The sequence below is a fragment of the Neolamprologus multifasciatus genome, chromosome 5 (genome assembly GCF_963576455.1).
Source record: "Neolamprologus multifasciatus chromosome 5, fNeoMul1.2, whole genome shotgun sequence".
NCBI lineage: Eukaryota > Metazoa > Chordata > Actinopteri > Cichliformes > Cichlidae > Neolamprologus > Neolamprologus multifasciatus.
This window is the reverse complement of record NC_140443.1, coordinates 12563540-13140255: the sequence shown is the minus strand read 5'-3', so window position 1 is coordinate 13140255 and position 576716 is coordinate 12563540. Positions and strand designations below refer to the sequence as shown.

General features: G+C 38.6%; 4 protein-coding genes and 4 long non-coding RNA genes across 23 annotated transcripts; 3 read left to right on the top strand and 5 right to left on the bottom strand.

Annotated features, from left to right (window-relative positions):
* Nucleotides 1–10499: 10499 nt before the first annotated feature.
* On the bottom strand, nt 10500–14158 carry LOC146518153 (uncharacterized). Its single transcript, XR_014874174.1, has 2 exons — nt 13852–14158; nt 10500–13726 (listed from the first exon to the last, which is right to left on the bottom strand). It is a non-coding gene; the product is annotated as an uncharacterized LOC146518153 (long non-coding RNA).
* A 405-nt stretch (nt 14159–14563) lies between these two features.
* On the top strand, nt 14564–18558 carry lsm3 (LSM3 homolog, U6 small nuclear RNA and mRNA degradation associated). The gene is made up of 4 exons (XM_085160192.1): nt 14564–14692; nt 17028–17138; nt 17312–17407; nt 17811–18558. Exons 1-4 carry the CDS (start codon nt 14672–14674, stop codon nt 17889–17891), a joined length of 309 nt encoding a protein of 102 aa, XP_085016318.1. The 5' UTR covers nt 14564–14671; the 3' UTR covers nt 17892–18558.
* LOC146518151 (uncharacterized) lies at nt 18358–31761 on the bottom strand. Its single transcript, XR_014874175.1, has 2 exons — nt 31038–31761; nt 18358–26572 (listed from the first exon to the last, which is right to left on the bottom strand). It is a non-coding gene; the product is annotated as an uncharacterized LOC146518151 (long non-coding RNA).
* A 95688-nt stretch (nt 31762–127449) lies between these two features.
* On the top strand, nt 127450–155882 carry LOC146518150 (sodium- and chloride-dependent taurine transporter-like). The gene is made up of 15 exons (XM_085161254.1): nt 127450–127687; nt 137830–138059; nt 138148–138282; nt 141726–141814; nt 142076–142221; nt 142401–142533; nt 143974–144108; nt 144494–144597; nt 144710–144834; nt 147424–147536; nt 148638–148775; nt 150643–150745; nt 151399–151499; nt 151799–151969; nt 152199–155882. The coding sequence occupies exons 2-15, from the start codon at nt 137831–137833 to the stop codon at nt 152355–152357; spliced, it is 1881 nt and encodes a 626-aa protein (XP_085017380.1). The 5' UTR covers nt 127450–127687; nt 137830; the 3' UTR covers nt 152358–155882.
* Nucleotides 155883–156712: 830 nt separating this feature from the next.
* Nucleotides 156713–421411, bottom strand: grip2b (glutamate receptor interacting protein 2b). 13 transcript variants are annotated; one of them, XM_085161251.1, is made up of 26 exons: nt 277719–322253; nt 253840–277566; nt 212649–212726; nt 210036–210171; nt 209711–209856; nt 208351–208437; nt 207357–207432; nt 203761–203906; nt 203147–203294; nt 201783–201952; nt 196789–196944; nt 195893–196045; nt 195614–195800; nt 189855–190000; nt 186660–186740; nt 183770–183833; nt 180889–181034; nt 179883–180027; nt 176218–176357; nt 175423–175617; nt 175118–175274; nt 172940–173054; nt 170667–170880; nt 170296–170504; nt 168747–168893; nt 156713–168505 (listed from the first exon to the last, which is right to left on the bottom strand). In XM_085161251.1, exons 2-26 carry the CDS (start codon nt 253883–253885, stop codon nt 168347–168349), a joined length of 3447 nt encoding a protein of 1148 aa, XP_085017377.1. In that variant the 5' UTR covers nt 253886–277566; nt 277719–322253; the 3' UTR covers nt 156713–168346. The 13 variants fall into 13 exon arrangements, with proteins under 13 accessions (XP_085017377.1, XP_085017372.1, XP_085017375.1 ...); XM_085161246.1 differs by lacking the exon at nt 253840–277566 and having other exon boundaries at nt 295075–312839; nt 312890–322253; XM_085161249.1 differs by lacking the exons at nt 253840–277566; nt 277719–322253 and adding an exon at nt 420894–421411 and having other exon boundaries at nt 210036–210168.
* LOC146518149 (uncharacterized) lies at nt 333404–351419 on the bottom strand. Its single transcript, XR_014874303.1, has 2 exons — nt 336943–351419; nt 333404–336597 (listed from the first exon to the last, which is right to left on the bottom strand). It is a non-coding gene; the product is annotated as an uncharacterized LOC146518149 (long non-coding RNA).
* Nucleotides 421412–429067: 7656 nt separating the features above from the next.
* On the top strand, nt 429068–443920 carry LOC146518147 (gamma-glutamyl hydrolase). The gene is made up of 10 exons (XM_085161255.1): nt 429068–429312; nt 429413–429597; nt 430808–430922; nt 435574–435624; nt 436492–436576; nt 436755–436893; nt 437061–437167; nt 439119–439209; nt 439692–439829; nt 441704–443920. The coding sequence occupies exons 2-10, from the start codon at nt 429483–429485 to the stop codon at nt 441823–441825; spliced, it is 963 nt and encodes a 320-aa protein (XP_085017381.1). The 5' UTR covers nt 429068–429312; nt 429413–429482; the 3' UTR covers nt 441826–443920.
* A 73650-nt stretch (nt 443921–517570) lies between these two features.
* On the bottom strand, nt 517571–539020 carry LOC146518146 (uncharacterized). Of its 4 annotated transcripts, none has more exons than XR_014874138.1 (4): nt 538878–539020; nt 537201–537553; nt 535776–535916; nt 517571–518323 (listed from the first exon to the last, which is right to left on the bottom strand). It is a non-coding gene; the product is annotated as an uncharacterized LOC146518146 (long non-coding RNA). The 4 variants fall into 4 exon arrangements; XR_014874137.1 differs by lacking the exon at nt 517571–518323 and having other exon boundaries at nt 533423–535916; nt 537201–537290; nt 537485–537553; XR_014874139.1 differs by lacking the exon at nt 517571–518323 and having other exon boundaries at nt 533423–535945; nt 537224–537290; nt 537485–537553.
* Nucleotides 539021–576716: the final 37696 nt, after the last annotated feature.

The following is a 576716-nucleotide window of genomic DNA, read 5'->3' as shown; positions in this document are numbered from 1 at the left end:
GACTACTTTGTGATTGACATCATGCTACCAAAACATCATGCAAGTGCCCTGAGATTCTCAGACACTTTGCCTTTACACCAACTGCCAAAATGTTGATGTCAAAGCTTTGAAGCAGGACTTCAAGGGCATTGGCTACCTTGTATTTTTCCCAAGCAAGACCGTACACCTTCCCTACACCCCACTGGCTGTGCATGCCCTGCACCTTGAGAAAGCTAAGAGCTTCCGTTTGACTTCTCTCTCTTGTGCTTGCTATTACACTCTTTCAGCAGAGCACAATAGACTTCATGATTTGATGGTTTTTGGTGGCTTAAATAGGGAAACACTGACATGATGTCCATTTATAAATGTTAATTGCACAACTGATGAGTCATTTGGTATCACTACAAGCACAGGGCCACCTCTTTAAGTAGTGTGGTTCTCTTAACTGGAACTGGGCAAAGAACACAGGGATCACACCAGACAACAAACTGGACTTGGAGCTCAAACAAGCTTAGAAACGTTATGGGTCCTGTTTAGTCCTTTAGTTTGGACTAAACAGTATCAACTGATCCATGCTGGGTGGTCAGAGGAGGCGGAAGGAGTCAGAGGCGGAAGTGACAGTCAAGGTAAGCGACTAATGTTGTAACTGACGTCAGACGCCGGAGATTTTGGCGGAAAATTAAAGCAAATGGTAGTTTAGATTTGAACAAATTTCTTTAAGCTTCAGTATTACCAAATACACTTATCAATTGTCTCATAACTAACAATATTTGTCTAAATTATCTCCAACACCCTGGAGAACAACGGGGAGAGTTTAGACGCTCTCCAAGATTATATTGATCAGTGCTTTCAGGATCTCGTGATGAAGAAGGCCCAGAGTACAGCTTCCCCGGCCAAATCTGAGACGCCGTCGTCAAAAAGACAACGCCCGGCAGATTCCCCCGGCACAACATCGCCAGCTGGCAAAGATATTGCCGACATACTGGAGTCAATCGACAAGCGATTGTCCAGTTTCGACGCAAGGCTGTCCCTGGTGGAGATTCTTCACCGGGAATTTAAATGCTTGCGAGAATCCCTGGAGTTCAGCCAGCAGCAAGTGGAAACGCTCGCTGCTGAAAATGCCACGCTAAGGGAGTCGGTGAAATCTCTCACAGAAAATGTTACTCAGCTAAATAGAGAAAATAAAAAAATAAAAGAAACGGTTATTGATCTACAAGCTCGTAGCATGCGTGATAATCTAGTATTTTCTGGTATTCCAGAAGCCGCTGGAGAGGACGCGGAGACCACGGTAAAAAGCTTCATCAAAACCCACCTGAAGCTGCCGGAGGACATGGTGAAGAACATCGTCTTCGATAGGGTGCATCGCCTCGGCCCCATTCGGGCTACGGCCGGGAGACCACGTCCTATCGTGGCCAAATTCGGCCACTTCAAACAAAAACAACATGTGAAAAGCCGCGGCAGGGAATTAAAAGGAACGGACTTCAGCGTGAACGATCAGTTCCCCAAAGAGATCCTGGAACGACGCAGGGTCCTCTTCCCACTTCGACGCGGCTTCATCCAGAAAGGCTCCCGCGCTGTCATCGCTGTGGACCGGCTGTACGTGGACGGACAGCTCCACCGCGACCCCAACATCACTCCGTGGCTGTATTAACTTCAGACCAGATAAGAATCCGCTACACCCTTTCCCTATCCACTCACACTAACTTGGATTAACATTTGTTTAACTTACCGGTATCAAATCACATCTTAAGTGTGATTTCATAGCAATATTAACACCGTCACTCTCCGTCAGTGATTTAATTGGAATGTTTACGTTTTCTTTTCTCTCTTCTCGTTTTTTTTTTTTTCCTCTCTTTTCCCCCTCTTGTTTTTATGCTGCTCACCCTCGTCCTTGGTTTCTTTCTTTATTTCTTTCACTGCTTCGATCACCTGCTTCCACACTCTTCCACAAACAACATCATTTATTTCGACACTTACTCACTGCACGATCACGCACAGTCATGCGCTCAACGGCAGCACATTTACATCAGTCAGACAGCGCACACAGACCTACAGGATACACACACTTAAGCCAAGCATACTCATATTAGTAAATATGCAAACACATAGTCAGACTCGGGGAGCATCTCGCCACACATTTTTTCTCTCTCTCCCTCTCCTTATTTATGAACAAGTGATATATTCTCTCCACCTGTCTAAGCGACACACACAGAGTACACCCCTAGTTATGCACAGACATCTATGGGTGCACTAAGATTCGTTACATGGAATGTAAATGGAGCTGGCTCCAGAGAAAAGAGGTTAAAAATATTTAACCAACTCAAAAAACTACAGGCAGATGTTGTCCTTTTACAAGAGACCCACAGACCTCTTAGAGGTTCGAATGAACTTAAAACACCTGAGTTTCCTAATGTGTTCTCAGCCTGTTATAATTCTAGACAAAGGGGAGTAGCAATTTTAATTCATAAAAAAATTAATTTCACAGTACTCGATACAGTTATAGATCCAGAGGGCAGATTCTTAATCATTAAACTATCTATACTTGATAAAAATCTATGTATTGTAAGTGTATATGGTCCAAATGTTGATGATCCCTCATTCTTTCACGGTTTTTTCAGTGCACTCTCTGAACACTTAGATGGCACACTTGTGCTTGGAGGCGACCTCAACCTTGGACTGAATGAAGAAATGGATAGGCTCAATACAGCAGGAACTCAGCGTAATTGGCAGTCCACAAATATAATCAAACAGTATATGAGCGACTTTGGTCTTTGCGATGCATGGCGCTCCCTTCACCCCACCAGTAAGGAATATACTTTTTTCTCACATGTTTATCACTCCTACTCTCGTCTGGATTATTTTTTGGTCAGCAGCTCACTGCTGAGCGACATTTCAGACATTGAGATTCATCCTATAGCTGTCAGCGATCATGCTCCTGTATCTCTAACACTAATGCACAAGAATAATACTATGCCAAGTAAAAACTGGAGATTTAATACATCACTGCTTAATGATGAAGACTTTATTAAATATTTTAAAAAAGAGTGGACTTCATATTTAGACTTTAATGACACTCCCGGAACATCAGCTTCTGTTTTATGGGAAGCAGGGAAAGCTGTGATGAGAGGTAAAATAATTTCTTTCTCATCACATAAAAAGAAAAAAGAAAACAAAAATATTCAGGAATTAGAAAAAAACATCAAATCACTAGAAGAAGCCTACGCGTCCCACCAAGATCAGGAAACATTGAACAAAATACGCAAAACAAAACTAGAATTAAATGAGATAATTGATAGAAAAACAAAATTCTTAGTACAAAGACTACGCTTACAAAATTATGAACATAGTAATAAATCCGGTAAATTTCTAGCAAACCAGTTAAAAATAAATAAAGAAAAAACAACTATATGTGCTGTTCAAGATTCATCTGGGAACACAATATCTGAACCGAAACAAATAAACAACATTTTCAGGGATTTCTATAAAACGTTGTATTCACCACAAATAAACCCATCTAAAAAGGAAATTGATCAATTTTTAGACAACATAACTCTCCCAAAATTATTAGAATCTCAAGCAATGGCACTGGATTCACCACTGACATCAGGTGAACTCCAGGAAGCCCTGATAAATATGTCCAATAATAAGGCTCCAGGTCCAGACGGCTTTCCTGCAGAATTCTACAAAGAATTCTGGACGATTCTAGCACCAGTTTTTTACAGAACGTTGTTAGAAATCAAAGAAAAGGGCAGACTTCCATCAAATATGAATTCTGCAAACATTAATCTCCTGCTAAAACCAGGCAAAGACCCTGTATATCCCTCAAGCTATCGTCCAATATCCCTTATTAATGTAGACCTCAAAATAATCTGCAAAGCTCTCTCGAAGAGACTAGAGAAAATAACCCCCCTCTTAATTCATCCTGACCAAACTGGTTTCATAAAAGGTAGGCACTCATCAACAAATACACGTAGATTACTTAATTTGATAGACTACTCATACAGTAAAAACCTTGAAACTACAATATTTTCCTTAGATGCAGAAAAAGCGTTTGACAGAGTTAACTGGAAATTTCTATTTGCAACTTTACACAAATTTGGTTTTGGATCTTCTTTCATCAACTGGTTAAAAATATTATATAATTCCCCAACAGCTTGTGTCAGAACAAATGACCAGACATCCTCCAGCTTATGTCTCCTGAGGGGCACCAGGCAGGGATGCCCACTCTCCCCTTCACTGTTTGCAATTTTTATCGAACCACTAGCAGCAGCAATTAGACAGAATTCAGCAATTAAGGGCATAAAATGCAAGAACGTAGAACATAAAATCAGCCTTTATGCTGATGATGTGTTACTCTTTCTCCAAAATTCACAAACCAATATCACTGGGGTGATTGAATTGATAAACTCTTTTGCAAGAATATCAGATTACTCAATTAACTGGTCAAAATCTACAGTCCTTCCTATTAATTGCTGCTTCCATAATTCCTCTTCTACTCCACTGCAATCGGGAAATATAAAATATTTAGGTATTAATATTTCTCCCAAGCTTGCAGATCTAACTAAATTAAACCATACCCCACTTTTAAAGAAAGTAGAAGGTGATCTGGCTAGATGGAAATGTCTACCCATATCACTCATGGGAAGGGTTGCTGCTATAAAAATGATGGTATTACCAAAAATAAATTATTTATTCTCAATGATCCCAACTAAACCGCCGCAAGATTGGTTCAGATCTCTAGATTCATATATGTCCAAATTCCTTTGGAAAAATAAGCCCCCACGTATAAGCTTAAAAACACTACAAAAGACCAAGGATAAAGGAGGATTAGAACTACCTAACTTTCAGCACTACTTCTTAGCCAACAGGCTTCAGTTTATCTCAGGATGGCTAAAACATACCCTCTTAGATGAACCTTGGCTAGATGTAGAACAAGCACTTTGCAATAATCTAGAGATTTCAGATCTACCATTTATCAGCTCAAACATCCAACGACATGAATGCTTCAAAAGCATCAACATCAGCTCTTCTCTGACAGCATGGTGGGAGTTTCTGAAGTTGACAGAGTCTTCATTAATCCCATGCAAACGTACACCTATCTGGAACAACCCTGACATATTACAAAACAATAATATGATAAACTTTTCAGATTGGAATGGTAAAGGAATCAAATATGTAGAACATATACTAGAAGGAACAGAATTTATTTCATTTGACAGACTAGTTACACAATATGGGATCAACAAGAAAAGATTTTTAGAATATCAACAAATTAAATCCATAATAAAAAAGAAATTTAAACTGGGTCAAGTTGAACTACAAACACCACCAAGTGTGGTTCAATTTTTTACTCTTAAAACCCCCAAATTACTATCCAAAATATACAGAATGCTTTCTAAAACAGATGAATCAATATCACTTCCTATTGCAAAATGGGAAGCGGATTTATCAGTTAACTTAGACCAAAACTTCTGGTCTCAGATTTGCTTAAAAACCTTTCATCTAATCAGAAATCCCAGTCTTCAATTAATTCAATACAAAATACTACATAGAGTGCACTATACAGGTCATCGGATGTTCAAGATGGGCTTTGCATCTACCAACAACTGCTCACACTGCCAAACCAATTCACCGGACAATTATATCCACGCTCTTTGGTTCTGTCCACCAGTTCAGAAGTTTTGGCGCGAGATATGTGAAGACTTATCAAAGTGTCTGAAATGTAACATTCCAACTTCCCCCTTAGTGTGTTTGTTGGGCAGCTTAGATAATGTCACTTCAGAAAAGAATATAGCCCATATGGTTTTCACTGCTCTATGCATAGCCAAGAAAACAGTCCTCATGAACTGGAAAAATAAAAACAATCTTAATTCTAACCAATATAGAAATTATCTATTAGATTACATTAGTCTTGATACAGCCTCTGCCACCACATCAGATCAATCGCTCTGGGCTCCTCTGATCAGCTCCATCACCTAGTGGGGGTGGGGGGTCATATTTTGGTCTCGCCTTCACTGTTGTGATTGGTGTGGGGGTAGGGTCAGGCTTGGGGCGTCGGGGGGTTCCCCAGGAGCATCTTCCTTGGGGGGCTCAACCCGGGGTAGCGGTCATGGCCAATTAGGGGCTCTGTTGGCTCTTAGGTGACGGCTTCCTCGTGGCTACGTGCAGCGGGGCTAGGGGAGGGTCTGTGCTGACGGACGGGGGTTACTGACCTGGTAGCCTGGCTGCCCCTGGGTGGGTCCGGGACGGGCGTGAGGTTCTGGGGGCGCTCCGGCTCTGGCCTGGGGCCCTGGCCGGGCCTCGGGGGCCTGGGTCCTGGTTGGTGTGTTGCCGGGGTTGTGGGCCGGTGGGTATGTGGGGGCCCGCCACTGGCGCAGGGTGCCGCCGGTGCGCCGAGCCAGCTGGGGGGCTCTTCAACTGGTGGGGGGGGGGGGTTGTCACATCTTGCAGGGGCTTTCCTCTCTCAGGAACTCTCTCTGCAAGAGGGGGAGATACAGGAGAGGTGGAGGAAGATCTCAGCCTGGGCGTCTATTGTCTTATGTAGTCTGGAAGATGAGTGGATGATGGGGTGGGTGCAGTTTTCTCTGTTGTGGGGTTGAGTGGACTGCCCCGGGCTCTGTGGGGCCGGGCGGCGCCGCTGCGCTGGGCCCCGGTTCGGATGGGCCTGGGCCCCCCTTCCCTGGTGGGTCGCGGAGTATGGGGGTGCCTACTGGGGTCAGCGGGGGAGCTGGCCCCAGGGAGGGGTCACTTGCTCCTCCCTTCCTTCCCTCCCCATCTCCAGCTGCCTCCCTCTTCCCGCTCCACCACAACCACCCACACATGCAGGGCCTTGGAGTGGGGGTGTGTCACCAGGGTGCAGAGGAGGTAACCCCCCCCCCCCCTCTGTCCCCTTCTGGCTGCCTCTGCCTCAATTTTATCCCGCAACTTAGACATTCACATTACTCACATTCTCATTACACATAAATATAGGATCTTGGGGGTGGGCACGCTACACGGAATCCCAATTACCATCAGGGTGTACACCTCACCCCCGGCGTCGTTGCCCACCTCTCAATTTTAAATACACGTAGACATTGAGGGCTAGCAGGAGGGACTATGCGCTTACCTGCTGCTCTCTGGCAGGTAGCTCCATGCCCTCCTGGGTTTTAAATGCACCTTAGAACACACATACATCAACACTACAATGAGCGGGTGGAGGGAGGTTAGGAGTCTTCTCTCACCCTCGTTCTCTGCTTTCTGCTGGAGCAGGGGGGCTAGGAGGAGGAGTTGGCCGTCCGACTGGGGTCCGGAGTGTGGGGCCTCCCTGCTGCTGCGGAGTCGGGGCGGTCTGCTTCTCCCCACTGCAGGGAAAAGGGTAACACAACCTGGGTCTGGGTGCAGTTCCCCCCTCCAGGGGCAAGGGTACCTAGACCCGGTTCGTAGAGTACGCTTGGGGAGTGTGATTGTGTGTACAGCGTCTCTTTATGTCTGTCTCCACGTTGGTTGAGTGTGGAGTAAGTGCATATGAGAGCATGAGGGTGGGAATGGATGTTTGTATCTGTGTGTGCCTGTATGTCTGTGTCTGTATGTCAGGTTGGGTATCAGATGCCACCTCTCTGAGGACAGCTCAGGCCCTCCAAGGTTTGGAGGCCTATCTCCCCCCACCACTTCCCCTGCCGGGGGCGGACTCCCTCAGACGTCGGTGCGTTGGTGGTTCTTTGTGTCCGGGGGTGGGCGTCCGGGTACACACCGGCTCACTCCTTGGCGGCTGCTTATCGGGGCCTGGAGCCTGGGGCTCGCTTGGGCCACTTCGGAGGTGGGGTGCCCCCGGCCTCTCGGCCTGGGGCTCGGTCACTCAGGCACAGCTGGCTGCCGGCGGAGCTCACGGGCACGTCACTGCAGCCCCCCCTGGCTTCTGCTCCGTGGCTGCTGGGTGACCCCTCATCTGGGACTCTCCTCAGCTCTTTCTGGGACAGTGGCGCGGCTGCCCCTCTGTTGGTCTTCCTTGGTCTCTTGTGTTCTGGGGGCCTCTGGATGTCTGGGGTTTTGATCTCCTCTATACCTGCTTCATGCCCTGGAGGACGGGGCAGTGGCCCCCCACACCCTCTAGCAGATCATTACATGAGGGAACCTTTTAAGAAAACAAGCGCGTCCATGCTCACAGGTGTACACACGGGTGATCACACACACAAACTACACCCTTTTTGGCTCCTACCTCAATGCACACTGTGCTGTCGATCTTACGTGCTGCACAATAATGTTTAATATTTAGTATTTACTGTCATATTCCCATATATCATTGTGATGTGGTTTATTGTATTACTCTCGTTTTCTTCTGCTTGTTTTCTTTTTTCTTTCTCAACAGGTGATCCAGGTGATCGATATATGTATTTTTTTTTTTTTTTTTTCTTCTGCTTATTCTGTTGGTTTTTGTTTTTTGCCCTTCTCCCCCGTCCCTCTTCTCAACTGTTTTTCTTCCCCTCTTTCTTTCTCCCTTTTCTTTCCCCCAGTCAAGTCTGTCCCGTATTCAGCAAGTGAAAATAAAATAAAGAATAAAAGGTGAATCAAATGGACCATTACGGCAAAGCTGGGATGGTCAATTTGGTAAAGAAAATCCGTTGGGCATCTTTCTTCGCCTTTAGACAATAATTCTGATGGCAAAAGAACCAAACGGGACAGGCAAAAGAAAAAAAAAAAAAAAAAAAAAAAAAAAAAAAAAAAAAAGAAACGTTATGGGTGATTGTGAGCATATCTTTAGTCTTAAATTGGAGTTCTTTCAGACACAAGCACACTTTTCTAACCGCTAAACACCGTTGTTGTGGCATTATCTGAGCTAAATTCTACTACACTCCAAATACACAAAAACAAAGTGTACTGTGATGCTTTAGATTTAGCGAGCCTGAGCAAAATGAAGTGGTGGTGATGGTCACACACACAGAACATACAGAATCACATGTACTCAGCTCTTTGCCAATGAAAAAGCAAACAATGGCATGTTTTCCTATTTCATCTTTCTTTTTTGGAAGGCTTGACATCAGTGCAATGTGTGCCTTTCATTGACATATTAACATTTTTCCACCTTAGAGTTGCAAGAATGAGAAGTTGTTTAGTGCAGCTGCAAAGTTACTGGATGTCCTTTAATAAAGGACACAGAATGTGTAATAATTTCCCATCAGTCATTTTTGTCAGATAAGGTCTAATGTAAAAAAAAAAAATTCCTTTGACCTCCTGTCATATTCATATGTTTGATTCATTAACCCGCAATGTTAAAAAAAAAAAAAAATCAAATGTTAAATCTGATGCAAATTTGACTGCGTGATACAAATTCAGGCAGCACTTTAATCAGAATTACTTTTACAGCCAAATAACTTGGAGAAAGGCCTTACTCCATCCTTTAGTAATCATAATAATGTTCATGGCTGACATTTGTCTTAATTGGGTCAGTGTCAGAATATCACAGTCAATATGAATATAGCCACACACAGAGATACGGGTCTGAGCAAGCAGTAGAGCCGGTGTCATATTTCTTTAGCTGCACGTCCTCATCCAGATGGAGAAGGTGTTGTTCATGTAAATGCGTCAATGTGAGTAATCTTCATGAAACAATGAAGTGAGCAGTGGTGGTGACAAGGTGTGAATCTGCTGTGAGTGTTTAAGGCTTTTTATCTGTGTGTGTGTGTGTGTGTGTGTGTGTGTGTGCATGTGCATGTGCATGTGCGCATGACTGCAGGATGATGAAACTGGACAGCTGGATTCGGTTCATACCAGCTCCCTGCCTTTGTCTCCTTTTCTATTCAAACAATCAGTGCAAAACATGTTACACGATCAGAAAACAAACACTCTGCAGCAACAATGCTCCCATGTGCAAAATTAGACAGATATTTAGATGTGTGTTTTCATAGTTCTTGTGGAGTTTGTTATAAAGAAAAATAACGAAAATTATTTGGCGCCCTTTCAAAAACAAGAAGACATGAAACATAGGTCAAATTTGTCACTACAGACAAGCTTTGGTGAATATGTTTATTGTAACGCTTGTATGGCCATTTGAGCATCATAAAATTACTGAAAACAAATACAAACATTACAAAAGCCAAACAAAACAGACAGGAGGAAAAAAAACACTACAAATAAGATGAAACTAACCTGAATTGAAATCAGAACTTACAAATGTAATAATGAAAAATACAAAGATATTATAGCCAACAATGCATAATAACTAACTGGTATGGACACCTGACTAGCCTGCCCAGAGCTTGGAGTTTTATCAAGAATAAACCAGGATAATTAAACTATAGTGCTGCTTTCCCCTGGCTCATGTACTCTAAGTGTTTAAACACTTAAATGAGCTGCATTTCACTCTTTATCATTACTTTTAAAATTTTCACTGGCCCATTAGTACACATTTATAACATATAAATGACTTAAGGCTGATTTTACTTCCTTAAGCCAATTTAAAAAACACAAAATCCCTTTGTTATGCACGTATGCAATATAAAAAAAAAGGTCAATGTCATATATGACACTGTTTCCTGATTTTATTCTCTCTCCAACTTTATTTTCACACATATTATATTGGAAGCTCAGACTGAATAGAAAGAGGCACTCTGAAGTATTTTTGTGATCCAACACTGGCCTGCTGTGGCTACGAATGACACTGCATTCACTTTATCTTGAAAAGAAAATAGGCCTTATTCATACAGCCAACCATTTATCCATTCATCTATTTTCTTAACCGCTTATCCAATTCAGGTTTTTTTCTTTCTTTTGGGGGTGGAGGTGGGGTGGGCGCTGGAGTTACATTTGGTAACAGACAATAAAAGGAAATACAGAGGTCCACAGATGTAGTGACATAGAGAGGGTCGGTAAGAGGAGGATGCTAAGAACAGGGTAAGATGGAGATGGATGATCCAAATCAGATTTGAGAGGCGTTTTATAAATGAAAGGATTCGTTTTTCACTGATTTCAGTTATAATTAAGCGCCACCATAAAATAAATTACAGGTGTTTTATAAACAATTATTTAAACTATGAGCTTTTAGCCTTTTGTTGTATTTGTGTTTATGCTGTGTGATCTATGCAGACCTTTTTATGACAGCTGCAGGTTGTTGCTTTCGATTTTTGTATTATATCATCCTTTGTATCAATCTACAATACATATGATATCACTGACCTCATTTCAGGCCAGTAGTGAAACTCTCACTGTCCACATGGGAACTGATTAGCAGCTATGTGTTTTTATTTATTTAATTAACAAATATATACAACCCCCACCCCCACAATGCCACTGTTACACAACAGGAAAAGCATGACTATGAAATAATCAGCCTACAATACAAATCTTCTGGCTTAAATGTAAAATATGATTTTTTTGATAGTTAATAGAAAGTCAGTAAGATCCAGTAACTGCAGGCGATGACAGAGAGGACTCCCATGAAACTTCTTAACTTTGAGGTTTGTGGTTGAAGCAACTACCAATTAGAGCACTTACTACTGTAGATTCAGCACCGTTTAATGGACTTAAGTGTAGACAGGGCTTAACTGATCCGTATAGAATGAGGCTCAATCATATGTTTAGTCATTTGATGAAGCGGTCACTGATGGGAACATGAAAAGCTGGTGGCTAGGTGACACTGGTTGTTTACATGGAAATACAGCTCAGTTCAACTGGCGTGAAGGTGACTAATTTCGTTTAGCCTTAAAATCACGCACCTTTGAGTAAGCTACACTTGTGCAATAACAAAATTAAGGCTGGGTAAAAATAGCTTTGCGAAACTGGACCCTGGTTCTGTGTCTGCTGGAACACTCTTGAGACGCAGACTCTTTGGACTACATATAGTAAAGTAGGTCTACAGCAGATGACCTTGTAACACTGTTAATCTTCACAGTACAAACACTTATGACAATATGTTCAAGTGGAAAAAATGATAACTTTAATTCAGTGCGCATCACATTCAGACAACAACTCCGTATTTTCTTTGCTTAAAGCCGAACACTAAACATTGTTCAAAGCGTATAAAACATTTGATCTGTGCTTATTATTATTTGAAATGTAATACAAAAATAATTTTCTTTCTATTTAAAAACAAAAAATCTGTACAAAGTTGAAACATATGATAAATCATTACACAATTTAGGACACTTGCATAATCTTTTGAATTTTTATGCTAATTTCAGCTGTGCTCCAGTGAAATCAGTAAAAACTTCAATGCAGTAAAAGCATCTGCAGCTTATTGTACTGTTTCACCTGAGAAAATGTTTTAAAATCACCCTTTTTGACTGTCGTGTTTATTATAGCTGTTAACAGGACTGATTTGCAGTGACAGTTTCCCACAGCTTATCTGTTGACCTTCAACGACTGATGACATCAGCTTCTGTCTTCCTATCGTTTAGCGCCATCTTTTGGCAGGTAACACACACAGAGGACCTTGACAAGCAGAAAGTGAGCAAAACAAAACAATTGTGAGTTTAGGCACCAGTTTCAGTTTCTAGGCCACCAGCTGCCAACTATTTAATGGCAATTACACACCCTTATCTGGTTTTGACATGACAGATCAAAAAAACAAGCATGTGAAGAAAAAAAACCCTCACCCACACAAGCGCAGACATATTGCCTGCTTTCTCACAAAACTTTAACAAATTTACAAATATGAAACTGTGTGCAGTCAGTGGTCCTAGCACTGGGCCACACAGGTTGTTTGGCTTATCTGTAGCAGGGACTTCTTCCACCACACAGCCGCGCTGAAGCTGAGGGTGGAATGGGTAACGGCACTGCTTTGATCTGCCTCCTCAGCCTGCACACAAACCCAGTATGGAACACTGGACTGAACTGGGAGAGGAGGTGCACACGCAGTCAATCACACACACACATTTACAGAAAGGAAAAAAAAGAGGAAAGCTAGAGAAGAAAAATAAGACAAAAGAAAGCGTGAATAAAGTTAACTGTGTGTAAAACAAAAAGATTTTCTGTATAAGAAAAATGCTTTTAATTGTAGTCACATGTCACAAGTTTGTGACATTAAGTCACAAACTTAATGTGGAACAAAGACACTGGAATTTGTAAAGGATATGTTGCAAATATAAATACATTTGATTTTACTGTATTTTACTGGGGTTACAGTCAAGGATATACATAGAACACTTCTTTTTGAGCCACACAGAGGGAATATAACAATATCTATATACAGCTTTCCTTGTTGGGTATAGCATAGGCAGCATTGATCTCAGCCTTACTTTCTTCATTTGTATTAGAAAAGTGTCTGTTCTGCACTCCTGACCTTTGCAAACTAGAGCAAAATTTGGGAGATTATCTCAACATGTGGGACAGAGAACAACAATGACGACGATGACAACAACAGTAATAATAATGGTCTCACTGCGCAGATAAAAAGTGGGACAGCTGCCCATTCTACACGTGGCACCTGCCCAGTGTGACAATAGCGGAATAAAGTTATAAAAATGAATAAGGTCCGGAAATGAATGCCTTCTTGCTTGAATTAATGCAGTAAATGCAGTAATGCAGCTTTAGTTCTCTGAATTAAACTGCGATACTTGCGGTTTTAAAGTCAGTTAATAAATTGGATAAATTCAGATTTATAGGGCATAGCTTCCTTAAAACAACAACAACAACAACAACGATATTGTGGGTTTAACCTGTACTGTTTGCCTTATAGCTGTAATATTAAAGTATTGGATGCTTGTTTTAATATGAACTCACAATAACCTGTTAATGCGAAGGTCTGACACTGTAAACTTTTGTTGCGTTGCATTTACTAAAACAGAAAAACAAGACAGAATACGCCGCATCAGTAAGGCTGAAATTTCGTGAAGAAATGAGCCATCAGAAACGGAAAAAATGATGTAAATATATATATATAGTTTATGTTTAAAAACCTACCTCTGATCTGCCGTTGCACTGTACGGAGATGCGGGGGGTGGAAAAGTCTGGAAAAGCAGACGGGCAATATAAAGGACAGAGGAACTGCTAGCGTCCTCATTCGGGTTGCCAGGTTCGCACTTCACTCTCCTGCACGTATGAGTGCTTATTCGTATTTATTTGGATAAATCAAACTTACAGTTATAATTACAAGGACAATGACAATAAAAAATATTTAATTTTTGAATGTGTACCATGGATTTTAAAATAAGTTAGACAATAAATATTGCTTCTTCTCCTTCTTTTATTTACGCACATTAAAGGTTGCTACAGCTTCGCCTCTTGATCCAATGTTTTCCTTGGTCAACCCCAGGTATGCAAACTCATCTACCTTTACTATCTCTGCTCCTTGCAGCTCCTTGCAGCTTCACTGTCTCCCTGTCATTTACATATTTACATATTCTAACTTTCCTTCCACTTCTCTCAAGAGCATACTTCCACCTCTCCAGGCTCTCTTTCTGATCCCTACTCTCACTACAGATCACAGAGTTATCTGCAAAGATCGTAGTTAATAGTCTTTCCTGCCTGACCTCCACTGTAAAACTGTCCATCACCACTGAAAACAAGCAGATCCATGATGTAATCTCACCCCCACCTTGCCTATAGCTGTAACAACATAAATAATTAAAATGCAATTAAGTAATGTAACCCTATCCTTCTTCCATCGTTATGTTTACAGTCTCATCCAGGAGGCGTGCTTTGTGTTATGTAAAAACGCGGTTTTTTTGCAGACCTGGCAACCTCCGCACCGGTTCGGTCATTCGACGCAGACTCAAACATCATGGCGGACGAAGTTGAGCAGGTTGGTATAACTGCCTTCAATTCTGCTGTTGTTCTTTTAACAGCGTGTATGTAATTATCCCATGGGTAAAGAAGAGACAGTTTTACCCGTGTACTTGACGTAACGAGCTTATAGTGTTACTTTGTTTGTAACTGATGTGGTAAAAGCGCGGAAGGGCCTGTCAAAAGCTAGCTGATTTAGCATGTCTAGCGTGTAAATGGGGGATTTGCAACACTGTTCTTTAGGCAGAGCAGAGCATGTTAGCGCAGGATTACCGCTAATGTATGTCCACGTTTAATTTTCTTTATCTGTTTTTAGTCTAAAGTTGGGTTAGTTAGGTCTGTAGCGTCTGGGTTGCAGTTCACAACTATTTGGGCTAAACATGAAACAACTCACTGAAAACTCAGTTAACTCATGGAACACGACGTTTCTTCACTTTGCCTCAAATATTTAGGCTGTTCACTCCAAAACTGCTCGAAACGTCCGCATTTAATTCTGGCCTATGTCATTTAGAAATGATAATCACTCGATTATTCTTGTCACAGAAAATGCTAACTTGAGAAGAGACCTATACATCGGGGTATTTGTTGTGTTTTTAATCTGTATTAATAAGGAGGCATAAGGAGTTTGCAAAGAAAGTGAGTGGGCAGAACAAGCAATAGGTCATTGCATCTCAGCTGTGCCTGCTGCTCGACCATATTAGAAAATATTCCACTTTTCGTTTTACATTATTATGAAATGCGACAGTTTCCGAATGTTATATAGGTTTTTTGGGGGGTTTGTTTTTTTATTAGTGTGTGCTCCAATATAGGACTGCTTACATTTTTTCATATTTATTTAGCCAGTGCTCAGGCATTTTTTTGATGTCTGATGACCTGGGCCAAATTACAGATATGGTAGGGAAGACTAGTGAAAGTTTCCAGCTTTTATTTTTATACATTGTTTTATTTTTGGATATTCATGTACTAGTATTGCCTCCGATTTTGAAGTACGGAAGACAAAAAATTGGATGGACAGAACATTTTTTAAAAAAAAAGTAACTTAAATGTAGTTAAAGTTTTAAATACATGTAGCTAAAATTACACAGCAATCATTAAATGTCCAAACTTTAGACATCTTTAACATCTTTAAGTAAATCAGGGATGATCTAACAGAAAATGTTCTAAGGCAGTTGAATGTTAATATCCTGTTGATATGTCAAGCATACATGTTAGGGTTGGGCGGTATGGCCTAAAACTCATATCTCGATATTCTTTAGCTGGATGGCAATATACAATATATACCTTGATATTTTTTTAATGTTGGTTTTGTGCATAACAAAACGCTCACAATTGTGCAGTCAAAATTTAAATTAAAAGACGCTGAGCATAATAACAAAGACCGACAGATTTCACAGCTGCTCTGTTCCCAAGTTCTACTGCGTGACTGACAGCCTTGAGTTTGAAATCTGCTTCGTAACCGTGTCTCTTACAGGTGCCATTTGTGGTCCTTATACGCACACAATACGGTAATATTACGTTGAAGCACAGTATGCATCACTCCGCGAGGCTCCAGACTACTGTAGCCGTAATGTTCCAACAATCCATCAAGCGGTGCGGCTTCGTAGCTTACCAAAGTCGTACTAAAGCATTTTTGACAGATTGCTGAGCGCCGTGTAGCACATAAAAGCGGTTTGCGGTCAGTAAGCACAACCAGAATTCATACATAAGGCGCACTGTCGATTTTTTTTATAGGTTATAGTCCGAAAAATACTGTATACGAGTTTTGTAAGGTAGTTTGTTTCGGGGCAGGAGGCTGGGAGACTTCGCGGTCTGGGATACAGCACACAATTTCACACACTCTTCATTTTGCACTTTATGGTGCTGTTGTAAATGGTGAAAATACTAGTAGTGCTAGCTGCACGGCCTCAACACGCCCCACGCACGGGGCAATCCGCGGTAACTCGTTAATGGAGATTTGCCACGTTAATACAGTTATGGTGTTAACGTCATTTTAACGAGAGTAACGCTGCAGCACTAAAATAGTAATATCCAAATGTTTTCTTTTTACCTACCAGCTCCTCTTTGATAGCTGTCAGTGTCCATCTTGTCGTTACCTGCAGGTGAAGCGATGGGGGAGGGGGAGTTGTGTTCAGTGAAGCAGACAGGCGAGGCAGAGTAACACAGCGTAGAGACAAAAGTGGACGAAAGAGAGGCAAACTTGTGGTTCCACAAGTATAATTATAACGTAACATAGACTATGTCGATATAAACGATATTGTCACATCTCTTATCTTGTATAAAAATATATCGATATATTTAAAAACCCGATATCGCCCAGTCCTAATACATGTATCATTTTTTTCTGTGTGCTGCAGCAACCAACTACAAACACAGTTGAGGAGCCACTTGATCTGATCAGGCTCAGTCTAGATGAGCGAATCTACGTCAAGATGAGGAATGACCGCGAGCTCAGAGGCCGACTTCATGTGAGTCTTGTGCTGGGTTTTGTTGTTGTTGTTGCTGTTTTTTTTGTTGTTTGAGTGCTGCAGGTGTGACCCTGGCTGCTCGGAAGACTTTTTAAAAACAAGCACTTCAATTTCTTTTGGAGTGTTTTTGTCCTCTTTTACTTTGCACTCTTATTTGTTCTTGTTTGTCCCAGGCTTACGATCAGCACTTGAACATGATCCTTGGTGATGTGGAGGAGACGGTGACGACAGTGGAGATTGATGAGGAGACTTATGAAGAACTCTACAAGGTGCCACATCATTTTCTTTCCAGTCCCGATGCCCTTTTGGTTTAAGGTGCTGGTGGTCTATTGTGGCATTGGTCTGAGTTTAACCTGTTTCACCTTTTAAAACCGTTAATGTGTCATTCAGATAACAGACAGTACTTAATGGATAATATTTCACTAACTATTTGTTATATCATGGCCTCAAAAATGCAGTCTGTACGCTGCTCTGTTTTAACAAGGGTTAACATTACTGAGAAAATCACAGGGATCATCTTAACAACAAAAATGTAATTAAAGCAAATGCATATTTTAATTTTTAAATAAAATATATTTAGTCTTTGTTGTTAAACACATTTATTGGAAGCTATGTGTATACAATAGTTTAAGGAGTGAAATATTTTAAGTGTGAATCTTTGTTTCATTTCAGTCTACCAAGAGAAACATCCCCATGCTGTTTGTGAGAGGTGACGGCGTTGTCCTTGTAGCTCCACCTCTCAGGGTGGGCTAATTTCGATTACATCCTGGTGTGAAGCATGGTTTGCTCCAGTACAATTTCAGCCCACAGAAGAGATAAAATCTGTTTTTTTGTCAACATCATCCACTCACATGAGACAAATTATTAATTTTTGTTTTGTTGTCAGATGTAAAACATGAGACACAAGAGAGAACTTTTGTAAGCCAGTGTTTAATAGGTGTTATTTTGGCAAGTTGCCATTTTTCAAGCCACATTTTCATTTAACAGGATATTTAGGCTATTTCAGAACATTAGATCAGGTAAAAAGTCCATTTTAAGTTCTAAAGCTAAGAATACTCATTATGTTTAAACATAATCGCATCATTTTAGTTATCTGTGACTGTATGTGCTCTTTGTCTAAAAAGGCTCACCAAATGTAATGCTGAGCGATATGTATGATTCTTAAGTTTTAAATTTTGTCAACTGTAACTTTGGTTTGTTCCGAGCAAAAGTCTGTCAGTTTACTGCAAACAGAAGATCTGTGAATATGCTTTTTTTTTTTTTGGTTTCTGTCATAACATTTTAGTTGAATATTTTATATTTTTGTAGTACTGTGGAGGATGTGGGAGTAAATCACACACAGATGTGTCAATGTGTGCAAAGATTTTTCAGTTTGGTCTTGTAAAGTTAAATAAAAAAATAAAAGTAATTGGAAAATTTATTGATTGTAGTGTAAATAAGCTGAAATTTGTTGGCAGCTGTGACTCAGGAGGTAGAGTGGGTTATAACTGGTTGGTGGTTTGAATCAGCCAGCACATCAAACTATTCTTGGGCAAGATACTAAACCCCAAATTGGCCCAGGTTCATTGGTTAGAGTGGGTGGTAAAAAGTGACTGAAGGTGTGTAACTAAGTGCTAAGGGAACGTGTGTGAATGAGTGAATATGGCTTGTAATTTGAAATGCTTTTAAGTACACAGAGTAGAAAAGCTGTTTGCAAGTAAAACTCAATTTAGCAGACTGTATACAATGTTTATACTACAATATGTTGTTGATACAATCCAGTTTGTTACTGTAGTTGTTATTTGTGTCATTATGCATTTATATATAACATTTTAAATTGCAAATGCACCACTGCATAAGCAGCATTCTAATGTAACATCGGAGCAGAACTATTACATGCTGTCAGGATTGTTGTATTGTTGCATTGTAACCACTAGATGTCAGTGTACATCTAAAAAAAGAACCTTCAGTTTAACAGGCTAGCAAGGATGAAGGTGATCTCTGCATGAAAACTAAATGGGCTGTTGGTTTTTTACCACAGACTGACATTTTAGTTGTTTTAAAAAAGTGTAACTGAAGTCCTTAAATGTGATCACACTCACAACTAGATTACTGTAGTACTTAGGATTACATTAACAACAATGTTAGCAAGTTTAGAACGTTTCACTTGTGATACAATGGAAATAATTTGTCTAATCATTTTTTCCACAAATATCTGGATGCAGAATAAGTCCAGGGCTGTGTTCTCAAAAGCAGGAGCTTATTGAGACTGAGGGAAAATCTGGATTTTATGTTCCATTAAAAGAGCTAACATGAAACAGTTACCAGGGTAACAGACTGAGAACCTAACATCCACAAAAACTGTTTCTCCCCTCCTGCTGCACCTGATCCAGCTGACTGACTGAATTTCCCCGTTCATGCAGTCGACGTCAAAGAACATACTATAGTGCAAAGAACATAATGTCTTTAGATTCATAAAGATATTTAGATTCAGTCAAGTCAAGTCTAGCAGCTTTATTGTCATTTCAACCATGTGCAGTGCTACAGTACACAGTGAAGTCTGTCATCTATCAGAGATGACAACCACTGGAATCATTTTCACTTCAGTTCAAAAAGTCCGAATGTACTCTTAACAACATTTTATGGTGTAACTCTGCTGATCCACATGTTGAAATCTAAAATTGTCAAGTTTGAATCTTCAAATCACCACAGTTACGCCCATCTGGATCAGCTGGTGAGCACAATGAGGGTCATGTTGTTTGACTTTTCATTCAGTACCAACAGGCCAACCCTCCTGGGTGATAAGCTGACAGCGATGCAGGTTGATGCCGCTCTCGTGTCTTGGATTGTTGATTACCTGACAGGAAGACCACAATACGTGCGTCTTTAACATTATGTGTCTGACAAGGTGATCAGAAACACAGGAGCACCACAAGGGACTGTCCTGTCCCCTTTCCTCTTCACCCTCTATACCACAGACTTCAGCCACTTCACAGAGACCTGCCATCTTCAGAAGTTTTCTGATGACTCTGCGGTGGTTGGATGCATCAGTGAGGGTAATGAGACAGAGTACCAGGCTGTGGTTGACTCCTTTGTCACATGGTGTGAGCAGAATCATCTGCAGCTCAATGTGACCAAGACCAAGGAAATGACTTTCGGAGGACTAGGAAACCGCTGACCCTTGTATCAATCCAGGGGGTTGATGTGGACATTGGGGTATTTATAGTCCTCCACAAAGTACACACTGACAATAAACTGGACTGGGTGAAAACCACTAGAGTCGGGAAGGGCCAGAGTCGTGTCTATTTTCTGAGGTGGCTGACATCTTTTAACATCTGTTGGTAAATGTTCAGGATTTTTTATGATTCTGTGGCCAGCGCCATCCTCTGTGCTGTTGCATGCTGGGGCAGCAGGCTGAGGGTCACAGATGCCAGAAAACTCAATAAACTGATCTGCGAGGCCAGTAATGTCGTGAGGATGGAGCTGGACTCTCTTAAGGTGGAGTAGACCTCCCACATACTCCCATCATGTGCTGGCCAGTCACAGGAGCACGTTCAGTGAGAGACTGAGGTTACCCAAATGATTTTCTGAAAGATGACACAGAAAATTATCTCTCTGTACAACTCCCCCATCTAATGCACAGTACAGCAGTTGCACACCATTAATATTTGCACATTGTCTACAGAGAAATAAAGGTTTAAAAAAAGGGGGCACTTCAATTTCAACCATATATATTTAATTTGGGTTTTAGACTGGGATATTTATAATTGATCTATTTGTAAATATTAACTTTTTTGTTATATTTTGCAACTTTGCAATATTTTCATATTTTATATTATTTAATTTAGTCAGTTACTGTGCTTACTGTCTTGGAGAAACTGTGACCACATAATTTCCTTAGCGATTAATAAAGTATTCTTATTCTGACTCTTTATTTACTTGTTGCCATGATGAATCCTTGAGCTAAAAACCCATTCTTGTTCATCTCTGGGGCGGTCAATCAAATCAGAATCTGTTGAACCTGCTTTGTGAAAGAGGGCCCAGGTAGGCAGCAATCTGTATGGAAAGTATGCAAACAGATAAAACTGTTAGTATCATATAACTTGTTTAAAAAGAAAGTCATATCTTGTTTTTGAAAACAGCAGAAAAATAGGAAGGATGTTATTGGTGAGTCTCTCCACGAGGCCCTGTTGGTTAGTCAGCAGGGTCACCACCTTGGTTCAGGTTAATTGTTGCCTACTGAGAATTACAGAATTATTGTTGGATGCATTTCCATTATTTTTATATAGGCACTGATGGCCCACAGAGGATAAATCCATCTCGTGATGATTTATTTATTGCCACCATCAGCTTAAAAAATCCCATTGTCCATCCCCCTTAGCTGGAGTCCTCTGCTTAGTGCACTTTATACGGCGTAAACAAGCTAGCGCAATAAGGTGGTAAACATTATAGTTGCTAAACATCAGCATGTGTGTTTGTGGGGGAAAGTTGGAATGCTGATTTTTCCATTTGACTTTAAAAGAGCAGCCTCAAGTGCTGCGTTTGTATTTAATTCCCTTTCCCAACCAATGTTTTCCAAAGCTAAGACTGAACTTTCATCATTACTCTTACAATAATCAGCTTTTATCATTCTGTACCGTTCAAGGAATGTGTGGTTTGTTCAGATGGCCTCAGTACAGGACATACTAATGAAAGTACACACGGAAGAACAGTGCAGAATTCTTTATGACTGAGCACACTTCCTGTCTCTTGCAACATTTTATGTTGCAAGAAGCAGGCATATCCAAAACAATCCAATCCAATATCCCTGCACACGTTTACTGGGTTGCAGCAGTACTAATACCATATATAGTGAGAACCAGTTGTTGGGAGGTTTTAACACTACCGACAAGTAAAAACAACTAAAGTTATATTTTAGCTCCCTTTCTCCCTAAACCTATAGATATAGTGAATAGTTTACCACTTGATATTACTGAACTGTGGACTCAGACTTTCACGAACTTTAAAACTCAATAGAGGTGGTCAGGCAGATGGATGGATGGATGGAAAAATATTGTATAACAGCTTTAACTAATTGAAGCTGACATTGTTGATATAAGTTACCCATATAACGTAAATCCTCTGCTGAAAATAACATACATTATGTAGTTACGGCCCAAAATGTGTTGTGTGGGTCACAGCAACCCTGACCACTAAAATCTAATCATGTTGAACCCAAATGAATGTTTTTGCCAGATCTGAAGGAAAAACAAGACAAACAAACCATAATGCCTCTGCCCATGGCTATCACTGACATGGAAACATAAAAATATTTCCAACCATTACTGAATCCACAGGATGCTGAATTGAAATGAAATCTTCTCTTCATCCACGTATCAGTACCACAGCTGGGAAATATTCATGGTCACTTCAGCCAGACTGCCAAAAACCTAAATAAAAAACTCCAAAGTGGATTAAGTGGGAATAAGTAGCTGTCTTGCTGGCCTGGCTGCATCACAAACACTGCCCTTTATAAAAACTAGCTCCAAATAAATAATTCAACAATTTAATTTCCAGTGGATACAGGCAGGGATTTCAGCATCTTGGAACTATGAAACAATAAGTGCAATACCAAAAATAGCCTTTTTTAAAATGCTTCCCCAAGAGCTTCCCATTCTCCCACATTTCTATAATGATAATAATTTATTAATTATAAATTAAATACAACAGTGAAAGTTTTTATACTAAAGGAAAGTCCAGAACTTTCATATTTCCTCAGAAGTTATGAGATAGAAAATGTTGAAAACAGTATTTGTCCATGCATTTTCTTGACTACTTTGAGGTCAGGATCAATTGCTGAACAGCACTTCAGGACCTGAGAGGCACTATGTCCAAGCAATGATAACAGATTTAGACAATTTTGAACAATTTAGAGATGTCTGACCTGCTGTTCAGGTCAAACTGTCGACCTGGAGCACCTTACGGTACATGTTAGTTAGTCCTCATCGTCTGTTGAGAGGCACTGGCAGCCTGTCTGGGGCTTTCCTGGACTGTTTTGTGCCTCTCGTCCTTCACCTTGGTCATCACAGTTTAATGCCACTTTGTTTGTGAGTGATCTTTGTTATGTGATACTGGTCCATTCTGGCTTTTTGATGTTATTGTATTGATGTTTTTCTAGAGTTCTTTATTTGAGAATATTTTTTCTAGCAAAAAGATGTGGCATCATGTTCACTGATTATAAAAACTCTGATCTTGTTTATGTCTCCCTGCCAGCATTCCAATCCGTAAAGGAGAAAGGTTTTGACACTACTCTTATGGAGTCTGGCATTTGTTTTCAGACAGTATTGCTCGGACTTTCAGATGGACTGGCGTGTTGCAACTGTTCCCTGTCCCCTTTCCTTCCCAAGACTTGCAGTGATGTCTTTTTGACAAGGCTGTCAAGGGGATCACCGTACACTGTCATGGGTGCCTCTGGCTTGGCATTTATGCACAACACTTTGGCTTTAGAGATGCATAAGTTTAGACCTGTATGCATATCACTAACAGGTCTAATGCTTGAACAGCCACTTTCTTCCATAATAAAATATTTCAGCAACTATCAGACAAATTAGCATTCATTTTTGCACAAATATTATTATGTTCTGAAAGACAAATATTACATTCATAGCATTTTTAAGATCATAGTGTGTTGCACTCCCCTCCCCTCCAAATAATCTACTGTTTCAGCTTCATGTGAGCTGAGGTGCACTTTGCCCAATAGGTAACTTACCAGCACTGCTTTAATCAGGTTTAAAGTGTCACTCCCTGTGTGACACACTCCACCATGCCTCACACATTTAGAATTGAAATAGAGCATATTGAAAAGGTTTCAGCTCAAACCAGAAACAATAGTGGTGACTATAAAACCATTTTCTATGCTCCACTGTAAACTGAAAGGTGGTTATTGCTTGCTCTGCACATTATTACAGTACATGCCTGTGAACTATCCTTTTATCACCTTTTAGATGTCCTAACTGGGATCTAATGAGCAAAGCCAAGTCTATAAATACGTCTATAAACAAATACAGAAACTTGCTAAACTGTTCAGGACATATTAAATGTGTGATAATTTGTCTCGGCCTGCAATATGATGTAATTGTACAGTTATCACATGTAATAAAGGCACAACTAACAGACTATTTTGGCTTTGAATGTGCCAAAGATTGCTGGATTCAAAGTTCAGAGTGTTAATTATGGAGTCACACCCTGGTGCAATCTTCTGATCTAATTCCAGGGAAAAAATGTGTTCCTTTCATTACAATCAATATAAAGTATAAAACATATCTTGTATTACAAAATTCATTGTGAACAGCTGGGGTCAAGACTATGAGAAGACTAAAACAAAGGCTCAAAACAGTGTGTTGATAATACACTTAAGGAATGGCATGTTTTTCACTTATCTTTTCCCGGTTCCAGGTTGGAACCATCATGATTGCCAATGCTTCACAAAAGAGCTTGCTTTCAGTTCTTATTTTTGATCAAGATGTGTTTCAGTTTCCACATGAAACATCTGTCTGAAGGAAATAAAGGTCCCACTGCGATTTAAACTCAGGTCAGTGTGCTAACCATTATACCAAGGACCCACACACATAGGAATCTGTTTTGATCTAATTTCCCCCCAGAAGGCTAGTTTTCTTCCAAATTATAGCTGTAAACATAATTCAGGACCCGTGACAGGTATCAACCCAACTCTGACCCTAAATGGGATAAGCAGAACAAAATGGATGGATCATTCAGGTGCATTTATAATCTTAACATTTACCATTAAAAAAAATGTCTATCTTAATAGTCATACCCCACTGGGGTTTGACTACTGGAATCAAAGTCCAGAGTGCTAAACATTACACCATGGAACCACACCCTGCAGGTAAGAATCTCATGTGTGTGTTCTTCTCGGCGTGTTCTTCTACATAACAATAAAGTGATACAAAGTGTCGAATATCTCTAGATTTACAAGATCATATAATATCTACCTTCTAATCTACTTCTCAAAGACAAGTTATTGAATTGCTAGAATCAAAGGTGATAGGAACAATGCGGCAGAGTCAAAACATATTGTAGCTATTGTATGAATAAAGGCATAAACATTAGATGGATGGGGGGAAGTTGGGCAGTTACAGCCTCATTTAGCACTCTGTTTGTGTGTGACATAGTGAGTGCTATCTCATTATGTGTTAATAGACCTCTCTGCATTGAATCATATCTGTTATTAATCTCTGTCTCTCTTCCACAGCATGTCTTTTATCCTGTCTTCCTTCTCTCACCCCAACCGGTCGCAGCAGATGGCCGCCCCTCCCTGAGCCTGGTTCTGCCAGAGGTTTCTTCCTGTTAAAAGGGAGTTTTTCCTTCCCACTGTCGCCAAAGTGCTTGCTCATAGGGGGGTCATATGATTGTTGGGTTTTTCTCTGTATCTATGAAGCGCCTTGAGGTGACTTTTGTTGTGATTTGGCGCAATATAAATAAAATTGGATTGAATTGAATTGAATTGAATTTGTATGTGCAGATACATTTCAAAACATGGAAGCAAAACTTATTTTATAGAGTTCCTAAAATAGGCAAATAGTGACTTAGCACTTTGAGTGTGCTTGCAGAGCCTTTTGAATATCTTTTTCGCTCATTGCCTCTGTGGCCTGTTAGTAGCAATAGTTAAATTAAAATTCTTCCTAATTTACACTAATAAAATACAACGCTGCTGCATTCCTCATCTGCATGTCCTTTGGAGCTCGGGGGATATATTGACTAGACTAAACCATAAATGTAATTTCATTTATTTAATGCAATTTTTCACAAGTTTGTGATATTCAGCACATCCCAGTGGCTGACTAACGGGACTGTCCTCAAAAGCTATGTTGTCGAAGTCTTTGATGTGGCTATCAAATAAATACTAAATGACTTCACACTTCAGAAGCTTTTGCACTTGTGTCAGGGATGCTTTCTGAGCTCTAATCACTGGAGCTCTCATGTGATGAAGCCACATAGCTCCGCATTCACACTCAGGCTGAGAATGCCTCTGATGTGGCTCAAGTTATTTAGGTCTGGCCCTGTCACTTTTCCACCAACACTCAGCAACAACAGTGCCTCGCAGTCTCATCATTGATGGATTAAAGAGGCAAACTTGTAACTGACCAGTTGGTCTGGATTTCTTAGGTGCTCATAGATTTTTTAAAATAAAAAAACAACAAAGTTTCTGTTCAACAGAGAGGTACTTTTATAGAAGTTTTCTACTCTAACTGAGCACCGAGAGTGTTTCATACTACAAGCATCATTCACACACACATTCTTACTACACAGCACACACACTCACACTCCGATGGATACAATGAAGGCAACTCACAGTTCAGTATCTTGCCCAAGGATACTCATGGACTGGAATGGCCAGGGACTGAACCATCATCCTTCTGATTGGTTGGGTTGCACTTGTCTCTTGATGCAGTTACCTGTATATTGGGGAAGCATTACTCTTTGCAGTACATGGCAGTTTGAAATCATATGGCGCATATGTACAGTATGTACCACTTTAACCTCACTTTACATATATTAACGCATTTACATCACTCAGCTACAATTTATACTCAGACTAGATTGTTTTGGTTTTGACATAATATATAAAATTGCTTGAAAGGAATCTTGTAAATAGGTCAGGGTTAGGATGGCCTTCTAGGCTCTCTCTATGACACGGTATATCTTTTCCAACGTATTTCTCAGAAAACATTGTAAACATCTAAGGATTTTTATTGCATACATCTCCAAGGTCACACTAAAATTTGAACTCAGCTCTCTGGGTTTCAAGGCCAAAGTGATAATCATTACAGCAGAGAATCACAAAAATAGTTTGATCTAATACAGGGAAAGTCTGTACTGAAGCCTTTCCAACTCCACTCTGTTTAGCTCATGTTTGGTGTTCATCGACTCCTGCTCAGTTTTTATAGTTATACAGTGGGTACAGTGGATTTATTACAATATGCACTGTGCGCTAAAGCATACACAAAAAAAAGAGTGTGACGAGCACTATAGAGGTGTAAAGCCGGGTGTTAATTCACTTGGCAGCTGATACTGACGCGCTGGTGTGATCTTGATATATTACTTTTACCTAGTGTGTGTGCACTACATGTCAGTACAAAACCAAAGACGTGGTCATGTACTGGCATGTAGCAGCTTTGTAGGAAAAATGGCCATTACGTGGCTAAGCATTGTAGCCAAGCATAACAGACAGAAGGACATGTAGCACACGTAAGCAAGGCTCCATACATGTGCTTATTTAGAAAGGCATGTGTCCCACACGCACAAAAATAGACCATGTCAAGGCTTATGAGGGCCTGGATCAATGTCTCTTTGAAAGCAAACCCCCCCCCAAAAAACAGCTCTTTTTTTCTCACTGAAGTGCTAGAAATATTACTGACCTCCTACTTTATGTCTCTTTTTTCTGTATTTAACACTAAGCATCTGTCCTCAAATGTAGGTTCATATCCACCTGCTTAGAAAAACAGTGAGTAAATGGGCAGATATCAGATGTTTATAGCATAATCTCCATACTGCTACCCCAGATTTCTTTATATTTTATATTAAATATTAAAAATATAAATGGGAAATAGCTCAAGACTGCTTTAAAAAGTACAAGAAAGCCTGTCTCCTTGGAAACAAAATAAAAACAGTTTTGCACAGTCATGTATACTATCTAATCCATCTACAGTTTCTTTCTCCATTCAGATCACTCATGTTGTAACCATGTTACCGTGTTGGTGCTATTATGTACAAAAAACCATCTGCTGACGTACATCTCCTGAGGTATGAGGAGGTTGGCGGTGTCACATGCTTGACAGACTGTAATAGAAAAGCGGGTTTGTGATACTGGCTGGTGAGAAGATGACTGTATAGATGCATGTTCTCCTGTTCCAAGTTAGTAGAGATTTGGACTTGCAAAATGAGTATTGTTAACTGGAGCATATTTTCATCTGAACACACTGTTCCATGTGTCCTTCTGTTACTGTGGAGCAGAGAGGGAAAGCGTGTGGTCTTCACCAGACTGCATATCTGCCTCGGTCCCCTTGGTCATGTTGAACAGTTAGTTATGTTTTGTATTAGGTAGTTTTTGTCTGTGTGTGCGCGCATGTGTGTGTTATAAGTTACATAACATCATGTCAGTGCTGCTTGGCAGAACACACGTGTGATCTCATTACTAAATCCCCGTGGTTCTCTTGTCTGATTGATGTACATGCACAACATTTGTGTTTGTATATGAATTGATAGCTGTTTAAAATATACTTCAGCTTTTAGAGTAATTTACTGTCATTTCATAGAGGTATCTGTAAATAAAAATAAATGATAATAAAATCTCCATTCACATAGAATAGCTGAATCGTGAAAAAAAAGGGGCTAAATTCCAGTTTGACTAAACTCTGCCACGTGTTTCAGGGAGACACACCATATTCAGACTACCTGCACTTTTCATCCACCATTGTAAATAACTCCAATAAGGTAGAAAACCACAAAGACTGTGAATAAGCACAGAAATCCTCTCATAACAGTAGCAAGTATAGCCCTTTGCTTTTACTGATGCTCACAAAAAAGAGCAAATAGTTTACTTTAAGATAACAAACCAAGTGTGTGAGCGGAATAAGGTTTTTGTTTACATAAGCTTGTAGGCCATTTAAACATAAGTTCCTGAAACTGATCCACAACAATAAAAGATGATTTGTGGTTTGAGTGGCACAAAAACGCTAATAAATTAGTGTAAATAACCTGGTTTCTGTTTCTACAAAACAGGACAGTATTGGATTAAGACACATTATGAATCCTCGTTTTTTGTTAGAATCTGCTATTTCCAAAATCGAAAAAACGTTTTGAATGCTATCAGTTATTTAAATGATCTAAACTATTAGTTTACATCTTGCTAGTTTCCTGATATTCCCAATTTCAAAGGTCACTGATCAAAAACGTTGTAAAAATAGACTCAATAATTTGTGACAGCCACAAGAATCCTACATGATGCCCTCACTGTTAGAGAATGTTAAGCAGCATCTTAGGTTCACTGACACGATTCACCTTCAGATTCATTAACTTTATTCATTAATATTTTGTTCATGTGTGAATGAAGACTCAACCTTACAAAACTAAGGGCTCACCAATGTCTGCTTTCAAGGTCCTATAAACAGTCCAGCTGTAAATCAGGCAGCAGCAGCACAGTGAACTGCAGGGACCAGAGAGCTGCTTACTGAATGTCGAATGTCACCAAGAGCTTTTCACTGACTTTATTGAAATATCATCATTCATTTGAAACCCATGATATCTATCTAATGTTTAATACGCTCCGATAACAGCTAATAACCCTCTAAGAACTGCACAGATTATTAGAGTGGGATTTGGGCATTTGAAACAAAATAGTCTGCTAGTGGGTGTATGCAAAATAACTTTCCTGACTTACTAGTTAAAAGCAGTTTAACATAAAGATGCTTGAAACTAAATGAGTTATCTACGTTTCAAAGTTTCAAAGCAGCTTTTTTGAAAACTCTTTTGATAGATTTGAATCCTGCTACAATTACAACACACACTGTATGGACAAAAGCATTTGTGTTGCATTTTGTGGTAATTTTTTTTGTTGAATTCACGATTTACTAACATCAGCACAAAAAGTGTGTGCTAGGAGCTTCATCAGATGGGTTTTCCATAACAGCTCCTGTAGGCCAGTACTAAATCAGAATCTTTTAAATCAATCTTTTATTGCCATTATGCCAAAAGCACAACAAAATTACATTATTATATCATAATACTTAGACTCCAGCCCCCCCTGTGACCCTGAAAAGGAAAAGCGGTAGACAATGGATGGATATTATAATACTGGCCCAGCATTTTATTATCAGCATGTCTAAAATGTTCCTATAGTTCACATTATGTTGGCCTCTGTAACCTTTAACTTTAAATTGATGTGTTTGTGAAGAACCAGGGGAAAAACAAATGCTTTCTGTGGGTGTTTCCTTGAATACTTTAAATGCTGCTGTGCTACCAGTGTTTATGTGGTAATAGCCTGCTGGGAACCATAACTCTTCTCTTATTCACCATAGAGCTGATGATGACTGCTTATTTCTTACAGCATAAACAGATGTTAGATGTACAGAAAGGAACATCTACATTACCAGCTTATCTGTTTGCAATTCGACTGAGATGCTAACTAAAAATTACAATTATTAAGCAAAGACACACTAATATGCCGTGTTTCCATCTGCCACAAATGACCCATTGTATGAGCTGAAAAATAACAGCCCTGAGGGATCTGTTACACAAGAGATCAGGACAAAATGCCAGAAAATACCAAGATGCCATGACCGTTTTATGATGACAAGGCAGTTCTGCCTGCTGAGCCCGAGAGCAGAGACCCAGGCACTACTGTGCATGTGTGCGTGTGTGCATGCATGTGTTTATGAATGTGAATTAGAGGTGCCACTTTGTCTTAAAATTGAGATCAAAATATCATAAAAGGAACTGATGTCTGTCCCTAGTAATTTGGTCATTATGCAACCCAAAATATCTATTACAATATTCCTTGCATGCACTTGTGTTTTTCACGTTTTTTCTATCCCATTTCTGGTCACACGCTAGAAATACTGGAATCAACCACAGGCCAGACACCATGTTGCCATAATGAGTTGGTTATTGCAAAACCAGACTGTTAGCAAACCTTTTCATGTAACAAACATGTGAAAGTAGTGTGTGGTTTGTGGTTTTATCACAATCTTACCATGACAGAGGAATGAAGAACATTATAAACAACATTATATAATCATATAAAAAATAAAATCTTTGTGTAAATTCTGCTCCCACAACACGTAACCTGAGTTCTTTCTCATTTCACAACAGTATATAAAAAATAATTCAGGAGGTTTTTGTGGTGACTGCAGACATTCATACCTGGGAGCTGCCAGCACGACCACAGTCTTCTGCAGCAGCTTTACTGAAGTATTTAGGAGGTACATCTCTTTACTTCTCTGGCTTCCAAACAAACAACCCACTGGTCAGACTCTTCTTAGACTTCTGCTGCTGTTTCTTCTCTCTGTTTTTGTGCTGTAATGAAGGCTTCAGAGGGTAATGAGGGTAAATTCCTCTGAAATTGACTACTGGCACATACAGCAGGAGGCACAGGACACAGCAGCCTCCTTTTTGTATTGTTTTTCCTCTGACTTTCACCAGTCAAACAGAGCTTCAAGCCATGTATTTTTGTTAAACTTTCCACTATTTCTTCTTGAATGTATTTAGTATTCTTATTATAATTTCAGAATATAATGTATAAGTTGTGACTTTTACAGAAACATGATTAATCATATTTCTTAAGTTTCTGTCAGTTGCACTGGAAAGCTATATACACTGCTCCAAAATATTAAAGGAACACTGAAAACACATCAGATCTTAATGGAAAAAAATATGCTGGACAGCTATGTTGGCATAGAGTGGGTAATGTGTTATGAACAAAAGGACACCATATCATTTAAGGAAATTAAAATTATTAACCTACAGAAGGCTGGATTCAAAGATACCCCAAACATAAAAGTAAAAGAAATGAGGCAAAATTTCCTTCCAGCAACCAAAAATGGTAATCAATTGTTGTTATGGTCCCCATGTGCCTGTACGCATGCCTCGGGGTGTGCTCCTAATGAGAAAATGGATGGTGTCCTGGGGAATGTCCTCCCAGATCGCCACCAGTGCAACACTGAGCTCCGCGGCAGTCTAAAGTGCAACCTGGCGACATTGAATGGACCTAAACATAATGTACCAGAGGTGCTCTTTTGGATTTAGGTCAGGAGAGCATCGAGGCCAGACAGTGGAATCAATTCCTTCATTCTCCAAGAACTGCCTCCATACTCCAGTCACATGAGGCCAGGCATTGTTGTGCATTAGGAGACACAGCAAACCTTCTGGCAATGGCACATACTGATTTGCTTTCTTCAAGGAGTTGGAAGTTGGACAATCTGTGTAACCTGTCTAGGTATCACCTAATGCTATCAATAGCGACACTGACTCTAGCAAAATGCTGAAATAGTAAAAGAAAAGAAAAAACACTCAGAAACTATAAAGAGGAAAAAAATAGCAGTGGCCTCCACCTGTAAAACCATTCCTGTTTTGAGGGTTGTCCCATTGTTGCTTCTCTAGTACGTATGTTGTTAATTTCATTAACACCAAAGCAGTTGGAGCTGATTCACAATCTGCTTTGCTACTTAACTGACCAGATTAATATCCCAGACGTTTAATTGATGTGATGCCATACTTAAATTAAAAAATATTTCTTTTAATTTTTTTGAGCAGTGTATATATCTACAGAACTCTTTATACATTCCTTTATATCTCTCCAGTAACGGTGAATGCATAAGATGATACTTCATGGACCATCATAATATGAGTCACATTGTTTGCAGGATTTTATTGGGACCGAGGATATGAGTCAGTACCTCTTTTTTACATGTGCCTTTAATAACGTGACTTCATATAGCCATGTGAGTGCATTTATTTTGATGTGATCACATAGACATCCTTTTATTCAGCTGAAGGGCAGCACTGACTCATGGGAGGGAAAATGTTCTAAAAATGTTTCAGAAGTGGTCAGACCTGTTTGTGCGTTACTGCGCACCCAGTGGTGAAATGATCATACACTTGTATTCTTAGAGATTAAGAGATTACGATTTCAATTTAATGGCTTCTCTATATAATTGTTTTACCTGTTTGGTTTTTATCAGTATTTTACTCTTATAATTTTGAATCTAATTATCCAGCAGCCTCAAGGGAAGAAAATAAACTTGATGCTGGCTGCAAAGATGGTACAGTCCCCAATGTTAGAATTTTATAGGAAAACAATGTTTATTCTTAAAGTCACTGTGGATACACCTTGCTAACCATTCTGGCATTCTTGTCCAAATATAGTAACTTCTGGTTCCAAAAGATGAAGATGGCTACAGGCAAAATCTTCAAGTCCATAAAATAAAATGTGACTTCATGGTGCCTGCTGTCACTGCAGTCTGTGGGTCTCATTGCACTTTTAAATCATTAGTTACTAAAGCTACTTTGACCAGCATCAGTCGAGATCATCATTTAAAATGGAAAATGACCTACATGCTTGTACACAGACAATTTGTCCATATAAGGTAAGGTCTAAATGATAAACATCCATCCATCCATCCATCTTCATCCGCTTTATCCGGGGCCGGGTCGCGGGGGCAGCAGCCTAAGCAAAGAGGCCCAGACCTCCCTCTCCCCAGCCACCTCCTCCAGCTCATCCGGGGGAACACCAAGGCGTTCCCAGGCCAGCCGAGAGATATAATCTCTCCAGCGTGTCCTGGGTCTGCCCCGGGGCCTCCTCCCGGTGGGACATGCCTGGAACACCTCACCCAGGAGGCGCCCAGGGGGCATCCTTACCAGATGTCCAAACCACCTCAGCTGGCTCCTTTCGATGTGGAGCAGCAGCGGCTCTACTCTGAGCCCCTCCCGGATGGCCGAACTTCTCACCCTATCTCTAAGGGAGATGCCAGCCACCCTTCGGAGGAAGCTCATTTCCGCCGCTTGTATCCGCGATCTCGTCCTTTCGGTCACTACCCACAGCTCGTGGCCATAGGTGAGGGTAGGGACGTAGATCGACCGGTAAATTGAGAGCTTCGCTTTTACACTCAGCTCCCTCTTCACCACGACGGACTGGTGCAGCGTCTGCATTACTGCAGCTGCAGCCCCAATCCGTCTGTCGATCTCCGGCTCCCTTCTCCCATCACTCGCGAACAAGACCCCGAGATACTTGAACTCCTCCACTTGGGGCAGGACCTCATCCCCGACCCGGAGTGGGCACTCCACCCTTTTCCGGCTGAGAACCATGGCCTCAGATTTGGAGGTGCTGATCCTCATTCCCGCTGCGTCACACTCGGCTGCGAACCGCTCCAGTGCGAGCTGGAGGCCCTCACCCGATGAAGCCAACAGAACCACATCATCCGCAAAGATCAGAGATGAGATCCTGAGGCCACCAAAGCGAAAGCCCTCCGCCACTTGGCTGCGCCTAGAAATCCTGTCCATAAAAATTATGAACAGAACCGGTGACAAAGGGCAGCCCTGGCGGAGCCCATCACCCACCGGGAACGAGTCCGACTTATTGCCGGCAATGCGAACCAAGCTCTTGCAACGGTTGTATAGGGATCGAATGGCCCGTAGCAATGGGCCAGACACCCCATACTCCCGCAACACCTCCCACAGGACACCCCGAGGGACACGGTCGAATGCCTTCTCCAAGTCCACAAAACACATGTAGACTGGTTGGGCAAACTCCCATGCACCCTCAAGTATCCTCGAGAGGATGAAGAGCTGGTCCAGTGTTCCGCGACCAGGACGAAAACCGCATTGTTCCTCCTGCATCAGAGGTTCGACTAGCGGACGAACTCTCCTTTCCAGCACCCTGGCATAGACTTTCCCGGGGAGGCTGAGGAGTGTGATCCCCCTGTAGTTGGAACACACCCTCCGGTCCCCCTTCTTAAAGATGGGGACCACCACCCCGGTCTGCCAATCCACGGGTACTGCCCCTGATCTCCACGCAACATTGCAGAGGCGTGTCAACCAGGACAGCCCTACAACGTCCAGAGCCTTCAGGAACTCGGGGCGGACCTCATCAACACCAGGGGCTCTGCCACCTGAGGTTTAACTGCCTCAGTGACCTCGCCCCCAGAAATTGGCGGGTCATTCCCCTCATCCCCAGACTCTGCTTCCGCCTTGGAAGACGCGTCAGTGGGATTAAGGAGGTCCTTGAAGTATTCCTTCCACCGCCTGACAATTTTCTCAGTCGACGTCAGCAGCGCTCCGCCAGCACTATACACAGTGCAGGTAGAGCACCGCTTTCCCCTCCTGAGACGCCTGACGGTTTGCCAGAACCTCTTCGAGGCAGTCCGAAAGTCTTTTTCCATGGCCTCTCCGAACTCCTCCCACACCCGAGTTTTTGCTTCAGCCACTGCCCGAGCCGCATTCCGCTTGGCCTGTCGATACCTGTCGGCTGCCTCCGGAGTCCCACAGGCTAACCAAGCCCGATAGGACTCCTTCTTCAGCCTGGTGGCTCCCTTCACCTCTGGTGTCCACCATTTGGTTCGGGGATTACCACCACAGCAGGCACCAACCACCTTGCGGCCGCAGCTCAATGCAGCAGCTTCGGCAATGGAGGCGCTGAACATGGTCCATTCGGACTCGATGTCCCCCGCCTCCCTCGGAATGCTGTTGAAGCTCTGCCGGAGGTGTGCGTTGAAGATCTCGCGGACTGGGGCCTCTGCTAGTCGTTCCCAGCACACCCTCACTACGCGTTTAGGTGCACCAGGTCTGTCCAGCGTCCTCCCCCGCCACCTGATCCAACTCACCACCAGGTGGTGATCAGTTGACAGCTCAGCCCCTCTCTTTACCCGAGTGTCCAGAACATATGGTCGCAGGTCTGGTGATACGATTACAAAATCGATCATCGACCTACGGCCTAGAGCGTCCTGGTGCCACGTGCACTTATGGACACTCTTATGTTTGAACAAGGTGTTCGTTATGGCCAAACTGTGATTAGCACAGAAGTCCAATAACAAAGCACCGCTCGGGTTCAAATCAGGGAGGCCGTTCCTCCCAATCACGCCCCTCCAGGTCTCGCTGTCGTTACCCACGTGAGCATTGAAGTCTCCCAGCAGAACAACAGAGTCTCCAGGTGGAGCACCTTCCAGCACCCCCCCCAGGGACTCTAAGAAGGCTGGGTACTCCGAACTGCCACTCGGCGCATAAGCGCAGATGACAGTCAGGACCCGTTCCCCGACCCTAAGGCGCAGGGAACAAACCCTCTCGTCCACCGGGAAAAACCCCAACGTACCGGCAGCAAGCCGAGGGGATATTAGAATACCCACCCCAGCCCGCCGCCTCTCACCAGGGGCAACTCCAGACTGAGACAGAGTCCAGCCCCTCTCCAGGAGACTGGTTCCAGAGCCCAAGCCGTGCGTAGAGGTGAGCCCGACTATATCTAGCCGGTACCTCTCAACCTCACGCACTAACTCAGGCTCCTTCCCCACCAGAGAGGTGACATTCCATGTCCCTATTGCCAGTCTTGGCAGCCGGGGGTCAGTCTGCCAGGGCCTCCGCTCCTGGCCGCCACCCGGCACACAATGCACCCGACCCCTATGGCGCCTCCTGCGGGTGGTGGGCCTGCGGGAGGATGGGCCCATGTCTCCTCTTCGGGCTGTGCCCGGCTGGGCCCCATGGACTAAGGCCCGGCCACCAGACGCTCGCCCTCGGGCACCCTCCCCGGGCCTGGCTCCAGGGCGGGGCCCCGGTAACCCTATCCCGGGCAGGGTAAACTGTTCCCTCGGTGTTTTTTCATAGGGGTCTTCTGAATCGCTCTTTGTCTGGTCCCTCACCCAGGACCAATTTGCCATGGGAGACCCTACCAGGGGGCAAAAGCCCCCAGACAACATAGCCCCTGGGATCCCTGGGACACACAAACCCCTCCACCACGATAAGGTTGCGATTCACGGAGGAGTAAATGATAAACAAATCTGCATAAACAAACAACAAACAAAAAAACATAAGAAAATAAGATGCAAATGTAAAATTTGTTTATGCAGATTTAAATGATAAACAAATCTGCATAAACAAATTTTACATTTGCATCTTATTTTCCTAGCAAAATCGATTGTGTCTTCAGCACTTACTAATAAGTTCCCAGAATTGTTTACATCTATGTCTTACAGACAATTTTGATTGGTGCCTTACAAAACAGCATAGAACCAAAGTACATGTGAACACACTGGTGGTAAAAAATAAAAATAAAAATCTTACTTTGGCCATAACCAGCCATCGACTCCTTGGATACCAGTTTAAATGCCACAAATCTGCAAATTAGTTTTTTTTAAAGTAAGCCATGATTTTTAAGTTAAAATGATAAATTGTAATAATAGTAAGATTTTCCAACACCAGCTCAGCTTCAAGAGAGCTCACTGTAGCAAAAGATTCAACCTGTGTCCAATCAGTAACCCATGGGGTTAGCAAGAATTGTGAATCTGAGCTTTTGGTTATTCATTAGTGGGCAGAGCTATTAATCTTTATCAACCCTATTTCTTTGCATTTTTCTCTTTGATCCTGTCAAGGGACCAAACAAGTGTGCTTTAAGACCTCAAGGAAACTGTGTATTTTTAAATTATTAATTAAAGAATCATGTTTAAAGTTTTAAACATTTTTACAACGGTACTATGTCATTGCATGAAGTATAGCAACTTTACAGTTATGATAAATAATAAGCACATAACATTAATAAGGTTAACAATAAGGTTGCAACACTTGAAAGTAAACTTTTATACTTGATTTTGTGATAGCTGTAACTACACATTGTAGCGTGCAGTTTAATGGAAAACAAGCTGTTATATTTTAATTAGGACATCTGTGAGCACCTTATCAACCTTGTTAACCTTATTAACAGCAGAGTATAGTCAAATACTGGTTACCTGGCAGAAAAGCTGGAGATTTGCAGGATGTTGCCAGCAACTCTTTAACACCTCACTGTCGCTACTACTTATTCCCAGTGTTGGGAAGGTTACTTTTAAAATGTATTCCATTACAGAATACAGAATACATGCCCCAAAATGTATTCTGTAACGTATTCCGTTACGTTACTCAATGAGAGTAACGTATTCTGAATATTTTGGATTACTTAATATATTATCATGCTGTTTACAACTACATGAATGTACTATTGCTGTGATTTATTACTGTTACTGAAGGTCCGCGGCTCCGAACCGTAGTAAAGGGACCTCTGGCTAATACGGTGGGTTCTGTGTCGGGCTCGTAGCCAAAAACTAGCTTTACTTTGTTGTCTGGGTCAACTTTGCTAGTGAGAGACAGAGAGAGGCGTTGAAAGGCTGCTCCAACGGAACTTATTGTTTTGGAGGAAAACACGAACACGGTGTACTGTCGAGTCTTAATAGCTTACTTACAACTGGGCTCGTCAGGCACTCTTCGTGGCTGCAGTGGTTATTATTATATTTACATGCTTCCAGCTCCCGTTTCTGCTCGATGACAGCTCGTACTTTTCCTTTTTCTCCCTCCCTCGCTCGCTCACAGACACATAACGTGTATGGCAGTCCATTCTCCCTGCAGCACGGACTACACTGCCTATGATGCTACATTCTTTAGAGCTATGCCTGTAGCATTCTGCCTATTAGCTTAGCACAACAACAACAAGGCGCTCTCTCACCCAGGAAACACGCAGAGAGAGAGCGTCACCCTGTAACCATGGCAACCGTAACGCTGCCGCTTGGAACTACAGAACGTAGCTGTCAAACAAAACCTGAACAGTCCTGACCCGCCACAATATGAAACAGGAAAGTACCGCCGTGTAATCCATTTATTTCACCAAAGGAACTGTATTCTAAATACCACCTTTTTAAACGGTAACTGTAACGGAATACAGTTACTCATATTTTGTATTTTAAATACGTAACGGCGGTACATGTATTCCGTTACTCCCCAACACTGCTTATTCCACAACTTGCAGTACTTTAAACTGATCTGCTTATAATTTATTTCCTTGTACTACTTCAAAATAAGCACTGAAGTGATTTTAAAGTAACACAGCAGCAGATTGAACAGCTTGGGTAAGAACTGATTTATCACAGCATGTTTTTTTAGGCATAATCGGCATGGCTGCTTTGATTGGCCTGAATGCTCACACATGAAGCTACAGCTGACTGCTGTTGGGTAAAGTCCTAAAGTCCTTATAAGAAAAATGTGTTCTTCAGATCGGGGATGAAATTCTAGTATTTATCTTCAATCTGATACTTAGTACTAACTAGCTGGTGTGCGTGTTTACTAACTGCAGTTATGAATGCAGCTTGGTAATTAAACTTGCTATGATTTAGCTGATAGTATAGAACTCACCCAAGCACATCCAAATATTGTTATATCATTTGGCTCCCAAACAAATGTGTCTATGTTCATCTAATTGGCTACATTTTTTAATTGTTTATACACTTTACACTGTCTATACAACATATTCAAAAAAACAAAAAAGAAAAAAAAGACTGGAATTGATTTGTCTCTCCTGAAAAATTAGCTAAATATACCACAAAATACTTTAGTGTTACTGTGACAGCTGCCTTAGGGCATTGCAGATGGAGTTTATAGAGGTGCAGTGTGAACAGATGCATTCTGTCACTGGATTATAATCATGATAAAGCTGCTTTAGCTCCTGTCTCTGGTCATATTGCACACCTGAGTCTAGTGTTGGTGTGTGATACTTTAGCTACTTGTATCCATGGATATGAAGTATGATAAGGTTGCAGAGCCAGGTGGAGACCTCAGAGAAATTAAAAAGGCAGAAGGTCACATGGCAGAAAGGGCGAGTCCACGTGGCAGCACATGAATGCAAAACTGGAGATACTGCTGGCCTGGAGGTGTTTGGTTACATCACTAATTTCTGAGCAACCTCTCTCATCATGTAGTATCATCAGAGAATTAGATGAGAGCAGCTGAACACATCCTATAAACAGATACAAGCACTTACCAATTGAATTTTGCCTCTTAAGTAGGATGCTTTCTATAGATCTTTGCGGTGATTTTTATCTTCAAGACACTTTATTGTCATTATACAAGCATAACAAGCATTCGTTGCATGCAAATTTTTTATTTTATACACTTTATATGTATAGAATAATGAAACACTGATCAAGCGTAGGTAGTAAGCCTTTCTTTTGTGTGAGTGGAAGCATGCCTCTTATAGTGCTAACCCCAACCCCATTATTTATTAATTATTTCTAAACAAAACCAATTTTAATCAGGTACTGTTAACATTTTCAGCACTGAGTCAAGTTTTCATTTCATGTGGCTTTATTGTGGTGAACTTTTTTAAGAATTAAGTGCTTCTCATTTAGTGTTGCGGCTTCAAATTATGTCATGTAAAGTAAATATTAACCAAGATTGCAAATATTATTTTTTTAATACTTATTCTATGGATCAAGTGGACATAAACTCTTGTCCACCAGTATGGTCATGGTAATGTTTTCAAAGTGCTATCTTACATAGTGGAAACATGATCTGTGGACTGCATTGTATTTAGTAAATCTCTTTATAGTTGTTAATTTCAGTGGATCCAACTTTGGACCCAGCATTTTTGTGGTGCTAACAGCCAAGTAGGTGCACCAGCACCTATTTATTTTGGGTGGAAATGTGTGGAACTGGTTGTAGGTTCCAGTGGAAAGGAGGTATGTGCGAGATATGTGTATTATGTTACAGAGTGCTGTGTCAGGAGTAATGTCTGCAATTAAAACCTTTAATGGTATCCTCAATAAACTTTGAATTTTTTACCTTTAGAGGCAGTTCACTGAAATCTGTTTAGAGCAAACAAAAACAGGATTCCGACCCAGAAACACTAATCCTGTGTGGGTGGAGGTTTTAAAAATGTTTGTGCATTTAGAAAAAAAAAGCAATAGCAGAAGAGAAAAAGAAGAGAAAACATTTACTTTAACAGTCGGGCAATGAACTGATTAGCTACACAGCCCCATTTGCAGAAGCACACAGTGTACTAAGGATTCATTGGTTTTCCTGTCTGACCACATTTCCCCTATCTGTTTATTACTGTCTGGTAAAAAATTTATTATTTGCAAAATATATGAAATTATAGACTTATAACTGCACTTACAGCCATCAGCAGACTTCAAAAACATGTGCTGCTCTAAAGTTGTAGACAAGGTTTTTGCATGACAATGGCATGAGCCAGAGGCTGGAGCAGCATGTGGTTTAGTAAATATGTCAAAGCTTGTTAATATTTGCAGGTCTTGGCTTGTTATGACCACTGCAACAATACTGTACATGTCTGATGGTGTTAGTTTCAAACTGCTTGCTTCCTATTCAAGCCTTTGTCAAAGTCTGCAACAGCACAGTGCTCTGGGTTAATGGCATGTATGCTGCAATTATCAGAGACAAGTTGACAGGAGTTATTTCCGCATGAAAAATATGAAAAAAACAACAACATGTTTTTCATTGGCACTAATGCCTTGTAATTGCTACTTGCTGACATCAACCTCATGAGGATAGACATCTTAATACTGGGATCGTCTAGAAATACTAGAATACCATTGGTTGCTTCTATACGTAACAGTTTGCATTTTCCATACAAGCCCACTGACAATTGTTCTATGTGTTGTTCTATAAATTCTATGTGCTGGAACTATTTCTGGTCATTAGGTTACCTCCTCAAGGTTTAAAATGGGCTGAATTATTTTGCCTTTGTAGAAATCAAGTAAATGATGTGACCACCATAGAGATGAAACACTACACATATAATGGCGGATTTACACCATTGAGCCTTGCTCTCAAAAACTGACATAAATGTAACATTGTCTGTGAAGTTGGATTTAAGAAATAAATGCTGAAAGTTAAAATTTTCAAACATGTTTAGCGCCATCGTCTGTCGTTACGGAACATGACATCATGTGGTTGTTTGGTTGGTTGCTTCTAATAGACTTATATTCGTTTATGTTAGCTAACTAAGAGAATCAATAACTCAGAGAAAGAGAATGACACTAAAACTAAAAATCAGTCTAAGTGGATCACAGGGCTGCATCGACACCGATGCGCCACTCTGGACACGAAAGGAGGAAAACAACAACAACTGACCAGCACCAGTCTGTCCATACCCTAACAGTTGTGACAACAGTGTATGTGAAAAATAAATAATAAATCCATTTAAAACTAATTTAAATTCATTTACATGCAGCTGGTTTCTGTTTTTCATCATCACAAAAGAAAAAGTCACTCAAGTAATTCTTTCTTGCTTTTCCTCTTGCTAGAATAAATACCAAACATAGAACTAGTTACGTCTGGTAAGATGAAAGTGGTATATTGTACATTTTTCTAGGAAAACTGATGGACTAATTTAACTAGTAAAATACATGTGGTCTAGCCCTTAATAAAAAAGGGTGGAAGTAGAGCCTGAAAATATGGTATGGGTGAACACCGGCATTGGATAATCATGGCTTATCACCGTCTGTTTCTTCAGCACCTGTGGGAGTTTAAATGGACAGCAGTACTACAGCCTCGGGAAATATAACAGCAGTGTGATATTTTTATCTAGTCTCATACGCTTGCATTTAGAGGCAAATCAGTTTTAATTTCATTTTCTTAGAGCAACCCTGCTGAAAACATATACATGTTTAAGCAAAGCTATAGTAAATGGCAAATAGGCTGGAGTCTTGCCAGAGGATAGTTCAGCATGAAGATTAGAGGACCCAGGGACTGAAGCACTCACTTTATAAACCCGAAATGATAGTTAAAACTGAACAGTGCCTGTGGTTAGGCCTGAATGCTATTTTCAAAAAGAAAAGAAAAACACATCTGCAGAGTAAATAGGGCATGCACTACAGCTTAGGCAAGTAGTGGTAGAATATTTTGTTCATTTTAGAGGACTGGCTTGCCTCTAGTCTGCACCCATTTTTCCCAGTTCCCAGAAGAGAGACCACACATTGTAGGCACATTGTGTACCAAACCAGAAACCCACCAAAGTGAAATATGTCAATGTTTTCCTTTTCATCCAAAACTAAAAATAAAAAAAAATTGAAAGAAATTTAGATTCAGATGCTACATAGCTGTCAGTTAAAAGCTGTTTACATAATTTGCTGGTTCTGATATCGTGTGGCTTCTTAATATTTGCAGCCTGGTAATACATGTATAATCCTGCCAATAAATTTGTGTAAATCTATAGTTTTTAGTTTGAATTTGTTTTTCTTTTTTTACCAGTTGTGGTGCACGAGTGGTCACCATGACAACTAATTTTATGGATGATGTTCTTTTTTACTAAATTGACCGTAATTAACTTGATTTTGGTCATTTAACACAAAACACAGCATTTACAGTAAAAGTTGGTAAGCCAAAAATGAGCAGTGAGCTTAAAAACAGTTAAAGAATGTTGATTAAAGTGGGAAGCTTTGGCAGATGAATTCATATATTCATTGAGGTTCATATTTTGTATGATTAAGGAGCTAGTAATATATTTTCTTTTCATCACTTTGAAAAAAAAGGAGTGGTTTTATGGAACTGAATCTTAAACAAATATTTCTTGGGAACTCAACCACTTGTTTTTTATGGGCGAGTGTGTTTTTTCTTGTTAAATTGACGTGGTCGCACAATTTTCTGAATTTTTCAGCAGCTGCTTGATGGAGCTGTTTTGACTGTGCAGCTTTATGGCAACTGGCTGCCCAGAGTGTCATTGTGCCGCCACAAGGTCTATGTGAAACAGGGATTAAAGTATGCACTGCAGTTAGCCATGTGGTCTGCCACATGGAAGGAGTGAAGAAAATCCAAAAATGTAGCTGTAAGCTAAGCTTTAAATTGGCTCTCTTTTCTTCCTTACATTAATGATTCTTCTCCTTGACTTTAATCCTTACCTTGGGTGCCTTAATTTCGTCTAACTGCTGATGCAATTGTTGATATCATGTTTCATTCATATATCATTTATTAGATTTAGGTTGGCACAAAAGTAGACATCCTTAATAAATCACTGAAGAAATTAAGGAAAAATGTGTGAAAAGAGATGAGGACTATAAGATGGAAAGGTAGACAAATGAAAGAAGGTACATGAGAAGAAATAGATAAGAAAAACAAATGTGGAAGAAAATTACAAAGGGGTGACGAAAAAGAGGTAAAAATACAAGGTGTATTAACTCTCCTGGAAGAGGCAATAACTGGTTGTAACTTTGTGTTTTTGTGTTTTTGCTTTCCTGTCAACATGCCTTGTGACCAATGTTCGCTTTGCTACTGCAGTTTACAGTTGTGCTGTATATGTCTGTACCCCCCCCCCCCCCCCAAACCTTGTTGTAAATCAATAAAATGTTGATCACGAAAAAAGAAGGTGTATTAACAGTTGGGATTGGAATTGATAAGAATTTAAGGATGCCTATTCTGTTATTGATATCATGTATCGATTAAATTCTTCATTGGGTCCCCATTGCCTCGCTCAACAATAAAACAACATCACATTCATGCAGATTAGGTGCATGTTGTGGGTCAAATGTTTGTGCATGTTGGAGGTATTTCCCCTCTTGGTTGTGTCGGGGTCGTTATTCAAAAAAGTAATTATTACACATATTGCACAGAACAATAAAAGTAATGAAGTACATTACCTAATTACTCCAAGGAGAGAGTAATTCATTATGCTACTTGTTACATTACATTCATGTTATTCTGTAAAATAGCTGAAACACACTAACTACCATTTAACAATATAAACAGGCCACACACCAACACAAATCCTGATAACGTGATCCTATGCATTCATTTCCCTTTAAGCAAAACAATCTGACCATCCTGGGCAAATAGTAAACAAAATTTTCAACCATCCTGACTGAGGTATCATGTGAGCGCTGTCTCCTGACATTAGCATAGCCATAGTCATTTGCATTACACTTTTAATATGAAACAAATAACAAAGAGCAGCTTTGCAAGAAATTTGTAAAATAAAAAAACAAAAGTTGCGCACATGGAAAAAAACAAAAGTTGCACACATAGAACCAGGCAGTACACAAACCAATAAACAAGTCTGTGTTTCTACAACAACATCAAACTGTAAGCTGATTTAAACACAACTTCTGTATTTAGTTTTTAAGTCTCATACGTTGGTCAATCCAGCTGCCACAAAGTCTGTTCCACAAAACACCTTAATTATAATTATGATGATTATAAATCTACCTTTGTATATTTGGGTACTGTGCAATAAGAGCATATATTTTCAAATGAGTAATGATGGTATGTTTCTGTCATTGTGACTGATTCTGCTACATATTGGTGGATATGCTGGCTGATCTTCATGGTGGCACACCGGGGGCATAGATTGGATGTGTTTCTAGAGCCAGAACTTTTTTGACATCTCTAATCTTTCAGGAAAGCACTTGTTGTTACTGTGCTCAGCAGCTCACCCACTGCAAATTCTAGTTTTTAAACTTTGTCTTAACTCATACAACACATTCCAAGTGTCTGGATGTGTTGCAAGTGGATTTTGTTACCTTTGGAAGGAGACAGATTAGCCCACAGACTGCTAACTGTAGTCTCCAGAGGAATCAAATGATACATGATGTAGCTGATATGCTCTACTCCTTAGTAGTTTCCTAGAATTGTCCTTCCTGGTAAGCCCCCAGAAAAGTTACCAAGAAGGCTCCCATTCTGACTTTCTCAGTGTTGTAGGTAAAAGAGCACTGTTTACCTTTTAAATGAATACTAAATCATGTGTATAGTCAAAGTAGAGATGATTTATCTCTGCAGGGAAAGCTATTTTCTCTCAGGGAACAATAACAGAAATGATATGATTGTAAGGTGCGTACTAGATATATCTAAAAGCAAAAAAAACAAAACAAAACAAAAAAAACCCCACATCACCTGGCAATAAAAACATTAAAAAAAACATGATCAGTTTCATGAAATCATTGCTTGTTTTTTTCTTATCACCTCTATCTTAATGATAATTGGAGGATTAAGAAATAAGAAGCACTAAGCAGTCACAGCTGTTATTTTGTTGACCCCTAATATTCTCCTAGTGCAGAGGCCACCAGCAGACAGGCTGGAAGTTATTGGTAGTGTAATGAGTTTATGCTGGGGAGAATGAAGGTATACGAATTTAATCTTGTTTCAGTGTTGTGTTCCACATATTAACTCAACACCCACTTGACAAATAACTTCTGCAGTTCACAAATAAAACTGATTAGACTCAGGTTTCTCCATCGACATTGTCTGTGACCAACAATGTAAAATATGCACTTGATATCACAAGCTCATGTACACAACACTGAGACGCAAATAAGAAACACCAAAATCATTTACAGGAATGTCAGGAAGGTTAATGAAACAAGGAACTTTCTGTTATGTAACTGAGCTCTTGTGTAGCCGCAGGCATTTGTTTACTTGAAATTCTGGCAGGAGCAATATGTTGATGCAGAACTTTTGATACATACATACAACAAGCAGAGTCTGATGGTTGAGGTCATAAGCATAAACTCAATCCAATCAAACCTTTAACCATATGCACTTGAAGTATTTGAATATAAAAATGTAAATAAATTCACATGTATAATATTTATGAATGTCGTCACATTATCATGTATGGATAAAACATAAAACAACATTTTATTGAAAACAAAGCATAAAACAAAAAAACAATCTTTTGGTAGGTTAAGACTTCAGTACAGTATTTGTATTTGGCTTGTGTACAGGTCGTAGAGTCAGATTTAGCATTAGCTGTTGAGGATTGTACCTTATTATACCTTTATATGCAGAAACAATGTCACATCGGTGTCAATAATTACTGTTATGGTAAACTGAGTGGTACTTGTATAGCAAGTTTCTACTCCAAGAATCCAGAACACAAGCCTCAATCATCTAATCACAGACATTCGTACAAGTGCTTTTTCTAAGTGCTTTTAATCTAACATTCACACAGACACACACTCTGATGGATGTTTTGGTTTCAGTATTGTGCACAAGGATACTTTGACTTGGTGATTGGAGGTGCCACGGCGCAAACCACTGACCTTCCAATTGGTGGACACCTTGTGCTACCTTCTGCCACCTGTGACAGCTCTCCACCTAATTTGCAACCAGAAAATCAGAACACACGTGAGCCTGCTAAGTAATATGCTAATGCTAGGAACTTTGTCAGGAAACAACATCCTCAGTCTGTGGATGCATTGCACAGATAGGGTGACTGTGGCTAGTGTTATGTAATATACAAATGAGTTACAAGAACTTTACTTAACCAAAACTGGAGCGCAGACTTCCTGTTTGTTTAATTAACTACATAATAATAGATATAATTTGTTAGATAAAAGTGCTACAAATGGTACAAATGCAAGAAAAATGGTCCAAATGTTCAGTGTTTTGATTAGAAGAGGTAAATGGCAGCATATAGCTGTCAGCTTTAGCTACCTGTCAGTCAAAGTTGATAATAGGTGTTATATATAAAATGAAATATCCCCTGTACAGTTCTTTTTGTTGTTGTTTTGTTAGTTTGTTTTGCTGTAATCAGATTTTTTTTTGCCTTAAATTGTCGTATTTCAACATGGGGAGTCTATATGGATTGACTTGGATCACTTAAGGAAGAAGTAACAGGTGTTTTGGCATTTCATTGTACTCGGCACTGAAAAGCTTAGAAATATGGTATCTAACCAGATTCTTACTCTGGATGGCATTACCTTGGCCTCCAGTAACACTGTGAGGAACCTTGGAGTCATTTTTGACCAGGATATGTCCTTCAACGCACATATTAAACAAATATGTAAGACTGCGTTCTTCCATTTGCGCAACATCTCTGAAATTAGAAATATCCTGTCTCAGAGTGACACTGAAAAACTAGTTCATGCATTTATTACTTCCAGGCTGGACTACTGCAATTCATTATTATCAGGATGTCCAAAAAACTCACTGAAAAGCCTTCAGCTAATCCAAAATGCTGCAGCAAGAGTACTGACAGGGACTAGAAAGAGAGAGCATATTTCTCCTGTTTTGGCTTCCCTTCATTGGCTTCCTGTTAAATCCAGAATTGAATTCAAAATCCTGCTCCTCACATACAAGGTCTTAAATAATCAGGCCCCATCTTATCTTAATGACCTTGTAGTACCATATCACCCTATTAGAGCACTTCGCTCCCGCTCTGCAGGCCTACTTGTTGTTCCTAGAGTATTTAAAAGTAGAATGGGAGGGAGAGCCTTCAGTTGTCAGGCCCCTCTTCTGTGGAACCAGCTTCCAGTTTGGATTTGGGAGACAGACACTATCTCTACTTTTAAGATTAGGCTTAAAACTTTCCTTTTTGCTAAAGCATATAGTTAGGGCTGGACCAGGTGACCCTGAATCCTCCCTTAGTTATGCTGCAATAGATGTAGGCTGCCGGGGGATTCCCATGATGCATTGAGTTTTTCCTTTCCAGTCACCTTTCTCACTCACTATGTATTAATAGACCTCTCTGTATTGAATCATATCTGTTAATAACCTCTGTCTCTCTTCCACAGCATGTCTTTTATCCTGTCTTCCTTCTCTCACCCCAACCGGTCGCAGCAGATGGCCGCCCCTCCCTGAGCCTGGTTCTGCCGGAGGTTTCTTCCTGTTAAAAGGGAGTTTTTCCTTCCCACTGTCGCCAAAGTGCTTGCTCATAGGGGATCATATGATTGTTGGGTTTTTCTCTGTATCTATGAAGTGCCTTGAGGCGACTTTTGTTGTGATTTGGCGCTATATAAATAAAATTGAATTGAATTGAATTGAATTTCCATGTTAACCTCATTTTCCAGGCTGCTGCTTCGTAGAAACATACAGACAAATCTTGATCCACTCAGTAAAGGTATGAAAACCTGTGCAAGTTATTGTAAGGAGTTTATGATTGGGGCAGTCTAACTATAGACAAAACAGCTTACATGTGAAAAAGAAATTTTAACGTGTGTGTGGATTGTGGTTTGGGACAGTCATTTTTCCACCCTGCTGATATAAAACCAAATGAAAATTCAGTAAACAGGAGTGTGTGTGTGTGTGGAGGGGGGGGGGGGGGGGGGGGGGGGAGCAGTTCAGAAATGCTTTTTCATCTTCAGACGGCAATAAAGCTCCACTGTGGGAAAGAAACCTGAAATGTGAGTGGTTAGGTTTGGAAGCTACGGATGTTTTTGTGGAACTAATAAGACCACGAACACCAAGACAAACAAATCATTGACAACAGGATGGTTTGGGATGACTAATTGCAGTGTTACTCGAATATAACGTTAACGTTACTTTTCAGGCGAAGATTTTTTTTATTACATAAGGAAGTAAAAGTAAAAATAAGTCTTTCAAGTACTGCCAGCCTTAGTGTTGGTTGTCAGTATGGGAAACCGAGCGTATGACTAAAATTGTCAAACTGAACAGCAAGTGGTCTGGAATGTTAATTGGGTTAGTGTTTGGCCTCTACTTCTTCTTATGATGTGTATAATCAGCTATCTGTTGCAAATGGCAGCTTGATTTGATTTAAATTGATATGAGAGTGTAAAGTGTCTTGTTGGTCTGTTATAATGAAGCTGGTTAAGGACTGTTTTTGGTCTTTAATCTATCGTCACAGTCCTGACTGTATGCAAGTCGGAATGCTTGTGGTGGATTTGGCTTGCTTCTTGGACGATTCATTATTTTCTGTCTTCTGGTTACAGTGTAATGGCACTGACAAAGTGTTTAGGTCAAGAGCTGTAATTGGCTTTATGCACGAGACTATCCATTATACAACTCTCTAACCACAGTATTTACTGCTTTCTAGGCAGTAAAACTGAAATCCTCACTGAGACAGAGGAAAAAAAAAAAGATGTATACACACAAACAGGTCAGCTCAGTTATGCTGGTGGATGGCTTTGTGGATAAGCCTCTCGAAATGAAAAAGCTAAACGTGCCCTCAAAACTTTGATTCATTTCAGACTAAAATTAAATGACAGCTGCAAATTAATAATTATGTTGTTGTTCAGAATACAGCATTTATTTAACTTGCTTCAAACTACTGTATATTAGAGTAATTTATGTAATGAGCAATTTATGTCTAATCTCTTGGGTTAGGATTAGAAATTTTTAATCATAAATATTTTAAATACTGAACCAAGTGAAAAGTGTTTGACTCACAGCTAGCAACATGAAATTTCAATTTAACTTCAGGGAGATTTGAAGTTGATATGCTTAAACGACACTCATTTGTAGGTACCGTTCTGCACTGTGACGGAATTACATGTACCAACACACTTTTAAGCTCTAGCTAGCAGCTATACCATGTTTCTATTCCCATTCTCCTATTTTCCTTTCTTTTGTAATCCACATCTCCCTGATATGTGATGATCCTTTCCCCCTCAACAGGTTAGTAGGTCAGAACACTCATCACATCAGAGTGCACCCATTCTGTGCAGTTGTGTATGCACACACAAACACACACACAGATGTCTGGTCTGATTACAGGTGACCTATATTGCTCTCTGTGATTCAGGGTGATGCTGTGATTTTCAGCAGTCTCACAGAAAACAACTTCCTCTTGTCTTTTTCAAGCACAAAATGATGAATTGCCCAAACTCTTACATATATATATTTGAACCAGAAAAGACTGAACATTTGTCTAAGTGTTTTGTCAAGCTTTGTTGAATCTAACAGGTTTTATAAAACTGAACCTAGATAACTACGCAAACATAATTGTGTCACAAGATAATCTGATAATTAAGACCTATTTAAAACATTGTTTATTATTTTTAATGCACTGATATAAATCTCTTTCTAGCTTAGCAAAACAACACCTTTCTTACATTTTCTTTTCCAATTGCTCAGCCAAGTAAAATGTGGCTTTCCTGCAGAGCTCTTTGTGGACCTAACCTCCTCATCCTGACTTCAGTAATACTTAAACAAACAAGTTATTGCCATCTAATATCTTGTTCGCAGCAGGGAGTGGGCAGAGGAGAGGGAGATTTTGCATGAGGGATTATGTATCCGGGGAGAAGCAAAGCAATTCTTTCTTCCTGTTTAGGCTGTTGTCATATCATATCAGCTCTTTAAGAAATAAAAACATTGACTCACTCTGGTTTTAAAAATGGCATTTTTTTTTGTAAAAAAAGCTTTCTCAGTTATCTCTAGAAAATTCCTGCAGTAAAGTAAGCAAACAAAACCTCTTATTGACACATACAGCGATGCTAAATTTCAACACTAGACACCAGCAGGTCCAGAGCAACATATCGTTCCAGAGAGAGTAGTGGTTACACTGAGTTGAGCCTGTCTCTTTAAGAAAGAGGGGTTTTAAGGTAGGGTAACCAGTACTTGGTTTTCAGGTACAGTAAAGGCTACTTGAGAAGCAGGCATGCTTCTCATTGAACACTTGCTTTGGTTTCTACTGTGGAAGAATCTTGCAAAAGTTATGTAATGAACCTGGAAGACAAACACTGCTTGTTTGCACTGCAAACACTAAGCAATATACCCTTCAGGCTTCAGTCTGTCTTGTAACACTTGTTACTGGGTTAGTCACCCGAAATAATGAAGCACCATACAGTGAATATGAATATTTGAAAGATGCCAAAGTTCTTTGTAGGGCTGCAAAGTCTGGTGTATAATTAATTGTTTGTGCATTTGGTAAAAACTGTTGTTTTAATTGGTGTTTAATAGTCTGAGCATGTGGTTATAGCCACAGTGGAATACAGACCACTGCTGTTAATCAGTTTCTAGTAGAGTGCAGAATAAAAGGCTAATTTGTTATGTTTACTGCCACTGTGCAGAAATTTGTTTACACATAAACATTTCTTTGTTATTGAGTTGATGTAGGCATCATGCATTATGCAAAGCTGAATATATACATTGCATAGTAAGTTCTCAAAGCTATCCCTAGTGAGGTGTATGTCTTATACAGATTACAATAATGCTGCATTTGCATGGCTATGAAACACAATATGGTTTGTGTGTGTGTGTCTGTTTATTTCTTATATTTGGCTGATAATGGAAGTACATCTATTTTGACACTGCTCACTCAAACTGAACAGTTGATTGAATGTTTTACAGCCAGCACTCATATCATAGAGGCCCTGTTTACCCAGCGCATTCTTCCACCCACCTCAGCTGTCAGCAGACCAGCCGCACGGTATAACTTTACACTCAGCTGACTGATGGCAAAATGAAACTGCCCATTTACTCTCTCCTCTCTTCTCTTATTCATGTAGTTACACTGTTGAGGTGGATCACTTTCCTCAGCACACTCCTTCTCTTGTCCTTCTTGTACGGTGGCCCTGAGAGGCCAAACGGACTGCAACTTCAGAAAACACTTGCAAAAAGAAAAATGCTGCAAAAAGAAAAATGCTGCAAAAAGAAAAACACTTGCAAAAAGAAAAGCGCTGCAAAAAGAAAAACACTTGCAAAAAGAAAAGCGCTGCAAAAAGAAAAACACTTGCAAAAAGAAAAACACTTGCAAAAACAAAAAGCGCTGCAAAAAGAAAAACACTTGCAAAAAGAAAAGCGCTGCAAAAAGAAAAACACTTGCAAAAAGAAAAGCGCTGCAAAAAGAAAAACACTTGCAAAAAGAAAAACACTTGCAAAAACAAAAAGCGCTGCAAAAAGAAAAACACTTGCAAAAACAAAAAGCGCTGCAAAAAGAAAAACACTTGCAAAAACAAAAAGCGCTGCAAAAAGAAAAACACTTGCAAAAAGAAAAACACTTGCAAAAACAAAAAGCGCTGCAAAAATTCAATTCAATTCAATTCAATTCAATTTTATTTATATAGCGCCAAATCACAACAAATGTCGCCTCAAGGCGCTTCATAGATACAGAGAAAAGCCCAACAATCATATGACCCCCTATGAGCAAGCACTTTGGCGACAGTGGGAAGGAAAAACTCCCTTTTAACAGGAAGAAACCTCCGGCAGAACCAGGCTCAGGGAGGGGCGGCCATCTGCTGCGACCGGTTGGGGTGAGAGAAGGAAGACAGGATAAAGACATGCTGTGGAAGAGAGACAGAGATTAATAACAGATACGATTCAATACAGAGAGGTCTGTTAATACATAGTGAGTGAGAAAGGTGACTGGAAAGGAAAAACTCAATGCATCATGGGAATCCCCCGGCAGCCTACATCTATTGCAGCATAACTAAGGGAGGATTCAGGGTCACCTGGTCCAGCCCTAACTATATGCTTTAGCAAAAAGGAAGGTTTTAAGCCTAATCTTAAAAGTAGAGATAGTGTCTGTCTCCTGAATCCAAACTGGAAGCTGGTTCCACAGAAGAGGGGCCTGAAAACTGAAGGCTCTCCCTCCCATTCTACTTTTAAATACTCTAGGAACAACAAGTAGACCTGCAGAGCGAGAGCGAAGTGCTCTAATAGGGTGATATGGTACTACAAGGTCATTAAGATAAGATGGGGCCTGATTATTTAAGACCTTGTATGTGAGGAGCAGGATTTTGAATTCAATTCTGGATTTAACAGGAAGCCAATGAAGGGAAGCCAAAACAGGAGAAATATGCTCTCTCTTTCTAGTCCCTGTCAGTACTCTTGCTGCAGCATTTTGGATTAACTGAAGGCTTTTCAGTGAGTTTTTTGGACATCCTGATAATAATGAATTGCAGTAGTCTAGCCTGGAAGTAATAAATGCATGAACTAGTTTTTCAGCGTCACTCTGAGACAGGATATTTCTAATTTTAGAGATGTTGCACAAATGGAAGAACGCAGTCTTACATATTTGTTTAATATGTGCGTTGAAGGACATATCCTGGTCAAAAATGACTCCAAGGTTCCTCACAGTGTTACTGGAGGCCAAGGTAATGCCATCCAGAGTAAGAATCTGGTTAGATACCATATTTCTAAGCTTTTCAGCGCCGAGTACAATGACCTCAGTTTTATCTGAGTTAAGAAGCAGAAAGTTAGTGGCCATCCAAGTCTTTATGTCTTTAAGACATTCCTGCAGTTTAACTAATTGGTGTGTGTTATCTGGCTTCATGGACAGATAGAGCTGGGTGTCATCTGCATAGCAGTGAAAATGTATGCTATGTCTTCTAATGATGCTGCCTAGGGGAAGCATGTATAATGTAAACAGAATTGGTCCTAGCACTGAACCCTGTGGAACTCCATAATTAACCTCAGTGTGTGAAGAGGACTCTCCATTTACATGCACAAATTGGAGTCTATTAGATAGATATGATACAAACCACTGCAGTGCAATACCTGTAATACCTACAGCATGTTCTAATCGCTCTAATAGAATATTATGGTCAACAGTATCGAATGCTGCACTAAGGTCAAGAAGGACAAGCACAGAGATGAGTCCACTGTCAGAGGCCATAAGAAGATCATTTGTAACCTTCAATAAAGCTGTTTCTGTGCTGTGATGAACTCTGAAACCTGACTGAAACTCTTCAAATAAACCATTCCTCTGCAGATGATCTGTTAGCTGTTTGACAACTACTCTTTCAAGGATTTTTGATATGAAAGGAAGGTTGGAGATTGGCCTATAATTAGCTAAGACTGCTGGGTCTAGAGATGGCTTTTTGAGTAAAGGTTTAACTGCAGCCACCTTGAAGGCCTGTGGTACATAGCCGATTATTAGAGATAGGTTGATCATATATAAGATCGAAGAATTAATCAATGGCAGGACTTCTTTGAGCAGTTTTGTAGGAATGGGGTCTAAAAGACACGTTGATGGTTTGGAGGAAGTAATTATTGAAGTTAACTCAGAAAGATCGATTGGAAAAAAAGAGTCTAACTTAACATCAATGGAACTAAGAGTAGCTGTAGATAATATTAGATCTGTGGGATGATTATTGGTAATTTTTTCTCTAATGATAAAAATTTTATTTGTGAAGAAGTTCATGAAGTCATCACTAGTTAACGTTAAAGGGATGGTTGGCTCAACAGAGCTCTGACTTTTTGTCACCCTGGCTACAGTGCTGAAGAGAAACCTGGGGTTGTTCTTATTTTCTTCAATCAGTGATGAGTAGTAAGCTGTTCTGGCTTTGCGGAGGGCTTTCTTATAAAGCAACAAACTATTTCTCCAGGCTAAATGATGATCCTCTAAATTTGTGACACGCCATTTCCTCTCCAGATTACGAGTCATCTGCTTTAGGGTACGTGTTTGAGAATTATACCACGGGGTCAGGTACTTCTGATTAGAGACCTTAGTTTTCACAGGAGCTACAGTATCCAGAGTCGTACGTAGTGAGGAGGTGAAGTTATTAACAAGATAATCGACCTCTGTTGGGGTAGCGTTCAGATAGCTGCTCTGCTCTGTGTTGGTACAGGGCATTGACGATGATAACAGTGGCTGGATTATATTCTTAAACTTAGTTACAGCGCTTTCAGAAAGACATCTACTTTGATAAAGTCCACTCTCCACTGCTGCGTAATCAATTATTGTAAATGTAAATGTTATCAAGAAATGATCAGACAGGAGAGGGTTTTCAGGAAACACTGTTAAATGTTCAGTTTCTATGCCATATGTTAAAACAAGATCTAGAGTGTGATTAAAGTGGTGGGTGGGTTCTTTTACATTTTGAGAGAAACCAATTGAGTCTAACAACAGATTAAATGCCATGTTGAGGCTGTCATTTTTAGCATCAACATGGATGTTAAAATCACCCACAATAATTATTTTATCTGAGCTCAGAACTAAATTAGATATAAAGTCTGAGAAATCAGACAGAAACTCTGTGTAAGGCCCAGGTGGACGATAGATGATAACAAGTAAGACTGGTTTCTGAGTTTCACAGCTGGGGTGGACGAGGCTAAGCATCAGGCTTTCAAATGAATTAAAAGTCTGTCTTGGTCTTTCATTAATTAATAGACTGGTGTGAAAAATTGCTGCCACACCGCCCCCTCGACCTGTGCTTCGAGATTTCTGGTAGTTAGAATGACTCGGGGGTGTTGATTCATTTAAACTAACATAATCATCCTGCTGCAACCAGGTTTCTGTAAGGCAGAGTAAATCAATTTGTTGATCAATTATTAAGTCATGTACTAACAGAGACTTGGAGGAGAGAGACCTAATATTTAATAATCCACATTTCACTGTTTTACTCTTTGGTTCAGATGTGGATACTGTATTGTTCTTTCTTTGTAAATGTTTAAGTTGTTTGTTGCTGGTTTTTAGTTTGTTTTTTGTCTTTTTGGAAGCAGACACAGTCTCTATGGAGATGGGTTTTTGGGGGGGTAGCAGGAGGAGAGAAGCTGCAGAGAGGCGTGTAAGACTGCAACTCTGCTTCCTGGTCCCAACTCTGGATAGTCATATTTTGAGGGGTTTAATAAATTTGTCCATATTTCTAGAAATGAGAGCTGCTCCATCCAAAGTGGGATGGATGCCGTCTCTCCTAACAAGACCAGGTTTCCTCCAGAAGGTTTGCCAATTATCTATGAAGCCCACATCATTTCTGGGACACCACTCAGACAGCCAGCAATTTAAGGAGAACATGCGGCTAAACATGTCACTCCTGGTCTGATTGGGGAGGGGACCAGAGAAAACTACAGAGTCCGACATTGTTTTGGCAAAGTTGCACACCGATTCAATATTGATTTTAGTGACCTCCGATTGGCGTAACCGGGTGTCATTACTGCCGACGTGAATTATGATTTTATTGAATTTACGTTTACCCTTAGCCAGCAGTTTTAAATTTCCTTCAATGTCGCCTGCTCTGGCCCCCGGAAGACAATTGACTATGGTTGCCGGTGTCTCTAGCTTCACATGTCTGAGAACAGAATCACCAATTACCAGAGTTTGACCCCCGGCGGGTGTGTCACCGAGTGGGGAAAAACGGTTAGACACATGAACGGGTTGGTGGTGTACCTGGGGCTTCTGTTTAGGACTACGCTTCCTCCTCACCGTTACCCAGCCTTTCCCCAGCTGCTTGGGGTCTGCCGGGGAACAGCTAGCGGGGCCTACGCTATCTTCGGCTGCACCAGCTACAGGGGCCTGGCTAGCTAAGGGTGAGAGCAGGGTGCAAAGCCGAGTCTCCAATTCAGTAATCCTGGCCTCCAGAGCTGCAAATATGCTACATTTGTTACAGATATCATTACTGCTAAAGGAGGCCGAGGAGTAACTAAACATCTGACACAATGAGCAAGAAAGTGCAGAAGGGACAGGTGAAGTAGCCATGGTGCTAACGGGTCGGCTACGAGCTAAGCTAGCGAAACAGTACAGAGACAGTGAGTGAATACTATAAATTAGGTAGTGAGTACACAGAAAGTGTGCTTCGGATGAAGCACGTGAAGATTATACTGTGAAAAAAGAATGTATTTAAAAGTTGTTAATTAAACTGCTAAGCAAATAAGCTACTCAGAAACACCACTGTGTTTGAGCAGGAACAGGAAGCGATACTATACCACAGAGCGAGCGAGCGAACACCAAGTGACAGCGCCACCGACAGGAGACAGCAATTACATTCAAAATAAATGCAATGAAACAAAAACAGAAACAAAGAACTGCAAATCATGTCAGAAGGCAAGTTGGCCATTTAAAGTTGTGCAAAAAGAAAAACACTTGCAAAAAGAAAAGCGCTGCAAAAAGAAAAGCGCTGCAAAAGCACACACAACACAACGGAAATAGGAAAAAACACAACGGAAATGTTTCTGGGGAGACAATAATCGGACGGACCAGTTGACCAAAACATGCTAACAAGTGCACTGGAACTGGGAGACACTTCAACGAAGTGGAAGCAGAGCGGCCAAAGAGTAAACTTCCAAAAGTAAGTTCTGAATATTATGTCACTTATTTATGTGCAAATGTTTAATAATGAGGAACATTAAAACATTACTGTTGGCCACATGCCGGCAAAGTTATGTGACATTAGCGATGTTTGTACTTTCAGCGTTTACTTTGTTTTAAAGTCTTTACTTTATACGCCGTTAGATAGTCGACCTTAATCTTACAGAGAATGTGATGATTTTGTGGATAATTAAAGTCAGTCATATATCCACAAACACAACAGGCTGAAAGTCAGTGATGCTGCTCTGTTTGCAGTCCTGAATATCACGGCACAAGCAGGATTCACTGCACTGTTAATGTTAACTATGTTATATTGCTGCCTCTGTTCGGTGGTGTTGAGCCAAACGGACTTTAACGTGTGTTTGAACGAGCTGACGGTTCACTCATTGTAGCGACTTCCACAGTCGCTAGAGCCCGGGGATGGAGCCCGCCTATTTGCCTGACGCGCTGTCAACTTTAGCAATAATGCGAGAGGTGGAATTGTTTGCTTGTTTATTAAAGTGTTTACAGAGTAATGTCATCTCGAGATTTGGACTCTTACAACGTCACAGGCTCTAATGTAACAAGACGAAACATGTTGTGCAGCGGTCAACAAAAACTACGGCTACCCAGCCCCTCCTCTCTGTCAAAATCAAAACCAGTGAATGACAGACTGACAACGCCCTCTTAATGTCACCGCTAGCACCCACGTGACTCCCATTACACATCACCATAGCAACCAAACAAATGAAAACCCAGTGCTCATCAAAAAATTCAATACATTTAATTATGGTTCCTACACTCATTAAGCTGAAAGAAAGATGCTTTAATCACAGCAGTCACACATGTGTCCACTGTACCAGCTGGGAACTCTTCTTGTTCAGCACTCGTAACACTAAATCCTCCTGTTTGTAGCAGTGTATACACCTGAGACTGTCACCTGTCTGTCTGTCCTGCACTCTGTCTCTGTTTCTTTCTCTCTGATTGTGGAATAAAAGTATGAACATGTATTTATAAGTTACACTTGTGTTTGAATCCTGCAGCTTATCACACATTTGATTTCCATGTGTGACGACTGCAAGGGTCCAGAGTGAGGACAGACTGAGGGACCCACTGCTGCACATCATCTGTGAGGCTTTGCACCCCCAATGATCCACCAGGAGAAACTCAGCAGTGTGTGAGGAAGAGGAGGAGGAAGAGCCAGCAGCAGCTGACAGATGGAGAGAATAGACAGACTGTTCCCTGTTTGTGAAGGACTGCTAGGAAAGTTTAACATAACTAACTGTCTGTCCTGAATCAGTCTAATCAGTCTACGGAGGCTAGACCGTCCCATTTCACAAGCCTGACACTTCCGGCCTTAGCGGTCTTTGAGTACGCGGCCCTTGAGGACCGTTGAGGCTGCGTACTTTAAGGCTGCAGACCCTGAATTGGGATACAGCAATTCAGGGACTGTTTCCCAATTCAGGGTCTGAAATGGGACGGTCTAGCCTCCGTCGCGCTGCCCAGGTTGCCTAGCAACCATGATAGCGGGAAACGTGTGGTTGACAGAAATGAAGGAGAACATATTTTGTTCGTTTGTTTGTTTCTACACGAGCTTTGTGTGATTTAATAAATATCTGAGGCTGAGACCACAGGACTGTAAAACATGATTGTTGGGCTTCATATCTGTACTGAACAGTCATATAAGATTAGCTAGTAAATAACAATTAGCTAATGTTGTTCATGAGACTAAAGTCAGTGTAAATATGAGATGGCCAATATTATAGTTATTATATTAATCATTATCAGTTATTACAGCAGTGAGTTTGAACTCTCAAATCAAATCACTTCTATTGTCACATCACATGTGCAGGTACACTGGTACAGCACATGTGAGTGAACTCTGTGTCAAACACTGAGCTTCAGTAAAGATTCAAGTTGCATTTATTTATATTTCCTATCACCTTAAATCTTCCCTTAAAGACACTCAAGTATCTGTGACAGTGTATATATAGATGTATTATATATAAGAGACGAATATTGTTCTTTTAATATGTTGGCATTATTACTAAATTTGGCTCAATGCTTACATATATGTGTGGAAGAAGCAAATGTACGAGCTGTGATAACTGTTTCTGATAGAATGAAGAGTAGACTGATATATGAAATATTCCTTTATTGGGTGAGAAAATCAGACCATGTCATAACTGCTTTAAGTCATACAGAATAGATATCAGAGCCTTAAAAAGGCTGACTTCTGCTAAATGGGTCAAACTGGGCAGAACGTCTACAAACACATAACATCCTTATAGAATATGATGTAACACTATAGATCAACTTACCTCAGAATATATAAAGCATATAAACAAACACAGCGATATGATGCAACAAACACAGCAGTGCTACTGATCCAAAATACTCAAAGCTTCATAGAACTGAAACAAACAATTATTTTTAGCTCCATTCAGCTGCTGATACATACTTTAGGTTTCTGAATATTAAACTTGTTGCTGCCTTTCATAGTGTGTAACTTGAAGGCCCTGAGTACTTTCTCCCACACTGAAAACACTGGATGATAACATTATTTGAACATTACCTAATAAGACTGATTCAGGACAGACAGTTAGTTATGTTAAACTTTCCTAGCAGTCCTTCACAAACAGGGAACAGTCTGTCTATTCTCTCCATCTGTCAGCTGCTGCTGGCTCTTCCTCCTCCTCTTCCTCACACACTGCTGAGTTTCTCCTGGTGGATCATTGGGGGTGCAAAGCCTCACAGATGATGTGCAGCAGTGGGTCCCTCAGTCTGTCCTCACTCTGGACCCTTGCAGTCGTCACACATGGAAATCAAATGTGTGATAAGCTGCAGGATTCAAACACAAGTGTAACTTATAAATACATGTTCATACTTTTATTCCACAATCAGAGAGAAAGAAACAGAGACAGAGTGCAGGACAGACAGACAGGTGACAGTCTCAGGTGTATACACTGCTACAAACAGGAGGATTTAGTGTTATTACGAGTGCTGAACAAGAAGAGTTCCCAGCTGGTACAGTGGACACATGTGTGACTGCTGTGATTAAAGCATCTTTCTTTCAGCTTAATGAGTGTAGGAACCATAATTAAATGTATTGAATTTTTTGATGAGCACTGGGTTTTCATTTGTTTGGTTGCTATGGTGATGTGTAATGGGAGTCACGTGGGTGCTAGCGGTGACATTAAGAGGGCGTTGTCAGTCTGTCATTCACTGGTTTTGATTTTTTGATTGTAGTTTTTGTTGACCGCTGCACAACATGTTTCGTCTTGTTACATTAGAGCCTGTGACGTTGTAAGAGTCCAAATCTCGAGATGACATTACTCTGTAAACACTTTAATAAACAAGCAAACAATTCCACCTCTCGCATTATTGCTAAAGTTGACAGCGCGTCAGGCAAATAGGCGGGCTCCATCCCCGGGCTCTAGCGACTGTGGAAGTCACTACAATGAGTGAACCGTCAGCTCGTTCAAACACACGTTAAAGTCCGTTTGGCTCAACACCACCGAACAGAGGCAGCAATATAACATAGTTAACATTAACAGTGCAGTGAATCCTGCTTGTGCCGTGATATTCAGGACTGCAAACAGAGCAGCATCACTGACTTTCAGCCTGTTGTGTTTGTGGATATATGACTGACTTTAATTATCCACAAAATCATCACATTCTCTGTAAGATTAAGGTCGACTATCTAACGGCGTATAAAGTAAAGACTTTAAAACAAAGTAAACGCTGAAAGTACAAACATCGCTAATGTCACATAACTTTGCCGGCATGTGGCCAACAGTAATGTTTTAATGTTCCTCATTATTAAACATTTGCACATAAATAAGTGACATAATATTCAGAACTTACTTTTGGAAGTTTACTCTTTGGCCGCTCTGCTTCCACTTCGTTGAAGTGTCTCCCAGTTCCAGTGCACTTGTTAGCATGTTTTGGTCAACTGGTCCGTCCGATTATTGTCTCCCCAGAAACATTTCCGTTGTGTTTTTTCCTATTTCCGTTGTGTTGTGTGTGCTTTTGCAGCGCTTTTCTTTTTGCAGCGCTTTTCTTTTTGCAAGTGTTTTTCTTTTTGCAGCGCTTTTTGTTTTTGCAAGTGTTTTTCTTTTTGCAGCGCTTTTTGTTTTTGCAAGTGTTTTTCTTTTTGCAAGTGTTTTTCTTTTTGCAGTGCTTTTTGTTTTTGCAAGTGTTTTTCTTTTTGCAAGTGTTTTTCTTTTTGCAGTGCTTTTTGTTTTTGCAAGTGTTTTTCTTTTTGCAGCGCTTTTTGTTTTTGCAAGTGTTTTTCTTTTTGCAGCGCTTTTTGTTTTTGCAAGTGTTTTTCTTTTTGCAAGTGTTTTTCTTTTTGCAGCGCTTTTTGTTTTTGCAAGTGTTTTTCTTTTTGCAAGTGTTTTTCTTTTTGCAGCGCTTTTCTTTTTGCAAGTGTTTTTCTTTTTGCAGCGCTTTTCTTTTTGCAAGTGTTTTTCTTTTTGCAGCGCTTTTTGTTTTTGCAAGTGTTTTTCTTTTTGCAAGTGTTTTTCTTTTTGCAGTGCTTTTTGTTTTTCCAAGTGTTTTTCTTTTTGCAGCGCTTTTTGTTTTTGCAAGTGTTTTTCTTTTTGCAGCGCTTTTTGTTTTTGCAAGTGTTTTTCTTTTTGCAAGTGTTTTTCTTTTTGCAGCGCTTTTCTTTTTGCAAGTGTTTTTCTTTTTGCAGCGCTTTTCTTTTTGCAAGTGTTTTTCTTTTTGCAAGTGTTTTTCTTTTTGCAGTGCTTTTTGTTTTTGCAAGTGTTTTTCTTTTTGCAGCGCTTTTTGTTTTTGCAAGTGTTTTTCTTTTTGCAGCGCTTTTTGTTTTTGCAAGTGTTTTTCTTTTTGCAAGTGTTTTTCTTTTTGCAGCGCTTTTTGTTTTTGCAAGTGTTTTTCTTTTTGCAAGTGTTTTTCTTTTTGCAGCGCTTTTCTTTTTGCAAGTGTTTTTCTTTTTGCAGCGCTTTTCTTTTTGCAAGTGTTTTTCTTTTTGCAGCGCTTTTTGTTTTTGCAAGTGTTTTTCTTTTTGCAAGTGTTTTTCTTTTTGCAGTGCTTTTTGTTTTTCCAAGTGTTTTTCTTTTTGCAGCGCTTTTTGTTTTTGCAAGTGTTTTTCTTTTTGCAGCGCTTTTTGTTTTTGCAAGTGTTTTTCTTTTTGCAAGTGTTTTTCTTTTTGCAGCGCTTTTCTTTTTGCAAGTGTTTTTCTTTTTGCAGCGCTTTTCTTTTTGCAAGTGTTTTTCTTTTTGCAGGTGTTTTTCTTTTTGCAGCATTTTTCTTTTTGCAGCATTTTTCTTTTTGCAAGTGTTTTCTGAAGTTGCAGTCCGTTTGGCCTCTCAGGGCCACCGTATTCTTGGCCTGTCAACTTCTGTTAAGGATAGCAAGTAACTGAAACTCTGAAAACGTGATGGCGTGGTTACAGGCCTCCAGCTCCCATTTCTAAAAAATGCTGAATAATGATTTTAAAAAGAGAACTTTTTGTTTTGACTTTGTTTCAAACTGACTGGGGTTGGCATTCACTTAGCTTTAGCATCACTTTGGGTTCTTGGCTAGCTTAGCTTTAGCATGCTATTTGTGCAGATGCTTGCAAACAGCTAAAGTTGTGTTAACAGCATAATGCAGTTGTTTCTGTCCTGGATGTTGTTTCCACTTTACCATCCCACTATTGAGCTTTTGCGCAGTAAAAATAAAAGTAATGTCTTTATCAACATTACAAACTGCACCACTATTTTGCCCCAACTTTCTAGTAGTTAAATTACTGCATTACTAAAAAATGTAATGGGATAACAATAAGTGTTACTTATATAAGTAAGTAGTACTTATTAAGTAACCTCTACAAGCTCTCTTCCACCAGCTCTCTACTCTTACTGCAGATCACAATGTCATCCGCAAACATCAAAGTCCATAGAGACTACTGACGGACCTCATTTGTCAACCTCTCCATCACCACTGCAAACAAGAAGGGGCTCAGAGCAGATCCCTGCTGTAATCACAGCCCTACCTTGAACCCTTATGTCATTCCTACCACAAACCTCATCACTGCCTTGCCTACATGTCCTGCTGCACCCTCACATGCTTCTCCCCCAGTCCTGGCTTCTTCATGCAGTACCACTTTCTCCAAGACATCTTCATTTCTAGGGGAGAAAGCCTGTATGTCATGCTGACTTAATGCCTTTTGCAGCTATTGTGTTATAGTTGAAGAGAGAGCTTTTTTATTTATTGTTTATATTAATTAGTTTTTTGGATTGACGCCGTTGTTTTTCTTTTGTTTTTGTATTTTTATGGACAAGTGTAACAACACCCTGTGTCTTTTGTTTAAACACGTTCCTCATCAAAAGTAATTTCTCTCTTACAGTGTCAAATTGCTGAACTGCTCATTCTGGCTCTTTTGTATTTCCTCTGCCTGATATATGATGTTAAGAATTTCAGCAAAACTGTTTATACCTCATATGGATATGGATGTTTGGCTATTTACACAGCTTTGTATACTTGATTCTTCTAATATCAAGGCTGAGATATATAAGCCTTGTAGCATTTTTCCACACAGTCCGTCTCACATGTATTATTACCCTGTTGCTGTTCATCATCTTTTTTCACTGCTTTAGGGGATCATAAAATGTTTAAACTGAAACCAGTTGTTGAATCAGTGTCTTTGAGGCACATTTGTACTGTTCCCTCCATAAAATCATAAATATTGTAATAACAACTAGATCAAGTGTGAAATGCTGTAAAATGTAAAAAAGCAAAGCTAATGAGGGGTAAGCATTTTTTTTACATTCATTACACCTTCTATCCAGTTGCACTCACAGTTACACTATGTTGTATTTGCAACTAACAGTAAATCTACAGCCATACATTTTTGTTGACTGGAGAGCCTCTTTTCAGCCACAACATCAACAGCATATACCTAATATTGTTTTGGAAACACTTTGGTAAGTGGGTCCTTTGGGTTGTATGGTTGGGCCTCTTTGTTTCAGTCTTGTTATGGCACATCCTAAGGATGCTGATTAGTTTGGGATCTAGGGAGTTTTGAGGCCGGTCACTGCCTTGGGCTCATTGTTATATTGCAGTGTGGGGAAAATTTCCTTGTCTTTAGGAAGTGTAGTTACCTTGGGAGTAGACTGGACAGAGGTGCTTGTTCTGGAGTTTGGTGTGTGATACATCAGAAACATACACAGGTATGATGGGACCCAAGGCTTTATAACTGAAGACTTTATCATATTGAGACAATAAATGTTACTTAATTCACTTGTCTGTTGGTTTTTAATGTTGTGGCTTATTAGTGTAACTGCAACATCAAAGTGTTCAGGGCTCTAAAATATCACTAATTGTACTTCTTTTTAGACAGCAGCTGCAACAGCTACTGCATATCCTGACCCATAAGATTAAACCCAGCCGAGATGAAAAGATGTAAAGACACACTACAGTACTTTTTTGCCATCTGTTTTGCTAATACATTATACTTATGCATTTATTTATGGATTCCTGGTGTTAAGGCCAGTGCGCATGTTCATAAAGGTGTGTAGGCGTGATCAGTGGATTTTTGACATAAATTAGAGCACTTGTATGAGACATATTCCTGTGCTCTTTAGTTACAATGCAGGATTTTACTTTTTACTTATTGGTGCTGTCTTTGAGCTCGAGTCTTAAATTTATATCTTGGGTTAGTTGGCTGCATTCTGTGACTTTGCTGATTCAGGAAGACAGAACACAGTGACCTGGCACTTGGTTTGTGCACTTGTGTGTTTCTCTGTATTAGATACATTGTAGGATAGAAACCATGCGGTTGGTGTAACTCTTTGGCTCTTAATTTTGCTCCATGAAGGCTTATAGTTGTGACACTTTTGTTGTGTCTGCAAATAAGTGTTTTGTTTGCTAAAGTTGTAATCTATTCTGTTCATTATATCTGCAATTAAAAACATGAAACATAGATGTTTGCCAGAACAAATTAGACTAAATTAGACAGAATGTGTTTGGATGAACCAGAGTAAGTCAGTTCCTACTATCTTCAGTGCATCTATCAGACTGAAAAACACAAGGACGGGAGCTAGAAGAAAATAATGATGAGGAAAACAAATCCACAGAGGATTTACTAGAACAACTGGAAGTAAGCAACAGATGCTTTACTTATTTCAAGTTAAAGGGACAGGGATGAGATCATGTTATAAAAAATGAGTTTGTCAAAGTCTGAAGAGGATTCTGCATTTATTAAGAGGCTGCCTTGTATTACAAAAAAAATTGTTTTTAAAATCTCAATCTAGCTTGGTAATGTCACAGTGCTGTGTGTGGAATGTAGATATGAGGGACTTAGATGCAGACCACTGCAGGCAAAACTGTAGACAAAAAGTGAGCCATGAGTAAAAAACACAAAAGCCATCTGGACTGGTATACTGGGACACATCGCTGGGCTGATGTGTCGATATATTTTTATTTTATTATCATAATTATTTTCTTTTTGACAATATAATTATGCTGGCCGTGGGCCATGTTGAAGGGCTGTTGTGCATGGCTCTGAAAAAGCTGGGGCAGAAAAGCTAAGAGAGAAAATGAAAAAGAAACTAGAAATTAATGCAGCAAAATGTGTCAAATTAACCAACATGCCGGAGCAGCTGCAGCTTCTGCTGATCCATGAACAATAGTACCTGCAAAACCTAGTAAAATTAGTGAAATTATTCCTATTATATAATGCTATTATGTGACTTATTATTGCTATTTCTGTGTTTTCCATATAGTACTGCACTGTTTTGACCAATCATTGTGGGCCATTTGGACCACAAATGCCAGGGCTGACTGTTTTGTCTTGGTCCAGACCTGATGCAATGCAACACCTTAACAAAGTACACAGGGCGTACTGACTATATATGCAGCAGAAGGGTACAAGACATCGGTACAGAGAATCAGGAAAATACAATTTAAAGTAAGAGCTAAGAAAAAAATGGTAAAGAAAGGAAGCACCGAACAAGAAGGATGTACAACCAGAAACAGCTTAGAAAAGCTTAGAAAGAAAGTGACTTGACTTCTTTCTTTCTTTCATGAAGACCGTTCACCTCTCATCCAAAAGCCTATTTATTTAAAAATTTGCCATGGAAAAAAATAAAGAGTGCTAAAGAAAACAGGTCAGAAAGTTCAACATGATATTATGCTTTGTATGTTTAAATAAGAAATGCAGATTTGTCCTTAATGCCAGTGCACTTTTTTATCTCCACACATTCTTTCCCACTCTCTTCAGGATGCATTCTCACCCCCCAGCTGTGGTCAGTACCGATCAGTTACACTGATGTTTGTGTCTGTGCGCATTCTGTGTTGTGAAGCTTGACTCACATATCTTTAATACATTTAAAGACATGACATTGTGACTGTCAGCTTGACCTAAAACTCGTATATGATTGTAATTCCCATGTCCCATGTCCCCAGGAGATGACTGAACAAAGAGATTTCTGTATGTTATCTCAGAACCTGAACTGTCTCCAAGACCAATAGACTACATTAAGACCCGCAGCACCATTCTCTGGATTTAGACCACTGTGCTACTTCAAATGTTTTGAATAAAATAAAGGAGAATATAACTGAACTTCAACACTAGAGTAACAAATTTCACCTGAGGATTTACTTTAGGTGATGCACAGTATGGGTATTTCTGAGACAAAAACAAAGCAATTTTCACCTCAGCAGGGGTGACTCATGAGGACAGAAATTCATCTGCAGCTGTTCCAAGCTGAAGTGTAATGTATTGTCCTCTACTCATGGCAGAACATGCCACCTCAAACAGTGCATCACAGTCACATTATAACAAGTCAAAGAAGAAAGAGTCATATATGCGTGTGTGTGTGTGTGTGTGTGTGTGTGTGTGTGTGTGTGTGTGTGTGTGTGTGTGTGTGTGTGTGTGTGTGTGTGTGTGTGTGCGATCCTCAAACTCAGGTTCTCATGGCCGTTTGAGAGTTTTGTGCAGTCTTTTGGGTGATCCTAGGAGGGCACTGGTCTGAACAGAGACCTCTGATATGGTTCTCTTCTGCACTTTGTCATCCACTATATCTGGTTGGTTGGCCAACAGCTGCTTGTCTGTCTGGAACTGGATGTTCCACAGGTGCTTCCTTGTTGGTCTCAGCCACCTTTGGTGGTATCTTTTCTGTCACTTCTAAACTATATGCGGCACAGATGTTTCTGTACTCTAAGTGCATTATTCCCATATGCTTCAATAAGACAGTCATAGTCCATGTTCCACAGAAACACCAGCTCATCAGCTTTAATGACTATCAGCCCATAGCCCTTATTCATCAAAACTTCCATCACATCCTCCCTGCCTATCACCATGGACCATCTACTATTTGCATACCGCCCCAACAAATCCACAGATGACACCATTGTTCACTTGCTCCTCTCCATTTTTGCCCACTTGGACACAATGAAAGGGGCTTATTCTAGACTGCTATTTATAGATTACAGTTCAGTATTTAACATGATATTTCCCTTCAGGCTGGCAAATAACTGAGTGACCTTAGCTTGGAGATCCCATGTAGTTGGATCCTAAGTTTCCAGACTTGGTGATCATACTGGCTGACCACCAAGTGGCTTCTCACCTTCAGCACTGTACTCCCCCAAGATTTTGAGTTGAGCCTTCTTCTCTACTCCCTCTCCCTATGACTGTGTGGCTGTGTCATCACCATCTGAAAGGGAAGCTGCACCTGATGGACCACAGTAAAGCGCTATACAAATACAGACCATTTACCATTTGACCTTCAGCAGGATAGTCCATTCACCTGAGAGAAGTGCCAACCCCAGCCGTCACATTGAGCAGGTCATAATCATCCAGGCGGATCATAAGGGATTCCAGTCACTCTAACAGAAGACTGTTCTCTATGCTCCCATCAGGGAGACACTACCATGTGCTCTGATTGATTGATTGATTGATTAGCATTCAAATATCTCAGTGAATACAGAATAAAGGATACCACAAAGCAAGAAAGCACGAGAAAAGGCTAATCAAAAGGTATTGGCTGAAGCATATGCTTATTACGCCAACCCTTTTAACAAAAGATTCTTTAGCATGCAGCTCATATACATAGTATATAGAGTAAAAGAAAACAAAGCAAACAAACAAACAAACAAACAAAAAACTTTCCACCTCAGATGAGTAACTACATTAAATTAAATTTCAGTATTATTCAGTATTATTATTCAGTATTAAAGAGTTTCAGTATTATTATTTTTGATCTTTTCATTCTTGATTTATATATTTTTCTAATACTCTATTTTTAAACACATTTTTAAACAAGGAAAATGAACTACACTTTTTTAAATCACTGTCATAACTATTCCACAGGTTAACTCCTCTAACAGAAATACATCTCTGCTTTATGTTTGTACTTATCTTGTTTTTTCTAAAGAAATCTGTTCCCCTTAAGTCATATTGACTCTCTCTGACTTTAAACAGCCTCTGACTGCGGCAAAGCAAGTTATTTTGTGCTTTATACATTATCTGTGCCATTTTATATTCAACTAAATCATAAAATTTCAGGGTATTCAGATTAATAAACAAAATGTTAGTTGGTTCTATATACTTTGATTGATTTATAATTCTTATAGCTCTTTTTTGTAACTTGAAACTAGGAAGGGTGCTGGAACAGTGCTGGCTATGAAGACAGTAAGAAGGAAGTAATGAGGAGGGGCTTATACTCCTAGACCATCAGAGTAAGTCCACCTGACCCACTATCTACCACTAGTCAACTACTCTATTACTAAGTCCTTGACTATAGTTGTGATACTAGTTAGTTAAGTTAGTGAATATTTGAATAAATAACTAAATAAATGAAATTCATCTCCATTTGTCTTCTTCAGTGTCTTCTTTATTTGTGTACAGGTGGACTTTTACATATGCATTTAAATGCACTTTATATTTATACAATGATATATGTGGCAAATAAATCTGAATTTGAAAAATAAATGTTGAAAAAGAATAACATGGTCTCTATTTACATCCTTTATATAAAATCTATGGTTTCATCCCAAGAAAGCTGTGTTCAATGCATTTTAACAAACACTTCACGAGGTACCTCGAGAACAATGAAAGCTGTCATCTGAGTAGAATTTTCACTAGATCCCACAAAAGTAGTCGAGTCAGGAACACCTTTTTTAGCTTGAGGTGGTCTCTGCACAGTTTTTACAACACACACTGTGTTCTTTCAAACATGATGTTGGACAACAGAATGAATGTATAAGTATTACCTTCCCTCATACTTCAAGAAAGAGCTCAACCTTAGGGAATAACCCACACTTAGTATCATGGGAAAAAGCAAAATGTGAGGGCTCTGATACCCTCAACTGAAACTTGAGGATGGTATTCCTTCACCTCCATTGCATGCATGTTAGTCTTTTATTGCAGTATAAAAGGCAACAGGTAAGATACAAACTAATTTCCCATGCAATCCACTAGAGAAGCAATTAATGTTGCCATATTGCCTGAAAAAGTAAATGAAAGTATTTTTGGTTGTTTTGTTTTGTCTTCTCTTGCAAGTTTTACTCTAACCTATAGGTGAAATAAACAAAAAAGCTTTGAATCCAGTAAGGCAACTGAGAGATAGCTCTAAATCAGCTCTAAATTCATCTTGCACTGTACCAAGAACCTAAGGGAATTGGGTTGAACAACACACTGCAGCACGGTGGCACGGTGGTTAGCACTGTTGCCGCACAGCAAGAAGGTCCTGAGTTCAATTCCAACATCAGGCCGGGGTCTTTCTGTGTGGAGTTTGCATGTTCTCCCCATGTTTGCGTGGGTTCCCTCCGGGTACTCCGGCTTCCTCCCACCGTCCAAAGACATGCAGCTTGTGGGGATAGGTTAATTGGATAATCCAAATTGTCACTAGGTGTGAATGTGCGAATTAATGTGAGCGTGAATGGTTGTTTGTCCCTATGTGTTAGCCCTGCGACAGACTGGCGACCTGTCAAGGGTGCACCCTGCCTCTCGCCCTATGACAGCTGGGATAGGCTCCAGCGCCCCCCGCGACCCTGAAAAAGGATAAGCGGAAGCGAATGGATGGATGGATGGACTCTGTAAAGGTTCTGATGAAAGGTTGCTCTGCTGTGAGATTAATGGCTTTCATGGTCAGCCCATATTATTCTGCCTCAGCAAGAGCTAGGCTATTTAAAAAATGTTTTGTTTTTTTTTTTTTTTACTGAAACCCCCCGTCCAAAAAAACCAAACAAACTGGAAAGTGTTAGTTCAATTCTGAGAGGTGTAACATCTTCAAGCAACTTAAAGAAGTCCAGACGCTTTTCTTTGCAAGCTCCTTTGACTACGATGACCTGGATGACTGAGAACCTTCACAGACATCTTTTAGCAATACTTTTTCACAATTATTTTCCCAAATAACTTGGTAGATAAGCTATTCTCTTGAGATTCAGTGTTACTCGAAAAAACAATCAAACAATGCAAAATGGAATGACTTTATGCCCTTTCTACATGTAGATGCATGACCTTGTATGAACTGAGGATGAGAGATGTGTGAAGGTTTTGGCCTTACTACTGTAGAATGTTCTTGACTCTTGTGAAAGCACAATGGGACACAGTACTGTGCCAGCTTGGCAACCTGCTAATTTGATCAGACTTCGGTAGGTGTTAAATTATATGACAGTCATGTGTGGGGGTGAGATTGTGTGAAATAAACTTTCAGAGTGAGCTAGAGGTGAAAAAAAGAGAAAAAAACGGATGAAATACTGACAAGTGCTAGTTGTTTCTAAGTGATCCAAATGGCTGTGATGATGTTATCTCATATTCTGTTCAAGGACGGTCATAGAAACACACGGCAGTAACGAGTAATATGATCTTCCAGAATGCTAGTAAGATAGTTCACTCATTTGGTATTTAGTTCTGAGAAGCAACTATGTCATGTGTCTGTTGTATAGAAATAGCCTAATGAATGAAAGAAAAACTAGAATAAAAAGGAATTTACATGCTGCAACAAACATGAATCAATTTTATTGGAATTCCATGTGAAAGACCAATACAAAGTGGTGTACACGTGAGAAGTGGAACGAAAATCATACATGATTCCAAACATTTTTTACAAATAGATAACTGCAAAGTGGGATGACAGAAGTTGGAGTCACTTGATTTCAATTTTAACTGGCATAATTCGCTTCTGGCATAATTGTCAGTCAGCATGGAAGCTGAGGTTGCAGAGGTTTAAAATGTTATGTTTTAGTTAATCTATTATATCTAATAATCTTTTTTCCCCCTCAAGGAGATAGTGACTATTAACAAAAACAAAACATTTGAGCACTTTAAAGCTTCAGAAAACATACATATATATTAGGGGTGCAACAATACTCGTATCGATATTGAACCGTTCGATACAGTGCTTTCGGTTCGGTACGCATATGTATCGAACAATACAAAATTTTTAATTTATTTTATCAACTTTTCTTCTGATGATGCTGTCTGTGTTGAGCGCTCAGTGGATCTGCGCTCGATAGTGCAGCCTAGGCGGAGTAGTCGAACACAGATTCATTGAGCGCAGGGCAAGCTAGCGAGACAGAAAGTTAAGCTCTTGTTGCAACATGGCAAATTGAACCTCCCCCACCCTCATTCAGATCTAGCGTTTGGAACTATTTTGGCTTTCATGTGACGTATGACCCTGAAGGTAAGCGCGTCATGGACAAAAGTAAAACAGTATGTTGGATGTGCCACGCAATGCTCAATTACATTGGTGGGAACTACTGCGTTAGCGCAGTTTGCTCATTAACGTGTTGACGCCGTCCAGCCCCACCCACGGGGCGATCCGCGGTAGCTCGTTAACAGAGATTTGCTGTGTTGTGGCGTTAACGTCATTTCAGATTAAGGCTGACAGCACTAGTGGGAACACAACGAATATGACTGCACATTCACTCCGACATCATCCTAGTGCAAAGACAAGTGGAAGCAGACAAAAACAACAAGCACGCATGCTACAAACTTTACCCGAGTCATTTAGACAACCGTTAGCACACGATTCTCCTTATGGGGACCTGATATGTTTAATATGCTGCTGAGAGTATACCCCAGAAGAACCATATAGTATAGCTTTTATTTTGGAAAGAGCCATTTTTCTGTAATAAACTCTCTTTTCCAAAGATGAGTGATTTCTCGATCAGATAGATTTATTTTTTTATTACTTTGTTGTTTCAGCAACATTAAATTTAAAAACTGTACTTTTGAGTTAAAATATATATAGTAAAGGGGAAAAAAGCAATTAAATTTACAAAACAGATTTAAATAAATAAAGGAATTAAATAATAATGACGACATGTTGAGTGACAGGGAGTGAAAAGAGGTGACTGGAGGTGAAGTGCTCATTGCGTCACAGTGTATCACATGATGTCCTGCAGTAGTCTGAGCTGGTAACACTAGATCTAAGAGATGGTTCAGGGTCACCTTATCCAGTCCTAACTATTAGCCTTATCGAAAAGGAAAGTTTTGAGTCTAATCTTAAAAGTAGAGCAGGTGCCTGTTTCCTGAATCCAAACTGGGTGCTGGTTGCACAGGAGAGGGGCCTAAAAGCTGAAGGTTCTGCCTCCCATTCTACTTTTAGAAACTCTAGAAACCACAGGTCTTCGAGTGAAGTGCTCTTTCAGGATAATATGGTACTATGAGGTCTTAAAAATATGATGGGGTCTGATTATTCAAGACTTTGTATATGAGGAGAAAGATTATAGATTTGATTCTGGATTAAACAATCAACTGGAGGCTTTTCAATGAACTATTAAAGCAGCCTGATAATAATAAATTACAATAGTTCAACCTAAAAGTAATAAATACATTGCGCAGATAAAAGAAAGCACCTGTGTCAGTTTATGTATTCTATTTAGATGTCATTTGGTACAATAATAATCTGAATGAAATAGAATGAAATAGAAATGATGTTACAGCACTTTCAGAAAGACATCTAGTGTGCTGGAATTATTTTTCCAGTGTTTCCAGTGTGTCATCCAATACTGGAAAATCAAATGCTAAGAAATGGTCAGGAAAAAACAAATGTTCAGGAAAGTCTTCAGTCTTCAGTTTCTATGCCACCTATCAGGACAAGATCCCCCAATTAGGCTGTAACTCTTCTACTTCCTCCTGAAGTGTGCAAACAGTATAGTGAAGGATTCATCTGTTAAGAGGAAGAACTAAAATTAAAAAGTTTATAAAAAATCCAAGTCACATAACAGTTTGGTTCTAGAGAAAAGGTCAAAAGTGAAGAACTACACTCAGGTATGATAAAGTATCATAACAAGCCTATAAATTCATTGTAATGGTTGGGCTGGGTCCTATCTCAGCTGTCACAGGGCAAGAGGCAGGGTACACCCTGGTCACCATTCGAATATTAAACATTATATTATATTAAACATAAACTTTATATTCCAGACAACGCCCTATGATGTACCACAGTCAGGGCATTTCCACTGGCACCATCTTTACTGAAATGTGCTGCTTGTCTTCTCTTCATTCCTGTATTGACATCACCCTGGGAACATATACAAACCTTAGCAGAAATGATGGAATCCCCACACTTGGAGGATGTTCATTTAGCTGTTTTATTTCGAAGCAAAAAAATAAGAAATCATAGACATTACACTAAACAGTTTTTACTTCTATGCCTTTCTTTTCTAAGCATCTGTTTTGTTTGAACTTGCTTCAAACAGCTGAAAAAAACAACACCTTTTGCCAAACTTCAATTTCCTTTGTGAAGGATCGAACAGATTTCTATAATCCTTTCAATTGTATAATCCTTTGTTTTAACTGACGGCTGTCTTGTTCCTTTTAGTCAGCCAGGTGCAAGATCTCATTATGGCCTGGAAACAGTCTTTTAAAGTCAGACTATTTTGTGGGTAAAGTTAATGTATTTTAAACTGCTAAAAAACATATATGTATATCATTTAAATGACAAGCTATGCATTTCCAAGATCAAAACTTGATTCCACTGTTTATAATCAATATTATTGCTGGGTGTTACTGAAGATCTGAAGCTTGTCTGGGGTGGGCACAAAGCCTGCTAATCCCCCTGCCTGTTGCAAATCATCTGTGGAATGCTACGGTGACAGACGGCACCATATGCTAGTCAGAAGGTTACCTAAACCACAGTCTATAGTAAGTAGCAAATTTCAGTACTAAGCACCATGTGTTATATTTGCACTTTAAAACTGGTAATTTTATTTATAGTTAAATATATACATTATATTATATTATAATAATATATGTTGTTTCTTTTCATCAGTGGCTTCAGGCGACTGTTGTTGTGACGTGGCACTATATAAATAAAATTGAAGTAACTTGAATTAACATACAAACAAAAGGAAATATCTGACTTTGAAGTACTCAAAGGTTTTGAGATATACAATAACAATACAATTCATTCATTGTGCACTGATTCTGAGCTGCTGGTTATTAGTTTCAAAGCAAGAAAAGTGGGAAGATATAAAAACAACAGAAAATATGCATTACTTGTTTTGAAATGTGGTACTATCCTTCAGCAGCGCAGTGGAGAAAACCTCAGCAGCAAAACATCAGCGGTCTCAGACAAGAGTTGATCCAATTCTCCTGGCTGAACAAAAGTTCTGTAAAGGAGGAATTAGCTACATATATATTAACTACCTACATTACTGTTTACGCAAAAGACTTGGTCTGCACTGAAAGCCAGTCCTGAAATTTTTGGGGGTAGTAATCAGTGGTTCCCAACCACAGACTGGAAACAGTGAGACAGAGACCAGGAAACAATATCACCACAAGCTCAATTCTGAGGTTTTCTTTCTTTCCAGCTACTGTAATTTGTAACCTACAGATTATATCAATAGGGTCATGAAGGACAGTTTCATTACTTCACACACAAAAAACTCAGCTTTAAATATTAGCGATATGAACAAGGGTATATTGTATTGATTTTTTTTCTTTCATACTATTCTGTTAGATCAAAACACGAAGCAATGGCTCCTTTTGGGGGTTGTTCTCTGCAGGGTAAACACACTATGAAAGCTCAACAATGCAAACCTTTCAAACATGTTCCTGTTTCAGATTTATTCTTATATAAAAGAGAATACCAAGAGCGATGGCACAAATCAACCCTGGAATGCCGAGCTAAAATCATTTACAGTATTTTTATGACTTCTTTGTAGTTTCTGGGAAATTCCACAGACATACAAACAGCTATAAAACATCAATAAAAATTTTAAAAAAAATCTGTGTTAATTTCATTCTCTTTTCTATCTTAGATTTAAGTTTAACATCAGCGTTAGAGTATATTGCTGTACATTAAGTCTTTCGAGGCCCTTGCACAGGTAACACTATTATCTATCTAAACTCACAAATTTGAAACGGCTTTGAAACCTATTCTTACCCAAACAAGGATCAGATGTTGCTTCTCAGCCATTGATTTTCCCACACAAAATACACAAAGCTGTACTAAGTAAGCCAATTCATTTCTTTATTCATACTCAAAGAGCGAGACAGTTACGTAGGCTTAAGAATTAATAAAACAATTGACCTACTTTTATTCCTGTAACCTGGGAAGATATAAATGGATGATACCCAGCAAATAATCTGAGCAGCAAATAATTTTAAAACCTTTGCTTGTTTGTACAACTTTGACATCTCTGGAGAATTAGAAACTGTTTACCAGTCATGGATCACCAATTTCTATCTCTATCTGTGGAGGCTAGCATTGGCCCCAGTGACCTTATAGAGGTCACTGGGGCCAATGCTAGCCTCCACAGATGGGACATAATGACTGGAATGTGTTACCCATGCAGTAATGACAGCTTAAATGCACTGGACACACACACACATACACACACACGCACACACACACACACACACACACACACACACACACACACACACACACACACACACGCACACACGCGCACACACACACACACACACACACATTCTAAGATGTCAGTAACACCAGATGGACATGAGATCCTTAAATGTTCTGGTAGTTTTCCACATCAGTCAAAAACACCATGACTACTATAATTTCATGAATGTTTGTGAATAATTGAGTTATTAAGCCTTAAACAGAAGTATTTGCTTGATTGACTGATTGATAGCTGTTCACCCTATTGGACTTGAAAACTAAGCTGCTTCTCTCTCTCACTCTCTCTCTCTCTCTCTCTCTCTCACACTCACTCACACACACACACACACACACACACACACACACACACACACACACATTTGACCCTTATTTTATTTGGCTCTAACATCTGATAAGTTAGCAGTTTCAAAATATTATATAAGCACTTTTCGCATGGCATGGCATTACATTTCTGCTGGCTGCTTCTGCTGCTATGTTAATAATCCAAAAAAATGTGGTCTAAAGGGCAAAACAAGAAGTGTGCACTGTTTTACTGTGTGATTTTCTGGGAACAGCACATGTTTGAGGGAATTTAAGTGGAAGTGTGTAATAAATCTCCTGTGGATTGATATGATGAGGTCTATGACTTGGATTACAATGTATAGCACAGATAAGATAGTGTCCTTGTTCTAGCATCATTTCCTGATGTTAACTACTGCAGAAATCAGACTTCAGGGTTAGTGTTGATATGATAATGGAACTTATAAGTCTTTGTGTGTGTGTGTGTGTGTGTGTGTGTGTGTGTGTAGGTGTGTGTGTGTGTGTGTGTGTGTGTAATGGAACTTATAAGTCTTTGTGTGTGTGTGTGTGTGTGTGTGTGTGTGTGTGTGTGTGTGTGCATGCGCGCGCTTGTGTGCGTACCATGTTTATATATCTTTGTGGGGACCAACAACGCTGTGGGGAACACTGCTATACTTGTGGGGACCAACTGTCATTTATGGGACAAATGGGACGATGCCTGTCCCCAGTTAGAAGGCATTTTTGAGACTCAAAATATGGTTTTAGTGTCAGGGTTACAATTAGGTTATGGTTAGGTTTGGGCTAAGGTTTAGGGTAAGCGGCTAGGGAAAGCATTATATGAATTAGATATCCTCACTAAGATATGAAAACCAGTGTGTGTGTAGGTGTGTGGGTGTGTATACTACTGCCTATAAACTTTTACAAAAAACCCATCTTGTGGGTTTTATCACATTATTTCTCCAAAGTAGAAAATGAAGCTAAAAGCTTGTCACTTGAAGCTGTCTCCAAAAGTACACCAGTCCCCATAACCTTCAACTTCACTCCCAGATCCTTCCTATCATTAAAACCATGTGCAGAATTATCTAATTATGCTGATGATAACCTACTTTATCAGCCTGGTATTCTCCTACCGGTAATTTTTATTTATATAGTTATATTCTATAGTTATATGGAAGATGGCGCCAGTGTGTTCGGCAGGCCGTCTCCACTGCTCTCTGCTGCTTCTTACCTTTCTGCTAATATGCTATTCAGGTGCATTGCTAACCTATGACCGGCTTACTCTTCTAAGTCTCCGGCCACCCTATAGTTACGGGTCATACTTCCATGGATCGGACCTGTGGTCGAATTTAGGAGATACCACTCTGCCACGGACGGATCACCTCTCAGGAACGTACCGCCGATCTCCGCTTCCTTCGCACAGGAGATGCTACAGGAAAAGGGGTAAACGGAGTGGTGTCCGTGTCCGCATTAAGGCTTACCTAAAGGCACGGTATGTGGCTGGTATCGACGTCGATGTGGATGCTCTCCGCTTTCCCCCGACTTTCTGGGAGCACTTTACCTTTAGATTGTTTAGCCATTGATGGATTCGCCATACTGAGTTGCAGGCCCGCCCTGCTGCCCCAGTGGTTTACTCGCCGGCTCGATGTTGGATTAATCCTCCTAAAGGCGGCGTCTGCTATGGCAACCTATGCCGCCCGAGACCTGCTTCCAACTGCGACTCAGTGTCTTCGACTCGGATGGCGCTAGTAAATGTTAGGTTGCTGACGAATAAGACTTTTATTGTGAGCGAATGTTTTTACTGCTACAGGACTGGATTTACTATTCATGACGGAAACTTGGATTCGTCCCGGTGAGTCTTTCCCTTTCTCAGAGCTCCTTCCTCCGAATTGTACCTTTTTTAGCTCACCGAGACCTTCGGGCAGGGGTGGAGGACTGGCAGTGGTCTTTAGGAATAAATTCCGAGTACGGCACCTGCCTTCCCCTATGTTCCCTAGCTTTGAAGCTCAGCTGCTGGAACTTGCTGGTCCCCCCTTGACTCTCTGTGTTGTGATTTACCGTCCCCCGAAATATAATAAGACTTTCATTAATGACTTTGGTGACTTTTTAGCATCTCTTTACCTAAATTATGATGGTGTTCTTATCACTGGCGATTTTAACATTCACATTTGTTGTAAAGATGATGTGTTTGCCAAGGATTTTCTAGCCTAAGTTGACTCTTTTAATCTTATCCAGTGGGTTAATGCACCGACCCACCTTAAAGGACATACCCTTGATTTGATTTTTTCTTATGGACTGGACATCTGTATCAGGGACATCAGCAACATTGGAATCTCCGATCATTTCCCAGTCATCTTTGATGTTGAGTTATGCAAATTGGACCAGAACTTTGAGGGTCCTCAACGTCTTATGCGCATAATCAATCCTGGGACTGGGGCTGAATTTTCAGCTGCTTTCTCTAAATCTGTTCTCCCTGACTTTGATCGTTCTACACCCTCTTCAGTTGATGATTTAGCTAACTCCTTTCTCTCTACCGGCTCCTCTTTACTGGACATTGTGGCCCCTATGAAAAACGTCCTAGAAGCTGCTCTCAGCCGTGGCTAAATGACACTTTATGTGCTTTACAACGCGTTTGCCGCCAAGCTGAGAGACGGTGGGAAAAAGTTGGCTAAAGCAGCTTTTCTGTCGGGTGTCATTGCAGATAATAGTCACAACCCACGTATTTTATTTAAGACTTCTAACTCATTGATCAATCCTTGTCCTGAAACGCCTAGATTGGCTTCTTTAGCCCTTTGTGAAAAATTTTAACTCATTTTACAGGCAGAATCTTATCTCTAAGAGTCTCACACCCCCCTGTGATGAGTCAGGCCCCAGCATTATGATGCTCTACTAACCTCAATCAGTTTGATCCAGTTTCGCTCCCTACTCTTAAGGGTATAATTGATCACCTAAAAACGCTGCTCATGACATCCTTCCATGTCCCATTATTAAAGATGGATTTAACATTATCGGGCCCTGTATTTTATCATTAATTAACCTGTCACTGTTATCGGGTTGTGTTCCGGCTGCTTTTAAACATGCTGTAGTGCAACCTATACTCAAAAAGAGCTCCCTTGATCAGTATGACCTCGCTAACTTTAGACCCATTTCCAACTCCCGTTTCTGTCTAAAATCCTAGAGAAGATTGTTTATTCCCAACTTCAAACATATTTGGATGCAAATAATATCGGGGAAAATTTTCAGTCGGGGTTTAAGCCACGCCATAACATGGAAACTGCATTACTGAGAGTCTTTAATGATCTTCTCTCAATTGCTGACTCAGGGCGCCCTGTGGTGTTAATTTTGCTTGATTTGTCCTCTGCTTTTGATTTGGTGGACCATAATGTCCTTTTATTGAGGCTTGAGCATCTGGTGGGCATCATGGGCAGTGCCCTTAGCTGGTTTAAATCCTATCTCTCAGAAAGGTCCTTTTCTGTCACCATGGGTACCTACACCTCCTCCATTGCCCCTGTTACCTCTGGTGTCCCCCAGGGGTCTGTGCTGGGTCCCATGCTGTTCTCTTTATACTTGTTACCCTTGGGCCGAATCTTTGATAAATACAATATTTCTTTTCACTTTTATGCGGATGACATTCAAATCTATTTTGAACTAGCTGAGGATGTTGCATCGTTGTTGCAACACTTCTCCGATTGTATGAATCAGACCTTCCCAAAGTGAAACCCTTTGGTTTCACCTGCACAAGTGCCAAGGTAGGTCTCCCCTGCAGAATTGGTTTTCCCTTCGTCCGGAGCACGCTCTGGGCTGCTCAAATCACGGTCAAACAGTATCCCACATTCTTGATTTTTAGTTCACAAACACTTGTAATGACTAACTACTCCTGACATTTTGGAGATCTTAGCTCTGTATACAATAAAGTTACAGTGGGATACAAATAATATCAGGCTGATCTTCCCACGATTTGTTCCGCCGGTTCAAACCACAGACAAACAGTATCCCACAGTTGTTTATGTTTTTAAACCCATTTTGTACAGAGAGGCATTTTTTGAAAAATGTGTTGATAGCAATGTTGAATATTATTACACAGGAAAAAAACAAACAACTACACCTAAAATAATTACACCGTGACGCCTCTGCCTTTCTAAATGGAGGGACTGTAATTGCGTGTAAAACCTGAAGATAGTCAGATTAACAGTATTTTGTCTCTATCTGCCAAAAAAGGAGTTTTTTTTAAAAAATCTCAGTTTTCGGTGATTCGAAACGGCGTTTACATGTGGACGAAACAGCTGCGTTTTCAAAAATACCCATGTAGGTGTGGACGTAGCATAAAAGAGTTAGTCGTTTATTGTCTTACTACCTGTAATTTATTGCAGATTACCTGTATTTGCTTAATTGTTTACTAAATGTTTGTGGTGTGAAATAAACCGCAATGGAGCAAAATGGGTGTGTGTGGTTGGAGGCTGTGTTTGTGCGTGTACGCGCGCGGGGGGGCAAACATTTTTCTTGTAAAACAAAGGGGGGCCTATGGGCCTAAAAGTTTGGGAACCACTGGTATGAATGAAGTTAAAATCTGTCTACTGAGCAATTCCCTCATTCTAAATGATAAGAAGACTGAAATTGTAATCTTTGATACTCCCTTCTCTCAGGCTGAACTAATTGGTATTTTTGGGCCCTTTGCTGACTCCCTTTCTGAAACTGTGAGAAACCTGGGTGTTGTCTTGGACAGTTCCTTCAAGTTGGACAAACATGTGTCCTCTGTAGTTAAATTGAGCTTCAATCAATTACGTCTCATCTCTAAGGCCAAGCCCTACATACCACGTAAGGACCTGGAGAAACTTACCCATGCCTTTGTTACATCAAGTTTAGATTACTGTAATTCCCTTTATACTGGTCTCCATTCTGCCCTTGTTCCCAAACTGCAGCTCGTTCAAAATGCGGCTGCGCGTCTATTAACTGGAACTGGCAGGTTTGAGTCTATTACTCCAGTTCTTTCCGACCTGCACTGGCTCCCTATTAAATTTCGTATTGATTTTAAAATCTTATTGCTCACTTTTAAAATCATAAATAACAACGCGCCCAGCTATCTTACGGATCTCCTCAGCTTTTATAGCCCTGGGAGAGCGCTTAGAACAGCAGGCCAAATGCTCCTGGTGCAACCTAGATCTCGGCTCAAGACCAGAGGCGACCGCGCATTCGCCGCTGTCGCACCCTACCTCTGGAATAACCTCCCTCTAGCTATTCAGGCGTCTGATTCAATTCAATCTTTTAAATCTCGATTAAAAACTTATTTGTTTAGCCTTGCTTTCCCCGCCTCCTAGAGCCCGCATTTTTAGTGTACTGTAAGTTATCTTTTTCGCTTTATTAATGTTTATAATGTTTTAACTTTTATCCTTTCGGGTTGTGCCTACTATGCCTGGTGTATTATTGGTTAGTTATGTCACCCGCCTGCTAGTATATTTTATTTGTATTTTGTGTTTTGTATTTGTATTTATTATTGCTCTTAACTCATTCTGTGAAGCACTTTGGCATACCTGTGGTTTTTTAAATGTGCTATATAAATAAAATTGTATTGTATTCTGTCACAACAAAAACCTTGGCTTGGGCTTAATGTACCTTTTTTTCACAAGCACACACTTTACTTTATATACTAGAAATGGGAGATTGAAGGATTTCATTTCATTTTTTTACATCCACTCCTACTTATATTAGTTATTTACTTGGTGCACACACATATTGTCTACATAGGATTCCTGCAAAGGCGCATGTGCCTTTTAAGTTATCTCCAAACACTAATGGCATGGTGGTCTAAAACACTCAGCTTAATACTGTATCTTAGACATCTTAATCTTCAGTAACAGACCAGAAGCTCTCATGTTGTTTGGTTTTGAATTATCAATATTCATTATATTCTGAATTCTCAGGGATACCCACAGACAGATGAACAAATAGCTTTAGATGGCTTACATATTTGTAAGTCCATCTGAAGCAGAGCCCTAGAGAATCAACCACTTTTCTTAGAGAGACACAATAATTTATGTGAACACACATGACAAGTATCAACTAATCAGAGAGAGAGTAGATTCGAATAAACCAGCCAGATCATAGTTTGCAATTGTCAGTAGCTTACACCAGCATTAGTGAACCAGCAGTCAAAGTTACTATGGCGATAGTGTTTCAAGTAATGGACAGTGAAATCTGTATCACCACTCACCACCACCCACAAGAAAAAGGTTATAAAGTTAGAACTCCAAGACATGTCAACAATGTTTAAAGACTAACAGGATCACAAGTTCCTCTACAGATCTGTATGTGTTTTATGTTCCAAGTTTTAAAAATGTGTTCAGAGATAGAAAAAAATAGGCAATTTCTGCTTTTCTTTAAAAGTACTTATTTGCTGGTAAATAACCACATGTCTGTACGGGGAGTGAGACTGCACTCCTCTCACTCAACTACAAATCAAAAACTTTAAGTTTGTTGGCGTTCACAGAGTGCCCATAGAGTATAAACTGTGAACTCATTAGCAGGTTATATAAGAATTTTTCTGCTTCTCCCACTCTGTTTATAGTTGGTTACGGCTGCCACAATTAGTCGACTAGTCACGATTACGTCGACTGTCAAAATCGTCGACGACTGATTTAACAATTGACGCGTCGTTTGAAGCTTTGTAAGATCCCAAAAGACGCAGGAATAAGTAGTAGGATTTAAGAGTGTAATAACAGACTGAAACAGAAGATGGCAGCACTGCATTTACAAGGATGCCAGCTGCCGTTAAACCCCGAAGAAGAAGAAGAAGCTCTGTCCCAGAATTCATAGCGCAGCCCAGCTCAGTTTCTAACAATGGCGGCAGCTAGTTAGTTTTAATATTACTCTTATTATTCTTTCCGGGTCACAAAATAAACGTTTAACATATTTTCAGGCGAGAATGTAGCTTTGTAAACCTCAAATATCTGCTCAGTTTATCAAGACACCACATATTTTCAAAAGCGCGCCAACGTTTTCGGAGACGTCTGTTACCCACCAGCTTGATAGCTACCCGGGGGCAAGGCTCACTAGAGCCCGCGAGAACACTGGACTCCCGGCAAATGGTTTTTAAACCCACCGCTGTCTTTTGCTACTCAGATTAAACATACACAAGTCACGTGTCTCATGTAAATGCGTCTGGTTTTGCTTCCTTTGTCTCGTTAGGCCTGATTTGCCACAGCTGTGTTTCCCTCCTGTTGCCCATTCCCTGATTGCTCCCTCTATGTATTTAAGCCCTGTGTTTCAGTTTGTTGGTGCCGTGATCTACCCTCATCTTGCTGTGTGTTCTGGCCGGTTTCCAGTTCAGGTTGTTGTTGTTGTTGTTGTTTTCTTCAGTTTATTATTTGTGTATACAGTTTGGCTAGTTCTCTGTTTGCCTCCTAGCAATAAATCTGAGTCTTTCGCTACTCAGGTTAAACATACACAAGTCACTTAGACTACTTAAAAATGTTATTGTTTGGCTTTTTTTTAGTATTTTATTTGTTCCTGAGTAAATCGGTTTGGCTGAGATTAAAGTTATAGTTTTTACACAGCTGAATAAACGTCAAGCAGACAACTGATTATCAGAAGTGTGAGATGCTCGAGAGTATACTCCAATGTCCTGTTATATTTTAGATAGCAAGGAGCAGACGGCTGTGTTTATTAAACTCCACCGAAACAATCTGCAAATTTCATTAAAATTTAATAAACTATCATCTTGTCTTTATTTTTAGTTAGCACATACCTTAAACACTTAAAGCTGTAAGCTAATGATCGTTATATAAGAGCAGATGCATGCTGGTTCAATAAGTTGTACGTTTTACGTCTAATGGATGCATGATCTGATTAGTCGACTAATCGCAAAAATAATCGGTGACTAGTCGACTATCAAAATAATCGTTTGTGGCAGCCCTATAGTTGGTCCACTCTAGACCTCATATTCATTTAAATATAAAGAAATTTGTTTTCTGACAAATTATTAAATAATTCTAAAACCTGTCAGCTGATTTGTTACAAGAGCAATGTCTTTACAACAAGTGTTGTTGGAAGAGAGATCAACTGAGAAAAATAATAACAAAACACATTTAACCAAGTATAACACGTACTGGGAATGTTTGCTCACTGCTATGTATAGAGTTTGATTGTAAAGGGACCAGGCTGTGTTTGAAGTGCAAAGCAATCTGTCAAAATACTTTTCTTCTTTGCCTTTCTTTCAGTGACAGGTTCCTTGCTGTAACAGTTATGCAAATTCATTGCTGTGCAAATGATGAATATATTCATACACAGCTAACCTTCATCATTAATAAAATAAAAAAATACATTTACAAAGCACTGACTTAGCTCTGAAATAATGTACATAGTACAATCCACTCCAGACTGGGATCAACATGTTTTTGTTTTGTTTTTTTCAATAAGATTAGACATATTGGAACATGATCTATGAAAGCTGCAGGTCTATTGTGTACATTTTCTGAACAGAAAGTAGCTACAGTTGCCTTTATAAGAAATTTGTGCGTTGACTTTTTTCCCCCCTAACCGCTAGAAAATGGCTATGAAATCATATAAATTCCAGGGTTTTCTTCCTAAATTTTTATCCTATGAGCTGATCTTTCTGCATGTATCATACAATATGACTACAAATCGAATAGTTTGAAGAAATTAAAATTTAACCGTGGGACATGAGCACTACCTGCTAGTTTGAAAAGTTAAACATTGGTGAGGGACATAAAAGAAAGTCTGAATTCTTGGACAACATAGTCTGTTTTGGTGAAATAATTTTGCTTTGCTCAAAAGGGATCTCCACAGTAAATGCTAAAGATGTTGGGTTACAATTTTAGATATGAAAGCCTGTAGATACACCAAGACACTGGGTAACAAGAAGTAGGAATCTTCCCACATGATTTCATTTTTTACTCATAATTAACACAGCAGGTCCTCAGGAAGAAATAAGCATGCAGGGGCTTTACCTGACTTCAATCAAGTAGAACACCTCAGGGCATATTAAAATGAAACGTGTGGGAACACGGCCCACTCAACAAAGAGCAGTTGAAAATAACTGTTCCGGATAGCAGGTTGTTACATTTTAACTACTTGTACTAACATTCTATTCATAAACTTTTAACTTTTTGCTCTTTTATCTTTTTCAGCCATCATCACAGAGCTCTACTCTCTGTAATACTAAAACTTACTCCAAGTAAAAAATAATCCAAGTAACTAAAGAGAAAAATGGGATTTTTCACAACTTAAAGGCTTTTGCAGGTGATTCATTGTGGTTTAGCTTGTATGAACTGTTTTAAGTAAGACTCTTACTGTTCCGCAAATCTTATCATGACTTGAGCAATGCCGCAAAGTGGGAAACCATAACATCCATTTTTTTGTCTTTGCTGTTTTCTTTCTCTTCTCCTTTGCCATTTTTTTTTAAAAAAACACTGAGCTGGTACCAAGACTGCTTTATTTCAATATATTCATGTACAAAAAATTCAACGAGGAACAAGGAAACAAAATCACATTCTAATAAGAGATCTAACTTTCTATCAACCGTGAAAAAGAAATCATTGTAATTCTCATACACACAAAAAACATGTTGTTACAAAGTACTGATGATGCGTCAGAGCAGAGAAAAACTTGGTCTTAGTCATGAGGTTCCTTGTCTGCTGTGGCCTAAGGTTCAGTGAGTAGAAACGTTCCTTTAACACACTGTTTAGTAGGAAATTGTTAGGATGCCTGGGTCGTTGACCCAGAGGTTTGAGCTCTCAGGTGGCAGAGCAGGTCAGCCACTAATCAGAAGGTCGGTGGTTCGATCCCAGGCTGCCTCCTGGCTGCATGCCAAATATCCTTGGGCAAGATACTAACCCCATGTTTGCCTACTGGTGGTGGTCAGAGGGCCCGGTGGCGCCTGTGTCCGGCAGCCTCGCCTCTGTCAGTGCGCCCCAGGGCAGCTGTGGCTACAATGTAGCTTGCCAGTGTGTGAATGTGAGTGTGAATGGGTGAATGACTAGTGTAAAGCGCTTTGGGGTCCTTAAGGACTAGAAAAGCGCTATACAAATGCAGGCCATTTACCATTTACCATTTGAGTTTACTATATTATTTATCATTTCTAGTCTTTGGTTTCTTTGTCTGTGTTCTATCTTATGGTTTACGTCTCGGTTCCCTCTGTTGCAATGCCTGCGTGTGAGTCTGTGTCTTTAGTTCAGTCTGTGTTGTTTCCTGTTTTACTTTGAAAGTCCGTGTCTCATGTAAATGCGTCTGGTTTTGCTTCCTATGTCTCGTTAGGCCTGATTTGCCCCAGCTGTGTTTCCCTCCTGTTGCCCATTCCCTGATTGCTCCCTCTATGTATTTAAGCCCTGTGTTTCAGTTTGTTGGTGTCGTGATCTACCCTCATCTTGCTGTGTGTTCTGGCCGGTTTCCAGTTCAGGTTGTTGTTGTTGTTGTTGTTGTTGTTGTTGTTGTTGTTGTTGTTGTTGTTGTTGTTGTGGTGGTGGTGGTGGTGGTGGTGGTGGTGGTGGTGGTCTTCATCAGTTTATTATTTGTATTTCCAGTTTTGCTAGTTCTCTGTTTACCTCCTAGCAATAAATCTGAGTCTTTCGCTACTCAGGTTAAACATACACAAGTCACTTAGACAACTTAAAAATGTTATTGTTTGGCTTTTTTTTTAGTATTTTATTTGTTCCTAAGTAAATTGGTTTGGCTGAGATTAAAGTTACAGTTTTTACACAGTTGAATAAACGTCAAGCAGACAACTGGTTATCAGAAGTGTTTGAGTTTACTTTCTGCCTCTGAGTGTCTGCACATTGGGTCCTCCTTACCACCACTCCTGCCTGCACACAGCCTTCACATGACAGAAATAAGCTGCAGAGCTTACCCCTGCCCTCCATGTATGCCAATTCAAGTTCAACTGAAGCATGACAGGTTTATATATTATTTATTTTGCATGTGTTTGAACTTGTGCTTTTGTCTTGAGGTTTGCTAAGAGCACATTTAGACAGTTCATGATGTACTACTCCTCTTTCCCTAGTTCACTATCACTGTTTATTTCATCCACATCCTTTAAATAACACTCCCACACATTTGATCAGCAGATCAGTTTTATTTCCTTATTTAACTTCTCGGTTTTTTTGAGGGTTTTTTTTTTCCCTCCAACTCCTTGTTTTTGTTCCCCAACACTGTTTGCGTTTGCCAAGCTGTCCCCTGGGTAAAACTGTCAAAAAGAAGCTTAGAAAGTAGCTTTAACTGAGTTCCTGTATTGTTGTTTTGTTGTTGCCTACGCTGCTGTTGACGTTCTTCAACGGTTGAGGTCACGTTGTTTTTGTCACTAGGTGCATTGTTTTGGTTTTGTTTTGAGCAACTGTGGGACACACAGAACTGCCATTGTGTTGTCGTTTACAGCTGAATATTTCATAAAATAACCACAAAAAAGAATATCAAGTAATGATAATCAATGAAGAAAGTTGCATACATAAACAAAAATAAGTCTCTTATACTAATAAGGTATGAGAGATTCATTTGGGGGTTTGCATTTTAAAATATCTTATACCAGTATGACCGTACCATATTCTTTTGCGTACCCAGACCCAGACCATACCAAAAAACTGGTGCCAGGATCGGTTGTCACTGTAACTATGGACACAGTTATCTAAGTGTAATGCATACACACATGCACAGAGAGAGAGGCTTCCATCCTATGGCAAACACTGATCAGTTCACTTCATGGTTTTAATTGTGCAAATTGTGTTTATTTTATGTTAATTGAAATGTTACTATAAATATATACTAGGGGTGCAACGATACACAAAATTCACGGTTCGGTTCGATACTTTGGTGTCACGGTTCGATATTTTTTTGATACAAAAAAATGTTCATGCCTTTTTAATTTGTCATTTATTAAAATTATAAATATATATTTTAACTCAAAAGTACAGTTTTTAAATTTAATGTTGCTGAAACAAAATAATAATAAAAATCTATCTGATCGAGAAATCACTCATCCTTGGAAAAGAGAGTTTATTACAGAGAAATGGCTCTTTCCAAAATATACGCTTCTTCTGGGGTATATTCTCAGCAGCATATTAAACATATCAGGTCCCCATAAGGAGAATCATGTGCTAACGGATGTCTAAATGACTCGGGTAAAGTTTGTAGCATGCGTGCTTGTTGTTTTTGTCTGCTTCCACTTGTCTTTGCACTAGGATGATGTCGGCGTAAATGTGCAGTCATATTCGTTGTGTTCCCACTAGTGCTGTCAGCGTTAATCTCGTTAAAATGACATTAACGCCATAACGCAGCAAATCTCTGTTAACGAGTTAGCGCGGATCGCCCCGTGCGTGGGGCTGGACGGTGTCAACACGTTAACAAGCTAACTGCGCTACCGCACTAGTTCCCACCAATTGAGCATTGCGTGGCACGTCCGACATACTGTTTTACTTTTGTCCATGACGCGCTTACCATCAGGGTCATGCTTCACATGAAAATCAAGATAGTTCCAAACACCAGATCTGAATAAGGGTGGGGGAGGTTCAGTTTCAGGTAGCGCTGAGGCAGTTGCCATGTTGCAACGAGCTTAGCTTCTGTCTTGCTAGCTTGCGCTGCGCTCAGTGGATCTGCACTCGACAGTGCATCCTAGGCAGAGTAGTCGAACGCAGACCCACTGAGCGCTCAACACAGACAGCATTGTCAGAAGAATAGTTGATAAAATAAATTTAAAAAAATTGTATTGTTCGATACATATGCGTACCGAACCGAAAGCACTGTATCGAACGGTTCAATATCAATACGAGTATCGTTGCAACCCTAATATATACATATAGTCCTTGAATACATGAAGAAAGAAACAGACATTTGTTGTGGAAACACATCACTCACATTGTCTTCACACCTTGGCTGTTGATTGTTTACCTAAATCTGTGGAACTGGTCTGTTTTTGTAATCCTCACAATGAACTGCACCTTGCTTGTTACTTTATTGGTTACTTCCTCTTTCCTGGTTGTGAAGTGGGATGTATGAGGAATAATGAAAAACCATGTCAAAATAGCAGAATTATTTCCACATAACACATATACAACTTAAAATAGACTTTAAACCACAGTGTGGTGTCTGCGGCAGATACCACCTAGCGTGTAATTGTACAGGGTGGGCCATTTATATGGATACACCATAATAAAATGGGAATGGTTGGAGATATTAAAGTCCTGTTTGTGGCACATTAGCATATGTGAGGGGGCAAACTCCTCAAGATGGGTGGTGACCATGGTGGCCATTTAGAAGTCGGCCATGTTGGATACAACTTTTGTTTTTTCAATAGGAAGAGGGCCATGTGACACATCAAACTTATTGGTAATGTCACAAGAAAAACAATGGTGTGCTTGGTTTCAACGTAACTTTATTCTTTCATGAGTTATTTACAAGTTTCTCTTTGTTCACAGCCATTGACATGTCGAAGGGGTTAACACGTGAGGAGCGGATCGAAATTGCGTTGATATCTGGTGAACGCAGTAACCGGGTCATTGCAGCAGATTTCAATGCAAGACACCTTACGAGACCACCCATCTCCCATGCTACAGTTAGCAAACTGCTTGCTAAGTTTTGTGAAACTGGTTCAGTGTTGGATTTGCCAAAATGTGGACGCAAGAAAACTGTCACTAATGAAGAAACATCAGTGGCTGTCCTAGCTTCATTCAGCAAGAGCCCACAGCGTAGCACTCGCCGCATGTCACTGGAGAGTGGCATTAGTCGAACATTTCTTCGGCGGATATTAGCTACTCACAAATGGTACCCTTACAAACTCCAGCTACTGCAACATCTCAACGAGGATGACCCAGATCGGTGCACAGAATTTGCAGAATGGGCGAAACAAAAATTGGAACAGGACCCTCAGTTCACGCAGAAGATTTTGCTCAGTAATGAGGCAAACTTTTATGTGAATGGTGAAGTTAACAAACAAAACCACCGCTATTGGTCTGACACTAACCCACATTAGATGGATCCCTCCAAGACTTGGAACAACAAAAGTGATGCTTTGGTGTGGTATACGAGGTACAACGATAGTGGGTCCATTCTTTATCAATGGAAACCTCAAGGCCACTGGATATTTGAAATTGCTACATAATGATGTGTTTCCCTCTTTATGCACTGAAGCTGGCACGTTCCCTGAGTTTTTCCAGCAAGATGGTGCACCACCACATAATGGGTGCCAGGTCCGAGCATTCCTAGATGAACAGTTTCCTGGAAAGTGGATTGGTCGTCGTGGGTCCGTTGAATGGCCCCCAAGGTCTCCCGATCTGAACCCCTTAGACTTTTATCTTTGTAGTCATCTGAAGGCAATTGTCTATGGTGTGAAGATACGAGATGTGCAGCACCTGAAACTACAAATACTGGATGCCTGTGCTGGCATTTCTCCTGCGGTGTTGCTATCAGTGTGTGAAGAGTGGGAGAAGAGGGTTGCATTGACAATCCAACACAATGAGCAGCACATTGAACACATTTTCTAAGTGGTCAGAAACTTGTAAATAACTCATGAAAGAATAAAGTTATGTTGAAACCAAGCACACCATTGTTTTTCTTGTAACATTACCAATAAGTTTGATGTGTCACATGGCCCTCTTCCTATTGAAAAAACAAAAGTTGTATCCAAGATGGCCGACTTCTAAATGGCCACCATGGTCACCACCCATCTTGAGGAGTTTGCCCCCTCACATATACTAATGTGCCACAAACAGGACTTTAATATCTCCAACCATTCCCCAGGGAATGGTTGTCAGTCTGCCCCAGGGCAGCTGTGGCTACAACTGTAGCTTGCCTCCACCAGTGTGTGACTGGGTGTGTAAAGCGCTTTGGGGTCCCTGGGGGGGACCAGTAAAAGCGCTATACAAATACAGGCCATTTACCATTCCCATTTTATTACTGTGTATCCATATAAATGGCCCACCCTATATATAAGCAGCAGCGACGCTTCTTATCTGTGCTATAAAAACATAGATTTTTTTCTTTATTGAATGCTTTACAGTATCAGCTGTGGCCAGTTTTGATTTCTTACAGGATAAATAGATTTCAATAGTGACCCAGTAACAGTTGACCTGTAACTGGGTCACTTGTAAAAATATTCATAAACACTCAGTGCCTACGTATTTATGAGTAAGTTATGGTTTGCTTGTTTGAGGCCCATAGTGCGCACCATAGTCAGGGATTCTTTGCTCAGACAGAGGAATAATAGAGTACAAAAATTGATGACTGACAAAATAAAGCATGTATGATTATTTCCATGTAACACTGAGACACAATATATGTAAAACGGGCAATGTTCTGCACATAACAAAAACAAGCTTGTACAAAACAGCCAACATGCTTTTTTTCAACACTGGATGCATAATCAGAAAACAACTTTCTCATATTTGGGAGAAGTGAAGATGGGTCCAAGATTTTCAATTACAATTCCATTAATACATTGGGAACAAAATTGTTGGGGGCATAGATAAGAACGTCAACGTGTTTCTTTTTTTTTTCATTAATTTTTTGTATTTAAAGTCAGATAATTGGCTTCCATTCACTTACTGCTTTTAGTAAGTGTGACCTGTTTGTTAATTTGTTATAATAACATGTATATATTATCTTGGTTAGTGCACTTTGTGTATGAGTGTATTTACTGTATATAGCAACCAAGAAAAAAGTGTATTTACCTTTTTTATATGTATTATTATATTTAACAGTTTAAAAGTAAAGACTTCTTGAAATTCATATTCAATTCAATATTCATCTATAATTCTGAAAATATTTTTTGAACCAATTGTTTTGTCCACTGCATTTTTTTTAAGTAATTATAGAGGAAATGGTAAACATGGCAAAACGTAATACCCCATATAGATTGTTTCAGCAAAGAAACAGTTGTCATGTCTGTCTGCATCTGTTTCTACAGTTGAGTCCCTGTAGTATTTACTGTGAGGTGCTCTGTAGTCAGCTTTTTGGGGAAGGAATTTTTGTTGTGTGGGACTGTAGCTATAGTTTTTGTTTGTTTGTTTTACAGTAAAATAAACAAACAACCCTACCGAAATCTGCCATATCTATAATGATTAGGTTACCGTTTACTGACTGTAAAATTGCAACTCAGCAAGCCCTCAAACCTAACATGTTTGAGTGGTTGGGCAAAAGGGATAAAGACTAAAATGCACCGACCTCACAGCAGAAATACTACAAAGGGCTGAATCAGTAAGTGAAGGAGAGTTCTGATGAACTGCCTAAGGGGAAGGCTGCAGTACAATACAACAATAGAACTCGGGCAAATGGCCCAGGGGCTGGAGAATGGTGAAACAAGAGACCCTAGTTGAGTAGCCTAAGGACAGCAGAGGAAGAAGACTCCTATTGGGAAGAGGTTTGTGGAACAGGTGGATTGAGCTGTTTTGTGGGCATCCAGAATGCAGGACAGATGGGTGGTGACACTGTTGGTCTGCAGTGGAAAAGGGAAAACCTAAGCCCCATGCACAGGGCTGAACAATGTGCCGATTTCAGCTTAGTGACTACACCATGCTGCATCATCTTTGAGGAGTAAACAGTAAGTCATCTGGCTTGGGTATCTTGAATCTCAGTTGAACAGGCTTTCTAAACCTTCACAGAATGATGCTAATGCATATGCTCTACAAAACTGTGAAAGTGTGCCAAACATTCAGATCTTTCGAGGGGGGAGCTTGGTAAGATTATTTTGTTTGCGTCACTCATAAATTTTTATTTGAATGGCTGAGGCACCATGTTGTAATTGGGTCTGTAGCTTTAAATAGTATATGCATGTTGGGACCACTTTAGGAAGGCAAGCAGAAGGCTAACAGCAAGACCAAGATGCCTGAGAACAGACGACAGTGAGTGGTGGTATGAAGAATGGTAGGTCAAAGGCCAGCTGGTCAAAATAAATAGGGTTGAGACAGGCAATATGGGAGCCCTGTGAAATAGCAAGGCACTTGTTCCACACGCTAAAAAAAAGCTGACAAGCATTTTTCACACACATTTCCAGTAGAAAAAAAATCAATCATGTAACTATCAAAATATAACTGGCTACATTTTTTTAACAAGACATCTGAAGACATCTTAACATCTCAAGGACTCAAGTTGCTCCATAAAGTCGTTTAATGTGTTACAGCCCATCTGCTGTGAAAGTTAATCTTTCCTGCATTCCAATTATTTCTGAATCTGTGCTGCAAACCCAAGCATTTAAGCCTCATTCAGAAAGGATTAATATTCCAGTGGGAGGTGGACAATTAGATTTATGAGGAAAATCATGTGACCATTTGTTGCACAGAGCTCAAACTACATGATTAGTTCAGGCATTTGTTCTCTTTTTTATTTGTATTTAATCTTTATTGAAACTTAACACTATGGTTTAGGAATAATGTGAACTTATTCCCATACTAAATATGTATCAGTAATTATGTGAACATGAACATAACTTAAAACTTGCTGATGGAGGGTTTATAGTTGTCATTGATTTTGGTTGCTGTCAGTTTTAGGTAGTCAGACCTAACAAAAATAAGCAAACAAGTAAAAATTAGGGTTAAAACAATGGATGGTCTTATCACCAGCACATTGGGTGTCTGAGCTGTCAAACAAGTCAATGGATGACAGGGTAGTCACTTACTGTCGTACCAGCATGTAATTTGAACATACCAAATGCCACCATATAATATGATGCTTTGAGGTCAAGGTCAATTAATCTACTTCTGTGAAACCAGTCTGGTCAGAAACTAATGATTTACTCTAAACTTCTTTGAGTGGATTTCAGGAATAATTCTGCACATTCTTTCGACAATCCCAAAGCTTTTCTTTAGATATTGGTGCCTTGTTCTGTTTTTTCATAGTTTCATCTAAAGTAATGGGAACAAACTGTATGCTTTTTGCAAACAGGTTGCTAGTAACAAAGGGTCTAAAGATACAAGTTAAAACCGACTCTTTCTTAATTAGTTTCATACAACACTAGTTTATCACTTAAGTTAGAAACCTTTTTAATGCTTGCATAATTCATAGACCAAGGTTAGGTAGCTTAACAAAAACAAAAACAAAAAAAAAAACATTCCTCTGTAATGACAATGCATGAAGCTAATGTCCAAAGAAATTTTTTTTATAAAACCCTTCAGATCTGGAGAAATATTGCTCAAAACCACTTTAAAAGATTACAGAAATGTTTAGCTCTTTGGAAGCAAAATATAAAAAAAATGAGGGTTGACTCAAATCTTTTCCACGGTACTGTACTTTGGTTGATATATTTTTTAAAGATCAGTAGGCCTGGCATTAAATACACTGCACATGGGCATAGTTAAGCACATTATACTGTACATTGTTTGAGTGAAAATTGAACACTATGTGTTGTCAGTTGTAATATTAATCTTTCTAGTGCAAGTGACTGTTAATGTCTTCAAACCTTTGACGGACAGAAACAGTGTTAGCAGCTCCATCGTTGCTCAGAGAAAGGAGAGGATATATTATAGCAGTGAAATTGCACCCGAGGCACAATGGCATTCTCAACTTCATTTGTCTCTAGCATCACGCGGAGAGCATGACAGGCATCCAGCAGATGGTGGCACATTGTGGTGAAGCATGTAGAGCAACCCATGATTCTAGTAACTCTCTGCGCTTCCAAATAAGAGGGTCCTTATTTGATATATGATTCATACGAGAGGTTAAAGCTTACTTTATCATGTTTTCAACTGTGACATTAAATACAAGTTTTAAAAGATGAATCCAGCTTGTTTAATAACCCCTCCAAGATATCCATATTTTCTAATATTTTTAATGATAAACACCTACATACTTAAATATCCTTCAGTACAGTAGTTTATATTGCATGTTATGTCTTGTAACAATATTTCCTTTTCCTTTCAGCTCATTTGATTTTGTTATTCTTCAACGGCTTAACACCCAGTCTAGTAATAATAGTAGTTTTACAGCAAAAAGAAAAAAAACACATGTAGAAGACCAATATTGTTTCCCTTATCTTTAGCAGGTAGTTATTTTAACCCCAACTGTAATCTAAATATACCCAAACCATAATACGTACTTTAAGTACCCAATATCATGCCTGACCTTCAGATGACTGATTTTCAGTACCTGTAAACAATTTTGTTTTTTGTCTGTGATAGGTTTGTAGCTTGAACCTATTTGCTGGAACGTTCAAGATAATTTAATTACACAGCAAAGCAAGACACGAGAAGGCAAAGTTCTTTATGTTTCTCGTGCACGGGAGAGAACTGGACAAACGCCGTTCCTTCGCTCAACCCCAGTTGCTCTCGTCTGCTCCCCCGTAACACTGCTCTTTTATTGAGGTTACATGAATATACATAGGTTCATTAAAATATGACGTCTACATACAAACAAAGAGTACCTTGCCTGTGCGTTGTGTATGTGTGTGTGTGTGTGGGTGTGTGACATTGTGAAGACTCCCCAAAGCTAGAGCCAGGAGTCTAGCAGTCCATCTAAACAAAAGGCTCTTAGCCTAAAACTGACATAGCTACGTTTATCCTACCATAAAACAATAAGACAAGGTATGACCTATCCCATGCTCCCAGGATGTAGGTGTGAATGCCAGAACACTCTGGAATGCACACAAAGCCTTTGCAGACCATTAAGGATCACACATCCTATCACTACACAATCGATTATACACCTCTAAGCATATATGGTTAAGTATTTCTAAGCATAAATGTCAATAAACAATACAAATCTAACAGTCTGTCTTTTTCTTAACTCCTGTTTTCCATCTTTCTTGGATAACAGAACTGCACATCATAGTCCATCATGACTGCTTGTCACCAGCAATAGTATGGCTACACCCTTTCCTTGAACTTTTTGTCTCCATTGCGGCAGTTTCCTTAATATTCATCCCCTTCTTTCATCACTTTTATCCAACCACACCCGACTCAATCGAGATAATGACCTAAAGTATTTCCCTATTTTTTTTTCTTTTTACCTTTCCTTCCTGAACCCCTGCCCCTATCTCCTCCCTGTGGCTCCATAATAAGTGTTTTTCGGTTACCATCTTTCCCGCCCTGACTTCGGGTTTCAAATTGATCTCTTCTTTTTTTCTGTCCTTTTCCCATCCTCATTTAACTCTGTCTTTGAATTCTTATGGAACATCGAGAAACAAAAGAATGTTGTAATGTGCTTTTGTTAAAATTACTAATAAAGGAGTGGCCATTCTACAATAATAAACACCACTCTATTTATACAGTTGAAGAAATTTATTTTTTCACTCCCTTCTATCCTCATGCATAACTGATGTTCTGCATGGTTTTCCTTTACACTGTATTAACCGACACTACCAGTTTACACTGTAAATCTTATTCAGTGCAAGCACAGAAAGATTGCATTGTTCAGAAAGTAGACCTATCTTTTAACTAGATACTGAGTGTTACATATAAGCACATATTATTGTAACCTTTCCTTGTTGGTGTAGAAGGGCAACTTGTTATATTCATTTATTTATTTTTGGCACCAAGGCAGATCTCAAAAGAGTAGATAAACATTGTGGTAAAACTATGCTCATTGTCTGATTATGTAGTGCATGAGGGAAGTGTCCTATTGACAAAACTGTTCACAAAAGTGAAAATACCAAAGGTAAAGTAGTGAGTAAAAAGTTGCTATTGCTAAGTGGCTCTGCAGCATCTGCACTCTTCTATTAGTTTTATACATATACAAACAGCCTACAAGAGCTAGTAGATTTAGAAAAAGAAACTTAAATATCTTGTATTGGAACTATAATCACAAGATACAGTTGTGAAAAAAAGTTTTTCACATGACTATGAAGCTGACCTTTGAGCTCCAGGTGGATGCTATCTGTAGAAAAGCTGACAAGCACTTTTTTTTTTTTTTTATCGGAAGCTTTGGGTTTTTTATGAGACTTTTATGAGAATGTTTTATTACTTTTTATTGAATCTGTTCTCACATTACATTTTGTCAGCTTGGTTGTCCAGATGAACTCGTACATTCACAGTATACAGCAGAATTGCTGGTTCTACCCTTAATGACCTTCCTCACCTTTATGTTAGCACTTTGAAGAGGCCCACTACAGTAGCTCTGAAAGGTCAAATGCACTTCAACTTAAAAAAAAAAAAACCCACCAGCAAATAGAAAAATAATGCAAAAGCATGCAAAACACAACAGAAGAACGCAATAGAAACATTGCAATAACTTAAAAAAAAATCAACAAAACATAACCGGTTGTGGCAGACGGCCTACCCTCCCTAATCTTGCTGGAGTTTTCTTACTGTTAAAAGGGAGTTTTTTCTTCCCACTGTTGCCATATGATTGTTTTTCTCTGTATGTATTATTGTAGGGTCTACGTTACAATATAAAACGCCTGGAGGTGACTGTTGTTGTGATTTGGTGCAGTATAAATAAATAAATTGAAATAACTTGAAATTGAAATTGAATAATGGAAGACTTTGTGGGGGAAATTCCTGATAAAACACTTTTGGAAGTGACTAACTAACTAACAGTAAACGGCTAATATGTTCATAGATACATGTGCCCATAGTATAACATACATAATTCAATTAAAACACACACTACCTTGCATGTTTTTATCCCACAAAACACCGAAAAATCTGCAACTCACAATTTTTCACGTTTTGATTTCTGTAGCTGTTCCACTGTCTATTTTAATGTCTCCCCCAAAATAGTTCAGTTGTGTTTTGTGAAAAAAACAATTTGTATTTTTTTCTATTTACATTATTACATGTCTATTATTCATCTTATGTTGCGTTTTGTGTGTTTTTGCAGTATCTTGGGGTATAAATCACATTCTATTTAAGGAACTGGGAGTGAGAGTAAAGCATAGATGACGGTTAGACATACTGGGTTTACTGCTAACTCACATCAACCTTAGCAGGGGAAGTTCTATTCATTCAGGATGCCTTCTCATTGCAAACTCAAACTAAAGAGATTCTTGCAAGCATGTTGATAGTCCATGTTGACAGTCCAGGTTTCATTTTGATTTCATATTAAACAAACACTGTATTCACTTCAACTGAATATATTCAGACTTTACTTAATAAATTTAATAGGCACTTTACCTTTACAAAACATACACTTTTTGCTTATTATTTTGCCATATACTGTATTACATGCACACTCCAAGCAAACTAGATTTGGGCAAGTATTGTATTTTTGAGATACTCATTCACAGTGTATTGCAGGATGCAGTATTTTTCTGGGACTTGAAATAAAAGGAAACGTTTTGTTAAGTTTGTTTTTAGTAAACCAAAAATGTCTGCTGTTCTTCGGATATAAGAACAGTTTTAAATACTCTATACACAATGCTTTTCCTTTCTATTTCCATGTGCGATCAAGCTGTATTTCATTATGTTATTCACATGGTTAAGACACTTTAAGTCAGAGATGTCAAGCGAACTTTACATGGTGGGCTACATATAGTTCATTTTGATCTCAAGTGGATTGGACTAGTTAAACTCCCCATTAAACTCATAGTAAAAGTTGTAAACTTATAAAAAATACAGTGAAGGAGGACATAAAGTTAATGCTTTATGCCCCCCTTCACTTTTCCCAATTCCCAATTTTCCACATTCATTAAAGTGCATGTTTCCTTGTTATTTTTTACCTAAACCCTACAGTAGATACATAAAAAATGACAAGCCCACCTTTATTGCTGAATTAATCTGTGTATGAAACCCTTGAGGCAAACAACACGTAGTTCAGGGTGGGTTTAGCACAATCCTGAATACACAAAATTAAGAAATAAACTAAAAGTAAAGATATTTTAAAAAAATAAAAAATAAAAAACAACTGCAATATAATGAACTTTGGGTCCTTGGGGGTGATGTACCATGTTCAAGAATCAAAATATTACTGTTCAGATTACAAGCTTGTTTGACTAATAGGATATATTATCCTTAAAACATCAATTCTATTTCAATAACAGATATCCTTTCTTGTTTTCAAATGGTTGATTACACATTATGGAAAAATCACTTTTGCAACAATGGTTGCAGACAGAAAGCTAAGTGTTCTAATGACTGCAGGATAATCACCAAACATTATCATTGTACTTTGCATCTCCATCTGTGTGTCAGCATTCTCCAGGCTGTCAGCTGAGAAATCTTGTCTGCCAGGAGTAGGATGCAGAATCTCAGTGGGCTCTGAAGACACCTTGTTTCCATGCCAACCATCTGTTAACTCCTATCCTTCACCATGCCCACACACTTTGGAAAATCTCATCTGATTTGAATGAGATGTCCCTCTTGAATGACTCCCAATGGGACTGCCATGACACATATGTGCAACATTGTCATAGTAATGCAGATCACAGTGCTTTTTGTGGTTAGTGAAAATAACACTTGACATACTGAAGTAACACTGCAGGATAAATAAACATTACATGTTGTCTTATATTAAAAGAAAATAACTGTGTATGGCAACAGTAAGCATAGTCTTTGGCCAAAATATTCTTACAGTGGGATAAAAATAGTATACCCACATAGCTCAATTGTGGTTTGGTTTATGTGGCCCAGGCTCATAGAAAACAGGTCTGGCCCGGATCTGGCATCAAGCTGGCACTTCTGACTGACTGGTGTCATGGCAGGATGTATGTCAACCATATGTGGGCCAGGTCTGGCAATGATGCCACTGTTTATGCAATGGCATGCCATATCTGGCCCGATTGTGGTTTGGTGTATGTGGCCCAGGCCCATAGAAAACAGGTCTTCCCTGGATCCGGCATCAAGCTGGCACTTCTGACTGACTGGTGTCATGGCAGAGTGTATGTCAACCAGATGCGGGCAAGGTCTAGCAATGAGGCACTATTTATGTTCCTATTTTCCTATTTTAGTTAGAAGACCCAAATGCCATGTTGCAATACTATACTGCTATGGTAGCCAATGTTTCAAATGCAGGTTTGACAGGTTTGTGAGTAGAGATGGACTGATCCGATATTACGTATTGGTATCAGTCCGATACTGACCTAAATTACTGGATCGGATATCGGAGAGAAATAAAAAATGTAATTGATCCATTAAATATCAAGAAAGCACCTCACAAAACTTGTGACATGGCATAACCCAGCTCATAACCATAGCACATCGGAGCAGTATGCATCACGTGATAGAGCGGCTGTGGCGTGCCAGACCTGTCGGCGGTCTGGTTGATTATTTGGAGCCTCGTTACAAAACCAGCATTTCATCTCCGAGAAAGTTATCCCAGAGAGAAGTAAAGCAAGTGTGTAAGTTCATCTCTGAATGTTTGTAAAGCATTCCCACGTTAAGCTTAACACCCAATATATGGAGCGACTGCCTCTTCTCTCTTCCTCCCTCTCCTGTTGCTACTTCAGTCATGAAACTGATCAATGATCAGTTGATCTGCTTTTCTGTCGCCACTCTCGTCTCTCTTGTTTGTTTTTGGCCCACTTTGCAACAGAAAGAGGAAACCAGCGGCTGAACAAGAGCAGCACGTTTAAGCTTGATAAGTTTTAGCTAGAATTTATTTAATATTACTTTCTACACCAGGATCCTTTTCTACGTAGCTGACGGCTGGTAAGGCTGAAAGGGTCGAGCTGGTGCTCACCTAACCGGCAGGTGACCCCCCCCAAACTACCCCCAAATCAGAGCCACAGACTGCGACAGGGAGGGGAAGGTCGCGGAGATATGCCAGCTGCAGCCCTAGGTGCCCCGAAGGCGTCCCCGTTGACCGACTGACCGTTGCTACTGGTGCGATGAGCCTGTCCTCGTCCAGAACTACGCAGCCTCAGGGAAACGAGGGGGGGAGTGGTGTAGCACGGGGACCACTGCTCCAGCTTCCTGGCCCCCTCCAAGGACGATGGCCCAGTTGGGCACATCAAGGGACTCTACCTGAGCTGCTATGTCGAGGGCCAGCCCTGCCGGGCCCTGGTGGACACAGGGTCTACCATTTCCCTAATATGACCTGGGGTGCTCCCTGGGACGTCCAGGCCACTTGTGATTGGTTGGTCACCCACCGACACCCAGCTGATGATGGTGACAGGGGAGAGGACTGACATGCGAGGGAAGAAACCGTTGCGAATCTGTGTGAAGGATCTGGAGCTGGTGCATGACTTCTGGCTTGCTGACATCCAAGACCAGTGCATCATCGGCCTTGATCTGCTGACCAGCTGGTTGGCCTGCGTTGACACCGCGAAGCTGGCTATCACTCTTGGTACAGAGACACTGGCCCTCCAGTGCGGTCAAAAGCAGGGAACGGAGGGGACCAGAGACAGACAAGCCAGGCTTCAGGCAGCTGCCACTCAACAGACTTCAGACGCCGGTGACTCTGGACCATCTCTACTCGCCTCAGCCCCAGCCTCTAGGCCTGACAAACCTCCCTCTACCGACACAACCCAAGCTGTTGATGACCTGTGGCAGCGGTAGTAGCGTAGGTCTCACTGTTGACCAGTGCCAGAGGTTGAGGTGCCTTCTGAACGAGAATGTGGATATCTTTGCCGCTAGTGACAAAGACTCCAGGCAGACACGGCTGGTTCAGCACACCATCAACACCGGCTCTGCTCAACCCATCCGTCTGTGCCCACACCGGCTGCCCCTCTCGAAACGATAGGAGGAGCGGGCCCAGGCTACTGCTCAGGCCACAGCCAGCGGAAGAGGATAGCTCCTGTTGACCACGCAGCAGCTGAAGCGGGAGCAGGAGGCTGACGCGACGTTGGTTCAGGTGGGGGCCTGGTTGGAGGAGGCACAGCGCCCAGGCTGGACGGGGGTGTCAGGACAGGGGCTCGAAGTCAAGGCTTACCACTCCCAGTATAACAATCTGGAGACCCACGACGGCTTCCTATACCAGAGATGGCGGGCCCCCGGTCAGGGCAAGGATCTCCTGCAGCTGTTGGTGCCTCGGGTGCTGCGGTCGCAGGTGTTTGAGCATGTCCACGGCTCGGTGGGGGCCGGCCACTATGTGAATGTCAAAACTCTCCGCCGTCTCAGGGGACAGTTCTATTGGCCTGGTTGTCGACGGGATGTGGAACTTCATGTGCACTGCTGTGACACCTGCACAGCACGGAAGGGCCCCACTCAACGCTCCACTGACCCCTGCAGCAGTACCTGGTGGGGGCCCCGATGGAGAGAGTGGGAGTGGACGTTCTAGGGCCTTTCCCTGTCACTGAGTCAGGGAACTGGCACGTGTTGATGGCCATGGACTGCTACAGGACTGCTACAGGAGGCTACAGTTTGTACCATTCCTGATTTTTGTTAAGCTCATCAAAATGTTGCATCTGAAATTACCTGCCACTTACTGCTACTCCTTTTATGCTTGCTCATCTTCAGTAGTGCTAGCTAGATGCCGAAATACCACAACCACAACTTACGGACACCTGCAGTCATCCCGGTGTTGTGGTACACCCCCCCCCCCCCCCCACACACACACACACACACCCCACCCCCAACCCTGAAAAAAAAACCCTGTCATCTCTGTTATGCAACATCTGGTGATTAATATATCAATAGGATTGGCTCTCATGTGTTACTGTTTAGACTCAAATTGGTTGATGTTTGGAGGCTGCAGTGACAAAATAATAACTTGACCCACATGTGTTATAGCAAAAGTAACAAGCCTATTTTAAAAATGTAAGGAGTAGAAAGTATAGATACTTGTTTAAAAATGTAGGGAGTAAAATTAAAAAGTTGTCAGGAAAAACTACCCAAATGAAGTACAGATACCAGAATATTGTACTTAAGTACAGTAATGAAGTATTTGTACTTTGTTACTTCCCATCTCTCATTACAACTAAAGGCACCTATGCTTTCTGGATAGAGGTATCTGCTAAATAGCACTGAGAATGATATAAACTATCCGGTAAGACAGGGAGGACAGCTTCCAGGAACACTGACAGGGAAAACATTAGACATTACCAGTTAACTGTACATCAATACCAGGCTGGATGTGAAGCCTCTCTCTGGTTCAATACTGCACAAACAGGATGATGCGTGCTGTGCTCTCAGTTTTATTCTGCTCATAAAGTGCTCAAGTGTGTATGTGTGTGCACCCCCCCTGTTCTCATGATGTTAATGCTGTTTACTTTGTGTCTGTACATTAATATCATCATATATTCTCACTCTCTTCTCAGATTTATCTCTACCTCTCTGCTCTGTCTTAGTTTATTAAGTAAACAAACAAAATTATGTCACACTGTTTTATGTATTTGGCCTCTTTGGATGTGTATCATTCATTAATTTTACAGGCATAACTTATATTAACATTTGGTAATCGGAAGGCATTGCATGTAGAAGCAAGTTTTACAAGCTGTCTGCTTTGCTTTTTTTGTTGCACACATTTTACATCTTCATTAGTCCTCATCAATATTCATGAACCCTGTTTCTAATAGCAGCAGATACCTATCTTCAACTGATAAAAGCTCTGATGAACAAGACAGCAGAAAAAATCAGCAGAAAAAATGTAACTAGATTGGTTGCTAAAAGCTAAATGGACTTTATTTTTCTTCCCGAATTCTCTGTTATACTTGTGTTCTGGGCTATGTGAAGAAAACTAATTATCATTAGAGGCTCTGAAACTGAGCCTGACCCTTGGTCATGTATTTAACACTTTGATTGTTTACTGTGCTGCAAAGGTATACTGGGAATGAATGTCACGTTGTTTTACATCAGTTTAGTGAAATTAAAAAGATACTGTGAGCATCTGTGTTTGACCAACACACTCTGAAAGCAAAATTTTCTTTTGCAAGTATGCTTTTTTAATATTGTTATTAGATTTTAGGGAGGTTTTCTATTCATCTTCCACATCTGGGTCAAACATAATCACATTTAGGAAGTCAGCTTGATCCACTCCTTCTTCCTGCAAACGCTCTCAGGATCCAATGCTCACACACTCAGTATTATTATCTGAAGTTTTTTCATCTGGTAAGTCTTTTGTTTGTAAAGAGAGCTTCAATGTGTTTTTAACACTGAAAATCTCATGAGGCCAGCCAATGTCCCCAGTTACAAAGGCTCAAAAACTTTTGTATTAAAATAAAGCAACTTAAAAATTGTAATTTTTTGACCCAACCTTATGTACTTCTGGGACATTGCGGTGCTCATTTTACTACATGAGAATGATTCATGTAGTAAAATGCAGCTGATCCTCAAGCTGACATCTATAAGTGACCAAAGATGCCCTCCAAAGGAAAGTCATCATTATTCAAAAGTTATGTCTTGAACCTGATCATCAACAGAGCCAGAAAAAGATGCCCACCAATCTATCCAGAGAGGGCTCTATTTTTTATCATAATCCTAAAAAAATAATAATAATAAAAAAAAATAAATAAATAATAATAATAATAAACTCAACGAAATAAACTTTATCATGGAACAGGTTTTAAGATGCTGGTCCTGTAATCTCAAGTGGCCGCAGATGTCTTCATCTTTGTATTGGTGTTGCCATGAGGTTCTCCAGAAAATATGTTTTCAAGAACATATAAAAGATCTCGTGAAAATAAAGTTGGTTCAAGGGATAGAAAATCCAGAATCAGATAAGTTAATTACATTACTTTAATTAATTACAGACACTTTGAAGGATGTCAAGAAATCATCCAGGGTAAATGAAAAAGAGAAGTAGACAAAGTTGGAAAAATAAGATTAGTAAGATGGTAACAGGAACTATGGTAAATCGGTTAATATATGAGACTGAAACAGTAAACATGTTAAGAAAGGTTGAACTTTTTTAACTGACAGGTGTTAGTGCAGTAGTCTAATCAAAGTCTTATTTTAGGTGAGAGGGGGCAAGCCTGAGCAGCAACAGAATGACAGCAGTAAGGCAAAGTGACCCAAAACCAGCTGGAGCCAAGATCAGAGATAAACACATTCCTAAGGGCATGCATCCCTGGTCCCTAAGAGAGAAAGAGAGGTAAAGAAGGAAGAGCAACTGAGAGTATGTTGAGGTAAAAGTAAACAATGTAGAAGATGTTTATATCCATAAAAACGGTTAAGTGTTGTGGAGAGGAGAGGAAAATTTAGAGGGGAAAAAAGGAGATTATGAACAAAGACAAAAATGTACACATTAAATCCACAGGGAGACCAATTTCAAAGCTTGAGAGAGAGCTGAACTGAGAGAGGTAAAGGTTTGAATAAGAGGGAGTTTTTCAAGAGACTGCCCAGTGTAAACTGTTCTTGGATTAGAGAGAGAATGTGTTTATCCCTGAAATCAAGTGAAAAAGAGATTTGTCATTTATTTAAAAGGAGAAAAAAATAAGTGACTTAGAACATTTAATGTGTGGAGCCCAGCCAACTGGATAATGCTTCTTTAAGGAGATGCTGATTGGCCTGTTGGCTAAACCCGCTACCAACCAAACAACAATAATGAAGTTATTTGTTAAACAATAAGTAGAGATCTGTAGAAACATTTTCTTTTAGTTGTGGATATGTTGCAAAAAAATGCATATTATTGTGAAAAACTCTTATTTTACAGTAATATAACCAGTGCCACTCAAGTCTGACTGTAATAAGTAGCCTATAAAGTTCATGTCAGAAGGAAATTTGCCTAGCATAGCAAGTACTGCCGGTCTTGAAAAAAACAGTTACAAAACACAACTCCATAAAACTTCATAAAATATATATATATAAAACTATAAAATAAAACTACACAAAAGTAATGAAAGCAAGGAAAGCAGTTTCAAAAACTATAAAATTCTACAAAGCCAGTAAAACCCAAACATTTTTTAACCCTGAACTTATATAACAAGATAAAACATGTTAAAAAAAAAAAAAAAAAAAGAACTGACCAAGTTATTGTAAGGTTTGTTTATTTGTTGGGTGGAGGTTTACTCCTTTAGGTCCTACAGTCCCAATCAAAGGTTTAAATGGCAAACAATCCTATTTTGCATGGTTGGATCTTAACAAGGTTCCAAGAAGAGCTTCAGCATACAACAAGAAGAAATGGGAGTGAGACAAAACATTGTTTTGAGCATCCAATTTATTAAAAACAAAGCTTAAACTGAAACAGGCTATTTTACAGCTGATCAAAATTTTAGGACCACACCTCCAAAAAAAACCTGTAAACCCCCCAAAACAGAAATCAAAGTTCCAAACGTGTAATCAGTAATGAGTAGCTCCACCGTTATTGTTGATCACTTCAAAAATTCGTTGTGACATGCTTGATGCAAGTGTTTCCATAAGGTGAGTGGGAACATTTCTCCAACTAGTGAAGACGGCCGCACGAAGGGCATCTACTGTCTGGAACAGTTGTCCATTTTGCCATCCATGCCCAAAGGTTCTCAATTGGATTTAGATCAGAGGAACATGCAGGATGGTCCAAAAGAGTGATGGTATTCTCCTGGAAGAAGTCCCTTGTCCTGTGAGTATTGTGTACTGTAGCGTTGTCCTGTTGAAAAACCCAGTCATTACCACACAGACGAGGGCCCTCAGTCATGAGGGATGCTCTCTGCAACATCTGGACATAGCCAGCGGGTGTTTGATGCCCCTGCACCTCCTGAAGCTCCATTGTTCCACTGAAGGAAAAAGCACCCCAGAACATTATGGCGCACCCTCCACTGTGGCGTGTAGAAAACATCTCAGGTGGGATCTGCTTGTCATGCCAGTAATGTTGGAAACCATCGGGAACATCAGGGTAAATTTTTTTCTCAGCAGAGAATAAAACTTTCTTTAACCTTTTAATGTCCCATGTTTGGTACTCTCTTGCAAAGTCCAAATGGTCAGTTCTGTGGCGTTCAAGGAGACGAGGCCTTTGAAGACATTTTTTGTTTTTGAAGCCCTTCAGTCTCAGATGTGGTTTGATGGTCATGGGGCTGCAGCAGGCACCAGTAAGGGCCAGTGTCTTAAATGGTTCTGATTTTTGCACTTGAACTAAAGTTATGTTTTTTATTGCCTGTTAGGCTCATTTATTTAACCAGTTTTAGTCTAGCCTCATGTGAGAATGTATTCGGAAGAATTGGTTAATGAAAAGTTAAGTTAAAGAAGTTAAAGAAAAGTTAAAAAGTGAGATAATTATAGAAATTTAGAAATTAGACAAGAGTAATTAGACAAGGGAGGCTCGGTGTACAGCAAAGAGAGAGGAGGCAAAGGCAAAAGCCAAGGCTTATAGTACGTTTTTCATGTATAACAGGATTTCTAAAGAATGGAGAAAGATAATGGGTTTTAAGAGTGAAGGTGATGTGCAGAGTTGTATTAACTACTGAGGAACAAAACTGATAATCAATACCATGAAAATATGGGAAAGCGTTTTTGTAGCTAAGTTTAGGAGAAAGGTGATATAGTTCATGTTGAAAAAGAGTACTGCATATGTTTGCTTTGAGAGTGTTGATGAAGAAGAATAGAAAACAAAGTTTATGATAGAATTCAAAGAGAGGGACAGCCTCCGATAAGCAAACCTGCAGCCGCTCATCCAGTAACTTCACCTCCTCAGCTTTCCTATTCAGGCCTGGAACCGTTTTGGGTGCTGTGCCCTGAATTTCTCTCTTTATTTGCCTGGAGATGAGTGTCAAGAGTGAGTTTTGACAAAAGGATATCATCACAAGTGAAAGAGAAGACAAAAAACAGTAGGTAGAGCATGAGGTAGAGATTTTAACTGAGAGTGAGTAGAATGGACAAGATTAGAAATGAGCAGTGTTGGGGAGTAACGGAATACATGTACCGCCGTTACGTATTTAAAATACAAAATATGAGTAACTGTATTCCGTTACAGTTACCGTTTAAAAAGGTGGTATTTAGAATACAGTTACTTTGTTGAAATAAATGGATTACACGGCGGTACTTCCCTGTTTTATATTGTGGCGGGTCAGGCCTGTTTGGGTTTTTGTTTGACAGCTATGTTCTGTTGTTCCAGGCGGCAGCGTTACGGTTGCCATGGTGACGCGCGCTCTCTGCAACTGTGTGTTTCCTGGGTGAGAGAGTGCTTTTGTTGTTGTTGTTGTTGTTGCTGTGCTAAGCTAATAGGCCTAAAGAATGTAGCCTTATGGCGTGTAGTCCGTGCTGCAGGGAGAATGGACTGCCATACCCGTTATGTGTCTGTGAGCGTGAGGAGGGAGAAAAATGTGAGTGGAAAAGTACGAGCTGTCACCGAGCAGAAACAATAATAACCACTGCAGCCAAGAAGAGTGCCTGACGAGCCCAGTTGTAAGTAAGCTATTAAGACTCGACTGTATACCGTGTTCTTGTTTTCCTCCAAAAACAATAAGTTCCGTTGGAGCAGCCTTTCAACGCCTCTCTCTGTCTCTCGCTAGCAAAGTTGACCCAGACAACAAAGTAAAGCTAGTTTTCGGCTAACGAGCCCGACACAGAACCCACGGTATTAGCCAGAGGTCCCTTTACTACGGTTCGGAGCCGCGGACCTTCAGTAACAGTAATAAATCACAGCAATAGTACATTCATGTAGTTGTAAACAGCATGATAATATATTAAGTAATCCAAATTATTCAGAATACGTTACTCTCATTGAGTAACGTAACGGAATACGTTACAGAATACATTTTGGGGCATGTATTCTGTATTCTGTAATGGAATACATTTTAAAAGCAACCTTCCCAACACTGGAAATGAGTATCAATGGATAGCTCAAGTTCAGTGGTTTGAGAACAAAGTTAGAGAGGCAAAGTAGAGATGGTTTGGTCATGCACAGAGGGATAGTGGATATATCTAATATGGAATTCAATATGGATTTCCCAGGAAGATGGAAAATAAGAACAATTCATGCATGTAGTCAAGAAAAACATACATAGGGTTGGTAAGACAAAGGAGGATGCTAGGGATTGGGTGAGATGGTGACCCCTAAAGGGAGCAGTTTAAAGCAGTCTAGCCTATCACATGGGACCAATTTGCGTTCCCACATATAGGAGCAAAAATGTCATCAAAGTATTGAATACTGTGTCTAAACCAGGGGTCTCAAACTTAAATGAGCTGTGGTTCACTGCGGGCAATGTCATCTCATTGGAGGCCCACTTTAGTGTTCAAGTAGTACAAAAAAACCCCAACCAAACAAACAAGAAAACACTGACAAATGTTTCCAAAATGTACTGTACTTTTAAAAAAAAAACATTACAAATATTGTATAACAAGACAAAACTGCAAATGTGAATGCAATTTTTTCTCTCACACTCTTAACGCTTCCATTGAACAACCAAATAAACTAATTGGCACTCTCTTTCTGGTTTTATGGGCATTAACAGGAAAAATTGAAATTGGTCCCAAATTTCAAAAATCATCCTTCCTTGTATCACTGTCAGAGTATTGACTGCACATACAAAAAAAAAATTGCATTAGTTAAACATTTATCATTTCCCAAGTTTCTTCATCTAAATAACTTTTCTTCCCCAGAGATCTCATTTTTGTAGGCATGTTTCTTTCTCGAAGGATCTGTGCCACTATGTGTTTATATAATTTAATCATACTGCATGAAAACAACATGACACACACCTGCCCTCAGTGCAAATCAAGAAAATGGGGAATGTTTTGCATGCATGGCTAATAGACTCTGGCTAACACAACTCTCTCCAAGAATGCTCTGCAAAACACAGCCTCTGCCATGGTAACAGATCGACTTTCGGTCTCATGCAGTGCAGCAGTTACTATTTCCATGGCAACATTATCAAAAGTTGCATGGCAACAATCATAAGCATGTCAGCTAGATCTGAACAGTAATGCCTTCTCTGTCCTTTTGTGATTTTCATTTTGTGCTGAGAAAATCATAATATAGCATCTCAGTTCCTGCGTCTTGCCTACTGAATTGACAAAAGTCTCTTTATTTGAGGGCAATGAAAGACTTTTACAGTATATGCCAAATTGAGTTGTTTGCATATATAATAACAAGTGAAAGAAGAATGACAATGATTCGAAGAAGCCATGCTTTGTCATTACATTGCAGATACGATTTTAATTATATCTTATACTCTTTGTATAGAACATAAATATTATTTGGCCACACAAGATGTCCAAGGGCACATCAGCAGCAAACTTAGCTCTTCTGTAGAAGTGAAGACATATCATTTAGCACAGTGTAGCAGCGATATCACAGCAGCACATCCTGCTCCTGCGTTGTTTGATCAGTCTTAACACTATCTCTCTTTACCAGCTGCACTTCTTTCCACACATTCAGTTTAGTTTCCTACAGTGCCATCACTGAGTTGAAAAAGTTAGCTAAATGTAGCCTTAGCATGATAACATGATATTCTTTTTTCTAATTTTCAATTTGATGGTACCAGCATATCTAAAACAAAAGTTGGGATGGGGGCAAAAAAAGGCTGATGAAGTAAATGGCAATAACCAGAAAAAAACAATTATTTGCGATGCATGGTGCTCCCTTCACCCCAACAGTAAGGAATATACTTTCTTCTCACATGTTCATCACTCCTACTCTCGTCTGGATTATTTTTTGGTCAGCAGCTCACTGCTGAGTGACATTTCAGACACTGAGATTCACCCTATAGCTGTCAGCGATCATGCTCCTGTATCTTTAACACTAATACACAAGAATAATACTACGCCAAGTAAAAACTGGAGATTTAACACATCACTACTTAAAGATGAAGACTTTATTAAATATTTTAAAAAGGAATGGACTTCATATTTAGACTTTAATGACACTCCCGGAATATCTGCTTCTGTTCTATGGGAAGCAGGAAAAGCTGTGATGAGAGGTAAAATAATTTCTTTCTCATCACACAAAAAGAAAGAAGAAAACAAAAATATTCAGGAATTAGAAAAAACCATCAAATCCTTAGAAGAAGCCTACGCGTTCCACCAAGATCAAGAAATAATGAACAAAATATGCAAAACAAAACTAGAATTAAATGAAATTATTAATAGAAAAACACAATTCCTTGTACAAAGACTTCACTTGCAGAATTTTGAACACAGTAACAAACCAGGTCGATTTCTAGCAAACCAGTTAAAAATAAATAAAGAAAAAACAACTATATGTGCTACTAAAGATTTATCAGGGAACACAATATATGACCCAGGAAGAATAAACAAGATTTTTAGGGATTTCTATGAAACTTTATATTCACCACAAATAAACCCGTCTAAAAATGAAATTGATTTGTTTCTTGACAACGTAACTCTTCCAAAATTACTAGACAGTCAAGCAATGGCACTGGATTCACCACTGACGCCAGGTGAACTCCAGGAAGCCCTGATAAGTATGCCCATTAATAAAGCTCCAGGTCCAGACGGCTTTCCTGCAGAATTCTACAAAGAATTCTGGACAATTTTGGCACCAGTATTCCATGGAATGTTGCAGGAAATCAAGAAAAATGGCAGACTACCACCAAATATGAATTCTGCTAACATTAGTCTCCTGCTAAAACCAGGAAAAGACCCTTTATTTCCCTCAAGTTATCATCCAATATCCCTTATAAATGTAGACCTTAAAATAATCTGCAAAGCTCTCTCAAAGAGATTAGAGAAAATAACCCCCCTCTTAATTCATCCTGACCAAACTGGTTTCATAAAAGGTCGGCACTCCTCAACAAACACTCGTAGATTACTTAATTTAATAGACTACTCATACAATAAAAACATTGAAACCATAATATTATCTCTAGATGCAGAAAAAGCATTTGACAGAGTTAACTGGAAATTTTTATTTGCAACTTTACACAAATTTGGTTTTGGAAACTCTTTCATAAATTGGATAAGAATATTATACAATTCCCCAACAGCTCGTATCAGAACAAATGACCAGACATCCTCCAGCTTTTGTCTCCTGAGGGGCACCAGACAGGGATGCCCACTCTCCCCTTCACTTTTTGCAATTTTTATCGAACCTCTAGCAGCAGCACTTAGACAGGCTACAACAATTAAGGGCATAAAATGTAATAACGTAGAACATAAAATCAGTCTCTATGCGGATGATGTGTTGCTTTTTCTGCAAAACTCACAAATCAACCTCTCTGAGGTAATTACTCTAATAAACTGGTTTTCAAGAGTTTCAGATTATTCAATTAACTGGCCAAAATCTACAGTTCTTCCCATTAACTGCTCCTTCCATAATTCATCTTCTGCCCCACTACAATCTGGAAATATTAAATATTTAGGTATTAATGTTTTTCCTAAGCTTTCAGACTTAATTAAATTAAACCACATCCCACTTCTAAAGAAAGTAGAAGGCGATCTGACTAGATGGAAATCTCTACCCATATCACTCATGGGAAGGGTCGCCACTATAAAAATGATGATCTTGCCAAAAATAAATTACTTATTTTTAATGATCCCTAACAAACCATCACAAGATTGGTTCAGATCTCTGGATTCACATATTTCTAAATTCCTTTGGAAAGATAAACCCCCGCGCATCAGCTTAAAAACGCTACAAAGAACCAAGGATAGAGGAGGATTAGATCTGCCTAATTTTCACCAATACTTCTTAGCCAACAGGCTTCAGTTCATCTCAGAATGGTTAAAATGTACCCTCTTAGATGAGCCCTGGCTAGATGTTGAACAGGCACTATGCAATGATCTAGAGATTTCAGACCTACCATTTATTAGCTCAAACATCAAAAGACATGAATGCTTTAAAAGCATCAACATCAGCTTTTCTCTGACAGCATGGTGGGAGTTTCTAAAAATAACGGAGTCTTCATTAATCCCATGCAAACGTACACCTATCTGGAATAACCCTGACATATTACAAAACAAAAATATGATTAATTTCCCAGAATGGAGTTGTAAAGGAATTAAATACTTAGAACATATATTAGAGGGAACAGAATTTATTCCATTTGACAGACTAGTTACACAATATGGGATCAACAAGAAAAGATTTTTAGAATATCAACAAATTAAATCCATAGTAAAAAAGAAATTTAACCTCAGTCAAGTTGAATTACAAACACCACCAAGTGTGGTTCAATTTCTTACTCTTAAATCCCCCAAACTATTATCTAAAATATACAGAACACTTTCTAAAATAGATGAATCAATATCCCTTCCTATTGCAAAATGGGAAGCAGATTTATCAGTCAGCTTAGACCAAAACGTCTGGTCTCAGATTTGCTTAAAAACCTTTAAATTGATTAAAAATCCCAATCTGCAATTAATACAATACAAAATACTGCATAGAGTGCACTATACAGGTCATCGAATGTTTAAGATGGGCTTTACATCCGCCAACAACTGCTCACACTGTCAAGGCAATACACCAGACAGTTACATCCACGCTCTTTGGTTCTGTCCACCAGTGCAGAAGTTTTGGCACGAGATATGTGAGGACTTATCAAAGTGTCTGAAATGTAAAATTCCAACCTCCCCTTTAGTATGCTTGTTGGGAAATTTGGATGATGTCACTACAGAAATTAATACAGTCCACATGGTTTTTATTGCCCTATGCATCGCCAAGAAAACGGTCCTCATGAACTGGAAAAATAAAAATAATCTTAATTCTAGCCAATATAGAAACTATCTAATAGATCACATTAGTCTCGATATAGCCTCTGCCACCACATTAGATCAATCCCTCTGGGCTCCTTTGATCGGCTCCATCACCTAGCGGGGGTAGGGGGTCGTGGTTTGGTCCCGCCTTGGCTATTGTGGTTGATGTGGAGGTTGGGATGGGCTTAGGGCACCTGGAGGACTCCTAGAGACGTTATCCCTGGAGGGCTTAACCCGGGGGTTGTGTTCATAACCTGGTTAGTGGCTCTGGTCGCTCTCAGAGGTTGTTCTCCTCGTGGCCGTGTGCAGCGGGGCTGGAGGATGGTCTGTGCTGGCGGATGTAGGTTACTGGCCTGGTGGCCTGGCTGCCCCTGAGTGGATCCGGGGCGGGCGTGGGGGTTTGGGGTTCGGGGGTGCTTCGCCTCCGTGCTGGGGCTCTGGCTGGGCCTTGGGGGCTTCGGTCCTCGTCGGTGTGTCGCCGAGGTTGTGGGCGGGTGGGTGCACGGGGGCTCAGCCCTGGCGCAGGGGGCCTCTTGTGCATCGGCCTAACCGGGGGGCTCTTGAACTGGCAGGGAGGTTGTTCCATCTTTGCAGGAGTCCACTCTGCAGGTGGGGGAGAGACATAGGAGAGGTGGAGAATAAACTTAACCTGGGTGTCTGTGTCTTGTGTAGTCTGGGAGATGATTGAATGTTGGGGCGGGTACAGTTTCCTCTGCGGTGGGGTGGGGTGGGCTGCCCCGGGTCCTGTGGGGCTTGGCGGTGCTGCTGCCGTAGGCCCCGGTCTGGATGGGCCTGGGCTCCCTTGCCTTGGTGGATACCAGAGGACGGGGGTGCATATTGGGGTCAGCGGGGGAGCTGGCCCTAGGGAGGGACACCCTCCCCTCCCTTCTTTTCCTCCCCATCCCCGGCTGCCTCCCTCTTCCCGCTCCACCACACCCACCCACACAGGTAGGGCTTTGGGGTGCGGGTGTGTCACCAGGGTGCAGGGGAGACATTCCCCCCCCCTCTGTCCTCTTCTGGCCACCTGTGCCTCAATTTTATCTCACAACTTAGACATCCACATTACTTACACTCTCATAACACACACACACATATATATATATATAGGGCCTTGAGGGTGGGCACGTTAACGGCGTCCAGTAGACGGTCTGTGTATTCAAACCTACCTCTGGCGCCGGTGCCCACCTCTCAATTTTAAATCCATGTAAACATTGAGGGTTCTCGGGAGGGGCCGTGCTAACACCTGCTGCTCTCTGGCAGCAGCACCATGCTCTCCCTTGTTTTAAATACACTTTAGAGCAACACGCAGCAACACTACACTTGAGCGGGAGGAGGGAGGTATGGGGTCTTAACACACCCCCGTTCTCTGCTAGCCATCTGGGCGGGGGGGCTGGGAAGAGATGCTGGCTGTCCGATTGGCCTCCCTGCTGCTGCGGAGCCTGGGGCGGTCTGCTTGCCTCCACCCCGGAGGGAAGGGTAACATCTCTTGGGTCTGGGTGCCGTTTCGATCTCTGGGGGTGAGGATACCTGGACCCGGGGTATAGAGTATGTTTGGGGAGTGTGATTGTGTGTACATGTCCATTTACGTTTATTCCTACGTTGGGTGAGTGCTGAGTGTTTGTATATGTGCGCATGAGGGTGGGAATGCATGTCTGTGTCTGTGTGTGCCTGTTTGTCTGTGTCTATATGTCAGGTCGGGTCTTAGACTCCACCTCTCTGGGAACTCCAAGGCCCTCCAAAGTGTGGAGGCCTATCTCCCCTCACCACACTCCCTGCCGGTGACTGATGCCCTCAGGGGTCGGTGCATTGTTGGTTCTTGGTGTCCAGGGCTGGGCGCTCAGGTCATGTGCCAGCTCACTCCCGGTGGCTACTTGGCGGGGCCTGGCGCCTGCTGCTCGGTCAGGCCTCTTCCGGGGCGCGGGGGGCCCTCGGGCCTCCGGCCTCTGTGCCTGCGGCTCGGTTCACTCTGGCACAGCTGGCTGCCGGCGGAGCCGGCGGGCACGCCGGTGCAGCCCCCTCTAGCTTCTGCCCGGTGGCTACTGGGTGACCCCTCATCTGGGGATCCTCAGCCCTTCCCATGAAGGTGGCACGGATGCCCCTCCGGTGGTCCTCCTTGGGCTCTTGCACTCTGGGGCCTCTGGATGTCTGGGGCCTGGATCTCCTCCATGCCTGCTTCATGCCCTGGGGGACAGGGCTATGGCTCTCTACATCCTCTAGCAGACCATTACATGGGGAAACCATTTGAATACAAGCGCGCCGATCCACACAGGTGTGCACATGGGTGTTCACTGTTCGTAGACTTAAATCACACCTTTCTTGGCTGCTACTTCAAAGCACATTGTGCGCTGTCTGTCCTGCGTGCTGCACAACAACATTCAATATTTAGTATTTACTGCTGTTTACACTTAGCTAGATTAATGCGATGGTGTTGTGTATAGTATGTTGCATTGTTTTGTTTTTTTGCTTGTTTTCTATTCTTTTTCTCTCAACAGGTGATCCCGGAGATATTTTTTCTTCCCCCCTTTCTCACTGTCCCTCTCCCCTTCTGTTTTTCTTTTCCTTCCTCTTTCTTTCTCCCTTTCCTATCCCTCACTCATGTCTGTCCCGTCTGTAACAACTGAAAATAAAATAAATAATAAAAACAAAGGTCGATCAAATGGACCAATACGGCAATGCCATGATGATCCATTTGGCAAAATAAATCCATTGGGTATCCTTGTTGGTCTTCAGACAACAATTCTGACGGCTAAAGAACCAAATGGGACAGGCGGAAAAAAAAACAAAAAAAAAAAAAACAAAAAAAAAAAACCCAATTATTAGCAGATCATCTGTAAAAGATCAGTAACATGATATAAAAAAGATCATCTTAGAGATGCAGAGTTGAGACAGGTTGAGGTTAACCGATCAGTAAAAAAAAAAAAAAAACATCTCTGCAAATTATGGAATATTTTCAAAATACGGTCCTCTGTAATTTTATTGAGATAAAGGCACTTAAAAAGAACTGAAGTTTTCTGTATTTCTGTTTTACTACATTGTGTGGTTTTTCCTCCATGTATCAAACTGCAAGGCATTTTTCATGAATCAGCAGATTCATGCATGAATGAAAACACTGGCATAAATCCATAATTAAAGTAATCATTGCATGCAGTTTTACATAAACACTGTGGAATTAAACAAATATCAACCAGTTACACTATCAAAATGCTGCCTACACATTAAGTACGGTTTGATAAAATGCAAGGTATCTCATTTACTTGAAATGTTTTTCAGGTTCTGCTGACTTCACAAAATCTTTAACAAGTTGAAAAGAACTAAATGCATATATTTAGATCTGGATTTATACATTTTATTAAAGAAATGTAAGAATTCAAGGCCAAGAGCTGCTTGCAATGTTCAAGATCACAATGAAAAATCAAATTTTCTTTAAAGAAATAGCAAAATTATACAAAGCATAAAAAATATGTTAAGTTAAAATGTGAAATAAATCAATAACTAATAAAAATGCTGTGTTCCTTTAAAACAATCCTGACGCCAGCGGTGGTTGCCTAGCTGTTCATGGCTCACTGACTGAATGCATGACTGTGAACAGAGAAGTAGGCTGATTATTTGATGAGGTCTGCTAAAATGTAGGGACAGGGAAAGGGGGACTTGAGAAATATTTGTTCTTCACAGAAACTAACTGCCTGCCTTATACATAATGCTAGTGTTTACTGGGAAGTGGTGCATTTATTTTGGTTTAATCCCTCTCGCTGGCCAACGGGATAGTCAGATGACAGGCACTAATCTCTGGACTCCCGGCCTGACTGACTGCCTACTTACTAATAAGGGATTAAAACCTAGCATGCCTCCATCACATAGCAGGCTTTCAACCCAACAAGTGGGGTGAATAGAGATACTAACGCTGATGAAGTGGAGGAGTCAGATGATGAACTGTGTCACCTGCCTTCCTTACTTTTATATTCTCAGACCTATGTCTTTGTACATTTCGTGTTCCCTTTGAAATACAGCACCTACTTAAACCATGAACTCACATAATGTTTTAAACCAGTGATTTCAGATCTGCTACTCTCTCTAGTAAACCTTAGTTTTCCAACATAGATGATTCTCCTTATTCTTGATACTCGTCATTGGGACCAATGAGACTGGTTGATGAACAATCCATCAGCTAATCATAATTTTTAAAACAGCAAAAGTTATGGCCATGTTATGTCAATAGACATCATAAAAGGTGAAAGTATTTATAATGATATCATATTTTGGTGTCTTAAGTCCTGTGCTGAAGGCTCGACAATAGGGTTTTCAGCATCACCATCTTGGTTTCAAAAACCTGAATGTGCTGAAAATTCATTTTTTAATTTTTTATTCAGTGAAACCTAAAATGAATGACTGAGCCCATAAAGTCATCGGGAAAGTAGAGGTATAGGTCAAGACAGAAAGACATTTTCTCGTAGACTTCTACAGGACTGAAACTACAGCTATTTCTATCTGGTAGCCTTCAGATAGAATCCAAACACTTCTGCACTGGTATAATTTTTCTCACTCACAAGCTATGGTAAATGGTAAATGGCCTGTATTTGTATAGCGCTTTACTTAGTCCCTAAGGACCCCAAAGCACTTTAAACTACATTCAGTCATTCACCCATTCACACACACATTCACACTATGGTTATGTTTTATAGTAGAAATGGTTGAGCTACATGTAGGGTTCCCTGGATTCAGTACATTTTATTAAAATAAATAAACATAAAAGCCAGACCAAAATTGAAGGTAAAACCCGGTACCATGGTAAAAGAATATTTTTCACAATACAACCACCACTGTGGTTCAGATGCTAGCACAATCACTTTTTAGATAGAGCTGCTGCTACATTAGCATGCTAGCATAATTACTATAAGCATGAAATCTAAGTTTAAGCACAAATCTCAGATAGCATGTAGCACTAAGTAGCATTACATTCTCTTAAGTATTGCAGTGCTTAAATTACACTGCTCACAAAATTAAAGGAATGGTTTTTAGCGACTAATGTTTTTAATAACATTAAATAAATTAAGCTTCTGGGATAATGATCCTGTCTGTTAAGTACTAGAGACTATTGTTAATCAGTTTCAGCTGATTTGGTGTTAATTTAACTAACAACAAGTGCACTAGAGGGGTTACAATTAGATGACCCCTAAAGCAGGAATGGTTTTACAGGCGGAGGCCAATGACATTTTTTTCTGACTATTTTTCTTTTATTTGTAATTTAAATTTAGTGTCATTGTCATTAATGATAGCATGAAGCAATGCCTGCACAGTTAATTCAACTTCTTGAGGATGGCATATCAATAAATGCCATTGCCAGAAGGTTTGCTTTGTCTCCTAGCAAAGTCTCAATAGCATGGGGGAGGTATTCTGGACTGATATGTGCTGCTTTGTGCAATGAAGAACAGGATGAGCATCCTGGAGCCATATGGGCTTAAGATTTTATTTTAACAGGAAACACATGACAGTACAGTATTAAAATTGTTTTGAAATGCAGTTTCAGTGAAAGTTAAAGCACACAGTCTGTCTTTTTTCCCCCTCGCTTTCTTTGTGACTTGCTTATAAAATCTGCCTCTTCTGGTCCTCTGTGAACAAATAGCATGCATTTTATTCTTATTCTTTCTAACATTCTGCTGATCTCTTTGAGCTTAGTTTCTTATTAGATTATTGTCAAAACATTGATTGTATGATTTCATGTGGGAATTAAAAGTGACGAGATATTCAGTTTGAAAAGAATAAAACGCCTGATACCATGACTCTATTTTATAAGCAAGAAACAGAAATATAAATAAATAGATATAAATGTATATAGAGAGAGATTAAATGATATCAAGAGTAATAAACGACTGAGGGAAAAAGTCTGATTACATTTACTACTGAACACAGCTTTGCCTTTATTTTCTCTTTGCCCTTTTCAGGAAGTCTACCATCTAGATCTTTGTCACCTTTCCTGTCACATGACCTCGAGCTGCACTAACAGTGGCTGTGCAAACACGGTAACACCCTTTATGGTGTTAGAGTCTGCAATGTGCCCTGGGATTTTTTTTCTTTCTTAGCAGACTGTTCTGGCATCTGAAAGAAACCAAAGAGAATAAATTAAAATCATTATTTCTAACTCCTTACACATATGTACGCACACATATATATGACACACAATGTCTTTGTTAACACAGAAACGTTATTTGTATTTAGGTTACAAAAAAGAAGAAGCCTATACTGCACATTGGACAGTCCCGCACAATGAAATATTATTATATTATTATCAATAATAATAATCTGCTAGACCCACTCCTTCAGTTTGGGTTTACAGCTCCTGAGCTTCCTATTACTATTGAAACCACTCTGGATTTCAACTTCCACATCTTCCACTACTTCCAATTGTTTCTTCGGCCCCTGGTACTACTTTGTTTTCTCATGCTCCTTCCGTCTGACACTCTTGTCTGCTGGGATTGTAGCACCAATTACAGTGGTCTTGGCAGTGTTCTGCCTGTTGTCAGCTAGCACTATGTCTAGTTGTTTAGCCAGTCTGGTCATACACTCCTGGTGTACTGTATCAGCCAGTAGCTGGTGCTTTGATATCTGGCAGCTCAGAAGGCCATTGGAAGTCTTATGAGCCCACTCAGCTCCTGATGCCTGAGAGGAGCTTCAGTATTTCAGAGAGTGTAACTGGCCTGCAGTTCAAAAATACTATATCTTTGCTTCTTTCATGACCACGTTTGTTCTGACCTGTGTTATCCAGTCCTGGTGAGTACCTACTGTTACCTGCAATCATTTATTTGTGGTGCCTGGCATTCATGAAGTCATAAGTGTATTCTTCCAGGAGGTGCCGATTGTGTTACTCTTTCTGCCTGAGACTTGCTGTTGGATGTCCGCTTTGTGATGTTGACTGGTTCTGGGACATTGTTTTGGTCTGCTCTCAGGTCCGAACCAGCTCAACTCTGGGAGAGTCTGTACTTCTTTACTTTTTTTAGCCTTACCAATATAAACATCACATGGTACATCTCTTACAGTTGCAACATTTATCAGGTGGCTTTTAATTTTATCCTTGTGAAAATTCAAAACAAAAAATGGAAAAATCTGCATCACACCATAACACTCAATCTGGTGAAGACTATTTTATTATCCATACCAGATTACTTCATTTGAAGTCATTTGACAGTGTAAGCTAATTGTTTGGTGCATCTGAACAATTTTCAAAAGTCATAGCGAGTCATTTGTCTGATTCATTTGCCACTGTGTGTGTTTGTATAATCTTTCCATTGAAGAAGTTTTCCTTAATGTGTAAACGGCAGCATGGGTGTGTTTGTATTTGCATGCGTGTATGTCTCTCTGTGTTTTTAAGCTAACCCAAACAAATCTGTCCTTGGTGATTGCAGAAAAGACAGAGTAACACGAACAAAGCATTATAACTGATATAATTCATGTCTCCCTGGTATTCTCTGTGCTTTGGGTGCATGTTGGTGTCATTGTCTTTTGACTGATGGGAATGTCATATTGGTTCTTCAAAATGATATCTTATATCATAAAATATCATTTTCTTATGATATTCTTTTTTTTACAAAAATGTTTTCAACCTTAGTTTTAAATTCATTTCGCTATACACCCTTTTAGTCTCCTTGAAAACCCAAACATCCTGCAAGTAGTTTTCAGTTCCACTTGATTGGTTTTCGTCAAAGGCAGGGCTGGTAATTTGTTTACCTGACACAAATGAACTCACTTGTACACCTCAGATGTCCAGTTTACTGCATTCTCAAGCCAAAGGTCTCAAAACACAGAAGAGCAATGTATTCACAGAGTTGTCAAAGCGCCACTGTGACATGACCGATTAAAGCTGACTGAGGATGAGCTGCTGATATGCTGGATGTTGGCATGCATGGCCAAGATGCTGCAGCCTTCGTTGTCAACATCAGAGCACCATCTCTGATCTGACTGTTCTTGATAGAAATCAAGAATAGTCAGATGTGACAAATCTATTGTGACAATAGATGTGACAAAGGTATCGTGATGAGGTGGATGAGGAGCATATCCACATGCAATCTTCCTTTTCCAACATTTAACCCTGATAGCCCCAGGATTTAGTGTTCTGTCGAAGATGCCTGGGGAAGGCTGGGTTGACATGTTCAGAGGCAGCCACAGCCAGTGACCACTGCTGCAAGCTACACTCATTCAGGATTTGCCTAAACAATAGATCTGGACACCCATGCTGTCACTGCACAGATATGTGACTTTTTGCATTGTGTCCAGAGGAGGCCATATTTTGTATTAAATGTCTTGTATATACATATCGTGTTTGTCCGTATAATCTATTTGAAACCCAAACATTGAGTTTCTTTCTTTCTTTCTTTCTTTCTTTCTTTTTTTCAAACTAGTAAATGAATGTATTTAAGTGAAAACCAATGAACGTGCTATTTTGCATGCTATTTCAATGAGGCACAAATGGAAAAAAAACTCTATCCTACAACATAATGACTTTAAATGTCCCATGTTTGCCAGCAGTATAATTATATAGTGTTCACACTTTCATAGGAAATGACTCCTCAAAAAGTGTACACTTGTTTTGAACAACTGCTCTGTCAGAGAGTCAAGAAAAGAGGAAGACCAAATTGACAGCACAGTCAAACAAACTGTAGAGGCCTTTGAATTCAATGCCTCTTTCCTCTGCTGCACCGTCTTCTGACTCTAGGGTACTTTGAATACAACTTGCGCCTGCATAAAATCTCGTTTTAGGTTCCATTTCATGAGTGTTTCAATGGAAGCTGATGTGTGAAGAATTGGCACACAAATCACTCAACGAGTGGATACCTAGTAGTATTGCAAAACTCACCTTTTTCATAACATGAAAAAATATGCAAACACCTGCTCTTACCATCTGGTGCATGTGCATGCGTGATTCAAAAATTCCTCATGAGTGAATCCAAAAATGTTATTCTGTGTGGCAATGGAAACCCAAGTACACAGAGGATCTTACAGGAAATACGGGAAAAGTAAAGGATTGGTTATAGGAAAGTAAAACAATCCTTAAACCATATGTGTTACAAATTTTTAAATATCCCCATGTATGGTTTTTTAATAATAATAATAATAATGGATTGCATTTATATAGCGCTTTCCGGGGCCCTCAAAGCGCTGTATAATTCCACTATTCATTCACTCTCACATTCACACACTGGTGGAGGCAAGCTACAGTTTTAGCCACAGCTGCCCTGGGGCAGACTGACAGAAGCGAGGCTGCCATATCGCCCCATCGGCCCCTCTGGCCGTCACCAGTAGGCGGCAGGTGAAGTGTCTTGCCCAAGGACACAACGACCGAGACTGTCCGAGCCGGGGCTCGAACCGGCAACCTTCCGGTTACAAGACGAACTGCCAACTCTTTCTTATCACTTTACATGTTGATAAGAAAGAGGGTTGGTTGCTTTGTTCTGATGAATAAGGAAAAAACAAACAGCAATGAAATACAGTCTGGAGGTGAAAATGGGTGTTTACATCATCTCTCAGTTTGTAAATATATTCACTGTGAAAAGAAATTCACAAAAGTAATTTCAAGCTGTGTTTGACTAAAGGCAAACACATTTTTTCTTCATAGTTCATAGACATGCCTTGATAAATCTGTGATGTGTTCAGCCTTCTGAAATGTATTAAAATGTGATAAACACCCTTTCATTATATGCTGAGCATGAAAACTATACTATCCACAGTTCACCATGTCAACTGTAGAAGAGCACGTTTTTCCAAGTATGTGACTGTAATTTGATTCCCAGTTACAGACTTTCTAGTCGGTGTCCTTGTATTCATTGAAATATGGTGTCGTCTTAAACAATGTTTCTCAAAGTAGAGACAAAGTAGTTTTACACATTTTAAAGGAACAAGGCCACCTTGAAATGGAAGCATTTGAATTTGTCACTGTTTTGCCCATTTCCTGAAGTTGTGGCATGGTGCAGTTGATGACTGCCATGCAGATGTAGCTTCAACAATAATTCATGACATGACAGAATTCCATTGAACAACTTCAATTCCATTGAACAAAGACAACCAGAACTGTCTTTGTTCAACATTGAACAAAGACAGTTCTGAACCTGTGCAGACCTCGCACCCTTATTCTTTAAACTATCTAGGATTGTTTTTAGTCATCTCCAATTAGGACTTTGCATAACTGCACGGTATGAACTGATTGGTCATCATAGCAAAATTATCAACAGACATACCAATATGAGTATGTAGTCATTCATTTCAAGTGAGAAAGCAATTGTCATTTCAACTCAAACTACACACTGTACAAAGTAAATGTATCAGACTAAAAGTGATGTCTTTTTCTGGGAGTCAACAATGACCAGCAAAGAAGATTATTTCAACGGAAATGTAGTATGACATGTAGTATGACAGTATGGAAAATAACCACATTAGTTGCCTTATTAATTTAATTTGAAAATGCTAAAAAAAAAAAAAAAAGAAGAAGAAGAAAAAGACACCAACAGCATGAACATGTACATTTTAAATGAAAGTAGAAACTGTCCATTGAGGCCAAAGCTATTCCTGTTAATATGAGAGTGTCTGTGGACTGAATAATTTTTGAAGCAAGCCTCAAGTGGCCACTAGAGGAATTGCAGTTTTTGCCACTACACTGTTGGTTTGCCCACAGTGTAGCATGCCCCTTGGACATACCTAATGTGATTATCATTTTCATTTCTGTGGATGTGAAATGCAAAAGAGTATGATAAGAAAACCAAGTGAAGTACTGTAATTGAAACAGTTAAGCATGCAAATGAAGAGAGATAAGAGGAGTATTTAACAGGTAAGATAACAGTACAGGTCTGGATTTTTTTTTTAACAGCATTTTAAGATTACAAGCAAAGTAAAGTAAATATACAGTGCCTTTACTGAATATGCAATGCGAGAACATTATAACATTGGAAAGCTCTCACTGACTGTATGCCTAAAATATGTTTTCCATCTTTAAACAAGAGCGTTTCTTCTTATTTTTCATCAGGCAGATTTTTCAGGTAACAGTGATATGGCTGAAGATAGTCCATTTATCAGTTTCTACCCAGATCACTTAAAAGTTATAAAGAACCGACCAAAAAGTACTTTGTCATAGCTGGTACTCTAAGAGAAAAATAATTATCCGAGGTAATTCTCAGAATGTGTAAGGTCAATGAGTTCATCACGGTGCTCTGGAAGTGAACCGTTGCTACTCACTCAGTAGCAAGTCATCGAGGTTGTCCAATCACAGAGCTTGGAGCAAGAAAGTAGGGAAAGTCTGTTATTTGCCACGCTGTTTCCAAAAAACAACACCTTGTTACATGAAAAACTCTTGCCCATGCCAATAGTTAGTTTCAAAACTCTTATTTTTTCTTAATATTATGAGTTGTTCAACATCCTTATCTTCACCCAGCTGCTTTAGCCTGCCAGTGACCTTATGCCAGGTTCTTAGTTAACTTTTGTGACACATGGACGCTGCCCATTTGCTCTGAATAGATAAAGCAGCAATTTATTGACAGTTTGCAGGAGCACAGTGTGTGTTATACATAACTCAGTGTTTACATTCAGTGTTACTCCCCAATATGCAGTGTCTATGTCCTTGAACTATATAAAATGTTGAATATATTTTTTGTCTTAATGAAACAACAATGCATTTTAAATGTATTACATGTGTCTTCTCCCGCTGTTGTACTGCTGGCACAGTGACACATATTTGCAAAATAAACAGAAAATGGGATCTACTGAAAAGGCTTTCCTCCTTTCACTTTGTGAAATTGTCATCCAGGTCAAGGCTGAATGGAAAGTCCTGCAGAATGGTACACAGCTACTTCTGTGTAACCACACCCATTTTTTATTCATTCTGTGCACCATGGTGACACTGCTTAGTGGGACAGATCTCATCATCTGTGTATCCATATTTGGTTATGAGCAGTATATATGATAATATTGGATTCCAAGAGTCCACTGTCGCATTAGAGATTACTAATGGTGCCCCTAGCACAGCTCTCTTTGAAGGCCTGAAAAGAGTTGCTTTCTAAGGTGGCACTTGGAAGTTTGCATTAGAAGCATTGAATACGTATGTTTCTGTTGTTTGTGCTTTAAAACTAATAATAATGATAATAATAATAATAACAATAACAATAATAATAATGCTTTTGAAATTCAATGTTCAAATCCAAATTTAACAGATGTTTGAATGGAGTTTTGTCACATTGTGTCTGTAATTTTCCATTAAAGTTTCTGAGAAATTGCACTGCCCTTCTTACAAAAACAACAGGTTGCAAGTTTCAACTTGTCTAGTATTAATAATCTCACCTTGAACCCCACCCCAAACAAACAAAAAAACCCAAAACTATTTTTGCAAGTTCCAGTTATGAATGACTCTCATCTAAACTCTTGCTTTTTGCAACATATTTGCCATCATATCCAACTGTTCTCATGATGGCTATGTAATGTATAGTTGCACTGGCCAAAATCAAATCATTTTTTAAAAAAAATGACCATAAACCAGTTTCCCAGATCAGAGATTACATAGTGAGACTACAGTCTGGATTTAAGTCAGTCCTTCAATAAGGTTAGAGAAAAGAATCTGTCTTCACTGTCAGTTGAGAGTCTACAACAAAAATATCTCCAATATTTAAGTCCAATGTTTTTTGGCCCCTCTGTCCACTTCAACATCTTCTCTACACAATCCTTTTGGCCAGTAACACCAAAAGGTGTTGAAAAAAAACAAAAAACCACGTGTTATTTATCTATTTGTTAATGGCAGGTTAGCCTCAAAACATCAGTTACCAATAACAACCCTTCAATCACCCTAACCCATTTACCAATATGGATAAAGTATGTGGAGCCATAACCTTATAAATGGACTGGTTCTTATATAGAGCTTTTCTACTTGGATCACTCAAAGTGCTTTTTAGAGTTTTTAGTTATTTATTTTTTATAGTGTACATCAAGAGTCTAACGGAAACAGACAGAATATAGAAAGACAATTATCAGTTCCTTATCAAAGCATAGGATTACAAAATAACAGAAACATCTTTTTATTCACAACAAAAACTCTGTCAGGCAAGTTAGTTTAGATTTAGAGTTGAGCTTGACTTGTTTGTGATAACGTTTTGTTAGTTTTTTTTATATTGTGAAAATAAAAAAAATAAAATGAAATAAATAAATAAATAATATAAATGTGGCTACACATTAAAAAGAGCTGCTGAATCTGTGTTACCACAAAAGGTGTTATCTCGTAGAGATCGTTTATTTCCACACGTGCACTTCTTCGCCTGTCCTCGGCCGCGTGTGGGGAAGTGGAGCTAATTCAAGAACGCGCTCGAAAATCTGAACGCGTGCTCGTGAGAGGCGGATAAGACATAGACTAAATGGGGAGCTTGGCACTTTAATATCTATTAATGCTGCATGTGATGCTTGTAAACACCAACTTTTTTTTTTTTTGGATGGCCCAACATAACCTTTAAAGGCATGCTGGTTGAAGTAACAATAACTCTAACAACAAACAAACAAAGGAAACAAAGTATAGCCTAATTTAGCAACAATTCCTAGATAGGACATGGAAAAATAGCTTAATTTAAACTACTATCATAAATATAATCATAACTACTAGCTAGTGGATGGCTATATTCATATCCTGATGCTTTGCAAACGCGCAGTTAGCCTTCAAAAAAAATCCGAGTGTGCTGCTGCACCCTGAAGGCACCATAGACCTCTCCTGTTGCTCAGAGAGGAGGCAAGCCGGTGATTTTCCACTGCTGCTGCTTCTCTGGTCCCCCAGTTTTAAGAGACAAAGGTCAGGAAGAGAAGCTTATAAATAGGCTTAAATATAGGCTCCCGACGCGTTCAGTCCTCAGTCGCTCTAACGGACTCAAGAGGTCACGGACAAGACGAAACGGACAAGGGACGGCGCTCAAAGGACATTAAAAGGACAAAATAACAGAGGAAAGCACATCAACATTGCAGGTAAAGACAAAATGCGCCCTCGTTGCACACCTACAAAATATTTCACGGAGAGATGATGGTGTATCTTACATGCATTCTCTTATAGATTTTTTCTAAAATATCAAATTACGATTTTTGATGTTTTGACTTATTTCGATTTAGTGTCTGAATGGAAACATTTCTTTTTAAACCCTGAGGAACAGAAAAAAGTTCTTGTCCATTTCTAAGTTAAATCCATCGCATGTGTTTCATTATTATTGCTGGTTTTACTGATGGCAGTGTATACACGAGATGTCCGGCTGAAGATCTGTGAGGAAGCTGTGGGGTAGATTTGGGTGAAGGCTGTTCTCCCCTCGTCGGTGAGCGAGCGTTTAGGAAGGATCACTGGTGGACTTGTGTTACCCAGATGGCTACGGTGTCATTTTTTATTATTGGAATATGTACAATTATCTGTTTTCATCAGTAGCTTTGTCATCTATGAGATGTAGCGGATTCACACATGCCTACGTCAGATGCTTAGAGGATCTTATTAATTTCTACCATTTGCTTGCTGTATTTATTTATTTTAAATCGTCTTTGTTTATGATGGCGAGCAGCGGATTTAGTTCTGTTATCTGATTATTTGCTTTTACAGCCTACGCGAGTCTTACAGTCTTTGTCTCTCTTTTTTATATACACATATGTCGCTTTATTCTTAGGTCCATGGATATCCACATTATTTAAACCAAATCAGAAGTTGTATTTTTGGTCATTTAGGTTTATTATATATAGACTTTGTTTCGAATAATTGCGTTGCTGAACTAAAAAAGAAAGGGGAAGTGAGACGAGAAGGCGGAGATGCTCGTTTGTCGCTCTGAAAGCATCACACGCTGCTTCCCCTTAAAACGTCTCTCTCTCTCTCTCTCTCTCTCTCTCTCTCTCTCGTCCTCTCTTGTCCTTTTTCTTTCTTTTCTCCTTCGCTTAATTTTGTCTCCGTAACTGCACTATTTGTGACAATGAACGGGAGACATTTTACCGTCTCCAGTAACAAGTGCATGTGCAGCGATCATTAGCTTCCTATTGGTATTTAATTGTTAGAGTATTGAGAAATTACGGTTTTCGTCTGTATACGTGAATCTTACGCGCTTCGTTCGGTCTCACATTTATTCACAAGGGGTCGCTACAGTGGATTGCTCAATACCGGGGACCTTGTGTTAGGTGAATGGGTAAATCACTACAGTGCTCTTAGATGTCTTACAGAGGTTGGAAAAGAATAAAAAGATGATTACTGGTAGCCTCAGTGTGCCTTGGAGGGGGTTGGTTCTGATAACAAGTAGTTATTTCCTTTTTGGGTTGGTTTCAGAGTTGGAAATTTACCCAGGATTTTTAACTCAGGAAGATGATAAAACCTGGAATGGAATATCTTTCACAAAGAGACCTTTACAAAGCGTTTAGGAAACCATACCGAATGGAGAGAAAAAAATCTTATCTATGAAGTTATTTATACTATTTGAGTTTGAAATTGGATATTCAGCCTTGACAGAATTGATTAACAGTTGATAAACAGTGTGACATCTCCTACACTTGTGTGTTTTCTTTTTTAATCATTTATAAGTGTCAGTTGCCAGTTCTTGTTAACTTTTAACTATATTTGGGGAGCAGTCTCCTGTGTTTAAGAGCCCGATGACACTGAGTTGAAATATACTGGTATATAGGGCTAGTGTTAGGATTTGACAGAGACATTTCTGTGTGTATTTTCTCTGCTAGTGGCCTTGAGTTTAATCTAATCTTGACTGATGTAGGCAGAAATCTCAATTAACTGACGTCTGCTGGCAAGTGACTAATTTCAAGGGGCTGTAAAAATTTATGAAAATCAAGAAGTGTTCAGTGGTTCAGTCTATCAGAATCATATACCCTCATTCTCATGTCTTTTTATGAAAGCTGGCAAACCTTTCAGTCAGTTACATGTTTGACGCTGTCATCCATATCATGTGGGATGCGGGACAGTGGAGCTTTGAACAATGTCAGGAGTGATGTTAATACAGTAGGGTTGGAGTGATAAAGAACGAGAGTGCACATAATGAGCTTAAAATGCCTGCAAAAGACCCCTACGCATGTGACAGTTTATGGGTCTTAACAGACTTAAAAGGCACGTGAGTTTGAGTGCTGAGTTTGATGTGTGAAACTCTCGAATAGCACTGGAAGCTCAGGATAATGTCAGAGCTAGCTGGTTAGCAGGGACTGATCTTTTCAAATTAAGAGAGGTGATGTTTCTGTAGTGAAGTGATTTTGAATTGTGTTGTCCTCTTGGATGGAAAAAAAATAAGGATATGACTAAAAAAAAAAAAACATTTCTGTGTGTGGGGAAACACTGTAGCCTGTCCAGAGATGCACTTCTTAGATTTTACACCACACTTGTCTTTGTCTTTTATATTTGTGTTTTAACATCTAATCTGCAAAGTATATTTCAATTTTAATATGTTTGTTGTATTGTAAATAATAGTCATTTATGTAAGTGAAAATGTAGTGGGAATTTGTTGTTCCCTTGTCTGACAAATTATTGCTGAAAGCTGATGTGTCAACTGTAGGCTGTTGCTGTTAAATGATTTATTAAGTCAGTAATCTGAGGGTACTGGAACGTGCATCTGTGTGTGCATTCACGTGTGTGTGTGTGTGTGCATGCATGTGCATATTACTAAAATCTTAGTCATAGTGACAACAGCACTTTTTACAGATTAAATCTGAGAAAGGTGGTGCAAACCTATACTGACGTGGAGGATGAAAATATAAACTGTTGCATTGCATGTGCTGATATCAAACATTTATGATCAGGTGGCCTTGACATCAGACATGCCGCTCTAAATATTAACCAACTTGAACCGGTAAGCAACATAAATTCATACCATTATGTTAGTCCACTATGAGCTCATTGCTGTTGGAGCTGCCCCATTAATCTTGTATGACTGTATAAATGTGTCGAGGTCTCAGTTTGAACATTTATTTAAAAAGCATTGACAGCTTTGAAAGATCTTATTTATCTTGGCTATTGAAGGTGAAAACGACAACGATAGTGATTAACACCTTATATATTTGTATATCAGGCTGATGAAAACTGCATATGTGCATGCGTTATTATGGTGATTGACTTTAATACATTTCATGCAAGATAACTGACAGAAGATAAAAGATCAGCATCACCTTGTGGCCAACAAACCAGTTTACCAGGAAATGTAGAAATCTTGGATTCTTTTAAGATTTCCAAAGAAAGGATTAATCAAAACAAGAAATGAAAAGCAAACAAACAAGACACTGAGAAAAAAAATTTGCATAATATATTCCAGAGAACTTGAAATCAGTACTTCTGTAGACTTGATGAATATGGTGGAAGTTGCAAAAGAACCCTCAAGACAAGGGAGATATGCTAGGGTTTATTCGCTTCTTGTGGTGGCAGGGACCGTATCAATAATTACACTCCTGTGAATACTATAATGAGTAAAATAGAGCTTCAAGTGCTATCCTTCAGCCTCCTGGTAGACAAACCTATGGTATCAATTTGAAACTCCTTCGCCGCCTTGTTTTCAAGTTATTGTATTTACAAACTTGGGTGTCCACAGCGCCAGTCTGTTGAGGTGACGACAATACCCCATTGGCCTTTTACAGCTGAGGGGTAAAAATGAAAACAATGAAGTTACAATGTATCTGCTGGACATGCAATTTTGAATCTGTGAAAGAGTTTTCCGTGGCAACTTCCAAGAAATTTTAAACATCTCTGTTAGTTTCCCACATATTTGATATGAAATGGTTCATGACGAAAGTTTTGGTTAAAACCTTGCATTATTCTTTCATAATAAACCTCAGCTTATCAGGAATCTCTTAAAGGTTAAAGCACTTCTTAAAAACCAAAATATGACCAAAGTTTTGGGCAAAACTTGGAAATTACAGAGATACTAAAACAAGCCATAATCTTTAAAGTCCTTGGATGTTTAATTATTAGATCCATATTTGCAGTATGTGAATAATTGAAGCTCAGCTCCACTGACCTGTTATAGTTTGTAGAACTAGAGTGGAAAAAAATGTTAGCAGAACCGACAGTGAGTGTTAACTGTAGCTTGATAAGCCTTTTGGTAACTTTTGATAACTTTCTGTTACCTCACATGCTCATACTTCTTGTGATTCTTGGTGTTCAAAGAAAAGCCTTTAGTCTCTTTTTTGGTCCATCAGCCCAACATCTATTTTTGTATTTGTCTGCATGTGACTCTCACATGCCGTTACCTTCTGTAGCATGTTTAATTTTTAGTAACAAATGTGTACACGGACCTCACTGTTTCTTTTTGTCTTCATGCCATTGTGTTTTCAGCTTTCCCCATCCAAGTTAATCTTTAACAGCTTTCAGTCACTCTTTCCTTTTTCCCTATGTTCCACCTATTTCTCACTCTTTTTTACTCATATTCACTCTCTGTGTTTCGGTTTCTTTTCCTGTCTTTCTTTTACAAGTTTTGTATGATCATTTCTATTTGTCTGAAATGAAAATGAGAAAAGAGCATCGAGAAGTGTCTGTACTTATGCAAAATGAGGTAGCATTAATGGGGGAAAATTGTAAATAAACAAGAGTGTCTAAAGGAGTGCCTTATAGAAAAGAACCATAGTAAAATTAAGAGGGAAGGTAGCTATTGGAGGGAAACAACAGAAAATTTGCAAACAAGGACAAGCTGATTTAAAAAGTGACCCAAGAGGAAAAGGGTCAGTGATTACAAGAAAAGGGGGTGGGGGCAGCAGAAGCAAGCTGTGGAAATAAGGTGTGGGGGTGGGGGTAAAGGGTCGAGACTTCTGAAAGGCCCTGTGGGGGTTTGAAACATGAAGGATGTATAATGAAGAAAATATAGAAAAACTAAAATCAAAGGAGGTCAACCAAGATGATGAGAAAATGGGAATTGGAAATGGTGGAAAGGCAGAGAACAGCTGGTTTTGTGTAGCATCTCACTGTGTTTGGAAGACTGCTGTTGATTATTTTGTTAGTGAAACGTCTAATCTTATCTCTAGTCTTTGGTAAAATATTTGAATCTGTCATCCTTAAGCCCTAAATCCAATAATTCTATTCATTGCTCATAAGCTAATAGGCTGAATAGCCTAAATAGCTCATTTGAAATTATTGAAATATCTAATATTGACATGTTTGTTAAAAGCACAATGTGATGAGCGTAAAAGAAGACTTTAACAGGAGACAAAATATGGGCGAGGAAAAAAGAAAACAAATATGCAGGGGATGAGTAAAAGAAATGTGAGGCAAAAAAAGAGGAGAGTGGATTTAACGGGCAGCTGCAGCCAGCCCAGTGGAAATGTACATGGTCTCAAAATAGGAGCGTGTGTTATGTAAGTACTTTGGGAGTGTAGTAAGTATGTGAAGTCACTGAATGCATATCCAGAGCCTGGGTCCAGTGAGGTCCACCCTCACAAACACCAGCACCACACAATGGTTCTCTGTTGTGCACAAAACTTTTGGCTTGAACTTTAAATCATCCCACAATTCATAGTGGTTTCCAAGGCCAGTCTAACTCTGTGGGAGTCATGTTATAGGAAATCGTGGAATAGCAACATTCCCGTGAACAGATTGGATTCAGTCTCTTTGAAATGATGCCTTTTTCTTGGGATGAACCACCTGAGCAGCTAAATCTACAGCTACACATGGTCACCACTCAATTACTTCTATTTTCCACCACTTATCTGGGTCCAAGTCTGTAGTGAAAGCAGACTACACAAGATAGCTTTACCCCTCTGCCACATCATCTATCTCTTCCTGTGAAGTCCTGAAGCACTCCCAGTGCAGACTGAGTACACATCACTTCAGAGTGTTCTCGGTCAGCCCCAGGATTTAAACACAGTTAATGTGCCTAGAAGATCTAATCTTAGAAGGGCCCAGGAAACATTCTCATCAGATGCTGTTTTCCAGTGATGTTCAAGGCGATTCATTGCAGTATGCTGAATCACTAGAATCAGTTAGTTCAAAAGAATTGTTCAACAAATCGTTTAGCTTTGACCGATTTGTACTCACTGGAATTCGGCGCAGTAACATTTCTAGTTAAAGGAGCTAGTGCTAGCGATCATAACGGACAAGCTAAATGCTATTCATAAATCTTGAGATTTTAATGATTTCCTAGCTGAAAATTGGGGAGTAGTACTAATATAACTGTCAAGTCTTTATTTTTAAAAATTATTTTAAGCTACTCTGCAATTCCCTCCAAAACATGAGAGGTGATTCTGGCTGTTTCAGCAACTGACTGTCACTGCGTCACTTTAAGTGATGGGCCACTTTACATTCACTGTAAAGTACTTAAAGTTACAAATCATTCAAACGTAGGCCATTCCCCTGCAGTAAAACGATGAATTACTTTTGATTCTCTACACGCTTTCCTAATACAAAGAAGTTCATTCACTGGCCCTGCTGGGAACTTGAAGGTATGTGTTTGTCTTCGTATGGCTTTGTAAGTTTAACAACATGATGAATTGGATCAGAAAACAATGGCCTTCCTGTCAGTGTATTCCTGTGAACAAACGACTTAAAACACTTGGCGAGCAAGTTATTCCTGCATGTTCACCAGCACCTGACTGGGGACAAAAAAAGGTCATTTCAGGAGATAATTCTGTTCACTTCACAAGTTGAACTCCTTGCACAAAGCTCAATAGATTGTTGTACATAGCATATATATAGTACAATGTCTTAGGAAGTCCATTATACATTATACTACTATGTACCTGCCAATTTTTGAGAACTTTAGCTTACATTAACTGCACCTATGCCATTTTTCCTTGCTTTTTAGCATGTTGTTGATAATAGAAGTGCCCGATATGTCAAAATGTTTTATTACTGGATGATTCCCAACTACTACACTAGTAATTTCCCAAAGAACTGGTAGTACACAGTCAGTGTTGGGAAGGTTACTTTTACAATGTATTCCATTACAGAATACAGAATACATGCCCCAAAATGTATTCTGTAACGTATTCTGTTACGTTACTCAATGAGAGTAACGTATTCTGAATACTTTGGATTACTTAATATATTATCATGCTGTTTACAACTACATGAATGTACTATTGCTGTGATTTATTACTGTTACTGAAGGCCCGCAGCTCCGAACCGTAGTAAAGGGACCTCTGGCTAATATGGTGGGTTCTGTGTTGGGCTCTTCAGCTACGAGCTACGAGCTAACTAGCTAACTCTGCTAGCGAGAGACGGAGAGAGGCGTTGAAAGGCTGCTCCAACAGAACTTATTGTTTTTGGAGGAAAACACGAACACGGTGTACAGTCGAGTTTTAATAGCTTACTTACAACTGGGCTCGTCAGGCACTCTTCTTGGCTGCAGTGGTTATTATTATATTTACATGCTTTCAGCTCCCGTTTTTGCTCGATGACAGCTCGTACTTTTCCTTTTTCTCCCTCCCTCGCTCACAGACACATAACGGGTATGGCAGTCCATTCTCCCTGCAGCACGGACTACACTGCCTATGAGGCTACATTCTTTAGAGCTATACCGGTAGCGTTCTGCCTGTTAGCTTAGCACAACAACAACAGGCGCTCTCTCACCCAGGAAACACGCAGAGAGAGAGCGTCACCCTGTAACCATGGCAACCGCAACGCTGCCGCCTGGAACAACAGAACGTAGCTGTCAAACAAAACCCAAACAGTCCTGACCCGCCACAATATGAAACAGGGAAGTACCGCCGTGTAATCCATTTATTTCAACAAAGTAACTGTATTCTAAATACCACCTTTTTAAACGGTAACTGTAACGGAATATAGTTACTCATATTTTGTATTTTAAATACGTAACGGCGGTACATGTATTCCGTTACTCCCCAACACTGTACACAGTACATCCCAGCTAAACATTTTAATCTTGTTGTGCTTTTCTTTTTATGTATTTGATTTAACTTCACCCCAGCTATTTTAGGCAAATGGCTTCACTCACTGAGTCAGTTTATTCAGCTTATTGCATTAATTTCTGTGATGTTGCAACACAACAGAGCACATTGCAGTATCACGTGAATTCCTCTTTTGTCTACTAGCTGGTTTCCTTTTTCAATTTAATATCTTAATCCAAATATATACAGGTATAATGTCACATATCTAGCAGAAAGTCACTCACACAATATATGCACAAAAAGCCAGTTCTCTCCTCCTAGCATTACTCATTAACTTACTATAGGAAGTTATTCATGAAGATAAATATATGTGTCACTAACTGTGAAATCATTAACTTGTTTGAAATGAGAGATGGTATTGTACAGGGCTGTTTGTACTTAGTCAACCAAATATTGACAGAAAAAGCTAGTGTTTAGGCATGAACAGCTTTTTCCTCAATTGGTTGAAGATATCTGCTGATGCCATACACCAATACACTAGTCTTAAATTAACAAGAGGCTAGGAATGATCCTTTATGTGCCTGATTTAATCATTGATTTACTAACTTATTTCCATTAGTTAGTTTGTGTTCATTATAAGATTTGTAGGCTACTGCTTAATGCTGCTATTAAAAAACACAGTTTCTCCTTTTGTTTCAGTGTGAGTGTGCCTCCCTTTAGTTCTAGTCACACACACAAATAATCTTAGGTTTCTCTTCAGACTTCATAGCTTTTGCGGCTTAGCGATCTATAAGCCACTCAGATAACAGATAACTCTCTTGCTGGGGTAAATATTTACCCACCTTAGTGTACATCAGTACGTTACAAGCATTCACCCATCAATGTAGTTGGTCACAGGATAATCAAAAACAGTGTTTCTTACCTGCTGGCTGCTGCCGGCAACATCCCATGACATCAACACCTTATTCTACAATAAAAGCCTTTAAAGAAATGTTAAAGGACATGACAACAGTTCATGTCCAGTCACTTGACCACAGTTTGTGTCCAATTTAAAAACAAATTCAAACAAAAAAGCTGTAGGTGCAACTAAAGTGAAATACGTCCATGCTGTTTCTGATTCAAACATAAGAATCATGCATTCTGACTAACATTCCTGGATCTGGTAGAGGCAAGGGGGAAAAACCCCAACAACTTTAATTTAAATATCCAGGTAAATATAAACTGGAACCAAAGCCTGTATCTGCAGATAGCCACGGAAAAGTAGTCTTTCCCGCAGTTTTACCTTCTGTAAATATCATCCTGAAAGACACAATAAGATTGAAAGATAAAGACAAAGAACTAGAGGGTGCAGCAACCTAGCACGTGGAAAGAGAGGGATGTGGCATTTTCCACAGTGACAGACATCTGCTGACTACTAAGTATGTCAGTCTCTTCCACGACTGTCTTTGTGTCTCTCATTGTCATTGCTGAATGGAAATTTACAGCTACAGTTGTCATCGTAACCCTTATAATGTTCAGCCAATCACAGCGCCATATTAAATAGTTTCAATGAGGAAGTGCCGAAGAAGGAAGACTAGTTTTACTGTTTCATCTTAAACGTGTTACCATATATTCAAATCTTTTTATCTTGACTCTGATCAGTTTTCGATTTCATTTGAACAAAATGCATTCAAATTGAACTGTTTATTTTTACCAGCTTTCTTTCTCATGTGCTATTTAGTAATGAGGATTAGGCAACAAAACCTCTCAGTGAGCATTCCAAAAAAAAAGATACAGTTCTTTTTGGGGTGGTTTTTTTTTTTATTTTATTTTATTTTTTTTTGTCAGTTATCAGTTCCATGTATCCAACAGAGAATTTTTTATGCACTTATTTACATGACCACAGGAGGTCTCCTAAATATTCTTGGTCATTTTCTTCTTAGAACTGACAAAAATGGAGGATGCCTAACCTGATGGTTTATGAGTGGGTGCATAACCTGCTGGCAATGCCTGTGGGAGTGATTACAACTGATAATAGCCATTCAGTGGGATGGTTTGTGAAGCAGATGATAATTTTACAACTTCCTGAATCTTAAGCAACTGTTAAGCAGTTTCCCTGCCTCAGCTAATGTGTTTAGTCTCACAGTTCTTTGTCTCCAGTTCAGTCCCTTGCCACAACTGAAAAAATCAGTCTCAATCGTTCAGTAAAAATGCAGTGCATTCATGAAAGAAGGCACCAAAAATAATATTTATATTTTAATTATTATACATTAATAATATTTTTGTTTTTGTTTTTCATGAATGCAGCTCTAACTTGATCTCTTCTTTGTCTTCTGTTTCAATAGAATGGCTCAAAAAGAGAAACTTCAGTGTCTGAAAGACTTCCATAAGGACACACTGAAACCATCTCCCGGTAAGAGTCCTGGCACCCGGCCTGAAGATGAAGCAGAGGGCAAGCACCCCCAGCGAGAGAAGTGGGCCAGCAAGCTGGACTTTGTTCTGTCTGTTGCTGGTGGTTTTGTTGGTTTAGGGAATGTCTGGCGTTTCCCATACCTCTGCTATAAAAATGGTGGAGGTAAGGCTTTCAAATGCTGCAACAATTTATGTCAACTCATGGGGGTCATATTTTTAGGTTAATGGTTTCCCTTGTGTTCCCCATCTAGGTGCATTTCTCATCCCCTACTTCATTTTCCTGTTTGGTGGAGGTCTGCCAGTCTTCTTCCTGGAGGTCGCCCTGGGTCAGTTCACCTCCGAGGGTGGCATTACCTGCTGGGAGAAGCTCTGTCCCATCTTTACTGGTATGTAGTCCCTAATTAGATCCTCCCTGCTCAAATAATGAGCTTTTTCTTAGGAATCATATTATAGGTGCCCGCGAAATCTGTTCTAAAATAAAGAAACTGGAGATTATGGTGGTGGTTAGATGGAGTGTTCACCCTAATTAACTCTGTCTCGAGTGTAACTTGTCTCATGAGGACTTTCCTCATGGAAATCCATTACTTACTGCTATTGAATCAGTAATTTCAGACACATCACCATAACTATTTCATTGAAATCTTGTGTATTATAATGATCATAAAATTCCAGTTATTGACTTAAAAAAACTTTCTTTCCATACACCTGCACTTGTACCTGTACCTGTGACTTCAGCTTCACTCACTTCCCCTTCTTTTGATAGCCCACCAATTTGACTGAATGCAGAGTACAGGCTTTCCATATCCAATCCGAGACTGAATTTTTCCAGACCTCTGTTTTTTCCACTGAGAAATGGCTGTGTAACATAAGGCTGAGTCACACCAGGTTTTCATCCAATCAGGCTGCTGAGACTTTACCCTGCAGCCGTTACCAGGCAGCCAAGCCTGCACTGGTACACCAACATACTGAGGACTCTATTGTGCTTTAACCTTCTCTGGCTCACACCTGCCAAGAGGCATTTCTTCAGTGTACTCTGACAGGTCCTCTGTAGTTATTTTTTTTCCACTTTACTGAGCTCAAGTCTTTTCTTTTTTCTTTTTCTTCTTTTTTTTAAATTCTAATGTCTTCTTTCTCCTCCTGTTATTAAATGTCTTGTATATTATTTTTCCCTCCTGTTCTTCTGTCCTGGGCATCTCCACTTCCCCGTCTTCATTTCATTCACTGTTCTTCTCACCTCCCCCTCTCCTCCTGTTCACTACCAGCCAAATAAGGTTAATGTATTCCTCCCTGTCTGTTCAATTCTGAATAGTCTTTTTTTTTTAATATTTATACTGCTCCATCTTCAGCAATTGCACATTAACAGTCATTATTTCTGAAATGCATTCATGGATTTAGTTCAGAGCTATAAACACATTCATTTCTTTCTTATGATCTTAATTATTTACTTGTCCTGCTATTCTTGCTTTCACATAAATACACAATCTTTCTTCTTTTCAGACACATTATCCTCTTGCAGTCTTGTACATAGATATCAAAGACAGACACACACACACAATCTCTCAAGACAGTGTACAGAGTGTCCTGAATCACACGTTGTTATGGCAACAGCGCAGCAACACATCAGAGAGATGATGAGAGAGAGAGAGGGAAAAAAGCAGAGCACAGATCTGAGGACCAGACAGATGGATTGACAAAAAAACAGGAAAAGGTGGAGAGGGATTTAACAGAGGAGAGAGGTTTGAATGGAGAAGAGCAGAGAGAGTGAGGGAATTAGAGGAAAAAAGGGGGGGAAACAAAGCATGGTAAAAGCAAAAGACAAAATAGAGGATATGAGTGAAACAGAAGCGAAAGGTCTATACTACAAGACTTAGAAAAAATAAAAAAGAACATTATAAACTAGGGGAGAAAATCCAAGCAAAAAATTATCAAATATAATATGGACTTACTGGTATTTGTTGTTGCAATATATTATGTTGTGGGTTTAAAGTGAAATGTGATGTGATTAGCTTGGATTCAGAAATTTGAAATGTTGATGGCATTTTTTGGCTTTAAGGCCAAAGAGAGGCCAATAAAAACTGAGCAGATAGTATTAGATGGTGTTAGACAGTATTAGATAGTATTAGTAAGGAATAGAAAAACAGCAAGAACTATAGACCGCATCTCGCAGTCTTACACAAATAAATTACTGCTTCTGTGTAAACTGAAAGTTATGAGGGCTTGAAGAATAAAACTGTCATTGAGTTGTTGTGGCTAAACAGAACATGAACACAATGTCAGTGAGGGTAAACAAAATTACAACTTGGCCTTATTTGATTTGAAACAAAGCTTGGTAAAACACATGGGCGGCAACGTTGTGATATGTTATTCCTAAAATGAGGTCTTCTAAGGTCAGCAGATGAGCGCAAGATGTGACGTCATGGAGGAGGGCACAGCTCTTTGTTTGATTTGCAGCGTACCATGTGATCCAAGTGGTTGTGTGTATCTTGTGAGCATGTGCATGTCTGTGTTTTTTAGACATATAGAGGTTATGATGCTGCCAATTAGCGCAGTGATTAAAAGAACATAATACAATGTTAAAATATTCCATGCATTCATTAGCACACTAACACGCACAGACACAGATTGCAAATTAGAATTTAGTCAGGCAGTTCACAACACCAGCACACACACGCACGCACACTCTCACTCACACACACACACACACACACACACACACACACACACACACAGGCACACACAGAAGGCCAGTTACGTTGAAGGACATTAATTTGTATGAGTGGCCTCAGTCGGCTGTGTGTACAAAAGCAGTACAAAGCTTTTTCTGATATACTTACGAGGACCGTCAGTGACCTCTAAACTAAAACCTAATCCATGTCCAAATCTTGGTCCAAATCCCAGTTTCAACATCTGTTCTCATCTGAAGCAAGGGTTGGGGGTTTCTTCCCTTTATATCCTTGTGTAGTGCATAAGAGCACACAGGAGTGCACACACAACTCATGTGTTTACCACCAGCTTATTCAAGTCATTCAAGGCCAGTATTGATGCAATGAATCTTAGCTGATATTAAACATGTTAGATGCACTATAATTAAAACTGAAGGTTAAAAAAAGAAATAAATGATTGCTTTAGACCTTGTATTGGGTAAATGTTGTCCTGTACTTTGTGATATCATTTTATAAGGACTAGCTATTTTGTTAAAAAATGGATTGGATACTGCTGGCATTTCTGCAGATGTACAAATCTTGCAGTTTGCACTGTAAATTCTGTTAAGCGCATGTAACACAAAGTGCACAAAACCATTAAAAACAGGAAGTATCACTGAGACTCAAACTTGTCAGGATGCAATGACTGGCTTGTAGAAATCTTTTTATCTAGTGAAATCCAAGTTCGCAATTTTTAGTTCTATCCTTTTTTTTTTTTTTTTACTAGTTTTAAAAGCGTGTATCATATATACAGCCACTGCCGTCTTGTACTTTACACAAATTTCCCATAGAGTTTTGCTTAGGATTCAAATGTTTGTTTTTTTTCCTCTCCTTCTTTTGAACATCTCTGCCACTGGTCTCGTCGTCTTTTGTGGCCAATCAAACGTTAGCATTAAACCTCTTCCTCTTATACAAGAAAACTGTGTGTTGAAAATTGTGGGGCTTTGGAAACAGTCACTAAAATATCATGTCTTATATAAGTTGACACGCCAGAAAATGCCAATATTGAAATTGTTGTATATTATTTCAGAGAAAAGTAATAGTATAACTAATAATTATTAATAGTGATTTAATAGTTTGATGACCTGCTTCTTGTTTAATCCCCTGAACCTCTCTATTCTCTCCAGGCATTGGTTATGCTTCCATTGTGATTGTGTCCCTGCTGAATATCTACTACATTGTCATCCTGGCCTGGGGCCTCTACTACCTGTTCCAGGTAGGTTTGAGGGGGGAAAAGACAGCTGTTGAATATTCCATTTCATTTTCCACTCGTTTCAGGCATGTATTATTTACAATGGAGATAGTTGAGGATTTACATCAGGGTAGTGCAATCTTTGATTCTTGTTCATTTAACTACCAGCTAACTGCCATGTAAGTTTTGTCTAAACTTACGTTTTGAATGAATATAGTAATTATTATTAATAATAGTAATAATGCAGTTGTCATCATTTATCATATTTTTTTTTTTATATCCCAGTGTTTTCAGCCTGAGCTGCCCTGGGCCAAGTGCAATCAGCCCTGGAACACTGATCATTGCATTGAGGACACCTACCGCAAGAACAAAACCCTCTGGGTGGCTGCCAACGCCTCCAACTTCACCTCCCCCGTCACCGAGTTCTGGGAGTAAGTTACATAAAACCACACACACCTGCACACTTGCATAACCACAAACAATTGTTCATTCTTTGTCATGTAAAAGTTCAGTCAAGGTGAGGTAGAAAGTCAGCAATGAAACCTGCAGCTTGCAGACACACACCTACAGAGGATTATTTATTTATTTACCCATTTATTTATTGTTACAGGCATAATGTACTCGGTATCTCCAGTGGTATAGACGAGATCGGCCCGATTAAATGGGACCTGGCCCTGTGTTTACTGCTTGTGTGGGTCATCTGCTTCTTCTGCATCTGGAAGGGCGTAAAATCCACTGGAAAGGTAAACATCCTGTAGTGTCTCGTTGTTCATTGCTTCGTCACTTCTTTATTCCTCTTAGAATACAGGGACCTGGTTTTTACAGGACATTAATTTCAGCTAACATCCAAGACATGGTCATGCTTATCTGAATTTTATTTCTCCTCTTTGTGGTCTGACCAGAAGAACAATTTGCTATGTTTACATTTCCTTGTGTAAATAGAAAAATAAGATCATAGGTTTTCAAACTAAACAAAGGCAAATATGGGTGACATAATTCATATGTTTTAAATGTTACAATATTACTATTTAATACACTACTGTGTGCAGAATTTAGTCAATGGTGACTAAAAGAGGACAAAGTTGTGACACAATTTCTTGTTGCGTGACAAATCACTACAGATTTTTGTCTGATAAATTGATATTGGGCCCTTCCATGCATCAAGAAATTACCTAAGAATTTGTAGATTGCAATTGTTTTATTACTAAATATAATGAGTGAAGAGCCACTAGTGTTATAACATGGTTGTTGTGCTACAACAATGTCTCTGGCCTGTTGAGACACAAGTTCTCCTGTTCTTTACAGATTTGCTGCAAATGTCTCAGTACCTGTAGAGTGTGAGGGGGGCTTCATATGTTACACTTCATTTCCTAGTATGCTACACAGATGCCTGGTCAAAGGAAGGTCTAAGAAGTTTGGACAACAAGTCAATGGCATGAGCATTTTGGCATTTTGCCCAAACCCTTCTTGAACTCTTGTTGCTGAGATGCTTTGACCCTGGTGTCTAGACATCTTAATTTGGCCCTTGTCACAGCTGCTGAAATTTTATGCTTGCCAGTTTTCCCAATTCCAACATCAATTTAAAAAAATGACAGTTCACTTCCAGCCTAATATATCCTTGACAAGTGAAAACTGTCTGTTTTATAAATTGGTATTTTCTCTACATTTTTCTATAGTATTGCAGGATAAATGTAATCTTGGGTATTTCAATATAGGGAATATTTCAGACCACAATGAATTGCTGCTGCAGCAACAGCTTGCTCCAAGACCAAAGGCAATCAATCCCAGACCGCTCTTTTTATAGCCCTAACACACTTTATTGATTGCGCTGACCTGATTGATACTTTCTAGCTGATCCAAGTTGTAATTCTTGTATTATTGTCACTCCTGCAAGGCCAAGTGTGGTCACCGTTTTCCACATAAGAGATACTGATACACCGCTATTGATTTAAGGGACCGCCTGTGGTCTGTTGTTGTCCAAAATATTCCCAAGTTCACACATTGATCGAATCCATTATCTGTAATAAAGCCAGAGTATCAGCTAGCTGGCAACATAAAACTACTGTGGATAAAGATTTGATAAGCTAATATATTGGCTGTAAAATAATTCAAACGGGATCATTTAGAGTTTGTCTCCAAAATGTGTGACCTTGCTTTTCTGTACCTGTGGTCTCCCCTTATAGGTGGTCTATATCACAGCCACGTTCCCTTTCGTCATGCTCATTGTGCTTTTGATCCGTGGTGTGACGCTGCCAGGTGCTACTGCAGGCATCAAATTCTACCTGTATCCTGACCTCACTCGCCTGAAGGACCCAGAGGTAGGTGTTAACCTGAGGTGCATGAGCAAGAAAACACTGTTATAGCTTTCCTTCACTAGTTTGACCACATACCTGTCTGGCTGCTCATACAGAAAAGAACCAAATTTAAATTCAAAATTGTTGAATTCATAAAAATGGAACATGTGGTTTAAAAGGAAATAAGACAGCAATAATATAATTGCTGTTGTCCTTTTTTAGTTGAATGGCAACAAAACACATGCCTGCACACTGATTTGTAAAATGTGGCAAAAGAAAAGCCAAAAAAGGTTTTTCATAAACAACCAGAAACACAGTTTTATCCCACTTGCTTCACTGTACAAAATCCCCTTAAATTCCCTCCCATCAGCAGGCCTCAGCCTTTTTGTCCCCACTTCCTTCTTGGTAGGTGTGGATTGATGCTGGCACCCAGATTTTCTTCTCCTATGCCATCTGTTTGGGTGCCATGACGTCCTTGGGGAGCTACAACAAGTACAAATACAACTGCTACAGGTGAGCCATTAGTTTTCAGTGAGGGGGTTAGCGATAGGGGAGAGAGGGGGGGGCTAAAGGGATCCTTGTGTGTTCATTAACAAATCCTCCTCATGACATATGTGTGACATAGGGACTGTTTGCTGCTGGGAGCCCTCAACAGTGGTACCAGTTTTGTGTCTGGCTTCGCAATATTTTCCGTCCTGGGCTTCATGGCACAAGAGCAAGGGGTGGACATTGCTGATGTGGCAGAGTCAGGTACGAGGGTTCTGTAAAGGCGGCAGTGATGGTGGGCGCTGCTTCCTGGTTAACAAATAAAACAATAGCAATTATGAAGAAAAACAGCAACGAAACCTGAGTGAGAATTCGACTACACGTCCAGTTTCGAAATGAGTTGAAATTTGGAATTGAATGGATTCGCTGATTGATCTTAAATGACGGCATCAGAATATAAAAGCTTCCGAAATCAAACACTCCTTGACAAAAAGCAAAAATATTGACTTGATTTGTTAGCGCTCATTCGAACGAAACAAGTTGGGGCTGAGAGATGCATTTGAAACTCGATTGTGCTTTTTTTAGGCACGCGTTGAAAACTGTAGCGGAGTGCACTTAGAATTAGCTGTGTCATATTGTACATGGATCTTGTGCCAACGTGATGTAGTTCTGAATTGCTCCTTTTGTGTACACGAGAGATTCCTGCCACCATTATTGTGGTTCCTTTTTTTGTGTGACATCGGCATATGGAGTTCTTGATTCTTTCTATTATTTATTTGTTGTTTTTAATCATGGTAGCTAGAGCCAGCACCTTTATCTGTTTGGGTTTCTTTTCCTCTCCAATCATGTTGTCCATGTAAGACATGATTTTGTTTTGAATGCATGACTGTCAGTATACTTTAGGTAAAAGAAAAAGAGTAGTTGTTTTCACTGCATCGTGAGATTGAGATATTTTGGAAAATGGCTTTGAGGGAATCGTAAGTGCCGACATCTTTTCAGTGTAGGAAGTGTAGTTTTCAGACAGAATCAAGGGATTTAGGTTAAAAGCAGATATGCAAAGGTATAAGTCACCCTCAAATGTGTTGGCACATGAAGCTTTGTCAGATGAGTCACAAACTTGAAATCTATACTAATATTTGTTTTTTCTGGTATATCATCATCAAATGCTCTGATCTTCATCTCTGCCCCATGATCGACCAAGAAAAAAAACAAAATGTAGCTTTCAGTCTGCTAATGTCAAAAAAAGAGAAACTGTCCTTGCTGCCAGCCCAGTTTATATACACTTAGAGTGGCAACTTATTGGTGGGGTGTGCAGAACTGTCAGAGATCAGTGTTGTTTGGTGAGTGGGCTGATGCTCCACAGGGAACTACAATAGAAGTGTTGGTCAGAGGAATTGAGTCGAGCACCCTGCATATCATGGTTATCAGCTTGGTTTTCATGCCTTAGAAAGTCTGTCCATGTTTGTGGGTCTATGAACACGGAAGGCTACGTAGACAGCAGAATATAATAAGTATTGGAACATCTGCATGCTCATCAAGCCAACTCAGGCAAGCAGGTTATGAAAAGCCCCAAATCATCAGAAGTAAGTCTGCCTTAACTGCAAATGCTTGAATGTTTTGTGCACGACAGAATGTGCTGACTGAATACTCAAAGAATACTGTGGTTTTCACAGTAGAATGTAAGCACACATGATATGGCATTCATATGCAGCTTTGGAAGTATTTGTAGTAATGACTGATCAAACAATTTCATTGAGTTAATATAGCATATGTTTGTTTCAGGTATAGGAAAGGTTTTTGGGTTTTTTTTTTTTGTTTTCTTTCTTTCTTTCTTTCTTTTTTTTTTTTTTTTTTTTTTTTTTTTTTTTTTTTTTTTGAGTCAACGTGGTGTTTGGTTGGATGCCTCATCATAATTTGCTACAAAAAATGGAACATATTGACACATCTTGTTATCAGCTGCAATGCTGTTTCGCTGTTATGGCTGCTTCCCTGTTCTTTGACTTCTGTTGTATAGTTCCCGATTTAGCAAGTCAAATAAGACCTCATTTTAAAAAAAAAAAAAAAAAAAAAAAAAAAAGAAACTACAGGAAAAAAAGAACATGTTTGCTCTTTATCTAACCACTCATTTTGCATCTGCTGCTGTTTTGCATTGGTCCTTTTGCATTCCTTATAGAAAGGGTCATCCTAATTTCAGTCAGGAATGCAAAATGGCTTGGGTGAATTTGTTGAACCGTCATTAGCAGTTGAGGTTATATTTTGCATAGAATTGCTGCAGTGTTGTGGTGTTGTATGGTCTCTTTGGTAATTTTATTCCACATAACCCATGTACCAGTTTTATTCCATTACATAATGTACATGCATCCATTTACTGAATGCTTTACAAGTTATCTCATGATTTACTTACTTCCACAGAGCTGCAGCTACATTATACTAAAGTGTGCATTTAATGTCATACTCTACCTGTATTTATTTTTCTGTTTGCCTTTTAGTGTAAGAATTCAGTGTAATATGTCATTGTTAATGATATGAAACTGTGCTGTGTTGAGTGTATACAGTTTGTAGTGTGCCATAATGTGTTGCTCATAAGAGGTAAGTATGTGTATTACATATACTTTGGTGTTAGTGCATACTAGCTATATACTATATAGTCATAAAACCAAAGTAAATAATTGTTCCCAACATTTAGCCAGTTTTTTATGATGTGTTCATATCCTGTTCTGCGTCTCCATTGTTTGGGGCTTCTTTTTCTCCCCCATAGGGATGCAGATCAGACGAGTTTATCATATGGTTCTAATGTTGCCTTACCCCCTTCCCCTTCTTTCTGCTCTTACCCCCTTCCCCTCTCCTCCGCAGGTCCAGGCCTGGCTTTCATTGCCTACCCTAAAGCTGTAACCATGATGCCTTTTCCTACACTCTGGGCAATCCTCTTCTTCATTATGCTGCTGCTGCTTGGCCTCGACAGTCAGGTTAGAGGAAAAACAAACTTTCACACATGGGTGACTGTTGGAGCTTCAGGAGGTTTGCCATAAAAGGAAATGCTGATGACACTTACAGGCGTCAGCTATTTTTAAGGTTCCCATAAGCAAAACATTTAACTGCTCATTGGCCAACCACAGAACCAAGTGTGTGAAGAAGCCTGTGCACAAATACAGTAGTGTTTGAAAAATACTTTTGCTGGATATTTCGTGCTTTAAAATGTCTGTTTCTGTGCATAAATATAGACACAAAAAGTCATCAGATAGTATTCATTAATAGGCGAAATAGAGAATCATTAGAGGCCATAAGAGAACGACAACTGGAAAAAGATTTATATAAGATTATGTTTCAAATTCAGGAGAAACTGTTAAAGAAACACAACATTATATTATTCTTTCAAGGTCATTTTTCTTTGAATCTTTGCACCACTCTGCAATAATCTTTATTATCAACAGACCCAGAACTTCTTTAACACCAATAAAACATATGCAATCATGTGTATATATCCTTGCTATTGACCCCCTGTTGAGGTAGGCTACGATGCACATTTTAGTTGATGATTTTTTTTCTTTTTTTAATATTAAAAGTTTTTATTTTTCCTTTCCATATTCATCGTCATCATTATTTTCCTTGTTTTTGTTTTTATCAAAGCCACAGGGAGCCACTGCATGTAAGCCAGAGCTGCATTCAGCTATGGAGTGACCCAAAATGTATTTCTTACCCGTGCCCTGTAAGTGGGTGCATGATAGCACAGTGACACGCACCACAACTGAGGTGGTTTGTGTGGTTGAATATTCGTCTTTAGACTCATAAGGGGATAACAATAGAACTACTTCTGCTTTTTACCTGAGTTCTAAGCTTAGACACTTTACACGTTGTGCCACAATTTCAAAAGAACCAACAATAACAACTCAGCTTCACCCACTCGTTAAAATGGCCACTGACTAGTCTGTGTTTGAAATTTTACACAGCCACGTCACATAGTGCTGCCAAACCTCAGCAACAAAAGTTGCACTGAAATATTTTGGATACTTATTAGTGCATTTATCTTTTTTTGATCAATGCCACTGTATCTCTCTGTTCCCCTGCAGTTTGTGGAGGTGGAAGGGCAGATCACATCACTGGTGGATCTGTATCCGTCCTTCCTAAGGAAGGGTTACCGCAGAGAGGTCTTCATCGCTATTATCTGCTGCATCAGCTACGTGCTTGGACTCACCATGGTTACCAAGGTAACAACACAATGGAAAGTGAACACAAAAGAAAGCACCAGCAATCATGGCCAGAGCACTTTTAGAGCACTTAGAATCAGTGTAATCATTGGAAAATTAGAAAACAGTCAAACTCTGTGCTGTGAATCACAAAAACAGTACTTGAACAGAAATGAATCACTCTGCAGTATTTCTCCACATGTTCACTACACCCACTGATGTGTGTGTGTGTGTGTGTGTGTGTGTGTGTGTGTGTGTGTGTGTGTGTGTGTGTGTGTGTGTGTGTGTGTGTGTGTGTGTGTGTGTGTGTGTGTGTGTGCACATACACGCACACTGTGGTTGCTGACCTCATTTCAGGCTCCATCTCCCAACTCAATACTCCAGGAAAAACAGTGTTCAGACAGCTATTAGTGTCGATCCCAAAAGAGATGACAGGGGGCTATTTATACTGTCAAGTCATGAGAACTTCCCTTCCCTCGTTTGATATTAATAGATACAGTAGACTTGATATAGCTTTTCTAAATCTCGTGCTTCCTCCTTCTTCTGTCTTGTTCCCGTCTGTTTCTTTTGTCTGTTGTTTTTCATCTCATTTAATTTCATCTTCCCGTTGCATTTACCTTGTTTGTAGCACCTATCTACAGTTTCCCTCAATGTTCTCTCATCCTCATCCTTCTTAAGCTTCATCTTAGCTGATTCTGTCTTTTTCACCTTTCTTTACTTGTACATAAGGCTCCCGGCAGTTCCTCATTATTGCAGTAATATCTGTAGGAGCACACCTTTCTCCTTCATTTGAAAAATGCAGCAGTCCTGATACAGCAGGTACCTGGTATTACCTGGTATTGTGTATATACTGTTACAATATGCCACATCCAGTATGCCATGGGCCATACTCATGAGAAATGTTTGACATGAAAAAATCAGGTAAAATGTTTAATTATGTTATGATATGAGATGGCAATCACTCATTTTCAAACCTGACTAGAAATTCTGAGTTACTTAATACAATCAGCCTGACAACTCCATTTTTTTTGTTTAAATTTGGTTTTTCATGACATATTTTTGTTTTCTTGAACACGACCCTTGATAACCCAGTTCCACTTCTTTGTTTAACAAAACAGAAATCTATAATGACCAATTTTCCTTACACTAAAGGTGGGGAAAAGCCCAATATTTTCTTGCTTTATTACTGCAAAGTAAGAAACACTTAAATGAGAATCTACAGTTCAGTAATTATACAAAGTGGGTTTTTTGTTTTGTTTTGTTCTTCGTCAATCCTCGTACTTTGCTTTTTCTCCTACGATCAACATTTAAACATTATCTCTGTACTTACAACCTCCCATCACTGTTTTCTGCCCCAACCCGTGCTCCCTCCCCTCCTCTCCCCTCTTTCACGCCCCCTCTTGTTCCCATGACAATATCTTTTTATGGCAGCACTAGCCTGATTTCAGTTTAGGATTCCCATGACTAACTTCTCACAATGGATAAACGTGTGCACACTCAAAGTACATGTGGACATTTTGGCTGCTCACTTTTACTCTGTATTTACCTTAGCATCCTATAATAGTCAAATTATTACATGTACGATTAACAGTTTTTCATAGTTGAGTGTTCTTGTCACACTTGTCATTCTTACACCAACTCATTGCAAAGGAAAACCACTATTGTACTTATTGTAGTATAACCCCATACACTTAAAGCCACAGTAATGCTGGTATACAGGTCTTTCTGTTGTAAAGCATGGGAACAAGATGAAAACTGAAAATACCTGAAATGCACCTGGACAGAGGAGAATTAAAAAAAAAAAACCAACAACAACTACAAAAAAAACAAACTTATTTTAAAACTAAGTCTGTGTTTTGTTTTGTGTTTCTGTTGTTGTTTTTTGCAGGGTGGCATGTATGTTTTCCAGCTGTTTGACTACTATGCAGCAAGCGGTGTGTGCCTTCTGTGGGTGGCATTCTTTGAATGTATAGCTGTTGCCTGGGTTTATGGTGAGTACAACATAAATAATAAAATACTTTTGGATTACAATTAATGCTTTTCTAATGAACACCAGTTCACATGACCTTGTGTTGTGTATTCAGACAACAACAAGTTTACTGATAAAGTACCTTGTAATGTCTACCTATTTAATATCCCAGCTATTTGTGTGTACACTCTTTTGTTATAGAAGGTGACAGATAGACAGACAGCTTTAGAACAGAAAAGTCCGCATAGACACCTCAAATCTATCTTGTCAGAAAAAATATACTTATTTCTGATCATGAATCTGCAAACAATTAATAAAGGATAAGGTTGTCTAAAAGTAAAATTATTTCCTGTCTGTAATCTGTGACATGTTAGTTACTTTGGCAGGTGTCTTTCATGCTGTTGGAATCCATAATTTGGTTCAATTTACACTGATAGGATTTGAGCCTTCAGATTACTAATTTGTGGATGAGGCCTAATGTCATAGCATCTAAATTTTATTTTATTTAAGTATTTATTTATTTATCATAATTTCTTCTTTTTTTCAATTTAAAATAATGCTCTAAATTGGCTGAAGTGCTACAGCAATATGACAGTAACAGATTTCAGTAAGAAATCAGCTACAGTACTTCACAACGGTTAGGAGGCAAGCCAACTGAGTATTTTATCTCCACAGGCGTTGATAATTTCTATGATGCGATTGAGGACATGATTGGCTACAGACCAAATCCTTGGATGAAATGGAGCTGGACTGTGGTCACTCCTTTACTGTGCATGGTAAGGACTGTTGTTTCATCAATCAGATGATCAATTAAATTTGTTCTCATTTCTGAGAAATAATTTCAACTTTTTTCCTCTGAATTAACAATCGACAACTTTTTATTCACTGAAAATTGTACTAGTGTCATCATGAGCTTTTCTTACATATAGTTTAGAGACATTTCACCACATTATACATTATGCTTTGGGTATAACACAGTACTTTATTTATTATTTATTTATTACCAAATACCCAGATACAAAGTAATTAAAAATACATTTAAAAAACTTACACTTCTGCTCCTCTTCCAATCCAGGGTTGCTTTATCTTCTCTTTGGTCAAATACAAGCCATTGACGTACAACAAGATGTACCAGTATCCTGACTGGGCCATTGGAGTAGGGTGGACTTTGGCCTTGGCTTCTATGATCTGCATCCCCATGGTGGTTGTCATCAAGATCATTCGATCTGATGGGCCGCTCATTGAGGTGGGTGCCTGGCTTTTAACTGTTTAGCTCTTCTCTTTCTTCTCTATTATTCATCACTTCACTTTTAGTGGAATTAATGGAATCTTTTAGATTGTAATTCAGTTACAATCTGTCTGACATATCCTGACATCTTTTCATAAGAGTTTGCTCATCAGTCGTTCTTTCTACTTTCCCTATAACTTGCCCATTTCTTACCTTCAGTTTTCTAATCCCTCCTTTCTTCCCACAGAGGATTAAGGCAGTGGCAGCCCCGGTTCGTGGTGGAGCCAGCTCCCGTCCTGCAGACCACCGTGGGCCTAAGGAGCTCTCCTGTCCCCTGGACCCCAATGGGAACAAGGGCCTACTGATGAAGGCCCCCACTCACACCATCGTAGAAACCATGATGTAAAGGAATGAGGCGGAGGCTCTCCATGAGAACGCTCTCCTCCCCTCTCCTGTCCTCTAAAATGCTTTTAAAGCTAGCTAGCTTTCTGTCTATCTGTCTGTCTTTGTCTGGTGGACTGATAAGGGTTTTAAAGAAAAAGTTCAAATCTTTTAGGAAAGTTTTGAAAGTAGTTTGCTGTTGGTGGTCTTCATAAGAGGGTAACAGTCACATTTCAAATCTATTTCTGAATGACTTAAAAACTGTTTTGTTTTTTGTTTTTCTGTACAAATGGTTTTCATGTGACTACACGTCCCACTGTGTTCTTGCTTTAAAGGCAAGGTAGCAAATTAGAAACAGCCTGCGGCCATGTTTCACTGGCTACTTTTGCACATAACCAGCCATTATTCTAGAAGAAAGTGGTTGAGTCTTGGAATCAAATCATCTTTTGTAGCCACTATATACAGAGAATTCCTACAATAGGCACTGATCACCAAAAAATGATTTTTTTATTTTTATTTTTTGAGCTGCTTTGATGGATATTTTATTATTATAATAATAATAATTATTATTTGCCAGTTATACTATGATCATTGTATAGTTCTCTGAGGGTATGTGCCACAGGATTACGCTTTGGCATATTCTGTTCCATTATGTTTGGCAGAGGCCTTGTTGATATCAGAGTTATTAGCTTTTTTTGCCGAAATATCAAAAACGCAACTCTGCAGACACCAGCGTTAAATTGCTTATCACTGCCAGCTCTTTTCCCCTTGTAATCATAGATTTTAAAATATCAGCAACAATGAGCTTATCACATATTTGGGTTAGTGTTACAAAATATGAATAAAAACAAATAAAATCAATTTCAGCATAAACCAAAACCAAATCAAAATATAATCAGTGACATTTTTTTAAAGTTAATATCTAATCATAATGATGAAAACAGAATCCTCTGAATTCACCTTGTGCCCAAATATTCCCATCTTTCACAGTCAATGGGCCAAAGAGAAAACTAGCACTGAAACTGAATTGGGGAACTTTTTTTTTCCTGCACAAAGAGATATCTGAAAGGATTTGAAGTGTGGAGGTTCAACCCTTGACTGTGTTGTTTGTGATGTACTGTACAGTAGTGGCTAATCAGTCTATCAGTATCTATCTCTTTATCTATCTTTCTCTGTTCTAGACCAGTTTACAGTACATTAGTGACTGCACTAGGCACTCTTGGCTTAAAAGTTTGGATTGAATTTGTTTTATTTACTACAAAGGAAGACACATTATTATTAGTTCTTTTTTTCCTCTGTCAGTGTTTAGATTATTTTTTTTAATTAATGTTATTGATATTTACTATTGAATTGCTGTAGTTTTACATAGAAGGAGGAACACTTTCATCTGGTGAAAATACTAAGCTATTATTACAAACCATACATCTATATTGGCAGCCATTGTAGTAAAGTCTTTACATTTCTTCAGCTTTGGTCCTAGCAACAGTTGTCTTAGGCGTCATAGAAATAAACAATGCAACTCTTTCCCCAAATATTATCTCTTACAGAGGGGTGTGGGCCAACTTTTATACATACAAAAAGAATTGGAAACCCGCAATGGCTCCAGTCATAAGTTTGTAATTCTTGGGTTTTTAACTTTTCCTCTTCTGGAAATACCAGGACACAGTATTTATTTCAGAGAAATCCAGCTAGGCAGGACACTACAACCAGTGGTTAAACAAAATGTCAATAACTCAAATGACTCACATTAACCAATGGTTGGGAGAGACTCCCAGTAGACAAACCAGCGTCTGACTGTCAGCTCATTTCAGACACTGAAATTTGGCAGATGGCTGAGGTTGGTCTTTTCTGGGGTCTACATGTTGCTTGCTCTCACTTCAACTGAGACCTGAAAAGCTTCACTTTTAACAGCAACTGTTCAAACCTGTCTTTTCCCCATAAATGAATACAGATAATATAAATATAGTTTTGAATTAATCATGTCACACGTGTTGCAGTAGAATGCCCTTGGCACTTTTTTGTTCAATTTTCATGCACACCAGTGAAACTAGTGATACCCAGACCCCATTAACCCTGTGATGGATTAACTCTCTGTCTTGAACTCTGTTTTATTTTAGCAATCATGCATGAAAAACTACATTCATCTTGTTAACATAGGGGCCATAGTTTTGATTATGTGAATAGCTGGCAACCAAGAGCAGACTACGTGAGAGGTATAACATTTACAACGGTTATATTCATTTTATTATATCTGTGTAACAAAGGGTTTCTCATGTGTATGCGTCACCAGCGACCATCCACTCAGGATCTTCTTTGTGATGCTTTTGTCTACTGTACAGCTGCATTAACCCAGCATCCAAAAAAGACACTTAACTCTGGGTGACAGAGCTACATTGGTAGCAATTGAAACTAATGTTTTTATCCAGCTTGGTAAGCCATTAGATCCTTCTTTGCTACAGAGAGATGAACATCATACCATAACTGCCTATTTTAACCGCAGTCAAATAAGAAAAACAGTTACTTGACATAAGGCTATATTGCACTTTTTCATTTTAATCCTTTTGATTTCATATCAAACAATGAGGCCAAAAATATGTATTGCCTTCTTTTTATTCTAGGCTCTCAGGGGCCTCTCCAGTAAAATTGGTACATTTTTAAAACACTCTAGTCTCACTTTGGTTCTGAAATAAGCAAACAAAATGAAATTAGATCAAGATGCACACATTACACAGTTATACAGTACACATGCATTGCAGGATTTTCATCAACAGCTTCACATGAGAGGTGATAGTGAGACCAGGGCCTCATTTTCATTTCATTTCCTGGCTCTCGTTTCATTTAAGCTTTGATAACTGTGTCCATTTATTTAATTCCTTCAAATAGAATAAAGTAGTTGATATCATTAAAAGGGATTTGTGAAACCAAATCCATCAGGCATCTATTTTCATACAACTTTTCATATATAAGTCTTCTTTGTATAGCTCAGCTCCCATTTCCCCACTCCCATTTTAATACAGATACAATGCTTTGTTCTATCATTACACTTTTGTATAGATCTGGTTCTCAGTTTCTCTGAAAAATCTTTGCACTAAGGTTTTAAAAATGCAATTAATGATCTAAAGAAAGATCTGCAATTGCAGTTGAATTTGCTCAGATGTGTTAAGTATTAAATGAAATCCAAACTTGCCAACAAAAAGGTGTATATATATAAAAAATGCCTTAAGCATTGAAAATAAAGCTGAATATTTCTTAGTGCTAAAATTGCTTCAGGGAAATGTGGACTAATAATAACTAATGCAGTCATTTATTGAATTATGCTTCCCCTCAGTGTATATTTACAGTATGTACCTGCTCTCCTGCCTTCATACACTCCCTATCAGTTAGCCTATGTAAAACATCTGTTAACGTAAGCTAACTAATTCTCAAAGATCATGACTTTTCAATAGAACTAAAGCATTAGCGATGCACAAGTTTTTACCGACGGATGTTGAAATGTGAAAGTCACCTGCAGGTGAACGTAAAAGTTTCTGAAGATTTTTTTTTTTTTTTTTTTTCCATTTAAAAAGTCATTTATTTTTATTTTATACTGATCTTTGTCAAATTCTGCAGTTTCTCATTCTGTTTTATTTTAGATTGTATGTTTGTCACATTTGCCTTTTTTGTATTCCAGATAGATTTGCATATTTGAAACCTGTCACCGGAGTGACATGTACAACTATTAATCAAAAAGCAAACATAAAAAAAACTTATGACTTGTTGTGCAATACTGCAAAAATATTTTTTAGTACCAAGAGGTAGTACTAACCTTTTAAGTAAGACGTGATTTCCTGAAGAGTAAATATTTGAATCTCCAGTTAAACTAAAACCCAACAAAGAATCCTTTTGTAGTTTGGAAAGTTAACCAAACTAAACCACTATCCACAGTCTTGTCATTTGAAATGCACTGATTAAATATGTGTCACATCAAACTGAATTTTGTTTTAGCAAAATATCGTATTTTTGTGACTGATAAAGGTATGAATGCGTGAGGGGTATGAAACACAGTAGCACTGCCACTAAGCCCATTTTCTACCTACTTATATCAAAATCTCGTGTTTGTGTGTTTATGTACATGTATGTGTGTGTGTATTTGAACCTTGGAAATTATTTGTTTTATATACAATTTTTTTTCTTGGAGAAGCTGGCCCTTTGCACCAAAAGCAGTAAATCCAATGAACATGAGTCCACCATATCAAATAACAATTCTACGTTCTGCTTATTTAGACATGCATAACTATCTCTCTACAAAATATTCCAACCAGAATGCTTATCAAATGAAGCTGAAAAACCTTATTGGATCCGCACAAGAATAGCCTGATTTCAAATGTCATATTGTCTACATTTGTTTATTTTTGGTTGTTTTTTTTTCTTTTAATGAAAACAACATATCTGCAAGATTTGGATTAGAATATAGATGCAGCATTAAACAAAACAGGGCTGGATTTTGGGCTATGTAACAGTGACACATTTGTTAATGAATAAATACAGCCTTTTAGTTGGGGTCCAGGTCTAGCTAGGTCTTCTGGGAAAGTAAGTTGTATTTTATTTATCCTTCTCCCCACATTCTGTCAACTGTTTGATCATGGTCTCTTTCCTTCATTACACCATATACCAGCCCTTCCTTTTTGAGAATGTACATGGGATTTTTTTTTTTTTTAATTCGTAATGAAGAAGAAAAAAACATTTTTAAAAGAATTTGAAAGTTTGGGTTTTTGTTTGTTTTTTCTATGGCCAATCTGTAAGCTACAAAAGTGTAAAATGTTTTTTTTTTCTTAATAAAAAAAAAAAATGTCTTCAGAAAATGAAGTCTGAGTTCCATGTGTCTAGAGTGGTATTTTTATGCACACACATCCACAGTGTGTTCCATTTAAGTTCAATTACCCAACCAGTGGGACTTATGTACCTAAATCCTCCTGACGACACAAACTCTGATCCCTCAAAGCCTGTAATACAAGCTTTAAGGTATTCAAACCAATGAGGGGGCAGCATACCGGCACATTCAGTGCTTCCTATGAGCCTTAAATGTGTGAAAGTAATCATTTGGGTTGCATGACAATGCTCTGGGCGAGCCTAACCCTGCAGAAGTCTGGTTAGAAGACTCGGGTCATCTTAGAGATGTTAAATAAACCTTTTTTAACAAATTGCATAAACTTCCCTCCTTTTGTATATCTATGACTCGGACATTATAGAGAGAAAACAATGGAAAGCTCTTTATAAGGTCAGAAAAATATTTCTAACACAAAATGACCTTTAACAGATCCAGATTCAGGCATCTGAATCCATAAGCCCCAACCATTTGGATTGAGTTGAAGTCCAAGGTGGAAATTAAGAAGATTGAAAAGGCAGGTTAGTGAGACCAGTAGCCACAGATTGAAACCTCCAACTCTATAGATACAATCCACAGAAAGGTACAGGAAGATAGAGTAGACAGAGGAAACTACAGTAGATGGAATTTACAATGTTAGTGACATGTAATCTGTAACCTGTTAAATCCAGAATTGAATTCAAAATCCTGCTCCTCACATACAAGGTCTTAAATAATCAGGCCCCATCTTATCTTAATGACCTTGTAGTACCATATCACCCTATTAGAGCACTTCGCTCTCGCTCTGCAGGCCTACTTGTTGTTCCTAGAGTATTTAAAAGTAGAATGGGAGGGAGAGCCTTCAGTTTTCAGGCCCCTCTTCTGTGGAACCAGCTTCCAGTTTGGATTCGGGAGACAGACACTATCTCTACTTTTAAGATTAGGCTTAAAACTTTCCTTTTTGCTAAAGCATATAGTTAGGGCTGGACCAGGTGACCCTGAATCCTCCCTTAGTTATGCTGCAATAGACCTAGGCTGCCGGGGATTCCCATGATGCATTGAGTTTTTCCTTTCCAGTCACCTTTCTCACTCACTATGTATTAATAGACTTCTCTGCATTGAATCATATCTGTTAATAACCTCTGTCTCTCTTCCACAGCATGTCTTTATCCTGTCTTCCTTCTCTCACCCCAACCGGTCGCAGCAGATGGCCGCCCCTCCCTGAGCCTGATTCTGCCGGAGGTTTCTTCCTGTTAAAAGGGAGTTTTTCCTTCCCACTGTCGCCAAAGTGCTTGCTCATAGGGGGTCATATGATTGTTGGGTTTTTCTCTGTATCTATGAAGCGCCTTGAGGCGACTTTTGTTGTGATTTGGCGCTATATAAATAAAATTGAATTGAATTGAATTGTAATCTTGTCATATAAATCCATGGAGATTAAAAGTACTGTGGAAACTCACTAGTAGAGTTAACTAAACCGACCTCATAAGTGAAGGCCTCTATAAGCATGGATCAGCAACTGTTGTTAGCTGATGTGGTGAAATTCAAAACATGTTTCTTCCAAAACAGAAACAAATATGTTGGCAGCTTCAGTTAGTTGGACTGGATCAAAAGAAGACCCAGTTTCTCTCTTGGTTTCCACCCAATCTGATAAAACACAGTCAGTCATAAGTAGGATGGACAAGCAGACTTAAACATTGAGTGCAGAAGTTTAAGGTCACACAATCTGCCACAGACTGTGTGACCTTCAGAGTCCACCATGCAGAAACTCTCATGGCACAATCTCTTGCAAACGTGGCGGCTCCGTTGTGTGCTTGTTTTTTGGGTTTGTTATTTTTTTAATCTACAAATGCAAATGTACTTGTTATGTTATGTTATTCACTTGTTATAAATACACGTGTTTGTATGATTGTTGTATTTGCTTGCGTGCATGTTTTTAAGAAAATAAATTCTAAGCTTAAAAATGTATCACTCTCCTTCTGTGTATCCATTTTTGAATGAATGTGTGTCTAATAAGGTGAAGGTGAGGTGCTTCTCTAATGCAAGATTAATGTTTGGCTTATTGTTACCATGGAGTGTGAAAGTCTGGTGGCCATCAGATATTCCATTTTCATTCATTTAGCCTTCAATGCATTTCAAACTCCTCAAGATGGGTGGTGAGTCACCACCCATCTTGATGAGTTTGGCCCCTCACATATACTAATGTGCCACAAACAGGACTTTAATATCACCAACCATTCCCATTTTATTACAGTGTATCCATATAAATGGCCCACCCTGTATTTACAGTAGTGGTTTGTGGGAAATACTCCTAGCGTTTGCAGACCTGGCAGACTGTGTCAGCAACTTTATTTTCATCCATAACAAACATATTTAAGCTTTTGTTGGCTTCACAGAGGCAACCTGCTGAAAATGCTTAATCCAGTTTATACTTACCTAAAAAGAAAAAAAAAATCTAAGCTCTTAACTACTAAAACCAAGGAAAAGAAAAACGAAAAACATCAGGGACAAAAACAAAGCCCTCCTAAACTGAAGCTTGTTTCTAAACAATGGCACTAAGCAGCTCTGAGAATCTGCTGGAATCAACCTCAGTTTATGGAATATTTTGACCCAAACATCCGTTTCACAGTAAGAGGGTAAAGGCTCAGACATCCCGGTGATTAATAGAAGCTGGGTACTGAACACATTTTTCCCAGACTGTAATTTTCCGTCAATCACTATGGTTAAATGGGCCTTTTTTTATTTAATCAACTAACTATTCCCATGAAAATATTTACATAAAAGCTTTATAAAATACTGGTTTGTGTATCCCATTTAAGCTTCAGCAATCAGAAAACACAGAAAGCTCTTTCAGGCACTGTTTGAATCAGGAACAGTCATGGATCCTTCCTCATTTTACATTTAGTGATAATTTTGACCAGGAATGTATCATGGAGATATATCCATGGCGATTATGGTTATTGCTCTCATATGACTCAACAAAAACATAGAAGATGTTGGTGGCATGAAACTGCTGTACAGCGACATGAATGTTAATGCTTTTGTTTTGTTGCTGAGCTTTAAATAATTGGCACTTCAGACAAAGAAACACAGAGCTGTTATTTCCATTCCCTGTCTGGCCTTTTCCAAGAATAGACTTTTCTGTTGAGAATCTTTTTTTTTCTCTTTTTTTTCAGTTTTATCTTCAAGGCAGTTTTTTGGCATTGACACAAAGCAAAAACAAATGTGTTTTTTTGATTAGTGTTTCATGTTACTTTTGCCTTTTGTTCTGCTAACAAAAATAGAAGGGAACAGGAAATGGAAGGGCTCTGAGGGATGAGAAAAAAAATCAAATGAGGACAGTTTTGATCCCAGGATGTTGTGGTCACTTGAAAGGGACAAGGGCACATCTTATGTACTTTTCCATAGCCTATCTTTGTATAATCAGGATTTGTGACCTGCATGCTGGAGGAAAACTACTCCAATATTGTTTTTTCACTGTAATACAAAACTTACAGATATGGAACTTCAGTCATCACACGTCATTTGCTTACTCCTTATATGTTTTATGTCCTCAGCTTTAAGCTATTTTCCTCCACTGCTTTTGAATGTTTAAGCACATGTGGATATAACAAAGTGTGCACTGGGCACTAAAGTTCTACCCATATGTTATTGCTTACTATGTAAGTAAGCAATGCAGGCACACACATTATTGCTTACTATGTAAGCAATAATGTGTGTGCCTGACTGTGTGTATGCTAACACTTTTTGTGCATGTTGTGTGTTAGATCTGTTACATAACAGTAGACTCATGGGAATAATTCCGTCAGCAAAAGCAAAATGTACAGTAGAAAACACTCTTGCATGTGCAAAAATACCCATGTTGTTTGTTAGAGTAAAAATGTACAGAGTTTTCAAAATAGAAATACAGACATAAACTGGTTCTAATACATGTCTTTTTTCTAAAAACAGAAACAAGCCTTTCAAAAGATCCATATGCATGTCTCAAGGAACCAAAACAGGATCGAGGCGCTGGAGACTGTACTAAAAGCTGAAAAGGTATATTGAAATCAAAAAGTTTTACAGGTTGAAACTGTGAGATTCTAGAGTGGGGTCAGTGACAGGGCCAGGCAGGTGATTTCTTCAAACACTAAGCTCCACAGCTGTCTCATCACCAATGTCTCTTTTAGAAACTAAGGGCAAAAAGCATCTAAGAGAGTGACGTAAGTACAGGACAAAACAGATTCAAAAACAGTTAAAAACACAGAGGAAGCAGGAAGGGTCTCCCACAGGACTGGAACAAAAAATTTCTAGCTGGGAAACATCAAATAAGTTTTGAATCATCGGGTTTCTGGGCCGTCTTAGATGTACAATCATAGGATTAATGATAGGTGCCATGAAGATCATGGAATTATGGGTGTATTCCACCCAAGACAGTTTTGAGCTCCAGGTTGTTTAATTAGATGAAACAGTATATTGTGGGTTGCCTCCAACTCCTAATTGGTCCTTTCTGTTTTTGTTTAAGTCTGGAGATAGAAGAGAAGCAGAAGCTGGAGGTGAATTGAGGTGAATGGTGTACCCTGGTCAGACAACGTCCAGTGGAATGCCATGGAGACTGAGCACAAGGCTGAAGGCAGCTTGGGCACGGCTATAAAATGAAAAGCCCTGGGAAAACAACTGATTAAAGTTGGGATGGTTGTGTTACCTGTTGATGGTTACAGATAGGTGATAAAAATCCAATACAATTTGGGACCATGGATGTCCAGCTAAGGATCTATGTAAATGAGCTGATAGAGAACGGAAAGTCTGTGTTTTAAGCACAGAGTAGGGACAGACACATGTTGTTACACATCCCTGACTAGGCCTGTCCACTAAAAAAATGTCCAGAGGAAAGTAATTGTGTGGTTACACCTGGGATAACAAGTGAACTTAGTAGTGTGAGCCCAATGAATTACCTGTAATCGAACTGATGAAGGCATATAAATCATATAGGGTGGTCTACCTCCAGGATCAAGTCCATTCTGTTGGGCAGTATAACCATTAATTCAATCTCTTAGATAAAGGATCTAATAACACAAGATTATGTGCTCAGAAAAACATTAAAACATAGAGTATCGTGAAAGGCTGTCCAGTTTCACATTGGGGGACGTTTACTTATTTCACAAAATGTGAAATAAGTAAATAAGTACAGCCTTATTACATTGTGGATTAAATTAATTTTTCACCTCAAGATTGTACACACAATACCCCCATAAAGATGTAAAGTGAAACACTTATGCTTGAAATGCTTGCAAATTTATTTCAAATTTCTGTCTCCCAGTAGGACGACTGCGTCCCCAGGCTGAGCACCCCCAGTGTAGGTGGTAGAAATGTGATTACTCTGCTCCATTTTATGCTTCTCTAGGAAGCATTACCTCCACTGCAAGTTTGCTTTGGGGTGAAGAACCAGAATTAAACCTGATCTCTTTAGTTGTAAAATGAGGTCCTGTTCAAATTCCCTGGATAGAAATTTTTTGCATATAAAGGTTTGATTTAAGGAGCTTATCCTGGCCAAAGATAATCTCTTATGTGCATGAATGTCCATTGTTTTCCATTGGTCACAAAGATTTACCAAAATAAAGACAATCCACACATCCAACATAAAATTAGACATTTTATTTTTTTTTCTTTGCAATCTTTTCTTTTCTCAAAAAGAGAAGTATAGCAGTACACTCTTTGTTTCTTAGAAAATGAAACAAACAAACAAACAAACAAATCAAAATGACAACAACAAAGTTATACATTTTATTTTTCATTTTGTATTTTCTTCCTATGTTTTGGAAGAGCATACTGTCATAGAAAAATACTATATTACATAGAATATAACTTTACACAGTTTGGAAAAAAAATACACAATATCAATGCGTACATTATTAATAGCCCAGTCCAGAACCGTAGCAACTTTGACATCCAAACACATATTAGGCAAAATAACAAATCAAAATATCTTTAAAAAATAAAGCATGAAACATAATAAAAAAATAAACCCATTAATAAAAAAAATAATAGGAACAAAGACTGGAGACACTGACATTTCCTACTTTTGAAATGTGCAGCATGACATCATTTTCTCAGTTTCAAGTCATAATTAAGCTGACTGCAACGAAGAAGTCAGTGTTTGTGTTTATCATTGAGCTAAATAGGTTGACTGGCTAGATATCGGAGAAGAAATTTAAGTTAGCTCATCAACAACTGTCATTAAACAGGCCAGTAAGCTAACAAGATATCTTATTGACTCATTGTATAGTTCTCAGCAACAAGCCTACTTATAGCTGGTTAGTTTAAGTAGGTTTGTTGCTGCTCACTTATTGTGGCAAGTTGTAAATAAAATGGCTATAAATAGCTAATACACTGGTTTGGGTAGTTTTGCTGTCACAATTGTATTTGTTATTTATGTATAACTAATGGTCAGATTGGTAGGTGCTATAGTTTGCTAGTTGTAACAACTTGCTAGTGTTCAGCTAACATTATTTATCTGTTACTGGTAATTTTCTGATTTGTTGAGTTGACAAGAGGTGACAAGCTAATGTAGTTTCCTTGCAGCCATTGAATGTTTTGCTACCCACAGTTTGCTGCAGCTGAGGCTGTCCAATTTAGACACTGCATGTTAAAAAACAAAACAAAATGCACACCAAAAATAAAAATAAAGAGCCAAAAGATTGTCCTGGCTACAGACACGGCTAATAGAAAGGTGTAATGTAACACAAATATTTGACTGTAGTCTCCCAACCAAAACCATGAGTACATGACTGGCTTGCGTTGCACATTGACAACTCGTGCGGTAGAAAAAGCAACATGTGCTCTCTCCCCTACAGGAACTTTTTATAGAAGCATAAAGTAATTACCCAGTAACATTTACCTAGTTTGGCTTTCCTTACTGCTCAATAGCTATGAACTAGCATCCTCTGGTCAGAATCGCCCTTTATTTAAGCTGTACGACAAGATTAACCATGTTTACATGGTATATTTGTGAGTGACTGAGCAGGCGTGGGCATGTGAAAGGGCTTTACTTTAGCTGATGATGTAATATATGGTGGATTATGTAATAACTTATCTAATGTACTGAAATCATTTAATGGGTTCAGGGGAGTAATGCCAACAAGCTAGTCTAATAAAATGTGGTACATTACCATTAAATCTTCACATGAACATTTTTATTTTCCCCAAAATCGAAAAAGCACAGGGAATTAAATAACATTTTTTGTATTATAAACTTATCTGCGCGTAACAGTTGTTATAGTTCTGGATTGGGCTTTAAACTGACATTTGACCCAAAAATGCATAGGGAGTATACATGGTCACATACATACATAAAAGAAAAAAAACAACAACAAACAAACAAACAAAAAAACAATTCAGAAGGCTTTTCTCAGCATTTTCATTTTTTTTGTTGCTTTACAAAAGTTTGTTCCATTGTACATGAAAATACTTACAGTGCATGGTATTCAACAGTGTGCTTTATATTCAGCAGTAAGTGCTTGGAGAGAAGTAAATGTCCCTTTTTTGTATGTGTGTGTGTTTACACTATTTTAAGCCTTTTCCAGTTTTTGGAAATAAAAATATAAAGGCCCACAATCCTTTAAAACCTCACTACTGTACAATGAAATGTACACAAATTAATTTACACACACACACACAGACACATACACACAAACACACAAACACACACACACCTCTGAAACAGTGTATGCCCAGAAGTAGTGGACATTTTTTGCACATACATGTATTAGACAGAGAAACGTTGACAAATAGAAGTCTTCTGTAGTCATATTCACATATGTTTTGTTATTCACACCCATACAGACATGGAAATTCTTATAGGGTGCCACTGAATTCTGTTACATAACAACATAAGAAAATGGTAGGAACAGGGGTTGTGACTCTCAAAGTTTAGGGTTTTTTTTGTCAGTCTTGTCGAGAACAAATGCTGTTCTATTACTCACTCATAATAATATCCTTATACTGACAATGTATCCATCATATACTCCATATATTTTTGTTCACCATAATTCATGCTAATATGCGTACACACACAAGTGTGCAAAGGATGTTTAGATTTATTTTTTCCTCAAAAAGGACAAAACCTTTATCTTGCAACTTGTGCATTTATAAAATACTGCAATAAGTATTTAAATGTTAACTAACAGCAACCCATACATAGATGAGCAGTTTCTTTGAAATTGTATGGCTTCATCATGTCTATCAATAGGATTAAAGAAGACAAAGAAGTGAACTGTGGTAAGTTCTTAGAAATATTTGGATGATGCCAGTTAGCTTAAAGTGTAAAAGATTGGTGCTGTTTTTAGTTTTATTCTGTTTACTGCAATTTCTTTAAGTTAACTGCTACTTTGTAGAATTTAAGCACCTACTTTTGCACAGCACTTTCATAAACTGCCAAGATCAGTAGGAGGGAACAAGAGCCAGCCCAATTTCAGTTAATCCAAAGATAATTAGAGCAAATACATTTTTGGCAGGAATAAGAAAAAATCATGAGAAATCAGGGGTCTGAAGGAAATGGAATTAATGTCTGGGGTTGCAAAACTTGAAACTTGAAGACTTGTAAGTTCTAAAGTTTCTGTGTGAAGGATATTTCAGTGCTTCAGCTACTTTGAGCATTCTGACTATTGTTAGTTGGATGCACAGTGCCCTTGATTATAAAATCAACCACCCTGAAATTTAGTTTTAGGGAAAGTCAAACCCAAAACAGGTTAGTATGATGGCTGATGAGTGACAGCTTATGTTGACACAAAGAAGAATAAATCAAATAAATAAATAAATTGCAGCTGTACAAGATGATGCTACAGCTAGGACTAGCTGTGTTAAATATTCATGGGGCACCACTCCAAACTTAAAAAAAAAAATGCTACTTGTTGTGCTTCTGACCTGATGTACTGCCTTTGGCCTTGGACACTGTAGCCTCATTCATTAATGAGGCATCATTGGTGTAAAAATACAGATTGTGTGTCTAACCACATTGCAAGTGTAAGGTTCTAGTTGGCTGTCTCTTGAATTAGAAATTAACATTCCCTTAGCAATAGAAGTAGAAATATACTTAGGGCTTTAAAACTATCGCACAACTAAGATTAGGTTTAGTTCAAGAAGGGATCTGTAAGATGTGACAAGGTTGCTAATAAAAATTAGCAGTGGCGGCTTTAGGAAGAAGTGAATAGTTTACTATTTTCCCAATAGTCAGCGTTATATGAACTGATTAGAATCTTGCACTAATGAGCTGTCAGTCAAGGAAACCACAACACTTAATGTTGTGGTGAAGGTTAATAGTGGGAAAACCAGCTCTCAATCCTTGACATAACATTTGACACAAACTCTGTTCAAACTAATGTTTGTTCTCAGTTCAATCTTGGATCCATGGTGAAATTGCAAATGAGCACACACAAGTAGTCAGGAATGCTCACAGTGCTTCAAAGGGTGCTGACCATTAAAGGATAGTGGCTCAGTTTAACTCAGGCCGAACTCTGGAAATTTCCAATTGCACCTTGGAATAGAACCTGCTGATACACTCACATACAAATTACACATCATAAACAGACATCCATGAAAGACACAACAAAATGGCTTGATAATAAATGCATAACACACACACCACGGTTTCATTTCCTTTGTTATCAGAGCCTTTTGTGTAAGAAATGTGTGTGTCGGAAATTTGTCCATAGTCTGGCTTCACCAGCAACCTAGTGTAGTAGGTCTGATAGCAGATGATGCTATTGACTTTGTTCATAATCTTTGTGCAAAAGGGTGAGTGTTACCAATAAATCCAAACAGCAGTAGTGCTCTATAGCTATTACTTGAATGAACTGTGTGTCCTAGTTTAAAAGGCTGTTAAATTAAAAGCCACAACAAAGAGAATGTTACTTCTTTATGACTTGTTGCTTGTTGTTCCCACTACCTTAACCTTACCTTAACAGCATAAATGATCCATGACAATGAGACTCTTCAATAATGTTACATTAAATCACTCTGAACCTCAAATCTAATAATTTAGCGATTTGAAATGAATGTGAAATGCTACTGTTGCTTGACATTGTAGTCTTGCAATGAAATATGATGAGGTGAACCCAGTGATCTCAGACAACTATTGATATAGTGGATAATGTCATGACATTTGGCACATTTCAAATGCAGGTAGATGTTCTTCGTTTGGCAGTACAGTTTGTTCTGGGGCACAGCCACATGTCATCTGCTCATTTATGGTGTAGCAAAAGCTGTGATTGGTCAATTCCACTTAAGACACCATTTTCATTGGGAGCAGAAATTACACCCTTCCCTCCTTTCACTTTAATTTTATGATAGCATGAAACAAAATAACAGTTTGGCAGTTGTGATGGCATCACTGATGACGTCTTCATAAATCAACGTTGTGATGTCACCAAAGTGACATTATAATGTGCAGTAAGATCCAATAGAGAAGTCTGCCTTGAAAAAAAGAGCTATACTTGATCACTCCAGAATTTTGTTTTTTTCTTGGTAATGTCAAGTGAGCAGCAGTGTTTGAGCAGAATCTTAGCAGCATTATGAAATTCTACAATGGCTACATTTATTATAGACACACTCCCATTATTAACTGTTTGTTCCGTTTTCTGTTAGTACTTAGTAACCTTCCGTGAAACAAATGGAAACTCGAAACTGAGAATTTTTCTCTGGTAAAATCACTTACAATATTGTATAAGGCAGATCTCTCAGGTGCAAGTACTGTAGGTTCATGGGAGCATATGGCCTTGCAATAAAAACTGAAATAATCTTACCCGTATTGCAGGTTAAAATGAGTAAAAATGGCTATTTAAAGTGCCGAGTAAGTCATTGTTGAAATCGAAACAACACTGTGAGTCCAGCCAGTTATCAGGAGAGTTTTTGGTGTGTTTTTATGTATTGTGGTGATGCTTTCATACAGACCGTACTGTATAAAAGCAGTTCAACCCAGTGTAAATGGGATGGGGAGACTGTGTGAGCATGCAAGTGTTAGGATGTGTGTTCCAGTAGGAGTCTCTGTATTTAAACAGATATACTGCAAGCCGGTGGAGTATGTGTGTGAGTGAGTGTGTGTCTGCGTTTTTGGGCCAGTTCCACTATGTATAAGTTTATGCTTCATCACCAGTTACAATATGTCTTCTGTATGTTTTGTGCACGTGTATGTATTTGTGTTACAGATCAAGTGCGTGGTCTAAAGTGTTGTTATTATCCTCTGGGTCATCATTGGCAAGTGGGTTGCGGCTGATGACCAGTTCAAGTCTGTCTCCTGCTTCTGTGATGAGAGGTACGGCCAGACAACAGTCAAAGTCTCTCGTCCTTACATGGTTCACCTGAATACAGTCAAAAAGATTAAGCCAATGGTTACTTTGGTAATTTGTATAACTGTAGACATTTTTAAATTAGCAAACAAAAAAGAGGGGGACGTGAAGATAACTACATGTAAGCATAACAAAATATGATGCAAAGAATGCTGAGGACAGAGTGAGCTTTTTTTTTCTTCACAACAAAAAACTATATTAGAATTAGGGATGCAATGATGGGCAGTACACTAATTATTATCATCATCATCACCTGCAGGATCCTGTCATAGGGTCTAAGCCCGGCCCTGTCAGCAGGGCCATCAGGTCTGATCATGTTGACATAAACACCTTTTTCCAAGAAACCATCTGACACGCTAAAGCCAAAGTCATCACTCTCTGGGTCCTTTATCACTGTTACCTAGTGACAGAACACAAGGATGTGAGGTTGAGTAATAAAATGTAATTTGCTAGTATCTTGTGCTCCTAATCAAGACAACAGAACAAAAAGACTATTCACATGTCAACCCTTCTGATGAAACTGTCTCAAAATATCTGTTGTGTCACTGCAGGAACAATAAGTTTCTCTGTAGATGGGAATAACACTTGTAACCATGATAACTGCACACAAACATAAAGAAAGCTGCACAACACATGAAATTCAGACAAAGAAATGTCACTGATAAATTAACATATTCAAATTTATTTAATCAAAGTACAAAAATTTGTCTAAATTAAAAGTTTTGTATGCAGATTAAAACCAAACCAACATCAGATGCTAAAATAAACAGATTTTTAGCCTGATATCCAGATCCAATTCTAACTGGTTTAAGATCCCAAGCAGAATAAACATGCTCATTAAACAGGACGGCCAGAATAAATGCACACAAACTGACATTTCAGCTTACTTTAGGGTGGAATAAACTATTTTGTAAACTAATCCAAATAAATATTTTACCATGTAAAAATTTTAACCTGATTGCTTTCTGGGTGTGTATTCTCAGCTGAAAGTTTATTTGGAATGCAAGGTCCTAAAGAATAAATGGAAAAACAATAATGACAATTGTGCTGATAATAGACGTCTTTCTTCAGTGAACTGCCATGTGCCACAAAGCAGGAACCAAAAGCCGAATAAATGGACAAAGCCATATAATATAATGGACAACTGTAAAATAAGGTCTTTATTATTGGTAATGCAATCCAGATTGTTTGCTGTACCTTTTGGTACCAAAAAAACCCAAAAAGGCAGCAGCATTTTGACATTCACCTGAAATGTTGTATGATCGATTAACGAGGCACGACTTAAGGCTGTAACAGGTGTTCACTGTGATGTATTTTCTCTCTATGGATAAAACATGTATATCTCATTCTGGCTCTGAGCTGTACATGTTTCACTTGGCCCTCGTCTCCTCAAATTGTGACAGTAAATTCATGGAAGGCTGAACTACATGTAGTCACTTGCATAACAGTTGCCCAGGGAGGCTGGGTATTTATACTGTATTACATAATACTCTGCACTGTAAAAAAGAACATTTCAAACCTCATAAGAGTAAACTAGAACTCACTATGCATGCTAGCTAGAAGGGGGATATTGTTAAAGTTATTAGTAATGACAGTGTTTGACATGTCAAGCCAAAATGTGTTCTTTAAAGTTTGGAACAGATACCAATGCTTACAAACTTTAACAGCAATGTCAGCTTGAATGGTTACATTGATATTTTTGGTTGAATTCTAATTATCTACTGCAAGTTTACCTAATATTCTCAATATTTCACCCTAACCCACATCAAAAACATATTTTGTCCAGTTCTCTCTGAACTCACTTTGTGAAGCTCTAGTGGTGTTGGTGACAGAATACCCTGCATCTCTTCTTTGATCCGACGGGACTCCCATGTCCTCTCTGATACTCTCAGTGAGGCCTTTGACTTGGGCTCGTGGTGCAGGAGAGGGGATTGGATATCTTGGTGAATGTGGACCACTTGTTGTAGGTGCAATTCTTGGTTGAAATGGGCCTCCTCGTGCAGATGGGGGTCTGAGTGGCAAACATATTGCAAGTAAGTGTTTTCCACCAACTGTTTAACAAGTAATCCTTCTATGCATGGTATAAAATGATATGTAAAATGATACTTTACTATATTTTTCTGTTTAAAATTTGGAAACAACCACCCTTGGTTCTGTCATATCAGTGACTAACCTTGGTGAAGTTGAGCCTCTTCATGAAGGTGGGCTTCCTCGTGAAGATGGGCACCCTGATGGAGGTGTGTTCCCTGGTGGTGCAAGTTGCCTTGATGCAGGAGAGAATTCCGCCGCAATGGGCTCATCCTGCTGTGGGTCAGTATGGGCTCAGATGGAGGCTTGTTGACACCATCTACACCAAGACTGATGGCTGTGCCTGTCATGATGGATGCCTGCAACAAATTGAAGCAAGTTGAGTTACCGCCTTGTAACCAACCATTTGGAGACATTGAGTGCTTGCCAATGTGATTGTTTGACAAACATTCATACGTTCAGCACAATTTGTTACTGGTTTAAATATTATTGGTCAGACTGGGCAGCATCACCTCATCCCCCGTCATAATGAACACTGGTGCTCCACAGGGGTGTGTACTGAGGCCTCTCCTGTACTCACTCTACACCTACGACTGCACGGCCACTAGCAACTCCAACATCATTTTGAAGTATCCGGACGACACTACAGTGGTGGGTCTTATCACCAAAGGTGATGAGACGGCTTACAGGGAGGAGGTCAGCGCCCTGACCCACTGGTGCCGAGACAACCATCTCACCCTCAACGTTGCAAAGACAAAGGAGTTGATAGTGGACTTCAGGAGGTGCAGAGAAGCACACACCCCCATCACCATCAACGGAGCTGCTGTGGAGTGAGTGAGCAGCTTCCGTTTCCTAGGTGTACATCTGGTGGAGGATCTCACATGGTTAGTACAAATAAAAGCTCTCCGGAGCGTGGTGCAGTGTGCCATAAGGATAATTGGAGCTGAGCTTCCCTCCCTCCAGGACATCTGCAGGAAGCAGTGCCTGAGGAAAGTCGGGAAGATCATCAAAGAATCCAGCCACCCAAGCCATAAACTGGTCAGACTACTTCCATCAGGCAGGAGATACTGCAGTATCCGGTCCCGAACCAGCAGATTGAGAGACAGCTTTTCCATCAGGCCATCAGACTGCTGAACACTTCATAGACACCTCACCTTCACTTACCGGAACTTCAACATTATGCACTCCATATTGTGCATAAATGCCACTTGTTTTGCACAATATCCAACTGCTGACCTCTGTATATTTGATCTTATTTTATTTTATACATTAAATACCATTGCCATTTTATACATGGCAGCACGGTGGCACGGTGGTTAGCACTGTTGCCGCACAGCAAGGTGGTCCTGATTTCAATTCCACCATCAGGCCGGGGTCTTTCTGTGTAGAGTTTGCATGTTCTCCCCGTGTTTGCGTGGGTTACCGCCGGGTACTCCAGCTTCCTCCCACTGTCCAAAGACATGCAATTTTGTGGGGATAGGTTAATTGATTAATCCAAATTGCAACATAGGTGCGTGTGAATGTGAGCGCGAATGGTTGTCTGTCTCTGTGTACCCCACCTCTCGCCCTATGACATCTGGGATAGGCTCCAGCGCCCCCTGCGACCCTTTAAAAGGATAAGCGAAAGCGAATTGATGGATGGATAATTTTATACATATGTATACACACACACAGACACACACAGATATGTATATATGCATATTTAGTATCATATTCAGTAATGTGCATACATTCTTATATTTGTACATATATTTATTCTTATAATTCTCAGATTCCAGTTCTTATATTGTGCCTGTTCTTATGTTATTGTATTTCGCACACCTCTGTTGCTTGTGAAGCTTGCACACAAGAATTTGCAAGTTCAAGGACTCGCATGTGCTGTACCAGTGTACCTGTATAAGTCATGTGATAATAAAAGTGATTTGATTTGATTTGCTATTACGTCAATGAGTGTACATAAAGGTGGATTTATAATGCTATGTTGAGGGGTTATACGTAGCAGAACTAAAATGCCTGCAATCATATCCACTAAAGCCTTGCTTTAGTCTTTACATGCTGCTCTTCAGTATAAAAGACAAATTAGCTATGAAGTGTATATACAGATACTGTATGAGCAGATATCCATGTTCTACAGCATCAGGCAAATAAAAGAATGCAAACATACTAAACATGCTGTACATTAAAATAAACCGCAGATTAAACATGATGTTTACAACCATTAAAATATGAGGGTTCATAAAAACCTACGACAAAACTGTTGTTAAAACCCTTTGACTCAAGTGCAAATCCACTTCGGTGAGCACTGTATGCTGATTAAGTCCAGTATTCATCTTTGATGCCAATTTTACACTTCACACTTTGCCACTTTACACTTAGTATTTTTCACAAGTCAAACAGTTGTGAAAAATACTAACTAACCTCTATTTCTCTTAGTAGTTCTGACTGGCCACAGGTCTCCAGGTCCTCCAGAGCTTGACACCAGAAACTATCTTCTGGATCCAATAGAATGCCATCCGGTTGCTGGCCAATAAATCTGCCACACAAAGACAGACACACAAATAAAACAAGTTTCCACACCCATTTCGCTGGATTTTCTCTGTTGCTGAGTACTACAAAAGGGGAAAACCATGCAAAGCAAGACAAACATACTTAAGAAAGCTTAAATATGTTTGTCTTGCTTTGCATGGTGGAACTTCATGGAACCTTCATGGAACTTCATGGAACTTCCTTTTGATCACACTTTGTGTATTGTGCAAAATTTATTTTTCTCTTAAATATTTTATTATTATAATTATAATTATTATAATTATAATATTTATTTATCTAAAGTGCAGAGAATAGTTGGCTACATGACATGCAGTGTGCCTGATTTAGCACTGGAACTTTCACTTACAAAAAGGCATTAAGGACACAGAATCTGTACACACACTGTCTGTATCTGTCATGGTTAAACCGAACAAAAGTAATCCTTTAACCCAGAATGTCCCCAAATAACACGATTAATTCACTTTCAATGTTTTACTGATTTTTGTTTTTTTCCTCGAAAATCCCTTTCTCTCGCTGTACACCCTCAGAATGTTATGTAACTTTAACATGCTGACTAGCCTTAGCCTTCTGACTCATCACAGCTTTACACAGAGATACACAAAGACACAGGTACAACATATTCACAGTAGCCAGTGACTGTGACTTCATGACTCAATCTCTGCAATGAGGTGTACCCTTCGCCATGAGCTCTTGGTGATGATACTGGCACAGTGAAACAGTGTTAAAGATAAAATCCTTTCTTGCAGAAAATAAGCTCATGCATTTTGAAGATCTATAGTGGTGAAATATATCATACCATTCCACACCATACCATAGCACTTTATTCATAAAACAGCTTTAGAAACATCAGCAGGGCTGACCAAATTGCTGTTCAATAACACCAAACATAAAAGACAAACACGGGCCAAAGGGTAAAAGATACAGAAAACAAAACACCTTTAGAGTATATAAAAAGTAGATAGAAATCACAGTCAATTTCACACTGTGTCAAAGGCCAGGGACTAAAGGTGAAGGAGCCTGTCTGAGCTGTGATGCCTATTCATTCCACAATATAATAATTAATATAGAACTGACATCACAAAAGCAATCACTCCAAGGAGCTTTATATTGTCAGGTAAAAACCCGACAATGAAACAAAGAAAACCCGAGTAATCTGATTATCCCTATGAGCAAGCACTTGGCATCACTGGGGGGAAAAAACCTCTGGCAGAACCAGGCTCAGGGAAGCACAGCCATCTGTCATGATCGGTTGGGTATGAGGAGAGGAAGACCGGACAAAGGATAGTGTTGATGAACCATAGAAACTATTATCTATGTCACCATTGAGCAGTCCAAGGTAAACAACCCTTAATTTAAACCTTTGATAATGTAATATACACTTTGTACCTAAACAGATAACTAACCTATTAAATAAGCCCCTAAGTTCTGAAATTGTGGCTCTTTGTACAGATGAATAAAAAAAACCCAACATTTACAATGTATTTCATTTACTTAGAATTAATTTCACTCTAAACTAAAGCAGGGTTAATTGTAAACGAAACATTTTAACATTAACAAATATAAATGAAATGTAAAACTTTACAGCTATCTGTAACTAATGATTAACAGACGATAAACTGACATCACCAACACTAGCACACCATTGTTTGCTTTGAAGTGTAAAAGTAACAAAAAAGCGCATTAAGCAGCATTATTTAAAAAAATAATAATTATATATATATATATATATATATATATATATATATATATATATATATATATACACATATATATATACATACAAAATATATCATATTTTTTGAGAAAACCTTGAGGTCAAGGTCACCCCATCATTTCTTTTTACTGCTGAGGGATAAAAAACACACACTCACAAATAAACTGTACAATCAAGTGGGTGCAGACAGCCTACAATGGCCCTTAGTCAATAAGTCAACATTTATATGGATTTTTATAAATAAAAAAGGTGATATCAAAAGAAAAGTGTATGATACACAAATAAAAGACAGTCACAACGAACAGCTTTGTAGCTAAAACTAAATTCAGACCCACCCTGGTGGTTTGTCCCAGTCATCCTCACTGAAGCCTCCGTCACTAAACGGGTAGTTCTTCCGACGTCCAGGAGGAGGCGTGGTACTTCGTTGCTGCTTGGCACTACGCCACTCATGCGGGTGTAGAGCGATACCAGCTGCTTGATGGGTGTATGTACCTACAAGAGGATAGATCAAATGACCAAATACAAGAAAGAGTGCTTTTAATATATTCCTTCTTTGGTAAGTGGTTTTCATTAACATATTTCCTACAGGGTTAAGACATCCTGACATTTCACTTTCTACACATGTTCAAATGTAGCTTACCCTGGCTCCCATAGCCTGCATCCAGCCCTGAGCCATCCCATGACTCCATAGCAGAGTCAACGCTGGGTATTGTTGTGGAGTAGAGCTCTGATAGCTTGTTGGTTTGTTGGCTGTCTGTCAAATCGTCCTCCTCAGGGTCACTGATCTCGTTTTCTGTTGTGTCCTCTACATCTGCTGTCTTCCTGTCTTCTATGTCTTGAAGAAAATAAAAAAAGAGGCCAATTTAATTTGAAGGTTAACTCTAATTGTTAACTTGGTAAAATACGTACGTGAAACTTTTACTATATGTATATTTTTCAACATTAAATGCTTATAAGAGACTTATAAGAGACTAAGAAACTTGAACTGGTTAACCTACTGACCTCTTTTCTACATTTACCTATAAACAGGTTTTAAATCAGATCTATTAGGATATGAGTTGCAAACAGCTAACCTGTTACATACCACTTATACAGTACAAATATTGTATGCATGTTTTAAACAACAGGGTTTCCATATCTCCGCCCCGCAAAAGCTGTATTGCTGTATTACTATCCTATTTTTTTACCTTCTGGACAGGAACTGAAACCATCTGATTCTATGCAAGGTTTTTGTTCTATTCACCTGGTGTGCAGATAACGGAAGAACCTTTGTAATGCAAGTAACACCTTATTTGTAACTGTGATTTAGCACAGTAACGTGTTACATTACGGCAGTACTGAAAAATGTAATGTGGCAACGGTAACACGTTAGCCAACACTGCACACAAAAGACAGATTTAAAATGCATGTTACTGTTACTAGTTTTTATACTTACTGTCAAGCTGTTTTTTTATTTTGAGAGTGACCGTCTCTCCAGCCATCTGCAGCAAGTGGATGGCTTCGCTCAGCGGCTTCCCTTTCAGGCTGACACTGTTGATAGCCAAGATCCGATCACCTACATGTATAGCCCCTGTCCTACATAGGTAACGAGATACACAAAGGTACAGAAGTAGAAATTTGTATTATTCCCACACAGGAAAAGTAAAAAATGTTAAACCTCACACATATCAGTATACAAGAAGATTGTTAATAAGCCTAAAAAAGGACTCTAGAGGGGTCTGAATAGCATTAAACCATTAAATAATTACAGAGCCCTCAAACAAGTTATTTGTGAAAAGATATTTTGACCTCTAGTGCACCATGTTAGTATTTTTAAATAATACCGCAAAATACACATAATATCAAAACTTCTCATTTCCTACAAAATCAAAGATCAATGTACAAAAAAGCAGCTGCAGTGTTTACAAATATTATTGCTACTGGTTTATTTTTAATTACAATTTTTCCAACTAATACAGATTTTTGCCAATTCTGATTTGTACAAACAAAAATCAATCTTATCAGGACACACACCCATTTTTGCTTTTCCAGTTATCTCTATAATTTTCCTCATAACTGCTTTGCTAATATAGAAGCAAGACACTTGTCCTGTGTTAGCTTCTTTAACATGTCCATATTCAACTGGGTGAAGATGATTTAAGTGTTTGACTAGATTTGTTGTTACAATTTTTTGTGTGTGCGTGTTTTTCCCCCTGTGGTTTTCTTTGGAGAACCTTTGTGTCTTCACTCACAGCGAAGAGATTCCAAGCTAACGACATGTTAGCATATGGCTATAAGTGTGGCCGTGACTATTTGCCTGTGGTGTTGTGGAAAGTGTGTGAAATTGATTAGTTTTAAATTGGACATGTACGAAGCTGACTGGTGAATCTCAGTATGAGACAATTATATTCTAACAGAGGGCAGGAGACTGGATAGTGACACTGGGGCTGCACCACAGTGGTATTGCTCATGGCTACATTCATATTTTAAGAAGGCTTTCTGACCTGTATTTTATTATTTTATACTTAGATAAGAACAAGCAATCAAAGCTAGAGAAAAAGAAAAACAAATTTGTATTTACCTTGGCTCCATGGTTTTCAAACTACTGTAGGGCACATGATTGGATAGAAACAAAACAGTGATACAGAGTTTCTAAAGATAAGATCTTAATCTTTTGTGTTCATACAAAACTAAGATAAGATAAAGTAAGGGAAAACTAAGATAAACCGCCATATGACTGGACTAAGGTCAGAACAAGGTGAAAAGAATATTATTAAAACTTTCACTTTCTTGTAAAGCCCTATAAGAAAGGAAAAACTGTATTTTATATTCCAAACTAATTTGAGGAAGATATTATTTATTTTGAGGTCTCACACACAGGCTTATGAAAGCATATGCTAAACATATGTGTTAAACACTTTTTGAGAAAGCCTAGCATAGCATATAAGGTTTTTTAAGGATGTAGGGATGGTGTTCTTGTGCTCATACTAAGCACTCCTTCAAAGTTGATTTTGGTTGTGTCTTACCAAATAACCTTCTCCCAAGTCTTCTCTGAATCATTTAGATTCAGATTTAGGTTCACTGGTAAATGTAAGATGGTGAAATATGTGCTATAAATATAAATATGCAAAAATTAATTACATTTTTTTAAAGCACTGTAGATGACTTGTAGAAAGAGGACTGCCAAAAAGTTAAACTTAGTGCTACTTTCAGAAAATCATGTGCCACTAAAAAACAATAATATCTGGAAGAAGGCATTTTCTTTCTTGGTGAACAGTATGTACACACGGATAAGGTAGACCTAAGTTATAATGGTCCTAGTTTGTGCCTGGTTCTTACGCCCTTTGGTGGTTAAACAAAATTAAATCACTTGACCGAAAAGAAGAAAAGAAAAGGAGAAAAAGTGGGTCGGTGTAAGATGTAGCACCGTGGTTATCGTTTGTATTCCTGCACTTTCATCTGTGTCAAGTTGCACCAAGTTTATTTGTAGAGTGCTTTTAGCCAACAGGTCTGAGTGCTTTATCGACAACAGTTTAGAATGGGAAATAGAGCAATTACATCACAGACTCAGAGAAATAGGGTCACAGTGTGTGTGTGTATTTGGATGTGGGAAAGTAGTATGTTGCCTCTGTGAGCGTAGTTTGATGGAATAACACGTGAGCCTGTTATAAAAGCTGAAGGTGCTGTGTGGTGGAGTGGATGTAAGCTGAATTTACCAATGGATGTTTATGACTCAGGGAAAACATTATGTCATCTTTCTCTCAGTCTTGCTTTGGACACTAGCTACCATCTCGTGTTTCAGAATATCACATCTGTCATTACTCTGTGTCAAATGGCACTTGCTGGACACTCAACTTCTGGTGTAGAATATGGAAAATGGATGGATGGAAGGAAGGAATATGGGCTTGGTTGTAGACGAGACAAAAATATCAACACATGAAAATTGGAGATGCACTGACTGTTTGGTTTTTATCTAACTGGCTCGGACCAATGACTGGTGGATTGGCAACTGATATATTCAATTCTGTGTTGATGTGACACAGTTGATATTAACCATTGCAGAAATGTAAATACATGTCACACTGACATATACTTCAACAACAGTAATTGTTCTGCTTGTTAGCAATATGCTGTGCAAACATGCAGTGAGCTTTAATTGTATGTGGCCGCCTTATACTAACACAGTATCCTGTTATCTGCCAGTGGACATGTGTGCATAGGGTGCATCGCATCCCTGTGTCTCCTGTGAGAGTTTGTCATGTCCTCTGTGTATGTTTCCTCGGTCATGTCTGTATCTCTGTAATGTCTCATCTCCATTCACTGTCCCCATGTTCCTCTCCTTGTGTTTCATCCCTCTCGCTCCCTCGTCCTCTGTGTGTCTTAGTCGTGTCAGGGTCGTTCGTCCTCCTGTTTGTTTATCCCCGTCTCTGTGTCGGCTTCCTGTTTATTTTGACAGTCTCTTGTCCCGTGTTCAGTGTGTTTAGTTTTGCTTCCCTTGTGTTGTTATGTTTATTCATCCCAGCTGTGTTCCCATGTGTTTCCTTCTCCCTAATCATCCCCGTGTGTACACTTTGTGTCAGTTTTCCTTTGTCCCTTGTCGGATTGTCTGTTTAATCTTATGTATTCCAGATCCCAGGATTTCCACGTTTCTTATTTCCATGTTTCTCTTGTCTTTTTCTAGTTCAGTTAGAGTTTATGGTTTCCTTTGCCTTTGTTTTTGTACCCTTGCCAGTCAATAAATTGGCTCGCTTTTGGTTAATTCCCATTTCACGCCTCGTTCTGTCTGCATTTGGGTCATCACCTCAAACTCCTAAAGTCTGCAGCCATGGAGCATGAGTCACCTCTCTTTTGGAGTTGCTTTTTTTGTGAAAATAACTACATTTGGTTAATGTAAAATAACGCAATCTTCCATGCTTGGCTGGTACTGTTGTTTTTTTTAGTTACAGAGCAACACAGACATGTAAAACATGATAGACATAGTGAGATATTCAATTCATTTTCAATTCATCAGCTTTGGATTTATACAAAAATGCTCTATCCAGAAATCTAGGAATTTCATTTAGAGCTACAAAGTGGCAACCTAGAATTCCCAGAAGAGATTTTGTGTGTCTGAGTATGTACCTTTCTGCAAGGCCTCTCTTAGTTAGGCCTGATATAGTGATGGGATCAAACGGCTCCTCAGTGCCAGAGATGGTGATACCCAGAGGGCCTCCGTACCGCTTCAGTTCCACTGTGTATATGATGCTGCCTGATGTCTCCTGCTCATCTGATACACACAAACACACATACACGCAGTCACACACAGAGACACACACACATTAATCTAGTGTTTCAAGTCTGAGGAGTACATTATACCGTCTGATGGATGCTTCTTATCTGATGCACACGCACACAAAACACTTCAGGTCACTAAGTAATACTGGATCACATTACCTGCTCACTGGAAATGCGCACACACACAAACACACTTGATTCCAGAAGTAGGTCAAAACGCTTCTTGAGACTACACTGGTGGGCAAGACACAGTTTCCATGGTAACCAAGGAAAAGACTGCCTTGTCATCATATAGCATGCACACATGTTATTTCCTCCTTGTGTGTGTTTGTGCCTGATGACTACAGTCTCATTATTTACCCTCATTACTCAGTCCCTAACTTAGTTTGTGCGTGTGTGTGTTTACGTCACATTATATAACTTGAATGTGTTTATGTGTATACACAAATACAAGGTGTAAGCTGTAAGACTGTTAAAATGTGAATATGCGACCATGCACAAAAGTTCTTAGATGGATTAGGACTCTAGGCTGCTGCTTGATGTTTCCAGTTCCCATAATAGGTCACTGCCCATTTTTCTATATAAAATTATACTATATTGTAAAAACATGTTGGATTTATGTTGTAATTTGTAATACATTCTATATTGTTTCACATGAAGACCATTTTAGTTGTGTAGGTGTCCCAGAGTTTTGGACAATAGTGCCACCTTGTGGTCAAACTTCATTAGTACAGCTTTCTTTTTTTTCTGACGGTAACTGAAATAATAAACTAAAGAAAACTTAAAACATTAGCTTAACTCAGGTCAGAGCTCTGTCCCTCAAATATAGAAACAACTATATTCACAAAAGTACCTGAGTTGTCTTCATCTTTACGTATTTTTAATTTGACGAGTTCCTCACACTGCTGGAGGATCTGCTCCGCATCATCTTTGGAACAGTTTTCAAGTCTGATGTTGTCAATAGCCAGCAGCTTATCTCCAGGCTCCAGTGTTCCTGTTCTGGTGGTGAGAGAGTGAAAGAATAGAGAGTGACAAAGAAAAAAGAGAGAAAAAGTCAAAGCATTTGAGACTCTCTTAGATATTAATCAAACGCTGAAGTAAAAAAACTTATGTTACTATGTTGAATAATTTCTATAATTTCAAATTTAAAAGGGCTCAATGGAATTCTAAAAAAAGTGTAACCACCCAGAAAAACAAAAACCTGTGTTGGGCTGGCTAGTTTTAGTGGTCCTTGCTATGTAAGTCTCCAAACCTCTATATAATTTATATTGTTAGAAAGTGGTAGTGCTCACTCTTATTACTTACTTTTGAGCACTACTCAGTTGCTCATTAACACAAAAATCTGAGCCCATCCACAAGGCAACAACACAGTGCATTTAAGTATATAAATATAGTCAAAATGATCCCTTTAGTATTAAATGTCCATTTAGTATTACAGTTTTTCTCCATTGGTTTGGCTCATCTTGAAACAGAAATTACATTCTCAAAATAACATGGACAAACCTCCAAACCTCTTGGCAAATGTTCACAACAGAATGGCATTTCTCATTCATTTTATCAAATGGCAAATGCCTTAGTACATGTCTCAATTGTCTCAGTGCATCTTTGCAAATGATTAAGTACAAGTAGCCTACAGTTACACAGTTAGCCCACATTTAGCACATTTTCCAAATGAATAGATCTTGTAGATCTAAACTGATTAGTTGATTCTCAGTCTAATGATCATTCTCTCCAAAACATGTCAGCATGATTTCATTGTATAAGTACTCGCATGCACAACCGTCTGTTCAATTGTCAAAATTGGTCAAGAACATAATACCATGAATACCATATATGAATTTCTTTGAATATTTGATAAACTGATGACAGTCATTGACAGTCAGGTGAAACTAGGTGTCACACACAGGTGTGTTCCATGATTGTGTGCTGCCAAACACAGATATATAGAGCTTGACCAGAGCCAGTCCGATCTCTGAACATGGATAGACAAGGCCAAGCAAACGGACAAGGGGAAGTTCTTCCTCAAGGAAGAGGAGGAAGAAGAAGAAGAAGAGGAGGACTGAGAATGCGTGGTGGAGGAATAGGGGGAAGAGGAGGCCGAGGAGCACGAAGACACTGTGCTGTCCCGAATGAAATTCGGGCCACAATTATAGACCATGTCATAAACCATGGCCTCACAATGTCAGAGGCAGGTCGTCGAGTGCAGCCTAATGTGCCTTGCTCTACAGTCTCCTCCATTATCCAAACCTTTTGCAGGGAAAACAGGTATGTACTCTATGTAATCTATAATGGAATTATATGTTATATAGGACAGGGCACTATGCGTGAGGCAAAAAATGTATAACTTACTGTAGAGATTTTGTGTGCACCTGCCTACAGTGGTAGGTCTATACTAGCAGGTGGAGAGGACTAGTAGAATGTTTTGATACTAAATATGACAAGAAATATATTGAACAAATTACTGTAAACTATGGAATTACCTAATTCATACAGTTTAGAGAAGTATTCCAGTCACTGTGCAGCGGGAGAATGAGTACAGCAACCACTGAATAAGTCCTTGTTTTTTGATTTTGTGTTCATACAATTTACTACTGTAATGTACATTTTCTTTTTACATATGTATGAAACTTTCTTTGCGTGTGAATAAAAAATGGTTATAATTTCCTTGGTAGTGTGAGTGCAATCTGTGATGTCAAACCTTGGAGGCTACTCTTTTCTGTTGTATATTGTTGGTCCTCTGCCATAGTGACAAAACATCTAAACATTTTGTATGGCAGTACTCACACAATGCCAAAGGGACGATGCATTTTGGGGGCACTGACTATTCAGATTACAAAGAAATGTAGTTTTGACACATGAGTGAACTGTTTTAGGGGAGATATGAGCTTTTGCAGGTGGACCATGTTGTTGTGATCAACCATCCAGGTTTATTTTGACAAAAGCACCAAGAATGATGAGAATGTCCGATCTGTGTCGAGAAATGAGCCAAAGCTATTGAGAAGGATCTTTGCCATTTTGGAGACACTGACTGTTTAAATGAGAAAGAGATTTAGATTGAAGCCTGAGTGAACAGTTTTGGAAGAGATATGAGCATTTGCAGGTGAGCTATAGTGTTGTGCTAAACTAAGAGTGTTTTGCCAAATGATCTTAGAGTTTTGAGAATGTAATTTCTGTTTCAAGAAATGAGCCAAACCAATGGAGAAAAACTGTAAATGTTCAACACAGCCTGAGCATAAGATCTATTTCTTTATGACTGCAGTGTACCCGTCTTCTGATGTTAGAAAGGTGTTTGATACTATCGTGTTAATATGGACCAAAAAAATTTCTACCAGTGTCCAGCACGTTGCTGAATATAGGACATAAAGGATTAAGGCAAGGGGGTCTATGTTAAAGCTCATATCACTGTAACTGTGTATTACTGTGAACAAGAGAAACACACATGACTAGTAAAGTCTGGTGTCCTTTAGTTCTTAGTGTGCAATTTACTCTAAGATTAAAAACAAAACAAAATTGCCCAGAAGGTGATACATTGTAACAAGTGTCATAAAACACAAAGAAAAAGTGAACTATAAATTCAAAAACAGAAAACAAACAAAAAAAAAAACCCCAGAACAAAATGAAATTGAATTTTTTTTTAAGGTGGCAGAACCCCCCCACCCCCCCACAAAAAAAATAAAAATAAATAAACATGCAGTCCTTACAAAGGAATATAACACTAGTCCCTAAAAAAATACCTGTGAGCCATGCTCCCCTTCTTGATGTCAGAAATGATAAGAGGCTCTCCTGGCTTCTTACTGGCTGTTAAGGTAGATGAAACCATAATAAGATTTAGCAGGAACAGCAGCAAAAACATCAAAATATAACATGTCAGTCAACAAATAAAAATAACAACAACAACAACAACAACAATACTACTACTACTACTACTACTAATAATAATAATCAGTTCAATATAAATAGTAACATTAAGATTGTATATTCGTCCATCCATCCTCTAATATCACCTCTTTAATCCTATCAGGACAAATTGCCTGCACGCAGATTTGTCACAATAGCCAACATTTTGGGTTCCCTGCTCTCTGAGCGTGAGCCCAGAAGCTCCATGTCTTTGCTAGCTGTGAATATTTTCTGTTCAGCAGGTGGCACCATTGCACCATTCTCTTGTCTCAAATGCGGCCAAGGAACAACCTGCTTTATACCATTTTATATACACCATACATCAGAATTGTGACAATATAACTTAATTTGAGGTTATTATCATTAGTTATTTAGATGGTTACAACTATAACACATCACTACAATGTCAATGAAGAACAAGGGAGTACCTAAATAATAAAATCCCACATTTCAGGGCTGAAAATAACCAGAGGTAAGAGAATTGGTTTGATTTGGACATTTGATTTACATGATAGCTCAAACATCCTGTCTCTTTAGCCAGGAAAGTTGAAATAAGGACAAAGATGTTTTTAAGCGCTTAGACCCTGTAGGACTGGTTTGCAGAAATAACTTAAGAGCTGCACTGTTTCTGCGGTGCTTATGTCTTCAGCTATTTTTCTTACATGATATATATACAGCACTTTTAAATGCAAATGTGTGGCAGGGATATGAAATGTCGCTTGGTATCAGCAAACATCAGAGGCAGGCATAGTAGGCATGTGCAGATACACACAAGGTGCACACAAGGTTTTTAGCATTGATGCCCAATGTAAGAAGGGATAGAGAGAAAATAAGAGAGACTAAAAGAAAGTGAGTACATTCACAGCTGCATCTCCTTCAGTATCCCCCCCCCCCCCCCCCCCCCCAATCATGTTGAGTGGACAAAGGGGGCGTGTGGAACTGGCAATGCCAAAAAGATACACAAAAGCAGGTTTTCTCTGAGGATTTAATGACAGCATTTTTACAGGCAGTCAAGACAGTCTTTAGGAGCCAGATATCACACCTCGATTTAGTATTTACTCCAAAACACAGACAATGATTTACATCACCATAAAAAAATATATAACATATTATGTTAAGGGCCAAAATCCTAGACATAAAAAGTGTATATTTTCTTTAAAGAAATTCAACATAGTGGACAAGAAAAAAAAATAGGCATTGCCTGCTTGTTTTCTTCCACACAACCTCCAGCAAAATTGCTGGGGCCCAGACATCTTCAATTATCTTCTCTTTAAATATTTAAAAATGTGTCAGGTTCAGTATTTCGCCTGTCACTGAGATAATGCTTCTTAAAATAATACAGCGTGGAACACTACAATATACCCACATTCCAGGCTAGGTATAATTAAACACTGAATTTAGGTCATTCCCAGTGAAGAGTGAAGACTGTGCTATAAAGCTTTACAGATACAGTTAGCGTGTGATGAATTACTTTCTCAATAACCACTTTTGACTGGCAGAATAATTCCAAGTCTGCAGGGTAAATGCGCAAGTGTGTGCTTTTATTTTTGATTACAAATGTTTAATGCAACATTATACTGTATACACTACATGAATTTTGGAAAGGCTCTATGGATTCTGCAACATAAATTTACTCCTATTTATTTAACACACAGTGAGGTTGACCATTGATGTTAGCGGGTAGCTCATAGCCAGTATTTTTGTTCATCTCATAGTATATTTAATGATACTGAGAAATGTGTTTCACAAAAACTAGAAAAATTAACCCTGACCTTGTGCGCTCGAAATCAATCTAACATCAACCTATTAACTGCTGCCACAAAGTTTAGCTTCAATTTCTTTTCTTTATTGCAGCGGCACCAGGCTAATCAGTAATTCAGACGTCCTTTTACAGTTCCCTGCAGGGGGATTCCCTGATGCTCCAGCTCAGATGAGATATATATTTTCTCCAGTGAGTTCTGGGTCTACACTTGGATCTCCTCCAAGCCTGGAGAATCTCTAAAGGAAGGCGCCCAGGAGGCATCCTTATTAAATCCCCGAACTAGCTCAGAGGACATCTTTTGATGAAAAGGAGAACTAGTTCTACTGCGAGCCCGCCTTAAAATTTTGGAACCTGTCCCCTAATGCAGGGCTATGTCTTAGGGTGTGAACATAGACAAACAACAGGTGAGCAGTCATTCATGTTATTCTGCTTTGAAGTCCATCTGATAATTGCATGCATAGTTATTGCATAGCAGTGTGGTGTCTGAACCCAACAGATCTATGGAGAAAACTGATTTTGATCACTTAGGATCTCTTTCTTTTGGTCGCTACTTAAAACTCATGATCATAGATGAAGTAGGAAGATACAGGAGATGGAATCCAAAGTATACCTTTTCCTCTCAACTGTCTCTTCTCCACAATGGACCATTGAAGTGAAGTTCAAAGGTTAGTCAAAAACATCACTGTAGAGATTTTGTGTAGATTTTCCTCAGTTGAAACTAAGTGACTTAGCTCTAACTGAAAAAATGCTGGACACACAGCGTAATGCTAGTGGCACCAGAAAGACAAACAATATCTATAGCATTTAATAAACATTGTTGGAATTTATAGCTTAGCTTCTCTGCAGACTTTGTTATCATAAAAAATGCATGTGGGTGGTCGAAAGAATTTTAAACATTCTGCCAGCAGCTGTTCAAAACAAAAAGTGGATCACATGAAAAATGTTTCAAGTGTGTGTGTTCCTACCACTGATGGTGAGCCCCAGTTCCACTCCTCTTTTCTTCGGCAGTTTGACGTGGAAAGTACCACTGCTTGGCACCACTGATTCTGCAACAGAAACACAGACACACACTTAAGCATAACCAGAGAAACAAGTAATGTAAAAAGAAACAGATAATACTCTCCTACATGGCAAACGGGGACTGTAAATCCTCATTGTTTGCTTACAGGAGTAAATACTAATTCTACCAGTAAAACACCTTTAAAACTGTAAGCACAGGAGCCACGTAAGGCTTTCTGACTCCCTACTTGGATCTGTTTCTTACTTTAGAGTTTGTTTCGCTCACCAAGAAAAGGTAACGTCAACGTGTCTTTTAGACCCCATTCCTACAAAACTGCTCAAAGAAGTCCTGCCATTGATTAATTCTTCGATCTTATATATGATCAACCTATCTCTAATAATCGGCTATGTACCACAGGCCTTCAAGGTGGCTGCAGTTAAACCTTTACTCAAAAAGCCATCTCTAGACCCAGCAGTCTTAGCTAATTATAGGCCAATCTCCAACCTTCCTTTCATATCAAAAATCCTTGAAAGAGTAGTTGTCAAACAGCTAACAGATCATCTGCAGAGGAATGGTTTATTTGAAGAGTTTCAGTCAGGTTTCAGAGTTCATCACAGCACAGAAACAGCTTTATTGAAGGTTACAAATGATCTTCTTATGGCCTCTGACAGTGGACTCATCTCTGTGCTTGTCCTTCTTGACCTTAGTGCAGCATTCGATACTGTTGACAATAATATTCTATTAGAGCGATTAGAACATGCTGTAGGTATTACAGGTATTGCACTGCAGTGGTTTGTATCATATCTATCTAATAGACTCCAATTTGTGCATGTAAATGGAGAGTCCTCTTCACACACTGAGGTTAATTATGGAGTTCCACAGGGTTCGGTGCTAGGACCAATTCTGTTTACATTATACATGCTTCCCCTAGGCAGCATCATTAGAAGACATAGCATACATTTTCACTGCTATGCAGATGACACCCAGCTCTATCTGTCCATGAAGCCAGATAACACACACCAATTAGTTAAATTGCAGGAATGTCTTAAAGACATAAAGACTTGGATGGCCACTAACTTTCTGCTTCTTAACTCAGATAAAACTGAGGTCATTGTACTCGGCGCTGAAAAGCTTAGAAATATGGTATCTAACCAGATTCTTACTCTGGATGGCATTACCTTGGCCTCCAGTAACACTGTGAGGAACCTTGGAGTCATTTTTGACCAGGATATGTCCTTCAACGCACATATTAAACAAATATGTAAGACTGCGTTCTTCCATTTGCGCAACATCTCTAAAATTAGAAATATCCTGTCTCAGAGTGACGCTGAAAAACTAGTTCATGCATTTATTACTTCCAGGCTAGACTACTGCAATTCATTATTATCAGGATGTCCAAAAAACTCACTGAAAAGCCTTCAGTTAATCCAAAATGCTGCAGCAAGAGTACTGACAGGGACTAGAAAGAGAGAGCATATTTCTCCTGTTTTGGCTTCCCTTCATTGGCTTCCTGTTAAATCCAGAATTGAATTCAAAATCCTGCTCCTCACATACAAGGTCTTAAATAATCAGGCCCCATCTTATCTTAATGACCTTGTAGTACCATATCACCCTATTAGAGCACTTCGCTCTCGCTCTGCAGGCCTACTTGTTGTTCCTAGAGTATTTAAAAGTAGAATGGGAGGGAGAGCCTTCAGTTTTCAGGCCCCTCTTCTGTGGAACCAGCTTCCAGTTTGGATTCAGGAGACAGACACTATCTCTACTTTTAAGATTAGGCTTAAAACCTTCCTTTTTGCTAAAGCATATAGTTAGGGCTGGACCAGGTGACCCTGAATCCTCCCTTAGTTATGCTGCAATAGATGTAGGCTGCCGGGGGATTCCCATGATGCATTGAGTTTTTCCTTTCCAGTCACCTTTCTCACTCACTATGTATTAACAGACCTCTCTGTATTGAATCGTATCTGTTATTAATCTCTGTCTCTCTTCCACAGCATGTCTTTATCCTGTCTTCCTTCTCTCACCCCAACCGGTCGCAGCAGATGGCCGCCCCTCCCTGAGCCTGGTTCTGCCGGAGGTTTCTTCCTGTTAAAAGGGAGTTTTTCCTTCCCACTGTCGCCAAAGTGCTTGCTCATAGGGGGTCATATGATTGTTGGGCTTTTCTCTGTATCTATGAAGCGCCTTGAGGCGACATTTGTTGTGATTTGGCGCTATATAAATAAAATTGAATTGAATTGAATTAATTCATTTCCTGAACAGCTTGTGCAGGAAAGCAGACAACAAACAGATCTACTCAAAGTAGTTAAAAAGGAAAACACACTAACAGTCAAGCAAACAAAAACCAATACAAATATAACACTGGGTGAATATGTACCACCCAAATTTAGCGACCTCAATCAAACACTTAAATTGTTTGAAAATTCCCACTGACTACCTAAACTGCACAGTACTTCATTTTTTCACAAGGACTTTTTACACTTACAGGTGTAAAAGTAGATGCCTGGATGTATAATTCCATTATACTACACATGTATTTTTTACCAAGTCTCTTTTGAATCATTATTATGAATAACAACAACAACAAAAAAAGACTTTTTGAATAATTATATCAAAGTTAAAAAAGAAAGCAGGTCATTCAGCCTTCACTTACTAGAATGATGAAATTATAGTACTGAACAGATTCCCTTCAAAAGAAGCACTACACTGTATTTATTTAATGTAATTTGATTCTTAAAAAAAAATCTTGGATTGATGTAATCCTAATCCGAGTTTAACATTTTCCAAAATGGAATCTGTTGAGACTTTTCTTCTACAGAGAAATCAGAAATAAAGACCCTGAATGAACTCTTCATACTTTCCACAGGGGTTGACAGCATGTCAATGGTGCCATGCTCTGCAGTGAAGAGCTGTATTTATTCTGTCTAATCCTGCCTGTGCTGACACAAAAGCTCACAGCACAGGAATCTCACCAGTATATCCAGTCTGTGAAAATGAGATTATATGTGTTTAATGAGAGTATATGTAAATGGGAGCTATTAAAGAACACAAAGGTGTCTTTCTATTCTGTGAAAACGTTTTTCAGGCTTCACAAATTAGCAAGGAATATGTATGGTGCATGTATGACATGGTATAAGGTCTAAAACGTTTTGCTAAGTTTACAAACCTGCTACATCAAACTCTATTTCCAGTGTGACCTTATTGGTCAATGCAGCATCTCGGAGGAGCTGATTGGCTTCCTCGAGTGTTCCGTCTTCTGTGGGGATTCCATTGATCGACAGAAGACGGTCTCCTACCTGCAGCAGGCCACACCTACGAGAAAATCAAGACGCTTTAGTGACTGGAAAAGCAATGCTTCCATGCTTGACAGGTTGAAGAGAAAAAAAGTGGAAAAAGCAAAACAAAAACTCTCCAGCCCTCATTTTATTTTACCAGTGCAGCAAAGTGTGTAATAGTTTCCCCCCTATCTACAACTTCCAGTAAGGTTTTTGTTTTAAAATGATTAATTTTTTTCAGTTTTCTGTGATGCTCTCAGGATGTAAAAAAAAAAAACTCTTACAAAACTGCAGAAAGACTAAAAAGCAACACATAAACAACACATTTCCTCTTTGATTTGTCATTCACATGCACATGCATTGTGCTGAGAAAGTTTTGGTAGTATTAACTAATAACCAGTGTGAATCTGAATGAGGTTTTCTTGCTTTTAAAACAAAACTCATAAATTCTGGTCTCACACTGAATGGATTTAAAGTACTCTGGACTGTTGGATTAAATATGAAGAAGTAGTCCACAGAGTACTCTGACAGAAACTTTGCAAAGACACAAACAATGGTAACAACAAACCTATCTCACCTACAAGAGTACTAAATGTATTTAGTGATTTTCATGGGATAAAGCTCAAAATTAGGGTTGGGGTTGATATAATGATTAATATAAACATAAATGTAAAAGTAAAGATTTAAAATTTTTGGTCCTGTTCCTATATATATATATACCACAAGAAAAGGATACATACGACTCTACATATAATTCATTTCCCTGTGTTTCATATCCATGCATCATCAACAATGAGATTAAAAGTATTAAAAGTATACACTTTCATAAGGCAAGACACCTTTTTGTGATAAACTGTAATCACTATTAGGACTGACATCTTGCTGGGTTTTAAAAGGAAGAGAAGTTTTTTCAATGGAAAGGAAACCTACTGTCATTTTGGAGTGGCTTCAACTAAACTAAAGTTTTCCAGTTATTTGTTTACAAGGACGATCTATTGGAGCGCGAGACCACGGTTTCAAGAACTTTCCAAACATCAGCTCACTCAGGCAGTACACCACACTCAGCATTATGTTCACACAAGCTGTCAGATCCTGCTGCCTGAAATAAAGCCTGTTTGTCTCGCTATTGTCTGTGCCTATTTAATATGATTACCTCCAGGGTCAAACTGGTCCCAAGGGGAGAATATAAATTCAGGCATTTATGTTTGCTAACTGTCAGTAGCTGCCCTATCTGGAATTTTTTCCCCTCCTTCAATTCGTTTTACAGACAGATGACAGGAAAGTAAGCTTATGACTCCCCACTGTGTTAAATTTCACATTATTTTTAGATACTGTGGCTTTTATGCTGCTGTTTAGCTATTATTTCCAGAATACACCAACACTGGCTGCTCATTAAATAAATGACTGTTGGAATTAAATCAAAGCACATTACCTGTGACTATTAAATTCAGGAATCATGTGCCTTTTCTGTTGATATATTATTCTGTGATATTATTAATATGTCACTGTTTATTCATACTTAAAGCAATTCCAGCTTTCTTGCTTTTCGAGGATCTGGAAGGAAAAACTTGATGAGAAGATCCCCGTCTGTGAGTCAGACTATAATACTCCAGCCTAACAGAATAAGGTAGCTCATGCAGTGAGCTTCAGAAGAAATTAAGAACAAATGCAATGTGTGGCTAAGAAAAGCAAAGGAAGGTAAATATTTGAGTAGCTTAAACGTGTGACTTTGAAACACAAAACTGGCTAAACAATAGAAATTGAGTGTTTTTGGGTAACTTTTGTTAACATATTACAAAAGCTGCTAGTATATTTTATGGCTTAAGGGTGAAATGTCAACTCTTAGAATTGGCCCACAGCCATGTTCCTTTTTGCAATGAAATTATTACAACAGTTATCCACTTCTGCACCAAGGTGACATCTGATAAAAGAAAATGAAGATGAAATGTTTTTGTCTCCGTTTAATTCGGCCTCACTGTAATGTAGTTGGTGCCCTATGGATTTCCAGGACATTTAGGTTTTTCTTTTATGTGACACACATGCACAAATGAGGCACTGTATCTTCCATTAAGCCACGAGTGGGTGACTTGTACTAATATACAGCCAGACATCTTCATTATGATTTACCGAGGATAAAATGGTCTGCCATAGCTCTCATTCCTGTCGTTCTTTCTCCTCCATTTCCCATTAATTGTTCAAGATCCCCAAGTCCTTTCTTTGCTTTCGTTGTCTCATTTTTTCATTCTGTTTAGTGCAGCCCTATGACTGCCTCGCTGTCGTATTAATTTACACTAATAATTTAATTTTCATCTTCTAACCTTAACTGAAGCCAAATGATAAAAGTTACTTTAACAACAACTAGCCATATTTATAATCCCAGACAAACCTAGATCATCAGGACTGTAAATGTACAGAACTAAACAAGTTAAAGTGGGATTAGGATACAAATAGTTGTTTTGTCAGACTCACGCTGCTTTTTTTTTTTTTTTTTTTTTTTTTTTTCTCACTCACGCTGCTTCTAAATTTGGCAACAATATCAAGTTCCAATTATTACAGTGAACATCCACCTTCAAACTGATGTTTGATAACTGACCCATTTTTCTGTGGCTGTTTGTGTAACATTTACTTTACTGTGTTTTTTTTCTGTTTTTAGTGCTCTCTGTTTGCTCATCACTATGCAATCTTCCATTGTTATAGTTGACTGTGCACTTGAAATTTGAAAGTGCGACTAAAATTTGAGTATTTTTATTATATATTAAAACATATAAAATACACTCCACCTTACATACATCTGTATGTATGGAGTTCTCATGGTGGTTTGTGTACACAGGCAAATAACGTGGCTCACGTGGCTGTCTTAATATTATATGCCATTATCATTTTTGGGGAAAAGGGCCAAATAAGGCAAGAAATTACTGGAGCATAACTAGGTTTGTGCTTTTTGAATCTTTTATTAATAGTCAGATTTTTTTTTTTTGGCCCCTTCCTTTTTCAAAAATAAACATTAAATGTAGAAACCTTTAGTGGTACAACATACACATTTTAAATTATGACAAATGGTCTACCATTTACAAAACAAATCTTCCAGCATTCGCAGCACCAAAGGAAAATAATTACAGGTTAAAACCTTAAAAAGAGCTCCACAGACCACTGCTGCACAAATCGTATAGTTTTAAAGGCTATAAGTTGTGGATAATTGTAATTCGGGGTGGTGTAAAGGGGGTTATTTGGATTCACACTGCCAAGCGGAAAGAAAGGTACTTATCGATTCCTCCAGAGTGGGCAAAGGGAAGCTAGCTAATTAGTGTTGTTAGTGTGGGCGCTAATGGAGTAGGGAGTGTGGCCTCAGGGTGCCGAAACACACCCAGCACTTACAGAAGCTGTTAATATGACGGAAACATCAACATCAATCAATGGACACGGACATAAGCACAGCATCATGATCCAGACACGACTGAGAATTCATACAGAGACTTAAATGAAGTTGTGAACAAATTACTGAGAAGCAGCAGACACAAGCATGCAGAAGACTGTGGGCATGCACACACTTGCATGTCAATGTTCACAAAAAAACCCTACTTACACTCATGCACAGAAATTCTTCCAAACATTTAAACACCCACACATAATACAGAGCCAAGAAGAGCTGTTAATACACCAAAACATCAGTCTAACACGCCCACCCACACTAACACTGACATCCAAACACACAGGGAAGCTAAGTAAAGCTCTGTTAATGCAACATTAAAGTCGGCATTTGTCCTCAAACAAACAGAAGGCCATTTGTACAGTTGTTGTACAACTACACAAATACAAGTGAACATCCTGTTACAAAGTTTTTAAATTACACATCTATATTTTACTACACTGTAACTGTGAGGAAAGGTCATATTTTACCCATGTCTATTAATACATGCACCAATGTGCGTCAAATTAATAAGAAAAGTGGTTTTAAGGAATCGTAAAACTTTATATGCCATGTCCGGGTGTATTTTATAGGAAACAGTGACAGAGTTCAAAGGGTACTTTGACATTGCCACCATGTTGCTACCATATTTGCTCCACAGAGACGAGCACTAGTTAGTCTTTGAAATATCATGTGGAAATCTCAAAGCAGTATAGGAGTGATAATATATGGTGCATATAAGTCACATAGTTACTGAACACACATCTAAATGATACTATATTTGCACATTTTGCATCTTGCACATGTCTTCGCCCTGTCTCGTCTACAATATCTGGACAATAACGTGAACCTGGTATTCAATACCTATGGCACAATCCACTTTGTATCGTACATTTAGAATTGTATAGTTAGCATTATAGTATTGTATAGCATTGTATAGTTAGTAATTAGTACCTTTTTAACCCTTAATTTTACCTTAATTTTGCCGAAATTTAGCATGTTATTTATTTGTAAATCCTAGTTTTATATCTCTTGGAGATATATCTTTTATATACTTATAAATGCACCATGGGGGGCTTGGGGTGAAACAGCATTTCGGTACCTGTATACTGTGTATACTGTGTATTGACAATAAAGCTCTTGAATCTTGAATCTAAAATAGTCATAAGGAAAGAGGGTGTGTTGAAGGGTGGTGCCTTGAAATAGACATGAGATCTGAAATAGGGTGGCGTGGTGATACAGTGCTTAGCACTGTCACCTCACAGCAAGAAGGTTCCCAGCAAGGCTCTTTCTGCGTAGATTTTTCATGCTCTCCCTGGGGCTGTGTGGGTTTCTTCTGGCTACTCTGGTTTCTTTCCACAGTCTAAAGACATGCAGTTTGGTTAACTTGTAATTCTAAAATGCCCACGGGTGTGAGGTACAGTGCTTGATGTTGATGGAATAAAAAGAATGTCTGTATGTATGGTTAAAGTGTAATTGGAAGCACTGAGGAATCACTAAGACTAGGAAAGCACAACATAAATTTAAGTATTTGCATAGTCCAACTACTGCTGTATTTTCAGATCTCAGATATAACTGTGCTTATGGCAGATTTGTATTTAATGCAGGGTCACTTTTACTCAAATTCACAAGATGAGACAATGTGAGATGTTATAGGGTTTTTTTTTATTTCCACACAGGATTGTTGCTTAAAGGAAAGCAGTTATTTGAAGAGTCCTCTTTCCATCATGTTTGTATATGCCAACTGTGTGTCATGCCTCTTATAGACAATGAGGTTGAAAACACTTGTACAAAGGATACACCTGTGCACCTTCTATATATCCCTTCTGACAAACCACTTCTGTCCTCTCTCTTCCAGATGCATTTTGGAATTGAAACAGTGTAGCATACTAAAATAGATTTTTGGGTCAATGATAAGACAAAGAATGGAAGTGATTTAGAGGCACAAATTAGCGACACAAGAAAAGCCTGTGACTATATGTCCACAAAAGACTGACTAAAGACACAGACACAGGTGGAAACATGGCCAGCTGGGAACCAGAAATAAAACAATGACGGTGGGGCAGTGAATCACAAAGCAGGGAAACAAAAACAAGACTTTTGACATTGTAGTGCCAAAAAAAAAAAAAGTCAGACTAAATTTGATATTGTAGTGAAAAAGCTACAGATGACAGTTATTGTAGTTTAGATTTAATTTATGCTACAAACGTGCATCCTTATGACTGGGTCAACATGCACACTCACCTCTCTGCAGAGCTGTCAGGCTCTATGAATCGAATAAGTGGTGGTGCTGACAGCGTTTCGGTGGCAAATATTCCTCCCTGTAGTTGTACACCAAAGCCGTTCAGTGGGTCACCTGTTAAGACAACCTCACTGGTCTCTACATGAACCACCTGACCACCTGGACCCACCGAACTGGAGGCCAGGGACACTAAAAACACACAGACACATAGATTACAGTTAGTTTCATCCCTTCTGGGAAATGAGATCCATCATGCAGAGGCACAGGGAGATGGAACCTACAGGAGCTCTTATGCTCTTTCTTTCTCTGCCGCCGTTTAAGCAGTGAATTACGGGGACTCATGGGAACAGTGGGCCTGGGTAACGTGCTCGAGCTCTGGCTGCTGGGCCCAGAAGTGGTCGTAGAGGCAGGAGAGAAACTGGCTGATACAAGAGCTGCAAAAAAAGAGTGAGGGAAAAGAAGTCTATTTTCAATATTGCAATACATGAGCAATAAATTAGACTTTTAAGAATTAAATTAAAAAACCAAAGAAGTACATGCTAATAAATCTCTTTCTTCTTCTGGGAAATGGAAAAGGAAAACAAAGAGTCAAAGAGCAAATGATAAATACCGCAAACATGGATATGTCAGGTAAAATTTTATTTCTTGTTTGGTGCTTTATTTTCACAGCATGGCGGCTGAGTAGTTAGCAGTGTTGTCTCACAGCTGTAAGGTATTGGGTTTAAATACAGGCCTAGGCTGGGCCCCTTGGTGAGAAATGTATATGCTCTCCTTGTGCTTACTTGGGCCTCTTTCGAAAGCTCCAGTTTTCTTGTCGTATTTCCACATGACCAAAGACACTGCACTGCACAATGCCACTTATATTTAAAATATATGCTTATGATGCTTATTTTTAAATCACAAGATGAGAATTCATAGAGACATGCTTTAAATAGTCTTAAAATATGTAGAGCTTTTAAAAATATATCTTTTTAAACAACACTACATATACATTCCACTGGGCAGCATACATTTGATGTCTCATTTACCCTTTCAGAGACATTGCCTGCCATCATCAATAAGCCAAATACCATTCGGCAATGAAGTCTAAATTAACGCATACAGCTTAATTTAGACTTCTACTAAAAATTTATGGTCTTACTTATGTAGTACCAAGTTGTGTTGTTTGTGTTCTTACACTTGCAGTAGTCAAGGTTGTTGATTGTGTTGTTGTTAGAGGCTGTCCACGATTTATTGAGGGTCGAACTTGTGTTGCAGAGAGTGGAGTTTGGAGGGGGACAGTAATTAACACAAGGGTCCCAGGAGTGGGGATGGTCCGACTTCTGAACCTTGACTGCAAAACACATGCAATGAAACATGAGCATTGAATTTTAATACTTCTAAAATCAATGGCTAGGTGTAGGCTAAACCAACCTTACACCAACTCTTACATAATTTTAATAATAAAATAATAATAAAATTCAAATGTCTGAACCTAAACGAAAAGTTTCTAGATTTTGTGTAGCATTGCTCTTCCTATGCTATCAGCGCACTAAATGGCTTCTATCAGGCTAAATCATTGTCACAGATATAGGTAGGAGGTACCCTACGATGTCTGCTATTTGCCAAGAAGGTGAGTTATCATCCATTCTGATCACTGATAAGGAGAAATTAATGCAGATGTTACAGAATTGCAATTTATAAAATTGTGAGTTAGAGATTCGGACATAATAACTCATCTATAACCTATATAACAGGTATATCTCTCTTTATGGCTGTCTTCCTGTTATGTGTACAGCTTGTCTTGCCCCGTGTCTCATCCAAATATAATCACACAGAGCACACATTCCATGAACTCTTGATTGCCATGGGCTGTCACAGACAGTATCTGTATATTTTTCATATTAAAACCATTCTAACTGCTTGCTGTTTAGCTAGTTAGCTGTGCATTATCTACTTTTCCTCAGTGGATTGAATCTTTTAGGCTAATACTGATTGACGTGTCGTTAGACCTCAGTGTTTTCTTCACAGAGATCTTGTAATTCTCACCTCACCTGGCCGCTCACCCCGGACCAATTTGCTTTGACCCTACCAGGGGCAAATCGACCCTACATCATAGCCACCCAGGTAACCACTGCACAGAGTAGTTCAAATGTCACCAGCACATCTACCACTTAAACCCTATATGTTTGTCTGTGAAAATCCCAGGTGATCTGTAGTTTCTGAAATACTAGGAGCAGGCACCGTCTGGCATAGTTGTCATATTCAAAATCACTTAAATCACCTTTCTGTCACATTCTGAAGCCTGCTTTGAACTTCAGCAGGTTGTCTTGGCCAATGCTGGTCAAGTTACTTGAAAAAAGTAATCAGTAACTAATTACCAATTACTTCCCCCCAAAAGTAATCCCATTACTTTACTGATTACTTATTTTCAAAAGTAATTAATTACTTAGTTACTTAGTTACCTTTTAAAAACATGATTTACACCCTGAATAGGTGATAAAGCGATAGATCTTTCAGCCCAATTCTACTTTTTCTACAATCCATCATACAAAATGTAATCAAATGGAAAAGTCTCTTTTTAAAACTTGTTTTATTAGTTTTAATCTTTTAACTTTAGGCATCAAGCAAAAATTAAATTATATGCAACATTCTCTGACTTAAAGAAATTAGTTTAACATTCAAACCTATTTTCTGCACATTCCAGCACATAAAATATTTATTAATTTTTTTGTGTTTACACTCACTCTTTCACATAGATGCAAGTAAAACACAGCAGAAAATAAATAAAGTCAAAGACTAGCAGTCCTGTTGCTCTATTTTCACCTGTAAAGCAGGAGTAGGGTAGGCGGAGGTTTACCCTGGTGCAGGTGTGCCGCAGCGGTCAGTTGAAGAATCTGCGAGTTTCTCTGTGAGTTTCCCATTACGTTGTTGCGCACTCGGTGCTTGGTTGGAAGTTTAGGGGGTTTTTTTCGCTGTAAAAAGAAGTTTTCTTCCCACGCACAATGGACACTAATGTTTTTGTCACTTTTTATGGAATCAAACTTAAAATAAGGTCCGTACTTATTTTAAGTAACACGTTACAAGTAACGCGTTACTGCCCATCTCTGGTCTTGGCTTCGTCTATATCCCTCAAAGCATTCAGTGGCTGCCGTATGTTTGGTTGATTAGATATTTGTGTTAATAAGCACTTCAACAGATGTACCCAGCAAAGTGGGCTGTGAATATTTAAGGCAGTGATCACATTACTTTTCAGCTTGATTCATTCATTTATCAGTTAAACTCTACAAATTTCATCTGAACTGTGATTAAAAGAGATATAAAACTTTTTGGGTTACTAACACTCACATACCAACCAATCAGGTGAACATATTTCCAAAAATACCTATTATATGAGAACATATAATTCAATACCTCACTGTATTGTATTTAATCCAAACTAATTTCACTGTCACTTAATTAGGTCCATGAAAAAGTGTCTCTAAGTTACATTCAGCTGCTCCCTTTGTCACAAGTGGTGAGCACAACAGGTGGCTCCACATGTTTGATTTGGCAGAATCCAAATGCCCTTTCAGACGCAGCCGCAAAGACAAGTTGTGTCGGGAATTGAATCAGTGACTATTTGCTTGTTACACATTACATTATGGAGAAAGAAAAAAGTTGTTGACTCTGTTATCTGCTAAAAATGCGCATTTCTTCAGTTTTGGGGGAAAACCTCTTTTGAGGAAACTCCCACTGAGAATTTAATGATACAATCGAGGCTGACAACCTGACAATCTACACAGCTTTATGTGTAATTCCCCTTTATGCTCGTGTATCTAAACTCTGAAGTTTATCCGAAACTACTCTGTGCTGCCACAGCCATCCAGCTGAGCTTTTGTTTCCTCGACGTGTGAGACCTTTTATCTAAACTACTCTGATGGCAGGACGTGTGAGGAGCGGAAGTGTTGGGCAACATCGGGGTGAGATCCGTGAAATGAGGAAACATTTTTTCATCTAATCCTCCTTGGGTAAAAATGAAGTCATTATGTCCAGTGAAACACACCAGAGAGACGGTCCTTCTGACAAGGAACGGCAGCAGTAACACACACTGTAAATGCCCACAGACAGCAGACACATAAAAAAGCCACTTTGAATTAACACTTATACTCATTTACACATGATATATTATGAGAAGATACACAAAACATGAGAACATTCTAAGAAACATTTGTGTCTAGATTTACCAAACGTAATCTATGTGGCAAGAAAACTGACTGAAACTTTACTCACACACACAACTGCAAAACCTTTAATCAGAGTGTCTATTAATAAGGCAGCAGCAAGCTGGCTTTAAGGTCTGCTGCAAGGCCATCAGTATCCTAATGAGCTGTGTTCATTTCCTAACACACACAAATGCACACATGTACACACAAAGGCGGTCACAAAACTGTGATTAGAAGAAGGAAAGAATAAATTTAGCTTCTTGCAGACAAATGAGATGAGATGGTGACCTTTTGAGTGAACAAGTGTGTCTGTGTGTGCTGTGTTCACACGTGTAACTCCAAGAACGTTATTAAAAATAACATTCTTGTCACTTTAAAATAATACCAGAACACAACAGAACTATAAAAGAGAAAAAGAGCAAAGAGGAACACTAGAAAATAATTTCAAAATGGAAGGAGATGAAAATTTCTGAGATGAGGTACGCGTAGAGAATAAGAGAAGTCAAAGGCAGAGATTAATAGCAGAGAAGAGAGGAGAGGAAAAGGACAAGGGATAGGAGGAGGTTGCAAGCTGTAAGCAAAGCAGTTTTTGACAGCTGGAAGAGAGGTGTAATGACTTTAATTAAATCCCATCTTGCCTTTACACTCCCTGTCACTCTATTTCTCATTCATGTGCCATTTCTCTTTTCAGCATTCACTTTTTCGGCTGTTTTCATGCTGAGAGCGATCTTCCACCACACAAAAATTTCTATTGAAAATAGACTAATGGAAAGGTTTTAGTTTAGTTCAAGTCTAGAATATCTAGTTTTTCTTCTCGGTCTTAAAGCCGTTGCTTTAATCGCGTCTCTGTCATCCTCTCCTGGGAATCTCGAATCGACCGAAACACATTAAAGATTTTCTTCTAACAAAAAAGATTTTTTTTGAAAAGGTTTTGGGGAAAAACAAAATAAAACTATACAGCGTCTACAAGTAGAGGATCGTGTTGACTGTGATGTGTTTCTATTTATTCACAATATTCATTGTATGAGTGTGATGTGTACACTTGTCATACTTAAGCAGCCTCAGTTGCAAGCAATAACACATGAACATATGAAAAAAAACTAGTTACTGGAATCAGGATTTCCCCTCTAAATCCATTGGCACTAATTCTGTCACAGATGAGAAGCCATCACTTGGCTATGGGTGAGCTAATTAGGAACAAAGTTGCCATTGTGGCCAAATTATTCCTCAAGTAGAGTTATATTAAAAAAAGAGGCTGAAAGACACCGGAATGAATGGGATTTTTTTTTTTGCCACTCGAATTTGTTAAATATGCATGAGGTGACTTAATTGTGGTGAAGACTAAACAAACTCTCCTTGGTGGTTTTTACTCTGCTTTTTTTTGGAATCCGACTTAATAGTTGCCAAATCAGAGCTGACCAGGAATTAAATACACAGTTGGTCATTGTTCTTCAATAATTAGCATTTGTCATGCTAAATATTACAAATACTCCCGTCTAACTATGTTTCCAGCTATTAAATGTCAGTACAACATGCTCTGGCAAAAAAAAATTCAGTTTAATTTCATAAACATGTATGCAACAAAAAAACAACAACAAAGCAAGTGAATTTAAAAATAAATAAATAAACTGTTAATAAGTGATTCTGAAACTCTGGCTCCAAAGGTATACTACACATGAAGAGTGATGAACAAAGCTGTGCATTGGTAGAAAGACAATTGAACAATTTTAGGAGTCATACCTATTCAAATAAGAGCAATGCAGCAGGCTGAAAAGATGGCAGCATCAGCCATCATAGTAGAGGCTTGAGCCCGCAAACAGAGTTGATTCATCATGATTTAACAAGGTTGTTCCATAATTACCCGTGGCTTTTTTTAATTTTACCCAAATAACAGATAAAATATTGACAGATAAAACTGTAAAATTTTGATTACTAAAATAACCAAAGAGTTTACTGTGAATCTGATGGTCCTAGCTGTTACACTCACCTGTGTCATGCTGTTTTCCAGTTAGCCTCGTTTGATGCGAGGGAAGAATTTCTAATTTAACCAGTTCTGTTGTGCTTGCTATTAATTGTGTTGCCTCCAGAACTGTACAGTGCTCTGTTGATGTCCCATCAATAGACAGCAGGTGATCCCCAGCATGCAGTGCTCCACATCTATTACAAAAGAGACAAAGAGAGAATAAGCACAAAATGTTATCGCCACAATACACTGGATAAATAAACAGAACACAAATAGCTTCCATTCTGTTTCAGAAAAGCTTTTTTTTTTGTTCTTTTGCCAACAGTATATAAGTTAAACACATTAATCTGCTTAGCTCACAACGGCATGCTGCCGTGCTGGTCAGAATGATATCGCTGCTCTTCACACAGGGGTTAGATTTTACAAACTGACTTTGCAATCATGTGGGAATGAATAGTGCCAGAGCACAGACCTCTGCAGTCAACTGGTCCTGTTGACTGAGGTTATTTTAGTACTCATTTCAGCACTGACACAGAGTTCAAGTGCTTCATGTATATTTTAGAGGTAGACTGGAGCTGAAAGCAATATCCCGTCTTCTGATGTCTGTGGAAGTTATAAGGTTGGACACAGTCTATGTGTGTTTATCTGTGTCTTTCTTACACAGAGAGGATATGCTGTAAACATAAATGCAACCACTGCAAATCTGTAATCCAACAGCAGAATCAAATTAGATCTTGAAGGAGAAACTATAAAGTCCACCATTTTTCAACAAAAGAGAAATATACAGCTGACAGATGTTTGCAAAAGTGTAAACTATATATTCTTGTGCACTAGCCCTGTTCTCAAGAAAATAATTTTTATAGCATTTCAATACATAATATTCTTTTAATGGTAACTTTGCATCAAACAAACCAACCAGACAGACAAAGTAAGGAAACAGTTCTGCAGAGTGAAAACTGTCCATGAAGTACTTACTGTGGATTTAAACTGTACTGAGCTACAATGTTGTCTTAATATCTGAAACCATCTCAGAGCTTCTTTCATCCTCTGTTGTAGTTTGACAGCTAACAGAACAAAATGCACTCAGAACTTAAAGGGTAAATCTAGGCAAAACTACAACTGGCATGTATTGAAACACATACATGCCAGTTGTGTTTCTAAGAATATTAACTCTGTTTAGTGAAAAATTACAGTTAGCCAGCCTGTTTAAATGTGACACCAAGGGTTCTCTTACATATGATAAGTTAGACTGAGGCTGGTTGCACTAATTTCACTGTCTAGGGCATCACAGCTCCCACACCAAAGGAAACTTCCTGTGGGTCTGTAAGACATCAGTGGGTTTCAAAAAATGAGAATGCCTGGAGAATGAGTAGCATGTAGATACATACCTGTCCACCACGCTGCCAGGTTTAACCCGGTCGATGACAATGACCTGTTTGTTTTGATGATTGGCTGATGTCAGCGTGATGCCCAGTGTTGCTCCTGGAGATTTGGCTATTTCCACTAACAGTGGACCAGATGCATTTGCCAGTGAGTCTGAACGGGAAAGAATGAAGTTATTTTAATAATTTGACCTTTTACTGCTTGCTGCTTCTTACAGTCTTAAAATGATCTTAGAGTAATCTAGCAAAGTACAAATACCTTAAATATCTGTTTCACCAAGAACAGCACAGTGAAAAAGTTTAAGAGCATATATGTCCTTGAAAATATAACCAGACATGATTAGCAGGGGATTCCTTGCAGTGCTTTTTGGGCAAGTTAAACTGAGCTGTTTTACCCAGAAAAATAAGGCAGACCTTAGCGTGAGGTGGGAGAAAATGCCAACACATCAACAACAATCACAACAACAAAAGAATCCACCCCCAAAACAACATTTTTGTAAATTTCACTGGCATTTGAGAAAAAGAAATTTTGCCGCAAGCTTTAATTTGTGTCTCTCTCTGTTATTTTGGCTTTTTTTTTTTTTTTTTGCATATGTCTTTGTGTCTACATGCGGACTCACCGATGATAGTTACATCGTACTCAATTTGGAACAAGGCTTCCTGGCCACATTGGGCCAACACGCTGAGAGCATCACTGTGGTTTGCGTTGTGTAGTGGCACACCATCCACACTGAGGAGACGATCGCCAGGGCGCAGGGTACCTTCTCTGCATGCAGACACGCACACACATCCAAAAAAATGACATTGGATTTTGTGATACAGTGATTACAGAAGACAGGGATTGGAAATTACAATTTGCATGTAGTTCCAGCTTTCTTTCTTCCATAAAATTCTAGCGTGTTTAATTTCAACACATCAACAGTTTATTGTCCTTCTTCACTATTCCTTTTACCATCACTATTTCAATCTGATGGAAAATATTGCAAAAGCAAGCATATAATGTCTGTTAAAAATGACAAAATATCAAATGCCAAACCTTCCCTTTTTTCCCTAACATATTCAGTGTTCTTCATTCCTTCCACTCAGCCCTGTTTGTTCTTTAACATCTTAGTTCTTCATCTTGCTCATTTCCTTTCTGCCCAGCTAGATCCAAGCCTCTTTTTTCTCCTAACTTTCACTTCCACAATATTGTCTTGTGATCTCAGCATCCTCTTTTCTCTCCTCTTATCTGTCTGAGACTTGCAGTAAAAATCCACCTTCATTTCAAATCAAGGACACACATGGAAACAGCATGAAATGTCTTCAGCATTTAAAATGTTGATCTGTTTTCAGTGCCTGGCTAAAAAAACAACAACAACGAAAACAAGCAAACAAAAAACACTTATACAGAGAGATCCTCTGTGTTTTTAGAGGCACTCAGGAGGACCATTTAGGCAATTTTTTACTTCCACAAAAATGGATGTGTAACATTTTGAATTTTAAATGCAGCGGCCACATTAGAGCACTGATAGATGCTTTATGCTGATGTCAGAGTGCGAGTAACACTGAGCTGTAATCATACCAGCCAGATGTCTTCAAACAGGATGCTGATTGCCCTGAAGCTTTTCAACATGATGCGAGCTAAGCTATAACCCAAAGGCTCTATTGTGGCAGGAATTACTCCATGTGACAGGAGTATTTCTTGACAGATTTACACATTTTTCATCGGTTTTGAATATCGGTGCAGAATAACATACATGGTACACACAGGGTGTCGGATAAGCACATGAGAAGGTACAATACCAACAGGTGATTCTAGGAAAATTTCAGGGAATTTAAAATTTAAAGGTTCTACCATATGTTGATTGAAACAAATAAGCTTTTAGAACTTGACTGATATTTAACCTGTTTTTAAACCTGCAGGGTATCTTTCTATCTGTATCTGACCATGAAGTGAAAGCAGTTTCTTTGTGGTCCTGTAAAAAACACTATGGATCTCTAACACTTTCAGAGAAGGCACTTTAATTCCCACTGGGTAATTCTAAAAATGTAGACACTCCTGGGACTGTATGGTGCTGTGGATTAAGTTTTTTTTTTTTCCAATTGGCATATAAATGGGATATAAAACAGCATGAATATCTCATTCGTTTCCCCAGGACTGACCCACATTTTGAAGACGATTTTCTTTAGAATGGTATTAGATGAGCTTCAGGGTGAAATAATTCAATAGTAAGAATTTAATCTTTAATCTTTGTCCTGGTCTGCCAGTTCTGTCTGTGAACTAGTGAAGGTTCAGTCAGTCTGTAAGGCCATGTAATGTGTGATTATTTGATGAAGGTTTACACTTCTGTATATACAAATGACCAATTTGGCAACGTCATTATATATCTGGTGGGTCGGCAGTCGCTTTGACAAATCTAAGATGGATTTACAGCAACAATCAAGCCCTTATGAATCAAACGAAACTGTAAAATGTCTTAATCAGTAGAAAGACGAGGCATTAAGTACTCAAGCTTAGTACTTTGGCACTTTTGCATCTGCTTTAAATATTGCTGCAGAGCAATCTCAAAACAGGACCTGTCAGAATAAAAATAGCAACTTACAGTTCGAATTTCTAGGAGGAAATGATTGCAGCTGCTAAGTGATCAGAGAAGAAGGTTATATTCCAATGTTTTGTTGAAAAGGGACAGCTGAGTCAATCATGTTCTTCAAAATTGGAAAGTTTGGGTGCAGAAGCTTGCCTAATGCTAGTGTTGATGTGTGACAATCAGATGTAAGATATTGCTTTATTACAAACCTCTAAAACAGGCTCAGTGGTCCTCATTGTGTAATAAATGGCTTTCCTATTTTGTGTTTTAATGATGGTGGGTGACAGCAGATCATTCTTAAAGCTCAGTGATTCACTTGTAATCACATAATTTTCACATTCAATCAATTCGTTGAACTGAAGTCCTTTGAAGCACACCGACTGAAAAACTAAACTGCTTTTCTTTTGGCTTTTTTAATTAATTTTGTGCTTTTAACTTTAAAAACGGTTTGAAAGAAAACTTCACAAACAAACCTCCACCAGAATAAATAAGGTCTGACTTTCTATAAATGGTGGACTTTCTTTGGCCATCACAGTTATGGATATCTGTATATGTATATCTATATCCATTTTAAACATGGGAATTATTTTTATTTCTAAAACCATATTATTTACACCATTTCTAGATGGTTTAATTATTACTGTGTGAGATCAGTTAAACAGTAGCAAAGCTGACATGTATATGAAAATGTTGTATTATGACTTAAACATCAAGCCTGAGACAGACACATGATGACAACATTAAAAGGATACGATGATTCATGCCATTGCAGCTATGAGTAACACATAACTGTCGACATACCAGTGACGGTCACTGGAAATGACACCATTATCCTTGGGGTCTATTTGCATGAAGGCACAGACAAATCTCCCAGACTCCCGACGGGAATGGGTTGAGCTGTGCTGTTGTTAGTTTACACTTAATGGAGGCCACTTCTTGTCTGGCTTTTATTTCTCCCAGACATTATTTTTAATGGGAAGACATTGCCCTTTTCACCTTCCAAAAAGACTAAATAATCTCTATTTCTGGGTCTCACTGCATGTGTTTTTTATGTTTGTTTAGATATGTCAGTGTAACTGTGCTGGAGTATTTGCATTCACACATATTGATGCATATGTGTGAATGCAAAGGCATTAAAGGGCATAAGCGAAAATCCAACATGGCAGGTCTTAATGAGTTCTTCCACCATTATGCACCGCCAGTTTAAATGCAACTTGGTAGTGATTCTTTGTAATTCTGTTTGAGGGATAAGATACCGTTCTCAGAAAGGATATTCTGTTATTTGGTGTGCTTTGTAGGTATTGGAGAACACAGTCTAACTAGACAGCCCAAAGTCTCCCATAGATGTTCAACTGACTTTAAAGCAAGTGCCTGCAGAGATCATAGAATGCATTTCATATATTTTTATACTTATCAAGCCATTCAGTGACCCTGCAGGATGAATGGGGGCTATACCATCCTTGAAGAGACCACTGCTATCAGGATAGAAAGGTATCATCACTTAGACCAAGTGATTGGCTTGCAGTGACACTGCAAACCCAAACCATGCCAGGAAAATGCCCTACCATTTTCCATTTGTTGTCAGTTTGTTCGTCCATTCATCACCTACATGTGTGCCAGTTATTCTTGTTTAATCGTGCATTCAGTACCTGTCTGCAGGGCCTCCTGGCCTGACATAGGTGACCACTAAAGGGCGTGATTTGTGCCAGTCCTCATGGGTACCGCCTGTAAGAGGAGCAGGGCAAAGCTCTTTACACTAAATTCTGGAGACACATTACAAAGAAATACCACATCAGCTTAATATCTACTTATTTATTTATCTACATTGCAGTAAATAAAAATGTGATACAGCATTGCAGCCAGGAAGTTAGTTTTATCTTTATCCTAAAATGCTTTTAATGTATCATTTGTTGAGAATATCTAATATTAAAATGTAAACTTCAGATCTTTAAATACAAATTTAGATGAACCGACAAAAACAAAGCAAGGGGAGTGATGTTGTCTTTCTTTTTTTCCCTTTTAGCACAAAAGTGATATTCCTTTAACCTCCTAAGACCCGAACTCTTTCATGGCATGCATTTTTAATTTCTCTTTGCTATTTGGGCTGATTGGGACCTGATGAATGTAAGAACAAAGCCTGATTTTTTTTATTTATTTATTTTTTTTACCTCATTTTTGTTTCTGAGGAAAAATGAGATCCACATATGAGGACATTCACTTTAAATTTCAATGTAACAGTGGCAGTATAATGTCCTCATAAGTGGATATCAGGCCCTTGTGACCAAGATTTAGTATTTTGGTCTAGACAACTCAAAATGTGATGTCCACATATGTGGATGCCAGGTTCTAGGAGGTTAACATTAACAAAGTAGAGAAATACTGCCAAACTACAACCATCACAAGGTGGCAGTTCAAAAATATTCCTCTCAGTAGAATGAGTAGTATAATTAACTAATTTATTCATATATTTACTAAGCATAGACAAAATTCCTTTCTAATAAATATGGGAACAGCTACTGTACAATATATTGCCAACAGTTCAATGTAGTGTAGATGACACCATTTCACTAATATGTGACTTCTAACTAAGTGCACAACCATAAAAAACATACAGTAATGGGCTTTTTTTTAAGTGACAGATACCTCTCATGACGAAACCAAAACTGTTCCCTTCTTTGTGCAAACAGATGTCAATTGTCTTTGATATAACCCCTGAGGTGCTGTCTGGTGCTTTGAGTCAAGAAACACAGAGAGAGAGAAAGAAAGAGAGAACTGAGGGATTAATCCGGCACGATTAAAATGTATCAGCATAACCTGAAGTTTACATCATGACATTAGAGCACTGATATTTAATGTAGAACAATTAAACAATAATAATTACTTGAATGCTCTTCAATTACAACACTACAAAACAAAAACACTCCTGTATTAAACTATGCATGGTATTTGAGTGTCAATTCAGGATTCCCTTAAATTTCTATACTTAAAAACTATATTTGTATTATCGTAAAATTAAATATCCTAAAATGAAAATAATGTTTTGAAGAGAGATGTTGAAGGTTCAAACATCCATCAGTGTTGTTTTCTGATGCAAATCTATTCATGCCATTCCCATAGAGCATTTTTTCCTTTTAAATATTAAAACCCCCTCATTTGTATCATCTATATAGCTTCATGTAGACTTTGTTTTTAATTGGGTTATGTCACATTGTGTGCTGCACTGTGAGTATAGTTGAGCAGGCCTCTTGGGAGTCTGTAGGGCCCATTGGTAGTGCAACGTTTGGCACTGCTTTCTGGTAAGAAGATCCTTGGTTTGTATTGTGCTGTTTGGAGAGATGTTGAGGAGGAAAAGTATCCTTTTTACTTTTCTAACCAATTTAACTAATAGCTTGTCTTTTTGTAGGAATCTTTTCAGTGACATGAACAGATGTCTTTTCAACAAATCTTTTCATTTAGTTATTTTACAGGGTGGACATGTTCAAATGAGATTATTTTTCCTGTGTGTGTTTCCTCAGCATGTGCTGCAGATAAAATAAAATAGACAAGTGTAATAGATCTAGCAGTATAAATATTGTTCAGATGACACAGGACAAAGTTTTATTACATTAAATAATCTAAAGCTATAAAATGACTATCCGTAAATCCCTATGATTGAGAAGTACAGTAAAGAAAGGAGACTGTGCCAAGAGTTTAATCATTTAAATGAATGAAGGAGCTGTCTCTTAGCAAGTAAACAAATGTATCAATATCTAGCGCCAATGTTCAGTATCAATGAAGAAGTAGTACATACTATACATAGTGAGACCTTGGGGTGACATGCGAGTTTTGTCTGTATCTAGCTGTCATTTACATTTACTTTTCTATTCAGAATTACAGTATTCATTCTAGTATCTGGCAATTTCTAATGTGATATTGGATAGGACCTTACTGACATCACTGACTCATATCTTAACGACTTTAAAAATCACGTAGAAACAACCAGCCTAGCTGTACAAATACATACCTGTGGGGGGCAGTTCATACTCCACCTCCAGCAGAACCCTCTCTCCTACATTTTTCAATAAGCTGATTATCTCTTCGTGCCGCAGTTTGGTCAGATTGATCCCATTCACGGATTTGATGTAGTCCCCAACATTTAACTGGTCACTCCTGCATAAAGAAGGGACAAAAACATGTAAAGGCTTGCACAAATGAGAAAGGCTTTAACCACATGTTTCTTTTTTCTTTTATAAAATGACTCATTTATGGTACAGAATATTGCTGAATATCAAGACAGTCTGAATCTATGTATTCATCCTCATCTTCGAGGTTGACTGTGTTTCACTCACCTGGCTGCCAGTCCTCCAGGTCGTAAGTTTGATACACGTGGTTTTCCATCCTTATCAGTTCCTCCTGAGATGGTCAGGCCCAGTGTGCTGCCTTCTTTCTTCACCAGCTCCACCATAGTCACCCCCCGCAGAGCTTCTAACCAAACACACACACACACACACACACATAAAAACGATACACACACAATACAGGCAGAGGGAAGGACATACCAATACACACACAGGGATGTGTACACAGACATATGTAGCCACACTCAAACATACAAAATACAGGAGAGGAATAAGTGGTTAGTGTCTGTTCATTCATTCATCCAATTCCTTGATTTAAGCTTTAATAGTTTCTAAAAGATAAAAAAAAAACTAAGACAATTGTTCCTGTTTGTCCTTGAGTGAGACAGCGATCTTGTGTTGGCTTAAAAGAGCTGAAATGACTAAAACATAATGTGAATTTAAGACAAGATAAGAATCAGATCATGATAATTAGGAGTGCCCTTTGTCTCTTGTTGTCACTCCACTTGAAGACTTCCTGGCAGGGATGAAAAGGTCTTTAAAGGTTAAAGTACACCAGTAGAAAGCAGAAGTTTAGATCAATTTTCTCTTCCAGCTGAAAAATTAACAAAAGTAATCAACACTGCACCTAATATACTTTGCTGCTAAAAAGTTATATTTTACAGAATCTGCTCTGTACTAAAACTCTAACTGTCCTTATTAAACAAACAATCAAACAATAATAATATAGTAAGTATAATTATTTGAAAACAACTGTCCATAAAATATACTACATTTTCTTGACCAATAATGTACTTTCATTAACTTTGAAATAGCTGTTATGTACAATTAAAACTCTAATGAATCCTCTGAAAGAAACTTTGTGATAACAAGGATCAAGGATTGGTGGACCACTGGGACTCTTTCAACATGAGGACAAAAGAACTGTGTAATGCAGAAGAACTACTTAATGCAATATTCCCTAAACACCTAAATAGACTACTCCATGAACCAAAGAAACACAACATTCATGAGAATTCCATCAAAATTCTAACACTTATTAAAAAACTCTTTTTAGAGTGAGTTGAAGTTGTGTCATTTTTTTCAGTATTCTAAAACATATAAGGCCGATTGAGTTTGGTTAAGTCATGATGGGAGTAATTATTACTGGTCAAAAAAAAAAATGGCACGAGTAAGAAAAATGTAAGACTTTCTAGGTTCATGAAAAGGCTAAGGAATTTGGTACAAAACAGCCAAGGGAATCTTGGGAGATGAATAAGCCTTTACCGAAGTAATAAGTAAACTAAAACCCCAGAGCTGTCATGACATGGTGTTGCCTTCCCATTTGTCTATTTGTATCATTACCATTTACATACACCATGAGTGCACAGAAGCATTCCCATACACACAAACACATCAACACACAAGCAGATGAGATAAAGCTTTTGTGTGATAGATGCCCAGATTAGGTACATCCCTCAGGCAACACTCAGGATCAGTGAAGTGCTTCACACCACAGTTATCTCTGATAGGCATTACGCAGCATATATGAGGACATGCACATTATTAGCAGAAAGGCACTCATTCATTCATTAGTCCTTGTGCTATTCACATTTGCATAAAAGCAACGCTTTTCCAAATGTAGTCTGGATGATGTGAACATTTTCTGAAGAGAATCCATCACTATTTTTTTTCTGCAAAGCTGCAGAACTGAGGATGTTGGAATTCATAAAGTTTTGATCTTGTAGAATGATTTTTATACTGCACAAAAGAAAACTTGTAGAATGATTGATGTACTACAGAGAAATGGGAGGAGTATTACTGTACATGTAATAATGATGAGATAAATGGAAACACTTAAAATACAATAATAATAACAATTATTTTAAAATTTAAAAAAATAAATAAATAAATCTTCATTTTTAAAGCAAGCAAAGTGACCTAAGTTCTAGGAATGTAGCTGACTTATGTACAAATTGATAAAGTTGTGACCTAAAAAGATGATCAGAAAGAGGTCACAGATACATAACACAGAATAATACTAATAATAGACCTATTTAAAACTTCACGGGGAAACAAGCAGAAAACAATCATTGTTTAAAGATTCCTTAAGCCTAGAAGAAGTTAATGAAAAGATGATGAAAATATAACTGAAGGCTCTCAACCTTTGACGAGCCATAAATTACAGTTTTCATTCATGTTGTCAATTATAGTGTATTGTTGGGTAATCATCAATAATGAGGAGGTTATAAAACAGCTAAAAAAGCTAAGGGGAAAAAATTCTGTATTAGTCATCAGCTCGACTAAATGTGTAGTTTTGGACCACTTTGGTTAGTCATGACTCAGATATAAATGTGTGCTTTCTAGAAAAGCAGGCAAAAAAAAGCTTTCTTAGGTAAGATGTTTACTTTAGAAGACCAAGTTTAATTGTGACCATTGGTAATTTCCAAGAAATACATTTTTTATAAAGCATTGGCTACTGGCTACACCCGTTTAAACAGAATTTTTAGGATTTACCTTAAAAAACACAGACAGAGAACGAGAGAGAAAGTGACAGACAGAAAATTACACATGCATAGAAATTTATAGGTATGTATCTAGTGGTAGTTGGTGTTGGCCACTTACCAGGTATGCTGTGTCTTCTTGAGGCCATGGTATGCTCTGGTCCAGAGATATCCTTAGTTTTCCCATATGGTCCATCATCTAAAGAGAAAAGAGACACAGAATTGAACTTTAGTATTTTTAAATTTATTTTGGAACAGTTAAAGCTTCAATATTTTGACTGTGACAAGGCAAAAATGATTAGTTTATATGAACCCGAGGATGGTCTAAGGAGCTTGGAAAGAAAAGCGTCTGGACTTCTATGAGTTGCTTGAAGACGTTTCACCTCTCATCCGAGAAGCTTCTTCAGTTCTAAGGTCAAATGGTGGAAAGTCCCAGATTTAAACCCATAATCACATGAGCCAAGGTGTGAAAGCGGGTGTGGGTCACAATCAGCCAGGGTGTCGGGTGAGCTCATTGTGAAACCTGGCCCCACCCTATCATGTGATTTCCTGAGGTCAGATGGCCCAGGATATGAGTGGGCGTTAAGGCATCTGGGAATGGATCTTAAAACTGGATTATAGATGGCAGACAGTTGGTGTTGTAAACCACCGCCTCTGTTCAAAGATGGTCGCTCACAGTGGACGTAAATGTCTTCTTTCACTCCTCTTTCAAAGCATCTGTCCTCTCTGTCCAAAATGTTAACATTGGCATCCTCGAAAAAGTGACCTTTGTCCTTTAGATGCAGATGGACAGCTGAGTCTTGTCCCATGGAGGTGGTTCTTCTATGTTGTGCCATGTGCCACAGCAAAGTGGCTGTTTGGTCTCTCCGATGTAGAGGTCTGGGCATTCCTCGCTGCACTGTACAGCATACATCACATTGTTAAGTTTGTGTTTAGGAGTTTTGTCTTTCGGGTGAACCAGTTTTTGTCTGAGTGTGTTGCTGGGTGTGAAGTACACTGGGATGTCGTGCTTGAAGAGAACCCTCCTGAGTTTTAGACTACGATGACCTGGATGACTGAGAACCTTCGCAGACAAACCCAAGGATGAATTATCAGGTTTGCTTGGGGTGTACTGTACGTATGGCTATCTGACTCAACAGAAAGTCCTCAACACAAATAATGACACAACAAACGAATAACTACATAAAAGACCAAAAAAATTCCATTTATTAACGGTGCGTATATACTGTAAGCATACACCTAAAGAGCTATTTAGAAAAGCAATCGTGCTAACACTGTCGGCACCTTTTTAGCTCACTTTCAACACAGGAATCACATTTCATATCTTAACTGACTGTGGTGTCCTCCCAAACTTCTCACATGTGACACTGAATATATGAAATTTGTAGCAACATAATAACACCCCTGCACAGTAGTTTATGATAACCACAAGATGATCACAAAGCTCTTTTTTTTTTTTTTTGGACTTTGTTATTCAGATATATCATTTCATTCACACTCTCATTCACACCTGTACACAGCTTCCATAAATTGTATTGCTTGTCAGTGATGGTATTGATGAGTAATGGTTTCTGCTCCCAATTTCAGTTGACACTGGTTTGAGCATATCTGATGAGGATTCTGAGAGGTACAACAAAAATTTCTGATAGCTAATCCATGACTGAGAATGTAAAGACAAGCCTGCAGAACTGCATCTGTTACTTCTATCAATCTTTTTTTCCTTAAGGATCAAAGGGGTTTCATGCCCCAACTGAACAGATGCAAACACAGTTGGCCTTCCTGCCTTTAGAGCTGCAAATATTCTCTAAATGCTTCTTCGAGGGAATTTTCTCCATTGTAAGAGTTTTTTTTTACGAAATGCTGTGTAAAATGTTGAAAAAAAACCCCCACCCCATATTTGTAATCTCCGTACCACAACTGCAATTGCATCAGTTTTGCACACTACTGTGTGAAGATTACATGTAAGGGAGATTTTCCAGTTACCTACACACTGTCACTTTAACTAACTTTAAGTAGGTTGACACATTGGCAAATACCCAGAAGAGCTGTTGAAGGAAGTCTCCTGCCAGGTTGGACAATGAAACAGAGGCCAACACTATATGTCACATTTGAGGGAACAGATGTCACGCTTTATAGTCTGCGGCAGAGACTTTCTGGCAAATATCTAGAAGACATTTAATATTTTATTTTTTCTTCTGCTCAGATCACCACAGCTTTCTAAAGCTGTGCTTTTTTGTACCTAAATTAAAAGCACAGGAGGGAATCTTGTAGGAGTGGGTTTTTATAATCGATTTATTGATTAAAATCAATTCTGGCTTGGATAACGTAAAATCAATTCATTAAAATCCTTTTTTAATATAAATTTATTTTCCCCGAAATGCTAGAATCTCTGGTGAAATTTCACAAAATTTCAACAACCACCAAACAGCTAAAACAGTAAATGAGAGCAGGAACACGGATTCTGCACAAAGACTTAAACACACAGCGCAACCCACGGATCAGAATCAGTGAGATGTCGCCTTTCTCAAAAGGCTGAAAGCCGACAGCTCGCTGATTCTGATCTGTCGGCGGGTCCGCGCTTTGTGTTCACACCCTTTATGCGCTGATTCTAAAGCTGTTAGTTTGATGTCTCTCCAAACAATATTGACCGAACCGGCAGCAAAAGAAGATCCAAACTACGCTTCACATAAACACCGTCATATATTCACTCTTACTTTGACTGTTTTGCTTCGACCACGATGCACAGCTCTCTCTCTCTCTCTCTCTCTCTCTCTCTCTCTGTACTTCAAGAACAGTTTCCCGTCTAAAAATCTGTTTTCTGCATTATTCGCTTGCTTGTTCCGCACAAGTCTACCGTTGTTTACAGCGCTGTCGGTTGCTGTTTTTTTTCCTTTTACATACTTCCGTATAGACAACCTAATTTCTGCCGTTCAATACTGAACAAATTTAAACTTTTTAAAATTATGCAAAATGCAAAACGCTTAGCCATGTCTCTAATAAAACCGCTGTAACATCAGAGGTAATGTTCATGTGTTGATTAATGGTTTTCTTTCGTTTTTGATGTACTGCAGAATATTTTTATAAAATCCCAGGCCAGGAAAATCACCTTCATGTTTTTCTGTGTTTTATCCTCAGCTACTTTCACACAAAGGCATCTGCTGTGATGCTCACACCTTTGATAAAGTCTTGCGTATGTCAGCTTCCTTTTTATAGATACAAAAATATGTAAATGTGCTGATCTGAATTATAATATTTCTGATTGTCAAAATTTCCCAGATTCAAATCGAATTGAATCGAATTAAATCGAATCGTGGATCTAATCGATTCGGGACCTTGTGAATCGGAATTAAATTGCTTCTAGAAATCAGTGACATGGTCCCTAGAATCTTGTATACAAACTTAAATTAAATGTCACAATACCTGCCTGTCTACATACTTGCAGTAACCACTTTCCTTTTTAATTGGGAGGTTCTGCCAATAAAGAAAGTGCTTTTTGAATACAATATCAATGATGTGATCATGAATATGAACCAGTTGCACAGCTGCAGTTTCCAGTTTTAATTCCTGTCTAGCTAACAAAGATAATAGTAATTCTGCCTGTAGGTGGTGTCAATGTGCTCTATCTACAAGTGAGCCACCCGCTGACAGCATGACTGCAACTTTTCTTTTTTTATACATATCTGCAAAATTAATTTGGCTCTACATGAATTGTTCAGGACTGTCTTTCTGCTTTTTATGAAGAAGAACAAAGAGGGGCCAGAAATTATTGCGGATATAACTAAATATCACTAAATATATGTATTTGATGCATCATAATGTCCTTTTGGCACTAGTATGACACAACAATGCAAATAAATCAAAGCTGCTCTTTTTTTTTTTTTTTTTTTTTTTTTTTTACCATAGAACAAATATAGAGCTTTTGTGTAAGGAATCCTTTTTTTTTTTTTTTTTTACTATAAATCTGCTTTTCCTTTTCAATCTATTATTGAGTACAATTATATTAATGCACATACTTTAAGGACTCATCTATGATATATTAAGGATATTAAGTGTTTTGCTAACCCACACTCTTTAACTTAGTTTGACAGCAGCTGCGACAGCAGAGCTGAGGTTGTTGTTGTTGTTGTGACTCTGAAGGGAAAGGATGTGTCCTACTTTACAACCTCTGCTCCATCAGAGGGATGGGATAAGTTTAACAATTCATAAACCACTTCCCAGTTATTTTCATACTCTGTTCCAGAAGTTGCATTAAAATGAGGCACAATTATGGTACAGCTTAGACATAAATGTTTTAGCCAATCTTCCAAAATAAATGCATATTTGTAATGCTGTTCCAGAGCAACATTTTAAATCAGCTTACTACCATTAGCAGTAAACACTTGTAACAGTACCAAAGAAACTGCAAACGTTAGTTGGCCAGAATTAACGATTGTGTGACATATTACTTTAACAGCCAAAATTAACAAGGTATTTGCTTCCTATATTTTACTAATATGTCAAGAAATCTCTGTATGTTGTCAATCTTCACACTGGGCAGGCCTAATGCTAAGGATCAGAGTAAGTGCTCTAAGTTTTATTTTAATCACCAGAGGCAAAAGTAATATCATGTTCAGACAGTTCAGAAGGTATTCTATATTCAATTCCACCAGGATCAACACATTTTTTCTTCTTTTTTTATTGTTGTCACTACATGTTCCTGAATTTATTGACATTCTATGATCTCTAGTTGCCACATTGCTGCTAGTGTCTTCCTGTGTGTTAGCGAGTTTCCTGTGACATCTACCTTCCCTGATACTGACATGACTAAAAATAGTCCTGTAGGAGTAGGAGCAGAAACACATTTGAGGTAGAAGGATATAAGTACACATAAACCCTTTTTAATCACTACAAGTGTACGCCTGTGAGTGCAGAAACTCCATTCATATTTAATAGAATTAAAATCTATACATTGGTCTGGTGGTTTGCACAGTTGACTAATGGCTCATTCAGTTTACACCATGAAAGAGCAGAAAGGTTAGGTCAGCATATGAGTTGGTGTGGGGTTTTTTTTATGTGATTGTCTGTTTTTGAGCTTGCGTAGTTATCATTTTTCTGTGTCTAAATATCATAATTAGTTACAATGTTTATGTTGTTTATTCAACATATGCATAACTCCTTCACTGTCAAGGCTTTGGCATTTAAACAAATTGGTGAATTAAATTTTATTGTGTGCTGGGCGGTGGCCAGGAGCGGAGGCTCTGGCGGACTGATCCCCGGCTGCCAACTGGGACATGGAATGTCACCTCTCTGGTGGGGAAGGAGCCTGAGTTAGTGCGTGAGGTTGAGAGGTACCAGCTAGATATAGATATAGGAGAGGGGCTGGACTCTGTCTCAGTCTGGAGTTGCCCCTAGTGAGAGGCGGCGGGCTGGGGTGGGTATGCTTATATCCCCTCGGCTTGCTGCCGGTACGTTGGGGTTCTTCCCGGTGGATGAGAGGGTTTGTTCCCTGCGCCTTAGGGTCGGGGAACGGGTCCTGACTGTCATCTGCGCTTATGCACCGAGTGGCAGTTCAGAGTACCCAGCCTTCTTAAAGTCCGTGGGTGGGGTGCTGGAAGGTGGTCCACCTGGAGATTTTGTTGTCCTGCTGGGAGACAACAGCGAGACCTGGAGGGGCGTGATTGGGAGGAACGGCCTCCCTGATCTGAACCCGAGTGGTGTTTTGTTATTGGACTTCTGTGCAAATCACAGTTTGGCCATAACGAACACCTTGTTCGAACAGAAGAGTGTCCATAAGTGCACGTGGCACCGGGACGCTCTAGACCAGCGGTCCCTAACCTTTTTTGCGCCACGGACCGGTTTATGTCCAACAATATTTTCATGGACCGCCCTTTAAGGTGTCGCGGATAAATACAACGACTCACCAAACGACTCACGGACCGGTACCGGTCCGAGGCCCGGGGGTTGGGGACCGCTGTTCTAGGCGATTGATTTTGTAATCGTATCACCAGACCTGCGACCATATGTTCTGGACACTCAGGTAAAGAGAGGGGCTGAGCTGTCAACTGATCACCACCTGGTGGTGAGTTGGATCAGGTGGCGGGGGAGGACGCTGGACAGACCCAGTGCACCTAAACGTGTAGTGAGGGTGTGCTGGGAACGTCTAGCAGAGGCCCCAGTCCGCGAGATCTTCAACGCACACCTCCAGCAGAGCTTCAACAGCATTCCAAGGGAGACTGGGGACATTGAGTCCGAATGGACCATGTTCAGCATCTCCATTGCTGAAGCTGCTGCATTGAGCTTCGGCCGCAAGGTGGTTGGTGCCTGCCGTGGTGGTAATCCCCGAACCAAATGGTGGACACCAGAGGTGAAGGGAGACACCAGCCTGAAGAAGGAGTCCTATCGGGCTTGGTTAGCCTGTGGGACTCCGGAGGCAGCTGACAGGTATCGACAGGCCAAGCGGAACGCAGCTCGGGCAGTGGCTGAAGCAAAAACTCGGGTGAGGGAGGAGTTCGGAGAGGCCATGAAAAAAGACTTTCGGACTGCCTCGAAGAGATTCTGGCAAACCGTCAGGCGTCTCAGGAGGGGAAAGCGGTGCTCTACCTGCACTCTGTATAGTGCTGGCCTCTCCCTTAGAGATGGGTGAGAAGTTCGGCCATCCGGGAAAGGCTCAGAGTAGAGCCGCTGCTCCTCCACATTGAAAGGAGCCAGCTGAGGTGGTTCGGGCATCTGACAAGGATGCCTCCTAGGTGCCTCCCGGGTGAGGTGTTCCGGGCATGTTCCACCAGGAAGAGGCCCCGGGGCAGACCCAGGACACGCTGGAGAGATTATATCTCTCGGCTGGCCTGGGAACGCCTTGGTGTTCCCCCAGATAAGATGGAGGAGGTGGCTGGGGAGAGGGAGGTCTGGGTTTCTCTCCTTAGGCTGCTGCCCCCGTGACCCGGCCCTGGATAAAGCAGATGAAGATGGATGGATGGATTGATGGAAATTTTATTGTAAAAAACTTCATTGTATCTTTAACCTTAATTAATGTGTCACATGCATTTATGTAAAACACAATTACAAAAGTTAATATTGCCACAGAACATAAAATATTTTAAAAATCCATGGTAGCATATTTAAAGCGAAGCTTTTATATATAGCTTGTAGCTTTACTTTTATCGACCATTTGATGTCTTTACAAGAAACAGTTCAGCAATATATAAAGTGATATCCTCTAACAATGACACAATTTCCTGACTTCTAACAATTTCAAATATGCAGTGCTGTCCCACTGGAAATGCTTAGAAATCAGTTCTCTTCCCAGCAGTAACTTTTAAAAGGAGGCCATTGTTGTTGTGTCTCAGAGTCTAGAGATCTTCACAGAGGTGTAATAAGTTTAATAATTCATAAGTTGTGGATTCAATTTAGCTTTAAACTGCTTTCTTATATGTTATATGGCTGGCTGTTCCTGCTGTGGGGCTGTCACAAGTATAATGGACCCTAAAGGCTGCTCATCAACACACACACACACACACACACGCTTACATGCATGCTTACACGCACGCTTACATGCAAAATACGTGCATGAAAATAAAACTCAAGCATGCTAGAAAATACAAATGTACACTTGCAAAGACATCAAGAATGCTTTCAGCAACTTGGCCATCTCTGCCGCACTGACTGGATGTAAGACAAACTGATTTAGTCACAACTTACCCCCTCGAGCACTATGAATCTGCAGCTCTCATCCTCCAAACCCACATATCTCCAGTGCCAGAGTTTCTGTGACTGAGGTATCAGATCACTACAAACTTGTTTGTCATAACAGGCCTTTGGAAGCATAGCACATCATCTGCTAGCAATACTAGTCTTTTTCAATGGATATACATATCATCTTCACACTGACACTTTTTCTTTTTAGAAATCCTTTTTTTCACTGCCTCTCTTCTCGGTTCCCCAACACTTTCTGATAAATGAGTGCCTCCCAGTGAATAATTTGAATGTGATTAGGCTAATGACTGCCGGCACTGTCAGCTCACCAAACAGGTTGAGTTACAGAAGAGGCGTCAGGCCAGATTTCCTCCTGCAGCAGAAGTGCTGGCATAATGCTTACAGCATGAGCATCTTTTCAAGCAGAGACAGTAATGACTTTAGCATGTGCTGGGCAGGTTTTACAGAACAATGGATGGATGTCATTGGACAAATACAAAGTAATTTTTGTACAACAGGTTTTAAGTTCAGATTCATTGCTCTGTAGCAACAATGGCACAACTGTTAAATGTATTTTTGACATAAAAATGAAAAGGGCTGAATTATTTTAAATGTTTATTATTTTCCGAACAAAACTAAACAGCTGAACAGAAATTGCAATATACTTATGTTGTGTCAGTTACAGTATATGTAGTATGCCAACATTTCTTGTCAACTAAATGTTCACTCAGGATATACTGCAAAAGCAATATGCTACTGTATGTGTGCATGTGTGTGCCCCACAACAGATGTTACATGTTTAGTGTTGCTTTCATTTTTATTAACATATTTTTTTTTATTAAAAGAAGTGAAAAACCCATAGTGATGCATTTTTAATGCATGTAGTCACTCACTGTTGGCTGTGTGAGCTGATGAAAAAGTGAGTGACCAAAATAGTTACAATACAGCCTACAGCTCTGTGCTATTCAGAATGAAAACTGAACAAGACACTGATTTTTGTGCCACCCTAAATTAAATTCAAGCCTCGGCCTCGCCACCACCACAAAATTGTGGCATCTCCATTGCAAATAAATGAATAAATGAATAAATTAAAAGAAACAGAAAAAAAGAATTAAAAATAGGATGCTGTTTAAATGTTAGCCTATAAGTTGTATGTCTGCTACTCAAAATTCCACTAATGTGAAGAAATAACAGACTAAAAAAACATCTATGCACCAAAACGCACAATTATTTGTGTATCAAAGTATCATATTACTTTAATACACAAATAATTGTACTTTTTGGTGCACAAACACACACACCCACAGACACACAGTAGCACATTGCATGTATGCATGCATGTATGATATATTTTAAGTGTTTTATGGGGTTGTAGGTCAAAAAATTCTGGGTACACTCTGGGACAGACAAACATTCACACTTACATTCACACCTTTGGGCAATTTAGAATGACCAAACATAAATATACTCAGATCAGGAACATGGTAATAGCATGTAGTTTTGACTGGTACTGAGTCATGCTGAAAAAAGGGAATCGGCATCTTTATCAAACTTGGGATGGAGGCATGAAGTGCTCTAAAATTACACAACCACAGCAAGCACTTCAAATCATCATGTCTGTGGAAATTTCACACTAGACTTCAAACAACTTTGATTTTATACTTCTTCACTCTTCCTCCAGACTCTAAGATCTTGATTTCAATATGAAATGTAAAATTTACTTTGATCTGTACAGAGGACTTTGGACCAGTAGGCAACAGTCCAGTTCTTATTCTCCAGTCTCTGGTTCAGTGTGGCTTTCAGAGACTATAGTTTAACATATAGTTTGAACCAATATGGAAATATAGTTACTGCTGAAATGACCCAGATGCAGATAAAAGTGTTGCCCAGTTTTAAACTAGATGTATGAAAGTCTTTGATCTGCGAAATGTGGATATTTGCATTTCAAATGGTGAGTTTTGAATTAGCAGAAAACACTTGAGAATATGGTGTCAAGATAGCAATGCAAAAAATGAATTGGAAAGTAGCAAAGGTTTTGAGCAAAACAATATTGGGGTATTTTTCATGTGTCAATACACCAAGCTGATGTTTAGCTTGCACAACTAATCATCTTCCTCTCAACCACAGATCAAATCAATGCTGAGCTTCTAATCTGAATTTGATAAGTTGATGTCTTGATGCATTCTCAATCATCCAGGAAAATAAATCTCCAAAAGTTGATTCTGTTCATCTGGACGTAGCGTATTCTGGGAGAAACGTTTCGTCACTCATCCAAGTGACTTCTTCAGTCTCAGCTGACTGCAGGATTCCCCAATCTTATAAACAGTACATTTGCATAATGACTGAAACCAGCCCACTGAAGGAACAATGGGCTGTGAGGTCAGTTCCTTAATCATAATTATGCAAATTCTCATGACCATTGATCAACAACCACTGACCAAAACCCACTGATCAAAGACCACTGATCAATGGCCATGAGTACCATTCACAGAGAGTTGGGGAATGGCTGCAATCACAGCATTGCAAGATGGCGAAAGATGTACCCTTAGGCCCCCTCCTCGATTCAGAGATTCACAGCCCATTGTTCCTTCAGTGGGCTGGTTTCAGTCATTATGCAAATGTACTGTTTATAAGATTGGGGAATCCTGCAGTCAGCTGAGACTGAAGAAGTCACTTGGATGAGTGACGAAACGTTTCTCCCAGAATACGCTACGTCCAGATGAACAGAATCAACTTTTGGAGATTGATAAGTTGATATTTACTGACAAGCATAGCACTAATGCATATCATGATCATACTCTGACCTACAGTTTTAAAGCACATAATTAGGAAAACACCTTCCAACACACAATCTTAGTTTAACCATTTCTTTCTTTAGCAATCACACAAAAACACTCAGTGGTATATAACAGTACTTACTAGACACAACACCCCAACAACTTAATCATAGATATACATACAAACATACATTTGTACTCTCTCAAGTACACACAGAGTGGTTTCTCCAAATGTGACAACAAAGTGGATGCATGGGTGAATCTAGGTGTCATCTCGTTGTGCTTATTATTATACACATGCATATACACAGCAGAGCCTCTTATTGGTAAGTTGATGCCACTCATTTAAAGCCAATTCTGTAGAGATCCATCACTGAATATAGAGAGACAAAGGGGTTTGTAACTGCAATAAACTAAGTGAACTTTGTATGTTTTCACCCCTGGCTTTCATTTGTAGTCATGAAAAAGTGAATAATTTCCATAACAAGAGCAAATTTGCATAGGCAAAAATTTGTGACTAGTTGCAGTCTGACCGTAGAGATTTAAGAATTCATCAAAATCTGTAAACTGAAATTAATGAAAATCTGTCACTGATGATATGTTTGGAAGAACACATCAATGTCAAGAATGTCACAGCACTGTACACAATAGTAAATATTAACATAATAAGGTTTTATTTATGATGTTTTTCCTGGACTAATATGCATAATACACTTGAATGAGCTGTGATTGCAGTGAGCAGCTGCCAGGTACGTTTGTATGAAAGTGGAAGAAGGCTTCATGTGAAAAGAATGCACCACTACTCAGTCAGGCTTCTCAGGGTGCATAAAAGAGAACACAAGATCCAATTGAAAAGAAGCGAACAGAGTAACTCAGCCTATTCATTTTGTTGAATAAGAAATTAAAGCAAGTACACTATTATAATCATTCGCTATTCACTATACTACCAAGTAGGCATCACAAAACAAATGAACAAGCGTGCTGCTGAAGTGTTCAGAAAAAGAGATACACCTGTTTGTTCAATGCAGGAAAATGAGAAGAAAAAGACAGAAGACAGACTCACAAGTATGCATATTTTCAAACAAACTTACATAAACTACACTTTATGTTAATTTTGATTTGCAAGAAAAGCAAAATGCAACGGAAATCCAGGAAGTAGTCATTCACATTGTCTATATGTCTGCCATAATTATTTGTAGATTCCTTAGTGTGGCCGACAGGTAATGGGAGACTAACTCAAGAAAGCCTTTATCCACGTATAAAGGTCCTTCCCTGACGTTGACTGAAGAGTGTCTTGCTGTGAGGTTGCAATGAGTCACCATACATCTATAGAATAATCTTAATATGATGATGTGTATGTGTGTAGTACCTGTATAACCAGAAACATACAGCTTAACCTTTAAAATGACCCAACTAAGATCCCTTTTAACCTTTCTTCAAACTTCTCAAATTCCAACAAGTCTGGAAGAAAGCTATGCAGCCTTTCAATTGTGTTGTGTTACTCTAGACCATTAGTGGTAATGTTACTAAATATTTTTGCTTGTTTAGGTCACACTACCTTGAAATTGTTACTGCCCTTTAATGATCATAACAACAACAAATGGCAATGTATCTGAAGAAATAACATACATTTTTCCTCTGTTACATCAAGTTTTGGTGTCACACAAACACCATAAAAATCAACGACCCGGTCACTGGTATATCTTTGTTTCACATGCACTGTAGAGCTATTTTGATTTTTTTCTAGTGGACCCTGATTGACTCATTATAAAGAACTGATATCTTCAATAGGAATGAATGGAGATGACAGGTAAGAACAACACAGAAAAAGACTAAAACATCATTTGTTCTGGTCTTTTCATGAAAATTGTTCACAATCTGCTGCTTAGGTCTGATGACATTATCCATTTCCAGGTCCCAACTCTTCTCGGTTACCAAATTAAACAAACACTGTGGTATCACTGAGAGTTAAAAATGGTCCAAATTCTGTCATCTCCAATGAATGGTCAGTGTGGCTGTTCTTCCAGGTGTTACAATGCAGCCCAAGGCCCAACAATGTTGGTTGCTAGCTTCTATTTAAATACCATGTTCTCACTGAAGGGTTTCTAAAAAAAAAAATTGCCAGTGTTTGTAGGGTTAGGCTAGCTGTGCTACCTGGTGGCTAGCTACAGAAGTATGGTTAGGGTAATATAAACGTATTAGCACAGTGAAGATGGGGAATTAGGGTTAACCTCTTAAGTTAATGGGCCCAATGGGCAGAGACAAATGCAATCAAATGGAAGGTAAAAGGTGTTGAAAAAAACCCCTCCAAACATCAGTTAAGAGAACATCTGAGATCCATCCACAATCTCAGCCAATGTGAGGGTGATTCTTTTTTAAAATGTTCAAATATTTGGAGAGCATATTTCTCCTGTATCGGCTTCCCTTCATTGTATCCCTGTTAAATCCAGAATTGAATTCAAAACCCTGCTCCTGACATACAAGGATAATAATCAGGCCCCATCTTATCTTAATGAACTTGTTGTAACATATCACCCTATTAGAGCACTTCACTCTCGCACTGCAGTAGTGATGGGATTTCCGGCTCTTTTTAGAGATCCGGCTCTTTCGGTTCGGCTCACTAAAAAGAACCGGCTCTTTCGGCTCCGAACCGGCTCTTCAGGTTGTTTTGTTGCTTTAATTAATTTATTATTAACAATAATATAAAATTAAGCACAAAAGGAATTACTAACGCTAAAAAAGTGGCTTTATTTATATATGTTTATTTATAAATATATGCGGTGGCCCCTAGAGACAAAACACGTACAAACTCCAAAACACATTTCTAGCATGAACTGAACTTCCAAAGCAGAGCTACTAGATCACTTAAATTACACAATTGAAAGCATGTGTGTATTGTTTGTGGATTTATACACAGGCACTCATATATATTCAAATAATTAAAAAAAAAAAAAAAGTTCATTTACCTGTTACTACCACACACCAAATCCGGTCGTTGGTACTTGCTGGCTTGTGTAGCCACTAGGTAACAAAAGCTCAACACTGCGCCCAGCATCCTGGAGCACTTCTGTTGTCTTTTGTACGCGTTTTGAGTTTTTACGTGCTTCGGAGTTTTTACGTGTTTGTACGTGATTTGAAGTTTGTATGTGCTTTGTCTCTAGGGGCCACCGTAAATATACTTTTATTTATTCACTCCACATAAAATGTAATAAATAAATTATATAATACAAAAATCAACTATTCACATTTCAAATTTTAACTATCATCATCTGCAACCGAAAATAGTTGTGGATGATTACTATACCTTTCTAATGTGACGTTGTTGTCCCTGGCTCTCTTTCTCTCTCTCTCCCTCCAGCTCTGTTCCTGTGCTGTGAGTGTAACTACAGCCCCTCCCCCCTCTGCCCAGCATAAAGCACAAGGCTCGCGTGCGAAAAACCACGTGACGGCTCGCGATAAGGAGCCGGCTCGCGTCGTTCACGTCAAAGATTCGGCTCTAAGAGCCATTTCGTTCGCGAACGACCCATCACTACACTGCAGGCTTACTTGCTGTTCGTAGGGTATTTAAAAGTAGAATGGGAAGGAGAGCCTTCAGTTTTCAGACCTCTCTGCATTGAAACATATATGTTATTAATCTCTGTCTCTCTTCCACAGCACGTCTTTTATCCTGTCTTCCTTCTCTCACCCCAACCGGTAGCAGCAGATGGCCGCCCCTCCCTGAGCCTGGTTCTGCTGGAGGTTTCTTCCTGTTAAAATGGAGTTTTTCCTTCCCACTGTCGCCAAAAGGCTTGCTCATAGATAGGGATGGACACCGTACCGAGACCGAAAAGCAGCGCACATTTCAGTGCTTTATTTCGGTGCTTTTTTTTCCCTGAGATGTCACACACTTTGGATTCTAGCCAATCATTTTACCTTTCCAAGGATAGTAGGCGGGCCCAGGTATGTACGTTCTTTTAGAGTGTAATTTACGTTGAGTACGCTAACCACGTTATTAAATTAATGCACATAAGGTGAACTAGCAAACACCGTCGTAGTTACATGCAGCTGTCTTCTTGTTTGATAGAATGATACCATATATGCCCTATAGGTGCAAAAAAGGCTAACATTGTTATCTTTTTACTAAAAAAACAGCTGAACATGAGAGACAAAGTTTGTGTTTTCCATTGTTCAAGCACCGGTTCCAACCAAAGGAGGTATGTTGTATCAATAGAAAAGGCTAACTTGGTTATCATTTTGCAGAAAAAAAGAGACTTCTAAAATTAAAAAATAAAAATAAAAACATAAGAGGTTTTTGGACAAAGTTTGTGTTCTCCATTCTTTAAGAACCGGTTCGAGCACCGGTTCGAGCACCGGCACCATTTCAAAAGTACCAGTTTGGCACCAGTATCGGATAAAACCTAAATGATACCCATCCCTACTCATAGGGGGTCATATGATTGTTGGGTTTTTCTCTGTATCTATTATTGTACGATCTACTGTACAATATAAAGCGCCTTGAGGCGACTGCTGTTGTGATTTGGCGCTATATAAATAAAATTGAATTGAACACCATTGGCTGAAGTTAAAGCGTAACATTTTAAGAACTACGCTTAAAGATTTATGTGTTTATATTAAATAAACAAAGATAAAGAGCAGGTAATTAGAGAATGGAGAGATGGAAGATACAGAGCATTACAATAAATTCTCAATTAATGCAGTTGCAAATCACTTTAAATGTGAATAACAAAACTTCCATTACATTTATTCCATTTAAAACTCCTTTTAGAGAATTTATAGAATAGAACTCTTTTTCTAGCATACTACACTATTAATGTACATTTCCATTTACAATATATATGTTAAAGTAGCTGATTGTATGTACTGGTATGGTAGCTAGGGATGGGTATCGTTTAGGTTTTATCAGATACCAGTACCAAACCGGTACTTTTGAAATGGTGCCAGTGCTTAAACGGTGCTCAAACCGGTGCTTAAAGAATGGAGAACACACAATTTGTCCAAAAACCTCTCATGTTTAGCTGTTTTTTTGTAAAAAGATAACAATGTTAGCCTTTTTCTGCAGCTATAGGGCATATATGGTATCACTCTCAGCTGGAAGCAGTGCTTAATCAATGGAAGAAAAAAAAACACAAACTTTGTCCAAAAACCTCTCATGTTTAGCTGTTTCCCACTTTTTCTTTGGTCATTTTAGCCTTTTTGGCAAGGGTGAAGGGAGTATCTGCTACACTGGCAGGGCTAGGGGCCAGGACTCTACTCTTCGGGTTTTTGGGGGATGTGGCTAACTCCGCGTCTGATAACAGGCACCACACCCGCAGTAGATGTGAGGTCTCGCAGCAAGCTATCAAATGCGGTGCATTTCTCGGCTTTTAACAAAATGCTATACGTCGCCAGGTGTTTCATCTGATTCGAGGTGTCACCTCCTTTGCACAGTATCACAGTATCAGCTTAAAGCACTTGTTGCAAGCTGCTGAGTTTGCATATTTTGCTGTGAAGTACAGCCAGACTTTTGACCGCTTCGCCTTGGGCATTTTTAATCTGTAGCTCTGCTCTAAAAGAATCTACGTAACTGGGCCCGCCTACTACGCTTGCAAAGGTAAAATGATTGGCTAGAATCCAAAGTGTATGACATCTCAGGAAAAAAAAAGCACCGAAACAAAGCACCGAAATGTGCACTGCTTTTCGGTGTGGTTGCTACCGTTTATGTCAGAACCGGTGCATCCCATCCCTACCTAATGGTAGCCAGTTTAGAACCTCTATAAAGTGTGTGTGTGTGTGTGTGTGTGTGTGTGTGTGTGTGTGTGTGTGTGTGTGTAGGGTGTGCGTGTGTGTCTTTGTGACATGCATAGACACACAAGCTCTGAGTTTTTGAATGCTAACGCATCTGATTGCTGCCATTATGATGCTGAATGAAATTGAAGATGTGTAATTGGCTATTGTTCATGACAAAGCTAGTACAAAGAGGGATAAAAAAAAAAAGATACAGAAAAAAACAAAAACAAAAACTACAAAATACCGCACATATGAACAGTAACCCTCCCACCCACCCAACCACCCACACACTCAGTAAATATTAAACAGACGGGGGAAAAATGGCAAGAAAAGCGTGTTGTACATGTGCACACACAGTGACCTGTACACATACAAGTTCTGTCACCTCTTGCACAATTTTTTACACCCACTCTCCAAACTCTCTCTCTCTCTCTCTCTCTCTCTCTCACACACACACACACACACACACACACACACACACACACACACACACACACAGAGTAGATGTCTCACCCACACACTGAGTGTCTATGGAAGGAACAAGCAGTAATTAGGGTGGTTAATAGCTTGTCTGTTGTAGTAATTGCTGCCTGTATGGATCTGGTTGGAGGGTAGAATAGGGGTGCAGCAGAGGGGTCTCATCAACACTTTAGTTCTAATGGTCTCATGTCTCTCTCTCTCTCCCTCGCTCTGTGTCACCTCTTTATCTCTTTCTTGCCAAGCTAAACTCTTGCTAAAGTTTATCTGTGACAAACTTTCTAAAGCAGATGACACAGAATATTCATCAGTACAGCATCCATCTGAAATAGACAGTTAACCAAAAGATGTTCTTTTTTGGGTATTTATATTTATTATAATGACCGAAACTGCTATAACATAATTTGTTACTATAATATTGTTTTACTCTCCCAGAGTAAATGCTTCACTGCTCACAGCCTCTCTTTTTTGCCTCATCAGAAACAAAACATATTTTAAGGATATCAAGAACAGTGCTATAAGGGAAAAAAATGTTGTTGTTTTTAAGATCTGCAATTGCAAGAAAAAAGTACATTTCTTCAAGATATGAAGAAAATCAATTCAAGAAGTACAGCTGATATAAGCTATGTAAAGGAGAAATGGCTGGCTTTCACTTCTCACCTGAAGGCTATATTTTTTTCTGCCACACAAAAATACTGAATATTGTGCTGAAATGTTTAGTTTATATCATGATCTCACTGTTAAGCACAGGCACTGTGATACAGAAGTTTTTCTCTGTGGGTTTTAGTAACATGATTAATATACAGGTGTTTTACACATTAAATCCAGAACAACATTGTCTGCCTGCCAGACAAATCTGATACACATGTTGCAAATTTTAAGATTTTAACATTAGTACCTCCAGCAATGTGGAGAATATTGGATATTGCAAAGAAATATTAAGTTATTGAGTAAGGAGGATTTTGTACACCGTCATGAAAATGGTAAAAAGCAATTCCATGACTGAACTAAAGATTATTGTTATTATTGTTGTTAAATTACAAGCAGGCATCTCCTTACTTCTTGTTGTGTTGAGCTGACAGGGTGATGGTCTTTATCAACAGGAAAACTGTAAAACTTGTGAAAATATAGTTAGAGGTTTAAAATCTATATGGATCCTTTGATATTTTCCAGTGCCATCTGGTGGGCTGGACTGGAGTCTTTGCCAGGCCAATTCTGCCTTATATTTGACACTCCTGCTATAAAAGCTTTATCACCACACACTCTGAAAAACACTGCTGCAAAAATGCACTCCACATCATTCCTGGTCATCTGATTATTGCCATAAAAATACATTGTTGCACGAGATTTGCATTTCAACTATAAGACACATTAAATGTCACCAAATCCACCATAATAGGAGGCAAACATCCCTAAAAACATGACAAACAAAGTACTGTCGGATTTCAACAAAGATAGAAAAATCTCACAGATGAAGAAAATCAGGCAAAAGGAGAAATCAGCTTGACAGTTGTAGGGCAGGAAAAAGATGTCAAAAACACCTTTGAAGTTACAGTTTTGTTTCTTGTGCCAACGCATCTCTGTAGCAGATTCAAACTGATGTTCAGTTAACTAAGTTGAGCTGGTTTTATCAGAGGACCGGCAAAGGAAGAGAAAGAGAAGAGTGATGAAAATGAGAAATAACTGGGTGTTGTGATGAGAAAGACAGCCCCGTCATTAATTAGTCACATGGTTTGATCCCCCGCGCACGCTGCCGTGATGCACCTGGAGTAAGCTGCTTGAGGTAAGAGCATTATCTAACTGTCTAAAAATGTAAATGACAGGAAAGAGAACATAATGTGTTAAAGACACAGTAAGAAATGTCAGCATTATACTGGCACGACTAACAAAAGATTTTGGTCTGTATTTACATTACACTGCCGTTCCTCCACATCCCAAAAATGCTCAGTTTGACCGTGGAGACCATTACGAGACACACTGTGCCCATAAAGATGGTCAATAGTAGTCAGGTAAGCTTAAACAATCCTCAAATGGTAAAGGACCCATTGTTTACCAAGAAAATATCCCCCTCATTATCTGAATGTTTTAGCAGAAAGCTGGAAACTAGTGATGGGTCGTTCGCGAACGAAATGGCTCTTAGAGCCGAATCTTTGACGTGAACGACGCGAGCCGGCTCCTTATCGCGAGCCGTCACGTGGTTTTTCGCACGCGAGCCTTGTGCTTTATGCTGGGCAGAGGGGGGAGGGGCTGTAGTTACACTCACAGCACAGGAACAGAGCTGGAGGGAGAGAGAGAGAAAGAGAGCCAGGGACAACAACGTCACATTAGAAAGGTATAGTAATCATCCACAACTATTTTCGGTTGCAGATGATGATAGTTAAAATTTGAAATGTGAATAGTTGATTTTTGTATTATATAATTTATTTATTACATTTTATGTGGAGTGAATAAATAAAAGTATATTTACGGTGGCCCCTAGAGACAAAGCACATACAAACTTCAAATCACGTACAAACACGTAAAAACTCCGAAGCACGTAAAAACTCAAAACGCGTACAAAAGACAACAGAAGTGCTCCAGGATGCTGGGCGCAGTGTTGAGCTTTTGTTACCTAGTGGCTACACAAGCCAGCAAGTACCAACGACCGGATTTGGTGTGTGGTAGTAACAGGTAAATGAACTTTTTTTTTTTTTTTAATTATTTGAATATATATGAGTGCCTGTGTATAAATCCACAAACAATACACACATGCTTTCAATTGTGTAATTTAAGTGATCTAGTAGCTCTGCTTTGGAAGTTCAGTTCATGCTAGAAATGTGTTTTGGAGTTTGTACGTGTTTTGTCTCTAGGGGCCACCGCATATATTTATAAATAAACATATATAAATAAAGCCACTTTTTTAGCGTTAGTAATTCCTTTTGTGCTTAATTTTATATTATTGTTAATAATAAATTAATTAAAGCAACAAAACAACCTGAAGAGCCGGTTCGGAGCCGAAAGAGCCGGTTCTTTTTAGTGAGCCGAACCGAAAGAGCCGGATCTCTAAAAAGAGCCGGAAATCCCATCACTACTGGAAACTGTGTTTCCAGTCTTCTCTTGTCTAATATGAGTGAGACTGCTGGAACGGTTGCCTTAGATTCCTGTTCTTGGATGACAGGAGTGGCAGTTGGTGTGGTCTTGTGCTGCTGTAATGCATCTACTTCAAGGTTCCCATCTTGTACATACAGAGATGCTTTTCTGCATGCTTCGGTTCTTCCCCATTTTGATTCTTGGTTTGAACTTAAGCAAGTCATCCTGACCATGTCGACATGTCTAAATGTGTTAATTCCATGTCATTGGCAGACTTGATATTTGCATTATCTAATGCAAATGTCTAATCATGCTCTTTATAGTTGCACAGGTGTACTTAATAATAGAGCCCAGTGACTGCAGATTGCCACTGATCACTCATGTCTGCATTCTGTTTAGCTGCATTATCATCATGCTTGTAATCAGAGAACAGATGTCCTGCCAGAGGAGTATAGTTACAACTTGCTGAGCAAAATTCAGTTTGTAGGAAACAACAGAGAAATATGAATGCAACATGCAAAGCTGATGATAATTTCTGACATACTCACTGCCTCACAACTGTCACTATTAACAGAGGTGGGAAGTAACAAAGTACACATATATTTTCATTGTACTTAGATAGAATTTTCAGGTAACTATTTTTTTTTAAACTTTTATATCGCACATTTTCATAAATGGGTTGTTAAGTTTTTGAGGAGACTTATTATTTCATGTCACTGAATACCTTCTGGATATCAACTCGATTTGAATGTAAATGGAAGGAACAATAAAACTTAGAAGACAACCTTGGTGATCCTTATTGCAGACTAAAGGCAAAAACATATAATTATGGACCAGAATGAATAAAATTTCTGGTGCTACAAAACAGGAGCAAGCACAAAGGGAATAATCCATTTTCCAAGTTGAACTGTCTAAAACATAAGTATGATCCTTTACATGTTCAGTCTGAAGGTGCAGGTATGAATTAAAATTTGACTCCATGCCTATCCTCTCCTCCCCTATATAAAACATAATTAGGAAAAATGGGACTGTCCATCTCAGCCACTGAATTAAGGCTGGTGGGGCCTTTGTATATTTATGGATTAATTCAAAGTGCATGAAAATGCATCAATTTGTTGGAAGACGTACTTGCATAATAATCACCATATATCAGCTCAGAAAATAAAGAGGATCAAATCAAGCTGTCGGCAGAAAGCCAACGTGGTGATAAAGCTCTCATCATACATTTATTGTATATTTCTGCTTTATATCCTTATCCCTTCAGCAATGGTGAGATTAAATCAGCCCCACAAAACAGTGCAAACAGCATAAAGAAGTGAAAAACTGTCTATTTGGTCATATTCTAAGAGACATATGAGAACTACAGTATCAAACTACTTAAAAAAATAAAGTAAAATGTTTGTTTTTGTCACAGTCTTTTAAAATATGCAGTGTTAGGGAATTTAACTTTTCTGTTTTAATCTTCTGTAATAATGAATCTAAATTACAGCAATAACTCAAAGCATGCAGTGAAATACGGAACCTCTGTCTGTATCTACATAAAACTAAAAGAAATAAAAGCAGCTTTGTGAGTATCACTGCATTGTTATCATCTTGGTTAGTCTCTGAGGCCATTTCACAGAATATATCTCCCACTATGTTCATTCGTGCATGAAATAGGATGGTGCTCACCTTATTAATACTCCTGATGCATCTCGTTAACTTTACTACACTAATGTACTGTATGTTGTAGAAGAATAGAATCAGAAATGTGTTATGCTGATATCATGGTTGATAGTTTTGTTTCTTGGCTATGACACCATGTGGAATACTTCAAATTGAATCAATAGCACATAATCTTATAAAACAATATGATACTTTTTCCAAAAGCATTTATACCACTTTGTGATGTAGCACTAGTAATGTGCAAAAGTGTTCTATTGCTGATTAAGTGGTGATCAATTGGTGACTGTGGGTATGAATATGGGCATAAATAGTTGTCTGATCTGTTCGTCCTGCAGTAGACTCATGACCTGTTCAGGATGCATACTGCCTCTTGCTCATGACAACTGTGATAGGACCTATGACCATGAATTGGAGAAATAGTTTAAAAAAATATGTATCGATGCATTTGCTTCATTGTTGTTGTTGTTGTTTTTATTTCGTGGGCATGAACCTGACCTCATACAATAGATGTTGATGCGTCTTCACTTATCCAAACGTTTTCCACCTTAAAGGACAAAAAAGTGCACATACAGTATATAAACAGGATGGACTGGCAGACAGGAGTTTGAGTCACATATCTCATTGGGATCTTTTATTTATTCATTTTAATGAAACTACTTAAGTTTAAGCAATAAAACCTACTTAGTTTGGTTTAGGCAATGCAAAATACTTGGCTTGGTTAAGTCAGTTTAGTTGAAATATGTTAGTTTAAAAATCGATAATATATCAGTTTCAAAGTCATGCTAACTCCAAAAAAACTGCATATTTTGGGTCTATGTACACTGATTGTTTTTAGGGATACCTTAACAAATGGGCTCAGTTGCACCTGTTCAAATTGTTTTGTTTTGTTTTTTAGTTTGAAGCTTATTTTTCACTATAATGCATCCCATTGGATTAATTCAATATAGCAGAAAGTTATGGACTACATTATGGACCCTACCAGTCAAGCTAGTTAACCAATGGTAGTGTTCACAGATACCTTCCTGGCTCCAACCTCTTCTCCAAATGTGGTCAAATCAGATTCAATAAGTGCTATGCATAAGACTTTAAAATGATACTTCACAAAACAGCAGGTGATGTCACCGTAGCTACAGCCATCTTATTATACAGTCTATGGTTAACACATATTAACCATGATGAAGAACCAAATCTTATCTTTGCTCTGCATCATACAGTATATATGAACATGATCGTTTAAGGTATACCTGAATTCACAAAGTAGTCCTGATAATAACAATCATGGTTTTTCACCAAAGGAGTCCAATTTTGCACAATCTTCCATTCACGGTGAGAATACCACAACACCTAATACAAAAGCATAAATCTGAGACAAGAAAACGGTGACCAAAGAAAATAAGAAAAGAAAAAAAAGAAACACTCCTATCAAATGTGACAAGCATTGTTGTTTGAATTGAAAATAAATAAATAGAAAAGAAAACACACAAAAAAACTATATCAATAGAAAACATGAACAAAGCTGAACACAGAAAAGAGCGCCACCTACAGAAAACTGTTTTTATTATACGAATTCCCAAACAACAGGATGCATCATGGAATTATTAAATGGGAGGCAATTCCTGGGAAATATAGTTCGATCAGCACAACAATGCCACCGATAAATAAATAACGAAGAATACAAATTGCAAAACTGTTGAACGCTCAATCAAATAATTTTCCCTCTTCCACACTCACCGACACTGTTTGCCCCAACGTCCCTTCTCAAGCCACAAAACATGACGGCAGACATTGAGTTTTCCTTATTAGTGTACCATCCAAAGAAAAGGCAGAAAGAGACAAACAGAAGCGATAAGAGGACAGAGAAAAGAAGAGACAGAGGGAGAGATGTGGACTGCCGCGCGCTCAGGGAACACAGAGGCGATGATAAGAGATGACTGGCGCTTACGTTACGACCACTCAAGCCCCAAGAGGGAGGGGGTGGGGGAGAGAGAGGTACACAATGCGAAGGGTGGAAGAGAGAGAGAGAGAGAGTAGGATGAGCTTAGGGAAAAAAGTGAGCGAGTATTAAGGCACAAAAAAAGGAGAGGGAGATTTTGAGAGTCTGTGTGGGAGAGTAACAAAGAGATAAAATAAGGTGAGAAGGAAAGAGAGTGAAAAACAATTCATTCTATTATGGAAATGCCAGGAGAGAGTATGAGTTCAGTGACTCTGACTATTCATCCATTTAGAGTTCTTTCTCTGAGTTAGCTTGGTTCCTATAATTGCCTAATTTTATAGACCATGTCATATTTTTGACACAGTTTAGGGCAGTAATACATTGTTTAGTAACACATTTAAGATTAGTTATGGTTATTCTGAGGCACTCAATAAGACCTTTGTGAACCTGTAAAAAAGCTCTAAGTGATCAGGCAATAATTTAGGAGTGGAGTACTGGTGGAAGGATACAAGCTATTTGTTCTTTGATCATTTGTTACTGGTCCATTGCAGCTTGTCTCAGTCATCCTTCAGGTCTTTGACAGGTTACATTCCGCCAGAGAAGAATCAGATACCTGGAGAGCCATTTAATATCCATGATGCCGGCACGAGTTTATATTTTTAATTATTTTTGAAACACAACTACTAGAAAATGTAATTTTACTAATGAAGTGTTTCAGTGTTTGAAATTATATTGCCTCCCAAAAGGAAGGGAAGCTTCCCCAGCCTTTAAATAGCACGCCTATCAACTTACATATCTAAATGTTAATGCCTGGGGTGCTTCTCAGCAAATAAAGTTAGCTGGGTAATTCTTCCAACAGAAGAATTAAGAATTGAGTATATTGGGGTCTTGCTCACAAGTGATGGGAAAAGGGAGCGGGAGATCGAGAGATGCAATGATGCGCACGCTGTACCGGTCCCTCACCTATGGTCACAAGCTGTGGGAAGTGACCCAAAGAACGAGACTGCGGATATGAGCGGCGGAAATTAGCTTCCCCCGAAGGGTGACTGGCCTCTCCATTAGAGATAGGGTGAGAAGTTCAGGCATGTGGGAGGAGTAGAGTTACTGCTCCTCCACATCGAAAGGAGCCAGTTGAGGTGGTTCAGGCATTTGATAAAGATGCCTCCTGGGTGACCTGATCTGGGCATATCCCACCAATAGGAGGCCCCGGGGCAGACCCAGAACATGCTGGAGAGATTGTATCTCTTGGCTGGCCTGGGAACTCCTCGGTGTTCCCCCGGATAAGCTGGAGTAGGTGGCTGGGGAGAGGGAGGTCTGGGTTTCTCTGCTTAGGCTGCTGTCCCCACGACTGGGCCGCGTATCAAGATGGATGGATTCTTCTAAAAGCCTATCGTGCATTCTTAACTTACTTTTTTTCTGAGTGAGTTTTACCACACATAATCTTCCCGCAGAAGAAAGAAAATAATGTCAACTAATGTCAACTGATTTTAAAGGCATTAATAAAGCAAAATCCAATTATTTTGTTATTTTATCTACAATGTCATGTTAAGGAGAGACAGTTGTATCGTGAATATTTGTTTTTGTGGACATAGATATAAAAACATATGTGGATGTAACAAAGCCAGGTAAAGAGAAAGAACATACAATAGTTTAAACAAGTAGGGATATGCTTCTAATGAAAAGTGCTGAGCATAACACAGCAAACAAAGTAACATGCTACTAGTCGCATTACATTTTTCTGTAACTCACAATTGTAGTGCTGTACTTTGTAATCTCATTACAGTTATCTATCAGACAACCAATGCTGTTAATTGTGTTACAAAGGTTCTTCAATTATCCACTGAGACGAAAAACAATCAATTAAGGGTGTGTTTTTTTCCCCTGAACTACAATCAGATGACTTCAGTTCCTCTGGTGGTAGAATAAAAGTAACAAAGTAATCTACAATGTTTAGGATTGGAGACATTAATAATACTGTCATTTTTATTGCATGAAAGGAGAGCTGGCAGATGGTAGCACAGCATGAGGCCAAAAAGAACAATCCTCCACCCTACGACTCAACCTCTGCCAAACAGCCGAAGCTTGATTTTCAACAGGTACCAGAAGCAGTGATATGCAGTGAGACATGTAGCACTGAACCCTTCATTTCTAACTATGCTTGTTTCCACAGCAGAATCACTGTGGCCACAACATGCTAATATTTGAAGAACTTAAGAGACATCTTGTGTTTTTCCTCACCAAGAAAGAGCATTGACTCAGTGTGTGGGACTACGCCCTAAGCTTTATATTTTTAACTGGTAAATATGTGGTATTGCATATATCACCTCAAACAGGGATGACAACAAGCAGTGTGTAGTGTTAATATTCAAGAAAGTGTGGACTAAAAGTCAGAGTTACATACAGGGAGGTAAATATTTTTGAGAGCAGTGAGTTTGTGTGGAGGTATAAAAGAAGTGAGCAGTGATTAGAGTGAAACAGCAAGAAAGGACTCCTTCCAGACATCCCACTTCTCCTTCTACTCTTTTACACTCATATTTTTGTGATACTTCCAAAAAGTCAAAACCCTCAACAAGATTAACTTGATATATAACTCAAGTTATACACTATCGAAAATCTAACTGAGAAAAACATGTCCAAAATTTGTTGTTTAGGATTACGTGTTAGTTACTGCATTCATGTTAGGTTCAGTTTGTAGAAAGACAGGCACAAAACAATTAGAAAAAAATGTGCAGATATGTTAAATTTAAACATTTCCTCAGGGTTTTTCTAAGCTTCTGAGTTAATGAAAAGCAAAACTTTATGAAATAGAAATACAAGTGCTTAGGCAAAGAAAAAGAAAAAGAAAATATAAATAATAAATGAAATATAAAGGGTCCCATATCAATTTATTGTTACCTCGTATGTATGTTTCCCCCCCTGCATACTTACACTTTATTTTTTCTCTGTTATAGTCCCTTTTCTCAGATCATTAATCTCTCTCCTTTTTTTTTCTTCCAGTCTTCTCATTTTCCTTCTCTTACTTTCTCCAGCTCTCCAGCTATCTGCCTGAGGGTTATTTTGTTTTCCTGCTGTCTACAGTCATCAAAGCAATGCAGAGAAACACACACACATACAGTAAATACAAGCATATTTGGCATGGTTTTACATACATGCATTCACAAATGCTCTGAATGCACAAAAAACATGGACAAATCTATTCGGTGGCTGGGTGAGGGGGGTAGACATTAATAACTGTAGTTATTGCTCTCTCTCTCTCTCTCCCTCATGGCTAGTTAGTTGTGAACGTTGCACGCCCTGAACAGCGTGACCTAGATTCATCCAAAACAGCTCAACCACACATCTTTACATCAGCAGAGGTTCTGAGTCACATTGCTCAGTCTAGTCTAGCTACAAATCACTCAGCACTCGATGCCAGCAAGACACACAACTGTGCACATTTTGTTCCTAGAACAGTTAACCTGGTGGATTATATAACATGCTAACTTCACCATATATACTTTGAGCTTGCTGCTTTGACATCTCCAGCAATGTTGGAACAATACAGAGCTGTTCCAGTTTGGTTCCATGATCATAAACTGAAATTGCATGACTTCTCCTGGTTCTAAGTTTTAGCAACGAATTTCCAAATCTGTCACACTAAGAAGCGCACAGGATCCTACAATGTGTAGAGCTTTCAGCATCTCAAGGCAGCTTTCATCTTGCGACTGTGGAGCTTCTTAACTTTTAACTACCTTAGAAAACATCACCATCTATATATGGCAGATTAGGCTTTCCCTGAGTTTTTGCACTCTGTCGTCTCCAGAGACGAAGTACTGCATAGAGCCCCAGTCAAACCTTGCCAACCCTGCTTTTGAAGCGCCTTGAGGCGACTTTTGTTGTGATTTGGCGCTATATAAATAAAATTGAATTAAAATTGAATTGAATTGAATTTTGGTTACCACTGACACTGCAGTTCTTCTAAACTGCATTGCTCCTCCTCAATATAAAAAAATAAAATAAACAAAAAACACTGGGCTCGAATGCCTGCCTTGTTCTGCTCGTCATCCACTCCAGTGTTGCCCACCAGTGGTTTCAGCCCTTTTACTCATTCTTAAGTAATTGCATACACTTTCAAGTAACAATCTGATCTTTAGCTCTACATTTATAGAAACTTCATTTGTACTTCTGAAGCTTCATCCATGTACACTACATTTCTGGAAACATGGCTTGAGATTAACCCTCTAATCTTAACTGTAAGATTTTGAAGTCAATTACTCTGTAATACTGTGCTTGTCACAACACCCAAGACTGAATGTTAAGACTTGTTTTCCAATCTGTTTCATTTTGATGAGCCATTACGTCATGTGTTTTTTATGTAAAAATGTTTGTGCCGAAAGTCAGAAGTAGAAACTTTGGTGTATTCTGTAACAGATAAGCAAGCCCCATCTTTTTTTCTGTTTGTTTGAAGAAACTCATAAAACCATACCATGAAGTATGGTTGCACACAAGCTGTCAGACAAGGTTGAAGTCACAGGGATAACATGATTGTGTTCTTTTTTCAGAGTAGCTGTTTAGTTGAGCAAGTGCTGTGAGGCTCTAAAAGTTTTGAAATTGGTATGAGTCACTGTTTTCAAGATTACTTTTGGCACTTTTACAATTATTAGAGAACTCAGAGACTGGATTGACATAAAATAAAAGTCCTGGAGTATAACTGAACTCAGAGCCTCGTACAAACACACACACCTAAATGAACACACCCTGCTCTGCTGACAGGGCACCATAAAAGTGTATCAGCTGTCACAAAAAAGAAAAGGCATTGAGAGTTTTGTTGTGACAGAAAACCACAATAGAAACATTAACTTGTGTAGTTACTTGTGCCAAATTTACGCTAAATTTACATGTTTGTTTACCCCAGAATGAAGTCAATCTACATGAGAAAAGCAAACAGGTAAGTAAACTTCTGTCAACCAACAAGCAGTCATATTAATGTAATTTCATATATATATATAATCATAAATGAGTCACGCAGGAGTTTTGATGCAAACAACATAATACACCAGGAGTGCATGATGTTTGCTTGTAGCTGTCTTGTAGTCAGTCAGCTTTTATTGGCCTAACCGGTTTAAGCCTTCTTTAACTGCCATGCTATCATTGTTGAGAGCAAAAATCACATTGCATTTTTTAAAGTGTGAAGTTTGATAAAGATTTACCTTTTTAAACTCCTTCAAAAATATCTCCATTTGTAAACAGGTTATAGCAAATTCTTAGCCAAGACAGCTACTGGTCCTTCAGGAACGCCAATGACTATCAGATAGATCCCAGACTAATGTAACTAAATCACACTAAACTAAGTTGCCTCGTACTGTGCTTAAACACAACTGTGTGTACTCCCCTGCTGGCCTGAACCCATGCTGCCTTCAATGAACGTATCATTTTCTCTTTCATGGACATGTGCTTTTTTAAAAGCACTCGTAATCAATATGAATTTCATGATTGTTTGTATTTTACCGCCTAATTGGAGAAGTGATGACACACAGTCCTTTCACGTATTTGTTAATTACTTAACAAAGCCATTTTTACGGATGTACCTGCCACTGAGGAAGCATTGAAAATCTGTGTTGGGACACACACAGCGATCACACTACGTGATCTGTGTCCGAGTCCAGCTGTATTGCAGCATGCAGCAATCATACTAGTTGAACAAATTGCACTCTTGGGGCAAACACGCTTGGGCATCATAGCCTGAGGGTGTGACATTAAGCTTAACACTTAAAAACCAAGAGATAAACACCACAAATCATGTTTTCCTGCCTATATATAACACAAGCAGGCTAAGTTACTAAATAGCTACACCCCGGAGGAAGGTTTCCAAAAGGTCTGACCTAAATCTAAGCAAATATGGACAAATAAAACACATTAAAAAAATAAATACATTAAAAAAATGTGCATCAATTTGTGATGTATAGCACAATCTGTTAGTTAGTTTCCCATGCATGAATGAATCCCACCAGGGCATCCCTGTAAGGGCTTTCCTCAAAATTTCCTCCAAAAATTAAAAAAACATGAAGGGAAGATGAACATACACACTATAGTAAAGAGAGAGAGAGGTGGAGATGGAAGGAGGCAAAATTGTCAAGAATATGACTCATGTAATCTTGCTCCTCCAGACACACACAATCCAGATACTCTTGAGAGCACATTTTATGTTGCACATGGTCAGAGTTTTTCCTCAGCTTGCGTTGCACTCTCTCTCCTCTCCTGGTCTGCTTTTCCCTCCTTCTCTCTCTCACTCTCAATCTGTGGGTTTCAAGTGCAAATGAATCCACACAGGATTATGCATAAGTACTTTGAAGTGGCAAATGATGGCCTCCTGTGGCTCAGTGCAGGAAACACGCAAACTGACAGACACACGTAACATGCAATCTCACACCCATGTGTGTGCCTGTATAGGCATGTACTTTTGTACATGGAATGGTCACTTCATATCCACTCATTCACACATACAGTAATAGTATTTGGTTACGAAAACACATTTATATCTGTATCTAAAGGGAGACAGAGCATGGAAACATAAACATATATGCAATGGTCAGCTATCTCACCTGCATTCTTGGACAGGAGTACCACATGCTAGTTAATAATTTGAGTTTACGGAAATGGTAGATTCAAATAACTAAGGTTAACTACTTTTGCCAGCACGCCTGTTTGCTTGTTTAATAGAGATGGTCAAGTGTGAAAAGTTCTTGGTTGAAAGCCTGTTTATTCTATTAAGGTATTTGTTGTCCTACTATAAAGCAGCTTGTTGCTTGTTGCTATGAAGAACAAATATATGCTGCCACAAAAAGTAGGGCAGGTATTTTATTTGACCAAAAGTTAGACTACATGTTAAAGTAGTTAAATCTTAATTTCGATATCTAAGGTTTTTCACCTTGGTTCTTGGTAAAGGAATAGTTTTTAGTGGAGTAGTGCAAGCTCAAAGAATAACCTTCAGGATGCATTGTAAGTTTTGTTATTTTCTCTTTTTAATGTAGTTTCAAGATAATGTTGTTTTTGTGTTTGCTATGAGCATCAAATGTATCTGTCTGCTTAACATTTGCTCTCATTTGAAGCCCTGTACCTCCATTTCACTCTCTTTAATTCCAGTTTTCTTTCTCTCTGAGTCTATATCTCCCCCTGCTGTGCATCTCAATTCTATCACTCTAATAGCTCCCTACACTGCAGGACACAAATGAGGACAGATGGAGACTAAAAATCTGTCTAAGAGCAACACTAGAGATGGAAAATGAGGAAAATAGGAACACAGAAGATTAATACAGGAGTAGAGAAAGCTCTCTTTCAATCCAACTTTGTCCAGCTATTGGTAGGATTTCTTGATTAGCCACTTCTTCTATCAGACATATCGCCCAGGGACCTATACATACATACATTCCAAGATCCATGTGTGTTGCATTGAATTGTAGGCTTTCTTGTAGTCAGTCCAGGTGGTGTACAGGTTGGTCAGTCTGGTCTTACAGTCTCAAGCAACTGTTCTATCTACCAGTAGTTGATGTCCAGTGTTTCTGTCCATTCCTTTCTGTGTCCCCACTTATGCATTGAACAATGCACCTGTTCATCTTAGCTGCAATGATTCCTGACAGGCAGGTTATTGGTCAGTAGTTTGACGGGACCAGTCTCTTCTGGGGATCCTTGGTGATCTGGACTGTCCGACCTTCAGTTAGCCATTTTGGGTGTGTCTCATCCATTAGCAACTGGTTCACCAGCTGGAAACCTGCAGTCAGCTGAGACCGAGGAAGTCACTTAGATGAGTGACAAAACGTTTCTCCCACTGAAAACGCTACGTCCAGATAAACAGAATCAACCTTTTGGGATTTACTTACCTGGATGAGTGAGCATGCATCAAGAAATTTATCGAGAAATTAGTTTGATTAGATTTTAAAAATTCTCTACACAAATTATTTGCTTCCATGTATAACGCACGTCTCACCTGGATTTGCGACTAAAAACAGACCTGCAAAACAAACGTATTTCAAAGCGGCCTATGAATAAAAATTTCGGGAAAAAAAATAAGCCCATGTAGCTACCAGTTTTAAACAAAAATATTGATAACACAATGGCAACAGTGATGATGATGCTAGCACAGTTAAACAGATGGGAAGAAAAGCTACCTTTTTAGCTCCTCCATCCACTGCTGTTTCTTTTACACAGCAAAAAATCAGCAGTAAGCCTCCAGAGGTTGTATTAAAATATGCAGATAACGTGTTAACCTAGGCTGGTTTACCAAGTTTCAATTATACTGCTTACTGAAGGCTGACAGCAGCCGTCCAATTTTGCATGGAAGCAATACCTGCAGCAAACAGGGTTGAGTCTAAGGGGGGGGGGGGGGGGGGGGGGGGCATCGGGTGTATTAGACCATATTAACTTCAAGGCTTTCATAATATTTTTCAGATTAAAAGTGAGATGATATAAACTGTTTTATGAATTAAGGTACATTCATATTTAAAAATATAAAAATGTAAGCTTTTTTCACAAGCCAGTAAAAATGTACATGGGCCATTAAACTGACTTAGAAAAAGAGACCTCCAAAGCAAATTATAGGGACAGAGTTTGTCACTTAACAACTCATTGTTGTTAAGTGTTTTATAGTTCAAACTTAAAATTGTAATTCTAAAGTTTTTTTTAATGTAGATTTTGAATGCCTTATTTATTAAAAACCTGTCAAATTTCAAGTTTGTTGTATTTTTCTGTTAATAATCCCCAATTACACACTCATAGTATACAGAAAGGCAAAACAAGTACCAGATGTTGAAAGAAGTAGTAGTCCTGAAAAAAGGGGCAAAAGTACATCCTCGCAGCATACTTTTTGAGACTTCTTCAGCTAAAACAACAAAATGATTCCAGGGGTTAAAGGGTTAAACTTAAAAACACTGCAGTTTTAAATTAAGAAACCAATGAGCAGTTCATTTTGAAAGACTTGTGTTTTTTTTCCTCTGGTGAATATTTATCAATGTAATCGATAGATTGCTCAACTACTAAAATAATCAATAGCTGCAGCTCTAATATATTTCTAAATATATATATATATATATATATATATATATATATATATATATATATATATATATATATATATATATATATATATGCTATCCCCTAATTGGACTATTTGAATGAAGAATGGGAAACCCTTAAAACTGCATCTGCATTCACCACACATATGCATTGTTGTCCTCCAGCAGTGAGAGAGAGGTGGGAAAACAAGTCGTATCATAGTCTGAACTATAAACGAGCTGAAGGGGACAATAGTGATTCAGTACAGTGAGTTCACTTTAGCAGTCCATTAATAAAAATATTTTTCTTCAGGTATTGAATAGCGCACTAAGTGATAATCACTTTAAATTAGGCAACTGGATTTTCAACAAATTTCATTACACTCACAGGCTCAAATTTATCAAAAGAATCAGCTATTACAGCTTGTGACATAAGTGACAGTAAATCAAGAAAATAGTGAAAATTGAGATAGAGAATAAAAATGAGACAGAGAGACAGAAGAGAGGAGGTGAGTGCAAATCAGCAGATTTCTGGCATTGCAGCCTAGGAGAGGCGAGTCTGAAATGCAAATTAACCCCAAATCTGTTTTCTGCTCTTCCTCTATGGAATCACAGCTTTCTGGCGTGCCAGCTTCCCTACCTGTCAGTCCTCTCATAATTCACTCTTCATTCCCCCCTCTGCTCATGCTTTTTTATTCTGCCCCTTTTCCTCTCTCTCCTTTTGCAGTGCTCATGTTTCCAATTTAGGTTAAACCCAGAAGTAGAAATGTTTTTTCTAGGTGGATATTTTATGCAGAGAGCAATAATAACTTGAAGAAAGTTGTGTTTTAAATTAATCAGAAGTTTCTTTAAGTCTATTTTTCCACTAATGCTAGCTGGCATATTTATTATCTCAGTATTATATTTGTATAGTATTCATATATTACTATTCTAAACTGCTCAAAATAACTCGAGGAACACTTACATCTCACATGCAATCTTAATGAATGAAACATTCATGATGAAAATCTTAACTCCATTACACAATTTGTTCAGTTTAAAATCTCGTGCATGTAGCAAAGGTCAGTGGAAACCAAGATCATTAGCAGTCAACCACATTCTTTTCTACTGCCCAGATACTCAACTCCCAAGATCTTTCAGCATTTGTGTTTTATGCCTTCCAATCATTGTGGAAAAATGACAGGAATGCATCATTTGAAAACATATATAGTAACTATGGAAAAAAATAGAAATGTTGCTTGTTGACTTGCATTGAAGAAATAGTCACATTAGTCATATAATAGTCATATAGTCCTGTATTACTTAAAGGACTCTACAAGGGCGAGCCCAAATAGCAGATGAAAGCTTTTTTTTTTTTGTTTAAACAACCAAAACATGTTCCCATTTAACTTCTATGAAAATCACTGTCTTATTGCAAAAAAAATGACAGATGAAAAAAAAAAAACATAATATGTAATCTAATATATATAAAGGCAACACTAATTACATAAAAATGTATATATTGATATGAGCTTACTCTACAAATCTACCTATGAAGCTTTTTTTTCATCCTCCAAGGTCTCCAAAGTAAACTTGGTGTTAACCGTTGATGTTAGCATGAGCGACATCTCTAAATATGTTCAAAACATCAACTGTCTTACTCATGAGCAGTAATAAAAATGCCCCTGTCATTCATTCTCTCTTTTTCTACATTCTTTTGAAATATTTCTGCCCATGGTGTCTTTCAACCATGCCTTGAAATAATGAGGCCATAGTATCAAAAGTGTGAAACCTCTGTCTTTGTTTCTCTTTGTCTCCCTCTTGCTGTCTCTTCCTTGTTTTTGCTTTGTTTGTAGCTGTACATTTTTTTTAGTATTCTGTGGTGTTATTGTTGTCACTGGCAGCCAACTCAGGGAGCTGAGAAAGGCCAAACAACGGTTTTGAAAAGGTTTCTGAAAGTGCTTCTTGAAAACGTCAGCCCAGGCCCTTATCTGCCTTATACCACCAAACAACACTGGCACTTGTCAGTGCTTCATTCTTTACCCTAACATGCAACACAACCTGCCACTGGTACCTTTCATTTCTGTCTTGTTTTGTTTTCCTTCCCTCTTTCTTGCTCTTTTATCTTGCTCACGTTCTCCAGACGTGAGCAAGTGGAAGTGGGGAAGCCATAGGATCCCTTAGTCAACTCTACTAATCATCAATAAAACATATTTTGGTGCAGGGAAAAAGAGTGAGAGTTCAGTAACCGTTGGACGTGTATTGTGTGCGTGGCTAAAATGAAAACAAGCTAATCTAACAGTCCTAATTGTAACCAGTGTGAAATTAAGATGACCACAGTCAGTGTCTTTCGCACATATTCTAACTTATGCTGGGGTTTAAAAGATTGACTTCAGTAATCAGACCATGTTTCTTTGGGTTTCAATTAATAAACCTTTTAATATTTTGCTCACAAAACTACCATTTAGTTAATTTCGCCTGATTACTTTCTTTCTGTAAATATTATCCACCACCTTTAATGGAATACAAAAGAGAAAAATAAAGAGATCACAGGTTTTGACCTGCAGTGGTCAATGTGAGCAGTTTAGTTTTTAATATAAAATCTTAAGGAGTTTAGAAAAAAACAGATAGATATCCATCTTCACGGCACTGATCAGGCATGTGCCTGAGATTGCATTAAATCACATTCAGTGTAAATATTTGACATGAAATTTTTATCCAAATAAATAAAAATCAAATCATATGACAAAAAAAAAATGCATGGATGTGGATGGATGTCACTGACTATTTATCTTAGATTCAATCTTCCAGTTACACCTGGATGGGATCTCCAGCTCCCACGACCAGCATGGTGCCACTGTGAGTGCGCTGAACAGCAGGTGAGTGCTCAGTGGAGGCATGTGTCATTTCAGCTGCTTTTCAACAGACTTTCAACAATTTCTGAGTATGACATTACTGAGCATATTCAATTTTTAGAATAACAAGACAATTTGAACAATTTCTCTGTCTGTCCTAATGACATGTGATGTGGTATGATGTAACCCTAAACCTGTATGACACTGTCGTCAAGTCTGCATATTTAAAAGATTTTCAGCTCGTTTTGGAAAAATGAGTAAAAATGTAATATGAAAATCAGAGGTTTATCTGCTGCTTGGATAGTATACATTTGACAATGCTCCTAAATTTTATTTATTAACAAAAGGCCTATTAAAAGTTTCAGTTGTTTGTCAGTTTTACTTAATGCCTTTTAGTTTATAAGCATTTGCTGCAGGAGATAAGTTTGAGTGTCAGAGAAAGCCTAATTGTGACATGAATGTGCTCATTTTGCAGTCTCACAAATACATCTTTTATATATTTTTTCTGTGCTTGCTATAGTGGAATATCATTTTGCACTAAACATCACTCATTGCTCCCTTTCACTCTCTACTTATCACCTTGTTCTGCATCTCTCCATGGTCTCTGTACCATTCTCTTAATCTTTTCTCATTGCACAACGCCCTTCTTCCTCGACATCATAACCTTTTTTTCCACCATCTCCCACATCTATGTCTGTCCCTTTCTAACTTTTGCTCTTTGGATGCTTTACTTACATGATGAATTATCACTTGTCACTATCCCGTCTCATTTCCATTTCATTCCCTTCTGTGTCCTCCCACGTTCTTCTACCAATCATTCCTTAATCTCACTCTCTTTCTCACCTTATACCCTTTTTCCTCTGTCCTAGACTCAACAGAAAATTGATTGCTTGTTCTAAATACCCACATAAAATCTACCAACCACAGGTTGTGGCCACACAACTCGTCTTGTAGGAAGCCATACTGTCTGGATTATATTTGTGGCAACATTTGTCTACTGTAAGAAGTGACTCATTTCAGTGGAGGCAGCGGAGGTTGGGGTTTACATCCTGAGCCCTATGTGTGACTAATGACCTATTTAGTTCGAAGGACTCGTTTCTTGTTGTCTTTTATTGTGTCTTCATTGTACCTTTCTGGGGTGTTTTATGTCTCATTTCTCTTTTATTGTTACACAGTCTCTTTTTGTGGCGTCTTCGACTGTTTCCATTTCTGCACTTGCCTTTTTCTCACCGTCTCCATTTTTTGCTGCACGTTTTCTCATCTTTCCTCTTCGCTCCTTCTCTATTCCACTTACTTCCAGCTTCTTTCCTTCCATTTCCATCTTTTCTGCTATCTCACCAAATTCGTCTTTTTCCCGACTCATCTCTGCCTCTGTTGCTTCACCTCCCATTTCTCCTTCTCTCTTCTTCTCCTCATACTCTCGCTCTCTCATGCTTTTCTCTCCCTGCTGGAGGTATAAATAGGACTCCTAATAAAGTGCTAATTAATCTCCGGTGACAAAATCAAAGAAAGCACATCTGCATTGCTGAGAGGCGCAACGGAGGGAAAGAGGGGGAAAGGAAAGGGGATAGACAGGAAGGAGGGGCGAGGCAGGAGAAAGGAGAGAAAACATGCTAATGAGAAATTAGATGTGGAAAGAATTAGAATACAAGGTGAGAGATCGAGAAACAGATTTAGGCTTTCAAGGTTTGGAACATCTTTTGGGAAGTTATAATTTAATCATGTAAATATAATATACAGCCTTGAGAATTTGAACATTTGTATTCTTTGAAAAAGGAAAAATCAGCATCTGTGTTTCTATGTGTTTCTCAAATCAGGTTGGTATACTCAACTTTATCCATAATCATTTTTGTTGGCTGTTTAAGTGGTAATCAAACTAAATCCCAAACTTTACCCTAATTTTTTTTGACTGCGGTAAGTCTATATGGTAAATGTCAACACGTCCAAGTCAGCAGGATGAAATATATAGAAGCATAACTGCTGACAAAATAAATGATGATAGCATTAGCAGTCAGAGACAGAATGAGGTAATATGTTAGAGCACAGGGGGTGCAATTATTTTAAAAGAGATGCAAATGGTGAGAAGATACTTCCCAGACCAGTCACTGAACAATATGATGGAAGTGACAGAGAACATTCAGAGCCGTCACAAGGATTTTTAAAAGGATGCAAAAAGTGCAGCATAATTTGGAGACACATGACTCATCTATCAACGTTCATCAACTTTCATTTAGATTCAGCAAGCTAGCAACTCAGCACGGTCATCAATCAGACAATTCTTGTAACTGTAATTAAAGTTCACCTCCTAACCATGTCTAATCATCATATTTATATTGTCATTTCATTGCCTTAATGCATTCTTGGACTTGGCACAACACTGTTGTATTACTCATATTATATCAGAGCAATGAAAAAAATGATTATCACTGAGGGATGAAAACTTCATATCGTATACACCTCATGTACAAACGAAAAAAACCCTTCAATGCCTTTAACTTAAAAAAATACATCATTGCAGCTATATAGCTGCAATGATGTATTTTTTTTAACATGACCAGGCTTTTGCACAGGCCTGATAAATGTGGAGGCTTAAGTCAGGCTGGGCAAATATAAGAAAAAAGACTATATAAAACCTCATTTAAATTTCCAGATCATAAATCAAAAAGACTGAAACAGATGATCCACTGTGATGACACTAAAGGCAGAAAACAACAAATGGGCCTAATATACTCATTTTATTTCTGTTCTTTCTACATATTATAAAAGAAAAAGTATAATTCCTGTAATTGTTTTGACTAAGGATATGAAAAATGATTATTCTTTATTTGCAAAACACACTGCTTGAGAATAGTAGGGAATTATTGGAGAATATGGCACTTTTATAGATTCAAAAAATGAAGTGGACATATTCTTGAACATTTTTTCTTTCATTATTTAAAATTTTAAGATTTCTTTAAACACTGTTTCCCATTTCTCTCATATATAAAGAGCAGAAGGTCTTTATAAGTGTGATATATTTCCCTTTGGAAACTTGCAGATATCCTGTGCAAACTTGAGAAAGTGTCAGGCACGCTAGAAGTTCCCAGCCAACAGCAACTTATCAGCAAAAATAACCATGACCTATCTGAAGAAATGATAATCAATTTTCAAAGCTACAGTTGTCCTTAGTTAGTTAGTCCCCTGAAGATCATTGTGTAATGGGTGTGATGTGACCTTCAGCAGGCAAAACCTGAAGGTACTGATATCTTTGATATCTTTTTTATTCTGTCTATTTGGTCTCTTATCTTATTGGACGATGTTGTGTATATACGTTATGTTCACATATGTGTGCTTTGTGTGTGAATGTGTACAGTTTTGTATATGTAGTGTGCATATTTGCATGTACATTGTATCCTATATACTCTTACATGTCTTACAATTCTTTTTTAAAAATGTTTTCTTTCTATTTTAATTCTTTTATTATATTATCCCTCTGTTCAGCACTTTGGCCGACACTTGATGTCTTTTAAATGTGCTATAGTAAATAAAGATGACTTGACTTGACTCTACTGGAATTACGAGTCAGCAGTGAGACATTCTGGAGGAAAGAAAAAAAAAAAGAAATAACAGACAACCTGTAGCCCCTGCAGCACTACAACGCTGAGCTACATTGTGGACAAACACCAGATTTTGCATCAAACAACTAGAGGGTCTTGGTTTTTTGAGAGTGGAAACAAAGGACCAAGTTTTAACTTGAAGCAATATAGAAAGTGCAAGAGAAATAGGTTCCTTGTTTTGGCCGAGAGAGATGCATCTTGCTAACCCACAGAACAACAAGAGAAGACGATAATGTGATTTTTTTTAAATCTTGCCAGACAGGACAGCTCTGAATGCTCTGTTGTGCAAACACATCTATAATAATAATGATCTGATTTTAATTCTAGATCTCTGAGCCTACAAACAGGAAAAAATGTAAAACATTAATAGTTTTATATGTTTAAACTGTTGTATTACACTTATTGATGTTTTATTTAAGAACATATGTAAGTTAAAGTGTCCTGTAAACAGCAGATGCTTGAGTCCTTAGAGCAAACGTTACAAAGCATACTTTTTCAACAAGATATTTTTAATGTTTTCTTTTATGGTTCAGTTAAAAAAATAAGTAAATAAATAAAAACAAACAAGCAAATTATAGCCAATTAGGAACAAAAACATGCAGTGGGACTTTGCTCATATTCTTGCTGCACTATTGTGAAAAAAATAATATTATGTCAGTTTTTAAACAATGAAAAAGCCTTTGGCAGTGCTGCTAATGAAACGCTGTTTCATTAGAATGTAGCTGAATCAAGTCTTTAATGGGGGAGACTCTAAAACAGGAGGAGTTGTTTACCAACTAATGAGGCAACTGAACAATTTACATTTTATGATACCCTATATATAAATACTGATTATTGGCCCATTATGTTACTCTAGAAATTCCAGTTAAAGTAATATCCAATTTAAACTTTCAACAGTTGTCCAGTTTAAATCTTGCATGGGGCACAATATCTTATGTAAGGTTTAGCAGACAGAATTTAATTTTACATGCCTGCCTAGCTTTGAACAATGGCATGCGTCACTGTTCTTTATTACAGATTTTTTCCAAACTGTTGGAGAGCATCTATCTAATTTAGTCATAGTGTATCTAACTTCAAAATATTAATATATGCAATCCTAATCTGTTAAATCTGGAGTATCTCATTTATTGTACTCTTTAAACTGTAGATATTGTGAGTGTGGAAGGCAGTTTAGACTGCTGACTGAGGAAACCGCTGCAGTAAAATATCAGATTTTTTTGCTACAAGTGTCACAGGCTAAACTCTGTTTTAGTTTAGATCAAAAAATAGGGAATATGATGATTTATATTTAAAACTGCGGTGCATTAAAGCAACTTCATATTTCACTTCCGCTGGGTATTCAGATTGTTATTATTGTCATAATAACCCCAGGGTGAGGTGCAGTGCGCCCTGTCAGACCAATAGGCGGCGTTTTGTCCCCATTTGCTTCCCTTTCCACTGCGTCTTCAGACTTCACTTCAAAGCATTAGATTTCCAAATTCATAAATAAATCAGCAGTAGAGGGAGAAAAAAGAAGGGGGGAAAAACTGCATATCCCTCTCCTACCAACACAGACAGAAACGACTGGAGGAGTGTCACATGCACACGACTGAACCAACGATAGAAATCCCTGAAAGACGTAATAATATTGCTGCATCGGTGCAAAAACTGAAAAAAGCAGCACGAGAAAACATCCCAGGAGGCCACTTTAAAACGAACTTTCAGTGCCATGCTGCATGAGGTGACCAATGAAGATCAAAGAAATATTATCCAAGCTTCAAACCCATCAAGTTAAAGTGCCTTGAAACTCAACACCGACTTACAGAATCTTAGAAATACTGCATTACATCGATGAGAGCAAAATAAATAAATAAAAAAGGCTATAATAACTGTATTATCATATCATCATATCTCAAAACTGATAACTATAGCTATCATAATGCTCCATCTGGTAGCGAGAAGTGACACGATGAATAAATAACTAACTTTAAATTAATTTTGTTTATATCTTTCTATGATCGATACAAATACAAAAAATACACAGTGAACCATTTACTATCACGAAGATCGAGATACCAAACTGTAAATTTATCGGTATGCTCAACGATTAAAGTCGGGTGACTTATTTGCTCATGTTTGTGGGAGGTGGAGGGTTGTTTTTAGATGTGATGACTTAATCTAACCAGTAACCCACAAGGCTAAAAGATCGCTCTCTGGGATTTAAAAATATTAATAATGACTGAATTCTATATGTTTCCTGTCTACGATAGCCGATAAAGGAACCACTAACGCCCATATAAAGTGAGAAATATGTGCCCAGTGGGGGAATATTGTGCTACTTGCATCAAGCAGCCTACAAGTCAGAGCAATCAAAATGTGATCGATGGCAACGGACGTGCGACGACAAAGTAGCCCCGGGCGGTCTGGGATCTTCAAGTTTGCAGAATGCGCAGAAGAGTGAACAAAAAGTCAAGCAATGAAGATTAATGAAATAAATATACATTTCATTATTTTTTTTTTACCTTTTTGCAGCAGCCTTCTCTTCAATATAGCCTGAAGAAAAAGCATTTTTCCCCACACCGGTTCCAGACTGGATGGGTAATTCTCTCCTCATGGAAGAGCGAAGGAGGAAGAGGAAGAGGGAGGCAGAACTTCAGTCTGCATGCACTCCCTCCTGCTCGCTCTCTTTTTCTTATCCTCCCCCTCTATCTCAAAGGGACCCCCCTCCCCGTTGACACCAGCTGAACTGTAGGCAGTGCGCGTGTTTTTAAATACTCCGCAGAAGAGAGGGGGGAAATTAAGAAGCCCTATCAATAATCGACTTTAATCAGGAGTGTTCTCACTCTGGTGCTTCTACCCTGGTTCTGTTCTGATAGAGCTCATCCGTGTTTTCCCATGTTCTCCTCCTCGTTTTCTTTATGCACTAATTTAATTACAGCATTCTCTCTATCTTCTTCTCTCCCTCTTTCAGTTTCTTTCCTGATTATGCAAAAAAATCGTAGCTCAAAGCCTTCGGGACTTTTGATGTCCTAGTTTTTTTTCTTCTTCTTCTTCTTCTTATTTTTTTTTTCCACCCAAAGTGTGTGTCTAGTGGACTTGCATGTATAGCGAGTTTCTCTGTGTGTGTGTGTGTGTGTGTGTGTGTGCAAGAGAGAGGTGCCATGAAAAGTGTGGCCAAAAGATGAAAGCTTCTGCCACTGGAACCCACCACATCATGACTTATTTCTCGGCTCCCCTGTCGTCGGTGATCACAAGTTGGCCAGTGTCGCCTGAAGTGAAATGAAACCGAGGAACACTCTGTCCCTCCATACACAAATCTTCCCTATGTGTCCTTCTATATCACCCTGTTCAGCTTTTCACTTAGAGCAGAACAACATCCTGCGTGGAAACAGTACAGCAGGACCGCAGACAAGTTTTGTGTACACTTGCTGTCGAAATCACACCTGAAAGTGCAAATTTGAGCATTGTGAACAGGTTGTTTAGATGGGGATGAATATATTTTTGAAATCGAGTTACAAATCTGTATTAGAACAATATTCAGTGAATGAAAAAATAAATGCTTGAGTGTAAACTTGTAGCTTCATTGTGAAGATATTTTATCCACCTTTATATCCCGTGTATAGAAGCTGCAACACCTCGTTTACATAATCTTGAGGGTGTTTGCAGGTTTAGAGACCTGCAAACATTTGAACACTTCCTCACTATCCTGAATGTGAGAGTCAGCAATTTAACTTACCCTCTGTGTCCATATTATTAAAACATATTGTGTATTGTCCCAAATACTTATATTTCACACATCAGTGGAGTTTTCAAGATAACTTGCAATAAGGAGATTATGGTTTGGGTGGTATTCATCTAATGTGCACTGTATCCCCTTATATATAAACAGAATAAAATAACATACAAGTATATTTTATGGGTTTAGACTCACACCTGCAGAGCAAACAACAGAACCTGCAACAACTCGCACAGCTGCGTTCAATCTCTGAGCCAGTCTTTCTGTGAGGCACAAGTTGATCTAGCTTTGACACACAAAGTGACAGTTAAAACATGGGCTGACAAACAGTTTGTGCATCTAGTTTACACCAATCTGCTGTTTCTGCGAGCAAACCACAGAGAAGTGTATTAATATGCGAAATGAGACACTGTGCCACCAAAAAATGTTAGCAGCTTGGAAAAGTCTGGGATTTGAGAACAAAGAAACAAAGTCAGCTGAATAGATTAGACATACGCTTAAAACTTGGTACTGTTTGTCTACAGTCAGAATGTGACATCAGCTTTTTTTTCACTTTGGTGTCACAAAGGGCTGAAACCTTTATATTCCAAGACATACTGGGCAGGGATAGCTCAGTAGGCCCATTATCAGAAGGTCGGGGGTTCGATTCCCCTGAACAGCTACCCTGAGGTACCCCTGAGCAAGGTACCGTCCCTACACACTGCTCCCCGGGCGCCCAATGGCTGCCCACTGCTTCACTGAGTGAATGGGTTAAATGCAGAGAGCAATTTCCCCACGGGGATCAATAAAGTACACACTTTATTGATCCCCTTTCTTATTACATTTAGCAGAATGTAATAAGACAATAAGTCCTCACACACACTACACTGTGTCTCTTTTTAATTTTTTTTTACTCAAGACTTAAAAAGACTTAAAAAGTCTTGTGACTTAAAAAGTCTTGAGTCCACAAGAGCTTACAACCTGGACAATCAGTAAGTACTATAGCTCTGTTGTAATTTCTGTGTACAATTCTGTCATTGAGCTTACAATAAAGCACATTTGTTAAATGCAGTAAAGCAGAACTCTAGAAAAAAGGAAAATCCTCCAAGCAGGTAAATAACAAAAATCTACTGTTCCACCACAATGCTGTCAAACAGAACATTGATTAAACAAGAAAATATTAAGCAAGTCAAATGAAAGCGCATAAATAAAACTATAGTCGACAGGCTTCTGACTCTCATAGATGGAGGCACAGTCACACTTGTCCAAAAACTGTCACAAAGAAAAGTTTTACAAGTTTCCGTCTTAGGAAGGAATCCTTTCATCTTTTCATATGTCAAGAGGATTCGTCAGATTGTTTTGATGAGACATACAGAATTGCATGAGTGACCGTCTATAAAAAATACGATGCGTTAAAGGAATATAGATCCTTGGCTGCAAAATGGTAAAAAGCTTCAGATCCTCTGCAAAATGTTAAACAGTATTTCTACAACAATGAGGTGAGAGAAGCACAGATGTTGTTATACTGCCACTGCCACTGGTTCTGGTTCCAAATACTAGAACAACTAATGCAGCCTACTGTTATATCATACAGCTGTGAGAAGTGAAAATGTAAATTTGTGGAAGATTCTTTCTTCGTGCCACAGAAATAATGAAGAGCAGATACAGAAAATGATATAATATCAAAATGGTACAGACAGAAGTGAGAGCGTGGAGGCTGGTAAGCAACACGGTTCTTAGAAGAGACCCCGGTCAGTATTTGATTGAAATAACATTTAAACTGCTACCAAACACATGAATAAGGGCATCTTAACAATACAGTAAGTTTTACCAAAACCATTATATGCTTCACATAGTTGCAGTGATGTTGCATTAGGTTACATTAGACTGCCGGCGTAACAACAGACATTAATGTGGCTGTGTCCATCCCCTGCAGTCTGAGCATATTTTTGGCAGATTGACTAAATGGGAGAATTTTAAAAATCATCACTTATTCATCCTGTATGATGCAATAATTTCATTTAGTCTTCAGTGTATAGATAGTTCTTGTTTTTTTTTTTTCCATTTCAGTTCTTTTTTTTTAACTCGCAGTGACACTGTACCCAGGAAAGGAGTCAGAAAAGGTTTTGCTGTCTGAGGGGGAAAGTCTTTTCATCTTTTCCTTGGTTAACAGTGAATCATCTGACATGAGAGGTCCTTCGAGAGACAAAGAAAAGATGTAAAAGTCTCCTGGTGCTTGCACTTGCTGTACTTTTTTTTTTATATATATATATCTCATCCACAAGCATAGTGCATGACCTAAAACTTCATACTAAAAACTGTCAGTTTTTACAGAAACCCAGCATATTTTAGCAATGGTTTAACCCAAAATTTGACCAGAAGAACTGTGATCTTAACTCACTTTATAAGGCATGTACTACCAAGTGAGTATCTTTAATGGCTTAAAGAGGTATGGTGAACATACAGCCAGTTTTCAGTGTCAAAAGGTGGCTCTCTTTTTACCTGGTTAGCTCACAATAGGAATTTATGCTTAACACATAATGTTGTCTGGATCAAGTTACATTAAGTCTTTTGGATTAATTTTAATATAATTTATCTTCTGAAGGAATATGTTTTATACATGCAGCCTGCAGAGACACACTGCATCTGACTAATACCAACCAAGAATGCTATACAGTGAAGTTATATTCACAGAATAGTAATGATAATAATGGATTGCATTTATATAGCGCTTTTCAAGGCACCCAAAGCGCTTTACAATTCCACTATTCATTCACTTTCACATTCACACACTGGTGGAGGCAAGCTACAATTATAGCCACAGCTGCCCTGGGGCAGACTGACAGAAGCAAGGCAGCCATATCGCGCTATCGGACCCTCTGACCACCACCAGTAGGCGATAGGTGAAGTGTCTTGCCCAAGGACACAACAACCGAGACTGTCCAAGCCGGGGCTCGAACCGGCAACCTTCCAGTTACAAGACCAACTGCCAACTCTTGAGCCACGATCACCCCGTATGCAATCAGTTGGTTATGTAGGAAACAGATTTTTACTTTTATCTGGACATAAGCTAAACTGATCTTTAGGCTTTGGTCGTGTTTTAATGTATCAGTTTTAACGTTCGAGTGTACTAATATACAGCTGTCTCCAGTACTGAGGGACTAAATAAATGAACTAAATATATTTACTTGTGAAGTAAAATGTTCTCCTAGCATTGCTGTTTTGCCTTATTTACAGCAAAATACAATTTGCCAAACATTTTTATAGCCTATTTTTTCACCATTTCTTTAATAGTGCTACTGCGTACTTCACTTTCTGACTAACACAGACAGCAATAAAGTTCACTCACACACACCTATTATTTATATCTGGGGGTTTTCAGTTTTGTTAAGCTGTTTTAACTTGTGTTCCCCATAAAGGTTGTGCAGACCACATGAACTTATGCTAAAACCTGGGCACTTCTCTTACTTGTCATATTAAGGAAATACTGATGAGCAGAGAAACACATGCACATACAAAACACAACAATACAAAATACACATATCGCTATTAATTTAAAAAAAAACTGTCATATTTTATTTTTTCACTCCCCTCCTGGGCTCTCTTTTTGCATTCAGACATCACTGTTCAGTCAGATAACTCACATTTGAAATGATTGATTACAACAGAATATATTTAGAATCTGTCATCTAGTTTCTGAGCTCATCCTTCCACACATATATGTTACATATAGAAGTTGGGGAATAATGGGTAAAGATTCCTCCCTGGAGCCTAGAGATGGAGTGGTGGAAATGGTGGAGGAATGGAAACAACAGGAAGCGATGCAACAGCAGTGACACTGACATGCCAGAGGGAGCGATGGGAAACTTTACAGCATAAATAGACCATCAAATTGTTAGGGCGCGTTTGATACAAGGAGAAATGCATATTACACATGTAGGATGGAGTGGGTTACATGAAGGTAGCTAGTTCACAGGACTGACTGTATTTGTGAAGTGAAGTAGTATAGCACAAAATCAAAATCAATAACGCTGGCCAAGTATGTGCATGTCAATCTGCTCATTCATCCTTGTCAAAACATTTAGTCTACAGCACCCAAAATGCAACTCAAAGCTTGAAAAATTTAATATTTTGCTGTGTATTATTTTTAGCATTCAAACATATTTTAGTAGAATAAACTCAAGGTGACAAAACTTTATCAGCTCCCCTTAGACGTATGGAAAAGGAAGACAGGAAGCATGAGGTAGCATGAGGTAGCATGGGTTAGCGTGTTTCTGTAACAACTATATCAAAATGTGTAATTAGATACAAACCCATACAGATCAAACGTCCTGTTTTACATTTTAGACTATACCTTAGTTTCAGTAACATGGCTCATTTACACTTTTGGATTCATTTCCCACATCTTTGGATGGTTGAAACACAAACACATGCACACACCTTCTGTCTTTCCTAATTTAGCCTTTAGCCTTTAGACTGGAGCAGACTAAGAGGCCAGCTAAACTGTCAAGTTGCAGCATCAACCATGCCCAGAATATTATCATTTCCAATATAATCTATCATCATGGCAATCATCAAAACACATCATACATTTTGAATAAGAAAAAACATAGCAGATATGATTATAAATAAATAATGCTACAATATGATAGCATTATTATTATTTTATTTATTTTTTACCGTCGAGTCATTCCCATTGAAACAGTCACTGATTAAAGCCAGTTTTTAAACTTTTAGCAATCTTGCAAAGTTTCCATTTGTGTCATGGCAACATTTTCTGCCACACAAGGATATTTTTTTTAGGCTATCATACCATTGACCCAATTTTCTGATACAAGGCTCTAACTCAGTTTGATATGGCTAAAACATTAGATCTTAGATTCAAGATGATATATAAAACAAGTGCTCCTTATGTTTATTTTATCCAGTCAAACACTTTTGTCTTTCCTCAAGGTCTTTCACACCAAGACAAAGTGAATAAGCATTAGGTAAATGCAGACATTTGCATAGAAACACAGGCTGCTGTGAGAGTTGGTCTAAAATTGTTTCCTATAGTTCACTTTTTACATTACATGCATTTAATGTTACAGAAAATATGCATTAAAAATCGATGCAAAGGGACAAAAGATGTGAGATGTGTGGCTTTTTAGCTGTTGTATGTTCTACAGCTTGCATCAGCCAGTCTATAAAGTCTTCCGTTTCTGCTTTTTGGGGTCACTCAGGCTTTGATATAATATATAATTCTTGCTGAGGATGAAAGTTATGCATGTCTTTCTTATGTGAGCAGGAACTGAATCAGATAAAGTTATAGCTGTAAACCAATGGCATATAAGTTATTAACCTTTAGTCTGCATGAACCACTGCTCTTAGATTTACAAATTCTGCAATTTGACCATAGTGACACTTGGATTTATCCTCTTCACCTAATGGATTCTTAACCTTTACAGAATTGCATAAAGGCTTCGGTCTTCATAGAGTCAGTGAACTTAGTGTTGGCTGCCTTTACCTTTGATGGTGAACAAGTGCTGAACTCTTACTGTTGACTGAACTGTTACTGGTTTTGTACCCATTGAATCACACAGGACCATGAGTCATAACATGATTCAGAATACGTGAGCAGCTGATGTGGAGGCAGTATTTTCTTTTCTTTTACACTTGCAAAGGTGCAAAGTTAACCTATTAGAACATACTCTGGACTTTTCAGGGTCTGTAGTATTTCTGCACAATGTAATCCAGTGTTTCTTCATATGGTTTTATATCACCTCTCATGCCCTGTCATTTTTTTCCCCATCAACCTTAGAGGTTTTCATAGCATGATGAATTCGAACTGAATCTAGCCACAGAACAGCTTCTTTTCCTCCAGCTTGAGCTAGATTGATTAACTCTGTCCCACCTGGTATGTCGGGTTGATTAAATCGAATGGCTGCTTCTATTGGAGATAGCAGTTGACAGGAGCAAAGTGTTTAACACACACACACACACACACACACAAAGAGTTAAGGTAAATAGAACTAACTTATACTGACAGGTCCCAGCTACTGACAACTTCCTGTACAGCCACTCAGTCTGGCAGGAGTTTAATTTTATTCAACAATTAAGAACCCCTGGTGTAATCTAACAGGACAAGTGGGACTAAAGTCATAATCTAATTGGGCAGCTTCTCCTGATAGGCTGGAATGGCATTTCTGAAACATGCTCAAGGGATGTTTTTTTATTCTGTAGGTCAAATAATAATAATAACTTTAGCTTATTACACACTGCTCAGAAAAAAAAGGCATACTTTTTATTCAAAGTATAGCTTCAAATCAGTTACATTTCTGGGATATTGATCTGGTCAGTTAAGTAGCAGAGGGGTTAGTTGATCAGTTTCAGCTGCTTTAGTGTTCATTTTTTTTCCCTAGTTTTGCATTTGGCTAGAGTCAGTGTCACTACTGGTAGCCTGAAGTGATACCTAGACCCTTCAGAGATTGCACAGGTAGTCCAGAACCTCCAGGATGAAAGATCAAAACAGGCAAGGATGTTTGCCGTGTCTCCCAGCACAATCTCAAGAGTTGAGTTTTCAAAGTGATCCTTTAATTGTTTTGAGCAGTGTATAATATTATACTTCAGTATATTTCTAACTAATTAGACTGTTCATTCTTGTATACTTTTGGTAAAGATATCATTTGTTTTGGAGTCAACTTAAAAGAAAGGCAGTTGTGAAATAGAAAAGTGAGATCAGAGGTCAAGTGTGACATGGTATTTAGATGCGAACTATAATGTGATGTTTAGAATCCTCATATATCAGTGTTGTTTCCTAAATGTTGGCAATAAAAACAAAGGATGTAGAATTTTAAGCATTTTAAAGATAAAATACATTTATGAAAGTTTAACCTAATTTTAACTTTAAAGATGAGGTTAGAGGTGCAAAGTACATGATATTTAAAATCCCCATATATATTTCCATATACGCCTATATGTTGTGAATAGAAAGAGTGGCAATGAAAAACAGTTTTAAATAGTTCTGTATAGCTTTATTATCCCTTTTTGCCAATTTTCAACCGATAAATCATTAAATTGACCTTAAAGGTCTTGGTGGATGTAAAGCAAATTTTATAGGATTTATAGGCTCAAGAGTTGGGAGTTCACCTCGGAAGGTTGCTGGTTCGAGCCCTGGCTTGGACAGTCTCGGGCGTTGTGTCCTTGGGCAAGACACTTCACCCGTTGCCTACTGGTGGTGGTCAGAGGGCCCGGTGGCGCCAGTGTCCGGCAGCCTCGCCTCTGTCAGTGCGCACCAGGGTGGCTGTGGCTACAATGTAGCTTGCCATCACCAGTGTGTGAATGTGTGTGTGAACGGGTGGATGACTGAATGTGTAAAACGCTTTGGGGTTAGGGACTAGTAAAGCACTAAACAAATACAGGCCATTTACCATTTTTAGTTGTGTGAAAATGTTCCTTCTTTTCCCTTTTGCAATCATGAGCATTTAAACATCTTTTGTAAACAACTTTGATTTTGCATGCATATGGTAGGCAGTATTGGCTGATTGTATGGTTTTCACATACGTTGGCAATTGCATTTTATTTATCAATTTTCCTCATTTTCTTGATGACGATGGTGGATGAACTCTCTGTGGAAGCAAACAGTCCTCCACAATTGCAATGTAACTGCAAATAACAAGTGGTTTAAGCAAGAGGTTTACCACCAGTGTGGATGATTCTATAAATTATTTTCTTTAAAAACCAACAATTTTAAGATTTTTCTTTCTGCATTATGTAGAAGGTGAACGTTTATGAAATATTATTTTTGCTATAGACAAGGCAATCTATGTCCTTACTGGCACTCAGTTTGAAACTGGATGTCAAGTGGGAAATTATCCAATATGAAAGTAATTTCGATATTTAGCTAGCTCCAACTTTAAGCAATACTTTGACTCTGGAGTATTATCACTATTATTCTACACATATTAACCTGACCAGAAGTGAAGCATTGTGTTTTGGCTGTGTATGACAGGGAAGCTCAGCATCAATGTTTTGTGAATTAAATTAGTTTCATTTAGAAAAATGTAACATACCTCTGAAATAATATCTTTATGCCAATTCTGGATGTAGGTCAGATGTCCGCCTTTACCCCTTCACTCACACCTTTATACATATTCTAACCAATTTCTATTCCAGCTAAATAGTTGTATATTAGCAAGTCCCAGTGACTGCACATCATACTGAAAATCTCAAAGACACTGATGGACGGATTGGGTGATACAAAGTTTGTCTTCGCTTCAACCTCAGCAGTCAAAGGCTCTAAAGACCACATGCTGCCTTTAAACAGCTACTGTACCATCTAAAAGATGTTAGAGCTGCAGCAAAGACTTTAGAAGACTGTGATTAACTCACAGAGTACATAAAAGATTAAAGACGTTAAATTATTCTTTCCATGACTATTTCTTTATGTTCTTTGTGTTTCTCTTTCTCCATTTTTCTCTGACCATTATCTTTTTCCTTTTTTGATTGGCTTTGAGCTGGACATAATCCTTCACGCTATTCAAAATGGGCAAAATTACATAAATTTTGCTGGGAAATCTGTATTTTAGACAAATTAGAATTGTTATTGTCTGTTAACTAGAAAGGATTCCAGTGACATGTGTCTAAAAAGTCAAAGTTTTTTTTTTTTTTTAAGTTACATGTTGAGAGATTTCTGCTATCTACCCATGTGAATAATGGATTAAAGATTTGCTGACTTAAAGGTGTGCTGCTGAAGAGATGAGTACTCTGAATCCAGTTATTCTGCAGCATATCAAATCTCCTATCAGGCCATGGCAGGGACGCATGAATAATTTGAATAATTTTTCTTCGCCTGTTCTGATTCTAATCTACTTTTTCTTCTGCCCATTTCTTGCCTCTGTTTCAAGATACAAATACATACGAATGTGTCAAATTTAATCATAAAATGTTAAAAAAATACAAAATAATAAAGATGGTAAATGAAATAATAATTCAAAAACAATAATAAAAGTAATAATAAGCTGTACTTATTCCAGATTATTTTGTTATGTTAAATGAAGTCAGTAAGTAGTAATGAAGTATCATCAGGAATTATAGCACAGTGTACGAAAGATTTCTGTTTATATACACAGAGAATAAAAGAGTTGTATCATTTCCCTGGATTCTTGATTATGTCTTGATTTTGGTGTGTCTATAAAAAGCTACTTTATTTCTCCTGCTATGCATATCTATACATTTTCTGCTATTCATATGTTTAATGAAAAATTAATACTCGCAGGCATGCAGGAAAAGTTCTGCCACAGTTAATAATGATACCATAGATGAAGACGCACACACCAATTTGCCTACGCATAAACATAAAAAATTCATAGTGAGTTCTGCTAGACCTAATTAGCATCATGGACACGCACTCAATAGATAGTCACACACAAGCATTCTGGATGTGGTACATGGAGCTCTTAATTTGAGATTTTATTTAAATAAAAAGCAAACAAAAAGTGTTATAAAATATAATAACCTGCAAAATGATTTTGTTTCACTGTTCATTTATATATATATTTTTTAGAAAAATTCTGTCTGACATGCTGCATTACATGAACCTTCAGGTTTTTCTTTTGCTTTTATCTGCTGTCCACAGCATCAAAGAATCTATTCTCCTGTTGTTGTTGAGAAACACCAGTTTAATGCCTCTGTGCTGTCCTTCAGTCCAGCATTGCTCAGCTTTCCTAGTGGCCTGTGGGCTCCCCGGGTAGTTGTAGCTATCCTCAATATCTGCAATGTTGCCTTTAGGTAGTGCAATTCCCTCAGTTTCGACTATCTTCTTCCTCTTTGTTACCATCCAAAAACACTTCTCCAGTTCAAATGACATTCCAGTGTTATTACTGTAGATCCTTGTGGTGTGGATCAGTGAATCGATGTCTTGTTCACTCTTTTTTTTTGGATGACATCAAGCATACAGCTTGATGTCATCCATGTAGAGGAGGTGGCTGGCAATTGCTCTATTCCGTTGCTGACACCCAGAAATCCCACAGTGGCTGGAAAAAGCTGGACTGAAAGACAGCACAGAGGCACTAATCATGGCAGCACAGGAACAAGCTCCAAGCACAATATCAAATATCAAAGATGCCCCAGTCCAACACATAACAGCAAGGTGCAAGAAGCTAGCAGGCAGGGCATACATGAAATGCCATAAGTGGCCAGCATTGTATACAGTAACCTCTGTGCCAAGAATCGCCTGGAAGTCCCAAGGTCAAAATGGGACACGTTCCTGAGGGTGGTTAAGAATGACCGAGCTAATATCTTGAGGGACTTCCAGATACAGACAGACAAACTGATGAATGCTAACCAGCTGGATATAGTAGTGGTGGACAAGCAAAGGAAGATGAACGTAGCAATAGGTGTAACTATACCAACTGATAGCGACATCAGGAAGAAAGAACATGAGAAGCTTGAGAAATACCAAGGGCTGAGAGAAGAACTTGAGAAGATGTGAAGAGGATGCAGGCAACAGTGATCCCAGTGGTAATCGGAGCATTCTGGATAAGATTTTTTAGATCTTTGCTCAGAAGAGTACAATCCTAGGAACAGCAAAGGTACTATGCAGAGCCCTCAAGCTACCAGGCCTCTGGTAGAGAACCCGAGCTTAAAGGATAAATACCGCCTGCATGGGCGAGAAGGGATTTTTTTAATATATCCATCCATCCATTCTCTTCTGCTTATCCTTGTCAGGATCGTGCGGGGAGCGGGAGCCTATCCCAGCTGTCTTAGGGTGAGAGGCTGAGTATACCCTGGACAGATTGATGTCACAGCACTAACACATAGAGAAGACTGCCATTCGCGCTCATATTCACACCTTTTTTCATATGTTTTTTTTTTTTACTTTCACCAAACAAAGAAGTAAAAATTGTGTTTTGTAATCAAAAAAACATGCTCTTAATAAGTGGATAAGTTCACTCAAATATATGATCAGTTACTACCTTTAAACAAGTTGCACTTTTGCAAATTCCTAACTGGGATAAAAGAGATATAGAAAGATGTGGGGAAAAGAGTAGTCTGAACACCACTCTAAATAATTAGAAAAATAGATATAAAAATAAAAAATTCTTAATTAAACTGGTCTACATATTTGTATCCACATGCAATGATAGCCTTTAGAGAAAATTTCCTTAAAACGTACAGTCACAAGAAGTCTAAGTGGATATCTAAAACCTGATATACTGGTCTATGAAACAACAAAAAAAAAGAAGACAACGACAATAAACATACGTGAATGAAGCATAAATTGAATTAGAATTCATTGAAAACAATGGATCTGGCATGTCTGTAAAAAATGTAACAAAAGACACATCTTGGCAAGGTTAATTATTTCTTTGTCTCACAGTATTGCTGTAATTAGTTTTTAAAAACCTAGATGACCTTCTTCTTATTGACACTGTAAACGCCATTAAACTACATTAAACTAATGTGGAGTTGCAAATTAAAATATTCTGTGTTGCACATTATGCAACACAGAATGCATCAGCTCGAGAAATCATGTGAACTGAAACAAACAGGGGTTTTCCACAGTGTTAACAACTTCATCCATAATAAGCCATGAAGGGAAGCCATGCATGGTTGACTGTAGATGGTAGACACATCTATTTATTAAGCTAATATGGGGTGAGAGCATTCACTCGCATGAGCCTGTAAAAGAGTAAAGCCGACACTGTTTTTATCCTCAACATCACAGTTGCCTTTGTCTCCTCTAAGCAATATTTTGAGATAGCAACAGTTCTCTGGAACTATTCTAAAATGTCATTTTTTGACCTTCACATGATGAAGTGGAGCTCGGTATGAAAAGACCAAAGGGGGAAGTAAGGAAATATTAATGCATTATTCTTACAGCTGCAACGAAAAGACGTTAAAATGGATGGATTGGTCAATGAAACAGTTTAAACAGACTCTTGTTCATACTTTAATGAAGTACCAAATTTATCATCTTCCTTCCCATTTTGAAATTATATCTAATAGCAAAAGGTTAAACATTAAGTAGCAAAGCTATTGAAATGACAGTAAATTCTTATTGTAATGTTCTGAACAACACTGTATAATTTAATTAAAATGTGCCATCTGAGAGTAAAAAATGTTCTCACTCACCCTGTCAAAGTAAAAATGTGTTTTTTAAAGTGGAAGCTATTCATATGAAATTTCTTTTTCACTAAAGTGTGAAAAGTGCCCTTACTCAAATTGAATGATTAAATAGCCGAGGAAGGTTTGGTAGTGATTTAAGGACATCCTTTGTCAAAATGACATTTTTAGAAGAACAGGTTGTAAGATGGCTTATTTGCCTAGGTTATATCTACATGGATATACATCGTATAGTTTTTTCACTACTTTAAGAGTTGACCATCCACTTTTACATTCTTGCAGAAAATGCTTCTTATGTGACTGGTCATATTTAATGCACCAAAACAAAAATCTTATTCAAGAAAGAAAAAAATATCCATGAAAAATTACAATAACTGATGGATTCTGCATTTTTCTTACTAAAGCTCTCTGTCTAAACCACCTATTTATCTGTCTGTCTGTACATAATACACACAATGTGTGTGTGTGATGCCTAAAATGGACAAATATGGATAAAGTATGCAAGTTGTGTGCTGCTCACGGTGAAATTCTTCAATTCTTTATAGCCACTTTAGCAATAATGCAACATGCGTGGCTGGATAAGGTCATGTTCACAGTCAACTGTCTGGGTTCAGAAGAGAATGTCTACTTAGTAAAGATGTAAAGCTGCTTTGGGAAGCAAATTAGAACTCCTGAAATATCAAACAAGTTTTTCATAGCTTCTTAGTGCTGAATAAGTAAAGTGTCCACACAGAGAAGTTGGATCTGCTGGAGTATGTTTGAAGTTTTGAAGTCACAGCGTGGCCCCCATGATCTTCCTCTCCCAATACAAAGAAGCAGGCTTACTGTTGGCTCAGCTCCATTCATGAGCCACAGAATTTGCAAATGAACGCTTGTGACTCATAGCCGCTTCCCTCTAAAATACACCATGCATCTTTAAGTAAGGAGGGTATGAAACATTTTGTGAAATTCGCTGAATTTATGGCTGCTCTGTTGTTTCTTCTGGCTGTTTTCCAAAATCGTTTCAAAGCAGCAGGTCCATAATTTCCAAATTATCATAATTATACCAGTTGGAATTACTGTAATTATAGAATTATTGTAATTATTATTAGATTGAACATTTCCCCCCTTTACATAATGATTGTGTTGGTACTTGATTCAAAGACTGACAGCAACTTAATTGCTGCTGCTTGTCTCTGTCCTCTCATGTCCATGTCTTTTATTCTGACTTTCGTCATCCACTTTCATATGCAAGAATATCCATAACTCCTTAATTATCTTTCTTTCCCAACCCCTTTTCTCATACTTAATGATCACCCCTTCACTCCTTCTCTATCTTTAGGTTTTAGAGCTTATTATCTTCTCCGTGGTGTTTCTTTCATTGTTATGTTTTTGTAATTACTTTGTGTCAAAACTATCTATCTATCCATCCACGTGTCCTCCCCCTCACTCTCTCGTTGCTCATCCATCTCTCACCTTCCTTTTCCCCTAATGAGCAAAATGTCGTCTGTTTCTGCTCCAGATATGTCAGAAATCTCTCCTGACAGAATCAAACATTCATCACAAACACATATATACACACACAGCAGACTGTGCTTCCCCTCAACTCTGAAGCTTCTGAGAATAGTTTGATCTTCTGATCGGGACTAACATAGGATTTTTTTTCTGCTTTCCTTGTCTTCTCCCTTTTGTCTGTATACACAGGTAATGGTATGTTTAAAATAACATATTTTGACCTTATGTTCTCTGAGGCAGTGCAACCGTTTCCACTGCAATTCAAACAAATGAGATTTTTGATCCATTTCATGCAAAACAATATGTGACAATGCTAGGAAAAAAACTTGCTTATATCATCTAACGTATGAAAGAAACAAAAAGCTAGGGAGTACAAAGTCAATCAATGCAGACATATATATATATAAAATGCAAGATATGGGACACAGTTTGTAGTTTGCCAACTGTCAACGCTTTCCCAACACTAGATGAATGAATTCTACATGCCAAGGCAATATTATTACACCATACATTCATTTAGTTTGTTTTGACTGTAATGGTGGACTTTGCATGGACTTACTTTTTTTTATTTCATCTTACTGAAAAGAAAGCACTGGATGTAAACCTTGTGTTCTTTCCTTCACATCAATAGAGAGGGAAGGTCAGAGTAATCTAAAGGCTTGCATGAAGCTAGTTTCTAGATGTGCTTTGAAGAAGGAGAACATGCTGAATCTTTGCTCAATTCCTGCTCCAAAATCAACAACATTAACCAGCATTGGAAAATACATACTGTCTAAGTTGATCAGTCACTCTTCCTGTGGTCCTCAGCTGATATCTCCATATGCTCTGTAGCCTTAATTTGTAATTACATTTTTGAGCCACCCAAAGTCAGAATGGGATGAGTTATTTGCTCAGCAGTAAGTGTTGTGAGCCATACAAAAGGATTACAAAGCAATTCACAGTAGCAACATGTGAGACTCCAGTGTTTAGTTTGTCTTTCTTTGTGGTCTTTTTAGCAGTTTGGTTCTAAAGACTTCTTTATTAAGGATTTAATGTCTGAAGAATAAATTAATCACATATATAGCAGTGTATGATTTAGGTCGAGGGCATTCAAAATTTTGATGATTACTTAAGGGAAAAGACAGAAAAGGAAAAAAAAACCACACAGTAAAGACTTTGTGGCAGTCTGTTCCCAGAATTATGATGTTGTTTTTGTTTTGTTTTTTATAATTAAAATTATTGCAGTTTTCTTTCCTTTGGTTTTTTTTTTTTTTGGTCAGTTGTTGCTTTCAGTGTTTAGTCCAGAAAGTTTAGTCTGGTATACTCATTTGAGCAAAAGTTGAAATGAAAGAAAGATGTCTTATTCCTGATCTGCACCATTGTATTACAGTATAAATTGTGAACAAATGAAATCTACAACAATTCCTTCTTTTCCTGTCACGCTCATTAGCTTTACATAATAAAATGATAAAAGTATAGCAAAGCATTAAGTGACTTTGTCATGACATGCTCATGTATTAGATAATGTATTGATATACTTGATGATGCATGTAGCAGCTGACACATTAACTGCCTTTTTGTTTCTCACTAATGGCAATTCCACAGATGGCTGCACAATGATGCGATGAACCTTGAATTAATATTTAATGGCTTAGAAACTTCAAACTACCATGTGACAGTTTCACTTGGAAAAGGTTTTTTTTTCTTCATTGAGCTTGAAATTGTTTCACCGATCATAGAATTGCAAGGTCAAAATGATCACTTAAAAATACATTAGGAACGAGTAAACATGACGCATATAGTCAAATCTGACCGATCACAAAACTGCAATAAATGAAATGGAATTAATCTGAAATGGAAAAATGCACAAGATAAAACGGGTATTTTCCACTCAGACATGAAGGAGAAGTAGAGCTAGTCCACCTCAGCATGGCCACTGACTAGCATCCCCAGTGGAATTAAAGACTTTGCTAAAAGGCACCTTCTGAAAAGTTACACAAAGGTGTTGTAACAGAATGTGTTCTCAGCTTCTTTGGTGTGAAGCTGCCACCAATCAGCAGAGGGCAGTGATGGCAAAGAAAGTGGAAGAAGAAGGAGACAAAAAAAAGTGTCTGCAGGGGATATTAGATGGATGAAACAGAAAGGAAAAGGAGAAAATTACATTTAAAGAAAGGAGAAGAAATCTAGAACAGAAGATGGGGGTGGAAAGGAGTTGAGGTGGAAGAAAATGTTATACAGTAGGGAGGAAATAAGAGGGGTGGATAGAAGAACAGTTAATGAGAACAGTAGGTGAGAAGATGCAAAGAAGGAGTTAGAATATATTACACAGGAAGAATATAAAGAGAAGTGGGGTGATAAAACGAGGAGCATAAGGAAAGTGAAAGGCGTTAGAAGAGGAGAGAATGGAGAGACGAGACATGTTAAAATCTACATACTGTCTGTTTACAATGGCAGTGTTAACATGCTGATGTTAAGAAGGCAATGCTTATCACATTAACTGCATAGATTTAAGTAATCTAGATGGCGGTTGCTTTCACCAAGGTTAGTAACTGTGTTTATTAAAACAAAAAAACACACAACTCTACAAAGCACAACTGAAAGTAATGCTGGTTTTAAATTTGATCATAAATGTCACAACATTGGTCAAAATATTGTTCTCATAGTTGCTAGGTGACAATGCAGTGCAATACTAAATTATAATTCACTCAAAAAATGAACTAAATATGCCAAAGCTTGCCTTGAACAAAGGCACAGACACACAGACAGAACAATAATTTAAGTGTGACTCTGAAAAGAAAAAAAACGTATGATGAAAAGCATTTAAATGGCAAATGGCCTGTATTTGTATAGCGCTTTTCTAGTCCCTAAGGACCCCAAAGCGCTTTAATTTAATCACAGTTAATTAGCTGTGGAGATTTCCATTCAGTTGCATCTCATCTCATGGTCTTTACACAACAAACTTTGTCTTGGGGAGTAATGAGTAAATGTTTCTTCCCAGAGCCTGCAAATGGACATGGAGATGGTGGGTGGATTGAGATAGTGATACAGGGTAGAAGTAGCGCTGACATCCAAGAGGGAAAGACGGGACATTTTGTGGAATAAACAGATCACAGACCACCACACAGGCCATCAGTAGGGTATGCTAGATATGTGATATGAGAAGTAATGTTCAGTAGGGACACACATCATTTACTGCCATTGCTATGATGGGATGGCATGGTGGAAAGAAAGGTGAAAGGTTTTGCAGTATTTAATAGATTACCAGACTGAGGAGGGTGGGGGCAATTATACATGCATATGAAACAGTCAGGCTTGAGTTGACTGAACTACTTTGTAGGCACTTCCTCCACATATTGCTCAACTATTATAGTAGAGCTGATGGAAAATGTCATTCTGCAACATTACGTATGATTTACAGTTCAAAATAACCATCATTTATCCTGCACTGTGATTCGGTGCAGCCACAGTTCATTCACTGTCAGAAACAAACTGCTTTAGTTGCTCTCCCTTTGAAGACATGCTCTGTTTAAGACAACCTAATTGGCTCCCCACTGCAAACATAAGGTGTGAACAGTAGGTGGTAGGGGATGATGTGTTTTCACACAGATAACGCTGTGTGCTCGAGAAGACCGTGTCAAATAGTTCACCTCTAAATAAATGGCATAGCATCTGAAAACTGAGCTTTAAATTCATAGGGGTTAATTGTAAGCATGCATGAGCATCCAGTATATTAACAGAAAAAAAGGAAAACAATATTAGGTCAGTTTTAACTTGGACATATTATGATTCTCTGCTTCTCCATTCAACATGTCAAAGTGACCACTGACCACTCAAGATGCTGGACATAAAATTAACCCCTGTTGTCAAATGAAAATGTAGCTGCCAGTAGGACTGTGAATGTCTGTGTGAACATCTGAATCACAGGGAAATCATCAAGGACTCTGTCCACTGTGAAAACGCTTTACCTCTAGTATAACTGAAACGAATTCAGGCTGACAGCTGCTATTCTTTACTCAGCAGTCAAGCCTGCAAGTGGTATAAGATCCACCAAATTGCTTAAAATATAAAAAAAAAGACGACAAAAAAAAAAATAAATAGTGACCCTCCAAAGCTATTTTTACCCTTAGAAAAGCAAACAGATTAACTGTGTAATTATGTAAAAAAAAAAAACACCAGGGAGAAATTGCTCATTGCTCTCCTCAGTTCACAGTGATATCACACCCCCCGCCCACCCCCACCTCGAGTGAGTAAATAAAACATTTACAATAAAAATTATAAATGGTGATTATGCAAACATACACAGACACAATATGAAGATAGCTTCTTTCACTCGTTTCACTGTCTGTCTAATGCTCCAATCAAGTCACATAATGACCAAGTAAAATTAACTATCTCTGACTCTCAACAGTCAAATAAAAGCTATACATAGAAATAATATCTCATCATAATGTGAAATATACAAATATGATGTTTAAAATGTCTGTATGAATGGCACAGAGTAAAATGTTGTTTTTATATTACAAACAATGCAAGTTAAAAATAGAAACTGTTAATTTGTTGATCAAAGCTGAGTGTACACCATATACCTCCTACAAAATAAAATTAAGCTTGGATATGTTGCACAACAACAATTAGCTAATCTGAGAACACAAATTAATTAACATGTTGTCTTGAGGTGTACATGCAGATTGTTGTTGTTTTTTTTTACAGTCAGCGTATCTTTAGGTTGACTTTCCTTGAGGTTAAAGGCAGAAGTTATCACCCCCCCCCCCCCCACACACACACACACACACACTTTTGTCAGATATGTAAGTTATAAATCCCTATTGAACACATACATAATCCATATGAGAACTACCAAAACACATGTTATAGCGAACATGCTTCATTTGTGACTGTGACAGGAAAGAGAAATGCTAGTGAGTAAAGACTGATTTTACTTCAATTCAGTTTTATTCATATGGTGCCAAATTACAACAACAGTTTATTTAAGATACCCTAAATAAAGACCCTATAATAATTCCAGAGAAAACAGAGAAAACACCACCAAGCAGATGACCCCCTATGAGCAAGCATTTCAGTGAAAGTGTTTTTTTCTATTTTGATTTTTCCAATATATCTCAAATTCACCTTTTCTTCCTGTCCTTTGTGCTGCTGTGACAAGGGGATTTCCCCTGTGTGGGATTAAATAAAGTCTATGTCTATGTCTATCTGCCACAACCAGGTGAGAAAAAAACTTTGTGTGAAGAAGAAACACTCGGTGAATCACGGGAAGCTCAGAGCAGCGACAGCCTAATGCAGCATAAATAGGGGAGGTTTCAGGCTCACCTAACTATATGCTTTTATTTTAACAAACAGTATTTAGGATATTTAAAAATTGTTTTTGTAAATATTTTAGATGAATAAGGATACATTTATCTTTAACAGATCTAAAAGATACAGACAGATTGGGGGGTATCACAGAATAAAGTTTTGTTTCCACGGCACCTTGAAGTCACAGGCGCCCAGACGAGAGCTGACACTGTTCCCATGCATTTATTGTTTATTGCGCATTATTCCTTCAGAAAAGCAAAGCTCTGACAGTGGTTTGGGGCTCCATCCAAAGTGTGAGCAGCTGTAACTGCTTTGTCTGGCTATGTGGATATGCCTATTTCTGGCTCTACAGTAACAGTTGTTGCTATTTCTATGGTGCTTTGGCTGCAGTGGTTGTGTGCGGGTACTCTTTACTCCTCCTATTAGCATTAGATGAGAGAGCAGTATAAAGCCAGACACTTAACCAGATGTTTTCTGGCAGATATGACAGATGTGTTATCATTCCCTCTTCATCATAATGCTCAGTCAGCATAACCCACAGGACAGACATCCTACTCAAACTGCATGTAGTCAGTGTTAGAGCCTTTAACAGTGACTGTGACACTCTCTCATGGCTACAGTCACAATTGAAAGGACAGAGCAGCCAAATTTCACCTGACAGGACATACTAGGTATGCTGGATTCTTCCAACTGATGAACATTTGACACTTGCATCTGAGACACAGAAAGCATAGCCACTGTTGCAGACACCTCTCTAAATATATCTGCTATGAATGGACCCTGTTAGCTGTGCCATTCAGGCATATTTGCCCTAATGTCTGTCACACTGGATATGGCCTGATCATCAATGCATGTGCATTTATCACATATTATAACGACATTCTAAATCAGTGTGTGTGTGTGTGTGTGTGTGTGTGTGTGTGTGTGTGGTGTGTGTGTGTTTGTGTGTGTGTGAGACAGAGAGAGAGCCAGATGTCATAATACTATGAATAATATACGATAGGACTTTCACACTGCAGTGACATTATGAATAATATATCTTGTGAATTGCTCAGGGTGTGTGTGTGTTTTTGTGTATGTGTATGTGCAAACACCCACACACACACATGCGCTCATGTATGTGAGTGTGTGTGTGTATGTATGTATATGTGTGTGGGTGTGTGCGCCAGCTGCTGATGTTAGGATCTTGCTGAGCAGAAGTAGCAACAGTGAGAAGTCTCAAGAGCAGACTTAATACATTATGTTCTCACTGTTTAATAAGGATGAGCTTTGCTGACATTGTGTGGGCTACCACCTCCATATTAAAACAAAAAGCACAGTCAGATCTTAAAGACAATCGTACCCTCAGTCTTCCATTTCATGCTGAAATCTCATCTACTCACCAAAACTAAAACCAGTCTAAAATTGTCCTAATAATCATCGTTCCTGTCTACCTGCTTTAATCTGCTTTTGTTTTCATTTTAAAAAATCAAAATGTGAACAAGAATATGAATGAGAATAAGGATGTGAATGTGAATAAGATAGATGCTAATTCAGAGGATGGGGCTCGTATCGTTGTGGTAGCGCTCACCTTTTCACTTGTCTGTGATTGTCAAAATACATTAAACATGCAAAAATACACATATAAGAAATGAAATACAAAAACACCAGAACTACAACAAAACCAGTCAGAGAGCACAACTCCTCCTGAAGGACAAGCACTAAAACTAAAATTTCACAAAAAATGTCATGTTTTATTTTTATTACAACATGCTGATGTCAGCTTTTTATGCCATCATTATGATATCTTAGGTAGTAGTAACATTTTAAAAAGTGTGTTGTACAGCTCTCTGGATGCCATTGCATATGCTATTTACTTGATTTTGTTTCTTGGAATTCTTTTTTTTCCAAGGTCAACGTTTACCTTGGACGCAAACAGTAAAGGTCAAGGTCATGTCCACCAAGGTCTAGTACATTGTTATAAAGTTTCAAATTGTGTGTAATATAATTTTTTTTACTGACTACACATTTAGTGTGACTTTAATCTTGATTCAATTCTCACCAAAATTAAATCAGCTTGAGCTGATATTGCTATTTATCATCACAAACAATTTGAAAATAATGTATATAAAAACGGGACTGCAAACAAATAGATCGATAAAAAAAAAACAAATGCAACCGATTTCATACTCTGACCCTTCAAAACCAAATAACATCATCATCATTATCCAATTCTCCTTGGTGACACCATGTCCTTCCAGACATTCCTGTTAAGCTTGGCAAATAGGAGGCCGTTGTTCTGCAGTCCAACATCATCTACGATCAGATTCTTGAGGATCAGAAAAGGTCGACCATACCTCCTTTTAGCACCAAAATGCTCAGCCAGCACAACCCACAGGACAGATTGACACCATTCAGTGTTATATCATTAAAACACCTTCAGGAACAAACTGTCTTACTTGTTGAAGTTAGATCAAGATGTGTGAGAAATCACACATGTGATAATTAGCCTAAAAATTGAAAAATAATCATTAAGAAACAAACGTCAAATGAGGACAACACTTACAAAGACAGAAACTTCAGGTGAATTGTGGAGAAAAATCGAAATATGGCCCCTCTACTTTTCTGCTGACATTAGTACCACAATGTATGCACGATGGTGTCAGCAGTTCTGAAGTTTAGCATGTTTCCCAAGTGTCAGGTAATAATTGTGAGTGAGAAAGAAAAAGACAGATGTGAGAAAAGCTCAGGGCCACTTTCCTTTTTGTCAGAGTGAAGAAGCTGCGCTGTGAGGCTCTGTCAGGAGGCTTTTTCTGTTTCGTGACTACGGCAGTGCAAATACTGCAACCTTCACTCGAGTTCATTTAAAGCTGATAAGACTTTCCCCTGGTCAAAAATAATCTAATTCTATACCGAATTTACATGTCATTATTTCTCTCAAAAAATTGATGGTCTGGAAACATTTTCCCCACAACTAATCTATTGAAGAGGCTTTTATAAATGTCTTTACAGACTTAAAAAGTTCCTAACTTTAACAGAAGAAATCCAATGCCAAAAAACAGAATACACTGTAAAACACATTCTGGCTAGTGGCTGAAGACTTAGTTCTGTCCTGCAATCCAAGGGGCAAAGCCACCACGGTCAGAATTATTAGCCTGGTTAGAAATAGGAAAAAGTGGTCACTCAGAAGATTAGGAAACCAGTATATATCAATCTTGCATCTTCCTGAGAAAGGCTTTTTGCCCACCTTGATAGGTCTTGCAATGATAGGGAGTAGGTTTACACACCAGATCCTGGAAATTCAACTCTCAAGCTCTTCCTCTCCAGGTATTGAGCAATTTCTTCTTGTCGGTTACCTCCTAATTACAGATGAGGCTTTTCCTCCTTGAACTCCTGCAGTTTTTATAGTTGTTATTTATTTGTTTACCTTATGTCTTTATTTTGTTGTACTAATGTAAGGTGAATGTAAGGTGTAAGACTAAATAAAATGTATTATTATTATTATTATTATTATTATACACAGGTCCAGTGGACCAGCTGTTTCCAATCCAGTCTTTTATCACATCAAATCCACACAAATCCTAATTAACATGAATCCTCCTTCTGGTGTTATTTAAGTATGTTAAAAAACAAAACCATCCAAGCCAAGTTAAAACTATTTTTCCTTTGAAATGTCCTCTTGTCTCACCGGAGTTTCCAATTTCAACCAGCTTCCCCTACTAGCTGTGTCCTACAAAATAAACCCCCTTCCTTCCCACTTTCTCTCCCCTTTATAAAGAAGGGCTCAAATCACCACCAATCAACTACTCCCTGCACTTAACCTGCGAAATCTCCACTCCCACATGGGTGTGGCCTATATCTCACAGAAAACACAAAAGGATGCAATAATTGAAATGAAAACACAAATAATGCCAGCCCAATGTTCAGTGGGAGATTGTCTCAATTATTCCACCATGCCACATTATACAACAAGGTCTTCATGTGAGACTAAATTATTAGATTGTAAGCGTAAAGCGGGGTTCTAATGGAGAGAATTGATTAACAAAAGCCAAATTAGGTTAACAAAGTTATGGGCCTAAATATCAAGTCCAGTAAACTGATGGTGAAACTGAAGAATTAATAAGAATAATACTGACTAAGAGATTTTACCAAAAGGAAACCCAGGGAGTCATCGAAGTTCCCGTTGTACTGAAAATGAATATCTGCAGTCAATTTCAATCCATCCAAGTCGTGATGAGAAATTTCACTTCACCCAAAAACCTTAAATTCCAACCTAATGGTAATGGAAGAAGTCTGGAGGAGTTGCCAAAAGTTACAGAAAACAAGAGTCTAGATAGAAGTCATATGAAATATGAAGAGTCATAAGTGTCTGCAGACAGTGACACATAAATCCTTGGATTGAGATTTGACAATATCCCTCAGTTTTTAAAACTTCATTCCTGACTTTCTCATTTTTACAGCATCAGTTTAAAATATATGCTGCTTTTGATATTGACATGATAGCATCATGGAGTTGCAGCAGATTTGTCAGCTGTGTATCCATGTTGTAAATCTCCCATCCCAAAGGTGCTGTATTGGATTGAGATTTGATGACTTTGGACCTCATTTGAGAACAGTGAACTGTCATGTTTAGGAAACTACTTTAAGATGATCTGATTAGAAGTTGGGTACACTGGGCTCATAAATGAATCGACTTGGTTGTAACACATGGTTATTTGAGTTACTGTTATCTTCCAATCAGCTCGAAGAAGTCTGACTGTTCTCCTTTGATCTCTGACATCTACAAGGCATTTTTGCCCCGGGAGCTGTCACTCACTGAATATTTTATCTTCTGGGAATAATCTCTGTAAACCCTAGGGATAGCTGTGCTGGAAGCTCCCAGCAGATCAGCAGTTTCTGAAAAATTCAGACCAGCTTGTCTGGCACTGTGGTTTGAGTTGCTGCCATGTGGTAAATGGTAAATGGACTAGTTCTAATATAGCACTTTTCTACTCTACCTTAGTGTGACCTCTGTGTAGTGTCTTCTCTGGTCTGCATTCACAACAAAAAGGCAATGGTTAGAATGCTCTCTTTTAATGTCGTGGGCAATCAGCACAAGATCTAAATGGGAAAGCAACAACAGAGTTAGCTAACTATGCTCCCATTTTGTTTCCTCTCTTCCCAATAAAGAAATCTCACCTAAACATGCACTCAATTCAACATAAAGACTGGAGAAATGACCCGCAGCAAATGGTGTATAAACAACAAAAATAATCGGGTCAGACTCTATTACTCTATTACTTATTCCTCCCCACGACATTCGTGCATAGGAATCCTCCATTATTCTGAGGATTACCCAGAATCCCTTGCTCTTTGTGAATGTTGCAGGGTGACTTTTACAACAGTAGGTGGCGCCAATGTCCCATTTAGCGGGATTTAACTTTGACTCTATTCAACTATGTTACATTAGCACTCAAAGCACTTTATACAACATGTCTCATTCCCAGTCATTCATGGAAGCACTTTTTAAATGTATCTAATAGGGGTGCCACAATACTCGTATTGATATTGAACCGTTCGATACAGTGCTTTCGGTTCGGTACGCATATGTATCGAACAATACTAAATTCTTAATTTATTTGATCAACTTTTCTTCTGACAATGCTGTCTGTGCTGAGCGCTCAGTGCATCTGCGTTCAACTTATCCGCCTAGGCTGCACTGTCGAGCGCAGATCCACTGAGCACAGCATAAGCTAGCGAGACAGAAGTTAAGCTCGTTGCAACATGGCAAATTGAACCTTCCCCACCCTCATTCAGATGTGGCGTTTGGAACTATTTTGGTTTTCATGTGACGTATGACCCTGAAGGTAAGCGCGTCATGGACAAAAGTAAAACAGTATGTCAGATGTGCCATGCAATGCTCAATTACATTGGTGGGAACTAGTGTGTTAGCGCAGTTTGCTCGTTAATGTGTTGACGCTGTCCAGCCCCACACACGGGGCGATCCGCGGTAGCTCGTTAACGGAGATTTGCCGTGTTGTGGCGTTAACGTCATTTCAACGAGATTAACGCTGACAGCACTAGTGGGAACACAACGAATATGACTGCACATTTATCGACATCATCCTAGTGCAAAGTGGAAGCAGACAAAAACAGCAAGCACGCATGCTACAAACTTTACCCGAGTCATTTAGACAGCCGTTAGCACATGATTCTCCTTATGGGGACCTGATATGTTTAATATGCTGCTGAGAATATAGCCTAGAAGAAGTGTATATTTTGGAAAGAGCCATTTCTCTGTAATAAACTCTCTTTTTCCAAAGATGAGTGATTTCTCGATCAGATAGATTTATTTTTTTTATTACTTTGTTGTTTCAGCAACATTACATTTAAAAACTGTACTTTTGAGTTAAAATATATATTTATAATTTTAATAAAAGACAAATTAATCGAAAAAAAATATCGAACCGAACCGTGAATTTTGAGATGATGAGAGATGAGATAGCCTTTATTGAGGCAGGTATTTTGCCCACAACCGAGATGACAGACCATACAATACACAAACATCACATTGGGGAGACAGGTCAGGCTAGGTAGCGAGGAAAAAAAAACATCGAAATGTGTAACACAGAAGGATAATACAGGAATGCACAGATATCAACACACCATAACACAATAAACACAGACAGCAACATGGGAAAGAGTTCCAGTGTGTACATCTGATCTGGGACCGCTGCAATCTTTCGACTGCGCCTCCAGCTGACCCGATGTCCACATCAGAGGGGAGGTAAGCGTTGGAGGTGGCGTTGGATCCGGGGTAGGGAGGGTGATGCGTCAGTGAGTGCTTATCAGTATATGTATGTGTGTGCATGTCCATAGTTCAGCTGAGACAGTGTCCTTCGCTCTGCCAGGCTAAATAAACAGTCTTCCAGCCAACCCAGGTGGCCTTGCATGGAATGGGAAGGAACAGACTAAACACAGTCGTTATCAGGGTGTTTTGTTCAGCTCCGGCCTTGCAGCTGGCACCAAAGGGGCATCCGCATAAGTGATGGTATTTTTTACTTTAGTGCGAACAGCTCATATGAATTTCAAAGCAGTTTTACAGTCCAACACTGGTCTCTCAATCTCCCGTTAGAGAGCCGCGAGCTTCGCCATACTTCGCGTTCTGTGATGTTGTCATTTCTTGTGCTCAAGGAGACAATTTCTGAGAACTCACGGCAGTGTGCCTCCCCGAGATGTCATCCAATTTGCGCCCAGAGATGTTATTCCGGGCTAGCCCTTCTGAGATGTATCCAGTCTGCAGTCAGAGATCTTATTCTGAGTATTCACAGCAGCCGTAGCCTCTCCAAGATCTTATCCGTGCTGACTCAATGAACCCATTTTGAGAAACTCACGCCTCTCCCATCGCTCCAATCCCAGCGGGCAGCCTTGTGGGGGTTTGAACAGCCGGTTCCGCTTTCTTAATTCTTCGATAAGTCCGGGCAAAGCCAGCTCTGATCAGCCAGAACCCTGTTACCATGGTTCCGAATAGGTAGATATCTTCAGCACTCAGGCTCACCCAAGCCCAAACTTCTCGTTGAGAAAGGGGTGTCAATTGCATTTAGGGACCAATTGATCCAATCCATGATTCCATTCCATTTGCGTATCGTTGCACCCCTAGTATCTAACATTCCCACTCCGATGAACACCTCAGGGTTCAGCATCTTCCTAAGGGCATTTTGACATGCAGACTGGAGCAGCCAGAGATCATACATCCAGAGCCACAGCTACCTAATTGGCTGAGTAGACATTTGAGGTAACAGGGAGCCACTTGATTAGGTACAGGTTTGCCTAATCAAGTGATTTGGTACTGGTGTACGTAATCAAGTGGCAATATGTACAGAAGGACATTTCTGAAATGTAATTTTTTTGGAGTAATTACAAGAACCAAAGTAGGATTAAAAAGTAACTTTTTAAGTAACGAGATGACTTGGAGCAATTGGTAATAATGCAATTTAAATTTGAAGGTTTTGCTAGTGTTGATTCTAAAGATCTGACCACATTGACCTTATTTCAGATGCACTCTATTCAGTTTCTTATTGAATACAGTGCATCTGAATTTCTGCAGTAGTGGGAAGAGATAGAAAATATATAGACATGAAATCGTGATGATATTGAAAGTGAGCACATATATTATAAATGACCCAGATGTCAGCTGCAGCTTAAGTGATCTTACAGACAGTTGTGCATTGGAATTTTTCTTTAATATTTTAGAGTTTCGTTTCAAAATTATTTATCTGCTATTTGAAAATTAGGCCACTAGTAAAACATACTACAGATTAAAGTCATTTGATATATTTCAGATGATGAACTGCTTAGCTGTATTATATTTTGCAGTAAAAGACCCCCCCCCCCCTCCATTCAGTAGTAGATTTACTACTTCTTGTTCTTCTACTACTACTACTAATAATAATAATAATAATCATTCAATCTATGTTATTTACATAGTTTAAAATCACACCAGTTAGCTTAAGGCACTTTATACTGTACAATAATACAGAGAAAACCCCACCAATCAGACGACCTCCTAGGTGCCAGCACATGGCAACAGTGGAAAGGAAAAACTCCCTTTTAACACCAAGAAACCTGGCTCAGGGAGAGCTTAGGTTGAGGGAAGGGAGATAGGACAAAACAAAAGTCAAACTAATGATGATAATGAGCATTTTGACTATTTGTGGAACATACCATTTGTTATTGTATGCAATTCACATATATTTTTACAGACTAAAATAGTGGAGTTTGTATATACAGTAATATGGCTTGCCTGTCATGGGCCTGGGTCTGAGGACCCAGGACTCATGCATTATTCTTGGGCTTAATGAATATTATAAGTTCTATTTGACTATCTGGATTGTTTGTTGTTGTTTGTTGGTATGATCTGCTCCTGGTACCTCGTTTCCCTGTGTACACATTTGTGTGTGTGTGTGCTGTGGTGTGTGAGTTTTGCTACCACACCAGGCCTGGAGAGTCTTCCCTTCTTTGAACCAGTCACACCTGGGAGTAATCACTCACCTGTTACCGATCAGTCTGACTCTCTCAAACCCTACTTAAGAGAGTAGCGGATTTCAGTGTGGGATCATTAAACTAGGAACACGGAGGACTGTGGAAATGTGTGGAGGAAGCAGAACACTGACGTACATAGGACTGAGGAGGACACAACACTTACCACGAATCATGGAGGCTAATCACAGCATGGGAATTGGAAACGAGCGCACAGAGGACTTACACATTGTGGATTGTTGGCACTGTTTTATGGTTTTTTCATTATAAATGCTTCTTCATTCTGAAAGTCCTGCGTATGAGTCCTACTTCAACCAACCCTGACATTGCCGCGTTGTGTCAGTTCATTGAATATTATGTAAAGTACCTGAAAGGTCCCTGTTAATCTATTAGTGTTACTGTTCTCTAATATACAAACATAATACAATAGTTTATTACAAGTGAACAATTCCCTGCACACAGTGAGTGCTGAATATAAGGTCATCCGGGGGCCCTCGGCAAGATTTTACCGGGAGGCCCTTTAACCAAAGCCCCTCACTCACCTATAAGTTATAAATAATATGACACCGAAAAAACAAATAAACAAAAAACCTGTACACTTAACTGAGTCACGTCACAAAACTCACATTAAATCGGAAAATAATCAAAATAAATAATGTAATGCTAGTGGAAGTTATTTTATTCAAGTGTTGCTCTCTTGCTATCTCTCTTTGTCACACAGTTGAGGCTAGACATGTGACTGCATCATCTATTTCTATAGTCACTGGGCTAGACATTTAGCAACATTTAGTCATTAAGTTACATTATTATCTGTTCCACTCAGCACTATCATGGTTTATTTCTGCTCATCTGCTCATGTTTCTCCTAAACCTGTGCAAACTGCACAATGCCACAGCTATATTTTAAAAAGATCAAAGTTTTGATCAAAGATAAAAAAAAAAGATTTATTTTTTTTTGCATACACAGTAGGGTCTTTACAGGTTCATCAAAGATAGAAAATTATTCTCAGTAGAAAGACTTTTAACCCTTTTTATATGCACTAATATGATACTTGTGGAATCAGAAGTAAAAAACTGAATGCTCCAGAGGCTTCATGTTGTGACATCTGAATAGGCTTGAGGATGGAACCAAAATGAGCCATGACAAATTAAATGAGCCGAGTAAGAGAAAGCAATACAGCGTCCTTTAGGCAAACCCAGAGACACGAAATTAATCAAAATTCAAATTAACACAGAGAAAGTATAATATACAGAAAATAAATTGCATATAAATTTAGAATTTTTAAAAGTCAGACAAGAAAATTCAGAGTACTAAACCCATTGGAGTTGTCATCATCAGTCTCAGTGCACTACAGCAACTATATACTATTACAATATGGTTTAGTCAGAGCTGGAGTGAAGAGCGAGTGATCCAACTTCAATCCCACTAAACTAACTTTGATTTCTTCCCCATTAAAGCTAAATTAAAAAAGAGACCTGAAACTTCTTTTCTCTAATCAAATAATTGTTAATCTACAGAGACTTGTTAAACTGAAAGAGAGCAATAAGATGAATAGCTGAACACACTGAATATGTACCCAGCGGCAAATAACGAGCTTACTGATCTCTCCCCAAACCTTTATTTCACTATATACTGATTTTGCATCATAAACAGGTAAGTCTGAGCCAGAAGTCTCAAAAGAAATGCATGCTATGAAATTCTACAGAGCTTTTCCAAAGACACAGAGATGAGTTGCAGCTTACTGATAAAATTCTCTCAAATCAGAGCAAGCAAGCAGACAGAAAATATAATGTTGAAGCAGCTTTATTAGAGTCGCAACGGTAATCCTGCAGAGCAACTACACAAGATACCCTCTGGGCTCTGCTTCACAGAGCATGACTCTGTGGTTCCTGTGCACCTCAGTGGGTGGAACAAAGGGCTAACACTGAAAGGGTTAGGGGTTGAGCTGTCTTTAGAGGTAGCTGAGATAAACAAAGGCTGAGGACAAATGCACCCACACTAATGTTAAATAAAACCGATTTCTTTCTATTAACAATAAATAAGACATATTCTGTAGATGTGTCACGCATGTTCTAAATGTGTTCTTTGTGGGAGTGACAAGAGTAGTTCACTCCCCTTAAGCAACAATATGTCTCTTTTATTTATCGTCTATTTTTTTTTTACCTCAATTATAAAAATGTTTGAAAGGATCTGTCATACCCACCCTGCTCTAAGCAAATATTCATTAGAACTACCAAATCTTCTTCAATTGACATTGTATTAAATATCCACTTCATTCAGAATTGTTCCTTCTACTCTTTTTCTTTCTTTGGCCCATCTTTCTTTGCTACTTCAAATCCTGCTCATGGCTACCAATCACCAACACTTTAGACGATATCTAATGCCAGTACTACTTTGAAACACCAGCAGCATAAGTAATTGATCATCTACTACTGATATACATAGTTTCAGTCTGTAGAAATCTTGCATTAAATGCTATAACATCTATTCTTAAAAACTGGTCCATGGGTGACAGTAGTGTGAGAGACAGCAGCACAGAAAATAAAGCAATAGCAGAGTATTTTTCTTTAAGGTTACAGCTCCTTCAGCACTAACTGATTATCTCAGTGATAATCAGTATATAATGAGTGAGGCACACTCTGAAAGAGGAGAAAAGGGGGTTTTGTGCTCCCAAAGGCTTTCACTAAAGAACTCATTAAGGGGTTTGGCATCAGGATACTCTTCAATAGAGGTTGTTTCCTTTACAGGTGAGCACAAAAATGTGCGATCTTTCCTCTCCTCTGTGTTTTAAATATGAAGAATACCATTTGTTTTTAATTAGTTCAGAAGTCAAGGTTGGAAACTTACACTGAGTGCAAGCACTCTCATGCAAATTACCACCACAGTGTGCATTTTCAGTGCATCACACCCATTTTCTTGTTCACTCTCACCTCATTTAACCTCTTGCTAATGTGCTCCAAAGGGAGCAGACGGCAGTGATGCATCAGGATGTCACTTGTACAGTCTGTTCAAGTGAGAGACTGGGGCTTGTGTATCTAATGCCTTTTCTCCATTAAGTAGCTCTTTTGGAGCCTCACGGCTTGCCGAGGGGTGCTAACGAATGGCAGAATTTAAGAAGTGCATTATGTGCACCTTAGATTGGAATGCACTTGGAACACAGAACTGAGGCAACAATGAAGATACCAACGTCAGTATGAGTCAGATACATCTTGGAAGAAAAAAACAGATATATTCAAGAAAAAAAAGGAATATTCATGAGTCTTTTCTGCCCCTTCAACAATACACAGATGTCACGGCAGCTTTTTTCTGCTAAACCAGAAAGCACTGCATTGTGAAGCACTTCTGTTAGAAGTGGGGCATATTAGGCATGCAAACACACTCTCTTTTTCAGGCTCACATGTTCTCCAGGCACAAAGTAAGTGCCAAAGGATGCTGTGAAAGAAACTCAAACATGTTTTTCCAGTAAGTTTCAGGACATTGTGAAGCCCTTTATCTGTCAACTGACTCTGTTTGCTTGAAATGTTATTTATGTTAAGTTAGGGGCTTTTCCAGATAAAGTAGATGAGATCATTGTTTGGTATAAAATTAAATATTTTAATTATTAGTTTAGTTTAGGGGACAATTGGGTATACAGAAGTCTTCTTTGGATATTTTACCTTCATTAAATATAAATAGCGAATAAAATATACATTAAAAATGAGCTATGCACAGTTCTGTATTAGAAATGCAGTCAGTTCTATTTTGACTGTTTAGCCAGCAAAAGCTAAGCAAATGTACAGCAAATGTTTCTCACAGAAATGATGTGAAAGCATAACAAATAACCTTGCAGAGCAATAGATACAGTATAAATATAAGTGTAAATTTACAAACCGGCGTCATTGTCAATTATTTCCTATATTTTTTAATAGGACATGTTATAGTCATTTCGTAGGCATCAACATCTTATTGTAGTTATTAATATATACTGAATTATTTGCTTTTTTTCTGTTTTTTACATGACATCCTGGCTAAGGTGAATGCAACTGCACTGAATATGGTGGTCTAGTGTATCAAATGTTTTAGTGACTTCCCTTTGGCTAAATTGATGAAACACCTGAAAATATAGGTCAAGTTCTTTAATAGGACAAACTAGTTTATATTTATCTTTTTTATATATGTAGATAAGTCAAATTAGTTGTGAGATTCAAAAATAAAAACAAAAGTTAAAATACAAAAAAACATTACTTTGACAAGTTAAAGTTTGTTGGTTTTTTCAGTTTTGAAAAGTAACCTACTTTTTGTAGCATTTTCAGACTCCAGACTGAATCCAGCTGGACTTATTCCAGCACAGCTGTTCCTGGGGTTCATTAATCAGCAGAATGACTGAAATCTGTCCAATCAGGCCAGTTTGCACAGTTGAACTGGAAAAGCTCCTCTCAGCAGGTCTTCCTCCATCAAACTACACGAGTCGCTCTTGATGACTAAACAGGCTTCAGTGATGCCAGTTGTTCCAGTTCATTAAACTGACCTAAAGTGAAATGTTCATTCAAAAATAAACCGGTATTTAAAACTCCCTCAGCATGTGAAAGCCTATTGGAGGTGTTTTTTGCTTTTAATCAAACAAGTTAGAAAAATACCGTGTTTCTTAGGAAAGTACATCTAAAAGCAAAGTTTAATGTAGCCTTTAGTACAGCCTATAGAATGAAACTGCCAGAGCTTTTTAGATATACCTTAGTACAAAAATAAAGAGATAAGGCAATCATAAAAATAAAACAAGAACAGCACCAGAAACACTCGTAGATCATCACAGATAGGTTGGCAATTAAAAGACCTGGACACAATGTGCCACATGATATCCAGCTGTGTATTTTTATTGATTGGTTTTCTCTAACTGCCCCCCCCACAGATGTGGTGAAAGTTAGATTGCACAGCAATTCTCATTCAGTGTTAACACTCTATAAATTTCCATGTGAAAACTTTGAAATTTAAATATAGGTTATATTGTATTATAAAACATTTAAGAGCTAACTATCTGTAAATGGCTTTAATTGAACATTTTTATCCTTTATTTGCTGCACTTTCAATCCTAGTCGAACTACAGTGCTTTGGACTAGTGTGAGCTTTATGCGTGTCATATATGCATATATACATTTATGCATGACTTTGATGGTGAGAGTAAGCCAGGCACATGGAAAAATCTGTGGATGCCCCTTTTAGGAAAAGAAGCACTCCTACTTGGTTCTTTACCAGGTTCTTAAGCCTTTGATGGTTCCTCTGCCATCACCTCTTATACCTGTTGTTAAACCCTCTGATACAGCTAGGAATAGACGGTGGTGGATTACATGTATGGCGATTTGACAAAATCATCTGAAACCTTTGATGCTCCCTCTGCTACATTTCACAGCTCTCACACAAAAGGACACTACGATGTGTGAGCTGGCAGGGGATACACTGTCATGCCTGAGGACATTTTGTCAGCCGTTGTTTTGGTCAGTTGAATTTAGAGGCCAATCTGTTGCCACTTCTGTTTATACACACAGTGTCAACTATAACAAATGGTGTTGCGTAACAAACGCAGTGAGTTAGCACCCAAGAGTATGGGTTATTTTAGTCCAACTACAGCAGCTGTTTTCTTTCAGATTGGCTCTGATTTTTGCTGTGGGATGAAGGTCAGAAAATAATGCATCACTGTGTATTTAAACAACTAGTGTTGTGTACCTAGTTGTCTACTACTTCTTTGTTAAGAAATACATCTATTTGTTGATGACTCTAAGAACTAAATATAATTTGGTTTACAATTATCTTGAATTCTGCTGAAGACCATCGGGGTGAAGCTGATGTGCAGTTCATTCTAGCTGCATAAACGATGCTCCATGTCATATTCTCTGTTCTAACTTTCCTTGATGGGTAAATAAAAAATCACTTGCCTAGAAGGATCCATAAGGGATCACATTATCTTTACAGTAAGGTATAAACATACCCACAGCCAGGCTTTACTAGAATGAAAGAACAATTCTGATATCTTGTCTTATGATGTGCTTGTTGTTTTGTTGAATCTCACAAACTTCGTCATAGCCGAAGTATTTAAAAACAAAGAAACTGACTACAAATTGCAAGTTACCTAGCAACTATGAAGCAGGGCTGTTGGGTTGTGAATGCATATCCCTCATTCACCAGAAAGCACGGAGGAGTTCACACTTGATAAACAGAGGACCCTTGTGACCTTTCTATTTCTTTCTATACTCTCAATTAAGCTAGAAAGGCAAGAATAAGAATATAAATAATAATTTTGTTTCACATTTTTAGATATGAAAATAAATGTCAGATACTATTAATACATGCTATTATGAATAAATCTCTGTGAAAACACATCCTGAAATTAGTAAGGTTACAGTTTCAGACCACTAGAGAATGTATTAACAAAATGTACATGTAAAATAACAAGTTCAGCACCATGGAGAGCATCTGGAGGCCGGAGAGCAGCACAAGGCACCATAGGCAGAAGACTAAGTCAAGTGTGACAGAAAATCTATTTTCCAGTTCAGGTGCACCAGCCTATTGCATTAAGGACCTGGAGACAAAACTGACCACTCAGTAATCAGCAGTAAAACTTTTTTTTTTTTTTTATCCAGCCATGCTTACAGAGGAAGCCTCTGTTTAGAGAGGGAATTACAGTTAAACAGCAGATGAGTCTGGGACTAACCTTTTCTTTTTAATTCAGCAGGATTTAAGCACAATCATATTCTGAACTTTCAAATGTTGATACATTCATTTCAACTAAAATTTCTAGAAAACCCTAAAATTATCCTCGACTTGATTAGACATCTCATAATTAACTGTGAAAACATCCAGTAGCATTGCAGTGCAGAATCTTACTCTTCGAATGCATGCCATTTATGCTGTACAGTCATCTATTGGTATACTCTTTCTGTTTGGTACTCAGAAAATTCAGATCTGTATTTACATCAATTTTAATGTCACTGCTCTGCCAAGTTAAGATGGAAGGTGTTGGTCTTTCTGTGAGATTATTCAAAATCTACCAAGGGGATTTTCATGAAACCTGGTGGACAGGTTGCTTGGATCCAAACCTTTGAATCCCTCCACTCCACCGAGTTGACTGAGTCATCTAGCACTAACGATTAGCCATGCTTCATCGTTTCTTACCAGGCTTGCTTTTTTCTTCCAGCACCCTCAAGGCATGACTAAAGAACTACAGAAGCACGGATATATTGAAATGTTTTTACTTCACTGGACTGCACTCTGCCAGCAAATCCTGTACGTTGGCATGGCTACACATCAGCGTGGACATAAAATGAAGTTAGATTCAGGCAAGCACTTTACTCCCAAGTGAAGATGGATGATGGAAGATGGAAGATGGAAAATGGAACAATTTGAACATTTTATCTGAAATCGGGCAAGTGGAGAAGTGGAGTATGTGCAATATATTATTATATTATAGCTGTATGTTTGACTGTCATCTACACTGGCATTTCTGGCGTGTTTCAAAGAACCTAGTGTGGCCAGTAGCTTAAAAACAATCAAACAAACAGGTTTGATAAGAACATATAATATGCTGGATATCAAATACTAAAGATTTCTTCTAATGTCTTCAGCTTATGGCTCATTGTGCAAATAGAATGAATGACTCCTGGTCTCTGAGAAGAGTGTGAATATTCACAGTTACAGGTTTAAGCTTATTGCTCATTATGCAAATAGAATGAATGACTCCTGATCTCTGAGAAGAGTGTGAATATTCACAGTTACAGGTTTAATCTGTATAATAACCACATTTTGTGAGGGAATCCACCATCTGATTAGGCTGAACTCCAACAATACAACAGATGGTGATACTGATCTTGCAGTTTCGATTGTGATCACCGGTGGGAAACCTCCACCTTCACAGAGTGACGAATCACTTAAGAATCCAATAAATTGTTTCATCCAAACAGAAACAGCTGAGCAATACGTTTATGACAACGGTGCTAAAGACATCTAATACCCACTCAAGCCACTACCAGCCAACATCAAATCCAAAATTTATATTTAATGATGTCTTTTGAAGTTTAAATATATGTCTTACAGTTTACAGTTTAATATATGTCTCCTGGTGGACGTGATGATTGTTCTCCCTCTCTCTAAGGTTTGCTGATTCAGAGGAATCTTTTAAAATTCACCTACAGACAAATCTATTTACCTGAGCATTTCAGTAGCATCTTTTATACCACTGTGTACAGTGTACTTTTGTCTTTGATTCTTGTACTGCTTCTAAACACGTTCTTTGTGACCTTTATCTGCCTTTTTACAATTTTGTAGCATCTCAGAGAATATTTTCTCTAAAGCACTGTGTGACTCCTGTCTGTGAAAAGCACTTTATAAATAGTTATTGCTTGGCTGCTCTTTCTGTACAGTATATTTAAGGTGTGGTGTTCCAAATAAAACTAGCAGCTAACACAAGCAGCTCTCTGCAAATAATATAAAATCAAAGATTCCTGTGAATGTGAACTGATCATAGATGACACAGAAGTGGGAAGAAGTAATAAGCTGATTAGGATTCTCATTTAGATACAGTAGGGAGCTTGATTTCTCTGAACTGTCCAAACCACTTATCTAACACAACCAGGGACTCCTCTGCTCTATTGATTTTTGCACCTACTACTAAGTGATGAATCTTTTATATGGGAGTTTTTCCACACAAGTCATATCAGCCTGGAGCTGGAAGATGTTGCTCTGACAATAAAGCTTTTTTCCATACAACAATATTGTGTTTTGGCCTCTTTAGACACTCTCAGCCCCATCCACACCCCACCTCGAATTGCAAGTACTAAACTTTAAATTGTGCCCCCAGTCTGCTTTACCCAGAAAAAAAGAGTTTGCTGAGTACACTATTCTTCAGTGACCTCCTTTAGATTCACACATACTTGGCCCTGAGAGGAAAGCAACGCTTTTTAAAGCACACCAGTCAATATGCTGCTATGCTAAACTCTCTTGCACATTTTACAATAACATTTTCAGAAGAAAATGGAACATTAGTGCAACCTTATACAAGTGCTTAAAATAATAGATTACATGGGAACAATTAGGCTGAACGTTAACAGTGAAACGGCAATAACTGAAAAGAATGTACCGGCACAAAGTTGAAATTCTCAAAGAATGAAGAAGGAAAAAACAAAAAACAATAATAGCAAGTATTGCAGCCGAGAATTCGATTCTTATAAAGAGAGGAACGAGTCTTTGTGAAAAGCTAAGTTAGCTTTTGGCTCTGCTCAGCATTAATTTTAGTCTTTTCCACCCTTATTTGCAAATATACTTAATTTTGAAAAAATGCTCATCTTTTCCTAATTTCAAAGAAAACACTGGTAAAATGCAAGTTAATATTTGGAGCAGTCATTTCAGTAACCGTAATTTGTCCGTTAGCTTTTGTAATTGGATTTGAGGAAAAATGCTAAGTAGTAGCGGTTCCGTGAAATGCTGAACAGTCAATAGTGAGATGACTAATGAGCTGTATTAGGGTGCATCCTCTGTTGCACACTTTTCTCTCCATTTAGAATAAACATCACTCATCAAAACACACAAAAGCACTCAGACAGAGAGTGTTTCATGATACATGCCTCACACACACATATGTCTACACACACACACACACACACACACACACACACACACACACACACACAAATAATATATATATATATACACTATATGCACATTGTTTACACAGACTAAAGATCTCACTTTATGTGCTCGATCCACACAAATATACCTCATACTGGGAGCAGTGGCCTCATTTATAATGAAAGTCAGCAAGCACAGACAGAGAGAAAGAGAGAGAACGAGGGAAAGGGATAGAGAGACTTTAGTGGTCCCAGTAGCTCACAGAAATTTGGAGATCAATCTTCACCACACAAAACAAACTGGCCCCAAGCTTCAACAGCAACTAAACCATGTGTGTCTTTCTCTCTCACACACAGGAGCTCATGGGCATAAAACAGGACAACATTCATTTCTAATATATGGCATACATGAAACATCCAACAGCACACTCACACAGGTATTCCTGCTGTAGTAATTACATGTTGTAAGACAACTATATTTGGTGCATTACAAACCCATCAATCAAAATTAACTCAGATATAGAAACAAATTAGTTACAAAACCTACAGCTCAGCAATATCAACTTTTCCCCTCCGGTAAACAGTAAACACAAGTTATATAAGTCACTATTTATAGTACAGTGAAATGGCAAAGATATCAGTAAGACAACATTAAGAAACGGTGAGAGGTGTGAGAGAGATCTGAGCAACAAGACCTGGAGTCAGCCAGAAAAAGCTGGAGGAGGGTCAGTGTCATGTCACCTTGAGAAGAATCTTTTAGCACTACAAAGTGTAGTATTACATGTTCTGACTCTCAGCAGCAGTGGAAGAATATTTGGTTTGACTTGGTTTAGTCAGCTGTAGTGCTCAAATAATAACATGTGGTGTAGTGGTGTACAGATAGCTAATTTAAATGTTGACTGGCTGCACTGAGACTGGAAGGCTGCTGGTTCGAAACCTAAAAATGGGAAACTCTATGCAGGAAGTGTTTACGCAAATGCAAATAGAAATTTTGAGCGCAGATTACTTGATGTAGCTGTCTTTCATGCTTCTGTGCACATTTTCATTTGGAGTAGTAAATTATACAATTTGATGTGCCTTTTTAGTTTAATGGTTTAGTCCTGCATAATGCACAAAAAACAGTCTCATAGAAGGAGAGATACAGTGTATGAGATTCAGATACCAACAAATTTTCATCTTCAGACACCAGGCAGATAGAAATTATAGTAAAAGGCATATCCAGGATGTGCCAGTGGTAGAGGAAAAATCAACATATGCACACACACAATCTAATGACCGCACACCCCCACATCCATCCCGCAAACAGACAAACCTACATACTCGCTCATTCAGTTCCCACATTATTGGGGAAATTGTGATAAATAATAAAAACTCTAAACTGAGGGAGTTGGTTGAATTTAAACAAGACTCATGATCTTCATATAGTTCAGTCATAAAAGTTTATGACCTGGCATTCATCCAGCAGTCTCACTCTCTTTTCTCTCTCTTTCTCTCCCACTCACATGCTGTAACCATTATGTCTCTCATTTTCCATCGTACACTGTAGAACATGCCTATGTATGCGAGATGTGTTTGGTAACAGTTGATACTACACCAATAACGCTCTAAAGGCAAGAAGCACAAGCACAGCATATGAATTTATCGCAAACAGAAATACACCAATATGCTGAAATGTTAACAACAGCTAGTTTCGATAATGATCTGCTATCTTTTACATAATTAGTTTGAGCAAATCTAAATAATAAAAGTGAACTTGTATTCACTTTTAAACTGAAATCAAACACCAAACAAGCTAATCCTGGTCAATTTAAGCAGACTTCTCGAACAAAGAAACATTATTCCCAGCATGAGATGCTCCCAAATACCTAATGTACTATTTCTGTGCTAAAGACAGCTACATGGAGCTCACACCCCTGTCAATTAGTCCAAACACAGAAAAGCAACCTGTTGAAAAGCTGGTTAGCACAACTTGGTGTAAGGAAGAAAACTGGTTGAATTATTCGTAGCACCAGCAAAGAAAATTAGCACAGTTAGAACTTAAGTCAGTTTAAATAAAAAGCTTATTCAGAATTTCAGTGCTTTCCTGCAAACAGCATTTAAAGCAAAGTCCAGAAGCAAAAAAATGGAGGCTAAAAAGTGAAGTTGCAAAAAGAGAAGAAGAAGAAGAAGAAAAAGAAAAAGAAGGAAAGGAGGACAGATAGAAAAATAACACAAATCAGCAGGAGGGAAGCGTCATACTTTCCTTTTAAGAAACACACAGATACATGTCCTGACATGCAAATTTACTAGACTCACACATGCATCCACCTGCAAGGACTCAAACACAAACAACAGTTAAACACACAGAAGAAAAATGAGAGTCCAGTCCCACATCACCACATATCAACTGCACATACTTGCAAATGAATCCATTAAAGATGACACAGATCAAAGATGTGATCAAACAAGCATCAAAACCACTTACACACAGAGAGCAGCGTACAGCTGGCACACACAGTGGTAACATGTTTGGCAGAAGTCTACTCTTTACCACACACACACACAGACACACACACACACCGTACCCTTTGTTCGGCGTCTGATGACCCCTAAGCGGCACTTAAGCGATACAGAGAACATCCTCTCTCTCTCTTTTTTGTTTTCCTTCTTCCTGCCTTCTTCCTCTATTCCCTCCTCCTCTTCCTCTTCCTCCTCAGTCAGACATAGTGTGAGCCGAGCAAAGGATGGAAAGAGAGAGAGAGAGTAACTGAGTGGAGAGAGAGCAGTATCGGAGCTCCGGCCGGTCACATGGCAAAGAGAGGATAGAGAGAGGGAGTAGCGAGTCCCCCAGTCGTTTACCTCTGTCTCTCACTCTCCTATTCTGTCTCTCTCTCTCTCTTTCTGTGGGGGAAGTAGTGTGAAATTAAGCTGCCTCCTTGCCTTTCTCCTCCCTCTCTCAATCACCCTCATATTTAAACTCGGTGCAGCCCATGTTACTTCTTTCCTTCTCTCCTTCCTCTCTTTTCCTTTCCATGCTATCTGATCTCTGTCTTTTGTGTTTTGAGTCTTTTCTTCTGGCTTTCTATTTGAAATTATTAAAAATGTTGAATACTGCAACATTCCTGTAACTGAAGAAGGAGCAGAGAAACCGCAACAATGCTGTTATATATTTGTGAAAATGCACTTTACTCTAATTTAACATGACAAGGTATTACAGTACCACCATCTATTGATCTAGCTAGTTGGATAGATGAATAGATCCCTAATCTATCCCTTTTGGTTGAATCCAAAAGGGCATCCAGCATAAAGAAATCTGGCAAATCAAACATGTGGAGCTACCTGCTGACCCCTTGTGAATAAGAGAGCAGCTGAAAGTAGTTTTATATTTCAGTTTTAGATTGTTCAGGTTGATTTAACTGAAATTAAATCAGTAAAATCAACATTTCTCTTTAAATCACTGACATTTTACTCAGTCTCGTTCTTTCTGTTAACGCAAATAATGTTCTCAATTGCATTTTCTTTGTTTAACATTTATTGCTGTAAATCATCATGTGTGGGGCTCTTCTGGCTCCTCTGTCTCTTCCTCTCTCATTACCTTCTGCACTACATAAACAATTCTCTATCTTTTTCTGTCATGGCAAGAAGGGGGGGGGGCAGAAATCATGGCGAGATCAAAGCTGCAAATGCCTGGGATCAGCAGAGGAAGAAAAGAATAGAGAGAAAAAGACAGGATGGAGGAGGATGAGAAGGTGGATGAGGTATTAGAAGAGAAGCGAAGCCAAAGGATGATGGCAAGAGGCTGAAACTGAGGGCACAGTTGAGGCATAAGGAGGAAAAGGGAGGTCAAGGAAGTGAACACGGGAGAAGTGGCAAGGCAGGAAGTAGAGAAAACAAAGAAAAATGTGAACAGATGAACAGATGATGAAAGAGGAATGGAGAGAAAAGCAGATGGCATAAAGAGAGAAGGAAAGTGAGCAGAGAGTAAAGCAGTTTAGTTGCAGTGTCATGCAAGAGGAGACAGTGATTACAGCCCACAGAAAAGAGGAGGATGAAAAGGGGAGACATGAGAGGTGGCTTACAGAGAGGTGATACAGAAGATGTGACAGGTAATGTCTAACAAATGAGTGAAGAGGATGAGTGGGCAAGGGGGAAGAAAGAAGTGGAAGGAGAGGGGTGTTTGTTAACCTATACTTTCATTACAGTCTGCAAATAAGGACTGGCTGGCTGCTCAGGCATTTTCTCATTTCTGATGAAGTTTTGAAGGGAGGAAGCAGAGTTTGGGTTTATAGTCTAAAAGCTGCAATCTGAAGGATTCAGCTCACTCTCGCAGTGATATATTGAGAGGATCTACAATCACATAGCAACAGTCTATTTTAGGTACACTATGTTGATTTTCTGGTCTGGATATTTTATATATAGATAGCTACAAAACAAGAAGTTTCTATTTCAGTGTCCCTTCTTACTTTGCCTTTGTAGTTGAAGCCTTTTTAATTAGAGTTAATGCTTTCAGACTGTAGACTTTTTGTTTTTATTTCAAATACTCGATAGGATCAATAGAACTGTTTTTTTTTTTATTTGTTCCATAGATTTTATTTTGTAATCATCTATAAATCCTGACTAACCAGAGCCAGGATTGTTGATTTAGCGGGAAGAAAAAAAGTGTTCATGATATTTTCTTCTATTTTTTAAGGATGAATAACTGTATTTCTCTGACCCCTATCTTGTTTATTTAATGTTGTTATTATAGGCAACAGTAAATAATTACAATATAATGGCACCAAAACTGAAGACTGCAATCTTTATGAAAGTAGGAATAATATTAAACTGTATTAACACTATGAATAGACACCGATATATTCTACAAGTAAACTGTGCCATCTCAAAAGCTGGGTACAAGATGTTCCTGTTCAGAGGCATCATCTTTTTGAATAAATGGAATACTGCATGTACTGCAGGATATGCAGGGTGGTTAGTGTAAAAAGGCTCTGACCTCTGTTCTCATGGTGAACTATATCTGGGACTATATAATGCATTGAAAAACACTTGGATCAAGGTTAGGGAAAGAATATTGCATTTGGTTTCATATTAATAAACAGCATAAACAGTGTATCATATCACTGTGGACTAAATGTGTAGCCTTTAATTACCTTAATTAAATGCTGTGACTGTTTGAGTATAGCAATAACAAGTTTAATTAGGTTCATACTGTATTGCTTGTATGCTTTTAGAAAATATTTAGTGTCACAGTATCAGCAGCATGTCACCAAATATTGGTAACATTTCATTAATATGTTGAAAACCCCAATGTTTCCTTCAAAATGCTTTTACAAATGAGTGCTATATGACCACAATTCCTTAGAGACAACCTTGTAAAAAATGATTGTGTCATTGCTCATTGCTATGGTGATCAGCTTCCTAGAAAGGCATAAAAACAGTAATGGATGTAGGCGATGGAATTATATTGCTATATTCATAAACTGCATCATAAGTCTGGTGACAGAAAAACAAGACAAAACATGTCAAATAACAGACTAAACATCAAACATGAATGATAAGACATTTTATCAATTTACATAGCAAACACACATAGAACAGAAAACATCAAAAATGGGACCTGCAGGACATCCCTCCTATACCCTGACATAAAGTTGAGTGCGTTACCTTTTAACAAGAAGCAAGCGGAGAGCTCCACCATAGCAGTTCACTGTCTCAACAGTATTGACTTTTAAAAGAATAGTATTGTATTTGGATATAGTCATTTTGATTTCTTTGTTCTTTTTAGAAATAATTTAGGTACTTTGTAGTTAAAACACGCGCAATGTGCAGACTTTTTATTTGCCCCACTGAAATCAATTTCAATATTAATGACATCATTTTGAAAAAAGGAAACAGTTTTAAATAGCTCTATATAGCATAAAAGATTTTGTTAATTTCCATAATAAATCATAAAGTTGTTAACATGACCCCAAACTACACCTCTACAAAGTTTTATCAGAATTCATTAACAAACTTTTCGAGGTATCGGGATGATACGCATGCATGTAAATGCTACAAAGAAAAACATAACCTCTTCGGTGGAAGTAATCAATCATAGGTAGAGAAAACCATTATTCACGATTGTCCATCCTTTTCACATTTCAGTGACATTATCCTTTCTTCATTTTTTCACACATTTGTATATGCAGTGTATATGCCTTTACACAAACACATAAACAGATAGAAAAATCATTAAAATAAAGAGCATACTATTTTTGATTGTCTCTACTTATTATTTGTCAGAGACACAAACAAAAAGTATCTACCAGTTGTATGCACATCTTTGGAAAATTGCAGGCAAAGAAGACACCCACACATCTGCCTACATAATGTGAACACACTGAATATTATATTGGCTAAACACACAAAAAAGAAAAGAAAAAGATTTGACGAGTAGGAGATACAAGGAAACAGAACAGACAAACTTCATTCAGTTTATTTATTTTTAATAAATAATAAATGAATAAGTAAATAATTTATTCCCTATTTATAGTTGCAGTAGGTTATACTTTTTCAGGTAACTAAAAGTGATAGTTGCGTGTCGTAGAAAGATCATGCAATAAACAAATAAATTACAAAATATCCTCCTGATGGCCTCTCGCACTCGGAAATGGACGGTACGTGCAGTTCTCCACTTTTTTGATCTGGCAATCACCAACTCGTGGCTTCAGTATAGGAGTGACTTGCAGTTTTGGGGGAAAAAAAACACTGAAGCTCCTTGACTTCAAGCTGCTCCTCGGTGAAGAGTTGATTACTCAGGCTCAAGGAGGAAGCGCAAATGACAGTGTAGATGACTATACTCCCCCACTTCAAAAGTGGAAACCTCAGCCAAATGAAGCTCTGAGACACTATGGTGCCATCCATAGAGATGGTGGATGAAACACATGCATCAAGATGTCGCAGATCCAACTGCAAGAGCAAAACATACGTGATGTGCACAAAGTGCAAGGTATTCCTCTGTGTTTCCAAGAAGGGGAATTGCTTTTTGAAGTATCACTCCAAATAAACACAACAGAATTAATCAAAAGTGATGCTGGTCTGTGGATGTTAACTTGTTCTTAGGTTTACCTCTTTTTTGGGGTGAAGCAACTGTTTGCCATCAAAGTTCCGTTTTACATGTTTGGCCTTCCAATGTCCTCTGCAGTGATATCTAAAAAATAAAAACTTTTTTTTCTAAAAAAATTTGTTCAGTCTTCTGATTACCCTACAAACATTGGGGGATTTAATTTTTATTTTTTTTTTGATTGGACAACATTTTTTTTCCTGGTAGTCAGGAGGATAAATAATGAATAAAAATCTGTGGTCTCTACAATGAGTCTACAATGTTATGGCATCTAAAATCCAGTCAGTGCTTTTAATCCCCAAATAACCAGATTTGACCAGATTTTTTGGGACTATTCCAGATAGTCCAAACATACCCATTGATATTTTAATGTCTTTCATGCCTTGTATGTTCCAATATTTATTTTTCTTGATATTTTCTGTAAACCGCTCGATGCTGTTTGCTGATCATGTAGGAGAATACAAATCACATTTAGGTTTGTTTCTGGAGTACTTTGTGAAATACTGCTGAAACAGGCATAAGCACAGACCCCATTTTACATTATACCATTTCCGTTACCACAGATAAGATTTTGACCCCAATCTGCAAAAACAGAAGTCACGAGTAATTTCTTGAAGAAGCTGCAAATTTTCAACTTATTTTCACAATTGTAAGTTGCATTTAGCAAAAAGGACATTAGCATTAATTTAGAGTTTTTTTCATGTTATAAATTATTAGATTACATAATGTCATTACAGAAGACAATATATTTTAGAACTTTCTTAACAGCACAAGAGTACAATTCCAAATACATCTAAATCTCTTAAATATTGTAGAATAAGAGCTTTATGACAATGTTGAACTCTGGATAAAGTGTGGCATTGCTTATGCTAAAATAAAGGCAATTATAAAACAGAGCGCTCACTGTTGTTGAAGTGGTCACTGCCAGCATTTTAAAACTGACCTCACAGCTGGTTACAACAAAATAAGAAACATTTTAATAAAATATTTGTAAAAGTTTACAATCTTGTTCACATCTGCCTGCAGCATCTCTCTCATCCATGATTCACACTGCTGGTCTTCAATCCTTAGCTCTGAAATTCAGGCCTGAAACCCATCTTATTCTGCTGCTCCAGGTTTCATTGTTTAATTGCTCAGATTACTTCTCCATATTCTGGATTCACTCATTGTAATCAGCTCTGCCACAGCTTAATCCGTTAGCAGCTACATAAAAAATAGTAGCAGGCTAATGTGGTTATTGCATAACTGCTAATAGTTACGTGGCTAACGTACACCGTGTGCACCTGCCAGGTTAACATTAATGTAAACACTTTAATACTTCAGTGTTGTTGAAACAGGAGCTTTACTGACCTCTTTAAATTCCTCCTAAAGTATTGTTCAGCCTTATGAACATTAATTACTTTCAGTGAGAAGCTAGGTGCCTGCCTGCCTGCAGCAGAGCTGTGTGAAGTTATGCGTTGGCACTCCAACATGGCACTGTGTGTATTGATACTGAGTATCATAATTCAATATAAATCTTAGTACATATTAACATTTAACTATCATTTTTAATATATAAAGAATATCATCATAAATTGCTTGTCTGTCAGATTCTAACAGATAGGTATGTCAGTTACAAACTGTAAAAAAAAAAGGACATAATTACCGTGCACGTATCGGTGGTTTTCAAAGTCCCATTTTGAAGCCTCAAAATAAGTGTTCCCGCCATTGACATCTTTGTTGAAAAAACCTGGATGACGAGGAAAGGTGGGTCTGACCATGAAAATAACAAGGGTTTACCAAACAGACTCAATGTTTTGTTCAGTATAACTAAAAACAAGTGACTCAGGAAATCAGCAGGAAGAATCAAGGGAGATCAAGTCAGAATGCTGTTTTCACATAGGCTTCTATAGGACCAGATGTTATCTTGCAACCTACAGCAATCTGGTGTCTTCCACATAAAATGCTAATTCTTTGCCATTTGTTTTTAGATATTGCCTTTATTTTCTTTACCCTAAAGCTGTTTTATATTGTCTGTGATATTAGTATACAGTAAACCACCTTATGTCTAACTAATAACGTCAAGCAGTTAGCCAAATAACCAATTCAACAATCTCCATATCTAAGTTCCCCACAATATTTCAAAGAATTGGTTTAAATTTGCACAAAAGTGTTAGTGCAACATAGATAACTGGTAACAGCAATGGATGTGTTTACATAAGAAAAACATACTGCATAAAGGCATAAAAACAAAATCCAACATTTCTTGGTTCTTATTAAAGTCTCTTCTGTTTGTGTGTGTTCAGCAGAGTTATTAATCACAGCACTGCTGCATAGCTAGTGCACTTTATCACCTCTCAGCAGACTTGGAGTGCAGATGTGCAAACAGCAAGATACTGTAACAACACACTTGTTCAATTAATTGGACCATACTGAAAAAAAAAAATGTTTCACACATCAGCTAAATATGGCTTTACCTTTTCTTATCAAAAATGCAAAGGTAAAGTAAATGCAATTTTATCTTTAAATAGTGACTCAGTGAGATCAAACCTCTAATCTTTGAGAACTCAAGAACAGTTTGACTTGGGGTACACAATCCAATGAAAAAAGCAGGAACTAACAGTCTGAAGCTAGTTTAATAAATCATTACAACAGCACAGTCCTCAGAGTAAACCAAAGAGCCAATGTAGCTTCTCAGTGCAGCCCATAAATGGTTTCAGTGCAAAAAGTATTGATATGTGCAAGGATGCCAGTTTAAATTCAAGCTAACACAACGATTAAGGATAATTACAGTACACTTCAAGTACTAAGTGGCATCGGCGTAACTTTGTGCATGGGGGGGGGGGGGGGGGGTCAAGATCTCTGTCAAAATAAATAAATAAATCTGAGTGAAATCCCAGATGATTAAACATGCAACTATTTTGCTGGTAATACCTGAAACGACTAAAGAAAATCAACTGCTTATTTATGCAAGATAATTCATAATGTTATTTTGGGGGGGGGGGGGGGGGGATATATTGGTTGGGTCTGATTATTGGGGGGGTCATAACCCCCCTGGAAATTATGCCCCTTCTAAGTGACAAATGACCTGTGGTTCAATGGTCGAAATAATGCATTTGTATTACAATTTGTATATTCCTCTTCTGTACTCTTTTTTCTGTTTATAGCAACAAAAAGCAAGGTAGTTAACAAACTTTCTCATGCTTCTATAATTGAGTTTGGGGTTATTCTGTTAATTCTCTCAAAGAAGCATAGAGCAGGGAAAACGTTCTTGATCTAATCTAGTGTGGCCTCAAGTCCACAGCATGTTTTATGCAACAGAATGAAAAAAATGTATTGATTTTTGCAGGTTTAAAAATGTCCTCCTACAAGCAACCAAATGGATAATTCTGATAGTTAAACTGTGTAAGCAGCATTCTGGCAGCTAAACACTGAGGGTTCCTGTTCTATACTTAACGTAAAAATCAAAAACGTTTGCAGCTTGTGAATTTTCAAAATCAAATACCCGGTGGATGGAAATTTTGGCTGAAAGTGTAAATAAAACAGCATGCTTTTGAAGTCCAAATGCCAGCAGGACAGTAAGAAATATGTTTTTAAAAAATGTGTTAATAGGTGTTTTTTCCACTTCCTAACATCTGTTAATGACCACAGAAAAAAATATTGAAAAGTGTGAAACTTCAGTAATGGTAATAAAACACTATGAAAATGAGTGTGTAACAATATGTTGTCACACATTTTACATTTTTAAAGTATGTTGTGTTGTTATGGGTTATTGTGTGTATGTATGTTTGTTACAAAACTGTTCAGAGAGGGTGCTCTTTTTTTCCTTTCTCTCAGTCATCGGGTACCACTGCACGTTCCATTTCATACCCAGCAAACACACACACAAACCATTGTGTGAGGTCTGCATAAAGCATCGGGGGATGAATGCTGCAGCAGGATTAACTCTGCTCTGCTCTCATTAGCTTAATCTTCTACATGAAACACTCACACATACATGGATATAGGGATGCAGCATCTTCATAGTGTAAGCAGCATCCTGGATGTATTTTTGTGTGTCTATCTCCAGAGGCACACAAAAAGACACGCATATTTCCATGTGTTTGAGCCACACAATAGAAAGATGGGAAGATGGGATCATTATTCATATACAAACTCAAGTATATTGAGTGATAGTTTTCTTTACCATATTTTTAGGTTATCCAGTGTTGCTGCTCAGAATTGGCTTTGCTGTGCAGTACAGGCCACCTTGACTTTTTCAGCTAATGTGCATTTATTTCTGCTATATCATAACTCTTATATGTGGTCGTTTACATCATCTCTATTTGTTGCAGCTTTTCTTCCTCAGCTGCTTCCTTTTTAGTTTTGGCAGAAATGCAAATCAGTGCTAATCTCAGAGCACGAATTCACAGAAACCCATGCTAATCTCAGAGAGGCCTGTGTTGTCTGTTCCTAGGCACAAACATAATGCATGCAGAAAAGATGTATGTTTCCACACACCTTGTCTACACATTTTACCTATGACTTTATTTTGTATGTGTATGTGTGCAGTCACCATTGTAAGTGCGTAGCTGTCATTATCTTTGTTTTGGGTTTGGGTATCTGTGTCTTGTATCATGCACATTTTTGTACTTTATTTCGGCTGTCAGATTTTTGGGGGGTGTTCATCTGTGGTTATGTACATGCAAGTATGCTCTATAATTGTGAATTTATGTGTAATTGTGTGTGTGTGTGTGTGTGTGTGTGTGTGTGTGTGTGTGTGTGTGTGTGTGTGTGTAGGTGTGTGTGTGTGTGTGTGTGTGTGTTGAAACTAGGTCACATCTTCAAATCTTAACACTAGCTCCACATTAGTGTTGCATATTTGGAATCTTAAAGCAGTTGAACAGCCAATAGGGAACAGTGATGAAATAAGCCCAACATGAACCTTCACTCAAACATCACAGCCGCACTGAAATTCTGAAATTGAATTTGGAGCATACAGAGAATAAAGTTCACTGACTCATGTGAACAGAAAAAAATGTGAAGGAAAAGGCTTGCACCCACTATTTTTGTCCCTCAATAGTATAAACATTGAGTTAACATTAAATGCACATTCTTGCTTTTCCAGATGATGCTTTTCCAGAGGTGCAAGCATCTGCCATTACTCATTTAAAGTAAAAAGCATGACTTAAAAATTGTTGCTAGTCATAGTTTAATCCTGCTGAGAAGTTTAATGTTGATGCTGTGTCATGCTCGCTTACTGACATATCCCTGTCTTCGCATTAAGGATTTCTCCCTAAGCCAAAGCTGGAGGCTCGTATATTAAGTGCAAAACAGTAATGGAGACACAAGAATGAGCTTTAACCCTAAATGTACCAAAACTCAGAATTACAAAAACAAATGTGTAGCACTGGCAAAAAGGCATAGTTGTGTTTATTCATTTAACTTGATTAATGAAATGATAACTATCCATTTCAACCATCTGGTGATTCCATACAATAGATTATGCACAGGGTTAAAAATGAATTGCATTTGAGTATTAATAGTGCATCTCGCCCTATGGTAGTTGGGATATACTCCATCCCGCCCTGTGTGGACAGTGTGAATGGATGGATAGTTTGGCAGGTGTCTGGGTTGGTAATATGGCAATAAGGGAATTCCAAAGCTTTCAAGGTTTTTAAGCTCTGTCCTTAGCTGAAAGAGTGAACTAGATAGGAAATAAAAAATGATATCTGTTTCTGTCTTTCACACCCTCCAATAGTGTGTATCAAAAACAATATAGTAGCACATCCCACCTACTTGTTAGCCTAATTGGCTGTGATTACATAAGGAGGTACTCTGCACATAAATATGTTAAACTTTACTGGTGACTGTGAGCAAACACATTGATGATGGAGCGGATCACAACATTTCAACCAAAATGATAAAAAATGAGATTGTATGGAATGAAAATAGCTCAACTTTGCATATGCAAAATAGTGACGCAAACTACATCATGGACTTCATACCTTGAATTGGATAAGCAGAGGAAATGGATGGATGAACTTGATATAGGAAAAGCATACTCCTTGTGAATGTCTGGGCTCTTCAGAGCACAAACGTTATGAGAATCTGGAAGGGGAAAATTTATCTGCCTACTGTATGAGAAACTCTCTGTGGCAGAGGTGAGTTACTATTAAATGTTGTTTTCCATATTTTGGTGGTTTGAGGCAATTCTTGCCTTACACTTTTCAAAACATGTTTTTTTCCTAAGCTGCTGGGACATCAGGTGTTTCAACTTTAGTCTAAAGGTCCAACACAAAAAATTCTAGAGCATTTTATTTTTGGTTGTTTGGGGGGTTTTTTTAACTATGATTTTCTACTGAACGTTCTGGCTGGAAATAGTGGTTTGTATCTCCCCAACTTTCACACATTGTCTAGTTACTCTTCTGGTTACAAATGTGTCACAAATGTGTGGCTTTGGTTACATTTATGATGAACAGACACATTTGGACAGCACTGTTAAATGGAATTTGAAAGTTCTAATCAACCTTCCAACATGCAAATAAAAGATGTAAATGTGCTAAGAATCTCTCAAAACTGCTCATATCATACAGGCAGAAAAAAACAAAACAAAGACAAATACAGAAGGAAAAACCTTGCACAAACTCATATTTGTGCTATACTAGTACACAAAAAATTAGACAAAGTGACAAAGAGATAGATATACTTGCAAGCAGATATTAGCTATAAAAGATGTAATTAAATATGCAAAATTATATAAAAACAACAGCAAGGTAGATAGATGGATAGATTGATAGATAGTATTGAGAAAATTTCCTCAAGTCATTTAAATCAAATGTCTTCCTTCATCTTCTTCTAGACAGAAAATTGATTTCTTTCTCTTTGTCCTCCATTATCTTCCTCTCCTTCAATCAATTGTTTCCTCCTGTTGCTTCTGTGCATCTCATCTGTCATCTAAATGCCAGACATTTCTTCACCTCCTTCTTTCTCCCCCTTGTCCCTCCTCCTCATTGTCTCGTTATGAATGTTCTCCTTTTTCTTTCTAAGACTTTCTTTTCTCAGTCTCTCCTTTTCCCTTTTGTCTCTTTTCCCTTATAGTTTCCCAGTTTTTCCTTTGAGTAATTTACCTGACATCATTTTCCTGTCATTTTATCTAAACTAGCCAAATGACATATGCCATGTTGAAATGCTTCTGTGCTTCTTCATCCCTTTTTTCCAAAAGTTTCTCCCCTCTAAATATTTTTACCCATTTTTCTTCCTTTCCCGCCTACACCTAAGTGTTTTCTCCTCTATTCTCCAAACATGTCTTAGCTGTTTAAGGATCTGATGCAACAGAAAGCAACAGCACCCACTGCTGCTTCAATCCTACAATGCAACAACAAACCATACTCCCTCGACATCCAATGTCATGCAAAGAGGAAGGCAGCTGCTGTGCTGTTCCCTCAGTGGTACGTGCATAACGATTGCATAATATCTGATTTAACTATCCTGATGAGTCTGAACATGTTTTTCTCCAAGCATAAATCTGCATAAAACGAGTTCACCTGGGAAGCTGCAGTCATTTTTTTCTAATGTCCAGCTAAATATGAAAAATTGGCTAAATAATGCTAACATATTTGACTCTAATAGTATCAAATGCTTTAAACTGACATTTAAAATTTTTAACTTAAAATTATGTTTTTTTGTTTTTTTGTTTGAGTTAGTGAAAGATGGCATATTATCAATATTCTGATGCTAGTTTAATTTGAAATGATTGTTTAACATATGCTTAAGGTTTACAGGTTAAATGATCAAAGTTTGTATTCTAAAACACACAGTGTTTCAGGTATGAAAAAGCACAACTTCATCTGTACAGAGAAAAACACAAAAGAATGCAAAACTATTAGCACTTGGAGAAGAATGCAAAGTACCACATCACAGCCTATCTTAAACTAGTGGGGATAGGTTAATTGATTAATCCAAATTGCCCATAGGTGTGAATGTGAGCGCAAATGGTTGTCTGTCTCTGTGTGTTAGCCCTGCGACAGACTGGCGACCTGTCAAGGGTCTACCCTGCCTCTCGCCCTATGACAGCTGGGATAGACTCCAGCACCCCCCGCGCCCTGAAAAGGAGAAGTGAATGGATGGATGAATATACACAAAGTACTGTAGCCCAAAAAAATATTTGCCCAAAAAGATCCCTCCAACTACTTGTCCATTATTTTTCCAGCTGGCTCCTGTTGACACTAGAAGAGAGGAGGGTCGATATAGACTTCCAAAAGGGAAGAATGTGGTATAGAATTAAGCCTTTTCTTAAAACATCAACTGATCTCATCTAATGAAATGATAAATACAAAAAAAAAATGTTTCTGCAACTGTTTCTGTGGCAGCAGGGTTGCTGTAAGCTTCGCAATATTGAAATGAAACCAAGTGAAATCAACAGCTGTCTGGAATCATCAAGTGGGAAATCAAACACAAATCATCACCGTTTTGTGTCATCACTTTAAGCTCTTGAGCTGTATAACATAAATTTCTGTATCTGTAAAATAGATGTGAGTTCATGTACAGTATGCGGTATTGTTATGAACATGGGAACTGAACTCCTTACTAGATAAAAGCACACTTGTCATACAAAAAGTTGTATTTTATATGAGATAGACAGGAATGTTTGATTTGTCATATTGCCGTACTGTGCTGTTTATTAAAGTGGCACAGTATTACACAGTTAAAGTTTGACCATTTTTTTATAGCTGAAAATCAAATGAAAATCAACCTTAACTCAACCTCTACACCAATGAACAACATTTACTGTAACAATGTGTCTTTTCTACTGAAAGGAATGAAATCAAATCAGATCAAGGATGTGAAAGAGAGACTCCCAGTGGACGCCCAGTCTGTAACAGCAGGCTTCCACATAAAAGGAACCGCCACAGGGTAATTCCCCTGTTTGATGGTACACTTGGTGAGCTAGCCAACCAACAGTGGGAAAATAAATACATGTGACAATCTGTGCTATTTCTACCACCTTTTTTGCATTCAGATCATTAGTAATTTTCTTTTTTGCATTTCTGCCCCTTCAACTGATTTTCAAATGTAGAAATTATTCATTATTGTTCTGACCACTTTCTTCTCATCTATTTCACACTTACTGCTCTTTTTTCTTATATTTTTGTCATTTATAAACAAAATATCTAGTTTACATCTTATGGACAAACAGTAGCGAAATCAATTCAATCTTATGTCACTGTTCTTTGATTTTCTCTTAGTATATTGCATGAGTTGGAAATTAATTCTGAAAAATCCCAAAAAAGTAGTCAGTTGATGCTCAGAGATAAAACCCCAACCCTAACCCAAAGGGTCAGGTGGTAATTAAACTTCAATAATATTTTTTAAATCATTTAAAATTAACAAACCAATAAATCAGCATATGGTTCATCTAAAAATAAGCAAATTTGATTTAGACACGTTAGAGCACATTTCTTGTTAACACCCCTTGTTACGGATATTAAACCCTCTTGTGAAGGTTTTTGTTCGGTTTTCAAAGAACTGCTGACCATGAAAATTCCTACAGATATTTGCATTTTGGAGCACCTCTGGCCTATTCCTTTAATCACTTTACATTTTTCCATCATTCAGCACACTGACTTGTGTGCTGTCACACATCGACTCTTCCCTTAGACTTATATTAATCATTGTTAGGGAATGATCAGCATTATTCAAATAGTAAGTCTCTACTTATTTTACTACAAAGGAACAGCTAGATAGTGAAACCTAAATCCACTTATCCTATGAGGTTGTGCATGTTCTCCACATAGAAAGGCCCCAGCCTGATGGGGACCTTCTTGCTGTGAGGCAACAGTGCTAAATGCCACTGTGCTGCCCCTTCATAGACATCCTTCTAAAATAAAAAAAAAATGTTATTTCAAAAAAAGTCAGGACCTGATTTATTATGATTTTATCAGTGAATATCAAATGCTTGCTGTTCAGAATTGATTGAGGGCTAATGTGGTTGAGGGCACATGGTGCAGTTTATTTATGGAAATGATAAGAAATGAATGGAAACTGGGACAAAAACAAGATCAGATTCTATAATTACATGATAGGAAGAACCACCATAACCTCTTTAAACTGCTGGGGTTTATTTAAACAAGACTCACAGTGTCTAAAGAATGAGTTAAAACACTCTATGGTCGCTTTACCCAAATCTTTAGTGTAATATTTAGTGCGGTTCTTGAAATGTCTAATTCTGACTTCTGATTATAAATTCCTTGAGCAGTGCTTGCTCATATTCCTCACCTTGATCACCGAGTGACAGAGTTTACTTGCATCTTCCAGTCACATAATATGCAGCACTCTTTAGAGCACTTTTCTCAATCCTTGCAAAAAATGTCACAACATAATATATTACTCATGAGCAGTGTCCCTAACTTTCAGCCCTATGTATGAGACATTAAACATTGATTACAGTGCTGACAAAACAGATACTTACATTTAGTAGTTTACTGAGACATTAATAATATTATTGTTATCATTATTATTATTATTGTTGTTGTTGTTGTTGTTGGTTTTTTTAGCACTACCATACATAAATGGATATCAAGACCACCCACCTATACTACCTCATAAACAAGATTATGAATTAGAATAAAAGAGATGACATATTAAAATAATTTATTTATTTTTATTTTTTCAATAAAAGGTAAGACTTTTCTAAACTGCATGGTTTCAGTTTTTTTGTCATTCCACTACTTTTTAGGGATTCCTGCATTGATTTTTTAGCTCATAAAAAATCAAAATGTTCCAGCCTGACACTAAGTTTTAAAAATTATATACCCACTTGGAAAAGCACCTTGTGCATTATCTTCTTTCAGTTCTTATATAGGTTGCATGTAAAGATCATGAATTTGTGAATCTAACAGGCAATGATAAGTTTGCTAACTTATTTATGAAGACTGACACTGAGAGCAAGGCTTAACTTTCACAAAAGCTGCAAAAAACCTCAAAATGTTGCAACTTTTACAACAAAAAAATAAATAGATGCTAAAATAAAAATAAAAATAAAATAAAATAATAAATTATGGATTCCAATCCATTCGAGGAAGTTAAAAGTAAATCAGACAGCACAAGTTTCTTGTCAATGACAGTATGTGCAGATGTGAAAGCTCTAACAGAACACATGATGTTCCTCATGCTCCAAATAGCATCAAGCAGAAAGACAGTTAGAAGGAGAGGGGGACTTTTTTTTCTCCTCGCAGCAATGGCAGAAAACTCTTGAATGCTGTTCTTCCCCCGCGGTAGATCAAAGTTGGAACAGAAAAGAGACAGTTCCCTTTTCTTCTGCTATGCTGCTGATCTCTCTCTGACTCTGTACATTTGGATGGCTTCCTGTGCTTGTGTTGTGTGTTGTGCATTAAAACACTGCAAGTCAATGTCAGTTACATAGTTGTAAGTGAATCTAGCTGTCATGTTTTTAATAGTCAGCTAAATTTAAAGGTGGACAGGGTGGCATGTACTGTAGGCCTTGGCTCTAAAACTTGTGGGCATGTGTGTGTAACTGTAGCTTATATGTACTTCTGGAAGAGGAAGATAGAGATTGAACTGGAGGGTTTAGGAGGATATAATAAGATACTGCTGATGCAGAATTTCATTCTACCTTGCCCCTTTGTCCTCTAAACAACTTGCTCTCCTTCAGGTTTAAAGTGAAATATTTATACTTCTGTAGTGCACATTACATAGCAGCACTGTGTCTAAATGCTGTCTGTGCACTGCTTGGCATATCAAGAACCTTAATCTAATGACAACCTAAAACGTCATTTTGAAATAGCATTACAACCTTATTTTTGACATGTAAGCAAATACATAAATAGATATTTAGAATGGTATTTATGCTTTATGTTCATGTCAAAATCCTCCAGGTCCTTAAATGATTTGTCTTGTCCAATCTTTTCAGTTGTCATGAAGCTCAAACCTAGGCTGGAGAATTCACGACTAACAGCTTGTGAGCAAGCCCAGATACAGTGAGGATAGGAATTTAACATGAAAAGATCTACAAAAAGTTTAAGATCACTTACTGAAAGGATGCTATAGAAATACACTAGAAGTAGCTAAACAGCACCAGGATGACTGACAAACAGGCAAGGTACTAATTCCAATATCAAATAGCACTTTAAACTAATAGCAGAGGAACTGTGTTAAATGCTGGTTTCATTTCAGGGTTTTTTTTTTTCATGTACAATGTTGTTCCTTTCACATTTTAAATCATCCAACATTTTTCCTGTAAATGACTTTTTACATAGATTGTCATTACCAGAGGGTGCAGGTCCTCTTGTGGTCTGGCTAGAAATAATGTACATTCTGAAATTATAAAATAATGGAATATAGGATTTTAGTGTTTAATTTTATGATATGCCTAACATTTTCAGTGGATAACTGGTCTACATGGGAATCAGGCCACTTTAGCCCCAAGGTCTGTTTCTTTAGTACCCTACAATGGAAATCAATACAGACTGTATCTTTGGTTGAAATCTTCCCTTTATTTAATATTATTATTCTTAATTCCTGCACAGAGATTACATTAAACTGGCCTCTCCAGTCTGACGCTTCAAACAGAAAGCAAACAGGCATTTATTTTCTTCAAATCAAATGGGAACTTTTTTTTTTTTTTATTGTTTTTTGTTTTTTAAGAAATGGGAGTACAGATCTTCAATCTACCTAATAAAATTTCAGTAGTAAAATGTTATGAATGCCCAAAATGTGGTATTAAAACAGTTACGTTTAATCACAGGCATTAGACCCAGTCCTGAATGTTTCCAGATGGTTATTCCATCTGGGGGCAGGTCATTGGTTAGTGATGCTTGGAACGTTTTTCCCAATTCTGTCATGGGTGTCTACCAGCCAATCAACCTCCCGACCCAGAGAATTCAGAGTGGAAGCAAATTACCAATTTTGTTTTCAGAGTGTGCTGAGTCAAGTGGCTGCGTTATATATATGTATAAAAAAAGCACCTCTTTTGTCCCCTATTTCTCTTTTCTTGTGAGCTGCCCTGTTCGGATCAGCCTTCTCAAGTAACTATCCTGGCAAGTGGCCTTTTCTGTAGTCAGCTAGACGTTATGGAGAGGGTTTAAAAGAAGCAGAAACAACATTCACTGGTATTATATAGAGTCATTTTGGAATTCCAATGCTACTTTAATTTCTTGAAGATGAGAATTATATGCATTACTAGGTAATAGTAGATAATGCAGTAACACTGAATATTGGGATTTTTGACAAACCTAAATAACTATACGTCTACTCCCAGAACGTCCACAAAAACTGGGCCAACATATTTCATTCATTTGGAATATAATAGACGCGAATCAGACTTTAAATAGGAAAAATACTTACATTGTGACTAGTTAACTCTAACAAATCAAAAATAACCAATTTCAGGCCTTTTTCCAGAAAGGGATGCTTTTAGGAACACCACATATAACTGAAGCTAACTGATAGTGGCCTAATTACATTATTTTAATCTATGTATTCATACACAAACATAGATTAAAAATAGTACATTAATTATGTTATCATTATTACATTATCACATAATGTTCACTTTTTCTTTTGGCTGCTCCATTTAGAGGTCAGCACACTGAATCACCTGCATCCATCTTGCCCCATCATAGTCACACCGCTCCTCGGTATAACCTTCTTCACTACACCCACTCAAAACATCTTTAACTTTGTCTCCAAACCATGCAAACTATACTAATTTCTAATCTTGTCCTTCCAGTCACTCCCAGTGAAAAACTCAGCATCTTCCACTGTGCCACTTCCAGTTCTGCCTCCTTTTTTAACCAGCACCACTATTTCCAAGCCATGCATAAACAGGTCTTACTTTTATCTTGAAATCACAATGTTCATACTTTTCATAAAACACATGGTTTCATAATCAGTTTTAAAATTAAAGCAAAACAAAGCAGCAGAAATAAGCAGAAAAAATTACACATGGATATCCAGTCAGTGATATAAGGTTAGAAAGATCTGGGGGAAGAGAGAGGAAGGAATTAAATATCCACCCAAACATGGCTGTAGTATCAGTGACTGAAACAGAAAGGGAGATTTAGGGCAAAGTATATGAAACAGGAAACAAGTGATGAGAGAAAACCAAAGGAATGAGAAAAAGGAGTGCTGAGGGTAGAGAGATGGGAGAGAAAAAAGAAAATAGAGATTTAACACCTAAGTTTAGCTGCTAAATATATCTTGTGAGTTCAGCCAAAGACATGGCAGTCACAATATCTGATATCATGGGTGGAATAACGCAGGGATTCTTTTATTTAAAATATTGCTTCCAGTAGTATATATTTATTGCTGGCAGTGAATAAATAAAAGAAAAAGGAAAGAAACTAAGAAAGAGATGACGCGCACACATTATCAATATAAACCCACCAAAAAACCCCAAACAAACAAACATTCTAAGACCGTCAGCAATTATAGTATAAATTGCTCCAAAGTACACGTCCAATAGGCCGCCACATTATTCCTAAACTCACACATTCCTAAACTGTGCATACTCCATTCCTTAAACAACATCCAACAGGACACCCAACTCTCAGCTTATTCTTCCTGGTTAGCCAGCTGGGCAATTTAGATTGAGCAAAAAGAAAACTAACCAAGACTGCAAGTGTCTTCCTTCTATAAACTGGTCCAAAAACAAAGATATCAAAATAAAAAAAACCTCTCCAAACTTACCACACAGAAACTGAAGTTCTAAAACAGTCTTCTGTCTGGAACATTACAACCTGAATCTGGATAAGTTCTAGAAAACAGAAAATGGACCAAAAAGCCAACCAAAACAGTGCTTGCTAATAGGGACTTGTTTAATTGTTGGGCTTTTCTCTGTATTCCTTACAATATAAAATGTATTTAGGTGACTGCTGTTGTGATTTGGTGCTATCTCTGTAACCAGAGATAGATAAATAAAACTGAATTGAATTAATGTTATTATTCACTCCTCTCTTTCTAGTGCTCAGTGTTTTCATGTTTGCATCGCTCAGCCTTGTCTTTTTGTTAGTGCCTTTGTTCGTCTTTGTTCCCCTGTCTCTGTCAACTTGTTAACTGCTCTTTGGTAATTGTCTGTTATTTCTTATTTTACCTTTGCTAGTCTACTCATCTGTATTGCTCTGGTTCCTTCGCATGATTTGTGATTCTGTGCACTGCCCTCATTATAGTCTTGTCTTTTCCTTTGTCTAGGTGTCTGTTTTGCTTGTTATTGCTACCAATGTGTTCCATTTTTTTGTGTTAATTTTGGATTCTTTTGTTTGTTTGATTGTTTGTTTTCAGGCAATAAAAACTTTTTTTTTTCAATTCAATTTGGGTAGAGTATTTAATAGAATTGTATTAACATGTTTTAAAATACTAGAAACCAACATTTGCACATAAGACAATTTAAATCATTTAGTATATCACATAAAAACTGACAGCATTATGTCTATAATTTTACATTTTAAAGTTTAAATAAGATGACATGTCCCAATAAGTCCAGCAGCTATTAGTCACATCAGATAAAAGGTTGATGTTAAATTGTTTATTTTTCAGGGATAACCATTTTGGATGCACCTTTATAATCACTGTCACATCACTTGGTAAGCACTCTCACGTTAAACTGTGCTGTTTTCTCTCTGGTAAGATGATATGATAACACTGCTATCAGTCTTGCTGCAGCCAAAGAGATAAGTAAGATGGTATGATGAGCCTTGTTGATCCCTTAGGCAAAAGTGGGTCACTTCAGCTGCAAATATAGCCCCTCAAAATAAATGCAATGGCATGTTTAAGAAAGCTGCACCCTGGATTCTTTTTAATGATAATTTGCATTGATTTTTAGAGATTTTTTTTTTCACTTCTACACTGTAAATCCAACTTAAAAAACTTACTGATTATAGCATTAACAATGTAGACAAGCCATTTTACGTCTCTGGTGGCGAGTGCCAATTCTTGGTGAGTCTTCTGATGTAGACAGCAATATCAGAATAGCAGATAATCGATATCCAGTTGAAGACTTATTGTTCTGGCTGTTAGGATGTTTATAAATGAAGGTAACAGTAAAAAAGTTAACAAAAACCTTGACTGATGTCAGACAATAAGTGGCTGAATTTGTCAATAATTAATTAAATAGGGAAATATGGGGGGAAAAGTAACTTTCTGGCACAACTTCACCTACTTGCACGGTGCATGGAGAAGAGCATATGTCTGAAAAAAAAAACATTTTCCCAGGGCTATATGGAGTCCTGTGAGAGCGGGAGAGGGTGTAGGATCACCTTTAGCAACAATAACCTGAAGCAATAAGTTGCTGTACAACTTTATTAGTCTCTGTTGTGGAGAAATTTTACCTCAGTTTACCGAGGATTGAGGACATCCATTTATGTATCTCTTAAGGTCTGCTACAGCCTTTCAATTGGGTTGAGATCTGGTCCAGATATTGCACTGAATTGCTTTTTAGCCAATCAGTTGTAGATTTGCTGTGTACTTTAGATCCTGTTGCCTTGCTGAACATGTTACCAGTTTCAGCCAAGCTTTAGATGCCAGACATATGGGCTCAGATTTGAATCTTTGTTATACAGAGGAGTCCATGCTCAGTGTAAATGACTGTAAAACAAGTTCAATTCCTCACCCCCACACCACAGTGCTCGACAATTAGCATGAAATATTGATGCTGATGTGCTGCGATTGGTTTTTTTAAACGTGGCACTGTGCACTATTGCCAGAGATCTCCACATCTATCCAAAGGACATTGTTCTAGATGTCTTATGGTTTGTTCAGAAGCCACTTTACAAACATAAGCCATTATATGCTGTATTTTTGGTGAGAGGAGACTTTCTCTTGGCCCCCCGTCCAAATAAGCCATGCATGTTTTAGTCCTATTAGTCTAATTTTATTGTCATAAACCCTTATCATGCTAACTGAAGCCTTTGGAGTCTGACTTTGGGTTTTTTGCAATTTCTCTGAGCATTGCAGGGTCTGACCTAGTGGTAAATATGCCTCGACCTCCATTTCTTTGAAGTGTGTCATTGTTCACCTGAATTCTGAGGAAGCAATACAAAGAAGCAAACAGCGCAAACTTCTGCTTTTATAGACATTGTTGAATTGGCTAATGATCAGTTAATCCAGTGTATTTGACTAGCAGCACTTTTCTGCTACTTACCCTCAGTAAGGGTAAGGGAAAGAGTAAGAGTGCAGCTTTTACAGGACTACATAAAGTCCTGTGAAAACTTTCTTTTCACATGTCTGTTATTTAATTAACAAATACCAAAGCTAGCATAATAATTACAACAGAAATTACAATAGTAGCACCATAACAAAATCAATACATTTCAAAAATATATTTTAGTCCAGCTATTTTAGTTTGTTTATATCAAACAGGTCCTTAAACTGACTGTGAAAGAAATGAGTTCTAAAAGAAATAAAATATGAACAAAGTCATATCAGTCATTTATTTTTTGATAAAACAACATAGAAACATTATAATTCCTTACTGTTGGTTTAAAAAGAGATTTCTGTACTATGTAAAAAAATAATTAGGATGTTTAAATATAAACTCCTACAAAAGCCAAATCACATTTTACACATACTTAAAACAGCTCTAGCTTTTTTTTTTAAGTTCTACTTTATAATAAAATGTCATTAGCTGTTGACACCATGTCCTGACTGAGGCATTTCTGAAAAATACAAAATAAAGATACAGCTCTGCTATCACTTCAGACATAAATGAAGACAGAAAACTAAAAAGCAGCGATGTTTGTAAGATTACTAAAGTTGGGCTAGCTGGCATATAATGGTGTGCTACGTGTTGGCTAGCTACAGAGCTATGGTTAGGATAATATGAAAACATGAGCACAGTGAAGCTGGAGGATGAACGCTAACCTTTTTCCCCTCGATAAAAGTTAACATGAGGGTTCCTGATAATTAGAGACAAATGCAATCGCATGACAAAGATGCTGTAAATGGACCAAACTTTAGTCAGCAGAACAACTGAGATTATCTATCCACATCCACGATCATTTATATACTGCTGCATGTTATGCATTGCAATCTCTGATTTTTAGCTTCATGTACCCATTTCAAATGTTTGTTAGCCTCAGAGTGATTCTTTTCTGACCCGATCAAATATCACAAGACAGTAATCACTGACTGTTTTTAGGGGCTTGTTCAGATTAAACAGAGCAAGATACAAAGCATTAAAACATGTTAAAAAGACAACAGCCTTAATAAACGCAGAGTAGTTTGGACCCGAAAGCAGGATTCATATGTCATCATTAAAAGTAGATTGGAAATGTATTTCTGTTTGACTAAGGTGGTGCAATGTTATCAGTATGATTTCATATAGGAGAAGGTTTTTATGTCAGGTATCATCAACTGCACTGTTAGATAAATCCTGTGTTTGCTGTGATCTGTTATTTCTCTACAGGCACATTAGATTATAACCCCTCTCTTTAAAGGTTAACATAGCCCATTCTTCATGCTATTTAACCTGTTCTTCTTTTGAGATCAGTTTTAACCTCCTAGGACCTGGTATCCACATATATGGACATCACATTTTGGGTTATTTAGAGCAAAATAATAAATTTTGGTCTACAAGGGCCTGATATCCACTTATGAGGACATTATACTGCTACCGTTCTATCGAAATTTTAAACAAATATCCTCATATGTGGCCCTCATTTTTCTTAGAAACAAAAATCAGGTAAAAAAAACATCTGGTAATTCTTTGTTTTTACATTCATCGGGTCCCAATATGCCCAAATATCAAAAAGAAATTAAAAATGCATGCCATGGAAGAGTTCGGGTCAGACTGATTTCCCTCTCCATCTGCATTCCTTTTGATGTGCATTCAGTCTTACTTTTTCCCTAGTTAACAGACCTTTCAGTCACATGAGTAATTGTAAATGACCTAGGGATCCAATATCTGATCACAACTTTATCCCCACATTCACCTGCCAGATTCATTATTTTGTAACAGAAATATGATGGTAAGAATGAAAAGGAGCCTTCTAAAGTGACAGTTGTTTGCTGCCAACTTGACTCTTAATGCAGGACAGCATTAATTTATCTAGTAAAATAGCCTAAAAGTGACTTTTTTTTTCTTTGTCAAAAACCTTCACAGTTTAAGTTAAACTGGAATGGATAAAATGCTTTTGTAGTATATATTTTACATTACAAATCCAGCACTTCACAATATAATTAAAATTCACACAGTCACACAAAATTATAGAGAGATTTATTCTACGCACTTAAAGCTTCCCAGTGATGGATGCCTCGAAGGCAATTTTGGCTTCAGAAATCCCAAGGACACTTTGACATGTAACAGCTCTACCTTCTACACATACAAAAAAGTACACCCCACGCTAGAAATCACCAACAGCTTTCTTAACACTGGTTACACTGATGTGCACTTCCAAACTGTTTTCAAATCCTAATGTACAGTATAAATATAATGAGTTGATTTATTCATGTATTGGACTGAATTCAGTTGATTTCACAATTTTCTGGCCATTGTGAGGCTTGTGTTTTCACCAAGCCTAACAAATTTTACCAAAGTACTTTGCTTTCTTTTTTATCCCCAAACAACTTGATCATAGTAGTACTCTAGAGGTAATAACATGCTTTACAAAGAAACAATAAAGCAAGATATGGTTTGTATACTACTTAGTCCAACCAGCTCTGAGATGGCTTTTTGAAAAAAAGAAAAGTATTTGTTGTGTAGAAGGATATAACACTCCACTGTAGTCTGAATTTGGGATTTTGTTAATGCAGGGACATTTTATGCTCCTTCAGTCTCTTTTTAGCAAATTGAAATGGTCACAGAGTCACGCTAAAATGTGTTCTGGTAGTGTGCGAACATGCCTGCGCTCCGAAATGTGCAGGAGGATTATTTTATCTATATATCCAGCAAACCTGATGGTTTGATAGATGATCGGTTTGAGTTCGAGTGGGATATGTCTGCAAGCTAATGGCAATTTCCCACCGCAGTAACACATCTAGTTTGCAGTATATTTGTCCACAGCTGCAGGAGTTCAGCGAGAGTTTCACTGTGGAACTGATAATTTCACTGCATCAAGCACAATTATAATATGCAGATTAGAGATGAAAATGTCCTCGCATGAAAATAATACAGAGGCTCAGCAGCTTGGGAGTATATTTAGGTTCCAGAACACACACATGCACGAACCAATTGTGAAAGAGTTTTAGAATAAAAGTAGGTGGGAGGATGGATTACAGTTTCACACTATCTCAATTTAACACATCTGATTCTTTTAAATATCCCAGTAAGATCTAGTTTTAGCAAACTGTTCTGGTTCTGAAACAAAGACTTTGATTATGCTTTATTTACTTTTTTTAAAAACAAAATCCCACAAAATACGTACTAATAGTTGAAGATTCTTAAGGTTAACTTTCATGATCATATCTACAGTATCCAAACCCCCATGTTATGCCTAACTATATATTTATCTATGTGCTTAACCCTAACTAACATAAGTTGGACTATTTTTAATTAAAAACTCTTTCTAAATACTTGACTTCAAATGTATTTGAAGACTGTATAACAACCTGTATTTTGTTAAAGATCCCTTTTTAAATATCAACAACAGCAAGTTTACCTCAAATTTAAAAGGTTGATAGGAACAGCTTTGTATCACATTTGTGTCTTTTGCTGCTTTACTCTATAAAGCTGTGTAAATCAGTATAATAACTACTCATTCTGTTACAGTTGAACACACGTCAGGCATATTTACACGTATTTCTCTAATATACCTTCATGATGCTGATTCTTCTTGGATTAATAGTGTGTATATAATTTATTAATGCAACGTGCACTACTCTCTTATTTATCAGTCTTATTTTTGCTTAGTTTTTTTTTTCTTTGTTGTTTTTGTATTACTGTTGTATACATACATTTTCTCCCATTATAATGCCTGTGGCACTTTAACTTTGTTAATTGTCTATCTTTGAGTCACGATATAGACCAGCTTATCGAGCTTATTTGAACAGATTGTGTGTAAAGCTTTAATGGACCTTTTAACCAATCTTTTTGTTCGCATTTTATCAGGTTTTTTTTTTTTAGTAGTTGGCAACCAGCCAGTGTGGTTTACAAGCAGTAATAAACAGCTGGACAATTTTTTGGTTTGCTGGCTGAGGACGGGTACAACAGGGATTGAAGAACACTCAGTGGGATTGAAAGCACACAAGGGAATTTAAATGCAAAAAAGGGCACATACCAATTTCTCGTTGGAGGACGGAAATTTCTGTTATACATCATTATTATTGGTGAAGCAATCCCTTGATCAAACCCACTTGTTTGCAATTCATACTAGGCATACTAAACATTTCATTGTTCTCCTGTTGCTGTAAGATGTGATGAAAGTATTCAGCAAATGGAGTATGCTGTCTGAAAGAAGAAGAAAACATAATCTACTGCGCTAGAACAGAGGGGGATGTTTGCCTTGATATTCCCGAGTTCTCTCTTGTTTTGAAAGTGACCTTTCTCAGCCTGCAGTGTAATGTTTGGTTCTCTGATGGTCGTTTGATGGCGTTTGAAGTCAGGCTGCTGTAGTATCTGCTGAGTGATTAGACAGATTGTTTTGAGAAGGGATATGTGAGGCTCAAGAAGAAAATATGCACACTCATATTTTCCTCTCTCACACATCTTAAACCGCTTAGGCTTTTTCTCTATATTGACTTTTGCCTACCGCACTCATTTTCCCTCTTGTTAATGTTTGTTTATAATAAAAGCAAGAAAAAAAAACACTTCCCAAAATTGCTTTAAAAAGAGAACCCTCTGTGAAACTCTCTACAAAGTCTTTGAAGAACATGAGGTAGACAACAAGCTGTAGCATCACCACTAGCCAGCTCAAAGCTAATTAAACAGTAGCAGTAACTCATTAACTGAATGGAGTAGCAGACAACACTGGAAAACAGAGTCACAAAAACAAGACGCAGAGTCCAACATCTCTGGAGAAGAAAAATAACTCAAACATTTCAGCACTTCCTTTCAGTTATAGAGGAACTACTGATCCAACACTATATTAGAAGAAAGGGTTTCCAACCGCGGATACAAAAACAAGTTTACTGTTCAAATGCAATGCACAGGTCAAACTTGTGAAAGGAAAATTGTTTGCCTTTAAAACATATCCTTTTACTGCTGAAATGGTTTTTGCTTACCATGACTAAATGTAGTATTACAACTAAGTCCAACAAACCTCTGCATCACTAAAATACACCGTTACAGTAATTATTCAGACGAGTGCAGAAACCAATTAAGGTAATCTGACCATTTTTTTCCTTCTAGTACAGACGCTGCTTTTCATTTTTTACTCAGAAATGAAAACATCTCTCCTTTACCAAACACCTCAGACCAACACACAGATACACACACTGGTGTCTGCAAATCACTATGTTTCACATCAGTGTTGCAATCTGCCAGCCACAGCAGCTGCATCGAGGAAACACTTGATATTATATATATTCTGACATGCCAGCCAGAGAGCTCACAAATATGCTCTGCCGTTATCTAATAAGAGAGGCAGCCAACCCATACCTTGTAAACAAAGCCACTAGTACAGAGAGAAACAATGCAGACATTTCTGTGAAACACACTAGCATTATATCACTCACATCACTCTTCAACAACATCAAAGTTTGCGCGTATGTGCACACACACACACACATATACACACACAACTTTGAGATGCAGCTTCTCACCGCTAATGCAGAGGCTGAAACGACAGAGTTCATCACACAGGGTATCTGGGCTCTCCAGCTCTCCTGGTCCTCCTGCCCTTCCTCCCCCTCCTTCCCTCCTCTTCTTCCTTGGTGACATCCTCTTCACCATCTTCATCACTCGCTCTACTTTGTCCATCCTGGATAGCCGAGTTTCACCTGTCAGGTCCGGATGCAATCTTCCCTTGTCTCTGTTTTTGCTTCTTTTTTTTTTAACTTCTTTGTAACTATTTATCCAGATATCCAAGTTTCAGCACTCTGTGTACTAGTTTCTTCTTTCTTCCCTCCCTTGCCTCTCTACAACACTGTTACTCCTTTGCTTTTCTGAAATTACCTCCTCTTCTTCCGCCCTCTTCTACCAACCTCAATTTTTTTCGTCCCTTTCCAGCGTAGCACCTAATTGCCCAGGTTTAGTTTTAGAAACACCTCAGCCATCCTGTTTTCCTTGTCTTTCTTGCCCTTCTCTTCCTTTTTCCTGTTCTTTCTTCCCCCTTGTTCAGCTCACGGAAAATCTGCACGAAACGGCGAGAGAAGTGAGACACTGAGGGAAAAGAGAGTAGAGGGAGAAAGGGAGAGGCTGTACCCCCACCCTGCTTTCTTATACACTCACTCTCCATCTATATCCACCCCAGCCCACCTCCCTACCGCACCACCCCCACATCCAACCTCCAAAACTCTTAGCTGGTGCTTTGCTTTGCCTATCTTTTCCCAAAAGGGGGAAAAAAGCAACATGAAAAAGACCCAGCATGTTGCTAGTTTTTTGTCTTTCTGCAGTTTTATGTCTCTCTCTCTCCCTCGCGTGCTCTCTCTTTCTCTCTTTCTCTCGCACCCACTTTTTCATTCTGTCAGTAAGCACATACACAATCACACACACAAACACAGGAATTATTGGTAACTTCTTCAATCAAATGATGTCTCTGCCGCATGATTTTCTTCCTTCTCCTCTCTTATACATTTACCCCATCCTTCCTTTTTTGGTTTATCCCTGTATGGTGTTATCTGCACCTCCATCTTTGATTCTGTCTTTCATATCCTCCTATCCATCCATACCTCCCACTCCACCAGCCTCCTTGACAACACTTTTTCCTCTCATTTCCCTCTCTACATCTAATCTGACCCTCTTAGTGTCTCTAACTATTCTTGTCTTTCTCTCTGTCATCACCCAGCCACTTCTTTTTTCCCCCTTCTGTCCCTCTGTCCCTCTGCCTCTTCTCATCTACTCTTTAATCTCTGTTTCGTGTCCTTCCATAATAAGCTCATTATCTCCTCTGGAGAAGAGGTCAAACGCACATACAGTATGCACACTCTGGTACAATTGTTTTATTAGGCAGGAAAACATTGTGGACGCTTCTGCTTAGCTGCTGAATACACAAAATTACCCATGGCCACACACAAAAAAGTATATAGCCTATACTATACACATTCAGCCTTGGAGTCACTCACTCTCACACACACAGACATATTGGGTCAGAGAGTGAACTCCACGTAGCTTTAATGAAAACTCACTCCAGGGGTTTTAGACATGCTTTTTGATCACAAGCCCAAGACCATCTGTACATGCGGTTTGATCCTGCAGTAAAGTTTGCACTCTTTGAAAAATGTGACACCTGATGAAATTGATTGTTTCCAGGAAATTAAAAAGTCACTCAGTGAAGATTATTCAGGGTTCTGAATGTCACAAACCAGCTGCTTCTGCAAGAGCACCACTTCAGAGTACACTTTCATCAGTGGAGTTTTACAGTTAATTGAAGAAAATCAATCAGGAGGTTATTGATAGAGTAACTTTAATGGTAGTTTATAAGAAGCCATATTTTTTTTCTGTTATCCTATGTCAACTGTAGTCATCTGTTGACCTGCTAGATTAATGCCATAACTTCCTGGGGAATCCCAATCTCATATTTGGAACTAGGGGATTTAATTGTAGACAAGACCTGCGAGAGATAGTGTAAACTCTGTTTATTCTTTTTGGATTTATTGAAACCCTCTTAAAGGAATATTTGATTTTACAGCCCGAGGATTGTACTGTGAAAAGTACCACAAACTCTCTATAATAGGATGTTTCTGTGGTGTAAACAGAGTGACAGCGTGTGAACAAACTCATTAGGTAAGGATCATTTGGAAGAATTGAAGATGATTTATTGAGATAGAGAATTCAGTTAAGATATTTAATGATTATACTCCGATGACCAATCATAGCAGAACAGAATCCCAGCAGTGATATGAATTAGCATGAAGATGAAGATGGAGGCTTGGATGGGGATGAGGCCTCAATCTTGCTACAGTCACGTACCTATGTAAGCAGGTTGGTTTTGGACAGGTCCACCCGATGGAGGCAAAAATTGCTGCAATCCTAAACTATCCAATTCCAACCACCAGGCGGGAACTGAAGCGGTTCCTACGTATGACCGGATATTAAGGGTGTTTCTGTAAAACTTCTCCTGTAACCAGGCTATGTATGTACCAAAGGTACCCTTTGAATGGTCGGTAGAGTGCCAGCATGCGATTGACTAAGCAAAATCAGAAAAGAGATTCTGAAAGGCAGAATGACAGAAGCACTCAGATTTAAAGCATGCAAAACCAAGGCTAATTGGATCAAATGAGGCAGGCAAGAAAATGACTGGAGTAGAGCAATGATCTCAACATTGAGTTTGACAGCATGAGGAAATGGAAGAGATGTAGACTTGCAGCTGAATACCCAGGAAAGCAGCTGAGTGATTACAACTCTTGCTTATTGATCTTAGACATGAGCCTCATAATTAAGGGTAGATACCTAAAATGCTAAGCACCATTGACCTATTGTCATATACAGTGTTACAACTGTGTCAGAGAGGATGATATATGATGAGCTTTGAGACAAGACTTGGATGTGACTAAGCCTTTAACCCTTGTCTAAGTGCTGAGTTTATTATTTCAAGTCTCAGAATAGATCATTTACTGCTGTCCATACGGCAACTAGTTCTCATCACCAGTGATGATCTAGTCAACATTTTGCCCATATCACAGTAACGTTATAGAAACAGGTGGTAAAGATACAATCCCCAGTGTGATCTATGAAAATACATACACATTTTGATAAACAATGTTGCATTATTTTGATTAAATTTATATTCAGATTATCTCATTACGTGACATGTAATTTGAATAGGATAGATGGAAACAAATCACTGAATGTTGAGAATAAATTTACTGTATGGTTAGTCTTAGCTATGGTTCATTTTATTGACTTCAGCTGGTATCAGTCAGCTCTTCCTTGAAGTCCAGTCTCTTATCAAAAAAACAGCTTTAATATGTTTTAAGTTCTTAAAATAAACTGAAGGAGAGCTGAAGTCCAGCAGAGTCTGAAAAAGGAGGTCATTTGCAGACTGGCAGCCATTCTGTGCAGTGAAAGGACTGACTTCAGAGCTCACATTAACAACTTTTAAAGTATTATAGACTCTACAGGAGACAGGAATAGCCTCAATTCAGTATTTGGCTTTCTCACCAGGTTCCAGGACCTAAAAGTTGATTCATTTTGACTACTGCAGTACATTAGGAGAAAATTAAGGTGGAAATGAAGCACTTTGGATGTCAGTGGGGGATTCCACGTGTTATTCATTGTTTTGTTGTGTTTCTTCTTTTTGAGAATAATATGTTTCATTGGCAGTAAACATTAAACATTAAATGTGAAACAGTACTGCACAATGCATTTAAAATAATTTTAAATATCATTCAGATGCCTACAGTTTTAATCAATTATATCAACAGTAGCTGTGCATTACTTATTTGTTTATTTTTTTAACACAACTGACCATATTAACCATACCTGTCCACTGAACTCCAGACATTTTTTTCCAGCTTTGTGTTAAGTATTTTCCTTCATAAGTAACCCACTGAATGATTTCATACACTTAAACTTCAAAAACCAATGTACGATCTACAGATATATTGTAGAATGCAGCTAGCTAAGTGCAGAAAATCTCAGAACCACAGCAGCAGCACAGACCAGCTGATCTCTTAGCTGATCCATAAAGAAAACAAGACCATCAGAGCTCATAGTACAAAACTATTTTTGGAGGGATTTTGAATTGAGTCATTTTTCCAGGCTGCAACACCATGCTGGATCATAGGGTTCCACCACCTGCCAAATCCCACTTATTTTAATGAGTCAAATCAAGCTGTTTGTCACTGGAAAATATTAACATACAGCTTAACCTCGGGTACAGCATCTTCATTGGACTGCAGTAGGTTCATTTCATGCAAAGATTCTTAAGTTCTACACCCATCCAAATGATTTTAGATTAGTAAATTGAAAAAATTCTCTCTGCACTTTAAATAAAGGGCTAATGAATAAAAAAATAATTATGATTTAACTGATTTTTCATGCAGAAACTTATCAAAGTCTGTGACCTTTAAAACGACACACCGTATGAAACATTAACTAAATTGACAGAACAATGCAGGTATAATGGATTTTCCTGCTCATCTCTTTCAGTTGGTCCTCACAAGAGGAGGAGAGGACCACAAAAAGACATCCTCAGCGCTCACATACAAACACTCACGGGCTATACAAACTTTGTCTTGTGAATTTGCTGAGAGTGGTTTAAAGGGATGCTTTTCTTGTGCTAGGAGAGTGTTTGAAGTTTCATAACAAAGCATATGCAGTTTGTGAGTATGTGTGTGTACGAGAGGTTGTGGGGTTGTGTGGGTGTGGTAATGTACCGTCATTGGTACTCCACATGAACTGGTTATGAAACTATCTCATCATGTGGGGGTGTGAATTAATCACTTCAGCTTGCAGTGACTTACACTTTGCACACACACATACATATACATGGTCATACAGCCCATAATGTACACTTTATCTACACAATGTACACAAATACCTAATGGTGTACAGATACTAGCTGGTGGTATTAATAAAAAAAAACTTGCAAACTAAAATTACCAGTTTAGTTCTATGATCACATTCATGAATAAAAGTAATGATGCATACACTAATAAAAAAGAAAGAAAGAAAGAAAAGAAAGCAACACAAAATGTGATACACAAAAAAATAAAGAGAAAATCTGATTTCAGGATCACCAAAAATTCAGCCAAATCCCTGGAGATGATGTTTGACGGTTACAGAGTGTTCAGACACATCTCTTGGACTCATCTCTGAAAAAGTCAGCTCACATTTTGAGGATAATGTAAAGCTTCTGTTCTAACTAGTGCAGTCACTTTTTTATGTATTAGGAATTCATAGCATCTGTAACTTAAAAAACTTGAAAAAAAATATTCACAAGTGTAATGATTTCTGATGGGACACCTGATTAACTGTGATTCTGAACATTTCATATTTTCGATGGCATATTCACTTTGCATTTGGTGCAGTGCACTTGGGTGTGACACCAAGGGAACAAGTCATCAGAACAGCCTTGTGTCATGTTGGCAAACCAGAAAAAAGCTCATGACCCATTTTCTAGTTCAACTCTGCTCTAAATTCACTAAAACTTTTTCAGTCTTTTCCTTGGATGGTGGATTGACTGACTGGATGATTAAACACTGACAGGCTATTTGGCCAGGTGAGAACAATGCCAATTGGTCTTGCCTACTTGTCTCACAACATAAGGACACTCAAAAAATGCAAGAGTCAGTCCTCCAAAAGTTGAATTAGGTCAGAAAAAGTAACTTCAAACAATTGTAGCAACTCAGATATCTCATATGCAAGCATTTGGGGGTATAAAGAGATAAATTAGGACAACTAATAGCCAGCAGTTTCTTCATGTTTAAGCAGCTAAGCAGAAGTAACTGAGGCACAGCTCAAATGAAGTGAAATTTAAAAGGATTCCACACTCATAAATATGCTGAGGAGTAAATTTTAGTTAATCCTGAGAAATATAACAAAACCAGTCATCAAAATGTTACAAAGTATTTTCAGTACCAATGGAGCAAACAACTTCCCCACTAATACCATAATATATAAGATAGCTTATATATCTATTAAGTTACAGTAAGTTTAGTGTAATGCTTATTGCTTAATACACTTTTCTAATTCAAGTAACCACAATAGTCAGTGTGATGTAATTGTTCTTTTTTTGATGGTAATGTCTTTGTCTCTGAGAGAGAGAGATGAGATAAGGAGTCACCAACTGCATTATGACTGACGTGAATGTTTTCAGCTTTGGCTGAGAATCATCGAGAATTAAGTAATTGACGCTGGGGATATGGCCTCCATGTGGGGCTGATATATGTTGATGTGTTTTTTTCCATGAATGTTTCCTGGCTGCCTACTGAGCTGATGTGTGAAATGGACAAAGAAGCCAATCATAAACCTCTCCTTAAATTCTCTCAAGCGGACTGTCAACAGTAGCTTAATCAGATATCATCGTGTTGGTGTTTGTTCCTGGATCAATAAAACTAATGTTGGTCCAGAATCAACACTGCAAGTGACCAATGACATTGTAGAGATGGCATAGTTTTGTAAGGTGGAAACACACCACACTCGAAACCGTAACTCTAACCCTGACTCCCCCTTTTTGCTGCTTTTTTCTTGAATGAACATCAGCGGGTTTTTCCCGACTCACAAAGTTATGACATCGTAACAATGTGACTGGTCAGATGCAATGTTGGTCCTGGACAAACATTAATACGTTGATCCAGGAACATCACCAACATGAGGATATCAAATAGCATGTCAACAGTATATGGGTGTAAATAATACTGATGGCTATTTGACAATCCCTGAGTGGTAGCCTTCTGAAACACCTTTAAAACAAAGAAAAATAAATTAAATAAATACATCCGTAAGCAGGGCAGGAATCCATTGTCACAGAAGGAGCAGGTGTGGAGGCAGTAACACAGACATGTTACAACCAAAATCAATGATGTTGTTACAAATAGTGTGGCCCATTGGTCCATAACTAATCTACCCTTTATGTCAGTGCCAGAGGCAAGGGCATGCTAGTATAAGACAATGTGGATTCAGACATTTGAATTTTAGAGGAACAGCTGGAGCATATGTGGGTAGAGCTGATGTATGCCCTTTGGGTTGTGATGTGATTTGGGCTGTAATGATTTATTCTTCCCTTCGGGAGGGGAAAGAAGAGCAGAAGACATTTATGTAGAGAGAAGAAGTGTAACCAAATTCCAGTGGAGTAAGCTCCTAAGACTGAGGTATATCTGAGGATAACACCTTTTTGGGTGTTAGTCTCTCCAGGTGGCACAGGCTACTTAGGAGGGGGAGAATAAGATTTGCCAAGTGTGTATATTTACTAGTCATTATTTGTTTCTGGGGTTGTGCTGAGGCTGGAGATGTTTTTGAAAATAGCGCACTAGGTGATGGAATTGTTGTAGGTTGGGAGAATTCAGCAGAGTTTGATTGAAGAGTGGGTTTGATGACAGAGAGAATGAGGGCCTGAGCTGTTAGTTGTGGCCGTGCATTGCTGGAAGCTGCCATGAAAGATGGAGAAAAAGGGTTTGAGTTAGTGGCATTTACAACTCGGTGCAACCCGGTGCTGCCGATAGGAGCAGGAGGAGAAATGCTGTGAGCTGGAGGGCCCAGCAGCAACTGAAGCTTGCTGAAGAAAAAAAGTAAAACAATGAGAAGGAATTCTGAGAGATCCTGGAAGCATCTGGTAGTTGGTGTTTAAAATGTGTGAAAGCTGGAATGAGGAAAGGTAGTGCACATCCTGCTGCCAGGAATGTTAGAGGAGGAATGCCAATAAAGGGGGACAGAGGACAGAGGACAGAGAACGTGACACCCCATGCCAGGAAAATTTGAAGCAGAAAAATGAAAGGGGGAATAGAGGGCAGAGAAGCTGGGATGGTAGTGCGAGGGATGTTTGACAAAAAGAGCTGGAAAAGGATGAAGGGCAGAGAAACTGCCATCTCAGTGCCATTTATGGGACTACTGGTAAGCTGGGATGAAGGAGATATATATGTATATATATATATATATATATATATATATATATATATATATATATATATATATATATACATACATACATACATACATACATATATATACATACATATATAGAGAGAGAGGTAGTTAGGTAATATTATTATGTAAAACATCTTCAGCTGTTTCCTTTCTTAAAAAGACATCACTACATAAGTGCCAACAAAAGGCTTACTTTTGTCTCATTAAGGTTCATTGTATCCAAATTACTGTCTCTTGTCTATCAGTCTCTCCCCCTCCTTTCCATGACTTGTGCTTTCCTGCCACATTGTCAAACAATATTGTGAGCCTAACAAGTAGGATCGAGCGAAGGTGCTTAATTATAATCTACTTCAAATGGATTTAAAAGATGGAGTGACAGACTAACATGTTTCTTGACACCTTGGACAAATGTGCATGACATTTCCTGAGGCAGATTTATGCATGATACAAAAAGGAAAGTCTGTGGAACTAATTAATGTCAAACATCTTATTTTCTGTGATTATTTTGACATTGGCTTTGTGAATAGAACTGTTAGCTTGAGTTCTTTCTAGTTCTTTCTTTGTCAAACAGTACTTGGATGGTGGCATAAATTTACAAAGCTAGGCAGACTTTGTTTATCCCAAGTGAAGGAAACCAATGTTATTGCCTGACCTTAATGTATGCTTTTCTTCAATAGGAAAGGGTATAACTGCAAGTTTGTGGAATAAAATTGTGGAGATTTAAACTTAAATATTCTTTTAATTTTTTTATATATTTTTTAAGATTGAAAATGTTAGTTCAATTTTATTAATAATCTCAGTTGCTCAAAATTTCCTTAGTGATGAACTTAATATATCTACGTATTTGTCATGGAAACTTTCTGATCTGCTGTGACACTTGTGCATTTTCTCTGAGCAAAATATTTTGCTTTTGTCTCAGTTGTCTTTGGTAAGAAAGGAAGTTATTGGTTGAATATGCCATAAATTGTTTTATATCAAATCTACACTATAGACTGAAGTAAAACTTCTGAGACTCTTGACAAATACATAGAGTTGTAATTCTACACGTGTCTGTTTTATAGCATTTGCAGCACTGATAAGTCAAGTCAGAGCTGAGGTGACTTGTGCAAGAGTCTACCTCTGCACTGCATCACGATTAGTCACAGATACACATGACCACACATTTCACTACAGGTATTTTTTCACAAAGAGATGAACTGAGTCAAAGAGAGAGATGGTGGGAATTTAAAATGAGTTGGAAGAGGAATAGGAAAGTAAAGAAGGTAGAACGAGGGAGGGAAAAACAGGGAAGGAGAACAAATTATTGAGAACTGCAGTGCAAACACTTTCTCTCCACTGCACATTTAAGTCTTCTGGGTTTGCATACACAAACTCATACAGCATGGGGAATATTTCCTTGGAAATTTTTAGAAGATCTTCTGTCTCCTTCTGTAACATACAAGAAAATGAACATACTCACAAACACAAGCACACACACACAAGTTCACACACACAGAGACTGTAAAACATTGAGAACGTACAAACAAGGCCATGTTCCAGAAATGTTTGCTCCTGTTTTCAGTTTGACTGACAAACCTCTTTTTGAGGGATTAGATTATTATTATTTTTTTTTTTAAAAAAGAAGAAGATGGAAAACAGATTTTAAGAAACAAAGTTGAAAAATAGATGATGAGGAGAAGGTCGGGGTAATACATTTTCGTATACAGTTTTAATATGGCATGCAGACACCCATTGGTACTGTATTGAAGCAATATGAAAAAGCTGTACAAACATGTCTGAAGGAGACCATATCCTGCTATGTGCTTCATGAGAAAAGTTTTAGTGTGTTGCGACAGAGAACAAGCATGCACCTTAACAAGACCAGGACTTGATCATCCTAATCTAATTTCATGTTAAAGTCTGTCAATCTAGTTTCTGTTAAAGTTTTTAATTTTCATTTTGTAGCCTTACCCAGACTAATAAAGTTTGCAACTTTGAAAAATAACCTAACATTCTTATCATCCTCTTAATGAGACCTTAGTGGTCATAGTTATTGCCACAATTTTATAGCAATTTCAAACATGTATAGCTATATTATTTACTGATATTACTGAGGTTTTTTCATTGGTTGTTTTGTCAATATATTATCCAGCTATCAGTTGCCACATTGTGGTATCTTTCATAACTAAATAGACAACCAGCTTCTTACTCGGTCTAATAAAAAAGACATGATTGTCATTCCCATTAAACCAACTGTACCAGTAAAGTCACTGTCCTACTGCAACATTGCTCCATTAAAATACAAACCAGACGGTATCACAAGAATGGGTTCTCCTTCTCCTTCACTTGCTCAAAGTAGCATTTTAAAGTGTTTCAAGAGTCATGCACTACCCACTTAGACCTTGAGTTTAGACCTTCACTCTAGCTATAATTTGATGCTGAGAGTCCCTCTTTGCTTAGAATACCAATTTGACTTCTGACACTTTCACATTCTTCAGATGTCATGTTTCTAACTTTGAAAGTGCTGCTTACAAAGCAATGTTCTACTGGAAACTTCAGCCACAGTCATATTTATAACTAGTGAATCATGGCAGCAGGTTGCTTTACTTGAACAAGTCTCCAAAGCCAGAGTTCTCAAAGAACAACTTTCAGGCTGTCATTGGCCTGAGGTTATAATTTCTGCTGCCTCAAAGTAAAGAAAAGAATGCACTATTGAATGCACAATTTATGTCACACTATGTTATTGTGTGAGACCAAGGGAACGTTTCCATTAAGTTTTTGCCCTTCTTTTCACATCACAAAAACTTTTTAAACATTAATAAATACAGCCGGTGTAAAGAGAACTACTTCCTCCTTCCAATTATGGACCAGTACAAAAACGAAAATTGCCACCCGGAAATGGATATTCTCTGAACAGACACATAAAAAAACATATTAAAATGTGTCTGATGTGTGTATTATATGTGTGAGGCCCTCACTGATCTGCTGGCTCTGTAAACTGGCACTCAGTCATCAAAACTTTGAGAACACTTGTAAAGTGTAGATCGAAGCCACCTATTACATTTAATCAATAATAGGGCTTCCTTCTAATATTAAAACTCAAAGAAGTTAAGCCTTTTACACAAAGAGGTTGACATGATTACAATTGCTTACTGTGTCATTTACATTTAATTAAATTCAATTTCATTTTGTATCACATCAAATCACCAAAACTGTCACCTCAACACACTTTATATTGTAGAGCAAAGACCCTACAAGAGAAAATTCTAACAATCCGATGACTGTCTATGAGTTTCACGTGATGACAATAGGAAGGAAAAACTCCCTTTTAACAGGAAGGAAAGTCTGCCAGAACCAGGCTCAGGGAGGGGCAGCAATCAGCTCAAAGCCCAAGCTCTGCCTCCCATTCTCCTTTAAGAAATACCACAAGCAAGCATGCAGTCTGAGAGCGAAGAACTCTCCTGGAACAATGCGGTACTATCTTTATGATATGATGTGGCTTGATTATTCAAGACCTTGAATGTAACGGTACAGACAACAAGTTGAATTCTGTAACAGGTAGCGAGTGAAAAGAAACGAATACAAGAGAAATATGGTCTGTCCTTCTAGCCCTGTCAGTTCTCTCCACCACCAGGCCAGGGTCTTTCTGTGTGGAGTTTGCATGTTCTCCCTGTGTTGGTGTGGGTACTCCAGCTTCCTCCCACAGTCCAAAGAAATGCAGTTAGTGGGGTTAAGTTAACCCTTAAAATTTGAGGGCAATGTAGGAGAACACTCTTGAATAGTCATATTTTATAACTAGTGAATCATGGCCGTGAATTCTAGTGAATATCTTCTATATGTGACTCATCTGTATGCATGTTGGATCTTGTGGGTTTCTGTTGTTCTGCTGCACATGTTGGAAGACAGATAAATATTTTACACATTTTTGAGCTTATCCTTGATTCAAAAACAAGCTAACAAACTTCAGTGAATACATATAAATTTTCCTTTCTTGCTCATTCAAACATCTCATTCAGGAACAGATATTTCAATGCTCATCTGGGAACATCCTAAATAAACCATATTAAATAAGCATGCAAATGCCTCTCAAAACACTTTATTTTACTTTACTGAAGGTGTACACACTAACTCTTTGTGTGACACGTTTTTGAGCCATGCGTTGTCATGGGTAACAGGAGTGTGTAACTAGTATAAAATGGGTCACAAAATGAGCAGAGTGGTGTGTGCAGCACAGATAATGTTAAGTTGCCTGTCACATACCGGAGAACTCTTGTGCACATACACGCACACATACAGGCACACACACATATACATGCACACACTCACTGAATACCCAAAGGGTGAGTCATATAGTCAAGAAATGCAAATGGGTGGATTAATTCTACTGAATGGATAGCTCAGTCTTGTGAATGGCATGCAGTGCACAAGCAACATATTGCTGCATGTGTATATATCTATATATGTATGTGTCTACGTGTGTGTATGAGAGAGAGAGAGAGTATTTATTATAACATACTAAACCATCATATTGCAAAAGCAGCACAGGAATGTCTCAAGGAACACAAAGAACCAAGGAACTGACCCAGGCAACATTAACTCCCATATCCAAATCTGATGTGACAACAACAAGCTGTAGCAGAACAATGAAGGAAACCATATGTTGTGCCAGAAACTTTAAGGCCTGTATTCTATATGAAAGACACCATACAGCTGCAAAAAACATTTCTAGTCCCATATAAGTCAAGAGAAAAGACTGTCTTTCTTGACCTCTGTAAACACATTGCTGCTGAGTTCATTGTTATAGGCATTCCCAAAAGGCTGATTCTGTTCATCTGGATGTAGCATTTTCAGTGGGAGAAATGTTTTGTCACTGATCCAAGTGACTTCTTCAGTCTCAGCTGACTGCAGGTTTCCCCAAATCTTATAAACAGTACATTTGTACAATAACTGAAACCAGCCCACTGAATGAACTGTGAGGTGAGTTCCTTGATTGACCATTGGTCAACAACCACTGATTATTGATCAAAGACCACTGATCTATAGCCATGAGTACCATTCACAGAGAGTTGGGGAATGGCTGTAATCACAGCATTGTAAGATGGTCAAAGGTATACCCTTAGACCCCCTCCTCGATTCAGAGATGGTCTTTCCCTTTTCACATAAATGGCCTCCTTGACTACCCGCTCAGACCAGCGCTCCTCCCTGTCCAGGATGTGTAAATCTTCATCATTGAAAGAATGTCCCATGCCCTGTAGGTGTAAATAGACTGCAGAGTCCTGGCCTGATGAGGTAGCTCTTCTGTGTTGTGCCATTCACTTCGCCAGAGGTTGTTTGGTTTCCCCGAAGTCCTGGCAATCCTCCTGGCACTTAACAGCGTACACTGTGTTAATCTGTTTGTGTCGGGGGACCCAATCCTTGGGGTGGACCAATTTTTGGTGCAGCATGTTTTGGGGTTTAAAAGACACAGAGATGCAGTGTTTAGATACTCCTGACACGTACGGGATCACCTAAGTCTTTGCTTAGGTGTTATAGACATTCATTTTGTGTCATACTGAATAAAAAAATATCTATTTTGTAAGTCTTAGTACCATGCCTTGTTTCAAAAATGAGGATTAGTCATGTTAATTTCTGCTTGCTCACGGGCTATTGGCTTGCCAATCACAAGTCACTTGGCAATCAGCAAGTGATCTAAAGGTCAGACTTCACCCTTCACTTCACAGTCAGATGGTGACAGCAGAAACGCCCCTCTCCGGGCTTCAAAACATGAGCTTAGAAATCAGTGGGTAATGTTTTATACTGTCTATGGTTTGCATCCATCTTTTACATTACTGTTACTAGTGGATGCAGTTTGCTATAACCAAATTTTCCCTTGTGGGACATTTAAAGGATTCTTCTTCGTCTATCTTCTATTGTCTCTGGAGGCAGGATTAATTCTGCTTGCCTCCAATTTCACTGGAATCTGTAGCTCATCTCAATTTCATGGGCATGTCCATGTCCTGTTCTGTGTATAGTTTTGTATACCTACAGTATACTGTGTGTGTGTATGTATGTAAGTATACCTTTGTATTGTTAATGGCCAGTCCAATAAGCTCTTATTCACCAACGACAAAATAAAACGACTCGTTAGTTAAAATTTGACAGAGAGTCATAAAGACATGCTGTGACAGGACATACTCAAACCTGACCTTTATCCAGGGAGGTCAAATGTAAACTAAGCTATCTATCTCTTACTCAGAAGTGAGAGATAGTATGAGATACAGCATTTAAAAAACAAATCAGGAAATCACAATGTATGATTTTTAAATAATTTATTTGTATGCACTGCTGCACATAAGTATTTGAACACCTGTCAACCAGCAAGAATTCTGGCTCTCAAAGACCTGTTACTATGCCTTTTAAAAAGTTCGCCTCTACTTTTATCTAAATTAGTAGCACCTGTCTGAGCTCTTTCAAGACACCTGTCCACCCCACAGTCAGTCAGACTCCAACTACTACCAAGGGCAAGACCACAGAGCTGTCAAAATACATAAGAGACAAAAATGTGGACCTCCACAAGGCAGGAAAGGACTACGGGGCAATTGCCAAGCAGCTTGGTGAAAATAGATCAGCTGTTGGAGCAATTGTTAGAAAATGGAAGGGGCTAAAGACGAGCATGCTTGCTTGTGGTATTTCTTAAAGGAGAATGGGAGGCAGTCTCCCTCGGACTGGGGCTCCATGCAAGATCTCACCTCATGGGGTATCACTGATGATAAGAAAGGTGAGGAATCAGCCCAAAACTACATGGGAGGAGCTGGTCTATGACATGACGAGAACTGGGACCACAGTTTTAAAGGTCACTGTCAGTAGAGCACTATGCTGTCATGGTGGCTGTGGCTACAATGTAGCTAGCCATCACCAGTGTGCGAATGTGTGTGTGAATAGGTGGATGACTGGATGTGTAAAGCGCTTTGGGGTCCTTAGGGACTAGTAAAGCGCTATACAAATACAGGCCATTTACCATTTACCATGGTCTCAAATTATGCATTGCACGGAGGGTTCCCCTGCTCAAGTCATCACATGTCCAGGCCCGTCTGAAGTTTGCCAGTGACCATCTGGATGATCCAGAGGAGGTGTGGGAGAAAATCATGTGGTGAGATGAGACCAAAATAGAACTTTTTGGACTAAACTTCACTTGCCCTGTTTGGAGGAAAAAGAAGGATGAGTTGCATCCCAAGAAAAACCATCCCTGCTGTGAAGCATGGGGGTGGAAACATCATGCTTTGGGGGTGCTTTTCTGTGAAGATGACAGGATGACTGCACTGTATGAAGGACAGGATGAATGGGGTCATTCATTGTGAGCAACAACATCCTTCCCTCAGTCAGAGCATGGAAGATGGGTCATGGCTGGTCTTCCAACATGACAATGACCCAAAGCACACAGCCAGGATAACCAAGGAGTGGCTCCATAAGAAGCATATCAAGGTTCTGGAGTGGCCTAGCCAGTCGCCAGACCTAAATCCAACAGAAAATCTTTGGAGGGAGATGAAACTCCGTGTTCCTCAGCTACAGCCCCAAAAGCTGACAGGTCTAGAGGATATCTGCGTGGAAGAGTGGGCTAAAATCCCTGTTGCAGTGTGTGCAAACCTGGTCAAAAACTACAGGAAATGTTTGAATCTCTGTGATTGCAAACAAAGGCTTCTGTACCAAATATTAACACCGATTTTCTCAGGTGTTCAAATACTTACGTACATCAGTGCAATACAAATAAATTCTTTAAAAATCATACAGTGTAATTTCCTGAATTGTTTTTAAATGCTGTCTTTCACAGAGGGAATGCACCTACAATGTTACTTTCAGAGAACTGAAAGAGAACTTAACCAAAATCGCAGAGTGTTCAAATATTTATGTTCCTCACTGTATATAATGACAATGAAACAATTAATGTAAAGATCTACACATGTAAAATTGAATTTCATATATTTATTATGCTTGTTGTTGGTATGCTTCCAACCTGATGATAACACACTAAAGTTATTAAAGGGGCTGTACTGCTTGCCAGTTTCATAGTGTTTCACTGCCAAACTCATCAAGTCTGGGCTACCCAAAGCATTACAATGTTATTTCTTGCCGGACTAAAATAGGATTTTCAGGCCAACTTTTTTCTCTATGTTCCCTCTCTTTGTGTCTTTTCTAACACTTGCAGCAAATACATATAAAGAGTAATCTTTTGCGATTAACCATTTTTATAAATTTAATACACATTTTAATTTTGTACTGCATCAAATACCATATACCAAATATGTATTTTAGCAAGACATAATTGGTCCTAAGGTATTATTGTCATTTCAAGAACATTTTTACTGTAAGTAATAATGTCTAATATATAGTTGTGTTGGCTTGAGGACTTATTACATTATTACATAATTACATACATAAGGTATTCTAATTTATACTGTGAAAACATATGAATAGCAAGTAGGCTTAATCACTGACTGTACAATAATAATGTGCAGTACTGAAGAGTAAACCACAACTGACAAAAAGAAATTATATCCAACTATAATTATATCATGTCTCTTAATATACCATGTCTTAATGACTATAAAATAACATGAATATTTTAATCCATTCATTTCAGGGTGGCTCAACTTTGGAAATTTTTCAGGGGGCTTTTGCCTGTAAAACACTCCCACTTCCACGTAAAATAAGAATTTAGAATCACATATTAACATAATATCCAAGCCTTTGGGCTGTAGTTGGAAACCTAAATCTTATGATTTATATTGTAATTTGTTTGATTTTTTTATTATTATTATTTTAAAGATGAGTAATAAAGCTAGGTCAATTTGACAAAAGTGAAACACGATTTTGACTCTATTCACACCAGACACATCGAGCCTGCGATGAAAATTTGTTGTTTGACTAAAATCCTACAGGCCAAGAATGACTTCTCATTTTAATTTTAGTGTGATCATGAAAAAGTGCAAAACATCAGGATTTTTGTAAGTGCATGTGTGATTCATGACTGTGTTTGTACTGTGGAGGCGCCTCAGGAGACTTGAGTGTGAAATAGTACCAAAATGAACCATTTAATGCTAGTTTAATTTTAACTTGATTTAGGGAAAAATTACTTGTGATTCCATTAAAAGTTTAAAGCAAACAATTAAAAATATTTTTTAACGAAAACTTATACAACCGCATTCCATCTAACTGGTTTGAGGTTTTGAGGTTACATATTTGTAACCTAATACAGAATGACTCGGGAACTTTCCAAACTCACAAAAGAAAAACATCATAGAAAAGCAGCTTTGAACTGTTTGGGAAGCCTAAGGCTGAAGCCTGATTGACTGAAAGTTTGAAAAGACTTGAAGTTGTTGTCATACAAAAAGTTAATTGTAGATTTTTGTTTGGAAAATACAAAGGCAGCCTCTAACTTCAGGCTTTTCCAAACCGAATATCCACCTTACCTTATGAGATTAGGAATGAATGATTGCAGCAATGGCTAATGCCTCTATAAAATGCAAATTTAAAACCAAAAACCAAGTAATTCTTTTTCCAATTCACTGGGAAATTCAAATTGAATTTTTCCTTTTTTGGTTTGTTTAATTTTACTGCACCAGGTTTACAAGTTTATTTTTTCCTTAAGAGTGAGCAGAATGAAAACATCTATGTGTGTGTGTGTGTGTCTGTGTGTGTGTGTGAGAGAGAGAGAGAGAGAGAGAGAGAGAGAGAGAGAGACAGACAGAGAGACAGAGAGACAGACAGAGAGAGAGAGAGAGAGAGAGAGAGAAAGAGAGAGAGAACAATATCTGCAAAGCTTGCAGGAGGTAACAGGCTTTCCAATTAACTCTGTGCTGCGTTGTTGTACAGGCTAATTACTTAACACAACGACCTAAGGACTTTTAGTGTGTAAGTGTGCGCCTGTGTGTGTCTCTTACACAGGAGCATGACTTTTTGTTGTGTGTTCTTGGTGTGAGGCCAGTCAACTGCTTACTTTGGGGGAAATAACTATTTTCTCCCCTGCTGAATTTTTAAGTTTGCCAATTAAAAAAAGAAATGAACAGTCTGTAACTTTTATGGTAGTTTATTTACAGAATATCATGAAAAAATAGCCCTTTATTGTCATATTACAGCACATGTATATAAAAGATGATTTGCATATGAAATATGTATTTGATAAAGTAATTTTGTAGTTGGTTACCAAGTATGCACACATCTCGGAGAGATAATGTCCCCCTCCTCTTCACAGCAACTCTCTAAACCCTTCAGGTTCCTTGGCTGCTGCTTGGCAAATCCAAAGCTCAGCTCCCTCCAGAGACTTTCTACAGGACTGATTTCTGGAGACTCGCCGGGTCACTCCATGACATCCTTGTCCTCCTTATTTAGCCACTCCTTTGTTGCTTTGGTGGTATATTTTGGGTCACTGCTATGCTGGTAGACCTATCTTCAGTGTTCTGGCTGAGGGAAGGAGGTTCTCTGGGATTTTAATGGTACAAGGAACTGTTAATTAGTCCTTCGATGCGATGAGGCCTTCCTGTACCCTCAGCAAGAAAACAGCGTGAAAGCATAATGTTTCCACCTCTGCACCTGAATTTGGGAATGGTGTTCTTTTGTTCATACTTAGCACTTTTCTTGGTCCAAGCATGGCTGGTTTAGTTGATGCCAAAGAACTTGATTTTGGTTTCAGCTGACCACAGCACTTTCTCCTAAATCTCGGAATTATTTATGTTCACTGGAAAAACATCCTTCTCCCATGAGACAAGGTCTTTCATGGAACGATTGATGGTCATTCTATATTTCTTCCATTTCCAAAAAAATGACACCAACAGTTGTCACCTTCTCACCCAGCTTTTTACTGATGGTCTTGTAGCCCATTCCAGCCTTGTGATACAATCTTCTCCGTGGCATCCTTTGAAAGCTTTATGGTCTTGTCCACAGTGGTGGAGAGATTGGAATGGAAGAAATGGACTCATTGGTCAGGTGTGCTTTATACACTTAATGAGGTAGGCTGAGGAGTATCTGTAATTGATTGATTAATTACAATTTGTGTGCCACGGAGCCGCACATCCAACCTGTGAGAGCCAGAATTCTAGTTGGGTTGTAGGGGATCAAATGACATACAAATTAATTTTTAACCTTTATGTAATTTATTTTTCTTCATTTTCGGTTGATATTTTGTCTCTCCTGACTAAAATGACACTACAATAAAAATTTGAAACTGTTCATTGCTATGAAAGTGAGCAACCTTACAAATTTAGCAGGGGATCAAGTATTTCCCCCTACAGTATATCCTATAAAACCAAAGAATTCGATTCAATTTTACCTTTATTATTGAATTAGTACTAAATTGAATAGGATGCTGAATATTCAAAATATTTACCATCATTAATTTTTAACATGGGGGAAAAATTAGCATTTCTCAAGAAGGGCCAGTATCATTTTTGTCATAGTACACATGGTCACTGTGTTCGGTAAGATATATGTGAAGTGATAACAAACTGTCTTTGAGAAGCAGCATACAGAATGTATTTGTATAAGATTAGGTCATTTTTAAGGTAATATCATATACTCTGATATCTACATGACACCTGATTAGACATCTTGGACAAATATATCTCAGAAATTGCTGATTTCCATTTGGACATATGCACAATTTTACAATTGTTATTGATTTCTTTTCCCCTTTCAGGGCTCATTGCCAGCACTTGTTTTTCCCTCTTTATCTTACAGTATTTCTTTCCACGTCTCTCATTCACTCTCTCCACTCATAACTGCTTTGAGGAACCTCCAGCTGGCACTGTGATCAACTCTCCCTCCTGTGGGGATCCCATTAATAAGCTGTGTACTCTTTTTGCTGTCCCGTGGTGATGATGATCACACACCAGGTCTTGGCTCACTTCACCCGCCCCCTTGAAAACTCAACTACTTTTATTCACATGCAATCATACGCTCACAAAAATATAGATTATCACTTTAGCACCTTCCATTCAGCCTCACCATTGTGACTGTGAGTTTTTGTCATTTAACTACAGCCTTGTTCTTTCACTTGAATTGAACTCCTGCCGTGTGGTGATTGCTCGGCATCAAGTGGGACGGCATCCAGATTTCCTCTGGTCAGGAATTTTTTGGAACACCATCAAATTTAGAGTGGAGAAAAAAAAATCTTATTGAATTATGTCCAGGATATGTTTGTGTGTGTGTGTGCGTGCGTGCGTGCGTGCGTGCGTGTGTTTAATGCAAACTATGAATGAGTCTTCAGGCAGGACCCTTTGTTCCTCCATACTGCTTCTAACGATATACGCTCTGCTCTGAAACAACATGACAGAACATTTATCTGTGTAAGAATGATATATATTCTTATAATGCACACTCTTGACCTGTGTTATTTACCAGAGTCCCACACATAAATGGATCTTTTAATTCCCAAACTTTGGTATGAGAAGGTATGTTATCACAGTCTTCTTTTCCTGTCATACCACAACTTTGTTTGATAAGTATATGACCGAAAAGGATCATTTAAGCACTTTACTTTCTTTTTATGGCAGCACACTCTTGTGGTCAATTTTGGGAATTTTTATGTGTTTTGTTAACATGGGGCTCCATGTACCAAATTTTGACTGTTGAATTCAAAAGCTTCAAATGTAAAACTGAGGATTCTATACCTTAATTTTACCACAGGCTTGGCCTAAAAATTATCTGCATGAATTTTGGTTAACAGTGGAACAAAAAGAAAATTTCAAAATTGTGCATATGGTTCAGCACCCTTTGACCTTGTGCTGCAAACCCAAAAAACCTTGCACAGGAAGCATAGTTAAATATTGTGTTAGACAGAATTTAGTTGCAAATGTACCTCAAAATCCATTGGGGTACCAGCCAACAGTGACAGGTGATGGAATATGGTGTCTTTGTATGAATACACAAAACACCCAATGGACTTGTTCTGGTTACACGGGGAAAAACAGAGAATAACAAAAACAGGTGAAAAAATAATAATGGAACTTGGCAGGTAGAGAAGCTTCAAGAATGGTGTAATGAAAATATGATGAATTTCTTTTTTTGAGGTCTAAGTAGAGAGTGGAAGATAAAGAGAGACACACATGAAGAGAGATGGCAAAATCAAGCAAAAGGAAATGTTATAGACTCTGTCACGTCACACATATGTACAACCATGCAAAAAAGTTCAGTATGCTGCTAATTTTATTGTCTGACCATTTATTTCTATTTCATTCATTTTCAGTGCACTGGGCACATTTGAATTCATTACAGTGCCCAATTCAGATTCTGTATGCACTCTCCAAGTCCTTCCAGCTCTATGAGAACCAATTTAAGTTTCATTATTCACTATTCAAGTGTAAGGATTTCATAAAGCGGGGACATTTGAGGAAATAAAAGACAATGTTTCAACGTGGTTGGATTTTTCAAAAAGTGAATACATTTGTTCAGGTGAGCACAAGTTTAGAGGAAGAATAAGCAAATCTGGCTAAATGGGGACATTTTAAGAAATGATCTTCTCTGCCAAGTTGAATTTTCTGTACAGCAATGACATAAGTGATTTATTCTTCGAAGGATAATATTTTTGAAAGTGGTGGTACTTTGCACAACAAAGACAACTTTGATTTATTAGGTCCTTTTGTTTTGTTAAGTTTAAGAAATTTTAGGGTTTAAGTGAGAATCAGGTTAATGAATCCACTTACTGTTCTCTAACTTTGCCTTTCAGCCCCTAGTTTTGCTGTTTTCATTTTTCATCTTTCCTTGACTTAACCTTTCTCACCTTTGAATCATTAATATCCAAATTGCATCTATGTCATTTCACTTGGAGTAACCAACTTCAGTTCTGTAACTGCCTAGTTACATAGTATATGATGGTGGTGCCCTCTTGTGGTGATGTACCTCATCTTCTCTCACCATTACAACAGTTACTACTGCCACAACTCTAGATGTTGTTTACTTGTCTTTCTCAGAGGAAAATACAGAAAAAAGAGGTAAGAGTGAGAAAAATCAACAGATAGTAAAACAACACTAAACTGTTTAAACATTGCATAAAGTAAATGATAACACATTTTGTCAACATTCAGCTGGAATGCAACTTGTTCAGAATCTACAACTCTCATTCAGATTTTTCCAAAATATTCTGTACTAGCCTGTGTGAAGTGATATGACTTTGAAGTGCATTTGATTTTTATTCTGGTGCTTGTAAATATTGTCTCAAGTAAGTGTGTGTGTTGTTGCCTAAAGTCAACACTCGCCTTTGGCATTGGAGAAAAATAAAACAAGGATAAAAGCATTTAAAAATACATTTTACAATTTTCTATATATTTTTAAGTTCAGCAAATCACATGGAAAATGTTCCTCAAAAATATTTCAAGGTTTCAGTCAGAGTCTGTAAGAACTATACCCATTTTTTTCCTGTAGTTACTTGCAAAACTGCTGTGACTATTTCTAACTGCTCCTCTTCGGGTAATCAGGAATAAACACTTGTGTCCCTTTTGTCCAGTACCTTTTTTATCCATATTTTTGTTTGGTTTTTACCCTTTTTTGCTGTTTAGCCTCTTTGAGCTTGGTCCCATAAAAAAACGGATTCATCATCCCTTACTCATGTCTCCCCATTTATTAAATTATTAATGTCTGCCTATTATCTCTCTTGTCTGACTCCACTCTCCAAACACTGCAGCAAAGGCGGTTGCACATTTCCTGCCCTGTTGTATGTTCAGCCCACAGGCTGCTGCTTCACAAAGTTCCCTTTCACTATTTGAATGACTCCAACCTTTTGAACCTCTTGCACTCTGAGCAGTCTTGGCCTCTGTCTCCTGAACCTTTTGTCTCAAGGTGCTATTCAGGGCCAAAACCAAAACACGTAATTATTTGCAAAAATGAAACTAGTTTGAACCTTTAAAATCTAATCATCAAACTTTGCACCTCATTATCATTTTTTTTCCAGAGTCATGTATACTTGTTTCCTAAAATACATGGCATGCTTCAATTTGCTTGATTAAAAGTTGAGTAGAAACATTTTAATTACCGATACAAGCTGAAAAAGGTATGAAAATTACTACTTCAGAATTTTGTTACAGATAAACGGTGGCAAAGGTAAGAGAATTACTTTTTTTTTTTTGCATTTTCTTTTATGGGATTGTCAAGTTGAGGAGACTGTTACATTTCACAAAAACTATTTCATGTTTAACAGTATAAGCCTTATCTACTGAATCCAGATTCTTATGACTGCACCTTACATTGCAACTGCCTTCAAATTTCCTCTACTATGACAATACACTCCTCCAGCTAGTAATCTATGTGGACTGGTACATTCATAGCATGCTGAGAGAATTTTTTTCCCTTCTTTCTTTTTGAAAACCCAGACCATTGTTACCTTCCAGCCATGTTCAACGCTTGCTGCTTATGAACAGAAGCCCAATTAGCCACCCCGTGAACCCTGACCGTGCTGAAAAAAACCCCCAATAAATAAATAAATAAAGCAAAAAAACTGTGTAAACAATCAGAACCACTGTGAGAACTATACAGAAAAGCAAACATGTATAGAAAGCACACACTCATTCTCCAACCCACTTTCCACATTATAAAGAAATGGGGCTCCCTGGGGATAGATGGAGAGCCTGGCAACCACTACTCAGTCCACCTGAGACCAAATGCACAGCTGTTTACAGCAGCTTTCACTGATGGTAGAGAGCTTTAAACACAAACATGCACATGGACGCTATGAATACAAAAATATCAAAGCAAAGTTGGAAGCAATTCAACTTATTTACAACATATTTGACTACTGGATTAAACACACCACCATCATTCTGACATAATTATACCTCATTAGATAATAATAAAAGATAATGTCTCCTCCAAATGTTTAATACAAATGTTAAGACATATAGCGAGGAATGTGTCTGCAATAAAAAAAAATACAAAAACAACAACAAAAAAACAAATACAGATTTCCATATTTGCAATATTGTAAGTTATCCTTAACTGATCAGAACAACCATCCAAAGAAATGTGGAATAGCTTCAGCAGTAAAGTTTCTTTTCCTGTATCAGTAGAACACAGACTGTGATCGAAGAGATACTTATGGGAGTGGATTTGTGACTGAAATTCAATGAACTCAGCAGACCGGAAAAAATGTCTTTCAGTAGTCATTTGTTCTGTGCTGCAAGATAGCTTGCTGTTTTATCAGAACAGGCTTTGTATGGGGATACTGTGGCATATTTCTGATTGAGCTTTGCCTGTATTTTGACTTTTAAAAATCTAATCTAAGACACCAAATATTATTAATGTCAATATAATATCATTTACATTGAAACTAATTTGAAAATAAGCAAAAGCTTTTAAAACAGGTGGAATCCTTCAAGCAGATACCATTTTTCAGTAAGAATCAGCTCATTATATCCAAGGATGAGATTATCTCCCATCACATTTTTCAGTGAGCAAACTGAAAATGCATTCTTAAGACTGCAGTTTCAGTTCCTTGATTCCAAACCTGTGCTAATCACCCGAGTTAACATCGACCAGTATAACATGATTCGTTTTTTAACCCAGCTTGGAGACAGTTATCACAATTCAAATAATAAGAATATTTTGTAGTGTTTCCTGGACATTACAAAATAAAAAGGTCTTTCTCATGTAAAGTAATTTTATATGTGTAGTCATTTGTAGTTTTCTTGTATTCAATTTCGATTAGGAATTTTCAATAAACATCTCCAAATAATGTAATTCAGATGGTCTTGTTGAATATCTGCACCAGACTTCAAGCTTGCTGCTTTTTAATCATATGTCTGGATAATAGATACACAAGACAATACTAGACAAGACCTATGATGCACCGATGCATTGTTTGCATTGATGCATTCGTTTGTTAGTTGTTTGTTAGTTGACTGAAAGACATGGACATAAGAATTTGGGACTGGCTTTTTTGAAAATGTGTAGGATTTTATTTTTCGGGATCTAACATTTTTAGGTTTGACTTGTTGAGTGTGCAAAGGTTTTCACCACTAGATGTCAGTAGATTGCAGTCAGTTGAGTTCTGTTTTCTTATCCCTCCAAGTTCAAGTGTATAATCCTAGCTACAGTGGCTGCTTTATGACAAACACGCTTTAGTCACCCAAGAGAGATCAAAAACGTTAAATTTAGACTGTACTGAATAACAGGCCAGGCACCCCGTTTCTGTTTACAATTTTGACTGAATCTGGATTGCTCTGGAGTTTTTTCTTAACTGTGGAAGGCTGTAAGCTGTTAATGCTAGGTGAGAAGCATCCACCTTTATTTACTCCAGAAGATGCTGTAAGACCTTGTGAAAGGAGTGCAATATAGGTCAGTGAGTGTGGGAAACTCAGTTCTGACTGATAACAGCCATACTGACGTGAGTTATATTTGTTATATTTATTTATTTAGGAAAGTGCATGTGAATGAACATAAATGTAAAAAAATAAATAAATTACATGAATGTAAACATACCAGATTATAGCCAAGGGCTAATTTCCGGAATTTGAGGATTTGCTTAACTGTGGTTAGCTCTGCTGTGTCTGTCACTGTTAGCTGCTGTTAGCCTCTGTTAGCTGCTGTTCGGTGTTGTTAGTGAAACTGTCTTTGAAATGGACCTAACTTTGTTGGACTCTAAGTCTTAGTGAATAAACTCTCATATGATATGATAATGTAATCACACTGTTTGTCAGAGGGGAAGATTTTTTTTTGGACACTCGAGGTTACCGTTAGCTGGCATAATGCTAGCCTATAACCAGCTGTTGTCGTTTAGCCAGCTTTGTTAGCTGTCCAGAGATGGGAGGGTCACATATTTAATTGGCTGACAATAAGTAATTGCAAAAATATTGGTAATAAATTAGCATGTTTTTGGTCACATTTCTAGACAGGGGTCAGTACACAATAAAAACACTATGTCTTCTACATGTCTTTTCTCAGTAGTCCAGACTCAAAAAAAAAATTGAATTTTGGTGTGCACACGGGTGCTCATAGACACAAACTATGTCTTTCTTGGCTGCTACCTCAAAGCACATTGTGCGCTGTCGGTCTTGGGTGCTGCACAATACCATTCAATATTTAGTATTTACTGTTACTTATACTTATCTAGGTTATTGCTGTGGTGTTGTGTTTATTGTGGTGGTCTCTTTTTGCTTGTTTTCTTCTTTTTTTTTTCCTTTCAACAGGTGATCCAGTGGATTTTTTTTAGTGTCTTCTCTCACTGTCCCTCTTCCCCTCTGTTTTTCTTTCCCTCCCTCCCTTTCTTTCTTTCTTTCTTTCTTTCTTTCTTTCTTTCTTTCTTTCTTTCTTTCTTTCCTATCCCCAGTCATGTCTGTATTAACATGAAATAAAATGAAATTAAATAAAATAAATAATAATAACAAAGGTCAATCAAATGGACCAATACGGCAAAGCTGTGATGATCCACTTGGTAAAGTCAATCCGTTGGGCATCTGTCTTGGCCTCCAGACAATAATTTTGATTGCTAAAGAACCAAACAGGACAGGCAAAAAATACATAAATAAATAAAAATTTTGAGATTATGCCCGCACTTTAATTTGCCTAAGTTAGTAAATCTGACCTTCATTTGCATATGGCAGTCGGCATCAAGACTACAGTTTCAGATAAAACTGCTCAAGCTGAATGGTCTGCCAGAAAACGAACCAGTCATCTGGTACCACACCATGGTTCAGGCTAATCAGCATTTTTGACTCCCCTCTCTGAAATGAGTTAATGCAGAGTTAAAATTAGTGTTTATCAACACAGTGACTGTTCAGTTTATTGCACAGTATGCCTGGTACAGGGTGTGACACCAAGGAAACGCTGACATGATAAACTGATGGATACTTTATTCATAGCATACTTCATTAAGGCTTCTCTTTGTGATTTCTTACCCTAGGTCTATTGCTGCCCTCTTCTTACTCTACTGTCCTTTTGCTACCTCCTTGCAACAGCAAAAAACAGCAATAATACACATAGCATAATGCATCCTTCTAAAACAACAGCCCGTTCTTATCTTAATTTATTCCCTGAGGATGGAAGAATTTAACTTGTTCTCTTGAACACACACACACACACACGCACACACACCTCATTAACCTGGAGAGAAGCTCTTAGTGCACAGGAAGCTTTCCACTCCATTAGCCAGTGTCATTATTGCAGGTACTTGTACTGTAAATGGGAATATATCTGTGCTTTCTTCCACATAATGGAAACAGGTATGACCATTGACATAAGATATATGAATAGCTGAAAAATGTATAATAGATAATTGTGAACAGCAATAAATCTTTGTACAACAACTCTTCCAGCAGTTGATTCTGTCGCAGTCACTGCCTGTATAAACACAACCAGGAAAAAAAAAAACTTGTATTTCAAGAGGACTGCGATAGACAATGGTCAATTCAACACCAAAGTAAATGCTCCACTTGAACAATTATATTGGTTGCTTGTTCTCAAGTGATTCACATAAGAATTTGTTAAACAATTGAGGTGCACATTAGAATGCACTGAACCTGGGGGTTTGGCACAAATGCAAAAACCTCAATTCAATCAGGAGACTGGAGTTTAAACACTGTTTGAACAGTGCTAAAACTGCCAAAACAGCCCTGACCCATAGATGCATGGTGTCCATTAGAATGCTGAAGGTGTACTGTGGTTTCTGGCTCCAAGATGTTAGGGACAGATCCTTGAAGACCTGTAAGTTGTGAGGTGGACCTCCATGGATTGGAGGTCCTCATGAGGTGAGTGTTTTGTGCTGTGACCTTTGGTGTTGTGGAGAATTTGGCTACTTTGGTTAGATCACTTGTGAGTGTTGTTGACCAGATGATGGCAATAACACTGACGGGTGCTGAGCCACCCTTGATGTGATCGTTGTGTGGCCATTGCTCTCAATTTGTGGTTGGTCACTAGCATGCTTGCTTTACTGAACTTTGGAGTTTAAAGTAACTTGTTGTGGTATGGGGCCACGTGTATGTGACCATTTATGTGGTGGAGACAACAGATCACTTGGCTGTGATTATTTGCTGCTACTTTTGGTTTTGTGTTGTAGGAGGTCAAGTAATCATTTTGGGTTTGTGACTCCTCTGTGTTGGTCACATGTTACTTTTTGTGCATTCAGTGTGGCAACTTCAAAATCCTCATGCATGGGGCGTCCCTGTTTAAAAATGCCAACTAAAGAAATGTGAGTATTTAGTTTTGTGTTAAGAGAGCTGGTAATAAAGTGCTCAAGTTTGTGCTTTAGTTCAAGCTTATGTTTGAGGGATCAAGGTCCAAAGGGTCTTTAAATAAATTTAGGGGTCCTAGAAGACCCCTTTTGAGGGAGGAGGTGTTACACCCCTCTGCAGCCCCTAATCTCCTCAGTGTGTTCAGCTGTTGCTAATTGGCCAGGTGTTGCTAATTGGACCTATACAGGTGTGGATAAGCATACTTGAGGCAGGCTTTCCAGAAGCTTACTAGTCTAGTCTAGTCTGCTATACCATTTTAAGATAAAACCTCTTCTCACTAACACTCTGGTATTCGTCTCCTTTTTTATGTTGCGGCTTTTGAGCCAGGTCATAAGTCAAGTCAAGTCATCTTTAATTATATAGCACATTTAAAAGACATCAAGTGTCGGCCAAAGTGCTGAACAGAGGGATAATGTAATAAAATAATTAAAATAGAACGAAAACATTTTAAAAAAAGAATTGTAAGACATGTAAGAGTATATAGCATATAATGTACATGCAAATATGCACATACATATACAAAACTGTACACATTCACACACAAGCACACATATGTGAACATAACGTATATACACATACAACACCATCCAATAAGATAAGAGACCAAATAGACAGAATAAAAAAGGACATCAAAGAGATCCGAAAGCCTTGGAAGATAAGTAGGTCTTGAAATTCGATTTAAAGACTTCCAAGGATGAAGAGAATTTTATGAAGGGGGGAAGATTATTCCAGAGTCTCGGGGCGGCAATGGAGAAAGCCCTGTCACCTCTAGATTTGAGCTGGGAGCGTGGAACTGATAAAACCATCTGACTGGAGGAGCACAGAGATCGAGTGGGTAAGTGCAGGCTAAGAAGATCTGAAATGTAACCTGGAGCCAAACCATGGAGAGCTTTAAAAACAAATAATAAAACCTTAAAATCGATTCTATGTTTAACTGGTAGCCAATGTAGAGATGCGAGTACCGGGGTAATATTCCCTTTGTCATAACACTTGTCCATCCTACAGATGCTGGATTGAATTGAGATCTGGGGAATTTGGAGGTCTTAAACTCATTGTTGTGCTTCTTAAACCATTCCTTTTTTTTTTTTTTTTTTTTTTTTTTTTTTTCCCCGCCTGTCCCATTTGGTTCTTTAGCCGTCAGAATTGTTGTCTGAAGACCAACAAGGATACCCAATGGATTTATTTTGCCAAATGGATCATCATGGCATTGCCGTATTGGTCCATTTGATCGACCTTTGTTTTTATTATTTATTTTATTTTCAGTTGTTACAGACGGGACAGACATGAGTGAGGGATAGGAAAGGGAGAAAGAAAGAGGAAGGAAAAGAAAAACAGAAGGGGAGAGGGACAGTGAGAAAGGGGGGAAGAAAAAATATCTCCGGGATCACCTGTTGAGAGAAAAAGAATAGAAAACAAGCAAAAAAAACAAAACAATGCAACATACTATACACAACACCATCGCATTAATCTAGCTAAGTGTAAACAGCAGTAAATACTAAATATTGAATGTTGTTGTGCAGCACGCAGGACAGACAGCGCACAATGTGCTTTGAAGTAGCAGCCAAGAAAGGTGTGATTTAAGTCTACGAACAGTGAACACCCATGTGCACACCTGTGTGGATCGGCGCGCTTGTATTCAAATGGTTTCCCCATGTAATGGTCTGCTAGAGGATGTAGAGAGCCATAGCCCTGTCCCCCAGGGCATGAAGCAGGCATGGAGGAGATCCAGGCCCCAGACATCCAGAGGCCCCAGAGTGCAAGAGCCCAAGGAGGACCACCGGAGGGGCATCCGTGCCACCTTCATGGGAAGGGCTGAGGATCCCCAGATGAGGGGTCACCCAGTAGCCACCGGGCAGAAGCTAGAGGGGGCTGCACCGGCGTGCCCGCCGGCTCCGCCGGCAGCCAGCTGTGCCAGAGTGAACCGGGCCGCAGGCACAGAGGCCGGAGGCCCGAGGGCCCCCCGCGCCCCGGAAGAGGCCTGACCGAGCAGCAGGCGCCAGGCCCCGCCAAGTAGCCACCGGAGTGAGCTGGCACATGACCTGAGCGCCCAGCCCTGGACACCAAGAACCAACAACGCACCGACCCCTGAGGGCATCAGTCACCGGCAGGGAGTGTGGTGAGGGGAGATAGGCCTCCACACTTTGGAGGGCCTTGGAGTTCCCAGAGAGGTGGAGTCTAAGACCCGACCTGACATATAGACACAGACAAACAGGCACACACAGACACAGACATGCATTCCCACCCTCATGCACACATATACAAACACTCAGCACTCACCCAACGTAGGAATAAACGTAAATGGACATGTACACACAATCACACTCCCCAAACATACTCTATACCCCGGGTCCAGGTATCCTCACCCCCAGAGATGGAAACGGCACCCAGACCCAAGAGATGTTACCCTTCCCTCCGGGGTGGAGGCAAGCAGACCGCCCCAGGCTCCGCAGCAGCAGGGAGGCCAATCGGACAGCCAGCATCTCTTCCCAGCCCCCCCGCCCCGATGGCTAGCAGAGAACGGGGGTGTGTTAAGACCCCATACCTCCCTCCTCCTGCTCAAGTGTAGTGTTGCTGCGTGTTGCTCTAAAGTGTATTTAAAACAAGGGAGAGCATGGTGCTGCTGCTAGAGAGCAGCAGGTGTTAGCACGGCCCCTCCCGAGAACCCTCAATGTCTACATGGATTTAAAATTGAGAGGTGGGCACCGGCGCCAGAGGTAGGTTTGAATACACAGACCGTCTACTGGACGCCGTTAACGTGCCCACCCTCAAGGCCCTATATATATATATATGTGTGTGTGTTATGAGAGTGTAAGTAATGTGGATGTCTAAGTTGTGAGATAAAATTGAGGCACAGGTGGCCAGAAGAGGACAGAGGGGGGGGAATGTCTCCCCTGCACACTGGTGACACACCCGCACCCCAAAGCCCTACCTGTGTGGGTGGGTGTGGTGGAGCGGGAAGAGGGAGGCAGCCGGGGATGGGGAGGAAAAGAAGGGAGGGGAGGGTGTCCCTCCCTAGGGCCAGCTCCCCCGCTGACCCCAATATGCACCCCCGTCCTCTGGTATCCACCAAGGCAAGGGAGCCCAGGCCCATCCAGACCGGGGCCTACGGCAGCAGCACCGCCAAGCCCCACAGGACCCGGGGCAGCCCACCCCACCCCACCACAGAGGAAACTGTACCCACCCCAACATTCAATCATCTCCCAGACTACACAAGACACAGACACCCAGGTTAAGTTTATTCTCCACCTCTCCTATGTCTCTCCCCCACCTGCAGAGTGGACTCCTGCAAAGATGGAACAACCTCCCTGCCAGTTCAAGAGCCCCCCGGTTAGGCCGATGCACAAGAGGCCCCCTGCGCCAGGGCTGAGCCCCCGTGCACCCACCCGCCCACAACCTCGGCGACACACCGACGAGGACCGAAGCCCCCAAGGCCCAGCCAGAGCCCCAGCACGGAGGCGAAGCACCCCCGAACCCCAAACCCCCACGCCCGCCCCGGATCCACTCAGGGGCAGCCAGGCCACCAGGCCAGTAACCTACGTCCGCCAGCACAGACCATCCTCCAGCCCCGCTGCACGCAGCCACGAGGAGAACAACCTCTGAGAGCGACCAGAGCCACTAACCAGGTTATGAACACAACCCCCGGGTTAAGCCCTCCAGGGATAACGTCTCTAGGAGTCCTCCAGGTGCCCTAAGCCCATCCCAACCTCCACATCAACCACAATAGCCAAGGCGGGACCAAACCACGACCCCCCACCCCCGCTAGGTGATGGAGCCGATCAAAGGAGCCCAGAGGGATTGATCTAATGTGGTGGCAGAGGCTATATCGAGACTAATGTGATCTATTAGATAGTTTCTATATTGGCTAGAATTAAGATTATTTTTATTTTTCCAGTTCATGAGGACCGTTTTCTTGGCGATGCATAGGGCAATAAAAACCATGTGGACTGTATTAATTTCTGTAGTGACATCATCCAAATTTCCCAACAAGCATACTAAAGGGGAGGTTGGAATTTTACATTTCAGACACTTTGATAAGTCCTCACATATCTCGTGCCAAAACTTCTGCACTGGTGGACAGAACCAAAGAGCGTGGATGTAACTGTCTGGTGTATTGCCTTGACAGTGTGAGCAGTTGTTGGCGGATGTAAAGCCCATCTTAAACATTCGATGACCTGTATAGTGCACTCTATGCAGTATTTTGTATTGTATTAATTGCAGATTGGGATTTTTAATCAATTTAAAGGTTTTTAAGCAAATCTGAGACCAGACGTTTTGGTCTAAGCTGACTGATAAATCTGCTTCCCATTTTGCAATAGGAAGGGATATTGATTCATCTATTTTAGAAAGTGTTCTGTATATTTTAGATAATAATTTGGGTGATTTAAGAGTAAGAAATTGAACCACACTTGGTGGTGTTTGTAATTCAACTTGACTGAGGTTAAATTTCTTTTTTACTATGGATTTAATTTGTTGATATTCTAAAAATCTTTTCTTGTTGATCCCATATTGTGTAACTAGTCTGTCAAATGGAATAAATTCTGTTCCCTCTAATATATGTTCTAAGTATTTAATTCCTTTACAACTCCATTCTGGGAAATTAATCATATTTTTGTTTTGTAATATGTCAGGGTTATTCCAGATAGGTGTACGTTTGCATGGGATTAATGAAGACTCCGTTATTTTTAGAAACTCCCACCATGCTGTCAGAGAAAAGCTGATGTTGATGCTTTTAAAGCATTCATGTCTTTTGATGTTTGAGCTAATAAATGGTAGGTCTGAAATCTCTAGATCATTGCATAGTGCCTGTTCAACATCTAGCCAGGGCTCATCTAAGAGGGTACATTTTAACCATTCTGAGATGAACTGAAGCCAGTTGGCTAAGAAGTATTGGTGAAAATTAGGCAGATCTAATCCTCCTCTATCCTTGGTTCTTTGTAGCGTTTTTAAGCTGATGCGCGGGGGTTTATCTTTCCAAAGGAATTTAGAAATATGTGAATCCAGAGATCTGAACCAATCTTGTGATGGTTTGTTAGGGATCATTAAAAATAAGTAATTTATTTTTGGCAAGATCATCATTTTTATAGTGGCGACCCTTCCCATGAGTGATATGGGTAGAGATTTCCATCTAGTCAGATCGCCTTCTACTTTCTTTAGAAGTGGGATGTGGTTTAATTTAATTAAGTCTGAAAGCTTAGGAGAAACATTAATACCTAAATATTTAATATTTCCAGATTGTAGTGGGGCAGAAGATGAATTATGGAAGGAGCAGTTAATGGGAAGAACTGTAGATTTTGGCCAGTTAATTGAATAATCTGAAACTCTTGAAAACCAGTTTATTAGAGTAATTACCTCAGAGAGGTTGATTTGTGAGTTTTGCAGAAAAAGCAACACATCATCTGCATAGAGACTGATTTTATGTTCTACGTTATTACATTTTATGCCCTTAATTGTTGTAGCCTGTCTAAGTGCTGCTGCTAGAGGTTCGATAAAAATTGCAAAAAGTGAAGGGGAGAGTGGGCATCCCTGTCTGGTGCCCCTCAGGAGACAAAAGCTGGAGGATGTCTGGTCATTTGTTCTGATACGAGCTGTTGGGGAATTGTATAATATTCTTATCCAATTTATGAAAGAGTTTCCAAAACCAAATTTGTGTAAAGTTGCAAATAAAAATTTCCAGTTAACTCTGTCAAATGCTTTTTCTGCATCTAGAGATAATATTGTGGTTTCAATGTTTTTATTGTATGAGTAGTCTATTAAATTAAGTAATCTACGAGTGTTTGTTGAGGAGTGCCGACCTTTTATGAAACCAGTTTGGTCAGGATGAATTAAGAGGGGGGTTATTTTCTCTAATCTCTTTGAGAGAGCTTTGCAGATTATTTTAAGGTCTACATTTATAAGGGATATTGGACGATAACTTGAGGGAAATAAAGGGTCTTTTCCTGGTTTTAGCAGGAGACTAATGTTAGCAGAATTCATATTTGGTGGTAGTCTGCCATTTTTCTTGATTTCCTGCAACATTCCATGGAATACTGGTGCCAAAATTGTCCAGAATTCTTTGTAGAATTCTGCAGGAAAGCCGTCTGGACCTGGAGCTTTATTAATGGGCATACTTATCAGGGCTTCCTGGAGTTCACCTGGCGTCAGTGGTGAATCCAGTGCCATTGCTTGACTGTCTAGTAATTTTGGAAGAGTTACGTTGTCAAGAAACAAATCAATTTCATTTTTAGACGGGTTTATTTGTGGTGAATATAAAGTTTCATAGAAATCCCTAAAAATCTTGTTTATTCTTCCAGGGTCATATATTGTGTTCCCTGATAAATCTTTAGTAGCACATATAGTTGTTTTTTCTTTATTTATTTTTAACTGGTTTGCTAGAAATCGACCTGGTTTGTTACTGTGTTCAAAATTCTGCAAGCGAAGTCTTTGTACAAGGAATTGTGTTTTTCTATTAATAATTTCATTTAATTCTAGTTTTGTTTTGCATATTTTGTTCATTATTTCTTGATCTTGGTGGAACGCGTAGGCTTCTTCTAAGGATTTGATGGTTTTTTCTAATTCCTGAATATTTTTGTTTTCTTCTTTCTTTTTGTGTGATGAGAAAGAAATTATTTTACCTCTCATCACAGCTTTTCCTGCTTCCCATAGAACAGAAGCAGATATTCCGGGAGTGTCATTAAAGTCTAAATATGAAGTCCATTCCTTTTTAAAATATTTAATAAAGTCTTCATCTTTAAGTAGTGATGTGTTAAATCTCCAGTTTTTACTTGGCGTAGTATTATTCTTGTGTATTAGTGTTAAAGATACAGGAGCATGATCGCTGACAGCTATAGGGTGAATCTCAGTGTCTGAAATGTCACTCAGCAGTGAGCTGCTGACCAAAAAATAATCCAGACGAGAGTAGGAGTGATGAACATGTGAGAAGAAAGTATATTCCTTACTGTTGGGGTGAAGGGAGCGCCATGCATCGCAAAGGCCATAGTCGCTCATATACTGTTTGATTATATTTGTGGATTGCCAATTGCGCTGAGTTCCTGTTGTGTTGAGCCTATCCATTTCTTCATTTAGTCCAAGGTTGAGGTCGCCTCCAAGAATGAGTGTGCAATCAAGGTGTTCAGAGAGTGCACTAAAAAATCCGTGGAAGAATGAGGGTTCATCAACATTTGGACCATATATACTTACAATACATAGTTTTTTGTTCAATATTGATAGTTTAATAATTAGAAATCTACCCTCTGGATCTATAACTGTATCGAGTACTGTAAAATTAACATTTTTATGTATTAAAATTGCTACTCCTCTTTGTCTAGAATTATAACAAGCTGCAAACACATTAGGAAACTCAGGTGTTTTAAGTTCGTTTAAACCTGTAACAGGTCTGTGAGTTTCTTGTAATAAAACAACATCTGCCTGTAGTTTTTTAAGCTGGTTAAATATCTTTAACCTCTTTCCTCTGGTGCCAGCCCCATTTACATTCCATGTGACAAACCTCAGCATGCCCATAATTGTGTGTGTATGTCTAATGATGTAAGCTGGGTGTTTCGTTTAGACGGGTGGAGAAAATGTGGAAACATCACTTGTTTGTAAATAGAAAGAGAAAAAAGTGTGGTGATAGGCTCCATAAGTCTGACTATGTGTGTGACTATTCACTAATATGAACAAGCGTGGCTTGCGTATGTGTCCTGTAAGTCTGTGCTTGCTGTGAGGCTGTTGTAAATGTGCTGCCGTTGAGCGTGTGTGTTTGCGTGATCGTGGTGCGAATATATGGAGAAATAGAAGGTGTTGTTTGTAGGTGAGTGGGGAAGTAGGTGATCACAGCAGTGAAAGACAAGAGAAAGAAAGAAACCACATAAACTGTGAGCGACAACAAAAAAAAGAAAAGAAACGGAAACATTCCAATTAAAGTAATGACGGAGGGTGACGGTGTTATATCTGCTATGACATCATACTGATATTACTAGGTTAAACCCATGTTAAAGGAGAAAGTGTGAATGAATAAGAAAAGAGTGTAGCGGGTTCTTATCTGGAGTGCAGTCAATATAACCACGGTGTGGTGCCGGGGTCGCGGTAGAGCTGTCCGTCCACGTAGAGCCGGTCTTAAACCATTCCTAACCAGTTTTATTCTGTGACAAAGTGTATTATCCTGGGGAAAAAGTCCACAGTGACAGGGGATCACTGTTTCCATGAAAGAGCATACATGGTCTGCAACAATGTTTATGTAGGTGGTATATGGTAACATCTACATGGCAGGCAGGACCCAAGGCAGATGCTCAAAGCATCAAACTGCCTAAGCCGGCTTGCCTTATTCCCTTCTTCCCATCGGCATCCTGATGTGTCTGCATCACTGCAGCCGTAGCACCAATGCGTCTGTGGATCTCCGGCTCCCTTCTCCCATCACTCGTGAACAACACCCCGAGATACTTAAACTCCTCCACTTTGGGCAGGAACTCGTCCCTGACCTGGAGTGGGCACTCCACCCTTTTCCGGCCGAGAACCATGGCCTCAGATTTGGAGGTGCTGATCCTCATTTCCGCTGCTTCACACTCGGCTGTGAACCGTTCCAGTGCGAGCTGGAGGCCATCACCTGATGAAGCCAACAGAACCACATCATCCGCGAAAAGCAGGGATGAGATTCTGAGACCACCTAAGTGAAGACCTTCTGCCACTTGGCTATGCCTAGAAATTCTTCCATAAAAATTATGAACAGAATCGGTGACAAAGGGCAGCCAGCTATGCGGCCCAAGCTCTTGTGACGGTTGTATAAGGATCGAATGGCCTGTAGCAATGGGCCAGACACCCCATACTCCTGCAACACTACTCCTCGAGAGGATAAAGAGCTGGTCCACTGTTCCGTGACCAGGACGAAAACCGAAACCAAACTGTTCCCTTGATCCCTAATAAATTCCACCCACTAACAGATGCAATGGTGAAGAAATAATCAGTGTTATTCACTTCAGCTGTTAGTTACAGTAATGTTATGTTTGGTTGGAGGGTATATGCACATCTTATATTCTTTCTGTAGAAAAACAGAAGTGCTTTACCACAAATAAGGCATATTATTGTAAACAGCCATTTTAATTTGTTTCATCAATTAACAGCCAGTTCTGAAAAAAACAATCCATTGTTGTGTTGGTACTGTGATTCCTTAAATGATTTGACAATGTTTGATAAAACTATTACATTGTGTGGTTTTCAACCTGGTCATAAGATACTGGACAATCTCTTTATCCTCTTGATATTGGAGGATGAATGGCAGTTTGCTCAACTAGTGTACATGTGTTTAGTACAGTTGGAGAAGGAATTCCACTATGTCTCTCAGGGTGTGTGGGGGGTATGCTTTGGGAGTATGGGGTATCAGCCCCATTCCTATGGCCTTTTTAGTAGCTGTACAACAGTAGTAAGATTTTAGTTTGGATTTCCAGAAATATGTTAGACTAATTTCTGGTGCATGTTGGACTCCACCAGAGCTGCCCTTTGTCACTGATTCTGTTAATAATTTAATGTTCTCAGAGTCCCTTTTTTTGCAGGTGATGTGGTTGACATGACGGATGCCAAATTACACTGCCGTTGTTTGCAGCTGAGTCTAAGAGGCCTGTAATGAAAGCTGTTGATCATAGAAGCTTTTGATTTATTGGTCTGTCCACATTACCATCCAAATCTATGACAATTAATTGTGGGTACAGGGGTGAATTGTTGACCATTGCAGGAAATGTAATTTTTGTGCAAGAATCATCAATTTCATGTTTGAAGAAGAATAATTTTTCATATCAGCACAGCAACTCCATTTGTCAGTGCCCCCAAACTGTTTCAAGTCAGAGTTACACAATATGTGTATTTTGATCTGATAGCTTTGTTATTATGGATGAAATTGAAGGACATACATACAAACAATTCATTGCTGGTTAGTCACAGGAAATTAAAAGGTCTCCTGTGTCCACCAGTTTGCCCCAGCCTTCTCCCTCTGCTGGCTTTGAGGCTTCGTAACAAATTATTACAGCAGCTGTTTACAAACAATCTGGACATTTCCACTAGATCGGTTGGGACACTATTCAAAATCATTCTACTTCAGATCTAATAAACAGGCAATATTCCAGGGCAGGTTAAAGAGCATTTACTAATGTATAAACTGTGTGCATGTGTGAAAATAATTTACATGTGATTTCGTCAATCATAATTTCTCCATATAGAAGAGGAGTCTTTACTTACACCGCAGTCCATAAATCCAACAGAAAACACACAACAGAAACCAAACTGTTGGCAAACAGTACACTGCAACAAATAACAAAGGACAACTGAAGGTATTTAAATTAACACAGATACTAATCAGAGAGACAAAATACGGGGGTGGGGGGGGGGGGGTGTGTGTGACACAAACGAGGCAGAAAGGAAGTAAAAGTAAATGCCAGAGACTAAGAACAGGTCGGTCCCAAAATAAAACAGGAAATAACAACGTCGAGAAAACACCTAACAAAAGGACCTAACAGTGATACTAAATTAACTCAAAATGCTTGATTACTATACATAATTAGACTCAGCCTCGAAAGGATTACAAATGAAGAGTAACCTAAGAATAAACATAGAATACTGAATAATGAACTGAGTTATAAAATCAACAATTCAAAAACTAGAGGTCAAAGAACAGATCAAGGCATGTCTTTGTTAATGATGAGTGGAAAATCCAAGTTATAAGATATCTATATAGTAATGTAAAAGAAGTAGTATTATTTCTCTGTTTCTCGCTCCTTTATCCCTGCATTCATACATCTATATCTCTTTCACACAGAAATACAATGTGTCACACACGTCTTCTTATCATGGTTTTGTTGAAATGAACTTATTGGTTGGGCAAAATCAATAAGAGCTTTCTTCTACTCTCTCCAGCCTTCTTTCCTCTCAATTTCCTCGCAATGTACAACCCGTTCTCGCAGACACCACCCCCCACCAAACACACACACACACTCTCTCTCTCTCTCAGAGAGTTCATTCACAAAAGCAGTCAGTGGACTCATTCAGAGGCCAAAGCAAAGTCCAGGTACTCAATCTCTGTCAGTGATAGCGACAGGGCTTGGAGACTGTTGAAGCAGTCTGGAGCCAGTAGAAATACACTGCTCAGACTGTCATTTGGAAGCTACATTGTAGATTGAAAAAACAAACAAAACTCTACAAAAATCTTGTGCATATATTTAACAAATATTAAATTCAAATTTAGTGGTTCATTCTAATTTCCCATTACCCTTCTCTCTAGTCTCCATTTCAAAAATATTGCAATTCTTCTTCACGAGTTGTTTTAATGTGTCTTTAGGTATCTCTTGTGGTCTGACTTTGGGTTTCTTTGTTAAAACAAAACTGCAGTTATTGTTATTACTCTATTAATTTGCCCTAAAGGAACACAAATATGCAAACACATTACATAGTATTCAGAAGCTGACTACTGTCTTGTTTATTTCCTGATGTGTTGCATAATTTCCTTATGGTGTTATTTTGTGCCTTCAGTTCTCGGCTTCACTTCCAGATATGCCTGGGTTCATTCAGTTGATCCTGTTTTGTGTTCCTATTCTGTTTCTCCAGTTTTTTCTCTGTATTTGCCTTTTTTCTGTTTTATTGCCCTTTTTAGTTGTTTCAAGTTAATCTTGTTTCCCCATTCAATTGTGTTTCTCTTCTGTTTTATTTTACTGATGATTGTTCCCTTTTTTATGTGGAGTTTTTCTTCTCTCTTTGTGTTAGTTGTCTTCAGTCGTGTTTCCACATGTTACCGCTGCCCTCATTATCTTGTGTGTGTATATTTTGTCTTACTCTCCCCTTTTCCATTGTCATGTCATCCCTCATTGCTGTGTGTCACCTTTCCCCATGTTTTATAAGATTTCTGGTATTCAGATTCTCTGCTTCAAAAAGGTTTTGGACTTTCTGTATTCTCTTTGAGCTGACAGTGTTAAAGCTGAATTTTTAGTCTATGTCCTTTCTACTGAGTCCTGGATTTACGTTCAAATCCACAAGATACACAACCAAACCATGACAGAACACAAAAAAACAGGAACTGTGTTTCTTTGTAGTTGATTGTATTCTTTGCATGTGATCACTGTTCAGATTTTCCAGCTCTTTAAACACAAGTAGGCTATATAATATCTATATTGCACAATATCCTAGAAATAATATCTATATTGCACAATATCCTAGAAATAATAATAATAAGAAGAAAATATAAGAAAAAGATAAATGTAGGACATTTTGCCTCTAAATTTAGTCTACATAAACAGGTTTTATTAAGTGGAAAACACAATAGCAGTATAATGGCAAGGAGTAACATGTTATGGGCCAAAATGATTGAAAACATTTTGACTGCAGAAAAGTAAAACAATAAAATGATGGATGGAACAAAAGAAAGTTTTCAGCTTTTCAATTGCAAAATCCTTTGCCTTTGTATTTGCTACAGACTGAGCAGAGGGCATAGAAGCTCCTCTGCCTATTTTAGTTTGGTCCCCAGGGACGGAAAAAAGTAAAAAACAATTTCTTGACCATGGAAAGCAATTTCATTTTTTCGCCCCCTCAGAAATAAAAATTGATGATATTATGTAGCAGACCTGAAAATTACTTAAAAAAAAATCTGTATTTAAGATTTACAGTTAAGTCCAGTCACTTCACAGGGAAAAAAAAAGTTCTTGTCAAGCTAGCGAAGCAGACTCAGGCGCAGATCGCAAACTCCTTCAAACAAGAGTGAATTTATTTACAGTGCTCTCCACAGTTAAATATATATATACACAAAGGTGTTTGGGGAAAAGGGGCCGGGGTTCCAGGGTCCAGGAGTGAAAGGGGCAGGAGTCCAAGGGGAAGATTTCCACACGGCTTCCTTAACACAAACAGCTCCTCTTCTCTCCACCACCACTCAGGGCTCACGCTTAGTCACAGTGCACAGGGAAACGGGTCCAGGGGGAATCTACACACTACAGATAATAGTTAGTTTCCAGGTTCAGGTGGACTCACAAACTAAACTTGCAGGTTGCGGAACGACTGACGCTGATGGCTCAACAATCCAGCGACGAGTAGAGCAGGTCCGCATCTTAAGTAGCACTCTAATTCATAATCAAGTGGCAGGTGTGCTGATCATCCCCAGGTGCGTGGGCCAGGGGCGGGAGCCCACACGAGCTCCGCCCCCAAGCGAGAGAGAAAGAGAGAGCAAGGCGAGAGAGAGAATAAACAAAACAACGTCATGTGGTGAGGTGTGGGGACCATTACAGTACCCCCCCCCCCCCCTCAACGGGGAGCCCCCCGGCGACCCACCAGGCTTGTCCGGATGCATGCGGTGAAACTCCCGAACCATGTTCTTGTCCAGAACGGCCGCCCGCGGGACCCAGGAGCGTTCCTCTGACAGGAAACATTTGTGAAACATGGAAGACATCATGGATTCTCATATTGCGAGGAAGCTTTAGCTTCCTTGTCTGAGTGAGGGCCACCAGAAGTACCGTTGGAGAAATTTGATGGTGCGATGAATACCTGGATGGCAGGTGAACCAGGCTGTGTGGGCCCACTGCAGAACCTGGGACCTGATGGAGTGAGGAACATAGAGGCTTTGGGTGGGCCCCCCTCCCTGATCCGGTTCAGTTTCTTGGGCCTCCCGGATAGCTGCCTCAATCTCCCAGGTGATAATACAGGTTGCCAGCAGGATGGGGTCCGGATCCGCCTTGTCTTCAGCAGCGGAGAACTGACGGGAGAGGGTGTCAGGGTTGACGTTCCGGGAACCGGGTCTGTAGGTGATCAAGAAGTGGAAAACGAGTGAAAAACAGAGCCCACCTGGCCTGTCGAGCATTGAGACGCTTCGCCGATTGGAGGTAGGCCAAGTTTTTGTGATCTGTCCAGACCACGAAGGGTTGAGTGGTGCCCTCCAGCCAATGCCGCCATTCTTCTAAGGCGAGCTTAATCGCCAGCAGCTCCCGGTCGCCAACATCAGAGTTACATTCTGCAGGGGTGAGACGATGGGAGAAAAAGTGGGTATTGAATGCCGTTTTCCATTCATCGACGTCCCAAATCCGAACCAGATGGTAGGCGTTTCTTAAGTCCAGCTTACTGAATATGGTGGCGCCCTGGAGAAGTTCAAAAGCGGATGTGAGCAGAGGCAGTGGATATTTATTCTTGACCGTAATGTTATTGAGGCCCCGATAGTCAATACAGGGTCGAAGGGTTTTATCCTTTTTTTCCACAAAGAAGAATTCCGCCACGACAGGTGAGGAAGAGGTACGGATGATGCCGGCAGTGAGGGATTCAGTTATGTATTTCTCCATAGCTTCCCGTTCCAGCAGCAAGAGGCTATAGAGGCGACTGGTGGGTAAAGGAACTCCTGGCAGCAGGTCTATGGCACAGTCGTAGGGCCGATGGGGTGGCAACGACTGGGTGGGGGTGCGGGGACCATGACAGTTGTCAACCTTTTCATTACTGTGACTGTGCTGGATTGAACACAGCCCAATGTAGGATATCTTATACAATGTCTTTTTAAGGTTTGGGTCACCAAGTACAGGTTTTGTACCGATTCATGGTGTATAACTCTCTCGTGCTCTCTTCCTGCCTAGACTAGTAAGAGAGTGAATGGTGGAATGGTGGTTTGGCAGAAAATCGCAGTTCACGTCTTTTATTTGGGGGGTTTTTCGCAGGATGATTTTTGCTTTTGTTTATTTTAATGTCATAAAGATTAAAAACTATTTGTCTAAGTTGAGAAATAAATGACTTGGTTAAATTTAGAGAAGACCATAGAATAACTTAATATATGGTTCTTCAAAGCATTAAACTTGCATTTTGAAAAATTATGCTTACCCATGCATTAAATGTGGTGCCAGGAGGGTTGTTTAAAAGCATCCATATGTGATGAGTTTGGAATGAGAGCAATCTTGCTGTTGCCTAAACTCTGTGTGTCAAGGAATAGATGCCAAAGGACACTTTGTGCATATCTGTGAGCCTCAGCACCTTTGACAAAACAGCAATATGCCCTGGGAATGAGAACAGGTTGGTACAGCAAAGCAAAACAGGCACAGCTGAGCTGTGGAGGTTAGCTCTCAGCAAGATGGGTACCATTTAATTTTGTTATAGTTCACTATTTAAAACAATTTCTTTGTCTTTAGAATTGTTGCCAAAAAAGTATTGAAATGTAGCCTTGCATTGCGGATAAATGGGTAAAAGGTTTTAGCTGAATTAATAATGTATTTAAAAACAAAGAACCAATACTAGAAAGATAACAAACCCCATGGGACATTTTACAGACTCAGCACAAAAACAAACAGGAGGAATATACAACAAACAAACAACAAAACCTCAAGGTAAGGAGCAGCTGAAGAAATAACAGAGGTTAATGCTATTGCCTCATGAAAAGAAGTTTGGAGGTTTGAACCTGATCGGGGTGATTCTGTGTGGGATTTCTTGGGGCAATCTGTTTTCCTCTGACAGTCCAAAGACATGAATTTTAGGTTAATTGATCCTAGTCATGACTGAATACTTTGCTAGACCTGTGATAGACTAGTAACCTGCCAAGATGTAGGCCTCCACTTATACAATTGTTAAAGAAATGGATGGATGAATGAATTTGACCACACAGTTGATGTACTTTATGTAATATGAAATGAAATATGGAAATATGAATATATACTGCACTGGAAATATAAATTAAATGGAGCAGCTCTCATGGAAGAAAACAATTTGTAGATAGAATTGTACTATGGTGAGAGACAGATGATTTGTGGAGAACGTATAGTAAAGTGGACACCCTACACAGGGGCAATGGTAAAATTTTAATACCACTGAATGGTCATTGTCACAAAATGACTTATGTGTATCTATTTCCTGTTTCCCATGGCTTGTGCACATGTAATGAAATTTATCTTGAACCTTGAGGACCTGAATGCTGAACTGAACTCAGGCAGGAAGTGCCAAAAACAACACTAGCCTGTCTCACTGTTACTCGTCTGACTGACAGAGCAGTGTGGCCTGGCTCACCCACTCCCCACATGTTGTTTCATACCTGATGAAGCACAGACAGCCTTATCAATCACACTCTCTGGAGAAATGTGAATATAAATAACCCACTGTGGCTACTTCCCAACGCATATTTAATTACAGACCAGGCTTTAAATATAATTACCAAAAGTATTACTTTGCACGCAGTATATTTGTGTTTGTTCCACACCCATGCATTAATCCTAACATCTCGGGTGGAACAAGATCCCATACTTAGATGTTAATTGTAAATGCTTTTACTTTACTTTGATTTATACAAATAAAAAACAGACAAAGGACAAATTGATACATTTGACACCTGAAACGTGAGGGCACCAAAAACAGAGAAAACTGTTGGATGTCCGTGCTCTCCGCACACCTCTTTTCGAAATGTGTGTCAAATAAAAAATTAATTACACTATTTCAGTAATTAGCCTTAGTTATACCCTCTAAATTTTGTCATGCTGAGAATTGGCTTCTGACTAACTAACGAGGTCTAACAGATTTTCAGCCATCACACTAAAACCAATACCACAGTTAAAGCAACAGCAGCTTATCAGCTCAGTGACACATAAAAAGAAAGTTTTGCTCCACTGACTCCATTATGGCCTATATCTCACAAAGACACACTCAGCAAAAACCCAGAAACAAGGAGTAAAGTTAAAAATTACACAGATTCCAGTCACATAAGGGGATCAGTAACCTAAGCATATTTCATAAGTCATTTTAGAAATGAAATCTCTGTAGTGTTTTATCCACCAACACTTCAAGCTCCTAACAACCTGGGTATGGCACAAACAAATTAAAATCCCTGCCAAGTTAAAGTAGCAAGATGAGTTTTAAATGAGTTTTATATTACCTTTTTCCCCGTCCAACAATAGGGAAGATGTATTGTATATTACTGTGACTAAAATTTGAACATGTGGATGGAATCAAAGTTGGAAATAATGAAATAAAACGGAAAATGTTCAGACATGCTGAATCCAATTTTTTTCATCAACAATCCACAATTTTATTTGTGTCACTAAAGTGGTAGCCCTCTAAACTGCCTGGCTTTCCAAAATGACATTGGCTGAAATATTCCCATATTTGGTTGAACTGTGTTATTGCTTTTGTTTTTAGATAGATAGATGAGACTGGGAGTAAAGCGAAGCATGGGAACATACTGCAATCCAAGTTTTTCTTCTAAAAAAGGTTAAAAAATTCTCATTTTCATATGTCAGTAAGGCTGTAAAGAACACGGGAGTGAGAGGCAGGCTGATCTGTGGGAGTAAGGCAGGGTGGTGGGCTTAGGGAGAGAGATAAAGAAAGGGTGGGAGTCGGTTTGAGAAAACAAGAGTAAAAAGAGGGAGAGTGAAGAAGGGAGTGTAGCATAAAAATCAATTTGTATAAGAAGCTCTATTTTTGCTGCAGTCTTAATCACTGTTTCATTCAGCACGGGCACACACACACAAAACACACCAGGGAATTTTAATTACATCCTGTTCTGTGAAGAAGCTCTCAGTCATTGAACCATTTACCAAACCCACCAACAGTACTCAGCACCAGGGACCTATACTTATGACTCATGAATGTTAGTGTATATAGACGATGGGGGACAACTTCTTTGTGTATATGCGTAAAAGAGAAAACTGATTATACGCAATTATATATTTTACACATATACACAGAGATGCTGTCCTCCATCGTCTATATATACACTAGCATGAGGCTGAAATTTTGAGTGTTTGTATGTATCAATATTGATATTGTCACAAAATTGAATGTAATAATTGAATGTTTTATATTTTATATTATTATAAATAAAATACATAATTTAGGTACCAGGTGCTATAATTAAATTGCATACATATCTATTATAAAATCCATTAACTTTATTTTGATGAATTGCTTTGATTATTCATTTTCTGCCACTTGATTAATTTACTACTCATTTCAGCACTAATCTATATTAAACGCGCCTGTTAGCTGTAGAACTACTGTAGACAAAATGCTTATGTGCTTTTAAATGTATGTGTGCATGTGTTTCTTGTGTAGTTCCAGCAGCTATGCTTGAAGCAGATTGAATCAGAGCACTTAAAGATTCCCCAGAGACAGACAACAGTTACACCGTGCTGCTCCGTTCAGCTCGATGAACACTTCTGCTGCTGCTGCTCCTGCCACTTTCTTTCTGCTCATACTGTATCTCTATTCTCTGACTGTGATGTACGGTGTAGCCCTGGGTGCTGCCACAAACAGACAGTGCTTTATTGAAGGAGGTACCAGGCCAGGTTAAAAAAGAACACCGCTCAAGTGCCTACAGCAGCCCTTGTTTCTAAGATTTTTCTTTCTTCACAAGCTTGATTGCCTACGTGGTTCTGACTTTGCAGCAATTACATCTTTCACTCCCTTTCTCCATCCCTTCATCAAGCCTTCTGACTTCTCTGATCTCTTTTTTCCTAAGTAAAAAGCATAGGCTGTTTTAATTTCCTTTCCTTCACCCTTGTCCCCCCTCTGTTGCCCTTCATCTGTCCCCTCTATGTATTGTTCTTCTTTTCTCTTTACTTCTTCTCTCACCAGCTTCACTCTCTACTCTAATTTCCTCTCCCATGTTGTTACATTTTCATCTCTAGTTCCAAATTCTTCATCCTCTCATCCTGGATAGTATTAACAGACAACACCAAACTTAATTTAACCTTAAATACAGTTTTTTTCCACCCTCTGTGTTTGTAGCACTGTAACCTAGTATATCGTCATGCTTTCTTTCCAACTTTTTACCTGTTTCCTTTTCCTTCCCTATCAGCAACAGTAAAACCCTGCAAAATGCTATTTAATAATTCAACAGACAAGCTTACAGACTGACTGGAACAGTCTTGTGAGGACCTAACATCAAGGGAAACATCTGTATTTCTATTCTATAAATGATGCTTTAATAATGAAACGAATGCTGACAATATGACTGGCTAGTCATAAAAAAACATCAGGTAGCCTAACAACTGAAAGATAAGTCTACTCTGTGGAATTCTCCACAACTTTTTTGCTATCAGCCGTCCAAAAGGAAAGTTGTCTAAATTCAAAACCTAAATCTTCTGTGTTAGCTGACAGTCGGTCTGACAACTTAAAGACCAGGACTGATATCATAGTGCCCCTGTTCTCACTCCTTCTTCTGTTTTAACCCTTTAAGACCTACCATAGAACCAAGTCCGCCAGAGCTCATATTATATTTTTACATGCTGTGGAGCCATTTTTGGGAGCTTTTCAAGTTGATATACATCAATACAACCATTATAGCCCAAATTTTAATAATATGTCTGCATTAAGTGCATAGTAATTACATAAATTGCAAAAAAGTGCAATACACTACAAAAAAATTGAAAATTGTTTTGTTTTTTTAACATATATTTCTTAACCCCTCAAAACTGTAAATACAAAAAAGTTGCACAAAATAGTTTCCCACCACAGGAAATTTATTTTAAGTGTCTTCATTAGGGATGGGTACCGGTATCCGGTGCCATGATGGCACCGGTTCTGACATAAACGGTAGTAACCAGACCGAAAAGCAGTGCACATTTTGGTGCTTTATTTCTGTGCTTTTTTTTCCTGAGATGTGATACACTTTGAATTCTAGCCAATCATTTTACGTTTCCGGGGATAGTAGGCGGGTCCAGGTACGTACGTTCTTTTAGAGCAGAGCTACAGATTAAAAATGCGCAAGGCGAAGCGGTCAAAAGTCTTGCTGTACTTCACAGCAAAAGATGCAAACTCAGCAGCCTGCAATAAGTGCTTTAAGGTGATACTGTGGAAAGGAGGTAACACCTGAAATCCGATGAAACACCTGGCGACACATAGGGTTTTTTTTTAAAGCCGATAAATGCGCCGTATTTGATAGCTTGCTGCAAGACCTCACACCGAGCGCATCTACTGCAGGTGTGGTGCCTGTTATCGGACGAAGAGTTAGCAACATCCCCCAAAAAGCTGAAGAGTAGAGTCCTGGCCCCTAGCCCTGCCAGTGTAGCAGAAATGATGAGGATGATGATGGCAGCGTTACGTTGAGTAGGCTAACCACGTTATTACATTAATGTATGTAAGGTGAACTAGCAAACATCATCATAGCTACATGCGGCTGTCTTGTTTGATGGCAGATACTCCCTTCACCCTGGCCAAAAAGGCTAAAATGACCAAATAAAAAGTGGGAAACAGTTAAACATGAGAGGTTTTTGGACAAAGTTTTTGTTTTTTCCATTGTTTAAGCACTGCTTCCAGCCAAGAGTGATACCATATATGCCCTATAGCTGCAGAAAAGGCTAACGTTGTTATCTTTTTAATAAAAAAACAGCTGAACATGAGAGGTTTTTGGACCAATTTTGTGTTCTCCATTCTTTAAGCACCGGTTCGAGCACCGGTTCGAGCACCGTTTAAGCACCGGCACCGTTTCAAAAGTACCGGTTTGGCACCGGTATCAGATAAAACCTAAACGATACCCATCCCTAGTCTTCATAGTTTTTTTTTTTGAAATAAACAATTTTTATATACTGCGGGAAAAATGAAAATAAATATTATAATGCAAATTTGCAAAAAAAATAGCATATGCATAAAAATAAACTATTTCAAGCAGTGCACTATGAGTCCTAAGCATCCCAGAAACGACACAGAAAGTCATAAAGTCAAACATAACTTTTAAAAACACCAGTATAGGCTCATGAGGCCCTGATGGTAAAAAACTACATTTCCGCAAAATGACATCACTTCCGGTTTCGGGCAGGTCATGGCGGACATGCGATAGTTTGCGCTGATGGACGTAGGAAGTGTTACAAACAGGTGATCAGATTGGCAAAGCGTGTTTCTGGAATATTATGTTTTTGTTGCTGCAAGTGCTTTTTATGCAGTTTTTGCAAAGCTATATGTGGAAGGAAACTGTGACCTAGGACAAGCTGATGGCATAAGATGTAAGTACAACTCTTCCGGTTTCATATGCAAAAAAAAATTTTGAGCTAGCTTATGTGGTTGCAGTGCTACTGGGATTTAAAAATAGTTACGCAATAGCTTTAAAGGGTTAATCATCAGTACAAAACACAGTTGTGGCAGAAAACCTCTAGGTATTAGATAACTGTCAAAGTGCTATCTATATCAAAATTAACTATAAATTCCAAGGAACATTTTTCATTAATGGCTAAACATTATAAGTATATCATTATAATAACACCAGGGAAATTCAGCTTTTTAAATTGCATTACTCTCCAATACGCTAGTCTTAAAAACATTAAAACAAATCTGCGATTTGTGACCTAACAATATAAACTGTCAAAAGCGCAAATGTGCCTCGTATCAGTACAAAAACATATTGGTTCCTATATTTAGATGACTTGGGTATAATAAAAAAGATTACTGTCTAGGTATAGGACATCTTTGGTACAGCTATCTACTCAGAGTTCCTAAAGCCACAGATCTCTCCTTTGTAACATCTCTATCGTGCCAAGCTGCATTTTACCATCTAGACAGTGCAAAACATTTTTGTACATTCAAAAACTCCTTTTAGCACTGTAAGGCATGTCATTTATATTCCATTTGATGTTCTTTATCCAAAATATGAAACAGTGGGAACAAACCTCTAGCTATGCTTCAGCCTTAACATCTGAAAAAACAAGAAACCACAATGAAACACAACAGGGACAAATGCTAACATCTATCATTAATTATTCATTGAATTTACATCAACGTGCAGATTGCCTGATGGGAATCAACACAAACTGTTACACCTTTGCGTCTTTCGAATATTGGTATTCATGAAGGCGATGGAGCGTACAGCTCATCGCTCAGAGTATCCATAATTTATGAAACAATTTGTATGTCTACATCGGACTTCTTATCGCTACTTGTTCATTCAACAAAAAGGTGGGAAACATAAGATTACACACATACTCTAATAGGATTTAATGTTCACGGAGATTGCAGTTTAAATATTTTTTTCAAATATGGCACATGAGACAACGTAACACTAGGGGTGTCAAGGAACACATCCTTTATTTAACAAATGCAAATCCAGAAGTATAATGTAGTTAAATGCATTTACACAAATACTGTACTTAATTATACGTAATATAATACATTTTCAAGTTAAGTTATACTTCTACTGTATTAAATTTCACAAATGAGCTGTTTTTAATGTTGATCTAATTTTTCCAAATTCCAGTACTAATAAGCACAGTGCATACTTTACTTTACTTTGTCAAACTTACCAACCTGTCCAAAATAAACAAACTGAGGTATTAGTTAAACTGATCGAGCTTTAGGTAGAATGAAATAGACATGTCTTCAATTTGATTTTCATCTGCAAGGTTTTTGGGGTTTCTTTGCATCTCTATAAGTTTTTGAGCTCCAGCATCCCCCTCTGCAGTGCTCAAAAGATTATTCGCCTTATGGGAATTTCACCATTTCATTTTCTTCCTCTGAACCACTCTGGCTTTGACTCTCTTTTACCTTCTCCTGTACTGACAGTTTGTTGCTTATTCAACCTGTTGTTGAAGATATTAGTGTATATTTAGTGGTCTTCAATTTAAGTAGAGTCAACTTTTGTTCCTCCTTTTATCACTTTTTATTAATTTTTTTCTTACATGTTATTTAAAAAAAAATCTTGATTTCAGAATTCATTTCAGCACAGAAACAGAAGGTTATCTTATTATGACTTCGGACTCATCTCTATGCGTACACTGTTAGAATTCAGTACTGTTGACCACAATATTACTATAGAAATTAGAACATTAAAGGTGTATTAAAGATACTCTGCTGCAGTGATTTGAATCATATCTATGATTACCGCTAATAGACCTCAATTTGCTCATGTAAATGGATAGTCTGCACTCACTCCAATTATAGAATTCGACAGAACTATGTGCTGGGACCAATTCTATTTACATTATACATGCTTCCCTTAGGCAGTATCATTTGAAGACATAGGATACATTTTCATTGCTATGCAGATGACACCCATGAAGCCAGATAACACACACCAATTAGTTAAACTGCAGGAATATCTTAAGTGCATAAAGACCTGGATGGCCTCTAACGTTTTGCTTGTAAATTGTGTTCGCCTCTAAGAATCTTTGTGATGCAAAGCTGCTGGGGGGTTTTCTATGATGAGCTGAGCATTTCTTCTTCACTCATCTCTTTTTCGTGTTTATACAATGCTTTGCATTTATTTATTAGTTGTCAATAAAATCTGGCTCTCTTCTACAACGTATCTTTTTGTCCCATCACCCTCCCACCCTCACGTCCCCTTTCCTTGGAGGTTTTTTCCTGTTAAAAGTGAGTTTTTCCTTTTCACTGTCACCAAGTGCTTGCTCATAGGGGACTCGTCTGATTGTTGGACCTTTCCTTGTGTTTTTTTTGTCTTTGCCTTACAATATAAAGTGCCTTGAGGAGACTACTGTTGTGATTTGGCACTGTATAAATAAAACTGGATTGAACTGATTTAAATTATTCCTTCTGTTTCACATCCTCCTTTCTTTCCGTTTATGCTCTCATTGCAGCATTAAATTCTGCAGCCTTACTGAGTTGTATTTCATTTAGAAAGAAGTGTTATTTCCTTTTTCTTCTTTGCCTTAGAAATTCAAAATCTGGAGTCTTGAGGTGTAAAATGTTGTCTTGTGGAAGTATGACAGGTGTCTTTCAGTCTTCTAAGTTTTTGTACTGGGCTTCGTATCAAAATTCTGATAATTTGGCATAAAAAATCCAAATTTTTCCATTCATTTCTCTATGGCATGAAGAGAAAGCAAATGTCCCCAAGAAAACCTTAAGACAAGACCAGTGCATATGCATCTGTATCAGTCAGTGTAAATGAAAGCTTGGACGAAAGATCCCAAATTCTTATAGATTCTACAGATTCAGATCCAAATATTTATAGAGATTGTCTGTCAAGAAACCAGTGCTGCTTTCAAGAACATGTTTTACTTCAGACCAAGCAGGTTTAAGCTGAGATTCAAGAATCTAAACTCCAGTGTTTATCAGATGTGAATATCTATTTCAGATGTATTAAATTAAATTATTAGAACATGTTTCCTGAGTTATCACATAAAACAATAATTTGTTTACATATGTAGAACAAAGTCCTGCTTTAAACAGGCCTTCTTCACTAACTAAAGACATATTTAGCAAACATTTCACTTTGTAGAATTTTGCTTTATCAGGATGAAAGGAAAATAGAACACTGAGATGAAGCTCATCAGGATAACATGCTCACATCAAATGTAATGCCTTCTGAAGTAACAGAGCAAACCACTGAGTCACTATGCTGCCACGACAATATTTCAGTCAGCCAGCTCAACTCCCTAGAGGATGACAAACTAAGAGCCTACAGGTAAATGCTGTGGCAGAGGGGGTGGCTATTAATATGCAGGGGCATAGCCTTGGGTGAGTGGTGTACACGGGTGCATAAACGAAAACCCATATGAAGAGTGGATATGGAGAAAAATTATCCAGTCGCAGTATCTGCATGTAAATTATGTGCTAAACATTACTCCCGAGTCATGAGAGGCCAATTACTTTATATCTGTGGGAATTCACAGTTACAAAAATAATCTCTTACAATAACTGTTTCTCTTGTTTAAATTACTTTTCACCAACAAATTGACTCATTCAGTCATTTATCAACTTACATTTGCTTTAGTGGTTTTATATTTGATAAAGGAAAGTCAGAGTTCTCTAACAACCCCCCTCCCCCCTCCCATCTTTTGGTGCACTGGGCAAAGAGTGATTTTCTGGGGGGAAAGTCTTCACGGTAAGTTTCCCTCAGAAGAGCTTTCCATTTCCCATGCCTTTGTTGAGATATTACCACAACTAATCCTAAAGGCACAGTTCTCTTTATTGCTGCATACTCTGTGTTTGTATGTATGTGTATGTGAGTAAAAGAGAGAAAGGTAGAGACAATCCTCACCTGCAGAGAGAGGCCCTCTGAGAAAACTGGTTTAAGGACTCACACACAAGATGAGCCCAGAGAGAGAAACGCCATTTGAATTCATCAAATTAAAACACACGGAAAAGAATGAGCCACAACCAGAGCAAACTGGAATTTTGTTGGTCCTAAACAGAAAATAAACAGATTACCTGACTAACATTTTTTTTTCTTCATTTTGTCAGCATGTGTGTGTGTGTGTGTGTGTGTGTGTGCGTGCGTGTGTGTGCGTGTGTGTGTGTGTGAATGTGAGTAAGAATCTGTGCATGTGCATGCGATAAGCCCTGGTTGACTGAATCCTATTCAGGAAAGTACAGGAGAAGGTTATCCTTCAACTGCAGAGACAAATCGTGCACACAGAGAAAACACATTCGCACACGCAGATTTTCCGTCCTGCTTTCTCTTACACACATTTGTCTCTCTTTTTCCTAACTTAGTATTAAATGTTAGAGGGACAAAAATGTAATACTCTGTCTCTTCTCTTACACACACACGCAAGCATGCCCTTATCTTTCTCTTTCATTTTTTTAACACTTTCGCTTGCTAAATTTGCTTTGTATCACTCACCCTGTGTCTCACACAGAAACACAGAAATCTGTGGCTTGGCAGGAATGTCTGCTGCAGTACCAGGGTGCTGAAGTCAGATTTGGTTGCAAGACAGACACGTGATTACACACACACACACACACACACACACAAAAACACAAAGCCAGGGAGGACCACTGCAGCACTTTGTGCAGTGGAGAAAGCTAACATTATGATTAGCTGAAGGTGATCCTGCTATTTCACCCTTCAATGGCCAATGGGCAAGTGGCAGCAGCCCAGACAAAAGAGCATACCCCTGTCCTCATACACACTGTCTCTCAGACATATAGAGGCACGTAAAGATAAGCGATAACACAAACAAGACAAAAGCAGCCCACTCTAACTCACAGAAATCATAGGTATTAAACTTAGTTGTTTCCCAAATAAATTTAGCTCGAACTTAATTCTTTGTTACAATACACAAAAAGTCTGTGAATTAAATAGCACATTTATGAAGCATTATTCAGCAGTTTGTGGTTCGTGTGTATTCTTACCTTAATACGACGGACTTTCGCGAGATCTCGCAAAACATTTGCGAGATCTCGCAAAAGTTGAATTCCAACAATGGTGGCAGCTACTTAGTTGTAATATTACTCTTTCTGGGTCACAAAATACACTTTTGAGATATTTTGAGGCGTGAATGTAGTTGTGTAAACGTCAGATATCTGCTCGGTTTACAAGACATCACATATTTGCAAAAGTGCTCCGACGTTTTCGGAGATGATGAAACTTTTGCGAGATCTTGCAAAAGTCCGTCTTAATTTTTTTTTCACCCATGTCCCCTGCGGGGCTCCGTATTTTCAGGACTAATAACACATCTGTGTATTAAAAAAAGAGGCACAGATCATGACCTTGTTTACAGTTTCGACTGCAGGATTTATTCTGCAGTACTTAAGCCCCTCCTGAGCGCTATGCACCACCTAGTGGCAACGTCCGGTTATGGCATAGCATAGAGCATATAAAATGTAGTGATAAAACTTATGAATTAGTAATTTAAGATGTAATAAACACAAAAAAATTATTGTGGTGTCCATTTTTTAACTTAAAACCATAAAGTGAAGTGTAATCCCCATAACTTATGCACTTTTGCTATTTTTTTTTTATCTTCTGAATTTTTTAATTATTATTTAATCCATATTTATGTCTTAAACACACAATTTTAACCCTAACCCGATTTTAACCCTAACACAAATTTTTAGTTTGGAAGAGGTTCATTTCTTTAATGATTTATTATCAGTTTTACAACACAGTCCTTCTCAGAGTCTAGGAAACAGTACATGATAAGTCCACATCAATAAGAAATGCAAAATTGCTCTCAAGAATTAAAGGTTCATGAAATGTAAAAAAACAACAACAACAACAACAACAACAAAAAAAACAACAACTTGTGAGTACCAAACCACTAAAAGTAGGTAAACAACACAAAGTATTACCTCTGAATGTTATTTTTAGTTTGACATGATATTTTCATATGTTATGTTTAATATGGTATTTTTTGTCATTTTGTTAACTGGTAAGTTTCTACTTCTAATTCCATTTCTGTGAACTCATGTGGGTGGACTAGGAATCAGTTCAAGTCAACATGGACTGTGTAAAGCTGCTGCCTGTTTTCAACTCTTTTATTCCAAATGCTGCAGTTGATTTTCAGAGCCAGACTGAGGCTTTTCTCAGAAGCTCATCCCTGTTTTTAAAACAATTCCAGGCTACACGATTACATCCGCTGGAGCTCACACTAAAATTGAAAGCCAGGTTGGAAATCATATTCAGTGAGAGCATCAAAAGCTTCTAAAATGTACTTTACCATATTCCTCTGGATAAAGCTGAGTGCCACTGAATGCATGCTCAGATAAAAGGTCGAATTATCTTACCTTTCATGAAAACAGCATTTATTAATGAAAAAAACGTAAGTTAATTATTGATAACAGACAGTAGAAGTGGCAGTTGAATCTAAATTCTCTGAAAGTCTACCTGCAGTACCAGTTAAACAGCTAGATCCTCCTGAAGCTCAGTTAGTGACTACTAAGGGCCATCTTGTATCACTAATTTATCATTTTGAATTATGAACATCAAACCTCTAGCATAGGAAGTGACTATGACAAATTGCACATTGGGCTTTTTTTGTAAACATTAGAACAAAAAACATACAAACACTATATTATTGTTGGTTTAAGCACAAGTACAGAATGTGCAAGTGTAGCACATTGGAATCGTGCAATTTTCTAGTTACAATCAAAAACATGTTTCATAAGCACGGGACTAGTTCCAATTTAAAAAAAACTTTTAAAAAAACCTACGGTCAGTCGTATCTAATGCTCAGCAATTAGGTTCAAAAGTTAAATGTTTATGTAATTAGCAACAGCCCCCAAAATGGCAGGAATAAGATTAGTCATGGTCATTGCTGTCCTCCAGCGCTAACCTGCCTTTTCTATCTTTCTTTCCCTCTCCTTCCTCTGTCGCTCTCTCTCTCTTTCCATCATGTCCTGTGTGTGTGTGATTGTGCTTGTGTGTTTTCAGAGGAAAGGCCACTCCCGAATCCCTGCATTTCCCTGCCGGAATACATACTCCTCATTTGTTAATGACTCACCTGCTGCACTACAACACCACTCCTTAGGTTCCTCTCATTGACTACCAGATTGTTCCACCAGTGTAAGCGGTAGCATTGCTACCACTTTCTATTATTGTAGGATCTTTACCTTAAAATACTTACAGCCTCATGCTACAAAGCACCTTGAAGCAACTGTTGTTGTGAATAGGGGATATAATTAAACTGAATCCTTGTAGTGTTCAACTGATTTAGCTTTTGCTCTCCTCCTCTGTGCAGATGCCCGCTCGTGACAGCTTCACTTGGAAAAAAACGGGGAACTTGGAGGTACCTGGCTGACCTCTCATCTTTGGATCTATGGACCCATTCTGCAGTGTCATTACACATTCACTAAGTTTTGTTCTGTCTGCCTCGTGTAAAAGAATGAAACATAGAGTCATATGTGAAGGAATTAATGAAATAATGTCTTTACTGTCATTGCACAAAAATAAAAATGGCACTTCTATGTGTGTCTGAGGACATGTTGAAACCATAGCCCTCTGTGTGCATGTGTGTGTGTGTACATGTTTATGTCAAAGTATGTAATTGTTAGTGAGTGTTGATGTGTTCTGCTGTCAAAGTGAAGGTCTGTGGAAGTGTGTGTGGAAGTGAAATGATGTATGTCAGATTGTGGTGGAGTGGCAGAGTTTGTGTGCATGTGTGTGTCTCTGTGTGTGTGTGTGTGTGTGTGTGTGTGTGTGTGTGTGTGTGTGTGTGTGTGTGTGTGTGTGCGTTTGTGTGAATGTCTGAGCTAAAGGCTCTAAGCCAGGGCATTGTTGCCAGAGTAAAGATACTAACAGAGACAGACAGCCTGCCATCTTCCTCAGCTGCTTGGCTATCACCCAGCGCGCGCACACACACACACACACATATACACACACATGCACATTATAGATTGGCATTCATGGACACACAGAAATACCAAGAATTACAGACAATCACATCAGTTCTCACGCTATCACACAAAGGAGAGTGCTCACATCAGCAAGAAGAAAATGCCCACTGACAGAGAAAAAGGAAAATCTTTGCTGACTCCTTCAAACCAAGTTAATTGTAAACAGAAAAGTTTGAGTGGCCATCTTATAATGTCTGAGCTTTAAAATGCATGTAGAGAAGAGAGATCAAATGAGAATGAGGAGGTTGAAGAAATTTTAGAGAAAATTTGATATGTTTAATTTCACTTCTCTATTAGCATCTGGTAGCATTTGTTTAAGGCGAATACAGAGTGCGTTGCAAAAAGGTGACACAAAATTTTAAATTTTTCAGATTTAAACTTGTCGTATAACATGTATACACACTAAAAGCGTCGGGTTTTTGCAGAAAATTCATCCTAAAAAAAACCAAACCACACACTGAAACAAAATAAGTCAACATCAAGCGATGACGAGCTAGTCCGGATGCTTCTGAACAAGAGAACCAAGAAACTTCTCCAGATCTCAAGACAGCAGCAGGGAGAAGTCCAAGCTTTAATCTAGGAGTTGACAGTGGAAGAGTTTGAGCTCTTGCTGGTAGACCCCATTTGATGAGGGAGAGAAATAATTTGTTTTTTTTACTATGTCCATATTGTTGTATATTCAGTACTGGTTCACATTTTGAGCTATGAGAGCACTTGGTGGTTTGATTGATGAGATCTGTTTTTTCGCATCCAAAAAACTGGAAAAATTAAGCTTGATTTGAAAAATGCTGCAAATTTGTCCAGCGAAATTATGCAATCAGTGTGAATGCCTACATTAAGAATAGGTGAGTCCACAAAACGATTTAACGCATAAAATATTTGCACAAATTCTTCACGTACGGTGAGTAAAGGCCTTTAGAATAAATGATATCATTTGCTGCTAAGAGAGGAATGCAATCTTAAAAATAAAAAATAAATAAATAAAGCACCTTGAGACAACTGTTGTTGTGATTTGGCACTATATAAATGAAGCTGAAGTGAATTGAATTTAGCCTCTCTCTTTATATCACATGTGTTACCAAATTATTGCAGCCAAAAACATGATGTTCCCCTAAAATGGAATATTTTACCTAAACCAAACGAAACCAGTATTAAAGTATGGTTACATAATCGAAGGGTAATTAAGCTACTTATGACAGGGTGCTTTTAAATAACCTCTATGGACAAGAATAATTGTTGAAAGTGTCTTATCATAATATATTTGATTATTGTACGTGAACTCTGCAGAAAAATAACCTCAATGGCATTAAGCATGTGTGACACATAAAGAAGAATGAAGTCTTTTAATGTGTCTGTGTATGCACACATGTCCAAAGGGAGAAAGAGACAAAGTGTACAGTCTGATTGTGTGAGTGTGACTTCCTGCACAATCTCACATGGATGAGAGAAGGTACATGCTTATCTCAGCATGTGTGAACAAAATCAACGTTGGGTTCAAATTACTGATGGGAAAGTTTAAAAAAACACGACTGTCAGAATGTGTGCGTGCGGGTAAGAGAGTGAGACTGGTAATCAAAGTCACCTCATGGCTATATTGACAAGGGCGACAAAATGAGAGAATATCGAGTCCGCCAAATGACGGCTCATTTTGTCCGCAAACCGCCATCATCTGTCATCTTCTCTTCAACTCTCCTTTCTGTCATTTTGCCCTTTCCTGCCTGAATTTTTCAGAATAATAGCACCATGACTATTGATGCAGAGCAGAGCAGAGCTGTGACAAGATTACTGTTATTAAAGAAGAATTACGAGCTCAGCGGTCTTCGCTCTACATGTAGAAAACACACACACAAATGCATAAGCACTTGAACATTTAAATAAGTTCACATGTAAGCACAAAGTCAAACTAGGAAATACCAAAAGGTTCTGCCCAGTGATACTACTTATTTATATTTTAAGCAGTTTCTTAGCATTGCTGTGTGTGTACATCATTAAAAGTCTTTTGCTTTATACTTTTAAATACAAAAAACTCTCACTGTAAAATATATCCAGTTTTATTATTGTGGTCTTATCAGATTAAAAAAAGGATATAAAGAATTTAAGAGATATTATGTGTATGTGTAATGGATCATACTTAATGGGTAAGCGTTGTCATAAGTAGTAAAGAAGCTATGTTACATTTAAAATTGACATAAAATGGAATTGTTAAGATACAAAGTAAACATTTTATTAGCATTTTCACCATTACCATTAAATTGGTTCAGGGAAAAAAAGACATACGGAAAGAAAGAAGTAGCATAGTCAAATACTAGCACAATAAGGAAACATCAAGATCCGTAAACTCACACTCCAAGAAAAATATTTATTAAATATCTGTCTCTTCTTTATTGGAACTGTAAAATTGAATTTCTGTTTTTGTCTAGACATAATATCCATAAGACTAGAACAGATACACATATAAACAGAAATTAACGTAACTGTGACTACAAAACAGAAAGAAAACAAAAACGTGTTCAGTATGAGCTAAATGATGACAGCTGACTTGTACGTTTTTAGAAAGTTAAACTTAATGGGATAATTGTAGTCACTGGTAAATGAAACGTGAATTGTTGGTAGCTTGTGGTGCTGTTCAGAATCATTACAACACTTTACAACAAAGCATACATAAAATAGTTGTTTGAACAAACAGTGATCCTTATGACAGTCATGTCCTATAGGGTTTGTATGCATGCATATTATAGCTTCACACACAAATCCACCATGAAAGCACATTTTTGTGTCCTGAGTTTTATTAGTGGGCACATCTGTGATACATTATTAGTGAAAGCTAAAGCTGAATGAACAACCTGCTGGCATCAGTCGTGTAAGTGTCGCAAACCATTTTATTGTCACAAATAGCAAAGATTATTGTCTTGCATAGTAATCAGAAGTAGGACTAATGAGATAGCAATTAAAATAATTTACATTTTACAAAGCTTCTGACATTATTCCAGTTAGATTTAACATTATCCAAGTTTAATTAAAGCTGGCATCCTTATGTATCATTTGAAATCTTAATTTGCACACAGTGGAAGGAAAAACAATTAATGGCTTGGTTTTACTAATATGTCAGACTGATAAATCAAATCTTATTCTCTTGCAGGTAATCAGTAATCAGTACAATGACAGTTATTTAATTGTGTTTTACTGTCAATGAATATTAATACCTGTGTAGCTTTTTTACAAAGTTACACAGGTGATTGGAAGTTCCTGGTACTCGCCCAATGTATTATACAACAAAAAAAATTGTCATGTGATTTCCTACATTAATGACAATAATTTCAAGCTCCTTTATGACCCTCAAAACTTTAAAATGTTGCATCAGCCTTCTGTGTATGAAAATGAATTCAAATGCACTCTGAACCTTAACCCCTAACTGTCCAAGTCTCCAGTATGCTGGTCTCACACTTATTAAAATGCTAATCAATTCATTACTGAGAACATGATTATTCTTTCATTGCAGCTCACTATAAATCATGTCAGCTCAAGCAAACATCCTTGATAGGGAGAGAAATTAGTTGAGTGAGGAAGGCAGAAAGAGAGGTTGGATAAGAGAACAGAAGAGTAACATTAGTTTTTAAATGAAGTCTGATTGAATCCTCATTCTCAATTTCATAATGAAAGTCTCCCAAGCTACACCCCCATACTTCTTGCCAGTTCCTTTTTCTATTTCATACTATCCCCCCCTCCCCAGTCAATCACTTCATGTAAGAAGAAGTGCATGCACACATACACGCATACTGGCACAAAGTCTCAGCGGTATACTCTCGCACTGCTGATAAGACACACATACAGGAGTGTGGGAGAAATTAGCTCTCTGTTAACGCCTTCCCATTGTCTAAATGCATGGTAATTTCTTGGATAGGTGGGGTAGGGGGAGCGGTGTGTCGGAGAGCGAAACTTCAAAACCAACTGCAGTGTGGAGCCATATAGGAACAAACAGAGCATTACGGCACTTGCTTAATTATTATGCTAATCGAGCTGCCTGAGGGGCTCAGAGAAGTGATGTAACACAAAGAAATAAATATTTAAACATACTTTAACACTGTTTCAGTCAATTTTGAATGTATTAGTATGTCATTTTTTCACTTTATTGGATTATTGTTTTCTTTTTGCTTATTACTCAGACAGCAGGGAGTTGAGCCAGGAAGAAGGAGATGAAACAGGCTATGAGGTGGGACTTCAGCTCGTTACTGAAGAGGGAATTATGGAAACTGTGTTTTATAAATTTCTTCAGTTCTACATATTCTGTTATAACAGCTACTGTAGAAATCGTTCTTTATACATCTGTCCTCGAGTTTGGCAATATCCAAGTAAAAGCCCACTTTCATGCTATAACCTAACAAATTTCTATGGCATTTAGCTGTGCACAGCAACATATATTAGTTTTCCTGCAAGATACTGTTTGCTGTGCATCCTTCTGGTTAGGTATGTCTTCAAGAAAGTCATAGGTATGATTTTACTTTGAAAACCTGGAATGTCCACCTTTTATGCTCTCTGCATGATTCAGCAAACCCTACATATTCAGACCGTTGTATTGCTCCTGAACCTTTTTTGATTGATTGGATAAAAGGCAGGAAAAGAATATTTAATGTGGATACCAAAACTGTTTACATCACGCTTATAACACTTTGGAGGAATGAAACAAGGCATTAATAAGTTGTTTGTATTCTCTAAATGTAATTGTTTCCAAGGATTTTAGTTTGCATGCATGGACCTTTTCAGAATGCGTCGATCATATTGACATCAGATATAGGTCACATTCAGAAATATCAATTAAGACGTGATCTTGAATGCAAAATGCAAAATTGACTGGAGATCTATAATGTTTAGAAGTGACAGAGCCAGTGGATTTTTATTTTAAAATTCTGGCAGAATCACATTTCAGTGTCTGCTATGCACATACTGCTGCCAATCATTCTCCTGTGGAGAAGAGCAAGGCAAAGGTGCATCGCCTCGGTGCTTCATGCAAATGAAATGGAGGCTGTTGTCAGCAATATAACACTCAGTGTCGATCAACAAGCTCTGTGTGTGTGTGTCCATTTCTGTCTGCGTTCATTTCTGGGCTGTAGTGTGGCTATGTTTGAATGTATGGCTACTTTTTGTGTGTCTTGTAACATATTTATGCAGAAATGTGTATGCATTTATGCTCTGTGCAAATGGTGTATATCTCCATATTTAATGTATACAGATACAGTGGGGCAAAAAAGTATTTAGTCAGCCACCGATTGTGCAAGTTCCCCCACTTAAAATGATGACAGAGGTCAGTAATTTGCACCAGAGGTACACTTCAACTGTGAGAGACAGAATGTGAAAAAAAAATCCATGAATTCACATGGTAGGATTTGTAAAGAATTTATTCGTAAATCAGGGTGGAAAATAAGTATTTGGTCACCTCAAACAAGGAAAATCCCTGGCTCTCACAGACCTGTAACGTCTTCGGTAAGAAGCTTTTCTGTCCCCCACTCGTTACCTGTATGAATGGCACCTGTTTGACCTCATCATCTGTATAAAAGACACCTGTCCACAGCCTCAACCAGTCAGACTCCAAACTCCGCCATGGCCAAGACCAAAGAGCTTTCGAAGGACACCAGGAAAAGAATTGTAGACCTGCACCAGACTGGGAAGAGTGAATCTACAATAGGCAAGCAGCTTGGTGTGAAAAAATCAACTGTGGGAGCAATCATCAGAAAATGGAAGACATACAAGACCACTGATAATCTCCCTCGATCTGGGGCTCCACGCAAGATCTCATCCCGTGGGGTCAAAATGATCATGAGAACGGTGAGCAAAGATCCCAGAACCACACAGGGGGACCTGGTGAATGACCTGCAGAGAGCTGGGACCAAAGTAACAAAGGTCACCATCAGTAACACACTACAACGGCAGGGAATCAAATCCCGCAGTGCCAGACGTGTTCCGCTGCTGAAGCCAGTGCATGTCCAGGCGGAAGTTTGCCAGAGAGCACATGGATGATACAGCAGAGGATTGGGAGAATGTCATGTGGTCAGATGAAACCAAAGTAGAACTTTTTGGTATAAACTCAACTCGTCGTGTTTGGAGGAAGAAGAATACTGAGTTGCATCCCAAGAACACCATACCTACTGTGAAGCATGGGGGTGGAAACATCATGCTATGGGGCTGTTTTTCTGCCAAGGGGACAGGACGACTGATCCGTGTTAAGGACAGAATGAATGGGGCCAAGTATCATGAGATTTTGAGCCAAAACCTCCTTCCATCAGTGAGAACTTTGAAGATGAAACGAGGCTGGGTCTTCCAACATGACAATGATCCAAAACACACCGCCCGGGCAACAAAGGAGTGGCTCCGTAAGAAGCATTTGAAAGTCCCGGAGTGGCCTAGCCAGTCTCCAGACCTCAACCCCATAGAAAATCTGTGGCGGGAGTTGAAAGTCCGTGTTGCTCGGCGACAGCCCCAAAACATCACTGCTCTTGAGAAGATCTGCATGGAGGAATGGGCCAAAATACCAGCTACTGTGTGTGCAAACCTGGTAAAGACCTATAGTAAACGTTTGACCTCTGTTATTGCCAACAAAGGTTATGTTACAAAGTATTGAGTTGTATTTTTGTTATTGACCATTGTTATTTTTCACATTCTGTCTCTCACAGTTGAAGTGTACCTCTGGTGCAAATTACTGACCTCTGTCATCATTTTAAGTGGGGGAACTTGCACAATCGGTGGCTGACTAAATACTTTTTTGCCCCACTGTATATGTCTTTGCTGTTTCTATGACTGCACTCTTCTGGAGTATCTGCTGAAGCCACTCTTCCAGTTTGGAGGTTAGAACTCCCATTACCATGAGGACCACTTAGGACTTTGCTTTCACATCTGTTCAAGTTGTTCTTTCTGCCCCTGATATTTTTCTCTCTACAACTGGACATTTCTGCTTCTTGTCAATCATCACGATGTCTGCTTGTTTAACCAGCAGCTAACTGTCTGTCTGGAACTTGAAGTCCCACAGGACTTTCACACAGTTTTTCTCAAACACCTGCCCTTATGGATCTAATTCTTAGGGCCTGTTATTCTGCTGACATTAAATCGGATCGAAGCCTCTGTGCTGTTCTTTAACTGCACATTTTTTGAAGTCAATCCAGGTGGTGCTCAGGTTTGTCTGTCTGGTGTTATGGTCCTGGTATACTGCTATATCAACCAGAAACTGGTGCTTTGTTATTTCCAATGCCCTTCTGAATTTTGCTCATGTGTTGACTCGTGTGCCTACTTAGCTTGGTTGCTATGATGCCTGAGAAGAGCTTCAGTGTTGCAGAGAGGCAGGTAATTGGTTGGTATTTAGATAGCTGTGTGTTTGTGAGAATCCTTCATGATTAGGATTGCTCTGCACTGTGTTAACCAGTCCAGATGATGTTCATGCTCTGGGACATTTGTAGTCTGCTCTTAGGTCCACCAGCCACTTGGCACTTGTGCTATGTAACCACTCTTTCCAGACCCACCCAGAGCTGATATTGAGCAGCCATGGATGGGTTTTTGGAGAACGGGCCATTTATTTTCTTGGCTTCTGCTTTCTTTGTGTATGATTTTAGCCTACTGACCAGAACTGTCAGTGTAATTCCATATGAGCAATATTTGACTTTAGCTTAGAGTAGCTTAATACACCGATTTCAACAGCAGTAAAATGACAAAGTCAAATTATAGTCTTGCTGAAAGCATCACTGATTTCTTTCCCCTTCAAGGGTTTTCAGCCAGACTTCTCATAGCTTCCTTAGTATGCTGATGTGATACAAACATGATGTTTATCTTGGTAATGGTGGGCTATGTAATCTCATCTTACCAATAACAATTGAAACATGATTTTTTTAGATGATAATGTTTGATGGGTATAAATAGAATGGGCAATAAACCAATACTGCATATTGTTCAAGACTGAAAATTCACTTTAAGCGGAGAGAATCCTGGGCTAATGATTCTATATGCTAATGGATTCATCTGACACCAACAGGGAGGCAGCTGATGAAGCATATGGGGTCTGAGACAGAGGCCCTGAAGGGACAATTTACAGTATAACACAATCTGCATATATAAACAGTTTCCTGGAAATAAGCTGAAATCTAATCCTCCAGATTAAGCATTCATGTTAATATGCCCTAAGGAAAGTCCTACAAAGATGACACTTTGAGTGGCAAAAAAGAAGTTAGTCCCTTCATGAAAGCTTTTATTAAATCACTGTTCAATCATACTAAATAATAATAAAGCTGAAATGCTGCCATGCCTACAAGCTTAATTAGATTTTCTTTAAACTTCTATGGTAGTGTTGAACATGCTAAATAGGGACTTGAATTAATTTCAGCAAAGTGCAAATCATCAGATGAAGTGTCAAAATAAGTGCAAAATAAAACAAAGTTATGAGTTTTAGTTTTGAATATCTGTAGCTACTTCTTTGATCATCCTCTCTCCTCCTCTCCTCTTACCATTTGAGATACAAACCAGTATTTATAAAGCACTTTGACGTGTTAGTTTCACCCCAAAGTGCCTTTGAAACTTTGAATTAGAGAATTAGAGAAAACCAAGTGAAAAAAGTGAATAAAGCAGTGACAAAAGCCTCACATACTCCCTCATAAGTCAAGCACAACCCTTGACCTCCACATTCAGAGATGACAACAATGACACAAACAGAAACCCTTAGAGAAAATACAGTCTTGTTTACTGATGACAGTTTTGGCAGTTTAATGACTAACTGTCCACACTTGATCCAGACTAAACTGCCCTCTGTGACACTGAAGAGGAATGAAAAATGCTGTTTAAATTTGAGATGACTGACCACTGCAGCCACAAAGCTAGTGTCTAATTCGAACGTGCCAAACTGAGTGAGTAATGCTTCACAGCTGTGGAGTATAAAGGAAAAACCTTGGGCGCTATAGAAACAATTAGAAGAAGTTCTGCAATATAAAAACTTTGTCTCCATCACCAGGCCAATGTGAAATATTGAAAAACTCACAAATGAAAAGAGCACATTTTCAGTCCTCCTGAAAACATAAATTATAGAGTGAATTAGATCTCTACAAAGAGTCAGTGACACTGAAGCTATTTGCCTGATTACCTAGAAATCCTCTGCTCCTCACAACAAAAATGATGCACAAAAACAGTACAATGATTTTAGTTATAGTAGCACTAGGAAACTCAGCATGCTTCTAAAAATAGTGGTGAGCTGTGTTTTAGGATTTGGACTAGTTACAAGGACCTGAAAGAAACAGTTCCAAACATGAATGAGAAGACCAGTTAATCGTGTTTCATTATCATCTGCTGTAAAATTCTGGAAAGAAGAATGATGGTGCACAAGTTGAGGATCTCACTTTGTAATTTACTAGTTTAAGTGTGATCTCCGGATGTGCTTTATTTGATGGGGCTTTAATCACAACATATGGACTCTGCAGTTGTGGTTGAAGTGCCAGTAAATTGCCCAGGCATGTGATTTGGAAGAGGGCGCCAATAAAATGATGCCTTAGCAAGCACAAAACAGGCCAATCATTGCTTATTAATTACCTGTCTGAAACCCAGCCTGTGTGTGTGCGTGCCTGTGTGTGTCAAACAGCAAAAGAGAGACAGAGTAATGGCTAGGCTGCTTCTCTCCTGGCTGCTGTGTTTATAAGGGGTCAGTCATATCACATCTTTACATTTACATGAAATTCATGTTAGAGAACACAAACATCGTTACTGTGTTTCTGTTTTCTGTTCCACAAAACACTCACAAAACCTATACACCTCACAGTTTTGTAATCTGTTTCTAATTTGCTTGCATGCACAGTTTCCTCGTTTGCAATTAAAATGTTTCCTTCAAAATTTAAAATATCCAGAAGCTGAAAATTGCTGCAGAGTCTGACTAAATAAATTCTGGCATCAAAGTAAAACTATGAGGAGGCTGTTAATCAAGTTTTTCCCTCCTATTTTCTCCCCTGTTCTTCCTTATGGGAAGTGATTTTTGGACCATCCTGTTCTATATTCACAGATCTTGCAACAATCATCTACACATTAGTTCCAGTGAAACAACTATGCTATTACATTGCCACATGCATGTTTTATCAATACTGCTGGTCACGTGATCCTCCTTTTTAGGTGTCCTAAGTAAGCTATTCACCTTTCAAAACTCTTTTGTTTGTGGATTCTTCTGAAATAACCTGTCTCCTCTTCTTTCTCTCTCACTTCATCATTGCTCCCCTGCTCATCTGATCCTCATCTTATGTTTCCTGTCTGACTCTTGCCATCTATCTGTTGCGGTCCTGTCAATCCGTCCCTTGGCCTCTGCCTCTGTTCTCTTGCTCTCATTTGCACGCCAAGTCCAATTTATTCCTCAAGTGCTTTTATCAAACAAGTTTGTCAGAAAGCACTTTACACAGAAACACAAATACAGATAAAAGAAAAAAGATAAGAGGAAGGAAGGACAAGCAAATCACAAATAACAAGATAAGGCCAGATGGGTCCTCTGTGTGTGTATTTGCATGTGTGTGTCTTCTATACCTGCCTACAGAGGCCTATAGAGCCATAACTGCCACATAATCTCAGACCCATCAAAATGTAAAATAAATAAATAATACTATAATCCTGCACTTTTTGCAACTGTGCAGTTTAAAAATGTCCTATTTCTACTTAAATGATCTTAAACATTACAACGTTCAGTAGACTTGCTCCACATGGCAAATTAGCATAATTATTGGGAGTTTCTTGAACGTTTTTTGCCTTTTACTGAGATTTCCCCTGAGATGAACTCACACTGGAACCTCAGTGTGGTAGAGATCTTTTAATACATGCAGGGTTTATTGTCTGTGCTTAAGACATTCTAGTGAATTTCAGGCTCAGCTTCTTGTAAAGTTGAGCTCTGCATTATCAGACTTTGATATACTTATACTACATTCTTTAAATGTAAGTGCTCTTGTAATAATCAAGTGCACTTAAAGCGAAGATACAGATACTCAAACATTTAATAATACAGATATAGGTAGTAGCAGTCGGGACTGAGAATCTGGCAGGTTTTAAATGTACAACTGGACATTTTTCTATAGTGTCTGACAACTAGACTTTACTGTCCACTTCAGAAACGTCTCTTTTTTTCAATCTAGTCAAAAAAACTCTTTTGATGTCTTTTTTGTTCCTGTTTCAATATACCACTTCTCTTTTGGACTTTCGCTCCCCCCCACCCCCCTCACCCCACCACCTTTTCAGTATGTTTATGATGTGTTAATTTTTTCAGTTACAGACATTTTTTTTCCAACCCACTTTTCCCTTTCCTTCTCAATCCACCTCTCTATCCTCCCCGTTTTTTTGTTTTTTTTTAGTATTTCCCACAACTCTGTCTTTTAATGTTTTTACATATTAAAACATAAAACACGCGTGTGTCAGCCCCAGTATTGGTATGCATGTGTGTGCTTGTGAATCCAAACCGGTATGTGGTTTTATGTATATTTGGCTTATTGTGTTTTGTGACCAAACGTGTGCTATATACATTAGCTATATACATTTTTTTTTTTTTGTATGTGGGTGCGTATCTGTGTGACCTCCCTGCAGCTGTGTACTCATGCATGGCTGCCACTGGAATGCCTGCTGCTGCCATCGAAGGCTGCTGCCTGCTGCTATTCAGGACAAAGACACAGATTAACACACTCACAAACTGTAAAAATCTCTGGACTTTCACTTTGAAATTTCCATCATTTAAGATTGCTTCCATGGTACTATGTCTTGTGGTTAACTCGACTAGTCAATCAACAATATATTCTTAATCACCCTTTCCTAAGAATGAGACATGATGAAAATAACCATTTAAAATACAGGTACAGCAGGCCACTTGACTTTTTTTTACCCTGTGAACTGATGTAAACTTGTGTTGTGACAAAAGACAAAGCACCCTGATTAAAACATCCTGTGTAAATGTGTAAATGTGTAAATGTGTGCATGTGTGCGGATGTGTGTCTGGTTGTCTGCTTTTCCTGGTTCAGAAAAACCAAACGATAACAAGGAATCATAGCATCCAAAGCACACCTAAGAAAACACACCTAAGAAACTTGGAGAAACAAGAGCACAGAAACATGTACATGACAAAGGACGATGGGAGACTTCTACAAATGATACAGAAGATAAGAAGGGGAACAGTAACAGATCAGACACACAGCAGAAACTAATCAGAGACAACGGGGTAACCCAGGACCATGACAAATTGCATTTGCTTGTATGCCTATACAATGTTACAGTCAAGTTCCAAAACATTTTGCATTGCCCTTAGCTCAGCAGACTTTTACTGTAGAAACAGGAAATGTTCTGTCATCAATATGAGTGTAATTAACAAAATAAAAGCAATATGAAAAGGGTCAGTGGCACCTTCCCAAAACTATGGTCTTCTCTAGCTCTACAGCATATTAATCAAAAAAGAAAAACATCCTTACTGCAGTGCTGAAGCGATGAATTTGTTTCTTCTTTTTTGAGATTTTGCAATGCTACTCACTTTTTGTTAATTAAATAATACAACAGTCTAACACAGATCAGGCTAGTGAGCAGTTTTTTAAAGGGGGGGAAATATATTGGCAAAAAGGGCTTCAAAATAAAAACAGCAGTGAAAGAAGACAAGGGCACAATGATATTTAGGATGTAAAGTCAAAACCTAAAAAGGAAAAAAGGAAGAATAGAAATGTTCATTGACAAGTTCTCACAGAAACAGTTAAACAAAATACTGAATACTGAAAAAGATAAGGCTGGTTGGGGGTAAATAATTGCATTTTATCAATCTTGTCTTTGAGAGTGACTGCAGGGGGACTTCATGGTAACTGAGGCTGTTTCGTCTGAAATCATACCATGGCATCGTGTGTCACAATGGGCTGCAACTGTGCAGGTACAGTTATCTCTGTAGATCGTTACAGAGCTTTTACCCACAGCATCCACATGGTGCCCGGCTATTTCTGTAATCAATGCCTTCATTTTTCCAAGATGTGTCTGTTAAAATCTAATAAATTGGTGAAGAAAGAAATGCTTTTCTATTAAGAAAAATGCAACCTAAGCATCCTTAAAACCTTGCAAACACCCAGTCATGGGTACGGTAACAATTAACAGTGTGACACAGATCTGAAATTTACTTTACATACAAGCATCCGAACCGTAGTAAAGGGACCTCGATGTATTAGGGACCTAATACATCGGGTTCCGTGTTGGGCTCGTAGCTGAAAAATTGCTTTACTTTGTTGTCTGGGTCAAGTTTGAGACAGAGACGAACACGAACACTTAATAGCTTACTTACAACTGGGCCCGTCAGGCACTCTTTTCGGCTGCAGTGGTTATTATTATATTTAGATGCTTCCATCTCCCATTTCTGCTCGATGACAACTCTTACTTTTCCACTCTCCTTTTTCTCCCTCCTCGCGCTCACAGACACATAACGGGTATGGCAGTCCATTCTCCCTGCAGCACGGACTACACTGCCCATGAGGCTACATTCTTTAGGGCTATGCCTGTAGCATTCTGCCTATTAGCTTAGCACAACAACAACAACAACAAAAAGGCACTCTGTCACACGGATCGGGTAGTGACACGCTCTCTCACCCAGGAAACACACAGTCGCAAAGAGAGTGCACATCACCCTGTAACCATGGCAACCGTAATGCTGCTGCCTGGAACAACAGAACATAGCTGTCAAACAAAACCCAAACAGTCCTGACCCACGACAATATGAAACAGGAAAATACCGCCGTGTAATCCATTTATTTCAACAAAGTAACTGTATTCTAAATACCACCTTTTTAAACGGTACCTGTAACGGAATACAGTTACTCATATTTTGTATTTTAAATATGTAACGATGGTACATGTATTCCGTTACTCCCCAACACTGCAAAGAAATAATATTTGTGTATACAGAATGCCTGAAGACACTGAAGGGAAGAACTTAACTTACTTCAGTGTTTTTAGGAACTTTTATTAAATCAGAGTTGTCCCTAAGTGATACTGAGCTGGGAATACAAAGATGTCACAGAGCTTTAGGCCCGAACTCACCGCAGAATGCCAGGAAAAAGAAAGGGAATGAGTTTTTCTGAATGAAGTGAGAACTGCTTTTTTATAGCTTACAGAAAAATAAATTTGCTTCCACCAGCAAAACTCTGTGTCTTCCCCAGAGACAGCACCATAACTTATAACAGTGCAGCGGTGGCTACAGAGGACCTGAAGAAGACAAAGGTCCTGAGCAGAAGAGACTCAAGCCACAGAATCAACATGGGAAACGCTGACGAACGTTGCCAGGTAGACCCCGGATACGTGACGCACAACAAGAGAGAGCCCAGATGATGCTTCCGGGATTTCGTCACGAACCTGGAGACACAGCCTGATCTTGTTTTAGATCAAAATCTTCATGTTATCCAGGTAACTTCAGGGTTAACCCTGGGGTTTTCTGTACTATTAAGGTGGTTCACGTCTTACTGGGGTAAATCAGCATGTTAACTTGTGCTATGAACCTAACCTGCTCCAGGTTATGTTTCCTCTCTCACACACTCACACTCTGCTAAGTAGCTGTGTTGCTTTCAGTCTGTATTATGTGTTCATATTTTTCTAATATTATAGTTTTACCTTTCTTAGTAAATTCACTTGCTGTTTCCAATATACTTATCCATAACTGTGATTGGGCACATGTTGGCACTGCCACTCCTTTTAACTAAACAGGCAGTGGAAATCCTGGATTAACTTGATAACTAGCTTTGTGTGACTCCTTATCCTGATTGCTGATGTTAGGGTAAGTGATTCAGATAACAGTAAGATACCCTGTGTATGTTGAATTCACTTCACAGTACAGGCCTTGGGTTGTTTATTTTATGCCTCTACCCCCAAGACAGCCTTTAAAGTTACATTAGTAAAAATATTAATATATCCAGTAGTGCACATTAGCATGTTATCATTAGCATTTGGGATAAAGATTTTCATAAGCAAAAAAAAAACAAAGATGAAAATACAAAAACACATCCAATCAGGAAAAGATTCTTAGATGGTGTCAAGCCAGTAAAGCATGCTCACCTTTTCTTGCATTTACAGCTCTACATTTCTCATTGATGAGAAAGGCTCGTGATGGCATGTGCTTCAGATGAGGCATCTTGAACAGAGAAATAGAAGCAGATAGACACAGGGAAATCTTCTTGTTGTATGATAAACAGCATCAATGCTGATGTGAAAGCTGGAAAAAGCTTCTGGTTTCAACCCAGCATCATCAGAATGTGAAGCTGAATGTTTAAAGGTTAGAGCTGATCAGAGAACTTAAAAGATGGTGCTTATGATACATAAGCTGCTTGGAGTGGAGTTGTCAATTGCTGATATGATCCTTAATTTAAAATCCAAAACACACTGGTAAGACCAAAATGCATTCATTTTTCAGCTTTCATGGGTTTTTGTTTGTTTGTTTGCTTCTTTTGCTTTCATTTTTGCAGTTTGCAGATTTAGTTTTTTTAATTTGGCTATAATTCCATATGGAAAAAAGCCAGAGAGGAGGAGAAGAACAAGAGAGAAATATGAGCTATGCAGGTATATCAAACACACCCTGGGGGACTTATTAAGCATCGCACTTCAAAAAAACAAAGCATGAAATCAAATGATGAGACTGAGTGACATGCTGTTTAAAACTCCCAGCTCCAAAGAACTCACAGGAGAGTTTAACACTGTGTACACTACAAAAGTTGTTTTAATAAAGCAAGAGCAAATTTTTAGCATTACTACTTTTTTTGGCACAGATTTGACATATCAAAGATTAGTATTTAAAAAAAGAAGCGCAATTAAAGACATTTTATCACTTACCAAGTTTGAAAAATGCTCATAAGGACAACACTGACAAGCAACAACTAAACCCATGTAATTATATGAGCATAGTTCCAATTGTTGCAGCAGAGCAGCTTTGATTTATTTCAAAGGCAGCAGTCCCTGGTGTGGCTAATAGCTGAAGAGGAGACTGGCGGTAAGTCGCTGTGGATAAAAGCTGCAGCTAAAATGACTATAATGCACAAGAGTAGCCTACAGTGGCAGGTTCAGGTGGAGGTGACCATCGCCTTTCAGCTGAAGTCCGATTCCCTGCTGCTCTGGCTCTTTGAAGTCCACATGAAATGGGATTGTATGATGTTTATCTGATGCACAATGGCAATATTCCCACTCTAACAACCTTCCTTTACTCCTCTCAACCTTGTTCTTCCTACTTTTCCTTCCTCTAAAACTGCTCTACTGACTGTTTTTCTTCTGAGATTTTTAATTTAGTCTTGGCTGCTCCTGTATTTTTTTCCCTGATCTGTATTACATCTTAGTTTTTTTTTCTTCGTGGCCATGTTCATGTTCACCATACATTTCATGATAGTAGAAAATATCATTCTAGTTAAAGGTAAAACACAATTAAAAAAAATGTTTGAATCAACAACCTCCTTTATCATTTTAAAAAGCAAAATATTGACGCTCTGCCAGGAGTCAGGAAGCCTGTTTCTGCACTTACTGTATGTATGTAATAATAAAAAGAAAGTAAGAAAGAAAACGCTAACAAGAGGAGCCTATAGAGAGTTTATAGAGCTCGTTATTGAGCTCGTCTTGGAAAAGCACAACAGTGAATTAAGATCATGATTCTGATTCTAAACGTTGTCAGACTAAATAAAATAGAATAAAATCTGCAAAATCAGCTACTGCATATATTTTAGACTTCGTCCACTTACACACAGCTAATATTATGGACAAGTGTAGTGCCCAATGAGTATGGATTAGGTAAAGCATTGGTTTTGGTGCACTGTGTGCTAACCTACTGACTTCTTTGCCCACAGAGGTGCACATAAAAAATAAAGGAGTACAGGGTTTGATTTTCAAAAATTGCTTGTTCGATAAAGTGCTGCAGTGAGTTTCCAGGTGACTTACCATTGCCGGTAAGTCTGTCCTTTTTCATTCTCACAACAGCTACAGCTATTACCCTGGGTGGAGGACTGGGTTTTTTTTAGCCCTTCTGTAAGTAGTCAGTTCTGTCTGTGTAACTTCTGCCATCTCCTATCAGTAATTTACTTTCTCCTCCTCAGTTCATTTCTCTTGAACGTGTATATATAATGATCTGTAAATACACAGATTTCCTGATTTCTGTCAAAAAGCTATAGTAAAACCAGATAGAGAGCTGAACTGGCACAAAGGCACTGCATACACACACATGCACACACATTCAATAAGGGTGGCTATTAGCTAAGACAATGCAGTCCAGCAGAAATTCAATAACTATTAATTGTTAGGATGAATGGTGAGTTATTATATTCAAGTCATTTATGATTCAAAAATGCTATTGTTGACATTGTCACAGCTCCACAGTGCTAAGTTGCACTATTTCTGCAACAGCATGTGTTATCAACAAATTACTGTTTTGGTAAATCAGATCTTTGTGATTAAGATATAAAAGTCCATCATGAAATGCCTGGCCATTAGCTAAGTACCCATAAAAATAGTAAGCACTACTGTAGCATATAGCACTACACAGCATGATAGCAAAGGGACAACAAAATGAATCGATTCATTACAATGATGTAATAATGGTATCAAATTATTATATTGCCCATTTTGAGTCCAACCCATGGCCTTTGCTGTGTGTCTTTCCCATATTTCTTTCCAGCCTGCTCTACACACCTGAACTCTCAAATCTTTAAACAGTGTAAAGGTAATTAATATAGTAAATAAGCATTTTAAAATGATGACGTACAATCAAAACTATTGCTCTTGTGATCTTATGGAGGCAGTGACAAATAATAGCGCTATGGATCAAATGGGAAATGATGAAGCAAATGGGCTTTCAAAAAGGCCAAGCAACAGCCCAGTTGGTCACTGGTGGTCTTACTAGAGCCTTTATTTTCCTTTTATTTAAACTGCTTCCCTTAGTGCAGGTAGCCTGAATATGTTTTAAAACCTTCTCTGTATCTTCCTATAAGGGATTTGGACACCATTACAGTGCTTGCCTAACTCAACCAAAAGTCCAGACTCATAAAATTACAAAGAAATATGGACGAAATAAAAAATCAGTAAACTTATTTTTATTTTTGTGTGTAATGAAGTATTACAACACTTTTATTTTTGACTGGAATGACTTAAACATGTCAGTGTTATCTCAGTGAGAATTTGAGTATTTCAACAAATCAACTTTACTGTGTATAAATTGTGTTTTTAAAGGGGAAAGTCATGATGTAAGTTTCTTTCTTTTATAAGACTTGTTTTTGGACCTTTTGGCTAGGCTGCCTCTGTCAAGCTAGAAAGCAGGTGATAGGTTAGTCACATACACTGAACAACATTAAAGAGGCCCTGATAAAAACCTTTTTAGGAACCATCCATCCTGTATCCTGTGTCACGTGTAATGTTGACACATCAATGCTATCAGTCAGTGTCCTCGACTAACATAACCTATAACTACTACAAAAATGGTGACTGAAAAATCAAAGTTTTAAGGTTTACAACTTATAGCTAATGTTTTGGATAGTCTGTCCTTTGTGTCCTGAAGCTGGAGGATATGACAGGGAAGTGATCTATCTGACAAAGATGTGAGGTGCAAAGAGATAAAGCTGACAGTGTGACAACAGGGTAGACCTTGCAGCTGCATAAATAGCAATACCCACACACACAAACTTTCAAAGACAAAATAGTATAACCCACCAGCTTGAAAAGGTGTGAACACCTGTCACGCTGTTGCTTTTTCTGTAGTGGTTCAGTACTACACAGACTAGTACCTTCAGCAAGGATGACGACAAGTGTCTTGCTTACTTCCTCACACTCACACATCACATCATAGAACAGCTGATCATATGTCTGTGTGGAAAAAATATCAAAGCTTTTAGAAGCTACACACAAACCAAATGTTTGTTGAATTTATCATTAAACAAAAATGTTTTCAGGAAATTGCTAATGTCTGCATTGCAGTATAGTGGGGGGAGTTCTATGGGTGACTTATAGCCTGATCCGTTTCTTGTTTTACTATCTTAGCATATTACATTTCTATTTCTCAGACATTCATGGAGACAGTGGTAACACATAATGCTCAAGTTCAGGAAGAGAGCACCTGAACACTTCAGTATTTCCTAAACTTTGTCAGACACTCAAGGCCAAACCAGTAGCATATTACTGGTTTGGCCTTGGCCTAGATATGCTAAGTCTGTTAACTTAGCATATCTAGTTAATTGTCAGTTTTTTTCTAGGATTCTGGTGCAGCCAGTGAATACGCCACCCAATACTTTCAGCTTTAAGTGCCAGTCATTGTTAAAAAATATATAATTAAAAGCTAAATTGCTGTGTGGCAATAGCCAGATGTTATGACACGGCATTCAGGAAGTTGATATCCTTCTTGCTAGTAATTAGCAAGTTAGTAATAATAAACACAATGACATCATCAGTTGTGTTGATATACTGCAGTAGTTCAATTTTAGAGCTTAAAGTTACAAAAAAAAAATTCAGTCAAGAATTCAACATTAACAGTCAAACAAACTTCATAGAGATTAACTTTTTGCATACCAGACTTCCAGATGCATCAGACTATCCCTTTGTCTGTCCTCTCATCTTAAGTAATTAGCCCAGCCATGTCTGCTGCCTGGAACATAATACACTAATCTGTGAATTTTAATTTAATGTTTTTTTTAGCTTCCACTGTAGATTAAAATCTAGACAAACAGACATGAAATCTGCCTGTAGGAGGGCGAATAAAAACACCACCTTTTTGTCTGTTTTATTATCCTCGTAAAATCATAGACCAAGCCCTGGAGAACGACGTGAACTACAGATAATATCTAGCCTAAAGCAGATAAAACACTTGCACATAATAATGAACGTGCTAAAAACTCTATATACACAGTTGCATGCATTATGCTAGGATAAAGGAATCAGGAGGTCATGTGGAGTTCAGTGCAGAGTCACCTAAGGTTCATGTGAGGATACCTAGAAAAATGACACACTTGGTCAAATTGTAATCCTTTTAAATCAAAGTGAAAGTGTTTCCCTGTAAAGATGCCAACTATCTGACTCTAATAGCTTCTTTTTTTAATCTAATCTCACGTATCTTGACAAACCTCTCTCAGTAACTATTTCTTTAGCAAACATTGCTATCCATCCAAGAAAGACACAATTTTACTTCAGATCCTCCCACTGAAATGTTTATTGAAATATTTATATGTCAATAAACATTTGGGAGATTGATTTTTCATCGCTCACATATACCTTTACATCTGTAGAAAGATAGGGGAAAGAGAGTTTATAAACAAACAACAAACTACAGCTGTCTGATAAAGGCAATGAGGTGTTCCAAAGTTCCAACAAACAACAATGATGAGAGCAACCAGATGAGCGATTTGCAGTCTTTTGTTCATATGATTAATATTTGATGAGTATCAGAAATGAAAACTACTTGAGTAAGATTAGAGGGAAGCTGTGTACCAACAATGATTGTTGGAAGAAGACCGTGTATAAGCCACAGCTGACCTAGTCAAACTCAAGCTGTTTTTGACCACCTTGTCCACCCTGCTCCCCTCAAAAATAAATATAAAAATCAATAAAATTGTTACAACAGTGCTGTAACAATGTAACAATACATCACCTCAAAACAAAAACATTTATTATTCCCCCAAAACATCAAACAACAATTGATGCCAAGCTTAAAAAGTTTGTCTACATTTCTGTTATTGTTCTTCATAAAATTGTATCGCGCATTGTGTCAAAACAAACACATTTAAAAGAAAACAAACAAAGGAAACCAAAACAAGCATTATGCACACACACACACACACACACACACACACACACTCTTTTAACACAAAAAAATATAAAGAAACACCACCTCATTTTATATTCATTGCTGTGAAAATTGTTAGGTTGGCAGCATGGATGACAGTCGAAGAGAGGCAGGCACCGAGACATGCTGGGGGGTGGTAGTGATGTGCCTACTAAAGTGTATGTGTTATTCCTTTTCATAGCCCACGATCAGTTTAGCCTATAATTGACTTATAAGCTGCATGTGGGTGTGCAATTAACTGAAACCTAATTAAGGAACTGCCTGAATTCTGCATAAGCAGTTAAGCCAACTCAACAACAGCCAGGCATCCACAATGGAAGCTTCCGTTTATAGATTTTGATGAAATACACACGGTGACATTTGAATAAATAAACCTCTTTGATCAGCCTGCCATTGATAAACTGTATTTGTGAGTAGCTATACCCTACTTTCTTATAGACCTTGAATTGTACTTCAAATATTTAACATTCAGAAAGTCTCTGGGATTTGTCTAAAAGCAGGAAACACTTGTATGACATATGGCAGTGCATTACAAGTGAATCATACTGAGTTTGCTGGTTTAAAATGTTATCTGAACATTGACTGATTGTTTTTTTTATATCATTTCAATAGGTATCTGTCCAGTTCAGGTTTCCTGTATTCTGTTTAGTTCCCTATGTATTTAGTAATTTCCTCTCGTATAGTTGACCTCTGTGTCTCCCTCTGTGTGTTTGTGTTTATATTGTGGTGTTAGTTCTGGTGCTTTGTGTTCCCACTCCTTGTGTTCTGTGTTTCCTCATGCCGTCATGTGCTCCTCCATGTTCTCTTTCTCCCTCCAGTGTGTCTCTGTGTACTTCCTGTTTTACTTTGAAGGTCTGTGTCCATACGTGAGCTTATGCTGGTGGAGGACTTTAAAAACTCTGTTCCTGAGTCTATTGCTTGTTATTTAAGTGAGCAAAGGGTTTCCACTTTACAGCAGGCTGCCATACTGGCAGATGAGTTTACCCTAACTCATAAAACAAATCCTGTAGAATGTCATACCCCTCTGTGCCATAGTACATCTTGGCAAGGTAAGAGTGGGCCAGCTAACAAGGATGAAAAAGTTGTGGTTTCGAGACCCAAAACGAAGCTCTGTTTCTTCTGCCACAAACCTGGACACCTTGTTGCTAACTGTTTGAGGCTGAAACTCAAACAGAAAGCCCACTCAAAGCAAAAAGGGCCTGCTTTGAGAAAAGTCAGTCGTGGTTCTCAAACCGACATGGTTGCCAGGCCTACTAAGAGGCTAAACGTGGAGCAGAATTGCTCAGTAGCACCCTGTAGTAAGTGTAAGAGGTCAACTAGCCCTGAGCTGCTGCTGGTTGACAATGTCCCAGTTCCTCAAAATGACCTGCAGGTGGACAGATCAGGTATAACACCACTCAGACCTGCACCCCTGGCTAACCAACATGTAGTAGTTGTAGTAAGGTCTTCTGAATGCCTGCTGTGTTCTCCACATTTGATGGCTCAAAAAAGCCCTGGCTATCACATGGGACATTGTTTTGAGGGTCTGCGGCCACCTTCAGTAAGTATTTTGAACCCATTGAGATGAGGTTGGCAGCTTCCACAGGCAATGCCTAACCGTTGCTATGGGGTTTGGTAGGTGGAAAGCCTGCAATTTGTTGAGGAGACGGTTACGGACTTGATTTGAAGTTTTGTTTATAATAATCATTTGACAAACCACTGGTTTGTATTTATGGGAGGGGGTGTTACGGCCCTAGCAGGGCCTCCTCCTGAAGGTGCCTGTGTGGGCGTGTCCCACCACCTCTTCTGCCTGAGGTGCCACCTTTCCCTTTTGTGCAGCTGACTTTCGTCAGTAATCAAGGAGATTTAAGCCCAGGAAAAGGTGAGCTCTGGGCCAGAGTGCCATGTGAGTGTATGCAGCTAGTGAGCCGTGTTATTGTGGTTTGCAGCTAGTGAGCTGCTCTCTTTCTTTTTGGCTTACGTTTACTTTATTGACCAACGCTTGGGTTTTGTTTGTTTTCCTTAAATGGTGATAGCGGCTTGTCCGTCTCTTTTAGTTGAGTTTGATAGGAATTTTAATAAAAACTCTTTAATTTAACCCTTATGCCTTTTTGTCTCCTTTTTCTGACCTTTTTTGTCACTTTTTGTTACCTCCCCCTCACCGCCTAGACCCCTCAGGGGAACGTAACACTCACATTAGTGTATTCTGCTTTGCTTCCTTGTCTCGTCAGTTCTGATTTCTCCCAGCTGTGTTTCCCTCCTGTTTCCCGTTCCCTTATTGCCGCTGTGAAAATATTAGCCCTCTGTTTTCTGTTGTGGGTTACTGGTTTGTCTGTGATGTCTTCCCCAAGTCTCCCTGTGTTTTTTCCGTGGTCCTTCCTTTGTTCCTTTGCATGTCACTCTGTGAGTTTTGGTTTCAGTTTCATGTATTTAGGTTTTCTCAGTTTTGTTATTTCTTAGTTCCTGTCCTTGCCATCTCCACCTTAAATAAACTCACTCCTCATACAAACCTCTGCCTGCACTTGGGTCCTCACTTTACCTCCACACGGCCTGCCTCGCCTGCCATGACAGTATCACCAGTAGGCAGCCCCTTACACCAAGTAATACATTGCATAACTTCATTTTCACTTCACTTTACAGTTTCAGAAAAATAAGAATCTTATGTTATAAATGGACTGGTTCTTATATAGCGCTTTTCTACTCTCCCGGAGTACTCAAAGCGCTCTATATAACATGCCATATTCACACCCATTCTCACAAGCACTTCATCTATACTCAGTGCTTTCTAAGTACATTCACACACAGTCATACTCCGATGGATGCATCGGAGAGCAAGTTAGGGTTAGTATCTTGCCCAAGGATACTTGGCATGCAGACTGGAGGAGTCAGGGATCGAACCACCAACCTTCTGATGAGTAGGTGGCCTGCTCTACCTCCTGAGCAAAGCAAGGCCTATATCAATAAGACCACAAGTATCTGATGAATGACAGCAGAGCAGTGTTTCATATTTAGTTTATTTGTGGAATTAAATCAGTGTGACATAAAAATGCAAAGCACAGCAGGTAATTGAGAGTGTAGGATAAGAAGGTAGCATCTACGGCCAACAGGGTAGAACAATCAGAACTCAAAGTGCAGATACTGTCAGTTTAAGTGACTTCAATGCTGATCTTGTCAATGGGCATTTGGGCAGAGAATGCCAAATGAGGAAACCAACTATGCATGGTTTGATTCTATTTAAACATGCAGATGGTGCTACCAAATGTTATCCAGATATTATTATATCTTAGAATAACGCACACTTTTTTTTTTTTTAGCAGAGTAGTATTGGAAATGGGACCCAAAGCTAAACATAAATACCAAAATATATGTTACCTTTTGAAGCTAATAAAAACACACACACTGACTGAGTCTCACACATTTTACACTTAATCGTGCATATACAGGAACTCACAAAGCAACATGAGCAAATCTGTCACCAACAACAAAGTCACATGCATGGACTGCACGTTCAGCAACTGACAAACATCCGCTTTGTACTAAATAAACACGGGCACAAATATACACACATGCTGCAGAAAAGGCCAAAAGGCACAACTCTCTGTGGAGCTGCCCTGTCTGTCTGCAGGTCAGTCAGCTAAAAGTGGAGAGCAGACGGGGCCACGCACAAACATACACAAATAATCACACATGCTTACACACATATCTCACACTTTCTCTTCCAAAGAGAGGAACAGCCACACACATGCACAAACACACAGTGCAGTGGGTACTTTGCAGCTACTAGGATAGAGGCTGAATTGAGTTTAAGGACATTTAAGGATGCAAAAAGCAAAACCATGTGTCTGGCTGGAGACTGTGGAAAAAATCAACGCTTAAACATATATTAAAAAAAACAAGATTTATTCACTATTAAAGCAGTTTCAGTGACAAAATATCTCTCTGTCTATCTAGGTTAGCTTAAAATAAACCATGCATAAAACTGTGAAATGCATTCAATAAATAGTTAAGTTGTGCAATAACTCAAATGTCCAATGTTTTGCTGAACTACATCTCCCTTGTGGTTGTATGGCCATTACATACAATTCATTGTATTCAGGCAATAATAAATTCAACTGTGGCTTCCCCATTTATCTTGTAGATGCATGTTTATACAAGTCAGGAAAATGGCTCATTCTCAACCTCATCTGTCCTATTTCATTTTGTGATAGAAAGTTTACTTGACACTTGCAATTCTTCCCCTCGTCTTTTTCTCTCTTTATTGTCCCTTGTGGTGTTTTTCAGTTGTTTTTTTTTATTTACTTGTTTTTTTATCAGAGGAAACAGACTGATGTAATTCTTACAAGCTTTTCTGATCCACACAACTTTAACTGAGTTCACTGGACCTTCACAAATATAGGACAAAAGGCTGAGGTCTGCTTTTTTGTTAAGAATGTGACACTTTACATATCCATTTTTTATGTTGCTTGTTTTGTACTGTTTAAAATATGGAGTTAATGCGGATTCTTTGAAAAACACAAGAAATTGACTATTGCTATTTTACACAATGTAAAATAGCAATAGTCACTTCAGAATGACAACAACAGGAAATATTACAAGCTAGTGCATCATAGGGACCCTGCTATGTAGGACTCAAGGCGCTGTGTTAACCTGTGTAGATCTTTTGTTATGCAGGATGGATTGTGATAATTCAGCCAAGCAGACGATTTAGAGATATCCTTGTATGCAGTCCTCTAAGAAAAGCATATAGAGTGATGATCATTATGTTATGCATAGTTGGGGACACATGTACATGTATACGAGGTAAAATCATATAAATTTAAATATATTAAAAGATGTTATATGTGAAGATAGTGAGCTCTTACATGTGAAGTAACGGCTTCTTGTTTTTAACATTTGGTTGCACTTCTGTACAAAGAAGTTGTTGTGTATGACTCCTATCTTCTCTGTAGCAGGGGCTAAGCTGAAACACCAACAGCAGCACAAACCACAAGAGAAACCCAAAGGACAGGCTATTCCACACAGCCATTCGAAAAGGGATGTTTTGAAAGCACTCTGTGCAGTGCTGACACATTTCAATCAGATTTAGTTCTGGACTAGACCACTACTACACCTTAATTCTTTTTCAGCCTTCAACTTCTTACTGGATCATTTGCCCCATTAACTAAGAGTGCATATGCACAAATTGTGTGTACGATCATATCATGCACAAATCAGTGATTGCTCAAGTTTGTTGGCTCAGAGTGATGCAGATTTACTAATGTATGCATGGGGAGAAAACCAAAATGGGCCGGTATACACATATACTAATGGAATACTTATTTCCATCCATTCATCCATCAGTCCATTTTCTGCCACTAATCCAGGTTCCGGTCACAAGGGCAGCGGTCTAAAAGAAAAGCCCCGATTTCCCTCACCTCAGCCACCTCTTTCAGGTCATCCGATGGGACAATGAATCGAACCCAAGCCAGCCAAGAGATGAAATCTCTCCATTGAGTCCTGGGTCTGCTCTGGGGCCTGATGTCCAGAGCACATTCCCCAAAAGATGTCTAGCAGGCATGCTAATCAATTTCATGACCTTGGGGTTAATTTGCAGGGATGTACACTTCTGGGATGATTGCAGGATTGTTTTAACAAACATCTAAATACTCAATAGTAGCAAACTGATCACTTATTCCATTGCATTTGATTACTTTCACTCTTAATTGCTATTGAATCATGGGATGTACTTCATTTCTCACAGAACTATACATAGATAGACTAGTAGGCCAAGTGAAATATTTCTGTATTTTGGCATAACCCCTAAATAAGGGCATACTGCTACAATATGAAGACATGTGGGTCTACAAAACATTATATAACACCTATGAACTATCAAAATACTACAGCTGTCTGAAACTGTCTGAAGCCACTGCCCAAAATCACGTCATTAGAAAGTTACGGAGGTAGGGGAATTCACAAGTACAACTACGTAACATCTACTACTTTCAGACGATGTCTCAGCAATCAGAAATTGTGTTTACAATAACAAGCTGACCAATGGCATTGAAATAACTCTCCTCTCATGATGTTATTAGCAGCTCAAATTGGGATTTGGGGTTGAATTCCATGCTTGTTCGCGTTCCCTGTAGCTGCTAAGGGGGATTGAGCACTAATTCCCTCAATCCCTGTTCTCCAAGCTTTTGATATTTTTCTCTCTCCTTGTGTTTTGCTTCATTTTATTTTTGTTTACTCATCTTTATCAAGAGAGAGAAGCACTGATGCAATTTTGCTTTTTGATGCAATGAAATGCAGCTTTATGATTCTGCTACTGGATCAATAAAAGGGCATTTTAAAACTCAATTATCTTTTTTCCCCCTTTACCCTCTCACACTCACTCATGACTTTGTATCTATCTGGAGCTCATTGCTTTTCCCATCTCTCTGGCTCTGAGCTCGCCCCCACTTTTACTCCACCACTAGCACTACACACACAATTCTCTTATCCTCTGTGATAGTGCTGAGCTCTGGCTTATGTAGTGGAACTTGCAGCAGGATTTTGGATTGTAATGGAGAGGATAGTCCAAATGAAAGGTGGGGAAATGTAGCACTATATAGGCCTTTTCAATTTCTCATTAACCAGACGTTTATATGAAAAGCTGTTTTCATGGTTTTCCAAACACTCAGAAAGGTTTGACATGGGCAATGCACCCACAAGTCCAAAAATGGTATTATGGATAACGTTTTGATAAACTGTTGTCTTTAATAATTTTTCAGCGTAAAAGCTGTAATTATTTAAATATAAACATTAAAATAACTTGTTAAACAAGTTATTTTTGTTAAACCTATTGCCGAATGGAAGCTTTAAACGTCAACAACAAAGACTCCATTCACGTATAGGGATTTGATAAAATGGTGGGTTGATATTTTGTGGTTCAACAGAGAAGTTTAGACGTTTCAGCAGATTACAGTGGAACAATCTAAAATCTTCAAAGAATAGAAGGTTTATCAGGTAACTGCAGGGCTTGAAAGAATGACATGCAGAAAAGCAATGTGGATATACTTGGATGTTGCAATAAAACAGAGGGGTATATCAGGCCAGTGACTGGCAGTGAAGCAGGGGTTGCAGCAATTTACATTTAGAATGCAGTAATGACAAATGAACAGGAATGTGAATGAAACACCCAGCTCAAAGCAAATGATTGCCTCTGCTAGTAAATAGCAACAGCAGAGATGCAGATAGACATAACATAGCACATAAACTTATAGCGTATTAAAGAGCAGTACACTACATGCAAAAGATGGAAATGAGGAAAAAGCATTGGGTTTTTGATGAGCATATACAGTAGAAATAAGAAAAAAAAACAGTTTATGTGTCTGTAAAGCAAAGACAAATAAGGTGGAAGGAGATGAGCAAGGGCAGAGAGGTACGGCTACAATGACAATGGGGAGAAAAGATAAGACAGTGTGATTAATAGACGTGTCTTGGTGGTCTGGCAGTTTTACCGTGTAACAATTAAATTCAGTCAAGAACTTGTGTTGCACATCAACCTTATTTTTCTGTTGCTCTCAAACACCTCACCATAAAAGAGTGATCAGTTAAATAAAGCTAAATCATAATAGTATTTAGAAATGAGGTCAAATGCACATAATGGCAAGGAAGGGGAAACAGTCCAGATTACAGCAAAGCCCTTTACCATATTATGGTAGAAGGAGAACACCAGCAAGGTGCAGTGTTCACCATCTTGACTAAGAAGACTTAAACCAAGTAATCATCTGTTTCAGGAGTCTTTTCATTGAGGTCCTTTTCTGAGAAACAATGTTTTTTTGCTGCTTGTAGAATTAGTAATGTGGCTCAAAATTTCATATTGCTGACCATGACTTCCTTCTTCAGCTGGCAAAAGAAAGTACATACCTCAGTAAGAAGTTTTCTTTCTTTCTACTTTTTTTTTATCTCCCAAAATTATCACTTTTTTGGTCAAATTCGTCAATACGACTTAAATAGATTTAAATGACCCAAGGATAATGAAACTAATGAAGAAAATTGTAGTTGTTCTTACTACATACTTACTTGGTCTTACTTTCATGTGGACAACTAAGCCAGACATACTAGTGCTTCAATAAGCAATCAGCTCAGGACAAACACAACAGACCCCATGTCATTTTTTGCTGAATTTTGGCAAACACAACTTTAATAGATTTGCTGAGTCGATCACTGATAATAATAAATAAAACAACATCTGGATTATCAAAATGAGCTTGGTTAGTAGAAGATATAACTATCTATGCAGGGAAGGAAATAATTCTATCGTTGCAAACTGCAGAGGGAAAAGAGCACAAGCTTAAATATGATTGGGGCCGAAAAGGAAAAAACAAAGGAAAAAAGAAAGACGAAAACATAAATAGTCTTCAGAGAAGCATCGAAAAAAGAGAAAATAGTAGAGAAAATAAAATATGATGAAAAACATTATTCCATCAGGGGTGAAGCACACAAAAAATATTGTGGGAAACAGTAGAAAAGAGAAAGCAGGAAATATAAAAGAAGAGAAGAAGGAGAAAAGCAAAACAAAATAAAACAACGACAGGCAAACAGATATGATGCACGTGGGAATAATGTATGACAAGATGTTAAAAAAAGAGATGAGGAGGTGGAAAGACGATAAAAGAGAGAACACAGAATAAGAAAAGAAAGAATCAAGGGATACTGGGAAAAGAGACAAGAAAAATGAGACTGAGATGAGAAGAGGAAGAGAAGATAAGAGGAGGGAAGAGAGGAGCATTTGTTGTTTTCGCTGTGCATGAGTCATCGTCAGATCCTATTATGACTGAAGCAGCATTACTGCTCTCACCCACTGCTAACCTACGGCTACATGCCTTCTACCCCCCACTCCCCCAACCCACCCTACACACACACAAACTCACACAAAGAGACACACACAGGTTGTCTCTGCTATTTATGTGAGGACATCGAAAAATGTCAAGGTAACAGCTTATCTTCTGGGGTCCACAAAAATACATTAACAAGATTACAATTTACAGATACACTGACTGTAAATACGATTAGGACTCATAATACATTGTATTGTTTTACATTTGACACTAAAGTATTTCCCATTACTTGCAATTTGTTTTTGTCAGCCTTGAACCTTACAATTCTATCAGTGCCTTAACCTACACAGTATAACAATAAAAAACACTATAATATCAAACAAAATTGCCTCGGTGAAAACTATTACCAGTGAAAAATGGTGCAAAATTTTCAGCATTACAATGAATATAATGCTACTGTACAGTAGCATTAATTAGACTGTAATGTAATGTGCACAGAATTCCCAGAGAAGGAACCTATAGTCTGTATCTTTCAATAGCATTACTGTAAAGAAACATTAGAAAGCCAACGGAAGGTGACATGTTTTCAAAGCACGGTCCACACTTGAAGGTGAGTGTACTCATCATAGGCAAACATTCTAAAGTATCTAAAGTAATCTGGCTGTTAAGGTTGCTTCAGCTTTGGCTTGGACACCACAATATTAGAGAGACAAAGCCAGTCTTGATCCAGGAAGTGAAGTGCCTTTCCATAAAAGATGGTATAAAAGTAGCATCTTTGGAAGCAAAGGATCCAAAGTTCTTGAAAAGATTATAGTAGTTAAATACTGTACTAGTTCACAGCTGCATCAGATCAAACATTGTTTTTATTTTTTTGTTTGTTTTAGCTTCTGCAATATCTAACTTCAAATAGCCTATGTTTATATTTTTCCAAAAAGAGTCATCCTGTGGGTGTGAGTGAAAAAAGACTTGTTTTTTTTATGATCATAAAAGAAGTAAGTAGTGTGACCTTGTTATAACTTAAAATTATTTTCTAATTATCTTTTCTAATTAACTAAATACTTTCTGTTTGTAAAACGTAACTATATTATAACCATAATAGTGACAAATCAGATAACCATTTAAGAGTCACAATAGTCGAAAGAATATGTGCTACTCAAATATGTAAATAAATAAAAAGATGGACTTGGGTTAAAGAATTGATGATTTCAGTTTCAAATGACCATTTTGTCCTCAAAAAATTACATACAATGTTGTTGTTTCTTGGCATTATATGAATCAAACTGAATTGAAAAATTGTACTGAACTGATTTAAGTGTTCCTTTTTTATCAGTATAATTATTCCCATCTGCACACATTTAGAATTGGAAGCATGGCTCCATTCAAGGACCTCCCCGACCCTTTGCATGCAAGACACGGGTTTGGAAAGCACCGTAAACCCCCTAGTACAGAACAAAGCAGACATCAATGTGAACACACACACTTGTTTGCTCAGACAATGCATGAAAAGCATGATCTGGGGCAGATGTGGGTTGCAAAGTGGCCTGCAGATGACCTGCAACTACTGACAGGCTAAACAGTTTAAATACTGTGTCGTATATTAACAGTTGGTCATTTATTTCTGAGCCATTAGTTGATGTGGTTTGGCACTAACATCAGTCGTTTCATGCGGATCAAATGATTTAGTTTCACTTTGTGACCTGACCAAACTAACACTAAGCTTGATTTCTAATTGTGCTTAAGCGGTCATTTTAAAGGGAGTTTAAAAAACAGCCTATTTAAAGATTATTTCAAGTGGTGGAACTGTGGCACTGAAAGGGTAAATTGATTTTCCATCCATCCATCCCAAACTAAAATATATTTTAGCTTGCTTTCTAACCTTCTGCTATTTTACCATGAACGAGTGTTGCTCTAACAAGAGCAACACTTGTCCCCACAGCAATAGATCTTATATATATATATATATATATATATATATATATATATATATATATATATTTATTTATTTATTAGGGGTGCAACAATACTCGTATCGATATTGAACCGTTCGATACAGTGTTTTCGGTTCGGTACGCATATGTATCGAGCAATACAAAATTTTTTATTTATTTTATCAACTTTCCTTCTGACGATGCTGTCTGTGTTGAGCGCTCAGTGGATCTGCACTCGACAGTGCAGCCTAGGTGGAGTGGTCGAACGCAGATTCACTGAGCGCAGGGCAACCTAGCGAGACAGAAGTTAAGCTCTCCTTGCAACATGGCAAATTGAACCTCCCCCACCCTCATTCAGATCTGGCGTTTGGAACTATTTTGGTTTTCATGTGATGTATGACCCTGAAGGTAAGCGCGTCATGGACAAAAGTAAAACAGTATGTCGGATGTGCCACGCAATGCTCAATTACTTTGGTGGGAACTACTGCATTAGCGCAGTTAGCTCGTTCACGTGTTGACGCCGTCCAGCCCCACGCACGGGGCGATCCGCGGTAGCTCGTTTACGGAGATTTGCCGTGTTGTGGCGTTAACGTCATTTCAACGAGATTAACGCTGACAGCACTAGTGGGAACAAAATGAATATGACTGCACATTTACGCCGACATCATCCTAGTGCAAAGACAAGTGGAAGCAGACAAAAACAACAAGCACGCATGCTACAAACTTTACAGAGTCATTTAGACAGCCGTTAGCACATGATTCTCCTTATGGGGACCTGATATGTTTAATATGCTGCTGAGAATATAGCCCAGAAGAAGCATATAGTATAGCTTTTATTTTGGAAAGAGCCATTTCTCTGTAATAAACTCTCTTTTCCAAAGATGAGTGATTTCTCGATCAGATAGATTTATTATTTTATCTCCTTGTTGTTTCAGCAACATTAAATTTAAAAACTGTACTTTTGAGTTAAAATATATATTTATAATTTTAATAAATGACAAATTAAAAAGGCATGAACATTTTTTTGTATGGAAAAAATATCGAACCGTGACACCAAAGTATCGAACCAAACCGAACCGTGAATTTTGTGTATCGTTGCACCCCTTATATATATATATATATATATATATATATATATATATATATATTCATAGAATACATACTGTCAGTCAAACATGGTTTGCACTTTTCTGTATACTCAAAGAATAACCAGCATAGTTTTCAAAGAATTTTTAAGAAGGGCATTCCTCTAACAAGAGCAACACTTGTCCCCACAGCAATAGATCTTAATAGATTTTATTGTTGCAAGAGTGCAAGAGTTTATTGATTATTGTTGATTATTGGTGCAAGAGTTAATACAGTTTAATTCTATACATTCTTCAGATGTATAGAACAGGGGTGGGGAACTCCAGGCCTCAAGGGCCGGTGTCCTGCAGGTTTTAGATGTGTCCTTGATCCAACACAGCTGATTTAAATGGCTAAATGACCTCCTCAACATGTCTTGAAGTTCTACAGAGGCCTGGTAATAAACTAATCATTTGATTCAGGTGTGTTGACCCACGGTGATATCTAATACCTGCAGGGCACCGGCAGGGCTGGACTGGGACAAAAAATCGGCCCGGGCATTTTGACTAGAGACCGGCCCACCATTATTATAGGAAAAGCCATAAATCCTTTGAATGAAAACAAACGCTGTTGTGACAGTGATGTACACTGTCTTGTTGGTATATGTATGATGTCTATAGATTTTATAAAAACTGGTTGTAAGATTCAGATAATTACTTATTAAAAGTGTGATGTTTTAAATGAGAATAAGAAAGAAAAGTATTTCTTTGTGCCCCCTTTCCCTGTTAATGCCCTACCTGGCCCCCTGGCAAAACTTTGCTAAACCCGCCCCTGCACAGTTACCAGCTGTCAGCTAATAGAAAAGGATCCTGGTGTTATTTGTCTCTCAGAAACAGTTCATAACTTACCTTCAACTCATTCATGTCACCTAAAAGGTAAACCTGTTTCTCCATCACCTGTTCAGCTCTGATGATTCAGTAAGGACATCTCCTGGTCTCATCTTCATGTTTCCCTCTCACCAGGTAACCAAACTGATATCATGACCAGCAGCTTTTACAGCTGTGGCTCCAGCAAACATCAGCTGATACTAGAAATTAATATTAAATAAATTCTAACAACAGCTCATCAAGCTTAAACGTGCTGCTGTTGTTTACGCGACATCTGCCGGTTTCTTCTTTCGGGCGCAAAGTGGGCGATAAACAAACAAGAGAGAAAAGCCAATCAGCTGATCATTGATCAGTTTCTTGATTGAAGTAGTAACAGGAGAGGGAGGGGGAGAGAATGAGAGAAGAAGAGGCAGCTGTGCAGCATAAAGACACAGAATAAATCCAGCTTTGTGTCTTTTTCCATTCTAGCTGAAACACACAAACTGTGTTCATTCTCAGCTCAATACGAAACGCGTAATATTTTCTCTGAATACAGGACGATTCTGTTTTTTACGGGATGGTTGGCAACTCTACTAACTAGCCTTATGAATAAAGTTCACTATCAGTAACACCAATGCACCCACCCAGCAGTATAGAAACTCCGTCATGCTAGCTAGTGCGCAGTACAAGTTGTTGTAACTGACTGTAAAAAGTCAGCACAACAAAAATAAACTATACCTAAACTTGGTTTATATCTGACATCGGCCAGCATCTGGCCAATCCACCACCTTTCATTGTTTATACTGTTACAACAAAACAAAAACAAACAAAAAAACACCCATCAGCCCATAAAAATGAAAAATCACCATCAGCCCGGTATGCCCGATGGCCAGTCCAGCTCTGGGCACCGGCCCTTGAGGCCTGGAGTTCCCATACTACTGATATAGAAAAATGCCAGTCTGTAATCTTTAACAACCATGATAAACAACCAACTCCAAGATATCTTCTCTTTTTATTCTCAAATGCACTTTTCTGTTGCCTTGTCTTGTATTTTGTGTCTGTTATAGTACGCAATTTTAAAGAACAAGCACAATAATTTTTTGAAATTCATCTATATCTTTGACATAATGTACAGATGAAACAGCTTTCTTCCTTTGTCTGCATGCTATCCTCAGTGTTGGGAAGGTTACTTTTAAAATGTATTCCACTACAGATTACAGAATACATGCCCCAAATTGTATTTTGTAACGTATTCCGTTACGTTACTCAATGAGACTAACGTATTCTGAATACTTTGGATTACTTAATATATTATCATACTTTTTTACAACTACATGAATGTACTATTGCTGTGTGATTTATTACTATTACTGAAGGTTATTCGCCATACCAATACCAACTAGATTTTTTAATGTTAATATAAAATGAGTAACAGTAGGGTGGACATTAGGTAAGGCTGCACTTTTTGCAGCAATCTCGTATTGAAAACTATTCTGCACGTATATAAAACAGGTCCGTGGCTCCGAACAGTAGTAAAGGGACCTCTGGTTAATACGTCGGGTTCCGCGTCGGGCTCGGAGCCGAAAACTAGCTTTACTTTGTTGTCTGTGTCAACTTTGCTAGCGAGAGACAGAGAGAGGCGTTGAAAGGCTGCTCCAACGGAACTTATTGTTTCGGAGTGTGGGATTATAATATTATCTTATGCCATGTTATACCCCTAATTAAAGATTGTGAAATTATTATGTAGTTTTAGTTTGTAGTATTCTCCTGAATTAGAAGAAGGTGATAACTATTACAGTTACTAAACTGATTTGTATTACATTGGAATGCTGATTCAGTGTGAATGAATGATATTGTTTATGATGCAATATACTGCTGAGTTATAAGAAATACTGTTTTCAGAGAGTCAGGACCTTGCTTTTTCTGATAGTAGAGGAGACAGAGAGCACATTCCACGGGAGACTTCACCCCCACCGTTGTTGAAGGCAGACAAAATAGGGAGCCAAGGCCATAAGTCAGGCTTGCTAGGAGTTAGAAAGAATGTGAATGTTTAGGTTTTTACGACTAGGTGGGAGCCACTAGAGGCTATAAGAGTTTGAGTAATCCTCCACCAGTTTGAGATTTGCTGTGTCCCTCTGCATGCATGTCTCCCCATCCGGATGGTTTATACTCATAAAGTGTTGAATTGTATGGAATAAAAGATTGTTGATTGAGCATTTATACACTGAGTATTGTCCTTCCTTCAGCCCAAAGATCGAAAGAATTGGGAGGATTTAACAGGAGGAAAACATGAACACAGTGTACAGTCGAGTCTTAATAGCTTACTTACAACTGGGCTCGTCAGGCACTCTTTTTGGCTGAAGTGGTTATTATTATATTTACATGCTTCCAGCTCCCGTTTCTGCTCGGTGACAACTCATACTTTTCTACTATCCTTTTTCTCCCTCCCTCGCTCACAGACACATAACGGGTATGGCAGTCCATTCTCCCTGCAGCACGGACTACACTGTCCATGAGGCTACATTCTTTAGGGGTATGCCTGTAACACTCTGCCTATTGCCTTCATATTAAATAATTTTTTTAATATTTCTTCACGTCATTTTGAGACACGAGATTGAGACACAGACATTAGAGCCTCTTAATGCGTGTTGTGTTTGGGTTTCCACCGGCGTGGAATTGCAAAAAATAGAGAGGGCATAGCCTAACATATGAAACAGGAAAATACCGCCATGTAATCCATTTATTTCAACAAAGTAACTGTATTATAAATACCACCTTTTTAAATGGTAACTGTAGCGGAATACAGTTACTCATATTTTGTATTTTAAATATGTAACGATGGTACATGTATTACGTTACTCCCCAACACTGGCTATCCTGTCACTGAGCACTTGTTACAATGGGTGAATAGTTATAAGGTCTTAATAAATAGGCTTAAGTGTTCAGTGATGGACATATAGCATGTATGTATGTCAATTACTGAAGGTACCACAGTTGCGCAAATGCAGAATTAGGGTTTCTATTCAGTTCAAACCTACAAAGGTAAATTTATATAGGCCTGGATGAGAAACAATGTCCCCATTTAACCCAATGGAAAACAGCCAAAATGAAAATGTGGAATAATAAAAGGTAAAAGAAAGAGTCAAATAAATTGCATATCACAAGTAAAGATTCAGTAACAAGCATGTGACCAATAAAACACCATGTTGACCATGACCTCAGGAACTCGGTAGCTGTAAGTGATTGCAAAAACACACCATGACTTGTGACTTACACTTTATCTCAGAACATGAAATTCAGTGTAGTGTTTTGCCCATAGTACTAGTAAGCGACACATAGGAACACTTTCCTATTTACTTTGGCTAGCAGTTCAGCAACAAGTAGCTACTGGTGTTGATAATTAAATTTCTATCAGCATACAGATGAATTCTCTTATGAAGCAAAACAGTCGAATCACAAATCATGCTACATTAGCAATCTACAATTTCCAGTTAGCAATTAAGTAGTTACCCTATTATCAAATGTTCAGCTGTTTGAAGCTTCATGTAGTATTAAGTGCCGTTACATCTGTCAAAACTAAATAAATAAATAAATGAAAGTTATAATTAAATGCAAAAAATAAAGCAAAAAAACTTAAGCCTTACTCTGAACCATTAGATTTGTGGTGGGTACTACTTTTTCCCCCCATCTATAGTTTCATTTGGTAATTTCTACCAATATTTCTAAATAAACATGCATGTCCATAATGTTAAGTGTTACTAGCACTTTCAGTGTCCATAGTGTACCATCTGACACATACCAGTCTTTTTTTCCCTTATCTATCTCCTCCTCTTACATCCTGAGCTCCTTCTTTGCATGCCCCCTCAACTACCCACCCATCAGTGATAACACAACTTAGCCTTATTAAAAGGCTTTTTGGGGGGTTGGAGCTCAATCACCAGCTCACAGTTTATTACACATTCACACACACAGTGGCAGGCTTGCTCTCCACTAACCAGCACATTATTTGATCTTTTAGTCTCCTGATGAATGGGATCTCTTCCTTCAAATGATAAGCACTAGAAACCAGCCCTCTATCTTTCTCCTTGATGCTCTCCTCTGTTTTTATCCATTTCTTTCTTACGACATTCTCTGTCAGGTCTCTCTCTCTCTCTCTCTCTCTCTCTCTCTCTCTCTCTCTGACTCTTCTTTCATTTGGCTCTTTGTACCTTTCATTCTCTTTGAGTCCTTCCCTCCATCTTTCATGCAGATCACAATCGCCGTTATTATTTGAACCCTTAAATTTCTCCCCATCTCTGGCATGATGGATGTGTGTTGCATGCACAAACACTGCCCCCCTCTTTTCTCTCTACGGCACACACAAAAACACACACTCATACATGCTGACAGGCTTGCTTATCCATAATCTGTCCTTCTGCAGGGGATGAGATGTTTTGATCAAACAGTTGTTACATGGTGGTGGCGAAGCTACTTATAAATGCATTACACAGTGGTCATTTCCTTTTAACTGCACAAAACACATGCACTCACACTCTTAAACCCACACAATGCAACACAATGGTTTATCCAAAAAAAGAAGTTACCGACTCCTTTCTATTTTTCCAACAATGCTTCTTCAACGTGAAGGGACTTCTTTTAGTATAAATAAGTATAAATGCCTGTGAGAGTTTTAATAGTTTTTATGCAGCCTGCTAATTTGAAATGATCATTAGTGAAACTGAAATAAACATAAAAACATAAATGCATCTGACAGCGGAAAATGACCTGACTGCTGAACCCTTTTGGATATGCCAGTTAATGTGAGCAAATGGTGATTTCTATGCATTCTAGCCCATGTTATTGATTTAGAAATTGCATACAGATTGTTTATGTACTGGAAAATACTACCATAGCAACATTTTCTGTCATCAGTCTCAGTAATGTTGCTACTTTGAGACTGTTTTTTTATTTTAAAGAACACATACAAAAACAATTGTTTGTTAATATTTTTGCAGTATTTTTTGTTGCTTTGGAACATGTGGAAAATATCAAATGACTTAGGTTATCATTTTCTGAATCACTAATGTAAGCGTATTTGGTAAACTTTTCTAGTACTGGGTTGGACTCCTTATTTGTCCATACTGAAGTAAAAGCATCACACATTTGATGATTTGTTAGCTGTAAGTCCACAATGCAAATCTCCTATTTCACCACATCCCAATGATGCTCTATTGGACTGAGATTTGTAGACTACGGAGGCTATTTGAGCAAAGTAAACTCACTCTCATGTTCAAAAACCAGCTTCAGATGATGTGAGCTTTGCACTATGGCACACTGTCCTTCTGGAAACATTCATCGGAAAATGGGTATAAAGGGGTGGAGATGGTCATCAGCAATGTTCAGGTAGGCTGTATGGGTTCCCAAACTTATTTTGCTAGGCCCCACTTTGTTTTACAAGAAAAATGTTCAATGTGGGCGCCCGTGCTAGCAGTGTCCAAGCGGTTTTTTTTTTCCCTTTTCACACCGCACCCCCCCTGCAATGGCCCTGCCCCCTCCCCCCCCCCCTCCAGGGGGCGGGCTCCACACTTTGGGAAGCTCTGGGTTAAACAATGCTAAGGGGTCCAAAGTATGCAACAAAAAAAAATCCCCTACACCATTTGACCACCTCCACCAGCCTGTACCATTGATACATGAAAAGGTGGATTCATACTTTTATGTTTAGGTTTTATGTGTATGTCAAATTCTGACCCAACCAGTCTCAATGTCACACCAGAAATGAAACCCATGCAAGTTGCTCAGTTTTCTCAGTTTCCTGCAGAAGTGGCACCTGGTGTGGTCTTCTACTATTGCAGCCCTTCTGCTTTAAGGTTCAACAAGTCATTCATTCAGAGATGCTCTTCTGCATACCTTGATCATAACAAGGTGTTTTGTTTTGTTTTTCTTGTTAGCGTTACCTTCTTTTCTTTGCTCAAAGTTGTCTGGCCATTCTCCTCTGACCTCTGGCATCAACAAAGCATTTTTGTCTAGAGAACTGCCGCTCAAAAATACTTTCTCTTTTTCAGATGATTCTCTGTAAACCCTAGAGATGGTTGTGTGGGAAAATCCCAACAGATCAGCAGTTTCTAAAATACTCAGACCAGCTCCGTCTGACACCCTCAAAGTCACTTAAATTCCCTTTCTTCCCCCATTCTGTTTGAACTTCAGCACATCTTCTTGTCTGTTCAGGCCTACAGCTTTGTATGCATGTCTGAAAGACGACCTGATTGTGGCATATTTTACTTGTGTCCTGTTTGGACTATATCTTTGAAAGTGTTAATGTTATTTTGCCTTTTTGATACCTGCCCTTTATCAAGTAGATTTTACCTGGCACATTTTGTCAACCCCCATTATAACAAAATAAAATAAAACATTGAAGGCTGGTACAATAAGGGGCCTCAAACAGCCATTCATAGATCCATAAGGCACTTATCAATGAACAACAGTGTCACCAGCATACTAATGTAAAAGCTGCATCTCCTGCCCACTAAACACTAAGAGCACACAGCATTCTTCCACTATGTCCCTCCATCCCTTGCACTTCTCTTTCACACACATCATAAACAAACACCGTCTTACTCTGTGTTGCCCCATATTTCTCTTTCATCACACTCACACTAATCTTGAAAAAAATCCACCTTTTTCACTTGGTCTCTGTCTCACACCCATACAGTAAATAAAACCTTACACCCAACACAAACATATGCACATACACACAAACTCTGGCATCTGTCCTGCCCATAAATTCTCACTTAGCTGTCCACTACCTCTCTTTCTTGCACTCACAAGTATGGATTAAGTAAACAAGTAGAGGAGTCTCAAGAAAGCAAAAACAAAAAAACATGTGTGCGAGGTTAGATGGTACACGGTCTGCTAGCACTCTTTAGGCACTCGCACACTTTCTGCAACTGTGATAGAATACATTAACGTCACTGTTCCATTAAAGGGATCAGACACAAACATGTCTTCTATGATTGCTAAACATGTAATGTTGAAAAAAAAGAAGAGCTAAGCAGACCACTACAAGAGCCTTAACTTTCTGTAAACTGGTTTTCAAAAAAGACCCTATTAATAAAGTTGGCTTACAGTTTTTGAATTCACCCCAAAGATGTTGGATGTTTTCCATTTGTTTATGAACCTGGCTTCAGGCAAGGGGGATTTCTCATGTTGACACAAGAAACAGCCTGTTTAAAGTTAGAAGCTCCCTGGTGCTTAAAATTCGATTTTATGCTGCAGATTACTTTTTATTGGGAAAGATAAAACCATGAGGTCACACACATACAACTGACCATCCTGTTATGCACACACACCCTAATATTGTTAGCGTATTATTTTAAATAAGACACATATTTGATTGGATTGAATTTAAATTCAGTGTTACATACCATTATATTGTGTGTGTGTGTGTGTGTGTGTGTGTGTGTGTGTGTAAACACAAAAATGCCCAGAAAAGGGATGCAGAACATCTTTCTCTCTCTCTCTCATTCCACTGTCAGCACCATTCTGTCTCTATGTCACATGCAACATATACTTTCTCATCTGCGCGCATTCACTTCTTAGCTACATCACGCACGTGCACATTCTAGCTGACCAACATCATCACTGTCTGCCTTCTCCTGTGTTCATGCTGCAGGACCAGCACGCTGCCTCTATGTGTTTGCGTGTCTGTGGGTCTCTCTCACTCGATTTCCTTCCATCTCTCTCTCACACACACATAAATGCGCACTAACACGCGCCCTGACCTGCCAGCATCAGTAGCCTCGCGCAATGTCTGCTGAAACGGCGGAACAAACCAGTGGTGACACGTGTGCGCACAGCGCGCAGCTCCAGCAGCCCGAGCGTATCCATGCACACACGCGCGCGCACACACGCGCACACACAGTTAGTGAAGCTGCAGGTGCTTCTCAATCAACCCACAAAACGCAAACAACGCAACACACACACACACACACTTCCAGTGATCCAGAAAACTCAGAGCACATGAAGCAGAAATCATAAAGATTCAAAGTGTCTCCAGAACCCAACTGCTCATATTTCAGCCCCAATTTAAACAGCAGGAAATCGTGCTGCCCGTGCGCAAACACACACACGCGCGCGCACTTGCTAGTGCAAACACACGCACACAGCAATTTGTTTTGTCTTCCTACCTTCCTCGTGCATCCGCTGCAGACAGAAAGTAAGGTTCCGCCGCCAACCCGGCATGGTGATGAGGAAGAGAGGTCTGGATAATGAAGAGGATGATGGTGATAATAATGAAGAGGAATGATGATGAGGGGCAGTAGATCCTGTCCGGTGGAGGTGAGGGCAAGCAGTTAAGAGCAGCCACTGGCAATGTAGCGCTTTCCTCTTCCTTCTTGTTCTCTTCCCCCTTTCCTCTTCTTCTCCTACTTTCTCCTCTTATGTTTTCCCTCTTGTCTGACTGCCTGTAAACGGCGAGTAGCTGCAGCTCTCCCCGCAACGACCCCTCTGACAGTCCGTGTGACAGTCGGTCCCGCTGCGGCACCAGTGGTCTTTCTGTCTCTCTCTCTCTCTCATTCACTCTCACTCGGTTAATAGACTCCATTCACTCCTCGCTTTAGTTCTTTCCTTATCTACTCCAAATGTGTCCTTGCTGTCTCCCCCTTTCTTTAATTTCACTGCCATCCTCTTTCTCTTTCTTGTTTCTCTCTTACTTGTTACTTTTCATATCAAAGGATTGTTTTTCCCCTCTTTGTTCACAAATGAAAGAAAAAACATTCCCTCCTAGCAATTTACATAAAATAAATAAATGAAACAATAAAATAGAAAAGTGGCTTTGATCACCATTTACCAAGTACTTTTTCAGTTTACATATACCAAAGCTGTACACTTTTATCTATATTGAGACTTTATTTATGTAAATACACATCTAAGCTCACACTGACCCTTAAAAGGAGCAGATGCTGATAGTTCAGTCATTAACTCATTCTGTGACTCCAAATTTTAAATGTTAAACCCATGTAAATGAAGCAATTCAGGAATAGGGAACATCATATAAGTGGATATAAAAGGCAGAGTTGAATTTCACACTCTACGCTCACGCAGTAGGTTTAAGCTGTTGTAAATAGACTTATACTCCGGCTGAAATGGGGTGGAGCTACAGTATGCTGATAATTATGTGGTTTTTTGGCAACCATGGAGAGAAGTTGTGCTTCTCCTCTGCATCTGAATTTAAATCCCCTTCTCTACATGAAACAAGTATGTTCCATTTGCAAGACCATATGAATAAAACAAATCAGCAGCAGTCTGACTCAGCAACTGCATTAATGTGGAAAAACAGTAGCAGAACACAAATGCCTTTTCCACATTACTGCACTTAATTCTCTTCTCCTTTTAGAGAAAACGTCAAATTGCTGTTTACCGACTCCTGACATTTATGAAGTTCAAAAACATATAAATTGTAGAGAAAAACATTTTTGAAAACAAAATGAATTTGGTAGTGATAAAATATGAAAACCATACATAGAAAAACAAATGCCTGATAAAAATCAAATTAACCCTCTCAGGCTCAAATTAAGTTTTTGTTGCTAATGCACAAAAGAATACCTGCAGTGGTACTTCTGAGTAAAAAAAACCTCATAAAATATGTATGTGGGGTAATCAGGTTGTTAGCTTTTACTTGTTGCAAATCTGCAATGCCTGCCTTGAGAGGGTTAAGACCAAACTGTATGAGTTAAAAATTAGAATGACATTAATTTCAACATAACACGTAACTACAGCTAACATTGTCTGTAAGTCATTGTGTAAAAGTGCCATCACGAGAAATAGCCAGGACAGTGGGTTATTATGTTCTTAAATGAACTCTGGGGTGTGGATTACATAAAGGGAACACTAAGTAAAGAAAAAACTGTCATCTGCATTAAATTGGTTCATTTTAAATGGGCTGTACTGGTCATTCCCAAATGAGCTCAACAGCAAATGTTTGCCAATACTGTTTCAAAAGTTTTTCATGCAGTTATAATGCATTAGCTTAATAACCCAAGTTTACACCACCACGTTGGTAGGCAAGATAGTATAATTTCTAAAACCAGGAAACCATCAGTTTTGTTTTTCTAATAAAACAAATTAGGACTAATTAGAACTTTACTGGACTAAGTCATGTTTTCTAATCTTGCTTTTGCTTTTTTCGATTTTCATGTTTTCTTCCTTTTGTTTTTTGTAATGTCAATGTGTTTATCACATATTCTACTTTAGGAGATGCTGGTAAGCCTTTGAGCAATGTAGCACAGCTTCTAAAACTTCCACAAAATCCCAATTCAAAAGCACGAGAGTTGCACTTCAGAATTTTATGGAATCTACAAACTGGCAAGCATCACTACGCAGCTACATCCCATTGTGACTGACCAGGCATGATGAGGTCAAAAAGTAAGCTCCATTTGATCTTCTTTCTCAAGCTCTGTCACGCGTCTCTGTCTGTCAACTTTCACGTATACGAGCTAATGTGAGTGCCTTTGGTAGCTGTCCGAATCGGAGCGATTTTATTCTTTTTTGAATGATTTTCGTGTCTGGCCTCTATGTGCAACAGTCGAAGTTTAACAGAGTAGTTTAGGAACATATACAGTGTTCATCAGAGAAGCATTCTTCTACTTTTTTTGGTGAGTGCTGTAACTAATTGTTATGTTGAGATTATACATCTGGTAATTTTAGGTAAATAAATTCCATAGTTAGCTGCTAATTTTGTAACATGTTTTCTCACTTTTCTGAATTGTGCTCTATTGGGAATTCACGTATTTTGCATTTTATACTAAGTGATTCTGAGAGACAAAGATATTGGACACAAATTCAGGCTGACTCTACAAAAGTGCACACCACGCTTTTAGAGCAGCATTTGAAGGAGCATTTAGCATCAGCTGTTTGTTAATTATCTTGAGATATTACCACTTGGTGGCACTGTAACCACACAACAAGCCAACAAATACAGAAATCGATATAAGTAACACAACAAAGCAACATCTGGTGATAAACATCGGGGAACACTAAACTCCGTGCAACCAGACATTCCTTTGGGGTTTCTATTTAACGTGCTGCAAAGTCAGTGTCTTATTTTTTACAGTATTTTGCTAAATTATGATGTTAGAACTTTCCTTTTCTATAACTCTACTGTCACTGTTTACTAAAGCAGTCCCAGTGGGACTTCAGTGTACATCAGTCTGACCATACACAAAAGGGTAGAACATTAATTTCTCACTTTTTTGATGAAGGTGTTCACCATTACAAACTGAACAACGAGCAAAACTGAATATGTGCTTTCAGTAGTTAAACTTGTGGTTTTATGGAATTTATTCTAAAATGTTAAATGACACACACTGTCAAGCACAATATCAACCCAATATTGCATTTGTCCTTGAATGTATCACAGTGTCTCAAAGAAAAAGACATCACAGCTCACTTCTGATATGACATCATGTACTTAATAGTTACAAAGAGCTGCAAGGTTGAGCTGGCAGTTTTGTTCCTGACTTTTTTTTAAAAATTTAATAAAAAGAACATATACTTGCAAGAAGGACTTAGATATGCAAACAGAATAACTTACCTTTCACAATATGACACCTGGGATGGGCTCCATTGAAAATGATGTTACTTCTCTGCTTCTGTAAGGCAAGGATGAACAGGATTATCAATTCACAAAATCTGGCAGATGAAGGATAAACAGATCAAATTCAAATTGGCAAGAATTTACAAACCATGAAAGCTTTACATTGGTTACAACATTTGACTACAGACAGGCAAACAATCACCAGTCTATTATGGGTCAAAAGTCAATTAATAGAGTTTTATTCACAAGTTCATGTAAGTAAGTAAGTTAGTAAGAAAGTAAGTAAGAAAGACTGACCAGATTTGATGGACTTTTGTCAGCAATGTATATAGATGCAGTCTCAGAAATTTGGTTTGGTTTTCCTATGGATCACTTACACGTAGGCCTATGTATTAAACTAGTTTTAAATTACCACTCTAGCAGAAGTCATGTTAAACAAATGTCATATTTTGACCCGTCACTCTTGCTAAACCTTCATTATCTCTTTCTTCATCTTTTTTCACTTATTCTGACAGCAAGGCTTGCTTTCTTTCAGCAAGGAGAGTTTCCACAGTTTCACAGTCCAGCAGTGTGTAGCTCAGACTACACTTGTTACGGCCTGAAAAGGCCACTACTTACTGACTGGGATAAATTGTTGTACAATCAATGTGTCTGAAGAATGAGGTGATTTTTGAGTGTGCCTGAAACACAACGCTCAAAGTGAAAAGGACACTGTGGATTAAGCTGAGGGTTGTTTGGTAGAAGAGTGCGACCTCTTGTGGTTAGTCAGTAGTGATGCAGTGCAATTTGTCCATCTGCAATACTGTGTAATGTAAGTGAAGTCACTGATCCATGTATTACCTGCTACACAAAGTGCTGACTTAATCAAATTAACAGAATGCACATGCGCACTCTCTAAAACAACTTCTCCTTGCCGCAGTGTTGACTCTCAACACATTTCCTACACATTCTCACCTACAGCTCAATCTCTCTCTGTTTCTATAACTCTTAGATAACAATAGCCCAGCAGAGGATATGCCTTCACTTCCCTAATGACAGACTTTACAGAAAGGGCATTTTTAAAGTGGGCACCTTTGCTGAGCAGTGCTTAAATGCCAACACACTCCCTGCTTTCTCTAACATACATAAATGATGTTATCTATGTTTAAAAGGAAAATTGAAGAGGTTGGAATGTAAAACCAATAAGAACAGCAATTGGTCTATTAATCCAATGTGTACAATGAAATAACCTGCTGACATAATACAGAAAATAAGGCATATAACAACAGTGAAGTTGATAATGTGCAGGTCAGCAGAACTTTTGACATTAACACAACTACAGCAGAGATGCAGTGTGGGCAAAATGTACAAAGCAGGATTAGGCTGGTTTGTGTAAATCACAGCTGCCATACTGTGATAAGGTGGAATAGTCCCGAAACGAAAAGAATAAAAATATTCTTTATTTTGGCAAAGCCTATCTACATGGATTGCAGGTTCTGAAAGTACTTTAAATCAGAAACTCTATCATCTCTCATTATGGAAATCTGAAATCAATTGATTTACACATAAGCAGGTTTTCTTTCCAGGGTTTTAATTTGCCTTTGCAAAGGGATCAAACAACAATTTAGAGTGCAGCAGCAGTCTGCGTGGGTTTAGACAAAGAATAATAACATGCACAGAATAATTTATTGACACAAGTTATCTACCTGGCGTGGTCACAGAGCAGAGTCAGAACATTCTGTGCAAAAGATAACTTGTACAGTTGAGCATATCTTATATTAAAAGATTATATGGAGACAAAACATGATACTATGGAAGTTTCTTTTCAGTTAGGTCACCTTGGCACCGAGAAGAGCATAATCTTATCATTTTCCATTATTCTCCTCCTTTTTTGATCATTCATTGATCACACAAGTGCATTTACACATATGGCACAAACAACAGACATAAAAATCTAGACAGGTTTATTCTAGGTCATTGCTGTGTGTCATAGAGAAGCATGTTGCTGTTTTTACGTGGAATAGGCATCGTAAGAATGTAACAATGGTTATGAGAAACAAAGTAGAGACAAAACATCAATAAATAGTATAGGAGTACTCTACTCCTTACTGGATTATAAGTAGGGACCCAGTCAGGAGTAGAGTACAATTCAGGCTTTCACTCGGAATCAGGTGTGACTCACTGGAACCAACCGAGCTAAGAGAGAACCATCAATCAAGCTCAGATGAGATCCTCATTCTGCATCTTGTCTTTCATACATAGTGGTGTCTGCTTTTTTCCAGACTTAGGTATGCATATATAAGACATATCAAGACATTAATCACTTAGTTCATCCATAACACACACAGGTAAATCATTCTATCACACCTTGCTGCTCTGTCGCAATAAAGTCGTACCTAAACACAGGTCATTCCTCACACACAACGACCAGATTTTGATACATCAAAAATGTTCAAGTGTGTGTGTCTGTTAGCTGCACATTTATGTTCTCACTCAAACAAACTTGTTATAGTAAAGCAAAGAGTTTGTAGCACTGTTTCTCAAAGTCCCCATCTTCTCCCATAGAGGTATAAGAATAAGGGTACAATTGCTCTCAATGGGTGTGCGTGCATTTTGTAATTAGTTTGTCTAGCTATTTGTGGTTTAACTTTGCTGTTTTCAGTTAGTCTGTAAATGCTTTGTTTTTGTGTTTTTTTTAACGATTATGCTATGGAGGGCACACACAGGCAAAATTTAAAGAAACTCAGTATAGGTATTACAATTAAAATACTGAACCTTTGGAAAGTGGCTGTCTCATAGTCTTGTAGACATCTAAACTCTCAGTAAACATGTGCATCAAACCCTCATCATGTAAGCTGTGATAACAGATTTTCTTTCTTTCTTTTTTTTTTTTTACCAGATTAACATATATCAAAACTATGAATATATCCTCTATAAGTTATTTAGTTTAGTTTTAGTAAAAGCTAACTACCCTAGTGTGTGTGGTTGATCTTTTTTTTGCCTCCTAAATAGGTCACTTATCTTATCAGCTGTGAGTCTACATTGATAAGACAATAATAGTTGACTGGGTACAAAAATATCTATATATCTATATAAATATCTAGGCTATATGCTATCATCTGTGTGTGCTGTGGGTGTGGTGCTATCAACTTAAGGAGTCACCTGAGGCAGAGTAGGTTTGAGTTTGTCCTGCGCCTCCCCCCAGCTTTGGCATCCTTGTAATCAACAGTGTTGTCTGTGTTGGAGCAGTCTTTAGCTCAGATATTTGGGTCAAATCATTCTGTTTTCTTCTCCAGCCAGGAGCTTGATGCTTGGTTAGGGCTGCCATGTGGAGGGTTTTTTTTTTTTTTCATTTTCTCCTTTTCCTTCTGTTAGACTTTGAGGTTGATCTTAACATGAACAACATGATGCCTGACCTCCTCTAGTTGGCCTCTTTCCAAGAAATACAACTAATCTTTGTGGCCATCTCCCCTCAGAGATTATGAAAAAACTGTTTCTCACGTGGGTTTCTGAGGAAGTAATCTCATTGCTCAGGTCTACAGGGCGGTCAGTCGTAATGTCTGTAGTGAACACTAAACTCGGTTGAATATAACATTTTTGGTGAGACTCATCATCCCTTTTTTTGCATGGAGTCAATTGGAGCCCTCCACTTCAACCATATGAGGGACAGCTGAAGGGTCTCCACATCGCTGTTGGGTGTGCTGGGCTATGGTACAAAAGGCAAAGGTAGGTCAGGGAGGTTTCTGATAAATCAGCTTGTTGAGGGAAAACTCCCTGTGGTCAATTATCAGTCAGTAGAAGGATCTACCGGTGTGGCTCCATGCCATCTCTGTTGGTAGTGGTGGAGGTCAAGCAGGTGTAGCCACTGGAAGGGTTTGACATACTGAGGCTCTAAGGATAAAAACAAGAATTGTTGTGAGTGGATTTATCTCTTTTATCATTTTCCTTTTATAATTATTATTATTTATTATTATTTAATTATTATTATTTTTTCACCTCGTCAGGCCAGGACTCTACAGTATATTTAAACCTACAGGCCAGTGGACACACATTCAAGGATGAGGATGTACACATTCTGGACAGGGAGGAACGCCAGTTTGAGCGAGGAGTAGAGGAGGGCATCTAAGTCAAAAGGGAAAGACCATCTTTGAATCGAGGAGGGGTCCTAAGGGTACACCTTTTGCCATCTTACAATGCTGTGATTGCAGCCATTCCCCATCTCTCTGTGAATAGTACTCATGGCCATTGATCAGTGGGCTTTGATCAATGAACTTTGATCAGTGGTTGTTAATCAATGGTCATGCAAATTTGCATATTTATGATCAAGGAACTGACCTACCAGCCCATTGTTCCTTCAGTGGGCTGGTTTCAGTCATTATGCAAATGTACTGTTTACAAGATTGGGGAAACCTGCAGTCAGCTGAGACTGAAGAAGTCCCTTGGATGAGTGACGATACGTTTCTCCCACTGAAAACGCTGCATCCAGATGAACAGAATCAAACTTTGGGGATATTATTGTTATTATTATTATTATTATTATTATTATTATTATTATTATTATTATTATTATAATAACTCTTATTATTTCTCCTAAACGTTTTCCTCTGTCTTTTTTCTGAAATTGCATTGTGGGTCACACTTCCACATGCTTTCGGGCAACTTTGCATTTAATTATAATCATCTCTGTTATTCTGCAATCTATTTTGTCTTAGCTGACTCATGTATGCTCCGTGTTTCTCTTTGTCAAAACCCCCACCCCCAGTATTTAGCTGTACCTGTGTAGAGGTGGAGTCTGACGATGCCGTCTGATCGCGCTATCTCTGTCTTTTTAATGGGGACGCACCAGAAAGGGGGAGGCTACTCAGGATGACGTTGCTCTTTGCAGGCGAGTGCCACACGTGACTGACTTGATAGTCGGAACACCTCAGAATACAGACCGAGGAAAGTAGGAGGACTGCGAGAGAAGCCGGACGACCTCCTGGAGCACAGCATCAGCACCCGGAGGACGGCATCATTTCTGGGATTGCTTCATTGTAATTTTGCTCATTTTAATGAAGCTTTAACCTTTTTGTCAGCTGTTTGTTATTTTAACAGGCAAAACAGCAACAAACTTTTGTAATCTTTCATTTCCAGCCTGCAATCCAGCTGACATTGATTGCCCCCTGCAGCGGTTTTGTGTTAGGAATTGTGCGCGGTGTTTTGAATGCCTCGAACAGCTGCAGCAGTCTTCGCGGTGCTGACCGCCTGCCTCTGGTGCTCACCCGCTCTGTGTGCTGTAGGAAGAACCCGGCAGCAGCTCAATTACCGACCAATTATCGGTAAGATTTGGTCACATGAACGGTAGTATTTAGTAAGTACTGGTCCCCGTAGAAGTCGGTTATACACGTGGATAGTTGAAAGGCTCTTATGTAATTCTCGTCTGGAACGTTCGAGAAAAGGTGTGTTACACGGATTGGGGGGTGAGTGAGGAAGGGGATGTCTTCCCTGTGGATTGGTTTACGCGCTGTTATATTGAGATATTATTATGTTTATGATCATAGACTTTTGGTTGTCTTCTCAAGATGTCTGCTTTGTGTTTATTGCCATGGTCCAATATTTGGGGAAAAAATCAGTGCAAGTCACATTTTCATTATATGTTGTTCATTCTTAAGTGGTGTTAATGCTATCAATAACCATAAGAAAATAGATTATATTTAATCTATTGCTTTTAACCTCACTTGGAACGTATTTTTGACTTGTCCTTGGATTTAGGCTATGCTATGTTTCGGATCAACAAGTTTTAATGTTGCACTTTGCCAGAGAACCTAATTTTGCTGTAATGCAACCAACCTGTTTCATTGCTAAATTCAATTCAACTCAGATTTCAATTAGAGGAAGTAGCTGGATAGACACAAGATTTTAAGTCTAACAATAACTTCAGCTTTGGCTACATTTGAAAGAATAAAATCATATCATGATTCACAGATAAATTTGAGCGATGTTCAGATAAAGAAGATAACCAACAACTGGCGTTCACAGGGGCATTTGAATATCTGTGCCCAAAAAAAATAATAATTTGAGGTCTCAACGAACTGTCGACTGCTGCTTCCACTGCTTTCACTTCCACCCCTTACCTTCTCTCTTTTCTTCTTTTAATTTATAGTTTAATAGTATTTTTCTGCTTACTCATTAGATTATCTCACTTCATTAGTAACTGAATTGGTTGTTTTTGTTAAAGGCCATATTAATCTAACTTTACAACACTCAAAGTGTGTTCTTTTAAAAAAGATAGCTCAAAATGAAGCATCATACTACACAAAATTTGTTACTTCAACTATGTACACAGAAAAGAAATTAGGAAAAGTGACTCCTTGGTGGGTTGTTTTATTTTAATTTTTTAGGCATTTTTAGTAGGACAGTCCTGTCTAAATCTGTCCTTTTAGTGAACTTTTTAACTTTAACCATGGTTAAACAACATTTTCACTTTAACTGTTTGAGTTCTTCTTCCTTGTAATATCTGCTATATCATGTGTCTTATGTTCTTGCTAGGTGTGTTGGCACAGGAAAACCTTCCATGGGACCAGTTTGCTCGTGGGTCTTCTTATATAGCTGCCTCCTATGTCAAATACCTAGAGGCTGCTGGGGCCAGGGTTGTACCTATTCGGTAAGAAAGTTAGATGAGTTTAAGGAAATTATCCTAATACTTGTTTGCACCACGACCAACCTGTGGTCATCAGGTCCCTCCATGACCTCTCTGTGTTTGCTGTGTATTTCTTATATGCATTTACTCTCTCTTTCAGCACCCCTTGAAGCACTCATACAATTCACATATGATTTGCATACAAAATGAAAATTCATTACTCAACCAGACAACTTATTGTTTTACACTGTAGTCATTGTATATGTTTTCTAATAAGTGCTTTTTTCCTGACTAATTGTCTGTACAAAACAAATGTTTTGGGTAATTAAGAAATTGGCTCTGACTCAATTCATTGCAATAATCTCAGTACTGTTTGAGCCACATGCCACTTAGTGCACATCATATGTTTAGTAACTCATCATACTTCTTTTCTTTTTACTGATTTACTGATATTGATATTCCACCTTGTTTGGATTATAACACACCATGAATGTTCATGATTTAGCTGTTAATCAAAATTTAAATGGTGGTATCTTTGGAATGCGAACGACATTATGCCAAAAGCAGGACTCGCAAAATTTCAAAATCCCTGGTAGCCCTTCGGGCAGGGACTCTTCAGTTTTTGATAGCCCAAAATAAATTTAAGTAGCCCAAATAAAATTTTTTGATTGATGTTTTGTTTACTGTTTTGTTTCCTTTACAGTATTATACATTAAAGTATAATATTGTAAAGGAAACAAAACATTAATCAAAAAATTGTTGAAAAACAAATTACAACATTGTATAAAAATTACAATCATCAATTCAAATACTTGGTTCTAATTGAACAGAAATTTCTATGAACTTGTAAGAACTGTGTAGGACATGAATCAGTCTGTGTCAGATCCTGAATTTGAAATTTCCACTGAAGTCACGGGTAAGGGGCAAGTGGAACCAAGATCTAGGCCATTTGCTTTTTGAAGTTTGCAAAGACTGCTAGATTGTGCCAGTGGTAGTTCACTCTTTGCAACATAGTACGCTGTTCTAAACAGATTTTTCAGGTTTATTTTTAGTATGTTATTTGCAATTGGTGTTTGTTCTGGGAAATATATTGCAGACTGAGCAATAATGCATTTCTTGCATTTCTCATGGGTTCTAATGGGGCCTTTCTTAAAATGACTGGTCCCAGTAACAAAGGCGCTTGTCGACTCAGAAATCGAGGGAAAAACCAACAACACACCCGGCAGAACATTATGTTATTTACACGGGTGCACATAAGTGGTCCGCATGTGTGCATTCGCTGTCAAAATAACAGACGCGCACCAGATAAGAAGTTGCAACGCGCGTTTGCATCCATGTAAAAGGCACTGTTTTTGTCCGCTAGAGTGGGATTTTCACGGCACATTCTGCACCGCATCTCTGTGCGTTCATCATTTGTTTGAAACCAGCTCACCTCCTCACCACTTTTCCGAGAATACGCGCTTCTTTTGTGGTTCGGACTCCTTCTGACATTTCTTTGGAGGTGGAGGAAAACCAAAGTAATTGCTTAAAGGAGCTTCTTTGACATCTTTAAGAGTTCTAAACAAATGTCTGTCCTCCTCCAGAAAATCTTATGTACACAAACACGCATTGCAACTTCTTATCTTGTGCGCGTTTTTATTTTGACAGTGAATGCGCACCTGCGGACCACTTATGTGCAGCCCTGGTTATTTAGCTCGTCATATTGCAGCCACAGAAATTCTTTTGTCCATGAAACCATAAAGCTGCACTTTCTTTTTGCCTTATAGTCTGATTTGTCATAACTTTTCCGTTTTGTGGTAAGCTTTTCTTTGGCTGTTACTTCTTCACCCTGACCTGTCTTATTTGGCTCAGCAGAACTAAAATATATATCCTGCTGCTTTTACACGCGCACTCACATAACGCTCAGCGATTCTCTGCGCGATCAACCTCTCTCATGTTTAAGCTTGCTGCGGGAGATTTCACTTGTCATGTTTGCATAGTAACCTAACAATTGATAACACGATGTCAGAGGAATTGGTGCGTAAATTATCGTCACTCACCAATCAGTACTGTCGCTCTCTATACACAGTTTGCGCGATTGCAAAGTGAAAGCAAAAAACAAGCGCAAATTCAAACGCGATTTCAATATGTCAGATATTGACAGTGGCTCACCGATGCCAATGACATAATTACCCAGCTACATTTCCGAAAGAATGCAAAAGCATTGACATATATTTTTCCTTCCTACGATAGCCCGACGGGCAGGGCAAGGTAGATTTTTGCTAGCCCCGGGACGTCGGGCTAGCGATTTTGCGAGCCCTGCAAAAGACAAGATTCCTTTAAATGGGCTGGTAGAAGTAATACAAAATATTAATTCTTGTGTCTATGGTATTAGTGGCATGTGTGCTAGCAGGCAATGATATATATATATATATATATATATATATATTTTAACTAAATATTGGCAGTTACGCTTTCATTTATTTCTCTTTGTAGCATTTAAGGTTTTGGGCACATTGTTATAATAAATCAATAGTATCAGTATGCTCCATCCTGACGTCATCTAATTGTAGCTGCTTTTAGTTGTTGCTTGTTTGTGGCTCTCTCTGCCTTGAGTTTGTCTGCAGTAACTTAAAGGTATGCTCTGTTGGGCTGACTGGTGACTGACCAGGTCTTTGAAGAGTATCCCAGTTTTGTTGCCTCATGATACATCTGGGTTGCTTTCACAGTATCTTGCATATCTGTTTAAAGAATTGTATTGCAGAACATGGCCAAACTTTTTTTTTTTTTAGATGTTTTCTCACCTGGCCTTTCTGTTCTTCGGTGTAACCAGTGGTTTGCACCATGTTTTAAACACTTATTTCTGTCCACATGTAAAAGCAAAAAACGAAGTCGAATGCTGTCAAGAACATGCCAAATCCTAACCATGAAGAAATGTTTTCCATTCAGAAGTCTAGAAGCCTGGGAGGGAAAGCTTAAACAGGGTTTTGAACTTCTGAAAAATTTTTGTGTTTTTTCTGGAAAGGCAGCTAATTTTGTGATACTTTTCAAGTGCCTTTACCATTTCAAATGTTCATAACTAAAGATAGAATTTTGGATTTTGTCTCACTGGCTCTCTTGGCCAGACTTTATTCAATAAAGAAATAAACTGAAAATTTTACATTTTGTCTGATTCATAATCATAACTCTCAGTGCTCTGAGATATGGCTTGTGTAGACTCACAACATAGGAATGGAAAAAATGCATACATCGTACATAAATTTATTTTTAAAAAATTAAATTTATTCAAAACCAACGACTACGTCGGAATTTGGGTTGTGAGAGCGTCTCTGTTGAATGTTGAATGTCCGAAGTTCACTCTGAGAGCTCAGTCTTTCTAAATGGAGGGACAGTAACTGCGTGTGTATATGTAAGCGTGTAAAAACTACAGATAGTAACAGCAACAGTATTTTTGTCTTTATCTGCCATTGTAGAAATTCATCTCACGTAAATAATAATGTGGCGCACAGCGTGTCGTCAAAAAAGGCACACACCTTTGACGTTGCGTGACTAAATCTCAGTTTTCCTCGTCTACAGATAAATGTAAAAACTGACTTTTTGAAAATTCCACCCTGGCAGGAGTTTCTAAGAATCTCAGTTTTCAGTGATCCAAAATACCGCTTACGTGTCAACGAAAGGCCCAAAAGCATATTAAACAAGCTGGCAGAGGCAGTGTGATGCTTTGGGTGATATTCTGCTGGGAAATCTTGGGTCCATGTGGATGCTACTTGGGCACATACCAACTATCTAAGCCTTGTTAACATTGCATTGTTTAAGTTATTTACTGTACAGCCTTTTGGTCCCATGCTGGGTATTTTAAAGTGCTTTATAAATAAATTTGGATTGTTACAGACCATGTAGACCCTTTGATGGAAACTGTATTCCCTGATAGCTATTAACTTTTTCAACAAGATAATGCGCACTGTCACGAAACAAAAATGGTTCAGGAATGGTTTGAGGAGCACAACAATAACTTTGAAATACTGACCGGGTCTTCAAATTCCCCGCATCTAAATTCAATAAACAGCTGTGGGACAAACTAGACAAACAAATCCAATCCAGGGAGCCCCAACCTCCAACTTACAGGACTGGACTTGTTACTAACATCTTGGTGCCAGATATCATAGCACACCTTCAGGAGTTGAGTCCATGCGTCGTTGAGTCTAGGCTCTTTTGACAGCAAAGGGGGGGCAACACAATTACACAGGTGGTCTTAATGTTATGCCTGATCAGGATATATAAATATAACTATAATTCCTAAGCATTTAATGCATGACTTTTTGTGAAACGCTTAAATTAAAGCCAAAAAGTCTGTGCTGTGTTTTTATCTTGAGTGTTTAATTTAAAATCTATCATCATGGTATCTACAGGCAAAATTCTAGAAAACAAAATATGTAATTCTTCAAATGTTTATGGAGTAAATTGGGATTGGAGATTCTTCTGTAAGGTTTCTTTATTTTTCACGTTTGCTTTTTATTTGTAGGTTTGTTTGTTTTTTATCTCTAATTTTAAACCTGACAAAATGACTTGTCTCATAAGAGTAGTGCTCCTCAAATGTGATTAATAACTAATTTGATTTTCCTTCATAGGCAAGGATTTTACTTCTTACATTTGCTTGTGTTTTCTTTTCTTTTTCTTTTTTTTTTTTTTTAAACAGAATCAATCGCACAGAAGAAGAGTACGCCAAGATATTTAACTCAATAAACGGGTAAGTTGACTGTTGTCTTTCATACTGAATGCATTTTGTTGTAGTTCGAATAAGGTGTAACCGTAGGTCTTAAACAGATATTGTCTTTATTTACACTTAATTTCTACTGCAAGCTTTCTTTATGTTATATTGCAGCATCATAGGTTATTGTCTCATAAGCTTCAGAGGGTGGTCAAGCCTTAGGTTGTTGATTACCTTGTAACCAAAGTTCTCTGAGTGGAGAGAATATCTTTCTGACTCCAGGCCGTTTAGAAAGATATTCCACTCAAGGTTAACCAAAGACGCTACAGGCACATAGTGCTTTAATAGCTACAATGTCAATTCATGTTATTAGACCACCACATGTGCTGTGCCTTAACAAGTACACACACATCAGTTGTGCTGTGGGGATCATTCCCTTGTTACACAAATCATATGTAGGGTGGAGAGTCTAAGCATGATAGAGAACAGGTTGTTGGCAAACCTGACAGTCACTGAACCTCAAGTTAGTTTTCATGATAATGACTCGTTTTCTATTGGCATGTGATTTGGTGAATGAAAAGTATATTTTAATGCAATAGACAGAAATATGAAGCTTAGCTTTATGTTCAAAAGGCATGATTTAACTGCACACCATTTAAGTGTTAAAAAATTTTGCTCACTGCTGCACATCAGTTGCATCCATCCAAGTTACTCAGACCTTTGTTCTAGTATCTATGATGTCTGGCTTTAACATTTCTATATGCTTACTGGTTGTAATTTTAACACATGAGATATTAAGTTCCACTTGAAGGCATTGTACTTATTGCTTTTACACAAATTTGAAAAGGTAGTCACAATTCCATTGAAGCACCTCCTAGCTTATTTGTCTAAATTGTGGCTCCTCAGGTTGTTGTTGCCAGGTGGAGATGTAGATCTTCAGACGTCACAGTTCAGTCGAGCTGCCAAGATCTTTTACAACTTGGCTCTGAAGGTATGGGTTTTGATTTGTTTAACTGTCTATCAGGACTGACTACCCTGAGATTTTTTATATATCTAAATCTTTAGAGCTATCTAAAGATTTAGAGCGATCTAAAGATTTAGGCTTAAAAATAATGGCCATTGCCTTTATTTATTGGTACCTTGTCTTTATTCACTCCTTGGTCCTGCAGGGCAATGATGCTGGAGACTACTTCCCTATTTGGGGAACTTGCCAGGGCTTCCAGCAGCTCACTGTCCTGACTGCCAACAAAAACCTCCTCACGCTTACTGATACCAAGGCTGTGGCTCTACCTCTGACACTCACATCAGGTTTTTCTGTTACTTTCTGTTATTCCATTTGGTTATTTTGTCAGGTTAGATACAAGTTGGCTTACATTCTTTCAGAGTCATTCAAATTAGCATATTTTTATATATTTATTCCATGAAAATATACTTCATGTCATTCTCTATGACACAAATCTGTATCCATCCACTAGTGGCTCCATCTAGCCGATTATTCCGGAATTTTCCCAAAGATTTGCTGCGGTCTTTGGCTAGTGAAAACATCACTGCAAACTTCCACAGTTGGAGTCTCTCCATGCAGGTAATTTCTGCTTCTTCTTTTTTTCTTTTCTTCCAGTCATAGGTGAAGTTTTTTTGTCTTATTTTTCTTTCTGAAACTTTTAAAATGTTTATTATATACTAATCTGTTAATGGAAGTAGAACAGGTTGCAAGGGATCTGTTTTTGTTTTTTTTAAATACAGTCTCATAAGTACCATCGTACTTAAACCAAGAAACACCTGAAACACATTTGAAAACTGTCCTGAAAACTGTCCAAAAGCATACCATCTTACATGAATTAACTGGGGAAATTAGATATTACTACAAATTTCTGGTCAAGTACTTATGGGTGGAAAATAAACATAAGGATAAACTATGTTGAGTTTTCTACTTTAGCATACTAACATGACAGTGCACCTCAGCAACAAAGGAGCTGAAATTCCATGAATGTGTAGCGATAAGAAATTATCATCTTCCGCATAGTACATATAATTTATATAAATGGAGATTGAACATGTGCTCTAATTGCTCTTCTTTTGACCAAATAAATTATTGGCTTGTATCTCAAATTTTGGTGTTGTTAGAAATAAATTGCAAACACGCACATGAAAGGTCTGCAGAAGGTCCAGAATGAGGCCCGACATTTGTCTTTCAACAAGTCTAAAAGTGGACAGATATTGTTGCTCCTGTCAGCCACCACACAGACAAGTTCTTGTTTACAGATGATTTATTCAGCGTTCAGTGACAGGATCACTCAGCGTCGTCATCATCGTGAGAACTAACCAAACAAAAGCAATTCAGCAACATCACCGTTTCTTAAACATAAAAGATAATACTACTTTGATTTTAACACACAGTTGGTAAAATTAAATAACTTAACTGTATTATTGTAAACATGTTGCATGATGGTTATCACAGCAAACCCAAAAAAACCAAATAGTGTAGAATAGGTGTAGGTGTAGAAACAAATGCCTGTTTATGGCAGTTTCATCGAAACTCAAATTAACAAAGACACCCTGAACACACCTCATTGCCTGCTGTAGCCAAACGGGAGAAAGGAAGTTCCACCTCTCAAAGGTAAGTTAACAAACTGGGTCTAACTTAACCCAATACCTTACATGAGTTCCTTAAAACCTTAAGTCCAGCTTGAAGGCAGTACGTGCTACAGCGGAAGAACCCGCGGTGCGCCCATGCTTCCCTGCTCTTGTGTCACCACAACTCAGTCCGTGCTGCGCATTACTTCCGCTACTCCGAATTTCAAAACAAAGTCCCACGATTAAAGGAAAATTACAAATATATCTAATAAACACATGGAAGAACATGTGAACATGAAAAATACTTCACTGTCAGTTACAGATATAAATGTAGACTTTAGTAAGACCACACTGGTGGAAATTCACGTTACATCAGCACAAGGGTCAGGAAGAAAATTGATTTAGAGACTTATTAGAAAGATAAATAAGAAAGAAGTGAGCCAATTTAAAAAAAAAAAAAATACTATACAAGAGGAATTTGTACTACGGACAAATGGTTACTGTATACAGTAAAATACACTAGAAGACACATCAGTTTTTTTAAATGTTCAAACAGTAGATTGTGAATGATAAAATATAAAAAAAAATTTTTTTTATTTTATTATGAAATGCATCTATTATATCTAATTAATATATAATTGGTGTTTTTGAACCACTTAGGGTGGCTGTACCTCAGGTGGTAGAGCAGGTCACCTACTACTAACCTCCACGTCTGCTCCAGATTGTGTGCCACATATTCTTGGGCAAGATACTAACCCGAAGTTGCTCACTGATGCATTCACTTAAGTATGAATGCATGTGAATGTTAGATAGAAAGCACTTGCGTAGAAAGAGTATTTTTAAAAAATGGTTATGTGAATGGGTGAATGAGACAAGTTGTGTACAGCGCTTTGAGTGCTCAGAGTAGAAAAGCACTATATAAGAACCAATCCATTTATCATTTACCATTCCATTTACAGAATTACAGTCGAAATGCCAAACTCAGGAGGTTTTACAAGATCCTGTCCACTAACAGTGATGGAAAGAAAGAATTCATCTCTACCATGGAAGGTAACATTTATTAACTACCCTGTAGTTTCCATGCCATTCATTACATAATGGATTTCTTTCTGCTGTCTTAAACACACAAAAAAAATATCTGACTTTGAGGTCAGCATGAAATTTGGCATAACTATCCACCAGCTGGCAGCACTACTGTACAACTAGAAACCTTGGATCAGTCCAACAGGAAAAACTCTCTGATGACAGTCACTCATATTTTTCTTGTTTTTAATATAATTGATCACTCCATGATTCAGTGGTTTCCAAAGTGGGGGGCGCAGAGCCGTGGGGTGGGCAGATATTCTTGTAAAACAGGGGGGCCTAGCTAGCAAAAAAAGCTGGGGAACCACTGCCGTAATTTGTTTTTAGGGAAACGACATTGGAATTAAATTTGCTGTGACATATTTTGTATTGATGAACCTATTTTTTAAAAGTTTGTGCTGATGACAATGATTTGAAATAACAATATTAATAATGTCTCTTGTTTTCAGCCAACCATTACCCATTTTATGCTGTGCAATGGCATCCAGAGAAAAGTCCTTTTGAGTGGGTAGATAAGCCAGGAATGATTCATTCTGTCTCCGCTGTAAGGGCCAGCTTCTACACTGCCAGCTTCTTTGTTTCTGAAGGTAACACAAAACCTGTCCAATCCAAGTCCAGCATATAGATATTAGGACAATCATGTATTTTGTTTTTAATAATTTGGCCTCTACACATCACTATAGTAGACTTGAAAATGAAATAATCAGGATTTGATTCAATTCAATTTTATTTAAAGTATACAGCACAAAAGAGTTTACTCAAGGAACTTGCTGTAATATTGTAAGGTAAAGACAATAATGGAGAGAAACCCAACAATCAGACCCTATGAGCAAGCACTTTGGCAACAGCGGGAAGGGAAAAACTCCCCTTTTAACAGGAAGAAACCACTGGCAGAACTAGGCTCAGTCATCTGCCACAACGTTGGGAATAATAATAACTAATAATTAAATGCAGAGTGGTGTATAAACACGTGGTGAATGAAAAAGGGGTGAGAGAAAGAGAAATGCTCAGTGCATCATGGGAAGCCTAGGTCTTATTGGAGCACAACTAAGGGTAGCTTCAGGGTCACCTCATCCAGCGCTAACTATAAGCTTTGTCAAAAAAGAACGTTTTAACCCTAATCTTAAAAGCAGAGAGGGTGTCTATCTCCCAAATTCAAGCTAGGAGCTGGTTGAGACAGAAGAGGGGCCTGAAAGCTGAAGGCTGTACCTCCCATTCTGCTTTTAAATATCCTAGGAGCCATAAGTAAGCCTGCAGACTGAGAGGGAAGTGCTTTACTGGGGGGATATTGTACTATAAGGTCTTTAAGATAAGATGGGGCATGATTATACAAGACCTTGTATGTGAGAAGAAGGATTTTAACAGGGAGCCAGTGAAGAGAAGCCAATATAAGAGAAATATGTTCTCTTGCCAATCCCTGTCAGTACTCTTGCTGCAGCATTTTGATTAACTGAAGGCTTTTCAGGGAGTTTTCAGGACATCCTGATAATAAAGAATTACAGTAGTCCAGCTTGAAAGCAGCAAATGCATGAACTAGTTTTTCTCTGCGATAGGATGTTTCTAATTTTAGAGAGATTGCGCAAATGGAAGAAAGCAGTCCTACATATTTTTTAATGTTTGCATTGAAGGATGTATCTTGTTTAAAAATGACTCCAAAATTCCTCACAGTGTTACTGGAGGCCAAGGTAATCCCAAGATAACACTGAAGCACAGACATTTGGCTTTAATTTGAGAGGATCCCCAAACATGTTTACGATTTACGGCCACTTTTATGCACTGCTGAAAAAAATTAAAGATACTTTGAAAACATGTCAGATCTCAATAGGGGAAAAATATGTTTGATAGCTATATTGATATGGATTGGGTAGTGTGTTAGGAATTAAAATCTTACATTGTTTGATGGAAATTAAAATTATCAACTTATAAACGGGTGAATTCAAACACAGAAAAAAGTAAAAAATGATGCGGCATGCTAGTCCAAAATTTCATTGCAGCAAATCAAAAATGGTAGTCGGTAGTTTGATGCAATACTGATTTTAAAAAGTGTCCTTTGTTTTGTTTTGTTTTTTGTTTTTTGAGCAGTATATTTTAAACTTTAATCATTTGATTTTCTAGATCCCATCACTGAAATTGCATTTGATCATATTGTGTGTTTAAAAATATATATTTTTAATATAAAAAAGTATATTCAACAAACACTGTTATTGCCTAGAAACAGTAGTTCTGATGCAGAGCAAATCACTGAAATTTTTAACTTGGTGATTAAATTTGAGATGTTTGTTGTGGTAAGACACTTTGGAATTGGTGAATTAATGCAGCAAATGGTTCATTTATGTTTAAGTCATTGCTGATGCATAACAGTCATTCAGCACTTTTTATAAAGAGAGTAGCCGTGTTGCTGTATTATTAAACTACTCCACTACTTTGTGTTGTCTTTTCTTTCCACCTTTTTCTCCTCCAGCCATGAAAAACCACCATCATTACCCCAGTCCTGATGAGGAAGACAAAGCTCTCATTTACAACTTTTCTCCTGTTTACAGAGGCTTTGATGCTGTTTTTGTGCAGAATTATTACTTTGATTGATGATCAGTGCTGAAGATGAACCATACCTGGTCACAGCCTAGTCCAAGTTTGTCAAATCTTGGTTTATTTTCTGGTTTAAACTTGATAGAGTTTCAACGTACAGTGGCTTAAGAAATCAAGTCACAGATAAAATGCAGAAATGAAACTGTGATTATAATGTAGTGATAGATGATAGCTGAAAATATGTCAGAATGCAAATAAAGTCCCAAATAATTAATTTAATATGGAAAACTGCTAAGAGAAAACATAAAAACATAAAAAGAAAAAAGAAATGCTCAACAAGTGTATTTTTTTTCCTCCTGCAGTATTTTCAAGACATGTTGTTAGCACTGGTTTTAATCCAAATAAACCTTGCAAATTTGGGGGGGAGTTACTAGTCTGATCATTTTTATTCCAGAATGTGTTTAAGCCACCTGCAGGATCCTTAACGTATGCTGTTAACCTTTTTTTTTTTTGTTTGATTTTCATTTATTTAGTACTTTTACTTTATTTTTTGACAGCATTGCTTGGCGGTTAGGATCTATTAAGACACCATTTTTGGTATATAGGTAGTTGTCTTATCTGAATCGTTGGCATAAACCAACTAACTTCCTAACTTCCAATGTATTTTTCCTTCTTCCCAATGTATTTCTTTGAGCTTACAACACTTAAAAATGAGTAGATACCTTAACAGAGCAAGTAGATGCAAATTTCTTTATGTATTTACTCAAGATATTATTTAAGTATATATTTTATAACCAAAGACTAAAGAGAGAAATGGGCATGATCAATAAACACTGACTAACCAATTTTTCATGTTGATGTTTATTATTAGCACAGTATTATTAACAGTTATGAACAAACTGTTGTTACAATCATACAATACAATAATTTACAGCAACCCATCCTCTAACATCAGTGTGTTGTTCATATTTTTATTCATGTCATCCAGCATATGTCATCAAAAATTATATTTTAACTACGATCTCATTTTGAAGTACAGTGGTCCCTCGTTTATCGCGGGAGTTATGTTCTAAAAATAACCTGCGATAGGTGAAATCCGTGAAGTAGCCAACTTTATTTTTTACAATTGTTATAGATGTTTTAAGTCTGTAAAACCCCTCACAACACACTTTATACACTTTTCTCAGACAGGCATGAACATTTTCACGCTTTTCTCTCTTGTTTAAACTCTCTCAAAGTTCAAACCTTCGTAGAAAAATGAGTCCAGTATTATATAATGAAACCTAAGGCACCCGTGATTGACTTTGACGGTGCCAAACGTTTCGTCGACATTGTTGTGTTTGTTGGGGAGAAAACTTACAAACATACTGTACAGCACTTCAGAGTCACACTGTTAGCGATCGAAGATTTGTATAACTTTGACAAGCTGAACGCATTCTGTACACGCATAGTACATATAATTTATATAACACGGCACAAGATTGATTGACAATGGTCTACAGCCAGGATGCAGAACACAGTGTGCTGTAAAAAAAAAAAAATCATGCAAAATTGCCAAAAAATAAATAAATAAATCAGTGAACCGCGTTATAGCGAGGGACCACTGTATTCAGTTTTTGTAAGAGCGTCTTTATTCTTAAAAAAAAAAAAAAAAAGTATCAGTATCTGTTGTAAGTTCACCTCACCTTGATTGTATTGTTTTGGACATAGGTGTGCATCCAAGTGTTTTATCTATTTCTAAGAAATGGTATATTTTGTAAAACATTGACTGAGAATGATGCTTCTCTGATGATTCGCAGGTTGTTTTTGTCAGGTTTAATATTTTTATTGACATTAACTGGGGTTAAATTATGCTAGTAGGAATATTCAATCAAAGTATAATCAAACAGATGGTACATGAATTTTGGATTTTAAAATTGCTGAACTCTTAAAAGTTATAGTATAATTTCATAACTTTCCCATCAGCAAATTTCCTAAAACTAGTACATGAAATTAAAAAGGCTCATTCTTGTCCAAATTTTGTTTACTATTTAGCTAGTCATCTCAATTTCTTTTGATACATGTATTGAATGTACGATTGGTGGAGGTTGCTGTCTTGTTTGTATGTTGTACCATGTGTCAGATGATTAGAAAATAAAGGGAGTTAAATAAACTTCAGTCTATCCAAGAGTCATTGTTTTGTCATGAAAAGAAAGGGGTGAGAAACAATGTTTAAAACCAGTACTGTAATGTGATTTTTTTTTTTTTTCCAGTGTTAAAAAACAAATTCTACCACCCATATGCACTCACAGAAAACTGTATCAGGTAGGTGGGTCAACAAGAAGCCTGTTGCTGGAAACCTTCCTCAGAAATTTTGATTCATGCCAAGCAGTTGCTCTAGATTTGTTGTCTGGATATTCATGACACCAGTCTTCCATCCCACTGTAAGAAGAGGGGTATACCGTTGTCATAAAGGGAAGGATGTGGCTAACAACAATGCTCATGTAGGTTGTGACATTTAAACAATTCTCAAATACTACTAAGGGGCAGAAGTCTTGTAAGAAAATATTCCCCACATTCAGACCGCCACAACAGTGAAATGTACACAATACAAGGCAGAATGAATCTATGCTAACATGTTGTGCACACCAAAATTGGACCTTATGTTTCAAATTTCACAGTTCAAACCCAGACTTATTAGACCAGATAATGATTTCTAATCTTACTCCAGTTTTGGATGAACCAGTTCAAATTGTTTCTGTTCTATGCTGACAGGAGTGGAAACTGATGTAGTCCTCTGCTCCTGTAGCCCATCCACTTCAATGTACTTTTTCGTGTTTGTGGGGCAGTATTTCCTCACTGGATCAAGATATTCACATTGTGTTGTTGCAGAGAATCCACCTGGCCACTGTCCCACTCAATGAACACATTTCCTAAATATCATGTTTGCTGAAGATATTATGTCTTTATTTTAATTGAAAACCCTTCATAAACCTGTTGGCAACAGCCAGTATAAACAAAAATATTATAATTTCAATTAAAACACTATGTGGTGCTTAAGTTAAAGGCAATACAAGGTTGTTCATTGTTAAGCTAAAAGCATTCCTGTTTATATAATTCTATTCAGTGTTTTGAATTTGTTGATGGACTATTGCAGTGTTTATGATGTGTGTCATCTGTCTCTGGTGCATTGCAGACAACATCATTTATTGGATATTGGATATGTGTAAATATACCTTTTACTATAGAAATGAGTAATGCATCTTATTATTTTTATAATGTAATATAATCCAAGTAATATAATGTTCAAGAAAAGGTGCAATGGGTTCAAGGTGGGGACAGAATTACATCAGGGATCTAATGTATAGTGGTCTCTTATGTATATTTCCCTCATATAAAAACACAATTTCATTGTTAAAGCTTTGCACAGTTTTGCACATTATTAATGTTGCCTGATGAAGTCATGGTAGCGGTTTGAGGCATACTAAGTTTCTAAATGCATGGCGCAACATAAAAAAAGCAATCTTGACAGGACATCTCCACCTAAAGGATAAAGGTCATTCTTTCGATGATGCCAACCTTCCCATTTTGGACCGAAGAGACTGATTGTTTGAAAAAGGAGTAAACGAGACCATCTATGCCCACTGTGAACAACCAACTTTGAACAGAGGGCATGGCCTACGACAACAACTGTCTGCCACGTGCAATGCAGACCCCTTCCCAGCTGCCTCAACCTCCTCTCACGCCTTGTATCAGGTGACCTCAATAATTTGTCAATCACTAGCCAGTGAGCATCCCTGAATTATTCTCCCTTTTGACTCTAATGTTCCTCTTGTCCTCCTGTACCAACCTACTGTTTTCTATCCATTTGTCTTCCTTGGTTTTCTCTCCGTCAGTGTGAGTGGATTAACTCTGCTTGCCTGTTTCACATGTGGATTTCCTGAAGGAGGCCCCGCCCTCCTGACTTACACACTTGGAAGCTGTTAGCAGTTAACTCATCTATGTGCAATTGGCATTTCCTGTCTGCTGTTTAACACTGAAGAAATATCTCATATAATGCCAGACGACTGAACTGTGATAGTGTGGTTAGCCTTGTCTTGCTCTGTGGTTTCGCCTTGTTGTTTGGATCAGTATTAGAACTTGGACCCACCTTTTTCCCCTCTGCACAGATGCTTCTAGTCTAGTGGAGAAAAACCTCTGGAAAAAGATCTGTAGATTTCCCATCCTGCCCGTCATTCCCAAACACTCCACACCTGTTTAATCAACATGTTTTCCTTAATTTCCTACAGTAAATCTGTTGAACTTTTAATGTGTGTCCAGCATTTGAGTCCAGCCTTGAGTCTTTGCCTTGGCATAACATCGTTTTAAAAAATTACAGTCGTTATTTTTTTTTTTTTTTTTTTGCCTGTCCCATTTGGTTCTTTAGCCGTCAGAATTGTTGTCTGAAGACCAACAAGGATACCCAATGGATTTATTTTGCCAAATGGATCATCATGGCATTGCCGTATTGGTCCATTTGATCGACCTTTGTTTTTATTATTTATTTTATTTTATTTTCAGTTGTTACAGACGGGACAGACATGAGTGAGGGATAGGAAAGGGAGAAAGAAAGAGGAAGGAAAAGAAAAACAGAAGGGGAGAGGGACAGTGAGAAAGGGGGGGGGAAAAAAATATCTCCGGGATCACCTGTTGAGAGAAAAAGAATAGAAAACAAGCAAAAAAAAAACAAAACAAAACAACATACTATACACAACACCATCGCATTAATCTAGCTAAGTGTAAACAGCAGTAAATACTAAATATTGAATGTTGTTGTGCAGCACGCAGGACAGACAGCGCACAATGTGCTTTGAAGTAGCAGCCAAGAAAGGTGTGATTTAAGTCTACAAACAGTGAACACCTGTGTGCACACCTGTGTGGATCGGCGCGCTTGTATTCAAATGGTTTCCCCATGTAATGGTCTGCAAGAGGATGTAGAGAGCCATAGCCCTGTCCCCCAGGGCATGAAGCAGGCATGGAGGAGATCCAGGCCCCAGACATCCAGAGGCCCCAGAGTGCAAGAGCCCAAGGAGGACCACCGGAGGGGCATCCGTGCCACCTTCATGGGAAGGGCTGAGGATCCCCAGACGAGGGGTCACCCAGTAGCCACCGGGCAGAAACTAGAGGGGGCTGCACCGGCGTGCCCGCCGGCTCCGCCGGCAGCCAGCTGTGCCAGAGTGAACCGAGCCGCAGGCACAGAGGCCGGAGGCCCGAGGGCCCTCCGCGCCCCGGAAGAGGCCTGACTGAGCAGCAGGCGCCAGGCCCCGCCAAGTAGCCACCGGGAGTGAGCTGGTACATACCTGAGCGCCCAGCCCCGGACACCAAGAACCAACAATGCACCGACCCCTGAGGGCATCAGTCACCGGCAGGGAGTGTGGTGAGGGGAGATAGGCCTCCACACCTGGAGGGCCTGGGAGTTCCCAGAGAGGTGGAGTCTAAGACCCGACCTGACATATAGACACAGACAAACAGGCACACACAGACACAGACATGCATTCCCACCCTCATGCACACATATACAAACACTCAGCACTCACCCAACGTAGGAATAAACGTAAATGGACATGTACACACAATCACACTCCCCAAACATACTCTATACCCCGGGTCCAGGTATCCTCGCCCCCAGAGGGGGAAACGGCACCCAGACCCAAGAGATGTTACCCTTCCCTCCGGGGTGGAGGCTAGCAGACCGCCCCAGGCTCCGCAGCAGCAGGGAGGCCAATCGGACAGCCAGCATCTCTTCCCAGCCCCCCCGCCCCGATGGCTAGCAGAGAACGGGGGTGTGTTAAGACCCCATACCCTCCTCCTCCCGCTCAAGTGTAGTGTTGCTGCGTGTTGCTCTAAAGTGTGTTTAAAACAAGGGAGAGCATGGTGCTGCTGCCAGAGAGCAGCAGGTTACAGCAACAGTCGTTATTTTCAATAAAACTTAAAATTAGTGACAGTAGATTATTGTTTTTTGTAGTACAACTAAGGAGGATTTCAATATATGCAGCAGTGGACTTCAAGAAATCTCTAAGCAAGGGCAAGCCTAAATTAAATATAGATTAAATGTCAGTGGTGAATGGCGATCTTCCTAGTGCAAATTTCCTAAGATTGCAGCCAAAAATGCAACTTTAAACGCTGTCATGAAAGAAACAAACAAATAAATTATTGATATAGGTTGTGGATGTGTGCATAAAGTGTAGGTTCTTTGAATGAAATGTGTTTCTAATTAATTAAAGTTGAATTTTGTTTTCAGATGTACATGTTGTTGTTTTTTTAATATTTGCATTTTCATTAGCCATGAAGATTTCAAAACTGATTGCTCAAAGAAAGTTGAGGGGAAATAAATTATGGCTATTTTATCATGTGGATCTAGTTATTCTCTGGTGTTATCAGTGTTGTTTCTGTTTGCCATCCTGTGTGACTAAGTCTCCACTAGATGGCATTACGAGACCATTAAATAAAAGCTTCTTTTCATGCATGAACAGTGGAGAAGCAACAATCTATGAGTGCAGAGTTGATATTCAGTATGTTGAATATTTTGGTAAAAATTAGACCTACAATAAACTTTAAAATGTTTTAGGACAAGAGTTATACTGAAGGACGGATAAAAAACAAAGGGTCACCAAACCTGGATGAAAGGTTCAGAAAGTGTAAACTGGAATATAATCTAATATACTAGAAAAACAACTAAATAGACATTGTGATACAATTTTTGGCATTTTTGTCCTACAATCCATTGCCTCTTTAGCAAAAGAGTAAAAACAGACAACAAACCAAAAGATTATTAAATGTAGCTTAACTACATGAACAGATATGAACATGGACACCACATGAAAGACAGGTGTAATAATCTCTATATCTTGTCGCAAGGTAATGATCATGATCTCCATGACTGCAGAGCGACTCTCTTCTATATTCTGTTGGGTGGCCTGAAACTGTCCTTTGTTAACTGCTGTTTTATATATTATACATACAGTAGCCTTGGCCATTGATCCTTTGATACAGTCTGTGTATTTGTGAGTGTCTGCACATCTAGAGATCTGTCTGGGCATAAAAACTGCCGACTGTCTAGGCCAAGTCTATATACTTACATATCTGAATAGTAAGCAATCACTCTCAGAAGTACACACACACGCACACATACACAGAGATTGTTTGTTAGATTTTCATGGGATCATTTTCTTTAATCTTGTGCACTGAAACTTTCAAGGCCTTCTGAGAAATAAGCAGATATTTTTTTCTAAGATGTCTTGTGCAGAGAGGGGAGTTAGTGGAAAGTAGGATGGATTAGAGAGGCAAGGAAACAAAGAGGAGCAAAATAGGATTCAAAGCGAGGGTTAGCAAGGGGAAAGGGAAAAGAGGTGCAGGAAAGGAAAGTTGGAAGAGTAATAAAAGATAAATTAGGTACCCAGCTAACTGGTCGATGTCAGATACACATGAGGGTTTTTTTTTTTTGGCTGTATTTGTCTATTACCATTGCCTTCAAATGTATACTGTACTCTACAATTAATTGCTTTGTTAAATATTTAAATCATTTTGATGATTTTTCCACATTTCTAAACACACTTAAGGCAAAAGTTGGATTGGGTCATTTGCACTGAACGTTTTATTCATTATGGTTTTGGACTCAGAAATGACCTTTGAGAATTAATTATTCTGTTAACTAAATAACAAGACATTACATCAGCATAGAGCATAAAACCTAAAGGTTGTCTCACCAAAAGTTTTCTCCTCTGGACAGTCATGTGCCAGGTTGTGTGTGTAATGTAAATGATAGCACCCCAGTTACATATTTCATTTTACTATAATGATTGGGTGGGCCAATCTGAAGGAAAGTTACATGGCGCCATCACACATACTTTATTATTATTAACATCCATCCATCCATTCATTCGTGGAGCCTATCCCAGCTGTCTTAGAGGCAGGGTACAGCCATAGACACAGACAGCCATCAGCACTCACATTCACTCCCACATTTACACCTATGCACAATTTAGAGTTTCCAGTTAGGAAACAGTGCTAACCACCGTGCCTCTGTATTAAAAACATTATTATAAATCCAAGTTATTTTTGCTTTTATGTTCATTTCATCATCACCCAGGAAATGTGGTGTTATGAATGTGTGAAGTTCAATGAATGTATACATATGTAACTTAAGGGTCCCCAACATTTATATCTAGGATGGTATTTTGTTTGAGTCATCACTAAATATCCAACTGACTCCTTTCGATGTGGAGGAGCAGCAGCTCTACTCTGAGCCCCTCCTAGATAGCTGAACTTCCCACCCTATCTCTAAGAGAGAGGCCATCCACCCTTTTTAGGAAGCTCATTTCTGCCGCTTGTATCCGCGATCTTGTTCTTTCGGTCATTACCCACAGCTCATGATCATAGGTGAGGGTAGGGATATAGATCGATGGGTAAATTGAGAGCTTCGCCTTTACACTCAGCTCTCTCTTCACCACGACAGACCGGTACAGTGTCCGTATCACTGCAGCCGCAGCACCAATCCCTCTCTCGATCTCCCACTCCCTTCTCCCGTCACTTGTGAACAAGACTCCAAGATACTTAAACTCACCCACTTGGGGCAGGAACTTGTCCCTGACCCTGAGTGGGCACTCCACCCTTAATAATAATTATAATTATAATAGTGAACATAAAGATGCCACTCTTATACTGGTATGTTTTAACTTAGTTCATATGTTTTGTTTCTGTAGCTGCTCACCAGGTAAACTTCTTGCTGCATTTCAGCCACAGTGGACGTCCTGATTACCTTTGTAATATACCACCTGTCTTCATTAGAAGAAGAAGAAGTCTTCAAGTAGCTCTTAGTGTTTTAACACACATAGATGGCACTTTTTGTGTCCTTTTTACTTTAATATACTTAAAAAACCTGGCTTTATTGTGGGAGTGAACACCCTTTTTTGTGCATATGTAAAGACTGAAGCTATGAGAGAAATAGCAAGGACATGAATGAAAGGAGGTACTGGGTTAAAGGTTAGTTGTAAAGCATCTTGTGGATGCACAGCAAATGTTGGTAGGCTAAAAATGTGCCCTATACGAGATTTACCAGTTAGATGTGCATCAGCTGAGTCATCATCTCATGCTTCCTAGCATTTAGATCACCTAATCTCAGAGGATTGCGAACTGATCTTGAATTGGCCTGAACTAATGTTTAACTTTGTCTCTGTGCTGAGAAGAAAAAAACCCAACATATTTTGTGATTGCCTATGAACTTGGGAAATCATTTTCAGTGCTGAATATAAATGAATGCCTAAACAGAAGCTTCTATTTTTTTATGCATTGATTTGTTTACACTGGAATGTGTGATGTTACTCCTAAGAAGGCTGGGTTCTTATTCTTTTTTCTGGTCATCCACATTCTGACTGATATCAAACAAAGACAAATATAATATATACTACTTCCAGGTAGCTTATCTGTAAATGCACATAGAATTTTGATTATAATTTTGATGTGTGATCATGATATTTGGATGTCTGGCTTACATTGTATTTGGATCTCAGCTAGGTGAAAGAAACAGACACAAAGAGGAGAGTTTTCACCTTGCATTCACCTTTTCATGAAGAAATGTACTTTACTCACACCCAAACAGATTACACACATGCTCAACAATGCAGAAAGTCTATCACTGGCTTATCTGATATTAGCTTGTGTTATCTTATCTTGTTAACCCTTCTGTCATATTTAGTCTTTGCATGTTTTGTCTAAAGTCACTGATCTGTTTGGCTTCTAGGAACTGCTATGGAATGTTTAGATTCAGTTTCTTGCATTAGCTGATTCATCCCCAGTGCAATTTCATGATTAAATTTGTACATATAATCTTTATAAAGCTTTGTTCATACTCATTTCCCACCAAACCAATCAATGCCTTTTCTTTCCTGTCTGCAGTTGGATGTTATAGAGGTATTTACAAGGTAATAAATATTTAAATGATCTGGTGGGGGGTGGGGGGCGGGCATGGCAAAAGAGTTAATCCTCAAAGGCTAATGATGCAAAGTCTAATTTGAGGATGAGTGTTTTCTACCTCCCTTCCTCTGCTATTTCATCAAATACACACGCTTTCCACACAAATGCAATACTATTGTGTCAGATGAATGATGCTGAGGGCTTTTAATTAAATAGTGGATTGGAGTAAGGACTGCAACCATTTTCACATGTTGTTCAATGGGACAAATTAATTACGCAAATCTTTCTCTAATCAGTTCCTGAAATTATTGAGTTCCTCTCTGCATTACTATAGAACAAGGGCACACTCAGAGCTTGGGGAGTTTATAAAATGTTTCAGAGACTGTGTTGTGATGCTACTACTGAAGATAAGCAGGGTAATATTCTTTAGATGTGCTTTATGATTTGCTATGTATCTTCACTTAGCCCCAAACTTAAGTCTTAAATCTACAACATAAAAAGAGTAATGATCATCATCAATCATGGCAGTATTTCAAGATCAACAACATTCATTCATTTTCAACCTTCATTTAGCAGGAGACAAGAATGTCAGATTTGTCTGAATGCACACGCACGCACGCACGCACGCACACATGCACGCACGCACACATGCACGCACGCACGCACGCACACAGCGATATGCACACCCCAGATCCTTCACAAAGACACCTGCAGTGAAAAGCTGCAATAGTTTGGATTCCTATCTTGTAATTATCTAAGTTGGCCTTTATTATACACCCTCCACATCCCATCAGTTATCTTCGTACATTTATGGAATGCTTACCTTGCACCTTAAAATTATATTAATAGGTATATTAAATGTATTTCTTTTATTCTTATATGATCTGAATGTACACCATTTAGACATGCCGCACACTAAAATGAATTAGAATATCCATTTAGTGATGTAAAACTATTGTGCTAACTTTTGAGGTGGTGCTACAGTTTGTCCTTGCCCTCTTCAGTTAACTCTATATTTCATAGAGTTTTAGGCAATCTACTTCAGGCAGTGAACTTCCTTACAGATACTTTTGCATTACACATAAATTATACACAAGAGGGTTCCCATAACTAACTAGCAGGAGTGAGACAGCTTGAACAACTGCTGTACTTTAAGTTACTTCACGTAGCTCTTATTAAGGTTGCAAAAGACCAATATAAATCTTGTGCAAAATTCTTGAACCAACCCTTATTTCTTTATCTTTTGGTAGGTAAATGGGAAATTAAATTGTGGTCAGAACTTGACATACACTCATCACGGGCATGAATGTTAAGGTAATTTATGACTTTTAATTTGAACTCTAAATACATCATTCCATCCTGATTGTGGAATGTACTGGTATCACTGACCAGCCTCACACCATGATGCTACTACTACCACAATGCTTGACAGTTGGTACAGTGCTCTTAGGTTTGAAAGCCTCACCTTTACTCTTCCAAACATGCCTTTTGTCATTGTGGCTAGTCTCAGTTTGAAAGTGTCAGAAACTTCTTTAGTCCATGGTTATGTGAAACTCCCGTCACTGTTGACAGTGACACTGCTGTTTCAGCATTTTCCTTTAGTCTTGGTGGGTTCTGGGTTGTTCCTGAAAATCCTAACCAATTTCCTCTCATGTGAGGGTGAGTTTGGGTCTTCTTCTAGATGTTGTAAAAGTTATGATACAACAAAATAACTTGTCCTTCTTCAACATAACCTGAAAACTCTTAGGCAAGTTTTCTTTTGAGTTCTTTAAGAAGTCTGCAGTAATACTTCTCTAAATGTCTTGAAGTTTTTCTTTAAATGTTGACTTTCTTTTCCAGAGTACCTCAATAATGTAAGGTCTGAGCTCTGGGTAGACCAATTCATGACTGATAGCGTTTCATTGTGTATTTATCTATCCACGTATGCTTTGATTTTATCGGCAGTGTGTTTGAGATAACTGGCATGATGAAACATGATTCAGTTGCTAATTAGATGCTTTCCAGGCATTAGCCTTTTATTGTGCATCAAAATCTAACTTCACTTTTTTTGCATTCATTATTCCATCAATTTTGTTCCTTAACACCACCTAAGACCTGTTCCCAATGAATTTCGATTTTTAGGCAATATTGCTCTGTTTCCATTCCTTAAGAATGACTTCTTGACACCCTTCTACACTGAGATCATTTCTCATGACTTTTTGGTGAATGCACTGTTCTGGACGGGCTTGACCTGCAAGATGTGGAACGTGGGGTGGATGTGCATTGATGCTGGAAGCTTGATTCTGACTGCTGAATGGCTGATGACAGCCTCAATCTTGTAAGGGCAGATGAAATGGGGAGCTAGCTTACAAGAGAGGGCCTTTCAGAGGAATGTCCTTAGCTGCTAGCCATGCATTTTGTCCAGGTTCATAGTTGGGACCAGCTGTTCAGAAGGCAATCTGCATAGTGGCGCGGCTAATCAATGGTCCAGAGGAGGATGTTGCGGTTCTGCTCATTCCAGGGTGGCAGATGAACTTGGCGGTGTGAGCCCAGTGAATGACGGCAGAGTGATAGGATGAAAACACAAATATGCTTCAGCCCATGCATGCACTTTCTCCCTCAGCAGTCCTACCAAGTAGAAGAGTTTGGTGACATTGTCGGGGAAAGAGCATAGTGAGCGACTGAACTCGAGACAGAAACATACCAGACACTCACTCAGATCATAACAGTATGTTTGTTGTGTGGTACACTACAAGATAAAAGTCTGTCTATAAGTCAGTTTAATCTAAGAAAGATGCAGACAGTTAAAGATAAATGATACCAGCTGGAGAAACAAGATGCCTTTGGTGAGAGGTAAGGAAATGGATAGTTCATTTGCAAAAAAAATGGAGAAGGTATGGCAGAATTAAAAACTATAAAGTGATATGAATACAGAGAACAAAAGACTTTGAAAGACAAAGGAAAAGAGGAAAGCATGGTGAGAGAAAACAAAAGGACGTTTATTAAATTGGATCGCCACGTGAAAGCACCCAAAGGTTTACTGACCACACAATGTGCTCTTATCCCAGGCCATAGCACAGTACACACCACCTGTGTCTCCCCATTACACAAAATGGTGCTTTCACGCATCAGCCATGGCAGTATGGAAATTTTACTCAGCATAAACGCGTCTGAAGGTCTCTAAGGTCTTATTGTATTTTTACTGTCAAGCTGCTTATGGTCTTTACAAATCATTCATCATTCTTAATATTATTGATGATATATTCATCAGTAGTTTGAGTCAATATCAAGATAAATATCAGAAATTATACATAACCAAAGACAAAACTCACTTTAAACTTCCCAGTCACGGAATAATATTAGTTATCTGGCAGAGACTTTACTGCTAAAAACAAAAAGGTTAAGCATTTAAAAGTTGTATCAACACACTTTTACATTTTTAGTCTAATAAATGGTCTTGAAAATTGCTTCACCACTTATAGTAGCACCACATGAATTTGTGGTTTACCTGAGAGAAATAAATAATAAATCTGTCCACTGAATGGAAAACAGTGTTGCCCCTGTTTGGCTTTGCTTTGATTGTATGCTTTCAAAGTTTATTTTGTAAAACTGCAGAAATAAACATCCCAATGATTATATTTGTGGAGTCTGAAGTTATTTTTTAATGGTTGCTTATCGTATTTCCAAAAGCAGTACAAAAGGAGAAAAAAAATCAGATGCATAATGTTTATGTGGTAGATCATTATCCATTCAATGTAAAACAGGTTAACAGTTAAAGTATGAAGTAAGCCATGAGTTATAAAATAGCTTGGTCAAGTACAAGTACTTAGTCTTATCAAGTACAAGATCATAGAACAGTGCGAAACACTGAAGAACTGGATTTGAACAGAGAAATTAACCCCCCAAAAAGCAGCTTAAGAGTCACTGAAACACAAGGAGATTGAAACTTTAAAACTGATTAAAAATGAACTAGTAAATGACTCAAAGATGTCAGGGTCCTGGGTCTCCTGACCCAGCGTGTTTAGTTCTTTGTGATTTTTGTATTATTGTACTTGTGAGTTATTCTGTGGTTTCTAGTTTTGATCCCTTGCCCTTCATGTTTCTGTGTCCCCTCAGTTCTGTGTAAGTCTGTGTCATACTTCCTGTTTTACTTTGAAGGTCCGTGTCTTATGTGAATGTTTCCTGCTTTGCTTCCTTGTCTCATCAGTCCTGATTTCTCCCAGCTGTGCCCTCCTTCTGTGTCTCATTCCCCTCGTTACTTCCCAGTGTATTTAAACCCTGTGTTTCTCTGAGTCAGTGTCGCATCATCCCTCAAGCTGTGTGTTTCCTTGTGTGCCTCTCTGCAAAGTGTGAGTTTATGTTTTCCCAGTTTAGTTTAGTTTAGTATGCTTTTCCCCTGTCAGCAAATAAAGCTGAGTTTTTTGAGTTCATCCCTCGAGTCTGAGTGCCTGCATCTTGGGTCCAACTCATGCCTGCCACACAGCGAGTCATGACAAAAGAGGGGAGAGAAGTTGGTGTTTAAAATTACAAAAGCAAATAAGCAAGAGGTAGAACACTGCAGATTTCTTAGGAGGTTTTATTGAGGGGAATCCCATATACACCACACAGACTGGCACTTCCAATCAGTATAACAGGAAATGGATTTGTTTTCAGTATCTTCTTGATTCTTTGGAAAAGTGTCACTTAACTTCTCATATTTCAATACTGACTGGAGAAACAAACAAACAAAAATAGAAAGGGTGAGTGACGAGATGGATTACTGGTAATTGAAAGATAAAATGTCGTCACGCATAAGGTGAAGAACATAGAAGCTCTCCTTTTTCGTTTAGGAGATCAGCACATGGGAGCAATAGAGATGGTGAAAAAGACTAAGAAAAGAGAGCTTAGTAGAAGAGAGAAATAAAGAAAGAGAAGGAAGAGGAAATGGAGAAAAGTGTGAGAGAGAAGTGGATAGGAAAAGAAAAGAGTGATTTGCTCAAATTCCACTTTTCTACTGCTCATCTTTCTTCATAATAGAACTGTCAAAGCAGAGCTTAACGACAACCTGCTTCCCTGCTTCTTGCTTTTAACTCTTCTTTCTGCTATTCTCACTTCTCTCTCATATTCTGATTCTTTTTAAATCAAAACATTTATTTTGTTCAACTAAGTCTCTGAGCACTTTATTTTAAAGAAAATATTGCTAAAAAATCTGTGTCTTACACTTCACATTATCTCATCTTGTTGTCTTTTCATCTACAGCTCTTCTTTTTTGCTGAATCCCTACTCTCCTTCTGGCTTCCTGTTTTGCCCTCTGTATATAGTATTATTGAATTCCTTTCTTCCTCCCCTGCTCATGTATTTTTATCTGTTCCACCTCCCCTTACTCTGTAATTTACACCCTCTTTAGTGCATGGAAATTGTTCTTAAAGCCTTTCTACTTAAACAGCAGTGGCTGCCTGTACTATGAATATTTGATATAGGCTATATCCTACTTTCATGCTGAAAATGAACTTAAATAAACTTCAACCTGCATATAAAATAAACATTTTAGTATAGTAACGTTTAGAAAGTAATAACATTACAATAGTCTAGTCAACTGTCATAAACAAGATGTGGCAAGTGATAATAATAATAACAACTGTACTGCATTAAAACATTCACAGCAGGTGGGATATCCGGTCTTTAAGTGATGAAGTATGAATCCTGCTTCTGGGTCAAAACTACTCTGCGTTTATCAAGGCTGTTGTGTTTTTAATATGTTTTAATGCTTTGTATCTTGTTCTATTTAACATGAACCAGCCCCTAAAAAAAGGCAGTGATCACTGTCGGCCTCTCTCGGTTTGTATTTCCACTGTTTTTTTTTTAAAACCTTACGATGTTTTAAAAACTGAGCTTTCATCCTACGTTTTCATCCTACAACTTCACTTTGCTATTGTGTTTATATTATGCTAACCTTAGCTGTGTAGTTAGCTACAGCTAGCACATCATTATGTACCAGCTAGCCCAACTTCCGTAACCCTACAAACGTCACTGCTGTTTAGTTTCCTGTCTTCATTTATGTTGGAAGTGATAACAGAGCGGTACGTTTTAATTTTTCAAAAATCCCTCAATCAGAACATTGAATAGTTTATCTTAAAAATTTTTTGGAGACTTCCCGCGTACCACTAGAGGGAGCCCACGTACCACAGTTTGAGAACCACTGGTCTAGAACACTCTACAGTTTAAAATTAAAGGTCAGTTTGTTGATTTGGAACACTTGAGGTCAGCATTCAGTCATGGCTGTAAAAACTAAATATATATCCTGTACCTAAACCATGAACAGATCATAGTGCTATGTTTATCCAAAACTGATTAACAACACATCCAGCACTAACATGTTAGGTGTTCAGTTTTTGTACACTTGTACACTTACACACTGGTTGTTCAAAGGATTTAAACTATGACTTGTCAGCTTTTTTTTTAACTGCCCTAATGGTCCTACCAAGATAATGAGAGTAGGAGGAATTGCATCTTCCTATCAACGTTCCCCCCTCCTGGTTTTCAATTCCTCCCTTTGAGAGTGTATGGATAAAAACATTATGAATAATAGTGTCTCTCTGAATCATTCTTTCTGTTGCTTGCTCTCTCCAATACACTTTGCTGCAGGTTCTTGCAGGGAGAATGATTCGTTTCAGTTTCTTTCTCCATTTGTCTTCACTGTGGGCTGGCAAAAGAAAAATGTCGTAAAGGAATGTTCTCAATTTTTCTCCTCTTGCTGTCTTCCATGCTTGTCCTTTATTTCTTTTTTTCATTCATACATGTCTTGAGGAATCCTTAAGAAGACAAATAGTATTTGTTTGTTTCCATCCTGCACATTTTGTAAGGTCTTTGGTAAAAGTCGTTACCATAACTTGAAGACACTACCCATGCATTTTTTACTGCTTATCCAGGTTTGTGTCATGGTTCTTGAAGACTGAAACCGCTTGAAGATGATACACTAAAATCCTAAAAGGGATCCCAAATATATGCTATAAAAAATATTTTTATTGCATATAACTACACTAACATGACATGCTTTGTGTCTTGATTCAAATCAGCTGTTACCTGTAAAGGTATGACCATGAGACCACTGGGAATGTCATGTAGTTTCTGACATTTTTAGAGTGGTTTCTGTGGGTTTTGGGATGGTTCCTCAGTTGATTGTTTGGGTTGGAATCTGAAAAGTGTAGAGGCCAGATCAATGGCTTGGCTTCTATGCCCTGTTCCTGGATAACTTCCTAAACAATGCTCCAGTGTGCCAAGTGTATTTTCCTGCTGGGGGAGAATCCTGCTGGTCTACAACACTGTTTAGGTGGATGGTGCTTTTGAATTTCCTTGACCTGATAATGGTTGTAATCGTACGGCTTGGTGTACAGTAGCTGTATAGCTTTTGTATAGATTGTTTAGGTAGACCAAATCATAGGGTTTAGAAGACATTCCATCTACTTTGAAAAGATAACTGACAAAGAGCATCTCAAATCTTCTCTAGATTAGACAATGCCTGCAAAAACTGGATCTTACTTACTAGATCACCTTTTCTTAAATAGCAGCAACAACATATTGTAAAACTATTGGGACCTAATCGATCCATTTCACATATGTTGTTGTGTCCCTGTTTTTCTTTACTTGAAATGTAATCTTTAAAGACAACTGATTTTAAGTATTCTTCGCTCTGAATGGTAAAACAAGACATATTGCTAAAGTGTGTCACAATGCAATGCTGTAAGGACGATAACATTTCATATCTCAAATGGTAAATGGCCTGCATTTGTATAGCGCTTTTCTAGTCCTTAAGGACCCCAAAGCGCTTTACACTACATTCAGTCATTCACCCATTCACACACTGGCGATGGCAAGCTACATTGTAGCCACAGCTGCCCTGGGGCGCACTGACAGAGGCGAGGCTGCCGGACACAGGCGCCACCGGGCCCTCTGACCACCACCAGTAGGCAAACATGGGGTTAGTATCTTGCCCAAGGATATTTGGCATGCAGCCAGGAGGCAGCCTGGGATCGAACCACCAACCTTCTGATTAGTGGCTGACCTGCTCTGCCACCTGAGCTACAGCCATCCAAAATGTAATACAATCCACACTACAGTATTTTGCCTCATCAGCAAGTAGCCGATGTATACTAATTCAGCCCTAAATCAACCTGCCAGAAGTTACGTGTTTGGTTCCACTGGTTCTGTAACCTTTTAAACTTCTATTTCAGTCCCCTCGTTTGCAGGGCTAGTGGTTCACTCGAGTGCTTACTGTCTCAGTTATTTTCCACAATAATAGTGCACAAAAAAATGAGGAAAAGGAATATTTTTTTCTGCATTCGGGGCACCTCTCTGTGCATGATATTGTGTTGGAACTGCAAAATCAAAAGCTGCGGTGTGCATACTCAGCTGCTGTATTTATGTGTGTGCTCCAGTTTTGACAAATAAATACCATCCCAGAGAGTAGCCCGAGGATGAGAACTGAATCCAGGTTACTCATTCATATTGGAGGATTGTGAAATTGTGGGGAAGAAAAAAAAAAAGAGCAGAGAGAGGAATGTGCTGAAAACAGGAAGAAGGTGAACAGGAGGAAATGCAGTCAACAAGGTGGTTTAGAGGAAAAGAAGGCCAAGAAGAAAGAAAATTTGATATGGGGATACAGAATGAAAAATCAAAGGGAAGTGGAAAGCTGGAGAGAAATTTTTAGATGCAGAGATGAGGTTATGGAAAATTTTCAAGAAAGGAGCAGGACTAATGTGTGATAATGTGAGGAATCAGTTTTGCATGTACCCACAATGTGTAAAACACTTCCATTATGTTATGTCCCCCCCCCTCCCCGCCCCCTGTTATAATTTGAACAGGATTCAGATGCATGATTCATACTTTATATTTGCTGACTGTCGGTGACAGATTGTGTCTTTTCATTAGAATTACAAGGTTATGCATAATGGAGAATATGCAAATATGATGAAGTAAAAATTGTATTTTAATCTGGACAGGTGTTTGTACTAATGAAGCAGAAAGGGCAAAATAAGCTTTTTTGAAGTGTTTTTTTCATACAAGTGATGCATTCATTACATGTCTTTTATGCAAAACATTACGTTCCTTTCACTGAAACTAAGAGGGTGAGTCCAACTCCTGAAAAACACTCCCTTAAGATAATCCCCCCTCCACCAAACTCTGCACTTGTCACAATGTAATTAGACAAATACCATAGTACCATTCTATTGGCAACTGCCAAACCCAAACCCTTCCCCCAGACCCCCCCTAACCCTTCCATCAGATTGCCAGACTGAAAAGTGTGATTTGTCAAGCCAGAGATCACATCTCCACTGCTCCGGTGGCGGCTTGTTTTACACCACTGCATCCAACACATTACATTGCGCTTCATGCAATTTGTGTTTTATTGGGCTTCAGTCTTGTTGTGAGTTCATTTGTCCTGCAGTATTTTCATACTGATTCCTCCTTCTGCCACCTGTGTCTTTTAGCACATTTCCCTGTCTGCTTTTTTCATGTTAACGTGACATCTTGTTTTTGTGGGTTTTTTTCATGTTTTAATTTCAAGGTTAGTTTCTTTCATCCACTGTGTTTGTTGTACTTCCTGTCTGCATTCCCCAGATTACCCAATTATTTTCACCTGTTCTTAATTAATTAAATCCACATTTTGTTCCACACCTACTTGTCTTCTGTAGTCAGTTCTAAAAGCTTTTATAGTCTTGTCTCCCATGTCTCAAGCTATCTGTTGATGTTCCCTGATGTGTGACCCTGATTTCATTGTGGGTTCTTCTTGTTTGGTTTCTTTGTTTTATTTTGGAACAAATTATTATTATTATTGATTTGATTTCAATGTTTCTGCATCATGCATTTGGTCCTCTCAACTCCGTACCAAGTGACAGTATTTGACTGTGCATTTACCTCTGCATGTACCAATTTAACTGCATTGCATAGCAGGCTGATTTTGGTAGCATCTTATCCAATCTTGTTCATTTTCTCTGAGGTGAAAGCTTTAGTGTGGCTAAAAGTGAGCCATAGCATATATCCCCTCCTCAGCAGGCCATAAATGCTATAGATTTGGATGTTGCTTGCATGTACTTCTTCCAAATATAAAGCGCAGCTCCTTAGTAGCAGACAGAAAGTTTTTAACAATCACCCCAGTACAAAGTAAGGGTATAAATCTTCTTATCAGAAAAGTAACTAAATAACATTATCTGTTACAACAAAACAAAAACTGAGTACTCAAATGCATTAATTTGGTTTAATATAAAAACGAATAAAAACACACAAACTGTTAGATTTTTTTTTTTTTAGATTACAATTTTGTAGTCTGTAAGGTTTGATGTCTTCACTACAACTAAATCTGCAACAACAGCAGGATCTTACAACATTAGTAACTGCACAGCATATAGAATAAAATGTACCATGCACATATGTTAGACACCAAAAAGGAAAGTGGGAAAGAAACCATAAAAATGAAAAGAAAACATAAATAGTGAGATAGTAACAAACAAGAATACAAAATAATACATTCACTGCACAATCTCAAACACAGCAGAAATCATTTTATCCAGCATTCCTTATTTACCCTGCTGTCTAAACTGATTCCACAGCTCTGTTATTTGTCAACTATTTAACAGTCCTGATACTCAGCATGTGTTTGTGCGAAATAAAGATGGATTGAAATGTAAATTATGTCAGTGGCTTATTCAGCCAAACTGTCTGATGACACGTGGCTAATGACTTGTAAACGTCAGAGTTTTGACAGCTTAAGAGTATGCGTGTGTACTGTGCTGCGATTTTATGCATGCAAGCGCGCGCGCGCGCGCGCACACACACACACACACACACACACAAACATTAAAATTAAGTTTAATGTATCTATGAATCAAATCTTTAAATAAATTACATTAATAAAGAAGTTATACAAAGTCATAAAAAGTGGTATCACTGTATACAGCTACAGAGATCAACAGCACACTGTTAATGATGACATTAACCTTGACACTAAACTTGCCTTTCTATAATGCAGCATTCCTGGAAATGACATATTAATTACCCTTTTCTGTGTATGTGTCCTAGATCTATCTAGCTCTTTCATCTGTCAGCGTATTAAGTTTGAGGTACCACAAGAGAATAATTCCATTGTGGAAAAAATTGATTCTACTGCATTTTGCCAAAATGTTTTATTTTATAGAGAATTTAGAGACAAATTGAAGACATTATTCTTCACTGCCTACACCAAGCCCATTTACACATTTTACAAGATTAAAATTGAGTTTAGTAAAAACATCAATCCATATAAGAGATTTCTTTTAATACTGAAAGTGGAGTTTTAATTTATTTTTAAATTTTATTCTTTTTTTCTTTTTCTTGAAAAAGGTTATTTTGCAGGACTTTAAAGGAATGAGCCCCTTAATAAGGGTTATCATCTACATCAACCTTCCTTTCTCTTCCCTTCCTCCTGACAATCCTTGTCTTCACAGATCATTAAAGGAATGCATTAAAGCATGGGCTGATAGATGGATAGGTGGAATGTTGAGTGAACATAAACACACACCAGTGAGCACGCCTCCTCTTCTAAGATATAATTTCTCTGACACAGCAGGTGGGATACCTAGATTTTGTGTTTGTGTATGTTTTTAAATGGGAAGATCATTTTTTCATGTTCTGTTTATATGTGTTCGTATTTGCTTAGTTGTGTCATTTGCATTTAAAATTGGATTTTCCTTATTTGCCATTGCTTTATTTGCATTTACATTTTTTTTAATTGTTAATCTCTGTTTTTTCATGTTAATCTACCTTCTGAGTATCTTGCTTTTTCTTGTCTGCAAAATAAAACATAGATTGGGCTATGTATTTGACTTTCCAGTAGGATGATAGGTCGATTGACCAAACAATGTAATAATACTGGAAGACTGGAGTTGGATTTCAAGTTAAAGTCCTAAATTGACTGAAAAAAGTCACTTTCCAGATGCAGAACTTTCATGTCATCAGATTAAACTATGTAGATAGTAAATTACAGACTATAAATTTCAGTAAAAGGACTAGATGTTACAATCCCTGATAATGCATTGCTTTAAATGGAGAAAATCTTGAAGGATGGCTGTTATGAGGAAAGCCAGCCCACAAACTTTACCAGCGGCACACATCATTGTGTGCCTCAACTTTCGGTCTTTTACCCATTATTCTGCCATTATTTCTTCCTTGGTTAGGACTAGGGATTAGAGATCTGATCTAGATTATCATATTAAAATTTGGGACAAGTTGAAGGGGGGTGCCCAATCTGGCTTTCCACACCTTCCTTCACGATCGGGCTGTATGCTCTACCTCCCCACTACCTCCCAGAAAAGGGAAGAAGTGCAGAGGGAAGAAGAACGGAACATTTTCCTATTCTTTTCTTTCATTCCTCCTTTTGGTTTCACTACCATGAGGTTAACTGCATAGTCCCCAGGAGGCCCTAAGACAACTGTATCAGTCAACCAGCAACATTTCTAATGTTATGTTTTACCCTTTTGATGCCCCCTACTGAGGCAGGCCCACAACAGGTTGATCAATCCTGGGCTTGTGTCTCGCGGTTAGCTGACTGCCTTAGCTACCCAAGTGATGTCAGTCCTCTTTAGCCACAGTGACTGGTGCTCTCAGCAGTGTTAGCTAATTCTCTTATAGCCTGCCGTTGCGCCTGTCTTCTGATCCCAATCTCTTTAAGCAGTTTTGCTCTTGTACTGGCAACAAAGCCCCTGCACCCCACTTCCACCGGGCGCACCTTGATCTTCCAACCTCTGTCCTCTGCCTCAGCTGCCAAGTTGGCATACCGCAGCTTCTTACGCTCAAATGCTTCATCCATTGCTTCCTCCCATGGTACCGTCAGCTCAATGATGTACACGAGTTTTTGAGAGTTAGACCAAAGGATGAGGTCTGGTCGCAGAGTAGTTGTTACAATCTCTGTGGGAAAAATTAGCCTCTGATCCAAGAATCTGTCAGTCCCTGGCAACGTTCAGCAACCCCATTTTGAGGGGCTTGTCCTCGGCTTGGGCCCTGAGCTAGAATCTAGTATTGGGTGTGGCTGGCTAAGCTCTAGACTGGGAACTGCTACTGGCCGGATTTGACTGAGTTCCAATCTGGAGACTATAGGAGGGTCAGTACAACAATGAACTTCAATCGGGGTGCTGATACCCCGAGGACTGTGGGGATTCTCCTGCCTCTGGGCTTCAATCGACTGATTTGACTTACTTCTTTAAAAGTCATTATATAAGACATTATATTAGGAAAATATGATTCTTCAGTCCATGCCAACTTCTTCCACTGCTCCGTGGTCTAGTTCTAATACTCACAGCCCATTGTTGGTGCTTTTGGTGGTAGATAGGGGTCAGCATGTGCACCTTGACTATGACTATGCAGATAAACAGTATTATTCACGTCACCCGGAATTATGCTTGATCAGTACCCCCTCCCTTAAACCTCCCTTAATTCTGTGTCAGCCCCCAATTAGTGCAGTTCCAATTCTTTTTGCAAAGCGAGCTAGGGTATTGGTTTGGCTCACTGGGATGAGCGGGTGAACAAATGCCATATGGCCGGTGTACTGCCTGTCTTTCTCTCTCCCTCCACTTTTCTGCGTCTCTACACTGTCACTCTTGAAAAAAGGCACCCAAAAAGCAAGATATAGTGTAAATACCCCAGCTATTTACAACGCACCAATATACTTTGACATTTGCCTAGCATGTGTGTATGTATTGTAGTGTAGTACTAACAACGCAGGACACACCCCATCCAGTAGTGCAGTATGAAAGCTTTTGACATGTGGGTTCAAAACATGTTGGCTTCTAGCTGGGCATGACCTCACATATCCATTGTAATGCACACACATCCACGCACACAATAAAAAGTTATTTTCTGTCTGACACAGCATGTTCTATTTACACAAATGCATGTATTCCCACACATTTGCATCACACTGAGCTTTCATATAAAACATAAACACACAATTACTGACAGGCCTCCTGTTGTTGCTTAAATTTGTTATGTTTCCTCTCTGAACTGCAGGTCTAGAATGAACACAAAAGCACACAGCAGTAGGGACAGCTTTTCATATTTGTCAGCAGTTAATACTTTGTAATTAGCTGAAGCAAAAACTGAGTTTAATTGTGTTACAATATAATAGAATGATGTTTGTGCTAGGTTTTTCATTTTGGGCATAGAGTGTGATCTCACATAAAACTGAAGCTGAGAAGCTGATATCAAGTACCCAAACATTATTGAGATGTTTTAAAATGAAGGTTTTAGTATTGTTTTCATGGACAGAATCACTGAGTCACAGATTAAACAACGATAGGTAAAGTTTATTAGGTTTGAAGCTTAATAGTTTTAAACAAGATAAGATGTATATATATATATATATATATATATATATCAGGAAGATGGCCACAACCGATCATGTGCTCAGGGAATAGCTCAGGCACCAGAAACCTGAGAAGGAAGAGCAGTAAGGATGGGAACCATCAGAGCCAGCAGCCAAATTCTACTAGTGGCTGAGGCTGGACAAAGCTAGATTGCAAGACAGCACAGAGACACTAATCATGGCAGCACAGGAATAAGCTTGATTGTTACTGTAGACTGCACTGCATAGCAATAAGCTTATGGTCTTTTCCCTGGGAGTAACAGCAAGTAAATTTGTAATGTTTTACAACTGTAATTAGAATTAAAATCTTAAAATATATTGTTCTTGCAACATGCCTCAACAGTCTCGCTATGGATGAACACCTACCTCAGTCTCTTTGAAACAGCATGTGCTGTAAAACTTCAAGGTAAATGACTGACTCAGCCTTGTGACCATGTCTGAAGGGAAATGTGTGTATCTCCATTAGTGTATATGTGTGTACCTTTTTGATGGACCTGAATGTAGTATGGAAGGTGTTCCGGCCAGAGGTGCTGGAAAAGAAGGACAGATCAGAACAGCTTTCACAGAAACACCCTGAAACTTGCTTGGATATTGCAAGGCTTTGTAAGGTTTCGGGCATTTGTGTGTCTGTTGTGTCATTCATGTGCGTTATCTACGCTTAGGTGTGACAAGGACACATTCTCTTTTTCACATTCTTTCAGAGGAGCTTAATTCTACAGGGTGGGCCATTTATATGGATACACTGTAATAAAATGGGAATGGTTGGTGATATTAAAGTCCTGTTTGTGGCACATTAGTATATGTGAGGGGGCAAACTCCCCAAGATGGGTGGTGACCATGGTGGTCATTTAGAAGTCGGACATCTTGGATACAACTTTTGTTTTTTCAATAGGGAGAGGGCCATGTGACACATCAAACGTATTCCCCACCCTGTATTTAGACAAGAGAATAACTAATGTTTTTTTTTTTTTTTGTTCTGTAAATACATTTTTGGCTCCCATCAGCTTTGTTTGTAAACATGAAGTAAATGCAAATAATATTCCTTTTTTATTTGTAGGAGTGCATAATATCTACTAAAGATCCTCTGTCAGGTTGTTTAAAATTTTTAAATATTTAAGATGTTTTAAATATAATTTCTCTTTGTTTTTAAGAAAATGATTCCATTCCACTCTTTTAGTCTGATTGGTTTGCTTTTTTTTTTTCAGGTAAAGACTGCTGTGTTAGTTCATTTTTAAAGAATTGGAGTACATACACAACACTGTTACTGTTCCAATACTATACATTCTACTGTGTATTCACCCACTGATCAAAACACATGCCTGCTGCCACATTATCTTAGTTCCCTTTTCTAATCCTTCGAAGCCTTGTGAGTTCTGGGCACTGAACCCAAATGTGATATTGTATGACCCTTTAATAATCTCAAAGGGTGATGTAGGTGTACCAAAATGAATTATGTTACACCAAATATGAATGAGTAGGAGGTTAATTGTATATATCCTCTTCTGTGTGTCACAGTGTTAGGAATGACAGAGTTAGAGAATGAAACACACAAGGAGGTCCAGATTATGCTGGCTCCTGTAAGAGTGTACTGAAAAGAAAATGCATCTAGCACGAAATACAGTGGGGCAAAAAAGTATTTAGTCAGCCACCGATTGTGCAAGTTCCCCCACTTAAAATGATGACAGAGGTCAGTAATTTGCACCAGAGGTACACTTCAACTGTGAGAGACAGAATGTGAAAAAAAAATCCATGAATTCACATGGTAGGATTTGTAAAGAATTTATTCGTAAATCAGGGTGGAAAATAAGTATTTGGTCACCTCAAACAAGGAAAATCCCTGGCTCTCACAGACCTGTAATGTCTTCTGTAAGAAGCTTTTCTGTCCCCCACTCGTTACCTGTATGAATGGCACCTGTTTGACCTCATCATCTGTATAAAAGACACCTGTCCACAGCCTCAACCAGTCAGACTCCAAACTCCGCCATGGCCAAGACCAAAGAGCTTTCGAAGGACACCAGGAAAAGAATTGTAGACCTGCACCAGACTGGGAAGAGTGAATCTACAATAGGCAAGCAGCTTGGTGTGAAAAAATCAACTGTGGGAGCAATCATCAGAAAATGGAAGACATACAAGACCACTGATAATCTCCCTCGAACTGGGGCTCCACGCAAGATCTCATCCCGTGGGGTCAAAATGATCATGAGAACAGTGAGCAAAGATCCCAGAACCACACGGGGGGACCTGGTGAATGACCTGCAGAGAGCTGGGACCAAAGTAACAAAGGTCACCATCAGTAACACACTACAACGGCAGGGAATCAAATCCTGCAGTGCCAGACGTGTTCCGCTGCTGAAGCCAGTGCATGTCCAGGCCCGTCTGAAGTTTGCCAGAGAGCACATGGATGATACAGCAGAGGATTGGGAGAATGTCATGTGGTCAGATGAAACCAAAGTAGAACTTTTTGTTATAAACTCAACTCGTCGTGTTTGGAGGAAGAAGAATACTGAGTTGCATCCCAAGAACACCATACCTACTGTGAAGCATGGGGGTGGAAACATCATGCTATGGGGCTGTTTTTCTGCCAAGGGGACAGGACGACTGATCCGTGTTAAGGACAGAATGAATGGGGCCAAGTATCGTGAGATTTTGAGCCAAAACCTCCTTCCATCAGTGAGAACTTTGAAGATGAAACGAGGCTGGGTCTTCCAACATGACAATGATCCAAAACACACCGCCCGGGCAACAAAGGAGTGGCTCCGTAAGAAGCATTTGAAAGTCCTGGAGTGGCCTAGCCAGTCTCCAGACCTCAACCCCATAGAAAATCTGTGGCGGGACTTGAAAGTCCGTGTTGCTCAGCGACAGCCCCAAAACATCACTGCTCTTGAGAAGATCTGCATGGAGGAATGGGCCAAAATACCAGCTACTGTGTGTGCAAACCTGGTAAAGACCTATAGTAAACGTTTGACCTCTGTTATTGCCAACAAAGGTTATGTTACAAAGTATTGAGTTGTATTTTTGTTATTGACCAAATACTTATTTTCCACCCTGATTTACGAATAAATTCTTTACAAATCCTACCATGTGAATTCATGGATTTTTTTTTTCACATTCTGTCTCTCACAGTTGAAGTGTACCTCTGGTGCAAATTACTGACCTCTGTCATCATTTTAAGTGGGGGAACTTGCACAATCGGTGGCTGACTAAATACTTTTTTGCCCCACTGTATGTAAAGCAAAGGAGCTGAGCTGGAATATTTAGAGAGCTTTAGGGAGCTTGTAGGCAGCCAACTATTTAGATTAAAAGAGGAAATGTAATTAGCACAAAAAAGTAGGAAAGATAAGGAAATTTATGTTTGGTCAATTATCTATTTGTTGTAACGATGCATCTTGGCAATAAATCTTATACTGTGGGAGAGACTGTTCATTTCTTCTTAAGTGGTGCCACATTTGTAATGAAAATGTATTTGTTAGTTGAGTAGCAAAGTTGAGCATGTAGGTTGCACTAATCTCCTCTGCCAAGGCCAAACAGCTTCTGCTGTTGACTCTTATTTTCAGCTTCTGCAGCTGATTACCAGCACCTGCACTGACATAGACAGACAATCTGGAACAGACTGGACTGAAAGGATGCCTATCATATCTGCCCTTCACTGGCAGGCCCACTTGCATTGGTGTTGGCAACATGTGCACTGGGACCTGAACATGTGGACGAATGTTATGGGTTATACTTGTGTACTGAAAAGCCATGCGACAGGCAGGATTAGGACCCAGAATTCAGGACTTGGGAAGCAAAGCTGGCCTTAAAATGAAGCTTTTGTCGCTGGCAACTTACAGGTTAAGGAAAATAAACATACCAAATCCCACCGGGTGGGGTGAGAGGGAGATTTTTTTTTTTTAGTAAGCTGTATGCCAGGAGTGAGCTAGACATTGACTCACTGATCCACCAGGATCTACATTGAGGACACTGACACACTGTCATTCGGACTAGATATGTGCGGTCAAATGATTACATTTTGTGTGTAAAAACAAAACAAAATTTAAGCCATCAAAACATATGCTCAACCTGCTGAAATAATGAGCTGATTTTTGTAAAACAAAACTTGTTGTTAGTGCTTGTGTAATGTGTGTCTGGTGGAGTGACTGGAGATTATATATGTTAATTAAATAAATAGTCCCCTAACACCATTATGCAATTGCTCTCATGTGACAAAAAAGTTAATGCATTAATAATGCTGTAGTGATGTAGCAAAAAGGCCAAACAGGCTCTTGCATGTGACTGTGTTTGTTGTGCTGCCCATCTGCTGCTCCATTCGAAATTCTGCTTGTTCTGAACCAAAGTCTTTCCATTGTCATGCAGACTGGTGTCACAATACACAAATGCATTGATTTAGTCCAGGGACACACATGCTTAAACCACATTTGCCATTTATTTTTGATACAAATTCACTCACTTTGTCACTATTTTGAGTCATCTCATGTCAGGACACAGAGAGACAGAAGTAAATGTTTTTACAGAACTTACTAAGAAATTTTTTTATTTATTTACTGTAAAGTACACGACACACTCGGTGATTGTGCTCACGATTATTGTGTTTCATTGACAGTTCTGCATTCAAGGGAAACAGTCCGTTCCAGTCCAGCTCTTTCTCTCCCCGCTCGACTCGGCCTTCACTATATAAAGAAACGGAAAGAGACACTGTCATCAGTCAGTCGCCGCCACCTGTGGCTCACTTGCCTCCCGGTACCGCCCCCTTGAGCTTACTGCACCACTCGTCCCCTACAGCTGAGCCAAGGACCACACCTCTGCCACATTTACCTTTACATGTGTCCCCAAGTTCAATATAACAACAACAAACACAATGGAAGCCCATTTAACAGAAGCCACTTCAGCTGCAGCCCAGAGGCTCATGTACAAAGGCCAAACGTGACGCACAACCCATTTAAAATTTATTTTGTAGAATTAAAGTATTAGAGTGAGACTTTTCGAGAAGAACATGTGTACTTTTAAACAACCTTAATGATAATACTTTGTAATAATCAAGAAAAGAAAAGAAAAAGCAAAGGCAAATTGCCGTCCTTCAAAAAACCCTTCTTTTGAGTAATCACATATTATGATGTCATCATATTGCTTGGTAACCACCTAATAACAGGCTAAAATCACCAAGTGGTGTATTTACCTAAAACACCTTAGAAAATCATTGTAACATTTTATTTCATGACAGTAACATTTAATTTATAGTCACAAAATGTCCAAATATTATTTGAATTAATATGCTAAATGCAAAATATTTGAATTTTGAATTTGATTTGAAATAAAACTGGCTTTCAAAATTTATGTAACAATATCTTGTAATTGACAGTATAAGAGGGCTTTCTCAGGTCTAAAAATACTCCTCCTACTACTTTAATACGATCTAGATATCCCTTAATAATTTCTGTAAGATAATATGTTGCCATTTATGTTTAGTCATATAAATAGCCTAAACATTGCTTATTAAGCCAAATTGTTTTGGCTTAATAAGCAATGCACAAGGCTGTCTGAAAGCTGATGAGGAGGTGACTTTAGTTTGACTGTTCTGTCTGGATCTGGAAGGACATACTGTCATACGCAATGATACCAAAATAAGTTTGGTCTTTTCACTTTTAGAAAAATGGACTGACCATGAGCTCTTCAATAACATTACAAAATGCAGGAAGAACTGAAGTCAGTCAGTAAATACAAATTTGGTGAAACAGTGTAAATATATGTTCATTACAACACCTATTTATCAAAAACAAACAGTGCTGTGGTCTGCACAACCAAAAATTTGGTGTTGAGCAAGTGAATAACCAGTGCATAATAATTATGTAGTGCTGTTAGGTAGTTAAGTACTACCTAGAATGCTTTTGTTATCCAGTGACTGACTAGGCATATTTCATATGCATGTAAAAGAAATATGTATACAAAAAACACATTGTATTGATTGAGGGACTCAGCCATAAACACAGTGTTTCTTTAATTTCCTTCTTCTGTCATCATCCACCCCTCTTCCAACCCAACATGTAAATGTGTCCATAATGTCTGTTTAAATGCTTTTCTGTGATTATTTTTCTGCTGGCTTAAAATAAAATGTCTCCCTCTCCTGTAACTGCTACTTACTGCAACTTCTGCATGTTTGGAGCGACGTGTCCAATGCACACTTTGCCGTGATATCGGGTTGCCTCCTCGGCTACTATAAACTGTCTTCAGCCTCCCTTTATTGCCTGCCACATTGTCTGTTTTATTTTCTCGGTTTTCCATTGTTTCCTCATTACATTCCTTCTCTGTGGCTTTTTGTCTGTTTTGAGATTTTTGCCTCCAGCTTCATTTCATTCTTTCTTTTTCACAAAGACAGACTTCCAGCAAATAACCTCTCATTTCATGCTATAGTTTAGGGTTTTGAATTTTTACTGTCTCTATCCCATGTTCTTCCACGTAAACCCCTGTACATGTTGGTAGATATGTTGTTACTTATATCTCTGTAGACTGTAGTAATTGTTTGTCTATAACCATACACACACGCATGCACGTAAACTTTCACCAATAACACCTGTTAGAGCAGTTTAAGCTTTCCATCTGTGCCTTTTTCCTTCTTTCCCTCTTGTACCTGATTCTTGCAGTGTAGACATCATCCAGGCAGTCTGGAGGATGCAAAGGTTGGTGCCCACCTGGCTCGGTGCCTTGTGACTATTGAATACATACATTGTCTGACAGAACCTTGGCTGGCAATGTGCATGTGTTTTTACGTCCATGAAAGCCTAACAGGCAGGATGGAGAAAGACCTCTACAGTGATCGGACACTTCTCAACAATTTGTACAATACACACACACTCATACGGCCTTGTGGGTTTCATGTTTTTGTTACTCCTACAAACACTTGTAGATTGTGCCAAATTTTCCCACAAAGTCTAAGCTTATGTGGGTATTTGCAGGGTAGAAAGACAAATTTATGTCTATTATATTTGTGAGGCCTATGACCAGTGTACATGTGTGGTGGTGCACATCCACTAACAATGGTGGATACAGGGCATAAAGCTGTGTTTCTGTTGAGAACTCAGCAAAAGTAATTAATTATCATTTAGGGTCTGAGGGCCCAGAAATTTCTAATTAAAAAAACAAACAAACATAGAATAATCACACTTTACAATATCTAGTTTAATGGAAACTGTCATTTTACAAGCCCATTAACAATACAATGAGCACCATCAAATTTTCTCCTTGAGTCTTTTTTTTTAATTTTCCCTTTCCAACCTGCTTTTATCTCTCAACCCCTTTCAGCCCAAGGCTACAACAGTATGTAATTAACCCTGACTGAAAAACCAAAGGGTGGAAACTTTTACAAAATGCTATTTTTCATGAAAAATGTGTTGTGTGTATGGCTGAACATTAATGACCTATATCTGTAGACCTAATATGTTTGTCACTCAAACCCTGGGATGGGTCAAGAAACAAGCTGTAAAAATAAAGTTTATAGTTGGTTAATTTCCTTAGAGTCTTGAATATAATAATAAATAAATTCCAATGACAAACTCTTCTGTTGGATTGTTCAGCAACATGTTTAAAGCCTAAAGCAATAATGGACAGTGGTGCTTGTCTGTATATCTGTGTGTTTTAACAGTGGTTGTCGTTATGCTTACCAGCTATAATGTGTATGCTCAGTATCTTATTTTAGCATGTTTAGAGGTAAATACTTGCAATTTAATGATATATTTTCTTAAGGACAAAGTGCAGTTTTGGCTTAAAAGTTAGAGTATTTCAAAAATGACAGTGCATCCTTAGGACACTGAAACTCACATTTATTCCATCTGATCTAAACTAGAAGCTGATCATCAAGTTCAGCATGACTCATTCTCTTGAGCTCATGACCCAAAATACCTTTGCAATCCCACCTAATACTGAATGTTTAACAAATCATGGGAGTTCTATTTATGGTTATGATAGCACCACAAAAATCATATGGAGTTTAAACCAGGATCCAACAATAGGTTGTTCCATTCTTCATCCTGGAGTGTGCTTACATGGAAAACCAGAGAGAGACAGAACAGCAAAACAAAGAAAGTAGCTATCAGTGATAACAAATGCAATGTGACACTCATAAGGAACTGGGGTGGGCGTGGATTGCAAATCAGCTTGCAAATGTGGAGCAATTTCAGTCAATCTAAACAGGTTAAAGTGCATATCCTATGTTACATTTGCCATATGTTGGCAGTGATACCAGCTCAGGATTTCAGGATTAGAGACTGAGGTCAGTTTTTGCTAGGAAAACATGGAAATAGGTAAATTCCAAAAATTGGAATTGTAATAACCTTGAATATCTGTATTTAGTATGACTGCCTTTATTCTTCAACAGCCTGAACTCTCTCAGGGAAGCTTTCTTCTTTCAATTTATTTAAGTAATCAGTGATGTTGAGACCATGGCTAATAGTGTTCCATTTTATGTTTTTCTAAGTTTGTATAATCTGACTGCACTTTTCTGTTTTCATTAATTAGTTCATCAATTTAGACATAATCCCGAACACTGGTAAAACTAGCCCCCAGGCATGACAGACTCTGCACTGCGTTTTAGAGATGGTGCTGATAATGAAAAGATAGAATTTACTTTTTTTTGATAAATTGCTTTACTCAAATATCCTGCATTTAAAAGTTATTTGTGGAGATTCCCCTTTTAACCCTTTATAAAACCATGTGCATTATTATAAGATCATAGGTTACTCACAGGTTACTCTCAAAAGTAACAGATCCTTGGGGCCTAGACAGAGAGGAATACAAACTTAAAACCTAAATTATAAGCAGGCTTTGAAATGTTTTCCAGAGAAAACATCATGCAACCTGGGACGTTGCCCCTCAAAATAATAATAATATAATCACCTTGTCAACATAAACATAAACATACAGATAATGCAAATATCAACATAGTTGAATTTTACAGGAACGCACACAAACACATGCACACACATTGTGGGTGGTAGGGTGCCTCATTATTCCTGGTTATTAAAGTGTAAAAGATTTTCATTAGTGCTGACAAGCCAGCTGGCTGAGGAAATAGCTGACTGACAAGAGGTCAGACAGGAAGAGGAGAATGGATGATACAGGGATTAGGGGAGTAGAGGGAGAAGAACAAACACAAAGAGGTAAGTTTGTTTATGAAGTACTTATAGAAGAATGGCAATGAGTATAAAAGTAAAAAGCAGGAAATTAGGAGGAAAAAAGGTGATAAAAGTGAGACAGAACAGAAAGAAATTCAAGCTTGCTTAAACTATAAGTTACAGAAGAGTCTTTTAAAGTCTTTGAATAAGCCAGACTCCAAAAGTCATCACAAATTGAACACCATAGAAGACTGAAAGATTCAGTCAAACCACTTTTTGTTTTTTTAAAACCAATCTTTAAAAAAAAAAAAAAAAAAAAAAGGATGTGTGTTTTTAAAACTCATTATTATATTGAGAATGAATAAAAGAATTTTAAACCTTTTCTGTTATTGTCATTTTTCTCCATTTGTGGCACTTTGGATATAGTGTGATGACAGCTCAATACATACCGTGAGCTGTTCTTCATTTCTTCTTATTTAGTTAAATAATTTAAATAATTTCTATTCCCAATGCTTTTATCTAACAATCACTATCCAAAAAAGTGACATGGCAGTGCCTTATCGCATTCTATTCAGTATTTTCAATACTTTCCATGCTGCACCACACAATGAATGTAATGAATTTAATGAGTTTATAAGAAATATATCAGTCCCAAAGTATTCAGAGATTCCATTAATTATAATGGATGTAATTTGCCTTGCAACAAATAAGTCATGCCTTGTCTAAAGTTTGTCTAAAGTCTAAAGAGTTTTTCTTTCTGGTCGTCTAACATTAATGTATTGAGTATAGTACATTTAAAAATGAAATGAACAACATGCGTCTTTGTTATTGGCATTCAGGGTTGACACTTTTCAGTTTGCCAAGGCATACTAAGAGACAGTGTGTGTATACACATGTGTATCATTGGGTATGACAGTATGTCCTTCCAGATCCAGACAGAACAGTCAAACTAAAGTCACCTCCTCATCAGCTTTCAGACAGCCTTGTGCATGTGTATGGGTGCGTGTGTTTGCTTGAACATTTGTAAAAGGTTTTGTGTAAGTTTATGTGAGTATGTGTTTCCCACATCATATACAGAATGACATTATGTGCACTGCGGTGCACAAGCTCACACATCTGAGGTTGCAGTGGGAGTTGCAAAAAGCTGCAATCAATGTTAAAGTGGAAAACATAATCAAGAAACGGGAAAATTAAAGCAAATATTATAAACCCAGTTTGCAGCTGCTGTGGCATCCACACAAATATTGACTTGCAGAAATCTTTTCTGGGACTTTGAATCCAGGCAGAAGAGGACATACCGTAATGTGAATTTAACCACGCAAGTTTTCAAGAGATTTGTCTCTCTCTCGTCTCCAATACAGTTTTTGGCCTAAGCTTGTTTCTCTGTTTTGATCTGTGGAATTACTTTATCTATATTTAATGGCCAGTGTTTCTCTGCTATGTTCTGGGTGCTCCAGCTTCCTCCTACAGTTCAAAGACATTTAGGTTAGGTTAACTGGTGTGAATATGAGTCTGAATGGTTATGCATGTTAGTTCTGTGAAAGACTGGTGACATATCCAGGGTGTAGGCTGTGTCTTGTCCCATGACAGCTGGGCTCCCACCATGACCATGTGTTATGTCTGATAAATTTTGTTGGTTTTCTGGTTAGTTTGCTTTTCACAGTTTTTATAGTGGTCTAGTTTTAATTACTATTGTTAGACTAAGTTTTCTTTTTGTTTGTTTCTAATTATGCTAACATTCCGAGTTCTGTTTTCTGTTGAATTATAATTATGGGTTAGTTTTGATAGAGTTTGATTAAAACCAGCATTGAAAGTCCACATTCCAGTGAACTCCTTGTAGTGCTCCTAGTGCCAGTTCCAAACCCTGATAAATGGGGAGGGGTTGCATCAGGGAGGGCATATTGCATTGAAAATTTTCCAAATCAAACATGCAGATAACCAGTAAGATTTCTCTAATAACTGGGTCAGGGCTCAGGTTAACATCAACATTGTCCAACAGGGTGGTAGTGGAAACTGTGCTACTGTTAGCCAAAGACAAAGGAAGAGGAGAGGGGGAATTCGTGGACTTATAGTGTAGGAACTATGACTGGTAAATTAAGAAAGCTGACTGAAATGATTGAGAGAAGGAAAGTGGAAGACCAGGTGGAAGAGAAGCAAGTATGGCAGCATCAAAGGTGGATTTGAAGTTTGGAGCTGGAAATTGAATGGGGTGATGTTTAATGTTGTCACTGCTTATACACCAGATGTTGGATGTCGGAAGAGAAAGATGTATTATGGAGTAAGTTGGATGAAGTAGAGAATGGTGGAAGTTACAGACGTTAGAAGGCTAAGGCAGGGAAGGTAGGGAAGTTACTAGATGACTGAGAAAGTACAACTAAAGAAGTGAAGGAAACTATCAAGGAGGTATTTGGTTAATCCCTTGGAAAGAGGAATGAATGGTAGATCACTTGGTGGTGGAATAAGCAAGTACAGAAAAGTATTTAAAGGAAGATGGTGACAAAGAAAAAATGCAATAGCAAGGGAGATAAAGACAGTAGATAGGACTACTGGAAAGTTAGGTGTACTACAAAGGAAAAGGAATGAAAAGGGTTATGACGAGTTGTATTTGAGGCACTAAGGACTGACAAACAGACTTGCTTTAATTGGCTAGACAGAGAGGTCAAGCTTGAAAGGATGTGCAGCAGGTTATGGTGATTGTGGAGAAAGTGAACTATTAATAGAGAAAAATATAAACACAAGTGAAAACATGTTGAGAAGGTGGAAGCAGTACTTTGAAGAGCAGGTGAATAACAAAAATATAAGCGATCAGAATCAGAATACTTTATAATACTTTATAATTAAACATACTAGAATCCCCACCCACCCACCCCCCCACACACACATGTCCTTCACTTGTGCTCATCCATTATTTAAAACAAATATCTCCCATTCAGCAGTGTAGAGGTATGGGGTAGAGACACTGAGACTGAACACTCTAGTTAGCACAGTGAATGGTAAGCTTGTTTTTGGAAGAAGAAGGCAGTGAAACACAGAGTTTTGACATATTCAGCTGGGAGACGAAACAAAGACAGAAACATTGCTTGGAAGAAAAAAACGCAAGGAGAAACCAAAGTTCACTTTATAGTCTTTGGATGTTTTTCAATAATTACTTCCAATATATTACAGACATTAGAGCATGGGATAGGCATTGAAGGCACTATGCTGCAGTGGTTAAAATCATATCTATCTACATGACAACAATTTATTCATACTGTGAAAATGTGGAGTATTCCTCATATTCTCGTGTTAATTATGGAGTTCCACAGGGTTCTGTGCTAGAACTTATTCTGTTTACATTATGCTTCTCTTACCAACCAGATTGGATTCGGGAGATAGACACCCACTCTACTTTTAATACTATACATGGAGTGTTTCTTCTTCACTCATCTTTTTTCCCTCACTATGTTATCATACACTACTCTGCATTTAGTCATTTGTTATTTTTATTCTCCGGCTCTCTTCCACAGTGTGGTTTTTGTCCTGTCTTCCTCCCTTCACTCCCAACCAGTTGGGCAGAAGGCTGCCCCTCTCTGAGTTTGGTTCTGCTGGAGGTTTCATCCTATTATAATTAAGTTTTTCGCTCCCACTGTCACCAAGTCCTTGCTCATAGGGGCTAGTTTGATTGCTGGGGTTTTCTGTATTATCCTAGGATCTATATGTTACATATAAATATAAAGAACCTTGAAGTGGCTTTTGTTGTGTTTTGCCACTACTTAAATAAACTGTACTAAAATTGGATTGAATTGAAATCCTGTACTGTCAGATAGAAAAATCAGATATTTGTTTAAATTGAAACTTGGAAAAAAGGAAATAAACAACGAAAAAAGTGAAAATTCACAAAACTTAGATTTCTGAGGTGGACTGTACAATTTATGTGAGTACGTGCTTCTCTGTGTGTAATTGTACAGCTTGTGGGAATCACATATAATGAATGGGGTTAGCTGTAAATGTGTGTGCATGTAGTTCTCATTGTATGGTGGCTGAGAGCTGCTATGATTTACAGAGAGACAGAGAGGTTAGAGGTCACAGTATACTGCTGCTCTGACCCTGAGAAACACTGCCAGCAAGAAGTGCTGTTTGCACACACAGACACACAGATGAAGATGTGTGTTGTGTGAGTAACATCTGTAAAAACACGAGTAAAGAAAAACATCTCCACAAGATTTGTTTCTCTAACTCTGGAATAGCATGCCGGTTAGGCTTCTGTGCACAAGTGTGTATGAGTATGTGTAACTTGCTTACTGTGTATTTGTGCTACATGAACATTATTAGCTTAGTAAAAAGGCAGAAGACAGCAGAGGTTGGTCCCCTCACCTTTACCACTTTCAGTAATATAATTAATTCAGGATGAGGAGAGTTATTCCTATGTTTACTTGTGTTGCTGATGTTGTACGGGCATAATCGCATTATGGCAACTTTTTTCCCTTTAAAGTAAATTTTGTTGTTTAGGGAAGGCATATGACGCAATTGAATGTTGCATTTTAATTTAAACTAAGGTCATATTTCTCTCTCCAGAAGTATTTGCTAAGATGCTAAGGTACATTTTCTTTGTCCTCCTTTACTTGCCTGAGAATCTTTTTAACCCTTTTTGAGACTCCATGATTAAGTGTTTGCAGTTGCCTCACCCACCAATATTCCACACTGCAACAGCAGTGTGGAATATTAAAGAAATACTGTTTCTATACTGTTGTCTCAGTGTTAAAAGATGTAACACGGTTGTATGATGATGTTTTTTATATAACAGTTTAGGGACATAGAATAGTCTCTTGAGGTTAGTAGAGATTAAAACACTGGGTTTGCCCTGCTCCGCATGAGACGTTTGCATGCTGTGTTTTAATTGGCTATTATATATTTTTGTCATTTATTTTTAACTTATTGAAACCAATAAGCATTATTTTTTATATTCTTTGTATAGTTTCAGCACTTGTATGGAAGTGTTTTTCCAATAAAAGTTGTGTTTTGGTGTGTTTTACTCATTTTTGTTGTGATCTTACTAGTGTATACACACAGAAACATGTCATTACGTTCTCTTTATTAGCTTGCATGGTTACTCTTCTACCCCAATTTTTTTCTTTTCTATCAATTTTTCATTCCTCTTGCTGGGTTTTCAGCATGATTTTATATTGATTTATCCCAGCTGTCTTATTTTAGCACTGCTGCTGCACAGCAAGAAGGTCCTGAGTTCAATTCCACCATCAGGCCGGGGTCTTTCTGTGTGGAGTTTGCATGTTCTCTCCGTGTTTGCGTGGGTTCCCTCCGGGTACTCCGCCTTCCTCCCACCGTCCAAAGACATGCAGTTTGTGAGTATAGGTTAATTGATTAATCCAAATTGCCCATAGGTGTGAATGCGGGAGTGAATGTGAGCGCGAATGGTTGTCTGTCTCTGTGTGTTAGCGACAGACTGGCGACCTGTCCAGGGTGTATCCCGCCTCTTGCCCTATGACAGCTGGGATAGGCTCCAGCACCCCCCACGACCCTGAAAAGGATAAGCGGAAGCGAATGGATTGGATGGATAGATGGATGACTGATTTATTGATTCACAGTTTTCACATTCCTTTGATTTACAAAAAATAAAAAAATAAAATAAAATAGTCATCACGCCAGTCCACTAGTCTGCCAGCTGTGTCAGAACCTTTTTTTTCCCCCTCAGCCGATCACATCACCACCAACTCAGCTTAACGCATAATATTTCTTTGTTGTTGGAATGAGCATTTATAGATAGTGTTATCAATCTTAAAACAAGGCTTTTGTTTAAAGAACAATTGCTACAGTGTTCTGTTAATATCATAGAACTGCCTATCTCACATTCTGGAAGACATGTCTATGCAGTTTCATATTTAATAATTTTTGCATCATATTTTATATTGTTATATCACACACTGGGTTGGGGACGAGTTCCTGCCCCAAGTGGAGGAGTTTAAGTATCTCGGGGTCTTGTTTGCGAGTAATAGGAAAAGGGAAACGGAGATCGACAGACGGATTGGTGCTGCGGCTGCAGTGATGCACACCCTGCAATGGTCCGTCATGATGAAGAGAGAGCTGAGTCTAAAAGCGAAGCTCTCAATTTATCGGTCGATCTACGTCCCTACCCTCACCTATGGCCACGAGCTGTAGGTATAGTGACCGAAAGAACGAGATCGCGGATACAAGCAGCGGAAATGAGCTTCCTTTGAAGGGTGGCTGACTTCTCCCTTAGAGAGAACACCTCGGGCCTATGGAACACCTTGATGGAACACCTTGACCTTAAAAGGCTGGAGAGTCAGATAGCAATGGGTGATCTGGGTGTTGGCATCCTTCATATGTTGGAGTCACTGCAGTGGGGCATGACCTGAGAGTGAAAGAGTGGCCCTTGAGGTAATGGTTGGCCAGGCACTACTTTTTCACAGTACTTCCACTGCAAGATATTGTCTGAAAACCTGTTACTAGTGTTGATGTAAACCCTACCAGAAAAAAGGATGATGGGTGCTGACCCATCAAAACACCAAGACATGTAGAAATTAGGCATTAGGTCATCTTAAGGATTGTACTCCTTTCTTACTGTTCTCTGTCTGCTGTTGTTGTTTTCTCTCCCTCACTCTCTTTGCATGCACACATGCATCTCTGTATGTACTGCTACCAGTTAGTTGTTTCTGCACTCTGGGGGATCAGAATGAGACATGGGCATAAGGAGCTAACATTTTCCCACAGGGCTGCTCATGCCAAAACCCCTTCATATGTATGAGATTTGCTGTAAGCCAAGTGTGTATTAGTGAGTGTTCATGCATGTGTATATCTGTGTAGAGCATTAACATATTTCCACCTCTAGATTGCACTTTTTTTTTAAGTATGACTTTATAAGTAATGTTTACATGTCTCTTGATTAAAAATCTTATGCTAATTTATATGCATACTTATATAGATCTATCTATCTGTCTAGGCTGGTGTTTTCAGTTGCTCTTACTGATTAATCCTCCTTCAAGTTGCAGCTGGGATAGGCATAGCTTGAATCAGCTGACACCAATAATATAACGAAAAATATAACATCTTGGTAAGTTAGCATTACAATTAACCCACTTTACCATGCCATTGTGTTTACAATCTGAATTCCCAAATGGTAGGTAACCCTACAATAAAATATAGGAAGTATATCAAGTTTTTACCTTAAGGGATTGTATAATTCATCCATCGGTCTATCCTGTTTCCATATCCAAGTGGCAGGGGTTCACTCTGGACAGCTAGCCAGCCTGTTGCAGGGTTAACACAGAGATAAAGAAAACCATTTAGACTCACACTTACGGGCAATTTAGAATCATTAATTGATCCAGTGTTCCCAAAGTGGGGGGCACAGAGCCATTGCAGCAGTGGGGGGGGTGGGAGGGGAGAGGGGGGTTTGGGGGGGCATGAATATAAAAAAAAATTTAAAAACATGCTTGGACACTGCTAGCATAATGGACAGGTTATTTCACGGGCTCCCACACAAATGGAAAGCAGCGGTTGAAGCATCACCAGATATGCTTCCAAGCCAAAGACTAGAACATATGATGAAGCATATCTTGCCTTTGTTCTTCACCTGCACAACAGCTGTCATGCCAATTTTCCGTTGTAACCCTCAAACTGAATGGAAATGTAACGACACTTGTTTTTTTCACTTTTTCACAAAACTAAAACATCACTACTTCCACGTCTAATTGTCTGTAATGGAGGTGGAGTAAACTGGATCTGCACTCTGTGCCCAGCGAATGCTTGCAACACAGAGAGAATAAATTTTGTCGGGGATACCTATCTTGGTACAACACTGATCCTGCCACAGTATCCCACAGTTTTTTATGTTTTTACACCCATTTTGCACAGAGAGACATTTTTTGAAAAATGTACTGATAGCAGTGTTGAATTAAATAGGAGTGAAGAAGTTAAATAATTTAAAACAAGGAGGGAGGGAGGGTGGGGCACGTAAACGAGAATGAACAGCTTGAAGAACTGGGGGAACCTATATAGATGACAACAAGGAGCGTGTTTGGAGGCATGGTCGCTCCTGAAATTCCGATACATAATCTCCAAAATATAATTAAAGATGGTTTGTTTTTCTGTTTTTTTTTTAAAAAAAAAGAGAGTGGTTTATTTAATTGCAACCTGTAATTTGTTGCAGTTTTATTTGTTTACAAAAGGTTTGAGGTGTGGAATAAACTCCAATGGAGTTTGAAAACAAAATATGTGTGTGTGTGGTTGGAGGATGTGTTTGTGCGGCAGGGGGTGCACGCAACGATTTTCTTGTAAAACAAAGGGGGGCCTAGCAAAAAAAGTTTGGGAACCACTGAATTAATCTAACCCCACTAACTGCATGTCTTTGGACTGAAGAAGCCAGAGTTCATGAAGAGAACCCACGCAGACTTGGGGAGAACATGTAAACACCACACAGAAAATTGTGTGGATTCAAATCCGTTCTTGCTTCTACCTTTTTGCTCTAAGGCAACAGCACTAACCACCATATCACCGTGTTGGTCTGAATGCATTATTTTAAGAAAAAAACAAAAAAAGGTCATTTTGAATTTGATGGCAGCAGAAAAAAGTATCAAATAAAGTTGAGACAGGGCCATGTTTACCATTACTTTTAGCATCCCTTCTTTTTAACAACAGTTCAATAAGGAAATGAAGGAGAGTAACATGGGAGAGGTGGAGATGGGGAGGAGGTGGGTTGCACAAAGGTGTCTGCAAGGGAGAATAACAGATGTGCTGTGAGATTTGAAGCGTGCAAAGTTGAGGCAGAAAAGCAGGGAGAAAGATGACTGGACTAGACAAGTGATGTCAGCAATGAGCTTGACAGTGTGGGAAAGTGGAAGTGATGTAAAGCCTGCTGCAATGGCCCTTGTGATTACAGATTTTCCTTATTGAGCTTACACATAAATTTCATTTTATAAATGTTTTGGGAATTGAGACGATCGGTTGTTTTATATAGGGTTCTAGCTCCACAACAGTCTTGGTTCTTTGTCATATTTTTAGTTTTATGATATGCTGAGTGTTTTCAATTAGTGAAAGGCTATACCATGGGCAAGCCAGTTCAGCACCCACATTCATCTACTCTGAAGCCATGCTGTTGTAATAGATGCAATATGTAGGTTAGGATTGTCTTGATGACATGTGTGTATGAATGTTTTTTCCACTTTTTTTTTTTTTTTTTTTTACAAATTTAAACAACAAGAAAATGCAATATATGTAGCTTTCAATTAATAGACTGTTTCACACAAGTGAAAGTGTTCCTGCTGTCACTGTTGTCTACAGTGAGGATTAAAAATCTGCTGCAGAGAGGGGAAAAATAGATGTCAGAGATGGGGGACTGATTCCAGCTGTGTAATTACAACAAATGCATTTGTAACAGTATCAACATGGGTATCAAGTGAGAGTGTTGTAGCTCAACAAAATCAGGTGAATCAAAAAATAATGTCTGCCAAAGATAAGCTGTGAAACAATAAGACTGAGAGAAACATTAGAGATTTTAGTACCTGTGTACAACTAGCAAGAGGGATCTGTCTGCATCTTGGAAATGCTGCAATATGGAGGCACTTTATTTTTACATGACATGCACTATCCATAGAGCTACATGTAAAGAGTATGCAGGCTGACCTTAATATAACAAAAACGCTCTTTGCAGTCCATTGTGAACATTTCTAAAACAATAAATTAAATAAATTTTGTGAAGCTTCTGCTGCTTGCATATGTTGTTTTAGGGGGGTCCTTTTATTTATATTTGAATTAGTAAGTGCAAAGCACAACCCATATTGACACAGTAGCCACGCTTATGTGTTGTGCCAGACTGAAATAAACCAAAATTATCCTTAAGCTCATAATAACATTGAATTATAAGCTGAAATATACTCAATGTGTTTGTCTTCTTGGATTTCACAAGCAGTAATGGAAATGAGCTCTGCAAAAATCTGTTTTGCAGCTTTACAACATGAGGCAATTTGGCATTTTGAAATAAGTACCCGCCTGTACAACGTGCAACAGTTCCTGCTCCCAATTTAACTCTTATAATTACATGCCTTTGGAATTTGGATTGCACAGTGGCTGCATGGTGTGTGCTTTTGGAAGCAATATTGGATATGTTGTTGGTTTGGGGGCCAGAAGAGTGCAGAAAATGTAGGCTGGTTCTGGCTGCGAGTGGAATCCACTGTGGTTTACCTCTATCTCCCCTCATGCAGGGCTCTGTCTTTCTCAGCCTCACTGTGTTTTGTTTTCTTTAGGGGATTTGGAGGTCTCTAATTCTGCCATCCAAATCCATTGTATTTGCCATACACTCTCCTTCAGTCCTCCTGTATCTCCTCTGCTTCTTCTCATGCCTCCCTACTCTTAATTTCTCCTCAGACTTTCTCTAGTTGCTTCTTCTTTTCTTCTCCCCAGATAATAATAATAATAATAATCACATTTATAAAGTGCTTTTCGGGGCCCTCAAAGCACTGTACAATTCCACTATTCATTCACACATCACATTTATTTAATTATATTTATTTATTGTCCCTCCTCATCTTACTAATATTTGCTTAATTTCTTGCTTCCTGTATCTTTTACACCCTCCCAATTTCATTATTTTCTTGTGCCAGGGAATAAAATGCTGTTCTGTCAGATCAGAGGGATCAGAATTGATAAGCGTCTAATGATTCAGATTCCATGACCAGCATCACTTATCAATTCAGTTTCTTGTTAATTCTCATTGGGTCCGCTTTGAGAGCCACCACCATCGATAAGCAGCATATCAAAGACAACATGCGTTTAAATGAATTTACTCCGCTTTAACACCACTCTGGGTTCTTCGCTAACTTAGTGTTAGCATGTGTCATGGTTAAGTTAGCATGCATCACTATTACACAGATGTTATTTACGTTATCTCACAAAAAAAATGATAACAATACCCACAAGAATCAAAGCACTATAATTTATAAGCAACACACATCTCATATCACCTGGTTTTGTTCAAAAGAGTTAGAAGGTAAAGATTTTCAGGCATATTCACCACAGAGAGGGTGTGATATTTTAGTGAGAAGTGCTTGCCCTTTTCTTACTGCTCAGGGCTCAGAAAGATGTATCAAGGTATGTTGCTGTTGATCTTCAGTGTATCCCACTGTCATATTTACAATCGTTGTTGAAACTCTCTAGAAAAGTGTGTCTCTCCATGTCAAAGTGTTATTATGACAGTCAGTGGAGGAAGAGAATTCAAACACAAGATACACATAAAAGACCATAATTCAGCCTTTCCTACTAAAAACCAGTGATAGTCATACATGGAGAACAGTGATGATAAACAGTTCCAATGAGAAGTAGGCCAAAGTCAAGGTCCATAAAACACCCTGATGGTCACATACAAAGAAATAAACACGCAAGGGATAAAAACAAGAAAAACATGAGCAAAACAAAGAAGACTATATAAGAAAGGCCTGGGTGACTTTACTGTCGGAGGAACAGTGCAATATGACAAGTAGAAGTGAACAAGTGGAGTCATTTTCACTGAGAGTGATGGTTGAAATGGAAACAAGTGACACTAATATTGGTTGAGCAATCATGAAGGAGAGAAAACTAATAAAGAAAAGAAGTAAAAATGCCAACAGTGTAAACTGACTAAAAAAATTAAAACAGGAAGAAATATCTTGAATAATCAGGCCCCATCTTATCTTAAAGACCTCACAGTACTATAAGACCCTAATAGAGCACTTCACTCTCAGGCTTCCTTGTGGTCTCTAGAGTAGTTAAAATAGAATGGCCTTAAATAGAAAAGCCTTCAGCTTTCAGGGCATGGAACCAGCTCCCAGTTTGGAGCCATCTCTAATTGGGCGTAAAACTTTCCTTTTTGACAACACTTATAGTTAGGACTGGGTCAGGTGACCCTGAACCCTCCCTTAGTCACACTGCAATAGGCCTTGGCTGCTGGACGCTTCCCATGAGGATTCCCATGAGTGTTTCTTCTGCACTCTCTCTTTAATCATTAGTTAATATTAATCTCTGACTCTGTGTCTTTTGTTCTGTCTACTTCCCCTCTCCCCCAACCAGTAGCAGCAGATGGCTGCCCCTCCCTGACCCTGGTTCTGCTGGAGTTTTCTTCCTGTTAAAGTAGAGTTTTTCCTTCCCACTGTCACCAAGTGCCTGCTCACAAAGGTGGTGTAATTGTTGGGTTAGTTTTTGTAATGTTTTAGAGGCTTAACGTTACAATATAAGGCACTTTGAGTTGATTGTTGTTGTGATTTGGTGCTATATGAGGGCAGGGACAGCTCAGTAGGTAGAGTGGTGGCCCCATGATCGGAAGGTCGGTGGTTTGAATCCACTGAATGGCTACCCTGAGGTATCCCTGAGTAAGGTCCCGTCCCTACACACTGCTCCTCAGGCGCCCAATGGCTGCCCACTGCTTCACTGAGTGAATGGGTTAAATGTAGAGAGGAATTTCCCCATAGGGATCAGCAAAGTTTCCTTTCTTCTTCTTTTATATATACCGAATGGAATTAAATTGAATTGACTTACTAGGAGCCCAACATCTTGGCAGTCTTGGCTTCTCCATGAAGTAAAATTGTTGCAACCCTTTCTCATAAATGCAAATTCTTTATATTCTATGACAATTTTTCATCAGTCACTTTTGCTGGGCACAAATGTTCTGCTGTGATACAATGATTAGGTTTAGAAACCAGAAAATTACTTGGTTAGCTTTTGGGTTAATTGTTAAATGGTTAGCCTATGGAAAATAGAGCACTTTTGGTTTGAATATGCCGCTTGACAACATTAAATCAGCATGAGGAAAAGTATCCAGCAAATTTCACTGTGACACCAAAGAGTTTTCCACAAGCCATCATACATAATAATTAATCTCTTCTGGCAGCATTTCTTTTTATTTCCATCTCCAGAATCAGAGGCAGGTTTGGTGTCTTTAAGTAAACTCTTAATATTTCATTTTAAGAGTTTATTAATCCATCAAATTTAAGATAATCCAAAAATTGGATTTTGCTTTCTTTTGTCTGCTGCTGATAATTTTGTAAAGAAAATGGGAAAATTTGCAACTGGGCTGTTGCAGTTAAAATAGAAAAAGGGATCCTTAGAGAATTGAGAAGAATGGGCAGCTAGAACTGGAAAGCATTATCTATTTATTATAAGTGTCGATTATAGCTCTTGGCTTGAGTTTTCTTCTCCAACCACTCGTTCCTATATGCTTGACATCGCAAGGAGTGGCTTTATTAAAATCAGTGGTCAACACTAAAACAGCTCTTCAAAAATGTAAAGCATTTAAAGAATTTGTGTGTGTTTTTATTTGTGCATTTAATGAGAAAGAAGCATGTAATCAAACAGTAGTGAAGAAAAAAGAAGAGATGCTGTGAGGTTGGTGGTTGTGTGTTGGTTTTGAGGAGGAGGCCTGCTGCTTCTTTCCTGCAATGCAAAACAGCTTTTTGGGATTAGCTTCTGTGGTCCCCCGTGGCAGAAAATCTGTGGAGGAAAGGGAATGGATTGGGATAAGAAGAAATGAGAGGAAGTGTGGGAGGAAAAAATTAAGCTAGAAAAGAGAACTAAACAAAATCAGCAAGGAAATGAAAAGGCAGTGTCAGTGGGAGATGATGGGGTTGAGAAGAGAAAAGTTTAAAGAAATGGAAGGAAAGGAACTGAAGGGTTGGAGAAGAAACTGAAAGGAAAGTTGATCCAGGATAGTTGAAGAAACCTCTTTAAACATCTCTGGACCTCTTTACAGATGTTAATAAAAACATTGCAATGATTGGGAAATTATTTAAATCCTATACATCAAAAAAAAAAAAGAAGTTTTACTTTGGTATCAGTTTGTCTTTTATGCTTTGTATGTAGTTTTACTTTCCTTGTCCTGTTTTCTGTGATTAGTTTCAGCTGTGTTCCCCTGGTATTGTTCTTTTCTGTGCTGTACCATCTGAAGTTGTCCCATCGCCCTCCCATCATGTCCCTATTAAAGTCCCTGTCATATATTCTGTTTAGATACTTGGACTTTGTGATCTGCTGCCGTTGGGGCAACTGCTGCGCCTAAATAAAGTTTAACTTTTTCTACATCAATCCTGTACTCTGAGTCTGTGTTTTGAGTGTGCATCCACACACATTGCGACAACATTGTTGGATTATTTGTTCACCCCGTTATTCACAAAGTAAATAGCTTTGTGAATGACTATGTTTGTTTATAGACTTCAGCATCTACAGTAGATTATATATCATTAAAATAATTATTGCAAAATCTCTGCAGGGCAGGGACAAGATTGAAAAATAAGACTGAATGGATGTCATCCTTGGGCCATTTCAACTAGGGGTACGCAATAATAACGGACATCTAGTAAAAATCACTGCATGGGCTCAGGGACACTATTTAACATCTGGAAATATGAGTGAACACTCGGCAACAAGAAACAAAACAACAAAGACTAAAGTCCAGATATTTCATCCATTGAAAATCCTGTACTTTATGAAACAAAAACTACAATAAAGAAGACATCATATTTTTGCACAGCTGAAAATGATCTCAAGTAATGAGTAATCTCTGCTTTCTGAGCTATAGAAATTGGGATTATCACTTATTAACCAACCCTCTATAAGTGGGATTAACACTTATAGAGGGTTGGAAACTGCTATGTTATATCAGTATCTCCTTCATGTAATAGTTTCATTATATTATTCATTTTAAGTCCTTATATGTATTGACCAATGGGGACAGGACTCAAGCTGCCATTGGCTATTTAAGTAGAAATGTAAACCTGCATGGGTATTCATTGTACTGTATACTGACAGCTTTTCACAGGAATTTGTGGTTTCAAAAGTTAGTTAGCAATGCGCAACCCTAGAGTTAGTCTACTAGTTTTCACATCACATCATTAAATGTGCTGTTTCTCACTGCTTTTCTTGTGCGTGGGAACATAATCCAAATTCAAAGTATGTCTGCTACTACATACAGGGACAAATTATTTTTTGCTCAAAGTCCTGCCCATAATTGAATTCTTAGGGATTATAACATAAATCATATTTCACTGCTTGAAAAAGCAACTGCATGTGTGCTAAAGATTTGGACATTCATAACTGAATCAAAATTAAAACATTTTCTAACTACAGTACGCATTTCAAAAAGTCTCTTCATATGCCAGTTTCTCCTTTGTTTTCTGATGGCAGCAGTCTCAAAATCCTAATCATTTTGGATAGAATGCAGATACGTGGGAAAGGAGGTGTAAGAGCATTTCATTGCAAGGTGTATTTTTTTTTATCTCTATTTCACATACCCACCGTCCTTACATGTCCCCCTCTATCCAGTTCTGCATGCAGCTCTGCGATATGCTTCTGCCATCAGGTTTCTGATGAGATTAGGCACCGATTTCTAGTGAGGATGGAATCTTTGCAGATGACAAGTCTCCTGAGCAGAGGTACTCTTCACATCCTGAAAGACTTGTTAATGAGTTTGTGCATACAGACACCACTGCGATGGCTGGCAGTGACACTGGATCAGATTCCAGCCATGGTATGTCTTAAAGACTCGTATAACTCGTATAATTCATTTAGCATTCCATGTATGTTATGAATGGAGTATAATAATAAACGGATAAAATTATATGGTAATAAGAAGAAGAAGAAGAAGTAGTAATGGATACTTTTTAATAAATAGTAAGGTGGCTATATTATTGTAAACTAGGAATAGCTTAAAACTGTACAACAGCTGCGACTGATCCAGCCATCTTTAGCAGCATAAACATTGTTAGGTGTAATTTACAGCTGAATCTATGATTTCAGCACATCTCTGCTCTGGTGTTAGTAATATGACCTGAATCATTTGAATTATTTTGTGTGGTTTCTTCAAAAAATTCAGCTATAAGGAAGAATTAGGTCTATAACCCTGAAAATGTGGAGCATATGCATTAGAAGAAAGTGTACGGTTGCCTGTGTCTGTGAGTGTGTGTATGAAGCTTTTCTGATTTTCACCATTAAATATTAAATATCACCGTTAATATTTGATAGTGAGACCTACCTCTGGAGTTTCTGGATGAGTTCACAGTTGAAGTTCCCTTTTATTTCTTACATTTCCACATCTGTTCTGGTTTTCTTGTGATTAATACTATTACAGTGTTTTTCTTAATCAGCTTATTACATCTTGCTTTTTTGTGCTTTCCCTTTTTCTAATATTTTCTCCATATTTTAAAAACCTAGTCTGAGCTATCTCAGTCTGAGATTGAAGCATCTCTTCAAACTTCAGATTCAGGTTTGGAATATAATTTGGTAAAGACATCACTGGTTCTTAGACAATAATGACTGACTTATCCTAGCATTCCTACAGGGTTTATCTTTATCCAACTATTTAATGTGCTGCCATCCATCCATCTATCCTACACAGACTGGAAAAGTCAGGGATCAAACCACAAACCTTCTGATTAGTAAATGGCCTGTTCTACCTCTTGAGCTACAGCCACCCCACTGACAAAGCAAAGTATGCCTAGAAAGGGACCCAGGATCCTTTTGCTGTAATGCAACATTGCTCACCAGTGCAATTCCATACAACCCTGGATGCAATTCCATTAATACAAACATTCATGACTCCCTTAGGAAGATTTAGAACTCTGGTGCTTGTGGTACTGTTAACAGGCCAAAACATTTTCTTTTTTCTCTTACTCGTCCACTTTTGCTATTTTTCTTTTTTTTCTTTTATACCTTGCTTCCGTTATCTGATTTGCTTTTGTTTTTCCCTTTAATATTTAATCTTTATCTCCTCTTTCATACATTTGTGCCTTTTCCAATTTTCTCCTTTTCTTTCATCATTACGCCACTGTTTCCCTTTCTTTTTTGCTCTGTTTTTTGCAGGCAATTTCTATTATTCCCTTGCTTCTTTATTACATCCCATTCATTTGTCAAATGTATTTCCTTCTTTATTTTATTCCATTCTTCAATGTATGTTTGTAATTTAGTCCATCTTGCATGAATGTGCGCACTTTTTATTGGCTGTTGGTTTTCAGTGTAACAGTAACAATTTTCTTATTTCTTATGTTGCTGTGTATTAGCATTTAGTGATTCTACTTTTATTTCCAATTATATGGACAACATGTCACTTATCTTCGAATGTGGTATCTGTTGTTGTTTGTAAGGAGGTTGAGCTATGTATGATCTAAGTATGATCTGTGATAAATTCAAATTTGAGGCTTTATATCCACTTCAGGATTGTAACAGTGCAGGATGCAGAATGGAATAAGAAAATGATCATGAACATGAATAGATGTTCTTGGCTACAACTGCCACTTACAGTTGATGCTAATATTTCTTTTCTAATCACCTATGATAACCAGAATGCCAAAACTCCATTGGCATACTCAGAACAATAGTCAAGGCACATTCCAACTTTCTTTCTCTCCTCAACTTGATTCATGAAAATAGATTGCAAACACATGTACAGGGACAGGTACACAGACAACTGCCTCTTCCCTTCTTATCAGTTCTGCTTGTGTTCTGTTTATGAGTGGTAATAAGACGCATCAAGCTTCTGTGTCAGATGAGAGACATGACAGCCGACATGAGCAAGCTCGCATGACACAAAGGCAACAAGAGTTGCAGAAAGAAACATGCTACCTCTCCTCTATACTTCCCGATCCCCTCTCTCATATGTGACCCAGTTGGAACTGATGTGTAAGGGCTTCACAACAATGAAAACCAAAGACACAAAAGGAGAAGTAGGTGGAGGAGGCAGGGTTATCAAAGTAGGGAACAGGGGCATGTAGGTGGGGGTCACCAAAGTAATCAAAAGTGTAATCTTGCACTGTCTTGCTCTAGATTTTGATCTTTAATTCTGAGTTTTCTGTTCTTTTCATAACAGAAAACTTACACCTCAGGCTGCTTACTGCTTTTCCTTCTGTATCCGTATTGTTGTTTGTGCGGTAGTGGTGTGTTTTTTTTTTTTCCTTCTTTCAAAGCACACAAAGTGAGAAAGAATTTAAAAAGAAACCCTTGCAGAATCGGCTTGTAATATTCGCCTCTGCCTCCTGGATTTCTACTCTCCTCTCTCTGTTGTTTTATTGCAGTTTATTGCTTGTCTAATTTGTCTCCATATTTAGATGAATGGTAAATGGTAAATGGCCTGTATTTATATAGCGCTTTTACTAGTCCCTAAGGACCCCAAAGCGCTTTACATATCCAGTCATCCACCCATTCACACACACATTCACACACTGGTGATGGCAAGCTACATTGTAGCCACAGCCACCCTGGGGCGCACTGACAGAGGCGAGGCTTCCGGACACTGGCGCCACCGGGCCCTCTGACCACCACCAGTAGGCAACGGGTGAAGTGTCTTGCCCAAGGACACAACGACCGAGACTGTCCAAGTCGGGGCTCGAACCGGCAACCTTCCGATTACAAGGCAAACTCCCAACTCTTGAGCCACGATCGCCCCACAGATGAAGTTAAAACATTTCACACAAAAACCTGTGCTGACAACCCATTATATTAAAGCACCCCACTCCATTTGTAAATTGGTATGAACACATTCATCCAGGCTCAAAATTGTTGGACTCTTGGATTGAAATTTTTTTTTAATAAGATACCAAAATAGCTTGAATAAATTCCCTAAGGGGTGGACTGCAAAGCAAAACTAATGGGCTTCGGAGGTATATCTAGGAGAAGGTCAAAGTTTTCAATGTCATAAAGGTACATCTCTTTTAGCAACTTATACAACATAGCAGCTTGTGATGAATATACAACCAGAATTGGACCTGTAGTTTTGGTTCAAAATAAGATGTTCAATATAGATCAGCTGCTTAAGCAATACATATTGATCAATACCACCAATTGATGCTCCATGTAAAGTTACAGCCACACAAATGGTATAATCCATTGTACAGACAATTTATATTTATACACTTGGTGCAGAATTGTAGAAAATGTTTTAATGTTTTTTAAAGGTCCTAATCTGATACTAAACTGTGATCTAAACAAATGTGTTCCTCAGAGAACATTTCAAACTGGACAAGGCTGGCTTAACCATTTTATGCCAAAAAAGAATCAAGTGATGTATAAAATTCACCTTTTTAAGCAGAAAGCCTTGGTTAACAAAGAAATGTCATAACCACCCATTATCTCTGAATGGGGTTTTAGGTTTTGCAAAACCAGCTGAAGCAAATGTATATTTTAAAAATTGTTTAAAATCATCACATATCACATCAGAGCTACAATTTCTATTAAAAAAAGAAAAAAGAATTAACAACGCTACAAACTGCTGAAAATGATTCAGAGATTGTCAAAGCCAGGACACTGGTAAGTGGGAGTGGTACCAAGTGCAGACATAATACAGAGCTGCAATAAGATCTCACAAGTTTTTACAGAATAAACAATGGCAAGGCATGAATACATGGTGGGGGAATCTCTGACATGGGACACTGAAAACCGAGGGAGAGGATGATTAGAATCTGGTCGGGGAAGTGGGAGTGACACTGGTTTTAAGTACCATCCTGGTGATTGCCAGAGATGAAAAACAGGTGATGAGGTCTAGGTGTGGCACCAGGGCTCTGCTCCAGTTGGATGGATGCAGAGAAGCTGAGCCAGCATGAAAAAACACTGGATACTCACCCAAATCATGACAGAGATGCTTTTCTGCATACCTTCAGCCATCCCAACAATGGACTGTTCTCTCTGTTGAGCTCAGGAAAGCCATTCCGCTCCCCGAAGACCAACACAGAGAGACTGAGTGGGAGCTTCTTCCCGCTGGCGATACGGTCTCTCAATCACACCACCACATAGTACTGACCCACACATATGGTTTTTACACACACACTGGACATTTGTTTACACTAGTGGCCACTGCACAACTACACTGCGTGGTCATCAAATCGAATCACTTTATCACAAGTCACTTAAATAAATCACTTTAAGCATATTTGCACTGCACAAGACAAGACACATGTGGATTGCACAACCCTGGACATTATATTTCTTCGTACCATTTAGTACTTGTACAGCTGCTGTTATTGTTCTACATTTCTTCATATATTCTTATATATTTCTATATTGTGTATTTGTGTATTGTGTATTTTGTTGTACAATGATTGTATTTTTAACTTTAATTTTTTATATTTTATTTTATTCCTTCCTAGTTAAACTTACCCTTTATTTTAATTTGTTGTTGTACAGTTTTATTATTTTTATTTTTAACTTTAATTTTTATATTTTATTTTATTCCTTCCTTGTTAAATTTACCCTTCATTTTAATTTTCATATTTATTTCCTATCCTATTCATAGTCTTTTTTCTTTAGGTCACGAGCCGTTGTCTAAGCATTTCACTGCATATCGTACTGTGTATGACTGTGTATGTGACAAATAAAATTTGAATTTGACCTTGGTTGTAAAAAGTGTTTTTTTGAGTTACACTATACTAGCTTTAAGCAGTCTGGCCATTCTCATCTGACCTTTGGCATCATCAAGGTATGTTCATGAGAGAACTGCTGCACTTTCTATTTTTTCCTTTGGTGTTGGAAAATCTCAGTAGATTTTTAGTAGATTCTCAATTATTCAGACCAGTCAGTCCAGCAACCATGACACATTCAAGGCCACTTAAATGACCCTTCTTCCACGACAAGTATGTTTATTTTCACCCTTGGTTAACTAAAGGGAAATGTGAATTAGCCCTTTTTTTCTTTGTCACTTTTTCATTTGTTTAGTGCTCAGGTGAAATACACCGAAGGCAATGATTATGTTTGGATTTTGGAATGAACTGTTAATTAGGTAAGTAGAAGTACGTATAACATTCAAAGAAGAAACAGCTTTCTAAACCTTCCTTTTTTCTTTTACTCTGGAAGCTGAAGCCAATGATTCTAGCAAGAGATGATCATATGAAAGATCAAATCCCAGAAAAGTAAGGCTCAATTAACTTACTTTTTATTTTATTTGTTTATTTATTTTATGTATAATTATTTTGATAAAAGTCAAAATAAGTAGAAATGATTTGTCAAGGAGACCAAATTCCTAAAAAATGAAAAATCATTATTATAGTGCATCAGATTTACAGTACTCTTCTTTTTCTCAGGTTGATTTCCCTTTCACTTTATTCTGTGTGCATAAAGGTTGCTGTGTTTATCATTACCAATAGGTGCCAGCATTGTTACATCAAGCTATAAGTTTTCTGCGCTGGCATCTGCTAAGTGTTGAAAGCCAGCACAGAGCGGCTGGATGGCACACACTCAGCTACAGCTCAGACTGATAAGGGAATACACCAGACTCAGTCCGGTACTTTATGTTGGAATACACACAAACTGGTTTTGACTGGAGTGGATGGAGGATGAGGTTGGGTGAAAGGAGGAAAGACAGGGAAGATTTGCATCTAATAGGGAAGAAAACTAGAGAGGGGGGAGGGGAAAACATCGGGAAGTGATGCTAAAGTGGAAATGGTGAGAGGAATGACATATATACATAGGGTAGGTGAAATTAAGAAATGGGGGAATACAATAAGTAGGATAATGTTGGAGATGTAAGACAAAATAGGGATTCAGAGAAAGAGAAGCACTTGAAAACAAAAACTTTGAGAAATTAGATATCATAAATCTTTAAAGACGATGAGGTTAACCTTTTCTCCTTGTTTCTCTCCTCCCTCCTTTGTTTTCAGCTCCATTTCTTTGCTTACTTTCTCTTTTCCCACATTCCCTTTATCTCATCCTCTCCTCTTCCCCTTTTCTTCACACATTTTCATTGACTTTCATCCTCTTTTTTCATGCCTTTTCAATTGTCCTCTTTTTGCCTTCCTGCAAACCCACTCTCTCAGAGCGCTGGAGGTAGACAGTAATGAGAGGAGTGACAGATTGCAGCAAGTTATCTGCTTCCTAATGCTACTTACATGGGGACAGCTTGCCATGTTCCCTCGATGAAGAGATGGAAAAATAGGGAGACAGAGAGGAGGGAGGAGAGCTTACCATTCTCCCTCCAGCTTCCTTGGATTTTGTTCTTTCTTTTCTGCTTGCATGTCTTTTTCCAAACTTTCTTCCTGGTCATTCTTCTTTTTTGTACCAGGACATTAAATGATTGGTAGGTATCATTTTGAGGAACCTAGAAACTGTCATACAAGTTGTAGAATAGAATAGAATTCAACTTTATTGTCATCACACATGCACAGGTACAGGGCAACGAAATGTATAGATTTAATTAATGCTGCTGTTCCATCATTCCTCTTACATAGTAGCACATAGAAATTGGTCAGTTTAAAACTTTGTTTGTTGTATATTTGTTACTATGACAATTCAATTTCTCTCTGGGATTAATAAAGTTTCTCTGATTCTGATTCTGATTAAAAGTATTTCTAAACAGCTAAAAATGGCACATGTCACTGGTGGAAAAGACACGGCTCTGGCTGGGTTTTTTTTTCTAAGAATACTGAGAAAAGCTGGCATCCCCTACAGGTGCTGCTGAACTATTCCTTCTTTACTAAAGAGAAATTTTTAATATATTATATTTATGTTTGGTATTTCAGCTGGACAGTAGCTAATCAGAAAACTCTACAGTGGGTTGTGTCAAGAGTCCAGAAGATCACTAGGTTGCAACTTTGAACCCTACAAGATGTTTACAGCAGTCACTGCCTCAGGAAAGTCTCCAACTGCAAGGACACTACACACCCATGCCACAATCTATTTGAACTTCTGCCATCCAGCAAATTCTACAGAGCTTTTCATGCACTGACTAAATCACTGGCTCAGGGATAGTTTCATTCCAAAACCCACAAACACGTTTAATCTGTCCACCAAGCAGAACTTTTCAGACTCACAATTACCTCAATACAAATTTAAACTACGACTGTAATTGGCTAACTTGAACTATTTTCTTGATGCACATCATGTATTTATATTTTCCTTTGTGACTGTAGAATGAATAGGACAGCACAGATGTTTGTATGGGATGTTAGCATAGACCAAGGACTGAGAGTCAGACTTTATGGTAACTAGGCAACTCAAAATATGAGTTCAACCCTTGAATTAAAGCAAAGAGCAGGCACTTCTGTTGTATTAAAAGGGTTTCATTTCCAATTTGTTGTGATTTGACATCAGTCCATTTAATTACGCTTATCCATTTCAGGGTCACAGGGGAGCTGGATCCTATCCCAGCTATGGCACTGTTTGGACAAGTTGCCAGTCTGTCACAGGGTTGACACTGAAACAGACAACCATGCTCACATTAACACCTACAGACAATTTAGAATCACCACTTAACCTATGTTCCCTGTGGGATCAAGCCAGAGTACCCAGAATGAACCCATGCAGGCATGGGGAGAACATCCAAATTTCTTATAATGACATAATGAGCAAAAATTGGAAAAAAAAATGATGCTACCCAAACATGGGTACTGGACTATCTCTATTTAAATATAGAGGAAAGGAAGGAAAATCACAATGATTTATCAAGCAAAATGTACATTAAGGTGTAACCTTTTATGGTGTGGGTTTTCTGTAATGTGGAAATAAGAAATGATGACTTACAGGCAGTGATTTTTCTTTCAAATCCAAAATGAATATATGGAACATTTTAAGTAAATATCTTGTCGGTTCTGTGAAGATCAGCTTATGCCTTAATGTGCTGAATGTGTTATCTTTTAATTCCACAACAGTTCATTCATTTCACATTTGAGAACTTATTTCCACTGCCTGAATCTGTTGCAGATGTAACAGAATGTAGATTTACTCAGCTTATAATAAACATGCACTATATGATAATGCATGCAGAAACTCCTGGTGGACTTTCTGCATACCAAGAAGAACATCAGTAGAGAAGGAGGAAATTGTGGCAGTTTTTTTTGTGTGTGTGTGTGTGTGTGTGTATTTGTTTTCTTCATTGTTGAATGGATACGTATAGAAAAGTCTTAATCTTTGAATTTTATATATATATATATATATATATATATATATATATATATAAAATCAACTGATACTCTACGCTATTTAAGGTGCTTCAGCCTGCATACAGTGGCTGCGGCCTTTGCAAGCTGTTTTGCAAACCCACCTCCAACCAAGCTCTTCAATTCCAATTTTTCTGACTTAGTCAATGTCATGTTCATTGTCAGTGGTGCCTACTCTGTTCTGTGAGGTGCCTACTCTGTTTTGCGAGGAGGTCCTGCTTCTGCACTTAGTGACTTCTGTCTTTCCACATACTGTATGTACATGTCAGCTCATACCTCCATACAAAGGATTGTTGGTTACTTAACAATCCTGTAGTGATTTCAAGCAAACTTTTAGCCCATCCACTTTGTGTTCCTATGCTACATGACCACAATACTTCTCGCTTCTTTAGTTTTCATTGTTATAATTTATTAATGTCGTGGACGTAAAATCAAATAGTCAAAAACTCAACGTACATGTAATGTAAAGACCATTTGTTTGAAAAGCAAATAATTGGGACTGAAGCATACTAGATATTAGCTGTTTTTATGTTATCTTATTACACAAGAATTGGACTGATATAAAAATAGAAAAGAAAGAAAAACAGCAAGAGCCATAATTCAAAGTAAAGTTATAGGTTAACTGTACTACATGCAATCTTTGATTGACAGATGATTTCTGATAAATATACTGCAATGAAACCAGAGTAAAACAGTAATGAGCACTTAGAAGCACACGTGGAAGCCAGAAAAAAACGCCTGCCCAGCCCCCTCCCCAAAAGAGAAAGAAAGACAGGAATAAAAAGGATCATGAGGATTATCACTTTGAGGTTACCAGTGCAGGATCCAGATTTAGTCTCTCTCTGGAGCCAGGTTCATTAAAACATGCCAGTATTGCTGTCATATGAGAAAATACCTGATATAAAGCTCAGCCTGTGACCCATTTTGTTATATAGCAGGAATGTACACTAATGGACACAGTGTTTGACATTTTACACACTGGCAGTTCTGCAATATTTTGTTTTTGCATTAATGCGAACACTGCCACTGGAAAACAACTTAATCTCACATGCTGTTTATAAGCGCAAACACAAAACATGTATTGTCACACAATTATTCTCATGCTCAACCTTTCAGATGATGCACAGCATTTCTCAGTCACACACAGACACACGCTTCCACTAACCCCTTGCAGTCACCCTGCCTGTTTGGTACAGCACTGCACTGTGGTGGAAGCTGTCACCAACTAGTCTCACTGGACAATTCATTGTCACACAAAAGTTTGACTGGTTGACAGATCGACAGACAGACTTATGAAAAGCCTGCAAGACATGCTGCAAGAAAGAGAAGGAGTGGCAGAGAGAGAGTGAGGCAGAGAGAGGAGTGGGAGAGAGTGGGAGGCAGGGAGAGAAAAAGGAGAGAGACAGAAATGATTTAAAGTTATTAATAGAGAGGACAAAACAAAGGCAAGTAGAGAAGAAGAAAAAAGTTCAAATGAGCATCGTTTGAGTAAAATTGCACTATTTCTTCAGAAATACACCTGCTTGTGTTAATTACAGAAGTCATTAAAATCAGCCATTAAAAGTACTCATTTTTGAGTGCATTGAAGAAGTAATTACATCAAATGGATGTTGACAACACTGGGACATTCATTAAGGTCTTCAAATGAATGATCCATAAAAATTAAAAATGATACCAGTAACTGTCACTATTAGCTTGACACTCTCTCCTTTCACTTGTGCTTCAATCTTTTTTTCTCCCAGAAAGCTTCTACATTTAAATGCTTTTTTGAATCCATTAGGCAGTGAAAACATACAGAGGACACGGGGTTATGGACACTTTGATTGCATACTGCTGCGTATATTGACAAAAATATTAATAATTACACAATTTCAAAACGTGTTTAACCATGTGTTAATAACAAAATGCTAATTAGGAATCATGCAGCCAAAATAAGGCACCCCAACTATCCAATAGAGGTCTTTCTGAATCCAGAAAGTTTATTCTTTGAATGAAAAAATATCTAAATATCCCATTAAAGTTTTTGTAACATATCTAATATCAGTGATTGAAATAAAAATAAATGCCATTAAGTAGAAAACATGCCATGCCCAATTTAAGTCCTGGCTATGTTCACTGTCCAGAAAAACTTGCAGACAAGATTCAATAACCAACTCCATTTGGTCATATTATTTAATTTTAGAAACTCGACTGCTGAATAAAATGAAAACAAACAAACAGACAAAAAAAACCAAAAACAAAACATCATCAGAAGCATAAGAAGGACAGAGTGTTTCAAGTTCATGCTGGTATCAAAACATTTACACACAAAATGTTACATGGACCTACATCCAAGAGAAAATAAAAGCTAAGGTCTGCACACACATAAAAGACTGCTGTAACAAGCCTTACCACAGTGGATGCTGCTGTTAAATCCATTTGTTTGGCAAGAGTACATAACTTGAAAGGTGTTTGAAACTGGTTTTGTTTGGGGGTTTTTTTGTTTGTTTGTTTTTTGCAAAAACATATTTTAAAATATTCTCATGGAAATTTACCAGCAACTGGTTGTGTATCTCTAAGCGTCTGTTATATGTGTTTGGTGGGGTGTAAATATACCCACAACATCAAAACTATTAATGAAACCCATACACACATGTTCCACAGCTTCTCTTTCTCTCTCTCGCTCTCTCTCTCTCTCTTTTACACATAGACACACACACACACATACACACATAAGATGCGCAGCCACAGGGCATGAGTGGGTGTCTGGTTTAAATAAGCTGTCATAAATTTATCTGATTGAGCGACTGCCTGTCATACATGGCTGTGATTAGCTGACAGGTACTAGTTAGATATTCCTTGCTGTCCAGAGGGGGTAGTCCATACCAGAATCATTACATGAATTCCAATCTGCTCAGCATACTGCTTATATATGAAAGCCTGTGTACAGTGGGGCAAAAAAGTATTTAGTCAGCCACCGATTGTGCAAGTTCCCCCACTTAAAATGATGACAGAGGTCAGTAATTTGCACCAGAGGTACACTTCAACTGTGAGAGACAGAATGTGAAAAAAAAATCCATGAATTCACATGGTAGGATTTGTAAAGAATTTATTCGTAAATCAGGGTGGAAAATAAGTATTTGGTCAATAACAAAAATACAACTCAATACTTTGTAACATAACCTTTGTTGGCAATAACAGAGGTCAAACGTTTACTATAGGTCTTTACCAGGTTTGCACACACAGTAGCTGGTATTTTGGCCCATTCCTCCATGCAGATCTTCTCAAGAGCAGTGATGTTTTGGGGCTGTCGCCGAGCAACACGGACTTTCAACTCCCGCCACAGATTTTCTATGGGATTGAGGTCTGGAGACTGGCTAGGCCACTCCAGGACTTTCAAATGCTTCTTACGGAGCCACTCCTTTGTTGCCCGGGCGGTGTGTTTTGGATCATTGTCATGTTGGAAGACCCAGCCTCGTTTCATCTTCAAAGTTCTCACTGATGGAAGGAGGTTTTGGCTCAAAATCTCACGATACTTGGCCCCATTCATTCTGTCCTTAACACGGATCAGTCGTCCTGTCCCCTTGGCAGAAAAACAGCCCCATAGCATGATGTTTCCACCCCCATGCTTCACAGTAGGTATGGTGTTCTTGGGATGCAACTCAGTATTCTTCTTCCTCCAAACACGACGAGTTGAGTTTATACCAAAAAGTTCTACTTTGGTTTCATCTGACCACATGACATTCTCCCAATCCTCTGCTGTATCATCCATGTGCTCTCTGGCAAACTTCAGACGGGCCTGGACATGCACTGGCTTCAGCAGCGGAACACGTCTGGCACTGCGGGATTTGATTCCCTGCCGTTGTAGTGTGTTACTGATGGTGACCTTTGTTACTTTGGTCCCAGCTCTCTGCAGGTCATTCACCAGGTCCCCCCGTGTGGTTCTGGGATCTTTGCTCACCGTTCTCATGATCATTTTGACCCCACGGGATGAGATCTTGCGTGGAGCCCCAGATCGAGGGAGATTATCAGTGGTCTTGTATGTCTTCCATTTTCTGATGATTGCTCCCACAGTTGATTTTTTCACACCAAGCTGCTTGCCTATTGTAGATTCACTCTTCCCAGTCTGGTGCAGGTCGACAATTCTTTTCCTGGTGTCCTTCGAAAGCTCTTTGGTCTTGGCCATGGCGGAGTTTGGAGTCTGACTGGTTGAGGCTGTGGACAGGTGTCTTTTATACAGATGATGAGGTCAAACAGGTGCCATTCATACAGGTAACGAGTGGGGGACAGAAAAGCTTCTTACAGAAGACGTTACAGGTCTGTGAGAGCCAGGGATTTTCCTTGTTTGAGGTGACCAAATACTTATTTTCCACTCTGATTTACGAATAAATTCTTTACAAATCCTACCATGTGAATTCATGGATTTTTTTTTCACATTCTGTCTCTCACAGTTGAAGTGTACCTCTGGTGCAAATTACTGACCTCTGTCATCATTTTAAGTGGGGGAACTTGCACAATCGGTGGCTGACTAAATACTTTTTTGCCCCACTGTATATTCCTTAAATGGAACTGGGAATTTCACCAGTCACTGGAAACAATAAATTTATAGCTTACACTGCATGCAGTAATAGCCAGTTGACCATCAGTGAGGTATCACAATGTTGACTCATCTATCATTAAGTTCAAATTGATCAGGAGAGACACAATCAGTCACTGCCTAATCAGTTTAACCTTTAGCACTGCAATATGACAGGGTCAAATACCACCCCACATGGACGTGTGCGCTCATACATGCATGCACTTAGCATAAAACGGTCATCTGGGCATAGCTGAGTGACACATTACAGCTGAGACCATAGCAGTAGTAATATATTGGATGCCAGTGACTGTGTGTGTGTGTGTATCTGAATTATGATTAGTTGGTGCATGTGGTGAGAGCAAAATAGAGGTATGTGTGTGTGTTGGTCTGTCTCTGCATATTATAGATTGCTGTAGAGAGCAGGGAACTAAAATGTGCGTGTGTGTGTAATTACTAATGTGAATTTCTGACTTATGGTTCTCATGTGTGAGCACGTAATAACTAATGCTTGCAGGCTAGATGGGTGCAGAGCAGAGCAATGATTATGGAGTCATTCCTCAGCTCAAGGTTGGCAGAGTGGACACACACAAACACACATACACCAGAAGAGATAAATGATTACTCGGCTGTGATTGTCCTGCCACACCCAAAAAATTCTCATCGCTTACTACAACTGAAAAACGTTGCAAATACATATTTGAATTCCTGAACTTGTGAAGTGGTTCAAAACAGTTTACTCATTGCTTTTGTTGTTGTCTTCATCTAAAAGAAAAACTGATTCATCTGCACAGTAGTGATATCTGTGCTGGATGTTCTTGTCAGTTTTATGTGGGTATGTGGTTACAGTAAAGCAGGAGCTTCATTAGCGAACAGAATTTGGGGAATTTCTTGGGTTTTCGGAAAAACAGATTGATCTGTTTTTCATACATTATAGGGAAAAAATGTATATATACTATGTATTGAAAACTAGGTTGTCATATGAAGCATATAGCCTGAAACTAGCTACTAGCATTAGTAGCTGCTAGCTTTAGCAGCTAGGTCTTAAAGTCTTTAAGAAAGCACTTTCTTAGTTTGACCCTTTTGATATAGTGAAACGTATATTTGACAGTCCAAAAGGATGTGTCACTGCATGTACATTGCATGTGTACCTGTAATACACTACTAAGTTCTAAACAAAAATAGTTACTTTCTTATTTGTTCTTCCTGTTCTTCTTTATTATTTCCCGTATGCTGTTTTGTGACATTTTATGTTTCACAGACACACACAGCTCTGTAAAGTTAGTAAAGGTCATCAGGATCCTCTGAGGATTGTGGTTAAGTCTGTGTTTATCCTATTTGCACCCAAGCATAGAGGACAGTGGAGAAATAGTTTTTCTTCTAGTTCTTATTACCAAGGGTGTCTGTATGTGTGAGTGTGCATGTGAGTGCGGAATTAAAAATAAATTATAAAAAACAAAATTTGACACTCAAAAAAAAAACTGTACTTTCTTACTATTTTACTTCATAATGAGCCTTTTAAAATCTACTGCATAATCTGAAAAAAGTAATTGTTAAGGAAAGTGGTAAATATATTACTCATCCAAAGTTATGTTTGTAATTTACTCCATATTTAAATTTGTGTCAGAAATTCCATCATCTGATTGTCCTGTGTATTTATTTTCCAGCATAATACCCATTAAATGAACATACGGTGATTCCGGTAAAATGAATTGGATCATGAAATGTCTTGAACTTTGTTGATTTTCTTGAATGGTTTGTTGAATTCTGCACAATGACTATTTGTGGGAATTCTGTGAGTTGTTCTTTTGTCAGCGGTTCCAGTTCATGTTCATCAAATATTAAGTACAACTGTGTGTTTGTATTTTTCTTGTCATCTTTTAATGATAAAAAGATGACAGTGTAAGGTTTGATTTTCTGTGTCTGTGTTTGTAGGTGTGTGTGTGTGTGTTATGGATATAGGCAATGAATTACTTTTGTCATTTTTCAGCAGACTGCATATATCAAATCGTGTGCAGTGACCTTAGCTGTCACCTGTTCTCATACAGAAACAGACACAGACATGCATGAGCACAGACACACATGCATGCATTATAAATTACTCACTATATTCGGGTTCTTGTTAGTGTAATGACCTAAGTCAGTATTGATGTACCCTATCATTTGTGGGTGTGAGTAAGCAAGCGTAAATTATATTAGATGTTTAAATATTCATTGGTCTTTCCTCAAAGACTCACAGTTGGAAGGGAGCTGGTCATCAAACTATAGCACACTGGGTCACACAAACAGTCTATGTGCATTCTAATCCACAAAATAATTTTAAACTATTCATGGAAAAATTCTGTGTGTTCCAGCACATTTTGTTCTATTAACTGTTGTATGTGTGAATGTCGTAACTGCAGCTTATTGGAAGAAATACTGCACTAGAAATTAACAGGACATATACTAGTGATGTGCGGATCGATCCTGAAATATCGATTCCTCCGATACCAATCATTTATGTTCTAGAATCGATTCTCACATTAAAATATCGATATTTTAGTAATTTAGGGTAAATTTGTAGTTTATCATTAACAGGAACACAGTGGAAAGAAACTATAACATTCGGATTGTCTACATTCAAAGGAACTACTTCTTCCGCCTTTCATAGTCATTTGCGAAATAGGCTGTCTGTCTCGCAGCCCCTTGGCGTGCGCACTCACAACAATGGCTGAGCGTAATTGGAGTCATATGCGAACCTATTTTACCTCCACAAAAACTGAGACGTGGTTTGCGATACATGTGGCAAAAACGTGAGGTGTTGTGGCCACACTAGGGAGACATTAAAAAAGGCTGTTGGGGGGATAAATACATTTATCGGATAAATACATTAAATGTCCGGATACAGCGGGGGTGTCCAAATTCAGAGGCTGCTTCCACCTGAGGACCCAGGCCTTCACGGTCTAAAGAAAGCCGGGTATACAGGACGAGCTCCCTCAGTGGAGTGAAACTGCCGTCTGCTCCTTGCTATCTAAAATATAACTGGGCGCTGGCGTAAACTCTCAACCGTCTCACACTTCTGTTTAATTAGTTTTCTGTTTGACGTTTATTCAGCTGTGTGAAAACCCCGAGGAACCCTCCTGATGGATTAATAAAGTTACATTTTATTTAATCTAATCTAATAACTTTAATCTCAGCCAAACTGATTTACTCACGAACAAATAAAACACTGAAAAAGCCAAACAATAACATTTTTAAGTCATCTAAGTGACTTATATATCATGTTTAACCCGGGTAGCGAAAGACCGTGGGGGTTTGAAAACGATGTGTTGGTCGGCTCAGATATTTGAAGTTTACACAGCTACATTCTCACCTGAAAATATTTTAAAGGTTTTTTTGCGACCCAGAAAGAGGAATAAGAGTAATATTAAAACTAAGCAGCTGCCGTCATTGTTGGAAACAAGTACTCTGATGTCCTGTAATCATTCTGATGCTATAATTTGAGATACAATAAATAAAATAAGTTTTTGTACAAAGTATCGGTATCGGATCAGTATCATCGATACCACCCTGAATATTACTTGGTATCAGATCGGAAAGGAAATCAGTGGTATCGCACATCACTAACATATACATGATCATCATGTTGATCACAACAGCTGTTGTGAATAGAAGAGTGGGGGTGGCTGTAGCTCAGGAGGTAGATCTACTAATTGGTAGGTTTGTGGTTTGATCCCTGTCTTCATTCCGAAAATCGCTGGGCAAAAAACCCAACCTTAAATTGCTCTGTGATGCCTCCGTTCTGACATCGCTTATACAGGAAAAGTGTTTGGTGAATGAGGGCTCGGGTTGAGTTGAAAAGTGTTATATAAGAACCAGTCCATTTAGCATTAATGTGCAGCAATTTGAAAATTTCAAGCTTAATGATTTCCTGTAGCATTTTTTCTTGTCTTATTTGCAGCTATGTTGCATATTAATGTTTGTTTTTTTAATGTCTTTTATAGATTTTGTGATGATCATCACCTGATAACAATTCTGATGGAGTAGGCTGCACTCATTTCGTGTGGAAGTAGACTCATCTGATGAAAGCCTGAAGTAGAAAGCCCGTCTGAACAGAGAAACCTGCTAACTACCGTCATGCTTCCGTGATGTTATTTTTTCGGTCACTACCCACAGCTTGTGACCATAGGTGAGAATAGTAATGTAGATCAACCAGTAAATCGACAGCTATGCTTTCATGCTCAAATCTCTCTTCACCACAGCAGATCAATCAGCGTCTGCATCACTGCCAATGCTGCACCAATAAGTCTGTCAATCTCTCACTTCAGTGGTGAACAAAACTCCAAGATACTTGAATTCCTCCGCTTGGGGCAGTAACTCTTGCCCAAGCTGAAGTGTGCACTCTACCCCTTTATGGCCACAAAGCTTGGAGACTTGGAGATGCTCTAATCCCAGTGTGATATGGTTCCTTCTGTCCTTCAAAGCTGACCATTTTTATCTTTTTGTGCCCTGCTCATCTCTCTTTTTTACTTTTTCTGAATCCCCCTGTGTTTGTAAGTCTTTGGTGGCACACATACAGCCAATTAATTTATTACTCAACAGCTACTATAATATGATCGGCTTTTGTCTCATTAATCACCAGATCATCCCATCAATATTGTGGTAAGGTTGCTAGTGATTTTCAGGTATGATATTATCAGTGTTTTTGAAACATAATGTGCCATTTCACTCTCGGTTTTATCCTGCCTCTCCAAGCTGTTGGCTTTAGCCAACAGAACAGAACTGAACCCAGACCCCACTATCTCTTGGCCTCGGTGCCCAAACCTAGAAATTCTGTCCATAACCAGATTGATGGGGTAGATTAACGTAGAAAGGGCAGCCCTTGTAGATTCTGATTATCTGACTAGGAATTAATTTGACTTAATTTGAACCAAGCCCTCGCTAGAGTTGGACAAGTACTAGAACAAAGCACTATCTCAGGCTCAGAGAAGTGATACTCCATCTACATTAACCAGTTGACTGCCCCTAGAGCCCATCATGCAGATTCTGCGCTCGTAGGAAAGTTGACACATGAACTTTTTTTAGGCTTGGCCCAGTTTTTTAAGGCCCTGTCCTGGGCAGATTAACTTGTTCCTAAATCTTGTGCTGAAGATTCATCTGAATCATTCTTAGTCTGGAACATTTCCCAGGACCAACTGCCCTTGTGACACCCTGTCAGGGGGTGAATTGCCCAGATACACTGGGTCACAAAACCCTTTCACCACTTTGAGGTGGTGATCCACAAAGGGTCTTCATACATGGCATATACATAATGCTAGGATCCCAAGTATTGCCATAAATACTAGTTTTAACACAAACCAAGTTAAACGTAAATATATTATGTAAGTAGGTATATAATGTATTTTTCCCTGAGTGCCCCATATATGTAGTGTCTTTAAAATGAAAACAAGAGATGCTTTTAATCCCATTCTTTTTAAAATATGCATGAATAACTTTTCTCTTCAAACCTAATTGATTGCTCGAATCTGCCGAAAGCTTGTTTAAGGTCACATCTGTTTGCATCTTTCAGATGCACCGTTTGTCAAAATAAACCCAACCAAAGAGAAAAACGATAGTTATTAAGCGACAGCTATTATCACATCCAAGGCCCTAGAGAGATGCAGCATGTCACTTAAAGGACAAAACAGAATAATTCTCCACAAATTATAGGCTGTAAGGCAGCACAATTACAACGTCTCCTGGAAGAAATGTGGTGTATTTACGTCTAGATAATGTTTGTGAAAGGAGCAGGTTTGGGTTTTTTCCTCAACCTCCTAGGACCTGGCGTCCACACACGTGGACATCATATTTTGGGTTATTTAGACCAAAATACTCAATTTTAATCTACAAGGGCCTGATATCCACTTAAGAGGACATTATACTGCTACTGTTCTATCAAAATTTTAAACGAATATCCTCATATGTGACTCTTATTTTTCTTAATAACAAAAATAAGGTAAAAAAAAAAATTCTGGTAGTTCTTTGTTTTTACATTCATCGTGCCCCAATATGCCCAAATATCAAAGAGAAATTAAAAATGCATGCCGTGGAAGAGTTCGGGTCTTAGAAGGTTAACTCTAGAGAGTATCACATGAGAAAGAAAGGAGACAAGTTTAAACTTACTCAGATTTAAGAATTAAAACAAAGAGAAGTTGCTTGTGACTAGGGTTGGGTATCGTTTAGGTTTTATCCAATACCAGCACCAAACCGGTACTTTTGAAACGGTGTCGGTGCTTAAACGGTGCTCGAACCGGTGCTTAAAGAATGGAGAACACAAAATTGGTCCAAAAACCTCTCATGTTCAGGTGTTTTTTTGTAAAAAGATAACAATGTTAGCCTTTTCTGCAGCTATAGGGCATATATGGTATCACTCTTGGCTGGAAGCAGTGCTTAATCAATGGAAAAAACACCAACTTTGTCCAAAAACCTCTCATGGTTAGTTGTTTTCCACTTTTTCTTTGGTCATTTTAGCCTTTTTGGCCAGGGTGAAGGGAGTATCTGCCATCAAACAAGAAGACAAACGCATGTAACTACGACGGTGTTTGCTAGTTCACCTTACATGCATTAATTTAATAACGTGGTTAGCCTACTCAACTTAAATTACACACGAACAACATTAAGCTACTCACGCAGAGAAGAACGGCTGCTGCCATCATCATCCGTCATCATTTCTGCTACACTGGCAGGGCTAGGGGCCAGGACTCTACTCTTGGGGGATGTGTGGGGATGTTGCTAATCAGCATAAATTTTTAAACAGGGAGCAGGTATACAAGGCAGATGAAAACAGTTTCATTAGTTTAGCTGCATCACTCCATATAGACATGACTGATCATCTTAACAAGAGGTGAGATGACATAGCCTAAAGTAAGTATCTCTAAGTATCTCCTTCATGCATGCACTTTTTACTGATTTGGATTTATACATTAAAGTATCTAAATCTCCCAGGCATTTATATATCTATATTAGAGGTGCAATGATACACAAAATTCGGTTCGGTTCGATACTTTGATGTCACGGTTCGATATTTTTTCGATACAAAAAAAATGTTCATGCCTTTTTAATTTGTCATTTATTAAAATTATAAATAGATATTTTAACTCAAAAGTACAGTTTTTAAATAATTTAAAGAAAAACAAATCTATCTGATTGAGAAATCACTCATCTTTGGAAAAGAGTTTATTACAGAGAAATGGCTCTTTCTAAAATAAAAGCTACACTATACGCTTCTTCTGGGTTATATTCTCAGCAGCATATTAAACATATCAGGTCCCCATAAGGAGAATCATGTGCTAACAGCTGTCTAAATGACTCGGGTAAAGTTTGTAGCATGCGTGCTTGTTGTTTTTGTCTGCTTCCACTTGTCTTTGTACTAGGATAATGTCAGAATAAATGTGCAGTCATATTCGTTGTGTTCCCAGTAGTGCTGTCAGCGTTAATCTCGTTAAAATTACATTAATGCCATAATGCGGCGAATCTCCGCTAACGAGTTACCGTGGATCACCCCGTGCCTGGCGCTGGATGGCGTCAACACGTTAACGACCTAACTGCTCTAACGCACTAGTTCCCACAAATGTAATTGAGCATTGCGTGGCACATCCGGCATACCGTTTTACTTTTGCCCATGACGCGCTTACCATCAGGGTCATACTTCACATGAAAACCAAAATAGTTCCAAACGCCAGATCTGAATGAGGGTGGGGGAGGTTCAATTTCGACTAGCGTTGAGGCAGTTGCCATGTTGCAACGAGCTTAAACTTCTGTCTGGCTAGCTTGCGCTGTGCTCAGTGGATCTGCGCTCAATAGTGCAGCCTAGGCGGAGTAGTCGAACGCAGATCCACTGAGCTCTCAACACAGACAGCATCATAAGAAGAAAAGTTGATTAACTAAATTGAAAATTTTGTATTGTTTGATACATATGCGTACCGAACCGAAAGCACTGTATCGAACGGTTCAATACCGATACGAGTATAGTTGCACCCCTAATATATATATATATATATATATATATATATATATATATATACATACATATATATACACACATATATATATATATATACATATGTATACAATCCAAATCTAAGTCCAAAATATGAGATATAACATACAGCTGTTTGAATAGACAGCTTACACTGCCACACTTATGCCAAGCTGTTAAAGCCTTTGTCAGTATGTTACATCCTTTGACGGCGCACACTGAGGATCCAGGGGGTTCGTCAGTGCGTTGTGCCACACCCCAGTGGCTTTCTTTAACAAACTTAAGTTCTTATTTTCATTCATTTACTTCAATTTATTCATTTATATTTTAGCAAGGATTTTAGGAATTCTATTAACCTTTTGGAGCTTTGTACTTTCTTAAATGTGTTCTTAGAGCTGTTGACCAAAGTTTTGATAAGCTATTTTCACAGCCTTTTGAGCATTTATCAATATGTCAAGCCATTTTGAAGAATTTGCATGTTGATGAGGTCTTTGTGTTTTGATTTAAAAATCTTTGGGCTACTATTTGCATGAGACCTTGCCTTTTCTAAAGTGAACATCTCGAAATGTCACCTTAAATAGACATAAACACGGGGACCAAGATATGTCCTTCAGTGTTCATATTTAACAAATGTAGTACTGCTATCTTGCTTTTCAACATATCTCTAGAATTAGAATGTCCTGCACCCAAGAATGTCCTGACTTAGATGAGATGCTGAAAAACTAGTTCATGCATTTAAAACTTCTAGACTGACTGACTATTGTAATTAATCATTATCGGGCTGTCCTAAAAACACTCCCTGAAAAGCCTTCAGTTGATCTAAGCTACCACAGCAAAAGTATTGACAGGGACTAGAAAGAGAGAGTTTTATATTGACTTCTCCTCTTTGGTTCCCTTTTAAATCAAGAATTTAATTTAAAATCCTTCTCCTCACATACAAACTCTTGAATAATGAGGACCTATCTTGTCTTAAAGATTACCGCAATGGAGTACTTCACTATGTGCAGCCACTAAACAGGACAGGAGCAGACTGCAGCGGACTGTATGGGCAGCAGAAAGGATCATCGGCGCCCCCCTGCCCTCCATTCAGGATCTGTACCTCTCAAGAACCAGGAAACGGGCAGGGAAAATCATCACAGACCCCTCACACCCTGGACACAGACTTTTTGATCTGCTGCCCTCTGGCAGACGGTACATAAGCCTGCAGACCAGGACCATCCGACATAGGAACAGTTTCTTTTCCCCTCGCCATCTAAACAGTTGACCTGTCACACTGCTCCCACTGCCAGACTGCAACTGCACCTTATGTACATTCTGTAGTAGAGCTGGGCGATAGAACGATAACGATATGTATTGTGAAATAACTTTTTCTCGATAGAAAAGTTAAACTATTGCGATAGGCCTCATCTCTCGTCTTCTTAAAAAAAAGAAAAAAAAGAAGAAGAGCCAATCCAAATCAACTAGCGCAGAGCCGAACCAATCACAGCCGCAGCGTCACGTCACGTGACTTGTTACGTATAGCACAAGTGCCAAGCCGCACATGTGTATTTGTTTGGGAAGCAGCCAGCCGCCGTGCCGCCCGGGTAATGGAGGAAATGAGTGTGCTGACTAGAGAAAAATCAACCGAGCGTGACCCAAGGTTACCAAAGAGAAAACATATGATGGTTCCAATGCCGGAGAGATTGTCGAACGGAAGAGCCATAGAAGTTCCGTAGTGTGAAGGTATTTCGGCTATTTCAAGTCTGACAAAAAACAGAGTAGCGCGCACTGTAAATTGTGCCGAAAGCAAGTCTGGAAATACAATAAAGCGGTGCATGCTCAATCTCTGACTGGAAGCGCTAATTTGTCATTCGGCTTTTGTCAGATTAAAGTAACTGTTAAAACTGTTTGAAAAGCTAAGCTATACAACAAGGGGAGATTGAGAATTTCCTTTTAGTTCTCAGTTTATTTGATATTGACAAAAGTTAGTCAATTTTGTCTGTTCTTCTGTAAAACAAACTAAGATTTATTTTTAGAATTAATATTTTGTTTCTAAGTGGAATTGACAATTTAGTAGTCTGTTTCGTTTGTTCTATTTTGAAACCTAAACGCTTTAGCGGCTGCCTTTTGTGTAGTTTGCAATATTTGCCTTTATTTATCTGAAAAAGTCTCATGTTCCTTCAGTACATCTACCCTGTTGAACTTATTATGGGAAATAAATATTTAAATCAAAACAAGCTGCTGATTATTTCACATTTTACTTGTGAGCAACGGCACATTTAAATCTTACAAACATAGTTATTTGGCTTATACCGTGATATATATCGTTATCGCCTGAAATGAAAAAAACATATCGTGATATGAAAAAATCTTATATCGCCCAGCTCTATTCTGTAGTATTCATTCCACCTCATTTCATTTCTGTATTTTATGTATACAGAAATGTTTATGTTTAGATTAGTTATTTATAGTTGGTTTACACAACTTGTGTATGTATGTGTATGCATGTGTAATGTATATATAGACACGTGTGTGTGTGTGTGTGTGTGTGTGTGTGTGTGTGTGTGTGTGTGTGTGTGTGTGTGTGTGTGTGATTTACATTGCTGTGCTTGAGAGCCACCATCTACCGGAACCAAATTCCTTGTATGTGTCTGCACATATACTTGGCCAATAAACACGATTCTGTTCTGATATCACACTGCAGGGTTATTTGTGGTTCCTAGGGTATTTAAAAGTAGAATGGGAGACAAAGTCTTCAGCTTTCAGGCCCCTCTGCAGCTCCCAATTTGGATTCGGGAGACAGACACACTCACTACTTTTAAGATTTGGCTTAAAGCTTCTTTATTTTTTTATTTATTTTTTTTGATGAAGTGTATAGTTAGGGCTAGATCAACCTTCAATCCTGCCTTAGTTACTCTCCAATAGACTTTGACTGTTGGGAGGTTTCTATGAGTATTTCAAGAGCATTTCTTTTTCACTCACCTCCTTTCACTCTCTGTGTGCTCATACACCACTCTGGATTTAATCAGTTATTATTAATCTCTACAGTGTGTCTTTTGTTATAAGATATTGCAGGGTAGTTTGGGATTTATACTGATTTTGACCCTTTTAGTCTTTTGTTCCTGAAGATTATGTCAGTTTGTGACAAAAGGCTTGAGCAAACTCAACTAACCAGTACTTCTAACTCACCATGTTATTGTCTACTGTTTTTGTATGTGCTGGCTTGCATGTTTTAGAAGTAACTGACCTGGTTTACCATAGTAAAAAAGTTCACCATCGTCTCATAGCTACCTGTCATCACCGGCACAGCACGAGCTCTTCCTGGTATACTTTGTTTCTTCCAATCCCATTGGAGCATTACAGCTGAATGCCTCCTGCTTTGCCTGTGTGGTTTTCAAGCAAAAGCCATATTGACAGGGCAAATATCAAACAATGTTTTTCTCTTGGCCTATTTACTCACTGGCAACAATAGGGGGCTCTTTCAAAACTTTTTATCCTTGTGTCAAGTCCATCTGTCTTCCAAAGTTTCTCTGTCAACACAGTGTAAATGTAAGCAACATCTCATCTTTCTTTTACATTTTGGAACACTTTAAATTTGACTGATATTGATATTGATATTGAAGATTGTGATTGATGGCTGACTGGCATACATATGTAATGTAGCAGAGATATAATAATGATACACATTTGAGCTATTTAGGAGCACATTTTCCTGTAATAACTGAAAATTATTTCATGAACAGTACAAACTTTAAATAGTGGAGGGGTCAACCATCAATAGTTGCAGATGTCTAATAACTTTTACTTATCATTTATGGTAAAAAGCAAAGTATATAAATACATTGAATAACATGGATTCTGCAGTACTCGGAAGTAGAGTACAAAGAGGTTCAAATTTATTGTGCAAACCTTACTTATTTAAAAGTATATTTAATTCAAGTAAATGCCAAACCTTATGGCTTTTGCCTACTTCTCCTTTAATTTAGTAGTGCTATTCTAGCTTCTGATTGGTTAAGTTTATCACATGTCTGATTAAATCCAGGAAATGGTATTGGAATGGAACTCATGAAAATATGAACATCCATGTCTGTTCATGATCATCCTGTTCTTCTCCTTCTTCTTCAGAAAGACCCAGCAATCTTACATGTTCCTACATAAAGTCTTTCCACCACTAGAGAAGCATCAGAGAGTCACTGAAAGCAACAAAAGAGGTCAGCTCGGTAGCAGGTAGGTCAAAGTAAGAAAATTGTTTGGGGCTTGAAGGTAATACACTAAAGTAGAGTTAGTTTCCGACCTGCAAGCAAGGCTTGAATTAACCTCTTGTTTCAAAATGAAATTACTGCTTTCTGGTTTTCAAACTTTATACCTAATGACTGCTCTACGTTTTTGTAGCATATCAGTAGTAAATCTGACCTTCGTTATGTTTTGATAAATGAGTTTTAAGCAAAACAGAATCCAAATGAATTATTTCACTGTTAAGACATGTCATGTTCACACTGGTGAATTTGGATGATTTAGGAAAAGGATTCCAAATGAATCTAACTGGCTAGGACTGAATATTTGTTTATTGGTATCAATCGTGTTTCATATTTAATGATCAATTCAAATAAGTGAGGTGGATAGGCAGGTGTTAATTTCTTTATCTCTCATCCTCTTTTAAATACACTGAGGGCTGTACTGAACAAATGCATATTTCCTACTTTAAGAGAAAGTTGCTTGTGTCAGATTTTGTTGTTGTTGTCATTTACAGGTTTTATGTTATCTGTGTTGTTGTACAGTTTAAGGGGAAAAAGAAGCCGGTTATATTGCCCATTATTGCTAATTGCAGTAGTATATAAAGTCATTTATTTCAGTTATAGTTCAAGTTTAGATGTTCCGTGGGGGCTAGATTTTAACGTTAACTTGAGGAAAGCTTTAATTGGTCATCTCTTAATACTTGTTTTGATAAAGCTAATAAATAGGAATGTTTTGTTACTTATTTATCCTAGTAAAATAATATTGACCCCCCCCTCTCTAATGTCACTTTTAAGTCTTCTGAAGTCCAGGAGCTCCCCCCACCTTCTTTGAAAACTGGTCTTTTTGTTTAGTAGGTTTTCCTCAGTCACTTTTTTCCAGTGTGCACCATTTCAGTTACCTCCATTAATTTCCCAGGAGATTTATCACGCAAGTGGCAGACAAAATTGCCCAGTAAACAGTAAGCCATATAGTGGAACAATTTAGACACAATTTTGTGCAATTAAGAATTTGTAAAGCATACGTTTAAGTTAATGTTCCAGTTTTACTGCCTTATAATATTTCAAGTTGACTTAGTAAAGGAGTTGTTCCGGTAATTGTGACTTCTTTTATTCATCAGGGTTAAACGGTTTGACCGTGGAGATTATAACTTTGTGCAGTTGCCTAAACTTGTTTAAAAGGAATTGTAACACTAACAGTGATCTCCTGCATTACTTTTAGTAAATGTATTATTCTTCTTATAATTATTATTGTTACATGCAATCAGATCATTTGCATTTTGAAGTGTCAGAAGATGGTTTCTATGTCATATATATATAAAGCAAACATAGATGATTCACTTCATTCCTTATACTGAAGAGTGCATTTAGCAATAAACCTACATTTTATGACTTGTATTTAACAAGTAGGGTCAGGACCACTGCCATATTGCTAATGTGCTTGTGTAGCCTCAGCAGTGCCCCGTAAAGAGAGAGCTGATCTGTTACTGTTGACTGATAGACTGGCAAATAGCATCTCTCTTCTCTATCACTCAATCAGTTACACTCTCTTAAATACACACATACACACTAGGAAAGATTTAAACATAGACAGAGATATCTGTTGTTGACACAAGCAGAATTAAAGCCTCTGCAGCACTCATCAACTTTGGAGAATTTGGGCCTGATGCCAGTGCACCATCCTACCATCACTAGAAAATCAAAGATAAATATTTGATGTCTGAAAGACTTTTGTGTGTGTGTGTGTGTGTGGGGGGGGGGGGGGGGGGGGGGTTGAGTCTTTCACTGTGTCTTTTTTCTCTCTCACTAAAATGCAAAACTCTGTATTGATCCACTCATCATTTTATGCAGCTTGGCTTTTTGGAATGACATATACAGCAGTGTGTTACTGTACTGACAGTCTCCAAGGGTATGGCAGTGATAACTTCACAGTGTCACCTTGGTGATGGTTGCTTAATGATGAAGGAGGGTGGTAAGTGGAGTGGACGTGTGATACTGACACAGCAGGGAATAAAGCACAGGATGCCAGTGTCCTGCCAGCTGTTTTCCAACCTTCTAATGCCAGGTGAAAAACTCCTATTGCTTATAATTACATCCTGCAGAAGTCAAAAGTATTTTTGCACAAGTTAAAAAAATGCATTTTTAAACTTAGCCATAAGCCACTGAACTGTTCTTAAATAATTGTTAGTAAGCATCTGAGAGTTTCTTTTTTTCTTCTTTATGGGCTTGCTATACCAAATATTACCCATCTTTTTTTTTCAATAAAATATGTGTTTTACAGTGCAACCAGTATTTTAACACATCCTTCAGTCTTCAGTAGTCATTCAGAAGTTTTTATCAGCCCATTTGCTTGGATAAGTCCCTCTGTCTGCCTTTCCAACTATATTTTTCTTTCATCCATCCATCTCCTACCTGCAGTGACTTTTCTGTTGCAGTGCGCCGACTGTGTTGCTGCTAATCACTCTCTTTCAGCTTCGCCTCCAGCAACGATTAATGGGTTTCATTTTCACTCATTTGGAGCCAACACCTGTGACCAATGAGAGAAAAGCAAGGGGTAATTATACCCATATTTGAAATGAATATGCGTGCTGTGTGTATGTGTACGAGAGGGGAAGAGCAAACACAGCAAAGTCATAATAAATCTAACTTTACTTGATCTCTGTTTGTGTGTGTGTTGTTTGTGTACGACTCCCACCTGAGGTTGAAGTCATTACACTGTTGCAGCAAGTGAACTTGGTGTGTGTGAAATACAGAGAGATGGCAAGCAAGGGATGTGGGATGAGATGGGGGGGAAAAAAGAATCATCCTCCAGTGCCCGGTGGTACACCTCATCACTCAGATGTATCATATGAGCTCTGCATGTGTGTGTGTAATTACTCTGATACATCACCTGAACTAGATGTGAACTCTGTCAGGAGCTACCTCTCAGCCCCAGCAGAACCTTTAGGCTCTGCATGTGTATGTCCCCATGTGTGCACATGCAGGTTGACTAACTTATGCAGGAGAGATATGCACATGCGTGTGCAAGACTGGGCCTGCCCCAAACTATGGAGCATTTTGTGCATTTGTGTAAGCAGTATGCATAAATCCTCTCATGTAAGCTGTGTATTTGCTTTGTGAAGCACTTTGTGTCTCTCGTTTGTAAAAACCACTATACAATTACATTTTGGTTGCCCGTTTGTATATTTTTCTGAATTTGTATTAACTTCTGGTTCATGCCAATCCAAAATTCTATTTTGGCATTTAAAAAAATACTTTCAGGGTTTACTAAAAGGGTCAATTCTGAAAGATATCTACTAAAAACTAAAAGATATTTACAACGGTTCTGTACTTTTTTTGTTTTATGAGAATTGCTTTCAAAGCATGAAATTTTGGGAGGAGAGTATTAAAGTGAACCCTACAAATATCATGCACTGAAGTTTGCAGCAGACAAATGACTGCAAATTGTGTCAAATTTAACACTGAAACACTGAAAAATATGATTTTTTTCAGCGTTTCTGCTAGGAGCTTTTATTTATGTGGAATGCCAGTGGAAGATGTTATCAGAACTGGTGTGAAGCTGGCATAGCCGGACGGCTCAAAGTTGTAAGCTTAACACAAACTTCTAATGGCAAGGTCATCACATTTCTGGCTATCAGTAATACTAGTATTTAGTTGACTCTCAACTAAGAACATACTAACACATTTTTTATGTATGATTGATATAACAGGCATATGGCATTGTCTCAATAAATCTGTACCATATCTGTCTCTGTAAGTACTCTTTCAACTCCAGCAATTACACTGGATTTACTCTATGTCAGTGCTACATTTGTCTTTAACACTGTATTTGCTCCCACACCTTTAATTCCTTTGTGATGACCCACCATGTTATTTCTCTTCCCCCTTTCCTGTATTTTTTATTGCTTTGGTGCTCTTTTTTTCCTTTCTGGTTTTGGTCCATCTTTTCTGAACTGGTTTCTTTTGTGAAAAATATCTACATTATTAAAAAAAAAAAATTCTTTTTTTTAACCTTTATCTGCCCTCTTTCTTTCTTGGCCTGTCTTCCCCTATCTCTTTGATCATTTGATTTTCTGGGCTTGGCTCTCAGTTCAGCCTCTTTTTTTTGTACAACCTTGTAATAAATATTTCATTCATGTTCTTTGATCAGACTGGGCAGAATCTAATTGGCAGGTGGAATTTGGGCATCTTGTACGGAGGCTGTATTTACACTACTGCTGTTTCCAAACAATTACATTTAACAGGAACATGCTGATGTAAATTAAGTTCAGGATTTTATAGACCTAGAATCAATTCACTCGCTTTACAGTATCCAATTTACGGCTCTATCCAAGCCTCAATCTTCAATTTTACCACTTTAATCTTCAACCCTAACACCACTAGGATTCTGTTCTGCCATGACAGGTCATCAGAGTCTAATCACCAAATGCAGTGATTAATATATTGATCAATATATCAAAAAATCATGTTCATTTCTTCCAAATCTTTTTGAAATAAAGTAAGGACAACATGCTCATTTAAAGGTTAGGGGAAAAAAATAATGTCAACTTCAATTATATTGTCTTGTTGAGATGTTGTGGCTCACTTTGGAATCAGGTATTAGTTAAGTAAGCAGCAAACCATCAAATACTCTCTGCCCTTATTATCTCAGGAATGATGTGCTAAAGTTTTCCGCAAAGTGAAAATACACCCTTTAGAAAATTTAGGTAAAATGTTTTGGGGTTTTTTGCAAAGTCTGGCATCTTGGCCATCATAATAATGATGTAAACAAATGTAACATGGAAATATATAATATATAGATATATAGATAGATATATGCATCCACAGCATACTACATATTGGATTATTCGCTCTAGTTCTTCCACAAGCTCTTTGCAGTGAAGTCTTTGTAGTGAAGACGAAGCCTTTCTGTTTCCAGCAGAGATGCAGGTAAGAATCTCTGAGGATTTAAATAAAGAGGAGTTGAATCAAAATCAGCTGTTGCCTCTGGGTTGTATAGCCGCAGGCTCAGGCCTGGGGGGATTTGGAGTGTGTGTTTCCTTCTGGAACCCGTCATGTTGGATGATTGAACTTGTATATGTGTGCTGTGTTGCTCTCATGAGACTGAATGTGCAAGTGCACAGCTCCACAGGTAAAGGTGTGCAAGTTAGTGAGGCTGAGGAAATGACCAGGAAATTCACTTTAAAATAAAGGCTGATGTTGTTTTAGTTGGGGTTTTTTTTTTTCAGTGAAACCAGTAAATGATAAACATCTGGTAACATTTGACAATATTCAATTCACAGATCTTTTGGGGGGGGGGGGGGGGGGTTGTTTTGTTTAACAAAGAAAGAAAACCTTAGGGACTTGCTGAGGAAACATAGGAGGAAATATTGGCCTGATTACTTGAACATTCTGGAGTGTAGCCCAGAATTTACATATATAAATATCAGAAAAAATGTGACTTGCTTCATTCCATGTTGTTAGAAATATTTTTTTAAATGGGCAAAAAGACACTGTTTTTGTTGAGGCCCTTACAGGAGTTGACAGTAGAAGTTACGCCTCTTTTTAAAAAAATTCTTTTTAACAACAGTAATTATTCCATAAATTTTGTGGGCAAATATGTATTTGTATTTGTATCTTTTTTTAAATTGATGTGTACAGTGAAATTAAGAAATGGCCTGTGTCTTCAGTGTTGTATGTCATGTGTCATCTGTGTCATTTTGGGTCTCACAGATTATCTCAGGATGAAGTAATGTTTCACTTGAAAAATGCCAAAATAACATTAATTAATTAATTTAAAAACACTATGAAATTCAATACAACTTTCTGATTTAAAAACTTTACCTGGAAAGTTTTAAAGTCCAGGGTGAAGTTTCACTCTGTCAGCAAAGACTATGAAAGTTTAAAAGGAGTGCATGTTGGTGTGTGGGGGGAGTGGGGTTTTTGTGTGTGTAGAGACTCGAAAAGGATTTAAAGATAGATACTGAAGTTACGGATTGTCCCCTGCAGTGCAATATTCTATACCACACACACACACACACACACACACATTAGGTAGCAGCTATCCCCCACCGAGCTATATCTTCTTCTGTATCTGACATTCTATGGCTGGATGGGCAGAAAGCTACACACCCACCCACCCACACACACACACACACACACACACACACACAGTTGACTTAGGTCTTTCGCAGTGTCATCATCTTCACTGTGAAAACGTGTGATCCTTCTCTCTCTCTTCTGTGTATCACACATTCGCCCCCAAAGATCAATTTCTGGAAATAAATGGTAAAGCTAAATGGAAGGATGGCAATCTGGCAGAGAATCTGGACCAAATGCTGTAGTCAGAGAAAAAAGGTTCCCGGAAACTTTTGAAAACAGCACTTTCTTGCCCCTTTCCTTTGTGAGGAAATAGGTTGACTGCCACCATAGGGCCAATCTAATCCTAAGTGCTCTCTAAAATAGCTTTTTACAGGACCTGCTGTCTTGAATTTCCAAGTAGATGTGGAACAAATCCTCCAGCTTTGCCTGAAGGGCCTTTTCAGGGCTTTCACTGAAGGCAAAGATGACACTTTGTTCATTAAGTTTCACCTCAGCACGAGTCAAATGAACCTTGCAGACATGCAGTTGTTGTTGTATTTGTATTATGTCATTGTAAAGTGAGTGATATTTTTGCTTAGATTCTGTTTTGAACTGTCAGTAGGAGTTTAAAGTAGTTTAAATTATTTGTTTCATAATAAATTAGTTCAAACCTTATACATACCAGATCCCATGCACATAGTTTCTAAAATGACAGAATTTTTTGCTGGGGTCATAACCTTTTTTGTTTGTTCTCCCACTTTCTTTTTCACCTTGTGCCTCTTCTTCTTAGTCTTCCTTGTCTTCTCATTTTATAGAAAGCTTGGTAGCTAGTCTTATGAACTGAATTCCCTAAAACTGCATTTTTCTGAGACCAGTTAACAAGACCTAACTGGCTGACAACATGTCATGACTTTAAAAACTATTTAATACATTTAATAAATGCTCACAAAAATGAAGTATTGTCTTGTGAAAATTTCTAGCTATGTGTAAAGCTGACGTATATTACCTGGCCCTGCAGTCGGAAAACCAAGTAGTCACATTTCTTTCTAGAGTTCTTTCTATTACAGTTTTAATATACAATGCTGTCCTTGCCCATTAGCTATGATGAATGTCTTGGATTCCTAGTTATGGCAGAGAAAGAGAAGAAACGAGAGCATTCACCTCAAATTACTGTCATCCAGATAAATCGCTTACGGCACGCCAACAAAACTGGCGCAGTGCCCTTTTAACAAGCTTAAATCAATTAAGACAAAATGATCAATTTACCTCAGTAATTAGCCCATGCATTAGTGGTTATTACCAAGAAACACATTTATTCATCAGTTTTTCTGCTCTCCTTCTCAACCTCCATCACTTTCCTTATCAAGACCATACGTGACGCTAAATGGGAAGTGTGCAATCAGCTAAATTGAATTTAATTGATTAAATAATTAGACAGCTTTAAATGAGTCAATTAATGAGTCAATTATAGAAGAACAGGCAGGTGGGGGGGTTGGAGATATCCCATGGGTTTCGGGGGTTTATTAATAATAACTAGGATTTTAACATCTTGGCACCAGGGAAACGTAATCCCTCATTGTCTGTAACCCAGAAAAGCTTCACTCCAAGGAGACTCAGTCACTCAGAAAACTCAAACACACTTCAAAACTTCAAATACAGCAGTACAGTGGAAAAGTGTGAATGGTTTTATTTCTGACTTTGCAAACATGCACAGTTTTGTGGAATATTTCTCATATTGACATATTACCAGCATAAACCTTTATAACCACTGCTCAGGGTTGTCTAACTTTTTTGGTGCCCTTTGGGGAGAGCCCTCAGATGTACGGGTAATTCGGCCATCAGAGATTTTGATAAACTGTCAATTTTGAGTAAGTGGATTCAGGTGAGTTGTAATTGACCTAGCTACAGCAGTTTTAAGAAAATCAAATGTGTTTTTTGTGTCTAGGATGAAGATCTAAACAGACAAGACTTTTAGTAATAGAAGAAAAGAAAAATGTCTTCACCTGTGATGGAGTTCAGGACTCAAACATCAAGTCTTTGTCCAAGAGACGCCATGGTCATTTTCAAGAACTGACATGACCTTTCATGTTAGAAGTCTCTCATTCATCTTCTTTACTGTCTCAAATATTGGCAATATATGTTCTTGCTTTTTTACTTTAACTTTAAACCTAACTTTATTTTAAAAAAAACTTACTGCAATAGAAAAACGTTAATAATACACTGACAAGAAATATTTAGGGGTCCTTGAAGCTTTATTTCTGCCTTGGATACCATGAGCTATGGTATGAATAAAAAGAAAACCACAAGATGTTCATAATATGAATATAGTGTCCACTTAATACTACACTATATAACTTTACAACACATATTGTTAATAAAAAGCATAGCATTATTGAGGCACTGCAAATTATTTAATTCCAACAAGATCATTTATATATCTACCACTGATCTGACATGACACAATGTATTCATCCCACGGTGTTATACCTTGACTTGTTCCAAAATTTTATAATTCAGGGCAGTAAAAGGGAACACGGGTAGATAAGAATCTATGCAGCTGTATTTAGCAACGCTGACTGGATGAAACTGTTCTTTTAAAAACAAAACACAGACAAAAAAAAACCATGAACAACATGAAAAATTGGTTTCAAAACTTGTTTCCATCCCATTGATTCTTTGACTTTTTTTCTCAGAAAACTCATACTCTTTCTGCTCTCAGATTGATTACAGTCTCCAGTAATGAGACAGCCGGGTTTAGAGATTTTCTCTTCACAAAATGACAAGGTAAAAAATATGAAGGACACCCTCAATCAGTCACTCATATGGACTGTGTCAGTTGGAATAACTGCAGAGCAATTGGGTAAATATGAGTGCCTGGCTATGGTAATGGTAACTGATTGATGTTTCAAGTAGCAATGAAACAGTCCTGGTGCCATGCAAACTAATGTGTACAACTTGAGCCAAGTAAACAAAATAAAAAAATACTTTGTTATACAAAGGCTTTATCAGTGTGAATTACAGTTGGAGAACATAGTGAGTAATATATATATGGCTCACATTAAAAGCCATATCAAATCCTAACATGGCATTCTACTGGGACCCCATTATTTCAGTTTGAAAAAACTGCTGCTTGAAACCGTGGCTAAAAATGTTATAGCATGCAAGCAATTCACATTTAGTCTTATTGGTTATATCCTCGTAAGGATATGACCTTACAATAGAATAGAGGGAAACCCAACAAATGTTATAAGAAACTTCAGAAACCAGTTGTTTTATCTGCCATCCAGTGATTGTTTTTTTCTCTCATTCTTATTAACCCGATCTCTCCTCCCAGATTAATCCCCGGTGCTGATGAATTGTAGAGGCTAACCTGCATGCAAATAAAGCTAGAGAAGGTGGAGTATGGTTCCTCATTCTCAGCGTCAGCATTCTCCTCCATCACCAGCTTTTATTGTATCCTATTGTTGCATCAGTGAATGGCTACCCATATGGAAAAGAAATAGAAAAAAAACTTTTTTTTTAAAAAAAATAAAAGACTTGCATCAAATGTGGCCTACTTCATATACATTCATATACATACATGGACTCTTCACCCTCCTGCCCTCTGGGAGGCGCTACAGGAGCCTCCGGACTAAGACCACCAGGTACCGGAACCACCACTCACAACCACTAGCACTTTATATAGCCTCTGTAGAAATTATCCACATATCTCACTTATCTTAACTGCACTACTGTATAGTTCTGTGTAAATAATCATTCTGTACATACAATAATTTTTAATCCTACAACTGTTTATAACCTGCATAGTTCACATTTCTGTATAACAGTATATCTCAGATTTCTGTATAGTTTTTTTTTTTTCATATTTATATCCTGTTCATAGCCTGTACATAGCTTGTACTCACTACAGCCTGTACATGCTTATAGTTATAGAATATTCATAACATACTTCTTACCGTGTACATTATAACATACAATAATAGACCCATTTCTGTAATACACTTACATATCTATTATTGTTAATATAAAGTGTAATATATCTATATCATGGCTAAAGCACTTCTGGATGGATGTAAACTGCATTTCGTTGCCCTGTACCTGTGACATGTGCAATGACAATAAAGTTGAATTCTATTCTATTCTATATAGTGAATCATATAAGACTTATATGATTTACTCATGAAAGTGGCCACTTTCATATATTGTTTTTGTAAGTATCCAAAACATACAAGTTTCATTTATATATTTTTTCTAGGGATCTTATATCTGTTTTCACTCTTTTATACTTTTCATACAAGTTTCACACAAGACAGATACAAACTTTATAAGATTTATATATATCTTTTCCATATGGGTAGATTTCTTATTTCATGTCTATTTGTAATCATTTTGGTTTGGCTGTTTGGAGACCTTATTAAAAACGTTTTTGTTTTAATAAGGTCCCTTTGTTCCTGTTAGGCAATTTTATCTTCCCACTCTCATTAAGTGCTCACTCATAGGAGAGCGAGCACTCTCCTATGATTGTTGGGGTTTTCTCTGTGTTATTGTACGGTTTTTAACTGACCGTATAAAGTGTCTTGAAGTTCTTATAAATTAAAATAAAAGTGTGGTCAGTACTTTACCACTTTGTGATTATCATGAGGCTACCATAAAAAAAGTCTCTTAAATAAAAAATATCTTAGGAACAAAGATTAACGGAAATAATTTTACATTAAAATGGTTTACGTGAACTGATCACAGCTAGCTACAGAATGCAAAAAACACAGCCATTATGATTTTATGTCCAAAAAATATTTCTAGCATTATATTAAATCGTCTTAATGCAAAATAAATTAATGAAATATACATATACATAAATCCCTAAATGTGCAGGAGGGAATATGATGCAATATCAATTTGTACTAGAAGATAAAAAATGTGGTATCTCCTCAGCCCTTAGTCCAGTAGAAGAAAATGTTCCACACTTGCTAATATCCAGTGTTACCACAATCAATATAAATTCTATTTTATATTTTATTGACACAGTTTTAAGGCAAACATGTTCACTTAAAAGTAGTTCAGTCCATTTAAAAAACAAACATGACATTATTTTCACCCACAGATAGTCTATCTTTTTCAACTAAAACAGCTTCTGATGAGCTTGTGCCATTTACATAATGTATTTAAAATGAAATGGAAAGCTTCTGGATCAGCAGTCAGACATCTATCTTAAAGACTGACTTGGGGAATAAATTATCTTTGTAATGCTTTCCCCATTTACAGTCATGCCATGCTTTCTTCTCTAATGGAAAAGTTGAATGGGTAAAATAGCATTGAGAGTGTTAAGTGAGACTTTTTGAAACCTTTTTCTATTATTAATAGAAAAAACATTGGAAATGAATTTATCAAAGGCAATGAGAGTAAAAATGGTGTAGAAAAGTTCTATGTTCAGTTATTTTAAAGTTCTGACAAACACAGGAAACGGCTTTGTCAGACGGTAAAGTGCAATTTGGAGTAAAATTAAGCCTACGACGTACATTACAATGGCTTTTAGGCTGCAAAGATACAAAGGGAGACGCAGATATTAACCCACAGATACATAGAGAAATTAAAAATCCATGTCATCAAAGACTTTTGACATTGTTTAGGGTTAATATATAGAGAATATATCTAAATTAGCAATAAAACAGATCTTTTGAAGTGTAATCATCAATCTACAAAATGATCTATTCATCATTTCTGACTGTGCAGCGTCTGCTATGCTATGTGATTTTGTTAAGTTTCAGTGTATCAGTCAGTCAGTGTCGAGTTACCTGATTCAGATGAGACAAGGTATACTTATTTATCCGTTATTTGAGAAATTAATTTGTTATATCAGTTAATATAATTTTATTAAAAAACATTATCAACATTTTTGGTAATAATCATTTTGAAATCAACAAACCGATTTTAAAATGGCAAAAAATAAGAGATGGCAATCTGTGGTGTTGCCCTTGATGTATTGTAGATTGATATCGTATGAGATGTCAAAGATTTCCTGTATTTGTCTAAATGACATATAGTCATTTGGACAAATACAGGAAAAGCAAAAACAAAATTTTAATTAATCGTTAAGTCTTTAATTTTTAAGTGTAATCCCAAAGTGAAAGCACACTGGTTGAACAGATGTTTGCATTTGGATGTTCTCACTAGCTGGGAATAATACACCACTTCACTGTCCATCTCCTAATATACCGGACGTCCTCCACCGTGGGATACCCTGTCTTTTACTCTCCCATCCCTTCAGCCACTCTCCCTCAAATGAAATTTGCTAGTTTATTTGGTCACAAACCCAGAGTATCCTGCATCTCATGCTTAAGGGTGTGTGTGTGTATTTATGTGCGTACGCACAATTCTCATAACCTTGAACCTGCCCGTTGCCACAAGCACCTCTTGGGAAGTTCAAATTCTTGGCCCAGTCTAATGCAGACTGTCATTGGTTCAGCCAAGATTGCTGTGCAAATGAACAAACTCTGATTGGTTTACACGGTGTTGAGGGACACTGGAGGTGCCAGAGGAAATAAGAGGACAAGGAGAATGAAGGAGAAATAAAAAGAAAACATTACAAAAACAGAAGGGGAGATGGAGAGAAAAGGGCATGTGATTTAGAAAGTAATAAGCTTGAAAAAGGTCTGAAGAGACAGGGAGCAGAACTGTAGAAAAGAGGGGAGCCAGAAATGAGAGGGATAAATGTGGACACTTAAAAAGGTTGTAAGATGAAGTATAACTCTTCAGTCGAGATTAGAAGTCACCCATAGGAAAGTAGTTGTCTTTTTTTTGGTTTTCTTTTTTTGTTTACCAAACAGCAAGGCCATTACACACCACTGGTTTGCTTTACCAACTTTTTCTTTTATGGGATCAGAGCGATGCCACCTTGAAAACCAAAAAAAATATTGAAACCAAAAAAAAAATAAATGTTTTTTTCAGTTTCAATTTTTTTTCCGCATTTTTTTTTCTCCTGTCCTGTGTAGCTGCTTTTGCAATCAGAACTATGATCTGAATGCACTGTTGTGCCAAACACTTTTTGCTTTTCCAAGATCAGCTCTATAAATTCTGTATAGGTTCCACTTGTTCATGTGTTTTATCTGTTTATTCATTCATTTCTATTTGTGTTTTATTTTTCAGTTACACACTGCAGACATTATATGCAGTATAGGATGACAATGTCTAAGCTGTCAGGCAGGGGAAAAGGGAATAGCAGAAAATATAATAAAAGGATAGAGCATAAATAGAAATGTGCAGTGTATCACCAACTACTGCACCTGCAAGAAAAACCAAACATACAGCACCTGGAACAATCTTACACAATCTTACTGTGTGTGTATGTGTGTGTGTGTGTGTGTGTGTGTGTGTGTGTGTGAGTGAGTGAGTGAGTGAGTGAGTGAGTGAGTGAGTGAGTGAGTGTGTGTGTGTGTGTGTGTGAGAGAGAGAGAGAGAGAGAGAGAGAGAGAGAGAGAGAGAGAGAGAGAGAGAGAGAGTCTGACTGTCTGTGTATGTGTCTTTTTCACAACATGTACTTGATGATGGTGGGAAGCGCAATAACACCCCCCGGAGCCAAAGGCAGACCCAGGTGATTCGGGCCATCTGCAGATACCCAAGAGTACCGAAGACCTAAGGCCACACATCTGAGTAACATCTGTGCATCCATCCCAGAAGGAGAAGAAGGAAGGCCTCAGATGGGACACCCAAGGCCACAGGGCAAGAGTCCTAGAGAACCAGAGGCAATGGGCAACCATTCCAACTTCCACATTTTCTTTTTTTTTTTTTTTTTTTTTGAAAATTTGTCCTCAAATAAACATCCTCTGAGGAAAAAATTAAGTTGATGTCAAGCAATGATGAGCTGGTTCTGATGGTTCCAAACAAGAAAAGGAAACAAATTGAGATTTTAGGTTCATCCAATTCTCAAGAGAAGGCAGCAACAGGGAAAATTATGTGGCTTGATCCAGACGTTTTAAGCTGTATATCGACATATTTCAGGATATGAGTGGTACAGTTTGAGCTCTTGTTGGCAGAGTTGGCAGCACATCTGAAGAGACAGAGAAATCATTTCAGAAAGCTGAATGACCTGGAGGAGTGTCTAGCTATGTGTCTGGGGTACTATTATTTTACTTTTACCATATCCATGTATATTCAGTACGGGTGCCTATTTTGAGCTACGAGCACACTTGTTGCCAAATGCAGTACTGTGATTGGCCATATCTGTTTATTTGGATCAGAAAAATCAAACTCGTTTATAAATAATAAATGCTGCAAATTCGTCCAGAGAAATTTTGTGGTCGGCATGAATGACTGCATTAAAAAAATAGGCGAATCGTAAAAATATTTTTAACACAGAAAATATTTGCATGGATTTTATGTGTCTGGTGTGTAAAGGGCTTTACTGTTAACTATCTGAATCAACTTTATTGACTAAGTATGTGTACAGAAACAAGGAATTAGGCTTCAGCTAAGATCATATGTATTGTTGGAGGTCCCAAAACATAATTTAACCATATCCACAATGTTTGCCCAACTTCTTATTTTCCTAAACAATAACAAAACATTCTAATTAATTTTCATTAATATTTGTTAACGACAAAGTGGCAGTCTTGGGAAATAAGAGTTTCTTAGATAATTGTTTTGTTTTCAAGTATAGTGAATCTAGTAATTTTGTGACTGTCCACAAGAACAAACCTAGAGTTGACTCCTGGAACCCAACATGTGTGGCATAAACATGGATTTATTGGAAGAACGAGATAGTGTTCCAATATCCAGCTCATTTATTGAAGGCTGCCCACTAGCTGCATATCGGCAAGACAGAAAGATGACATGGGGAAAAGTGTGGTTTAGGGTAGATGACAAGGACTGAGAAATGAAGTGAAGCACAGGTAAGAAAAGAGTTTAATTAGCCCTTACAATCCAACTCTCTTTCCTGACATTCTCCTCTCTTTCATTTTTAGTTCTTGCTTGTCTTTGAGTTTTGATCTATTCCATTTTCCTCCTTTGTGACTCCTGTTCGCATTTATCTTACTATTTTGGTATTTCTCTTTCTCTTAACATCTCTTCTGTTCTATGAAAGTGAGTTGATGGGGTCTGTCTAGCACAAACCCCTCGCTGGAACAATCAGAGACAATTCTACTACAGTGGCAAAAAGCATTGGACACCAGGCAGAACTCTTTGTGTGATCTCGTGCACGAGGGAGATGCCTGAGACGAGCGCTGTTCCTGCCGCTTGAACCCCAGTCACTCTCCGTTAGCCCGATACCCCAAACACCCTCCGCACACACTCCTTGACCTTTACAGACACACATGCACCACATACAGAGAAAAAGCACATTTTTCCTATATTGGCTCCTCTTCATTTGAACCCTGTTAAATCCACAATGAAATCTGAAATCGTTCTCATATACAAGGTCTTGAATAATTTGACATCATAATACCATATCACCCCAACAGAGCACTTCACTCTCAACTTGTAGTTCGTAGGATATTTAAAAGTACAATGGAAGGCGAGGCCTTCAGCTTTTAGGCTTAAAAACTTATAGTTAGGGCTGGATTAGGAGGCCCTGAATCCTCCCCTAGTTAGACATAAAAAGGGTTCTGAGAGCTTCCCATGATGCACTCAGTGACATTTCTTTACACTGACTATGTATGTATTGTCCCGCTCTCTTCCACAGTGTGTATTTGTCCTGTCTTCCTCCCTTCACCCCCAGTCTATTGTGGCAGATAGCTGTCCCTCCCTCAGCCTGGTTCTGCTGAAGATTTCTTCTTGTTGTCTGCTTCCACTTTTGCCAAGTACTTGCTTATAGAGGGTCGTCTGAATGTTGGGGATTTCTCTGTTTTATTGTAGGGTCTTTACCTTACAGTACAAAGCGCCATGAGACATGTGTTCTTGTGTTCTCATGAATTAAACAGAATCTGTGGTCAGTATTTTACCACTTTGTGAGACAGTATAAAATGCCTCGAGCTGACTGTTGTGATATAAATAAAACTGAATTGATTTGAATATTCATTAAAAAAAAATAAAAAATAAAAAATAAAAAATCACAGAACCCACCATTTTTCAGCTGGCACATACAAAAAAATGCTAAAAGTAATAACCTCAGTCAGTCATTTCAAATTCAGCTTTGAGAATGGAGAAAATACAAGGCACAATGAGACTGACAGAAAAAGAAAGCCAGGAGCTGATGGAGAAGAAACTGGAAAGACAAATGACCACAGTGCCATGGTAAGGATATGGAGTATGTCCCTGTGATCGTATCCAAATGTAACACCCATCCCACATTCTATTGAGAGGGGCCCTGGGTTCCTGTTGTTACTTTCCTATTGATACTCCCTCTTTAATGCTTATGGTATTAAATATGCAATAAAACTACACTATATGGAAACAAACCACACACAAGCAGGTCAATTATAAAGTTAACTCCACTTTAGTGAATGCTTAATTAACAACACAGAAGAAAATAAGTAAAATCAATAAAGTTTGTTAAACAATGGTAAGGTATCTACCTCAACAGAAACAAAATAATCAAATAATATTGTGGGCCCACACCATTGACTGTAGAAAACATGGACGATGCGACAGCTCCCCAAAAATGAAGCCAAAACGTCTCTATCGCCCCCTGGTGTCTGGCTGCAGTATAGGTCATAAACCCCGCCTCCTCCATGTTAGCGGATGGGACTGGGGTCAGACTAAAATAAATTAATTCTCCTTAGATAATTTTTTCCCCAAAGATCCTCTCTTTTGTTTTCAATAGTTCTCATCACGCTGATTGATGTTCAAGGGGTCTCCTTTCCCATAAGTTTGATTCTAATTCCTACCGCGGTGATGTTAAATTGGGGTGAAACGTCATCGTAAGAGCTTTGACTGACAGCTGCAGTCACGGAGAAACTTGCGTATCTCGTTCGCGAATAGAATAGAGCGTAGGCTCTGAGAGGACACCCAGTGTTTACGCTACGAAAACACGACCGAGTGTTTTAACCTGACAGCCTGAGGTGTTCTTCAGTAAACTGGACTACCCAACAGAAGGACCCGAGGCCCTGCTGCACTTTTTCGGTAAGTTAAACGTGTTTGTAAGCTAATCCGTAACTACCGTCCTTAGCTAGCTCCTGAGACCTAGCTAGCTAAAATGAGCACCCAGCTGTCAGGGTTCATTTAGCTAACCCGTGCAAGTGAATGAATTTACTAAAGAAATCAAGAGAAACGCCCCGGGCTGCTCAGTCACTAATCACTGTACTTTTAAGTATTATACTGTAAAAACAACAGGCTGCACCCTGCTTCAACTCCTGTGCAGAGCTGAATATTAAATATGTGCAAACAACAGCATGTTTTCAGTCTCTTGCCACATCTGTAAAGACAGTAACATTTTTTAAAGCCTTGTACTTCAGTAACTCCTCATTAATTAGGAACTATGGATTAAAGTACTGTAGTGTACTGTAATACTGAAAAAATGTAAGAGAAGAACTTGAGATCCTGAGTGTGTGAGGACAGAAAAATCAGCTTTATTTCAATATTGAGGGATAAAATTTATATCTGAGTTTGTGATGGTTCTGTTGTCTTTGTGATTACAGGAGCTGCCCTCAGATTCAGACCTCAGCCCCATCGAGTGACAGCAGACAGATCATCCAACATGTTCACATGTTAACTGCAAAATGAACTGATGAAAACAGTACAAAGGTTAAAGTACCACACGTACTGTAGTGAAAGCTGCAGCTGTTTTATTGATGAAGTTGAAGACAAAAAAAACAAAAGGATTAATCACTCATGTAACTGTGTCACTATATATCAGCATTAACAGGACCTCAGTTTGGTGTTTCACAAAGCTGCTGATCTCAGACCTGCACAGCTTCCATTTTAAACACCTGATGTACTCAGCTGCATGAAGAGCATATGAGATTTTCTCTAACACAATTAAATAAAACCTGATGAAGGTCAAAGGTCGTCACTTGTATGTTGAACTACAAACTTATCTGGAATTTTTTTCAGTTTATTTTATTTATTTTTTTTAAACACATAGTGTGTTATTTACCATAAAGTGATTCAGAGTTATTCATACCAGAGTAACCAGAGAGGATCACATATTTTTAAATATATAACTTTCTACAGGACTGAATATCTTTATGTAAAAGTCCGGAGCCTCTGGGGAGTATCTGAGTATTTATAACATTACACAAACCAAAGGTCTCATCACAGTGTTGATGAAATGCTGGGTTTATCCATCTCCTGGGGCGGGCCTACGGAGGAGTGCTGAAGATTTCCCTGTGAGGGAGCTGCTGGTGAAGATCATGAGTCCTGCTTGATCAATGCCATGAGCTTCAGTCTTTCTGGTGTTTCTTAAATGATGCCTCTTACAGCGGGTCAACAGAACTTATGGCACAGGACAGCTGTGATGAAAGAAAGGGAGGAAGTTTCTCCAAACCTCTGGACCCAGGAAACCCAGCTTGGTCCTGATGGTCTCCCTCACTAGTTTCTCCCCAGGGTGAATGTAGCTGTTGATATAATATGGACTCTATTATTAAATGAAAAGAACAAATTAGACTACACTACTGAAACATTCTGCTGATGTTTTTAAAGTCTCCATGTTACCAGGCTGTAGAGGGCTCTGAAGATTTAAACAGTTTTAGATCCATTACACTCACAGTCTTATGTTAAAATTTCAAAGGACAACATTATATTTTTGATATTAACAGTAACTCTGGGCCTCTGTAGAGTGTGCAGCTGATCTCATCGCTGTCTAAAAATGGATAAAAAAAAAACATAAGTGTTGAAGACTATTAAGAGTAGCAGGTGTGTAGCATCGCTAACTAGCTAGCAACAAGCCTCCAACACAGTGCGTATGCTAGCGGCTAATCTAACTAACGAATTAACAACAGCGTGATTTTAGAACTATAAGATGATAAGCTGTGTGTCTTTTTTTTATATAACAGTGACATGGTTGTATTTGCCTTAATTAAACGAGTCGTCAGCCGCGGTAAACCAGCAAAAAAACTGGAGCAGCCGGGCTAAGTAAAAAGTGTAGGGGGGCGTGTTTGCGGTCACGTCCAGCGGGTGTGTGGGCGGGAGCGTTACACAGTCGCTCCACCTCAAGTCACTACTGCGCAGACTCTGGCTGTATCCCAATTCAGGGCCGCGTACTTAAAGACCGCTAAGGCCGGAATTGCGAGGCTTGTGAAATGGGACGGTCTAGCCTCCGTTGCGCTGCCCAGGTTGCCTAGCAACCATGATACTAACAACTGGAAACGTTTCATAAAGCTTTGTTTGACAGAAATGAAGGAGAAAATCTTTTGTTCATTTGTTTGTTTGTTTGTTTCTACATGAGCTTTGATCATTCTCTGATTAAGGTCAGCTATTGAAAGGCGTATATTTTAAAGTAAAGGCTTTAAAACCAAGTTAGTACAAACGTCACTAATGTCACATAACTTTGCCGACATGTGGCCAACAGGAATGTTTTAATGTTCTTTGTTATTAAACATTTGCACATAAATAAGTAACATAATATTCAGTACTTAGTTTACTAAGTTACTCTTCGGGCGCCCCTCATCCGCCGTTTTTTTTTCAGCAAAATTATCCACACCCACCGCCGCGCTATGCATTCTGGGATATGTTGGGCCACGAAGTCTACACTGCCACAGCCTTAAAATTCAGGGAAATGAAGGACGAATTTGAGGGCCGCATTTCGAGCAGCCTTCGAATTGGGACAGCCTTCGTTGCGTCGCTGTGACGTAATCGGCCTTAAAATGCGGCCTTTAAGGCTGCAGACCCTGAATTGGGATACAGCCTCTGGCTCCAAATTTGCAAGATGGCAGCCTCCACAAGCGGGGTATTTTGGCTTCATTTTTGCACAATGGTAGGAGGCGGGGTCGCGTCGTCCATGTTTTCTACAGTCAATGGCCCACACGCACTCTCACCAAACACACACATACCTCAAGTACTACAGTCTTTCTGCTAGCAAATCCCTCGTTGCAGGCCTGAGTCGTGGCTCGGTGCGTTGGGACACCTCCAGGCAGTTCAAGGGGATAGCGGGGAAACTGGGTCACGTCTACCAGCAGGCCGCGGCAGCAGCACTCACAGTCGTCCTTTCCACGTGCTCCCACTAGTGATGGGATTTCCGGCTCTTTTTAGAGATCCGGCTCTTTCGGCTCGGCTCACTAAAAAGAGCCAGCTCTTTCGGCTCCGAACCGGCTCTTCAGGTTGTTTTGCTGCTTTAATTAATTTATTATTAACAATGATATAAAATTATGCACAAAAGGAATTACTAACGTAAAAAAAAGTGGTTTTATTTATATATGTTTATATATAAATATATGCCATGGCCCCTAGAGACAAAGCACGTACAAACTCCAAAACACATTTCTAGCATGAACTGAACTTCCAAAGCAGAGCTACTAGATCACTTAAATTACACAATTGAAAGCATGTGTGTATTGTTTGTGTATTTATACACAGGCACTCATATATATTCAAATAATTTTTAAAAAAGTTCATTTACCTGTTACTACCACACACCAAATCGGGTCGTTGGTACTTGCTGGCTTGTGTAGCCACTAGGTAATAAAAGCTCAACACTGTGCCCAGCATCCTGGAGCACTTCTGTTGTATTTTGTACGTGTTTTGAGTTTTTACGTGCTTCGGAGTTTTTACATTTTTACGTGCTTCGGAGTTTGTACGTGCTTCGGAGTTTGTACGTGCTTCGGAGTTTGTACGTGCTTCGAAGTTTGTACGTGTTTTTACGTGTTTTGGAGTTTGTACGTGATTTGAAGTTTGTATGTGCTTTGTCTCTAGGGGCTGTAAATATACTTTTATTTATTCACTCCACATAAAATGTAATAAATAAATCATATAATACAAAAATCAACTATTCACATTTCAAATTTTAACTATTTAAATTTTCAGCTTTTTCCTTTTACAAATTTAAAGTGAAACAACACAAAACACTACAAACCACAACACAATTAAATATAAATTAAAACATGAAAACAACAAAAAGATGCATATTCTCTGTCATATGGACCTGCATGAATAAACTTTCTGAATCCTTTATCATCTGCAACTGAAAATAGTTGTGGATGATTACTATACCTTTCTAATGTGACGTTGTTGTCCCTGGCTTTCTTTCTCTCTCTCCGGCTCTGTTCCTGTGCTACTGAGTGTAACTACCGCCCCTCCCCCCTCTGCCCAGCGTAAAGCACCAGGCTCGCGTGCAGAGTGAAGCGGAAAAAAAAGTGCGAGAGAGAGGCTGAGAGAAAGAAAAAAAAAAAAAAACCCACGTGACGGCTCGCGATAAGGAGCCGGCTCGCGTCGTTCACGTCAAAGAGCCGGCTCTAAGAGCCATTTCGTTCGCGAACGACCCATCACTAGCTCCCACGTGAACATATAACTTCAGCACACCAGCAGAAGGGACCTCTCTGACACACCAGCAAGACGTCCGTCTCCTCCTACTGAATCACACCACCCCACTAAATGCCAGTTCACATGCGATAACATCCAATCTTAGCATTAGCTTAATAAATAAAAACAGCAGAACAAGAGCTTAGCGAATATGCTAGGCTACGCTAGCGGCTAATCGCGGTAGCAGTTAGCCCGTTTTACACAATAACATTTGGTACAAGTGTCAGCCAAAATTCACATTTACCTCACAGTAGGGTACAACAGGTCTCGACTCCAGTTAACTATCCGTCAACCCGAAAATACGTCTGTCGCCCTTCTATTAGTGATGGGTCGTTCGCGAACGAAATGGCTCATAGAGCCGACTCTTTAACGTGAACGATGCGAGCCGGCTCCTTATCGCGAGCCGTCACGTGGGTTTTTTTTTTTTTTTCTTTCTCTCAGCCTCTCTCTCTCTCACTCTGGGCCTTTCTCAATATGCATACTTGTGCGTACTTGCGTTCTCGTGTACTCGTGATACGTCATCAGTCGGAGACCAAGTACTGTACTGAACGCGAGTACGTACCCGCGTACTTGAGAATTGAGAAAGGGCCTCTGTGTCCTTTACGCTGGGAAGAGGGGGGAGTTACACTCAGTAGCACAGGAACAGAGCCAGAGGGAGAGAAAGAGAGGCAGGGACAACAACGTCACATTAGAAAGGTATAGTAATCATCCACAACTATTTTCAGTTGCAGATGATAAAGGATTCAGAAAGTTTATTCATGCAGGCCCATATGACAGAGAAAATGCATGTTCTTTTTGTTTTCATATTTTAATTTATATTTAATTGTGTTGTGGTTTGCAGTGTTTTGTGTTGTTTCACTTTAAATTTGTAAAAGGAAAAAGCTGAAAATTTAAATAGTTAAAAGTTGAAATGTGAATAGTTGATTTTTGTATTATATGATTTATTTATTACATTTTATGTGGAGTGAATAAATAAAAGTATATTTACGGTGCCCCTAGAGACAAAGCACGTACAAACTTCAAATCACGTACGAACTCTGAAGCACGTACAAACTCCGAAGCACGTAAAAACTCAGAAGCACATAAAAACTCAAAACACGTACAAAAGACAACAGAAGTGCTCCAGGATGCTAGGGTGCATTGTTGAGCTTTTGTTACCTAGTGGCTACACAAGCCAGCAAGTACCAACGACCGGATTTGGTGTGTGGTAGTAACAGGTAAATGAACATTGTTTTTAAATTATTTGAATATATATGAGTGCCTGTATATAAATACACAAACAATACACATATGCTTTCATGCTTTCAATTGTGTAATTTAAGTGATCTAGTAGCTCTGCTTTGGAAGTTCAGTTCATGCTAGAAATGTGTTTTGGAGTTTGTACGTGTTTTGTCTCTAGGGGCCACCGCATATATTTATATATAAACATACATATATATAAAACCACTTTTGTTACGTTAGTAATTCCTTTTGTGCATAATTTTATATTATTGTTAATAATAAATTAATTAAAGCAACAAAACAAAAACAACAAAACAACCTGAAGAGCCGGTTCGGAGCCGAAAGAGCCGGCTCTTTTTAGTGAGCCGAACTGAAAGAGCCGGATCTCTAAAAAGAGCCAGAAATCCCATCACTACCTTCTATGAACTCTGCGTTCACTCGACACTGTTCAGCTCTCGTCTCTCTCGCTTCCTACAGAGTGCACACGGCTCCCGAATTACTCCCACCCCTCTACCTGAGACTACTTCAGGGTTCACTGGAGCTGTAGTACAACTGACACACATCACATACTTTGCAGGCATTTGTATACATTCTTGAACACATTAAACATTTGCAATTAACTATCAATATTAATGAACAAATTTAAATAATGAGCTACTTATATAGCCAGGGCTACACAAACAATGTAAGTCTAATTGCAACAGACAGATATGTTCTTTACTGTTGATCCTATGAGCTCAGTTTTTAGGAACAACACTAGCAACTGTAGCATATTTATTAGATTAGATTAGATTAGATAAAACTTTATTAATCCCTCGGGTGGGTTCCTCTGGGAAATTTGTTTTTCCAAAAAGCACAGCACCGACAGAAGTTACAGAGTTAAGAATATTATATATATATATATACACACACATATATAAATACAAAGACATATATAGATAAAATATACAAGGGGGATAAATAGAATAAATAGGAATAAAAATAAAAATAAAAATACAAGTGAATTGCACATTTCAAGTATGGAGTCTATTGCACCGCTGATTATTAACAAAAAGTATTGCACAAAAGGTAATTGCACAGTGAAGTGGAGAGGCACTACAGCTTAGTTGTTCCCCCCTCCTTTGTCCTCCTGTTTCCCCTCCCTCTCCCCTCCAGAGAGGAGTTAAACAGTTTGATGGCGTGTGGGACAAAGGAGTTTTTAAGTCTGTTGGTTCTTGTCTTTGGGAGAAGCAACCTGTCACTGAACAGACTCTTCTGGTTGTTTATGGCCGTGTGCAGAGGATGCCCAGCATTGTCCATAATGTCCAGCAGTTTCTTTAGTGTCCTTTTCTCTGCCACTGACACCAGAGTATTTATAGTGTCAAAACAGGTCTCGGATGAGTCAACTAATGGGGAGCATGAAATGAACAGGAAAAAATGCAGTGTTAAAAGTTGAGAAATAAGAGGGGAGGGGAAACAGGCTACAGAAAGTATGAACAGAAAAATGATGGTTGTTGAAAAACATCAAAGGAGCCAAAAGAGAGAAGAATCCAATAAATCCTGAAATGTTTATAGTCTCCGAAATGCAAAAATATTGAGGAAAAATGGAAAATAGAATAGATCTGATGTCTGTATTAACTTTGTTTTTAATCCCTGATCTCTCTCTCTCTCTCTCTCTCTCTCTCTCTCTCTCTCTCTCTATCTATCTATCTATCTATCTATCTCCATCCACTGTTACCTCTTTCTACCTCTGTCTAATTGCAAACAGTCCATTTAGGCCACTGATTGTCCTTTCAGTGCTATGTTCCACGAGATAGTTTCTTAACATTGTTGTGTCCATTATTATCTACCCACAAGGCAACACTCCAGTGTGAGCAAAAGCCATTTAGCACCTTTTAATGCAAAGTGTTTACCAATGTGTAGGAATGAGCCTAGATCGATAGCACATTGCTGTTTCTCTAAACATCTTTTAACACCAGACTCCCTGCGTTGCTTTCAGGCCCATAATTGTTTCTCTCTGTTTTGTAAAAAAAAAAGAAAAAAAAGAAAATCAATCCAGCAATGATTAGATTCCCTTACCCACCTCACCCCAACTCTGTCCTTCCTTAAAGTCCCATTATTCTTTGGCTGATACATATTTTTTCCTTTTAGTTGTCTAGCGTATTTTTTTTAATTCACTTGTTCCTGAATTTGTCAATCAATCAGTTAAGGTCACCAGTCAAAGGAAAGTTAACTCAGTCACTCAAGTTTACAAGGTATACAAGGTCAATACAAGATGCTTTTTTTTTTTTTTACTTACTAAATGAGGACTAAAAATAAGGATATCTTTAAGGTCCCAAATTGTTTCTGCAACTCCAGAATTATCTTACCAATTCAATATAAAACTATTTTTAATTTCAAATGTATCTGACAATAAATTGCAATAAAAACAAATTTTAGTATGACTTTCTAGTAGGCTATGTTTAGCCTTGTGAAATATTGTCACCCTTTTTCAGCTCAACAGTCACAGTATTATGGATATGCCAAAACATAGAAGTCCAAATATATAGTAAAACACAGAATCACTGTAAGAAAAATAAATCAATTAAATTATGGTGAGGGATCTTAGAATAAAACCAAGTGATGGGGTTTTTTTCTTAGTAAATCATGACCATGAAGTGATGAGCACTTATTATTAAGTAAGGCCATAGTGCTAAATTAATACATTATTAGAAGTCCTCTACTTGGCAAATTGCAAACAAACAAACAAGTAAAAACTTTTAATCACTGATGATTCTTACTGGCTTACTTTTTGTATGTAGATGTATTTGACCAGATGTATATGCATTTGATCATATTGGTCAAATGCATATACATCTGAGCATTTCCCTGCACAGCCACTGTAAGAGCTTGGTCCACCCTGCTGGCAATAAGTCCCACTTATTCTTGGTGGGTATTGGACTCTGCCAGGGCTGCACTTTGTCACAAAGTCTTTATATATATTTATAGACAGAATTCCATACTACATTCACCTACTGGCTTTGGATAGTGAGCAAAAGAATGGGATACAAGCAGTGGAAAGTAGCTTTCTCTGTAGGGAGGCTGACCTGTCCTTCATATTGAAAGAATCCATATTTAAAGAAGCCTGTTGAGGTGGTTTGACCATCTGACAAGGACACCACTTGGGTGAGGTTTTCTGGGCATTTCACACTGGGAAGAGGCTCTAGGGAAGATTCATGACACAATGGAGCGATTCCATCTCACAGCTGGCCTAGGAATACCTCGGTGTTCCCCTGGATAAGCTGGAGGAGGTGGCTGAGGAGAGGGATGTCTGGGCTCCTCTGTGAGACTACTACTGCTGCAAATCAGAATAAATGGATGGTTGGGTGGATTTTCTGAAAAAGGTCTTTGTTTTATATTATTTGTATTGCTGTGCTGTTGCAACCTTTCTTGTATTTGTATGCTTAAGTATCGCTAATGTTTTCTCATACCAAGAGAACATGCACACAGCCACACTTCCCGAGTTTCTGTCCTCTGCTTATGCTGCCTCTTCTATAGTCTTCATTTCTCACTTCACACTTCTCAGCATTGTCCTCCAAGACTTCTCTTTGAATTCCTTACATCAAATAAAGTCTTTGTAACATCTATCTAGATCTGTATCTGTTTTTTTGCTGCCTTTCTTCCAGCATCTAAGTAAGGGTCTTAGGATGTGTAAGGGGGTCATGATTTAGAGGAGTTGAAAGAATCTGGCAGAAATCTAATGAATACAGAAACTGAATGTCTCTTCTCTTGTGATTATTAGGTCATTTTGGGTGTGAGAGGGGGAAGGTATAAAATCTTCAAATAAGTTTTGCTATGACTGAAATATGTATTTACTATCCTGATTCTAAAATGGTTCCCAAGGCAAGAAAAAACATAATAAGTACTGCAACACTCTTGAAACACATTAAGAATAATCCTTCATTATCTCACCAATTTCCTCTGTTTTTGGTTAAAAATTTAAAAAATACTTCCTCCCGGACTGTTGAATTATAGATACCAATATAATTTAACTGCAACTCCTTCATTTGTCATTTTGCATGTGTGTGTGTGTTTTAACTCATTACTTCCTTTCTGAAGACAAAAAATTGATTGACAATATGCTCAGTTTCCCTTTTCTCCCCTCAACCCCAACTTGAGATTTCATTCCATGAGTCAGAAAACCAATTATTTATTTCCTCTCTCTAGTGTGGAGAATGTAGAGGATTTTCTGTCTTCCTACCAACATGACCTTCTTTCACTCCACGATTGCCACTGCAAGCTCTGAACACAGCCATTGTAGGCCTTTCAGGGGAGTTTTAATACAAAGCTCTGGAATAATGCTTGTAAAATAAGTATTTTCTGTATGAATCATTTCTGAGGATGGAAGACCTAGGAGTGGACCAAGTACTGCAGTGTAATTGAAGGATACCCTTGAGGAATTTTATAAAAAATGAAAACCAAGGCTCCTGTGGCTGGTGAAATTGTGATTTCTCAGGACTTGAAGTATGTCCTTTAAAAAATGAGCATGTAATTTCTAGTTAATGCCGTAAGCCCAGGGCTTACAAGGTGACAGGTCTGAATTTCCATTTTGCATGCTTCAATTTATTTATTAGTGTAAAAAAAAAAAAATGTTTACTCTTTGTCAGGGTTCCTGGGTCATCGACCCAGTGCTTTCAGTTTTGTCATGTTCAGTTTATTTTGCCACTGTTTCACTTCCTGTTTGTTCCTGTGTTAGCTCGTCTCGTGCCATTAGCCAGATTATGTTCAGCTGTGTACTCACCGGTCTCTCATTATCATCTTCATCAGTCTGTGTATTTAAGTCTTCCGTTTCTACTCGTTCTTTGTCGTGTCATTGAGGTTATGTTGTTGTTTCCGCCTGTGTTCGGTCAGCCAGTCAGTCCGTCCTTCATTCATTCAGTCAGTCGTCCAGCCATGTCCTTCCTCTGTTCTGTGTTCACTCCATCGACAATAAATCACCCAGCTTCACCTACCTGCGAGTCCTGCGTTTGGGTTCCTTCTTCCTCGCCTCCACTCCGCGACCCCTGACAGAATGACACGACCCGTGCCACGAAGACACGATTGGAACCCAGCGGACTCGGACCTCTACGAGCGGCAGGAGGCAGCGCTTTCCCGTTGGGCAGAGGTGGTCAGGGGAAAACAGCGGCTCTTCTCGGAGAGAGAGCACGTCTTCGAGGGGACTCGCCTGGCTCTGGGCGGGCCTCGGAGACGCCGCGTTCCCCCACCTGCTGCCTCACCTGCCCCGGAGCATTTGCCGCGGAGAGCGGACGTTTCATGCCGCGTTTCAGCCGCTCCCTCTCGCCGCTCCGCTCCTCGTTCACACACCCGCCGCCTCATTCGCCGGACCTCCACCTTCGCCAAGGCACCGCGGCTACGCCTCCCACCTCGGCTCCATGGAGGCTACCGCGCCAGAGGCTCAGCTGTTTACCCCGGCCGCTTCCTCTTCCCGGAGAAAGCGGCGCACACGCCGCCATAACACGGACTATTTTCAACAACTCCCGGTGGTGAGTTCCGGTAACTGTTTTCCACCCTCCTCATTTGACACTTCACCCAGATTAACTAAGGGACTCATCTCCGATTCATGGGGAGTTTCCCTCCTGGATGATGTAGACTGGGAAGATTTTTTCTGCTGTGCTCCCGCAAAGACTGTAAATTGTGGTGGCAGAAGAAACAGACTAATCCCGGATAAACCTGCCTGTATCACACACCCGGTCACTATTTCCACACCCGTCACTCAGCCATTTCCCACCAGCACGGCAGCCCGGATTCGGCCTTCCTCCTCAGCCATTTCATCACCTCAGATGACTAGGGCCCGGCCTACACCCACACCAGTACCAGCTCCCAGGAGGAGGGCAGCTGCGACGCAGCCTACCTCCACATCCGCTCTTGTTTCCCGGGTGGGGGTGACTGGTGTCCAGCCACCTCCCGTGCCTGTCCCAGCACCCAGGCTGAGGGCAGCCTCAATCCAGCCTGGCCACCCTAGAGGCTTGGAAGAGCTAACTGGTTCACCTACTACTTCACCTCTTCATCCACCTCCTGATCCAGTCTTTCACGCCCTCGCACTGTCCCTGGTTAGGCTAGCTGAGGTGTCCCCTGCTCAGGCACCAGCTTTACTAGCCCAGGCTGTAGCTCTATCTCCTTCGCTAGCTCAGTCTGTAGCTCATCCATTAGCCTCCTCAGTCCAGTCAGTTCCCTCACCTGCTGTTCAGCTTCCACTCCAGTCAGTTCACTCGCCTGCTCTCCAGTCTCCTCCTGCCCTCCAGTCCCCTGTAGTCCAGTCTCCTCCTGCCCTCCAGTCCCCTGTAGTCCAGTCTCCTCCTGCCCTCCAGTCCCCTGTAGTCCAGTCTCCTCCTGCCCTCCAGTCCCCTGTAGTCCAGTCTCCTCCTGCCCTCCAGTCCCCTGTAGTCCAGTCTCCTCCTGCCCTCCAGTCCCCTGTAGTCCAGTCTCCTCCTGCCCTCCAGTCCCCTGTAGTCCAGTCTCCTCCTGCCCTCCAGTCCCCTGTAGTCCAGTCTCCTCCTGCCCTCCAGTCCCCTGTAGTCCAGTCGTCCCCTGTAGCTCAGTGTCCTGTTCTCCAGTCGCCTCCCGTCCAGTCAGTCCAGTCGCCTCCCGTCCAGTCAGTCCAGTCTCTCATCCACCACCCTGTTCAGTTCCCAGACCTGCAGCCACAGCACCCAGCGCCCGCTGTGAGCCCTCCTGCTCTCCAGCCAGGGGCCTCCGCGCCCGCTGTGAGCCCTCCTGCTCTCCAGCCAGGGGCCTCCGCGCCCGCTGTGAGCCCTCCTGCTCTCCAGCCAGGGGCCTCCGCGCCCGCTGGCCCTAAAGCTGTGGCTCCGTCACCCCCGGCTCCCGTGCCGTCGACGGACGCCTCCCGTCCATCGCCCAGCCTCAGCTTCTGCTTCACCTGGCTCAGCCTCAGACTCAGCTTCGGCTTCTGCTTCGCCTGGGCCAGGCTCAGCCTCAGACTCAGCTTCGGCTTCTGCTTCGCCTGGGCCAGGCTCAGCCTCAGACTCAGCTTCGGCTTCTGCTTCGCCTGGGCCAGCCTCAGACTCAGCTTCGGCTTCTGCTTCGCCTGGGCCAGCCTCAGACTCAGCTTCGGCTTCTGCTTCGCCTGGGCCAGCCTCAGACTCAGCTTCGGCTTCTGCTTCGCCTGGGCCAGCCTCAGACTCAGCTTCGGCTTCTGCTTCGCCTGGGCCAGCCTCAGACTCTGCTTCGCCTGGGCCAGCCTCAGACTCGGCTTCGCCTGGGTCAGACTCGGCTTCGCCTGGGTCAGACTCGGCTTCGCCTGGGCCAGCCTCAGACTCAGCTTCGGCTTCGCCTGGTCCGGCTTCGCCTGGTCCGGCTTCGGCTTCGCCTGGTCCGGCTTCGGCTTCGCCTGGTCCGGCTTCGGCTTCGCCTGGTCCGGCTTCGGCTTCAGCTTCTGCTTCGCCTGGTCCTGCGGCTGCCGCACCGTCGCCCCAACCACGTTCTGGACGTCATCGCCGGGGCGGCCGCCCACCGGACCTGCTCAGCGGCCGCCGCCGCCTTCCTCGCGGCCGCCCACCGGACCTGCTCAGCGGCCGCCGCCGCCTTCCTCGCGGCCGCCCACCGGACCTGCTCAGCGGCCGCCGCCGCCTTCCTCGCGGCCGCCCACCGGACCTGCTCAGCGGCCGCCGCCCACCCTGTTCTGGTTTTTCTTTCTTTTGGCCGTCGGGTGCCGGCCTTTGGAGGGGGGGGGGGGGGGGGGGGGTACTGTCAGGGTTCCTGGGTCATCGACCCAGTGCTTTCAGTTTTGTCATGTTCAGTTTATTTTGCCACTGTTTCACTTCCTGTTTGTTCCTGTGTTAGCTCGTCTCGTGCCATTAGCCAGATTATGTTCAGCTGTGTACTCACCGGTCTCTCATTATCATCTTCATCAGTCTGTGTATTTAAGTCTTCCGTTTCTACTCGTTCTTTGTCGTGTCATTGAGGTTATGTTGTTGTTGTTGTTGTTGTTGTTGTTGTTGTTTCCGCCTGTGTTCGGTCAGCCAGTCAGTCAGTCCGTCCGTCCTTCATTCAGTCAGTCGTCCAGCCAGCCAGCCATGTCCTTCCTCTGTTCTGTGTGTTCACTCCATCGACAATAAATCACCCAGCTTCACCTACCTGCGAGTCCTGCGTTTGGGTTCCTTCTTCCTCGCCTCCACTCCGTGACCCCTGACACTCTTAGTTAGACAAAAAAGGAAGTTCATGTGTTACGTAAACATGTTGACTTGAAGTTTACAATGAATACATGAACTTTGGACTTTGATGCCAAAATTAGTAGGCTTTAAGGTTTCCCCATTATTTCAGTTTGCTGTGGATCCAAACACTCCAAATTATGCTGGATCTGACCTAATTTATGCAAGAATATATTCGATTATATTAAGAAAATATTTTATCAATTTTAATATGCATTTAAGGTTGTTATCTTTCATTTAAAAATGACAGCTATCAAAGCTAAAAGAAATATTATGATTGTTGTTTGCATATGTGAGAATTGTCTAGCCTCTCTAGCGATAACAAGCTTGTGCAACATAATTATGTCTGTGTAAGTTCTCGGTCATCCAGGTTATGGTGGTTTAAGGAGCTTGAAAAGAAAGTGACTGGAGTGACTTTAGGTTTTTTGAAGACGTCTCCCTATGACTGCTATGCTTTTTGGGGGTTTATTTCTTTTGTTTTGTTTGTTGTTTTTTGTGGGGTGGGTTTATGATATATGCTAGCAAAAACACTCAACCTTGACAGAAGTGGTATATCTGGATGTAGACTAAACAGAATGATTGGTACATAGGTGTGAATTTGGCTGGTCACCGTGGTGCTCATAATTTTCTCAGTTGTGAAGCTGTAAAGTCCCGATTGGGAACATTGTGTTTTGCACGTTGTTTCCTTTTTTTTTTTTTTTTTTTTTTTTTTTTTTTTTTTTTTTCACTCGCTCATTAATTTCACTTTCACTTGGTTTTTACCTTTGAAGTTTGTAATTTTGATTGTAGATTGTGGTTTGGATTAAATTATACCCTCTCACAACATTATGACATAAAACTACCAAAAATGTTCTGGGGTCTTTGATATGAGAAAGTTGAAGGCTCATATGCTGATGTGAGTGCAATGCACAATTTAACTTTGTTTCCTTTTTCCCCCTCAGACGTAAAAGGCTGATCGGGTATTGTCGTCACTCCAAAAAGCAGGCAGGTGGTGTAGAGAGCCAAGTTTATGAATGCAATAGCTTGTCTAGCAGTTGCCAGGATTTTTTTTTCTTGTTGTTGATGTTTTTATTTTTACTAAAAGTATGAGGAAATATGTCTGTGAAGGTTCTCAGTCATCCAGGTCATCGTGGTTCCAAGCTCCCTAGACCAGCGGTCCCCAACCTTTTTTGCGCCACGGACCGGTTTATGCCCGACAATATTTTCGCGGACCGGTCTTTAAGGTGTTGCGGATAAATACAACAAAATAAAACTAGTACCGGTACCGAAAAAAAGATTTATTCATAACACACGTGAAAAGACCCAGGAAAACAGAGTTAACGATAAAAACGATAACAAAATAACGCTGAAAACCGATAAAAACCCTGAAAACCATACATTTCACACCTGAGCCTCTACTGTCGCGGCCCGGTACCGGTCCGAGGCCCGGGGGTTGGGGACCGCTGCCCTAGACTATGAGGAAATAATAGTTTTGTACCACGTATGCAATATAAAAAATTCCTGTAAATAGTTTTCTTGCTGATCAGTTTTTTCCCCAATAGAACACGTGTCTATCCCTTCCTTCCTCTCATTATTTGTTCACCCTCCCACTCTACTCCTCCTTCTGGCTGATTGCTGGGCATTAACAATTTAAATTGTTTGCCTTTTTAGTCACGCCAATTGTAATATTGCTCTCGGAGAGGGAGAGTAGTTAATGAGTTTCTACTTTGGGGTCCTCCCGCTGAGACAACACAGGAATAGATCTTTTCCCTTTTCCCTTTTACTTTCTCTTCCTTCCTCACTTGCTGCATGACAATTGGCCTTTTGTTCTTTTTATGTGCAAAAAACATATCACAATGTCAATTTTCAGCATGTATGTATATGCCTTTGTCTGAATTTCATTGTGGATGTTTGCCTTTGAATCCCCCTGTGAGCATGTGTAAAACCATTTTTCCCAGTGTGTGCGTGTACGTATGTGTGCGTTTATATGTGTGTGTGCGTGTGTATATGCACGTGTGTGTGTGTGTGTGTGTGTGTGTGTATGTCTACCCTGAGGACTTTGCAAGTGTGGAATGGGTTCTTAATGTTTAATGAGAAAGCAGTGAGGTAGAAAACTACATATGCTTACTAATATCTCTCTTTCTATCTCTCTCTGTTTCTGTCTCTCAAAGTCAAATATAAAGGTGCTTTACTGGCATAATAATTTCTAAAAACACTATTGCCAAAGTAAGAGTTAAGAAAAATCAGTAAAGTTATTACAATAAATGCACAGAACTTTTTGAAATCAGTTGACTCACAGCCTTGTAGAGTATTAATAAATATTTCCATCAATCATCAGGCACATTGTAATAAAGTTTTTACCAAACTGACAAACACTAAAAATAAGACTACGTCCTCTGTTTTCTAAAATCATTTTAATTAATTAATTTTATTTTTATTTTACTTAACTAAAATATTTTTTTATATCTAGTTTTAGTATAATAACCTTGCCTAGGACTCATTTTAATTTTGAGATAATTTTTAGACCACTGAAATTTGGTATTGCAGAGCTGATACTTTCAAAATAAATGCATCTCCATTTCAGCTTCACCTGTCAACACTGATAACATATTCTGCTCTCTCTCTCTCTTTGTTGCTCCCTCTCTCTCACTCTCACACACACACACACACACCTACACACACACACAGACACTTTTATTTTATATCAAGGTTGTACTTACTGTGACTGAACCACATACCACAACTACTTATCTCTTTTTTAATATTTCTCTCTGAAAACTCAAAACATGGCTTTGTAATCATCAGCATAACAACAACGGCTTTTGTGCCAACTCCTGAAGCATTCCATCAATATGCCCTCTGTCTCCATCTGCTTCTTCTAGTATTATTAAAAGGTCTAGCATTACAAGCTTTAAAAATTTCCCTTAAGTGCAATTTGAAATGTGCATTTAAGTTCATCTAATATAAAGTAGTTGAACTTAAAAAAAATCAGTTACTTTAAAAAAAAGATGAAAATACAGAAATAACACAGATAGTTGGAAATAGCATAGGTAAAGAAAAATGCAAGAATTATATTGATCATGATAACTATATAAAGGTGGGGTCCTTGGCTCAGCTGCAGTGTTTTGAAGGGGCAGTGCCAGGGAGGTTGGTGGGACAGGTGCACAGAATTAACTAATGAGGTTTCTCCCTTATACATTGTGAAGCCGGAGCCCAGAGGGTGGAGTCCAGCTGAAAAGCTGCGGGACGCACATGCCTTACCTGAAAGTACAGCAAACAGTGTTTTCACCAAATAATAACTGACAAATAAACATGGAACAGTGTGTCGAATCGTCTTCCTTTTCTACAACACCATGGTTTTTTATTGCTAGGACAACTATACTTGAAATAGTTTCCATTTCTGTTTTCTGTATGTAAATAAGACAACAATAATGTTACAAAATATTATGTAGTTTAAAGAAAAAGGAAGTGAAATTGACCGAATGGTGGAATGTGAACAAGAGACAAAAAGATGAAGAGATATGAGGGTTTAAAAATGGTGAGAAAGTAGCAGGGAGAAAGCAGAGATTAAAAGAGACAGCCGAAAGAACAGCACAGATAATACAGGGAATATATCACTCATAAAAGAATAGAGAGGATAAAAGACAAGATGAACATGTCTCACTCGTCTTGTCAGTGATTTGCACTGTCAGTCAAAGTCGACTCAAAACCCAGGCCTTTGAAAACATTACAAACAGATCAAGGTTCTTAACTAGCTAACACTCACCGCTTTTTATCCTGGATGTAATAGAATGTCCTTTTCAATTGTGTGTTGTGTTTTTTTTTCCTATTTCTCTGTCAACTATAGTTATAGTTCTATTTAAGGTGACTGTCTGCAGAAAACAGCTTTAAAAAAGGAGGCATCCATATTGCAAACAAGGGCCTCATAAATATTTGTTATCATTAGTCATAAGAGTTATGTTTTAACCTTTTTGATTCTAATTTCACATTTCTAATTACAATTCCACTAGCTTTTAACAGTTACAAATGTGCTTCGAGTCATATTTCCTATGTACCATCAAATGATTGTCATTTTAATTTAATTAATAAGGGAAATTTAATTTTTTATTATATATGCAAGATTAATTTTGTGTAATAATACCTAATTTGTTCAAGATATGCAGTGCCACAAAAAAAACGTACGTCCTCTTCCTGATTTCTTAGGGGATTTTTTTGTTTTGTTTTTTACATACAGTACCTGTCACATTCACATGCATCCTTGTCCCAGACAAAGATAGGGGATGCCATTTTTGGCAAGTAATCATTTAAAAACTACATTTGACATGTTCACAAATTATCTTTATATAATAATAAAATTTGCTGAACATTCTTAAACACTTCTTCTCCTATTGATCTTTCTGAGTTAACTAATAATTACTTCTTCTAAACCATCAACATTTTTTAGGCCTCCTTCCTATAAGACTTCTCAAAGAAGTCCTACCATTAATGAATGACTCATTCTTTAATGTGACCAACCTATCTCCATTAATTGGTTGCCTACCACATGCAGCACTTAAGCTGTTACTTAAATAGCCATTCCTTGACCCAGGTTGTCTTGGCTAATTATAAGCCAATCTCCAACCTTCCTTTTATCTCAGAAATCTTTTGATAGAGTAGTTGTACACCAGATATCTTCTCATCACAGTACAGAAACGGTTTTAGTAACAGTTATAAATGATCTTCTTATGGCCTCTGACAGTGGACTCATCTCTGTGCTTGTCTTGCTAGACCTCAGTGCAGCGTTCGATATTGTTGACCACAGTATTTTATTACAGCAATTAGAGCATACTATAGGAATTGAAGGCACTTTACTGCATTGGTTTGAATCATATCTATCTAGCAGAGTATAATTTGTTCATGTAAATGGAGAGTCTTCTTCACACATTAACGTTAATTGTGGAGTTCCACAGGGTTCAGTGCTAGGACCAATTCTGTTTACATTATACATGCCTCTAGGCAGTATCATTAGAAGGAATAGCACACAGCTTTATCTATCCATGAAGCCAATAACACACACCAATTAGATAAACTGCAGGAATGTCTTAAAGACTTATTTTCGGCATCTAAATTCAGATAAAACTGAGACTATTTTTTCCGGCCCTAAAAATCTTAGAAATATGGTATCTAACTAGATGCTTCAGTAACACTTTGAGGAAATTTGAACTCGTTTTTGACTAGGATATGTCCTTCAGTCTGCAAATTAAACAAATATCTAGGGCTTCTTTTTTTCCATTTGCACAATATCTCTTAAATTAGAAACATTCCGTCTCAGAGTGATGCTGAAAAACTAGTTCATGCATTTATTACATCTATGCTGGACCACTGTAATTCACTATTATCAGGATGTCCTGAAAAAGTCCCTGAAAAGCCTTCAGTTGAGCCACAATGCTGCAGCAAGTATACTGACAGGGACTAAAAAGAGAAAGCATATTTCTCTTATATTGGCTTCTCTTCATTGGCCTCATTTCCTGCTCAATCTAGAATCAAATTTAAAATCCTTCCCATTACATACAAGATCTTGACTAATCAGGCTCCATCCGATCTTAAAGACCTCATAGTAGCTTATGAGCCCGGACTGCAGGTTAACTTTTAGTTTCTAGAGTATTTAAAATTAGAATTAGAGACAGAGCCTTCAGCTTTCAGGCCTCTCTTCTGTGGAACCAGCTTCCAGTTTGGAAACAGCTTCCCGTATTTCTTCTTCTCTCACTTTTTTCACTCATTATGTGTTTATACACCTCTCTCCATTTAATCATTAGTTATTTTGAATCTCTGGCTCTCTGCTACATTGTGCTTTTGTCCTGTCTATCTCCCCTCATCCCCAACTGGTTGCAGCTGATGGCTCCCTGAGCCTGCTTGTCCCGGAGGTTTCTCCCTGTTAAAAGGGAGTTTTTTTTCTTCCCATCTTCGCCAAAGCACTGGTTTGAAAGTGTCATGATGCTAGGGTTTTCTTTGTTTTCTTTGTATTATTGTAGGGTTACTTTACAATATAAAGCGCTTTTAGGCAACTGTTGTTGTGATTTGTGAGTTGTGATTTATTTTGGTGTAAATAAATCTAAATTTAAATGAAGTAAACAATTAAAGGTAAGAATAAGCAAAAAATAATAATAATGAAAGGAGCATTTATTTTCAAACCACTATATTTTCACAGCAGGTTACAAAATTTAAGTTCAATCACTTTTCTGTAAGAGTTACTAAAGCCATGTTTCTACATCAAAACCTAATAATTTACATGTTGCTTTCCAAATGGACCAAATCTCAACTGTATGTAACCTAATTAACACCAGTAACATCTATGTAATATTTTATTTCACCATTTACACATTTAATTGCGTTACTACTTCCCCTTACTAATTCCATCCCAATTACAAGGCATGTGTGTGCGAATGGCAAGGGTAATTCTGTAAATGGCATGAGCTCTTTCCGTCTTATTGGAAGTGGAGCACAACTACAAACTTTTTTAGGAAGAAGAGGTACATATAGATATATGTATTTTGCTTTTTCATATTTGGTTTTGGTATATATATATCTAGGAACAGATAGGAACAGAGCAGTTAAACTTTGAGTTTATGCTATTATAGTCTCCAAACCACCTAAATGAAGCAAAACGAAGAGATTCGGTGACTAAGAGAAATCGAGGTAAATATAAAGATAAATGGAGTTTGTGTATGAATTAAATAGTCAGAGAGAGATAAAGTGTGTGTGTGTGTGTGTGTGTGTGTGTGTGTGTGTGTGTGTGTGTGTGTGTGTGTGTGTGTGTGTGTGTGTGTGTGTGTGTGTGTGTGGTAAGTGAAAGATAGCTCACAGGGCAGATTTTCTGTGATTTGTCTCAGTGATTGTTCACATCTGTCTGCATCTAATTGGTGGAACGTACATTTTTATGCTGACAAGAGAAGCTCGCCATTTTCTCTTTTCTTCCCTACATTCTGCGTTAGTCACACTATATTTAGTGGTTGTGTTCAACCTGAATGAAGGGGAGGCCTATTGGTAGATATGATCACACCTTCATACATATAAAGACTCTTAGATCACACACAAAAAATAATTTGAAATGGATGTTCAGGTTTCTTCTAATTAATGCATTTCTTGTTTACACTGTATCCGTTTCATACAGATGCATCACAGCACACGCTAGTTTTGTTTTAAGAGGTAACAAAGCAAACAGGATTCTGTCACTTTATGTCTTTGAGATTTCTGTAACAGAAAAAAAAGGATTGATTGATCAGCTGTGAAGTCTCAAAGAGCTCTTTTCCATAGCTCTGCCAATCCATATTCTTGTCATCTCTCTTTTTAATATTATTTATAATAATTTTAACATTAGTCCCAGTTGGATAAAGACACTTAAGTAACAATTTTTTGGCAGCTGAGAGATAAAATCTCTCCAGTGAGTGCTTGGTCTACCCTGGGTAGGACAGTAGTACAGATCTGGAACACCTTACAGGAGGCACCCAGGAGCCATCCTTGTCGGATGGATGAACCACCTGTCAGTGTGGAGTAACCGCTCTACTCTGAGCCCCTCTTGAATGACTGATCTCCTAACAATACCGCTAAGCCTGGAACCCTTCAAAGACAGCTGTTTTCTTTTGCTTTTATCCACAGTCCCATCCTTTTGGTCACTACCTAAAGCTGACCATTGGTGAGGTAAATTAATACTCCACTCTTTCTTCAGCACATCAGATCGATACAATGTCCACATCACTGCAGTTGTGGGTCCAATCTGTCTATCTCCCACTTCCCTCTCTCCTCACTTATGAGCAAGACCTCGAGATACTTAAACCCCTCCACTCCGGGTAGCAGAGTGGGAACTCCATATACTCTAGCTGAGGCCCATGACGTCAAAATTGGAGATGCTAATTCTCACAATGCACCCTCAACAGGCACAGTGTCCCCAGCTGATAGGTTCATAGCATAAACCTATTCGCTGGAACGTTCAAGACAATTCTACTACACAGCAAGAGCATTGAACACCAAGCAGGCAAAGTTCTTTGTGTTACCCATATATGAGGGAGAGAACCACGACAAGCGCCGTTCCTTCACTTGACCCCAGTCGCTCTCGTCTGCTCCCTCGTAACACTGCTCTTTTATTGAGGTTACATGAATATGCATAGGCTCATTAACACATGACGTCTTACATAGGTATACACGTGAAACAAAGAGTACCATCTGTGTGTGTGTAGGTATGTGTGTGTGTGTGCGTGTATGTGACCCCATAAATGACTTCCCTAAACCTGCTGGTCTGGAAGTCCTGCAGTTCATCTAAACAAAAGGCACTTATACTAAAACAGATATACTTGTGTTTGCTATACCATAAAACAATAAAAGAAGGTACGACCTCTCCTCGTGACCCCAGGATGTGAGTGTTTATGCCAGAACACTCTGGAAGGCACACAGAGTCTTTACAGACTGCTAAGGATCAAACCTCTATCAACATGCGATTGATTATAAAACTCTAAGCATATATGAGTAAATATTTCTAAGCATAAATGACAATCAACCATATAAACCTAACACCAGCCTCTCTGGGAATGCTGTAGACGTTCTGCCAGAAGTGAGAGTCGAAGATCTCACCTACTGGGGCCTCTGCTAGGTATTCCGAGCACAGGCTCACAATACATTTTGTATTGGTATATAGGCATGCCAGGCCAGTCCAGCATCTCACCCCACACCATCTGATCCAAGTAACAACCAGGTGGTAATCAGCTGACAGCTCAGCTCCTCTCTTCGGCCCTAATGTCTAAGAAAAATGGCCTCAGAATGATGAACTGATCATCAACCTGCGACCGAGAGTGTCCTAGTGCCACATGCACTTATGAACAAACTTTTGCTCAAACATGGTGTCCATTATGGACAAACTGTGATTCGTAAAGAAGACCAATAACTAACACCTCTCAGGTTCAAATCAGGCAGGCCATTCCTCCCAATTGTGCCATTACAGATCTCACTGTTATTGACCATGTGAGCACTGAAGCTCCCAGTATAGGACAAAGGAGTTGCACAATTAAGCATCATACCCAGTGAATCCAAGAAGGCCGAGTACTGTGCAGCGGCACAGCAATGGCCAGGACCCATTCCCTGATGCAGGGAGGTAATGCTCTCATCCGCTGGGGAAACCCCCAACGTGCAGGGTTAGGGTTAGCCAGCCACCTCTGACTGAGGGGCAACTCCAGATTGGAGCAGAGTCCAGCTCCTCTCCAGGACGAAAATAAAGGAGCCAGAGATTAAAAATGTCTAATAATAATAATAATAATAATAATAATAATAATAATAATAATAATAATAATAATAATAATAATAATAATAATAATAATTCGATGCGAAGTGGTCTATAAACTCACAGAGTATGGAAAAAGATGAATGAATGAATGAAGACAGCTGAGTGGAAATTTCTCTACGCATTGAATTTTGGTTATTAGAAAATTTGCGTTGAATTAAAAAAAATAAAAAAATTCTACAGATTGTGACCCCTGAAGTAAAATTATAGATTCGTTGCATTTTTGTGCATCTCTAACACGCAGAGATCCTTTATCTGTCCCCTATCCGTTATTCTGTGATCTTCTCCCATCCATCTTCTTGTCTTCTAATTCTTTTTTCAATTCAACTCCCAAGTTTTTCTTTTCTTTTTTCTTCCTAAACTGTCTCTAATAGCATGCCCTTCACTGCCTGACCACAATGGTCTCAGCATTTGGATTACTGTAATGGGGGTTCGCCTCACCCTTATATGATCAGCCATCTGGGGCTTTCTGCCTTTTAGCATTGAGTTAGTATCTTCCCAATAGGATTGACTGAGAAAGCTAAGCTGCAAAAGCACTAATCTCCCAGCACTTGCTATTGTTGTCCCCGATGGCATCTGCACTAAAAGGGGGCTAATTGATGTTGCCGCCTGCTTATTGTAGGCCTTGAGAGAAAGTGGGTGATTATTGACCACTCATATATAGAGGGAAGTGGGGTGAAGTGAAACTACTCTGAGCTGGAGGTCATTATTTTGGGCCTTCAAATCACTGGCACATGGTAGAAAGTACAGAATTGAGACTGCTTTGATTTAGACATTTGTTTCAGTGTGGTTTTAAAAGATTTACTGCATTATTCACCTGAATTTGTGAAGCCATTTTGGAAGGTCCAAACCATTATTGTACCAGACTTTTCCACCCTTACATTATGCTTTGCTGGAGTGATGGAAACTGCAGATGGAAACTGTTAATGATATTGGCATTAGTTGACAGTTGTTGACTCTTTTTTTTTAAAAATCCCTTCCGTGGGTCATTCCTCATAGTGTAAACATTTAAATTACATGCTTTGGTGTCTGGTTATTAATGTGAGATTATTATATTCCAATTTTAATTTCAGTAATGATTTGTATTTGTAACAATTATGAAAATTTATTTATTTATTTTATTTTATTTATTTAGATTAGACACTCAGAACAGGAGCTTAAACCCAGCAGAGCCCTCATCAACCCAGCCCCTCCAACAATAATGTTCAATCTGAGAGAGCCAAGCCTGAAAGAAATAGAGGACGTAATTAAGGCAACACGCTCAACCTCTGCTCTGCTCCGCTGGCACCTCTGGAAAAGATGACAGGAAGAAGGGGGGAAATTGCTGACCAGTGGAGGTGTGATGAGGGATTGTGGATCCCAAAAGAAGAAAATTCAAAGATCACTTACTAATCAAAGAAAAAAAACAAACGGATCATTACCTCATGAAAACAGCTAAAATATGTTTGCCATTTTTATGACATGTTGTTATTATAGTTCAACTATTTTTCAAGCAGGTTATCACCTACAAAATCCATTTTCACACCTATATAGGGGTAACAGCAGTGTGGAACAGTGAGTTTAAAAGCAAAGAGAATGAAGGAATGCTTTCTTATCTGTTAGCTTGCAGCACTGCCAGGCCAACTGACAACTCAACATGGACTCGCAAATAAACACATACCCACTGATATTTTTGTACTTACAAACGCAAACCCATGACTCAATACCGACTGCAGATCAATTGCTTTTAAACAGGCAATCTGATGGTACAATTATCAAAGAAACAAAATAATTATTTTCACCCAGCATCAGCCAATAATGTGTGTGAATCTTTATTCTGTGTGAGTGTCTGCATTAGCCCGAGCCCCATTAACAAGGTTTTTTTTTTTTTTTTTTTTTGAAATTGTGACTTGTATGTGGTAATTTTTAAAGCAGTGGAAAACCCAGGACTTAAACAAATATAACAATATATTAACAACAAAAACTAGATAAATAACAAGGCTTGGGCACTGTGTGGTATGAATACCTCTGAAAATATCAATGGGAACTAAATAATTTGTAGGATCTGCACCTGTTTGTTTGTTGGTACTATTTTTGTTAATCATAAACCAAAGATTCTGACTTTATTACATACTATATATATTATACAGAAAGCAAGATCACTGATATATATATATATACGTATATATATATATATATATATATATATATATATATATATATATAGGCAACATTGCAGACATAGAGGACAGTTACAAGTACAAGTACCTGGGGATCCTGCAGGCGGATGGGAACCATGAAGAGGCCGCTAGAAAAGCTGCAACCACCAAGTACCTGCAGAGGGTCAGGCAAGTCCTGAGGAGTCAGCTGGACGGTAAGAACAAGATCCGGGCCATCAACACCTATACTCTGCCCGTGATCAGGTACCCTGCTGGGGTAATAGGCTGGCCAAAGGAGGAGATAGAAGCCACTGACATAAAGACAAGAAAGCTCCTTTCCATGCATGGAGGGTTTCACCCCAAGTCCAGCACCCTGAGGCTGTACGCTAAGCGGAAGGAAGGGGGCCGGGGACTGGTGAGTGTCAGCACCACAGTCCAGGATGAGACAACGAACATCCAAGAATACATTGGGAAGATGGCCCCAACTGACAGCGTGCTCAGTGAATACCTCAGGCAGCAGAAACCCAAGAAAGAGGAGGGAGACGATGAACCATCATGGAAGGACAGGCCCCTGCACGGTATGTACCACCGGCAGATAGAGGAGGTGGCTGATATCCAGAAATCCTACCAGTGGCTGGACAAAGCTGGACTGAAAGACAGCACAGAGGCACTAATCATGGCAGCACAAGAACAAGCTCTGAGTACAAGATCCATAGAGGCTGGGGTCTATCACACCAGGCAAGACCCCAGGTGCAGGCTGTGTAAAGATGCTCCAGAGACAATCCAGCACATAACAGCAGGGTGCAAGATGCTAGCAGGCAAGGCATACATGGAACGCCATAACCAAGTGGCCGGCATAGTGTACAGGAACATCTGTGCCGAGTATAACCTGGAAGTCCCGAGGTCAAAATGGGAGAGGCCCCCAAGGGTGATGGAGAATGACCGAGCTAAGATCCTGTGGGACTTCCAGATACAGACGGACAAAATGGTGGTGGCTAACCAACCGGAGATAGTGGTGGTAGACAAACAGAAGAAGACGGCCGTAGTGATCAATGTAGCGGTTCCGAATGACAGCAATATCAGGAAGAAGGAACACGAGAAGCTGGAGAAATACCAAGGGCTCAGAGAAGAGCTCGAGAGGATGTGGAGGGTGAAGGTAACGGTGGTCCCCGTGGTAATCGGAGCACTAGGTGCGGTGACTCCCAAGCTAGGCGAGTGGCTCCAGCAGATCCCAGGAACAACATCGGAGATCTCTGTCCAGAAGAGCGCAGGTAGAGGACCCGAGCGTGAAGGATAAAAAACCGCCCGCTGGGGCGTGCTGGGTATATATATATATATATATATATATATATATATATATATATATATATATATCCATCCATCCATCCATTTGCTTCCGCTTATCCTTTTCAGGGTCGCGGGGAGCGCTGGAGCCTATCCCAGCTGTCATAGGGCGAGAGGCAGGGTACACCCTGGACAGGTCGCCAGTCTGTCGCAGGGCTAACACACAGGGACAGACAACCATTCGCACTCACATTCATTCGCACATTCACGCCTAGTGACAATTTGGATTATCCAATTAACCTATCCCCACAAGCTGCATGTCTTTGGACGGTGGGAGGAAGCCGGAGTATCCGGAGGGAACCCACGCAAACACATATATGTATATATATATATATATATATATATATATATATATATATATATATATATATATATATATATATATGAGAGAGAGAGCAAGTTGTTCCTGTCACATTATAGCATTGTGAAAATACCATTGAGATGATCAGGAGCAACCAACAGTCACCTGAGCAATACATTTTGCATGTGCATCTCTTGGTAAAAAGCAAAGACTGTGACTAATGCTTTTGAGTTTGGGATTAACTTTTCCACCCAGAATATCATTCTCTTTAAACCTCCTGACACAATATGCTTTCTAGCACACAAACGCATACTCACATGCATGCAACCAGTATGCAAATAGCTGACTTCTAAAATAGCAAATGTTGACTGAGATGAAAGGTTTGGCTTTTCTCCCTCTAAGAGGATCCAAGCCAAAATGAATAAATGCCAACAATTTCTGTTTGACTGTGCACGTATGTGTGTGAATGAAAATTGGGCTTCTTTGTACCTTCACTATTCCTTGGCACGTCTTCAAACATTAGTGTGTAATCTAGGTCTATGTCATTGGCATAACAAAGAAAAATGTGCACTGGTAACATGTATTATTCTTTAAATCTTCTTCCTTTTACTTGTTAATGAAGTGCACAGAAAATATACTTTTTACAGATATTTGTCATCAGTTGTTGTCATTTCTGTCTTTTTGCAACCTAAGCCTTAATTTGTTTTCTTGCCTGGTGTTGAGTTTTAAGAATTAAGACTAGTTTTTAAAGGGTTTGGCAAGATTTGGTTCTTTTTTTCTCGATTAACAACCATTTACTAATTATTCATTTACTAAAATTTTATCCTTCTGGGCATATTCAAACTCATTAGAATTCCCAAGATTAACATTAATATGGTCGGATATGGTATTTAAAGAAAAAAATTCACACTGTGTGAAATCTTAGTCATCAGGTATGGCCGTCAGTCATTAAGGGACTACTTATTACATTCACTTGAGCATTGCACATATATTGCATCATGTCTGATGGAGGCATTAAAATAGAAAGGAAATGCTCAGTGGTTTATGCATAGATCCCTCCTCAATCTGCTCAGAGTTTGTCTTTGTTGTACGCTTGTGCCTTACTTCTTAAAAGGTAAACCTCTGCGGTTTCTGAGTGACAAGATCACTTTCTTACGTCAGGTCTATAGGTTCTGTATAACACTTATCAGTTCACTTTTCTAACCATCTTTAAAGTTTTGGATAAACAACAAGCAGAGTTCCTGGTTTTATGTCACAACATCAGAAAATCTGGTGTCCACTTTATGATAATACCACTTACAGTTAATTGTGGAATATCTACAGTGAAGATTTTTCAAGAACTCACGTGTTGCAATGGTGGCAATGTGTTAGAGTAGTACGCTCAAATTCAGTGATCTCTTTAGAATGACACTTTCCTTCACAAATGTTTGTAGAGGCAGACTGCATGACTAGGTGGTTGATTTTATATACCTGTGGCCGTGGGAGTGAAAACACCAAAATTTAACAGCTATTGCCCAATGCTTATGTCAATATGGTGTAAAAAATGTGGTTCTGGGACCAACAATCACTGGGGAATTGCATAAAAGCATCTTTAACGATGCTTGTTGGAGAGGCGAGACCAAAATTTCTAGCCATAATGCACAGTGCCACAAGTGAAAAACAAATACAAGAAATCTACACAAACAACTCGTATCAACTATGAAACATGATAGTGGAGTGTTGATGATTTGGGTTCGATTTGAATAGTCGTCACAGGTTAGGTGCCACCACTTTATAACCCTGTGCCCTTAGGTGGTTGCGTGTAGGGTTAAAACTTGTGCATTCTGCATATATTTTTATCCATCGCTGAATACAGTAAAATAATTATACTGTTAATGCCATGCTAGTGCTGTTGCTTTTCTCCACCAACTTATTGACAACTTAAGTTGCTCCAATATTCAAAAACACTCACTACTGCAAGTCCTCCCTCTCTTTCTGTCCGTCTCCTTTATGTCTCTTTATCTTACCCAGCCCCCTCACTTGTTTTTCTTCTTTGATATCCCTCCTGTCTCACAAGAATAAAATGAGTAGAACCGAGGTGAAGAGAAAGAGCAATGGCATAATAAAATCAAAGGACACTCATTACTGAAGGTCTCCTGAAGGGGTGATATAGGTATGTGTTTTTTCTACAAGTTATCCATTTCACTCAGGGTATTATGCTAAATTACAGAAAACCAGTAGTGTTTGCTAATGTCCCCGCCTTGCCCAAGAGATTAGGCCTATTTATTTTGGCAGAATTTCAAAGGCAGTTTTGCCCTGTCACTGGTGAACAAATTTTCACAAACAAAGAGTAATAATCATTATTGTATGTGGAGGACAGTATTTAAATATTTAGTTTAATTGAGGGCCATTTGGACTATACAGAATAATTAAGGGCCCTTAATGTCACATAGGTTCATTATAATATCTTTTTATTTATTTGTATGTATGTGCAGCATTGTTGCAGACCCCTCATAACTCTCCTATGGATTGTTTATTCCTCTCCTGCTCAGCACAGCAAGGCACTTTACATTCTTATAATGATGTATGCTACATACATTTTACATTTACATTGGGTTAGTTATCATTCTATCTACTGTTTGACAGCTACTGGTACTATTAAAGTATTTTTGTACTACTGTAAAGTTTGTTTATACTATATCGTGTTATGTCTATTTTAACCCTCTCAGGCTCAAATTAAACTTTTTGTTGCTAATGCACAACCAAGTCCTGCAGTGGTACTTCTGAGTAAAATAAAATCATAAAATATGTATGTGGGGTAATCAGGTTGTTAGTTTTTAACTGTTGCAAATCTGCAACGCCTGCCTTGAGAGGGTTAAATACAAACACTGAGTCTGTTTCTTTGCACTTTATACTGTTAATTTTGCACTAAGGGTGTAACACTACGACAACCTGACTGCATGCTGCATCTCTGAATTTTGAATCTTCTGATATATACCATAATGCTTGTTACAAAACACAAATGAGATGGTTTTAGTACTAAGCTACTCGCATGCATATGCAAATAAACTGATATGATATACTTTTTCTGCTTATTTTTAAAGTAGATAAATAAATGAAACTAAATCTTTCAGAGTAGCTTAAAGACAACCGTACAGTCCTGCTCACACACACACACACACACACACACACACAAACCCAACAGTACATAAATAATGATGCTTACTCCCACCAGCCCCAACAGATGACTTTAAATACAGCTTAACACAAAAGGAATGTTTTTGGGTCAGATGTCCCTTAGAGTGGTGGACGGAGGCTTCAGTGACACAATATCCCTCTAACGACATCACAGAATGGATACTAGAAACACACTTTACAGCTTAGAGCGGCCTTTTTAACTGCTTAGACTAAGCTCCTTTGTAGCATTCCAAAGGAACAGTATGGAGTAAAAAAGGAGGGGGAGATTACACCATCCTCTTTAGATGATAGCCAGACAATAGCCACACGCTTAAAAGATTAGATGGTCATAAGGTTTTTGACGCACTTTAAACAATGCTAAGTGGAGGATTTTCACTTTCTCTATCTCTCTTTGCCCCCTTTTCTCTCCTCAGTTTACTCTTTCTTTGTTTGTATATTTATCCACTTTGCAGTTTACTTTGTCTTTCTCTTAATACTCAGTTGATCCCATGCCTGGGTTTTAAAGTGAATTCCAGTGCAATGAGCTCAGCTAAAATTATTCAGGAGGTTGTGGTTGTAAATGTCACTGCATACCCTTATGGGGATTCTGCTGGTGTTTTTTTTGTTTGTTTGGTTTTTTTTTTTTTTCAAATGACACACGAGACAATCCCTGCTATTGTTTACCCCACCCCCACCTACTCCCACATGTTGTGCTGAAAAGGCTTGAATACAAACTGTGCATAAGGAGATGAAGGTCAAGATTGAAGTGATGAGTCATCATGTTTTTAAGATACTTATTGTTGTTGACAGAGATGCCTCATGGCTCTTGTTTGTACATCATTTAAATGGAGATCATTGGACAGAATGAATGCAATCCAACTGTTTTTGCCTTGAGTGTCATTTATTAAATATTAAATATTACACACACAGTATTTAAACGGCAAGCTAACGGTACTGTGAAATTCAATATACTGGGCTTGGTCATATCTGCATTTCTTGACTGTGTCAGCATGGAATGTAATTATGAGTGAAAATTATGATACCTGTATAGTAAATATATGTTATTCACTGAGAGAGTAGAATCAAAACAAAATGAATTACCAACAGAATGCATCAACTTCTTCTTTTCCGACTGGACATACTTTAAGGTTTTGTCCATCTCTACTTGTTGTAATGTCTGTGAAGGTTCTCAGTCATCCAGGTCAGAGGGACCTGTCTAAGGAGCTTGGAAAGAAAAAACGTCTGGACTTCTTTAAGTTGCTTGAAGACGTTTCACCTCTCATCCGAGAAGCTTCTTCAGTTCTAGAGTCAAATGGTGGAGAGTCCCAGATTTAAGCCCTCTGGAAGTAACGCACCGAGAGGGACAATGGACCCCCTAATGAAGGTGTGAAGACAGGTGTAGGTCACAATCAGCCAAGATTTTGGGTGAGCTTAGACACCAACTAGGGATGATCAGAAAGACAAACGCAAAAACATTGTTATCTCAATGTAGTGTATGCTGTACAGTGTAGCGAAGAATGCCCAGACCTCTACATTGGAGAGACCATACAGCCACTTCATAAACGCATGGCACAACATAGAAGAGCCACCTCCACGGGACAAGACTCAGCTGTCCATCTGCATCTCAAGGACAAAGGTCACTATTTCAAGGATGCTAATGTTCACATTTTGATCAGAGAGGACAGATGGTTTGAAAGAGGAGTGAAAGAAGCCATCGATGTCCACTGTGAATGACCATCTTTGAACAGAAGCGGTGGCTTACAACACCAACTGTCTGCCATCTATAATCCAGGACTGAGAACGCTTCCCAGACGTCTTAACGCCCACTCACATCCTGGGCCATCTGACCTCAGGAAATCACATGATAGGGTCGAGTTAGGTTTCACAATGAGCTCACCCGAAACCTTGGCTGATTGTGACCTACACCTGTCTTCACACCTTGGCTCGTGTGATTAGATAGAGGATTATTAGCGGCTCCATTCTCCCTCTTGGGGGGACACTTCCATAGGTCTTAAATCTGGGACTCTCCACCATTTGACCCTTAGAACTGAAGAAGCTTCTCGGATGAGAAGTGTAACGTCTTCAAGCAACTTAAAGAAGTCCAGAAGCTTTTCTTTCCAAGCTCCTTAGACTATTTATTGTAAGGGCAATTCAGTATGAGAACACAGTCACTGGATGTGCAGAAATTCTGCAGGTAAAACACAGATTGAGGATCATTGAACACATCGTGTTGTCAGTGCTGTGCAGGTTGCTGCTTTTCTGCTAGTTTTTCTGTGTCCTTGTTTGGCTTTTTAAAAATGGTCGTTTGGGAAATGGTGTTTGTTGGTCTCATGTTACCTAGTAAGTGGTGCACTACACTTCAAGTAAATGTTTTTCACTTAAACTCTGCCTGGCTTTTGGAAAAGAGCCACAAATTGAAATTTTCATTGAAAAGAAGAAAACCAGGCCAGTGCTTTGAAGACAGGCTCCCAGTGGGCCTATACCAACAAACATTTTGGTTAGCTGCCATGTTTATTTATGGCCATTTGCAAAGAAAATAGAGAGGGGGGGGGGGGTTCTCAGATCTTTATTTTTATTAATCTTCTTAATTCTTTAAAACCTGCCATGTCATGCCCTAAAAATCTACTGTGCCTTTACTCGTGATAGTATAAAGTGACTTTATGTAACACCAAACACTATACAATTTAGATTATTTAAATTCCCCCTAGAACTTAAATCAGAATTAATTTTAGGTTTTGCCATCTTTAAATTTTGTGCTGTCAATAAGCAAGACTTGCCTTCGTAGGCGCATCTTGGTGTTACAGTTCACATATAGTACATGAAAATGAAGCCCAGCCATTACTACTAGTGCCAGTCCCAAGCCCATAAAAATTGGGAGGGTTGTTTCAGGAAGAGTATCCGGTGTAAAACGGTAAAGTCTTGGTCAAATCAAACATAGGGATCATAAAGAATGGGATTTCCGTGTGGGAAGTCAAGTAATAACAACTACCTCCAGTGTTGCTGGCCAACAGGGTGCTAGTGGAAATTGTGCAACTGCTGCAACTTGCTGCCTATAGCGTATATATAGATTGCTAGAGATAGAGATAAATCATATTTATCTAGAGATACAAGTGAAGGTAATAACTGGACCTGGATTAATGGCATGTCAAATGGGCACTTTGAGGGAGCTCGGCTGCCTTTGTTCTAATGGTGTCAATAGAGTAATGAAAGAAAACTAATAGAGCTTTTTCTTTTAAGATGAACCAGTGTCCCAAAGGATAGCTCCACTGAGGTATTAATATGGCTAGTGACTATAATTCTTTATGAAACATCTATAGATATCCATCATTCCATCATTTAATTTTTCATGAATAGGCAGTGTTGGGAAGGTTACTTTTAAAATGTATTCCACTACAGATTACACAATACATGCCCCTAAATGTATTTTGTAACGTATCCAGTAACGTAACGGAATACTTTGGATTACTTAATATATTATCATGCTTTTTACAACTACATAAATATGCTATTGCTGTGTGATTTATTACTATTACTGAAGGCTACTCATATTACCAATACCAAGTAGACTGCCATACCATAATGGGTATGGCAGTCCATTCTTCCTGCAGCACAGACTACACCGCCCATGAGTGTACATTCTTTAGGGCTGTGCCTGTAACACTCTGCCTATTACCTTCATATTAAATAATTTAAAAAAAAATTTTTTTTTAAAGATATTTCTTCACATTATGCGGGCTGCAAGTAGAGGTGACATGGGCCGCGAGATTGAGACACAGGCATTAGAGCCTCTTCATGCATGTTTTGTTTGGGTTGCCACTGATGTGGAATTACCAATAAAGGAGAGGTCATAGCCTAATATGTGGAATATCACCTTTTTAAATGGTAACTGTAACGGAATACAGTTACTCATATTTTGTATTTTAAATACGTAATGCCGGTACATGTTTTCCGTTACTCCCCAACACTGTGAATAGGTTACAGTAAAAAAAAAAAGTTAAAAATAATTTAATCACTATGAAGAAGAACATAAATTATTAAAAGAAAAGAAAATGCTATGAACAGTACTAGGTTCTTGCTTTAAAATACCAAGCAGTGGTATATGCACTCTTTCATTTAAACAACTGAAAATGTAATGAAATCTTGTTTGCTAAAAAGCTAGCAAATGCTTTTATCTAAAGTTAAAGCAACTCAATTCTATCTCAGAAAAATCTGTTAAAAGACTCACCCAGGCTTAAACAGTCTTACAGATTGTCAGTACAGAGTTTGTGACTCAACAGTGACTAAACGAAAACAAAAATACCAAAATTATACAAAAGCATTCTGAAGTAGTGAAAGAAGATTAAACTTCTACTTTTGCTTTCCTTTGTGTGCATTTGTATTTCAGTGCTTTCTGTAGTAACAAACAAAGGAAAATTCTCATTATGATATTGAATGTGTTTTTAATAAAGCAGATATTATTACAAAAGTTTTCAAGAGGAAAAAATATATATAAACAAACAGATCATTGGTGTTGCATCTTTAAAGAAAAAGTAAAAATGAAATCACTGAGCCTCATAAAAGCTGAATGGCATTTTATCCAAACATTCAAATTTTTTCGACTAATTTGCTGTTTGCCGTAAAACCTCATTCTTTTCGTAGTTAAACCTCAAACATTTTCTGTTTTATTTATTCTGACAGCATTTTTGAAATGTATATGACTATTTGTTCCACTTAAGTCTGTCAGGGGTCGCGGAGTGGAGGCGAGGAAGAAGGAACCCAAACGCAGGACTCGCAGGTAGGTGAAGCTGGGTGATTTATTGTCGATGGAGTGAACACACAGAACAGAGGAAGGACATGGCTGGCTGGCTGGCTGGACGACTGACTGAATGAATGAAGGACGGACTGACTGACTGACTGACTGGCTGACCGAACACAGGCGGAAACAACAACATAACCTCAACATCAATGACACGACAAAGAACAAGTAGAAACAGAAGACTTAAATACACAGACTGATGAGGATGATAATGAGAGACCGGTGAGTACACAGCTGAACATAATCTGGCTAACGGCACGAGACGAGGTGACACAGGAACAAACAGGAAGTGAAACAGGCAGTGGCAAAATAAACTGAACATGAACAAAATGGAAAGCACTGGGTCACCGACCCAGGAACCCTGACAAAGTCTTTACTGACTTTGAGGCTGTACATGTATAAATATTTACTTTGTTGTTGTCAGTAGACAATATGTTGACTGTGATTGGTTCTAGATTCTTCTCTTGTGGCAGGGATTATTGGGTTATTGTAACAGATACATTATAACAATTATCTGCAAAGTGTAATGTTAACCTCACAGATGTTTACAAACACAGGATATTTGCTAATGTTGTCACACATTTGACATACTGTAGAAAATTAGTTTTCTGTATTGCATTAATCAAACAAGATAAGTAGAAATGTGGAAATGTAGTTAAGTGGAGCAAGAATTGATGGAATGAAGGAGAGATTAACGGAATATTGTAATTTAAGGGTAAGAAGTGAAATGTAAAATAGTTTGATATAAACCAAAAAAGTAAATGAAACATAAGGCTGTCGAAATGGAAGGACAAGATGAGGTATATTACACATCAGTAATTAATCATTACTTACGTGTAATATAGACACAATAGATGGTAAAAGATTTCATTCATTTAATTCTGAAAATAGCAGTTTTAGAAATAAAATTATGGAATCTAAATACACGCAGATAAAAGTCATTTGCTTCATGAAAGTCTCGTTTAATACAAACAGCTGTCCAAAATGCCTTTAGCGTTGTTAGCGCTTTCTTGTCACAAATACTCTTTTACTTTTACTATTTCTTAATTTGTTTCTGGGTTTTTTGTGCTTTTGTCTACTTTCTGTTGTTTGCCCCAGAATTACTTTTTTCAGTACATTAAATACATATTTTATTTAAAAAAAAAATTTCAGATTGCTGACAAATAAAGAATTTTAGTAGAACTTGGATTTGTGGGTGTAGAATGTTTTATTCTTTTCTTCTTTTTTTATTGTTTTTATGTTAAAAACAAGCTTAACATTATTACATTTGATTGTATAGTACATTTGAGGTTTGCCAGGTGGTGCTGCATCTCACAATTCCCTCTGTAAATGCAGCAGATCTCATTCTGATTTCTCGAGCTCTGATCAATGACAATAATGCTGACATACTCTGTAAGACAAAGAAATGAAGGATCTGATGATAAATGTGAAGAAATGTGTTTTAGTAGATGATAAGCCAGGTGGGGATCGCAGAGAATGAATACAATTTGTGATAAATGAGAAATTAGGGAGGAAAGAGAAGAAAAGAAGTAATAACAAATCTGTAATTTCAAACAGCTGGTGAATGCTTGGTTCAAACACTGGGAACATTCATGTATAAGATGCACTCTGCATTCTCATACATGCACACAAAGAATAAACTGTATACATACTGCATATTGTAAAGAACACTGAAGAATTATTTAAAAGATAAACCAATAATTTAAAGAAAATAGAAACTACAAACATACACACCCGCACAAAACGTGCTGTATGGATGCATATACACATTCCTACTAATGCACATACACACTCACTTGCCAGTGCATCCCTGCAGACTTCCTCTTCTCCTCTTCAGTTGAGTTGACAGCCTTTAGATAAATCACTCTTTAGAGCAGCGTGCGAGCGAGTTGGCTGTTCTACCAATTATTTTAATGAGAACATAAGCTCGCCCAATTCATCTGAGCTCTGTTCAAAGTACCCCCCTCAGGGAAGACAAAATCCTGCTGCTTAAAGAGTTTTGTTGGCTCTTTTGTTTTGCCTCCGAAAATCAGTTATGAAAAAAAAAAACGGTTTTGTTTACATGTCTGATTTACTGGGATGAAATTTGTGGTGTTGCTGCTTAAAGAAAAAGACATTCTGCATACGCGAGCTGCTGCCAAGCAGCTTGTTTGGTATATTAAGGAGCTATCATGAACACTGTTATAGATGTTACATAAAGATTCATGACTGAAATTTACTGTAAAATTTTAGGGAGTCTGGAATTTAAAAAGAAGACGACACTGGACCTCATTTACCAACAGTGTGTACAAATGTTTGACACACAAATCAGCGTTTGATTAATATTTTCATACCTGATTTTATTTGTTCTACTTTAAAACTGAATCTCAGACTATGAAGATCCAAGTTGAATACTACGACTACCATTACTACTACTATGACTAATACTACTAATAATAAATTATTATTAGGTTAAAGCTAAAGTCTTTAACCCTTTTTATTTAAGCATATTGCTGACCTTATCTGAACTGATATTGTCTTGTCTTATTTTTATCATTCATGCTAAAAGGGCTTCCATGCTTGCTGGATTTTGTCACTGCTATTTTCTCTGTCTTCTTTCACATGAACTTTGATATCCTAACTTCTCCAAACATTTTTAATGTTACCAAAGTAGCTGGGAACACAATATTCAGGAAACCAGTAGTTTAGGTTCTAGCATTGCTTTCTCTACTTAACCTTGAGGTAAATGTTTTTCCTTTTTTAGAGAAATGGGGATATTGTATGCAAATTGCAGGCAGCAAACACAAGCTTGTGTAGTCTGATTCAATAACATGTAAACTGCAGTAAAAAACAAAATTAGCTAGTGTGCACGTGTCATTAATCTGACTTGTGATTTTATTTGCAAACTGTTTTTTGTGCAGGGTAAGAACATTTCTACGGACATGTTAGTGAATGAGGCCCTGTGACTGTCTGTCCTTTGAAGATTTTTGGATCAAGATATAATGCGGTTTAAATACTATATTTCTCAGTTATCTGTCACTAGCTGTGGCTGCACTCAATGCTAATGCTCCAATCAAAGCTAGACAGATCATATCTGGTGACACAGCTTAGAAGATGAAAATATGGTTGCATGCATGCTGTATTATATGTAAAACAGAGACATAACTTCACAGTTGGAGCAGTGCTGCCCAGAAATCAATGCAAGAAAGCAAAGCTACTTATGCTAGCACTGCTTACATTGCCCTCTTGTGATTTGTTAATAGTATAAAAGTACATAAACATTTATGACTGGAATTTAATTAATAATAAGGGGTAAGAAGCAGATACTGGATGTGTGTTTAAATAAACTTTATTTTTACATTTTGTAAAATTTTACATTTGTTACTGATGGACAGTGTAAAAAAGGAAATATCTATTTAATTTCAAGGTAACATGGCCCAGTTCTAACACTGACATCTTAATATGAAATAAGCTTTTTATTTTGAGGTTATTAAAAATATATAAATATTTATATGGTATGCCAAAAACTTGGCACTATTAAAGGAATACACCTATAAGCAACTTATTACCATTTTATTTAAGTTTTTTTGTTTGTTTGTTTGTTTTTTTTACGTTTCAACATAATATATTTGAAATTCTTCCTTTTTAGTCAAAAGATCCTACATAATTGATTTTTACAAGCACTGACAACCCTAAAAAAATCACCCTCACATAGGAAACAGACAGACACAAAAAGTCCTGCCTGTCTCCAAGTATCTTGAGGAGAAGCAAAGATCAAACCAAAGCAGAAGGGGGAAAGGCTTACTATAAAACAGAGAAATAATGGATTCCTTGAATACCTCCTGCTTTCTGCTCCTCCCAGAAAGGAAATGAAGCAACATGAAAAGAGGAAAAACAGAAGGGCCACAAAAGAAAGCATGGAAGTAATGATAGTGATACTCAGAAGCATAATTACAAAGGAACTCATGCAGGAAAGATAAGATATGAAAAAAGACAGAAAAGAGCTGCCAAACAAGCAAGATGAGAAAATTTAGAATGTTAGAAAAGAAAAGGAGCCTACCTTGAGAGAGGTAAAGACAAAGAAAGGGTGGAATAAAGTTTAGAAGGAGTTTTCTGTCCTGCTACTCATGAAGAGAGAATCAAGAACAGGGAAACTAGTATCACATGGTTCATGAAATTCAAGATATTTTAAAGAATATTAAGTCTTTGACGTTCACAGGAAGAGCAACAAAGGCAAGACATAGAGGACCAAGAGAGCAAATCTGCTAACTCCTCTCATTATCTTTTCTCTGTTTATCTCCTTCCTTATGTCCCTTTTAGCTCTATCTTTTGTTCTGTTTTTTCTCTTCACATCTCCCAACCTGTATAAATGTGTCTGCACCCTTGCCTCATCCTCATCTTCTCCCTACTTTGTCTTTTCTATTCTTCCCTTCTATTTTTCTTTGTTCCCTTCTTTCTTCATCTTCACCCTTTTGATCTCTTTTGTTATCCTTTGTTGTCATCCTTTGCCTCCCTCTTCTCTCCTCATTTCCTTTTCACCCTTTTGCTATGACACTAACCTTCTTTATCATGTTCCCTTTTCATCTGCTTCTTTCCTTCCTCTTTCCCTCACACTCCTCCTCATTTGTCTCCTCTTTTTACTTCAGTCTTTCTTGTCTACCTCTACTCTATTTATCCCCACCTTGCTTCACATTCTCTTTAGCTTTTATAATCTGGACTCTTACAATGACAGTATGCAGATTCCCAAGGCCTTGCAGGCTTCATGCTGAATTAGCCAGCTAACTACACACAAAGAAGCATGTATAAATTAATGAACACACGGACACATACACACACACATACACACTCGTGCACTCAGATGTGTTGCCAGCTAACTAGGGAAATGCATCTGCTGCTAACGAGGAGCAAAGCGCTGACAACACCTTGTAGCTTAATGAAGTCTGCTAATCGTAAATGAAGGCTGGAAATACTCATGCGCAGGTTTGGTTTTATTATGAATTCTTTTGATTAGTGATTGTAATTGAAGGATCATGGTGGGTAACGCTCAGTTAGTGTGATGGAGTGGGTGAGACAGAAAGAGAGGCAGAAGAGAATATATATATATATATATATATATATATATATATATATACATATATATATATATATATATATATATATATATATACTAGGGGTGCAACAATACACAAAATTCATGGTTCGGTTCGGTTCGATACTTTGGTGTCACGGTTCAATATTTTTTTCGATAAAAAAAAGTTTATGCTTTTTTAATTTGTCATTTATTAAAATTATAAATATATATTTAAACTCAAAAGTACAGTTTTTATATTTAATGTTGCTGAAACAACAAAGTAATAAAAAACGAAATCTATCTGGTCGAGGAATCACTCATCTTTGGAAAAGAGAGTTTATTACAGAGAAATGGCTCTTTCCAAAATAAAAGCTATACTATACACTTCTTCTGGACTATATTCTCAGCAGCATATTAAACATATCAGGTCCCCATAAGGAGAATCATGCGCTAACGGCTGTCTAAATGACTCGGGTAAAGTTTGTAGCATGCATGCTTGTTGTTTTTGTCTGCTTCCACTTGTCTTTGCACTAGGATGATGTCGGCGTAAATGTGCAGTCATATTCGTTGTGTTACCACTAGTGCTGTCAGCGTTAATCTGAAATTATGTTAACGCCACAACACGGCAAATCTCCGTTAACGAGCTACCGCGGATCGCCCCGTGTGTGGGACTGGACGGCGTCAACACGTTAACGAGCTAACTGCGCTAACACACTAGTTCCCACCCATGTAATTGAGCATTGCGTGGCACATCCGACATACTGTTTTACTTTTGTCCATGACGCGCTTACCTTCAGGGTCATACTTCACATGAAGACCAAAATAGTTCCAAAGGCCAGATCTGAACGAGGGTGGGGGAGGTTCAATTTGCCATGTTGCAACGAACTTAGCTTCTGTCTTGCTAGCTTGCGCTGCCCTTAGTGGATCTGCGCTCAACAGTGCAGCTTAGGCGGAGTAGTCAAACGCAGATCCACTGAGCACTCAACACAGACAGTATCGTCAGAAGAAAAGTTGATAAAATAAATTAAAAATTTTGTATTGTTCGATACATATGCATACCGAACCAAAATCACTGTATCGAACGGTTCAATATGGATACGAGTATCGTTGCACCCCTAATATATACATATATATACATATATATATACATATATATCAGTGAACCCTTGCAAATTGTAGCCTCAGTTTTCCTTTTCCTAGAGAGAACCCAGTGTGGTCTTCTGCATTCAGATGTGCTTTCTTTATACCTTGGTTGATTTTTAAAAAAAACATTTTTTATTACTATCAGTGGCAGTTGTTACATTACATTGCTTTTCAGGAATCTGTTTCTATTGAAATTCTATCAGAACATCTGAACATTTTTCTTTGTATACACAGGTGTGTGTGTGTCCACATGTTTGAGAAAGAGACAGATGCTATAGGTGGTTTAAAACCACTATCTCTTTACTGCAGCTGGATAGAACACAGATTGGACCAGACCTATAAATACTCTCTCTGAGACAGGCGTTCACACACACACACCATAAATACACTTTGTCGCTGAGCTTAAGCTCAGTCTGCTCTGCCAAACGTGATTAAACAGGAAATAAATCACAGCACCACACACTCACACACACTTTATAGTGCATGCATGTAAATATACAGATTTGTGTACCTGAAAGCATAAACACAAATAGAAAATGATCACAGGAGCCAGACCTTTGCCTGGCTGTTAGATATTTAGTGGAAATAATTTAAACATTGGCAGTTGAAGTTGACATATGAACTTATAGATCAAACTTATTTTTAGGTAAATGTCAGTGCTATATAGAAAGCATGTGCATCAATAATTCAGTAACTGAAAATTGACATAATGATAGTAAATTGATATCAATGTGGCAAAAATGCTGTAATGATATATGAGTGAGATAGCAATGTTTATAGAATTAATTTTCATTTATGCCAAAAATTTAACAAACAAGTGCAAAATCCACAGTTTTTAGGTAAATTAACAGCAGCACTAATTGTTTCCTTACTATTTTGAATCCTAATGCACACAAAACTGTGTAACAGGGATGCATGTTACCATCAGTTATGCTAGAATAGTACTCATTTAATGCAATATTAAGGTAGTAAATAGGATTTATTTATTTAGACTAATGCATTGGAAAATATGAGAGGTGTAGAACAGGAGTGCTAAAAGAATGAGTACTGAAAGTACTGGAGTTGTATTTTCATTGAGTAAATATGAGATAAAATGAATAGACATTGTGAGACTTTGTGAGAGAAAAATGTGCCGTGAAAAGTTTCTCAGTCATAAATAACAATGTATTTAGAGATAATTTTAATCACTTCCAGTTTGTTTCCATGAGTGACCTTTTTAACTTTCCAACTTACGAGAAATAAACAATGGGACTGAACTTAGATGACTCAGTTGTGGTTTGGGGTGTATGTTCTCTTAAATCAACACATTGTTTACTGGTGGGACTGTCTTAGCCTCATTAGCCGCTGCCTGGCTGATTAGCATTAGGCTCTAGGGTACAAGGAAACAGCAATTACTGATCATTATCACTATTTATTTAAATAATGAAACAACAAGGGCTTTGTATTGGCAAACAAAAGGTCAGAAATTAGCAGAGAAGTGGCTGTATGTTTTGCTCTCTTTCTCCTGGGTGAGCACTGTTATATGTTTCCACTGAATCAAATATTATTTTGGTTACCCTCACAGTAAGAAATTGATGTTGGAGATGTAATTTAATGGGAAGGCAAGAGAGATGGAATATAATTTATAATAATATTAATATTATTAATAATAATTATAATATTAATCTTTATTTGTACATGTGTACACATTTTTTCTTTCTGCTCCTGCTATTCCAGCTGGCATGAAAACAGTATAATTTGATATGTTAAATTCAGTTTTATTTATATATTACCAATTCGCAACAACAGTCACCTTACCAGTCTCCTTAGCAAGAACCTAGGCAGTGATGGAAATGAAGAACTTTCTTTAAATGGCAAGAGACGTCTGACATAATCAGGCTCAAACTACTGTGTCCAGTTGGAGAATGAGGAGAAGAGAAGATAAAAACAGCAAACATGGAGCGATGAAGGACAAAATGCAAACTATGCAAGACAGAAAACAAAAATACTGACATATAGCGGTATATTAACAGACAGGGGTAGAAAAGAAGCGCTCAGTGCATCATGTGAAGTCCCTCAGCAGTCTTCTTATCTAGCCTGAACTATAAGCTTTATAAAAAAAAAAGGACAATTTTAGGCCTCATTATAAAAGAGGGTGCCTGTTTTTCTGAACCCACACTGGGAAATGGTTCTACAGGAAAGAAGCCTGATAGCTGAAGGCTATAAGGAGGCTCGCGTTCTACACTCTAGGAACAACAAGTAAGCCTGGCAACTGAGACTGAAGTGCTCTATTGAGATAATACAGTTAGTTCCACTGACAAATTTGGACAGTTACACCTTTTTTTGTGGTAATTCTGCCTCTGTATATCAGTGGTGTATTTGAAATCAAACAAGATGCTATTGAAGTGCTGTTTCAGCTTTAATTTAAGGGGGTTAACAAAAGTACTGCATTGACAGTTTTGGAATTTCAGACATTTTTAGATATGATACCTCATCTTCAGAGACTCAAAAGTAATTGTATAAAGTAACCATTCTAAATATGAGGGCAATTTTTAATACAGTGAAAATGGTTTTAGTGAAAATCATTTGTCTGATGTCTTCATTCTCTATTGGGTTGAGACCAAAAAAATATAATAAAGAATATCCTATTTTCCTTTTCTTGAGAAAGTCATGGGTTGCTTCAGCACAATGGGTCATTTCGCCCTTAAGGTGTATTGTGAATTACAGCAGGTGATATGGTATCCTTTGGATAATCAGCTGTTCCTTTCCTGCTCTATACTTTTCTGTTCTCATCATTCTGATAAAGGTTAATCTTAGTTCATATGTCTTTTTTGTTTCTAAAACTGGGAAGACTTCTCACTGCCAAAGTCCACAATC

Excerpts from the sequence above, each read along its gene's own strand:
- LOC146518147 (XM_085161255.1), top strand. The coding sequence starts at position 429,483 with ATGCCTCGAACAGCTGCAGCAGTCTTCGCGGTGCTGACCGCCTGCCTC. Across the intron at positions 435,625-436,491 it reads ATATTTAACTCAATAAACGG|GTTGTTGTTGCCAGGTGGAG; the intron begins GTAAGTTGACTG and ends GTGGCTCCTCAG. Across the intron at positions 436,577-436,754 it reads TTTACAACTTGGCTCTGAAG|GGCAATGATGCTGGAGACTA; the intron begins GTATGGGTTTTG and ends TTGGTCCTGCAG.
- grip2b (XM_085161253.1), bottom strand. The coding sequence starts at position 322,416 with ATGGACAAAGTAGAGCGAGTGATGAAGATGGTGAAGAGGATGTCACCA. Across the intron at positions 203,907-207,356 it reads CCAGGAGGCCCTGCAGACAG|AGAAGGTACCCTGCGCCCTG; the intron begins GTACTGAATGCA and ends GTCTGCATGCAG. Across the intron at positions 196,945-201,782 it reads TGGAAAACAGCATGACACAG|TCAAGGTTCAGAAGTCGGAC; the intron begins GTGAGTGTAACA and ends TGTGTTTTGCAG.
- lsm3 (XM_085160192.1), top strand. The coding sequence starts at position 14,672 with ATGGCGGACGAAGTTGAGCAG. Across the intron at positions 14,693-17,027 it reads TGGCGGACGAAGTTGAGCAG|CAACCAACTACAAACACAGT; the intron begins GTTGGTATAACT and ends TGTGTGCTGCAG. Across the intron at positions 17,139-17,311 it reads AGCTCAGAGGCCGACTTCAT|GCTTACGATCAGCACTTGAA; the intron begins GTGAGTCTTGTG and ends TGTTTGTCCCAG.
- LOC146518150 (XM_085161254.1), top strand. The coding sequence starts at position 137,831 with ATGGCTCAAAAAGAGAAACTTCAGTGTCTGAAAGACTTCCATAAGGAC. Across the intron at positions 151,500-151,798 it reads TCACTCCTTTACTGTGCATG|GGTTGCTTTATCTTCTCTTT; the intron begins GTAAGGACTGTT and ends CTTCCAATCCAG. Across the intron at positions 151,970-152,198 it reads CTGATGGGCCGCTCATTGAG|AGGATTAAGGCAGTGGCAGC; the intron begins GTGGGTGCCTGG and ends TTCTTCCCACAG.